The sequence below is a fragment of the Zootoca vivipara genome, chromosome 11, assembly GCF_965207765.1.
Source record: "Zootoca vivipara chromosome 11, rZooViv2.hap1.1, whole genome shotgun sequence".
Taxonomy (NCBI): Eukaryota; Metazoa; Chordata; class Lepidosauria; order Squamata; family Lacertidae; genus Zootoca; species Zootoca vivipara.
The window spans coordinates 37341606-37856125 of record NC_142594.1 but is presented as its reverse complement, the minus strand read 5'-3'; the positions used below and the strand labels follow the sequence as shown (position 1 = coordinate 37856125).

The window sequence follows — 514520 nt, the reverse complement described above, 5'->3', positions numbered from 1 at the left end:
TTATAGGAGTGGTAAACCTGTTGACGACTGTTAACGACTATTAACGACTGCAATTGGTCTTCCAGGAAAAAGCAAGGGTGAGATGACCTACGGTAAGAAAGCTTTATCATGTATAATGAGATAAGAATCCAATGTCCTTATTCAGACCAGGTCTCTCCATGGTTTTAAGCTTGGTAATGAGTTGCAATTCAGCAACTTCTTTTTCCAGTCTGTTTCTGAAATAAACCAAAGATAAAAGAGCACAGCCATTGTCAGGCTATGCCCTGTATCCCCACATCTGCAAGGCGGTGGTCCAGAAGATAATGATTGACCATGTCAAAGGCTGCTGACAGATATAAGAGAATCAGCGGTCCCGACCCGCCTCGGTCCAGTTGTCTACGGAGATAATCTGTTAGGGGCCACATTATCTTGCGGACAAACTTCTGGAGGGCCGGGCCAAAGGCAAAAGTGGCTATAGCTAGAGGCAAAAGTAGGCTGCCTTCCAGCCATGCCAAAGCCATGCACACATCTACCTGCACCATAGCTGCCAAGTTTTCCCTTTTCTTACGAGGAAGCCTATTCAACATAAGGGAATTTCCCTTAAAAAAAGGGATAACTTGGCAGCTATGACCTTCACCTTCCATCTGACGAGCAGGAGACGTTACTGCAGTTCAAGGACCACTATTGCATTTACAGCTGACCTATGCTGGGTCAGAACAGCAGCATCCTTATGTTGTTGTTGTTATTTTGAAGTGGGTCCCTAAGTGCTGCTCTTTCCGGTGGGGTTTATTCCCTTGTAAGCATGTTCAGAACTGCAGCCTTAAGCTGCTTTAAAGAATGCTGAGCACTATTAGGTGTCAATAATTCATCAGCGCTGCAAACATCTGAATGTGCCTTGTTTCAGCAGGCAGGGAGTTGTGCTGAAAACATTATATTAACTTGCCTTTTAGTTCACTGGTGTCACTTGAGAGGCCTAGTCATTGTGTGATTGCTGATTGCACTTCTGGTGCGCAGCTTGCGGCTTTTTAATTCAAAGCCTGTAGCATATTGACATAGAACTGGTGCAGAGTGGCAATTAATCATTAATATATTCCTTGTATGAATACCACACATTATGCCTGGTTCTTTAATCTGTGCCAGTTAAAAACACACATTTAATCTTTGTACATTGCAATCTGCATAGCCAAACAATGCTGGTGCAAGGATGGCGAGCCCAACATGAAGGCCCATTTCTGTTCATTAAATACACTAATCCACGCAGCTGGGCACTTTATTCTTCGACAGACAGATGAGTCACTCAGGCATGCTGAACAATGTATGCTGCTGCCTCACTCTCAACCTGCAAAATCTGCATCAGGGTGGGGAACCTCTCACCCTCTGGATGTGGTTGGGCTGTAACTTCCAGAGTCCAACAACTGGAAAACAGGTTCCCTATCTCTGTTCCCCATAAGTTGCACACATACCAAAGATTTAAAACCTGTGACTCCCTACCCTGCCCAAGAATAGTTTGTTAATAATAATAATAATAATAATAATTTATTATTTCTACCCTGCCCATCTCGCTGGGTTTCCCCAGCCACTCTGGGCGGCTTTCAACAGAACATTAAAAACAGAATAAAACTTCAAACATTAAGAACTTCCCTAAACAGGGCTGCCTTCAGGTGTCTTCTAAAAGTCGGATAGTTGTTTATTCTCTTGACATCTGATGGAAGGGCGTTCCACGGGGCGGGCGCCACTACCGAGAAGGCCCTCTGCCAGTTAAGGGTGCTGGAAATTGCAGCCCTGTGATGGGTAAACTACGATTCCCGGGATTCTTTGTGGGGGGAAACAAGTGTTTTAAATATATGGTGTGTATGACTCAACTTAGAAGTTGAGCAAAAACTTACAGAGTTAAGGACATTTCTGTTAACAGTGTAAACTTGATCAGGAGGTGAGAGCAGAAAGAACGGTCAGATTGGAGCCAGCAAGTTTACACCATCCTTTAAAAAAAAAAAATACATCATCAGTAGATGCTGCTGCAGTAACTTCTCCTACCTGCTCTTTCCACCTGTTGTAGCAAGCAGAACTGCAGGTTTTCCATGCACCAGGCAAAGGTTGCCCCTGCTGAATTTCTGTCTGTCACACAGCAGAACTTCTGCCACAGGAACTTGGGGAGAAACGTAAATTGGGCTTAATAGGTTGCTTATGCTGGAGACTTCCTACAAACTCGAAAGGGGCAATCAGTAGTCAGTGTAATTTGGTGTATGTTTTAATAGGCTCAGGATCCAGATGAAATCAAATCATAGCTGAAAGCTATAAATAAGCAGGATGCCAGAGGAAAGTGTTAGCAACAGGTTCATTTTCAATAGAATATACTGTATTTTCATCTTAATGTGATTTTTAGAAGGGACATTTTCTAAGGCTTTTTACCTGGCCACTCTGTTTGAAGTAGATATGGAGTGTGTGAAATTTGCTGTTAGTGACTAGCCCCTCCTACCTCTAGAGAGATTTGGCTCCTCAAAGCAGGCGTGATCAAATATAACATATATTAATGTCCCTACGAAAACTTCAGAATCAGAAACAGGGATGTTGACAAAGCACTACTTCTGTATGTGTGAATGTATGCATGTTGAGCCAAGGGTCCCTACAGACAAATACATATAATACAGGTTTTTTGCTTAACTCTAGCACTGGTCTTCAACTGGTGGATTGTGACCCACAAACCAGCCATACTCTACCCTTAGGTGAGTGCCATGGCTAAGTTGTTTGTTGTCGTTGTTTTTTAAGGGATTTTTTAAACAAGAAAAATGGAAATAATTATTGCCAGGGTTAGTGACAGGACCCAGGATTATTCAATTACATATGTACAAGCTCTGCTTTCCAAAGTATTTCCATAACTGGTTTCCTTTTGCATCAGTTCACCTTGGAAGAAGAAAGATGGAAAGTGGCAGGGCAAAATCAAGCGGGTTGACATCGCAAGTCTGAACTGAAATGGGCCCTAGCTTCAAAAAGACTATAGAGCTGTTTGGCAGGTGGTAGCATTTCTAAGAATGTCTCATGAGTCCAGAACACAAATATGAATGCTAGATGGCTGGAGAGGGTTGCTTTGCTTTGCTTCTGTTGTTGCCTTAATCAGAAGTGGTTTGCGGTATCCCGGGGGGGGGGGGCAGTTCTGGTGGCGAATCCCTGCAGCAAAATGTCGAGGAATTACCTGTTCCTGTTTGTCTGGTGCCTCTCCCAGATAATGCTGGACTGCAGTTCCCATCAGGTAGCATGACCTCTGGGTCAGGGTTGGAATCTGACAACACCTGGAGGGACATGGGTTAGCCATCTCTGGTCTAGAGGAATTGTGGGCTGCTTCTTTCTGGCAAAGATGCTGGGGAGGTAGAGCTGCAAAAGCTAGGCTTGTTTTCTGTTTGCAAGAAACCAAGGAACAGAGACCTCCAAGCCTCATTAAAGCTACATTGTGAGAGGGATATCAGATTTACCTGAAAATTGCAGTGCCTGAGGCGAGAAGGGAAAAATCTCTTGAGGAATGTGACACCTGCGTTCTTCCAATATACTTTTGAGGTGAATTGGCTGGGGCGTGTGTGAAAAAGTGGAGGTTTAATTTAATCCCTTCCTTTTGCCTGAGGATTTGGAAGTTCTTGGAGGATTCTGGATTGATAATTGGGCAACAGAGAGAAGGGAAAGACCTTTTGGGACTACAGACAGAGAATGTGTAGGCCTTATGTTGCTTTGTGTAGCCAAACTCTGACAGGATCAGGAATTCAAGGCCAGGGAGGAAGAGGTGAAGCTTAAATTTACTACTGTAGAAGAAGCATGTGATCCTGAGCACATTTACTAGGGGGATAAGTGCCCCGGGAACAGCTTTGACTAGATGGCTAAACCAGGCGAGGGTAGCTGATGGATCCGAAACCCTCTGAGTTAGAGACTTCCCTTGCATGCAAAGACAGGCTCCAGCAGAGTGAGTGAGCAAGACCCATAGTAGGTCCAAAAGCTAAGAAGGCAGTTTCTGCATGTGCTGTAGAGGAAAATGATGGGGTAAATGGGGCTCATCAACCTGGGAAGGTAGCTCTTCTAGGAGAAGGAAAACTGATCCTAAACCTCCGCTGCTTTGTGGGATATCTTCAGGAGAAGAAAAAGCTACACAAATCTGGAGCGGAATCCCTAAGATGGTTGGATGGCGCCTTGTAAGCCTCTTTCTGGCAACCCCTGTAGCTTAGCTGGTGCCAAACATATTGCCCCGTTTTCCTTTGGGACATATCAGCGAGGCTGAGGGGCAGGGGTCTTGACATCTTGGCAGCCCAGGACCTCCATACACACTGCCCGGGCTTGCTACCCAGAGAGGCACTTCAGTGCTGCTAAAACAGTGGTTTGACTTCACCTTCAGAAGTGTACTCCATTGTCTCTTGAGGCAGACAGATGCCAACAATTAATCTATTGCAGCAAAAAGGCATGCTAAATGTTGTATTGTGTTGCAAACTTTTGTGGGCTAGTCCATCATATGTATGAAGCGTTATCCTCTATGCATGAGCCTTGAACAAGGGTGGGGAATCTCTGGCCTGCCAGGCCAAGTATGGCCTGCCAGGCTGCTTTCCCCAAACCAGGCCCACATGCCCTCCACCAGACCTCACTTCCTTGGAAGGATATCAATATTCAAAGTAAATCATCCCTGCTCCCCCACCCCCACCCCAGGCTTGTCAGCAGGCAAGATAGTCTAACAATTCCATTGGAGGTGGAACATAAGCAAAATAAGCAGTGACCATTCATAATACAGTACCCGTAATTGGTGACCACAATATCTTATAATAGCTGAGTAAATGTAAACACTTGTAGTAGGACAGGAAACCATTGTCTGTACTCGGGCCCAAAATAATAGCCTATTTAGTTACTAGTTCCATTACAACTATTTCATGCTGGAATCTATTTTGAATTTCCTCTGAATAGCAATTTCCAGGTCAGCAGCAGAGTATGTAGACTGAAATGTTCCTCTACTGGTTTCTGGATGCTGACACCCTTTCTGATATCAGCTCCCTAACCTAACAGGTTTTTGTCCTTACATCTAACCTCGCCTTGTACAATTTATTTTCTTGTACACATGTGTGCGGAGGAGGAGGATAACACTCCATACATCTGATGAAGTGGACCACAAAAGCTTATGCCATCATTTCTTTTAAGGTGCTGAAAGGCTCCTTTTGCTGATCTCTGCAGTCCTTCTGCATCTGAAAAGGGGTTGGAAAGATTGTGGAAGTCCACACGTGTATCAACTATGCACAGCGGTGTGTGAAGTGTTCTGGCCTCCTGTGACACATATACCCACCCAACTTTCATCATATGAAATGGTGGAAGTCTTCCCTCTGGTCCACTTTACCCCATGACTTCCATAATTGAAATCGCATGGACTGGCCTTGAGACAGGGTGGCTACTTACACATTTCCCCCCCCCCTCCAAAGGGGGACATTGATTTTCATTTTATTTTAAAAATAATAATAATTTATTATTTATACCCCGCCCATCTGGCTGAGTTCCCCCAGCCACTCTGGGCAGCTCCCAATCGAGTGTTTAAAAACAACACAGCATGCAGACTTAGGTACACATGTATGTACTTATATATGCACATTTAGAAATGATTTTTTTCTAATTAAAATTAAAATAGAAATGCATTTCCCCATAGTAGGAGACCTGTGTGTGCCTGCTCAGGTTTGTTCCCAGGTGATGTTGGACTTGAAGGCCCCATCCTCTCTTTTCCTTCTTTAGGGATCTTTTTCTTTAAACCTGGTCTTCAAGCCAGACTTGGCCTGGGTGGGCAGCCCAAACAAAGGGCTGCCCTCTGTCAAATAAAGACACAAACCCTCTCCACCTTGAGAGCACTGTATATGAAAGCACCTCAGGAGCTTGTTTAAGTGAAGCTGGTGTGCACATACTCTGGAGTCATTAATCCAAAATAAAAACAAAAACCGCCTCTCTATACACTTGGCCTCGGGGGAATTGTGAAGATTTTCCGAGTGTCAAGACCCGACAAGGGTATGGCCTTATACAGCCTTTGGAGATATTTGTTTTTGTAGCCGGGAGTGAGGAGGGAACCTAGCGGCGAGGCCTGCTGTGCCAATAATGTCCTCTGCCAGCCGTTTGCCTGCGGGGACTTTGGGCGGCAACCGCGTCCCAGTGGACCATCCCTGCTGTTTTCCAAGCGCGGAGGCGCAGGAACTGCGTGCAGAGCAGCCAAGTGGAGAGAAGAGAGCAGGAACTTCGTTCTTCCTCCGCTGTGTGGTGGTGCCTAGCCAAGCTCGGGTTGGGAGGGGAGAGAGTCCTATTGGTTAGTTTAATTCCGGGGAGTTTGCACAAGCCGCGCCTGGGCTGTTTCGGCCTGGAAACAGATTGACTAGAGACCATGCGTGGTGCGCAGCAAACAATGGGAGGGTGTGTGCTTGCGGCTTTGCTTTATTACTACTACTATTATTATTTAATAAAACTTCCAGCACTCCCCCCTCCCGCTTCCCAGGAAGATCAGCGGCTTGGGAAACTCAGGCATTGTGCTGGCAGAAGGCAGCAAAACCGTCTTCTCTGCTCTCCCCCCCGCACCTAAAAGCAGCATCAAGGGAACACAGCGCCCAGCTGGCAGCCAGACATGGGTGCAGCTGGCACCACCGCGATTGCCTGAGGCGGCGGGACACTGTAATAGACTAGTCCTTTTAAAAAAAAAAGGGCATTGGAGCGAGGGGAGCGGGGTGTTCTTCATTTTTCCTCCCTGAAAATAGACACTGTAATGTAAACCAATTTGCTAGCGTAGTAGATGTCTCAGAACGGCCAGCGCCAGCTTTTCCAACGATTGTATAGTTGTGTGGACAACCTCCAGAAACGCGCGCTTTGCTTCCGTTTGAAAAAAAAGGGGGATAATACTAGGCGCTGCGATGCAGCCAGAGCTGGTTCTTCAGAGCGAGAGCTTATTCCAGGATACGATTTCCTAGGGAAGATGTCTGCATTCAAAATAAATGGTCCCTGTTTCGACCCTGCAACTCCAGGCGCGCCCTCCGCCGAAAAGTAGCCCCAAAAGGAACAGTTCTAGAAAGTAAAAGCACGCGCGGCATGTGTGAAGCAAGCCTGGGAAGGGAGAGAGCAGTTTGCACGGGAGGAAAGACAGGTTTTCTTCTTCGCACCTCGATTTGACCGGGAAAACCCAAATGCTTGGGCTCTTTTCCTCCTTGGCGCCTCAGGTTGCTGGCTGGGTTCGATCGACTCAAATGCCTGCAAATCGTTTGCACACAAAGCAGACTTCCGTGTCACATGCACCGTAGGATCGAGCAGAAAAAGTTTTGCAATTCCTGAGGCTTGTTTACAGTATAAGCGATCATCCGGTCCCCTTGACAGCATCCACTGGATCCTGTTTCCTCTTTCGGTGGCTGGAAGTAAAAACCGCCGCTGTAGGGACAGGGATCTTTCGCCCTCCCGCCCCGCTTCGTTTCCCCGGCCAACTTTCTCCCTCTCTTCACTTTTCCTGTGTGTGTGTGTCTATACGGAGGAGGCGGAGGCGGCCAGCGCTTCCCTTCCCCTCCGCCCTCTCCTCCCTTGTGTCTGGGGCTTTGGATAGGAGGAAGAGGAAGATGACGAGCCAGTGCAATTAGCCTAACAAGGGGCGGGTGGCGGCGGCGGCAGCAGGAGGCGCGGCGGTGGCGGCTTTTTCCCGGGCCACTGACACATCCTCCTCTTCTCCTCGCCGGGGCGATGAAGGGGGACTTTTCGGAGTTAAGCTGGAAAAGTCCGGCAGGATCTTCTCCCCCCGCCTCCCGCGCAGCTCCTTGAAAAGTGGGAGGAATCCCTTCCCCTCCCTCCCCAAAGACCCCACCGTGGAGACGGGGCTTGGCTGGGATCTGTGTACACATTCCTCTTTTTTTGTTGCCGTTCCCCCCACCAAGAGGCGGATATATCTATACTTCTATATGGTTGGTGGGGTGTGTTTTTTTTTGCTCGTCTTAAAAGGGAGAGGCTTTGCTGTCTTCGGTGCATGTGGAAACTGTTCCCCGCTCTTCTTTTCTCCGCGCTCCCCAGATATATATTTTTTAAATTTTATTTTGATGCGTCGTCCCCCCTCCAATGTGGACTCCGGCGGATCTGTGCTTCCTTTGTAATTGGGAAATGAAATAATGGCGACCCGTCGGGCAGCGGGGCCACCCGGGGGAGATGGAGACACCCAGCCGCCCGAAGTCGCCAGGAGCTGCAGCCAGGTAGGTAGGGGACGAAGAAGGAGAAGCCGGGGGGGGGAAGCAAGGGCGGGTCCCGAGTCCGGCCCGAGCGGCGTTGGCTGGGTCGGGGGGCGGCGGAGGGAGAGGCGAGAGGGGTCGGGCGAGCGAGCGAGCGCTGCTCCTGTGTTTATGAGCTGGAGTAGCCAGCCAGGGGCGGTAGCTGCCGCGCGCGGGGAATGCCTTGGGATTGGAGCGGCTTTAATGGCCGCCCCATCCCTGTTGCCTGCCTGCCTGCCTGCCTCTTCCCTTCCTGCCCGCCCGTCCCGGAGTTGCCGGAGTTGGGCGCTAGGAGTTGGCGGCCGCCCCCGACCCTCGAGCGAAGGAAGGGAGCGAAGGGAAGGGGGGGGGAGAGAGAGCAGGGGAGGGGGCGGGAAAAAGAGAAAGTTTGGATCTGCCGCCTTCTCCCCCCCCCCCAGTCCGCACAATGTTTAGGGTGGGATTTGTTCCCGCGTCTTCCATCGCCCCCAGCCTTACCGTGGTGTGAAGAGAAAGAAGCCCTCTTTTCTTCCTTTCTCTTCCTCTCCTCTCCCCCCCCCTCCGCCCAGCCCGTCCCCATTTAAGACTTTGGGGAGTCTCCCTCTCCGCACCTCCTCACTGAAAAGACTTGTTTTCCATAGAGAGCCAATTGCTCGAGATCTTTGATGTCTTTTGAAAAATCCCTTTGGAAACAACAGCCCTTAATCTTTCCCTACTTCTCCCCCCCCCTTCCCTTTGTCCCATTGATCTGGTGGGGTGGGGGGAGAGGGTGGCGCAGCCTTCGTGTGTATGCATATACTGTATGTATGTGTGTATTTTAAGACTCTGAATGACACTCTTCCATTTCCCCCTCCGCCTGGTGTATGTGTACATATTTTGCTTTTACAGGCCAGCTCCAGCAGATTCCAGTGTGTTTTAGACAGTGTTCCTCTTCTCTCTGCTCCCCTGTCCAGAGTTGTTGCTGGGATATTCCTATGTGCATCTTTAATATGGAAAGTTGTATATTTTTAATGCCTCAACGGTGGCACTGCACATTTGAGACTAATAGCTTGTCCTTAGAAAGGCCCCTGTTTCAACTCTTCATCCCAGGCTCCATATTAATAGTACTAATAGCATTAAATCTCCGCCAGCGCTGTGTGTTTGTTCTGCACTACACATCAAAGGTGACTCCTCTTATTCAAATTTTTATGAGGGTTTCCGATGGACTGAGGCATGCTGGAGTATCGTGCTGTGTCTGTGTTTATACGGAGCATATGGTATGTGAAAGTTTCATGCCCCTTGCGTGTAAGTCCTTGTGAGGTGGAAGTGTCCTCTGTGTCATTTTATTATGCTATATATACCCTTGCTTAATATATAAGTGAATTGTAGCTGCATTGCTGTCAATACCCTTTTTGAGAAATGGAATGTGACACTTTTTAAAAAATATTGTTTGTTTAAGAGGGGAGCCTTTAATCTACTGTTCTGTCCTTGGCTTACCCGAGTGCTTTGATATAACAGTGCCACGTGGTATTGTAAGATCAATCCTCTGTTAAGTGTGCCTTCTAATATTCCAGTGGGATAAGTTCTGAGTAGAAAAACGTGGTGGAGAACTGTAACAGGTTATTGTTTGTGGCTTAGCATTCAATGATCTTTGCAAATGATAGCAACAGATAGATTCTACCCCTCCCCTAATATTGTGTGTGTGTGTGTGTGTGTGTGTGTGTGTGTGTGAAACATTAAAGCAGAGCAGTGAATGAAGAAAAACAGCTACGATTGATAATTATTTCTCAGTAGTTTGTGCACTGTATAGAAGATGTGGGATCCTGGGCTCTCTGAGACCATTCCTATAATCTGCCTATCATTAGCATGGTAAACCATAATGAATCCCTTCGAGTTGAGGCATATAAAATAGGTAAGATGATACCTTTTCATTGAACCAGCTCCTGTTTATGAGTGCATACAAGCAGTACAGTTCATAGAGACACTTTAGGTTGTGGGGAGCAGTATGGCTGTCTTTCCACCCTGGCAGAGTTTTTATATCCTAAATAAAGATTGCATTTCATTAACAAAAACAGCATTTCCTGTTCTGTGTACCTCATTCTATGGCACCAATAGAGCAGTACATCTTTCTACCAAACTCCGTTAGAGCTGGACCCTCACAGTGGAGCCGGCTGTTTAGTTGGTTCTTCAAAACGAGCAATTCCAAGGTGGACTTACTGGACTTTTTAATTTTCATTTCGGGCGGAATATCAATTTTAATGCAGCTTTCTTTAGCAGTATCTCAGTTTAAAACTGGAATCGCTTACTGTAGGGTAGGTTTAACCAGAGAACACCGGGAATGGTGTATAATTGTCAACAGTTATGGAGACTTATTTCAGTGTTTTTATGGTCAAGTTTAACATGGTGTTTGAATTGATCTTTGAGGTTATATTTTATGGCATAAATGACAGCACAGGTTTTGGAACACAATTTGGATGAATGAACCTTAGCACCTTTGTACACGGAATAGTGGTGACATTTACAGAGTAGGCATGCAATATACTTCTATCGAATGGCAACTCTATTTGAATATTTTCTTATTTAAGTAAAATTTCATGATGCTTTCTGGTGGCCAGACATAGGCTTGTACACTCCTTCTTCCCTTCCCCCTTCTCTTTGGGGGTTTAATGCTAACTATGGTTAAGCATTGTGTCTGAACCTCCATAAACCTGGTTACTGTTAACCATAGTTTGAAACTAGCTTCTAATCCTTGTTTCAGTCTCTTAATTTAGAGGTCAACTGCTTTTGCTGGTTCTGTCATATAATAACTGAACCATTGGTAATACTAACCGAAATAGGAAGAGTGGAAAATTTCTGGGGAGAATGCCTGTGAGCCAAAGGGGTGTGTGTGCGCACGCGCTCTTGATTGCCACGCCATGGTTTGGTGATTAGGCATCATGATGTGTGAACTAGTCCAGTGCTGACAATAATACATTTTGGCAAATACTACAGTTTGCTGCTGTTGCATTTTAGAGTTTCTTGTTAAATATGAGAACAGAAGAATATTATGTACATCTGCTTTTCACTCTATGCCACTCTTGAGTTTATATGCACTTGTCCATATTCCTCTCTGTGCAGGGGAAGGGATCTCCTCTTCATCTTGTTTCATGCCACAGTGAGTGGGAGAAAGGAAAAGGGACCAAGTCTGAGGCCTTCTGAAATCTCTTCTAACATATTTCCCAGAAATAGTGAACTAGACCAGGGCTTGACAGACTTAAAAGTGGGAGTCTGAATACACTGTCCTGGTTTGCAGGGCATGCTAAGCCAAACCAATTTAAGCAAGACCATGCACATGCACAGACTCCTAGAGAGGAGCGTGCAGCCACTTTGACCATCCCCATTCTTTTTAGCTGTTGTGCTGTGCAAGCCACAATTTGCTTGAGTGTGTGTTGTCCAAACTGGGACACATGATTAAACTCACCCCTCACTAAGCATGAGCTGTAGTTAAGGACTTAGTTTTGCATGCACGGTGGCCACAAGGGCCAAGAAGGAGCAGAGTGGCTACAAGCTCCTCTGAGAGGGCCATGCACTGTGTGGTCTCACTAAGGCAAGGTTTGGTTTAGTGTGTAGTGCAAACCAGCTCACTCTCTCCTTATGGGTGCCTTTCACATGTTCCTCTTGAGCTACTTCACAGATAGGAACATGGCTTTGTCTGGTATGGTGTGGGTGCTTTTTCTGGAAAGCTGAGGAGAATTCTGGGATATCCTCACATTTTATCGTTGAATGTTACATTTGTATGTGTATGAATCAGATGTGAAAACAATCTAGAACAACTTCAGAACAATCCCACATACTGTGCAATGTTTTGGCGTTATATAATGCAATTCCATTCACAATGTGGTAATCTCTAACATACTATGGAGCAACAGATGGAGTTTCATTTATGAATATAATTAGCCATGCAGTCGAAAGTATATGGATAACTACTTTAATGTATGTGTTATACTTGTCTTTAAACTCAGTTTCATGGCTTTATTGCTGGTGTTGTGATGACATGAGATGTTAATAGTCTTTAAAAATGGATGCTGTGACTCATTCAAACTCAGGAGGTGTTTACATTAAATTCTTAATTACAGGAGGACTAATTAGTACTGAAACTATTCATGTACCAACTTCAGCACCATTTCATTTCTGTGCGGCTCACTATTCATGCAGACCTAATTGGTCTTGGTTTTCCATCCCCTCCCATCCCAAACACCACTGAGTGATGGAGAGTTAATCCATATCTCTTCCTCCACAATACAGTTGAGATAAAATTCTAGCCATATACCTGCACCTTGGCTGGTGGAATTGATTAGTTCTCTTACTGCTGGGCTTTTTGTGGGGGGGAGGGAGGACTCCCTTAGGAACTGCTGTTGGATAATGTAGAATGCTTTTTGCAAAGGTTGACTGATTCACATGGCTACTTTTGTGGTGGTGGCGTGGTGCTAACACGTCATGTGATAAAAATCACAAGTTGTCTGGACCTTAGGAATGCACGTTGTTGGTTTTTAAATGCACACCCTCGAAAACTAGGAGCTTGCAAATGCAAACTGACACTTTGCAGGTTTATTCAGAAACAAGTCCCATTGACTTCAGTGGGATGTATTCACAAATTAATGCATGTAGGACTGCAGACTTTCATACAGGGCTAGTGTTTTTGTTTGAATGCACCCTCTGTAACATTTTTCAGAAAAATAATGACAGGCAAGTCTTGTTTTCTGTTTAGCTGCCTGCATAAATGAAATAATGCATTGTATGAAGAATGGGATGAACACAGGTTGGAACTCAACAAGAGAAGTTTCCAGTCATTGTCTGAAACTTCCTGTAACATGTTGGTAATTAGTTGCTCCTGGGGGCGATCATCTATAATGGTAGATTGTGTGGCTGTGAGTTCAGTTGCATTTCAGACATTGTGGTCCAACTTGGACAATTGTGTTGGATCACTTGTGTGCTTCCTCCTCCCCATTCCTCTTCTCCTTTGGCTGCGAAGAGTAGATCAGAAGCACCCACTTCTAAACTAATCCGTTTCTCTGGGTTCATATGGAACAGGGTGCTCGTTCCACAGGGTGCTGTGATCTAAACCACAGAGCCATTTGGGCTTGCCGATCAGAAGGTCGGCAGTTTGAATCCGCACAACGGAGTGAGCTCTCGTTGCTCTGTTCCATCTCCTGCCCAACCTAGTAGTTTGAAAGCACGCCAGTGCAAGTTGATATATAGGTAAATGTGGCGGGAAGGTAAATGGCATTTCTGTGCACTCTGGTTTCTGTCACGGTGTTCCGTTGCACCAGAAGCAGTTAAGTCCTGCTGGCCACATGACCCGGAAAACACTTTGTGGACAAACGCTGGCTCCCTTGTCCTGAAAGCGAGATGAGTGCCGCAACCCCATATTCGCCTTTGCCCAGACTTAACCGTCCAGGGGTCCTTTACCTTTTTACCTTCTAGTTAGTTTAGAAGTGGAAGCAAAAGTTTTCAGACTCCTTGAGGCCACCACAGAGGAGGGAGAGGGAAAGGAGGTGGTAGGACCATGAAAGCTTGAGCCTTGGATATGCAATGCTAAATATTAGTTCAGTGTTAGATTCAAAAAGGCCTAGTGTTGTGATAAATGGCTCTTTCTTGGTTTCATTTTCCTAGTTGCAAAATTAGACTAACTGTGTACTTTGTACATATTCAGCAATATGCTATTACTGTAGGATCTTACATTAAAATATATAATACTAATACAATATCTAAAATTAGATACAAGTTTTTATGCATGCGAGCTGTTTATGTAGACAGGTGTGTCCAAGGACTGTCACAATGACTATCAGGAGAAAAGTAGCTTGGCGTGAAAGGGCTTCATAACACTTATGTGACACTGAAATAGCACCTTGCCAATGGGGGATGGACCACTGAGCTTTCTATGTGTTTACCTCTCGTCAATCTTCTTGTTGGCTCCCCTCAGACTCGACACTAATCTAGTAAATGGAATTGCTATGTCACTTCAGGTCAGCCTGCTGCATGGGGGGGGGGGGACCCTTAGTGTTCATTTTGGACACTGACAAGGATTTCCTTTGAGAATGGAAAATCTGTGTTGCCAGTTAAGTCTTCATTTGCATTTAAATACTGTACTGCTGTAATATTAGTGAGTTTCAGTGTGCATTTATTCGTATATTTCTGTATAGCAACTACGGTATGTGGAAATTAAATGGTGCTCTGGCAAAAGATGCCCGTTTTAAAAAACTGCTAGCATTACTTTCTCAAAAAAAAATGTGACAATTGCCATCTTTATCATTTTCTTTTTTAAAATAAATATCATTTTTTTACAAAGAATAATATAGAAAAATGCAAGGATAAATTGCCCCTTCCTATAAAAAAACCCAAGAGTAAACAAAATACTTAAGTAACTAAACCAGTGTTAAAACTTTGATTTTTTTTCATGTTTACTTTGTCCTTTCCTATATAAAATAAATAAATAATTGGAGGTTATCACTTGACTAGAATTCCCCTCCGGAATATGTTTGCATGCAGTTTGGATTATTCATAAACTTTGTGTGCCATACTTTTCTCATGCTCTTCTCCAAAGCTGACAATTTATTCTGTGTTTACCCTTTTAATACCGGTAGTGATATTTTGCACTTGGAAGAAGCTGTAGCAAATTATGTACACAAATGCAGCTACTCTAAAATAACAGTTTTAAATGTTTGTTGCTGCGAGAAGTTTGCTTACTTGGACATTTTCCTAAGTAGTTACTGAAAGTATAAGCTAGAAATAGGAGAGCATATGCATAACATTCCAAAGGATTTATGCTGTATATATCATGGGGACAGGGAACCTTTGGCCCTCGGATGTTATCACTCTCCAGCATGCATCAGCCTCAGCCCTTCAAGGTCCATGATTGAGGATAATGGGAAATGTAGTCCAGCAACATTTGTAGGACCACATCCTTGACTTAGAATGCTGTATACAAAATTGACTTCTTCTTTCCTAATGTCAGCAAAGGTCTTGAATTGCTAAGTACACTGAGCAAATACCTCTGGGACTTCATATCAAACCATTAATTTCAGATGGAATATTTTCTTTTGAGCTGATCCAATCCCAATGAAGGGCGCGGGTGGCGCTGTGGGTTAAACCACAAAGCCCAGGGCTTGCCGATCAGAAGGTCGGCGGTTTGAATCCCCGCGACGGGGTGAGCTCCTGTTGCTCGGCCCCAGCTCCTGCCCACCTAGCAGTTTGAAAGCACGTCAAAGTGCAAGTAGATAAATAGGTACCGCTATAGTGGGAAGGTAAACAGCGTTTCCATGTGCTGCTCTGGTTCACCAGAAGTGGCTTTGTGATGCTGGCCACATGACCTGGAAGTTGTACACCGGCTCCCTCGGCCAATAGAGCGAGATGAACACCGCAACCCCAGAGTCGGTCACAACTGGACCTAATGGTCAGGGGTCCCTTTACCTTTACCTTTAACCCCAACAAAGCCAGTAGAACTAAATAGGCTGAAATCCTAGCAGGATTTGAGGTAAAGCAGCAATGTTATCAGGACATTTTAGTGATATGAAATGGTTTAATACTGTATTCTCTTCCCCACCCCTTACGTTACTCTGTGCACTGTGTCTTGGTCACGCTGGGAAACACTTGATACTAAATAAAACTACAAGCCGTTTTAGACTCTGTGAAACAGTGCAACATAATTATTATTTTTTGTATTGACCAATGACCTTCATTTATCATGAAAATTGCAAGCAATTTTGTACATTCAACAAAAGCTTTGTATACTTCTGTTCTAAGCGCAATTACGTCTTGAGCACTTCAGGGATAGAACCATATCCCAACTCTTGCAGAAATGTTTCTCTGCTTAAAAACAATCTACAGTCTGCTAAGGAGATTCTCTTACATATTTCAATGGATGAATGGCTATTCTGAATCTAGCTATTGTTAGTGTTGGAACACCCGGAGGTTATCAGGGCCACACCCGTATCATATCAGGCTGTGAAGAGGCCCTTTCACCTTCAACATAAAGAGTAATGTGATGACTCAAATGTATTTGCACTAGAGTAGATAAAATATAGTACCCACGAGTCAGCAAGAGGCTTACTCAAGATGTGGACTTTGTCTAATAACTTCCCACCCAATGAATTATGTAGGGGCAATGCTGAACAATTTTGCAATTAAAAACCCCAATAAATATCCAGTACAGAATAGACTATCATCTTCTATCTAGAGGCCAGACGGTGTCAGAAGTATTGCACAGACTCATCTTGTTAAATGCCATGTCTTAAATTGCTGGTTTTTCACAAGTAGCCTGTGAATGAAATGGCAGAATTAGCTCCAGCAGCTATTGGATAGATACCGGTAGCAGATTTAAACTTTCCAGAGTGACTGTATCCCTTTTCCTTGACAATGTAGGCAGTCTTGCTCATACCTTTGACTTCAGTTGTGCGGAGGAATCATTCTGTTATTATATTCATTCTTTTCTCCCTGCTGGGGAACATTCAATTTGCAGTAGGTCCAAGAGGCAAATCCAGTACTGTGGTGAGTAAACCACTTTTGACAATAAGTCCTGCATAGTATCTGAATCTTGCTAGCTGTCCCAAGTTTACATCCTTTACTATACAGTGGTACCTCATGTTGCATATAGGATCCGTTCCGGAGCCCTGTGCCCAGCATGAGAAGTACTCAACATGAAATGCCGCGTCTGTGCATGTGCGCGGCGTGATTCGGCGCTTCTGTGCACGTGCGTGATGTCATTCGTCGCATCTACGCATGCGCGAACCGGGAAGTAACCCGTTCTGGTACTTCCGGGTTCGGCGCGTACGTATCCTGTGTCGTACGCAACCTGAAGCATACGTGACTAGAGGTATGACTGTAATAGTATTGCTTCTTATTTCTTTATTCTGTTTTCCCAGCCACTGTTGCTTGTGACAGTAAATGATACACCCGTTCTAACTGCAAGTACTCCAAATAATATTTTCTTTTGTAGTTAAAACATTACCTGTGTGATCTTACTGTTAGTTTGAAAGGGAAGAATTGTGTAATGACTTTAAATAGTTTCAGTAATAATGTCTTCCAAAAACCAAGTAAAAGTCTTGGCTCTATTTCTTAACTAGCATTGCATTGTACATTCCTTACTTGGATTTGCTGAAAGAGGGCTGTACCCCTGTGGTGCTGATTATATTTCTGGATTGCAAGTTTCAAGTAGATCTTGGCAGATCAAAGGTTGCAGCTGAAGTCTGCGCATGTTTACTCAGAAGTAAGTCCTACTGGGTTTAGTGGGACATACCGTATTCTCAAGGAAATGTACATAGGAGTGCATCCCTAGTGCACACTCATTTATTTAAGACCTTATGAAAGGTAGTTGATATGCAAGAGAATGGCAAAGGGTCTCCAATCAAATGGAGTCTTTGAGTGGTGCATTTACTCCTTGATAATTTTTGCATTGTTTTGGTCAAGGGGTTATACGGTACTATAAGTCTGTACACATTTTGATATTGAAGGACACTTCGCTAGCATAATTAGTTAAGTATTGCCTAATGTAAAATTGCCTAATGTATATATCAAGCTCTTCTGGAGCCTGATTTGTGGGATGTTGGCCTTCTGGTTGACGTAATATATCATCCTTCCTATGTTTTAAAGAGACGTAGTGATGCACCCACTGATAAAATCATCTTTAGACAGGGATGAGCTAGCCAGGTTTAGGGCTGCTTTTGAATCTTCCACTGTTGAAGTTGAACATATGGTGGCCGAGTAACTGCGGAGTAACTCCACTTCTGGATAACACTTTTCTAGAACCCGTTTCAGTCAGGCCCTGGTAGATCTGCATCTGGAAGCTGATGGAGAAAATTCTTCATCTTGATAATTTGGATTTTTTTATTATGCAAATTGATTCAACCCCCACCTTGAACATATAAGACAGGCATAGGCAAACTTGGCCCTCCAGATGTTTTGGGACTACAACGCCCATCATCCCTAGCTAACAGGCCCAGTGGTCAGGGATGATGGGCATTGTAGTCTCAAAACATCTGGAGGGCAAAGTTTGCCTATGCCTGATCTAAGAACCGATGGCCCTGCCTCTTGAGTAGTTCTGTTGGCATGTACTCCAGCGGACCTTCACTGACGGATAGTTTAGACTGTTGGGGATTGATTGTATTCCGCAGGGATATATATATATATATATATATATATATATATATATATATATATATATATAGCAGTGGTTAATTCTTAAAGGACACAACTGAAACAGCAGCGTTTTTACTTGTTTGCAGAAAGTAGAGATGAAACTGTTCAGATTTCCCTGGGGAGTCTTATTAATTTGGGGGCAGCTCCAAAAGAGGTCCTGTACCTGGTTGGGAGTTAATAGGTGAACTGTAGAAAGTCACATGGTGTACTGTAACCTGAATTTATGAGCAGAGACGTAAGAAAAATTGGTTGATAGAATTGGAAGCCAAGATTCTGCCAGCACACTTCTGTATGCAAAACAATTGACTCCCAATTCCACATTTGCATTAAAGGATTGCACTCCAAAGGACTGCCTGGGTTTTTTTTTGTAAGTCCTACAAAAGCAGGTGTGAGTAGGTGGTAGTGGGATGAAACATGTTTCAAGCAAGTAATTTCTGCCATCAGAATGTATGGTTAAAAATGAGCAGCAGATTCAGGAGAGGGCAGATGAGAGGAAGATCCCGTTGCTCCATAACATGTAGCCTGTTGTTTGCAGCCTAAGTTTTAAATAAATCCCAGCAAGCAAAAGTAGTGGTTTGGATCCAGCTTTACTTAGTTGCCCATTACTTTCCCATTGAAATGAATGTGAAAAGACAGTCATCGTTATGGGAAGTTCCACTGAGTTCAATGGAATTCAGCTTAATCTGGATCCAAACCAGTATTGTCAGGTAGTGGAGCAGCGCCGTCCTTGTCTGGAAACTTGTGTTTTTATGGTAGGGTTGGACTCAGGTTTTGCCGGCTGCAATTCTGAAGAAAACAAGTGCTAGCCACTATTATGTGGAAATTGTACCAGTATTGCTGTTTGGAATGTAAATATTTTGGAGTTCAGAACAGCTTGTTGAAGTGTGGACAGGCCTTGAAGCTGCATATTGGCAGAGTGATGACACTGTATAGATTTCCATTACTCTTTGCGGAAAGGTAATGTATGTACTGTACTTCTGTTTCTACTGTACTAGGTACCTTTGTGGCAGTTTGAGTGCAGCATCTCCTATAAAGAAACAACTAAGGAATTAGGAAAGCATATTGTGGCGGTAGAATATCCTGAATTCCAGCAAAAGTACATACAGACCCTATATTTTGTGTCCCTTTGGTGTAGTGGTTAGAGTCTTGGACTATAAGACCTGGGAGACCATGAAGATGAGTGGGTGACCTAAGACCAGTCACTGTCTCTCAGCTTAACCTTCCTCACAGGGTTGCTGTGAGGATAACATGGGGAGAAAGAGAACCATATATGTCACCTTGATCTCCTTGGAAAAAAGGTGGAAGATAAATGTAATAAATAGATAACTTTTACCCCATTAAAATGTGGTGTTTTCAAAGGCAGACATCATAAGCTCCTATGCAAGTAGAAAGGTGAGGAAAATATATTATCAAATGTTGTTTTTCTTCTGATCAAGGGCATGTTCCCAGTTCTAGTAAACTAGGGATGAGAAATCTCTGCTCAGTGGTGATGGGGATTAGAGTCCAACAGCTGGAGGGACACAGGTTCTTCACCCCTGTTTTAAATAATATATAATTCAGGAGAAGGGTATTGATTGCTGACCTCAATGTGTGGCCTGGCTGGTATGGAAGGCAGTGCTTCTTCAAATATTTGGGCTCCAAGCCATTTAGGGTTTTAAAGGCGAGCAGAAGCGCTTTGAATTGGGTCCAGAAGTGAAAAGAGACAGCTTGTGAATTTCTGGCGGGAAATGATTCCTAGGCACAGTGCCAGTCAAAACTCCAGATACTAGCATTCTGCACAGAAGTTTCTAAACCATTTTCAAAGGCAGATCTATGTACAATACATTGCAGTAATCCAAATGGGATGTAATCATTGCATGGGTAACCATGGCTAGGCTATCTCTGCCCAGGAGAGGTTGCATTTGGTATAAAGCTGATGAAAGGCACTCCTAACGTAAGTGATGCTGATCTGCATAATTAGCCTCTTACCCTTCTTTGTCCAAGACTTTAAGCAAATGCTGTGAAATACACGTGTTTTTAAGAAACCTACTAATCTTCATATATGTGTAACCTGTTTCTAATACTGGTGGCAAATTGCATAAATAAACTGTGGGGGAGTTTATTAGATTGTGTACACTCATTAATAGGAGTCTAAAACCCCACTGCTCAGGAAAGGTATACTGAAATGTTGCTACCTTGATGTTGCTTGCATTATTTGGTAAAAGGCAAAACAAAGGCGAACCATTAACTTTGGCATTCTTCATCTTTACCTAAAGAATAGAAAAATAATGAGTAAAAGGTCTACAAGTATTCAATAATAAAATCATAGAGTTGGAAGAGACACTGAGAGTCTCATGTTCTACCAACTGAGCTATATTGTATGGGATGCAGATGGCGCTGTGGTCTAAACCAGGCACCCCCAAACTGCAGCCCTCCAGATGTTTCGGCCTACAACTCCCATGATCCCTAGCTAACAGGACCAGTGGTCAGGGATGATGGGAATTGTAGTCCAAAACATCTGGAGGGCCGAAGTTTGGGGATGCCTGGTCTAAACCATTGAGCCTCTTGGGCTTGCCGATCAGAAGGTCGGTGGTTTGAATCCCTACGGCGGGGTGAGCTCCCGTTGCTTTATCCCAGCTCCTGCCAACCTAGCAGTTCAAAACCATGCCAGTGCAAGTAGATAAATACCGGTAGGTACCACTGCGACAGGAAGATAAACAGTGTTTCCGTGCACTCTGCTTTCCGTCATGGTGTTCCATTGCGCCAGAAGCAGTTTAGTCATGCTGGTCCAGAAAGCTGTCTGTGGACAAATGCCGGCTCAGCTCCTTCGCCTGAAAGCGAGATGAGCACCACAACCCCATAGTCGCCTTTGACTCGACTTAACCGTTGAGGGGTCCTTTACCCTTTTACCTTCAGCTATTGCATTACTTTGAAGATTCAACACTTGTTTGCATGCCAATTTGATAATGGATCTCTTCCTCTTATTTACCTCCCCACTTTGCAGGGTCTCATTGAAAAACTCCATTTGCTTTACAGAAGAAATGTTGAGGAAGGTCCCACAATTAGTGCAGTCACCTTCACTGGGATGACAGTGGCTACTTCCTTGGTTCTCAAATCTTCACTGGCATTTGTAAATAGGCTTCCTTAGTTGCTGTGGTAATAGCAACCCCTCCCCTTCTTTAATTTCAGGACCTCAAGTGGGTTTTTAGCAGCCTTCATAACCTAGGGTAGCAGGCAGCAGCAGGGGTTAATTATAGAAGGTACAAACTTCTGAGGAGAAATTAATCCCCATAGGTGAGAGGTTCTTCGTTAGATCAAGTTTTTTTTTTTTAATAGGAGGGTCTTTGGGGCTTACGGAAGACCAAATACAATTCCCATTATGCGTTCTTTCAAAACTAAAGCTGTTTCTCCTCCAAAATCTAAACAAAGAGCCTCTTTGGCGGAATGAAGCAAGATTCCTACGAAGTGTAAACAAGTCAGTAGAAAAAGATGCCAAGCAAGGACTAGGGTGAATAAATGCAGAGTTTTGGCTAGCATGTACCTTTGGGTTCAGTGAGGCTATGATGGAAATCAAGGTGGGCAGCTCTAGCTAAGCTTGCATAGCTAGGCCTGTCCCCAGATGCACTGCCTGAGGAATATGATTTTGATGTTTGCTGAAAGCTTCTACTCGCATTTAAAGAAGCAGCAATGCCAAATGGGAATACAGTGGTACCTCATGTTGCGAACGGGATCTGTTCTGGCAGCCCATTTGCAACGTGAAGCGCCGCATCTGTGCATGCGCGTGACACAATGTGGTGCTTCTGCGCAAAGCGTGATTTAGCATTTCTGCGCATGCACGCAGGTTACGGACGCACCAAACCCGGAAGTAACCCATCCGGGACTTCCAGGTTCGGCGCTTCCATAACCTGAAAAGACGCAACCCACAGCGGACGTATCATGAGGTATGACTGTATAAAAACAGGATCTAGAAAAGCACATTGCTCAGCTATAGCTGTTGCAGGTTATAAACTCCTCTGTAAGGAATAAAACCCCTAAGTTTTTTCTCCACTAGCAGAGAGAAACTTTCCCCACTTTCAGCTATTTGCATACTAAAATTTGCATGGCAGCAGCCATAATTTATACATAATTGGATGCAAATTTGGGGGCAGTTTTATGTTACAAGATTCCTAAAATGAAAGCCGTTGCCTTGAACTAAATAAAGCATACAACGTTTTACCCACCCCATCCTTGCAAATAAGCCCAGAAATGTTTCTAACCCATGAAATGTTTGTGAAATGTGAACAGCTGTAAAAAAAAAATCCTTTTCTAATTTCCACAAGTTGAGTTAACTAGAGCAGTATTTCTCAACCAGTGCGCCTCCAGATGTTTTGGGACTACAACTCCCATCATTCCTGACCACTGGTCTTGCTAGCTAGGGATGATGGGAGTTGTAGTCCCAAAACATCTGGAGGCACACTGGTTGAGAAACACTGAACTAGAGGTAGGGTTTTTTTTGTTTTTGTTTTGTTCTTTTACTTATTCCTGGTGACTAGCTGTGGCTGTTTACAGGCCTGGTATAGTTGACGGTTTCGTGGATCACATGCTAAGGCAAGCTATGGTTTAGTGTGAGCAGGTAAATCTACTATTCCAGGCATCCCCAAACTGCAGCCCTCCAGATGTTTTGGCCTACAACTCCCATGATCCCTAGCTAACAGGACCAGTGGTCAAGGATGATGGGAACTGTAGTCCAAAACATCTGGAGGGCCGAAGTTTGGGGATGCCTGTTGACTATTCACTTCCCCTAGTCCTGCTGCCACTGTGCTATCCAGGGCTAAGCCATGGTTTGGCTTTAGCATGTTAACCAAACCTGTGCTTGTGGTTTGTCTCCTGGAGGCAAACCTACAGGAGCTGCAAGCCAAGAATAAATCTTGCCTACAGCTTGTGGTTTGACTCTGCAGCAAGACATAGCATGAGCCAAGGTTTGGATAATACGAGAAAGCCAAACCATGGCTTAGCCCTGGATAGTACAGCAGGAGGATTGGGGGAGGCGTGGAGTGGCCCTGATCTCTCTAAGAACCTGCACACTCATGTGTTTGCACCAAGCCAAGGTTTGGCTTAGCACTATGTGCAAACTGAATGATATAATCATTGCAATTGAGAAAGCAGTGTTCTCCGTACATGCACTTGCTACATGTGAGCTATAGGGAGATGAGTCATGTAAAAAATTCATTAAGTTTCGGGCTCAGAGGGAAGAAATTTACCTGGTTCATGTCACTGAGTCTCAAACTTTCTACAGGTGCAGACTTCCAAGCACCTTTTAATCAGTGCCGTGGCTACGGGGGAGCTAGCCAGGTTTTTTGCCCCGGGCAAAGCCTCCAGAGGGGTGCCATTGAGGCTCCCAGCCTGTGTGTGTCTGTGTGTACACAAATGCACATGTAGGGTACCAAACTAGGTCTCTGACCTGGGTGAAAGAAAGCCTAGTTTTGCCCTTGCTTTAACAGAAATTAAGGGAAAGTATGTGTGTATTTTGTGTTTCTCCATAGGGGCCCAGGTGGCGCTGTGGTTAAACCACTGAGCCTAGGGCTTGCTGATCAGAAGGTCGGCGGTTCGAATCCCTGTGACGGGGTGAGCTCCCGTTGCTTGGTCCCAGCTCCTGCCAACCTAGCAGTTCGAAAGCATGTCAAAATGCAAGTAGATAAATAGGAACCGCTACAGCGGGAAGGTAAACGGCGTTTCCATGTGCTGCTCTGGTTTACCAGAAGCGGCTTTGTCATGCTGGCCACATGACCTGGAAGCTATACGCCGGCTCCCTCGGCCAATAATGCGAGATGAGCGCGCAACCCCAGAGTCGGTCACGACTGGACCTAATGGTCAGGGGTCCCTTTACCTTTACCTTTTATGTGTGTATTTTGTGTTTCTCCATAGTGCAGTGTGTGTGTGTGTGTGTGTGTGTGTGTGTGTGTGTGTGTGTGTATGTGAGTATACGGAGGGAGGGAAGCTTGGGTGTACAAAAAACAAGATATCCCCAAATGCCATGATTAGAGAAGTCTGAAGAACACATTTTTGATTCTATAAAACTTGGCTCTTGGGCACGGATCATGATGAGACATAATGCTGGATTGTGGGAATTTCCCCTACATACACTTTTAAACTGCTTCCTGTAGGGCAGGGGGATAAATTCCAATGACAGCCAAGGTCTTAAATTTGCTTTCAAAATGCAAGCTATATTTGCTACTCGTTGAACTGAAATGTTTGTCACAAAACACATATCTTAAATTACTCTAGCCGCATTTGAAGTCAAAAAACATTGGGCAGGTGATTAGAGGAGAAAGGGTTGTAAAGAGTTTCAAAAGTTCACTTCTGATATATGATTAGTGGTTTGAATTCCAGTGTGAACAGTAGAACATACACATACAAAGAATTTAAAAACTGGTTGTCTAAAAACTGTAGCAGACGTCACCTCTTTCCCTCAAGCTCTGGTTGCCTTGTCTGATAGGCATAGACTTGCAGCTTACTCGGTGGTAAGGCCCCTGGACTTCACTGGGGCTTACCTCCTAGTAAGCGTGTAGCCTTTATTCATGAAAAGGTCTTTGGAAAAAAGAGATTCCTAAACACTTTTGGGGTGTCAAGTCTAGACCCACCCACACTGTTAAGGTTTGTATAAAAGCAGAGTTTATCAAGGCATGGCTTCTCCAATCACTAGACCATTCATGTAAAACGTAACCCTAAACTAGAGCTCTGGTTTGTTTCCTTTTCGCTTGGGAAAGGGAGAAGCTGATCAGGCGTGATTTTAGCAGCAGAGACCAGCATGTTTGCTCATTCATGGTAAGCCATTGTTTGGCATACTGTGATGTGTGATCCAGGCAGGTAAGGATATTTGATGAGCACCAATCATGGGTGGCACTGTGGGTTAAACCACAGAGCCTAGGGCTTACCGATCAGAAGTTCGGTGGTTTGAATCCCTACAATGGGGTGAGCTCCCGTTGTTTGGCCCCAGCTCCTGCCAACCTAGCAGTTCAAAAGCACGTCAAAGTGCAAGTAGATAAATAGGTACCGCTACAGCGGGAAGGTAAACGTCTGATGTTTGGGTTCCAAAAGAATGTTTGCAAACTGAAACAATCAGTTCCAGGTTTACGGTGTTTGGGAGCTGAAAATGTCCGAGTTCCAGGGTGCTCGGGGTCCAAGGTACAACTGTACTCTTAAAAAAAACACAATTCTCAATACCAGAAATACACTCCTGAATGGAGTGTTTGCATTTGGAACCAGTTAAAGCCATATAGACCACAGTTCTAATTGTCAAGTAAAAAAAAATAAAGCAGCTGAGATTTACTTACCTTTGAATTCCAGGCTTTGTCAATGTTACCTATCCTCTTCGGGCTTCTCTAATGTTTTGTTCCTGTAGACTTCAGCTGATCCCTTACTGCTTCCAGCCTACTTCCTGCCGCAACCAGCTCTCTCTCTCTCTCCCCCCCCCCCGCAAGTGCCACAGCTGGGAATAGGTGAATCATTTCACATATGGAATGCACATAGTTTTTAAAGGTCTCTGAAACAAAGCTAGCCGGCTTTGATGTTGGGGCATTCTGAACATGGGAGGGCAGGGAGAAGAAGAGAGGAAAGGTTCCTGCTCAAACAGTGGCAAAGCAATTGGGTAAGTTAATTGACATGATTGCCATCAATTTGCGGACAAGTCAACCGATGTCTCTTTCAATAAAAGGCTCCTGCAGGCTCTCTTTAGATCTTTCTCTCTCATGCTTTGTAGATTATGTATCACAGTTTATTGTTTGGGTCCGTCTACCCCCCCCCCCACTCCGTGCTTATTATCTGCTGGATTTCTTGCCATGTTTTTGTAGATTGGACTGCAATGTTCGCATTCCCTAGGTAGCACATGCACACACACCAGGGAGCTTATGTTTGCTTCGGAGCTTAGTTGCTTAATTCCAAGCTTGCTAAGGACTGGAAACTGAACCAAAGATGTACTGGAAAAGTAGTTTTTATAATATTAGGAGAAGGAATCCAGTTCAGTCTTATCATTCTTTAACCTAGTAGTTTATGCGATGCTTTGCTTTAGACCTGTGTTCAAGATTTATTACGAGCTCCGGGATATTAAACACATTGACTTTTGAACGTTTTGTAGTATGCCATTAAGAAAGCATTTGTCCATTGCTTCCTTCCCTTCATTTGAGACTCTTCCTTAAAAACTCGTGTTTTCTACATGGCCTCTTGTTTATGCTATCTATCTCTCTATCTATCTCGATCTCTCTATCTTACAGGTTTTCTTTTACCTACCCTTCACCATAAATTCCCAGAGGGGGTTTGTTGTTGTTGTTGTTTAGTCATTTAGTAGTGTCTGACTCTTCGTGACCCCATGGACCAGAGCACGCCAGGCACTCCTGTCTTCCACTGCCTCCCGTAATTTGGTCAAACTCATGTTCGTAGCTTCGAGAACACTGTCCAAATATCTTGTCCTCTGTTGTCCCCTTCCTCCTAGTGCCCTCCATCTTTCCCAACATCAGGGTCTTTTCCAAGGAGTCTTCTCTTCTCATGAGGTGGCCAAAGTATTGGAGCCTCAGCTTCAGGATCTGTCCTTCCAGTGAGCACTCAGGGCTGATTTCCTTCAGAATGGATAGGTTTGATCTTCTTGCTCTCAAGAGTCTCCTTCAGCATTATAATTCAAATGCATCAATTCTTCTGCGATCAGCCTTCTTTATGGTCCAGCTCTCACTTCCATACATCACTACAGTACTGGGAAAACCATAGCTTTAACTATAGGGATTTTTGTTGGCAAGGTGATTTCTCTGCTTTTTAAGATGCTGTCTAGGTTTGTTATCACTTTTCTCCCAAGAAGCAGGCGTCTTTTAATTTCGTGACTGCTGTCACCATCTGCAGTGATCATGGAGCCCTAGAAGGTAAAATCTGTCACTGCCTCCATTTCTTCCCCTTCTGTTTGCCAGGAAGTGATGGGACCAGTGGCCATGATCTTGGTTTTTTTGATGTTGAGCTTCAGACCATATTTTGCGCTCTCCTCTTTCACCCTCATTAAAAGGTTCTTTAATTCCTCCTCACTTTCTGCCATCAAGGTTGTGTCATCTGCATATCTGAGGTTGTTGTTACTTCTTCCGGCAATCTTAATTCCGGTTTGGGATTCATCTAGTCCAGCCTTTCGCATGATGAATTCTGCATATAAGTTAAATAAGCAGGGAGACAATATACAACCTTGTCATACTCCTTTCCCAATTTTGAACCAATCTGTTGTTCCATATCCAGTTCTAACTGTAGCTTCTTGTCCCACATAAGAAATTTCTCAGGAGACAGATGAGGTGATCAGGCACTCCCATTTCTTTAAGAACTTGCCATAGTTTGCTCTGGTCAACACAGTCAAATGCTTTTGCATAGTCAATGAAGCAGAAGTAGATGTTTTTCTGTAACTCTCTAGCTTTAGAACAATATATAAAATATATATAAAAATATAAACCTTAAAATCAGTTGAACTGGGGATTGTGGTTTACACTAACTATGCTTAATTTAAGCCAGTCACCTTCATAAATAATGTTTTTATTTTGAAACTGACCAGAATTAGTAAAAAACAACAACAACCCATGGTCATTAATTTCAATGCAACAACAAACTGAGAATAAAGATTGCTACTTGTCTACCTAGCTGTGCATGAAGAGAGTTGTGGGAGGAGCACATGAACCTTAGGGTTTGTCAGGTGTGTTCAACTCATGCAAAATGTCCCAAACCTTAGACTACTGGGTCCAGGGACTAGTTAGTTATCTCAGGCACCAGAGTCTATGCTATTTGTTCTGTATATGGTCAGGATCATCAGTGGAGGTCTGTATGGGTAAAGTTGTATCTGAACATTATAACATGCTTAGTTCTTATATTATGATTTTTTGTGGCTGCTGACCAAACAACATGGATACCTACTTTCTATATGATTGAGATTTGTCCAGTGAATTCCAGCTCTTGTTTGTGGAAAGTTCTGGACACTTAAAGCCTGATCCTAGGTATCTTCACTTTAAGCCAGCAACTTAAGTGGGTGTTACGTTCTGGGGATCGTGTCTAAAGCCAAAACAGTGTATAGTCAAAACCTACGGGATTAAATGGTGGGTGGTATTTCCAAAGTCATTTCCCCCAGATCCCTACCCGCTTTCTGCTCCTTTAAAAATTTTTTGCCACATGTTTAAAGCTGAATGCACACAAATTAGATGCTCATAAGTTGTGGGCAAGCATAGGAATTTCAGCATCATTCAAGTAACTGATCATGTTAAATTAAGATTCTTGAATGTGTACATTACCAAAGAAATCTGTTTCTTGTCTCTAAACTGGATGTGACTGATGGATGTTATAGTTCAAACATGTGGAGGTCACGAGTTTGACGTAGGCTACTGTTAACAATCCTGGAAACCTAGCAGTTCGAAAGCACGTCAAAGTGCAAGTAGATAAATAGGTACCACTACAGCAGGAAGGTAAACGGCGTTTTCGTGTGCTGCTCTGGTTCGCCAGGAGCAGCTTTGTCATGCTGGCCACATGACCTGGAAGCTGTACGCCGGCTCCCTCGGCCAATAACGCGAGATGAGCGCCGCAATCCCAGAGTCGGTCACGACTGGACCTAATGGTCAGGGGTCCCTTTACCCTTTGATATACTTTAATTATTACTTTGAATAGGATTGTATTCAACTAAGTTCTATTTAGAAAAGACAAGTTGAAATTATAGACCTAACCTAGTCACATCTATTAATTTCCATGAGTTGACTAACATTGAATACAATGCCTGCATTTCAAAATGGGAAACTTCATTTTAAACTGATCCACTGTGACTCCTGTGAAGGATAATCCTAGTGCCACCATTTCTAGTGTCTGTGGCTTGTTGCTAAAGTTGGAAAAGACTTGAAAGTTTCCCCGTAGCAAATGTAATGTGTAATGAAATGCCAGTAATGTTCAAGCCCAGCTTCTCTTTGTTCAGAAGGTAAACACCAAAATCATGAAGTCCTTATCAGGCTCCAGTGCAGAACAATCCAAATAGAGAATATAAAACACAACCCCAGTGTTTTTTAACAAGGCAGTGCCTTTTTGATCTCTCCCTGGTGGTAGAATGGCTCGAGGAGGATGTGTCCCGCATTCCTGGGAGTCTTGTGTGCCTGTGAAATTCAATTAGTAGTGAGAGCTCAAATCTACTGCTTTTGAGAGCTGTGTGCATCAGTGGTATCTGGTATTTTCCTTTTACAGATTATGCATACTTTGAATTAATAGTTTGTAGCCACAGTTGCCACATCCACATTTTTGGTTTGATGGCAGTATCTGGCATTTTATACAATAAATGCAGGTCTCGCGTCTTTTTCAAGGATATCACTGGAAAAGGGTTGAATATATACTTTTTGGTTTTCAAGACCATTGAGAACTTCTTAATGCTCTCTCCTCATCGTTGTCCTTCTCAGAAAGGTATATTGTTCTTATGTGCTGTGAAAACAGAAGAACACAAGGAACAGAAGGACCCCTATGTAGGAACATAATGTGGCAAATGTTAAACCAGTATTCAAAATTAAGATGTCTCCCCCCCCCCAAATAAGGCACTCCAGTCACCTTCTGGTATCTATTCAAAAATATTTCTTGCATAATTCAGATGATTATTATAATAATTAATTTAATTCTAACTACTTTCTGTCCACCTGCCGCTGTGTAAACACATGCCCTTTGAATATGTATGCATTTATTTATTTTTTGCAAGTCTTTGCAAAACGAAATAGTTTCAAAAGCACCCCCTGGGGGATCGTCTAGGTTGGAACTGGCCCATGATGACAGCTTTAAGCAGAGAAAAGCAGTCTGTTGTGCGGACCCTTATCCCATAGTGTCCCTTGGTGCTGACAGTTGGGGCACTTGTGGGTGTCAAAGCCAACACTCTTGTGTGAAAGCTGCGCCAAATATGGTTTACTAATCTCAGCACAATTGCCAAGGCAAAAGAAGCACCGTTGCCAGCATCTGTCAATGAAACCTACACCATAAGGTGAATATTCAGATTGCCACACTTGTTCATTCATTTCTTACACATGTATTCTGCCTTTACTCCAAAATGGCTTAGGGTTCTAAGTGAGTTGGGAATGTGACAGACATGCCTCATTTCAGAACTCAATTTATTTGTTAACATAACCAAATATTCAATGTCCTGAGATTTTAAAAAAACAACACTGTTGTTCACTGGTCATTCACAAACACTTCTTTCTGTTTTTCCTTTTGGATGATATGGTTCATTTCTCCAGTTGCTTTGTGAGTTTCAGTTATTCAATGTGTTTTGTTTCTGGGTGGGTGAAGATAAGATGAAACCAGTACACTCTTCTAGCAATCCCTGACTTCATTACAGCATCCAGACGTCTTAAGTTTAAACGGAGTTGATCTGTTACACTGAGGATAGTGTTGCAGCCTGTGCTATAGATAACTGGTAGAGATACCGGTAGCTTGTGGTAACATTTGCATTTTGTTGGAGGCTGGCGTAGTTAGCACAGTAAACATTGCAAAAGTACTCAGCAGGAAGACATTTGCCAGAAGTGCAGAGGCGTAAATGTCTCAGTCAATGAGACAACAAGGCAGTTCTGATTTCCCACCAACTGTCTCTACAAAGTCCGCGTCCAAGATAATAGCATGACAAGCAACAATCAGACAATTCAGAAACAATCCTGGAAGTAGCGTACCCTTTACTTAGGAAGGTCTAAGCAGCTTGGCTTTCACTGGGTTTTTAAATTTTGGAACGCAGTCTCGTCATCATGTGAAAGTGTGACACGAAGACCACAAATAGTAGTTTTACACTGTCCAGTTTACCAAATTTGCTTTGCAAAGTGATTTTCAGTCTGCATCCTTTGAGCTCCAACTCATGTATGCCTATCTTAAAATTTTATACTACAGTACATGCCAATGTTGTTGTTATTTTACTTAAATATTGTGACGCAGTTGAAAACAATAAAAAAACCTTAACAAACAATAAGAGCAGCATAGCAGTAAAAATCACACCAGCCCAATAAAAAAGTCAACTCAACCATTCTAGAATGCCTGTAGTGCTGAAAAGACAAAAGACTTAGATACTGTACCAGGTGAACCTCATCAAAGAGAGCTTTCCAAAAGGAGGCCCTTGCTTAATCTGTCGCCTTCCTCACCTCAAGAGGGCAGGGGTACCTGAGGAATGACCTTAAATGCCTGGTCAGGCTTGCATGAGAGGAGGTAACGTGTGATTTAGTAATGTGTGAAGATCATTGGTACAGCGGTGCCAATAAGTGCAACAAAACAGCAAGATCTTACACTGCAGAGCTTTGGTGATAGCCTGGGGAGTGGGCTTCAATTTGCATCTTCAAAATGGTCCTCTTTGTTTCAGTGGAACCTTTATTGACAGTGCAAATTGTGGGGTTGGTGGCTCCCCTTGCAGTTTGGCCCTTAGTGCCAAGAATTCTCCAGAATCGTTATGATGGGGTGTGTTTGTGTGTGTCCAACTGCATATAGTACTCTTCTGAATATGGATCCAGCGGTGGTCTCTTCCCTAGCAGCTGGAGTCACACAGCGATCTAGCATGTGCCACATCCCTGGCAGACTCTGCAACTGGATTTTCACAATTAGCATGAGAGAGTGATGCATGTCTAAAAAGTATGTCACCAACATGAGCAGTTGGGAAAGCTCTGAGCTACTGTGTAAGTGGCCCATAATGGCACTTGTATCTGGTCACACAGATTGTTGCTTACGGTACTACGAAGTTCACAAGTGGTAGTGGCATTGGAAGACATTTGCCTGTTTCCCTCTCTATTCATTGGCAGGCAGTAATGTAAAAACTGTTTACTCTGCGTTTCTGTAGAAGAAAATTACCTAGAAAGAGTTTGGCAGGCATATAAGAGCATTTGCTCTCTTTTCCCCTCCCCTCTAGTTTCTGCAGTGTGACAGTGACCTTGGTATGAAATGACTGGTGTGCTGTTTCTGTGTGAGCATGGGTTTCTTGTTCCTAAAGGAAAAGGCAATTCTCTGTTCTTTGTGGTCAATAACAAATATGATTACAATGTTTGTAGGTAGGCCCACCCCACCCCAATTTGTCTGCCGGGAAATTGAGCTAAAGCCATTCCAAATTAATATTGGGTAGTATTTACCTGTAGTGTGCAGAAACCTTGGCTAGAGCTTGTTGCCCTCCACCAAGGCTGTGAGTCAGCAAAAAGGTGCTTTAAAAATATCTCTTAGGAGTTCTCTGTCCCCCTCCCCCCCCCCCGCAACGGCCAATAATTGTATACTGGCTTTAACAAAAGTGTCTATTATTTTAAAGGAATTAAACAGGACATATTCTCTTTTTAATTGGTTATTTTTTGTCGAATTGGATTTGTTCTGCGTACCATGTTAAAATTGTTTTTAAAACTTCATGGAAAGTGGAGGAGGAATTTCATTGTACATACGGCTGTCAGGTCCATATTGCTTCTATCCTAATTGTGGAAATGGTCCTTGGCACTAAGATAGGGTCCCCATTTGTGCTTTGGCATATTTCTTTCTGTGGCTTATGATGGTTTAACCATACACAGAACCAATACTATCGTTGCTGGAACTCATTATTGAGCCAAAATGCCATGAGTTGTATTTCCCAGGTCAGATGATCATATTTATTCCTAACTTTGTGGTCGTGAAGGGAAACCAGAATAGGCAGGCAACAAGTCCAGTGTTAGCTTTACGGTTCTCGGGCATTATTCATTACTAGATAACCAGAACTGTCTTTCCTATAAGATCCTTGAGGAAAATCACATGTTTTCAGTTTATGTAGTTTTGAAGGGGGGGGGGGAGGAATTGCACTGAAACACGATCCCAGTTGAACTACTCCCTTCCCTTTATTTAGTCTTTCTCTTGCCTCATTCACAATATCTTTCCCTTCTCACATTTTCTCTCTTGCAGTTTTCACTTTTATACTGTTGTTGACTGGGAAGAGTAACATTTTTTATTACCCTTCAAAAGGTTCATCTCTCCATCTGTACATGTCGTTTAACTGGAGGTTTTTGCATGGATATTTGCAGAACTACTGGGGATAATAATATTATTATTAATAATAATAATAATACTTAGCATTTACATAGTGCTTTCGACTGGAGTGTTTTGAGTCCTAATAGTTTGAGAATTCAGAATTTATGAAAGCAGTCTACAGTTGATTTAATTTAAAATATACATCATGATCTTAGGTGGTGTTTGTTTGAAATCGCCACACTTGAGTTGACTGGAATTTTATATCCAAGTTAAGTTTGCACGAAATTGCAGCTTTAACATTGCATTGAGTTCTCCTGTAATATCCTTAATTTGCAGCAAAGAACACAGGGAGTAGCAGGCTGCATAGAATACATGCTGTTGCAAATGATCCTAAAATATTCAGGGATTTCCCATTCTCCCTTTCCTACTTTGGCACCACCTACCTGCATTTTTAAGTGCACTCTGCAGTCAGCTGTCTTGCTGACTAGGCAGATGCGGGAGGGAGAGAAAGGTCCTCTTCCCTGAATCTCTTGACTGCATAGCTCACAGATCTAGTACTACACGGGCAAAAGCTGAGTCAGAGAAGAGATGCAGCCTATGCTATAGGCTTTCATGGCCCAGTTCAGGCTTTTAGACTGCATGATCAACCACAACTGGAGTTTGATATGTAACCTGTATTGCGCTTGGAGTGGTCAGGTTTGTCCATTATATTTAGTTGTTTATGAAGAGGGGGGAAATACTGTGCAATAGGCACAAACAAAACCCTTGTCCCTTGTTCCCCCTCCCCCCTCCCCCTTCCATCTCCTATGCTGTATAATATGCCATAATATTTAGTGAAGGACAATCAGCTGTGTCCTATGTAAAATGATTGCTTTACTGCTGTATTTAACTTTAGTTTAGCTACTGAATTGGTTACTGGGAACTGCTTTTTGCAAATGCTTGACAGGACAGATTGCAGTAAAGGATGCAGCAAAGTAAGAGGCAGTTCAGTTCAAGACAGGATTAGAGATGCTGAAGGAATAGACTGATTTAAAAGCAAGCATTTGCATTAGAACTATAGTTGTTACATAGGCGTCTTTCAGGGATATATATTAACATTATTCAGGGATATATATCAACATTATTATATACTGTATTCCTTTTTGTACAGGGAAAAGCTTTGATCATACAGATGTTTGGGTATAGGAGTTTGACATTGCTTAGAACGTAAATAACCTAAACATAAGCAAGGTAAACTTGTTTATGTGAGTTTCAGTTAGTAGCTGGAACTAGCACAATTTTGGTTTCAAGAAAACTGCAGTTTTCCCCCCTATTTTTAGGCTCTGAAATTCAGTATTGGGAAACTTGACTTTGCTTCTGCCTCAGAATAAAGGACAAATTACTGGAAGGAAGAACTCTGCATCATAAAGTGGGGAACAGGACCCTGAGAAAGGGCATGGAAGGGCTGAATGTCATGAAAGGAGGAGGGAGTGTTATGTGCTGGGGAATGGTGTGTGCGTGTGCGTGTGTGTGTGAGAGAGAGAGAGATGATGGGTGGGAACTGCAGTTATCTGTCCCATGTGAAGTAGTATGAGAGTAGGTGGAATCAGGTATTCCAGTGTGATCCTGGCAAGGTTGGCAGTGTGCCCTGAAGAGTGGCTTCCTTTATCCAAGCCAGGAACTGAATTATGTGCTTCTGGGGACTGGAGTACGGTATTACCAACTTTAGTGAAGATTTACTTCCTTATGCCAAAAGAAAAGTCCTTGAAGCATGTATTGTTTTCTGTTTGTTTCTTAAAAACTATCATCATCATCTGCCCCTCCCTCTCCAAACCCTTTCCAATTGTTCAGCAGTGGCGAGTAGGCAGGACTGATTCTTTAGCCGCCAACCCCATTTCCCCCTTGACTCAACTTCCAGGATAACCACTCTGCCCTTGGTTTTATACATCTTGGGTTAGCAATGTCGTACCCATGGGCACAGTGTCAGCCTTCAGGGCTTCCTGTGGTGTCCACAAAGCATCTGAGGTCCCCTCCCGACTACTCCTGCTATCATGAAGTAGAGAAGGTGGCTTTTCTTTTTCCTGCTCTTGAAAAATGGAAATGAAGTGGGAGGGGCTGCTCTCTCCCACTTCCTGTTTCAGTTTTTATGTGTTTTCAAGGCTCAGATTGGCATTTGAGCATCTGAACAGAACCTGGAGTGAGAGAGGGGGCAGAAGGGAAAGAAGGGGAAGGAAGGAGGGAAAACTGTGATAGAGGACAAAGTGGGGTGCAAGAGACAGGAGAGAGAAAGAGAATGGAGCCCAGGGAGAAGGTGTACAGGTTTGTGTACGCATGTGCATTAGTTGGATCCAGTAAAGCAGATCCTCCTGAAATGGCACAATCTTTTTACAGGATCCTTCCTATAGAACGCTTAAAAAACCTATAGAACAGGATCCTTCTACCCCATCTACCATCAGCTATTGGATCATATATCCATGTTGACTCCATTGATCTGGTTCAAGAACACGAATCTGAGACATGGATATTTATGGAGCCTCATAATTTTTAACAGGGATCCTTGCAAAAGGACCATCAAATCATAGGTCATCTCATGCAGAACTCGAATTTTGTGATTTGTAGCTGGCTTTGCTGGCACAAGGATCTGTATCATGGATCAATATTTCTTTGGCAATCATGGGATCTTCTTACTATGCAGTCTACCAATGTATACTTTAATATGACGGTGGGGCGGGGCTATGTAGAAGCATGCAAATTCGAAAGGATCAAATTTAGTTCAGCTGGATCTGACTTTTACACAGGACCTAAGTATGTGTGGGTGTACTTCCTTTCTGTCTGTGGGGTGGAAGGGGAGTGACCCTGGGGTGACTCTCAAAATTCCAGATGTACTTATGGGCTCAAAGAGGTTGGCAACCCCAGCTGCCGCTTTAGAAATAATGGAAAGGACTCTTCTTGCTCATGTTGATGGGGTGCTAAGCAAGCGGGCGTTCTTACTTCAGTGCGGCCACCACAACTTAAGCATCATTTTCATTGGCTGTGAGAGTCCCTTGAAGTTGGAGTGGGTGGGGGACAGAAGCTACTCAAGGCAGGCCCAACCAAGTCATCTCAGCCCCAGCTGCTTTGACAAGCTTCAGTGACAAGAGCTTCAGTAGCTTGACTTGTTTGTGCAAGGAACTATTCCTCTTTGCCCATGGCAAGTAATCAGAGTCATCAGAAGGACTTTAGAAGAGCTATGCTGAATCAGACCAAAAGTCTGCCTGGACCAGTACAGTGGTACCTCTACTTACGAATAAGTCTACTTACGAATGGAGCTCCGTCTGCCATCTTGGATGCTGTTCAGATAGGAGTTTTTTCTACTTACGAATTTTTAGATAGGGTTGCTTCGACTTACGAATTTTTTCTCCCAATGCATTCCTATGGGATTCGACTTACAATTTTTTTCGACTTACAAATGTGTGTTTGGAACAAATTAAATTCGTAAGTAGAGGTACCACTATATACTGTTTCCCACTGTGGCCAGCCAGAAGCTTCCAGGAAGCCTGAAGGAAACCATGAAGCCATGAAGGAAACAACTTTTCTCTGCTTGTTTTCTTTGCATCAAATGTTATGCAGAAGATACACTGCCTTTGAACACAGAGGTCCCATTTTAGCTTTCATGATGGCATCCAAGCACGAGCCGAGTGCTGCACTTCTCGTTTTTAAAACTAAGCATTTTTTTTGGGGGGGGGGTAACTAATATATTGGGACCCAGGTGGCGCTGTGGTTAAACCACTGAGCCTAGGGCTTGCTGATCAGAAGGTCGGCGGTTCGAATCCCTGTGACGGGGTGAGCTCCCGTTGCTTGGTCCCAGCTCCTGCCAACCTAGCAGTTCGAAAGCACGCCAAAATGCAAGTAGATAAATAGGAACCGCTACAGCGGGAAGGTAAACGGCGTTTCCATGTGCTGCTCTGGTTTGTCAGAAGCGGCTTTGTCATGCTGGCCCCATGACCTGGAAGCTATACGCCGGCTCCCTCGGCCAATAATGCGAGATGAGCACGCAACCCCAGAGTCGGTCACGACTGGACCTAATGGTCAGGGGTCCCCTTTACCTAACTAATATATTGGACTGGATCCAGACTTATGGTAGTTAGTTGAACTTGGTTTCCATTGAAATTAGGACTTGACATGTACCATTGATTCCACGGGTCCTAAGCTCAATTAACATAGAGGCTACAATTCTATATCAAGTCTACCCAGTGCTATTTTTCTAGAAATAGAGGTGCCGGAACTCACCATGAACACCTCCCTTGTTCTCTTATAATGGCAATGGCGCCCACTTGAGAGGTGTTGGAACTGAGTTCCAGGTGAAAAACAGCCTTGGGTATACAGTGGTACCTCGGGTTACGTACCTGATTCGTTCCGGGGTGTGGTTCATAACCCAAAAAGTACATAACCCGAACAACCGTGAAAGCGCACTTCTACACACGCGCGAACTGTGCAGAACGCTTCTGCGCATGCGCAGACCGCGCACACGGCAAAAAATACTTCCAGGTTTGCGTGGTACACAACCCGAAAATACGTAACCCAAAGCAAACGTAACCCGAGGTATGACTGTACCTACATTCCTGGGAATAACTTTCGGGTAGAGGATTTTACTGCCTGTCGGGATCCACAACATGTTTACTACGGTAGGCCATTACTAATGTTTTTCTAAGGTGGTATAAATTAGGTCACTTTGAGACTTGCAAATATTCACATCAAATAATTATCTGGCTGATAATGAAGTGTTGGTGGGGAGAGGTCCAATAGCTGAGTGTAAAAAAGGAAACTGCCTTTTAAAATTTAGAACAAAGCGCTGATTTTTCTTTCTTTCTGTGTTTTAAAGAGGACAGTTCAGCTAAGCTTTTAGACACTTGAGTTTTCTTAGACAACAGACTTCCTGTGATGAATGAAGGGGAACTTCATCTACAGTTCATGTCGTTGAGCCCGCCACAAAGTAGTGTATGTTCAAGCAGAAATGGAATGTGAGTGCTGAAAGGTCCAGTGCTGATCTTTGTATGTATGAAATGTTTAATCCTAGTTCAAATCAGCCATGGAAAATAGGGCCTCTAGGAATTTCAGGTGTGACAGTCTTCTGGGTCTCTCTGTTTACTTGAGTCTTCCTTCAATTCTCAGTCCTTTGGGTCACTTATGGAAAGCATTCACCTGCATAATAAATGCCCCACCAGGAGTGGGAGAGGCCAGCAATCCACACGCCCAAGAGGGAAGGGCGGAACTGGGTCATATGGGTGGATCTTGGCATGTATAAACTCTGGGGCTGTGGTTTATAATATGACTGGGCAAGTGACAGAGGTAAACACAAAAAAATCCAGTCATATAGGTGTGACTTCATAAAAGACTCAAATCGAGATTACCTTGCAGTCCAAGTCATCATACAGCATATTTTCTAAAGAGATTTCTGCACAATAATCTGGAGGTGATAAATCCTTCATGAAGTTAAAGAGCACTGTAATATAGGTGTTCCTGGTTTTTATTCCGTGTGTCTTTTGGGTTGCTGCTTCACTGTTTTTGTTCTATCCGTGGTTTTGTTCCTTACATTTTATATCCCGCGCCCTTCCTCTAAAGAAGTTCAGGATGGTGTAACTAGGGATTATTCCTGCAATTAACTTTGAAGAGGCCTAACTCAGAAGTAGGCTTAGAGATCATTAGTGGCCCAGAGTCACCTAGCGATCGTCAGTGGTGATAATGATTGATTTTAATTTAATATTAATTGAAAGTGAAGTTCACGGTTCTCTTTCCATCGTTTCACCTTCACTACAACCCTGCAAGGTTGGTAAGTGTGAGACGTACTAACGTAGTGTCCAATATCATCCATCGAGAGCTTCATGGCCTAGTGGGAAATTTGAATCTGGGCCCCCTCAGTCCCATTCTTACACTCTAGATAAAACACATTGCTGAACTCGGGTCTCTCTGTGGCCAGCTGAATTACGGCAGGAGAGCTTTCTCTTTTGACTTGGACCCAGTTCATACATTAACTGGGGCTGGCACCCTCCTTACCTGATGAAGTGAGCTAGCCCCTCCTCCCTTCCACCATTCAGATAACATCTTTTGTAAACCAGGTAATCCATTCAATCTAACTGCCCCTAATTTTGACAGAAAAGAATCACATGAACTGAATCCTATGACCAGCCTACTGGCGTTAGAAGTTGATAATAAATAAGTTGTGGAGTGAGGATGTTTTTAAACCTTCATGTAGAAATGGAAGGTCAAGGGCATATTTATGTTGAAGGCCATTGCTGTTCCTCCACCAAACTCCAGTTTTTATTGGAAGGAAATTTCAAAGTTGAAATACTATGATTTCTGTACTTTTTAACCCTCTGTTTCAGGGTGTGCCGTTTTGTATACATGGTTTACTCAGATTTTTAGTGCTGCATTTTAAATCACCAGTGTTTTATTTATAGTAATGAACATCTGGCTCATGGTCCCTGTATATTTTGTAGTAGTCATAGTGACAGAGGAACAGGACTTAGGACCTTGGAATGTGAAATACATCTGTGCTCCAATACCATCTTATTTCTTGGCCTTAGTAGGCACTTGTCTCAGACTTTGAAACTTTAGCAGCAGTAAGAGCTAGAAACCAGATCTTCAAAGAATCGTTGGGTTGTGTGTGTGTTTTGGGTGGTATCCTTCCACGATTCTACATGCATTCTGTAAGTCATTCATATTTGCTTGATGCTGGCTAAAGGTCTGGGGTAAGCGCTTGATTGCTGCTGAGGCCAACACACTGCTGCCTATCCTGCCTGGTTGCCTGCCACTTCTGCTTCCTGTAGCACTTCAGCTGCCAGGCAAACACCCACCCCCCAACACGGATGTCTGGTGGCACCAACACTGTTGGGATGGAAGCTGAGTGGTCCCAGGTGGCTCCACCTGATAGAATACCTGGTCCACTGTGGGCCAGCCTGTGTGTTAAGATCAGCCAGGGAGGCTGTCTTGGTGGTGGTGACTTTCACTGTGGTGGACTGGCAGCAAGGGCTTTCTTAGTGGTGGCACCCTAGCTTTGGAACTTCCTGCCCTCAGATACAATTGGTGCCAATGCTTATGAATTTCTAGCTCAAGTTAAACACCTTGAGCTTTTTTTAAGGGGGAATGTTTGCGCGGGGATAGTGGTGGCAGGGTGTTGGACCCACATGAGAAAAGAAGGTGAGCATGCAGGATCAGGCCAATGACCCACTTATTCCAGCATCCAGTTCTCACAGTGACCAGCCAGTTCCCCCTCAATTTTTTCCCTGGGCCTTCACATTTCTAATGAGCAAAAATACAACCAAAGTTAAGCACTTTAAAGTCCCGGTGATTGTGAAGCATTGTTAGTTTGCTTTGAACTGTCCTATGTCGTTACTTAGAAATAAGTGTGTTGGGCTTCTAGATCACCTAGTTCCCTAGAATTGCAGTAAACCGACATTGCTCAGTGTCTGTTTGTTTCTGTGTTTGTGTGAGCACACACACAAACATAATTTAAAAGGCTTTTAAGATACTAGATTTTACTTGTGGTATGTGGAGATGCGACAGTGTGGCCCCGTGGACAGTATTTGGACTTTTCTTCCAAAGCCTGATAATTTTCATGAAATCTCTGAATGACTTTTAGCAACTTCCATTCTCTGAGCCACATTTCCATATCTGTGTAAAAATAAATAAATCCATATTGTACTTTGCAAATGTGGGAATATGGAACATAAATTATGTGCAACATAATTCACGCACTGAAATTGTTCTTAAGTTTTATTGATTGTTTTATGTGTTACGAACAACTCAGTTACGATTTAAGAACAGCTCAGCTACAATATCACTGCAACATTGTTGTATATACAGTGGTACCTCGGGTTAAGAACTTAATTCGTTCTGGAGGTCCGTTCTTAACCCGAAACTGTTCTTAACCTGCATTACCACTTTAGCTAATGGGGCCTCCCACTGCAGCCGCGCCGCTACCGCACAATTTCTGTTCTTATCCTGAAGCAAAGTTCTTAACCCGAGGTACTATTTCTGGGTTAGTGGAGTCTGTAACCTGAAGCGTCTGTAACCTGTGCTGGTCCAAGGGTAATCCGAGAGGTGAGGTCCAGGGCCTGTCTGAAGTCTAAGGAATCAATAAGGGGTCAGTCCGATGAAGCCAAGGCAGGGTGCAGGGCAGGAAACTAGGCGAGGTCAGGAGCAGGAACACAGGTGGGATCTGGCAAGCAGCAATGTTACTCCCGCAACCTGGGGCAAGGTCTGACCGCCTTTTATCTCTGACAAGGTAATGGCCGGTCCCGATCCCCCAATGACTCACCTGAAGGTGAGCACTCCTCCTGCGAGTACTCAGGTCTCTCCTCCTCTCAGACCTGAGTCTCTGCAGCTTGGGAGATGCCGGAGGGTTACTGGACCCAGGAGCCTCCTCAGCCTCTCCTGAGCCAGCCGGTAGTGGGTCAGCTGTCAGCAATGAGGTATTCTCAGCACCTGGAGCCAGGACAGGCTCAGGCCCCTGATTCGGCCCAGCTGGTGCTTGTTGCAGGGAACCTTAGCAGACTGAGGCTCTTCAGGAACAGGCCCCAGACTAGGTTCAGCCGATGTCCCAGGCAGAGGATCCGGTACGGACTGAGCCTCCTCCAGTTCCGAGTCCGAGCCTGAATCCCAGGCCATCACATAACCCAAGGTACCACTGCACTGTCTTCAAAAATGTAAAATGTGCATGATAAATATTTCTTTTTTTATTATTTAGTGGGTTTTTTCTGAAACATTCTATCCATAGCTGCCAAGTTTTCCCTTTTCTCGCGAGGAAGCCTATTCAGCATAATGGAAAATCCCTTAAAATAAGGGATAACTTGGCAGCTATGATTCTATCATATCTACATATTTTCTGGTTCTGGTTGGCAATTCAGCAAGGCCTGCAGCCCAATTCACTGTTAGAGAATTAGGTGGGAGTCATCCTGTTAAGAGCAAGCACTATTGCTAGCTTAAGAAGCTGGTAGCTGATATTGTTTTTAAGGTTTTTTTTGGGGGGGGAAGACAATGCCACTTGCTTTATAATCTGTTTGTCTTACGCTGCTGACAAGCACAAACAGTAGGGTGGTTGGAATGTGGCCAAAAGTGCTCACATTCTAGAGTAAATTATTGATCTCATCCATCTGGCAAGTATTGTCATCTTCTTTTAACAATCAATATATTTATTAGGATTTCCATTAGACAGGTATTAAACTGACCCCTCTCCCCCTCTTTGTTTTTAAGGCTTCTTTCCACTAGTGGAGAGTCTTCAATATGCATAATTATGCAGATTAGCATATTCAAACGATATGCTGGAGGACATTGCAGCTGCCTTTAAAACCTGAAGATGCAAGTTTCATACCACCAGTATAGATCTTCTGTTGTCCTCTGTCACTTTTTCCTTCTGTACTTCTTTAGAAGTGCTTTTTCATTGTTGCTCCTCAGTTTGTAAACCTAGTTCACTTTTTTTTTTGCACTGTGCATGTGGTAACCATGAAAACAAACTAGCCTCCAGTCAAAAACGCTTCTTTGTCATTACTCTTAACACTCAACCTTATGTATTATTTTCCATCTTGGATGTCCAGATAGTTTTCATTCTGAAGTTTTTTCCAGGCCAGGTCTCCTCTGGCTGCTTATCCTTTCCATGGCCAAATCGACCACTTTCTAGATATTTCCATGACCCTTTTAATAAGCTGACTCAAGTTTTTAATGCCCAGCTTTACCACACCAGCGCAATAGTTTTACTTGTTTAAACAGCCATCACATCATGAACTCGATACCATGTATAGTCAGAGGTACCCCCCACCGAGCTATGTTTACAGTCGCTAAGCCTCCCAGTTTACCCATACAGTATTTCACCACTGCAAAATGGCTGCACCCCCTTTTTTGGACCCCAAAGCATTGGTACCAGAGCATTCCCTGCATAATAGTCGCAGGGGTAATTCTGAGGTGAGCTGGGGGTCGGCAGGGGGGGGGGGGGCTCCTGAGGCGGCAAGGGCCAGAGTCTGGCCCCTCGTTGGCTTAGTCCTGAGCCGAGGTAGCTGGCGAGGCAAGGTGAAACGAAGCCAGGCCCAGGCCATTGCTGCTATTGCTGCTGCCTTGGGTTGCACAGAGTCAAGAAACAAGGAAGCAGCTTGGCTGCGGCGCAGTTTGCCTTCGCCATGAGGCAAAACCAGACCCAGGTTGCTGCTGCTGCTGCTGCTGCTGCCACTCACCTGAGGCTCCCTGAGGAGCCTAGAAGGAGAATCGGTGGGCAAGCGACCACCCCGTCTGCAACCCTTTCCTCCACCTCTGTCCCGTAATTCACCGCGTAGTGGTCGCACCTCCCTTTTCGGAAAGGAAAAATCGGCATGAAAAATGCGACCATTGCGCAGTGAAATAAGGTAAGCGTGCATTACGCTGGATAAAGTAATTTTGTTGAGTAATTCTGAACTTGTATCTGTAATTTGAGTATTTCCTTTTCTAGTGTGTACATGTAGGTTAACATTATTTGGACAGACGGCCAAGTTTGGTGTCATGAAGGGCACCACTGTGTCTTAAAAGAAGTTTGTTTTTTTAAACAGCCACTCACAAGCCTCCACATGGAGGTGTTATTAGGTGTTGACATTCACCCAGGTCCATGCTCAGGACCTGAATGTAGGATTCTACACATAAGCCTGCTTTGGAACTATGTCAGTCTTCATATGATGCTTCCATGAGTTAGCACTGTCACTGTGTGATTTTACAAGTCTCTGTGTGAACACAGAACATTACTGTATGTCAGAAACAGGCCAGAGTCTGCCAATTTGGGACTGTACAAATTTGAAAGAAATTGTGAGTGGGCAAAAGTGGACTAAGTGAGATGTTGTTGTTGTTGTTGTTGTTGTTGTTGTTGTTGTTGTTGTTTGTTGTTGTCAGCAACAGACCTGCCACCTTTTTCATTTCAGGGTGGTTTATTATGGGGCTAGATAGGCAAAGAGAGTTTCATTTCCAGCTAACATTTTAGTGTTAGGCAAGGAGGCAGAGGCCCTGTGCCTCCTTTAGAGCTGTCACCTGCTATTAAATTGGGGTGGGGTGGGGATAAGTCCCTCTGGGGGGCAGCTCCTCACTTCGCTCCAATTGTCAAAGGTGGGAAGCACAGGCGTTTCCTGTTACAGAACTTGAGAGCTTCATAACTGTTTTGAGATGTCGGTGGCTCAACATCTGAGATGAAAGTAGCTCAACATTACATGCCAGATGTGTTAGGAGCCTTTGAATGTCCGGATTGTGGGTGACTTATGCCCTGATTCTGAGTGCTCGTCTCATTTAAAACAGATAACATTGAATGATTGCAGTGCAGTCTTACATGGGACTCCCCTTTGAAGTCACCAGTTCAGAAGCTTCTTCAATTGGTCCAGAATGTGACTGCCAGAATGCTTATTGGATCTGGTAGACATAGCTGCCAAGTTATCCCTTTTTTACAGGGATTTTCCCTTATGCTGAATAGGCTTCCTCGCGAGAAAAGCGAAAACTTGGCAGCTATGCTGGTAGAGCGCAGCACATAACTGATACTAAATCATCTGCATCGGTTCCCAGCTTGTGTTTGTACACGTATACCCTGCTCTGTATACAAAGAGCAGTATTGTGTCCATTGTTGTACTGTAAAGTATTTCATTTCTAGTAGCAGGGATTCTTTTACATACAGTATTTAAATTAGTCTTCCATTTCAGTTAGTTTTCACTCTGTATTTTTTGTTTTAACCTGCAAATATACACCTTGCACCTTATTAAAAGAAAAGATAAACTGAGAAAGGATAATTTTTTATAGTTGCCAATGCAGGAACTATTTAACTCTTTAATATTGCAATATAGCACATTGGAATTAGCTTTAATTGCATTTTATTGTCTCTGGCGAACAGGAGTCGTACTCCATTGCTTCAACCTAAAGGCCTTTATTTCACTTTCTAATAAGGATTTCTTAAGAGAGCTTTTCCTTTGAATGTGCTAGACTCCCCCCTCCAAGCTTTGACAGCATTAAAGGGTCTGCCAGCAGAGTGACAGATGCTCAGATCTAAAGGGTCTTCTACTGGACTTGGCACTTTTGAGGTTGCAATGAATGGCGGTCAGGAGGGCTTATGGCTGCTTGCTAAAGTGGCATGTAGCTGAACTGAATTGCCTGCAAAAAAAAAGTGGGCCTCCAGATATTAAAAAAAACCAAATACTATTTCCAGGAAGGTACCGTATTGGCCTGAATATAAGTCTCACTTTCCCCCCAAATTCCGACCATGAAATGTGCAGCTTATATTTGCGACCTTATGGTATGCAGCCAGGAGCATGGGGCAAACAGCACCAGGAGTGTGGCAAAGCGCCACCCGCCCCGTGCATAGTCCCTCGTCCTCTCCCCCAAGGCCAGGAAAGGAGAGAGCGAGGAAGGCTCCCCCCGCCCACTATGCAGCCAGGAGCAGCGAGGAATGGAGTGGCTTATATTTGGGTACATATTTTTCTTTTTTTATTCCCCCCCCCCATCCATTTTAAAGGTGTGGCTTCTATTCAGGTGCGGCTTATATTTGGGCCAATATGGTATTTAAGGGATAGCGGTGCCCTATAAAAATGATTGTTCTTTCTAGTGCAATGTATCTATGGTAATATCTTCAAGCAGAAACAACGGCAATTTCTGCTTTAAAACATTTTTTCCCTAGGATTTGGGGTCCATAACAATATTACAGATGCATAACTTCATGTTCCAAATAATGAGGATGTAAAACAAGCATCCCCAAACTGTGGCCATCCAGATGTTTTGGCCTACAACTCCCATTATCCCTAGCTAAGAGAACCAGTGGTCAGGAATGATGGGAATTGTAGTCCAAAACATCTGGAGGGGCCGAAGTTTGGGGGTGCCTGTCCTACATCCTGATGTAAAATAATAGAATAGATAGTTGAACTTATGGGGAAAAGGAGGGAATGAGGGGGGGGAAATGCTTCTATGAATATCACAAAGGGAGCAGGGACAAGATCAGGCATCCCCAAACTGTGGCCCTCCAGATGTTTTGGCCTACAACTCCCATGATCCCTAGCTAACAGGACCAGTGGTCGGGGAAGATGGGAACTGTAGTCCAAAACATCTGGAGGGCTGAAGTTTGGGGGTGCCTGGAGAAGATCAACACATTGCTGCTTCACGTTTTTCAGAATGAGGTCCCTGGAAAGGCGGGAAACTGTCATTTCCTTTGTTATAACGGGACATAACTTACAGTAGCAGAGCACTTCATGATGTAAGCCTCCATTCCATGTGTTAACCATGTGCAAGGGATAAGGTAACGGGCAGAATGACTGTGTCCCCCCCCCCTTTGTGCAGCTTTCCAATGCTGCCCCGACAGCTGTGCATTGTGGATGGTTGTCTAAAGCAATACAGTGGTACCTCTGTTTGTGGATGGGATGTGTTCCAGAGCTCCGGTCGGATCCCGAGGTTTCCGCAACGAGGGACTGCTTTTGCGCATGTGCACGCTGCGGAACAACGCTTCTGCGCATGCGCACGGGGGGGGGCACTTCCGGGTTTGCTGCTATTGCAACCCGAAGTTTACGTTACCCAAGAGTAATGTAAGCCGAGGTGCTACTGTACATGTGTGGACTTCCATGCAATCTGGAAGCCTGGTTGCATACGGTTCCAATATCCCTTAGAGTTCTACATGCGTAGATTTTCCTTCAGACTTGCACTCCCAAGCAAATGTTATGTGCTGGTAGAGCGCAGCACATAACTGATACTAAATCATCTGCATCGGTTCCCAGCTTGTGTTTGTACACGTATACCCTGCTCTGTATACAAAGAGCAGTATTGTGTCCATTGTTGTACTGTAAAGTATTTCATTTCTAGTAGCAGGGATTCTTTTACATACAGTATTTAAATTAGTCTTCCATTTCAGTTAGTTTTCACTCTGTATTTTTTGTTTTAACCTGCAAATATACACCTTGCACCTTATTAAAAGAAAAGATAAACTGAGAAAGGATAATTTTTTATAGTTGCCAATGCAGGAACTATTTAACTCTTTAATATTGCAATATAGCACATTGGAATTAGCTTTAATTGCATTTTATTGTCTCTGGCGAACAGGAGTCGTACTCCATTGCTTCAACCTAAAGGCCTTTATTTCACTTTCTAATAAGGATTTCTTAAGAGAGCTTTTCCTTTGAATGTGCTAGACTCCCCCCCTCCAAGCTTTGACAGCATTAAAGGGTCTGCCAGCAGAGTGACAGATGCTCAGATCTAAAGGGTCTTCTACTGGACTTGGCACTTTTGAGGTTGCAATGAATGGCGGTCAGGAGGGCTTATGGCTGCTTGCTAAAGTGGCATGTAGCTGAACTGAATTGCCTGCAAAAAAAAAGTGGGCCTCCAGATATTAAAAAAAACCAAATACTATTTCCAGGAAGGTACCGTATTGGCCTGAATATAAGTCTCACTTTCCCCCCAAATTCCGACCATGAAATGTGCAGCTTATATTTGCGACCTTATGGTATGCAGCCAGGAGCATGGGGCAAACAGCACCAGGAGTGTGGCAAAGCGCCACCCGCCCCGTGCATAGTCCCTCGTCCTCTCCCCCAAGGCCAGGAAAGGAGAGAGCGAGGAAGGCTCCCCCCGCCCACTATGCAGCCAGGAGCAGCGAGGAATGGAGTGGCTTATATTTGGGTACATATTTTTCTTTTTTTATTCCCCCCCCCATCCATTTTAAAGGTGTGGCTTCTATTCAGGTGCGGCTTATATTTGGGCCAATATGGTATTTAAGGGATAGCGGTGCCCTATAAAAATGATTGTTCTTTCTAGTGCAATGTATCTATGGTAATATCTTCAAGCAGAAACAACGGCAATTTCTGCTTTAAAACATTTTTTCCCTAGGATTTGGGGTCCATAACAATATTACAGATGCATAACTTCATGTTCCAAATAATGAGGATGTAAAACAAGCATCCCCAAACTGTGGCCATCCAGATGTTTTGGCCTACAACTCCCATTATCCCTAGCTAAGAGAACCAGTGGTCAGGAATGATGGGAATTGTAGTCCAAAACATCTGGAGGGCCGAAGTTTGGGGGTGCCTGTCCTACATCCTGATGTAAAATAATAGAATAGATAGTTGAACTTATGGGGAAAAGGAGGGAATGAGGGGGGGAAATGCTTCTATGAATATCACAAAGGGAGCAGGGACAAGATCAGGCATCCCCAAACTGTGGCCCTCCAGATGTTTTGGCCTACAACTCCCATGATCCCTAGCTAACAGGACCAGTGGTCGGGGAAGATGGGAACTGTAGTCCAAAACATCTGGAGGGCTGAAGTTTGGGGGTGCCTGGAGAAGATCAACACATTGCTGCTTCACGTTTTTCAGAATGAGGTCCCTGGAAAGGCGGGAAACTGTCATTTCCTTTGTTATAACAGGACATAACTTACAGTAGCAGAGCACTTCATGATGTAAGCCTCCATTCCATGTGTTAACCATGTGCAAGGGATAAGGTAACGGGCAGAATGACTGTGTCCCCCCCCCTTTGTGCAGCTTTCCAATGCTGCCCCGACAGCTGTGCATTGTGGATGGTTGTCTAAAGCAATACAGTGGTACCTCTGTTTGTGGATGGGATGTGTTCCAGAGCTCCGGTCGGATCCCGAGGTTTCCGCAACGAGGGACTGCTTTTGCGCATGTGCACGCTGCGGAACAACGCTTCTGCGCATGCGCACGGGGGGGGGGACACTTCCGGGTTTGCTGCTATTGCAACCCGAAGTTTACGTTACCCAAGAGTAATGTAAGCCGAGGTGCTACTGTACATGTGTGGACTTCCATGCAATCTGGAAGCCTGGTTGCATACGGTTCCAATATCCCTTAGAGTTCTACATGCGTAGATTTTCCTTCAGACTTGCACTCCCAAGCAAATGTTGAGGGTTGGGGCTAGTATCACAGACCACTTCTGGGGCTGTGGCACTAATGGATTGATGGACAGGTATGTGTGCATCACGTGAAAGGGGTTAATATTGCTAATATCACACCAAATCAGAATTATAAATTTAATTATTATTATTTTGCATTATTATGTACGTGCTCGGATGCAGTCAAATGTCTCTGGTGGTATCTGGCTCCGTGTACAGTATTTACCACGCGGAATATGTCAGGATTATTTTTAACAGTGCCTATCAGCTTATGTTTATGAATGTATTCAACAAAGCATGCCACAGTAATGCCATTCAGAGGTTGCATGCAGAGGTTGTGTTCAGAGGTTGCATGCATGTCAAGCAGAATTTATTTATAGTGGGAGTACCATGTGGTTGTAAATAACTCTTAAGATCTCAACAATTGTTATTGACAGTATATGTCTATAATGGTCACCACTGGAGTCTGTATACAACCCATTAACTCAGAGGTTTATTCACCTGTCAAGTAATATTCCAAAGCTACAAATGCATGTTTAAATATGTGTGCTCAATACTTTATTTATACTGTACACTGCTTGATTGTCAGAAACCTCAAAGTGGCTTACGAAGGATAAAACAGTAAAATCAAGAAAAGTTCACAACCATAGTTCTGAAACATTCAAAAATTAAAATACAAATCAGGTTAAAATTGCCTAAACTTTCCAAGCAACTGGGTGGGTTTGTCTAAACAAGAATGCTTTTAGCTAAGGCACATGCTTGATTTCAATAGGCAGGGAGTTCCAAAGTGCCACACTAAATGACTGAGTTCTTACAAATGTAGAACGGGTATGATGTGGCATGTACTACTTCTTAAAATCATGTTGGTTTGGCTTTTCGAAAGCATCCCTCATACTGTTGTGCAATATAAAAAAATTCCTTCAGTAGCACCTTAAAGACCAACTAAGTTTATATTTTGGTATGAGCTTTCGTGTGCATGCACACTTCTTCAGATACACAAGTGTGCATGCACACGAAAGCTCATACCAAAATATAAACTTAGTTGGTCTTTAAGGTGCTACTGAAGGAATTTTTTTATTTTGCTTCGACTCAGACCAACACGGCTACCTACCTGTTGTGCAATATGTTTGAATAGTTTTGCACATTTCTTGCAGGTGTTCTTTTTAAAACCATTGAGCAGCAGTAATGCCTGTTTGTTGACAGCCTCTATGGAGGTATTCTCATGCCCTTCAATTTTTGTAGGAGGTGGGAAGCATTCTTAATACAAAATCTTTGCCATTGAAAGTTTAATTGCCAGGACAGTGACCACTAGGGGTTACCTAGCCTTGTTAGGAAACATTTTGAGTCCCTGTGTCTTTAAATGGGAGGGAAAGATGTGAATAGCAGTTCTGTACACTTTGGCATATTTTCCATTGCAGTTCAAGGTGCATCCTGCCAAGTGCAAATACCTGAGAGGTTTGGAAACTTGCCATATTCCATTCTAATTTCTCTTCTACTTCCTCCTCCAGCCCTGTATGTTCCCAGCCAGACAGAAGCATCCAGACTGCATCTATGTCTGGGTAGATCCCCAGGTTTTGTTATCAAAATGCCAGGGCCTGTTTTTCACTCTGATTCTTAGCTTCAGCATGCAACCAAGTTGCCTTAGTTAGGTCACTCCGTGTTCCCAGGTTTCACAGCCAGCCTTGGACTACTTTATTAGAACTACTCTCTTCTCTCCCCCCCGCCCCCCTGAGCTGCAGATGGAGTTCCCATGAATTTCACTGCAGCCTTGATGGAGCCCTGCAGCTGTGTGGAACTATTTTTCACACGGAGTGCAGTGCATAGAGTAAATAGTTTCGCAGGCAACTGAGGAAGCCAGAGTGGTCAGCAAATTCTGGTGACTAAAGGAAACGGCAGGGAAATATAATGCATGCATCCTTTCCAGGGATTCTTGGACTCTTACCTTTGTACTCCAGATTGCATTCCAGGCACGTTAACAGTCAGAATTTCTGCAACACACTTTCCCCATATTTCCACCCAGGTATACAACAGGCATTATTTCAGTTCAATAATACATTCCAGGCAGGCGGAAGCACTAGAGGAGAGCATGGAGCAGGGCTGATGAGAGGCATGGCTTCTCAGTAAAGCTACATTACGTCTGTGGGCTTGAGCTCTCTGTTCCTGGCCTATATTGTTTGGAAGCTGGTGGAGTGAGCATCCAAAAGATATATTTCCTTATTAGACCTGGGTCTGGAGCTGATCACACCCTGGGTTGAGTCTAGGAGTAGCCAATGTTGTACCTTCCAGATAGGGATGCGGGTGGCACTGTGGTCTAAACCACTGACCTCTTGGGCTTGCTGATCGGAAGGTCGGTGGTTTGAATCCCCGCTATGGAGTGAGCTCCTGTTGCTCTGTCCCAGCTCCTGCCAACCTAGCAGTTCAAAAGCATGCCAGTGCAGGTAGATAAATAGGTACCGCTGTGGTGGGAAGGTAAATGGCATTTCCATGTGCTCTGGTTTCCATCACAGTGTTCTGTTGCGTCAGAAGCAGTTTAGTCATGCTGGCCATATGACCCAGAAAGCTGTTTGCGGACAAGCGCTGGCTCCCTCGGCCTGCAAGTGAGATGAGCGCTGTAACTACATAGTTGCGTTTGACTGGACTTAACCATCCAAGGATAATTTACCTTTACCTTTTTATTTACCTTCCAGATAATGATAATGATAATTTTTTATTTATACCCCACCCATCTGGCTGGGTTTCCCCAGCCACTCTGGGCGTCTTCCAACAGAATATTAAAATACAATAATCATATGCTGTCAGGTTACAAATCCCATCTGCTGTGGTCTTGCAGGCTGGGGTTGACGGGAGTTTTGTGGTCTGACAACATCTGGAGGGCACCATGTTGGTGTTCCCTGGCCTGGAAACACCGTCGACTTGGCTGGAAAAGGTAGCTACACAACTAGTAGTACTGCCACTTCTGACACCAAGAAAAGTGGCAGGTGTAATCTCTGTGGTTAACACTATGGCAGAAAATCATAACCACAATGTGTTCAAATGAAGCTGCTGGCCATCAACATATCTACCGTATATGTTAAGTGAATGAGTTGTGCAAACAAGTAATTTTTGTTTGTCCTACATCAGGCATCCCCAAACTGCGGCCCTCCAGATGTTTTGGCCTACAACTCCCATGATCCCTAGCTAACAGGACCAGTTGTCAGAGAAGATGGGAATTGTAGTCCAAAACATCTGGAGGGCCGAAGTTTGGGGATGCCAGTCCTACATCTAGTGACTATTACTTTGAGTGGGTGTCAATGTAAAAAAAAAAAAAAAGTATGTTCACAGCAATCAACTAGAATTTAACCCGAGTAAGTTTGCTTTGAGTGCCTGGCCAGCCAAATGCCAACTCTGCATGTTTAGAATATCATTTAACATTCTGAGCCAGAGAAGAAGAAAAACAACACTTAATTCAAAATACACCCAAGCAAATCCATTTCCTGAATCAGGTTATTGCAGATTGCAAAATAATTGCTTATGAGGGCATAAGTAGCAGAAGCATGAATTGCTTTCACTCCCCCCTTGCTTCTCTATAACACACATATTAGCTTTGACAGAGAATTCCTTTGGTTTTAAAATTAAATCAACGTGAGGCATGCTTTATAAAATAATTATTTTTTCCAGAGTTGTTTTATTGTGCAGCTGCATTGCTTGTCCCAGGAGTAAGGCAAATGAAGCTTCACTCTGATGGGAGAACACCTTTCTGAAATGACACATTGATTCATGAATAGCTTTGACATGGTTATCGTTCTTCTTCAGTTCACAAGCAAGAGCGTGCAGAAACTCTGTTCCCAGCAAGTCATTCTTGTCTGTACAAATCAGAGTCGTCTTGTGTGTACTCTCCCTCCCTCCCTCCCTCCTGCCCCTCCTCCCCCATTGCATTTTACAGCATTATGGTATGAACTGGGCTACTTTCCTTTTCCCCAAGAAGTTCTGGTGGAAGAGATCATGGAGCAGATAAACCGCTGTGAAAACAACTTTGCTGACCTGATGTTCTATAGCACCGGATCTTATTCTGATCACAGGACTGGGTGAAGATTCCTCTTTGGATGTTGTCCAGAGGATAAACTCCTTTTGGTTTGTTTTTGGTTCGGTGGTGGTTGTTGTTTTTTTGCAATGGCCATCCTGTTGTCCTTACGACTGGTCTGTTCCACACCACTGATGGCAGTTCAAGCTCAGACAGTGTGGGATGAATCCCAATGGGTATGGAGCAATTGTTTAACCATTATATGTTGTGTACTTGCGTAGGAGGCAGCATGATAAGCTTAAGTGTCAGTTTGACACTTACTGTGAGTAGCAGCAGCAGTTCACATAGAAATATAATACACTTGGTCTAAAGCTTTGCCAGTCAGTTAAATTACTGATTTGTAAAACCACAGTTTTCAGTTCTGTAAGGGAATGCATTGAAAGTAATGCATGTACATTTTTATATCAGATTTCAGCGTCAGGAGTTGAGCTTTTAATGATCAGAGGTACTGCATCCTATATCTTCTAGCTGATCGTCTTCAGTTTAAAAGAGGTGTAAATTAAATGGGTCGCTGCAAAGGTTTTTACAAACCTAAAAAGAAGTTGGTAAAATCAACCATGCGAGCCATGCAATTGTTTAGCTTTCAAAACTGGAATTTTACACTTCGATGTTGATTAACCCACAGGTTTTGATGAAAATAAAGGGCCAGTTCTCATTTTACTTCTTGTACTCAGGTTTCCATAACTGTGATTTTATCTAATGGGGAACCTTCTGGCTGAATGGTGTTATTACAAATGTAGAAAATAAAAATAAGTTAAAATTACTGAGAAGCCAAATTCCTATGACCTGTGTTTAAATGAGAAGTCTGCTTGTGTGTTTTTCTTTTCAGTGTCTATCCCTTTAAAATACACATAGGCAGTTGTCAATTGGAACCTACTTATGTGCATTTTAAAGGGGCATGTGTAAAATGTTTGTGTGTGTGTGTGTGTGTGTGTATACAAGAGCTTTGGTTGTGACTTACTAGCTGCAGTTTTGCACTGAGCCCAGTTTATATTTTTCATCTTGTTACATATGAAATAATAATAAACAATGAACAAGGTCATCTGTTGAAATACCTGCAAGAAATGTTCTTTTGCAACAAAACAAATTTGAAATGGTTGTCCCGATTTCTTTAAGAACATACTGTATCAGATTATAAATACACTTGGGTCCTGCTATCCACCCACACAATATTCACTTATATAAAAGTAAACAATTATGCCCACACATTGCTATACGCTCTGTAGATTCAGGTAGCCAGATATCTGGAGTTTGCGCACTTTCTTAATTCCTTGCTTGTTTGTGCTCTACTGGTTGGCAGCAGAAACTATGCATGGAGGTACATAGGGAACAAGATCGGAGAAAACAGTTTTTCTTTTGCTTCTCTTTTGCTGTTTGGCTGCACCAATTTCTGGAAGAAACCATTGAAAAAGTGGGGAGATAGATTGGGAAAATCCCAGATTAGAAATGTTCCCATAGGAATCAATGGAAATTGCAGACTCTTTGTGCAAACATTCATTGCATAATGAATGATTTGCAGGGAGCACTTGTTTGGTAAGCGGTACCTGTGTGTACAGTGTTGAACGAAACAATTTGAGAATTGTCTGGTACATTGGTTGAAATACCCTCTTCTCATGGCCAGGTGTAGGAAACCTATGTGCTTCTTCTGGTCCTTGGAGCTGTGAGTATAGCCAGTAATTGTACCCTGATAGAAGTAGTAGAACATTTTCAGAATAACTAGGGTTTAGAAATATGAGTGCTTGAGAACTTCAGTTTTACTGTATTTGCAGAGTGTTCAGGGTATTCAAGCCCTAATCTGCTATTTTAAAGGGAGTGCCCATTTGGACTTGGTAAAATTCCAGGTGATTTTAGTAGTTGTTGGATTGGGTCCACAGTCTGCAGAGTTTTTGCATTCAGCTGCTCAGCCTCAGGTTAATTGTAAAGTGAGTGTGATCATTCATGCCACTTGAGCAAAGTTGTCCATGTGGAAACCTTTATTCTAAGTGGGCGGTTTCCTTTTTGCTTGCTGATTTAAATAGTTTCTGAACTCTGGCTATATCGTGTATTGGGGGTTGACCCTGGATAATCCAAAACTAAATTTTATAGTGAGATTTTGCCATCTAAACTTCATCTAACTGCAGCTCTGTTTGTTACAGCATCTGAAGGATACTTCACATACAGCTCTTTTTTCCTATACAGTAATATTTCTGTAAGGAAAGGAGAAATGTTGCAGTATAATGTGTGAAGTATATGATGTTCAGGTGATGCACGCAGTGGCTTCTAATCAACTGTATCCATGGCAAAATAAATACTTGCTCCATATGGCACACACTGTATTCATTCATAGTATATTTTGAATCCCGCCTTCCTAGGTCAAGTGAACTTTTCAGAATTGTTAGCATGAAGGTTTCAGAAGCTGATGAAGGGTTTTGAGTAAGAGCTGATGGAATACACTCAGATTCTTGAGATAACCTGATCCTATTAGTGGGTTGGCTGCCTTAAAGGCTGATAGTGCACAGTACTTGCTCCTGAATTTGCATATCATAGGAGGTTTTTTAATGGGTGTATGTTCTTAGTATTGCTGTAAAAAAAGACATGACAGTGGTTTGGGAAATTGCTGGTTGATGTTCATTTTGTTAATGATTATGCTAAGTTTGTTACTGATTATGATGAAGATACAAAATCAAGGGGAAAGCACTGAGCAATAGCTGCCTTCTAAATTCTATATGCTAGGTTGGCAGCATTTTATAGAATGTGGATTAGGAAATAAAATTCTTCACACTAGCCACGCTTTGCTTCTTCACAAAGTGGCGCTTGGGTTTCCAAATGTTTTCGAAGTTGAACGGACTTCCGGAACGGATTCCATTTGACTTCCAAGGTATACTGGACTGCTGATGTCCATCAGTCGGAAGCAGGTGCAAAATAGTAGCTATGGAGGGGTAGGGGAAGGAATGTACTTTTAGAATTAATGAACAAAATGCCTCTGAACTCATGCTCAGTCCTCATATTTGTTTGCAGTACCAGAGCTGAGATCATGGTCCTGTTTTGCCCCCTTCCAAGATTTCTTCATCTTTAATCTAATTCAGAATTTAGGAGCCCTTTTGTGACTGTTATCAAATAGCTCCTTGCTTCAAATCACTATCAGTAATACTTAGATCTATTATCTGTTGCCTGTCCCTAGCATAACTAACTAAATGGACAAACAGGCCAAACCCTACGCCAAAGGATAAAAGGTAAAGGTAAAGGGACCCCTGACCATTAGGTCCAGTCGTGACCGACTCTGGGGTTGTGCGCTCATCTCGCATTATTGGCCGAGGGAGCCGGCGTATAGCTTCCAGGTCATGTGGCCAGCATGACAAAGCCGCTTCTGGCAAACCAGAGCAGCACACGGAAACGCCGTTTACCTTCCCGCTGTAGCGGTTCCTATTTATCTACTTGCATTTTGACGTGCTTTCGAACTGCTAGGTTGGCAGGAGCTGGGACCAAGCAACAGGAGCTCACCCCGTCACAGGGATTCGAACTGCCGACCTTCTGATCAGTGAGCCCTAGGCTCAGTGGTTTGACCACAGCGCCACCTGGGTCCCACGCCAAAGGATAAGTGGACTTTATAGAATGTCCTGGGAGATTGAAGTGTTCTCCTACTGGTTTCTCTGTCTTGTGATTCCTGTCAGATTTAAGTCCACACCAAAGGATAAGTGGACTTAAATCTGACAGGAATCACAAGACAGAGAAACCAGTAGGAGAACACTTCAATCTCCCAGGACATTCTATACAAGATCTCAAAGTAACTGTCTTATTACGAAATAATTTCAGAAATAGACTGGAAAGAGAAGTTGCTGAATTGCAACTTATTACCAAACTTAAAACCCCTGGAGAGTCCTGGTCTGAATAGAGACATTGGATTCTTATCTCATTATACATGGTAAAGCTATTTTTAGCCATCTCACCCCTTGCTTTTACCTGTAAGACCAATTGCAGTCATTAACAGTCGCCAACAGGTTTACCACACCTATCAGCCAATCACCCATTCCCACCACCCTTCAGAGCAGGCACCCCCAAACTGCGGCCCTCCAGATGTTTTGGCCTACAACTCCCATGATCCCTAGCTAACAGGACCAATGGTCGGGGACGATGGGAATTGTAGTCCAAAACATCTGGAGGGCCAAAGTTTGGGGATGCCTGCTTCAGAGTAATACCCCTCCCCACCCTCTCATTATATATAAGGGTCTGGTGACTTCTCTTTCAGTGTATTTGAAGAAGTGTACGTGTGCACGAAAGCTCATACCAATGGCAAACTTAGTTGGTCTCTAAGGTGCTACTGGAAGGAATTTTTTATTTTGTTTTAACTAAATGGTGCTGTAAGAGGTGGTGATATCACTCTGATAGTACTAAAAAAATGGATTAGGTAGCTTTGAAGAAGGCTGTGGCAGTTATTAGCCATGACTGCAAGGGAATGTTAATTCCCTCCCACCAGGTGTAATGACTACCATCAACTTGGGTGTCTTTAAAAGTTCAGACAGATGAATGCAACCAATCATACAGATGATAATGCAATCAATGGTTATTGGGCACAATGCCTATGTTCTCTGAATACTGTACTAGTAGCTGGGCATCTCATGTGAGGAGATCAGAGCACTGTTGTATTCAGGCTTTGCTGGTGGGCTTCTCATAGGCATCTGGTTGGCCACTGTGAGAGCAGGATGGAATTCCTATGTTGTTATGCCTCTGAATTCCATATGCCAGGGGTGGCCAACTCCCAAGAGACTGTGATCTACTCACAGAGTTAAAAACTGGCAGTGATCTACCCTTTTTTGGAGGAAGGCCCATTTTTGGGGGGGTTCGGGTCAAAGTTGTTGAGTTTTTTCAGGGAGGAGGTAAAATGTTGAGCTTTTTTAAAGGGGAGCCACAGTTATTCACCTTTGTGGGGAGCCAGTGATCCACCAGTGATCTACCGCAGACGTGTAGTGATCTACCGGTAGATCACGATCTACCTGTTGGACATGCCTGCCATATGCTACTGAAAAACAGTAGAGAAATGGCCTGTTTGTGCACTTCCTGAAGATACTGGATTAGCCACTGTTGGAAACAATAAGTTATCTTGAAACTGGCCCTGATCTTATAGGACTGCTCTTTGGCCTGTTCATATATTTTTTATGGAAGTACTGAAATGCATGATAAATTCTGACAAAAAGTTACATTGACGAGCCGAAATTTGAAGTGGGAAATTTCCCTAGGAATAAACTCAGTACAGAGACCAACCAGCTCAGTGTCATTTTCAATAAGTATCAAATGATTAATCTCACAAATCCAGATGAAATTACTTCCCCCACCACCTTAATTCTGTTTTGCTGCACACACACACACACACACACACACACACACACACACACACACACACACACATATATGTATTCTGATTTAGGGTTCTGCTTTCTATTTGTATTTTTTGTACCGTGTGTCGTTTCCAGTGACAGAATGTGTTGTTTGCGAATCACTTGGTGAATAGGCCTTTCATTGCATCTTTGCCAGATTCCTGAAGGGAAGGGAGTTGGCAGGAGAGGAAAAAGCAGAGAGGTTACAAGGTAAAAAGTAAAAATAAAAATCTGGTGGGGCAGCTGCCCCCCCCATGTCAGTTGCTTGCAGAGCAGAGCATATGAATCTTAAGTGTGGGGACAGAATGGTCTTCTGTGCAATATATAAATATACATTTGGTGATATGAATTCTTGTCAAGAAATTCCAAAAGTAGTGTAAAGAGCTTTCTCCCTGGAGGATGATGGTCTATCAGATGGGTTATACTGCCATCTAGCTTCTATGCCTCCAGGAAGCAAGGCAGAGCCTTGCTTGTGGCTTTTTTCTTTCCAAAAAGGTTTGTTCTTGACTTGCTGCTTGTAGTTTATTCGGAGGACATCTGCAGCAAGTCAAACTCTGGCTTGTTTCTGATGGTGGGGCAGCAGCAGGAGGACCCAAAGAGAGAACTCTTCAGTGGTGTGTCCCAGCACACAATGAGTGCACATTGAACCATACTTTCAAACAACAGCGACTGTGATTTTAACGTTTTGTGCAAACTGGGCCAGAGAGGTGAAAAGCAAGCTTCTTTTGCAGAAACCAGTCTTCGCGAATGAAATTACTTCCGATAACATGGAGAAAAAAGCATGTAACTTAAAGTCAGAGGTTGAACTTCCAATTCTTTTTTCATTATTATTAGGTGTCCAAAAATAAAGATGGAAAAGAACAAAGTGAAGCTGTATCCCTGTCAGAGGATGAAGAAACGTTTTCCTGGCCTGGTCCCAAAACGGTAGTTTTGCAAAGAACATCACAGGGTTTTGGCTTCACCTTAAGACATTTCATTGTTTACCCCCCAGAGTCTGCTGTTCAGTTTACGTTTAAGGTGAGTGAAATGAATATTGAACAAGTAACTCATTGGTTCTAGTGATACATGTGAACTGTAATGAAAAACATTTTCCCCTCGTACTACATAATAGTAGCCTTATAGATATCTAGCAATCTATTTCAGTTTAGCAGTGGATTCACACTAAATCTCCTTTTCTTTTTTCGCTTGTTGCAGCCTAATCTCTGTTTAATGTTGTGGGTCTTGGGTCTGAGTAAACATGCATAGGTTAGAGCAGTTGGGTTATTGTTTTGTGAAGAGTTGAATTCTCTTGCCAACTAGAGTTTTAAGTCCCCTTTCCATTGGACTAATTTGTGGTGCTGTTAGAAGGTTCTAGGGGTGGGTTATAGCAAAAATACAGCATTAAAACAAATTACAGTCATGATGGGTCCTAAAAATATTTATGTTAAGTAAGGCCAAGGTAAAAAGTGTGTCTTCAGCATATCACAAAAGCTGTACAATGAAGGTGCCTGGCACATCTCTGTGGAGAAGGAATTCCACAACATAGGGACTGCCACAGAGAATATATCTCCCCTCAAACCTCTTGATTCTTAATACCCAAGAGGGTCTGTGATCTTTTAGACATTTGGGACATAAACCCTTTAGGGCTTTAAGCACTAGCATGAGCACCTCAGATTAGGCTCAGAAGTGAACTGGCAACCAGGGGGTGTATAAGGTTTATTATGGGAACCTCAGCCAGTAATCTTGTAACTACATCTTCAAGGATAGCCCCACATCGAGCACATTGCAGTAATCCAAGATGGAAATTACCAGAGCATGGATTATAGAGGCCAGATCATCTCTGTCCAAAAGGGGCTGCAACTGGCGAACCAGTCAGAGCTGGGAAAAGACTCTCCTAGCTACTGAGGCAGCTTGAGCCTTCTATGAGTCGCTTTGGTAGTTTATGGTTTTCTGAATAGTAGTTCACATACTTTAAAATAGTATACCAAACCTCCCAAATGACAAGCAGATTCATGCAACTATTATGCAGAACATCATACAGTTAAGCACCCATTTGAAAGTACTAAGTAAACTGATAGCAATGGTAGAAAATGTGAATGGAGGAAAACCTGTTGTGGAGCGTAAACTTCACATGCCAAAGGTCACAGGTTTAATTTCTAGTATCTCAACATGAGGCTGGCAAGGTCTTTAGAACTAAATGGACCAAGGTTCTGACTAATGAGGTTCTGACTAATGACTGTAAAGCAGCTTCCTTTGCTCCTCCTTGCATTTCTACAAATAGTGAACTTCAGCATGAAGGACTGCAATAAAAAGCTATATTTAGAATAGCTTTCTCTTAACTTACAGTACTTTAATCTGCTAGTTGTCTCATTATTAAACATTAATTTGATGGCTACTCATTTGGAAGGCTTGTCTGATTTTTCAAAATTCGGCCAATTAGGTGCTCTCTTAGCAGCTGTAGAACAGTTCTGAAGCAAATAGTTTTGAGAAGTCTGGATGTGAATCTTTTGAAGAGCTACTTCTGCTTTAATAAAATAACTTTGAATTTTTTATGATTTCCTTTTGCAGGATGAAGAGAATGGAAATAAAACGGGTATGTTTTCTCTTTGATTATTGTATGTTGCAGTTTTTAAATAGTCTAAAATCCATAATTCCTGATGTAACCAATGAAACAAGTCTGTTCTTTTTTTATGAATCTTTTCACAAATGTGTCTTAAATATTGGGCATATTAATTTAGTGATGCTTTTTATATGAAATTTGTAGAAATTTTTCAATGCCAGTTACACAGGAAGGCAGAAGGATATGAATACGTAAACAAGTATATTGTAAAATATAACTACCGGTACATCTAATACTGAATTTAGTAGGTTTTTTTTACCTATCAGCAAAGTACAAAAATCGTAGCACAGACAAGGTATGGCTTTCTATCTACACCCTGGTATGTAATATACCCCAAACCCCTTAAACTTAAAAAATAAAATAAAGGGGGGGGGGCGCTCCATGAATGAACAAACTATTTCTCCTCAAAGGTCATATAATCTTGGGGAGAATTACGTTCCTGTTGAAAAAAGGTAAATGAGGTTGCTTTCAAATACCTTTCTGGATAATAACGATAATTTATTTATTTATATACCAACCATAAAATGGCGTGTGAAAGTAGGATTTGGCATAACTATTCTCCCAATAATGCCTGAGATTCCTACATGGATCTTCAGGGAAAATGTAATTGCCTAGGTTCCCTAGCACTATGGCAGCATTCCTTGGAGAGAGAGAGAAGAGTTCTTTGCATTGGTTTACAGTCAGAGCTGAGAGAAAAAAAACCATGTTGTCATACTGCTAGCCTCGGGCTGCTTGCAAGAATTATGAGTTGTGGAGATTTGTATTTAAAACCATAAAATAACAACCTTTAGAAACAGGCAGGATTGGATGGCCTGGGGTAAGAAAAATAGGAGGTGATGTGGGAGATAGAGAGTTGGGGGGGGGGACCTTTGTGAAATGCATACTGTGCTCTTGTTACCTGACGGAAATGCCATTGTCCTATAAAGACCCTGGATGTTAGGAGTTTGGAAAAAATAATAGCAACATTTTAGCTTTGTCCATACATTTGTAGGAGTTGGGAATATTTAACTTTCACATGCTGGTAATACCGTAGTAGTGGACTGTGAGGTGCATAAGAGCATGGAAATATTGGCAGGTGAATGTGAAGGAAGCCTGTGTACTCAGAGGATTAAGAACAATTCAGCCAGGCAAGAGTGGAGGAGATAAATGTTAGGGTGAGTCACATTTCAACTATTGGTGGAATTACCTTTAAAATAAGAAAGCAGAACAACGGAACTCGAGAATTAGAAGTATAAAGTGGAAATCCATGCCCAGCCACAAAGATGACATGAACTCTTATGGGAGTTAGGTGGATGAACATTGAATAGGCCAAAGAATCTTGTAGTTTGGGATGTGTAGACTTGGGGAATTAAGCGACGGTCAATAAAAGTAGTGTTTGTTTGATTACATTGGGTTGGATCCAGATTTAGTCACGCCTACAGTAGACCCATTGGAATAAAAGTTTGCCATGATTTTTATGGTCTAGTCCAGGCTTGTCCAACTCCCAAGAGACTGCAATCTACTCCCAGTATAAAAAAACACTGGCAGTGATCTACCCACTGTCATTGAGGATTGTTGAGCTTTTTGGGGGGAGAGGTGTTGAGCTTTAACATCAATAGCTCACATCAATCTCCGCAACTGACAAATGCACACAACGCTAAACCCATTCATCGTATTCCCCATCACAAATATAAACAGCAAAACTCCGCCCGCTAGACACAAGGGGAGGGACAGAGTGAGGAGGGCGTGGGGAGGAAACATTCATTGCAGAATTTTTTTAATCCCGCGATCGATAAGGATCCCACGATCGACAGGGATCAACAGGGGATCTACCTGTCGATAGTGGTCGACCGGTTGGACACCCCTGGTCTAGTCTAAGCATGACTAAGTCTCAATCCAATTATTATTATTATTTTTTAAAAAACAGCTTTTTCCAAAGAAGCAATATGAATTCCCAGGAGACAGCCGTATACTTTGATTAATATTTCTGTTGCAGCCATTTCCAGTGCCAAACAGTTTAAACCGGAGAGTAGCTTGTCTTTAGAGCAGCAGGAAATGCTGTGGGAGAAACAGGGGACAAATGCCCAGCCATATACAGTTTCCCCTGAATACATGGCAGTGATAACTTTTGGGGTCATGACTCATGTCCTACTTTTTGTGCTGTCTGGCCTTTACAGCTCTCTATTCTTTTTTTAAAAAAAAGTTTATTCATTTTTGAACGATGTTTTATGTTTTACCAGTGTTCACTGTCTTTAAAGTCTATGATACCACAGTATATAAATACTGTCATATAGAATACTTTATATCCCGTATATGTAGATCACCTATTTCTATATTAACACAATTTACAACTCTGAAACGAGGGATAGTATTTATTATTTCTATATTAACACAAAATAAATGCTATCCTTTGTTTCGGAGTTGTCAATTATAGAAGCATGGACATCTCAAGAAACCCTTTTAAGGTGGAAGAACAGATTGGCATAGTTCAAAAAGTAGAAAAGGCCTTTTCTTTGAGCACCATAAATAGCTATTTTGTGATGCGGAAGTAGCTAGCTGGGTGCTAACGATCAGTGTGTGTCATTCTTAAATACGTTAGCTAAGAGGGCAAGCAATTCAGTATCAAACTAATTTGCATATATTCCTGCAGTGGCTTTCATACATTATAGGTGTGGGATAGAGTTAGTGTGAATAATATATGAGCCATAGTGGATAGGATCCCAGAGCTTTCTTATCTGTGAAACTGCTGCTATGGTTCTGTTTAAATTACCGTATATTCCGGCGTACAAGACGACTGGGTGTATAAGACGACCCTCAACTTTTCCAGTTAAAATATAGAGTTTGGGATATACTCGCTGTATAAGAAATATGACCCAGTGTATAAGACGACCCCCGACTTTTGAGAAGATTTTCCTGGGTTAAAAAGTAGTCTTATACGCAGGAATATACAGTATATGCAAAGGAGCCATCTAGTGCCAACCTCTTTAATGCAGCTGAAATATTAAATTCTTTAATAAAAGTTGAGGCTGTACAGCACTTTTGACAATGACTGGAGCTATACTGGGTTGGATCCAGAGCAAGCTAGCTGCTTTTCGTTCCCATTGAACTCTGGGACTTCAGTTAAATGGGTTCCTTAAATCTGATCTCCCCCTCCCATGTGTAGGTCTTGACTTTCCTGGGAGTGGGGTGGGATATGAATATATTGTGAAAACGGTCTGAATACATACTCTTCAATGTAATGTTTCAATTGATGAAGCTGTTGACATAGAAAATTTAGCTTGTCTGGAGATGTACCAATTGGCTCCCAAGTATGTGTCCACCATCAGCCTTAACATGAGCATGACATGTGTCAGTCCAAGAGCCGTTCTAATCCAATGTTGTGTTTCTCGCAACGGCCTATGATAGACTAGGGAAAGTCCATAAGCGGGATACAAGCACAACAGCCCTTACCTGCTGTTGCTCCCCAGTGGCTGGTATTTTAGAGGCGTGCTGCTCATTGATTGTGGAAGTAGCATACAGCCACTGTGCCATGAGCCTCACAGCACTACAATGGAGCCTCGGTTTATGACTACCTCCGTTTACGAACGCTTCGGCAAGCGAATGCTGCGGACCCGGAAGTGTTTACATCTGGGTTCCGTGGCGTTGGATGCGCAGAAGCGATCGGTGCAGGTCGTGCATGCGCAGAAGCAATCTGCGCAGTGCGCGTGTGCACAGAAATGTGCCTTCGGCGAGTGAACTCCTCCGCAGAACGGATTGCGGTCACAAACCGAGGTACCACTGTATCAGGATCAGGCTTGGGTTGGCAGCTCCTGATCCAGGAGGAGGAAGCAGGTGGGCGCTGATTTGTGGGAACCAAAATTGGGTGAGGGGGGCTCTCCCCATTGTGTCTAGACTTCAGCTGCTTCTTAAGGTTGAACAGGAATCCTCTTCTGTTCACTGTTCTCCATGCATAATTTTTACAGGGGGGACTGCATCAGCCATTTTGCTGCCCATTCCCCCAATTTGGAGATACCCTTTCGAAACTCTTTGCAATCCTTTTCTTTACCATGTCCCAAATAATTGATGCCACCAGCAAACCAGGCCGCGTCATTCACGGACAAGTTATTTTTATTAGAATCGCAGAGTTGGAAGGGACCACGAAGAGCATCTAGTCCAACCCTCTGCAGTGCAGAAATATGCAGCTTTCCCATACAAGGATTGAACCTAGAACCCTGGCGTGATCATCAGCACCACGCTCTAACCAGCTGAGCTATCCAGGCTTAAAAGCACCGTTCCCAATACAGACTTATTTGTGTTGGGTTCCACTTTTTATTGGTCCTCATCCATTCAGTTATCGATTCTAGACATTCTCTCACCTTTCCTGAATCAGAGGTAAAAGAGATTATTAAGTTGACCTATGCTGCTCTGTGGCTGAAGGGCACAATGCTGAACAAAGAGATCCTTGGCTCTAGTGCTGCCATTTCAGGGCATTTTGTAAAACCGGCTTTGTCCACATAGCATTGCTTTCCTGTAATAATTTTAATCTTTACCTGCTTTCCTGTAATAATTTCACTGCTGTGTTGATCTGAAACCTCTTACAGTTAACGTCAGTCTGAAGATTTTATCTGATGGTCCTGATGTCACTGTCTTAGCAGTTGTTTTATTGAAAGAAATTTAATAATGTGGAATCGGTATTTTGAAGGCATTAGTTCTGATATTTAATTTCCTGTCTGTCTGCAAAGAAGCAGTCGCTGCTTAAGGCGGGTCAGTTTTTCTTTTCTTTTCTGAATTGTATGTATGTCAGAACAACTATAGTAACAATTTAATGTGACTGGTGGGAAAGCACACATGTGGTAAGGAAACACAGCTAGAGGCTTTGATGATCTATTTCATTTTAGTTGTTGCAGTAATGTACAAATGCAGCTCTCCTGAATTCAAGCTGTGCCTGGAATAACTGAGGGCTGCGCTTACCCTGAATGACATTTAAGTCAATGGGGAAGCAAATATTTATGTGTATATATATATTAAAAAAGAAAAATGACTGAATAAAACCTTCCTCAAAGATTTAACATATCACATAATTGTACAAGGTATATGATAATGGTTTCATTCAAATTATTACCCAACATTAATTTTTAGTACATTATTTAAAAATGCTTTTGTGGGATTGTTGAAAACTTTGTAGCTAGGTATTAAGCATCCTCTTTTATGACAGTAAGGAGTGAATCAATTGTGGGTTTTTTGTCTAAAATTTAAGAAGATCACACATTTTAATAATAATGAAGGCTAATAATAATGTGTTAAAATAAACTTCTGTTCAAATCCTCAGAGATGGATCCATCTCATATATTTATGCTGAACTGAGTTGTACTTTTGCTCTAGTCTTAACAGATAAATGGTTCGTGTACAAGTTACTGTGGCTCAATCATTTTGAGAACCTAAGAAATACATAGTTTTTCCACTTAAGTAGAAGAGATTCATCTTACCTAGTAGTGTGTTAACTGTAGATAATCCTCGCAAGATATTTTTGGCACTTATCGCTCAGTGTTCTGATACTCTTGTTCCTTCCAATTTGCCTTCTGATTTTTGTGTGGCGGTATCCATAGCAACTACCATCATTTCAATTTCCTCTTTTCCCCTCTATTGGTGAACGCTACTCATGCCATGTGAGCTGCTAAGTCTCATCTTTGCTGCTGCTCTAGTCAATCTGTGTTTTTTTTTACAGAATGCATTGGGGCTGCTCCATTTTCTTGAAGACCAAACCATTAAATTAACTGTCTAATTGCATCCCCCCCCCCCCCGCACAACGAAGCACCTGGGTATACAATATTGTAGATGCCCTAGAGTTTGTATGAAAGGCTTGTACATACTTTTTTTTTTAATTCTATCCAGACTAAGATTAAGTTTCTTTTATGTCCATTTACTAATCTTTAGATGGTGTAACAGTGTATATTTCCAGTAAATCCATAGGCTGAATGCCTATTTATTTCAGATATACCAGACGGGAGGAGCTTGGGCTAGTATCATGTCATATGAAAGGCAGAAGCTGCTCCCCTCTGACACATTCTGCTCCTTTTCTTCCTTTAGAATGCCCCCCTAAAGTCGTTGTTCCATAAATACTTGAAGGGGGGGGGGAGAGAGAAACATATCACTGATATGCATTACCATTTCAAAAATTAACACTATAAAACTACAATATAAACGTATTTAACAAAGGGGTGCTCCCGGCATCACATATGGGGCCTTCTCACCTGACAAATTTGGGGGTATCTGTGAAGATACCGCGGGACGCGGATGGCGCTGTGGGTTAAACCACTGAGCCTAGAGGTTGCTGATCAGAAGGTCGGTGGTTCGAATCCCTGCAACGGGGTGAGCTCCTGTTGCTCAGTCCCTGCTCCTGCCAACCTAGCAGTTCGAAAGCACGTCAAAGTGCAAGTAGATAAATAGGTACCGCTACAGCGGGAGGGTAAACAGCGTTTCTGTGTGCTGCTCTGGTTCACCAGAAGCGGCTTTGTCATGCTGGCCACATGACCTGGAAGCTGTACGCCAGCTCCCTCGGCCAATAACGCGAGATGAGCGTCGCAACCCCAGAGTCGGTCATGACTGGACCTAATGGTCAGGGGTCCCCTTTACCTTGACTATGAAGATACCACTGGGGAGGAGTCCCAATGTTAGGAATGGTTGAACACATTGGAAGGCACATACACCCAAGGGGCCCAGTGTGGATCTTCCATCAAGAGCAAAGTGAGAAGCCGCATCAGTTTCCACTTTTCTAGCCCTCTTGATGGTTCTGCATTTGCAACAAATTAGTGCATGGCACAATATGACCTAGCAGCTGTGGTAACTGCCCTCTAGGTAGCTATGTGGCTTTTTTCCAGAGAGGGGAAGACAAGCAAACAGGCAACAGTAACGTCAAGGAAGAGGTCCAACCGAAAACATGTTTTCCAGTGCCCCAAATCTGGAACTGACACAGGTTGCTATAGCTCTTAACTTGATGCATGTGAGGCTTTTTGACTTGTTTATACACCAGACCCTGCAAACGTTGGTTTATTTCTTTATGGAATGTCTAAACCACCCTGCATCAAAATAGATTCCAGGGTGGTGTGCAATTAGTTGAAAACAAATATAATGTGGAGTTTCAGAAATGTCATCACTCCCTCCCTTCCTTTGCAGTAAAAGTCTTTCATGTTGAGGTCTTTCTAAACAGCCTGGAATCATTTTCATTTTCTGCATGCTTTCCACTGTATTACTTCATAGCTATAATTACACACGCAAACACACAAACACACACAAACAAACACACAGAGGGAGGGAGGGAGATCTGTTGAATAAAGTGCCAAATCAGTGTCATTCAAGGACTGGGACCAGGGATGTGCTCCTGTTTTCTCTCCCTATTTCTTTTTTCATAAATAACAGTTAAGCTGTTAGATGTAAGCTTTGTGAAATGCTGGCTTTCTAGATTGAAGGATATCCAAGCATAAACAGTCAGTTGACCCAGTAGGGCAGATACTTCTTCATCAAACATTTGGCAGAAACGTTATTCTTGTTGACACTTCTCTCTTTCAGTGATGGTGACTAATCAGAGAGATTTCTGCTGTGTCAGTTGCATTAATGACTTCCTTTCAGTGCTGGCGCTACCTGTGCAGAGTGAAGCTTCTTGTCTCAGGCAGCAGACATGGGGGACAGTGGTGGCAGCTCCTCAGCTATTCCTCTGGAGCCCCCTGGCCATACCCTTCTGTTGCAAAGCTGCATGTGAAGGCGGTGAAGGTCCTGTGCGAGTGTCTGGAGGCAGTTGGAGGTTGGATGGCGGCTAACAGATTGAGGTTGAATCCTGACAAGACAGAAGTACTGTTTGTGGGAGACAGGAGGCGGGCAGGTGGGGACTCCCTGGTCCTGAATGGGGTAACTGTGCCCCTGAAGGACCGGTGCACAGCCTGGGAGTCATTCTGGACTCACAGCTGTCCAAGGAGGCGCAGGTCAATTCTGTGTTCAGGGCAGCTGTTTATCAGCTCCATCTGGTACGCAGGCTGAAACCCTACCTGCCCGCAGACTGTCTCGCCAGAGTGGTGCATGCTCTATTTATCTCTCGCTTGGACTACTGCAATGCGCTCTATGTGGGGCTACCTTTGAAGGTGACCCGGAAACTACAATTAATCCAGAATGCGGCAACTAGACTGGTGATTGGGAGCAGCCGCCGAGACCACATAACACTGGTCTTGAAAGACCTGCATTGGCTCCCAGTACGTTTCCGAGCACAATTCAAAGTGTTGCTGCTGACCTTTAAAGCCCTAAACTGCCTTGGTCCAGTATACCTGAAGGAGCGTCTCCACCTCCATCGCTCTGCCCGGACACTGAGGTCCAATGCCGAGGGCCTTCTGGCGGTTCCCTCACTGCGAGAAGCCAGTTTGCAGGGAACCAGGCAGAGGGCCTTCTCGGTAGTGGCACCCGCCCTGTGGAATGCCCTCCCACCAGATGTCAAAAAGAAAAACAACTACCAGACTTTTAGAGGACATCTGAAGGCAGCCCTGTTTAGGGAAGCTTTTAATCTTTAAGAAATTAGTCTTGGAAGCCGCACAGAGTGGCTGGGGAAACTCAGCCAGATGGGCGGGGTATAAATAAATTATTATTATTATTATTATTATTATTATTATTATTATTATTATTATTATTATTATTTGCCATGCTTGCTTGCTTGCTTGCCCTCTCCATAACCACCCTACTGTCCTCAAGTGTAGTGGATGACCCTACCCATTGCTTGAATTATGTGTTTGCTTTATAAATGAAAGTGGATCTTTTTTTCTTTTTCTTTAATGAAGTCCACTGAAAAAGGAAATTTTGAGAATCTTAAGCCAACACAGTCTTATTAACTGAGCGTTATTGTATGGCTCTTTAGGAAAAGAGGTCATGTTTCGAACCTTTGTAGATGCTACGTATCTTGCATAAGCTTGGTTATAAATAAACAAGTCTGAGTTGCCAATATTTAAACTTCTCCAGATCCTTCTCATGGGTTAATTCCTCTAGTTGCGTTGTTGTTCCTTGTTCTGCTCTTCATATCCTGTGCTCAAAAACAACATCCAGAAACGAAACACTGATGTTCAAAACAAAAAAAATCCCTTCTAACAAGCAGTTGTTAAACTCTTTTCTTTGCTTGTTGCGTACTTCACCACCTGAGATGATCTTCGTAGTTTCCCACTGGTACATCGCTACTTAGAAGAGGGTGTGGAGAAAGTGGATACAAATAAGTTTTATAACCCAGCTCGTAATTCTTCAACTTGGAGTCATCTTATGAAATTGATTGACGTAGTTAGAACTGGGAGGAGAAAATGCTTCATGCAAGACATAATTAAGTTATTTGATTGACTGCCCATGTTATGAAGGGTGTTGACTAGCTTAGGTGGCTTTTGAAGTGACTAGACAAATGCATGAGGATAGCTCAGTCACAATGATGATTAGCCATGATATCAGGCTCAGAGACCATTTGCCACTGAATGCCAGTTGCTGGTGAACAACCCTGGGAGGGGGTCTTCATCCTGCTTTTAAGCTTCCCAGAAGCAACTGGTGGACTATTGTAGAGAGCAGGATAGTCTGATCTACCTGTACTCTTACTTTCTTAAATCATATTCACTTGGGTCAGCTTCCCCAGACTGCATGGATACTGTAGCTTTTTATTTACTCGTATTTCTCCCATAGAACATCTCAAAAGATCTACCTTGCCATTCCGTTCTATTGTGCATTGTTCTTTCTTAGTGGTTTTGGTTGGTGTTTTTTTTTTTAAGTGCAAGGAAGATAAACAGTAGGATTTGATATAATTTTGGAATTTATCTTGCTGTTCAGCAGGTTCCATCAGAAAATGTTAACATTTTCATGGAAAATATGAATCAATAAACTCAGCCTGGTGTACTTCAGTAATATTAAATAATACTTACCATTTCTATAGCACTTCCATAGTGTTCAAAGCATTTATCATATGTCATGAAAATTTACAACAGCACTGAAAGATGAGGAGTTGTGCGGAAAGGCAGCATACTGAGTTTGAGACAGAGGACTCAGCTATACAGCTGCAAAGAAAATGTTTTAAATGTGTTGTAAAGTGCAATATACAAATGTGGCATTAGATGACGACAGTGAGCTATGCCAAATTCAAGGTATTTTTCAAAACTTTTTTTGGGTGGCCACTGTGGCAACAAGATGCTGGAACAGATGGACCTTTGGCCTGATCCAGCAGGCCTCTTCTTACGGTCTTATGGATACTTTTTCCACATTGGCCCTGTGGGCTTTAATGTACAAAGATTTTGAACCTCTTCAAATTAGTTTTGCCAAAAATATTACATATAAACACCATAATATAATTGGCTCTTGATTCCATTGCAGTTCCATTAAGAGTCTGCAGAGTTTTGGCAGTTTTCGGAATATTGGTATTATGTTTGTAATTATGATTTCACTATGTATAGTCACGAGATCCCATTAGAATAGATGAAATATGAATGGCGATGAAAGATAGTACATACAATACGGTTGTGAAAAATAAAGTTTCTTGTGCTACAGCTATACCTAGAGCTATTTTTCTAGAAAAAGAGGTGCCCAAACCCACCTCCCTCACTCTCTTATAATGGCAGTGGCATCCTCCTGAGTTCCTGCTGGAAAAAAAGCCCTAGCTCTATTAATGGTTTTTACAAAGATGGCTCAAATATTTTCCATGTATCTGTAAAACATGTCATGTTCTCTTGCTTTAAGCAGAGCAGATGCTAATTCTCTGATTGTCAGATGAATTAAAATTATTTGGATCCTATTATTTAATATAAAGAATGAGGTATAATTAATCTTTCCAATCTCTAGTAATGACTGTATTTGCAATTTTCTTTTAGGGAAGCCACGAAACAGATTGGAGCCAATGGATACCATATTTGTTAAGCAGGTTAAAGAAGGAGGGCCTGCTTTTGAAGCGGGATTATGCACAGGTAACCTTTACCTTACCTATACATATGTGATTGGCTGGGCTGGTGTGATGTCATGAGTGTTCCAACTTCCAAGGAAGTTGTCAGAGTGTGTGTTTATGTAAGGAAACAAAATTTTAAATTAGTTGGGAGTTTGAACCCACCCAGCACTTACTGAAAGGTTTGGGGTTCGGTTGTCATTATAGAAGGAAGATGTTATGTGCTGGATCCAGACCTGATTACCTGTGGGTGGGATTCTGCTGAAGGCAGTAGGATGATGTGATTTTTGCTGATCCTCTCTGCAGTCCCCTTTAAAAATGCTCCAGAGCACCAGGGACCAGTGTGAGAAGTGGCATTGTGGTCTGCAGGGGGAATAGGAAATCAGTAAGAATCACTCCTCCAGTGGGAACCTCTGCTGAATCTCAGTCCCTTCCAAAGATAAGTTTGGCTCCAACCTGTAGGGTTTAGAAAGTCTCAAATGGTTTACATATTATTAGAAAAAGATGGAAAGAATGTCATTTGTTTGTGCTTTCCCTGCTCCTCTTATAACATGTGAAGTAGGGCTTATGAATGCATGAAGTTCCTAATTAAACTTGTGGATTTCATTCTTGGGGATTATTTGTAAGTCACACTTCTGAAATATTTCTGCTTTGTTTTTCTTTGTAATACTTGAATGGGTTCTCAGCTTCTGTTAATGAAGAAAACAGTGGTCTGGCTATATCTCCTTTTTTCTGTGTATTTTTTTCTGCAGGTGACAGAATTATAAAAGTGAATGGGGAAAGTGTTATAGGGAAGACATATTCTCAAGTAATTGCTTTAATTCAAAACACGTAAGTATGGGTGTCTGTAATCTGCATAATTTTAAATTCCATGTAGTTTGTTTTGAGAAAGGTGATTGGTATGTGGTTTGTCTGTTTTTACCAAGATAATAAGAATCATAGAATGAGTAAAAGAAATCCAGTTCAACTCATTCCCCAGTGTAGGATTGGCCAGCCCTTGACAGATCCAGCAGGGCCTTCCATCAGCTGCACAAGGACTGAGGTGATCTCTGATGATTTTCCATCCCCTTGTAGCTCCTGCACCCCCAAAACTTAAGTGGCACAGTGTGGGAGGTGGCACAGAAGCTGCATGGAAGAGGGGGACTCTCAGAAGTTCACCACAATCCGTGTTCTACTGACCAAACCTTCCTGGGATCAAACACCTTCCATCAGCAGAGGGACACCAATTGGATACAACCCATTGAAAGTGTAGGGATGTGCTGTTCATTGTGAAGTTCTTTATTCTTTTGATACTAAGCCAATTTTGACTGAGCAGCAGATGTAAAAGTAAAAGCAAGTTATGTGTTTGATCAGTGCTCTACATAGCAATTAATTCATAGGACTACACCTCATATTATGTTCAATCTTTCATGTCCATTCTGTGGGTGACATTTCATACGACCATACTGCTAAGAAAATGTTAAGAAAATGGCTTATAAAATTTCCATAAAGGCTTGACATTTGTTGGTATCATTCCATGAGCAGTTTAGAATACTTAACAATTATTTAGGAAAAGTTATTTTATTAGCAGCTTTTTGGTGATGATGGGAAATTGAATCTAATACTGTGTTTGTTTCTGAGAATGTTTTGCTGATAAATACAGGTGAAACTCGGGAAATTAGAATATCGACAAAAAGTGCATTTCTTTCAGTAATGCAACTTAAAAGGTGAAACCAATATATGAGATCAATGCATGACATGCAAAGCAAGATGTGTCAAGCCTTTATTTGTTGTAATTGTAATTATTTGTCGTTAGGCAGGTCAATTATAAATGGAATGTAATTAATGAAATGTAATAGCAATGTTTATTTTTGTATTATTGTAACTATTTGTTTTATTACTGTGGAATTTCCAAAAGAAAGCATTTGTAAAAAGAAAAATAAAAATAAAAAATAATAAGTTGCATTACTGAAATAAATGCACTTTTCGACGATATTCTAATTTTCCGAGTTTCACCTGTATCTGTACCTGGCATACCCGGGGGCTGTGTCTGAACATCACACTAAGCCAGTGGGATGAGAACAAGCTGCAGCAAGCCCTTGGGCTTGTATGCTTCCCCACAACCACTGATGAAGAGCAGTTTGGAAGTTTTTGCTTCCATTTTCTGTTAACCACAGTTTATCATGATACAGTGGTACCTGGACATACGAATGCCTCGACTTCCGAAGGTTTTGACTTACGAAGTTGGCAAACCCGGAAGTCTTTTCGCCGTGTGTGTGTTCTGCGCCTGCACAGAAGCGCAAAATCGCGCTTCATGCATGCGCAAAACGGATGCTTCGACAACCAAAGGTTTTGACTTACGAAGTGCGCCGCGGAGCGAATCGCCTTCGTAAGTCGAGGTACCACTGTATCTGAATCTGGACAAACTATGGATTACAAAACATGCCAACGTCAAACCATGGATCGTGAAAATAGCTTGTTTAACTGGAACCTTAGTTGACATTAACCATATTTTGGATTCAAATGGCATACTAAACTGCGGTTAACCAAAATTGGAAGCAAAAGTTCCCAGTTTCCTCCTTGCAGCCATACCAGGAACATCTGAAGGACCAATGTTAGCTCCTTGCCCCATATTTAAAAAAATAATCTACATGGATAATCAATCTCCAGGTAGGATAAAAGTGTCCATATTGTTAAGGGTACAAGTGTATTTTCTCATAGTGAGTACATGGATAAGACAGGCTCTGTGCATATCTGTGTGCTTTGAATTCTTAAAACACTTGTACCGCACATTACAAGTGGCAACCAACGTATTTTTTTCTGCATAGAAAATTTTGATTTTCTTAAAGGGAAGCAGTCGCGAATTTGAGGCATGATTTGAAGGAGAATAACAATCCACGGGAGTAAAGAGGAAAACAAGCATTATATTCAGTGCTGGTTGTTGAGAAAGAGTGACTACTGAGATAATCAATGCAACTCTTTATATGTTAGCCAGCAATTAAATCCCCTATCAATTGGTTAGTGCAGTATTTTATTTTTTATTAATATACCGATATGTTTCCTCCTCTCTCACAGTGACAGCATGCTAGAACTTAGTGTGATGCCAAAAGATGAAGACATCCTTCAGCTGGTAAGTTATACTTCTGAAATAGAAACTAAAGTAAGATGGCCGTAAGCACCACAGAAAACTTTTGGCTCTTGAGTAAGCTGAATTGCTGAATAATGCTACTACTATAGTTGTAATGTCCATTTCTTCTTTTCTTAATTTGTTGTTTCATTAGTTCTAGAAACACACAGGGTAAAGAATAAGCATACAGTCGTACATAGGTTCTCGAACGGAATCTGTTTCGGAAGTCCGTTCAATATCCGAAAACGTTCGAAAACCAAGGCATGGCTTCCGATTGGCTGCAGGGAGCGGCTTCCGATTGACTCAATCGGAAGCCGCGAAAGCAGCGTCGGATGTTCAGGTTCCATAGAACATTAGCAAACCGGAACACTCACTATCAGGTTTCCGGCATTCGGGAGCCAAAATGTACAAGTATCAAGGCGTTCGACAACCAAGGTACAACTGTATATGAAATGAAAATGTGGGGATGGGGAACCTTCCTACCCTTTGAATGCTTAAAGGAACATATACCACAAACCACTGAAATGCAGTACAAACCACTGAAATGCAGTTTTTTTAAAAAAAAACCACACTATGGCTTATTTTCAGGGGATGTCTTATTTTTTCCCTCCTCCTCCTGCCGCGGCTGGCATTGCTGCTGCGCCTATCGCTATGTCTTATTTTCGGGGTATGGCTTATATTAGTTGAATGCTTAAAAATCCTGCTATGGCTTATTTTATGGCTACGTCTTATTTTCGGAGAAACAGGGTAAGACGAGCCCCAATTTTAAACCTATTTTTTAAAAAACCTAGCCTTATACACGGAAAAATATGGTGCTTTAAAATTAAAACAAAAGCAATACAACAACTAAGGAAAGAAAGCTTACCTCATAATGCAAGAGGACTCTTATCCAAATGTAGTATAGATGCTGGGATATTTTAAGTAGACTTTTTTCATAGGATAGCATTTCAAGCATGAAATCTTGTAGAAAGTCTATTTTAACAGAACACATGAAACATTTACAGTAAACCCAAATTCAGCACTTAAAAGGGAGGAGAGGGGCTAATAATGCTTCCCCTTAATTATCATACTGCAAGTAAATGGCCTGTATAGGGCCAAGCCATACAGTTATACAGCTGCCAGGAAAACCCACATTAGTTCTTTTCCTTGTTAAGGCATCCATTACTCAGAAGCAATCCCCCCTCTTTATTAAATGCTAGCGAAAATGGATGTTAATATGATTTAGTTGAGGCTCTTATTGTGTGTCTTGTGTACATTTGGTAACATGCATTTCCCTTTATACGCTTTAATAGCTCTACACTTAGGCTTGCTACCCGGTGTGAATCAATCCTCAAAGTGAATCTTTATTTTATCTGTAATAAAGGGGATGGTTTATGTATTTATAGAACTATTACATTTTGTTTAGTAACTTTGTTAGATGCCTCTTCTAAACGAGGGCTCAAGGTGTCCTACAGCCCACTGTAAAAAAATGTGAAGAACTCTGGGTATATTTTAAGACATGGTGGTGAGGGCGATTTGGCTGCGACATCAGTTACCCCATTGATTGCCAGGGTTGATTCGGCTGATCTGGCTGGCTAGGCAGGTGTCCCCTCCCTCCCTCACCACTCCATGTGCTTCCCTCCCGAAGCTGCGCGCTCGGTGGAAGAGGATGACCATCCCAGATAGAAGGAGTGTACCGTTCTTCAGTCAAGGTTATACAATAGCTGCGCTCACCTGCTAGAACCTCCAAACAGGCTCAAAAATATTTAATAGACAGGAAAGAAATTATACGTTTTAAACTGTTTTGAAAAGTTAAAAACCATTCAGGTTTGTTGAAGAACACTTGTTGCCTGCAAAACTGATAGATGCTTTCACATCACCTTGCTGAAAGTAATATTGTTTTGATTTAAGGTTTCATTTCTGCATATTAAAGGCACACCTTAGCATTTGAAAATGCTGAAAACATGACCCTAAGGGCCATTTCCAATATACAATGGCACCAGTCTGGCCTCTTTGAGTAACATAGGTACTCAATTTTTGTGGGGATTTTCAAAACCAATGGAAATTACTTTACTTTCTGCCCAGCTTTTATGTGTCTTACCAACACTAAAGTCATGATTCTGAAAACAGTAGGAAAACTGTGTATTATCTTTTGCCGAAATAAACTGCTGCAGCAAAATGAAGAAAGGGGAAACTGTTTGTTGAATGCATTCTTCTATGTCACTGCCGCCACTATTTTATTGACTTTAAAGAATATGAATTGGAAGGAAAGAATTTCCGCTTTGCTAGACCCACTATGGTTGTGCCCATTATTAAATGAAAGGATGCTCATTTCTCAATTAGGTTAGTTGGTTTTCCTAGATTGCAGAGGAACATCTATGCTACATTCCTATACCTTTAAAATATGTATTGCAGACTGTGCTGGAAGAGAATTGTACCTTTGGCAGATAATAGGCGTTCTGGGTTGAGAGTCCAATTCATATGTTAAAGGGGTGGCGTTTCTGCCAATTTGCTGATTGCTTTGAGGAGGAATACTCCATCATTCCATGAATTCATGCTGTATTCACATGTAATGCTAAATCATGGTTTAAATCAAAGAGAAGCTGCAGCAAATCTCAAGCTCATCTTCCAGACCCCACTTCCTCTTCTCTTGTGTGACCAAGAGACACCAAAAACTTCTATTTTTACTGAACCACAGTTCAGTGTTGTGTTTTAACTATAACCTGTGGTTAGTCTTAGCTTTTTTTACAGTTATAATTTGAAGTTGCCTTGTTTTAGTAAACTGTAGTTTGCACTAACCGAAGTTTGTCTGAGTTCAGACATTACAACAGGCAAGCTACAGTTATTTAGGGTTGCCATATCTTGAAGAACAAAAAAAGAAAGGACAGCCCAGGCCTCTTTCCTCACTCCCGAAAAACCTCAGATATTTCCTTTAAAATTTAAAAATCCCCCCAGATGGGCATGTTGCCCCCCCCCCCCGCCCAAAGAGGACATGTCTGGAATTTCCCGGATGTATGGCAACCCTATAGTTAGTCCAAAGCTCCACAGAGGGAGAGGGGAAAGCACATGAGCCAGAGACTTGTCATCTAAACACTCATGGTTTAATTAGTATTATGTGCAAACAAGACTGTAGTGAGAAATAATTCCCTAGAAGACGACCTCCCTAGCTCTTTTGCCCTTCCGAAGCGCTCTATGCAAGCTTTGGATCATTTAAAGTGGATGGCATGTGTTAATCAAGAGGGTTTCATTTATAAAGTCTTAGCACAGGATCACAGTACCTCAAGGACTGCCTCCAAAATGAGCCAAACCAGACCCTGCAATAATAACCTGTTGAATCTCTTCATCCAGATTAGGTGGTCTTCTCACCTCCATCTTGTCTGGATTTCATTTTAGTCTGTTCACCTTCATTTGTATACCGAACTGCCTCCAGACACTTGTGCAAGATTTCCACCGCTTCCTTGAAATAAGCAGATGGAAATGTCAGATAGAGTTGTGTGTCATCTGCCTGCAGATGTCAGTAACCCAAATCTCTGGATGATTCCTCATCCGCCAGCAGTTTCCTGTTGTTGTTGTTTTTCAAATGGGGGTAGAATAGAACCCTGGGGCAACTGTGAAACCAAAGCTCAAAAGCCAGGAAAAAACCCGAGTCTCTCCAGACCCAATCTAGCAAGACATCCCAGAAGAAAACCATGGTTGATGGTACTGTAAGCCACTGAGAGGTCCATGAGAATCAATAGGGTCTCACTCTCCTTATCCATTCCCCAGTGTAAATAATCCACCAGGGTGATCTTGTGTGGAGACAGAATACTTCTCGAGAAGAGATTCAGATTAACTGCCAGGCATCTTTTGAAGACCCTTTATACTAGCTGTCCTATTCAGTTTAAGTTTTCTGCGGATTAGGCAGTCATTTGAATGATTGTTTTGTATATTTTTCGTGGTACTTTTATGTTTTGTGTTTCATTTGTATACATTGTTGCATACCACCTTGGTATTTTACATGAGGTGGGGGTATATCTATGCTTTTATAAATAAATAAAAGCCAGATTGGAAACAGACCTAAATCATCTGTTTCCTCCGGCGCTCCTTAAGGCCATTTACTACTCTATCATCCTACTAAAATAAATAAATTAAATTAAAATGGTGCATTGGATACCACGTGATAACTATCAAGGACGGTTGGAAGTGCAAATTTGATTTCTTCAGTAAAGGCCTTAGAACTGCCTTTTTTCCGAGACAGTATGAACTTGCCCGTCCCATCGGTAAAGCATTCACTACTTATGAGGTTCAGGGTGGCAAGTCCATTACTGGCAATCAAGAAGGGCAAGGATCCTGAGAGCAAGCAGTAGGCCTCAGACCTGCAGATTGCACAAATGGAAAGGCCTACTAGGCGTATAACCCATGTACAGTATTTCTTTCCGTTAGCAGTGTTTTGAGGCTGGGTGCCTTGCAAGGGACACACCCTAGACGGGTTCCCCACACCATTTACTTCGGTTTTTATTTATTTATTCCCTAGTTACTTTGAGGCCTTTCCCCTCTGAGGGTGCGGCCTCCTCAGTTGTGTGTGTTTTAATTGGATCTTGGCTAGAAGCTTAATTTCCGCAGCTTGTTGCTATGGGGACATGCTACCACAGCTGCTCTTAGAAATCTCCAGGTTTTCTTCCATCAGGCATGCTCAGAATTTGCTAGCGTCCATTTCAATAAACCGAAGCAGTTGTGACAGTGAATGGCTGTGCGTCGGGCTTGTGGCCTTCGGTCTGTGAGGATACATTTGGTTTACAGTATTACGGGACCTTCTACGTTTTTTGTACTTTGAATCTTGAAGTCATACTGCATAACTTCAGTAGCGTATTAGTGTCTGCGGAAACCTCATGGCGTAGTGGGGCAGTGTGTCTGGCTGTTATCCAGAAGGTTGGTGGTTCGAGTCCACCCAGAGGTGGCTGTGGGCAGGATTCCTGCATTGCAGGGGGTTGGACTAGATGACCCCTGGGGTCTCTTCCAGCTCTACAATTCTACATATCATCTGGCAGGTCCAGAAGTTACGACGTAGCTGGTTGATTTAGAGGTGCATAAGGACCGTATCTTCTTATAGCCTCTGTGGCATGATGTGTTTCCTCTGTGCTCCGGATATGAAAATAAATAAATCACAGGTTAGCCCATAGGCACTAGTGACATTGGAGAGAGGCAGTACCAGTGGAATGGAGATGTGTAGAATAAGTAAAGGGACATATTTAATTCTCCCCTTCATTTGTTTTAAATTACCTTACACGTGTGGGAAGAAAGAAGGCAAGCCCACCTCCAGCCTGACCAGCATGAAGCCAGCAGGGTTTGGGAAGTGGTAGTCACTCGGCCACTTTGCTCCTCATCCGGGATTATGCCGTAAATTTGCATCAAAATCAATAAGACCAAAGTCATTATTAATTTGTCCAATTGATTTTAGTGGGACCCAAATTCAGCTGATTTTAATCTGGGTTTGCCTTTCTCGTTGGAAAGGCTTATGGGTGGCCCTACCATTGGACAAACTGAGCTAATTACTTCAGGGACTGGGGGCGGCAAATTGGTGCCTCCCACGCCCCTGCACACTTGCCTCAGATGCTGCCCCCTGTTTGGCTTTTTCTGGGGTCACTGGAGTGCCCACCCTCTTCATGCCTTGCTCTGATAAAGGGGGTTCCTTCCACAGTGATGTATTCTGAGTGAGCCTGCCCATGCTGCTGCCTCTCATTTTTTCATGTTGGCTAGAAATTCCTGTTTTAAAAAATAATTAGAAGCATCAGGAAAGCAGCGGCAGGGCAGGTCCTTTCCTGAGCCACCTCACTTAGAATGTCTCATTCTGAGGAGTGAATCCCTTCCACAGTGAGGAAGCCTAGGCATGCTGCCACATTAACAGCAAAACATACCAGAAGTGAGGGAGAGAGAGGAAGGCAGGAAGCGGCTTTCCCAGGAGGTACTATGCCTTGCACCAGCCTTCGGAAGACTTTATCCCGAGCACCACAGAGGTGGGAAACCTATGGCTCTCCATAAATTGCTGGACTACAGTCCATGCTGTCTGAGGCTGATGGGAATTGTAGTCCACAGGCTCCCCCCCCTGCTGTATATGGTATCCTTGCAGATTTATTTTATATTAAACAGTTTTGAACTTGAAGTTGTAAATTGAATATTTCTTTTTTAAAAAATGCTCTTCATTGACTTTAAAAATAATGAAAATATATACTAAAAGAATTATCTAGAAGAACTATGATATATTCTGATATACTTTTGAATTTGCTTTCCCTTCATTAATTACAAAACTGGTTCATTTCCTATAATTTCTAATTTTAGTCATTCCCAGATTCAGCCAGAGCTAATGTGGTGTATTTTTTGTGGTTTTTAAGTAGGGTATCTTGCAAACCTGCAGATTTGGGCTGAGTATATATGCCTAAATTGGACTAGGGAGGCAGTATTGGCATATTTTAGAGTGTGAGCGGATGTGTTGTTTCCTTAGACTGTACCACAGTTTGCTTTTTCATGCATCTATGTCTGCTTTCCTATTTCCCCCTCCTAATCTGAAAAGTACACGAATGCAGAGTCCTCATTTTCCGTCATGAGAGAGCATGCAAAAATCAGACAGCTGTATTAGCATGCACCTTGCAGTTGGAAGCACAGCCTGTCTCTGGTTTTTCATTGAAGAAACGCCAAAGATATACAAAATGAAAACGATCACATGGGGAGGCTGTTTTTCTCTGAGGATTATTCTGAAATCATCCTTCTAATGTCAGACGTAGAGTATGAAAGCAGCTGCAGTCAGCTGACAGCTTGTGGTTCTGTTCCGATGCATGTGGGGAAGGGGTGCATGGATTTTAAATGCATAATGAAACCCTTGTTTCGTCATCTGGAAGCAGGGATGGTAGCAGCTCAGGGGAGATGAAAGACCGTTATGTTGCTCTAGTAGAAGGGACGCCTTGTAGCACAACCAGAGGGCTCCGTTTGCAGCAGAAAAGATGCACTGAAGCAACACAGCACAACTGTATTTTCTTTTTCTGGAAGGCTAGGGAATAAATGCAAGAAGCAGGTAAAAGCCTGAGACAGACATGCTCACAAGGAGGCTGAAGTTATTGTTTATGCTTCACTGCCCTTTACCTCTCTTGGTATCTTCCAGAGAAATCGGTGTAGATGTATTTTTAGCTTGCTGTGTATCCCGCTTCAACATGACCACATAATTCTGTCTTTACACCCATAAGCAGCTTTTACTATGTTTTCCTGTTTTCTGCCAGCTGCAGTTTTCAAAGGATGTCACAGCACTGGTAAGAAATGTACTGTAGCCATTTCTCTGATTTTTGTAAGGCATGTGTTTCTTGGTAGATCTGCAAGATGCTGGTCTGTTAAAGCCTGCAAGTTGCTGAAAGCAAGCTAGATCTGCTGGTTAGCTGAATCTCAGTTGTAATATTGATTCTGTTACCTTTTAATGTGTGCCTGTGTTTTTGTTAGTTACTTGGTTTATTTCTTGCCAGTTTGCTTTTAATATTTTGTTTGCACTTAACTAATGCTGTCAGTGATATTTATTGCAGCCGTGTGTTTTAAGCACCTCGCCCTTCTCATCCTCAGCACTTTGCTCTTAGTCTAATGTTTATGGCTGCATTTGGGCTTTCACAACCTGTCTAATGCTAAGGCAGGGCATGTTGATTTGGCTGAATGGAGCATGTTATGATTTAAGCAGGAAACAGTGAAATATGATACCACACCTAAGCTGTGTTAAAAAAAAATGTCTGGGAAAGATTTGTGCATTGGCAAGCTGTGTGCTGTCAGCTCTTTTAATTTCATATTACCACTATAGGAAGTGATGGCAAAGTCTAAAATAATAGCATTTGTATGTTCCGGGCAGATCTTGCAAATGTGCTGTTAGTTGTACGATGGTTTCAGAAATGTCTTGATGCAAGGGAAACATGTAATATGTAAAGCAAATGTTTTCCTTAGGAGTCAGGTTCTTAAAATGCAAGGTAAGATGGAAATTGTGAAGCACCTAAAGAATATATGGCTTGTGATAGCCTGCATTCCACTCTAAGGAAGTGCTTATAAATAGCTGCCCGAGCATGTATGTTGGTGGTGTATTTGGGTTAAAAAATGGCACTGCTGTGAGTAGTATGGAATTCATGGAATAAGTAACATGTAAGATTATTTGGAAGGAGGGTGGGCGTTGGCTGCCAACAAAGACATTGCCACTGTCTACTTCCATTAGATATAGTAATTGTACCTTTTATAAAAGCAATCTGTATTGAATGCAATAGTATTTACATAGGCTACATGTTTTCTCTATGTGGCAAAGAGCTGTACATTTTCTGAGGCTAAAAGAATTCCTCAGTTAACCTGTCGATTGCTGCATAATTTTAGCTTCCAGCATAAAAAAAAGATGAAAAGGAGGAATTTGTGAAGCTGGGTTTGAGGATGTGTATGAACAGAAATACTTGGTTTGGGTTTATGCTTACAAATCTCTGTGTTCTCTTAATCAGCTGCCTTTAGTTGCTGGGATTTGCTGTTTGACTTACATAAAACATGCTTAATACTTTGTGGAGACTTTGTATATTTTCATACTCAGGGAGTAATAATGAAGGCATTTGACACTTCTTGTTCTTTGAACAGTTACCTCTAGCAAAGAGCTGTTTCATATGAGAAGCCCTTGTCCTTCAAGGGATTTAGCTGTCTACTGGATTCATCTCCCTGTAACATGGTGATGATTTCACATTCACATTTTTAGTAATTTCATTTCTTTTTGAATCCTCTTTGTATAGGCATATTCCCAAGATGCCTACCTGAAAGGCAATGAAGCTTACAGTGGTAATGCCCGCAACATACCTGAACCACCACCAATATGTTATCCTCGGTTAGCATCTCCACCTTCTGTCGAGGCACAAGATATTGAGAAAGCACCTCCTGACTCTTCACTTGGTAAGCAGCCAGCTAGTAGACCTGTACGGACATCAGCACAACCAGAAAAGGCCTACAGAATGGAAATACAAGTGCCTCCATCCCCAACAGATATTGCAAAATCTAACACAGCTGTCTGTGTTTGCAACAACGAGACTGTAAGAACTGTTGTTGTGCCTTCCGAGAAGGCTGTAGACTTGTCATCCTGTAGAATAAATCATACTGGTTCATCACATCGGATAGAGGAAGTAAGATATGGTCTTAAGGAACAAACCACTATAAAAACAAAAGCACGAACCACATCACCACCTTCTCCAATGCCCACTGCCATTGTACTTCCTCAGACGCCACTCACAAGGCCAATAGACCCCAATGGAATAGCTAGCAAGTCTGGAAGCTATGGAGGGCATCCAGAAGTGATCCCAAATACTAGATCTCCTACTCAAAGTGCAGGTTCTCCCTCTGTCACTACCAATCACTACACTTCTCCAAATGCCCACCAAACCATAGACTGGAAAAATTACAAAACCTACAAAGAGTACATTGATAACAGACGTTTGCACATGTATGGCTGCAGAACCATACAGGAAAGGTTAGATAGTTTAAGAGCAGCATCTCAGAACACAACAGATTATAATCAAGTGGTACCAAACCGCAGTGTTTCACAGGTACGACGCAGAAGCACTTCTCATGATAGGGTCCCACAGTCCTTTCAGATACGGCAAAGGAGTGTGTCCCAGGAAAGACTTGAAGATCCTATATTGTTGAAGGAGTGGCCAAGGAGTGCCTCTCAAGATGCTCTAACCTCACCATCTGTCAGCCCCCGGAATCACAGGACTCAGTCTTGGGACTATTTAGAAAAGCAGGGTGAAACATTAGAAAATTTTCACACTGAGAATCTTGTTGCAGATTCAAACAGAGATAGAAAAAAGACTAACAAGTGGACTGGCTTTACTGAGCAAGATGATCGGCGAGGTATTTATGAGAGACCCCGGCAGCATGCATTTCACTTGTCTCTTCGAGGTTCAAATTTTTCTGTGGCTCCGGGTGCTTATGGCTCAGATGGCAGACGAATAAACAGCAGAGCCTTAGGGTCAACCCCACAGCTCCAGAAGGCTCCACCTGATGTAAAATCACTGCAGCCTGCCAGAGATTTGCCAACCTCTGGTGGAACGTCAAAGCCTACAACCGTTTTTCAGGAAAGATCATCTCATTCAATAGCTAGAAGCACAAGAAGCAACTCATTGAAGACTTCTGTACCCTATGCAGCAAAACCGTCGCTTTCCCTTAATCAGAGCCTGGATAGTGTTACTACTGCAGACCAAAGAGAACTAAATCATGTGTACAACAGTGGTTTGTTGAATCAACAATCAAGGATACAAGCAAAAAGTGTGCCAGGCCACAAAACGGAAATAGACACAAGTACTCTATCCCCTACTACCTGTTTAGCTTCTGCCAAATTTGTCCCACAGATGAGTGAGCATTTAACTACCTCTGTTAACTTGGATGTCTCTATTAGACAGAAGGTTCAAGAGTTTGAAAAGGAAAATATAAAAGAATCCGAGAGCCAGCCAAGGGATGTTGTAGATGAGGATACAGAAGCAGTTGTCTTGCGAGAAAAGTCTCCTTCTGGCCATCAGACACCACAGCCTTTACGGCATCAGTCCTACATCTTAGCAGTAAATGATCAGGAGCCAGCCCCAGAGACTACTTGTTGGTTGCCCAACGATGCACGTCGAGAGGTCCATATAAAAATAATAGAGGAAAGGAAAGCTTCCAGCGCCAGCACACCTGGTGATTCCTTGGCATGCATTCCATTCATAGGTGAGTTAACCATTGGTTTTCATCTCTTGACTTCTAATACATGGCTTTGGATCTGCCACTTGGTTTTATCATTTTATATATTTAATTATTATGCATCATTCTGGTTGGTTTTTTTGAGTTTTATAATTTCTGTGGGTATAATCTCTAGAAAATACAATGTTCAGCTCCAGTATTTCTAGGCCCCTTTCACAGCTACATGTGTCGGAGCTGTTTTGCTGCAATGTTTTCCAGTGTGACTACAGTGTATGTGTGGTTATTGCAACTACTTGACTGGGGAAAGATTTTCTCCTGATTGGCATTGCCTCTCCTAGGGATGTGAGCAACCTGTGGCATTAGAACTTTCCTGGTTCCGATATCCACAGACACATCACAGTTGTGTGCAGAAATGCCATGGGGAAGTTGCTCCCATGCAACTTGGTGTAAGTGATGAGGCCTTAATCCCACTGATGTTAACAGAACATAAGCATGCTTAATTTTCTGTGTTGCATTTACAATAATATGTATTTACCTATAAAAGCAGTAGTAGGCATTTTTGTGACATGATAAATGCTTAAGAAGTTAATATTTAATTTTAAAAGTTTTGCTATACACCCTCACTGCTACAAGTGATTTTAAAGGTTTATTCTGCAATAATTTGAATGAACCTGTATTGCCATGTGTGGCTCTTGCTTATTTAGCTCAGTCATTGCTGTCAATCTTTTGCAGACAATTGAATTTGTATATATGCACATATCTTCAAAACCCTAGAGTAAATATATAAGGTAATTTGTAAGGCGAAAAAGCAGAAATGGGAAAACCAGACAGTATATTAAGAACATAGAGGTCAAGAAGATATTGAAGAATTGTGGTCTGGGAGTAGTGTGCTTGTCAGTTTGCAGCCTAGGAAGCAAGGAAAAGAAGATTGTGCTTGTTATGTAATAAAAGAGGCCCCCATGGAGGAACTGGCAAATGAAGGTCATAGCAATATGCTGAATAAATTTGAAAGTGGGATTGGTAGGGGTGGGGGTGAAGTACAAGTTGTTGTTGTTGTTAGTATTATTGTGCACCATTAACATTAATCAGGCTTTCAGATGCTTACATATGTGGTTTTTGAGGCTGTGGCAGTGACAGTTATACTTCAACTCAAGTTGTAAGTTGGTTTCCTAAGAATATCTCAATGCACAGGTGTGCTGCAGCATAGTTGCACAGAGAGCTGACAGTAGCTGCTGATACATGTGAAGGTCAGTTAAGTCATGACATTGCTGGAGAGATTAAGAAGAGTAAAGTAGATGGCAATAATTTATATTAGAACCGCAGTATTTAATCTATCAATTGGTTAACCTTTCAATTGTTTAAATAGCTGCCCTAATTAACATTCTTACTCTATTTAATGCAGGTGTTTGTAAAACAGCAGATGGTAATTAGTCTTAAGAGGCATCCCCCCCTTATTTCACATACATAGCAGGGAATGCCTCTTCTAAGATAATGTCTTATATGATATCCATGCATTGTCTAATAATGCAGTAAGTATACTTATGGCTTCAGAACTATTAGTTTTCCTCACATACGGTACATATTTATGAAGATTTTTGGGGGGTGATAACAGACTAAGACCTAAGTCAGTTGATCTCAGTAGGTCTGCCTATGATTTAACACTGGCTATCACCCATTTTATAAATTAATAGTAAAGTATTTTTAACTTTAATCACAGTGAAATACCAGGGCAAGATATAATAGTATAAATTAAAACCAGTCGTAAAGTGAAACAGGTAATAGGAGAAGATGGAACTACAGCAGAAGCAACCATAACAATAAAAACCAAAATTCAACCAACTACCCCACCCACAAAGGCCTGGTGAAAATTGATGGGTTTTCAATTTAATCAATTAATCAATGAATAAATTCACTTAAACTCACATTGCTAGTTGACTAACAGTTCTTTAATTGGTTGACAGACATAATACATATGCTGTTCTTCCACTGAAGTTCATGGGAGCAATTTTGTCTAAAATACTGTACTCAAGTTTCATTGTCAGGTTTTAGTCGTCGCACAGCACCCATGTCCAGCAAGCAGCAGTGAGGGAAATTGTGCAATTTCCCAAATAGACTTAGAAAGCCTATATAATGTTTTGGACCTACTTGTGGTATATGAATGGCACGAAAGAGGGAACAACCTATCAAAATGCTAAGAGCTTCCTTGCCTGCATTACATGGAGGTCATTCTTACTTGTGTTAGGTGAATAGGTAAGTGGACATTTTGAGATCAGATACAATTTATTTGTTTTTACTGGGAAGGCTTGCCCCATGAGCCTTCTAGATATTTTTGGACTCCAAATTGTATTGGCCCAACCAGCAAGGCCCAATGGTCAGGGACGATGGGAGTTGTGGTCCAGCAGTATATGAGGGTGACATGTTAGCCATCCTTGCTTAAGATTGTAGGAGAGTTTATACTGAAAACAGTAGATGGCTGGAACAGCAGAGTACAGGCATTCAGCTGCTAGATGGCCAATTCCACCCAGTACATGTTTTCCCCTCAGAGGCAGTAACCTCTTTCTAACCTCTATCCCCCCCCCCCAGGTGCATTTTATGTCAGCACTATTAACTTCTGCAAAGTCTTGGGTATGCGAAGAATTAAATATACAGTAAAGACACAACACAACATGTCACTGCTGACCTGATTTCTACTACCAACCCAAACCCCGTTGCTGTGATGTATTTTATTTCTAGGAGGCCTTAATGATTTAAAAAAAAGGAATTTTAATAGCTTTCTGTAAGTGCTAGTTTAACTTGTCCTATTTAGTTTGGTTTGGATCCAGGGAGCTACTTAGATGTGCTAAGCCCTTAGACATCCTCAATGGGATTTTTTTTAAAAAAGTTTTCCTTTGGAAAGTAGTTCCCATGCCATAAACTGTTTTTGATAAGTTCCCTGAGCTTTAGTAGTGATTTGTTTTGTGGCACTGGGGATAGAGGTGGGCAGGCATATAAATTTAAGAAAGAGAAGCCCAAAGACTCAGGAGTGCATAGAATAATGAATAAGGTTCATTGAATCACAGTATATAATTGAGACTATCACCTAATTAAATACACCATAGTTGTTTTAATTGATTATTATTTTTATGTTTATTAAATTTATATACCACCTTTAATCCGAATATGGCTAGGTAAGGTGATGAAAATGATTTAGAACTTGCTAACTATAAATGTGTTAAAGAACCACAGGGAGGGAAGCCCGAGGAAGTCCCATCATACCATGTGAGATGATATGAGAATTGTTACTGTATATATTTTCTTTTTTCTTTTTATTCTATGTGTCTTTTTTCTTTTTCTTTTTCTTATATATTCTTGTTACTTTTGAGAAAATACTAATAAAAATATTATATATATATATATATATATATATATATATATATATATATCCGAATATGACAGGGTTCTATACCCAAGAATACATAGCATAATAACAAACAAAACAATGATGCCCCATCTACATATTTATGTGCATGAGAAAAAGCAATAGTTCTAAAGAGAAAAAAAGTTTATTTTCTTTGTTGTCAGCTGATGCATGAATGGTCACTTCCCATTCTCTCAGATAGAGGAGAAAGTGTAGAAGATGGTGCTTGCCATCTGCAGTTTTCATAAGATAAGCACCATTAAAGAATCTCCTTTAAAACATCTGCTGACCCAAATATTTTAATTGATTCATTTGGCCAATGGATTGACTAAATGTTGCAGCCAAACTAATAAGAATATGAATAGCAGCTTTTGAGTGCACAAAACGATTTGTAAAAATGAACTCAGTAGTGTTTACATTGCAACAAACAAATTTTGATTGACTAAAAAGTTACAAAGGTAGTACTGATTAATTTCTCAGCACATTTAATTTAAAAAGGTAAAAAATTTCCAGTATTACAGATTCTGTGCTGAAGGTGAGAGAAGGTCTCTAAGCCTACCCCAAATTCATGGCAGATGTGATAATTTGATTCAGGCCCGTCTTAGAATATCTGGTGCCCTGGCGCCGTGGTGCGAACTATCCCTCCGGCGCCCCCCCTTCCGAGCGCGGCTGTCTGGCGGGCGCACTGCGGCGCCCCCCTGCCGCATTGCGCCATCCAGCCTTGCCTTAGAGCAGCCCTGATTTGATCCAGGCATTCTGTCATTGCATCTCAGCTCAGCCTCTTAGCCACTGTGCTGCTGTTAATGTGTGTGTGTGTGTGTGTGTGTGTGTGTGTGTGTGTCACTAGGGCTTTCTGAAAAGATGTCAACAACATATTTAAATGGCTAGTAAGCCAAAAAACAAACCATAGTTTTGCCACGAAGTTGTGGCCTCTAAGGGGGGAAATGCAATCCCTGTAGCTGAGAGGTAAAAAGAAATAAGGATTGAAAGATTTAATGTTCTCTTCAAGAGGACCAGTAGTATGCCCTTTGGAAAGGTGGCAGCAGCTTGGCATTGTGGTTTCATCGTACGAATGTGAATCTCTTTTACTTCCAATTAGTGATATCACTGCAGATCCAAATTGGGGAAACAACTTGACTCCTTTATGAGGCAAACCACAAACTTCATTTAGAGTTTGGGTTTGGCTTGTAATGGATTAAACAAATGTTAGAGAGTTCTGCTAGCAGCACCACTCCCCCCCCCCCAAAAAAATCTATTGGCTGGTTGTAGGCACTCCATCAGATCCTCACATCATCCTTGGTGAAAGGGTTCATGGGGAGAAGTAGTTCCCGTGGATTTTTAAAATATTCCAAGAATATAGTTCCCATGGATTTTTAAAATATTCCAAGAACAGCTGCAAGAAAAATTCCTGATATCAAATACCATCTTTGGGAAGCAAGGTTTTGAAATTTGGGTGGCTGAAGTTTTTAGCCCAGAAGAAACCCCAAAGTGGCTTTGGGGTGAGAGATCAGCAGAGGTTGCTCATCCCCCCCCCTTTAGCCTAAATCAAACTGGAGCTCTGGAGTGCCTTAGAACCAGGTGGTAAACACAGCATGCCATTGCCATCTACCTACTGTAGTCCAAGACATGTCTCCATGATGTCATCAGGGCTGAAGGGTCTGAAGATGCAAACTTGCCACGCACCCATTGCAAGTGAAGAAGTACTGAGGAGTATTGATGCCAGGTGCTAATAGACACAGTTTATAAAACAATACATTTCAATAAAACCATTCCAATAACCCATAAACAAACCCAGTAGAAAAGTAACAAAAGCTTCAGCCGCAAGAACATCCCATCCAATAGGCCATCAACCAGCTTGCCATAATCTGTCAAATGCCTGGAATGTTGATTTTTAATGGAATTGGCTGGTGCCCAAGATTCTTCTCTCCTCCTCCTCCTCCTTTTTAATATGATGAAAATAGTACTTGAATCAGTTTTAGTTGGCTACCATTTCTAGAGTTTTCAGCTGTTTATAACCCCTAAAAGTTCCTGCTAATTTTAAAGCAATTATTTATAATATCAATAACAACTTTTTGATACCGACTTTGCTTCTTGCATTTTCAGCAAGAATATTTTCAAATACAATATGATCCTGCTATATTAAAAAAGGGTTGTTCAATAATAATAAAACAAATGTTCGAAGTTTGAGTGTAAACTACCGTAATTCCCATGAATCATTCACATTTCTGTGATGTTTAATAATTAATATAAGGTTGCATTTCTGAACATACTTACTTTGGAGTAACTCCCGTTCAGTTCAGTTGAACTGACTTCCAAGTAAACAGGTAATGATTGGGCCTGCTGTTGTTATTGTTGGCTGTTAGCATCCATCTGTCTCGGGTGACAACGGAGTGTCCCTCTGGGGTGAGATAAAAAATATCTCCTATTGCTGAACCAGGTTTCATTCATTTATCTATATTAAATTCCTCCTGAATGAACTGTTAAGATGCCAATGGTATTATGAGACTTTGTGCTTGATTGTAACACTGAATCACAGTCGTCCATGTGTTGGTAACCTCAAGGTTGGATTAATGCAGGGGCTATCATTGAGGCTGCATCTAATACTGAATATGATGAACAGACTGCCTATGGTAGCAGACAGCCACCAGCATATAACACATGGTTTGCCGGCTTTGCGTTATCTGCCTGCCTGCTATTGGGAAGTTCAAGGTTTTGCTACTAACATAGAAGGCCCTATACAGCTTGAGACCAAGTTACTTGAGAGACTGCCATACCACTTACAGTAGGTTACTGTAGTCTGCAGCAGAATATCTCCTTGAAGTACCCAAAATACCAGAAATCCACTACACAGCAACTTGGAGCAGGACTTTCAGTGTGGCTGCCCCCGTTTTATGGAACACTTAATCCCTCTGATATACATCAGGCACCCATTATTTGTACTTTGCAGAAACAGTTGAAGGCATTTCTGTTTTGTTAAGTTTTTCCAGCATGTTTACTTGTGTTGTTTTTAAGCCTTTTTTTGCATGCATTTAAATTGTCTTGAGGCTCACATGAAAGGAGATACAACAATAATGATAACAGGAACAATCACCTTAAGGTAATTTCTTACATTACTTCTGACTGATACTTGCACCTTGGGGGGGTTTTAAGCAGAGGATGGTCATCTGTCAAGTATGATTTAGTTGAGATTCCTGCATTGCGGGGGGTTGGACTAGATGACCCTTGGGATCCCTTCAAACTCTACAATTCCATGATTCTGTATTCAAGAGTTGTAGCAATGCCTTCATGTTCAAAATTTTATAGTCTACGCTCATAGGGCTCAAAAATTCTGACACCCCCTCCCCTTCCAAATAGCAGCATTCTGTGCCATATTGCAAACTGCTTTGAAAACTCCTTAAAGTGTCATGAATGGTTTGTCAATACAGTATGAATGGCTGCTATTCATGAACCTGGAGATCAAAGGCCTTTGGATGTTCAGAACTAGTTGCACAGTTCTTTGGATCCTGGCCATAATGTTGAACTCTAAAACACATATCTGGCAGGAAGTTCACATTGGTGCTCTGCAGAGTTGAGGCTTAGCTATGAATGGGTGTTAAACTGAAGACAGTAGTATGAAAGATTATTACTCCACAATATATGAAAGTTTGTTTTTTATGTTTGTGTCTTTGCACTGTTGATATTGCTGCAGACAGTCTGAAATAGCTGTTTGCTGCTGTGTATTATGTAGCTTATTGGAATATTACTCAAGTACCAAAACAAAATTGATTCTGGCATCCTATTTTACTGCATTCAGATACATCAAGCAAAATTTAGTGTGAGTCAATTAGAAGGCTATGCCTAGGCAAATTTGTCATTTTTACTATTAGGAAGTTTTGAGGATTCCATTAAAATAACAGAAGCATACTTATCTTTCTAAACTGTACTGTATTCTAATTTCAATTCCTCTATTGTGACTTCACATCCTTCACACTACCTTACAGACTGGCCACAGTGAAGCCCTTTGCAGGAGTCGTGCTGTGATACACCCTGAACAAATGGGCAGTGTTTTCTGTCAAGATTGTGCATATCAGCTGACTGCACCATATATTGTCCTGCCTGACAGTGCAAATTCATGATTTTGTGAATCATGAATCTACACTGTGAATCTTTTCCTTCCTATTAAAAAGTAGAGGGGAGAGGTTGCATGTGTGTGATTTTACAGTTGTCTGACTAGTAACAGCATGTGAAAAAATGCATTGAAATTGTTTATAGGAAGTTGGCTCAGTGTAAAATGAATGCTTGATATTTTAATAGCATGACATTTATTCAAGCTTGACATAACCGCTCCAAATTCTTCAGGGATTCACAAGCTCTTTTTTGTAGGATAAATGTCATGTACTCTGGGAAATCATGTTGTTTCTTAGACACACATTACCTTAATTCTTGGGTACGAGAGGAAATGGTTTTTACTCTGGTTGGAGTCTGGGGCACCCAAACAGCTGCAAATACAGCTCTTCAAAAAGCTTTTTTTTAAAAGAGCAGCTAATGAGGAGAATGTGTTTACTTGGATAATAATAAAATTATTCTTATTATTATCAGATGTCAAGGAAATAAACAACTATTTGACATTTGAAGACATGTGAAGGCAACCTTATATAGGGAAATTTATATTTACTTGTGTTTTTAATACTTTGTTGGGAGCCACCCAGAGTAGCTGGGACAACGAGATAGGCAACATATTATTATTATTATTATTATTATTATTAGTAGTAGTAGTAGTAGTAGTAGTAGTATGGATGTATGCTACAATGCATCTTGTTTTCAAGACCTGCTTTTAATAATTATTCAGAAATAAAATCATTGTTAATAAGTGAGAGTTGTATGAATGCAAGCTAAGTATTCAGCTTCTTTTAAAGTGTCTAGTTTTCTAATCATTAGGAAGAATATTCATATTTAGTTGTGACATATTTAGTTGTGAAGTGTTTGTGTGTGTTTAGTCTGGATTGTCACGCCATGCTCCCATCTATAAGCTCTTGCCGCAATGGTCTCAGTGTTTTAAAGGGGGGTTGTCAGAGAATTAGTTAAGTCTTTCTATTCTTGAAAATGTTGTTACTATTATTTTGAATAAGTATGTGTGCTTGTATGTGCATGTACTACCAAACTTGGATGCTACAGGCACTGCCTCCTTACAGCAGAGCCATCAATTACGCTTTGAAAACACAATGCAGTACGTGCTGATGTGTTCATTCAAATAAAAGAATAAACCTCTGTTTGCGAAGGCTTGCCTATTTCAATGGGCCTTTCAGAAGCACAGCGTATTAAAATGCATAGCACCTAGAATCAATACATATTAATGATCAGAGTGCAACATGCTCATGCTCTGGATTGCTGTACAGTTTTGTCCTGTATATTGAAAGTTTAGGAAAACGGCTTATCCTTTTATTTCTAGAATTTCATAGATCAGGCTTAATATTATCTTCTAGAATACGTGCCTGGTCTGCATCTTTGCAAATCTGAGAATCTCAAGATCTTTAGGCTTTTTTGACTGCTGCAGGATGACTCTTGTGGCACTAGAAACTACAAGGTGCTGGATATGTACAGACTGTGATAACTTATATCAGCAATTACTGGAAGTGATAATTGGTATGTAGCAGTAGCAACTTTTGACATACTAGAATCTGAACTGATTATTTTAACAAAATCATTGGGTGTGCTTGTGTTAGCGCATATGTGCTAGTGGCATAGGCTTTCTGTGAAAATAACAAAATTTCCCTTCTTTGCCTGGAGATGAATTATAATGTGTGTTTTGATTATTTATGCGTAACTTTCAAGTAGTTTGTTTTGCTTATTTCCAGTTTATTTTAATTGAAGTCTCATTTAAATGACAGCAGTCAGACACTTGATAGATTTTTTAAAAAAGATTTGTTGTATTGACAAGCTTGTAGTTAGATTTATATACGGTCTTGTGAAAAATGTATTTCATGAAGAAACTAAATACTGCAATAGTACATTTTTTGTTCAGTTTAACATTTCTTTTTTCCAGCTGTGTTGTAAATGTAACAATCTTATATTTGCCTTTCATTCAGTTATCTCATTAATAATGTGAATTAGATTGTATGTATGGTGTGCTCTGGTCCATGGGGTTACGAAGAGTCGGACACGACTAAACGACTAAACAACAACAACAAATTCTTTAATTAATTTGTTTTTTCCCCACACGAATGTCCCCCCCCCTTCAAAAGTGCAGCAAACTATTTTTAATCATTTCTCTCCTGGAACGGCATTAGAATGTATGTGCCACAGAGGTGTCGTGCTGGTATCTCTGGTAAGGGCACAGGGGCACCATACCACACCTAATTATACCAAGTTGGGCCAATTAATTGACACTTTTTAAGGTTTAGTAATTTGTTGTGTATTGCCTTGTAGATGAGCCAGCTAGTCCCAGTACTGACCATGATATCGCCCACATTCCGGCTTCTGCTGTTATTTCAGCATCTGCCTCACGAGCTCCCACCATTGCTACAGTTCCTCCTAGCCCTACCTCTCTTGTCCCTTTTCGGCGCCAACTATCCCATGACCATGGTAAGTCACAGCTGTCAAGACTTCTTTAGCTAATCCATTGATGAAATGTGGTGGTGGTGTTTGTTTGCTTTTTAAATAAATTGAAATGCATTTGTTTTGACTACAGAATCTATCAGGACTAGTGTTCTGGATGGTCAGTTCCCTGCAAAAAGTGAAAGGTCCAAATCTTATGATGAAGGACTGGATGACTATCGAGAAGGAAAAATGTAAGTCCTGAATAAAAATACAGTGGTACCTCGAATGGCTTGACTTCCGAAGGTTTCGACTTCCGAAGTCGGCAAACCCAGAAGTCTTTTTGCTGCGCACACGTTCTGCGCCTGTGCAGAAGCAACGCGCGCGGCCGGCGCATGCGCAGAAGCGCAAAATCGTGCTTCACGCATGCGCAAAATGGGCGCTTTGACAACCGAAGACTTCGAATTACGAAGAGCGTCGCGGAACGGATCGCCTTAGTAAGTCGAGGTACCACTGTACTTAAGTGCGTCTGTGAATGCTATATCCAAGTGTGCATTCAGATATGTTGACACTAATATCTACTCTCCATCTACAGGTCCATAAAGCATGTATCTAGCTTAAAGGGAATTAAGGTCAGTAGCTCTTTATTCAAGAACATTGTTAGAAAATAAGAGTGCCCAGTGATGGTGGTGCATGTTTAAACATTATGGTGAACAAAAGTTTGTGATGATATAGGCTTTATTAAGGGAATTGCTTTACTACATTGAATTTTTGGATACTGATACCTTGCAGAGACCTTCTATTGGGGGCAGAGCCAATGCATTGCATGCATAAAGTATCCAGGTTTCATCACTGTTATTGCAAGTTATAAGGACCAGGTGGTAGTTGATGGAAAGCTCTTTTGTCTTCCTGTAACTCTGGAGTGCTGTAGACAAAACTGTACCAGATGAATAAATATTCTGACCTAAGTTTAAAGCAATTTCCTACGTTCCTATATATCTGGATGATATATGGTGCAATGACACAGTATCCAAATCATGTGTGCAGCCAGCTTAAGCACTGCAGCCACCTATATGTATGATACAAGTGAGCTAGGATTGGTCTAGGCTAGGGCATGGGTAGGCAAACTAAGGCCTGCGGGCCGGATCAGGCCCAATTGCCTTCTGGATCTGACCTGTGGATGGTCCGGGAATTGTCACCTGGATCTCCAGCGCACACGTTCTTTCCCTCTCCCTCACACAGCGGCGGCACCTCCTCCCTCCCTCCTCCTGGCTTCTCCCTGCTATGCCTAGAGGAGGAAGGGAGCTGGGCTTTGTTGGTGCCAGCAGCAGCAGCGCTTGAGCGGCCGCCATTTTAAGCAGCCCCTCTCTGGAGCCCTTTTGCGTGCTGCTCATCATCCCCCCGCCACCACCAGCCCCTGCCACTCGCAAGACACAGGTAAGCAGCCACTGGGGCTCGTAGTGCTCTTGCATCATTTTTTTTCTTCCTCCAGTAAATAGTCCGGCCCCCTACGAGGTCTGAGGGACAGTAGATTGGCCCCCTGCTGAAAAAGTTTGCTGATCCCGGTCTAGGGACACAGTGGGGCTTGCCAGTGATTGGTTATGCTTTGTCCCCATCTGTCCCTCTTGAAGATAGTAGGCAAAATGGGGGCATGCAGAGACTAGCAGCAACAAGCTGCTGAATAATTGTACTGTGCAGCTGATGTTAGCTGCCTGTCCCTGCTTTCTCCTTGCATCCACCTTCCTGCCCAAAAAAGAAAGAAGAGGTATTGCTCCAGTGAGTACAGAGGTGGTTGATCATACTATGTTTCTTTACAAAGTTGATGCAGTATGGTGTTTTCTTTAGGCCCCAGACAGCCAAACATCTTCAGAAAACTCAGGGTCCAGAAAAGCTTCTTCTTCAGAGGTCATCGGTGATGTCTCCAAGGAAGGATGCCTTCATTTTCGACAGCTAGGCACAGAGAAGGGAAAGGTACTGCTTCCCCCTAACATACAGCTAATAGTAAATACAAATTGTGTAGCTAATTATTTAGATGCCTTCTTGTCCGTATGTTGTTGAAACTACTCATGTGTTTGCAGGTTTTTCATTGCAAGCCGAGAAGGCTAGATACTTGTTTGCTTTTCTTTCAACAGCTCTTCAAACGTTCCCAGCAGCTATCAGGATGTATTTGAGACTGTATTTCCAAATATGATTGAAGCATGCAGACTTGATGATACACTTGCAGCAGTGTTCTGTTCCTCTGGCAATTAGAGTGAACCTAGGGCACATTAATGAAATTAGGGGAATCCTTTTGCATGTCAGGTTCTCTATGCTCCATAGTGAGAACACATTGCTGATTCTCCAGGCTGCCAGCAGTACTGAATTAGCCAGAGTTTTAAGTCCGGAAATAAAATGTCCAAAAGTGATGTCAGTAAAAGTAATGCTTGTATATTTTGCACTCCTTCATACATCTGCAAGGAAACGGTCATGTTGGCTAGGGAAGTATTTAAGCAGCAGCCTGTCAGTGAATCTGTCAGAAAATAGTGTGGTTGCATAAATGTCTACTTATTTATTTTTGCACATGTTACAGTATTCTGTACAACAGGGGTACCCAAATTCGGTCTGTGGACCACCAGTGGTCTGTGAGTTTCATTCAGGTGGCCCACCACATGTCAACATTAAATATTCATATTGATTTTTATTCACATTTTAATGGTTTTTAAATTCTTATAGTATATTTGATTGTATTACCATTAAAGTTCTATCACATATGAATTGTAATCCAATAAAATACAGTATGAGAAATAAAAGAACCATTAAAAATACGATTAAAATCATACAGCATCTAGCGCAGCACATTACAATTTCTAAAGGGGCAGAAAAATCATTAAGTGGTTCGCCAGGACCCTCAGCAGTTTTCAAGTGGTCAGGAGTAGGAAGTTTGAGAATCACTGCTGTATGATTCTGCTGTATGATTCTTTATGCTGTATGATTCTTCTGTATGAGTCATTTGTTTAGAATAGCTTTTCAAATGTTAATGCCTAAGAGGCTTGTGAGAGGTTGCTTCTTCCTCTCTTTTCTCTTCTGCTGTTGAATTTGGACTTAAGTTCTTTGTTTTCTGTAAAGCATCTTGCCTGTCCATTTTACTTTATTCAATAATACTGCTGGTTCATGTTTTCCAGAGAGTTAGTGGGAGCATCCGACCATGGAAGCAGATGCACGTGGCCCTGAAAGGTTGCTCTTTATACTTGTACAAGGATAAAAAAGATCAAACTCTGTCCTCTGAGGAGTTGCAGCCCATCAGCATCAATGCTTGTTTGATAGACATTTCGTACAGTGATACAAAAAGGAAGCATGTATTTCGGCTCACCACATCAGACTGCGAATACCTGTTTCAGGCTGAAGACAGAGATGACATGCTAGCATGGATTAAGGCTATACAAGAAAATGGCAACTTAAACGATGAGGTGGTGTGCTTGTTAAGTCTTTATTTCTCCCCTCTGTTGTCTGTTCTATACTTTGTCAAAGGACACACAACTAGTCCCAATGAATATGGTGACATTCTACTGAACTGAAAGAAGCTGGTGTTTACTGAATTATAATTAAAGTTTGACGGCATGCATAGGTTTTTTAATCTTAATGCTATGCACTTTCTCTTTCAATGATGGGCAGTAGCCCAACTGTTTTGCATGTAGCTGAATTGAATTTATTATTATTTATTACTTATTAGATTTGTATACCACCTTTCATCTGAAGATCCCAGGGTGGTTGACAATTACAACTGCATTATGAAAAGCAGCTTAACTAGTTTTATTAGTGGTTAGTAGGTAGACCATGGGTAGGCAAACTGAGGGCAGGATCCGGCCCAATCGCCGCCTAAATCTGGCCCGTGGATGGTCCAGGAATCAGCGTGTTTTTACATGAGTAGAGTGTGCCCTTTTATTTTATTTAATTTACTGTCTAGGGCTGATGGAATCCATCGACATACGGAGTGCCACATGTTCCTTGACCTTGACTTACAGATGAGTGCCAGGGTCAGAGTCTTAATTAGAATATTTTGAACTAGAAAGTAGAGAAAACAGTTGAACTTCCTTTTTTAACTACTAATGAAAATTTGCACATATTATTCAAGTAAGATAACTGTCTTAAGGAAGATGTTCTGTGCACATTTACCAGGAAGTAAACACACTGAGACTTACTTTTGAGTAAAATTGCATAGAGTTGTGCTGTGTGGTTCCTAAGTTCGGCTAAGAAGCTCTGGGTGACTTTGGGTCAATCAACACCTCTCAGCCTACCTTGCCTCACAAAGTTGTTGTGAGGATAACATGGATAGTGTATGATGTATTCCTCCACCTTGAAATCTTTTGAGGAGAGGTGGGATATAAATAAATAAGCTCTAGTAAACTGTTTTGTTTGACCTCTTTAACAACAACATCATTTGCCAAGGGAAGTGGTTTTAAGAAAATTGAAATTATTTAACTTCTTTAGACTGGTTAAAAAGTAGGCCCAGTTACTTTTACTGAAGCTTATCTAACTGTTAATTAAAACTGCTTTTTCGGTTGTACCTAAACTACATTTACAGTGCAAGTCTATGAATATCTACTCAGAAGTAAGTCCCACTGAATTAAGTGGGACTCCAAGATATGTATGTATAGATTGCAGGTTTTTTTTTAATGAATTTGTGCTAATTAGTGCTTTTCCTTCCTGTTCTTATAAATCATTTTTGGTGTATGTAACTTCTAATGGTGAATGATTAATCATAGACGGTATGAATTTCTATTTAATGATCTAATGTTCCATATGAAGTCCCCTGTTGCTATAAAACTTAAATTTAATTGGCTATCACCCATACCTTTTGCACATCTGAAAATGCCACCCAATACTGAGGTTTAAATATTTTAAAATTGTAACAGAAATCAGGGTGCAGAGTCCTAACATAACTCCTCTCAGACTAGCAATCTTAGTACATTTACCTGGAAGTAACTCCCATTAAACTTAAGCAGGCTTTACTTCTGAGTAGACATGCATAGGATTGCACTGTTGTGCATCCATTACTCATGGACATTGAGGCGACTTCTGACACTATCAGTTGTTAATAGCAGCCAGGAAGAGAGTCTGGTAAAAGTGGACTGCATTGAATGTGAATCTGCAGATAATGTGTTTTATGTGGAATAGATTTATAAGAATGGTGCGCTTAAACACACACACACACACACACACACACACACACACACACACACACACTGGTGGGCAGATGTGAATATGAATAGTTGGAGATCTTTTACACAGGTATTAGTCACAGTTTCAAGCTGTTCTGTTTCTTGGAATACTATGATTGTTCCCGGAGAGGATTTGTCATAAGAGCATGACGAGAAGGTGTTGCCGTTTTCCACAGCTGTTGCAATGCCTGTGTGGCTTAATGAACGAAACAAGCCAGAATTCAGAAGTAAGGTTTAAACCATGGTTATCTATCATAGTTTCTTGGGACGCCATTAGCTGTGGTTTCTGAGTTTGGATGTAGCAATGGTCAGCTAACGTTCCTGGTGTGTTTCCCTGCTTGCAGGAAGGGGATGTGTATGGGTACAAGAAGCTTGCACATCTCTGAGCTTATAGTTATCCTACTTTGTCTTTCTTATGGCTTACTGTCTCCTGAATGTGGCTAGATAAACTCAGTTATTTAAAGCAGGGTCTGAACAATATTTCTCAATTCATTTTACAGAATGCAGGGGTCACAAGCAGGGACCTAATTAGGGGGAGACTTAAAGAATACAACACAATGATGAGGTAAGCAGTCATGTTGCAGTCTAAGAGCTCATTTGATCTGAAACATTGGTCCTCTGCTTATGAATAATATAATTTATTTTTTCAGTGCTTCAAGCGGCAAAACTGAGCCATCTCCCAAAACACCTCGTCAGACCCTGAGTATAAGGCAGACACTTCTTGGTTCTAAAACTGAGCAAAGAACTCAGAGTCCTCATTCTCCCAAGGAAGAATCGGAAAGGAAATTCCTTGCTAAAGGTTAATGCATATCAATATCATTACTAGTTTCAGCTCTTCCAGATTTACACCAGAAGAAAGAGGATGGTAACACATAGGAAATGACTTTTAGTCATTGGGCGCTTGTAGGAGTTTCATGGACTCTTAAAACACGAGTGTCCAAGGCACTCCCTCCATATAGCCAATAATAAGGAAGCCCGTCCTGTGCTGCAAACTTTTCTTGCTCACCAGTAATAGGGAGACTTGAGACCTGAAGTGCTGCATCTTGGTTAGGTGCACAACTTGATGTGCTGGATAGCACAGTACAAAAACCAAAAACCATGCATGTTTAATTTCAGGAATCTTTAGTTCACAAACTGTTTAGAATTGTTGGTTTCAGTCTTCTTAAAAATATACTTTACTGTGTATCCCCTTCATCCTCAATAGCGTTGTTATATTTTATTTTTCTCAGTCACTTTCTTTGTTGGGGGATTTGGGTTTTGCTATAGAATAATGAAGAAGCTTAGCACTCTTGTTGTTGAAAAAAATAGTTTTGTTATTCATTGCAGTCAAGTATTGTTGCAGACCTTGTTAATAGAAGACTTTGCTGGCATTATGATTCTTAAAATTAATCACTCCCTTTCCTCATTTACATAAAATGTAATATGTCAGTGATCAAGTGCAGAGTATGTATGTGAGTTCAGGCAGTAAAAGTACTGAATTAATTTTACAATAATAAGATCAATTACCCTTAATTACTATCGAAGGTTTTCTGCTTTGCCTCAAATCAGCAGGTAAAGTTTTTAAAATTGATGAGCATATGTAACCCGCATGGATCAAAGCTGTTTTTCTATGTATGCATCATGCAACTTTAGATAGTAACCATTGAAATGTATTCAACAATACTAGACCAAAGTGTAGGTATGCTTTTACACAAAGACCATGACATCACAGAAGGTGGTCAGAAGTATTCATTTACTTTACTACAAGGTCATTTTTTCCCCTATGCAAATTCATTTGAGATCACAAAGATTTTCTCAAGTAATTGTATTTGATGGCATAATGTATTTAACTGGTTGGTGAAGTAATGGAAGCTGTTTCTTAACATTTTTTAGGCAGGGCTACTTCCAAATGAATTTCTTGCTGTGTTGGAATCTTGCTTCTTGTTATTAATTGGGAAATGTTAGGAGGTGGTTTGGAAGCCAGAAGTGGGTTGTCAGTACTGTAAGAAAATACAGAGCAGAAAGAAACTGGGAAAGAATTTAAGAAGGAGGGGGAAAAAAAGAATTGGAGGAGTATAAAATTAATCAAGAAGCCACATGGGATGCCCTGTCAATATTACAAATGCACAGTAAGGAAAAAACACTCAGATTCAGGGGCCTACCTGAGGAGGAGGGGGAAAATATCCAAAGAAAATTAATAGGAGAATTAGCGCTGTTGCTAGAGATACAAGAAGAAGAACTATTAAATCATATGGAAAGAATATTTAGAGTAAACTCCAGGAAAGCGAGAGAGAATGAATGGCTGGGGGATTGCCTAATCACATTCACATCAAATTGGATAAAAGATAAAATACTACAAACAAAGGGAAAGAAAAAGCTAGTAGTGAATCGGAAGGAGATCATAATTCTGAGAGAGATTCCATCTTCATTTGATAAGAAAAAGAGATAAATACCAGTTCCATACCAGTATGGAATGGGGAAAAACCTAGAATAAAATATTAATTACTTATTGATTGGAGAAAGAGAGGAGAATTTGACCTACCTGAGCTGGAATTATATCATGCTGCAGCAGGTCTGACCTGGTTAAGGGAGTGGATTAAGTTAAAGGATACTGATGTGTTACATCTGGAGGGAGTAGGCAATCGATTTGAATGGCATGCATACCTAATAGATGAAAAGTTGAGAGTCCAGAAGGGTTTTATGGACCATATTATAAGGAAATCACTGTATAAAATATGGATGAAATATAAAGGGATCCTAGAACCCAAAACACCTTGGTGTACCTCACCCTTAGAAATCATGACCGTAAAGAAAAAGAATATGAATAACAATTGGGCAACATATAAGGTATTAATGGAAGTGGAAAATAACAAACTTAAAATGAAAAAATATAAGGAAGTTAAAAAAATATTTGAACGATTGGCTGCAATATTTTCAAATTAATCAGAGATTGGCAAAAGATAAACAAAAAGGATTTGAGAAAGAAATTTCAAGACTAGATGAGTACTTAATCTAATCTAAAAGTAGACATATTTCCAAATTATACAATTTGCTCCTAGAATGGGAGGTAAAGGAGGAGCAAGTGAAGACAGTGATGGTAAAGTGGGCCCAGGGTTTAGGGGAAAATATTATGATGAGCCAAATGGGAACGGCTGTTGAAAATAGATATCAAATTTACGGCATGCTATAATTTAAGAGAAGGCAGAAGTGCCTGGCGTGCTATGGCCCATGGGGTCACGAAGAGTCGGACACAACTAAATGACTAAACATCAACAAATAATTTAAGAGAGAATGTAATGAAAATGCAATACAGGTGGTACCTGACCCGGGTCAGACTGGCAAAAATGTATAAAAACTGTAGTGATGTCTGTTGGAGATGCAACAATGGGGCAGGAACTTTTCTACACATGTGGGGGAGTTGAAAGAGATAGTGGGATTTGGGGAAAATATCTATAACGAATTGAAAAAGATGTTTAGATTTACATTTGAAAAAAACCCAGAATCCTTTCTCCTAGGTATCATGTCGAGGAAATAAAAAGAACGGTCAGACCAATATTTATGTATGCGACTATGGCGGCAAGGTTATTGATCACCAAAAACTAGAAAAGCAGCAGCATCCCAACTAATCTAAAATGTCTATCTAAAATGATGAAATACTTCCATATTGCCGAACTAACAGGGAGGATAAGAGGAGATATGGTACAAAAAGTGAATAAGGAGTGGGCTATCTTTAACAAATACATCAAAATTTATGTGGAAAAAGTAGAATTTCTGACAGATATTGAGTGAGTCCGTAAAATGATTAGAGTGAAAGGAGAGTAAAGTCAAGATAGAAGAAGAGGTTAAAGAAATAATGAAATGCATTTAAGCTAGTTGGAAAAATAAAGTAGCGTAACAAGAACGACTGGAAGTCAAGGCACTTGGTGGGTGTCTGTGTGGGGTGGGTGTGTAGGTATGTTGATATGTATAGTATAGGTAGGTATTATATAGAGTAATGTAGGTATGTTTTATGCTATGAATATAAGGTAGTGTGTTTTATATGTTAATAATAATAATAATAATAATAATGGAGAAAATACAGGTAACACAGAACGATAATGTTTGCGGTGGTTGCTGGATCTGTGTAGGTTTCCTGTGTATATGGTCTTACTGCTTATTCTGATAGTTCTACCAAGAAAGTTGTTACTATTTTTTAAGAACTTATTTGGAGTCATCCTCAATTAGATCATGGTACGTTCTTTTTTAAAAAAACTGTTTTCTGTGTTGCTTTTGTTCCATTACAAAAAAGGTGAGACGAGCCCACCAAAAGGTACATGGCGAAACATTCCCAGTATCATGAGAAAAACCTTTGAGAAGAAGCCATCTGCTGCTGGGACTTTTGGGGTCAGGCTAGATGACTGTCCCCCTGCTCAGAGCAACAAGGTCTGAGTTAAAGATCACACATTTACATTTTGCTTTGAAAATATGTCTTGTGTTCACAAAACATGGGGAAGAAGTAACTCTCTCTCTCTCTCTCTCTCTCTCTCTCTCTCTCTCTCTCTCTCTCTCTCTCTCTCTCTCTTTGATTTTTCAGTATATTCCACTAATAGTTGATATATGCTGCAAACTTGTTGAAGAGAGAGGCCTTGAGTATACCGGTATTTATAGGGTTCCTGGAAATAATGCGGCTATCTCAAGCATGCAAGAAGAGCTCAACAAAGGGATGACTGACATCGACGTTCAAGATGATGTGAGTGATGCCATGTGTATTTCTGCTTCTATAAAGTTTTCAGTTAACTATAGGCTAACGAGAATGCTCTTGTTTCTAAATTCTTAGAAATGGAGAGACTTGAATGTCATAAGTAGTTTACTGAAATCTTTCTTCAGAAAGCTTCCAGAACCTCTCTTCACTAATGGTGAGTTTTCTCTTCAAATCAAAATGGCCTTTTAAAAATAAAAGCCGTGTTGTAAATTCCTTATGGTAGATTAAACCAAAAAACTGTTGTGATAATTTACTCCCAGTTACTTCTGCCTGTTACACTACTGAATATATAGTCTAGTTCAGGCACGTCCAACAGGTAGGTTGTGATCTACCAGTAGATCACTGGATGTCTGTGGTAGATCACTGCTAGATCACTGGCACCCCTAAAAAAAGCTCACCCAAAATTTTCCTCCTCCCTAAAAAAAGCTGAACTATGACCTGAAGCCCTAAACAAAAATGGGCCTCCCTCCTAAAAGAAGCTCAACAAGTTTGACCTAACCCCCCCAAAACAGGGCTTCCCTTCCTTAAAAAAAACTCAACAGCTTTGACCTGAACCCCCCAAAAGGGGGTAGATCACTCCCAGTTCTAAACTCTGTGAGTAGATCAGAGTCTCTTGGGAGGTGGCCACCCCTGGTCTAGTTGCTTGATGAACTATTTTCTTCCTTCCTTTTCCACTTATCAAAAGGCATGAATTCAGTCGTTAAACATTGCTCTCATTCATTTCAGTGTTCCTTAACCCCAACCACCTTCTTTTACCAGTTTCTAAAAGGGATTTAAGACAGGGAATGGGACCAATAACTCAACTTTGGATACAGAAGGTCCCAGGGTCAATCCTGACACCTGCAGCAAAAAGGAGCAGGTAGAAGGCTATGGGAAAGTCTGACCTCTGCCTGAGAATCCTGAAGAGCTGCTGCCAGTCAGAGTAGACAGTGCTGAATTAGATAGAACTTTGGTATAACGTAGTTGTCTTTGGACTGGCTTGCACAAATTGTGGCCCAACTCCATCAGTCATGTTCTAGGGTGTCAGGTGTTAGGCTTTATAACACCTTGTTCTAGGGTGTCAGGTGTATAGGCTTTCGTGAGCCCCCGTGAGCTGCCATTCATGGTTGTTGAGTTGTATTTGGGTGGGCAGGTCACAAGTCATGCAGGCCTACTTGTAGGCAGGTCACTAGTTGTTGCTCACAAATAACGTGCTCAGAACTTGTTGCTGTTTCTGCAGTTGTTGCCTTTTAGAAGCCCTGCTCCTGTGTCTTTTGAGAGCAGCTTGAGACAGAAATTGAGCCAAGGCTTCACCACCTGCAGTTTATGTGTGCCAGGTTCCATGAAAAAGGTGGTTAAAGTAGCTGTTAAAGGTGGAGTTATATAGCTCTTGGAGGCTATGGTTTATATTAATATATAGTCTTTTGCAAAAAAAATATGTGCATGTCTGAGAAAAAACTAAATTTGAGTTGTTAGTCACTTAACCTTGGTCAATGAATCACTTAAGTAAAATCTATACTTTGATTTCTGTTTGGGAAACTCTTGTAATTTTTTCCAAAAAGAAAGATGGGAGATTGATATCAACAAATGCTGGAATAAGTTTGGACTTGGTTGTTTAAGAACAACACCCCTAGACAGATCTTTCCTTATTTGAAAGTGAATAGTTACAATACAATTAACCAGTAGTATCTAGACCAGGCATTCCCAAGCTGCGGCCCTCCAGATGTTTTGGCCTACAACTCCCATGATCCCTAGCTAAGAGGACCAGTGGTCAGGGATGATGGGAATTGTAGTCCAAAACATCTGGAGAGCCAAAGTTTAGGGATGCCTGATCTAGATGATCTGAAATTTATCCTAACATTGTCAGATGTAGGTAGTTTTATTCAGGCAAACTCTATACATCCATTATGGTTTTGTCCAAATGGGATAATAGTTTCAGATAAAGTACAAATGAATGGCAGGGTATAATTTTAAGCCTCATTTAATCACTGTTTGATAGAAATGAGGTGTGATTTTTTTTTTATAATTAAAATTCACACCATGTTATTAGAACCTCTTATGGATTTAATTTTTAGCCTATATAATATGTTTTTGTTGAATTTCTAGTAGACAGGATACAGGGACTCAGGCAGGCTGAATCATCTGCTTGCTTTTATGATGAATTTATAATGTGTATTCCACTCCTTTGCTTATGTCATACTGCATTTCTTTTCTTTTCCTACTAAAAAATATGTTAGATTGTATATGATGTTCTGCAATAAAATACAATTTTCTCTCTTCAGACAAATATGCAGATTTCATAGATGCCAATAGAAAAGTAGATCCTGTGGAACGACTAAAAACACTAAAAAGGCTGGTATGCTGATTTTATATACCCACTTAGGCAAATTATTTGTGGTTATGTATGATTCTTTTAAAGCTGTGTGATATAATCATGTGTTTCAGATCCGCGATTTACCTGACCACCATTATGAAACACTCAAATTTCTCTCGGCACATTTAAAAACGGTGGCAGAAAACTCGGAGAAGAACAAGGTAGCTGGATTATGTGTTCAGAGGGTTTATATTCAGGATTATTGGGGTTTATTTTTTGGTTTTATAGAGGATGTGAAAGTATGGAATTGCATTCCCTTCTGCAAACAAGTAAATCACATTTGTTTTCTTATTGTCAGATGGAACCAAGAAACCTGGCGATAGTATTTGGTCCAACTCTTGTGAGATCATCTGAAGACAACATGACACACATGGTTACCCATATGCCAGATCAATACAAAATTGTAGAAACACTTATCCAAAAAGTAAGTGAGTTTATTTCGCTGTCCCAGGAAAAATTATGCAGGCAGAGCTTCTCACTTTAGCTAGACTGGGTTTGATTCTGATTCTTCTTTTTTGATCTGTTCAATCCTCCTTTCCTTATATTTCGGCGTCGTCCACATTTTCATGATTTCACTTTTGTGGGATTTTTCACTTCTTTTATTTTAAATTGTAGCATGACTGGTTTTTCGCAGAAGATGATGCTGAAGAGCCCCTTGTAAGTACTGACCCTTAACTATTTGGATTCTGCCTCTCTTAATTTAGGCCTAACAGTAAAGTAAAGTATCTCTACAACGAGCACATATTCTCCATATGTGTGAAACTTGCTCACCACAAGCAACTTTCTACCCCTCTACTACTGTGCAGAAATGAAAATAGCAGATAATGTGCCACTTGCTGTTAAGTTGTCTCAAATAGAATAGTTCCCCCTCTCCATTCCCCTCTGTTTTGGGCGTGTGCCCCCCCCCCCAAAGTTTTACGGAAATGTATTGTTTTATTGAGGAATTGGTTCTTAGGTGAATTATTGCAGTTTACTAAACACTGTTGAATCGTGATGAAGCCTCTAACTCTGACACAATGATGAAGAGATCTTTGTTTATTAACTGTAGACAGCAGTTCAGGAGGAAAACACAGTAGAATCTCAGCCAGTGCCAAACATAGATCATTTACTCACCAACATTGGAAGGACGGGAGTATCTCCTGGAGACGTATCAGGTAACTCTTGCCTGGACAGTGTTAGTCTGTAGGCTAGAAAATTCTCTTCTAATGATTTGTAATAATCTCCTATTTCCTTTTATTTGCTAATAACTTGATTTTCCCCCAATCTAAATGATTGAAAGTGTTTTGTTTAAAGGAGAACAATGGTTAGGCATGTTGCATGCATGTTCTATGTTCGGGGTGCATTCTTGGACAACTGAATTGTAATTCTTAGACCATGAGAACTATGCATGCCACTATTGTGTCATTAACCATGGTTTTCATGTAATTCTTACCACGAGGTGAACAGGATTCCTGCTAGTGTGTAAGTGGTCAGTGGTATGGCAGAAAGCTTTAGCTTCCATGTTCTGTTCAAATTGCACTGATTTGCAAAGTCAGGAAGGCTTAAAGTTCACTTTGTTTGAAAACTAACCACGATTTTTCCCTAAGTATTTTGTAATAGGGTATGTTTCATATTTTGCTAAACAAGTTGCTTCTATTTAACGACTGCCACCTTATTATTCTGCTAAGTACTACTACTGTTGCAAAACTCTTACTCTCTTGGTGACGTTTTCCCACACTGCCACCATAACTGTTTCACTAACCAAGCATGTTGTTGATCACAAATGTTATCCCTTTGTTTCTAGTTTGTGTTTTAGTCCGTAGAAGACTTTTTTCCGCATTGTATTGAAACAGTCCCTCTATCCTGATGTTGAAACAGGAGAAGTGGGAGGAGTCTATCACACGGTGATGTCACTAGTGGACTCTGTGATGTCACTTATGGACAGCTGGAACTGTAGGAAGAAGGAGGACTGTTGCCCACATTGTAGCTGCCTTGTCTGCAGAAACCCCCGTTTCTTGTAAATGCACAAAGAATTAGTTGATCTGTACAGTATTTTTTTTTCTTTTAAAGAGTATTTGAACAGATCAGTGCTACTTTTTAAAAGTGTTTCTGCTGTTTCTTGTTATTTCTGAAGCAGACCCTGAGGAGAAATAGCATGGTATGGTCCACCAGTCTTTCTAGTCATTAGCCATGTGTCAGAAGGGGCATGGCATGGGGCTCAGCTCATTAATTCTGAGGTTGGGATGGGGACCCCCTGAGAGTTTGGAGAATGGCAAAGTCAAACGTTGTTTGGTCACTGTGCTAGCCCCTCCTTATCCCCTTTATAGCTGTTTAACCTCTGTCGTCGTTTTCTGCCAGACAGTAAAATTATGGTGTCCATTTTTCCATTTCATAATAGCGCTTCTTTTTTGATACGAGTACAAAACTGATAGCTGTGGAAATCTAGCTAGCAACAAATTGAAATTTCCTTAATGTGTAGCTCGGAGGAGCACCTGAAAATGAAACTGGGGCACCTTCACATGCGAACCCCAGGGCAAACAGTTTGGCAGCATACAAACATGACTTGCCAAAAAGAACATCTAAGAATTGTTTCAGAAGGTAGCCAAAGGCTCTTAAAAAAATAAAAAAAATAAAATTGTGCATGTTATTTACAGGAGCGTACAGAGTACAATCCTGAAAAGGTCTCTCAGCTGCGGTTTTGCAGGGCTGTGTATTAGGACATTGAATAAATATTAGTATTTCTGTTCTGCTTTATTTAGAAGAACTTGGCTCCTTTGCCATTTCTGTCATTTGAGCTGATTCTGCCTACAACTCACGGCATCCTTTCATGGCGGTGGCTTTCTGTGGTGCAGCTTGCATCTTTGTGAGCTCTTATTATCCACTTTGTTCTGATTATTTGATTTTTTTGTTACTTGTTTGCTCTCACATTTTGTTCTGTGCTTGTCTTCTTTCATACGTCCGGCATTGTCTATAGAGTGAGATCAAGCTCTGCAGTGATGACTAAAGTGCTCTATTTTGACTTTCTCTCAACAGATTCAGCTACTAGTGACTCTGCAAAATCTAAGGTAAATCATTGCACTTTTAAATTTTCTTCCAGCTAAATATTTATCGGCTGTGTTGCTTGCATACAGATGTGGGGGAAGTAGACAAATTCCACGCTCCTGGTATTTTAGTGCATTTCAGTGCAATCCTAATAGTGTCTATTCAGAGGGTCTTTCTCCCAGGTGAGTGGGGTTAAGATTTGCAGCTATAGTCTTCTAAAGGTCAAATCCACAAAAGGATTGAAAGTCTTTTATTGTAAATATAGATTATATTGCAAAAGGCACCGGCAGCACCACTGGTGCAAGAAGAATAGTATAATAAACAGAGCACTAGACTGTACTGTAATTAAAGGATGTTGAGTACATTCAGAAAACTATATATAATATAGTTAATGATAAGGTCTCTGCCATGGGTTTTCCATTTTCTGTTTTTATTTTTATTTTTATTTTTATTGTTATTATTATTATTACCACTACTACAATATTGTTGTTGTTTTGTTTTGTTTTTCACGTGTTTTTAGTATATTTTGTACATCACCCTGAGCTATATATGGAAGGATAATAATAACAGTAATAATAAAATATTAGGAAATTGCAGTCATGAATTAGCATTAGAAGATAGCATCACTGTTTGGATATTGCATACATAATATCTTGACTTTCAAAATACTTTTTAATGATCATCTTTATCTATTCTGACAACTTTTGGGGAGGGAAATATCTTCAACTAAGCAGATCCTAGTAGAACTTAGTAGGAAAGGGGTCTTTGGCCCACACTACCTTCCTTCTGATATTCTTATGTTCACTCTGGGTAGTTTATTCCTAAGACAAAGGGAGCCACTTCAACCAGGTGACTGTAGATCTGTGCTTATTAAGTAATTGGTGAATTTACTAAAGAAATCAACAGGCCCATTTCCGTTCAGTGACAATGGTAGAGCTTTCTCACCCTGCCCATTTAAAGTAATGCTTCTTTAGATGACACACATTTTAAATGTAAGCTTTTATTGTGTCAAAACAAAACATGGATTTTTGTTTTCTAACCTCTGAGGACAATTATGATGGTATTTCGTTTTGTTTACTTGTCCGTCCCATACAGGGTTCTTGGGGATCTGGAAAGGATCAGTATAGCAGAGAACTGCTTAAGTCCTCCATCTTTGCAGCAGCCAGTCGCAAGCGGAAAAAAACAAAAGAGAAACCACAGCCCAGCAGCTCCGAAGATGAGTTAGATAATGTGTTTTTCAAGAGGGAGCAAGGGGAGCACTTTTGCGGCAGTTCGGCAAAAGATAACCCACCTAAAGAAGAACCGGAGAAGGAAATGGCAGGGAGAAATGCGAGAACAGTAGCTCCAAAGGAAAAAGAGAACAGTGTTAAGAAGCCTTCTGTGGCAGCCATGGGGGAGGCTGTATTGCCAAGGAAAGAGTGCGGGCCCCCGGAAGACCCTTCAACACCTTACCACCAAAAATATATGAGATCGCCAAATCTCAGCTTCCGACTAAGTACCCAGAGAGATTGTGCAAGACCACCTGTTTTTCAAGCCTCTTCTCAACTGGAAGAAACAGTCTCTGACTCAGGCACAATGCTTAGCACTTCTTCACAGGCTTCTCTGCACAGATTCTCCTGTAAAAAGTTGGCCAACCCTGAGAGTAAATACAGTGAGTTTTTAGCAGCTGATGTCAGCTCCATCACTTCTGATTACTCCACAACTTCATCTACCACGTACCTAGCCGGATTAGATTCCACCATGCTAAGCCCTGAGGTGCAGTCAGTTGCAGAGAGTAAAGGAGAAGAGGCTGATGATGAGAGAAGTGAACTGATCAGTGAAGGTCGCCCTGTGGAATCAGACAGCGAGAGCGACTTCCCTGTTTTTTCCACGAGCTCTGCAGTGGAAAGGCTGTTCAGGGGGAAAGTGCAAGACGTGGCAAAGGGAAGCCGGAGGAACTCTGAAGAAAGCGAAGTAAGTTGCACAGAGGGAAGTTCAACGCCTAAGTTGGACAACCGCAGACTGTTTAGCTCACACAAACTTATTGAATGTGATACACTATCCCGGAAGAAATCAGCCCGGCACAAGACGGACAGTGAAGGCTCCGGAGATGCCAAGTGTGAGAAGGAGTTGCCAGCAGTGACCAAAATGTTTGACATCATGAAGAAAGGAAAGTCAACTAGCAGCTTAGCTGCATCGGCTAGAAGTGAGCCTGAAAAGCAGGAGCCCACATGGAGACTCAAGATTACAGACAGGTTAAAACTGCGGCTCAAGTCATCCGCAGATGATATGTTTGGAGTAGGCAGTCAGAAATCTAACTCTGCAGAGACCGCCAAGAGAAAGAACATCAGGCGAAGGCACACTTTGGGAGGCCAGAGAGATTTTGCTGAAATAAGTGTTCTAAATTCTTGGAAAGTCCAAGAGAAAAATCCCGATAGGGAGAAAGATGCTTCAGCTGTGAACCGGCTGAAGCCCAAATGCCCAGCACAGGACCTCTCCATTTCAGACTGGCTTGCACGAGAGCGTCTACGCACTAGCACAACCGACCTTAGCGTGGGGGAAAGTGGAGAGCCCAAGCAGGAGAACACTAGCAGAGTAGGAGATTCGTCAAAGACAGACCTCTCTTCGTCTGCAGAGATGTGGGCAGAGGAAGGTGGCTCTTCTTCTAGTAGTAGTTTGACTCTGGTTCCTCGAACACCAGTGTCGGGATCGCTACAGCCACTAGACCATGTTAATGGAGAAAGCTACCAGAATATGAACAAAAGCAACTTCAGCCCAGCAGTTGATGCCCATCCTCATAAATTATCTGGGACCCAGGTGGTTAGATCTCGATTCTACCAGTATCTTTGAAATGGAGAGAGAAATTCAGATGTCCACTACAGCAATTCAATTAGCAGCTTCTCTTTTAACACTTTCCCAGTTTTTCTGTATGTGTTTATTTCCCCCTGTATGATGTTACTTTGCAGCTATCAAAGGAGGTTTGTTTCATCTATATGCGCTGTGGGAAAATTCTTTATGGTGCATTAATACAGCCAGAATATTGGGTGGGAGGGTAGAGTCTAAAATATATATATATAAATAAATATATATAAATATATAAAAATAAATTTATTTTAAATAAAAGTATATTTGATTGCTGCATACACATGTGGAACAAAGCATCTAATGCAACATGTTATGTAATGTGTACATGTTTTTTTATGACTGACAACTGGCATTAGTATGCAGGAAAAAATGTTCTTTTGGCTTTAGTCACTAACAAGTGCCTCATAAAAAAAAAAAGTTCATTTGGTTTGTTAGGGTGCCATAATAATTGTTAAATTAGAGGATGTTAATATAAACAACAAATGAATACATTTTACCGGTAAGACGTTTCATGACATTTTACAAATTTTAACACAGGTGGGTACAGAGCTTCCATTCCTTAGGCATTCCAGTTGGATTTCTGAGTTTTATATTCCAGTTTTAATACAGTTTTTGAGTTTTATGTGACTTGAATTTTTAATCTTTCTGTAAAATAAATAACTTAAATGTATATACTACATGTGTATCTTTTCCTCAGATACCAGATTTGATATAAATGTTGTAACATAGGCGTGTAGATAGTGGATCCTGGATGGAACTGGTTTCTTTTATTGAGAATATAATTCTGCATGAAGACTTTAATGAATCCAAATCTGTATCATGCCTGTGTGCATACCCGCTTAAAACACTGGAAATAAAATTGTTTTGATGGTTCTTTGCATGGACTGACTTTCCTTTAAGGGGGAAGAATGAAAAATGTCAAGTTCATATCATCAAAGTTCACTGACTATACCCACCCAGTATGAGAAAAGGAAAAGTGGTTGCCCAAAAGGTCCATGATGTAGGAAATGGTTATTAAAATGACAGGTGAACGCTTTCAACAGGGCTTGTTTGTGAATTTTATTTAGGGATGGGGCTGATGGTTTAACATGGATTAATTGTTTTGCAGCCCACTCTTATTGTCATATTGTTCTTGCGAACAGAAGCCTCAGTACTGAGAATAGCTTTGGATATATCAAAGGCCTTGTGCAGGTTTAATGGGCATCTGTTTTGTTTTGTTTGGATTGTAAGGACTTCCCAGCTCTTTTGGGTGAGGTATGCCCTACTGTGAAGGTGGATGGTGTTTGGAGGAGATAATGTCAAAAGTGCCACACTGGGCAGGTGGAATCAGGGCAGATTCCCATGTTGAAATGATAAACATGTTTGCAAGATGGTGTTTCTTGCAGTCTTATGGTCTGGGGTCTTGAGTCTTAAAGGCCTTACAGTAGATTCTCTTGTAGCTCTGAGCCGAGGTATTATTCTCAAACTTTGAGGTATCTCAGACCCCCCTAAGTCACAAATTAGGAGTATGGCATGGTGGACATTCTGGATTAATTAACACAGCACAAAGGCTATAAGACGTGAAAGCAAACTCCTTGGTCACCTCACTGTTCAAACCTCCAGGGAAATTCCAGCTGCATTCATAGGAAGGAAGCCATTGCAAGGGCATTTTTCTTCCCTCCATCCCACCTCCTCTTCCCAGTTACTAGGGGTAGGACTTAGAGTAAGAAAATAAGGATTGGTTCAGGATTGGTTCACGTATGCATTCGGTTTTCACCATGAGGTTGCTGTGGTGTTAAAAAATGCCAACTTGCATGAGTAGCAACTTAACAAAAATACGTTGCCCCATGCCACTGCCTCTATAAGGCTGTATTTTCAAGCATCCATCACAAACACTGTGCTATTAGTTTTCAGGGACAGGATCCTGATTCATTCAAGAGCTGTGGAGTGGATGAGGTGGTTATTTATTTGTGTATGTAGAAATTTATACCTTCAGAGCAGCTGGTTGACAGAAGATGCAGACATACATGGACAAGTGCCACAAATGTTTTTGGTAGCTGCAGACCAACAACGTTTGAGGGAAGATGTGAAAATTGCATATTGGGGCAAATTCACACAATGGTAGCAGGGTGCTTTGTTTCTATGTAAGCTGATGGAACTTGTGGAAAAGAGCTAATAGAAGTAGTTTCAGTAGCCTGCAGTTCAACACATTTTAGAGCTGTTTGCAATGTACGCCCGTACAACTTTGATCTATTCTACGGGCTGCGTTCTTCTGACTGTACCATGACCTATTGAAATGTGCTAGGCCAGGGTTTAAAAGTGCGTTCATTCCCATTTTGTGGATTGAGTTCCCTATGGAGACCAGTCAGGTACTGATTATGAGGTGCTTTCATAGACAATTAAAAGACCTTTCTGCTTACCTTGGTGTTTCCTGACTGTATGCAGTTCCCTTTTGGTTCTTGAAGCTATAGTTGTTGGAATTATCTAGATATTTGAGATGCTGGTTTTAATGATTTTATGTATGTTGTGAGTTGCGTTGGGATTCATAAATTTATAAGTGAAAAGCAGTATATAAATAAGCTTCTTTGCACAAACTTGCTTGTATTCAGTCCAGATTGGAGTGAGGGTGAGATGTGGAGAGAAACGGTCTGTTGTACTCCTAAGAGGTTTGTTAATGAACCCTCATTTTAATTTAGTTATGAAGTGATATAGCTTCAGACTTTTATCTGTGATGCTTTATACACCATGTATGTTCGTAATTATTTATGATTCTATATATGCACACCCTCCTTGTTAGACTTTCTCTTTGGTGTTTTATAATCAGATGCCTTTCACTGTCACATCTGGGGCCAGCCCTAACGTTAGGCAGAAGATTTTGAGTGTCACAAGATTTCCAGTGTCATCTCAAACTCAATATATCAAAGTCCCACTTTATCATACTGTTGAGCAGATAGAAAGGCTTCTTTTTGTCTTTGATTCTTTTCTCCCTTTGTTCCCTGTGTTCCATCTTTTGTCAAGTCCTCTTGCTTCCACCATTTCAACATTGCAAAAATACAGCCTCTATTCTCTGCTCCTTTGGTGGAAACCCTGGTTTGAGTCTGTTGTCTCTTGCAACCTTTTCCACCTTGGATCGGCCCTTGTCTCTCTTATCCAAACCACTGCTTCCAAAACGAATTGCACCCCTTTTCCTTTGATCATATGATGCCCCTAATTAAATCCTTAGACTGGCTTGCTGTCTGCTCCTAGAGCCAATTCAAGCACTTAATCCTTCCATTTGATGTCTTCCATGGTCAGTTCCCTTCCCCTACCCCTTTCTCCATTTGCCATAAAGGACTATGGTCCACCATAGTCACAAGTACCCCTACCTGTAAAGCCTTCACTCTTACCACTCACCTCCCTCCACTATCTGAAAATATCTTGCTTCCTCTACCCTTTCGGCCTTTACTGCATGATGCTAGTTTTCTCCTGTGTTAGAGGCCTCACTGGTTTCTGGTAGATGGCAGGCATTTTGTGTCACTGGTCTCATGCTGCAGAACACACTCTTGAGGATTCGGCAGGCAGCATTACCTCCAGGCTTCTCTTGAAGAGCATTTTATGTCAATAGGCCTATGCAGTTGTCTAAGGTGGTCCTGATTGCTCAGCCATTTTAATGTCTTATGTTTTGCTGTGTACATGTTGTTCTGTGACACCCTGATATTTTATGATATGGCAGCATATATATTTTATTTCAAACCACTCCTCAACGTCTGCTGTCTCTGTGTAAGCCTTTGGAACACCCCCTGCCCCAGATCTCATGCCCTGCTGTAACTGAGATGTGACGGAAACACATTGTTTGCCTCTTTGTGCCTCTCATGTGCCTAATTTCAGATTATCAGGTCCTTAAGGGATGAGCCCTCTTAGATTGTAAAGTGTCACGCATCCTGATGGCAACTGTGTTAATAATATACCCTGAAACCTGAAAATTCAGGTGCTTATCAGAAGTTTGTCTTGATATTTGCCATGGCATTTGGATTTATGCCTGCTTTACCCAGACCCCAGCATTTCCGGGTTCAGCAAGATTGGTCAAAAGATGGACACCAGCAGTCAGTGAGGCACTGGCATTCTTAAAAATCAAGAGTTAACTTGAATGTCACCACCATTGCTTTTTTTGGGGGGGAGCTCTGCCCCTCTCTTAAATCAGAGTTCTCTGAGTTATCCCTGCTCTAGGCCTTCAGCAAATGTGTAAAATGTGCATGTTCAAGGAAGAATTTTGCCCAAGGGGCTGCTTGATTTGTGGGTTGATTGTGCTGGCTCTGCTGGCAGAAACATAATTTTGTTTTGTAGCTTTGTGTATGGACTTTTAAAATGATGTTGAGAACTGCCTCAAGCATTTGAAGAGGGTGGATATAAATAAAGTTAGTAACACTCTGGAGCAATGAAGGGTTGTAATACTGAATAATTGGTAATGGTGGAAGTTTCCTAAACTTCTTCCCCCAAATGGTATATGAACCGCCTACCACCCACCTTTCCACTTTTCTAGTAGCCTTTGTCTACAAGGAATAATATCAGCTAGTTGGAAATGGGGCTCTCGGAACCTTAAAAAAAATAAGGAACTTTCACATGCTGCATCAGCACCTAAGAATCCACCTTCCAAGTGAGCAGAAACTTTTCCTGTAAACTGAAGAAGTTTTTCAATCTTACTTTATTCCAATATAGATATATAGATATGGATATGAGTGTTTGTTTGTTTGTTTATGCAGAGGCAAATGTGGCCTATCCACTGGGTGGACTAATATGCAAGAACTTTATGTTTGTGACTTGCTCTTAGTGTTGTTTTACTTGCTTCCAAAGGTATGCAGTTGTTAGAGGTGTGTGCTAGACGTATCAACTATATAATTTGGAAAAGTTTGTTTTTTCACTATATATTTGGACACATCTTAAGATATTGTAACAAGATTTTGCGTGATGGTTCCTGAGATCAAGGAGCAGGTTGTCTTTTATGTCTCCCAAGTCAGCTGGCTGCCATTTTGGATTCAGATGGGAGACCGTCCCTTTGAAAACTGCACTAATTCTTAAAACTACTGGCTCCTTAAAATTCCTGAACAAGGTCACATATGAGGCTTCTGTTCACTTATATTTTTGCAGATTGCAGTATTGGGCCGGCACGATAAGCTGTCACGCATTATTATAAAACAAGCAAGACAAGCAGGATGTTGCCGTTAGTGGCAGCCACCAGTTGGGGATTCTAGGTTGTGGTCAAGCTGCACATGATGTAAAAAACTTAAGCTAATAAGGGAACATACTGTGGTGTGTGCGTAACACAAAAAATTTGAGACAGGAAGCTGCATTGGATCTCAGCTTCCCATCATGATTTCCTGCAGCAAAATGGCTACTTGTAGACAAGACAAGCCGCGCTGCTGGATCAGGCGATTGGCCCACCAGCATCCTATTCCACACAACCCACCATGACTTTAAAAGTGCCTATGCCCTTTTCCCCCAATAGGACAGATTGAAGAACATGCGTACTTATCCCACCGAAATCAATGGGACTAAAATGTGCAATGGCTCCACCCAAGTGCATTGGGGGGCTAGTATGAAAACTACGAAATAACTGATTAGTGACAAAATCATACCACAACATAAGCATGCAGCCCTTTATTTCTGCAAAGGTGTTTCTTTCCTTCTGTATTATACTATAGAGTTGTACAAATAAGATATTTACAAAAAGAACCACTCGCCTTGCCACACAGGTTGCTTTCTGAAACCCATCCCTGCCCACCCCCACTGACCTTTTCCCAAAGTGTACTTGAGAACCATGCATAAAATTGACCTTTGGTGTCGAAAACTACTCTTGTCTGTGCCCAGCCGCATACTGTACTTATATTTTATATTTATATATTTATATTTATATATTTATATTATAATATGTACAGAGGTTTTTCCATTATACAGAACAGTACAGAAGTATACACTTTTTAAAAAATAATCCACATGGTAGTACTACATGATTTACCCAGGTCTCAGTAAAATGGAAAAATGAAGGAAGCAAAAGGGAATCAGCAAATGCCTAAATGTTAAAAAAAAAAAAGTTTTTCCTTGGCATCGCAAATTATTATTAAATATAATCTGAATGGCAGTGCAATAGGTAAAGTTGCCTCCTACCACATCAGTCTCAGTCTTAATTCTTGTTGCTTGTGCAGAGGAAGGTGTTCGGCATAACTATCAAAATGTACGTTATAGTAGTATCAAATGTTTTGGCAAAAAAGATTTCTGAAAGTAACCATGAAGGGTTTTTTTGTTTTGTTTTTTGACAAAAATAGAAATCTGTAACAAATTTGGATAACACAAAAATAAAAGAAAAATATCTTAGTTTCAGTTCTATAATTTTGCATTATCACACGATGCTTAGTTCTCGTACTTAAAAATAGCTTTATACAAAATAACTCGCTTTAATACACTTTATTTTCATGCTTGAACCATTTCTGTGCACTCATACTTCTAGTTTCATTCATACTCCCATTGTACTTTTTGTAACAAGTTTCTGGCTGAACGGAGCCCCCACCCCCTGCCCTCCCCCTCCCCCTCGGCATTTTGACAGCAGCGAATGCCTACAAAACTACTTTTTGTCTCTCGCTTGTAATAACCCAGTATTTAGCACAAGTTTCACATTTCAGCCTGAAACTCCACAGCAAGTTTGGTACGCACTTCTCAGCTGCAATACCGACATCAGCAACAGAGAAGATTTTGTCCGCAACTTGTACTGGCCAGTATAGAGCTTTTAAGTTGATTCCTTGGTGACGGAGGAAGATTGGGCAGGTTTGCTGACACTTCCGTTCTGGGACTTGTAGCTGGTGAAGCTGGGTGTGTGGATCGAGCGGATGCTCTTCGAACCTTGACTCAGTGATGGGGGAGAGGAGGAGGAGGAGGAGGGAGAGGAGAAGGAGGATGAGGAAAAGGGAGCTGGAGGAAGAGGGGGTGGCCGGCCGTTTTGAGTCTGTATTGAGAATGAAAGAGGTTGGTGACCTTTACCTGTGTGAGCGGGATTCTGGAACTTCAAGGAGCCATTAGAGACAGAGGGGATTAGGGAAGCGGAATGAGGAGGGCGACCTGTTGGAGGACTGAGAGGGTTAGAAGAAGGGCCAGAGGCTTTAGTAGGGGGGCTCGGAAGGTTAGTGCTATCACCGCTAGAAACAGAGCTACTTTTCCCAGAGGTGGAAGAAAAGGCTGGGATTTTTGAAGCAGACAGGTTAGGGGAAGTGGCCTTACAGTCCCCACCAGCTCTCTTAGCACTTCCATTAGCCTGTAAATAAATAAAGATGGTGGGAGACAATTTAAGTCAACATACACAATAAACAAAAAATAAAAGGAGCTGTATGGAAAAATAGGCTTGCAGAAAGGAAGAATGGATATAGAGTCTCTGAAGCTGGCACTAAATCTTGCACCTATGGGCTGGACCTGGGAGGCCCTCCCTCCTTCCTTCCTGCCCGCCACCCCTCCCTCAGCTACAGGAGAGAAGGTGGACAGAGTGGGGGAGAAGTTGACAGGAGAGAGTGTGGGGAAAGGAGGGTGCCACAAAAACTGGGCTGTTCACTACATTGGCCATGCTTGTAGGGTTGTTAGGTGAGGGTGGAAACGTTTTGGTGGGTGGTTAATAGGCTTCTCACTGCGGTCTGTTAAACAGGGAGTTAGTATCGACAGTGTCATCTGAAATGCTTCAAACGGCATCTATTCCCATCGCTGGCATTTAGGAAACTGCAGCAGAGTACAGGAACAAAACTCAAAAAAGCAGGTGATGTTTTACTGCAGACATGCGCAAGTATGAGGGAGGGAGTGGGGGGGAGAGACAATGCTACCATTAAATATTTTCATGCCCCCCCCCAGTCCCTGGATTTCCAGTTCCAAATTCCAGCGGGAAAACAAAAGTCCATTATTTGGTATCATCCAAGTCGGTCACTTGACTTACACATTTACCAAACACACACAATCCGCTTTCAAGTCCATCCCAAGCTTTGGGTTTAAGGTAAAACTACCTGTCTGTACTGGCGTTGATCCTGTAGCTTATGCGGTTTGCTTGTTTTGTCTGCACTGCCTTGCTGTCTACTTTTTGCGGCTGCAGGGATTGGCATCCTGCTGGTCTGTGAAGTGCTGGTTGAACCCTGTGGGGAAGGTTGGGGTGCCAAGGGGAAGGGGGGAGAGATAAGGGAAATGTGGGGTAAGCATCAGTGCATGGGCAACGTGGAGGCTCGCACACCATGGCCAAAGCTGCTTTGAGTGAGAAGGCAAAGCCCCCAATACATGCATGGGAAGCACCAAAAGGATCCACACCACAAGGCACACCACTGGTGTTAATTCCAGGAATCAAAAATGGAGGTAAAAGGCTCAACTACAGATCAACCTACGTTTAACTGGCAGTCCCAGGTATTTTGATTCGCCCACAGCTGACCAAGCTTCCTTTGATTGCCCATCACCAATCAGCAGGAGAGATTTTATTTTATTTTTTAAAAAATAAAACCACACACAAATCTATTAGCTGTTAGACACCTAATGGATGCATCAAACAAGCCACCCGAAAGGAAGCAAACCAATCAGAAGACACCTCTTGCTTAATGGTGATTATTATGGCAGATTTTGTTTTAGAAAGCAGCTGGAGTTGTGATTTCTCATACTAAAGTACCTTACGTGAAGTTGACGGTATTGAGGAAGGGGGTTCAACATCAGCAATAGTCTCTTCCAGCGCTAGGGATTCTTTAGGTGAGAAAAAGCCCGGGACAGAAGTTCCCTCCGATCGGGCTGGAGCTTCAGAAACTGATTTTGGGCTCATCTCACTAATAGTGCTCTCCAGTTGCTTAATAGTCTGCTCCAGACTGTCCAGAGTCCTGTATGTATTTTTTCTAATTTCTTCAGTCCTAGAAGTCTGTACAGTTAGGTTTGGCTCCTCCTTCCCTGAAGCGTCATCAGGCCGACTGCTCGGGATTTCAAACCTTTTTGCCTCTTTGTGCTGTTTCACAGTGCCGTCTTCCTCCTCCTCTTCATACACAACCACCTGCAAAGTTTTCTTGCCGGTTTTAGTCCCCGTGCGGATTGCCTGTGTAAGAGCCACCAGCTGCTTTTTAGGGAATTTAAACTTGAATTTCTTCTTTGTATCAGGAGTGTCCAGCTTTGATTCTGGATGTGGCACATAAATGTAAGGAGATTTCCTGAGATCCATCTCGCCTGTTTCCTGCCCTTCAAGGAGTTTGACTTGTGTCGCTGAATTAGACAGATAGCGTTTTCTGAAGTCCTGCTCAAATCTACTGCTGCTTGTGTCATCAGCCCCATGACTCCTATTACTGTCTGCACTGGTAACTCCTATGTTACGGGCACCAGGTGTCTCAGGCTCTTGGTCTTCCTCCTCCTCCTCCTCTTCATCTATCTTCTCTTCTGTCATCATTTTTTCCAGCTCTTCATCACATTCCTCAAATATCGTTGAAAGTCTTTTATAAGCTGATCGGATGTCCATTGGCTCATCAAAAATAATGATTACCGGTTTTTTGTCCAAGCACATCACGGGCTCTTCACTTTCACGGTTCTCTAGCGTCCCTTGTTGGGATGTTGCTTCCCTTCTGGAATCAATGTTCACAGTCTGCACATCTTCTCCCTGCCTGTTGACTATATCGTGGACCTCTCCACTGGACAGAAATTGGACTGCTGTTTTGGTAATCATGAAAGCAATGTTCTCCGATGGTGGGCTTTCATCACTTGGAGAGCTAGTTGGCGACTCTACCTCATCCATACTATTTAAGGCAACATTTCTAGGTGCCTTATGCCTCAGCACAACTTGATTATAGGCCCCAGCAGACATTTCTTGTTCCTCTAGAGACTTAGGAGAAGCCTCCTGGGTGTATGAGTCTGTTTGACTGACAGGAGGTGCCCCTGCACCACTGAGAGGCTCATTCTGCTGCGAACTATGACCAGTCTCTCTAAGTGCAGCATTGGTTGACCTTTGTCTTCCAGTTTCAACTGCGGGACATTGTGCTTCTTCAGGCCCCGTCTTCCTTTCATTGTCTAACACAATGGAGCAGTTTGTTTTCAGCTTAAGAGAATTTGTTTGTGCATACTCCTTATTCTCCAAAAGCAAATCTTTGCTGAAGGTAGAGTTTTCAGCAATGCTGGGAGCATCCGAGACCATCTCTTCTGTCTGGTGCTTGGGATGGTCACTATCTTTTGTTGCCTCCCCATACACCTAGGGGGAAGAGTTGCATTACTTAGTTACTGAGGGATACAACTTATTTTTTTAAAAGGCTGGGACTATTTCCCCCCAATTATTTAGCACATCATCAGATAAAGTACAGATAATGTGAACGGGCCTCTTTCTGCATCAATGCAGAGCCATTTCCATGGTCTTCAGCGGATTTTTGCACCTCTTCCAGGGGTTTACTCCAAATCTGGTAGAACTTTGTATCACACACAAAACTATGCAGGCAGACAACACAGGTTCTAGAATGAGTCCTTTAAGCAACCCCTCCATAGACTTTACATCCTGTACAACATTTGTGCCATCTTCATAACATTCCTCCCTTTCAACGATTGATTTGTATGAAACAGAAACCTTTCATTTAGGCTGTTGGACTAAACTTTGTTAGGAAACAATGACCACACCATTTGGACTAGAATGCTGACTGCTAACATTTAAGCCAGTTCTCCAAGCTGGCTAGCTCAGAAAAGCCTCTTCCTCTGGTATAACCATTACATTTGATTAGCGGGTGAGGGTTTTGTTTTTCTCCAGATGGAGGGCTGCATTCTCCAGTGAGCAACCTTTCAGGGGTCACATCTAACTGGAAGGTGGGGCAACGGAAATGACTTTTATCTTGGTACAGTAGGTTATGGTCCAGCCACACAAAAGCCAGAGGTTTTTATGTGTAAACTCATCCATCCCGGCAAGCAAGGGGCATGGTTAGAGTTCAAGGACACATATCAGGCCAGGCAGAAAAACTGGAGGAGGCTGTGGAGCAGGGGCAAAGAGGGGCGTGGCCTAGGGAGAGTCCCAAGGGCAAGGCAGAGGGGCCCAGCAAGGCATCCCTTGGCACTTGATGGTGCTACCCAAATAGTACAGGAATGCCTACGGTAAATAGCTTCCAGAGCTTGTTTATTTAGAAGAGCTACATTTTTCTTTTTAAACCAAGAGGCTCTCAAGAGTGGCTTGCAAAGAAGTCTGGTATTAGATTAGATGGTGGCAAGAATATTGCTGGTGGCGTTTCCTACCCCTCGTCCTCAGTCTCTCCTGATGTTGACCTTAGTATTGAATGTCACAACTGATAAAAAAAGTGGATGTTTACGCGCACAGTCAATACCTTATTTTATAGGAAGGAGAAAAGCAAGAGGTCAAAATGCTGGGTGTGGTTGAAGAGGCAGCACCCTGGGGAAAGAAGCAGCACCTCCCACTGCGAGGTACAACGGTGTCTGTTTCTGCCGAAAATGGATTAAGTAGGTCTGCTGGCACAGCCTACCCATTTTGGCAGCAGGAGCTGCTGCAAGAGCCCTTTTCCCCTGCACATACCCACACCCTGGCTAGTGCATTTATGACTCCTGATTTGCAAAAACAGCTCCAAAAGTGACTGGCTGCAGGGGAGAACAGGACATTTGCCTTTGCATTTCAAATGCATTCTTGCTAGTTCAGTAAAAAGGTGCTCCCAACTTGTTACTGTGACCAGAAAGGATGTGCAACGATGAGATACAGATTCAAAAGAGTAAGCCTAGAAACAGCTGCTTCCATTGGTAGACTACAGTTTTAGTCTGTTTGTAACAGAAACAACTTGAAGCAAAATTGTTGCTGGACCACAACAAAAAAGGTATACAGTAGTCACATAATTTGAGAATATAGGATTGTCCATCCACATTAGATAACAAACATAGTCTGTTGGCAGGATCTGCTGCAGGTTTTTGAGTGCTCTTGGGCAAGGCAGCCTCCAGGTTCTGTCCCCCAATAAGTAAGTGTACCAGATCCATGAGGCTCTCTTCAGGAGGCCCCCAGCAAATGCCCAACCTTGCTGAGCCTCCATGTCCCAGCCCTGTCCATTGATACACCAACTGCATCAATCTCCAGAATCAGAATTACTATCCTGTCACACTAAAGCCATCACAAGTGCAAGTTAACTACTTGTTTTTCAACACAGGTGTCTTGATTTTAAAAAACATAGCACAGTACAAGAGTCTGGAAGACAACTATCATTGTACAAGAGGCAACTTAAAACTTGCTCAGACCCCATGCATATGTAGTTTGTTAGCATGTCAAGGAAACCATAACCCCTCCTAAGGATCCAGGAGAAAAGGTGAAAAAGGTTTCATGCAAACCAAGCAGAAGTCAAAAAGAGCCAAAGATGTAGGTGGCATTACATGGACAATTGGCACGGAGTGTTTCATGTGTTGTCGGAAATATTCTGGTTTCTAGGGTCAAAAGGCTATTCAGTATTATTATTTAAAGTTAGCAAAGTGCTACATGCTGTTCAGGGCACATGAGAGAGAGGGCTCACTGCGTGTTTCATCTCACCAGTTGCAGGAAATTGGGAAGCCAACATCGAATGCTGCCTTGAGTATGCCACGTTAGAGGTGTTGAATATACATATACAAAGCTGCCTTCCAGCATAAGCTCAGTCAGTAGAGCACGAGACTCTTAATCTCAGGGTTGCAGGTTCAAACTACACTATGGGCAAAATATTCCTGCTATTGCAGGGGCTTGACCCTCTTCGTCCTTCCCAGCTCCACAAGTCTATGTTTGTATGAGTACCTCTTTATCTATAGTCTGGTCTATAGTGTAGTCATACTATTATGGTGTTTTCCCCCCAGTTCGGCACCTCCTCCCTGCCTGAGGAATTCTATGGTCTGGATTGTGTTTATCTTTGCTAGGGAAGGAGAAGATGGCCTTGTTCCCTGGAACAGGGAGTTGAACAGATGGAGTTACATATTTCTTCAGGTGCAGCATCATAATTCCACCTGATTCTACTTCAGTTATAGTCCATCTCAGAATTCCTAAGCATGTATTAATAGCACCCCAAAAGTCCCCTAACCATGAATGCAAAAATTAGAAAGGAATCTGCTGTGTGTAACAGTTCGCCTGGAGCTTTAGAGCTATTGCGTTGAAAGCAATATTGAAACTTGCAATTGCTTTCCCCAGCTGGTGTTATCATATGCATTCTAGCTATTGCTCCTCTTATTATAAAGCAAACTTTCAAAACAATCCTGTGTTTACTCAGGAGCTGTCCCACTGTGGTCAATGCAGCTTATTCTCCAGTAAGTGTACGTAAACGTAAAGGGGCCCCTGACCATCAGGTCCAGTCGTGTCTGACTCTGGGGTTGCGGCACTCATCTCGCTCTATAGGCCGAGGGAGCCGGCGTTTGTCCGCAGACAGCTTACGGGTCATGTGGCCAGCATGACTAAACTTCTGGCGAACCAGAGCAGCGCACGGAAACGCCGTTTTACCTTCCTGCCGGAGCGGTCGCTGTTTTATCTACTTGCACTTTGATGTGCTTTCGAACTGCTAGGTGGGCAGGAGCTGGAACCGAGCAATGGGAGCTCACCCCGTTGCAGGGATTCGAACTGCCGACCTTCTGATCAGCAAGCCCTAGACTCTGTGGTTTAACCCACAGCACCACCTGGGTCGTAGGATTGCAGTTTTCCACTGGTCTGTAGCAAAATGCACGCTTTTTTTCTTTCAATTTTCTTTGCTTAGTATTCTCAGAGCCAAATTCAAACACTGCCTCTTACAGACACTCATATCACTACAGTGGAATTTTGAGTTGCGGACGTAATCCATCCCGGAGGCATGTCCACAACTCGAAGCATTCGCATCCAGAAGCGCCGTGTCTGCACACACGTGGCACGATTTAGCGCTTCTGCGCATGCACGAGCAGGGAAACCCAGAAGTAACCATTCCGGTACTTCCAGTTTGCCACGGGATGCAACTTGAAAAGACGTAACCTGAAGCAAACACAACATGAGGTATGACTGTATGTTTAAACACTGTATCCTTTCTTTGGTCTCAAGAAGAGAACTTAGGTGGTGTCTGTGTTGGAATTGTTAAAATTTATTTCAGATTTACATTAGAATTTTGATGGCACATTTGGTTGGTCTTGGGGATTGATATCTGTTTTCTATTCTGCTACAGATTTGTTAGCCACCTTGAGTTTCCATGGAAGATTAGGTGTGATAGAAAATTTAAAAATAAAAATGCCTACGCTTCAGATCTTAAGAGCATTTGAACCCCACTAACAGAGGTAATCCTAAGATTTGTGTTGAGTTGCTTAAACATTTCGTCATTCACCACATATTAATTCTGTTTTCCTAAAGGCTAGTAGCATCTTGAGAACTTTGGTGCTAAGACGGGTCACAAATCTAGATACATGAAAACACAGCCAACACAGCACAAAGAGAGAGAGAAAGAGTAAGATTAAACAATGCACAAGGCACAGGGTTAGTTTGGAAGCAAGGGAAGAAGGTGAGGCCAAGAGGATGTGGCAGAACTCAAATGCCACTGTTACCTTCTTCTCCTTGGGGTGTATTAAGGCCACAGGCCTTGCATCTTTTGTGTGAGTGTCATTTCTGGACTGTTCAACATGGCTGTTTGAGTTTACATCCATGTAAGAGCACTTCTGGAAAGCCTAGAGAGTTAAAATATGGCATGTTATGTTATCGGAAGACCTTTTCCAAGCAAGAGCCAAGCCACTTCCTTGAGCCATTCCAGCCAAGAGTTTGCTTGCTTACTTTTTCCCTTTGGGCTTCTTCAGGACCAACTCTGATCAAACAAGGCTGTATCAACAACAGGGGCCCAGAAATTATGTCTAGGCTGAAAAGCTAAGGGTTAGTTCCTACTGGCCAGCTGTGAAGCCCTGCCTCAAAATGTATAGCACAGCAATACTACGTATATGAATTGGCTGCTGAAACTACATGCCTCATGTCATGCGGGTTTATTTAAAACAAACCTTTAACCTGACAATCATGCCACAGCTATTGTTACCCGGAGAACTTTATGGGGCATACAAAGTTATAAATGCAATAATGGTTTCTCTCTCTTCCAGTTCACGCTAATTGTTTGAAATGTTACAGGCTGCAAAAAAGTGACTGAAAGAGAATCAAGCTCCACCCTTCACTCACCCGGCCTTGTTTTAGAGATGGAATCTATAGCTGCTAGTTCTTTATAACAAGAATTCTACACCTTTTGAATAAGAGCGAGTTGTTAAAAACATTAAAAATAAAAGCCTCCCAGAACATCATTACCTCATTAGTTTGCCACAGCAAAGAGCAAGGTGGGCCTGCCATCATAGTTAGCCCCAGGAGAAGATTTGCTGAAGCTTGATAACCATCTATGTGTTTACCTCCTTATTAGAATCACTGGCAGATGTGCGAGCCAGTGGAGATATTATTTTAATGTAAGGAATAGTTTTGTCTTCCACAGATTCTGGCACAAAGAGTGCCCCCAAAGTGCACGACAGATATGCAGGAAATACTGTACCAATTGCATAGTAAGCAACACAATCTAGCCCAAGTCAGTCGCAGCTCTCAAGAGCAACAGAACAGGACTTGATTGTGACTGACTGTTGTTAGATTGCGCCCCTAGACTTCAGCAATGTCACAGAAAAACCATTCCTATGTTACAATGAACAAGCAAGCTAGATAATCCTTAGGCAAGTTCCGAATACTTTCTTGCTGAAAACAGGATCCAGAGTTCAAGCCACTGGAATCGAACTCTGATCTTTGGCCTGTTTATGGCCACGGATATTCAAATCCTCCTTCAGATCCAGTTTTTCCTGACCTGAACCAAGTTGTACCTGTATATGAAATGGATGTGTGCACCAGAAAGGCATAGAAATAAACTTCCCCCCTCTTTTCCCATTTACTTACACCTGAGACCATATCTTGATATAGGCTGCAACAATGAGCATCAATGTGCATTTTCTGAAGGAGCTCACTTGCACTCTATAACACTCCCCATTCACTTAAGTGGGACTTAATTCCCTTGGAATTGTGCTCTGGGTCCACAGACCAGGAGTGAATGCTATCCAAGGTACATATCTCTGCAGGTCCAGCCTCATCATACCTGTAATTCTGCCATTATTCTGTCTCCCTCCTCCTCCTCCTTTGCAGGTGGAATTGTGCCCAGGGGTTGAGGAGAGGCGTGGTCTTCCTTGGGGATTTTTGGCTGTGCTCCTTGAGCAGCATCTTCACTGCTTTCCTAAGTAGTATAACAAACAATTTTTAAAAACCTAATATTTAAGCAATTCGACTATTAGCGTGACACCAACAAATGAAATGCTCCCTTCTATTGCATTTTCTTTAGTTTTCTGAAGGGAAAGCACCATCCCATCCCATCCTCCGGAAGAAATTCAACGCCAATTATCACACTTAGATTTGGCAGCCTAAGACCATGCCACGCTATGTGACGGAAATATTTTAATGTATCTCCTTGGGCGGCTGGGGGAGATAAGGAAACAGACAGATGGAGAAAGCAAGCAGAGAAGAGCTCACTAGAAAGGTTTCTATGGAACTGTTCTCATCGATTTTTGTCAATCTGTGTTAAATATTTGGCTTCTTGAAGATTATTTTCAAATTTCAAATACATGCGTAGAATGAATGCAGCTTCTAATCTGCCTCACGTTATTATAAATAAGAATACAGGGAGGATAATTCCCATGAAGGCAGGGATGGGCAGAGCCTACTGTATGAAATGCATTTCCTGACAGACTTCCTTAGATACCCGTTTGGGTCACAAACCTCCACACCAACCCATCCCCGTTGGCAACTTAAGTAAGAAAGACATTGTCTTGCCCAGAAGCGCCTCCTATTCTGGGTATCTAATTTTGCTTCAATTGTTTCAATCACCAAACCTTGACCAAAGTGCTGTCTTTCCTGGCCACGTAACTGACTTCTCCCAGTCTTGTGCTTAGTCCAGATCCTATCAGATAACTGCGACGTGGAGGCGGAGGAGGTGGAGACTTCACTGGCTTTTCGGTCTCCTGCTCTGGGTTAGGAGCCTCTTCTGAAAATTCAAGATGCGACAATGTGGTAGATGCAGTGGTTTTAAAAACATGGCCTACCACCCTAAAGTTAACCAACATGGTATTCCACTTATGTTTGATGGGAGAGATTTAACATGCTGCTCAAATTTCCAATTAAGCATGTGTTTGATGCTCAGTGTAGAAACCCTGTTGAACAGAACATGGATCAATGGGGCCTGAAAGTGCCAGATCCTTGGTTGCACTGTGGCCAAAATTGCTTCGTAAGGTATTGCTTTATAGGGGAAAGGGAAAGGGACCCCTGACCATTAGGTCCAGTCACGGACGACTCTGGGGTTGCGGCGCTCATCTCGCTTTATTGGCCGAGGGAGCCGGCGTACAGCTACCGGGTCATGTGGCCAGCATGACTAAGCCACTTCTGGCGAACCAGAGCAGTGCACGGAAACGCTGCTTACCTTCCCACCGGTACCTATTTATCTACTTGCACTTTGATGTGCTTTTGAACTGCTAGGTTAGCAGGAGCTGGGACTGAGCAACGGGAGCTCACCCCGTCACGGGGCTTCGAACCACCAACCTTATGATTGGCAAGCCCTAGGCTCTGCGGTTTAACCCACAGCACCACCCGCATTGTAGGGTAGAGGCTGTTTATAGGGACACAGGAAGGAATGAGTTGGACCATTGGTCCATCTAGCTCCTTATCAGCTACACTGGCTGGCAAAGACACTCCAGAGTTCCATGCAGATCATCTTTCCCAGCCCTACCTGAAGATGCCAGGAGCTTTTCTGCATGCAGGTGCCTTAACCACTGAGTTATACACCTCCCACCTATCAGCAAGTAGGGCTTACATTCCCACCAATATGTTTTCTCTAAGACTTGGAGCTTGGAAGTCAATGGTTATCATTTTCTTTCACGTTTAAAAGAGAGTCCAACATCAAAGCTCCATCTATCTATCTTATTGTAACGCACTAATCCTTACCAGAGACTTCTATTTTTTCTGCTGCGTCAGCTTTTGGCGAGCCTGTGGCTTGTGGAGGCATCTCAAGGTTTGGGATTGATTTCATGATATTGGCTTGTGCTTCTTCGAGGAGTTTTTCAAATTCTTTTCCGTTGTAGTGATCGAGGTTCTGCCTTTTCTCTTCCCATTTCTTCTCTGCTTTCTAAGAAGAAACACACACACAGAGAGAGGGGAATGTTTTCAAATCAGTTCGGGCTTCACACTGTATTTAAAACTTTTATTTATAAACTTTTAGACGAATCAAATACGCAGAGGTGCTCCGAGTTCTGCCAGCCATCTTTGCAAAATGACATTGATTAATGTCATGCCAAGTCTGGCACTCGAGAAAGAGGACTCCTATAGCATCCAACAAGACAGCCCAGAGATCTCCTGCCTCGTTCTCAGATGGCCAACAGCACCCGAAGCCCTCCCTGCCATAACATGCACCATGTGTACCTCAATTGACAGAGCTCTGTTCCTGGTACTGACGCTGTGAAGTTCCTCGATAAAAAGGCTTTGCATGGTGGAGCCATTAACCTGGGGCGACTGAGGTGCCTGCGTTTGCTGGGTGGTCGCTGTCACTGCGGCTGCTGCTGCTGCAGCAGACTCTGGCATGGCAGGCACCAGGTGGCATGATGCAGATGAACCTGCCGAGGGGCTCTTTGCCACGGGAGAATTTGGGGCATTGCTGACCAGTGTTGTTGAATGCTGAGACTGATGCATGACCACCGGGGAGCTTTGTGCATGGTGGACGGTCATGCTCGAGACAGGGATCACCTCTGACCTGACAGACAGTTCCGCTGAGGGTTCGCCAACCTTTTGCTTTGGGGAAGCAGGGCTCTTGGCAGCCTCGTCCTGTTTTTTCAGAACTTCTGCCGCCGTCGCTTTCTCCATGGCATTGTACTGGGCGGCCTGTGAGGGATCCACACCTTTCAGCAGACCATCGGTAACATGCCTACAAGAGGAAGACAGTCACACTGTCAAGTATATATATATAGCTAGCACGTTCTTGTTTCTCTAGTAAAGGGCTCCCTCTAGTGATTTTCTGTATGGAAGTGATACTGCTTGTATAATAGGGGTGGAGAATCTCATGCTTCTGTCTGGCCTTCAGAACTCTTCCCCAGTCCACACCCCTCACTAGTCCAGCCTTGCACACATTTTTGCCTGCCTGAGAAGTGGCCTTGAACTCTGATGATGTCTCGCTTTTCTGCCTAGAGAGCGGCATGTTAAGTGTGTGCAGAATCACACCTACTGTACAAAGGTAAAATTCACATTTGGCGCCATGCTCGTTTATGTCTCCAGCACTGCTCAGCACTGGCAAGAAGCCCTCAGAAGTTGTCCAGTAAACAATGCAGCCACCGGACTGAAAAGGGTTTCTCATTGTTGTGTTGACGGGGCATTATAGCTAAGCATAATATATCCCGTCTCACACATGGGATCCAGCTGTGTGAAAACCAGCAGGGCCACTTGAGCTGTGGTGCAGGCAGATAACTTTTAGACCCTGGACTTAACTGTCTTACAGGGGTAATTCTTCAAATGTGACAATGCAACACTGCTATATTTGTTGGGCCCCGGGAGTGAGGCCCTAGACTTCTGCTACAAAGTCCAGTCCTGGCATCTCCACCACTGAGCACTCTTATCGGTCCACAGACACCTGTTGTGTAGGTTGGTGCCAAACCATGACATCAGGCCCATCTCACACACCTACAGTGCAAGAAGCCTAACCATATCTACTCAGAAGTGAGTCCTATTGAATTCGAATGGGAACTACTCCTAGGGTAAAGAGGACTGGGAGGCTTAGAATCCTCCAAGAATATTCATCTGAACTCTTTGGGCTGTAGAACAAAAGGAAGGAGGAGGATAAGAGAAAACCACACCCTCTTTCTGATTCACTCACTCACTCACACCATTCCATTCTATTCATGAATCACTTCCTGTGAAACATGAAAAACATCAACAATAGAAACATATATAAAACATTTATCTAATTTGTAATGGCACCAGGCCAATGATGTGTCCGGAATAATGTAAAAAAAAAAAAAAGAAAGAAACAGAAGGAAAAAATGTATCACCTCCGGAGGGTGGTGAGGATATCGGTCATGCTGCGAACTCTCTTCAGTAGGATGTCGAGTTTATGAGGTTCCTCCTTTAAAAATCTCACAGCTTCCACCTCGATGCGGAGAATGGCCCGCATTTTATTCTGCAGTGTTGGAAATTCACCTGCAAAAACAAGAGTCATAAAGCATTTTTAAGACAGAGAGGAAGACCAACATGGGCCTAATTAACACCCCCCCACACACTCCCCAAAATAAAAATTGGGGGAGGCGGAGGTGGAGGTGGAGAAAATCTCCAAATGGACTATATGAGCGGCTCTGAGATCTACGGATGAAGGGTGGTTTTACAAATTTAAGAAATAAAAGAATAAAGCAAGGAAGTCACCTTTGAGGGTGGCGACAGCCTCTCCAACCTGCCGTAGAAGAAAAGCCCCATCTTCAACGTCTTTCAGTGTAACAATCCTATTGGCTGTAAGAGATTCCTTCTTCAGATCTTCAACAAAACTTTCCAGCTCACTGAAAAAGCGAGAACAAGAGTTGAACCCTGGCTTTGTTTGTGGCAACACTAGGGACAAAATCCATTCTCAGCACTTGGGATACTGTCATAATTTTTGTATACCGTATTGGCCTGAATATAAGCCACACCTGCAAATAAACAGCACCTTTAAAAAAAAATTGCGGGGGAGACAATACCCAAATATAAGCCGCCCCCTTAAAATTGGGTTACAGGCTGAAAATTGCTATGGTTGGTAGAATTGTAACTCCGAGCCAATTTAAGCCTTTGATCTTGCAAGCCCACAAAAGTTACCGTACAATCACTAAAATCGCAAATCGTTATTCAGTTGCTACAATTCCGCAGGCACTCACACCCATAAATGGCAAATGAACCATCTGAAGCTTGCAAATCGGCAAGAAAACATTTTTTTGTGTGTGTTTTACCGTATGTCTGTTTTAGCCGCGATATCCTAAAAGCCAACTTTTGTAAGGTCGTGAATTTAAGCCGCACTTTAACTTTTCACGGTCGGAATATGGGGGGAAAGTGTGGCTTATATTCAGGCCAATACGGTATGTGGCAGCTGTGAAGCTCTTTACATTAATAATGATGGAACTCATAGGGCTGATGTGAATATACAATTGCAAATCTCTGCTAAAGTACATTTTCTAAAAATAATAAATCACATTTCTTTTATTAACATATGTGAAACATACCAAATGAGACAGCCCAAAGCCCCCAAAATATATATGGGCTATTCTTCCTGCTTTGTGCTATTTTTTGCTTTGTGTTCTGATTAAGCCTTTGACAGAATAAACAAATCCGATAATGAATATATCCAGTGCAGTCGTAAACATACATATTTGCTCAGAACTAAGCCACACTATGCTCAATGGGATTGACTCCAAGGCAGGATTGCAGCCTAAGATTATTTTCCTCAAAATTCTTCAGCTGTGTGTGATTTGTTGCCTTTTTCTCAGTTGAAATGAAGAGGGGTGTGTGTGTGTGTGTATTCCAACATCCACAGGAACCTAGCAGCCGATCTGCCTGGTCACTAGAATGCGGGTAAGAAAAACACAACCAACCACGAAAAGGAAACGAGGATCTTTAAAATGTCTCAAAAACAGTCACTAGGGGTCAGCAAGTGAGCAGTACTTGCCAATGTCGCAGGGAAAGAAACTCAGTGCAATGTATACACTTCCTTTGCAGGGCAGAACTACACATTACAGTGGTGCCTCGCTAGACGAATTTAATTCGTTCCGCGAGTCGCTTCGTATAGCGAAAAATTCATTTTGCGAAGCGGCTCCCATAGGAACGCATTGAAGTGCGGTTTCCCATAGGGTGCCTCGCAAGACGGGGAGAAAAAATTCGTCTTGCGAGGCACCCTATGGGACGAAAAAAATCGTCTTGCAAAGCGCACCATAGGAAACTTCATCTTGCGAGTCTCCACTGAAATCTCAAAACGCTTTCGTTTTGCGAGTTTTTCGTCTTGTGAGGCATTCGTCTAGCGAGGTACCACCGTACACACGTCAGCTCAATTAAAGCCCAACAGCTGTTTATCTGAGAGAAAAGCAGATTTGGGAAAGGAATTTGGAGCAGAGAAGCGGCAGCGCCAGTCTTTCTCCTGCTTCAGCTTCTCTCCACTGCATTTTCCTTCAAAGGGTTGCATATGATCTGAAGGTACCCAAAGCCACCACCTTCCTGAAGACAAAGCAGGTCTGAGGCTTGCCAGTGCCTGGATGGGAATCACTGGTATCTCACCTTAGGTGTTTTTGGTGTGTGTGTGTGTGTGTGTGTGTGTGTGTGTGTGAGAGAGAGAGAGAGAGAGAGAGAGAGAGAGAGAGAGAGAGAGAGAGAGAGAGAGAAGAAATACATCTTTCCAACTCTGTACAAATCTATCTGTCTATGTTGCAACTGTAAGTTGATCAAGCTGCAAAACTACTTTGGGGTGGGACTGGGAGAGAAGGCGAGGTTATGCCATCCCATCTACCAGCTCATGAGCACCCTGCACAGCCAGCTGTTGTGGCAAATTCACAGGACTTTGAGGACTCTCTGAGAGGAATAGGCATGTTGGCCAAGAAAATGATGAGTGATGCTTTGCCACTCAAATAATGTGTGCTTGTGTTGCAGCCTAAGCTGATTTAATCCTATCAGAAGTCAAAGGAGCATAATCAGCTTAAATACAAGCATTTCGGTTTAATTTCGGTGATTCATTTGAGATACGCACAAATACAATTGCTGCAAGCAAGCCTTTGGTCCACAAGGGGGGGGGGGTGTCCTCCAAAACAAATTAAAAATGCTTTATATTATTTTAAAGAAAAGATCTGCAAGAATTTTACACGCTGCGGCAGTAAAATACTGTAAAACTAGAACATCCAAGAGCTGACAACTATAGAAAATGTTTTAACACAGGCACACACAGCACAGATGACAGATCCTATGAACACCTCTCGGAGCAAAAATATATGGAGGCAGAGGGGTATGTGATAGTTGGAGTAGCCAGTCAAATACAAAAAGCAAGGATGCAGTCACTTAACACTTTTCCATTTGCACTGTTCCTGCCCAACTACTATGTTGTCTCACTGTGGTAATTGCCAGCTATATTACTATTGCTTAACATATATTTAGTGCCCATGGCATATTAGGGTCTCTATAGAACACAGATACAGATGTTCTTGCACAAAAAAGAAGGGTGAGGTCAGAGTTGAGAGTGGGAGAAAGAGAAAAGATGTGTAGAGGAAGGTTAAGGCTCAGAAGAGGTGAAACTAAGGCAGCGCAAGAATACTTCACCTTTTAATCAATAAGGTGATGATTCTTTTGTGTGGGGTAGTTGTAGCTCAGGGTTCCCAGATGTTGACAGACTACAACTTCCATCATCCACAGTCAGCTTAGCCACTGGTCAAGGATGATGGGGGTTGTAGTCCATCAACATCTGGGGACCCAAGGTTGAAGAACACTGTATAGCTTAGCAAGGTTTTAAAAATCATTCGAAATAGCTTGGACTGTCATTAACTGATTCAGATAATGGCAAGACTCCAGAATCACAAGCCTTCAAAGAAGGGGGTTAGGATCCTGTGCTATCCCTGGAAATGGCAAAAAATGACACAATTTCTAAAGCACTAGGATTGAAAATGTCACATAGAAGCTGATAATAAAATCACCCTTGAAAATAGAGAAGCCATTCTGCAGATGCAGCATTCTGTAAATTGTGAGGAGTAATAAAACAATTAATTTGCTAATGAGTAACTTAACAAAATGTACACTGAAGAATTATTTGGACAGGGGATTGATTTTGCTGCAGTTTAATCAGCAAAGGTATCCGTCACCTTCACAGAAAGGTAGTTTAAGCTGATGGTCAAGTCAATAGCAAGAAATCAATTAAAATATATCAAGAAATGTCTTGTTGTAAACTCTTGGGCTGCTGTCGAAAGCTCACTTAATCAGGAAGTTAGTCCCATTGAAAACAAAACCTGTTTAGTTTTGTTGAGATTTTGTTTTGTTTTTATTTTATAAACACACACACACAAACAAATACAGAATCAATTTGGGTTTTTTTGTTATGTTGCTTAGGTTTGAAGGATGATGGCTCTCAATTTGGATGGCTCCAAAAGAGGATTAGACAAATTTGTGGAGGAGAGGGATTTCAATAGCTACTAGGCCTTGATGAATAAGCTCTACCTCCACAAGCTGGAGGCAGCAATGGTTCTCAATACCAGTGGCTGGACAACTGCAGGATGGAAGAGGGCTGAGGGTTTCCCACCAGCATCAGGCTGATGGCTGTGAGAACAGAACGCAGGACAAAGATGGGCACTGGCCTCACCCAACAAGCTCTTCTTATGTTTTCTTCCTTCCTTCTTTTAAAAGTGCTATCGCAATTGTGCTTCATGTTCACTGGACTTCAGAGATGAGAATGTATCTTTGCATTGGGTTTCCCCCACATCCGAACCTGTGCTCTAGCCACTACACATCTCACCCTCCACCCCCGATCCATCATCTCCTATTAAAAGGCTGCAAATCATGCAGCCTCATGTTCTGCGTGCATCCACGTGTCTAAATCAGTCAAGCCAAACTCAACTGGGAAATCGCTTGAGAGCTATACATGTTGTGCAAGAGCCCACGCATGTGAAAATATTTTTTTCCCCACTTGGGCATTAAATATAAACCCTGATCCTGCGCTTGGGAAATCAGTATGGATGTAGCCTATGGTAATGTGTGGTATTCAATCCCAAGGAACTGAGAAGAAGAAGAAGAAGAAGAAGAAGAAGAAGAAGAAGAAGAAGAAGAAGAAGAAGAAGAAGAAGAAGAAGAAGAAGAAGAGGAGTTTGGATTTGATATCCCGCTTTATCACTACCCTAAGGAGTCTGGTCCCATCACCTCCTGGCAAATAGAAGGGGAAGAAATGGAGGCAGTGAGAGATTTTACTTTCTTGGGCTCTTTGATCACTGCAGATGGTGACAGCAGTCACGAAAATAAAAGACGCCTGCTTCTTGGGAGAAAAGCAATGACAAACCTAGACAGCATCTTAAAGAGCAGAGACATCACCTTGCCAATAAAGGTCCATATAGTTAAAGCAATGGTTTTCCCAGTAGTGATGTATGGAAGTGAGAGCTGGACCATAAAGAAGGCTGATCGCCGAAGAATTGATGCTTTTGAATTATGGTGCTGGAGGAGACTCTTGAGAGTCCCATGGACTGCAAGAAGATCAAACCTATCCATTCTTAAGGAAATCAGCCCTGAGTGCTCACTGGAAGGACAGATCGTGAAGCTGAGGCTCCAATACTTTGGCCACCTCATGAGAAGAGAAGAATCCTTGGAAAAGACCCTGATGTTGGGAAAGATGGAGGGCACAAGGAGAAGGGGACGACAGAGGACAAGATGGTTGGACAGTGTTCTTGAAGCTACAAACATGAGTTTGACCAAACTGCGGGAGGCAGTGGAAGACAGGAGTGTCTGGCGTGCTCTGATCCATGGGGTCACAAAGAGTCGGACACGACTAAACGACTAAACAACAACCACAAGGAGTCTCAAAGTGGCTAACATTCTCCTTTCCCTTCCTCCCCCACAACAGACACCCTGTCAGGTGAGTGGGGCTGAGAGACTTCAAAGAAGCGTGACTAGGCCAAGGTCACCCAGCAGCTGCATGTGGAGGAGTGGAGACACAAACCCGGTTCACCAGATTTCGAGTCTACCGCTCTTAACCGCTACACCACACTGGCTCCTGTGGGTAAGACTCCAGCCTGAAAGAGTTAAAAATACATGTTTGATTCTTATCTATGTCTTTTGTGTACCTAGAATAACTCCATGCATCTCTCTGTCCAATACATTTTGTTTAGGAAGGCTTTCCTCAAGCCATTTATCAAATGTTAATTGCACATGTATAAGAATGGGTTTTATTAGGCTTTTTTTTTTAAAGTATTTATTTATTTATTTATTTTGTATTTTACCTTATTTTTATATTGTTCTTATACGGAGGCAGAAAATAGCTATTGGAATTAGTAACCACTGATCGTCTTCTCCTCCATGAATTTGTCCAATCTCTTTTTAAAGACATCTAAGTTGGTGGCCATCATTAACAAGGTGCTGCATCTCTTTTATATGTCATGTATCCTTCCAACATCCTACTTCACTGGATGTCCAAGAATTCATGGGCTGCGAGGGAGAAAAACTTTCCTCCATCCACTTCCTCAGTGCTGTGCATAGGCTTATAAAATTCAATCGTCTCACCCCCTACTCGGCTTTTCTCTAAACTAAAAAGTCCCAAGTGCTGCAACCTTTCCTCATAAGGGGGTAGCTCTTATGCATTCATCTTCTCTGAACAACCCCACTTCAAAAGACAAGGGACAAGTCCCTTTCACCTACCACAAGCTCTTCACAATTTTCTCCTCTTCGTGTAGGTATTTCTGCCTTTCTTGCTCCACCAGGTGGCGCTGTCGCTGCACAGGATCTTCCAGCCTCTTCGCTCTTTCCATCACCTTGCCGTTGATTTCCAGCTCCGCTTTCTTCACCATGGCCCGTAGCGCCTCCTGGTTGTGCAGCTGTTACACAAAAGAAATCAACTTCAATTTTCCCTGCCTGACTAACGTCCCTAGGATCTGAATGCATCATATTGCTCAGAAGTTGGGTTCGGATAAACAATCCTGCAGCTGAATGCACTTTCCCCCCTCCGTTTTTAAAAAGAAAACAATAAAATCTTCTCTCTCCAATTTCACACACAAATAAATGTTATTTCAAGGAGAAGGTAGAAGCTGAAGGGGTGGGGGAAAGTTGGCTTATGCACCATGCACCTGACTTCGAGTGTGTTCAGTTCCATCAGAACTTCAGCACGATTTCACATGGGCCTGGAGCCTTTAATGTGGGCTCTCTAATGTGGCATTGTCTGGCACAACTGCAAACCACCAGCAATGATTCCACTGCCTTTTGCAATCCAGCAACACTGAGCAGCTGCTCTTCCAGAAGACGGCATAAACAGATCGTTCTGTTCTAGTGACTCCTCTTCTCAAATGGTTTCATCACAACACGGAAAAGTGCATGACAAAATCTGGCTGTTGCCTTTCAATTCAAAACACCCTAGACAGGGAGAAAGGTTGGAGGTCGGGGCAGGTTGGGAAGAAAACACAGAGAAGCTAGCAGGAGCAATGTCATCTCTGCGCACCGCTGCAGCAGCATCAAGCCAGGTTGCTGGAAGACCCACCTAGTCCAGCAAATGGTGCTGGAATTTAGGGGTAGGAATTTAGGACTGATTTCTAAGGCCCTCTCAGCAGAATGTGGAGGGGGAGGTCCGAACACAACAGCACTGGTTTAACCCATGGTAAAGTAAGCAGTAAAGGCTGGGCCCAAAGTTCCCCACTCCTGGCCTAAAACAACCCAACCACACCACTGTGTCCAGTTATCCTGATTCCCACAAGGCCTAAACCACACTCCTCCAGGAAGTCCAGGAGCACAAGACTGCCCACACTGCTGTTCCCTAGAAAATGGTGCATCCGAACATGGGGTTCCATCTAGCCACCCAAACTTGCTTGCTACCCTTTGATAGATTGGCCTTCCATTAATTTGCCTCATTTCCTAAAAAAAAAAAAATCACGTCCCATTAATAACAAAAAAGAAAAAACATCATAACCAAATTTTACTCATTTACATCCAATAAAGAAAAAAATGAAAAGAAAAAAGAAAAACATACACAAATAGAAAAATCTCTTAATTCTAACCATTATCATAGAAATTTGGACTTCCCCAATTCCCCCCCCCGGGTTCCCTAATTATTATCCTTAAAGCAATTTTCACATTATTTTCATACATCATGCACCCATTTAAATTTACTACCTTACACATATAATTATATATTTATTTATTCAATTTCTACTCTTCCAAATCCCCACCTTAATTCAATTCTAACTTATGATTCTTATATCTAATATTTCTTCTCTTAACTTATTATTTTTTTACCAGGAATGCAATATATTTTGAATCTTAAATGATCTATCCTCCTTCTTTTTAATTATTTTATTTAAACTCATCCCCCCTACTTCTGAAGCCGAATCCCCAGGACAATTCACTGAATTCCATTTATCGTACCCAATTCAAACCATACATATCCGTCCATTAAAAATAATCTTTACATAATCATCCCATTCCCACCCTTTCCCACATCCACCTCCAATATTCTTTCCACAGCTTCTGCCATCCCTTTCTTGCTGCACCTATTACCCAATCCCTCCCCTCTTCTTTTGCACTCTCTTTTTGCTCTACATCACGAAACCATTTCTTTTTTTCCATTTCCCAGTGTTCCCCCTGGACCCCCCCCCTCTCACTGGGAGTTCAGCAGAAACCACTGTCTCTTTTTTGAGGGCTCCTTGAAATATAATTTGCCTCATTTCCTTTCAAGGCTCTCTAAACTAGTGGCCCTCTCTGTATCCTGTTGCAGCAAGCTCCATAGCCAATTAAGCAACAAGATTTGTTCACAAAGGGACGTATAATTTACAGATGGAAACCCAAACAGAGGTGCAAGGGGGTCTATGAAGGCCTTCACAGCACACTCTTTCTGGTCTCTAGAAGTTGATGTGATAGAGCCACAGATAAGACTCAAGGGCTGGCTGATAGTAAAGATGTCAACCCACAGAAAGGAGCCCTTTTGCTGATCTGCAGAAAATTTCAATTAGCCTTTGTGTGCGAAGAAACACTTCCTTTAAAGCCCTAAACGGCCTCGGTCCGGTATACCTGAAGGAGCGTCTCCACCCCCATCGTTCTGCCCGGACACTGAGGTCCAGCTCCGAGGGCCTTCTGGCGGTTCCCTCATTACGAGAAGCCAAGTTACAGGGAACCAGGCAGAGGGCCTTCTCGGTAGTGGCACCCACCCTGTGGAATGCCCTCCCACTAGAGGTCAAAGAGAACAATTACCAGACCTTCAGAAGGCATCTCAAGGCAGCCCTGTTTAGGGAAGCTTTTAATGTTTGATGGATTTCTGTATTTTAGAATTTCTGTTTTTTTTTGGAAGCCGCCCAGAGTGGCTGGGGGAACCCGGCCAGATGGGCGGGGTATAAATAATAAATTATTATTATTATTATTATTATTCCTTTCGCCTGTCCTGAATCTACTGCCAATCAATTGCACAGGGTGACCTTGAGGTCTAGCATTACAAGAGGGAGGGGGCGGGGGAAAGCACCTTCTACCTGCTTTCAGCAAAGTGTTCAGAGGGTGGCTACATGCAGGCACCCTGCAGCCTCATCGACACTGCTTAAGTGAAGTTGGGCACTGGGACTGAGCTAAAAAACCTGGTGCCTTTGTGTGCATGTGGGTGGGTGGCCCAGCTGAAGCTGGCACACTACATGCTAAATGACACAGGTGCCGCTGCTTTTTATCCAAAACATTCTAGCAAGCAGGGCATACTTCTGGATTGTACACACAGACATGATGACAACTGGCCCAGTGGCCAAATTAAAGGGGGCAGGCTATCACTGTGGTTTTCCTCGTTGGTTAAATAAGTCAAGCCTAGGCCAGACACATGGGACTTGGGGACTCTTTCCAGCCAAAGGGCAATCTGTCGGGGGCAGCAATATGCCCATGATGAGTGGAGCCAAAGGCAAATGTCTATGAGGCAACGGATGTACAAAAGCAAGAGTCACAACAGGACATATTCTAGCCACGTGGAAAATATGGGGTTTCTAGACACACAAACACACTCCTCCACATCCAGGCAAACACAGGTGTCCCCACAATGATGCAGGGGTTAGATTCTGGACCCCTGCATGCATAAGTGGGGAGCACCCTCTAAAAACAATCTAAATGTCTATTTCCCCCTGCTCTCCAGCTCTATCTCCCACCCTCTCTCCCCATACAACTCTCTTTTCAACTAGAGTTGAAGCTCTGGGGCCGGCTGGAGGATGCTGGAAAACTGGCTGCTGCGCTACTCCGTGTGTCAGCTGTTAGGCAGGGAGACTGAGCAGCCTAAACAAAGCCCCCCTGCGCTTCAGGTCTCTTGGGGGCTTCCTCTGCCCTCACTGACACCCTCTTCAGGCCTCTCCCCGTGAACCACAAGGACTCTCCAGCTCTTTCCCACCATTTCCTGGTATGATTCTATTTATTTCCCGCCATGTGTGTGAATAGAACACGCATATGGGGATGTCTGTATTACAGTTAAAGGGCAAACCAGCTATCTAGCACTCTTGCTTGAAAAGCACTGTAGAGCCTTCACGCCGGTGCACTTAAAAGCTCTCCCTTCAGCAGTCCTGGAGGAAAGAGGCATAAACGCCCCCCTACCAGGAGCGCAAGTGCTCCTGCGACTCTGGAGAGGCCAAGTTGCTGACCCATGACCTCCGACGTTGCTCCTTTTATCCTGACTTGCATAAAACATTTGCTGAACCCTTCTTATCAAATCTGCCAGGACAATGAGGTAGAGCTTCTGCAAAACCCATTATCAGTAAGGCCAGTGTTACTACGCAAGCGTACGGCCTGACCAAAAAACTGGTAAGAACCAGTTTAGGAGGTGCCGAAAGGAGCCTTCAAAAAAACCCCTTCTTCTGAGTGTTAACAGAAACAGGCCATTTGCCAGAGGACTCCAGTCTGCATATCAGAAAGTTCGACCTGCAGGTAGCAGGTCAGAGAGTGTGGCTGAAGTATTGCTACTAGAGGGTTTCAGTCAGTCTGAATTTTAAAGTCAACTGCACTGATTCACATTTTCTGGACTACCACGTGAATTGGAATGCAGTTCCCATTTGGTTTTTTGCACTTTTCCATCATTTGCAATACGTTCCTTAGCTCAAAGAAGTGTACCAAAATACAACGCACATTTTACAGGAGAAATGCACACCCGGCCTGCGTTGCATCACAGCTGCTGCTAGAATGTTGCTGCCATTCTAAATGAGCTCTGAAAGAGCTTTAAGATCAAGAGTGCAAGCCTGACTTGCATGAGATTCCACATGCCTGAATGACTTGCTTTCATTTTTCATTACAACCCACGTAAAGTGCTTATTGCTTTTTGGGGTGGGGTGGGGGAGGTCTCACTGGAAATCAAGTGTGGTTTTTATTTTACTTTTCGGTTTACAGAACTTAAGATGTGACTTGCAAGGACGATCACAGCTTAGTGCCAAACGAATGAGCTCTGTATGCTACAGGTCTTGCGTTCCACCTCTGGCAACTCTAGCCAAGGAGCATATCCAGTCCAACTCAGGATAAGGGAGCTTTGGATGTTATAAATCTGAAAACTAAGCTGGCAAAGTGAGCACCTTCAGTGGTGGTAAGGCACCCACCCACTCTTTAAAGGTAAAGGGACCCCTGACCATTAGGTCCAGTCGTGACCGACTCTGGGGTTGTGGTGCTCATCTCGCTTTATTGGCTGAGGGAACCGGCGTACAGCTTCCTGGTCATGTGGCCAGGATGACTAAGCCACTTCTGGGGAACCAGAGTAGTGCATGGAAACGCCATTCACCTTCCCGCCAGAGCAGTACCTATTTATCTACTTGCACTTTGACGTGCTTTCGAACTGCTAGGTTGGCAGGAGCTGGGACTGAGCTCACCCCGTCACGGGGATTCGAACCTCCAACCTTCTGATCGGCAAGCCCTAGGCTCTGTGGTTTAGACCACAGCGCCACCCACTCTTTAGCACCAATTTAAAAACAAAGAGCAGGTTTTTAAATCTGTATGAAATTTCGGCTGCACACCTATCCACATCTCTTACGCTCACACAAAATGATTCAGTTTTTTATTTATTTTAGGATTACTAGAGGCTGGATTTATCTGGATGCTCCTATTTCTCTTCTGCACACAGTCAAAGGCATGGCCACATTGCTGAACATCAGTTTATAAATTAAAAGTGATTTCCCAAATAGGATTTGCTGTCCTAAGCCTTGAATTTTTCATATGATTGAATTATCTAATTACTCTGCTTTCGTGGCCAGGCGCATGATTTCATGCTCCCTTTTTTTGCCTTTTATATAACAATCCAAAGTGAGTGCATTGCTAATCCAGTTCATAATACTTCTTGGGGGAATTGCATATACCACTGATCAGTCAATAACAAATTGGTTGGGGAAAGGCAGTGATTCTGTTCCTGCACCTTCATATTGTCATGGGTTTATAGGGGGCAAGGATCCCGTAAAATGCCTGGGCGCCTGCTTCTCCCCATAGTTTCTGAAATTAGTAAATGTGGGGGATTTGAAGCCAAGTGTGACTTGCTGGACATACACCTGCCATTTCAGAGGGGAAAATTATAGCCACTAGAGTAGAGGGATCCAGTATTGCTATCTAAAGCTTCTTCCTACAGAATTCCCCATCAGATGCATGGGCTGGAAACCCAAAGTTCTATTCTTGGCCCTGCAGGGTCCAAATGATGCCATTCTGATAACAAAACAATTAGAGACACAGCTCCAGATTATCTCAGCAGCTATCTAGGCTCAACAGTATACAGACACACTTCTTTGAAAATAGCTAGAAAACAATGAACAGGATCCAACTGATGGCTCATCTGCATGCATGATGTGGCAGCACCCTGGCAACCATTAGGCAATAAATAGTTTCCTCATGAGCAGATGGCAGAGAGGCAGAATTAAGCTGGGTCATCCTTCCAAGCTTAATCCTTCCATCTCCACACAAAGGTCCTGTATGGAGAAAAGTAACCGCACATGTATGGAGCGCCCCAATTCCTCATGCCTCAGATGAGTAAAATGTATAGTGGCAGTGGGGTTAAGAAAAGCCCCTACCTCTGCAGAGCACTATGACAACTGGATGGTGGGGGGATGGAGGGAAGAGAGAAAAGGGACGGTTGACTGATATAGGCAGAAGTACCCTTCCATAAGGGAGGCGGGTGGCGCTGTGGGTTAAACCACAGAGCCTAGGGCTTGCCGATCAGAAGGACGGCGGTTCGAATCCCTGCGATGGGGTGAGCTCCCGTTGCTCGGTCCCAGCTCCTGCCAACCTAGCAGTTTGAAAGCACGTCAAAGTGCAAGTCGATAAATACAGCAGGAAGGTAAACACCGTTTCCGTGTGCTGCTCTGGTTCGCCAGAAGCGGCTTTGTCATGCTGGCCACATGACCTGGAAGCTGTACGCCAGCTCCCTCGGCCAATAATGCAAGATGAGCGCCACAACCCCAGAGTCAGTCACGACTGGACCTAATGGTCAGGGGTCCCTTTACCTTTACCTACAGGTACCCTTCCATATGTCCAACACCGTGCCGAATCAAAGCTTAAACAAAAGATACACATGGGGAAATATATTTTCCTTCATTTGATTAACAGGTTTTGTTCTAAAGAGGATTAATCCAGGAAGGAATGATAAATCAACTATAATCCATAATAGCTAAATGCAGCTTCCATGTATAACAGATGACTCTCCTCCATCCAAATATTTATGCCCTACTTTTGAGCATCCTAGGACCCCTGTCTGAATGTTGTTTGAAAAAGAGAGTAACTTTTTATTAACCCTCTATACTTATTAAAACCTTCCAAATACCAACATCTGCCACTTGGTTTGGTGCCTAGAGTGGCTGGGGAAACCCAGCCAGATGGGAGGGATATAAATTATTATAAATTTATTATTATTATTATTATTATTATTATTTGGGGGATGGGTGGGGGTAGGTTTTAAATCAACCTACCTATCAGATACATATCCATATCAGTGTTGGGTGACCTTTGGCCCTCCAGTTGTTGCTAGACTTTGCTTCCCATCAGCCCCAGCCAGCAAGAGTCAAAGGTCAGGGTCATGGGAGTCAGGGTCCAACAACATCTGGAGGGGCACATGTTTCATACATTTAATATATCAACAAAACATTTCAGACAAACTGGACAAAAAGCTGATTTGGCACATAAACACTCAATTCCATGGCCTTTGTTATTCTGCTACTTCCTTTCCTATGGAACCAAAGTCTCTAAGTTGACACATACTGTGTAGAAGATATTAACGAGTGCACAATCTTATCAGGAAACCAGCTTCCAGGGGGCATCCAGGTTAGTGCGTTGCGGCAAAAAAAACTACATCAGGTCTTGCAGCACCTTGGAAACTAGCAAATTTATTGTACCACCATAAATTTCATAGAGACTAATGCCACAATAAATCTGATAGTCCTTAAAGTGTCACAAGAAGACACTCTGTTGCTATAAAAGGGGCAAAGTGTCCATCGCAGGAACCTCTCCTCTTCCAAGCAAAAAAGGCTCAGTAATACCTGTAGTTGCCGCATCTGGTGCAGCTGGAGACGGAGATCTGACACGTTGCGTTTCATGTCAAAGAGGCTGACTTGCATGGCTGTGGAGCCGACTGGCATGACGCTGGCAGGGGCAGCTTCGATAGCTAGTAACGAGTTCTTCCCACTGGAGACATGAGCAGATCCTGAACATAATAAACAGCAGCAAATTGTTTAATTAAGAGTGAAGCTTCAGTCACCTTTTCTCTCCTCTTCCTATCATAAAATGTTAAGGCTCCTATGGATCACTTAGTTCACTTGACAATGCAAATTCAAGATCACAGATTGTTCCTATCATGTCCTAGGCTGCATCCCCTTTGACTCAATAGTCGACTGATAGGATAGTAAAGCATAGGTAGTGTTAATAACTAAAGAAATAAGAGGAATCATCAAGTGATAACTGCTGTTTACTGTGTTCAAAACGAGTTGCTAAACAAGACACGTGTTTTCCCTTATCCTCATATATCTGACCGAATCTATCCACAGCGCTCAAACTCACCCATGTATCCATATAATTTTGTTCGGAATTTCCACAAGCGGGTAGACAGACCTTGGTTACAGCTAGAAAGAGTTACACCACGGGCCCAGGTTCAGATGACAGGCTAAGCCAAATCACAGCTTAGCTTAATGTAGAGCAGCAGCAAAACAACCAGTGATATCCTTTTTGGGAGCCCACATAATTGCTCATTTATGCCACAGCATCATGGTTTGGCTTAGTGTTATGTGCAAACCTGGCCTCTTCCTCCAACATAAACCATGGTTTTATTGTTAAGGCAAGGAATATGGAGTATTGTTAAGGCAAGGAATATGGAGTTGAGCCTGCAAACATCTTCACACTTCCCAAATACATGAATTCAATGCAAGCAAGGAGGGAAAAGAAGAAACAGGGCTAATATTAAATCTGCTGAACTGAAAAGTGACACAAGTAGTATCAACAGCTCCTCATCTTCAAAGTCCCATTTCCTCCCGTTCTTCCCCCATCATCAGATATGATCTAGAATTGCCTGCTGCATGTGGGCAGCTACAATGGGATAACCTTTAACTTGGTTGCAACAGATTCCCCTTTTGACTGGTTAAGTCATGCCTCCATTTTGCAATCCAGGCGTGAGGCATAGCTATGCCCTTCAATAATAATAATAAAAACCCTAAACATAGCATGGAATGGTGATAAACAGATTTATTTTTTACTGCCTCATGCTGCAGTTGCCTTGAAATTTTAACATCAATGAGATCACATATGGGCTTGATACCAATGCACAAAAATCCTCGTGTTGCCTGCCTGTCGCTCAGCTGATGAGCTTCTGGAGGAGTTTCCCGTTCAGAAAGGGGAAAGGAGGGCAGGGAAAGACATCCTCGCCTGTGGCTAGTCACATGTTGCCAGCTGGCATTTGATCTAGACTGTGTTTTTTTCCAAGGGTATAAAAAGAATTAGCATCATCTTCCCAGGAGAGAAATAAAAATGGCAGATGCACATTCCTTCACTGCCTACCACACCCATCTACCCATCTGTGCCTTCCTCCAAAAACATTTCAGCCCAGGCAGCACTGAATTTGGAGAAGGGGGGGAAAGTACTGCATGAGCACAGGGCTGAATACATATCAACCACAGCAGCAAAGTGTAGAACATGCACTGTAGAACACGACACTTTCACATAACCCCCAAAGTTAAGCCCATTCTTCTTGTGCTCAAGGCAGTAGCTGGGGGCGATTGGGGGTGGATTTCTCCAGGAAACACAATCCAATTCCAAGTCTACAACTACTGAGCTCATGTCTCTTCTTTGCACATTTAAACTTCTGCAACTGCCTTTCTGGAGAGGGCCTCACCTCAGGACAAAGAACAGGACACCACAAAAAAAAAGGAGCAACACGTTTTCGGAAGTACTCCAAGGAATTCCGGCCTTCTGCAGAGTTCTGGAAAAGCAGTCCCCTGAACCATAACAAAACAATGAAACAGGAGTCCTGGAAGGCTGCGGGCTTCCTGTTTATTGTTAGACAGGTTCATACACCCTTTCCCCTACAAGGGTATGACTGCACCAACTGGTTTTCTACAAGATCCGTCCTGGAAACAGCACAGAGAAGAGCTGGCGTGGTGGTTTTGCACCTCATCCCAAGCTCTATCATCGACTACTGTGAACAAAATCAGGAAAAGGGGAGCACTAAACGGATGAGGTTAGCACCTCACTTTTTTTAAAAAAAGGTACAGATCTTCCCATGATTCATATGGACAAATGTTGTGTGGTGTTGATGTCCTTCTTCCAGGCCACAGTTCTTGAGCCTTTGTTAATGGAAATTGCATATATATATTTTTGTTTGATCAAGGGACCCAGGTGGCGCTGTGGTTAAACCACTGAGCCTAGGGCTTGCTGATCAGAAGGTCGGCAGTTCGAATCCCTGTGACGGGGTGAGCTCCCGTTGCTTGGTCCCAGCTCCTGCCAACCTAGCAGTTCGAAAGCACATCAAAATGCAAGTAGATAAATAGGAACCGCTACAGCGGGAAGGTAAACGGCGTTTCCATGTGCTGCTCTGGTTTGCCAGAAGCGGCTTTGTCATGCTGGCCACATGACCTGGAAGCTGTACGCCGGCTCCCTTGGCCAATCATGCGAGATGAGCGCGCAACCCCAGAGTCGGTCACGACTGGACCTAATGGTCAGGGGTCCCTTTACCTTTATTTTTGTTTGAAGCTGAAGGCTCAATTTGCACAAGTATTGTACACCCTTTCATCCATCCTCCACAGACACTGCTAATTTTTCATGTGGAGCTTTGAAAGTGCTGCTGATCTGCAGTCTGGAGTCACTGCCCATCAGCTGGCAGGTGGTGGCTTCCTGTAGGGATTGGCTGCTGTGATGGAGCTCCCATGGGAAACTCAGTTGTGCGGCCAATGGAGCTGCATTTCTACCTCCCTAGTACCGGATCTCATATACAACAGGTGGGTGTGGTTGGGGGGGGGAATGGCCTCACAGGCTAAACTGAGAACTGTGTGGAGACCACATAACACTGCCGAGACCACATCTACATTGGCTCCCAGTACATTTCCGAGCACAGTTCAAAGTGTTGGTGCTGACCTTTAAAGCCCTAAATGGCCTCGGTCCAGTATACCTGAAGGAGAGTCTCCACCCCCATCGTTCTGCCCGGACACTGAGGTCCAGTACCGAGGGCCTTCTGGCGGTTCCCTCGTTGCGAGAAGCCAAGCTGCAGGGAACCAGGCAGAGGGCCTTCTTGGTGGTGGCGCCTGCCCTGTGGAATGCCCTCCCATCAGATGTCAAAGAGAAAAACAGCTACCAGATTTTTAGAAGACATCTGAAGGCAGCCCTGTTTAGGGAGGCTTTTAATGTTTAATAGATTATTTTATTTCATTTTTCTGTTGGAAGCCGCCCAGAGTGGCTGGGGAGGCCCAGCCAGATGGGCGGGGTATAAATAATAAATTATTGTAATATATTATTATTATTATTAACCTCACCAGTTCTGCATCCTGATTCAGAAACATACAAGCAGGGTCTATTGGAAGCAAGCAGACTCCTTAAAAACAGCCAACAGGATGGCAAATCATGCTTCAAATTCTGAAGAGCTCTGGCAAAAAATAATAATTCCCTTCTCTCTCCAAATCCAAACTGCAAAAACACTTTCCAGCATAGAACTCCAGACTGAATACAGCCTTCAATTCACCATCCTTGTTAGCAAAAGTGCATTCTATGGTAGCTGCCCCTCTGGTCCCTTTGCTTTGACTCGCATGGATACTGCATCTTAAAGACTGGAGCAAAGAAGTAACATTCAAGCCCTTTTGTTAATTGCCAGCTCTCCCTTCAAGCAAAATGCACTTTCATAACACAAAGTGTCTTACCTGGCTTCTCAGCACTGCTTTTACTAGTCACAGTTTTCAGCATCTTCTCACTAAATGAAACAAAAAATGGGGAAAGAATTACGCAAGCTCGGTTATTGACAGCAAACCAACTATCAATAAAACAAACTAGCAAGAATTTTGATTCTAATGACAACCTGAATTTTCTGGAATACAGAATGGACTTTTATTGTTAAAAAACTGGTAGGGTCTAGGACTGCTCATTTAATATACAGCTTTAAACACCCAGAGGAGCACTGTGAGTTGTCCCCCAAGCCTCCAAATACTAATTTGGGCACTTAGTGACACCAATCCCAAGCATGGAACCCCTGACCTCTGCCACAGAGATTCTGCAGGCATCCTCACTGTTAACCATCAGATGTGTCTTGAAGACTTTTAAGCTGACAGACCTACTCAGTTTTTCACTTTTTACTTTTTTATATGAGCCATTTTTTACAATTTTGTGTTGTTCCGTGGTATTTTACATCACACACCACCTTGATATTTTATGCGAGTAGGCGGTTTATAAATACTTCGATCAATGATTGAAAACAAAACAGGGATAGATCTCCAAAACAACAGAAATACATTTATTCACTTGACTGATTATAATGCCAAGAAGAAGAATGTCTCTAAATATGTTGTGCATTTTATTCTCCTTGCTTAAACTCAACTTTTAAGCCATTTTTATTTTAAAAAATTAATGCTGAAAAATAAAAATAACTGAGCAAAAATTCTGACCCAAAAGATGTCAATGGAAGCATTTCCCACGGCATCCTCCATGGGGTGCAAGATTCTCCCCTAAGAGTGCCTGGGTTTTTTGCCCCCTGTGTGATCAATGAAATAATTACAGGGAAACAGATTTAATGAATTCTTTTGTTTTACCTAGAAGCCTCTTTGCTATTACTTGTATTTGGCCCTTTTAAAAGCGCAGACTGAACAAGACCAGTTAAACTGGCAATCTGTTTCTCCATTGCTTGCATCCTCTCTCTGTAAGACAAGAGAATCGTTTGTTAAAGCCAAATGTAGTATTTAACTTTCAAGACTTGATTTCTTTTCTAGCTGAACAAGGACCACAAGATTAGAAAGGAATTTTGCTCAGTGCCTCCTGGGCATTAATTTTCATGTACCTTGTGAGAGGAAGACCAAACCACCACATCCTTTTTCAAAGTGCTTGTATGGACTAAAACCAACATTCATTACAACAGTCACAGCTGCCCCTTATGTTCTCTCTCCCTGCCTTTTATGATCTGAGCTAACTTCTCAGTTCCCCCACTACATTCTGATCATCCTTTCTCCAGGCTACTGTAGCCTTTTTCTTAACAGGTCTTTTCTCCCTCCTGCAGAGTCTCTCTGCCTCCTCTCTCTGGAAGAATCGGAATCTTCTTCCTTGGCTGTTCTTTGCAAGCGTCTGTACTGCCTGCCTGAGTTTCTCCACCACCAACTGCAAACTTCGGCTCTTTTAGAAAGTTCCTCGTCTTTGGATGAAAAATTGATGTTTGTTTAATTTTTGAAAATGGGTAATTCTAAGGAGCTAGTCGAAGCATCAGGGAAAACTAGAACCGGGGGGGGGGGGTGGATTTAGAAGTAAAAGAGGAAAATATAAGGAGATTTGATAATTTTGTGAATCATTTTTGAGGGAAAATTAGAGGCCAATGGGGAATTATAATAGATAAATGAGATTAAGATGTTTTGATTAGGGGGGGAAATGGAATTGTTTTAGATTGGAAAATGAATGTAAAAAGTTGTATTTTCAAAATGAATTGGAAGTTGCATATTTTGGGGATAAAAAGGGGCTCATAAAAGAGGGGTCAGGGAAGTCGGAATTGATTATAATCATGGATTATAAACTAGAATGTTTATTCTTTTCTTTTTCCTTTTATCTTTTTTTTTCTTGAAGTGTTTTTTTTCTCTGTGGTTTTCCTGTTGTTGTTTTTTTATTTTTATTGGCTATGTAAAATTGTTTTTTTCCCTATTTTGTATTTAAAAAAACCTTTCAATAAATATATATATTTTAAAAAAAGTTCCTCGTCTTTTTACTTGTGGGCTGTACTTCTTCTCTCAAACTCCTGTAACTCTCAACCTCCACTCCATAAGTAAACTCCTCTGGTTTGGGCTTCCTCATTCCCTTTGTGCTACTCCTATCCTTTCAACATGCAATGGCACCCTCTATCCTTGGCACTGTGTCAGGATTGTCCTTCAGCAGGATTCAGTCCTTCAGCATGCTTGAGGGGCCAGCCCTGCTTCATGGACCAAGGGATCTCCACCCGTGCACTAAGCAAACCAACCAAATCAACTTAACACCAAAGATCCATAGCAGATCAGGCCATTTCCTAACCCCTATAATGACATCTGGGTCAGCTCTGTTTGCCGGTCCAAATTAGAAGCATCCCACGCCCCCACCTCTAAACCGCCTTAGTATTGCCTGACTTTCTTTTCAACTTAATAGCAGCCAATTCTTGTTCCTTCTGGAGGTTTCCCATGAAAACCACTTACTGAATGACCCAGGCCTCCTCTTGTCTTCACCTCATTTGCCACCTGACTATTTCTTATGGCACATTTGCTATCAGTCTCTGAACTCTCCCCTCTTTGGTCATTATTCTTTTAGTTCCATTTAAAGTCGAAGACATTATCTGCTCCGTCACCAAATGGATCAAGGTTTGTTTTTAACATTAATCCCCTTTGACAGCTGCTTTTGAACAAATCCTACGAGGAAAAGTGATCCTTCCAAGTAGATGGGCAACTTATACAATTGTGGATCTATTTATAGCATGTGCTTATTCTATGGCTTCAAGTACAAGGGTTTACTGTGCAGCAGAATTGGTTGTTTCAAAACCAAGCATCATATTAGGCATTTTATGTAGGCAGGCTCCCCCCCCCCCAGGTGGGCAAGGGCCATAGCTCAGTGGCAGAGCATCTGTTTTGCATGCAGAAGATCCCAGGTTCAATACCCATCATCTTCAGGTAGAGCTGGAGGAGACACCTGCCTGAAAAACCTGGAGAGCTGTTGCTAGCCCATATGGACCACACTGAGCTGCATGGACCACTGGCCTGACTCAGGATAAGGCAGCTTTCTATCCAACCCTTTTGTTTTTATCTCTTGCACTTGTCTGTTTTATTAGATTGTTTTTTAATTTTTAAATTGTATTTTATTTTTGGTTTCTAATTGTTTTCAGCTGCCTTGGGTGGTGTGTAGTCATCTCAAGGGCTGGGCATGTGTTTTAAAAACATACATAAATACATAAACTTGGTCGAACCAAACATTGAAATTATGCTGCTTTTGAAAATAGGAATGAAAGCAGGAAGGAACGGTTGAAGCAGAAGCTACAGTGGGCACTTAATATACAAAGTGAACAGGACTCATTTATTTGCTTCTGGGAGAGCACGGAAATAACCTAATCACAGACTTAAATGTGGATTAGAAAACAGTTAACCTTTGGATTGCACACTTCCCTGAATTTTGTGGCTCAAAACTGCAAAATAAAATGTGTCTGTTTACATCTGAAATGTGTACAAAATGCATATTATAGGAGAAAGAATACAATTAAAAAAGCCCCACTGAGCCTGGGGCTTGCTGATGGGAAGGTCAGCGGTTTGAATACCTGCAACAGGGTGAGCTCCCGTTGCTCGGCCCCAGCTCCTGCCAACCTAGCAGTTTGAAAGCACGTCAAGTGCAAGTAGATAAATAGGTACCGCTGCGGCGGGAAGGAAGCATTTCCATGCGCTGCTCTGGTTTCGCCAGAAGTGGCTTAGTCATGCTGGCCACATGACCCAGAAAAACTGTCTGCGGACAAATGTCGGCTCCCTCGGTCAGTAAAGGAAGATGAGCACTGCAACCCCAGAGTCGTTCGTGACTGGCCTTAACTGTCAGGGGTCCTTTACCTTTACCTATGAGCCAAGTCAATCTAATGGTCATGACCTACAAGACCCACCTTAGCTGGGGTTCCCTTTGAAGGCGCCTTTCAGGTCAGCATGCAAGATCTATCTAGCTGAGAAGTGAGGTTTTCTGAGGGCTAGGAGCAGAGTCTTCTCTGGAATGCCTTTGCAAAACAGGACCACCTTAATCCACATTTTCAGGAAAGGGGTGTGAATCTTACTGCCTTGCTTCTGCTCAGGCCAAATCAGCAGGAATCATTTTAAAGAACAGTGCAAAGTCACACCTTTAGCATGACTGCCTTGCAAGGAAGCCTGTGGTTGGCAAGGGTAGTACAGAACAGCCAAAATAGCAAGTCTGCCCCCTTCCCCAAGGAGGTTTCTTCTCCCAGCTGTGAATTTCACACACTCATCAAGCTGCACAGTGACCTAGCAAAGCAGAAGGAGTCTCGCACACTTTCCAGATTTTCTGGGCAGAGTTGTTAATCTGTTCCAAGACTATCTTCCTTCTCTGACTGTCCAAAATAAAGTCTAAAAGAAGCACAATGGATACAAGCCTGTGTCCCTCTGGAGTCCAATAACAGAGTTCTGTGATACTTCCTTTTGTACAGGCAGATCTCTCTTCTTATTATTCAATTGAAGCTCTGTGTGAAACAAGCCTTGTCCTGTCTTACAACTAGCCTGAGGTCATTCAGAACAGGGCATTAGTACACGTTGCTAAATTGATCTCTACCTCTCACTCTGAAATTATCTGAGCACTACTTACACGTTTTTTCCCTCTCCCAGAGGCACCTTTTTTACTTTCACATTGAAGAGGTGACACATCATCATGCCTGGTGCAGGCATAAACCAGAATGCCAGTCATAAAAAACTTTCATTCAAGTTCATCTGCTTCATTAGTCTACATGTGCATTAAATATAGACAGATGATGTATCTTAGGGTGAGCAACTTGGAAGAGTAGCACTCTCTCACATATATTATTAAGGAAGAGTTCCAATTATTTTATACTATAATGAAAAACTAAATTGAAGCTCTCTCAGAGAAAGAGAGAGAAAGAGAGAACAGACACATAGCTCAGGGGTAGGGGACCATGTTTTGCAAATTGAAGATCATGCTAAAGATGGAGCAGAATTTTGGAACTGGGGAGGGCAGTCCTAAATGAATTCCTCCAGTTCAGAAAAGCTGAAGCTATTACAAGCAGAGCCAAACTCTCCGCTGAACCTCAGTTCAATTTGTAATTAAATCTTTGGGTTCACATCTTCTCCATTTCCCTACTCCTTCACACTTGGGAAAGGGTCAAATAAATAGCTCCCACCTTCTCTCTTTAGAACCACAGTTCCCCATGACATCCAAACTCAGGGAGCTGTGGTTTGTTCTAACTATAGCTAGTTAACTAACCCCAGCCCTGAGTACAGACCTCCTCTTAGCTTCACTTGAAATAACTATTGTCTTCTAGAACTGGGTAAAGACCACCACCAAGGGATACATCATGCAAGGAAGGCATCTGCCTGCCGGATTGAACAACTAGCCTGGAAAGGACTGGCAATCTGTGGCTAAGTCAGAATTGGCTCACTATTTGGGACCGCTTTGCATTTGCTATTTTAAACTGCTACAAACCAAATTGCTTTTACGGTTTTAAAGTTAAGACTTCAGAGGCATTGTAAGCATTTCCGAGGTTAGACAACAGACTAATCTGTGGAAATGGTTTTTCGCTTTCTGAAGAAGCTTCTTAAATGGCCTCATAGCCACAGAAAGTTCTTTTTCTAAAAAGAAAAAGAAAGCAGGAAGGTGGCTGCATAATTTTACTAATGCACTCAATATTGCACCTGAACCACAGGTTACACACACACACACACACACACACACACACACACACACACGTATATATATTCAGAAGCACCATTATGAAAATGGTCTATTTATCATTGTCAATTTCACAAGAATAAGCCACTCTTGGCCCTAAAGGGAGCATTTAGGAGGCTCTGCAGCAGCTTACAAAGTAATAGCATATTCGACTTCTGGGACCTGTGGGGGGGGGGGGAGGAATCTGTGGTTAGGAATGAGGTACGGCTGGACAAGTGACTGGTGCTGGAGACACAAGCTGTTATGATGGCTGTTTCTAGATTAAATGCATGATGTGTTTACAGCTCAAAAGCAATTATCGCTACCTCATATAATCATTACCGACACAATAAATTCTAATTCATGATGTAAGAAATCTGGAATTAGCTACTAGGCAAGGAAAGTGGCAGTCACCCTGATGGTCAAACTGGGAGCAATGCAGATCCCTGCTGCCTGCCACCAGGGCTACTGGTCAGAGGGCAGGACCTACTGGTTTTATCGTTTTCACCCTATTAGCATAACTCACTTGATTCATGAGAATCGAGTGAGAAACACCATGGATCATACATTAAGATAAAATAAATTTCTATAAGTACAGCTTGTTCTCTCTCTCTCTCTGCTTCCTTTTATTTATTTGCTTTTAGTGCATATTATTTACTCAACAAGATAATAGGATGGATCCAGACTTAGTCATACTTAGCTCACATCTTTAGGGAATTTTATTCTGTTTAATATTTTGTTGGGAGCCGCCCAAAGTGGCTGGGGAAGCCCAGCCAGATGGGCAGGCTATAAATAAATAAATAAATAAATATTATTATTATTATTATTATTATTATTATTATTAATCTCATCAAAATCTATGGGACTTAAGTTAATCATCAATAACTTCAGTCCCACTAACTTTAGTGGGTCAATTCTAAGTCAGAATCCAATCCGGCAAACAGGGTTACAAGAGTATCTCCTCTATATCACATAGCCATATGTAAGCATGTCAAGAACAAAGAACACATAAAGTTGAAAAACTGCCAAGGGTCCTCTACAAAGCCTAGAAGTGGACAAGATGCATCAATAGAATGTACCCCTATAGCTTGTCAATAGGCAGGATGAGCCACAGGGGAAGGGCTCCCGTTTCTCATTTGGGTCTTTTGAGGCTGCCACACAAGACTAAGAGGCCACAGTGACGAAGGACACAGGAGACTCAAATCTTACCTGTCCTTCAGCTGTCACATGACACACACTCATCCAGACAAAAGCCATATCATCTTGCTCTGCCTTACCTGGTCTCATTCTCTTTGGGTATCACTGCTGATCCATAGCCAAAAGCTTTCTTGTCAGGTACCGACGGGACTACCTCAGCCATGCCAGGTAAGCCCATGACATTTCGTGGTTTTGCTTCTACGAACACAGGCGTCCCTGGGTCTTTCTTAAGGGACTGGCGACCTGGAGACGACCTCTCAAGGTGAATGGTGTGAGGAGACACCTGGGAGTTGTGATGGGCGTGAAAGTCTACCATCCGAACATCAGCTACTCTGTGAGGGGAGGCAGGAGGAGTTTTGGAGCCCAGGGTCGGCAAGTGGCTGTCGGGGTATTTCCTTGATTTTTGCCGGTACAGCGACTGCTCCATGATCTCAGGCTGCATAGGAGGGTTGCAGTAAGTGCTTGAAGACCTCATGGTGCTACGATGGTAAGCAATGATGTGGTCGGGAACGTCAAGAGGGTGCCCCGCATGTGAACCCGCGATGCTCATCCTGCCCTCGTGGTACAAGTAAGGGTCGGCGTACAGCCCCTCGTTCCGAAAAAGAGTAAGAGTTTTGCTACCCATGTCCTCATCGGGCTTCACATCCCTTCTTTCCAAAATGGCACTGGGGCTCGGCGAGATGGATCTGGAGGCTGGCATGTTTGAGAGCCTGTCCCTGGGAATGGTGGCATTGCCGGGGCCGCCAACTGGCCTGGCAGTGCCATAGGGGATCCTGGATGGGGAAGGAGGCATGGAGTGGGGCACTGGCGTAGCCGGTGGAGAGATTGGCAGTGCATGGGGGGGATGTGCAGTGGATCCTGGCCGAGAAGAATTCGGGAAGATTTCTCTCTGCATCTGTAACACAAAGAAATCCACTTAAGAGGCACGCTTCTGGGTTATCTTAGGCAAGGATGCAGTGACACAAAATTAAAAATCAAATTTTGAAAGTGAAAATTATTGCTCCTATACTTTATCTAATTCTAGAGGTATAGTTTGAATAATATACAATATTCAAAACAAAAATCCTTCCAGTAGCACAGTAGCACCTTAGAGACCTACTAAGTTTGTCATTGGTATGAGCTTTTGTGTGAAAAAAGTGTGCATGCACACGAAAGCTCATACCAATGACAAACTCTAAGGTCTCTAAGGTGCTACTGGAAGGAATTTTTTTTATTTTGTTTCGACTGCAGCAGACCAACACGGCTACCTACCTGTAAATACAATATTCAACAATACTAAAGAGCCTTCCCCAGATGAGAGATCATTATTTGTATATACACATACTAATTCATAATTATTTTCAGTGCCTTTTTTCAGCCAGAGCATGGTTCTCAGTTGGGTACCATTGCGGGCCAGCGACTTACTGTAACAACTTCATGGTGAGTTCCAGAACTTATTATTATTGGGGGGGAAAGCACTGATTATATCAACATTATTCTGATTTCAGAAAACCATTTTGCTGCGTTCTACCTAAGCCAGGCATGGCCAAACTCGGCCCTCCAGCTGTTTTGGGACTACAATTCCCATCATCCCTGACCACTGGTCCTGTTAGCTAGGGATGATGGGAGTTGTAGTCCCAAAACAGCTGGAGGGCCAAGTTTGGCCATGACTGACCTAAGCAAAATGCACACACGGAGCAACTTTTGGCACAATCTGTTACAGTTTTAAGAGACAAGACGAATGAACAAGTGGGGGTAGAAGGAGGGGGAGGAATTTGTGCTCCTCCTTTGCAATGCAGAAAAATGAAGCAAATGGTGAACCTAAAGATGAATCCCAAATATGACATCATAAAATGATCCGCGTATGGAACAAGGCTTTGTATGAAAAGGCCAATTAAGTTAGGGGTGACCTGCATCTAGACATGTGTTCAAAATCTTTGCCCATTGAACCTTCCCAGCCAGATACAGCCCATGTGGTTACGTTGAAAGTTATATGGGTAGAATGGGACTTCTTTATGGGGTGTAAAAATGGACACTGACTGCCCTACAGCTGTTCTTCTGGTGCAACAGCCACCACCAAAACAAGATGTTTAGTGTGTGCACGTGCATCTTGCACATACTGCAAACATGGTGCTCCACTGAATATATCCACTATGAGCTTCAAAGCATCTGCACAATTACATTGAGCTCAAATGACTCTGACAGCCATGGAACTTAGGAGGTGCCACATGTTGGATGGTGACCTTAACTAGGAAAAACCATCTTTCCACAATTTAGGCACAGGCAGAGGATGTTACCCATGGAGTAGCTGTCACAAGGTGCTCTGCATTGCTACCAAAACAAAGGGCTCAGTTCTCTCCCTTCCCCACCTACCTGCTTATTTTTCATTGTTTTGTCAATTCCCAAGCCAGAATATAAATAACATCGGCTCCTATTACACCCATCTCCACAGCTGGGAGTTTGCAGAGGCCTCTTTTTTCTGGCCAGAGGTCAAAGAGAGGGTTTGTATCCTTAGGCACCAGAAGAAGGGGAAGGCAAGTAGCCAAGCAACTTCAAAAAGTAAATAGGAAAATAAGGCGTGGCAGGAGGTGCAGGAGATAAAAAAAGAAATGTAGAAAAACAAAACAAATCAGTCTACCAAGTCTATAACTTAGGGCAGGCATCCCCAAACTCGGCCCTCCAGCTGTTTTGGGACTACAATTCCCATCATCCCTGACCACTGGTCCTGTTAGCTAGGGATCATGGGAGTTGTAGGCCAAAACATCTGGAGGGCCGCAGTTTGGGGATGCCTGACTTAGGGTCTTTTCACACATTATGTAACGTAAGCCTTTGGTTTCCCACTGAAAGTACAAATTGCCTTATGTGCTTTCCCCTCCCCAGCTCTCTTCTCGCCCAACCATAAGGAGAACAGAAGCTTTCATTTCTATTTTCAATTAACCACAGTTTAGAGCAGGGATCAGCAACATTTTTTGGTTCACTCCCCGGCAGACCTCTCGGTGGGTGGGAGCGAGCGCGCCCATGCGTGCGCTCAAGCCATTTCCGGTGCTCTTCCAGGTGGGAAGAGCGCTGGAAATTTAGTATGTACATATGCATATGGGCACTCCTCCAGGTGCACACGCTATTTCTGGCGCACTTCCGGGACGGAGGAGCACCCATGCGCATGTGCGCACACCATTTCCAGCACTCTTCTGACCTGGAAGTCAGTCCCGCAGCAAGAAAAAAAAAATTGGTGCCGTGGGAGGAAAAGCATGGAATCCCCATGCCAATCTACGGAATGGCCATGTGCTGGTTCCAGGAAGCTCATGGGCTGGAACCAGCCCATGGGCATTAGGTTGCCGACCTCTGGTTTAGTGTTAATGTTAATGTTAAGCATAGTTTAAACAACCTAACTTAATAGCACAATGGTTTGAAGTTGCATTGCTTCAAACAAACCGTAGTTAAGAGTTTGTCATGTACAGATGACAATCAGCTGCAGCTTATTTATTCCTTCTAAACTAGAAGGAAAGGCTTTTGCTGAACTCCTCCTCACTGCCATGCCACAGGAAGAAGGGGCATGGCTCACTGGCTCATTTTTGCCATGATAAACTATGGTTTAGAGTGAGGTCTGAACCTGGCCACTCTATGTGCTGTTTCATGAGTGCATGGGGTAGTGTATCGGGTATTAGAGGAGGAGGAGGAGTACCTCTGGTGGGGTACACACCATGCTCCTTGGGGGTAGTTTATCCACCTTTGGTTCCCACTCTGCATTCAGTTCTCACCGGCATCTTATAGAAGCTGTCAGCATGCAACAGCGGCCAGCCACATCCTGGGAAATGCTTCAACTGGCTGGCTAAACCAGGTGAGGCTAACATATCGGTCTCAAACCCTTGGTGAGTTGGGAACTTCCCCTGCATGCGAAGGCAGGCTCTAGTGGTTTGACTGGATGATACCAATAGATGCTCTACCACTGAGCTACAACAGAACACGGATGCTCTCCTGATTCACCCAAGACAACATGGGTGAAGGGACATATGGGAAGACACCAGCAAGCAGTGCACCTGCTATGAAGTTATGGCTGATCCTGGCTTCCCAGTCTAAGAAACAAGCAGAGGAGTATGTAGGTGTTTCCGACGGCTTCCCATGAAGAAGTGTTTCTCTCCTAAGAAATTCATCTTGTGTGAAATGGCGCTAGCCGGATGACCAGCAAATCTGCAGCCCAATCACATTCAGAGAGTGCTTCCTTTTATGCACTTCTAACTGCATATGTCACGTAGCTCTTCCTGTTGAACCTCTTTGAGCATTTAGTACAAGTGGCCTCCCTATTTATATTCTATATGATACCTCTACACACACACACACACACACACACACACACAATAATGGCATTTAGTTTACAGAGGTTTACATTTTAATTTTATTATTATTCCATTGCTTTTTAAAAAACCAGTGTATGCCTGCACCCCTAACAAACTCTTACATCTGCATATTTGGGTCAGGTGCTGCTCTTACATACATTCCTTAACACAAATAAATTGAGTGCCCCACCAGGAAAGCAAATCACCTCTATTTATCATCATATTAAAACAACTTCATTTCATACCAAAATTCAAGTAATCTGTAAATTGCAAGCCACAGAAGAGCACCCCACCTCTCTATTGCCTTAAAAAGGCAGCAGCACATTATTTTTTATTATCTCCCAAGTCCACAAAAGGAACTCTCGCCTCCAAATATTCCCCTCAGACACAAATTTTTAAACCATGCTTAGTTATTATCTCACAAATACTTCATTAGATGCTGATAAACCAATATTAAAAGAAAAAAGCATGCAGGCAACATTTCAAGCCAAATATTGATGCTTGACACTCCAAAGTTTCTTCCTTTCCAAATAATAAAAGCCACTTACATTAATTTAATTAGCTCTACTGGTAGAGCAATGAGATGGTTAGTCTGCATTCCACATGCTACCGCTCTTTTTTTGCTTTCCAAATTTTAAAGATTCAGTCTAGAATGAGATTTTAAAAATATGTATATAATATATCCTTCTTGGAAAAGGTTCTTGTGTGTTAAGAAAGCTCTTCAGTCTCACAGCTCACATACAGCGTGGGCCGTTCTTGCTCTACTTGATTCTCTAAACAACATTGCTTCAATAGGCTAAAGTACTTTTCCACATGACAAACCTTCAGTTTCTCCTCCCTCTAGAAATTAGTCACTAAGTACCCCTCCCTTGTCATGTCATCCAGTCACAAACTGTGCAACATACCAGATTGCGCATGAGCCAGTGAATTAAGCACACGTATTAAAATGCACAGATGATACCAACTTGGAAGAGTCTATTCTTTCCAAGGAGAGGAAGCAGGGAACAACCACAAGACTTTGTTTTGGAAAGAAAAGAGAAGAAAGTGAGCGGTGGGTGGAGAGAAAAACCAATGGGAAATATCCCTACAATTGACTGCAGAAGGAGGACAAGATCTTAAACTGCTTATGATTTAACAAGGACAAGATGCTGGAAGCGTGAACCAAAAGCCCACAGCCTGTTTATCAGAGCAACTTAAAAACCACACACATTATGCAGAGCCTGGTTCACTGGCAACCATTAAATGGATGAAATGGGAGGCTGTCTTTAGCTGCACCTGGGCAACCCAGGAGCATGTCTACTGATTAACTAGTTACCTTTGCTACTTTGCCAAGTTGGACTTTGGGCAGCCGTCATAAATCAATTCCGTTGCTATCTGCAGAACATTACACATGCAATTAAGTTGGGCTGGAGGGGAAGTAAAATAAAAATGCAGGCGTAAAGCATTTGTTTAGAACAAAAGCTGGGTTAGCTGCTTCTTACAGGTGAAAGTGCTTGCACTAGGTATACACACACAGAGAAACAATCATAACCCACCTGCAGAACTTATCGCCGCGAGAACTGCACAGTTAGTGTAAATGCACTGAATGTTAGATGATGAGGTGGATTTGCCACTCCTGAACAGAGAGCAGCACTAGGGTAGATGGACTTATTTCTGGTAAATAGTCACTGAGAGACAAAAAGCAAAACCTCTGTTTTCAAGGACCCCATATGCAGATTGCCAGATGTTGGGAATTAGCAACAGGAGGGCTATCACAACTGTGCCCTGCTTCTGAACCTCCCAGAGGCAGCTGGCCGGTCAGTGTTAAGAGCCAAAATGCTGACTTCAATGAACTGGTGGTTCATTGTAATTATTACATCTTCATTGGCTCGTTGAAGCATTATTGGCAATTTCATTAGAGGCAGCAAGTTTGCAGTGATAACATATTACACCAGTTTGATTCTCCATGTGTTGTTCATTAAAAATGTTCCTGCCTGCTATTTTAGAATGGGATGTTATTCTCCTATTTCCATCATGGAGCTGGTTTATCAATCATTCCTTTTCCCAATGGATTCTGGGAATTATAGCTCTGTGAGGAGAATAGGGGTGTCTCCTAACAACTCTCAGCACCTTTTAGAAACTATAGTTCCCAGGTTCCTTTGGGGGAAACAATGACTGTTTAAAGTGGGTACTATAAGCATTCCTCTCCATCTCTTGAGCTACATTATCCTTCTGGCTAGGTTTCTAACAATTCACCACTCAACGATTTCCACCTGCTTGACTCGTGCATGCTCCCTTTCTGCCACTTCAGTTCCAGTCTGAGGTCCCTGGGCCCACAGGAGCCAAATAGCAGCGATCCCAGCAAAGCTGAAACCCAAACCAAGTTGGAAAACACTGGCCCTGTCTGTTTTATAACCTTGTTACCAATAACACATGCAGCTTAAATTTGCACACACAGAGCTGTTTACGCAAACACACACACGAGGCTATGTCACAACAACGGACCCGTTTCTTCATTGCTTTTCACCAGGATGATCCTGAATAACATATCTGAAGATGAGCCAAGCTTCACTGCAGGAGAGAAGCCGCTGTTCGAATTTTACAGCTGCATGAGCACTGTATGGGAGTGAGAGTTAAGTGGCTCAGCCAAGGTGAATAACCATAATGCCCTGCAGCTTATTAGGGACCAGTATTTGTGCTAAGTTAGATGCACACTGGTGAAGTGGTGGAGGTGGGCAGCATGCCACGGCCAATAGATGGGGTGGGGTGGGCTGCTCAGCCAAGCCGCTTCTTTTCCATGGGTGTAAATTGAGTCTGGTCTGATTTAGAATGAAACAATCCCACTTCTTTTCCTCCTTCACACACTGAGCATCACGACCACTCCGGGTCTACGAGCTTATGACCTGCAGGAACTGTAGAGAAGACAGCCTGTGTACCGTCACACAGCTCTTGATGAAGCAAGAAGACCAGGGAGACCTATAAGACCAGCAAGCAAGCCCTTGTACACCAACAGATCAGATGGAACTCTCAGAGCCTGACCCATAACAGGCCATTGCTTGCTCATTGGCTTGAGCAATGAGATGATTTTCTCAGACCCCTTTGGCGCTGGGCATAGGCAGTCTTCACCGTCAGACCTTTCCAAAATTGGGAAAGGAGTACGACAAGGTTGTATATTGTCTCCCTGCTTATTTAACTTATATGCAGAATTCATCATGCGAAAGGCTGGACTAGATGAATCCCAAGCCGGAATTAAGATTGCCGGAAGAAATATCAACAACCTCAGATATGCAGATGACACAACCTTGATGGCAGAAAGCGAGGAGGAATTAAAGAACCTTTTAATGAGGGTGAAAGAGGAGAGCGCAAAATATGGTCTGAAGCTCAACATCAAAAAAACCAAGATCATGGCCACTGGTCCCATCACCTCCTGGCAAATAGAAGGGGAAGAAATGGAGGCAGTGAGAGATTTTACTTTCTTGGGCTCCTTGATCACTGCAGATGGTGACAGCAGTCACGAAATTAAAAGACGCCTGCTTCTTGGGAGAAAAGCAATGACAAACCTAGACAGCATCTTAAAAAGCAGAGACATCACTTTGCCGACAAAGGTCCGTATAGTTAAAGCTATGGTTTTCCCAGTAGTGATGTATGGAAGTGAGAGCTGGACCATAAAGAAGGCTGATCGTCGAAGAATTGATGCTTTTGAATTATGGTGCTGGAGGAGACTCTTGAGAGTCCCATGGACTGCTAGAAGATCAAACCTATCCATTCTTAAGGAAATCAGCCCTGAGTGCTCCCTGGAAGGACAGATCGTGAAGCTGAGGCTCCAATACTTTGGCCACCTCATGAGAAGAGAAGAATCCTTGGAAAAGACCCTGATGTTGGGAAAGATGGAGGGCACTAGGAGAAGGGGACGACAGAGGACGAGATGGTTGGACAGTGTTCTCGAAGCTACGAACATGAGTTTGACCAAACTGCGGGAGGCAGTGCAAGACAGGAGTGCCTGGCGTGCTATGGTCCATGGGGTCACGAAGAGTCGGACACGACTAAACGACTAAACAACAACAACAACCGTCAGACCTGCAGCTGATGAGTCTGTGGTAAAGCACCTGCTTTGCATGCAAGAGGTCTCAGTTTCAACCTCTGGCACCTCCAGGTAGGGCTGAGAATGTCTCCTGACTAATCCTGCAAAGCTGCAGTGCTGAGAAAGATGAACCAATGGTTTGGTTCAAGGCAGCTTCCAGTGCTGCTCCTAAGCTTCTGAATAGTATTGTTATGAGTTCGTGGGTGCAAGACACCCCTAATTCCTGGATATAAGTAAGTGTTAGAATTCAACCAGTGCTTGGAGTATTAATATGGGCTGCTAGATGCTGGACTTTGCATGTGAAAATACAGGTCAAACCAGCTTCCCATGTCTAGTAATCACCTGGGGAGATGGATCATTAAAAGAGGACAAAGGAAGCAAAGCAGAGAGCAAAGACTCTGTGCCAGCCAGCAAATTGGGGTGGGGGGAGAGAGCACCCCTCCCCAAGCTCTGAGATCACTAGTCAGAAAACAATGCCAGAGTTTTTGTTAGGAGGAAGTTTTAGGATTATCAGTTAGTGATGTGACTGAGGGAAAAAGGACTCCGTCTGTTAAGTAGCAGCAAGTTGAGAAGTGGGTGATCAGGGTACAATGTAGGCAGACAGTTTGAATCCAAGGCTGCAGGAATGAGAGAAACAGAACCCTCCTGGAGTGTAATGTTTTGAACCCCTCCATGGTAGGCTCAGGTTGTTGTTGTTTAGTCGTCTTAGTCGTGTTTGGCTCTCCGTGACCCCATGAACCAGAGCATGCCTTGGAAACTCTCACTTCCTTCTCAAAGCTTCTCCTTTTTTTATGTCCATGGAGTTTTCATGGCAAAATACTGGAGTGGGTTGCCAGTTCCTTCTCCAAGGCTCAGGTTGTACATGTGTGTAAATAAGCCGTACATCATAAAGACACCACAGTCTCCGCTGTGGCTCATTTGCAAAGGAAACGCAGACCCTGGGTAAGCGATTGGAACTCCCTGGCACCTTGCCCTGCTGTGGAGATTGAGGGGTGGCATGTTATCTGTATTCTGCACTGAATAAGCCTTGGTCATTGTTTAAGCAGCAGAGACACATGTGTTGCTTCCCTCCCTCCCCTCCCCTCCCCTATGCCCAAATGCACAATTGGTGTACACTCAAACACACACAGTCTGCAAGTATTCTGAGGAGTAACCTCATGTTCCAGGAGGAGAATGGCTGAAGGGTCAAGAGCCCAGTCCCAAAATATCAGCATGTGTGGTGCTGTCTCCATGGAAACTGGACTGTGGATGTCACTAGCTTCCTTCACTGTGCTTTTGGCCTAGCATAACAGAGAGGCCAGGCCAGGCCAGATCAGATTCTTTGTGCAAACATATGCAGGTCAAGCTTTAGAGCACCAGTACACAGATTTTAACATGAAAAACGAGAAGGGAAAGCAAGAATCCTGATGCTAAATCATGTACGTTGTATATGCAATAGGGTGAAAGAGTAGGCCTCAGGGATGAATGCAAATACTCCAATTGCATGCATGGAGCCTTAAATACGAACCAGGGCTACATGTACAGATTAAGCAAGCTAACCATGACTCACCTTGTAATTGTTTGCATTGTTCCAAGCTTGTACAGAGAACTCTTGGCAAAGTTAGGGGACTTTCCAGAATAAAAAGCTCAGAAAGGGTGCCAAGACCAGAAAAAAATCCTGCTGGTCTCCATCCTTCTCAAAACTTATCATTGTTAGTAGGAGACAAGATACAAAGACAATGGCAGTACAATTTGGAGCATAATTTGCTCCAAATACTCCTCTTCTTTTTTGTGTGTGGGGTGGCCACCATTTCCACACTGGCCATCATGCCCCGGAATGGCACCCACTTTGTCTGTAGAGGTTGCAAAATGGTGACCAGATTGCCAACACAAGGGGGGGGGGAGGATTTTTAAAAAATGTGGGCAGTGGGGAACATGGGAGAAGGAAGCTGAACTATTGCCACTGCTAACGGTGAGCCACATCCCTGCGAATCTGTTGGAATACTTTTTCTGCCACCCCTAGAGAAATTCAGTGGAATCCTCCCTCTTCCCCACTATTTATTCACCTATAAATGGGTAGGGAATTTGACTGGATGTTTGCACGCAGCCTGTACAAGGCAGGCTAGCTCCCAATGCATTGAGGCCAAGAGAGAGAGAGAGAGAGAGAGCTAGCTTCAAGGCCGGCACCCAAAAATGTTTCGTATCATTTATAGAATTAAACTTGCTTTATTGTTTTTCTTCTTTTTTAATTTTTTCTAAAAATATTTTGATACAGCAGTATAAATAATGCATGAGCTGATGACTGGCTGTAATTCAATCTCACGGTTCTGATAATACACACAAACCACTCAAGCGTCACCCACCATTTTAATTACTTTATCAGGAGCCCTCAAGCTCTGTCTATCTTGCCCTGCAATATCCTGAATTTAATTAATTCCTATTAACTAGCTTTGAATGCTCTAATACTGAAACGGGGTCTTCTCCCTCTTTGCCTTCCGGCTTGACACACATAGTCCAAAGTGGGAGGACGGGGCACCATTCTGGATGGCTGTCAAGGCCTCAGGGCCTGTGAGGAATAGGCCAGCCGGGGAATAACATTAAGTCCGCAGAAATGAGATTCAACCCTGAGCGCTTCATATTTGCTGGCCTGTTCTAATTCTCCCTTCTCTGCAAGTATCTCCATTAATTTCCTGGATGCACCGCAGACTTCAAACTCACTTGTTTCCGCTTCCACTAGCCTGTGAAGAGGGGGAGGGAGAAGGGTTTGAAGCACAAGGGAAGTAATGGATGGTTGTGGAGGAAGGAGAAATGACAGAGGTGGAGGCTTTAATCTTCTGCTTCTTGGTCACATGAAGAGGCTGATAAACTGTTCATGGTCTCAACAACTTTGGCCAACCATGCCCTGTCGCAGAGCTTGGATATTTTAAAGTGTTAAAAGCCCCAAGGACTGTGTGTCAGGGGGAAAAACCAAACAGAAATATGTCATGGGCAACTGGCACCATGGTTATGGCATCGGCTACTTTTAGAGCCACCCGCGTCCCAGGGTGGCGCTGTGGGTTAAACCACTGAGCCTAGGGCTTGCCTATCAGAAGGTTGTCGGTTCGAATCCCCGCAACGGGGTGAGCTCCCGTTGCTTGGTCCCTGCTCCTGCCAACCTAGCAGTTCGAAAGCACATCAAAGTGCAAGTAGATAAATAGGTATCGCTCCAGTGGGAAGGTAAACGGCGTTTCCGTGTGCTGCTCTGGTTCACCAGAAGCAGCTTAGTCATGCTGGCCACATGATCCGGAAGCTGTACACCAGCTCCCTTGGCCAATAAAGCGAGATGAGTGCCGCAACCCCAGAGTCGTCCGCAACAGGACCTAACGGTCAGGGGTCCCTTTACCTTTTCACATATGTGTGTGTGTGTGATTTCTTAGTTTCCAAAAATACATGCATTGTCTCTTTTTCAAGTCTCTGTTTTCTACAGATCAGTTTCATTTGTTGTGAGACATTAGTGTTACATACAGTGTTAGGTTAGGAAGAAAAGAGGGGGAGGGGTGGTGAGTGGGGTGGGGTGGGGTGGTTATGCCTCTAACTAAGCAAGCATTAGAAGTCACCCCAGGCCTGGCCCTACCAAACACCTTCCAAGATAATAATGCCCACTCACATCATAAAGAGCTCATAGCCCACCTACTCTCAGCAGCAAGAAGCATCATAACCAGACACTGGAGAGACCTGTCAGGAGTAAGCATGGACAATGGTACCGAACAGTATGGAAAACAGCCTTATTAGCCCTTGCTTTCCCCCCGCAGGACCAATTGCAGTCGTCAGCAGTTGTTAACAGCCATCTACAGGTTTACCACTCCCATCAGTCCATCACCCATTCCAACCCCCCCACCCCACCCTCTGTATATACATAAGGGTCTGACTTCTGTTTCAAGTGTATCTGAAGAAGTGTGCATGCACACGAAAGCTCATACCAAAATAAAAACTTAGTTGGTCTTTAAGGTGCTACTGAAGGTTTTTTTTTTATTTTGCTTCGACTCAGACCAACCTACCTACCTGTAACTAACCAACAAACTGAAACTGACACAGGGACAAACAGAAGAGGACGCCTTCACCCCATTATGGTTCCCCTTTACACAGCCCAACAAGACAGCAACAATAATCTGCCGACAGCATACGAATCAATCTGGCTAACCTGATCAAAAAATACCCCCCCACTCAAACACAAAAAACCTAATCTCACTACAGCCAACCAAAGACAACCAGCCACCCCCAACTCAAGAGAACCCATACAAGTAACGCTGACACAAAACCCCACACATACACTAAGCAGAAGAATAGAAGCATATGCACACAACATATTAGATCAGCTTGCGGGAGGGCCTCTAACTTTGGTTGGAGCTGCAGTGCTAGGGAAGCCCTTAACATTTCCCCTCTGGACATCTTCCTGGCCTAACCCTGCTCCAAAAGCTGCCATTAGCCTCAAAGTGGGAAGGACATGCAGAGACGTTGCCAGTGTTAAATAGTGGGTAGACGACACAGCGATTCTTCGAGAAGCTACTTATTCGGAAGCCAGAACAGAACTGAAGTGAAGTGCTGAGCCAGCCTGCTTTTATAGAGGCTGGCTCAAACAATGTAACAAAACATCATTCAAAATTCCCTCCTAAAGTTCCCTCCTAAAACAACTGCCTCGGACCTGAGGGGAAACTATATACAGTGACTTCAATACATAACAGACGTGTATTTCTCTGTATCTTCCTTTCTGCTACAGGACTATCAACAACTCAGGTGGATGGAAACGTAGATATTTTAGATAGTGTGGCTATGCCGACCAAGATCAGTGCCTTCATCCAATCATGTGTGTCATTCACTAGATTTTATTTGGTCCAAAGATACTAAAAACAAAGAACCACCAGGAGGGGGGGAACAATTCTGCAAGTACAGGGGTGCCAGACAATCCAGAACTTTTTTTTTTTTACTTTTAATGAGCCAGGTAAATAAATTATCAGCAAATATAATACCAAATTCAAACACTTTTTTTAAAAAAGAAAAGAAAACTATGGCATTGTTTTAGCTAAGCAACTTGTGTCATAGTGTCCAAGTGTTCTGTCACTATGACAAACTTATCCAGAACAAAGAACATGGCAAATATGCTGAGACACAAAATTTATGTGCCTAATTGTGGAGAGAGAGAAAACATTTGAAGGCCCAACCAGTCACGATCAGGGATTGTGTGGTCTTTGGGAGTACAGAGGGTGCATTAGCTTGTTTACATGAGAACATTTTGAGATAATAGATCCTAAACTCACTTCATTCTCAGCTTTGTTTACATGACCCAGAGGCCAACATGACTGAGTTGAAAGCCAGGAGATGAATTCTGAGTCACCTTGTTATTCATCTCCAGACAAGGGAGTCTGCTTACAGCAGCAAGTATGTTATTCCTTGAGGTGGAACCCCCATTTCCATAGAAAAAAAACGCAGGGCAGAGCAACATATTACACATTATCCCTGCTGGCAGAGCCTGGTGGAAAGCAACAAGAGAGAGCATTTAAAAGGGGCAGGCACAGGCAGGGTTGGATCGGCTCAGAATCCACTGGATCCCAGGCTGCTCTCACAGCCAGCACCAACCCGCATTGAGCCTGATCTTCCCACCTTTCACTGCTTCCTTTGTCTGTGGCTGGGCTATGCTGTATGGCAGCAGCAAGGGAACGAGATTGCTTTCTAAAACTGTTTATACAAGCATGCAATTTTTGCTAAATGGTTTGAAAAACGCAAAAACAAACCTGGTATTAGTGAGAGAACATTTTGCATTGGGTTGGTTTTTTTTTAAAAAAGAGAGATAAGAAAGAACAGTTGCACTTGCAACCACCTGGGGTGCTAATTGGCACCTGAACTCCGCTTCTTGAGGAACAACCGAAACTGGGAGTATAAATGTTTAAATTTACCAATGGCTTGAATAATCATACATAACAAAACTTGACAATTCCTACTGGGAGTGCCTGTGGGGAGATGAAGGGATGTTGTTGTGGAGATGTTTGTGCTCCTGTAAGGAAGCCTTTAAGACAGAACAATGGTTTTCTTAAACGTTGACTCTCAGCACAGCGGGAGGAGAAGCCCACCTGGTCAGCACATGTGTGTGCAACAGGAACCTCTCCCGACTGGAAATGTAGAAACAGATGTTCTACATGCACTTGTGGCTAAGTAAATGTGCAACTGCTAATCCAGCTCTGATTATTGACTGGAAAAACTCGGCAGTTCTAAAGTACTTAGATTCAGCCTCTCTGATGTTCATCTGCCTGTGTGCATCGAGGCACAGAGGGAACAATAAGCTCCTACTGTTTGCTCATCTTTTTATGTCTTAGGAGCAATCCGGATGCTTCTACAGCACCATAGGACCTGCTTCCCTAGTGCTTCTCATCATGCAATTTGAAGGGAACTGAACCACATGTGTGACGGGTGGGGGGGGGGGATGTCGCTCCTTATCAAGATAAGGGATAGAGAAATCAGTGTATTTTACAGTCTATGCCACCTCCACACGTGCTCACTCGAACATCTCTTACGACCCATTTCCACATCAATTTGTGGTGGCTTTAAAACTGCACAAGAAGTTGCATTTAAATATAAATGCATTTTATTTTTTTATACCTGGAGTCAATAATTCTGGTGGAACCTTCTAAAAAGTGTGAACACCACTGGATAACCCAACACAGCACAAATCGTAACCACGTCTACTCAGAAGTCAGTCCTAGGGCACTGCTTTCGGGTTATAAACGAGGCGCTGGTGCTCATTATCTTGAAAAAAGTGAAATGGATGCCAGCACAAAATGGCCAGTGAAAAAAAGAAGAGGCGACAGCACTTAGTACTGCCACAAAGAGAAAGCACCCTGCTAGGTAAGTGGGGTTAGGACTGCAGCCTAAATTCTACCCCTTGCTTTGTATAGGAAGATCAAATCAGGCCAGTTCACACTTGAATTCTTGAAAATTGAGTTCCTCAGATGTTGCTTCCCACCTATGTACTTCCGTCCTCTGTGCATTGCAGGATGGGAAGTATGAATCAAAGCTGAAGCAGATCTCAGCCTGCAGTAGGAATTAATACACTGGCCTTTATAGCCCAATATTCTGCATGTTTGCTCAGAGGCAAGTCTCACCATGTTCAGTGGGGTTTCCTCTCTAGTAAGCATATATAAGATTACACTCTTAACTAGGGTTGCCAGGTCAGGAGCATCTCTCAGACCCTGAGATTTCAGGGTCCAAACCTGAGACTTAAGGGTGGCCACTGGTGGTGTCATGGGGGTAGGCGCTGGAGATGGTTCGGGAGAAGGGAGTAGAGGAAGGCAGAGCCGCCACCACTCTGGCCAACCAAATGTCTATGCTATCATTTGCAGCCAGATCCTCCTGGGCTGAAGCTTGCAAGCTTCATGCACAGCATTCTTCATAATATTAACAAAAATTAAAGGCACTCTCATCCACCTAGTGATTCAAGCCTTCCACTTGCTGCTCGGAAGGGGCCAGGCAAACCTGGAGACCTGGAGGTCTGACAATTCTAATTCTTACTGTGGACCACTCCAGCACTCAATTTCTACTAACCTCAACTATGTTTATTTGTTGTTTAGTCGTTTAGTCGTGTCTGACTCTTCGTGACCCCATGGACCACAGCACGCCAGGCACGCCTGTCTTCCACTGCCTCCCGCAGTTTGGTCAAACTCATGTTCGTAGCTTCGAGAACACTGTCCAACCATCTTGTCCTCTGTCGTCCCCTTCTCCTAGTGCCCTCCATCTTTCCCAACATCAGGGTCTTTTCCAGGGAGTCTTCTCTTCTCATGAGGTGGCCAAAGTATTGGAGCCTCAGCTTCACGATCTGTCCTTCCAGGGAGCACTTGGGGCTGATTTCCTTAAGAATGGATAGGTTTGATCTTCTTGCAGTCCATGAGACTCTCAAGAGTCTCCTCCAGCACCATAATTCAAAAGCATCAATTCTTTGGCGATCAGCCTTCTTTATGGTCCAGCTCTCACTTCCATACATCACGACTGGGAAAACCATAGCTTTAACTATACGGACCTTTGTCGGCAAGGTGATGTCTCTGCTTTTTAAGATGCTGTCTAGGTTTGTCATTGCTTTTCTCCCTAGAAGCAGGCGTCTTTTAATTTCGTTTATTAGAAATGTTTATTAGAAATACTTATAAACTCATCTTTCTACTGATTAAGCCAACAAAATTATTAAAGCAATTAAAACCATGCACTAACTAAAAATCCTATTAAATCCCCCCCCCCCATTTAAACAAAAAGATGGATGGAACATGTCATTTATTTCATACTCCAGAGAACATTCATGTCCTTAAACCACTGGCGTTTATGTCCTTAAACCAAGCCTACCTTTCTATTTGGGAACAGTATGTTCAAGGTAGAGCTTCCAAGAGATATTTCAGAATGAGACAGAGAAAGGGCATCTGAAGCCTTTGCAATTGTTGATAAGCACATAATTTGTAAATGGATGTGAACTTTTATAGCCCACTGATTCTGCAGCTCGGCTACAGCTGAAACAGTCCACTGGCATGGCTGAAGCGGCATCTTACGCAAGACAAATCCATCTGGCTCAGCTGCCTGCCAGCTGCAATCCCATAATGACTACTTACCCCAAACACCAGGAATGTAAGCCTGAGCCAAAGTAGATGGCCTTGTGGTGGCCAAAAGGACGGTAGGCAAACGTGTCATCCTGCAGCCATGATGCCAGCCCTCCCAAGCTTCTCCCAGCCCCCAAATTTCTGTGCAGCACATGGGTTTCATTGAGCAACACAGCAGCACAGCCAGTGAAAGGTTTCAAGGGCTTGAATCATGTAGGCCTGGACTACATTCAAAAATAGCTATACCCAGACAATGCCCAGGTAGGGTTGCCAGACTCAATAAAGGACAGGACTTCTGTGCCTTTGACTGCCCTGCTCTCTTTTGAGTCTGGAAACCTTAAAGAGAAACCAGCAGACCCTTTGCTTGGAAATTAAACAAAGGGTCTGCTGGTTTCTCTTTAAGCTTTCCAGACTCAAAAGAGAGCAGGGCAATTAAAGGCACAGAAGTCCTGCCCTCTATTGAGTCTGGCAAACCCTATGCCCAGAGTGATTGAGATTCAGCGTGGTGCAGTAGTTAAGAGTGCTAGACTGGGACCATGAGAGACCAAGGTTCAAATCCCCACTTGGCCATGAATCTTGCCAGGTAACCTTGGGCCACTGTCTCTCAGGGTTGCTTGTGAGAATAAAATGGAGAATAAAACATTGAGGAAAAGTGGGATATAAATGCAATAATATATAAATAGTCTACCACGATGCTGCCAGCATGTGTTGTTGGTGTATGGCTTACTATCCACCATGAGCCCAAGCCTCTCAGATTCAGTGTCTTAACTGCAAAACCCCACCTTGTCCAGTTCCAGGCCCCCTGTTTAAAGGTGGACATTACCAAACTGGAAGAGATTGCAAGATGGCTGAGCGGTCTGGAAGTCCTAAGAGCAAGGACCTTAAAGAGCTGGATATGTTTAGTCTGGTTCAGAGAAGATGAGACATGATAACCACCTGCAAATATCTGTAGGGTTGTCACTCAGAAAACAAGGGAGACTTGCAAATGATAAGAAGTGCTCTGTGTTGGAAGAGGCTGCCTCAGGAGTTGAAGGTCTGTAAGTGGGATGCTGTAGATGAGACTTTGCCAAGTCAGGGCCTTCCAGATGTTGCTGGTCTCCAACTTCCACCAGTCCTAGCCAGCATGGCCACTAGTCAAGGATCATGGGAGCTGGAATCCAAAGCATCTGGGGGACACCAGGTTGGGGGTGGGGGAGGCAGCTGTAGAGGCAACCTGCATTGAGCAGGGAGATATCCAAGGTGCCTTTCAACTCCACAGCTCTATGATGCAGGAATGCAAAAGCAGCTCACTTCACTCCTAGAGGCTGCTGCTGTGATTCATCCTCCTCAATTGGCGTTTATGTTCAGAAGCACACTCTGCCCGGAGCATGACCCCTTCAGAGATGAAACCACACCATCCTAAGCCCTTTCAACTCACAGAGGAGGTACCTCCCTATGCCATCTACTTCTGAGACACAGTCAACCACTTCTAAAACTCCTCTATTACATCCATGCTGAATCAATCAGTGCACAACGATCATTGGTTCAGGATGATGCGACTGTAAACAAGGCTCTCCCGTCCCCTTCCGCATGTACAGCTGTTAAGTAACCAGATTGATATTCCTTTGGGCAAAAGCTGTACTTAAATTTGTGCCTCAGTTATTGAAAGTTTGGAGCTTCTTTCTACACCACAAGAGCTGAATGTTTTGCCACTCTCTCTGGTCAAAACAAATCACCCCAAGCTAAAAGATTCCCTGCTTCATATATCTGGGATTATGATTCACAGCTTTATGAGTTACAGTTAACTCATTTCTTGCCCCAATGAATAGGATTTGTGTTGTCTTTGCGCCTTATACTTTGCCTCAAAAGCTGTCCTTCTAATTAACCATTCCAACTTCCATTTTAGCCCATAATCACCACCACCAGTATTATTTTAACAATGCATATGTCGCTTAATCACAATTGTCTCTAAGTGAAGTACAAGAAACTCAATACAAAACCATTCTTTAACAAATATTTCTTCTCCTAAACAAATCTGTTTCATTGGTCTTTCATAGCATCATTTACCATATATCACACATTTCCCCAAAGAGTTCAAGGCAGCGTTTTACCCCCATTTCATTCTCACAACAACCCTGTGAGATAGATTAGCCTTACAGAGCCCTAGCTGAGTGGGGAACTGAAACCCAGGACTCACCCATCCTAGCGCAAGACTATCTGTCTCCAGGTCTGAGGGGCCAAAACGAACCCCCATCGGCCCTCTTCAAGATCAGGGCACTGCAGTGGCAGCATCCTAACCACTACCAGTGTCTAGCTCCCCTCCAGCCAAGGATTTCACTCAGTGCCCCAGAACTATACTAGGTCAGGGGCATCATGGGAAATTTAAATGAAGGAGGTTTAAATGGGTGCTGCTCTGAATGGTGGACCAGTAAATGGGATAAATTTGGTTCGGTTTGCATTTTATTGTGAGGTTTCTTCATCTGTACACTTCATGAAACCATACGTCAGCCGAAGCATAGCCATCATTCAAAATTCTCACTTTCGGGCTTCCGGTTGACCACGCCATCTTGCTCAGACGGGGGTCCGCACAGCGGAGCGGACCTCGGCGCTTCAGAGGTGGAGGGAATCGTTCCAGCGAAACGAAACCTCCTTAAAAGCCCCAAATCGTGCTTTTTGGGGACAGATTTTGCCTGGCGGCGCCAAAAGCGGGCTCTCTCCTCCCCGGATCGGCTTTGTTTAAGCCCCCGAGAGCGAGGAGGTGAACCGCGGCGGACAGGCTGACATTGCTGCTCTGAGAGTGCGAAGCTGCGAGTCTGGGAAGTGGAGGTGGCCAATTCTTCAAAGAACATTCAGCAAATGAATAGACTGTGAGTAATTTGGATTCTTTGGAATGTAAATTAAGGCAACAATTTGGACCTGGGAGAGAGGGGAAAAGAGGAAGCCACCCCCCCCCCACGGTAACATAAGAGACAGTAAACAGAAACCCGAAGCCGTAAACAGAAGATTTTAACTTAAAAGGATTCCTCAAAGGCATCAAAGAGAATCTCCCCTAAATGCAGGGTAAAAGGGGAGAGAGACTGTTGTGATTGCCCTGCAGAATGAAGTTAAGACTAAGAAAGACCTTTCTTTTTCTCGGGAGCCGGCAGCCCAGAAAACCCAGTGAGCTGACCAGGATTTATAGTTAAATTTTATTTCTATCTTTATCTCTGGACTTTTTGGGAATTTTTTTTTGGTTTATATGCTTTTGAAATGTGAGTTCGAACTTTATTTTTAAGAATGCAGCCAGCTTGTTAAAATGGAGTCGAGAAAATAGACTGCGATCATATTCCACCCCATGTGACAAGTTTTGACCTTGACAGGACTGAACTATGTCAACAAAAAGGTACCCGCCTGAGTTTCAGCGGACTGTTTTGACCTTAATGTGGGAAACAAGAATAGAACTATGTCAAGAGGAGACACAACGGCTAGTGTTACAGCAACAATTCCAGATTGTGATGACAGAATATGATTTCCTAGAAGATGAAGCTTTTGAAACTGAAGAAGATGAATGTGAGAATGACAATGATGACGACTGTGATGATTTAACACAAAATGAAGCCCATCACGAAAAAAATGATGATTTTACTCTACAAAAAGTTGGATGGAGTGCCTCCCCTTTGAGGGGGGCACGACTGGATTTACTGGAACTCCAGAATGACCACAGGGAAGAAGGAAAAATTAAGCAGAGAAGAGAAGAAGCTCAGGGGTCTGATATGGAGGCCTGGATGGCAAAAGACTGCAAACAGGGGGTGGGGTGAAGGGAAAGTGAAGTGGTGATTGTAAGGATGGGTTAATAGGACTATAACTGGACTGCTGACTATGGAACTTGCTGGATTGGAGGGGTGGAGCAGGTACTCGGGGGGAGTAAGGTTAGTTTGGGAATAGTTATAGGTTTAAAAAGTGAATTGATTCTGGAAAAAGGTGAAAATATGGAGGCCTATAGAGGGGTAAAAATTAGGCACGGGAAGAAAAAATGGGAGTTTGATTTCTCAGTGATTGGACAATAGGCGAAAATGATAATAGTTTAAAAGTGGTATAAGATATAAAGGTGTATGTTATAAAATATGAACTATGAAACTGTTGAAGATGATAAATAAGGGAGGAAAACCGGGGAAGGGTGGGAGGGTGGGGAAGCCCACAAAATATGGTTTAACAATTATGAATTTAACAATTATGATGAATTTTTTTTTTGTCTTTTTTCCTTTTTGTCTTTTTTTTTCCTCTTCTCTTTTTTCTCTTTTTCTCTTTTTGTATTTTCTTTTTTTTTTGGTATGACAATAGATGGTTGGATGGATGAACTCCTGCGTACTGCCCTGGTTCACTGGAGCTCCCTGGTGGCAGGGGGGGGCTTGGGGGGCAGGGGAGGGGGAGGAGGACAGAAACCCAATCATAAAATGGACCACTTCTGACTGATCACCTGCGTGGGATACTTCTGTGGCAGGGGAGGACCCATGGAGGGGGGTGGGAAGAAGGTGGAAAAGGTGTTTATGTATGTACCATCTTTTGTAATTTGTAAAAACCAATAAAAATTATGTTAAAAAAAAAACAAAATTCTCACTTTCTCTCAGTTTTGTGACGCAGTTCTCCAAACCAAATAATTTGCATAAAAATGTGTGCATTGCGGGGAAGCATGGATAAAACTGCATATATTAGTTTGTGAAAATTACACACAATATCGCATTATATGAGGGATATATGCTTGCAAGTATGGGCACATCTCGAGAAATTCACACTATCATTGCAAACTGATGCGGAATGGTGGCAAACTGAACCCGGGACTGGAAGGACAGAGACCAAAACGGGCAGACTTGCCCAGCCCTAGTCCTAGGGCAACTGATAGAAATGGGCCACGGCAGGGGTCTGGGGGTGCCAGATGATGACTCCAGCCCTGACCCCAACCCCTGCACAACACTTGACTCCCTTGTATTTAATTTTATTGCATTGCACAAAGACTCCAAGCACCAGCTAAGGCGGCAGAAGGGATGCTCCTCTGAGCACCTGGCCCTTGAGTTGGGACACAGTGCCATAAACTGCAGTGCTGAACCATCACAGGTCTTTCTGCTCCTTTCTCTCATTTCCAGGCACAATGAATCAGAACATAAATATACCATGTTTTGCCCCCATCTGATTCTCATAATTTGTTTTTGTTACATTTATATAGCCAACCCATAAAACTCCCCCCCCCAACAAAAAAGCCCTGCCTGTATTATGAATTTGAGGAGTGTTTAAAAGTTTGCATTTTTTTCCGTCGCTGCTCATCCCCACCCACATCCCGTCCCTTCCTTTATTTTTCCATTCTTTCACTATCACTTGCTGAAGATTTGCTTTCAGTGAAAACAGATTCTTTGGCATGCTAAAGGGAGCCTCTGTTTGTGGTGCAAGAAACCTCAGCTGCCTTCAGTTTCAGCTATACCAAAAGCAAAAAGAACACTGTTTTGGGGTTGTTGTTTTTAAACATGACCCATGAATGAGATACAGGGCATTTTGCATTTTTTTAAAAAGCCACACACACCATGGTAATTATCCATAGATGAGAGCAATTGACATAAGAGAGTATGTAACTGTTGTTGTTCCTTCTTGTCAAATTTAATACAAGCTTGCAAGCTATCTCACTGGTGCCAGCCTGCATAATTCCACCCCTCGCTGGCCAAGCAAGCATTAGGGTTGGGCCACCCGTACACACATTCGTTTTGCATCGATTATTATTTTCATGGAGTGCTTTTAGTCCCTCCGCTAGCATAATGTGAAGGGACAAGACAGGGAGAAGGTTAAAAACAACACTCCTCCATCTATGCTTGCACAACATAAACATAAGAAAGTTAATTAAACTTTCCTTTAAGTTTCCCAAAATAGTTCAGAAAGCAGTGGAGGAGTAACGAAACAGCTGCTTGCTCAACCACAGTGAATCAGAGCATTGGTGTGAATGTCTATTGCACACACACATAAGGTCACCTCCCGACTGTCAGTATTTTGTGGGAAGGATTAAAGCACATGCCAGAAACTTAGATTTGCATAATTTAAGTGGAACAAAGCATTTTGCCACCCTAGCACAACAAACCCACTTCAGCAACACACAGAATTTTAGGATAGTGACCGGTAAACATACTGAATAGTGTGGGATGAGCAGATTATTATTGACAGGAAGTTGTATAAACGCCACACAACCAAATCAGGACGAATGCTCATTGTTGCACAAACACAGACACAGTTTAACCTCCAGAGGAGTTTTGTGCAAGCAAATCAGGATGAACGCCCAACCAACAGGCCATTAAGCGGAATCCACAGATACATACACGCACTGAGGAAAATAGTGCGTCTCAATTTTCTTCTTAAACCCCCCCCCCACAGTTGTGTAATTACATTTCTGGATTGCCAATATCCACGTTCATCTCATCTGCATAATGTAAGCCCATTCTGCCTACAAGCCATTAGTCACTTTGGAATAAGCATTTCAAAGCTGTTACTTGGTTTTTTAATGCCTGAAAGGTGGAGACCCCTTGGAGAGAGCTAACAATTACCGCTGCACTCAGGCACCCATTTATTTATTTGTTTGCCTTGCGCAGCTGCTTTTAGTCACAGGACAAAAACAGATGGCCACTTTCCATGTGTGGCTGCTGCATGGAAGTCTCCCTGTTGGAGACACCTCTATGTGGGGAGCTGGTTGCCTGTTGGTGGCTGTGGCAGCAGAGTAAGCCTTGTCTCGTAACATTGCTGAAGCCTACAGAGAACCAACTCGCTACGTTGCTACAGCTGCATTCTACAATACTCTTCAATTGTGACCATGTTGTTGTTGTTGTTTAGTCGTTTATTCGTGTCCGACTCTTCGTGACCCCATGGAACCATAGCACGCCAGGCACTCCTGTCTTCCACTGCCTCCCGCAGTTTGGTCAAACTCATGTTCGTAGCTTTGAGAACACTGTCCAACCATCTCGTCCTCTGTCGTCCCCTTCTCCTAGTGCCCTCAATCTTTCCCAACATCAGGGTCTTTTCCAAGGATTCTTCTCTTCTCATGAGGTGGCCAAAGTATAGTGACCATGTAGGATTTAACATTTAATCTGAAACATGCATGGACAACTCTGACCATAAGCAGCTCAGGGCAGCACATTTAACCTTCTGGCAACCCCGTGAGGTTGGTTAGGCTAGCACAATGCCTGAACCCCACATCTCATTTGTTTTCTATGATCCTCATTCCATTTGCTTTGTCCCTCCTTGGTGCATTTATTCCTCTGTCACTACCACCAATCCAAACAGCAACAGCCAGCATCAGTATGAGAACATCCTTGGTGGGTAACCACTACCCTCTTGAGCAGGGCCAATAAGTGATGCTCCTAAACAATAAAAAATACTGAATAAGCACAATATTTGGATGGTCAGTGTATGACCCCATAGTCTCAAGTATGCCCTGGTGCTCTCAGGTCCTGCTTGCGGGTTTCTTATAGGCATCTGGTCGGCCACAGTGAGAACAGGATGCTTGCCTAGATGGGTCATCCAGCAGGCTCTTTCTTACATCCTTGCAGTATGCACAATTTATGTAAATTTGTACCATGGGGTGGTACTCCAAGTTCTTTGGTGTCTGGCAACACCCTTGCTTTCTTCCCCTATGTATTTTGTCTCCTCTCTTCAGATTGTTAAAATTATTATTATTATTATTATTATTATTATTATTATTATTATTATTATTATGACAAAATAAAAAAAATCCTTCCAGTAGCACCTTAGTGACCAACTAAGTTTGTTATTAGTATGAGCTTTCATGTGCATGTCAGGTATCTGAAGAAGTGTGCATGCACATGAAAGCTCATACCAATAACAAACTTAGTTGGTCTCTAAGGTGCTACTGGAAAGAATTTTTTTATTTTGTCTTGACTACAGCAGACCAACACGGCTACCTACCTGTAACTACTACTACTACTACTACTACTACTACTACTACTACTACTATTTACTGCCTAGACATTTTTGATCCTTTAATACCACTTTCTTAATTGTGCCATGGTGTAATATAAACCACTGAGCCTCTTGGGATTGCTGATCAGAAGGTCAGCAGTTTGAATCCCTGCAATGGAGTGAGCTCCCGTTGCTCTGTCCCAGCTCCTGCCAACTTAGCAGTTCGAAAGCCTGCCAGTGCAGGTAGATAAATAGGTACCGCTGTGGCAGGAAGGTAAGCAGCGTTTCCACTCTGGTTTCCGTCATGCTGTTCCGTTGCGCCAGAAGCAGTTAAGTCACATGACCCAGAAAGCTGCCTGAAAGTGAGATGAGCACCACAACCCCATTGTCATCTTTGACTGGACTTAACCATCCAGGGGTCCTCTACCTTTACTTTTTTACCTATAAAAGTATGCATGGAACAGCCAGATTCCTTTCTTAATAGGTTTATACATTATCATTGCCCTCAGCAGTAAACTTTATTATTATTATGCCAGATAAAGCCCTTGATAAAAACTTTTGATATACTTTGTTTTATATCTCATAATATTAATGGAATGGCCTGGAATAATAATAAAAAGTCTAGTCATCTAGGTAATACATTTATTTTAATGGTGGCAATATGCAAGATTTAGCTTCTTCCCATGACTTAAAGTCCTCACTGCACAAAACACTGGCAAATAATTCAGCTGCAGTTTTTTCACATACCAGAGGTCTTTGAAGGGGTATTAAATGGCATGATACCTTAAAAGTTCTTGTTTAAACTATGGTCATTATATATACACATAATTCCAGTCATGTACAAATGTATATATTATCTCTATTTGGGGCCCAATGCAACAGTTTTACAATGATCCCACAAATGGTATTGACAAAAGGTTTAACAGAAATAGGAAATGAAAGTGGAGAGATGGCAAGCCTGCTTTGTCCTCTTTGCCAAAACAAATTTATCTTACGGTCCAGCAACATTAACTACCATGGCTTCTTCAAGATATGAACAACTCAGATTCAGGGAAGGACCACAGCTTGGTGAAAGAGCAAGCACAAGGCTCACAGGTCCAATCCCTGGTCTCTCCAGGTAGGGCTTCCCTGCCTTAAATCCTGGAGAGCTGCTTGCCAATCAGTGCAGACAACACTGAACCAGATGGACTAGATGTTTTGCCAGTCTTAAAACAACTGCACTGGCTTCTGGTCTTCAGACGAGCACAATTCAGGCTTTTACCCTTACAGCCCTTTGCAGAGGACCATAGGAAGGAATACAGGAATCTGCCTTATATACAGAGTCATACCAGTGGTCTGTCTAGCTCAGCTTTATCTACACCGAAGGGCCACGACTCTATTGCAGCCCTACCTGGAGGAGACTGAACCTGGGGCCTTTTGCACACTAATCATGTTCTCTACCACTGAGCTATGCCCCTTTCGTGAACGTATCTCAAGCATTGTTTGTTCCCACATGAAGATCTTCCTTGGAGGTATTTCTTTAAAAATCCTCTGTTAGTGGTGCAAAAGGAAATGGAGACTTTTCAGTGGTGACACCCTGTTTTTGAAGTGCTCTACCAAAGTAGCTTTGCATGCTACTGAATTTGTTAACTGTTTGCCCACCAGGTACCTACTTATATGCCCAGGCTTTTTACAGCTGCTTGGTTCTTGCATTTATTTATTTTATAATTATTTATGGTATTGCTAGTTTTGTTGCACTTTAAAAAAAAAATAATTTCCCCCAGATTTGTTCTGGGAACCCTTTAGGCTTGAAAAAAGAAGAAGAAACTCTTCAGGGTTGAAAAGTGGAATTCCATCCCAAGAGGCTTTACAGCTGCCCTCATCAGCTCCGGTTTCCAAAAGGACCTTTGAAGAACCATTTGTTTCAAGTGGCTTTCAGCAGAGGTGCTTTCATTTGTTCTGAGGCCTTGCCTTTGCTTACTGGATAGCTACAGTTATTTTTCTGCTGGATTTTAAATTGTGTTCTTAATGCTTTAATTAATTTTAAGGATTGCTTGGCTGGGCCTTTTTTATGAGATTTCGTTAACTACTGTTTTCATCTATGGCCTTTATTCAAAATTATGTTTTATAGTTTTATGTAAGGTGCCTAGGGAGGGCCCTAGAAGGCAGCCTACAAATACTGACAGAAATAAAAAGTATTATTTATTGCCTGCCCCTCACCCTAAGGTCCCAGGGCGAGTTAGAACATTAAAACACAGTACAGTGGTACCTGAGGACTGCCAGGTAGGCCCTCTCTGCTGATCTCTGCACTTGAGGGGGTTTGTAGAGAAGGAGGAAGGTTGTTTCAGATATTCAGGGCCTAAGTCATTCAGGGCTTCAAACACCAACATGAGCTCCTTGAATTCGGCCTAGAAACAACCAGTCAGCACCGTATTTTTCGCTCCATTAGACACACTTTTTCCCTCCTAAAAAGTAAGGGAAATGTCTGTGCATCTTATGAAGCGAATGCGTCTTATGGAGCGAATTTTTTTCATTTTTCTGTTGCGTGAGATTTTTCAACTGTTCTTATATGTTCTTTCAATGCTGATTTCATATCTGAAGTCCTTTTTGTTCTGTAATCTCTAGTTTTTTGTTTTGTTTTTGCAAGTCATGTTTTTCACTTTTCACCATAATCTTCGTTTTTCGCAATGCAAGAATTCAATATTTTATTAAACACATAGCCAAAGTAGTACAATATGATTATAAATTTAAGTGACTTATATAGCATTGAACAGGACATGTATAGCATTGAAAATGACATGTATATCTATGCACTGTTGAAGGTATGCAAAAAAAATGTATTCCCTTGGGATACAATTATTCAAGTAAGAATTTGCGCTTGTATTTGAGGAGGGTGTGATTCAGAATTTTTTCTTCTTCTTGTTTTCCTGCTCTAAAAACTAGGTGCGTCTCATAGTCAGGTGCGTCTTATGGAGCAAAATATGGTAATCTGGCCTCTGCATTTCGGACAAACTGAGATTTGGAAGTCATATTCAAGGGCAGCACTACACAGAGTGCATTGCAATAATCCAGTATAAAAGTTATGAGAGTATAGTGGCCAACTCAGCTCTGTCCAGAAAAGGTCACAGCTGGTAAAGTAGCTGAAAAAGGGTACTCCTTACCACTGCTTCCCATGACAGTGTCAAATCCAGGAGAACCCCTAAACAGTGAACCTGCTCCTTTCAGGGGATCACAACCACCTGTCCAAGGCAGGCCACCTCCCCACTTCCAGGACATGAGAACCCAAGACACATAACACCCCTGTCTCTTCAGGATTTGGTTTTTTGGCCCTATTCCAACCCATCACTGCCTCCAAGCACTGTTCTTAACACCTCAACTGCCTCTCCTGATTCAGATGGAACAGAGAGACAGAGCTGAATATGGAAGACAGCTTACTCCTAATCTCCCGATGGCAGCTCCCAGAGGCTTCATACAGATGGCAAATAGCAAGGGGGACAGGATGGAACCCTGTGGGACACCACAGAACAGTAGCCTCCCATGAGTGCTTTCTGGAAATGGCCCTGGAGGTAGGTGCAAAACCACTGAAGTACAGTCCTCCTCAAACCCACCCTGAGATGTCTCTGAAGGATGCCATGGTCAACAGTATCGAGAGCTGCTGGGAGATCAAGGAGAGAAATCAGGGTTGCATTACCCCCCCTCCTTCTCCTGATAAATGTCATCAGCAAAGGCGACCAAAGGCAGTTTCAGCTCCATGACCATGGGCGTACCCAGGATCAAAACTGGGGGGGGGCATGCCAGCCATGCCCCCACCCCCCCATTGGCTGGCAATGACGTGGCCAAGTACACAATTATGTGGTGTATTACTGAACTGTGCAGTTTTAAGTTATCAGTGTCGGTCGGCTCGCGGGCCCCTGTCCCGTAACGAGCTGCGCGTTCCTTCTTTCAGGTGTCAGTTTTTAAAAAAAGGCGTTGCGGGGGTGGAATGAGGCGCCAAAAATAATAATAAATCTGCTCCGCGCCAGTCAGCAGCTGGGTGGGGGAGTGCAGCGTCGCCCTCCAAGCAATGCCGCTGCCGCTCGTCCTCTCTGCCCCCAGCCCAGCGCGCACTGGGGAGAGCGAGGCGCGGACTTGGGACGGGAGTTTTGAGCTGCTTCTCTTCCCTTCTCCAGCGCACCTTAACCATTTAATTTTTTGCTTCTGGGGGGGCAGCTGCCCCCTTCTGCCCCCCTGGCTACGCCTATGTCCATGACCATGTCTGAAGCCAATCTGGAACAATTAAAAAACTTACCATAAAAACAGAAATTCATAAATAACAGGGGTCTTATGGGCCAGGAAAAGCCTGGCCTAAAAATGTGCATATTCACATGTTGGAATTTGTTGGTTTTATTCTGTAATTATTATTGGTTTTTGAACATTTTACTGCTTTTGAGCTGCCTCCACTGTTTGTGAACATAATATTGACATGTTGTACAAACAAGGTTAAGGATGTTGGAAAATATTTCTTACCTTTTCTAACTTTGAGTTTGAGGGAAAATAACCTTGCTATCTTTCTATGAATCCAGATGTTTCCATCCTTAAGGGTTTGATTAAAGACAGCAGGAAGAGGTGTTATAAAACATTCAGAGATGAATTTTAAGACTTTGCAGGGAAGCCAACTCTGCAAAGTGTTTTACAGCTCTTCAGACCTTCAAGAGCGAGTTCAAGCTCATTAGCCTTCAGCATTTCTCTATCTTCATAAAAGATTCTAGAGAAATGTATCTGTATTCAATAATTTCCATATGTCATTGTAACGAGTTTTGGGCTCTATGATTTTATGAAATGCTACCACTACCCCCAAATCTCATAGGAAGAGTTTCCAAAATATGTAGTTATGTACAAGATCAACAATTTTTCTTCAGCACAATAGAGGCTGCAATATCCATTTTCCAATTTATTTTTCTTTCTTTCTTTTTTTTTAGAAAGAAGAACGAAAGTAAATGCATTAGTAACTGATCTTGCAAATCAAAACAAATTCAGGCCTGTCTGGCTCTCCTATATACTAATTCAGCATCTTTGGAGTTTGTTGTGCTTCCATATTTGCAATTCTTTGTCCTCTGCCAAAGCCAAATAAAACTATAAAACAGCTTCAGATTAAAACAAGAACAACGAGAAACATAACCTTTTCAGTATCAAATGGCATTGTCAAGCAACCTGATTTTAAAAAATATGTTTTCTATTATAAGACTATGGAACAGGTTAGCATAAAACTAATACAAAAGCAAAGCAAAAGAATGCACAAATCATCCTTTGCCATTTGTACAAGATTACACCTGTAAGCAGATGTTGTATTAATAATAAGAACACTGGATTTCAGGGGGAATACATATATTGCATACCCATTTCCCCCCATTGCTTGCTCTCCAGCTCACTAAAGGAAAATAAACATATTGTGGTTTATCTCCTTTCCCCACCCTGACTCGATCCACATATAGCAAGATACAAATATATTTGCAAATCTTATGACATTGGGTTCTTAAGCACTGACAAATATTCATACACTGCAGAATTGCTAGGCTGCTACAGGCTCTGGTATTCCTACCTAGGCTGGAAAAAGCTGTTATATTTTATCTAGTTCCTTTGATTAGTGGCATACTATAAGTTGGGACCATGCTTGCATACACACCATACTTTTAGAGCACTTGACTTTTCCCAAAGAATCCTGGGAACTGCAGTTTAACCCCACAGTACGGCAATGCACGGCACTCTTAAGCTATAGTGCCCATAATTCTTTGGGGGCAAAGTCATGTGCTTTAAATGTGGTTTAAATGGTGTGTACACACCCAGCTGAGGGACAACGCATATCACTGTATGACAAAATTTCCATGTTCAATCTCTAGGGTTTTTGTTTTTAAAAAAGATGCATACTGAGTGACAGGACACCTCTGCCTGAGGCAGGAGAGCCATTGCCAGTCCAAATACACAGTAAAGGGTTACTCTGACAGGATATAGGGCAGCTTGCAGTTTACCCCCACAGTACAGCAATGCACGGCACTCTTAAGCTATAGTGCCCATAATTCTTTGGGGGTAAAATCATGTGCTTTAAATGTGGTTTAAATGGTGTGTACACACCCAGCTGAGGGACAACGCATATCACTGTATGACAAAATTTCCATGTTCAATCTCTAGGGTTTTTGTTTTTAAAAAAGATGCATACTGAGTGACAGGACACCTCTGCCTGAGGCAGGAGAGCCATTGCCAGTCCAAATACACAGTAAAAGGTTACTCTGACAGGATATAGGGCAGCTTCCTACTTCTACAGTAATATAGGCTACTAGGTAAAGGGACCCCTGACCTTAGGTCCAGTCGTGACCGACTCTGGGGTTGCGCGCTCATCTCACATTATTGGCCGAGGGAGCTGGCGTATAGCTTCCAGGTCATGTGGCCAGCATGACAAAGCCGCTTCTGGCAAACCAGAGCAGCACATGGAAACACAGTTTACCTTCCCGCTATAGCAGTTCCTATTTATCTACTTGCATTTTGATGTGCTTTCAAACTGCTAGGTTGGCAGGAGCTGGGACCGAGCAACGGGAGCTCACCCCGTCACAGGGATTCGAACCGCCAACCTTCTGATCAGCAAGCCCTAGGCTCAGTAGTTCAGCCCACAGCACCACCTGGGTCCCCAATATAGGCTACTAGCATGTGACAATTTTAAAGCTAGGGTGGTAAATACGCATAGGCCAAGTCATGGTTGGACTGAGTCTCGTAACTTGACCAGATAGCTTCCCTGGAGAGGGGAAAAACAAGGCTGAGGAACGCAAACTGTGAGGTGTCTGCCTTGGACCCTTTCATAGCCTTAACACCCAACTGCAGTTTCCCTCAAACTTTCCCACAGAGTGCAGAGATGCAGGATAGCTCCTCTTCACCAGGGCCTGAAACATCTTCCCCAGTCTATTGTGCTGTGACACACTGCTTCAAGTCTGGCTGTGCAGCAGAGTGTGCTGCAGCGTCAAACCCTTCAGTGCAGCATGGCATGTGTTAAAACATGAATCTGAGCAGTATTGTGCTACCAAACAAAAGGTGACAGTTCTAGGAAACCCAGGGCTGACCCAGGGCTGGCCCTACCACCACAAGGCAGCATGAGGTGGCTGCTTCAGGCGGCAGATGTTGGGGTGTGGGGCAGGCTGTGGCGGTGAGGTGTTGAAGAGAGGATTGTGTGCCACACAGCCTGCCCCATACCCCCCAAGCCAGCACGCTGTCCTCGGGTGCAATGAAGAATGCTGTCCTGTCCAGTCAGCTTCACTATGCATGGAGTGGGAGAGGATGCCATCTTGGCCTTCGTGTCAGACAGCAAAATGCCTTGACAGGAATAATGAGCGCAGAGTTATCCGATAGCAGGTTACCGAGCGCTACAGAAAAGGTCTGAATAAAGACATGAGTTTTGAGAAAGGAAATGCTGGTGGTCAAAGAGGAGGAGTAAGTAGCAACTGCCAAGGCCACAGAGGCCTGAACAACAAACAGGTCGTTGGAGTGGTTGCCTTGCCTGTAAGCAATATGAAATATAGAGCCAAGGGGGAAACCATTCTGGGAAGGGTATGAATCCAACTTTTTTTTTCTTGAACCAAGAACAGTATTGTCCCTTTAATTAGAAGTTTGAGAACCGCTGTTTTTTTTTACTTTCTGGGACATGGTGAAATGCTGCCTTAGGCTTCATTATGCCAAAATGTAATGAAATACACAGAACGTTCTATAGCAGCAACCACAATGGCAACGTTAGCCTACAAACCTGAGGAAAATATGTCTAAATTGGGGCCTTTTTACAGTGTGTGTGGGAAGGGGGAAGCGCCCCAAATCACTCTCTGAAAGAAAGGGGGAATGAAGCCCAATTCTAGAGAGCCCAATTGAGAAGAGGAGTGGAGTCTGTGTGCAACAAACAATCTATGCCTATAGCTCTAATTGCCAAGGTGAGTTGCTGCAGGGGTCACCCGTGGGTCACCCTTGAGAAGCACATAGAGCTGATGAAAGAAGTCTTTCCCACATCCTCTCTCAGTTCCAGGTGCTTTTCAAGGTTCTGATTAATTCATCGGAACCCAACTTTTAACCCAGATCAATTGGGAAAGTGAAGTGTGTGCCTGCACACTTTTTCTTTTGCCATATCTGTGTTGGTGGGCAGGGGGAGCTGATCTGAGGCAGGGGTGGAGGGAGAAAGATAAGTCACCAGAGGATGGCACTCATGACACTTGCTCAAAACTCCAAAAAGTTGGCTGACTTCTGGCTTATTTACTGCACATGGGGGACATATCTTCCACATTGCTACAAGAACTGGCATGGATATTCTACAGTGAAAGGACCCCACATGCTATGTCCTTCCAGCTACTTCAGCCATGGTCGTACAGCACGCACAATTTGGAGGAGCTGTTTGCAGTTTACACCTCATCAATGGTGTAGTGCCAGACGTTGAACTGGAGGTGTTCATGATAGCAGGCCCCACAGCCACGCACCAAGGAGCGTCCAAAAATGCAGTTGGTTGTGTTGACCCATTATTACATATGCACAGATACAAACACCCTCCAAAGAGCAGAAGTACATAATACCACCCAGTTTGTGAGCATCAAGCTGAGTGTAACCCTCTGCATAGATTCATGAGTGTAAGCTTTGCTGCTCTCAGTGGTGCTTACTTCTGACTGCATGCTCTCAGCTTCAGCTTGGAAGGCACATTGGTCTTTCACAAAAAAGGCTTTTCAGCCGGCTGGAAAGCAGCCGTCAGCTTTTAATTAGAAACACCAAGTATTGAAAAGAAGGTTTCCATTTAAACCATTAAAACATGAAGTAGGAACCCCATCGAAGAAGGAAGGAAGGAAGGAAGGAAGGAAGGAAGGAAGGAAGGAAGGAAGGAAGGAAGGAAATGTCCAGCTTATGCTACCCCCTTTCCCCAGTGCTAACCTGTCACAAACAAAACTGAAAACCTCATTCTCATTCACTTGGACTGAAGATGGTCCAAGAGTTACGAGGTGCTCTTGTAGATGATGCTGTTACTCCTGCTTCAAAAAAGTCCTGGAACTGAACACCCCAACCCAACACTAGACCACTGGATCCTGAGGTAGAAAGGGGGACATGCAGAATGGCTTTCCACTTTTTAGGTAGCATTTGCACTTCGCATTCCTCCCCGCCCCCAGGCATGTCTCAGCTACCACCACCACATACATTTCACTGTCTTTCACATTTTAGAAACGATTTCATCTGGGATGTAGCAACTTCAGTGAGGCTTCCTTTTGACTGGAGAGCTAGCAGCAAATTAACAGCTCCTTTGTTACTTATTAGCCCACTCTCCTCGCAGAATCAGACCCAATACATCAGAGACAACATTTAAAAGCTCAAGGAGGCACCTGGGTCTGAACAAATTCAGAGCACAGTGGAAACAGAGTAATATATTTTGGAACTTGACAAAAGCCAAGCGAGCATATTTCATTCCTCCCGTTATGCGTCACACAAAATTATAGTTTTGCTTTCTCAAGATTATGCCAGCCTATAACCTCCTTTTTTAAAAAAACAACAACTATAAATCATTTAGCCCCACACAAATTTTGCATCTCTCCACAGCCGTGGCTTACCTTACATCAGGGGTCCCCAAACTAAGGCCCGGGGGCCAGATGCGGCCCAATTGCCTTCTCAATCCGGCCCCCGGTCGGTCTAGGAATCAGCATGTTTTTACATGAGTAGAATGTGTCCTTTTATTTATAATGCATCTCTGGGTTATTTGTGGGGCCTGACTGGTGTTTTTACATGAGTAGAATGTGTCCTTTTATTTAAAATGCATCTCTGGGTTATTTGTGGGGCATAGGAATTCGTTCATTTCCCCCCCAAAAAATATAGTCCGGCCCCCCACAAGGTCTGAGGGACAGTGGACCGGCCCCCTGCTGAAAAAGTTTGCTGACCCCTGCCTTACATGGTCCAGCAAAGCTCACTTTTCTAGCAGGAGTCTTTGAGGTAGTGCAACACAAAGCACTTGTGTCTAACGCTGCCCTTCAGGTCTCCCAAAAAAACTGAACTGACATGCTCCCGTTTACTGAGAGAAGTTTCAGCGGAAAAAAATGAGGAGGTCTGAAGGAGGAGCTGCCTCCTCATTCAAACGATTTCACGGCCATTTGGAGGCTTTTGCTTTCACTGCACAAAAGTTAAATCTGAGCATAGACTGGCGTTTTCCTGCCCTGTTCCGGAAATCAGGATAACCAAAACCAATGCTGAGCTAACGAGAAATGCTTCTTCCATGTGTTCTGCTTGGCAGACACCACGAGCCATGGCAAGGAAACACGTGATGTTTATAAATACAATATGGCTTGTGTTGTCATAACCTCTCAATGACAAAGCACTAGAAAGAAGCAGACAGCAATGCTGCGGGAAGGATGAGGTTTGGTATCCTGCGGACAGTCGATACTGAGCCGATGTGCAGTCGCATCTCTCCCCTAAAGTAAACAGAGTCCCACGCCAAGTAGCAGGAGCAGAGAAGCACCAGATGGGACCTTTTAAACGAATTCCAAGGAGCCTCAGCCATACCAGACTTTAAAAAATACTAATTGCTTAAATATCTGCTTTCTGCGCCAGATAATGGGTCCAGTGTTGCAACTCTAAAACAAACAACTAGTTTTGAGGGATTGCCGGCTGTTCTGCAATCTTAATCCAGGACATTTGCCTGACTTCTTCTCTTTTCTCCATCAAAGGAAAAGGAAAGGGAGGTGGGGTGGGTGAGAAGGAAGCACTTTTTCATCTTGCTTTTCTGTCTTGATTTATTGAATATAAGAACATATGAACCCTGCTGGATGTGGCCAAAGGTCCATCTACCCCAGTATCCTGTTCTCACATTGGCCAACCGGATGCCTGTAGGAAGGACACCCTCTGCCCCTTCTGCAGTTTCCAGCAAGTGGAATTCAGAAGCACTGATGCGCCCAGCAGTGGAGGGGGAACACAGCCAATGTGGCTAGCCGCCACTGACAGCCTTATCCTCCACAAATTTGTTTAAGCCTCTTTAAAGCCATTCAAGAGGGTGGCCACCCCTCTATCTTAGGGGAGCGGATTCCACAGGTTAACTATCCTTGTGTGAAGTTCTCTCTTTTGTGCGTCCCGAGACCTCCATTACTCTGCTTTATTGGGTGTCTCAGAGTTCTAGCATTATGAGAGTAGGAGGAAACTCATTCCCTTCTATCATATCCTCAGCTGCTGGCCTCCCCCCAACCCCCCCCAAGCCTCCAAATATTACAGCTGTTCTATATAGATGAGATGCTGACTGAAATGAGCATGAGAAACAGGGCAGCCCTGCTTACGTACTGCAAAAAAGAGCCCTTGGAGCACATCCTCTGAGCCCAATTCTCCCTTGATCCTTTGAGCCCCAGGCTGAAGAGATGAAAGAAGTAAGACAGCCACTACCCTGGCCTGGCCTGGCCATTGGTGTGTGTGTGTGTCTGTGTGTGTGTGTGTAGAATTGACACACTGCCCCATTTTCTCAGGGATGCACTCCAGTGCCAAGGCTACAGAAACACCAGCAGCTTAAAGCACAGTGCAGACATCCACCCCCCCCCCCAATTCTGCATTTCAAGTCACATTTGCCCATTGTTGTACACACCTGAAAGGGGGTGGGGATGTCTTCACCCAACACACATTATATGTTTGGTTTCCTCATGTCTACAACTGTTCCCCCTCCCAGCCCCCCTCCTATTCAACGAACTGCTTTCTGAGCATGTGCAATGGCTAACGTGAATGTACACACCTCAGCTTAACTGAGAAGTGAATGTGTGCCTTGCATCTTCAGATCTGATGGAAGCTAGTTGGAATGGAAAGGCATCTCACAAGAAACAACAAGATAGTTATGGATTGTAGCTAACAGCAGCATATTTGCACCCCACCATTTTGGGGGCCAGAGGGATTTGTTTCTGAATGTTCGACCGTCTTTTGCCATTAACAGAAATTTTTGTCATTTACCATTAGCAGAAACTTAAGTCATTATTCTGTTTGGGCCCTAAGAGTGTCCAAACGCAGGCATTCCACTTTGCAAATGCAGGAAACATACCCAACTGCTTCAAATAGGCTGTTAATATATTCTTACTAGCCATGAAGCTTCATGGTGGGCAGGCACAAAACTAGACAAGAAGAAAAATGGACAGGGCAATATATACCGTAATTTTGCTTATCAGTGATATAATATAAACCCTACCAAAAAAACAGCAGCCATGCAGAACAAATATACTCATAAAGTTTCAAGCAATAAATGACATCTGCACAATCTCTGGTTTTGACCTAATTTTAATTCTCCCTGTCTCTCAATTCAGTGGAGCTGGTCTCATGCTCTCATTTCATTGAGTCCTACAACTGTCATCAGAAACATGGAGGGGAAGGATCTGCAGCATTCCGGGAGCTTCTTGAAAGTCTTTATTTAGTTATGACTTTCTCACATTTAATAAAAGTTAAATTAAAATACGTGCTTAATAAAGTTCTGGTCACGACATGCACTGGCTACAATAAGCTCCAGAAAAATTAAAAGGGGCAGGAGGGGCGCAGTTTATGCTCTTGAATGTCTTTGGCGGTCCTGTGGATTCTGCACATCTAGTTTAAATTTTATACAATCATACAACACAGTTTCATGGCTCATCAAATTTGCAGCTCAGTTCGCCGATGCTCCAGAGCCACTCACGCCACCGTTTCTCCCCAATTTATCATTTCTACAGCATACTCACTTTAAAGTGTAACATGCCTTTGCATCTATCCTCAAAACAACCCAGTGAGATAGGCCACTATTATTCCTGTTCATAGATGGCTACCAGAACTGAGAGTTGCCCAAGGCCACAGAAACAGTCACTGGCAGAGGTGGGACCCATAGACTTGAACAATCCTCCTACAAACAGTGATTCATCAGGAATGTAACCCAGATTATTCAGGGGAAAGTATGTAACGGCTATTAGATGAAATTACGGATTGCATAAAATTGGGTCTGAGGAGAACATTATTTATTGGAAAGACGGCTTTCTAAAATGTGAAAATTGCTTAAAATAAATAAATATACTGTATTCCCCCCCCCCTCTTTTTTGGCGAAATATTGGAAATTCTGGCCACTAGGGGGCCACCTTCACCAGAAAGTTTAACCATTGGTGGGGGGGGAGTAATATGTAAAAGTTACCAAGTGGTGGGTTTTACCTGCACAGTGGTACCTCGGGTTACAAACACTTCGAGTTACAGACTACGCTAACCCAGAAATAGTACCTCGGGTTAAGAACTTTACCTCAGGATGAGAACAGAAATTGCACGGCAGCAGTGAGAGGCCCCATTAGCTAAAGTGGTACCTCAGGTTAAGAACGGTTTCAGGTTAAGAATGGACCTCCGGAACGAATTAAGTTCGTAACCAGAGGTACCACTGTAAACAACTGCATGAGCAATTCTTACAATTCTGGTGATGGAACTGGAACTTTACCTAATCCTAGAAGCAGTGCTGGTGCCAGGTTCATAGCTGTCAAGTCTTCCCTTTTCTCGCAAGGAAGCCTATTCAGCATAAGGAAATTTCCCTTTAAAAAAAAGGGAGAACTTGACAGCTATGACCAGGTTATTTTGTGCTGTAGGCAAGGCTAACTACTTGCAACACGAATACAGATAAGTGTGTGTGTGTGTGTGTGTGTAAGATATGACAAAAAACCTAATCTGAATAGAACTGTCTCTCTTTTGAGGTCTGTGCCCTAGACAGCTACCTAAGTTGGCCTAATAACAGCAGCCGCCTTGGCTAGGAATCATTGTTTTTGCAAATATATGAGTGACTAGAGAATTTAAGCTGCGCAAAACTGGGAGGTAAGGCATCAATGTAATACGTGTGGCAGGTAACAGTTTTTCATCAGCAAATAGATACAATCCCATTTCCAATGAAAGAAAGGGTTCAGTGTAGCTCTTTAACAGTCTGCACCTGAACTTTAGACACAGTGGCACTTTTAATTACTTTATTCTTCCTGAAAGAAGCTGTGTATGCAGCGAGGAAGTGGAATGAATTAATAGCTTGACTATCCCTGCCCCCGCCCCCCAACAGCAAGAGTAATAACATTTCCCAGCAGGAAAAGAAATGTTTCCTTAGATTTAAGCCAGGGATATGTATGTCTGAGGAATAGAAGCCATATAAGAGATAACCCTTAAATCTAGCTGCCCCTTCTGAAAAAGAGTAAATTGGAAAATGGGAAGATGAAAAGGAGAAGGTGGACAAGGACGGACCTCCATAGAAAGGCTTCGATCGTGTGTTTGGCATTTCTTGCCTCTGAAGTAGTTTTACCCTCTACGATCAATACCCGACGCCTGGAAGGGATGGGCGATCCTCCCGGATACAAGTTTTGCTTGGGTTAAAAAGTAATTAAAGCAGCTGCCCTCCAAGGCAGCAAACATTCTTTCCTGGCAATCTGTTCTGCTGGAGCAGTTCTAAACCAACAGCACCCTGGGCTGGTCTGCCATTTGAAGGGAAAAGGAAGCTGAACTTGATGGTGGAGAGCAAATCATCCACGCCCAACGGCCACCCCTAACAATGCACTCAACTTTATTCAACAGCATATTATCAATGGCATAAAAATGCAGCCGGTCCTTCTGCCACACTGGGTCAAGCTAACTATATATATACATGAATGAGAAATCTTATTACAACTGGAGAATCATTAAGAGTTCCAGCTTCTGAGGACTGAAGGACAGTCTCACCTGTTAATAGATGTTGGACCTACAAAGAAGTCTTTGCTTTGTGCACGTAAAACGCCCGCTTGTTCCATTACAAGTACAGTCAAAGGAAGGGGAGCCAGGGAATGATGCCTCACCCAGCTTGCCTTTCACTAGCCTGCTAATGCTTTCTCCATGCTGCTTCACCCGTGCCTCTCCTCCTCCTCCTCCTCCTCCCTCCCCATTTTTTTATGAGCTAAAATGCAACAAAAGCAGGTAACTGGGCACTTCTTCCGTGAGGTCTCTGTCCCATCCTGCTAGGTTTTTAGAGGCACTTACCTGAAAGAACCGTTCCTTGAATGTGAACGCCATTCTGTCCATCTCCCCAATGGCTGCCCAAGTTCTGACTCTGCTTAGCTCGTGAAAGCTAATAACATCACAGCTCCAAGAGAGCTGGCTGCAGATCAGGAAATGAATTTTCTTGGCAGAGGTGCACATTTTAACATGCCACCTGCCGTGTGACATACCTCCACAGAGTCACTGGAGAGCCGGGCAGAAGCAGAGAGAGAAACCGTTTCACAGAAAGCAACACCTCGCTGCCCAGCGTATATATTTAGAAATTACCAGCCCCTGCTACGTTAATAACTCCAGCAAGGCTTTAATGCACTCAGACTCCAAATGCAAAGCACTGAAGTGGGCGTGCAAGAAAACTCTGAAACAGATGCATGGTTATAAAGGCCGTATTTTTACAGGTGGTTTTCACAACGTTTGACATCCGCTTCAAAGTCCTCTATGACTTACTAAAAAACCAAGCGGCCCACTTGGTAATAACACATTCCTTGGCTCGATACACTTAATGCATTTTATCCAGAGGAACATACATCCAAGAATATTTTCCTTAAGGAAAGATTTCACCTGAACAACAACAACAAAAGACACCTAATAGGGTTTCTCACGGGCAGCAAAAGCTTGCTGCCATTTTAAAACGGCTATTTTGTACCAGCGGCCAATTATTACTTCTTTTGGAATGTAATAGCTATGAAGGTGTGGCCTTAAATAGATCCCAAACAAAAACAAACTAGTTGCAACTGAATCCTTTCCCACGTGCTGAAGAGATCTGAAATGGTTTCAGGGGCAAATCAATCCTCTTCAGCACAGGGATGGGGAAGCTTTTCCAGGCTGTGGCCTGCATTCACTCACAGGAGACCTCCTTGGGACTCCATGCCATCGGTGCAAAGGACCAAAGGTAAACACTGGCGTAGCCAGAGGAAAATATAGGCAAAGCCACAGATGTGACTCTTATCTTTGCACAGTAGGCCACATTCTACGAATCCAGAACCCAGGAGTTTATAAACACACAGAGGGAAAGCGGTCTATATCCAGGAAGACAAGAGGCATTACCACAGTCCAAGGTCTCATTCCAACCTGGCAAAACCACTCGAGGTGAAGGAACAAGGAGGATCATGGCCTAGGGAGAGGGGTTGTAGCCTGGGCAAAACTCAAGGGCTAACCAAGAATTTGGCCCCGGATCCTGAAGTTCAACACCTCTGCTTTAATATTTTACAGCTGGCGAGGGAGAGCTGCCGTTAGCTATGTCAATTTAAATTACACAAAGCACCAATGCAAGCTGAAGAGTTAGACCTATAATGAAAACCTCACTGAGCTCAACAGGGCTTGCTCCTGAAGCGACTACATAAGACTGTGAGGTTTTCATTTTGGTATAAGTTGCACATGTCCCTAACTCTCCCAACTTAAACCAATGTGAGAGCAAGGATGTAAGGATTTTGGGACACCCATCAGAAGAGAACACAGCCGGAGGGTACAATCCAAAGCATATCTATGCAGAAGTAAGTCCCACTGAATTCTATAAAGCTTATTACTTGTTCGATAAGGCTTGTTTCTGAGTTAGGAGTGTAGATGTAGTCAGCAACACTTTGCCTCCTAGGAGACAGTATGAAAGTATCTTAAGATTCAAATAAACTCTCTTGGTTTGGTTAAGCAGCTGAAGGCAGGTCCCTTTCAAAGTATGATTTCTCCCAACCAGGGCAAAACAGTTATCTCCTGGAGTAGACACTGGGGGAACCCTCATTAACAGTTCACAGAGATTTCTCCTAACCTCTGTTGTGTTAGATTGTATTATGAGATCCTGAATTAAGCAAGAACCTTAGTGAGCACCAATAGCAGTTACTACTGAGGGAGAGGGTTGAGGACTCCCCATCATTTACTAACCAGTAAGCAAACAACAGAATTGATATCTGCACTAGGAATATCGATCAGCCTTTGAAAGGAGCCATTGTGGCAGATTTTCAAGCATTATTTAACAGTAGGAGGCACCCTCCCATCTTGTTGCCAATCTCCATTCTTGGTAACATGGTTGTATTGATAGAGTCCTTTAAGTTCTTAGGCTGTATGATCTCTCAAAAATTGAATTGGTCAGATAACATCAATATTATTATTTAAAAGGTACACCAGAGATTGTATTTCTTGCGACAACTAAGGAAATTTAATCTGCCCCAACAATCGCTGGTCCAATTTTATAGAGGTACTATTGAAACTGTTCTCTGTAATTCCATTACTGTCTGGTATGGTACAGCCTCTAAGCTGGATAAGAAGAGGCTCCAACGAGCAATAAGAACTGCAGAGAGGGTAATTGGTGTTAGTTTGCCTCCAATAGAGACACTTTATGCTGCTCGAGTCAGGAAGAGAGCAGAGAGAATTGCTGTAGATTGTAGACCCTTCGCATCCTGGTCACCTGTTTGATTTACTCCCATCCGAATGTTGGTACAGGACTCTATATACAAAAACGTCTAGGCACAGGAATATCATTTTTCCTTGTACCATCAAATTGTTGAATCTGTAGTTGTGGGCAAAAGGGAGGTCAGTTGGTGGTATGTGGTTTTTTTCCCCTGTGATGTTGTATTGTGAGAGGAATAGTGTTTGTATGAGGTACGTTTTTATTTTCTTTCATTGCAATGTAGTCGAAGCAAAATTCCAAGTATGGTTGATACTTGGCCAATAAATTATTCTATTCTATTCTAGACATTGGGGGGGGGGTGGAATTAAGAGATAAGTGCAGGCATGTGTGCCACCCCATGCAGGTTTTTATCATACATCAAGAGACAATTGGAGAACAACAAGGAAAAAACCATGACTTACCCTTACATCTCCATTTACAGCTCTGGGCATGTGACTGAAAGCATGTACAGGATCTTTGTTGTAAACTTTAAGGAAAGATCTGTCTTGAATGTTTCTAGAATTGAGAACAAAACAAAGTAACTAAGAATCAGCAATGATGAGTTGAAATAACATTACGGTAGTTTACCCAGTTTGTTGTTCCTAGCCCCAACAATTCAGATATCACCATGGTAGGAACCAACCAATGAAAAACTCTCTACGACAGACAGACATCTCAGCTCTTATTTATCCCTTGGGAGGCATACTGTAATTCTTTCAGAAGAAATACACACCCAATCAAATTAAGATATTTTTCAGTTTAATTAAAGCTCCTGGGCGCAGGGGCTTATGAAAGCAAAGCCCATTTTACATTTCAATTAAGTTCAGTTGTTCTTCACCAACAATGAACTCAGATTTCCCCTCCTTTTTGTAATAAACATAAACCAAAATAAAACATTTTTTAAAAAAAAAAAGAAAGCAGAAGAATACTTGCACATATTCAATCCCCCATGACCCAAATCCTATCCTTGATAACGTAAGTCCTATGAATTCAGGAGGGCTTACTTCTGAGTATACATATCTGGAATCCAGCTGCAAATCATTTCTAAACATATTAACCAATATCAGCTCTGTCAATTTTGACCCAAAATGGGGAAAAGGCAATAGGGAGGAAAGAGCTTCCATTTCAAAATTAGTTTAAAGAAGTTTAAAGATAGGTTTACAGTTAACAAAGCTGTAACATTGATGCAACAATTTAAAAAGCCAGTTGTATTCCAGTCGGCTTCAAAACCTACCGTATGAACAGTTTATGGATTAAAGACCTGAAACAATCCCTGCCTTTTTCTCCTTCAGGAATAATCGGCCACAAAGACTGCAATCTAAACACACTTATGCCCTCTTAAAACGAAGCTGCCTTTCATTAAACACCCGTGATCTCAGGAGAATTTGCACATAAGACTGAATTCCTTTGCTCCAGGTGCAGCTACAAGTTTAGTGGGCTGATCTTAATCACTGGGATTATCAGGGGGGTGGGGAGAACACATGGTGAAGGATTTTTGGACAGGTCTCGTTTCTTTTAAAGTCACACTGCAGTTGGTAATTGCCTTGAATCTGTAACTAGTCAGAACTTGCAGCATTGCTGCTGTTGACATCAAGCAGCCTGTCAGGAAAAGCAGAGAGCTGAAGAGACAGGTCTGCCCCAGCAGTTAAGAAGCATAGGGTTAATTAGACATTAAGCACAATTGAGAGTTAGCGCTGAAGGGTAACCACAGCAAAAATCCCACAGACATCCCTCAACGTGCTGTAGCTCAGGCTGCACACACACCATCCCCCTTAAAGCACATTCAAAACACTTCCTTTCCCTCAAAGAATTCTGGGCACTGTAGTTCTGGTTACAGGTAGGTAGCCGTGTTGGTCTGGGTCGAAGTAAAATAAAAAAATTCCTTCAGTAGCACCTTAAAGACCAACTAAGTTTTTATTTTGGTATGAGCTTTCGTGTGCATGCACACTTCTTCAGATAGTTCACTGTAGTTCACCCCTCACAGAGTTACAATTCCCAGCAATGCTAGCAAACTACAGTGCCCAGAATTCTTTGAAGGGGGAAAATGTGCTTTGAATGTGCTTCAAAGGTGTCGTTTGTACAACAGCCTCGGGCACAAAGGATAGTCCACACATTCACAACACTATTAGCCATTTTGCACTTTGGATCTACACTTGGAGCTTCTTAAGACAAAATACTGATTCAGACACAACAGGAAAAGCGAGCCACTCATTTACATATTCCTCTTCCTATAATTTAAAACAGAGACAAGGAACCTGTGGCATTCTGACTGCTTTTAGACTACACTCCAGCCATTTCATGTCAGCATGGCCACTGATATAGAAAGCTAAAGCTGTTTTCTACCTTGGGGTTTTTCCCATTCCTCTTGCGGGAAAGATGTGAAAAGTTGTGCTTGGATAACAGGAGGATTTAGCGAGACAAAAAAAAAAAAGTGAAGTCCTCCTTTCTTATCTGTATCACTTTTACACTGTACCACGTCTTAACAACCCAACCTAACCAAAGCAACATTATTATTCTTGTTATTATTTACTTACCTTACATCACTTAATTCATAATAGATATTCCTGCTCTCATCCTTGATGTATATTGCCACACTGGGGGACTCCAGCATTTTCATTGTCAGCTGCTGGGGGAAGGCACTTACAAAAAGGGCACGGATTGTGTCTGTGCTCGTGATCTCATTGGGCATCCTTAGCTGTTTAGTTTCATCTCCGTATTGAAGGTACAAAACACCTATGAGGACAAAAAACAACAACAAGAACATCTTGGTTGACATGAATGAAGTAGGAATATCAAGCTTCATGCTGGATACGAGTTAAAGAGGTCTGTTTGCACAAAGGGCTCATGATACATATATCAACTCTCTGATTCAGTATTGGAAAAGGAGTATAATTCTCTGCGGCTATTGATTATATGCTCTCAAGACGTACAGAAGCTGTAAGGAAGGTTTTTTTTATTATTATTATTACTATTATTATTATTTTGTTCTTCAGCCAGGGCCATTTCAGTCTTGCAACTGAAAGGATATTTTTTCCAGTGGCTCAATATCTGCTGCAAACCTTGAGGTCTGGCAAAGAGAGTTAGAAACCTGCAGAATGTTTCACCTCGCTGGTTCAACATAAATATCTTAGTTTTGTCATTCTGTCCCTCTCATGCTGTGTGACTAGCATGATGCCTGGGTTCTTCGGTGATGCTTGTTTGCATATGCCTTGGGCAACTCAGTAGATACATATTCTATATGTGCTTTTAAATAGTAATCCGGGGGAAGGCTCTGCTGGAAACTAGGGTGGGCTCCGGTGGAAAGTGTCCCTCTCCTCACTTAAAAAACAACAACCAGGGTATTTGCATCAGCAACAGAAATGGGAAAATGATTTTTGAGCTTTCCAGATTGCTTTTAAAACGTTCTCATCATTTTGCAAGGCCACAAAGGTTCCGGTTGGCCAAGCCTTATTCTCCCAACTGAGTGTCTTTAATTTATTAAAGTCTTCCTACTTTGATCTCAGGATAGGATACATATTTCAACATTTCAGTCGCATATGTAACTTGATAAAGCAATAGATGAACTTGCTTGCCTTGATGAACAATAGATTGTGTTTGAACAATATACTGTGTTTGTGTGTGTTTGTGTAGAAACTAGCCTACTATACTTAGCTATAAAATGTACATTTGCTGCTTCTCCTAATTTTGCATCTGGCCTCACCCACTACTGGCTTGTGGCCCTCAGAAGGTTTACAGAAGGGAATGCAGAAAAAGGTTCCTATTCCTGTAATATAGGAAGCTGCCTTAGATTGAGTCAGAACATTGGTCAATGGAGGTTACCTCTGTCTACTCTGATTGGCAGACATTTGCCACAGTCTCAGGCAGAGATCTTACCCATGATGGAATCTGGGACCTTCTGCATTCAAATCATGCATTCCACCACTAAAGTTATTATCTAATGATGGGATCTGCATCAATCCACATATCCCTCTCCACATTTCCCCAATGACTTGTAACTGATTGTGTGTGTGTGTGTGTGTGTGTGTGTGTGTGTGTGTGTGTGTGTAACTTGACAATATTGCACCTGAATCCCCTCTCACCCCCTACAAGCCAATGAACATGGGATTAGGATGGTGAAGCACTAACCATCACACCACATTCTTTTCAATCATACATTATCCAAGAGGTTCTTTCCACAAGTCCCATCAAAGACAGAGCAAGACACCACCCCTGCTGCAGACAAATATTAGTATCAAACAAGGAACTCTTTCTGGCGCCTGCTTAAAACAATTTTGTTTAGGCACACCTATCCAGACAGGTTTAAATCCTTTTTACCGTTGGTTTCTTTCTTTTTTAAAAAAATATTTCATTAAATGTTTTAAGTATTTTCAACTGATTTTATTGATAATTTTAATTTTCTTATAAACCACTTAGAGGCTTTTCTACAATCTGCAATGAAGCAGCAAATAAATTTTGTATATCTGGATAGACAAAGATAACACAGCACCCTTTATCCAGGAATGAATTCTTCAGAGACAAGCAGAGACTTTCGATAACAATTAACACTTCTTGTAATGTGAGATAAGTTCCTTGGCATACCGTCACGGTTATTATTGCTATCCTCAGCACTAGCTTTTCCAGCTTTTCAAGACATCCTTTCAGAGCTTGTCTTAAGGTCACCTTCATGATCTTTGTGGTATTTCTAGCCTGAGGCCTTAAGCATTATTTTCCATTAGTTATTCTCACCTAGTTATACATACACTTCACACTTTTTAAAATAAAGAGGGCTGCAATATTTCTGCCTGCACATAATCTTTCAGCGAGATCTGCTGCATAAAAAAACAGACAATAGCTAACACAAAGTTTCTGGTATACCTTTCCTTTTTCCTTTTTTTTTTTTGCTTCCGAATAAAAAAAAAGTGTACAGTATGGTTTTGCTCACCTGGATGATGAAATTAAGTGCCAGGCTTAAAGCCAAGTAATCAGCCTATAAAGGTGACTAGGACTTAGACTGGGAAAGCAAACAAGGAGAAGAGTGAAACAACTAAATCCTATGCATAATTACTCAAAAGCAAGCTCCACTGTGTGCAATGAATAAGCAATGGAGCTTATTCTTCAGAATAGGTGCAAAGACTGCAATGCAAACTTTTTGGCATGACTCTTGGGCTCTTGGTATTCAGTGCTGAGTACGGTACTTATGGCAAGGAGACCTGGGATGTTTTGTTTCCAGGGCACCTGGTATCTACAGTATAGACTTAGTTATCCAAGAGAACTACATTACCCAGGCTCCATGGAGCACAAGACACAATGTGGCAGCACTCTAGCTGCCAGTAAAAGAAATAAGCAGCTGGAGCAGAGCTCAGTGCAGCTGAGCAGTGGCACAAAACCAACCCAATAGGGATTATGATGATTCAGCATCTAGTCAATGCTTTTCCCAATCTTACAAGCCAGCAGCCAGGGTCACAACTGGTCTGGAGAATGCTAAGAGACTCATGAAGCTGGTCTACATGGGAAATTGCACCAAATGGGATCAAATAGGATCTCGTGACTACTTGATCTATGAGCAGCACGAAAACTTAAAAAAATTCCTTCCAGTAGCACCTTAGAGACCAACTAAGTTTGTCATTGGTATGAGCTTTCATGTGCATGCACACTTCTTCAGATACACACGAAAGCTCATACCAATAACAAACTTAGTTGGTTTCTAAGGTGCTGCTGGAAGGAATTTTTTTATTTTGTTTCGACTACGGCAGATCAACACGGCTACCTACCTGTAACCAGCAAAAAAAATATGTTAGCACATTTGCAAAGCAGGGTTCGATATGGTTTCAAATTGGATGGGGGGCTGTGTGTTGAGTGAGAGTCCTGCATTGTTGGACTACATAACCCTCCAAGTCCCTTCCAAGTCTACAATTCTATGATTATAGGATGAGTTTGGAGATACCTGCTGGGGCTTCCTCAATCTCTTTGGGGACTGACTGAGGGTGGAGGACCTCTGATTACCTGCGGAAGGGCTGTAACTCAGTGGCAGAGCACATGCTCTGCATGCAAAAGGCCCCAGGTTCAATCCTTCACATCTAAAGATAAAGTTTGGAAGGACCTTTGCCAGAAAAAACCTGGAGAGCTGCTGCCGGTCAGTGTTGACCATACTGAGCTAGATGGTCCAAGGATCTCACTCAGTATAAGGCAGCTTCCTATTTGGAGGAAAGCTAATGGATAACCCAGAACGCATTTCCCTTCTTTTTTCTCTTCCCCTCTGCCCATTCTTTTTCACTCCACTCCTTTCACCTATTTAGTTCACTGTGCCAGGTGAAGTCGTTTCATCCTAAAGTTGCACCTGTGGGAAAGCAGAGACACACCACAGTTTTACAGGAAAGGGTTGGATGGGCTGGATAAAGAAAAGGCTGAAGTTATTATGGGCCAGATATTTTGGAATTCAAGCTCTTTTCCCCACACTGCTATATTTCAATTTTGTAGAAAACAGCGAATTCCCTCCCAAAAAGAGACATAACATGAGTACCTGCTGCAAATGACAGATGAAAGAGTTGCATGAATTTACATTACTTTTTTTTTATACTGGCCTCTAAAATATAAGAAGCCAGTGAGGCTATTGAATAATGTCTTTGGAGATTAGCATGGCTTGTGTGGTGTATGTTTGCTGAGGTAGCCATGCTAAACAGCATTTTGGCTCCCTCTGTTGCCTTCTTTCAGGTGTATTCTCAAGATATCTGCTTACACACAAAGGAAGAGCAGATTAAAGGAAGGGACAAATGTGATTACACAGCTTTATTTGGGACGGTGTGTGTTTCAGCTTCCCCTGGTTACACATTCCAGAAAAAAGACACAAGCACAATCAATGAAGCATAAACCTTAAAAAGAAAAAAAAAGAGGGGAAAAAACCCCAGCAGGCAGAAACATACTTGCTGATTAAGTTCGAAGAGGGAGTATTCTTGTCTTGCTAAATGTTTATGCAAAGATAATGAATACTCCTTTTAAAATCCTATTCAGCAGCACAAGGAGGAAAACAAGGGAAATGTGGCCACCTTTGGGCTATTTAGTTTCCTGGGAGCCTTTTGTTTCAAATCTGGAACTGAAGTGAGTTGTTTGGGGCTGTTTTATTTTCTTTCTTGAAGTTTTGCCAGTCAGGTTTTAATGTATAGTATTTAACCAGAACAGCAAATATTTGCACTCATTTTCTACATGCATCAAGAAATCAAGGGAAAGCACAAGGACAAAACAGAGGTATGGGCATGGCAAGCTTCATGAAGACTTGTTCTATCTGCAGGAAATTACTGGTACACCTGACAACGGTCCAAGTGAATGGGAGCTGTGTAAGAGCATGGATGGTCTCAGGAGGATTTCAAGGTCAAAAGTGACGCAGGCTGGGAAGCGATTGGGAAACCTAACGTTGATTGGAGTCTACTACAGACCACCAAATCAACGAGGGGATGCACTAAAGTAGCTTGCTGATGTACTCTAAGTCAGAACCTCTGTCTATCTTCTTCGAGGAATCCTGGGTAATGGGCACGGTGCTGGAAAGCCATATTTCAAGAGTGTGCATTGACTGTTCCTCATCAAACTTGAAGGAAGTTTCAAGTCAGGTGCCACAGGGCCCTATCCTGACCCTGGCAAGCTACCGTAACATTTTTATCAGTGACTTGGGTTAGCAAGTTTGCATATGATTTCTCATAAGACAGGGGGGAAATGGAATGTAAAACTAGGCTGGGAAGAATGAAATGAAGCCAGCAGAGACAAATGTTCTTCATTTGGGGAGCGGGGTCCCCAACTAACTTGCAACCACCAAAAAGGCTTTGGGCGGTATCCAACATGCTTGTTCTGTTACTGTAAAGATTTATGCTTATGTGATGGAACACCCTCTCACACACACCCCACCAACTCCCTCCCCAAATCTGCTCTGGAGAATTGGAGAAATCCCTAGAATCCTTGCACTAACAGAACAAGTTGCTTCGTACAGTCATACCTTGGAAGTTGAATGGAATCTGTTCTGGAAGTCCGTTCGACTTCCAAAATGTTCGGAGACCCAAACACAGCTTCTGATCAGCTGCAGGAAGTTCCTGCAGCCAATCAGAAGCCATTGGACGTTCGGGTTCCAAAGAATGTTCACAAACCAGAACACTCACTTCCGGGTTTGTGGTGTTTGGGAGCCAAAACATCCGAGTACCAAGGTGTTCGTGATCCAAGGTACGACTGTACTACATTGGATGCAAGCGCTTATTACCATTCACTAGCCTCTGAAGAAAGAAGTACCTGGAGCAGGGCATCCAATACAGATTCTATACAATACGTAGATTCGTACCTAAGCTGGTGAGCCTTTGGCTATCCAGGATTCCAAGTTTTACAGTCAAAAGGAAAGGCCTTAGTTGTATACAGAAAAAACATCAACCAACGGGTGTTTTCCAGACAGGAAGTACCAGTCAATCATTAATGGGGCTGCCATATTCTGAACTTTAAAAATTATTTGTTCTAAAGTTGATTTTGACACACAGTATTGCAGCTCGATGAAAAGGTGGAAATGCTGCAGAAAAGCATCACTCAAGAAGCATTAATGTTTAACGAGGCAATTTAATAGTATGATGGCATGTTGTTTGTGGCTGTGAAATGGTGTGAAACCTACAGTCTTTGAACCCGCATGCAGCTAATAAATCACTGTCTGTTATTTAAACACCCCTTAATTACAACTTCTGACTCCATATCACCTGGAAGAAGTGGGGCCACCGATCAAATGTATACTATACACTGTGTAGCTACACTGGTGCTTTATCAAATGCTACACGAAGGAACTCTTTATCTCCAAATTATCAACTGGTTGTTTACACAATATAGAGAATGCCATTCAGAGTGAGGAATCCCTCTCGACTAATCAAATATACTTACGGTATCTCCTTAAACTTGGCACAAAGAATTTTATTCTAATATGCTAAGAGCCACAGAATAGAGATACGAAATTTCAGAAATCTTCCAACAGAAGGCATGTCTCACTAGTCGCTTTTGAGTGCAAACCTGTTTGCATACAATCAATGGGAGTTAAGTCATACCCTCCCAAAGAGAAGTGGATGACACCCTTTAACAGCTACTGTGAGACAGTGATTAGACTGGAACAAGTTGGGGGCCTATGGGGAATGGCAGGGAGGGAGAGGGAAACACTATGGCTAGATTAGTAGCTTCTGACTTACTTAACCCTGAACTTCAGTTGCCCAACACTATAGTGCAAATGTCCTATAAACCTTTGAGGTTTGGTGAATGGTCATATAACCCTGAACACAAACTGCACATTTATATACTTGGATCTCACTCTCTGGGGGATATCTGCTTCTCTTTCCTACAGTAGATGGACCCTCCTGCAGCTTGGGAAGGAAATTTGACTGATCCTAACGTGCATTACAAAATAATTATGATGGAATGAAGAAATGAAACAGCGGGGAAGTAAGATCAGAGCTATCTCAGGGGTGGGGAACTTGTGGCCCTCAATATGTTGCTGGGCTCCAGCTCCCATCAGCTCAGCCACTATAGCCGATACGAGTGCAGCACAGTAACACCTGGAGGATGGCAGACTCCCCATGGATTGCCATTATCCTGTTTCTGTTAGCGGCCAATCAGATACCTGAGAGAAGCCACAAGCAGGACATGAGCACAATAGCTCTCTTCTGCTGTTCCCCGGTGATTGATAGTAAGGGCACATTCATTCTGATCCTGGAGACAGGATAGAGCCATCCTTAGCCATTGGCAATATTATCTTCCATGAATTTGTCACAATCACATTTTGTCTTAGCTGATAGCAGAGTTTAACTATGTGCAAGAAGCAGGTTCCTGGGCCTGTCCTTCACCTTCTCCTACTCAGAATCATCGTTGGATGAGCCAGGTTCTAGAATTACGTAGAGAGAGAAAAGCTTGTCTCTTTGCCTTTCACAAGCTGCTGCAAATGAAATGTGGGCTTCTACATCCTATGTGCTGACAAACATTCCACAAAAGTGAGCACACGTGCATTTACTCCTTCAGAAAAGCACCTCTTCTGCCCTCCATGAAACCTAAAAAATCAGGTATAAATGATAAAAACTTTTCCGACGAACAAAAAGAACTTTTGATTTCACTTGGTCATGAATAAGTGCTTTGGTGGAGCCTGAATAATATAGAGTTGCCTGTCAGTTGTGCCCCACTGAAAAGCCACTCCTGGAAATGGGTGGGGGATTAATGAGATAGGGAATAAACACAAAGTAGGTAGATGTTCAGACAACTTCCCTTGCCCCACACTGTCCAAGATACCTCTCCAACCTTCTGGAGTAGCTTTTTTGGGGGGGGGAGTTGAGGGAGAACAAATGACGACAGGCAATGCTGGGAGAAATAAAGAATCAAGTCAAGGAAACTTCCCTCACATGAACTTAATCATAACTAACTTATCTTAAGGTCCAAGCCAAAGTAGTCGTAACTCCCCCCCCCCCCAACTACACATACCAGGCTTTCCATCCTTGCCTCTGTCCAAGTTCTGCAAGGGCAGTGAGGCATTTTCTTTAAGGTATGAGTCTCCTGCTGTTGTCTTCGGTGGGAGAGAGAGACATGCACATGGCAATTCTCTTCTCCGCCAAGATTTATGAGTGAAGTCGATTAAAAACATGCAGAATGGAAAAGGAGGGAAGCAGATGTTGGTGGGATTTGTGAATTCCTTAGGGATCCCACATATCACATACGATATGACAAACAACAATAACCCCGACAGAATATCATAATGTAGGCCTTTACATCATAGCATTTGAGCTCACAGAGAGTGGTTTGTCTGGGGGTTCCCCCCCCCTACTTAGGGATGAAATATATCCTAAATGAGGACTCAGAAGAGAGGGAATATTGGTACGGGCACCAGAATATAAACAGGAAGTGCCACCTACAGCAACTTCCATTCCTATCCCTAGTCGTCACGGTCATATTGGCATGTTCTACATCAGGCATCCCTAAATTCAGCCCTCCAGCTGTTTTGGGACTACAATTCCCATCATCCCTGACCACTGGACCTGTTAGCTAGGGATGATGGGAGTTGTAGTCCCAAAACAGCTGGAGGGGCCAAGTTTGGGGGTGCCTGTTCTACATTTTTCATTGCAAAAATAGAATAAAGTTGGTTCTCTCATTACAGATTTTTGAGGTACCCTTCTATGTGGAGAATTTCCAAAAAGTACCGGCTGCATTAACTAAGGCAGGCTACAGTTCTTGCAGATTAACACAATCAGCTCCCACCTCCCATAATATATATGGCAAGACCACCTTTTAATCATTCTGAGTCTCTGTTGGTGTAGAGAAACCAGTTAAAACCGCCTTTCGTTTATACTTCTTTGTACTTTTTTTTTTAGCTGATTATGTATCAGATATCAAAGCACTCTTGATAAAAACGGCCTGGGATTGTTAACAGAATAAATAAACCACTACGTTCAGTTTATGAACAGCCCCCATGATTTATGACCCCACTGCCTTTCTGCTTTCTGCTGCTCTGCAGTCTGGGAGATGGGATCCTGCAGAAGAGAAGCTGCTTTATGGCAATAACCCTTTGCCTTCCTCGACCATCTGCATTCATTGCCTTATATAGCAACAGATTGAAAAAGCCTGAAAAAGATTGCCTTCCACTTGTGTAGCTAGGGGTGGGGGAGAAATGTTGGTTTGGTTCACATTTAAAGGCAAATCTATCTAATCTACACTTTCCGGGGTGGTGGAATACACCAACTGAAACACAGCCATCCTTCCTCTCTGAATTTTGCGATGCAACTTTCCAGCCAAGTAATGTGTGCAAAAATGTATATACTAGGGCAAAGTGTGCCTAAAAGTGCATGTGTTAGTAAAAAAAAACATACAACCCAGCATTGGGAAATTACTTTGCAGAAATGCACATATTAGGCAAAATTGCACACCAAAGTGTGTTGGGATAAATTTGCACTAAAATGCTGATGATTTTTATTTTTATTTTTAATGCCTAGCTGATGTAGAAATGTGTAGATCTGGACTTAAGTTCAGCAAAATGATAAACCAAAACTGAGAGATTTACCTATTCCTATGTGCAGCTAATCGGTAACAGAAATTTACTAATCCGCTCCAGGCCCATTCAACGTGTGGCAAGAACGGCTACTGTGAGAAGCAGTGTGTGTGGAAATATTAGCGGGTAGCAGTCAAGTATCCCTCCAAGTGAGATCTGGTCCCCAATGAGGAACTGGGGCTAGGAAGAACTCTACAGTCACACAGGCTTGAACAGGTAGAAATATACAAATACACTTTTGGTCTATAAGCCAATGGTGGAGATATGCTTTGTATGCAGATGATCCCCAGTTTAATTCCTCAGATCTCAAGTTGCATAGCTGGGTAAGGTTGAGTGTGTTGCCTCAGGACCTGACCAGTCAAAGCAGACAATACTGGGGTAGGTGGACCAGTTATGGATTGACCCCAATAAAAAGCAGTGTGGTATAAAGGAATGCAAGGCATAGACAACAGAGGACTGGTAACAAGCCCAAAGAGGACACCTGGCATTTTGCCCCCACCTGTGCAGCTCCACACTGCCACCATGTGGCGACTCATCCGCATGTCAGTTCCAGGAGAAGAAAGATAGAGCAGCCTTTCTAGGGGAGAAGCCTTGATAACAGAATTGTAAGTTGGAAGGGACCCAAAGGATTGCCTGGTCCAACCCCCTGCAATGCACGAATCCTGCCCGCAGCTCTACCCTGGGTGGGCTCGAACCACTAACCTTCTGGTTAACAGTCACACACACACTGACCCATTGTGCCACCTGGGCTGGATACAGCCTGGGAGAGTTATTTGTGACCCACAATGGCTTTGCAACCTTTACTTATTCATCTGTGAGGCTGACCATAATAATTCCCATCCAAGGCTGAGAAACAAACACTGGATCGAGATCACTCAGTAAAACCAAATTCAGCCAATCATCTAAATGAGTAGTAGTAGAGGTTATGTCATCCAGATGCTGCTGTACGACAAATTTCATCATTCCTGACCATTGACCATGCTGACGGCAGCTGATATGAAGTGGAGCCCAACAACATCTGGAGTGTACTAGATTAAGAAGGCTGTCTTAGATTGTTTCACGGGAGCCTGTACAAATCTTGAGATTGCATACTCTCCCTTTCCTTCATTTGTTCACTTTACAACACAGCCCGGTTCCCAGTCATTTACAAACTCAAGGAACTGTAGCTTATTCAAATCAGAGTAAGATAACAAATATATCAAAGTGCAGTTTGATCCAGGTTTGCTATGACTACTTGGAGTTACAACAAGCCACAGTTCTCTGGGCTCATATTACACAATGGGGGGCCATGGTCTCAGCCCGCTAAGTAAAAGTGAAGTTTTTCCTCTCCTCTCATTTGTGCTTTTCACCATGTTTTTTCCCACTCTGAAAGACATTTGGGGAGTGAAATAAACAGGGAGAACATACAGCATTAGATGCATAACAAAACCTGGCATTAGCTCAGCAGTAGAATGTGGGCAACGCCTTACCCAGTGATCTTTCCTTTGTCTGGTTTGTTGACCTCACCACTGGAAGACTTGCTCGTGTGCGACTTCCTCTTGAGAAAGGAGAAAGAGATTCTCCTTCAGACATGATTTCCAGGGAGTCAGCAGATGCCTCTGATAATTCAGCCTGATCTCCCAAATTGGGCTGTGGGCTTTGAGATAGCTTTGGGCTCCTTGTCTGTGAAATAAAATAAACAAATAAATCATTAAGAGAAAGCAAAGACTTTTCTTATAACTTCAAGATCCCTGCGTAAAGGAGAGCAGAGATTTCTCCCCACCCCAACCTCTTACAAGAAGATAAAATATCACTTGAGCTGCTGAATGCAGAATGATACAAGGCCTTGTTTGCTCAAGGTGACTTCCATGTATGTTATTTACAAAAGATTGTCCCAGGGTATTCCATTAAGATTTTTACTGCGGTACATCCAACTGCACAAAATTCATATCTAACAAGTACCCGAGGCTAAGACAGTATGGGTTAGATGGATGGCAATTTCATTCCCTGCTGTTCTGACAATTGCTAGCATTATCTGTAACAGTAACAGCATGTAAGCATGCAGATATACACACAACAATGCACAGGCAATGAATGAAAGGCTTTATGCCACCAAGCTTCCTTAAGTCTCTTTCAGTATTGCTGTGCTAGTTGTGTGAAGAGGCATTACTCAGCTAAGAGGACTGGGGACAAATTTATACTCTCTCTACCTTGACCTTTCACTCCTAAGTCTTCTGTATTACGACGTTTTTTTTAAAAAAAAACCTGCCCTTCACTCAAAGAGTTCATGCTAATGACAGAAGTCGTATTTCTTTCAACCATTTGGCCTCTGCTGAGGATAGAAAGCAGACGGGCTGTTCATTACATCTCCAATTGGTGGCACCTTTTTCTTCTTCCTCCTTTTCCTCTTCCTCTTTTTCTTTTTTGATGTGTTAAGCGAAAGAAACACCCCTTGCAAAAATATTTGGTCACTTGATATGATAGTGCTATGCCTCCCACCCACCTACATTTTCCCATGTGAAAGTACACAAAGGTTCCACCACTTCAAACCATGAATACACATACAGAAAGGCTGGCACAGAGAAGCTTTGGTCCAGCACCGCTTATTCCCTCAAAATAAGAAAAATGTTCAGATTAAAATCTGATCCAGAAAAGAATTCCCAGGTTCTCTACCCACTCTCTTAAACCCCCCACATTCTCTTCCTCTCAATGGTTTATCTTAGCAGTCATAAGAGAAAGACAAAGCTCTGTCTTTTTCCCCATTTACCCAGCATGCTGTATTATCATCACATCAGGTTGAAGGGAATCAGTGCATGTTGTTGCTACCACCCTTCCACTTGCTTTAAGGCAGGTGTAGAAAATTTGTAGCTCTCCAGATGTTGTTGGACTCTGACTCAAATCATCCCCAACCATTGGCCATGTGGCTGGAGATGATGGAACAACATCTGGATGAGCACAGCTTAGCCATTCCTGTTTGGGTGTTACAGTCAAACCCAGCCCAGAGAGCAGAGGTTGGGAACCAGTGGCTACAACTCCCATCATCCCTCACCACTGTCTATTCTGGCTGAGACTGATGGGAGATGGAGTTAATGTTCCACAGGTTCTACCTGGAGAAGATACTTTAGGAATCAGAGAAGACCAGTCAGGAGGAGGAGTCTGTTTTCCTAGTTCAGATTAGCTAGGGGGATGATGATGATTTCCATGCATTACTAAATTAATCCAAGGTTGATTGGGGAAAGTTTACCCATCTCTAATCTCCTATCAGTCTTTAGAAGAATTTTCTTTGTAGGCCTGGGGAAAGCATATTGTGTGCTGGGCCGGGGCATGTTGAGAGCTGGCAGAAGGGGCTTTGGCAATGTGGAGAGCTGTCAGGAACTCCGCAGCCGTGCAAGAATTTTAGGGCTGGGCAAAAGGCTTCAGTGGAGGTTCACAGCAAGATTCAAAGGCCTGTTCTTGGCTATAGTCATAGCTAAATTCCAACCATGCAGCGTTTAAGAGGATTTGTTGCCCTTAATGTTTTCCTACCTCAGAATAACTACAGATCTAGAAGTTCCTGAGAAATAACTGCTCGCGAGTTGAAATATAAAAGGGGGTGGGCTTCCCTATGTGGCACTCTTAGAAATCTGTTGTGAAAGGAGGAAAGGAGGCGCTGTAGTGTAAGAGCTTTTAGAGCTGCAAACAACTGCAGAATTATGGGCTGAAAGCCTGAACAACATGCCCAAAGCTGCATCTGTGTTGGCTATTTGTACTGAGCCCATCCAGGCTACCCTGCATCACTTATGAGCCTCTGCCGTTCTTCCAACCATTTGTCTTGCAGATGGGCCAGAAACCCCCAAGTTTTGACGGCCCAGGGAGCACAGTAGGAACTCTAAGGAACTGTTGTGGGCACCGCACAATGCCCAACTCACAGAAGAAACACTGGTGATTCTGAGACACCACCACCATCACAACAACAACAACAAGCAAAACATCTACAGCTTCCTCCCAAAACAAAGACAAATACAGACAAAAAAAGGCAGGAGACACCCCCCAACCAGGCAACCCCTTCCCAACCAACTCCCCCAAAACACCTTGCTCAATTTGAAATAAAACCTAGAAATGCAGTGTCTTAAGTTACTATGTTGCCTACAGCTGTCACATTAGGAACTCAAGCACTGAGAAAACGTAAGCAGCACAGTCCAAGCCACTTCAGACACCGAGAACCTTGTGTCTTGTGGTTCTTACTTTTTCTTGGGGGCTTCGCCCCATTTCTAGTTTAGTATTGAGCTGCCCATTGACAGTTCTTATACTGACATGCCCTTGTTCTTGGTTCCTGATTCCCATATTCTCGTGCACACTGCCCAAAACACTGGATTCAATCCCAGTTCTTATTTTAATTGAAAACCCCGACAATGGCGATATTCTATATTTAGAAGGTTGGAAAATGCTGTTCAGATCAAGGCTGGATTCGAAAACAAAGAACCATATTGCTGACATCTGGCCTTTTTTTTTGGTGGATATTTATTTTTTGAGTAGGGAGAGGTGAGCTTGATGCAGAAATGACACAGATCACGGTATACTCCCTTGGCGACCTTGGCTAAAGGAGCAACTGTAGCTTCTTCTCTTTTTTTATTAGGTTTTCAATAGGTTGCTGCGGAACTTCAACCTCTCTCCACTCCCTCCGTTTCAAACTTGTCCAGTCACACACAAAATATAATAACTCTGAAATACCTAACAAGAAATCCAAAGCCTCGGGAGCTTTGTGCTTACAAAAGGTTTGCATTAATATATTAGGGTATTACCCAGCGTCCTGTAGTGACATGATTATGAAGCAGTATTCCCCACCACCACCACCCTTCTCTCTCTCTCTCTCTCTCTCTCTCTCTCTCTCTCTCTCTCTCTCTCTCTCTCTCGGAATTACAGCTAACATTTTTCATCTTAAGAGAATGGAGGCATGCTTTGAAGTGCCTCCGTGACGTCTTTCGCATCTAAGCTACAAGGTTGTAAACACCCCATGTGGGCACATGAACGTTAATACCCAAGAACTGACAAGTGAGGGAGCTAAAAAAAACAAAGAAGGATTTAAGAAGGTAATAATTCTTTCATTCAGTCACCTGAAATGTGGCTGGTGGTTGTAGGCCATGACTGAAACAGCAGGTTAAAAAAAAAAAGGTAAAGGACCCCTGGCCTGGACAGTTAAGTCCAGTCAAAGGCAACTATAGGGTGCGGCGTTCATCTTGCTTCAGGCCAAGGGAGCCAGCATTTGTCCACAGAGTTTTCCGGGTCATGTGGCCGGCAGGACTAAACTGCTACTGGTGCAACGGAACACTGTGACGGGTGGAAGAAGAAGAAGAAGAAGAAGAAGAAGAAGAAGAAGAAGAAGAAGAAGAAGAAGAAGAAGAAGAAGAAGAAGAAGAAGAAGAGTTTGGATTTGATATCCCGCTTTATCACTACCCGAAGGAGTCTCAAAGCGGCTAACAATCTCCTTTCCCCTCCTCCCCCACAACAGACACCCTGTGAGGTGGGTGGGGCTGTGAGACTTCAAAGAAGTGTGACTAGCCCAAGGTCACCCAGCAGCCGCATGTGGAGGAGCGGAGACACGAACCCGGTTCCCCAGATTAGGAGTCTACCGCTCTTAACCACTACACCACACTGAACGCACAAAAACACTGCTTTATCTTCCCGCCGCAGTGATACCTATTTATCTACTTGCACTGGCGTGCTTTCGAACTAGATGTAGGTGGTGCTGTGGTCTAAACCCCTGAGCCTCTAGAGCAGGCACCCCCAAACTTTGGCCCTCCAGATGTTTTGGACTACAATTCCCATCACCCCTGACCACTGGTCCTGTTAGCTAGGGATCATGGGAGTTGTAGGCCAAAACATCTGGAGGGCCGCAGTTTGGGGATGCCTGTTCTAGAGCTTGTCGACCAGAAGGTCGGCGGTTCAAAACTGTGTGACGGTGGTGAGCTCCCACTGCTCTGTCCCAGCTTCTACCGACTGCAACAGCACCCAGGACTGGTGTATCATATTATTTTTAAAGTCAGTCGTCAGATGTGGGAGACCTCTGATCTGATATCCAGCTCCCCGCCCCCCATTCCCCACTTTTGAAGCAGTTCTGGTGTTGAATGAATAATGTTGTGATCAGGGAACAAGAAAAGGGCTAACCCCACCCCCTGCACCATTTTCCAATCTAAGTCTCTCCTTAACTTTCAGTGAGCTCATTAGTGAAGCTATGATTAGCCCTGGGTTGGGAAATATATCTTTGCATGCAATGCCAGCTCACTTAGCCATGGAATTCAATAGTAGTATTCTGCGTAGACATAGAATAGCCCAGTAAAATCTATCTATAAGCATGATATGGATACCTGTGTTTTTTTTCTGCTGCAGGGCTGAATGAATACCAGCATGAGAGCAAGCAATTTAGATAAGGAAGATAGCTCGGGGGGAGGGGGGGAGACGTAAAATAAAAATCATATTCCTTAGTGCATCTACTCCTGTCTGAATTATATTCCTCACATGGTTGTTTTTAAAACTACAACTAAAAATAAGAGACTAGATAATGAATCCCCTGGAATGTTAGACACTTGGAAATGCCTAAGAACAAAACTAGTGTGAGGATCTCTATAGTCAGTCTTACCTACATTGGCTCCCAGTACGTTTCTGAGCAGAATTCAAAGTGTTGGTGTTGACCTTTAAAGCCCTAAACGGCCTCGGTCCAGTATACCTGAAGGAGCATCTCCACCCCCATCGTTCTGCCCGGACACTGAGATCCAGCGCTGAGGGTCTTCTGGCGGTTCCCTCACTGCGAGAAGCCAAGTTACAAGGAACCAGGCAGAGGGACTTCTCGGTAGTGGCACCCACCCTGTGGAACGCCCTCCCACCAGAGGTCAAAGAGAACAACAATTACCAAACCTTAGAAGGCATCTCAAGGCAGCCCTGTTTAGGGAAGCTTTTAATGTTTGATTTCTGTATTTTAATGTTTTGTTGGAAGCCGCCCCGAGTGGCTGGGGGAACCCGGCCAGATGGGCGGAGTATAAATAAATTATTATTATTATTATTATTATTATTATTATTATTATTATTATTCTGCCAAATTTCATAATTGTCTCTCAGTCAGTTGAAATTCATTAGGTGAAATAGAATTCCTCCAGAATTTTCAGGCAAACACATCTGTAAGTATTTGATGTTTTAGAATTAATTATTTGGCAATGTATTCCCCCCCTCACGGTTTAGCTGCTCTTACAACAAGCTGGGCGTTAGGTAGTATTTGGCCATTTTGCTAGCATCCATTGGGTACAATTAGATTCTACCTTTTGAGCAAAATTGTATCAGATTCCCTTCTGGATTCCTGTCAGCTTCATAACGGCTAACAAACCACACTGGGTAGCATTGTTCATTCAACTGCTAAGCAGCTTACCCTGCATTAATTGAGAAAGACGCCACTCATGAATTTATATCTGCTTTGCAGACATGGAACCTTAGGCCAAATTACATGTTACATTCTGGCTTAGAAAGCGCTTTATATCATCCAATATAAAGCGGATTGTGGTAGGGCTGTGAGGAAATTTACTTTAGGGTTTGGGTTATGGCCTAGGCCACAGGTCATGCTGAGTAATGGGGGCGTGGCTATGTAAATCCCTGTGTTATGATTGGCAGAAGGGCCCCCTTTTAAGGTCTAGCCCTCCATTTTCTAGGCACATTAAATTATTTGCCAAAAACCAAACCATAATTATGTTGTCAGTTGTGAGTTATTTTAAGGTAATTTCTGGTAAGCCTCGACACACAACTGGCTGTATGTTGTTCCTGTGTGCCTTCTCCAGAGTGACCATAGGAGCCAAACCTCAGTGCCCAGCTCTCCTCCTTTCACTCTGATTGGCTCCAAGAAGCACAAAGGATGGGAAGGCTTATCAGTGACTAAAAAGCTCCTCTTTCATATTGACAAGGCAGCTCTAGGACACTAGAGACGGGGACTGTGATGGCCCGCCACAACCCTAGACTATTATACCTCTGGTCGTGGGACCTTCTCCTTGGCAGGAAGAATATGTGCACCATACTTTTCCCGTCAAGGATGCTGGTCTGCAGTGGTGAAAAACACTTTTCTAGGAGTTGTAAGCACCCACAGCCACCCCTCTAGTGTCATCATTTGCTACCCCAAAGGCAAGTTTCTACACCTTATGGCAAGGATGAGGTGGAGAGGCAGAGAAGGCTGCCATGAAGTGATGCTTCTTGAGTGCCATCACTTCAAACAGGCTTTCCCAAACTTGGGTCTCCAGCTGTTGTTGGACCACAACTCCCATCATCCATAACTAGCAGGACCAGTGGTCAGGGGAACACTGACCTAGAATGTGTCTTTACACAAGCAAAATCTCAGTTCTGTAAGGGTGAGCATGAGGGCATTCATGCCTCCTTAATACAAGTGTTGTATAAAATACTATATCAATACATACAGACACACCCATGGGCGGAACCTGTTTCCTGATACTGAGTAATACATTGATTTATTTTGCAAATTTTGCAAGAGGGGGGTGGAAAGAGAGGATAAGCAACTCAAGGGTTACTTATAATATACGGTATAATGAGATATTTAAGACGAAGTCTCTAGGACGTTGACTAAATTATGGTATGATTTTTAATAATGTCGGCCATTCATCTTCTTTCATTCCCTTCCTTCCATTTTGTCACTCTCATAACTTCTGTCTGATGTATTGCTCATTTATATTATATTATATATTACGCTATTCCTGGTGGCACAGACTGCATTTTGGAAAGTGTAAATACAGTTCTATGCCAGTGGAAATATACTTTTTTATTGCCAATATGTATATCATCCAGATCACAAGAAGTAACGGAACTGCTCCATTCTACTTTGGCCAGATCTCACTGAGAGTATGAAGTCTGCTTTGGGCACCGCAATTTCAGAAGAACGGGCAAACTGGGAACATCTGTTCTTCTTCTTCATTGTTGTTAATGTTAGTTGCTTTGGGTCACTTTGTGAGAAAAGTGACTAACAAATATAATAATTATTATAACAATAAACAACATGCATAGAGGGACACACTGAAACCCACAGGGGTCTTTGTAATGTAGAACTCCTTCTTCCACATTCCACTATCTATAATAGTTTAAATGTTTTCCTTAGTTTCAGAAAGAAAGTCAATACCACATGCATATGAGACTAACTTCTTTCTGTGAAAAAAAAATTCTCTCTCTATACATACACATACACTCACTACCCTCACAACAATCTTGAGCATTTTCACCTGTGAAAACAGAAATGGATTCAAGGCTGCAGGAAGAAAATCCAAACACTCAACAGCTGGGTGTATTATAACTCATTTTTCTTGTGTATTATTATTTCATTATTGAGAGATTTTTTGGGGAGGGAGAAGCCAATATTGTGCAGTATTCAATGGACATTGGTTTTAGAGGGCGTGTGGGGTGAGGAGAGATCATTCCACAGAAAATATTTAGTCGATTGTGCTAATGAAGGCTGAAGAAAGGCACAGAGGGGAGAGGGGATTGTGCAATGGAACGCGAAACACCGCAGGAATCGTTCTGCTGTTACATTGCAAGCTGCTGACTTAGACCACAGGCATACCGTATCTAGCTCAGTATCATCCACACTAGACAGGCAGTGGCTCTCCAGAGTTGGTAAGGACTACCTCAAGATGCCAGAGACTGAGCCTGGGACCTTTCTTTCTTTTTCTTTTTTTTGTATGCAAAAAAGCAAAAAATGAATTTAAAAAATTGCTGCAGCCCTTTCCATAGATCAGTAAAGTTTGCTACCTCCAGTTTCCTCATTTGGCTGATGTAGAAGCAATCCCTATCATCATAGTGATTTAAATGTATGGTGTGTGAATGTAGCCAGAAAGAGAGAGGGAGAAATCTGCTTCTTTTGGAAACAGGACCAAGGCTGCAATCCTTACTCCAAGACAGCATACTTTCCTTAAAGAAAGCCCCACTGTATGCAACAGGACTTTGCTTGCTTCTGAGTGTTCCAAGGTATCCAGATATCTTTTACAGAATGGTTAATAAGTACTGGTTTGCTTTCATATTCTTTAAATTTTTAAACAATAAAAAAGTATTGATAAAGGGCATGTCTGCATTTTTGTGTTCCTCTCCTATCTACCTCTTTGCCTGAAATCAAATATTTGCTTTTTCAGGAATTTGAAGGTTTGTGGACTATTAATAAACTTTAACTGAACTGTATCCCTCCAAGTTTTTTTTGCCAGCGGTACCTGGAGATGCTGGCGATTGAACTTGGAACCTTCTGCATGCAGATCACATTCTCTGCCATCGAGCTATGGCCCTTCAGAGTGAAAATAAATTCAAATTAATTTGGTTTTGTTATGTTAAGTTGATTTTGTTATGTGCTCCACTTTGAGGAGACGTTGTTTTTTTTTTTAAATGTAGCAGTATTGAAATTTATGTGTAAAGCAAAGATAAAACTACATGGATTCTGACAGTGAAGCCAGTGCATGGGGAGGTGAGGTTTTTTATCTGTTTGCCTCTATCCACAGATTGAATGAAAATATTCCCCATGCAAGGAGGGTCCCTAAATCAAAACACACAAAGCAGTGCAAGCTGTGGAGGAGATCCCAACTCAGAACACACAAAACAGATGGATGTTTCTACCCAAGCCCTACCTACATTACAATTGCAGGATGTCTTATCCCCGGTTAGTTACCATGGCTTCCTCAACTGTTATCACAAGCCTCTAGTCCTCACACAGGAGCTACATTTCATGGCAAGTCTGAAAACGCTCCACTATGAACATGCCCAGGCGTATTTAGGTCTGGCAATGCAAAGCACCCCAACTGTTTTTTCCAGTTAACATAGTGTTGAGAGTTGAGACCCTCCTAATTCCTGGATCCAGCATGGATTCAGTTGCTGGAATACCCAGGCGACCCTAGTAATGCCCTCTAAGCATGGTTTGTCAAGAGAATAAAGGGAGTGTCTCTGCGCCAGAGGGCAAGAGGATGGGCCTCCCTCCTACAACTGTCTGTTAGAAAGACAAAAGGGAGAGTTGAGTGATGTGAGCTAGAATCTGGATGTAGCAGAGGCAGGATAGAAAGGCAGAGAGGGTGCCAGGCCTGATTTCTGCTAGAATCCAAGGCTGTGTCTATGGGAGAAGCTTGTTAGAATATCGGGGTGTAAAGCCCTATATTCTTTCTCTTGCCACTGGCTTCGGTAAAGAAGACAGCAAACAATCGTAGCTTTTAACTACGTTTATTAGAGAACGATGGTTAAGTGTATACGCCATCACTCTCATTCAGTCAGAAGTGAAAGTAGAAAAAAGAACAAAGAACATCACATGACAGGAGTCAGGTTACAGCCGGGCTTCTGTGTGGGAAAGTACAGCAGTCTTATAAAGTAAACAATTCAGTCACATGTAGCTTATGCTGCGAGCCCCTCCATCGAAGGCTCAGGTTGCATATATGTGTAAATAAACCTTATATCATAAAGAGACCACAGTCTCTGCTGTGCCTCATTCCCAAAAGGAAACGTGAGCCCTGGGTAAGCACCTCGAACCCCCAGAATCTTGCGCTGCTCAAAGATAGAGGCAGTGTGCAACAATATGCTTCATAATCTGCTCTGCATGCAGAAAATATAATTAGGCTGCAAACAGTTCCCACAATTCTTCTATTGTAGCTTTTATTGTGGACATAGAAGCAATCAGCTACAGCATGGGAGCTTTGAGGTTACAGTGGAGGAGTCTCCATCTTTTTGGATTTTCAAGAGTTGGTGAGTTTCTCCAACTGATATTCCAACAGAATTTCTCCCTAAATAGAATTGCAGCCAAAATCCCATTAAAATCCATGGGGCTTAAATTAGTACGGTAATAACATAACTTGCCCTGCTGGTTTTAATGGGCCATGCAGTGTGATCCTATGAATGTATATTCAGGGGGAAGCCCCATCCTTATTTTTTGGGGTTCACTCTCAAGTTAGTATTCAGCAGATTGCAGCCTGAGTGATTTTAGCTGGATCAGTGACTATGTGGTATGCATTCTTAGGAGAGGTGTATATATATATATATATATATATATATATATATATATATATATATATATATATATATATAAAGAAATCTGCAGAATTTCCAAGCAACCTTGACTACTTCCCTCCAATGTTGATCAGCCGCATTGCTTCCTGCTGATATGATCAGCCAAAAATATGCTCTCTTCCAAGGACTGTAAAGAAATTAACATGAAATATGTAGGCCAGTTGATCCTGCTCCCATTTTTAATTGTGTAGAAGCTTCCTAAAATGGTTCACATTTTCAGCTGCTAGTAAAAATTAACTCCATTCTTTTGCAGAGACTAAAAGGAAAAGGATGTTTGTACCAATCTGATAGATCTAGTTTGGGTTAATTTTTTGCCCCCAACCAAATGCACTGACTTGTTGAGATGTCACAATCAGGTCATGAGTTGGGCTGCAAGGTGCCTGCTATAAGATTGTGTGCATCACCACACCCTAATTCCTCCCCTTTTCAAGGTTACTGTGGGGTCTTAATTAGGCAAATGTTGGTTATTGGTAACTATTCTTGGTGACCATAATTTGCCTCAACGTCCACACTGGGCATACTGTTGTTATTGCAAACTATAGTTTACCCCCCACAATCGGAATAAGAGACTATGGTTGGAAGTGGGCTTCTGATTCCAAGGCAGACTGCAGTTGGCGATCAGCACACATTGCCTGATTCAGAAGTCGCTTCAAATTATGGTTTCTGAGAACAAGGCAGTGGAGGAGATAACTGAAATGTGTGAGGGAAGTAGAAAGGGGGAGGCATATAAGCCTGCAGTATGTCCCCTAAGCCCATTTTATGATCTGGCCATGACATGGAAACTGGGCCTTTAAAAAGATGAGGGGGTCCCAGATGCAGCAGCCTTTCCCGAAGCACAATATGAGGAGGAATAGCTCAATAACTGAAGAAGTGGAACCTCAAATGTTTCACTACAGACTGAACTACTGAGAGACAAAACAGTTTTGGTGGGCAAGTGCCTGTCAGTTCCAGAAAGGTACATAAACATGAGCTTTATCTTCCAGAGGATAGCTCTTAACAAAACAATTTCACTGTAAGGCATCCCAGGGCCCTCACATTCTTGTACCTGACAGAAGCCTTTTTAGTTTTTCAAAGCTTGTCAGGTCCATCAGGAATACTGTGTGTTCCCCACTCTCCAAACTATTGTTGCATCTTGCAACAGCTTTAAGGTGGAAGTCATGTCGCCTATTATCATTGGCACAGTCCTTATTATTAGAGCTGTCTGCATTTCATCTAGGGGCAGGAGGATTCTGCCAGCCACAGGCATTTTGTAATGCTGAAATGAAAATAAAATAAAACTTAATATACTGGTTCAAGCCCAAAATATCGCCAATAACTTCCTGAAGTCACAGCAACAAGAAAAACAGAATATATAAATAAATGCTAAAAGACATTATTAAGTGAGCCTTGAGACAATTTGTTCTGATCCGAGGAGCAAATTACATTCCCATTGTCTCTTGAACACAAATATCCAATGGGCATCTGAAATGAATGCAACGGGAAAGAAGAATGTGTTTGTGACATTTCTTTACAAAAGCTAATGGGTGTAGTAGAGCTACTCAAGTACAGACCTTTCCTTGAAAAATTATAATTGCTTACTGTGACATATAAGATTTTTCTAATTGAAGTGCTGTTATAGAATTTGAAAAACACAGGGAGACGAAAATGCCTTTTAGGCACAGAGGAAACTTATGTTTGAAAAAAGCTGTAAAGACCTTACTATATAAATGCAACTGCTTTAGGCAACTTTCCTGCATAGCAACAAACAAGCGCAGGCCGATACACATGACACAAGAGAGTATATGAGATTGCTACATTTGAAACAGGAAATACAATAAAAATATAGTCCCAGTGCAATATGATCATGTTACTAGAAATTATGTGGTTCTCAAAAGGCTGCAGAAGCTGATCTGTCTTCTCTATGCCTCTTCCGATATGCTTTTGATAGCTGTCAAGTTTTCCCTTTTCTCACGAGGAAGCCTATTCAGCATAAGGGAATTTCCCTTTAAAAAGGGGGAGAACTTGACAGCTATGATATGCGGAGACTTTGTCATACAGAAATTCATCACTTCAGAAGTAATGTTAGAAATGGGCGTCCATGCATTTTGCTACCCAGTCCACACCTGGGCAGGAAAACAAGACATGCAGGTCCAGATTTAACCAGGGACAATTTCACTCTTTGGGATGGCAAGCTTCACGCAGCGAGTGGAAGACAAAACAAAGAACAGCAAGTTCAATCCAAGGCAGAATGCAGAAAAAAGAAAAGTGCAGTACTAACTCTCTGAGAGGATTCAATTTTCATCAAGTACCTTTGAATGTCAAGTTCTGAATGGAGGGAGACCAACATGCACTGCAAAGCCTGTGAATCAGAAAAGAGAGAGAGAGGAAAAAGAAGGGGGAGGGAGAAGAGAGAGAAAATTAAAATAAACAAAACAAAAAGATGGAGTACAAACATAAAATGGAAATGTACAGCAATAAAACACCAGCGGACTGGAAAAGAATAGGACTGGAACAAAGCATAAAGAGTATGAAGAAAAGAATTAAATAGCAGGCAGTACTGGAAGGTTTCAAGTTTGGAATTGTAGCCGCTTGCACACTTATCCTTATTATTATCATTATTATTACAACAATTTTTTAATCCACTGTCTCAAGACGATTTATGTGTAGGATAATCAAAACACAATTTAAAAACACAAATGCAACAAATACGTTGAAAACAAGACTAAAATCCTAACAAGAGGACACTCATGGTAAAGACCCATTTATCAATCTGGGAAAGCCTGTCAGGAAATAGAAAAGAAAAGACTTCTTCAGTTGTTTCCAGAAAGTGCAGGCCATGGGCACTTGAGGCATCTCAACAGCAATGCTATTCCACAGAATAGGGGCAGCACACTGAAAGCCCTGCTTCACGTAGAGTTGGCTTTTGAGATCTTAGGGACTTGCAGGAGAAAGTCCCCTACATTATACATCTACGTGATATATAATAAGATATCTTCCAGAACATACATCTGAATATCCTTCACCTTTTCTCTCCAGCATTCCTGCCAGGCTTCGTACCAAAACTTCTCAACATTTTATCCCCTATCATCCAGCTTCCTTTTCCCCTACCTCCCCAATTAGATCATTACATTTGGCGAGGGGGATTCAGTAAGGAGTTAATAATAGCAGGAACTGGACCCATTAAGGGGGGGGGGGAAGCACAACAAAGGCTTGTTGCTTAATAAGCAGTAATCCAGCTTCTGTTGATACAGAAACAGTTCAGCATTATATGCCTATTCTATCAGCTTTGGATAGTCACAATGTGTAAACACACACAGGAAGCAAAAGTGAGGCATTTCAAAAGAGCAGCTCCCTGGTCTCACCCCTCCAAAACAGCTTCACTGAAGTGCCTCGACCCACTACAGTAACATGTGCCCCACATCACATTCCAGGTACGGAAGCTGAGTGGGTCAGAGATCAATTCAGTCCTGGCAATGGGCCTGTGCAGGGGGAGCGGGCAGGCTCACATAGGGCATGCAAGGCAGGTTGCATGGGACACAGAGCTCAGTGCAATGCCTTGCAGCTGATCTCTGCCCTTCAGTATGTGCTGCCTGAGGTGGTCACTCCACTCCACCAAATGGTAGGGAAAGGACTATTGCACAGGCAACTGACTGGCCACCTTGTGAACAGGATGCTGGACTCAGCTGGACCTTTGCTCTGATCCAACCATTAGCAGGGGTCTTTTTAGAGACGGTTTATTGCATAGTATTAAGAGTCTAGCACTCAACATCATAGAGTAATCCCATGCATACGTACTCAGAAGTAAAATTCCATTCTGTTCAATGGAACTTAATTCCTGGCAAGTGTGTTTAGGAATGCAGCCTAAGGCTATTAACCAGTTTTTACTTGGTTAGGCAAATTGATTTCCCCAAATTTACCAGCAAACCAATAAATTATATTTAAATAAATCTGCATATTACCTAAAACTCAAAATAGGTGCATTTCTGAAGTGTAAGATACTACTGTATTCGATTTTATACTAATAAGTTCAGTAACCCAACAGAATCAAAACAGCCCCTCTAGTATAACTCTGACCCACAGAATAAAGCTTTCATTGACTAATCCAGTTATTAAACCAGTTCAAGCTTGCAGTCCTAATAATAACAATATTAAGCACCTAATTCCCAGATGCATTACAGAGAAAATCACAATGTTTATTGCCATCCAAGAATTAAGAGATTGAAGTGAGACCTAATGAAAACAATGGCTGGATCTAAATATGCAGATACCGGTATTTAACTAGGAAGGACGTGGACTCTGAAAGGGCTTAGGAAGGAAATTGGATCAAATGCATATTTCCTGCAGATGATGATTTTATTGGGCTATGTTACCGGGGGGGGGGGGCAGGGAAGAGAGATTTCCTGATAGAGCTTGCTTTGGGTGTGGAAACTTTGAGGAATGGCAATTCTGCTGAAACATGGAGGTCAGAGCTAAATTCAGCAGCTGCATATTAAAAGCCACACAACCATTTCAACCATCACATCACATTGAGGCTGGAAGCCTAGATGAAGAGCAGGCATCGAATGAGACAAGCATTTGGCAGTTGCAATCCACTGGAAAGAAGCAAAGAAGAATATTTGCAAATAAGCACAGAGGTAGCAGCCAAGTCTCATAGGCCTGGCATGCCAATAGTAAGAACAAAGCGGAAGGAAATTTGGGGAAACATTTAAATTCACACTCCTAAGGCTACATACTTCCAAAAAGCTATTCATGACCTGGCTTCTGCATCTCTTAAAGTACACACATGCTTGAGTTCCAGCTTGCTAATATAAAATGTTGGTAAGCAACAGCAATGCTGGGGGGCAGGGAGGCCCCTTTTTACCACCTACATATGGGTTTTTTTGGATCTTGCATCAAACTGTTTGAAGGACATGTTTGGAAAATTACTCTTGCAGCTCCAAAGATTTGCCCATCATTTTCTGTCCCCACCCCTTCATTATTCAGAAGACAGTCATGCAAAAACAATGGCTTCTTGCTTTTTCCCACCCACCATCGGTACTTTTTGTTGATTCTCTCCCCAAAATCATTGTCCTTCTCCTTCCTGATATTGCTGGGGGAATTATTCCATTGCTCATAAGCCGATTATGACTTACTGGAAATAAGAAACACACAGAGATAAGCTGTAAAGAAATGAAGATCACTATTTAATAGGGATAATATTTTGAAAATGAGCTTTGGGGTGGGAAAGAATGAAAGTTGTTTTCAAAATTCAGCATTGTCCCTTGTATTTGGATCTGTTATTTTCCTCCTAGCTCTACTTTCTTAAACTGACCTGGTTAATCAAAAGATACACCAGTTTTGTAAGTAGCACTCTAAAGTAAAGGTAAAGGTAAAGGGACCCCTGACCATTAGGTCCAGTCATGACCGACTCTGGGGTTGCAGCGCTCATCTCGCGTTATTAGCCGAGGGAGCCGGCGTAAAGCTTCCAGGTCATGTGGCCAGCATGACAAAGCCACTTCTGGCAAACCAGAAACGCTGTTTACCTTCCCGCTGTAGTGGTACTTATTTATCTACTTGCACTTTGACATGCTTTTGAACTGCTAGATTGGGAGGAGCTGGGACCGAGCAACGGGAGCTCACCCCATCGCGGGGATTCAAACCACTGACCTTCTGATCGGCAAGCCCTAGGCTCTGTGGTTTAACCCACAGCGCACTGCAATTTTGAGTGTTAGCTGAAATTTGGGGGGGGGGGGAGAGACACTACTATCTCATCTAAGTTCTTCCGAAAAATGTTGCTCTGCTGTTAGACTTCACTGCAACCTTCCCATGTGTCAGCTAAATGAAAATGAAAGGTTTTTTCACCCAAGTTCAAAATCAGAACATCCAATTAAACCCAAGGAAAATGCTTCAGATAGTAACTCAAATGACTTACAAATCAAGATGTATTATTCCTGAGTTGATTTAAAAAAAATAATTGTTAAATTTAAATAAATAAAGTTTAAAAACAATGATAAGCTCAGTCAACCTTCTTCTAGAATACACTTGTAAAAAAAAACCCCAGTAACATAGAAAATTATCAGATAGTTTCAGTCTAGCCCCTGCTTCCAGTTTTGAAATCATGGAGCCTGCTGAGTGATAGTTATTTACCAATTTGACCTAGACAGGGAAGAAAGATTTGATCTTATATAATCACAGAGTTGGAAGGGACTCTGAGGATCATCTAGTCCAACCAGAGGTGGAGCAAGCTGCTCCGGCACCCGGAGTGGCACACATGTCATGCACCCAGGGGCGGGGGTCATGGGGGCGGGGTAAGCATCCCAAGGGGTGAGCTGCCCATGGGCACAGAGTGAGCTGCCCATGGGGGTGGTGATGGAGCGAGCTGCCAACGGCGGGCTGCTTCCTGGGCAGGGGAGGAGGCAGGGAGCTGCACCACTTTGCCAGTAGCCTTCCTCCCTTCCCTCTTCCTTTTGACAGCTCAGGGGAGGCTCCCCCCCCCCAGAAGCAGCCTGGGAGCTGGGGGCAATGGCGCACTGCCCGTCCATGACTCCCAAGCCTCCCCCGAGCTGTCAAAACAAAGGGGGAAGGCTGCCAACAAGGCAGCACAGCTCCGCCCCTTCCCCCAATGGCCTGGGGTAGGCTTGGGAGTCGCAGGCGGGCGGCATGCCGAATGTCACCCCCCTCAGTGATGACACCTGTGGCGGACTGCCCCCACCACCCCCTTCCTCCGCTCCTGAGTCTGATAACTTCATTTTATATCTAGCATTGTGGTGAGCAACATGCACTTAGATTCCACAATTCCCCAGAATACACAAAGATCAAGGGGAGCATTAAGGGGCAAATACATGGTGTCATCATCATCATCATTTTTATTATTTACTATTTTATTTTATTATTTATTATTATTTATTATTTAGTGTATTGGAAACCTTGGCCAGATAAGGAATTGAAGTTTAGACTGCATAGGTGTAATGCTTCAGATGCACGCAATTATACCAACTTGCACAAATCCGGCTACTTCTTCCTATGTGCATATGCTGGATTTGTGCAAGTTTGTATAATTGTGTACGTTAATGTTCAGCTGCTTGGTGCTGTTTCCCTTAGGGCAGTTACACAATGTAAAGATATACATCTGACTATTGCAGAGCTCCACCTGGAAACTCTGGTGGTTGAAAAAAAATCCATTCATTATTCTAGCCCCCTAACAGATTTCCAAAGGGAGTATAAATGGGTGTGGAAGCGCCATGGGAATAGACTTATCAGGCTGGGGGCTAGTGAACGATGGAGTGTGCAATAAACACTGCTTCCTCGTGAGATGCTAAAAGTGTCTTCAATGCCACTTATCCCACATGTGAAAGTTGTTACTGCAGGATTGCACATGGAAGAGCAATCAAGCACACATTCTTGCCAATCTAAAAGTTACACACCAAATTGAGGAAAAGACAATTTAAGCCTCATCTATTAACATGCTCTTATGACGGCATGCCAGTTCCTTCCAACCCATTTTTCCTAGGGAAATAATGACCTCTGTGTCTGATTCTCAGTTTGTAAAATGGAGTTGAAGATGCTAACTTAACACAAGGCACACAAAAAGACTTTGCAAGGGAGAGGGAAAGGACATGCTAAATACACACAGTGAGAGAGATACATTCTTAAGCCAGCCTGAGCTTTCTCTGGCACTATTTAAGAATCAAAGTTGACAGCACATTGCAAGCTTGATAGCATAGCAAAACCTCTCCTGTAGCCCGTAGGGGTGGGGGAGCCCAGCTATTCGGTACCAAATCATCCAAATGACAAGGTTTATATATCTACCTTATTATTAAAAAGGCTTTCATGGCATTCCTCTCTTCTTCCAATAAGTACCTGTCATCCGCTCATCAGTTCCAACAGTGACACACGAGTTAACAAATGGCTTCGTTCAGCACGCACCAGTATATACTTGCCTAGACTATATAAGAGTCAGACAGGAATTTGCTCATACACCCTGGCTAGCTATCTCTGAGAAATTAGTCAATCTTTTTAGCTGCAGAAAATGCTTCATCACACAAGATCCTGATTAGTCAAGGAGGCTACATGGTATACTGGAAATGAACCCAGATCTCCTTGGTCCAAGTCCAGTTTGCCACACTGGTTCAGCAATTGCCACTGGCTTCTGATAGAGAAGAGACAAAGGCCAAGTCTGAAGGCTGTCCTATCTTGCCATCCACAAATACTGTATATTCCTGCGTATCTTCTCCAAAGTCAGGGGTCGTCTTATACGCCGGGTCGTATTTCTTAGACGGCGAGTATATCCCAAACTCTGTATTTTAACTGGAAAAGTTGGGGGTCGTCTTATACGCCCAGTCGTCTTATACGCCGGAATATGGTATATTCAATTTTACATCAATTTGCCAAGGCTGGGCTGCTGGCAGCAGTCTGTGCTGCAGTTGGAATCAGGAGCTGTCGACAAAGCCTAAGGGTCAGAAGGACCAAAGGACAACCAAAGGAAACAGGACCACAGGGTAAGGCCTTTGTTGCTCAAGCAAGGCTTAACTTGGAGAGGAAACTACTGAGTAAACATGCACATTCTGGATCCAACCCACTGAAATGTATTTGGGGCAGATACGTTAGGGGCACAGATTAGGAAAGTTCTGAACAGCAAACAAAATGCTAATTGAATCAAGCCCCAGTTAGTTTACAAGAAATATCTGTTCACGTGCATCTCATTTAGCCGAAATACTTGCTTGCTTCTGGCTCTACTGGGCTTAGAAAACCGAGATCTAGGAGTAGACTTGGATTCGAGGAGCTGATGACATAATTCTTCAGCAGCCAAGTCTGCGTTTTAAAACCTAAAAGAATCTGCAGCATATGAAATCATTTTCAACTTACAAAGCTTCCAAGTCCTGTGCCAGTTGATAATAATTTGCTTTGTTTTAAATATGGGGTACCAAAGAATGCACAAGTTCTTACACTTGAAAATATTACTTCTAAGGATACCCAATTTTTCCACTTCTTTGTTGTCTCTTATTTTATCTCCCTTTCACCTTCAGAATGGAAATAAGCCTGAATCCAAGTGTTTGTTAGCATAAGAGACCACATTTCTGAAATCACCTATTCCTGGTTACTGCCATATACACTCATGGCATCATTCTAGAACAGAGGTGGGACACCTGCAGCTCTCTAGGTATTGCTGGACTACAAACCCCATAGTCTCCAACTGCCTGGGGCTGACAGGAGTCCAGCACCAGGTTCCTCATTCCTGATCTGGAATAAATAGTTTTCAGTAGTGTTTACTGCCAGGTAAGACTCTAGAACTGCACCCCCAGCGTCAAACCAGATGATGTGTCCACACTCTGTATCTGTACCATTAAGTGCAGGCTTTATAAAAAAACACAATCTGCCAAAAGGAAGAGGGCAGCCAGGATGTGTGTGTGTGTGTGTGTGTGTGTGTGTGTGTGTGTAAGGGAGGGAGGGGGTAGTCTTAACCCTTTGCTCTCATTATGGTACCGATTTAGGGCTCGTCCACACTTCTGCTTGGCCCATGCCTAGAAAGCATGGGTCTGAGTGATTTTCTGCTTACCTCCCAGCTTCTAGGCAAGCATCATTGGGGAGAGATTGTTCCAAAACTGGGGCACCACCACCAAAAAGGCCCTCTCCCAAGTTGTTATTGGCCATTCTCTTATGGCAGAGGTGCCCCGGGAAGGGTCTCTGGTGATGAATACAATTGCTGGGCAGGCTCCCATGGCAGCAGGCATTCCTTCAGCTACCCGAGTCCAAAGTCACACAGATTACAATAGCTACTTTGCAAAAGGCACCACATTCCTCCTGCAAGTACCAAATAGTGTGCCAAGATTTGTGACATCTGAGCAACAAGAGGATTGCTTCGGGGAAGATGTGCAGACTACAGGGGCAACAGTGGGAAACAAACACACATTTATTGTGCAAAGTGCTGACTAGGCAGCAAAACTATTGAATCCATGAGAAAACAGTGGGGCAAGAACGGAAGCAATTGTCCCTTTGGTTCATAATGCAGAACGGCTAGCATTCCTGCAGTCCTGCTTCCCTGACCCAAATTTCTGAGGAACTTTTGTTGCATAACAGCGCAAATGCATTATAGCCATTCCTTCATGTTTCACAACAACTGCTTAGCTTTTGTCTCGGTCTGTTCCACTTGCCTCGGGTGGAAATTCTATACCTTAAGAGAAGCTGCTACAAAATGTATAAATATGAAGCTTCCCTCTCCGCACCCTTGTGTCCTGGAATGCATGTCTCTTGTTACTTAAGCAAAAGGAAAGAAACTGATGTTGTCAGCTCTCATCAAGACAGATGGTTTCCCCAGGATATCCGGGCTGAGCATTCCTACGCTAGTTATGCCTAGAGTAGAGAGATATGTGGAGAACTTAAGAAGAGCCTGCTGGATCAGGCCAATGGTCCATTGAGTCCAGTATCCTGTTTTGGCAATCTACAAGCAGGACCCGAGCACAAGAGCCCTCTCCCACCCTGTTACTCAACTGGTACTCAGAGGCATTGCTGCCAACAACTGTGGTACTACTGCTAGGCCAGTACAGCAGTCACCATATCACACACATCTTCAGTCATGGAGGGAGCCAATGAATTCATGACAATGGGTATATGTCCTAATACCCTCACCACACCGTGGGCAACGAGGGTGGGAAGACTACATAGCACTTGGTGCAGGTTCTTCCTCCAGACATCCAACTGGAGCAATGCTCAGGAAGGGATACACAGAACCATACTGGAGCAAAATGTATTTTCTTGGCTCAGCCACTGGAAAAAAATTATGTGCACTTTTAAGATACATTTATTTATTCTTTAGAGGAAACTGGGTTGTTGTTTTTTCCCTCTCTCCAAGCAGTAGTAATATATATTTTATTTAGAAATAGGAGCTCGAGAGACAGAAAGAGAGAGAAAGAAAGAAATTCCAAGAGCACACCAGGTTTAGCCTCCAGGGAAATTCTTTCACAGTAGTCTTAGGCAATAAATAATCTCTCTTTGTGTTAAAACAACACTCACTGAAGTTCAGAACTGGAGCATCTGCACTCTGGAATGCTCCCCAGGGTCCCTCGTAGAGAGCAAAATGCTGAGGTTTGCTAGGATTATTACAGGGGAGTTTCCCATTTATAATAAGTTGCTGCAGCTTAGGAATCTTCTACCTGGGAGCAATCATTATGAGAGGTTAAAGCATCGAAAACCCCGTGGTGTTTGTAAAGCAGAGGCCTAATGATCCAAGCCTTGTATGATGTTTGTATAGGGACTTGGGATTCCCACTGGATGTCTGACACTATATAAATATAAAGTGATTATCACTATGTCTATAGCCATGAATCCTTCTTGGCAGTCATAAAAAGTGAATAATACCTTCCCACTCACTCTCCATCAAGGCATCACAAGACTGGGCAATTGAAACAGGCCCTGGGACAGTCTAAATATGCCGTTCCAACACAACCTTTCTGCATTTTGATCTCCCTGGGAAGTGGTGTCCTGAGCAGAGTGGGAACGATGATTGATTGCATTTTAAAGTCAAGTTAATGGAGGGCAGGGCTATCAATGACTATCATTAGCCACTAAACAGCACAAAGTGACTGAATATAAGATACTAGGACTGAAGATGACGGTATGGTCACCTCTGCTGGTGTTAACTGAGAATACCCTTCATTTGTCTGATGAACGAGGCTCAAGACGAGGGATGGGGCCTTCTCCAACTGATGCTGGACTCCAGTTCCCATCACCGCTGACCATTGCCCATGCTAGCTGAGTCGAATGGGAACTGGAGTACAACATCCAGATAACCCCAGGTTAGCCATCCCCGCGCTAAACCATGGTTTAGTGCTATGTTAAAACAAGTCCACAGAGTAGGGATGAGAAACAAGTGGCCTCTCAAAATGTTGCTGGATTACAACTCCCATAAGCACTAACCACTGGGCATGCTGGCCAGGAACAATGGGAGTTGGAGTCCAACAACATCTGGAGAGCACCAGGCCCACAAAAGCAACAATAAATATGTTACGGTAGACTTTAGGGTGCTGCTAGACCTTCCTGTTTTTAATTCACTTGAGTTCCTCATCACGTGGTTGCACAGACCTTTCCCACAACCATATCCACCAGATTTCATAAAGCAGTTTTCATGCCAAAGGAGGGGGGCTCCCACTGCCTTTGTTGTTTCCCCAGGGAGCCGGGGCCGTGATCCTGTTTGTCTTTGCCAGCAATCCAACACAGCAACTGTTTTATTTTGGCGTAAAAAACAAAACACTGTGCGGACAGGCATATTACACTTAAAATTCACTTTTTAAGGCTAGAACTAAAGCAGGATTCCCCAAAGACCAAGAAACAGAATTTGAACTCAAATTCAATCCACAACCCAAATCCCACACGCTCCTGTGTGGGCACGTACACCCATCACACACAGCTTTGGCTCCTAATCTTTGTTTTCATTCTCTCTTGCAGACAAACTGGAATTTGTTCTGCAAGTATACACACTGCAAGTGCTCACTTTATAAAAAGAAAACCCAGAACACAGACCCCAGACATCCTGTAACTCTGGCTGGTTTGGGTGCTGTCAGAGAAGCAGCAAAAACAAAAAAGGGGTATGTGGGAGGCACTCAATATAAGATTTAGAAAAACAAACAGCTAACAAGGAAGGCCTTTAATTGTTTGAGCAATTGAAGGACTGTGTTTTGTTTATCAACAATGAAAGGCACAGATCCAGTTATACCAGTTTCCTTGGTTCAAGGGCAGGGAAATTTTGACCTATAGGCTGGTTCTACCAAGGATCAGAGCCTGGATCAGAGCAGAGGCAGTTTACCCTTCTCTCCATTAGAAATTGGGCAGATGGCATGGAACCCAACCAACTGTGGCTGGAGAAAGCTCTGAAAGGCCACATTCCCACGATACATTTTAAGCACTAGGCTACCACTTTAAGAAGGCATAGCTTCAGCCAAAGAACTCTGGGCACTGTTGTCTGTTAAGGGTGCAGAGAGTTGTTAGGAGGCTCCTGTTATCACAGAGCTGCCAATACTCAGGGTGCTTCACAATCAATGCCTGGAGAATAAGGGTATCCTTAACAACTCTTGGCACCCTTCACAAACTACAGCTCCCAGAATTCTTTGGGGGAAGGCATGGCTGTTTAAAGTGATAGCTGTTATAATGCTTTAATGGTATGATGGGACTGTGGCCAAACTCAGAAGAAGCAGAGAACAGCATTTGCCACTAGCAGAGACCATTCACATGCTTGTCACTTCTTCTCCCTTCTAAGACACCAAGGAAGGAAAGATGAAGACAGAGGTGATCCTTGGAAGGTTTCCAAACAGGGAATGTGATCGTTGGGCTGGAAGGGGCTCTCTATCAATAGGTTAAAAGGATGAATTTTATTTAAAAGACTATGAGCAGGTGGGGTAAATCCTAGCTATTTTTTCCAGAATAAATAAGTTAAATCTCATTTTCTGAAGCACAAGCTGAGTGCACATTTTTTTAATGCTACTACTGGGTGGTTCAAGGGACGCGGGTGGCACTGTGGGTTAAACCACAGAGCTTAGGGCTTGCTGATCAGAAGGCTGGCGGTTCGAATCCCCGTGACAGGGTGAGCGCCCGTTGCTCAGTCCCCGCTCCTGCCAACCTAGCAGTTTGAAAGCACGTTAAAGTGCAAGTAGATAAATAGGTACTGCTACAGTGGGAAGGTAAACGGCATTTCCGTGTGCTGCTCTGGTTCGCCAGAAGCGGCTTTGTCATGCTGGCCACATGACCTTTATTTTATATTTATATTTTATACTCTGCCCATCTTACTGAGTTGTCCTAGCCACTCTGGGCAGCTTCCAACATATATAAAGGCAAACATTAAACATTTAAAAAATACCTTCCCTGTACTGGGCTGCCTTCACATGTCTTCTAAAGGTTGTATAGTTACTTATCCCCTTGGCTTGAGGGATGCATAACTTCATACCCTCTGTACGTCGGCTCCCTTGGCCAATAATGCGAGATGAGCGCCGCAACCCCAGAGTCGGTCACAACTGGACCTAATGGTCAGGGGTCCCTTTACCTTTTTACTGGGTGGTTTTACTGTTTTGTGATTCCCATTGTGAATTATATTGTCAGTGTAATATTCTTCCCAGTGTATTATTTTGTTTTAAAACATATGTATTCTCTGCTCTGGGACGTTTGGGTATGATGTGAGTGGAGTGGGAAGTACAAGAGCTACAAAGAAATAAATCTGGCATGAACGTGTTCATCTGCAGACTTGAGTATTTTGAAAGCCCAGCAGTCTGGAACCAAGAAATCTCAAGGAACACTCTTCCCTTCTAAGCCCACCCACCCCACAAAGTAAGGCCTGCCATAGAAACCCTTAAAGTTCTATCTCACATAGAGCCCAGATAGGTCTCCATGGAAACAAGGTTGTGTGTTTCGTTTTCTGGTTAGCACCTAGGAGCTTTGCAACTCCCTTGCAGTACTGCAGACATTCCTTCGGCTTCCCCCTTTCGTGGCATTCTGAAAAGCAGGAAATCTAGAGATATAAGAGACCTTGCCAGTTTGCTCTGAAATTTAATTGGGTTTTTCAAGTGTTCTGGTTAGGAATGCCTCAAGGGTTTTCAAGGCACTTAAATATAGGAACATATTGGGGAGGAACATATTGGGGAAATAAAGTTTTTCAATCAATCAGTCAATCATTTTATTTTATTTTATTTATATGTTGCCTTTCCAGACCCTCCAAGTGTCCCTATTTTCCATAGTCAGGCCTGGATTTACAGAAGCCATTTCGGTTTCTGATTTGAGCCTGGAATGTCCAGTTTTTCCTTAGGATGTCCCTATTTTCATCAGAGAGACGTTGGAGGGTATGAAGTTATGCATCCCCCAAGCCAAGGGGATAAGTAACCATACAACCTTTAGAAGACATGTGAAGGCAGCCCAGTACAGGGAAGGTATTTTTAAAATGTTTAATGTTTGCCTTTATATATGTTGGAAGCCGCCCAGAGTGGCTAGGACAACTCAGTAAGATGGGCAAAGTATAAACATAAATATAAATATAAATATAAAATAAAGGTAAAGGGACCCCTGATCATTAGGTCCAGTCATGACCGACTCTGGGGTTGTGGCGCTAATCTCGCGTTATTGGCCGAGGGAGCCGGCGTACAGCTTCCAGGTCATGTGGCCAGCATCACAAAGCTGCTTCTAGCGAACCAGAGCAGCCCACGGAAACGCCATTTACCTTCCCGCTGTAGCAGTACCTATTTATCTACTTGCACTTTGACGTGCTTTCGAACTGCTAGGTTGGCAGGAGCTGGGACCGAGCAACAGGAGCTCACCCCGTCGCGGGGATTCAAACCGCCGACCTTCTAATCGGCAAGCCCTAGGCTCTGTGGTTTAACCCACATAGGACATCCCTATTGCCGTTGTAAAAATGTTGGAAAGTATGCCTTTCCAAAGTTAAAACCATGCTCACATGGCTTACAACATATTTTTAAGAATACTTAACTACAAAGAAAAGTAGTCACAGACAATAAAGAAAACATCAAAAAGTACACAACCAAATAGAACAATTTCCACATAAACTGTAAGATCCAAAATAAAGATACAAAAAATTAACATCAACACCCCCCCCCTCAACAAAAGCTCCATCCGAAGATTATATATAATTATACTGGGTTTTAGACAAGAGTAGTTTCTTTTTTTTCTGGGGGGACGCAGGGGTACACATACCCCTAACCATTTTGTGAATTAAGTTTTGCCTCATTGAGGAGCAGTATTTCAATATGAGTAGGAAAAATGAGAGTACCCCTAAACATTTTTTTTTAGAAAAAAGCAGTGCCTGGGCCTATTTTAAGATGCCGAGGATCTTGAATGAAAAGTGTGCACTCTATGAGTCTGCTGCAGCCATGCATTTATTAATTTCCTTATTTCTTTGATAAAATTGATCCCTCTCTTTCCCTGCTTGTTGCTTCCACACCCCAGCTTGCCCCCCCCCCAAGGGCCTTACACTGAGGAAAAAGAAAGGATTTTCTTCTAGACAGGGGAAGCCTTCCGAGGCCTCTCTTGAGATGTAAATATAAATAATGCACAGAGTTGCCTGGTTCACATGTCACAATAAACCACGGTATAGCTTACTATGGCTAAGTGACCCTGCTGGGTGCTGCAGAGAAGCTCACATTTGCTTTCCCCCTCCCTGAGTATTTAAAAGTCAGTGCAGGGCAGCAGATAAGCCAAGGTTTGTGTTAGGGTGTCGTCCGAACCAAAAATCGTGAACGCCTCTCCTTAATTTCAATCTGTAGCTGTGGCTTGTCCTGCTGTTACAGATTCTGGTGGTGAACCAGAAAGACCTCAGCCACAATCCTGAGTTTGGATGGCATGCTAAGTGAAGCTTTGGCATAGCTGCCACACTATGCTCACCTAAATAGTCTGGAGAGGAGCAAAAAGGCTGTGATCTCCTCCTTGGGAGCCCAATGTTTTCACATTAAACCATGGCTTGGGTCCCTGTGATGTGTGAATGCATCCCATATAAATTCCTGACTGGGATCTTAGGGTTTTTTAGGTGTGGTGTGGTGGGGGCTGGCTTGGTATGGATCCCATTTGGAGACCGCTGCTGCCTGCTGCTACAACAACAACAAAACAACAAAACAACAACAACAACAACAACGTGTATTTATTACTTTTAAAGTGCATTACATTTCTTGTGATCCAGGATTACCGTATTCAGCTGAACTTGGATGGGCTAAAGTGGTTTCTGAATCACAACCTCAGCCATGAATAACACTAAAAATTTCGCTTCTGAGGAACACACTCTTAATTTAATTTGTATTAGTTCCAGCACTGGGCACAATGACACGATTTCAGATGGATCTCTCTCTCTCTCACACTCACTCACTCTCCCCAAACACATTGCTGAAGATGAGTCTGAAGTTATTTTTAGTTTGCTTTTCTAATCACTGAGGAATTCTGCCTTCAGGTAAGCAAGGCTCAAAGCACATTTTGCTTTCAAGTGGGCCAGAAGACATCTTTGTGCTACCAGAACATGGCTTGTCACAGATTGTTGAAAGGGTATTTCACATGGGCTGCTAATTTGAAAGGAGGCTTGCTAACATTACGAAGTCATTCCATCTAGTTAATCAAGCCTGTTTTTGTGTTTGTGTGTGTGTGTGTTTGCACAGAGCAGTTAAGGGTTCAGCGGAACAAAAGCAGTGCAGAAAACTGACATCTCTCTTTGTGCCTTTTGAGATACCTGATAAATAAATAAAGTGAAGTTTAAAACGGATGGATCATATTTGCCTACAAATTAGAGGCTGCATTGAATTTCTGAAAGCTTTTACCTAAATTATACCCATTCAGGATGGCTAGGTTTTGTGCTGTGAAACACTAACTATACGTAATTGCATGGTGGCAGTTCTGCTATAGGGCATGCTGGGAGTCATATGTGTGTACAATTAATCTCCTTTTCAGCTGGGATTTTTTTACAAAGACAAAGCTGCAGATACTCTCCATTTTAAACCACAGCCTTTGGTGTCGCTCACGTAAAGTAATGCCTACTAAATGGTAGCAATGTCAGGGTCTAACAGGCGCTAGGGTCAAGAGTGAGTTGGATAGATAGGCTAAGATGTGCAAGGTGCGAAGTTCCATAAGCAGCCACCAACGATCAGGGAGCGAGAGGTAAATATAGAGTTACTCAAGACTGGCAAAATGTCAAGTCCCATCAACAGCAGTTTGGGCAAAGTATCTGAAACACAGCCCAGCAGGATACCCTAACAAGATAAGTTACTCAGGCTGAGGAAAGCCCACAGCTCAGAGCCTGTCATTACAGTAGGGGTGGAGAAGCTTTTATTCAGCCTGAGGGCCAAATTCTGTTCTGTCCAAAAGTCACAAGCCAGACACTGTTGGATTGCAGTTCCTGCCACCTACTACTACCACTGGCCATGCTGGTTGGGGATGATGGCAGCTGGAGCCCAACGAAAGTTGGGAGGGTCAAAGGTCCCCCAATCCTGCTGCGAGATTTTGCACACAAAATCACAAAGAATTATGCCTATGCTGTGTGTGTTTGTGTGTATGAAGCCTCGCCCCGTTATATTTGTGGTCTCTTTTGCAGCAAGTAGGAGCTGAGAGTGTTTGGGAAGTCACCAGGGGGACAGGCACGGTCTATGGATGGAATGATTTCACCGTCTCCTCTGGAATAATAGGCAATGCAAATATGTAAGTGTATGCAACTCACCCATAAAGCCAGATAACTCAAAGCAGCTATTTCTTTTGCACAAGGGGGGGGGGGAAGTCATCCTATATTTGGCTGGTGAAACTGACAACGGGAAGAGCAATAAGAAGAAAATGATGAAGAATGGCATGCTGCAAAAATGCAAGCAGAGTTTGTCTTCTCCCCGTGTCAAAATGAGAATGTTTACAAGCTCCTTAGCATTCTTAAGTGGTACTGCTCCCACATTATCAATGCAGCACCCATGTAGCCCACATCTGCCTATTTTTACATGCAGCATTTAGGACCACATTTATTGCAGGAAAACAGTGGACCTACTTCATTCTTGGGTGAGGAAGCCTAGAAGATCCACTGGAAATGCTCAAAACAGGATAAGGCCATTTCTGTCACCTCTCCAGGTCCAAATTGGCCATTATACAAGCATCAAAACCAGAATAGAATAGAATAGAATAGAATAATTTATTGGCCAAGTATCAACCATACTTGGAATTTTGCTTCGACTACATTTCAATGTAAGAAAAACGTACCTCATACAAACACTATTCCCCTCACAATACAACAGCATGTAACATTATGCAACATGGTGCATCTGATATCATTTCAACATGCCATTTTCTGGTTACTAAAAAAGGCACACAAGACTCTTTATGGTATTCATAGCAAGCATTAAAGAGGCAACACTGTTCCAAGTGGCTTTGGAACAAAAGCAAAGGCCTTTCCATTTGCAAGTGCTGGAAAAGCCTACTGCCAGAACAAAAGCTTTTGAAACCTGAACAGTTTCTTCTTTGCTTTGCTTGTATTCATTTATTGCATTATTAAAAATAAAGCCATAGGAATGCACTCTACAAAGTAAGCATTTTCTTTAAAGGGGAAAAGGGGGGGAAGCAAGTACAGATTAATTCTCTGCTGTTATTCTGATATAACACTCAAGCTGCAATTTCATACTTTGAAACAGTGCAAGCAAACAAACAAACAAACAAACTCCAAAACATCCCTGTTGAGTAGGATTTGAACTTAGAAAGTGTGGCTTCAAAGTCCAAAAAAGCCCCTAGATGAAGTTATTCAATATTTGTAAAACGGGAATAATATTGGGTTGGATCAGCAATCCTGTAGACTCTTAACCTAGGAGAAAGTCCCACTGAACTGAGTACCATATAGGATTGGGTTGTAAACCAGTTGTAAGCCAGTTGCAATAAGTTCCCACTGAAAATGTTTGGACTTCAGAATTTATGAATGACTTGTCACACTGATTTCAGTGGGAACACTGGCAGATATAGTAGCCTGGATACAACCTGATCTTGTATTCTGATTATAGTAAATGAGATGAGAGCATTAGCTCTGGATAAGAAAATTCTTTTTCATGTTAAAAAAGAAGACTCAGGAGAAGGCATTACAGGATTGGTACGGGGGTAGAGAGCCCATTGAGATAGAACTCCTTAAAAAAGGAAAAAAGGGAAGCAGTATGGAAGTATGAGATTTTTTTAGCCCAGGATGATGACAAGTGGAAGTCTGTTTATAGGAGAGTATATATGAATTGCTTTATTTGATAGTAAGTAAGTAAAACTTTATTTATTTGCGTGGCCTACAGGCCATTGCAACAAAGGATTCATATTACATAACCTGATAAAAAGGAAAGAAAAAAGAAAAATGCTATATATAACAATAAAATGTGCTGTCTCGGGATTCAGCATAACACAATTAAAATGAAACAGATGAGATCTTAATTATATGTTCACACAGGAGGCGCTATTGTCCTTCAGCTGGCGGCCCTCAGTCTCATGGCCCTCTCAATAAATCTGGCTACCTTCTCTGTTGTCTGGGCAGTCTGGTCTGCCAGGAGGAAAAACAGTATATCCTCGGATGGGCGGCCCAAAATGGCGGATATCAGAGGTGTGATGATCTCATCCCTGAGGTCTTTATATAGGGGACAGGACAGGAGTACATGTGATACAGTCTCCACGCTGCCAACTCCGCAGGGACATAGTCGATTCTGGTATGGTGTTTTTGGTGTTTTTGAGAATCGACCTTCAAGGACGGCGGAGGGTAGCATGTCCAGTCTGGCCAGTGTGAGGCTCGTCTGTACTTTGGGATGGTTAGGTTGGACAGGTATGGTGACCGGAAGTCCATGTGGGAAGGTGGAAGACGGATATACCATGCGCTAAATTTCTTAATAATGGCCATATTGTTTTATTTGATTTCTTTTACTTTTTTAGGTTATGATTTATGTATTTATTAGTATGTTTTTGATTTGTATATTTTGTATATCGTGTTTGTTTTGTTTTTATTACTTGTATCTATTTTATTTGTTTTTTTTTTATTTGAATTTCAATAAAGTTTTGTGTTTTTTTTAAAAAAGAGAGAGATAGAACTCCTTGCCTCCTAAGGAGGAAAGATATTTTCAAACACGTCCCACTTGGAGTTGGAAGGTCACAGCCTTCAGGTGTTACACTACACCTGTTCACACCTGCTTGTCTTGGTCCTCTATCAAAGATCATGATAATTCTTCATCAGCAAATAAACTGTCCCTAAAGGTACATCAAATGACCATGGATCAGCAATCACTTAAAAGCTTACTAAAAAGAATTATCATTGAAACAGTCAGCTCGTTACCCTGGAAGAACTGTTTTGTCTGCTGCCTGTCTGCTGCTGTGCTCGGAGTACCCCTTTGCTACGTTCGGAGCACCTATCATCGCATTTGTAGGATATTGACTGTGGAAAGGCATTTTACCTCCATCTCAGTGATCTTTGATAGTGACTCACTACCCCTACATTCCTGTTCTTGGAACATTTATTTAATTCCTATTATTTGTGACTCCATGATTATATGTCTTCAGTTTATGAATTTTGAAACAATATAATGTTATAAGTATTTTGTCAGTATATTATTAGCCGACGTGTTGCTTGTTGCTGTTCAGAGCTTTCTATTTTGCAACACAGGGGATTTTCTTTGTTGTATATCTTGGTCCTCTGACAGGACTTCTGTTTGAACATACACACATACTGTATGCATGCTTTCCTCCCCATAACAAGGGAATGCCCCTCTGTCACAGTTCTGTTCCAGACTGTTCTGGTCGACACTTGAAACTCTCCCCCAGCCACAACCTTCACTGGACCTGATTCAGTGTATACGGCCTCGGTCCAGTATACCTGAAGGAGTGTCTCCACCCCCATCATTCTGCCCGGACACTGAGGGCCAGTGCTGAGGGCCTTCTGGCAGTTCCCTCACTGCGAGAAGCCAAGTTACAGGGAACCAGGCAGAGTGGCACCTGCCCTGTGGAATACTCTCTCACCGGATGTCAAAGAGAAAAACAACTACCAGACTTTTAGAGGACATCTGAAGGCAGCCCTGTTTAGGGAAGCTTTTAATGTTTAATAGATTATTGTATTTTAATACTTCTGTTGGAAGCTGCCCAGAGTGGCTGGGGAAACCCAGCCAGATGGGCGGGGTATAAATAATAAATTATTATTATTATTATTATTATTATTATTATTATTATTATTATTATTATTCACACCCCAAGTAGTTCTGACTGCAGTGTCACTCTGATAATGCCTCTTGGCAGCCTGGATAAAAGAGAAAGAGAAGTGCGTAGAATATACCCAGCTGTACAATGGGGGTGGGATACATTAATTGCTCAGCTCACTTTTGCCTCTGGCCCACCCACTGCTAGCATGTGGCTTCAAAAGGTTGTCCAGAAGGAAAGTTGGCCCTCTGGCAGAGAAAGGTTTCCCACTCCTGCTCCAGTCCTTAGTCAAACTAAGCTAAAATATGTGCAATGCAGGTAATCACACGTCTTCCTTCTGCCTCCATTCCCCCCACCACTATATACATAAGAACATAAAGGCCGAAACCCAGAGATACCTGCATGGATTTGCAAAGGAGTGGCCAAACTTTCCCTTCTTATGATCCTTGGGAGAGCACTCCAGAGAGCACCTGACCTGTTGCTGGAAGGGTCTGTAGGCAAAGTATACCACACGCAGCCCTTGGGAGCCAGGCCACAGACCTATGGCAAGCAATGTTCTCATGTTTTGTTTTTGTCACCAGTTTCCATCCCTAATGCCGCCTTAGAACTGCTCTTTGGAGATTTGTGAAAGCAAGTCCCGATTTCAGCAGATCTGCACTACTGTGTTTTTTTAAAGGCAGATTGTTGTCTGTTAACAAGAAACCAATTTCATGCTTCCCAGGTTTATTGACTATTGCAGTACCCCGGATGACCGCAGGCAAAGACTCTCCCTGTTGAAGAACTAGCAAACTATTCCACCTGGTCTGCGTAGCCAGCAGCACAATTTGTATAAAAAAAAAAAGATTAAAAAGGAAGAACAAAACAACAATATTGACAAAAACTCTGGAAACTTTTGATGCAATCGTATCCTGATATGGTTTTATCTATGTTTAACTGGAGAAGTAAAACTAAGTTCAAATTGTAACTCAAGACCCTGTCTTGTTTTTCTAAACCACCCTCCTGTACCACCCTCCTGTACCCTCCAGATGTTTTGGACTACAACTCTAATCAGCCTGATCAGCTGTACTCCAAAATGTATGTAGGGCACCAGGTTGGGGAAAGCTGCTTTAGGAATTGTGAATGAATAAGATAGCCAGTGGCACTTTCCACCTCTGATCGATGCGATTAAAATCAATTCCAGCTGTTAGATTTCAATCCTTAATTATAGCAATCAGCAGTTGCAGCTACACTGTAACATCTATGATTATATATTCTGCACATGATTTATGGTTTTCAGCCAACTTTTTTCCTTTTGAAAACTGTAGAGCAAATTTATTCTTCCTGTACTGTTGTCTATGCGAAACACTGGTTCCATCACACTTTGATACTGCAAAAGGAATTCTTTGTCTGTTGGATTTATATGCTTCAGGTGAGTCATTTTTCCTCTTTGAAAATGGAGAGGAACCAGAGAAGTGTGGTGGCAATTTAAAAGAGTTTGCAAGCCAAGAACACATTATTGGTCCCATACATTTGGAAGTTCAACCCATGTTAGCAGTAATACAGGTCAACAGAGAGTTTCAGAAGTAGGAAGGGTGGGGAAATTAAGGGTACATCCTGTGGCTCCTCTCCTCTCCCTTGTCATTTCATTGTGCATCATGTTCTTGTGCAGTTTGGGGTGTAAATATAGACATTAAGAGGAAGCGGGAAGTACCAAAGTGCAGACAGAACTGAACTGCTTAAAAATGCAAGTCTTTTTTTATTTCTGTATTAGAACAGTGGAAATTCTGTGACAAATCTGTGAAAGCTCATTTGCACCTGAAAGTTGCAACTTGATGCTCCGATAGGGATATTAGAGGAGCTTTATTTCTGTAAATTCTTATGTCAACAGACCCGAGGCACACCTCCCGGACAAATGTGTGGATCAGAATGCCATTATCTTTTGCATTTCACACGTTTGCGAATTCTGTGTTTAAAATGTGTATTTCGGTATAAACCACACTTAGAAGTGCATATACGGATATGTAAACATGCACTGTGATTAAATGCTTATTTAAATTTGAAATCTCATCCAGCTTTATTTTATTTATTTATATATATATATCACAGTACACACACACACACATGAGAAATTGACATGGAGCAAAAACAGACTGATTCACTCCTCTGCTGCAGTCAATGAGTAATGGACATTTGTTTGTGAATGAGCTATTGCAGATTTAGCACAGGCAAACTCTGTTCTGTTTTAAAAGACTGATATCCTGCCTTTTGATTGAATGATCCTCAAGGCAGTTTAAAATAGATTGCAGTAAAAAAAAAAACCCAGCAAAGAAACAAAACAAAAAACCAACTCCAAGGTTTTTATTGTCAGGGTTCAGCTTTATGAAGAACAGGTAAGAGCCTATTCTGATATATGTGTTCACCTGCAGACATCACAACTGAAGAATTATACTGACAAGGATGTCACTCCCAGGTGGACCTGCCTGGTTGTTGTCTACTGAGGTCCTTCAGAAGCAAGGTAGGTGCCAAGCAGCCAGGCCTTGACCATGGTGCCATGTTTCTAGAGCAGTATTTCTCAACCTTTTTTGGGCCACGGCACACTTGTTCCGTGAAAAAAATCACGAGGCACACCACCATTAAAAAAGTTTAAAAAATTAACTCTGTGCCGCCCTATATTATAATTATGACTGTAAGAAACACTTGCCAAATATTGCTCTCCGGCGGGCCAGTGTTGTGTATTGGCGGCCGCCAGGCTCGTTTGCACTGAGCTTTGGGAAAGAGGAGGAGAAATATTGCTTTCCGGTGGGTCAGGCACGTGACAATGCAAATCGCCCTTCTCGTCGCCGCACATCGCGGCACACCAGCCAGCGTCTCGCGGCACACTAGTGTGCCGCGGAACAGCGGTTGAGAAACGCTGTTCTAGAGCACCTTTCCAAAGCATTTGCTCCTTCTCCATTAACTTTTGTTTGTTTACTGGTAAATACACCCTGCCCATCAGCAGAGTTACCAGTAAGCCAACAAAACAGAGTAAGCACGTTTATAATTTTTTTTAAAAAAAGGTGTGACGTGCACAGTGTTTTGCAAACCCAAGAACTTAGCAGTATCCGATGGCCTTCATATTTTATTACAATTGCTGTTGTTTTAAAATGTTTTATTTTATTTGTTTTAAGTACAGTGGTACCTTGGGTTACAGACACTTCAGGTTACAGATGCTTCAGGTTACAGACTCCACTAACCCAGAAATAGTACCTTGGGTTAAGAACTTTGCTTCAGGATGAGAACAGAAATCGCGTGGCAGTGGGAGGCCCCATTAGCTAAAGTGGTACCTCAGGTTAAGAACAGTTTCAGGTTAAGAACGGACCTCTGGAACGAATTAAGTTCTTAACCCAAGGGACCACTGTATCTGCTTGGACTCTTGGGAAACAACTTTTAAATCAAAATGAATAAAATAAGCATTTCAACAAACCCATATACGAGAATGACAAACAGAACTATGCCAGAGATTGGGGACTGGTCACTAGGAGGCATATAAGCCATTCAGCTAAGGGTCTAAGCAGGACAAAACTTCAGATGGGGTTCAGTTCAGCAAAACTTCCTAAGAACATAAGAAATAACCCATCCAGTCCAGAATCCTGTTCTCACAGTGGGCAACGGGATCCCACAAGCAGGATCCGGGCGCAAAAGGATTCTCTCCACTTGCGATTCCTAGTACTGTAGTAGTAATATTTACACCCATTAGTTGTTGTTTTAACAAAAGGTGACTCTAAGTAAGTTACAAAATAGTACAAAGGTTAAAATCAATATGAAACCAAAGCAGAAAGAAAACCTAAGAACATATAAAAGGAAGTTCTAACACATCTCACCCACTGAAAGAGGCCACAAATATCTCAACTCCTCCAAATTAAGGGTCAAAAGCCTGGGTCAAAGTAAATATTTTTGTCAGGCAACTAAAAGCTGATAGTGATGGTGCCTGGTGTTTCTGGGGAGAGCATTCTATGAGCAAGGAGCCACCACTAAAAAGGCCCGTTATTTTATCAGCACCCTCTGCACTTCCTTAAGAGGGGACACAAGAAAAAGAGCTTCAGTTGCCAAACGCAGAGCCTGGGTTGGTTTATAATAACAATAGTCCACCAGACATCTATTGGAGATGTTTTATATACAAGATATATATCAGAACTTAGGAGTAGAGGTTAAATATGATCAGCCATTATTGGGCCCTTTGCCCATGGTCCTTTGTATCTGGGTATGTTTGATGTATTTGTGTTGTCGTGCACTTGCCACATTAAAGGAAACCACTTCATAGCCTCAGAAAGTATATAAGTACATCAACAGTGCAAAGCAAAGCTCTATCTCAAATCCACGTCAAGCAGTTGCTTAACACACTACACTCTGCCCTTTTGCAATGCAGAAGAAATTACAATATGGGCAGGACCTGGAATCTGCTAAAAGAGAAAATGTAAAGTAAGTGAAAACACATATATAACTCACCCATTTGGAATTCTGGTTTTTAAAATGTTGAATGGCATCAGACGCAACCAAGCCAAACTGCCTGTAAAATGTATAAATGAGGCACTCTTCTCTACCAGAGCTCACAAAGAAGCCTTAAAACCTCAACAAAGAAAAACCATTCTTGCTTCTGGTCTTGGAATTTCAGACACAAGATTTTAACCCATCTTATTCCTCGCGATTGTGGTTGGAAAATACTGCACTTCACCCTCTCGATTTTACTTTATATTTCTTGGCAAAAAAATTTTTAGCCAGCACTGAAGATGCCCTTATATGAGGAGATGCTGTGCTACTGTATATTTTAGAGCAGAGGAAGGTATTAGTTTGATGTCAAAACATGGCCAAATCATAGTTTAGTGCAATGAGACTAAGCCACATAAAGAGCCTCAGGCTCTTGTGCTGTCCTTTGGCATGGCTGTGGAGCAGAGACTAGCTGTCTTTGTTTCTGATTTCAGTTGATCGCTTCCAAGCCTAAATTGTGGTTAATCTTAACTACAGTTTTTTGAAACGAGCTATCTCCATAACTGATGGTGAGAAGCTGGCTTGTTTCGGTGCTTGAAGAATTAGATTCCTATGAATTCCAGCGTAACCTGCCCAGGTCCTCACTGCCCAGGCTAATGTATAGATTAGAATGTACTTATCCTTTATCATTACAAAACATTCATTTTCTAATTTCCCACCTCCCTCAGCTGCCATTTCTGGTTTATTACATCAAATGATACATTCTGCTGTTTGTATATAATACTATGTTATCATATTGTTACGAGAAAAGAAAATCAATAAAAATTATTTGGGAAAAAAGAATGTACTTATCCTTTAGATTTCACATCCCCCCCCCTCCTTTTGCAATATACGTAACTCTCAGCTAAAAAAAAACCCCACCCAAATCAAATGCATACAATCACTATCTCTGAATGTGGAGGTTCCACTTAACCATCAGTGCTACCAGCTATCAATAAGATCTCTCCTCATTGAAGAGGGGAGACTTTGCGATCGGGAGCCGCTTCCCACAGCTAAGCAGGGGGGGGCGTGCTTTCGGCCCCCTGCTCCAACCCATCCCTGCTGCCGCGCCGAGCCTCTCAGCTGGCCAATAGGGCCGGCTGAGGGGCGGGGCTTGTCTGCATTTAAACAAGCACGGCAGCGTTCAAATCCTCTTTCTGCTGCTGCACCTCATCGGATCTCCCACCAACCCTCCCTTTAGGTCTACCCTTTATGTTGCTTGCTATTGGATCTTGCTATGGACTTCGGTTGGTTGCCTTGGTTGCCCAAGGGGCCTGGTAGGAGTTTTTTTATCCATTTGGCTAATTGGCACCGGCCTCTTGTTTTTTTCACCTACCTCCTAGCAATTCGTCACAGCTTTTTGGTATTGGCGGTTAGGCATTGGAATATGCGTGTTTGAGGACTGGTTGTGGCCATCATCCAACCCTCCTCTTTTAGGGGTATCCTGTTAAAGGGATCCGGCGGTCGTGGATCCCGTCCGATGCCCTGCGGGTGGCTAGGGCCATGGCACGACCCCCGGTGACATCAGGGGAAGCTTCCAGTTGTATTTGCATCAACAGGCTCCTCCCACTGGCTGTTAACCTTATATGACTCCCTGCTGAGCGGGGTGGAGTCATGCTTGCTCGTGTGTCCAGCGCCTAAGCCAATACCTCTCACTTGCTCTAACCAATAAAGTTGTGGCCTTATTTTGTCCATTAACCTTAATTCATGTGTCACTGTGTCTTTTATTCCTCGCGGGGGGGGGGGTCCTCAAACCGCAAGGCTGTTCTCCATGAATTTGCCTTATTCCCTTGTTACAGCCATCCTGTTGCATCCAAGATGCTGCACGCTCACTTTCTGACATGAGCATATGCAGCAAAAGAGAATTCTCAGTTTATACCTCCAGGTTAAGAGAAGAAGGATCCACTGAGAGTGCCTTGGTCAAGGGCCCCGAAAATCCGAAAGTAAGCACTGCTTCATACTGACAATCAAAGTACAGGACGTCTTTCTCCCGCCCTTCAAACTTATTTCATTGATTTTTCACAAAACATAAAAATCAAATTGTATGGGATATGTCTTCAAGTGCCTTCGGTTCAGACCCATAGATGTACATGCAGAAGGTCCTAGATTCATCCCCTAGAAGTTGCGGGTAGGGACAGGTAAAACTCTTGTCTGAAGGCCTGCAGAGCTGCTGATAGCTGGGGATGGGGAACTTGTGGCTTTCCAGGGGAATCTGTGACCCTTCCAGCCAACATGGCCAATGGGCAAGGATGATGTGATTAGGTATCCAAGAAGATCTGGGGAGCTACTATTTGCCCATCCCTTGATTAGCATTGCTAAGCTACATAGGACAATAGTTGGCGTGTGCCTGCAACCTGAGACTTTTCCTGCACGGAAGTCACCACTGCTGCTCTTCCCATTTCAAGCCCCTCCTAGTTCTAGGAGTCAACAGGGCACAGGAAGGTCTACTAACCTGTCAGTCACCAGGATAGCCTCTTTTCTTCCACCTCATCCTGCACACCTTCCTCCTTATGGGACTGCCTTGGCTCTTCCTCCTCCTCCTGCCCTTGGTCTTGCCTTGTGGGCGGCGCCAAACCCCATACATCACTGGTCCCCTCTCCTGAGTCATTCCCCCTACTCCCCTGCCTCTGCCCCACACTCTTCAAAGCCCTGTCTGTCCTTGACAATAAGGCAGCTTCCTACGCTCAAGGTCTTAAGGAGGTACAAGCACTGAATGAAGGCACACGCACACCTGATCACAACTCACAATCGGACACGAACACAACCAAGTTACCTGGCAACTACAAAATGCCAGGTCCTCATGAAAAATTAATGCCCATATATTACATTTTGCATTATAGAGAAACAGTGTTTCCAGGAGACGCTTAAAATATTTCCCTCATTAAATTATTGTAATAGTTCCTAATAAATCTGTTCAAAGTCATTAGGATACAAAACTGCACAGATCCATGCATTATGTATTTATTCTATGGCACTGATTCAATTAAACCTCAATGTGTTCTTAGCTGAAAGGGCTACATATGGAGAGCAGATTAAGCGAGGTGGAATTATTTGGATAAGCTGAAGTTCTAATTAACAAACATACATTCAGTGGGAAAGACTGAATATATATTTTGTCTTTCAGTGAATCCACAGGCATGTTTAGCTTTTTTTAAAGAAATAAAATAACCACATATACATTACTGGGCACTGAACCAAATTTGCAATGGGTAAATCTCCATAAATAGCTATATTATAGGAATGCCTTCCAAGGCACTCTGTTTATAATAACTTATAGTTCTAGCCATTTCTAGACTACACAGTGCTTGTGGACTAACATACTTGGCAAATTCTGGCTTCAGACATGTAAAGTAAACACATTCAGAGGATACTTTACTATGATAGTTACTAAAAATAAAAAAGGCCACACAGTAAGTGGTTCTACTCTGTAAGACCAAGCACAGAAGGTGCCATAATAGCTACTCTATTAATAAGCAGTCGAAATGCAAAGTGAGCCTAGGAGAGGTAAATATGAGAGGGGGAACCAGAATGCCAGAACTGCAGAGTTTGCACAACACCTATTCTTCCATGCACTATCTTGATTGCCTTGTGTTCCACACAAAAATAACTCTTTTTTGTGGGGTGGGGTGTTGAGGGCTTCTTCCACATGCCCCCTGTGGGCCTCACGTAACCCACACCTTAAGTCAGTGTTTCTCAAACTCAGGTGTCCTGCTGTTGTCGGACTACAACTCCCATCATCCCTGACCACTGGTCCTAAGCTAAGGATGACAGGAGTTGTAGTGCAACAACAGCTGGAGACGAATTGGCTTACAGGGCGTACCGTATTTATCACTCCGTAAGACACACTTTTTTCTTCCTAAAAAGTAAGGGGAGATGTCTGTGCGTCTTATGGAGCGAATGTGTGGTCCCTGGAGCCAAATTGCCCAGGGGCAAAAAGCATATCATGCTCTCTTTTTTTGAAAGAGCTAAAGCCTAACAAGAGGGGAAGGGGTTTGTTTAAAAGAAGCTGCTCAGCAGCTGATTGCAAGAGATCGGGGAGGGAGATAAGGGAAGTTAGCTCCCTTCCTGGCCCACCCCCTTGCCCAGGTCTCCATTATTGAATGTTCTGCAGAGGGAGGCTGTTTGTTTCCCCAGCAACATGTGACTGGCTGATTGGATTATCTGGATGATTAGATTATCAGAAGCTGCAGAACTGTGAGTTGAACAGGATTTTTTCCCTTTGCAAAGTAAACTCAACAACTTTGAGCTGATCATTAAAAAAAATGGGGCTTTTTCTCTTTGCAAAAGAAGCTGCACAACTGTGAGCTGATCCCCCCCCAAAACCCAGGGCTTTCCCACTTTCCTCCTCTGAAAACTAAGTACGTCTTATGGTCAGGTGCGTCTTATGGGGCGAAAAATAAGGCAGATCTATATGCAATCCCATTAGCAGGAGGAATCTAGGAAGCTGCCTTATACTAGGTCAACCTATCTGTCCACCATCTAGTTCCATGATATTGTTTTTTTCTAACTCTCCATGGTCCTCCAGGTTATCTGTCAGGTTTCCCTCCCCTGCATCCCCTCTTCCTTGATCCTTTTAATTGGTAATGCCAAAGATTAAACCTGGGGCCTTCTCCTTACAAGGCATATCTTTGAGTCACCCATTCCCAAGCCACAAACACCCACATGAACCATGAATCATGTTGCATTAAGTTACTGCAGTGAGGAAATGTGAGCCAAAACGAGAGAACACATTCCTTCGACAAGAAACCAAATTATAACAAATGTGCAAATCAGAGGGGAGGCGGGTTCTAAGAAGGGGCAAAAGTGAAAAGCATGAATGGATTTGGAAACATGTGTATATGTCTCTGTGTTTTCCCCATTAGATGACATTGGTAATTTACTGAGCAATCATTTGGATTTGCTTGCGGGGATTTGTTAGATTATCCTACACCAGGCATCCCCAAACTGCGGCCCTCCAGATGTTTTGGCCTACAACTCCCATGATCCCTAGCTAAGAGGACCAGTGGTCAGGGATGATGGGAATTGTAGTCCAAAACATCTGGAGGGCCGAAGTTTGGGGATGCCTGTCCTACACTTTCCAAGGCAATTCCCGGTCACTTCCTTTATCACACGAAGCCAGATCTTTTGGGGGAAGAGCATTTGTCGCGCAAGAGCGCCAAATCAACTTTGATTGCACAACCCGAATGTGCAGGTATGTGACAGAATCCCTCACCCCAAAGAGAGACAGTTTGGAAGCACCCTGAGCTTATTACTGCCTCCAGTGACATATCTGAAGATATATTTAGATCTACTAGTCATAGGACTGCTGCAGAATATCTCTATCTTAAAACTAATAAACTTTGGCTGCTCAGGTTACAAGTGAAGGGCCCATCCTGGCAGCAGCTCAACATTCAGTTTAAAGAGCTTAGTGTACCCATACATACCCTGTTTAATTGGCCAGTTGGTGTCCTTTGTTTTCAGTTTAATGAGTCCTTCTGAGCACAGTTTACCCTGCGACTGCCATAATGAGAGCATTCAGTCTCAAAGCCTCCCACACTTTATTACGCTGCCAAGCACAGAATTGTTTTAAGCCAAATGCATCAACATTTATAAAGAAACACAAATATTGTATTCATTTTTTATCGTCCCCGGCAGCCAAGGGTGCTGTCACCATCTACATAACAGACAGCCAATAATCCAGCCGCACGAGACACCCTGAAGTTAATTTGTCTGTTCTGCGAAGCAAAATCTGCAAAATCCCAGTGTTAATAGCCTGCCTGCTTGAAATCCCGAGTGAAGCAATAGAGGATAATAACGTAGCAAACCTTAAACAGCACTTTTAATGCCATTCTGTTCAGGGTAAACGCTGTGTCACACTCCAGATTTTCTCTGGGAATGGCAGTGGCCCACTGAAACGGCCATCGGTTTTTCCTAGAGGTTAGGTTTAGCGGCTTGTGAGCAGGAACCTGTCACAATGAATGTTTCCCCCGGAAGTGTAATTACAAAAGGGATGCCTTTGAGTAGGTGGGAATCCCTCCTGAGCTAGCTTCCTTTCAGAACCTGCATCCAGGTTTTTGTTTTTGTTTTTAAGGGGAAAGGGGAAAGGGGAGGGGACCACTCCTGGGAATTCAGTTCAGAAAATTCAAGTGACTGGCAAAGTGTTCAGACACAATCTGAAAGCCATGTCTTTGGGAGATAGCAGGGGAGTGTATGTCTACAGCAGTCACATGGGTGATCCTGGCCAATCAGGTATTGCATAGTGAGTGGATGATCCTTGCCAACACTCTAAAAACCAATCAGAGGAGGCTATATGCTGGTGCAGAAATGAGCAAGCCAAGTCCATTCAGAGTAAGGTCAGCGGGTGGAATTCACATAACCAGCCCCATCAGTGGAAGCCTTGTGGAAGGACTTCTGATTGTGCAACAAGGCTTCCCCACCCCCCTTTCCTTCCCCTGCACTTCTCCTGTCCCCCTGAAATTGGCTTGGGAGGGTCAGGAGAACCCCCAAAATGGCACAGGAGGTGAGGGGAGAAAGTATCATTGCATCTGGCAAGCTGGAATGCTTGCACAGATAGAGCAATTGGAAGAGTGTGATGCTGAATTCCACATAATACTTCCTTAATAGGCCACCTCTTTTTCCTTTGGTCTTTTATCTATATTTTAGATTAGATTAGTTTGCTTTTTATTAGATTGCATGTTGGAAATTTTCAGTGAGTTCTTCCTGGGCTCTGGTGTGCTCCTAATATGCTTCTCTTTCTTTCTAACTCCTGGCTTGCTCCTTGCTCCTGCCTCTAGTGTTGTCTGTCATTTCGTTCCGACTTACCCTCCAATCCTCCTGACTACTTTGTGCAAAGCCTCTGGTGCCCAGCCTTGGCAGCTGGCCAGCATTACTCTGCATGATTGATCTCCTGATATCAGGTATTGTATGTTGATCTGGCAGGGCAGTATTTTAATATATACAGTCTTCGAATGCGGCCAACATACCGGTAGGTTGAAGTTCTTAATTAGCAATCATAATATCACAGAATAGAATGGCGTTATTGCGGGTGTTGTTAATTTTAGTCCCATTCTTTTGCTAAGAGTCCATAATAAAGCATCACACATGTCTTCCTGAATCGTCTTGCGAAACACCAAAGGGATTTGCCTGGCACATTCACTACAAAGTAGCAACGCCACTGAATATATGAAGTCAAAAGCCAGCTTTGCTGTCAGATACATTAAGAAAGCTGCAAAGAAAATCTGCCTTGATGCCTGCCAGATAATCTTGCTTATATGAAATGCTTTGAATGAGAGGGCCAACAGCAACATTTACATGACAGAGCTTTTCTTAAGATTTCCAAATATACGTCTGCAACGACAAAACGGATCCCAAAGGGAACAAATTTCAGAAGAAAAACTGTTTACATCTAAACTTTCCTCCCAACTATTAATAGTACAAGACATCCCATTGGATTGCTTTAAATGAAAGCAGTTATTTGAAATACATACACGCACTCATCACAACCCTTCCTGCTGTATTTGAGCATGGAAAATGAAGCAACTAGTTTATGGAGACACTGCAGTGGACCCATTGGAAAAACCCATATCATGGGGATGGGGAACAAGAGCCCCCCCCCCAAATGTTGTTGAGACTCCCATTAGCCTCAATTAATATAGCCAATGGCTGGGAATGTTAGGAATTGTAGTCCAACACCGGAGGACCACGGGTTTCCCATCCTTGCCTTAGCAACGAAAACAATGGAATACAGTGGTATCTCGGAAGTCAAACGGTATCTGTTCCGGAAGTCCATTCAACTTCCAAAACATTCGGAAACCAAGGCACGGCTTCCGATTGGCTGCAGGAAGCTCCTGCAGCCAATTGGAAGCCATGTCGGACGTTTGGGTTCCAAAGAACGCCCGCAAACCGGAACACTTACTTCTGGGTTTGCGGCATTTGGGAGCCAAAACATTTGACTTGCAAGGCGTTCATGAACCAAGGTACGACTGTACTGAATTGAAACAGCAGCAGACAATCTGCACCAATTCTTTGCTGGGATACAGATGTGTACACCCAGTTCCCACAAGGTGCATTACCCCCTGGAATTCTATACAGAAGGCCAGAGAACCTATCATATAAAAAACAGGCAGCTTGTTCCATTCAGAAAGGATGGACTATGCAATGCAAAGTTCTCTACCTCCCTTTCGAGGAAGCATTTCCTGTACTTCCAGTTTTGTGTGAAAGCAGCCTACTTGACACAATAGCTGTTCTCATGCAGCCTTTGCTCTTGTATCCTGCCAATGGAAGCGCAGGGTGGCTCACATTAAAAAGGATCAGTTCAAATGTCAATAAACCCTCAACCATCATCTCCAAATATAAGACAAACCAGAAACAAGGGGGAGTCAGCAGAATTTTCAATTCCATGATGTAAAGGAATCTTGGTGGATCTCTGAAAATTTCCAAGGAAGCATTTAGAAAGCAACAGCGAGAGAATGCTGGAGAAAACTGGCTTGATCAGGTCTGGCTTCATGGCATCTTTCCATTTATTATTTGCCTTTCACCCTTAGGGGGTTAAATCAGACAAGAGCAAACTTGAAAGGTTCTTCTCCCAAGAGAAAAAAATCACCCAACTTTCCTCTTCCAACATGTGCATGCCAAACCCATTATTAAAAACCCCATTGATCCCTGCCATGTGGCAGTGACTCACTTCCATTAGAGACATGTGCTATGTCAGTTCAAGACTTCTTGACTGTTTTTATTACACAAAGCACTAAAATTCTACAGCTATAACAGTTTCAGTTTGTGCCAACCTGTTGCAACTACACAGCATTTGCTACTTAAGAACACCAAAAGCTGCACAAATAGATCCTCATTTGCCCTGCTCTGGAATAACTAAAAAGTCAATTGCTGCTGCTACTGAAAAGAAGCAGTTGTAATAACATCTGCAACAAACAAACAAACAAACACTCAGAAGTGCTGCCCTATAAGCCACTGCCTCTTGTCTCCACTTTTTACTGCAAGAATCACTTAAGTTCATGGGATTACACCTAAGATGTTTAAAGAACTCAGTTGTACTGTCTTGTCATTGCAATCCTCTTCTGTGATTGTAAGTAGGGATGAGCTATTGCTCTCCGGTTTGTACCCAAGAAGAGCCTTCAAGTGTTCCAACTAAGCATGTGAAAAGGCTTGAAAATGTATCTTGGGGCAGGGAGAGGTGGCAGAGGTAGTAGCAGGCGCTCTTAGTAGATCCCAGGCACATATTATTTTGGGAATGGAACTACAGATCCCAAAATCCCTGGGGGGTGGGGGAAGATTCTCCTTCTCTGTTGACTTTGCCAACCCCTACTCAAGAGAATCAGAGTAGGAATAGCTGGATTTGTACTAATATTAACCAACACTTTGGGTCCTAGTCAAGCAAAAACTGTTGTATATACTGGTTACGGTTGGGGTCAGGAAACATTTGGGGCCGGATAATTTCTTTCACCCAATAAAGTCATTGGTTGGTTGGCATCCATCTGTCATAGAATCATAGAATCATAGAATCATAGAGTTGGAAGAGACCACAAGGGCCACCCAGTCCAACCCCCTGCCAAGCAGGAAACACCATCAAAGCATTCCTGACAGATGGCTGTCAAGCCTCTGCTTAAAGACCTCCAAAGAAGGAGACTCCACCACACTCCTTGGCAGCAAATTCCACTGCCAAACAGCTCTTACTGTCAGGAAGTTCTTCCTAATGTTTAGGTGGAATCTTCTTTCTTGTAGTTTGAATCCATTGCTCCGTGTCCGCTTCTCTGGAGCAGCAGAAAACAACCTTTCTCCCTCCTTTATATGACATCCTTTTATATATTTGAACATGGTTATCATATCACCCCTTAACCTTCTCTTCTCCATTAACTTGGGAGTTAATGGAAGAGTGTGCCTTAGGGGTTAAGGATCAGTGGTTTAAATGGCATAAAGAAAGTGCCCTTTTGAATAGCATTTGGGGAGGGGGTATCACAGTGAGATAGATGAAATATACAGCCAGCTGAATTCCAAATTACTGGGCATACTTCACCCTACAGCAGGATTTTGGCTGACTTTTAAAAAAATGTTTTCAATGTTTTAATTAATGTTTGGTGTTTTAACATTTTAACTATATGTCATTTGAATTTTGTGCTGAACTGCCCAAGAGACTTTGTTGATTGGCTGATCAACAAATGTTCTAAGCAGACAAACAAAAATAAATACAGAAGCTTCGTATTCAGGTATATTGCTTAGGCCATTAGCTCCTATTTTAAAACCCACATGCTTCCATGAAATAATTAGCAGCTGTTTGTTATTTCAAGTCCCAAACATTAAGGTGTCTATTTTTGGATTCTGAAAATAGCTCCTCTTTTGGCTGTCATTAACAGAAATGGATCCATGGAGTAAACTATGACCTCAATGCATATTAAGTGCAGAAGATCAATTATTCTCATCACCATCAATCTTTTTAAGGGAAAATTCTACATAAAAACCCTAGTAAATATTATTTTTACAAGACAGTTTTGCATGGAAGTGTGGTATTTTACGACTGCACGTAAGCAGAGATTGACACAGAAGCCGAGTAACATGCCACCACTGATCATTTATAAAATGCTTTTAATTTGCAAAGTGTCTTAATCTCTTTAATGCACTTAGATAGGAAATTGAGAAGCAGGACTGCTTCACCAGTCAGCATTATGGACCCATCATTAAGATGGTTTGCTGAAGGTCTGTGTGTAAACAGGCAAAGAGAAAATACTAGATGCATTAAAAGGCATGGAAACAAGGGGGGGGGGACTATTAATTCAGGGCTTGCACCAGATTTTCCAGGGCCCTTGGTGAGTCCCACAGGTGGGTCATGCTGCCCTGGTTATCTTCATTGCATCTGAGGTATGTAACACCCTGTGTGTTTTCTGTTGATGGCAATTTGCAGGCACAGCAGTAGCAAAAATAACAGTCTGGCTAGAAAGCACTGCTGTTTGCACCTGCCATTTTAATTTACCCACAATGCCCCTGGGCATAGCATCACTGCAGACCAATTTCCCAGGAGTGTGAGAATTAAAATAGTGGGTGGCAGCCACTGCAAGCCATAGCTGCCAAGTCTCCCATTTTTCGTGGGAAACCCCCGGATTTTAATCCGTTTCCCGCTGGTCTCCTGAATTGAAAAAAATCCCGGAAATCCCATGGATTTTCTACCTGCCAGGGAGGCTCCATTTTGGGTGCTGACGCCGCCTGATTTCCAGTGCCCAGACATGGGTAGCGCAGCACCGGAAGTCGCTTCTACGCATGACCGGAAATGCGTAGAAGCGACTTCCGGTGCCGCTCCGCCCATGCCTGGGCACCGGAAATCGGGTAGAGCGGCACCGGAAGTTGCTTCTATGCAACTCCCAGACATGCGTTGAAGCGACTTCCGGTGCCGCTCTGCCCGATTTTCGGTGCCCAGCCATGGGCTGAGCGGCACCAGAAGCCGCTTCTATGCATGTCCGGAAGTTGCGTAGAAGTGACTTCCGGTGCCGCACCGCTGCTGATCCCGCATTTTTCAGCGGGAGACTTGGCAGGTATGCTACAAGCTGGTGAATAGAAAGCCAGTTGGATCCGAGAGGAATGCTGGCCCTGGATGGCTTTAACTGGCACTTCTGATGCACATGCCTAAATTCCAGTTCATATTAAAGATTCCGTACACTGTGGAATGAGAGCACATCAACTCAGGGCTTTGCTCCCATGGCCCACATTGTGCGTGTTTAGGGTTTATATGCAAGCCAGCACAGGCAGTTTCACAACCCCCAAAACTCTCCAGAACAAACAGGCAATGATCCCACAGTTTTACAAATGATCTATATTGTACATTTTAAACAAATAACACTCCTGCAAGTAGCTCAGTTGGCACCTGTGGCTTTCAAAGACTATTTGATTGCACGGGAAGCCTGAATTTATTAGCAAGTAATTTTTATTGACTTGCAGGCATCTGTTTTCAGTGACTCAATACAGTCATGCTAATAAGACCATCATAAACATACACAGGTTCAGAATTGGACACTGATTCATTCCAAGGCTTGAGACCGAAGCAGACATAAGGTTCGTTATGTGAATGCAGGTATCATACAATTAACATTAAGTTACATGAATGCAATTAGCAGCTTTGGGGAAGCCTGGGCAGCCCTGGGACCCTCCAGTTTAACTCTCTCTCTCTCTCTTCTCCACCATAGTTCCAACAAAAATAAGACCCTTGGAATCCACTTTTTGCATGTCAAGGGAAGTCTCAATTAGGGATGAGCCAGAGTGGCCAGGAAATAAAGGCAGGGTGAGCCAGGGGAGATATCAGCAATGGGCCCTTCCCTCGTCCTGCCTCTAGTGACACTAATGGCAGCATCCCTTGAACAGCAAACCAGAACTACTGGAAGAGATAATGAGAGAGCCTGCCCAAGCTTCAGCTAGCTATTTACAGAACACAAAACATGCACATTAAATTGCATTCGTGCAATTAACGCCTGCATTAATGAAAAGGGAGACTGGGGATAGTCAAATGAGGGTTCCCCCCCCCCAAGGCATCAAAGGTTGTGCAACAGGAAGTTCTGCAACATAAAGTGTTTCTCTCCACTTTATACATATGCACGCGCAAAGGAAAGTGGGTAATAGCCAGGCTGCCATTCAAGAACATACACATGCGCACACATGTTTGATTCTTATTATGTTGGATGTTTTCAGCTGCCATTATCTGTGACTCAAGTGCTACGAGAGAAAGAAAGACTAACCATACAATCCTAGGTCTGCTCAGAAGTAGGCCTAACTCAAGTTCAATGGAACATTCATAAATGGGCATAGGATTGCAGCCTAGATATAACTTCTGGGTCTATAAGGAGACAGAGATAAAGGAAACATGTTGTAGAACTGGAGACTTTTCAGTTTTCTTATATATATAAAAAAGCAAAGCATAAGGAACACACTTTTAAAAAGTTCTGCCTTGGTCAGCATTTAAATGGATTTTCAAATCTAATTGTCAAACATGAATAATGGCTAAAGAGAAGAACGACTGTCATATCTGCCGTAAATCATGATACGTGTGTGAAGTGACAAGATGTGAGCCCCCCTACCAAGTACACAGGTGCACTTGCTCTACAGCAGGCACCCCCAAACTGTAGCCCTCCAGATGTTTTGGCCTACAACTCCCATGATCCCTAGCTAACAGGACCAGTGGTCAGGGATGATGGGAATTGTAGTCCAAAACATCTGGAGGGCCAACATTTGGGGGTGCCTGCTCTACAGCATTCTGGCCAATATGCACAGCCTATCCAGACTTCTGCCCTTCTTCCCCTGTGTTCCATTGATAGAGACAGCAGGACTTAAATACCAAGGTTTAAGATACCAGTTTGATTTTCCATTTGTAAAGAAATGTAGACCGTGGGATGCTGAAAATGTACACAATCATTAGCACTAAACAAACGTACAGAAGTGACCTATTAATCAATTACCTAGATAATGGCAAAAGTAGCCTCATGAGCCTCATTAGACACAGCCAAAAAAGGTTAGCAAGTCGCTTTTAAATTAATTTAAATGCAAGCCTCAGTCACAGTGGATACATGGGGGAACATACCGGTAATATTCTTATTGTTAGCATCAGAAAGCGAAACAAATGAACAAATGAAAATGTTTCAAAATGTGTGCACTGTAAGTTTGTAATTTGAGCCACAATGGCGGGGCGTAAACCTTGGTCAAGGGGCAGACTGCATTAACCGAGGTCAACTCCCAACTCAGAATCCTGGGCAAGTCAGTAAAACTGAATATTTCATACATTAAAATGTTCAACCATACATTTTTTAGCTGGAACTCACCGGAACTCAGTTCGGGCACCTCTCAGATAAGCGCCATTGCCATTGTAAGAGAACAGGAGAGGCATTCATGGTGAGTTCTGGCACCTCTTTTTCTAGAAAAATAGCACTGCAGCTATGAACATACTTTTCAAATTACAGGTAGGTAGCCGTGTTGGTCTGGATCGAAGTAAAATAAAAAAAATTCCTTCAGTAGCACCTTAAAGACCAACTAAGTTTTTATTTTGGTATGAGCTTTCGTGTGCATGCAATATCTGAAGAAGTGTGCATGCACACGAAAGCTCATACCAAAATAAAAATTTAGTTGGTCTTTAAGGTGCTACTGAAGGAATTTTTTTTTATTATACTTTTCAAATTTAGACAATGCTTAGGTGTGTCCTAGAAAAACCAAGACATCCCAATTTTTCCTTTGAGAGCACAATGGTCGTTTTGGGCACTGTGATCTCACATGATTGTTCACCATGATATTGCACTGAAAATAGTGTGGCACCCAGAAACATACATTTTTGGGTGCTGTGAGAGTACAGCCCCCTTTCCAAAAAAAACCCCAACCATGTCTTTTGGACTCTGTGATCTTGTGAAAGCATGGCCGGGAAGATTTGCATACCAGTTTTGAGACTCAACACATTGGAAGGTATGAGAGGGCCACCATCTGTCCTTTTTTTGCAGTCCTCTGTTTGAAAGCCTGTTACAGGACAGTCCTGTTTGAAGGCATATTCAATTTGAAAGGCTGTCTGAGTCCAGTTTAAACGTTAAAGAACTTAGTGCCCAGACAGGCGATGGAGCGAGGACAAGTCACATTAACTTTTCGACTATGAGGATATGCATTTGTTTAAATTATAGCAATTATCTCTAAAGTTGCATCCATGCATATAAATCAGTGCATGTAAATTTTATGCAAATTTGTGTCCCCTTCTGGAATAATGGAAAAAAATCACACCCAATGTAAATTACCTTCTGGGCCTGCCAGAAGCTTGTTAAACACCCAGAGGCCAGTTGTGAAAGGCAAGGGGGAAGCATACTCACTAGGGATGGACAGATGAATATATTTCCAGCACATTTGAATTTCACATGTGATTTATTCATTAGTTAGCTCAATCTCATTTCCGCATTGCTCTGCAATTACGTACTTACATTGGCACTTAGGGCCCTCCTCTCTGTCAGTCACCTGAGATCACCCAACACCAGGGGCATCATATCATGCCTGGTGCTTCCCAAGCAAAAGCTGCAAAGAAGAACCAGAAGCACACTTAGACCATACATGGCATAATGCCACTTTAGACAGTCATGGCTTCCCCCAAAGAATCTCAGGAGCAGTAGTTTGTTAAGGGCACTGAGAGCTGGAAAGGTCCCTAAGAACCATCTAGTCCAACCCCTTGCAATGCAGGAATATGCAACCGTCCCATATGGGGATCAAACCTGCAATTGTTATATCAACATCACACTCTAACCAACTGAGCTGTCCTGTTGTTGTTGTTTAGTCGTTTAGTCGTGTCCGACTCTTCGTGACCCCATGGACCATAGCACGCCAGGCACTCCTGTCTTCCACTGCCTCCCGCAGTTTGGTCAAACTCATGTTCGTAGCTTCGAGAACACTGTCCAACCATCTCGTCCTCTGTCGTCCCCTTCTCCTTGTGCCCTCCATCTTTCCCAACATTAGGGTCTTTTCCAGGGAGTCTTCTCTTCTCATGAGGTGGCCAAAGTATTGGAGCCTCAGCTTCACGATCTGTCCTTCCAGTGAGCACTCGGGGCTGATTTCCTTCAGAATGGAAAGTGGCTGACCCTTATTCCCACCCACAGGGTGGCTTTGCAATCAATCCCTCTTCACAGTCTGGGAATCATAGCTCTGTGTGGGGAAATAGGGAGCTTCCTAACAGTTCTCGCCACTACAGCTCGCAGAATTCTTTGGGGGAAGCCATGACTGTTTAAAAGGGCCATTATAAAATGTATAGTGTGAATGCCTGAGGGCATGCCTGATTATTCATTTGCAACCGCAGCTCTAACTTTCCTGCAGCTGCTAGCATATATTGCCAGATATAGGAAAGGTGGGAATATAATTTGCTTTAAATGGCCTCATGGGTAAAATCCACTGGCACAATGGTGGCCTTCCCCAGACTGTCCACAGCAGAATAAAACTGGTATAGCATACAGCAGGCAGGAGGCTGTACACAGTGAGTCTCAGTATAAGAAAATGAACGTTAGAAATGCACCTCTCTTTACAGTGAATATGCATTCATATACATTCATATGAATCTGGGGTTGTATCTAGCATTATATGCATGCACCCACAAAACCTGCTCCTGAGATTTGGAAGACACTTCAGAGAAGGTTTCTGGACGATGCAGGGGGCTGTAAGGGGTGAGGAGAGGAAGGTGAAATGCTGGTACTGTATCTGTTTGCACAATCTTTGATTCCATGCCCGTCTTCCATGGACCATCTCAGCCCAGAGAGGATCAACAAAGCTCTTTGTCCATGGAATCCTTCAGTGCCTGGGGTAGGCAGAAGTAAGTCGCAATGAATTTGTGATGTGCATATCACCAGAGGCTTCAAGTTCGCTACAGAGGGAACTTGTCTTATAGCATACTTCTGGGCAGATGCCAAGATCTCTACCGTGGGAACTCACAAACAGAATATAATCCTGTAGAGAGCATTACATATTTTGTAAAGTCAAACCATAAACGTTTTTTTCTTGGCCCTGCGGTATGAAACGCAAGGGGGTGGGCTGCTCTGCCAGGCTTGCAGCCATCCCACAAGCATTCTGATACCAAGGATAAGAGTAACACAAATGCCTAGGCATGAATGCACGCAGTATTTCAAAACAACACCCACATGGGAGTTTTTCACAGCAGGCATTCAGTGTCGTGAGACCAAGGACACCCAGGAGCACTATTCCAGCTCCAACACACTGCTTTCCCACCCACCTACCTTTCTGTCTTCATCAGATAATTCCTATTTGCAACATGCAGTCTTAACTCTCAAGGGTATGAGGCTATTCTGGGAATGGAGCATTCCGGGATGGTCCCACGATTCTGGCAGCTACTTCAGAGGAGGAAGAATAGGCGCGATCTCGCACAGGGCATGGGGGAGACGTCTGCCACCAGGCCAAAAAGCCTTTCTTTCAGAAGTGAAGGTTTTAGCACTGGGCAAGTTTTAACAATGCTCTTCTTCAATCGTGTGTGAGCTTTGGGAGGATGAAGAATGCAAGATAAACTAGATCAGCATATCCAGCCCATTGACATGCAATGGCTGAATCATTGTTGCTTCTTCAGGAGGAACCCTGAACAGCCCCCAAATAGTGTGCTCCTTTCCTTGACTTGCACTCTCACCCACCAGAACCGTAAGGCATATATGATGACATAGTTAGCATTATCTAGGAGCTGTTACTGTTCTTACCCATCTGGCTCCTGAAGACATTTGCTTCCAAGGGCTAGAGCTATTGCCAAACCAAATCTGATTATATGTTATTATTAATTAAATTTGTTAGCCACCATATGCCTACACATCTGAGCAATGTACAATAAGTAGTGAAAAACATCAGATACAGCCAAGCACTACTGCTAAATCAAAACCAAGCTGCAACAAACCAGTTAATCTTGGCGAAATGCATGAGCTTTGGTTGATTAGATCAATTCACGAATCCCAATTTGTATAAATCTTAATAGACATGATTCTGAACAAATGAATAAAAAGGGGGGAAATGATTTATGTATCAGGTTGCCTGGAAGGCCCTAATTATTTTTTGAAGGGCGCACACCCAAAGAAATCTGTAGACTCGCAAGCCTAATGTGTACCTTCTGACACAATACGGAGAACTGAACCAGGGTTGTCTCAACCCAACTTGAGCAACACCCAGATCCCCCCAACCTGGCTCACTTTGCTCCAGGAGTCAGCTGAGTTCAGTTTGATTAAATCAATGAAACACTCCAGCCCTACCAATGGCACATCAGACATTAAACTGGCATTTATTGCATTTATTGGTTTTGCCGCATGCTGCTTCGAGGTCCTCTGCAGGCCCTTAAAAAAGCCTACAAACATTAAAGGTAAAGGTAAAGGGACCCCTGACCATTAGGTCCAGTCGTGACCGACTCTGGGGTTGCACGCTCATCTCGCATTATAGGCCGAGGGAGCCGGCATATAGCTTCCAGGTCATGTGGCCAGCATGACAAAGCCGCTTCTGGCAAACCAGAGCAGCACATGGAAACGCCGTTTACCTTCCCGCTGTAGCGGTTCCTATTTATCTACTTGCATTTTGATGTGCTTTCGAACTGCTAGGTTGGCAGGAGCTGGGACCAAGCAACGGGAGCTCACCCCATCACAGGGATTCGAACCGCCGACCTTCTGATCAGCAAGCCCTAGGCTCAGTGGTTTAACCCACAGCGCCACCTGTGTCTATATTAACTATTAATATATAGTTAAACAAACAAACAAACAAACACATTAGTAATTTGCTGATGGAGGACATCCTTGAGCTTGGCTTTTGACCAAGGGGAATGCGCAGCCTCCAATATTTTTTGAAAGCAGTTTGGAGGTAGGGAAGATGAATTCTGGGCTTGAACAAGATTCCAGGCTACTACATATACCCCCTGATCTGCCAAAAGGAACATGCTGCATGTAGCTTCCCCAGAACAGCAAGCATATAGATAGAGTGATTATTTTGAATACATTGCTGCACTAGAGGACTGAGCCAGTGCAAATTGGGGCCACTAAAGGAAGGAATACCTTCTTTACTGAGGTTGATCTGCATTTTATGGCCACCATAAGGAAGCTGCTTTAAAATGAATCATATGGCATTAGCTGCCATTTGGTAGGCTGACTAGATCTTTCCCCACACTGGGTCCTGGGAATAGCCCTTATCTGACTCTAAAGGGCTCCTGACTACAGCTCCCAAGAAGAATAGCCTTTCCTATAGCAGCCAACACAGGACAGCTGGAATAAGGGCTGGGCAGGAGAATGGAGACAAGGCCATGGCTTCCTATACAAGCAACCCCCCCCCCTCATTTATGTGTTGAGACATTCACCGAAACTGGGAAGCCAACAGCCCCCTTCTTCTCTCCCTCCAGGAGCTGGTGTCTCAAACGGAACACGACCCAGGGACCGCAGTAGCCTGGGCACGCAATTAGCAGAGCTTATCCACGCAGGATCAGCAGTGTTAGCAGAGAGGACAAGGCAGATGAGAGGCATCTTGTATTTTCATAAGCAGTTTATTTACAGCATCTTAGAACTCTTAGAAGAGAGAGTGAGCAGTGCTCCTCTCCTATACTCCTACAGCAACAGCAACAGACTGAGTACAGCAACCATTACACAGCACAGCGATAGATACAGATCAGATAACAACTAACTCATACAGCAAACTCAGCATATATTGGAAAAGCCTAGACATGTGACACACTATCTCAGCAACATGTCTAACCCTTAAGGTATAATGCTTAAGGTGGAACTGAATATGCACACAACCATGCACATGTGCATTGTGCCAAACCCTGAACTGACCCAGAAACATCACAAAAGGGGTGGAATGGGGTGTTTGCAGGATTTTTCAATGGTGTTTCAAATCTATGCGAGTTCACTGAGAACATAACCCCCCTGCAAATGGGGTGTGTGTGTGTTTGCCTGTACAAAAAAAAACCTTTCCCTTTGTAACGTGGTGGTGGTGGGAATCTAGAGAGTCCAGAAGACTAGCTAGGTGCTTGTGGTTTTCAACAATCAAATTGCAGGACTCAGCTATAAATAAAATGTTTCAAGTGTGTTTTAAGTGCAATATACAATGTGACACTAGATGGTGATGGTGAGCCTTATGGAAAATTCAATGCATTTCAAAAAAACAAAAGCATTTTCAGAACGGTTTTTATATGTGTGTAGATTCCACCACAGGATCAATTCTCCACTGTGGTGCTGCACGTAAATCATCCCAAGTCTTTGGTACAGAACCAGGTAATGCATCTTGGTGCTTATGGTTTACAAAGTGCAGGCCATCAAGATGAAGTGGCCATAAAGGGATCATGTTAGTTTGCAAGTGCTGCCATAAGTCTCAAGGGGCTTCCGTTTGAAAGCTTGTTATTTATGTCATGTTAGAAACAAGCCGGTGATGTACAGGATTAGTGATGAGTATAGCCCTTACTCTGCTGTTTGACGTGATTTTTTTAAATGACTACATAAATGGCTTTTCCTGCTTTAATAAATCTTTACCAAAAAAAACCTACGCGCAACAAAGGTTGTTGCATTTGTGACAACACCTATTTTCAACCCCGAGAAGGCAGATCCAGGAAGACTTTCATAGACTCCAGTAACGGAGATCTTGGAAAAAAACAAGCACAGAATGAAAAGATAAATGAGTAGGCTATGGATCTTTCTTCTCCCATACCTAAGATTGAAGGAGCATATCCTGGGATAGTGGTTAGACAAAGCATCTGCCTAGGACCAAGGAGATCAGTGTATAAATCCCTACTCAGCCAAGGAGTTCACTGGCTCCTCTTGGAGTAATTGTTACCACTGCTTTTCACATGTCTAAACCTGCTTTATAGCAGGGAGGAAAAACAATGATCCTCCACATGTTGTTTCTAGAAATGGTCAGGGCTGATGGGAACCATAGTCCATCAACATCTGGAGGGCTACAAGCTCCCCATCCCTCCTTTATGTGGAGGTTCTATGCTTGGAAAGGGTTCCATACTGCATTGAGAAATGTAGCATCAATAGATGTGCCATGGTCAGATCACTTTCTGGTGCAACTAGACTTCTCTGCAACCCTGCCCCTCCACAAGGAGGTGAGACGGATTCGGGTGGTCCCTACCTGCCTGCAGACTGCCTCGCCAGAGTGCCATGTGCTCTGGTTATCTCCCACTTGAATTACTTGAATTACATGGGGCTACCTTTGAAGGCGACTAGGAAACTACAACTAATCCAAAATGCAGCAGCTAGACTGGTGACTGGGAGTTGTCGCCGAGACCACATAACACCAGTCCTAAAGGATCTTCACTGGCTCCCAGCATTTTTCCGAGCACAATTCAAAGTGTTGGTTCTGACCTTTAAAGCCCTAAACAACCTTGGCCCAGTATACATGAAGGAGTGTCTCCACCTCCATCATTCAGCCCGGACACTAAGGTCCACTTCCGAGGGTCTGCTGGCGGTTCCTTCACTGCGAGAAGTAAAGTTACAGGGAACCAGGCAGAGGGCCTTCTTGGCAGTGGCACCCTCCCTGTGGAACGCCCTCCCAGCAGATGTCAGGGAGATAAAGAATTGCACAACTTTTAGAAAACATCTGAAGGCAGCCCTGTTCAGGGAAGTTTTTCCATGTCTGACATTTTATTATTATTCTTCTATTTTTCAGGAAGCTGCCCAGAGTGGCTGGGGAAACCCAGCCAGATGAGTGAGGGTATAAACAATAAAATTGTTATTCTTAGGCATGTCTGTGCTTGTCTCTCCCTAGTTCTGCACATATGAGGAAGGCTAGCCCAGCTTAATCTTCCCTCCACCTCACCCTATGCTTGTCCATCAGGAATAGTGGCTGATGGTGAAGGCTGGCCTCCCTCCCTAGCTGCTGTCACTGAATGGCAAGTGAAAGGTGGTAGGGAAGAAAGTAAGGCAGCCTCCCTCCACATGCCATTCTGCTTCCTATTTTTTAAGAATCTGTAAGCTTGGCACATCCTCAAGCAGAAATCAAAGCCTTCACAGTCATTCATAGAGGCACGCAGGCTGCCCCACTACCTCCCATCAAAGATTAAGAGATATACTCTACTTATTAGCTGGAACAGACCTGACCTCTGCTCTGATAAATCTGTCTGATTATGTGTGATACCTGCACTCGTCATCCCTCTTGGGCAGAGCCCTGACTTGCCTCTGTGTTGTGCTTTGCATCGTTTTTTATTCCAATTCTGTAATATGTATTTTAGAGCCCGGTTGCAGGAAATGCAATAAAACACTGGCATCAGCGTAACCACAGAAATGTGTGCATCACCCTTTAGAAATGTTTGCTCATCTCATCTACATCTCTTTAACTTTCCTTTTTACATCCATGCATTCTACACGTACAAATTCATCCTCTGCAGTCACACAAGGACTCACAAATATAATTTGTGCACAGATTCATTAGTTCTACTCATAAACAACTGTTGTTTTATTATTATTATTATAACTTGCTGGTTTAGCACTCCATTAATTTGATTTGCTACTATTCACATTGATTTGATTTGCAACTCATATACACATTTCATCTCATCTGCCCTTATCTTGCAAGATGTATCCTCTCAATACCCATTTTACAGATTGGTAACTTACAGATCAAGCCTATGCATCTGTACTCAGAAGTAAGTACCACTGAGGGCAACAAACTGAGACTTGAGCCAAGGAGTGATTGGATCATATGTGCTTGCCCTTTGGGGGTGTTAGGGACCTAATTGCCTGTAGTACTCAGGCATGGATTTACAGTAAGTTATTTATTTATTTATTTATTGAATGAATGAATGAATGAAAAACGTTCTTTATTGAAATTCATTAATACCATTACAGATTTCACTTCACACATACACATACAATATATATATATATATGTGTGTGTATATATATATGTGTGTGTGTGTGTGTGTGTGTGTGTGTGTGTGTGTATATATATATATATATATATATATATATTCTTAAATTACCATGTTTCTCATATTATAAGACACCGTCTTATATTTATTTTTCCTCAAAAAAACACCCACTATGGCTTATTTTCAGGGGATGTCTTATATTCCTTGAATGCTTAAAAATCCTGCTATGGCTTATTTTATGGCTACCTCTTAAAATAGGAGAAACAGGGTAGTTTAACTTAGAATGTTACACCATCAAAGAAAATATGATGTAACATGCAGTAAAGTTCATGTTAATTTTCCAGAGTTATTCCCATTCTCTCATCATAATGGGACGTCCGATATCCTGCGCCCATCTAATCAAGACCATCTTCACCTCCTCCTCCTTGACTTCCCTGTCAAGGAGGAGTCGGTACATCCTTGTGATAATATTGGTGTCATTATTTAACAGCACTATTTCAAATTTAGATTTAAGTTACTTATTCAAACACTCCATAGGATCTATCCTATGTCTATAGTCTATATTCTATGTCTATATTCATTCAGTGCAGTCATAACCTTCAACTGCCGGATTTTATTTAACAATGGCAAATTCCTTCTTTTGAGCAACAGACAGAGATTTAGGCCTAGCTCTCATTGAGACAGTAAACCTGTTTAATGTCCATTCATTACTTTATAATGCGGTGGCAGCTCTCAGGTCTGAATGCTTCTCCAGAAAAAAATTAATAGAACCCCCACATGCAGAACAGTAGCATGTCAAGGGAGAAAGCTAGGTGAGGAATTTTTTACTAGTTATTCAGGGTTTTCTATGTACAGGGTGTTGTTGTTGTTGTCTGGGGAAAATTTCAATCATACAAATTCCCAGCTACAATCTAGAGTGGGACACCCTGTATAAAGATACGATCTCAGTGAGAACAAGACTTTGGTTGCTTAGGAAGCGCAGTTGTATAGTGGACTGTATTGCCCCGGGATGCATGTTGAGGACTGTATGTGTAAATAAGATTCTGCATTAAATTCTACTTTCAAATGCATCACAGGCAGAAGAGTAAGCTTCTCCCTGGCATGCCACCTTTGCGATAGGAGTTTTTCATATGGGAACGTATTCATTAGAACATAAATGTAAGGTCCAACAAATTCCTCAATTGCCTCGCTGGCAATTTCATTTCCCACAAGATGGAAGAAGCAACAAGGGCATCATCTATCTTGGACATGGTTCTCAACTACAGAAAGCAGTTTATGTGCAAAGAAACTCCATGGGGTTGCATTCATTAAAGGCCTATCGTTCCAGAACTGATCCTGTGTTCCCCCCTCTCTCTCTTTCTGAGGTAATTCCTGCAGTGTTAAATGAGACTGTTCCTAATTAAGGACACTTAGGATCGCAGCTGCAATATGTGTGTGTGGTGTGTGTGTGTGTGTGAATATTGTTGTGTTCAGTATTTTTTATAAAAGTAATTATTCACAGTTTTCATAAAGCAGGTTCACAAGCCTCTCTCTGGGCCCTGTTAAAATACAGAAGCATGGTTAGACTCCCATCAACACCAATCAAGGCAAACGGAAACCACTCTTAACTATAAAGAGCTTGCCTTCTGATTGCAAACAGCTGTTTACTAATAAACAGCCACATAAGCAGTCCCTGAAGAGAAGGCTGCAAGGGAGAAATGACATTTAACCACCAGGAGGAAAGAAAAGGGTAACTAAAGGCTTTGTGGAACTGAAACCTGAGGTTTTCCTGGCACCGTTCCCAGCTCCTATTTAATTTTATGTCCTGTGTCAAGTTTTATGTACCCTCCTGTTTGAGTTACCCAAACCATATTTTGTTTCCTTGTTCAACTTGTTTTCAAACTACTGTCGCAGCCCTCTCGCAATATAAAAACAGACAAGTCATGACACAGTGTTTTATCACTTCTGCTTACAATCAGATTTGTGAAGGCTCTCCATTTGTTTGTTAGTTTACCTGTTCGTAAGTATGATAATTTATCCAACAGGTCATCAGAAACAGCATGGCTTAGGAATGCACCAGCCACTCGCTGCAGTCCTGGCATGACCTTGAATCATATTACCGTTTGACAGACAAGGGTGACGAGTGCTATCGCTTTACTTGCCTTCCTTGCACAATAAAAACTGTGACATGCTAACAAATGAAATATAATGAAAATCAGTATGCATTCGAATAATGTTATAGAATTTTCTTTTTAATGTTAGAATAGCCACCTTTAGGCATAATACTTACACATAAAGGAAACATGTGGAGGTGCATTATTCTCCACCCCACAATGCCGCTCCCATGGGCCTCCAATGTGGAGGGCAAGCTCTGGAGGTGGGGAGCCTCATGAACTTGCAGAGCCTCCTCAGGCATTTTAGAACCCTGCTTTTCCAAGCACTCCAAAACAGAGACTCCACGTGTACACAAGGCTCCCTACTTCAGTGGTTCGCGCTCCGATGTGGGGAGAGCAAAGGGAACAATGATGGAAGGTGCACAGCTATCATGATTGTCCCTGCTGCCTTTACTCCACCAAGAATAGCACCTGAAAGGGAGCAATGTCTTCATTATTTTAAAATCTCACACACCCATGGTGTGGATGTATCACGTTTTATTAACTGTGCATTGTACTCTATGATAAATTATTGTTCCGCAGTGCAGAGTTTTGTGCCAAGGGAAGGGGAGGTAGTACATGCACAGCTAGAGGCCTCTGCTTTCCCAAATGTCACCAATTCTCAGCTCTATTAGTGGGTAAAAATTTAACCGGAGGAGGAGAAAGAAGTATGGTCCCGCCAAAGGAAGAATGATCACACCTAGGTGGCAGAGCACATGCCTAGCATACTAGAAAGCTTCAGGCTTGGACAAATAACATGAGCTGGTTCAAGGCAGCTCTCTGTGTACCTCCTGCATCCCATGGGGATGTCACAATTTTGAGATGCTGTCCTGCTCACAATGCTGCGTTCATGGACCACATTGGCTTCAATAGTAGCTCTATACCTGTGACCTCTCAAAGGTTAGCAACTCAGCATACTAGCCCTAAACGTAACAGTTAGCAACTCATTGAATGGCTACAGCTTGCGGAGCATTTGTGAAACAGTTTTGTGAAGGAAGGAAGATCTCTCCCTTCAATGACTGGCAGCAATGCTTGGCTCTGCTCTCGTCAGAACAGTGCAATTCTCCGATATAGTAGGGTGCTCTATTCCGAAATTAATGGGCGGTACTCAACTACGTTTCAATCAGAGCAGGCCTCCTTTAATGGTCATGTTCATTCATTTCAAAGAGTCTACTTTTGGTTTATTGCCACTCATGGTACCCCATCCCCTGGATCTTAAAGTACAGCCATGCAATTATTTTTAAACACCCTTGTTTGCAAAGTGAGGTGCCCCTCAGTGAGATCGCCTCCTCATTTACAAGATAGACAGACCTTTCAGGTTACTCACTACTTTTTCAGTGCTACATGCTAAGTCACTTCTCCTCAGACCGTATGAGTAGAGTCCCTCTGCTATTTCCCACCCCTTTCCTCTAGCCCAGCCTTTTTCAACCTTGGGCCCCTAGATGATGTGGCACTACAACCCCCACCATTCCTAGCAAGCATGGCCAGTGAGCTGCTATAGCCATTCTCATCCCAGAATGCCTAATCAGCAGACCATCGATCTAAAACGTATTCGGTCTTCAAGCATTCCCTCCATGAAATGCCTTGATTGCTAATATAAACTTTCCTTGCAAATTTAGATTCCTCCATACAGGGTTCTTCTGACATTAGAAGCAAAAAAAGAAGAGACTTGTCTCTTGTTGACTGTAACAGTAGCATTAATTCTGTGGTTGCTGCGTTACAGTTATCGTAATTTTTCAGTGAATTAAGCAACCCTTGGGTATGATTCAATTGTTACAGAAAGAATCAGCTACTGATTAATGGTTCTGAATGAAGGCACTTCCTAGGGAACCTTAATCATCCCAGGCTCAGGGCAGGATGGCACAGAACTGCAGAGAGGCAAATGGACCAGGCAATTAGCCCTGTTTGACTAGGACAATCAAGCCAGGTATAACAGCTTACCTGTAACCAGGAGCTGCTAGACAAGGCTTTGAACTATGGGTGCCATTATGAGCACAAAGTAATTGAAAAGTCACTGAAATGAAGCTTAAGACTGTGGGTGGACTCATATGGGGCCCATGTACTGTCAAACCATCCTTGCAGGGAACCGAACCTGTAATTTCAAGCTATTTTCGGATAAAATAATAAATAATGCATTAAGGGCAGAGATGATGAAAAAATGATGGGTAGTTTCAAAAGGAGAAACCTATAATTTTGAACAGTGAAATGATTTTTGGCATGCTCCTGGTTATCCACTTTATATGGGTTCGTTTGTTTTATTTTGTTTTTCAAAACTGGTTGTGCTAGTTTCGCTGCTTGCCTTACCTTTTGAAATCTACTTCAGTTGTGTATTTGTCTATCCTTAAAAAAAAAGAAAGAAAAAGTATTCCTGTACAGTATATAAAAATGTAACACCGACACTCGCATCTCTGCTTGGGATTCAGGGTCCAGAAGTTATCATATGGAACATTGAACATGAGCATCACTCAGGGAAGCAGAAAATAGATGTTGCCGAAGAAAGAACTATATTGGTGTTTAGGGTTGCCAGACTCAATAGAGGACAGGACTTCTGTGCCTTTAATTGCCCTGCTCTCTTTTGAGTCTGGAAACCTTAAAGAGAAACCAGCAGACCCTTTGTTTAATTTCCAAGCAAAGGGTCTGCTGGTTTCTCTTTAAGGTTTCCCGACTCAAAAGAGAGCAGGGCAATTAAAGGCACAGAAGTCCTGTCCTCTATTGAGTCTGGCAACCCTATTGGTGTTTCTGACATTTTACACAAACTTTGCTGCAGTTAAAGAAAGGATTTGTCATTATCTTCTACCAGTTAGATCAGTGGTGACCAAACTTGGCCCTCCAACTGTTTTGGGACTACAATTCCCATCATCCCTGGCCCACTGGTCCTGTTAGCTAGGGATGATGAGAGTTGTAGTCCAAAACATCAGGAGGGCCGAAGTTTGGGGATGCCTGTATTAGAGGAATGTGCCAGTATTAGAAGTAGAATGCCTCTGAATACCAGCTACAGGTGAACATGGGCTCCTGAGCCCCACTAGGGTGCCGCAGAAAGAATCTAGTTGGTCAAGGGAACTGTGGATTCAAAAAGGTTGAAAACCTCTGGCCTAGGGGGTTTCCCTTCTAGGTTAATCAGATCGAGAAAGCAAATAGTCATCACTTAAGAAGAGTGTTTATAGTTACAACTGTGGTGTTTTCTTTTTAAAGTATTCCTTCACCCTGGGAAAAAATTACAAACTCCAACTACAAACTGAAAACAAAGGAATGAGGGTCGAAAGCCATAATAATTTGTCAGATGAAGGGCTCATTCAGACTTCCTTTTGGGCTGCATTTATAGGCACAGGTCCGGGCTGTAAAGCTCTGCGCTTGAGTAGGGGTTTTTTTGGTGTGTGTGTGTGTGTGTGTGTCCTGGCACTTTTCCCAGGAAACCTGCATTTCACTGTGGAACTGGAGCAAACTGCAACCAGGTTTTCCATTGGTTGCAATTTGCTCTGATTCAGTGGTAAAACACATGTTCTGACATGGAGCTTTAGAGCACAGACCTGTACCTGGAAAGTGCAGTATAAAAGGAAGTTTGGATGAAGGAAGCCAAGCATGTTAGTCCCTTTCCAATCAATGAATGCAGACATGTGTTCGTTTAATGTCAGGCGAACAGACTGTCATGCAGCTTCCTTTCTAAGAACCTCATATAGTAGTGGAAACAAACATATCTAGATGCAGATAGTATGCAGGTTGACCACTCTTAAAAACACAGAGAGACACAAAGACACGTAAGGACTTCTTAGGTTGGAGAAAGGGAACCTTTTGATCCAGCCCCCTATGTCCATACATCTCACAAACCTCCCAACATGCCACCAAACTAATCATGGCATATTCCAGGTCCAGAAATTGCTCCAGGTGACTCAGTGTGACTGTCACACTTAAAATTACTTCAGAGTGGTGTGACTTCTTCTAATCACCAGTATGAGAAGCAGAGTTCACGTCAGGAGCAAGTTAACAGGGGATCTTCTTTGAACTATTTCTTCCATTCTCAAAATCCAAGGTGCGATCAGTTGATGTTATTCCTTGCCTGCTTCCTATTTGTAAATATGCCTTGACTGAACCAGGAAATTGTGAACCCCACAATACCCTATTGCCACACATTAAAGTTGCATCTATTCAATATACACACACCTCTGTTTAAAAGAAAATTAGGTCACAATATTAAATGAGGATTCAAACTTGTCACATGCACATATATTACACATCTAATTTGCACAGGCACCCATTAGTATTTAGAAAAGGTGAATCTGAATAATATTGTTCCTCTTGCTGCTTATTGTTCCTAATTGATGAGTTAGTACACAAGGACAGCCCATCCCAGCAGAAGCTCACTTCTCAATTCCTAGACTGAACTAGAATGTTTCCCTTTTCTCTTGCCATCTTCTTCCCAAACATTCCTGTGTGTGTAGGGGGGGGGGAGGGGGGAGCCTCAATAATTCACATTGTTTATCACCTCTCAAATTAAGATTTATCATGAAACTGTTGAAATTTGAAATTCCTCTCCTCTCTCCACTAACCTAGGATAAAATGCTGCAGATCTGATACATATTTGTAGGACAGGTTGTAAGGCAAGAAAAGAATAAATTGTCACATGCTATCAGATTGTTATTATTTTTAAAAATGAAGTTGTTATGGAAATCCTAGTCTGGACTGTGGCTTGGATACTAAGATACAATTTGAATTCCCATGTTGCAATGAGTTTTAAAGAAGCAGTGGTTGTTGCCTTAAACAGAACTCATTGAACTTCTCTTGCCTGAGTCTGACACCAAAATGCAAACTTTTTTTGGGGGGGGGACCCTTTATTATTCATAAGAAAACCTGGCAGGTCATACCTGGAAGCAAAGGAAGAAAAGGGTGTGTGCATTTACTCACTCTATTATGTGGACAGAGTGTGAAGCTTTCTGCGAAAAGAGAAAGATAATCTATAATGCAGGTGAGGGGTTTGCATTTCCTAAAAGTAGCATCACCTCTGACAGACCTGAAAGCAAAGCCTAAACTTCCATCTTCTGATAAAAACACTAAAAAGTAATGACATGTTGCTTAGCACTCAAACACCTCCCATGTTTCTTTAATCCTCAGTAACTCATTGAAGTATAAAGTTAATATAACTACAGTATCAACAGAGAACTAGGGAAAGTAACTTGTCCACAGCCACCTAATGAATCTGATATCCAGTGTCTTCAACACATTTTCCTTTTACATGAATCACAGCAGACATCCCTCTTTCCTTTCAAAAGACCATTCCTCATTACGCCAATTAAAAAGGGATTTCAAAAGACGCACTGTCCCCTGCAATATTTCATCATTACAATAAATTATATAAGGAATTCAACATTTGTTTCCTTCATTAGTAGTTGTTCTTCAGCATAGCTGAAGACTTTTCATCTTAATTGGTTAGCTACGAGGCTTTTCCTGAATTTTATTCTGGGTGCTAAAAGCACTGCAATCACATTTCCAGTAAAGCCTATCTACTGGGCTGGATTAATCTAAAAGCCACAGTGGGGTAATTACTGGTCCACCTTTATTAGGGATAACAAAGAGGCCACAAGGTCATGAGCAAGTTCTTTTTTTTTTTTTAGCTCTGCACAATTCTACTTCAGGCTGGAAATTAAAACAAAAGAAAGTGGTGGGTAGAAAAAGGCAGATATGGTCTAAAAGCCCCCAAATACGTACCAGTCTTAAGATGGAATAAAGGAGGACTTGTGCAGAAATAATTAGATTAGCCCCCACTAGGTGCTATGTAGATTTCGAACTGAGCCAAGAGCTACAGTGAAAAAGAAGAAATACCCTTTTATGAAGATTAGATGGGCTATCCAGCAATTGAATAAATGGTAGGCCTATCGGCAACTACTATTACAATAGCAGCTACGAATGCAACCTCTGTGTTCAGATGCAGCAGTATTCAGAAACCATTATCACAGGTGTCCATACCACCATTGGTTCATCTGGCTTAGTACTGGCAACAGCTCTCAGACAGGCAGGGGCCCTGTCCCAGCTCTACCAAGAAATGGCAGGGATTGAACCCAGAACCCTTTGCAATGTCAAGGCTGTCCTCTATGTCTGAGCTGCAGCATCTCCCCGCTGCTTTGCATGCTAATGACAATTTCTGACAACTCCATGCAGAGCTGCAAAATAACTCCAGTCTAAAACCTTAGGCAGCCACTGGCAGTCAGCGTCAACAATAATAGGTGGACCAGTGTTCGGAATCAGTATTCTTTTGTTTCTGTGCTGACAAAGGGCAGAGGGTGGCTACTGCTGTCTGACCCAGCTTATGAGCTGCTACTGAGGACAGAATGATTGAGACGGATGTTGTTAGGTGCCAACCAGGCAATTCTTTTATGCTCACATACAATATGTACCAATGGCCAGAACACAGTTTGGGGGCTTGAAAGACGTGTCCTGGGTAACTCATACAAACTCTGCTTCAGACCCATCTATACAGTAGGCATAATAATAATAATACACCCTGATGAATGGCTGGCTGGATGAACAGAATCTTGTAAAGCATTGTGCCCCAGTAAACAAACTATATATATTATTCACTATTGTTTATGGGAACCCTATCCACTCCATTGTAGCAGGCTTATGTAGAATCAAGACTGAACACGCTGAATTTTAAAATGAAAGCACTTCCATCTGATCTGAACCGCTGCTTCTCTAACCTATTTGTGGACCCTACAGCAATAAGGGAGGGAGGACTCCAGCAATGCTCAAACTCTCTTCTTTCTTGTTATTTTATATACTTAAGACCTGGGACTTGTTACTGAAAACCAGCTGTAAGGCTAAGCTTGCATTCATACCAAATCCTACCATCACACTCCACCTGCTTTTGGGGGGGGGGGGGAAAGGGGGAAAGAGAATGCAAAACATGCTTGCAGAACAACAGACGACTGTTAGAATCAACACAACAGAAGCAACAAACGGGAAACATCTCAGTAATCTCCATAACTTAAAAGTACATGCTCTATACTATACGGTCGATTCCACGATGGACCACGTTCAAAAGAAGCCTACAGTCTACTAGTTACATTACAGCTCATTAAAAATATACAGTAACTTAATTACACTTTTAATGAGGGCATTTAATATAACTTTTTAAGAAATGCATTTGGTTTTGGAACACAAAGCGATTTGATGTTCAGTGTTGAGAGAGTATATTAAATCAGAACTCTCACACGCCTTACGTAAAAGCTAGGTAGTATTTCGATGCTTAATCTTTGAAAGAAGATTTGATAAAACATCCACAGATCTCAAGCGCGATCTCAAACATTAGTAAGAACATTCCCCTTTCCAGTCACATATGTTTGAAGAATTTAACTTTTCCTGCATAATCAGTGTACAACACCTGGAACCTACAAAACAAAGCCACAGTTTTAACTTCTCTTGTACCTGGTTAATTTTGTACACACCACAGGAACAGCAGAGAGATGAGAAGCTCCTTTTTCTTTGTGGACCTTTTGGCAGAGAACTAGAGGAGTGACCAACATCTGATTCCATATTCTTGGTGTCGGCAATTTCTCAAACCTTTGAGGAAACCACCTCAGCGCGGCATCCTAGATCTCCAAAGATATCCCTTGCACCAGGTACATAGGGAATGCGCATTGAGACGGAGCTGTGAGCAAACGTTCTTGCACATTGGGGTGTAGATATGATTCACAAATAGAAAATACCGGTTTTTCATGGCTTGGCTTGCATAGCAGTCTTTGGGTGTGGCTGAAGTGAAATGAACGCAGGTGTACGCATTGAACTCTGTGAAAGACAAGCTGCCTCTAATCACAAGGAGGACTCCTTCCTCACCTCGGTCAAGAAACAAATAAAAAATCCTCCAAAACAAGCAAACCCTTCTTGTGTGGTTGGGCACCTCTGAAAAATGGGAAGTTAATAAGAAAGGCTTTTGTGCTGGCCGATAGGGACAAAAAGAGATGCATCTCACAAGGAAGATATGTCCATTTCTACCCGCTTCTCTTTTTTGATAGGACATGGCCCAGACACAGATTATGAAAGATTGAATTGGAATAACTGTTAAAGTTGGCACACAGGGTGGGAAGGAGAGCACTACTCAGGGGCATTCCCAATGAACTGAACACTTATCACATAGAAGGTGTGATGATGTCCTGGCTTCCTTTGGATGAGAAAAGGACCATGCAGGAGGTACTATATTCAACCCCCAACATCTCCAGGTTTGGGCTGGGAAAGACTCCCTTTTCTGAAACCATGAAGTGTTGCTGCCAGACCGTGGAGAAAAAACTGAGCTAGCTGCACTGCTGTCCTATCTGACTCAGGATAAGGTCGCTTCCTATGTTCCTATAGAGAAACAAGAGACTTCTGGGGTTGTATCTAGTAACTGCCCTTCCACACTCACAAGGGCTTTTCATCTAGAGAAAGGCTAGCAGAAGAGGAGGAGATTTTCAATGCTCATGAAGAATAATTTTTCAGGGGCTGCTGGAGTCTGCGGGGGGAGGAGGGAGGGGGAAATCAGCAAAGATTGTCTCCCCTCCTCTTCCATTAGTGGACGCCACTGTCAGAGCAAGAGCACCAATTGGATTCCAGCATAGCTGCCAAGTTTTCCCTTTTCTCGTGAGGAAGCCTGTTCAGCATAAGGGAAAATCCCTTAAAAAAAGGGATAACTTGGCAGCTATGATTCCAGCCATTAATGCTTTGGGTTGTATCCGATGCTAGTCCTACTTAGAGTAAATGAGTGTGATCAGATCCATGCACACAAATTTCTTATATGACAGAGATGAACCATGCAAGCAATTTGTGCACCATTCAGTTGTGAAATGGGCAACAGCCATCTGTTGCCTTGTTCTGGATTCCTCGCATCAAGCCTGAAATTGGACTAGATTGTTTTCAAGGCCGCTTTCAACTCTGATTTGGAAGATACTCCAAAGATCATCTACTCTATCAAAGCACAGCAAGAGCCCTGCTGGATCTGGCCAATGGCTCATCTCACAATGGATGACTAGATGGGCACAGAAGACATGAAAGCAGGATCTGAGCACAACAGTATTCTCCCAACTTGTGATTCCCAGCAGCTGAGCTTCAGGGGCATCATGCCTCCCTACCAGCCATTGTGGCCAGTACCATGTTTCTGCCCCATAGTAGTGCCAATTAACCTTCAGTTTCCCACAGATCTAGTCATGCAATTAACATCACAAAATGTCTGAAGCAGGGATCAGGTGCAGTGTCTCTAAGAGGTGCCAACAGAGCAATAGCTGATAATGTAAGGAGCTGATAACTGCTCTTCAGCCTCTAATTGACTTCAGCGGGACTATATCAGTGTCAACAGTTTGTGAAATTGTCCCTTAGGGGCAAAACAATGATTTTTATATCCATTAAAACGCTTTCATCTCAGTCAAATGCACTAGCTTCTTTAAAATCCTCACTGAAAGGAAAGCCTATGAAGAAGAATATAGGGTTAGTGTAAGATTAACTAGGTTGCTGTCCAGTCCTTTGCTGGGGAGAGGAAGCCATTTATTATTTCTATCTCAGTCTTCTGCAGACAAAGTCAGAAATTTACAACAAAATAAAAAAAGCTGCATTCCTAGAATATAATAGAAAACAACAAATCACATTAAAGCGACCAATTCAAATATAATATATAAAGGCAGCTTTAAAAAGAGGCTGAGGCAGTACCGTGGACGGTCCAGAAATCGCCGCATGGATCCAATTGTTCAGGCTGCGCCATTCCCCCTCCCCCACACGCACCACGGCAACACCTCCTCCCTCCCTCCTCCTGGCTTCTCCCCGCCCTGCCTAGAGGAGGAAGTGTTCTGGGCTTTATTGAGCTGCGGTTGGCTGAGTGCCATTTTAAGCAGCCCCTCTCCAAAGCCAGACCTTTTGCGCCACTCATCGTTCCTCCACTGCCACTGCCAGCCACTGCAAGGCACAGGTAAGCAGCCACTGGGGCTCATCCGGTGCTGTGGAGAAGGAAGGGGAGAGTCGGTTGGAGGTGGGGTCTGCCCCCCCCAAAAAAAGGTCTGAGGGAAAGTGGATCGGCTCCCTGAGGAAAAAGTTTGCTGACCCTTGTTTTAGACCACAACTCTCATCAGCCAGTCAACCTGTGCTGGGGTATTCCCCCTTCCCTTACCAGGAGGAGGGTCTGCCAAACCGTTCTTTGCTCTAACACAGGGGTCAGCAACCTAAGGCCCATGGGCCGGAAGTGGCCCATGGAGGTCATTTGACTGGCCCACGAGCCACCCACAAACCAAGTTGACTGCTTGTGCACAGTGCTAAACTGGTGCAACGTGGTGTGGGGACTTGCTTCTGCGGCACCAAAAATCATGTCTGTGCATGCGCAGATGCAGAAAATCACAGGCACGTGTGCAATCCGGCTCACGGAGGGATCTCTGCAGGACCGATCTGGGCCAGGCAAGATAAACCTTGCTGACCCCTGCTCTAACATATCAGGAATGCAGAAGAAGCTGTAAAGCACCCAACAATGGTGGTGGAAGAAGAGAGATGTGAAGTAATGAAATGGTGTTCTAGCACGCCCCCAACCATATGACAATTAAGTCCAGGTTCTAAAAATACCTAGTTGCAAGCACTTGTGCTATCACACTGCAGTAAAGCATATTGGTTTGTTCACTACACATGCCCTGTTTTTCAATTTTACCAAAGGGGCTTTAACCATTGGACCCATATTATCAAACTGTGCTCAGTGAGTTTTTTCCTCTTACGCTCTGCTGCAGAAGCAGGCAATTTGTACAGCATGATACAAACATAATAGGAGTCAAAGATTGGCAGCTGATTTGCATATTCTGTTTGCAGATCATTAACATAATTTACATGAACAAGTTGGCCTTGAAGTCCCATCTCAACAGCTGCAAAAAATGAAGAACCAGTCCCATGATATCAATTTGCTTTCTGGTAGCTGAACCTTTCAAAAGCCTCCCAGAGGGATAGGTTAGTCTGTGGCAGCACGAATAACAAAGCATCTTGTGGCACTGCAAAACACTAAGAGATTTATTGTGACATCCCCTGCAGTGAGCTATAGTTCACTTTGTCAGGTGTATGCATTCTGGTGGTGCTGTCAGTCTTCTCATCAGAATCCTGAGGGCTAGAAACTCACTTTCAAAGAAGTGAAAGCTGTGCTTTTTCCTGGAACCCAACAGACTGCTAAAAGGCAACCCTGGGCTTATATTCCCCTGCAAGGCTAAAGAAATCAACAGTGTCATATTGAAGCGGCCTCAAAATCCTTTAATTCTGATTTGTCTACTAGTTATGATTAAAGATCCAAACATTGGGGAGCCTGGCAATTCAACTCAGGACCATAGCACTGGCACAACAACCTCCCCCTGGCTCTGCAAGTGTGGACAAATAGACAGGTAAATTAGAGACACACCTGCTAGCATACAGCATATTGTAAGGGAGTTGCAACAGCTCTCAACTTGAGGACAAGGAACTGCAGGCTCATTGCTGCTCAACAAAAGCTTCTGGGAATCCTCTCCCCACCATACATAGAGAAGTCACTGATCGATGCATGATTGTTTAGACAAACAGTCACTTAACTGGAGGTATGGCACAGGGTTTGCTAGGGGCACTAGTGCAGCACCCCACAGTGCTACACAACTCAGAAGGGTTGTGAATAGGTCCCTTTGCAAATACACCAGATCCCTAAGGCAAAATAATGTGATGAAATGAATCAGCAGGTGGCAGGTGATGCAAGGATCAAACAGGAGCCTTGCAAGTTGGACAAAGATTTCCTACTGCAGGAATGGCTAGCCTGCAGCATGTGGGTCCTACACAGTTTTTGTTTTTTTTAAGTTAGAAATTGGATCAGCAGTGCTAGAACTATTGCAATAAACTCCATATCTGAGTGCAGCTTAAATCTCTCCAATGCTCAGAGCTGGGATTCCAGATAGCAGGAGATGTATCTTTGTAAGGGCCACATAATTTTAATTCCACATTTGCAAGGAACTGAACCTACTCTCTGGAACTCCCGGCCCATTAATATTATACAGGAACCTTCTGTGGTCTAAACCACTGAGCCTAGGGTTTGCCGATTGGGAAGTCGGCCGTTCAAATCCCTGCGATGGGGTGAGCTCCCGTTGCTTGGTCCCTGCTCCTGCCAACCTAGCAGTTCGAAAGCACGTCAAAGTGCAAGTAGATAAATAGGTACCACTCCGGCGGGAAGGTAAATGGCATTTCCGTGCACTGTTCTGGTTTCGCCAGAAGCAGCTTAGTCATGCTGGCCACATGATCCGGGAAAATGGCCTGCAGAGAAACGTCAGCTCCCTCGGCCAGTAAAGCGAGATGAGCGCCGCAACCCGAGAGACATTCGTGACTGGACTTAACTGTCAGGGGTCCTTTACCTTTTTTACCCAGACGTGTCACGTTAATATGTGTATATTTGTGTATTGTGCATTGTGCACAATGTGTGCATTGTGTATATTTGCTTTAAAGCTGCTGGCTTTATTTCTATTTTGATCAATTTTATGTCAACTTCTTTTTAACATTTGTTTTTAATGGGCTTTTGTTGTTGATTATTATGCACTATATAAATCTTGTTAAATATTCATATAACCCACCAGGATGGTTGCAATAATGTCATTTGCTTCATCTGAAAAGTTCCCCACACCCCATGATGTATTAAACAATGTTGAATTGCAGGCACAACTTGAAGTCCAATAAAACAACCACAGTCACACCACTAAATGCAGTTTTGTTGACAGCCGTTTCTATATTAGAGGGCAGATGCGGATGCTTCCTGGCCCTAGCAGACAGGCATCTCAACCCCAATCAACAGCTGTTAACACATGTTGCCTTTTTATTTGTTTCTTTTGAAAAAAAGACCATGGCAAGCAACACTGAGATAGGGTTGCAACAACTAGGGAAGCTCTTTAAAAATTATTTAGTGTGACAGAAACCCCCTGTCAGAAAAGAATGCACAGCAAAAGCATAAAGGACAGACTCACATCAAGCAGCTGTGTGTTATTTAAAGATTCTTTCAAAAGAGCAGTAATGGGGGTATTTGCTCAAATATGCAGAGATGTTTCTAACATGTATTTTAAAGCTGTACAGTGAGCTGCAATTGTCAAATAACTGCATTTATACCCCACTATATCACAATCAGATGTTTAAGGGTTTTTTTTATGTTAAAAATACAGCTTTTATCGACGCAGAAGCTAAGGCACATCTTTCCTTTTCTTATTGCATTACCAGCTCAGCGCTGCTGAAATAAGTCAGTTAATGACATTAACATAGCTATTTATGTAACCCCTTTTTAAAAAAGCAATGCTTATTCTAACTCATTGTAATCAGAGTCAAATATTTGTTCCTTCTGTGAGTAATTTATTACTAATTACAACAGATGGGTAGATGACATTAGCAGGCGATAAAAATAGCACTGCTCTAAAATAAATAAAGTTGAAGGATAATGTTTGCAAACCTCTGTGAGAATTTAACGTGAGCTTACAAGTTGCTAGATCCAGCATATAGCCCTGAGGTGGAATCTGGCTGCTGACCTGACAGCCTCCCCACATCTAGTAGTTCACTGTGAGGGCCGGTCCAAGACCTTCTGCCACCTGAGGCAAAATATGAAAGGGTGACTTCCATGCACAGAATCGTGTTTATGGAAGACAATCTTACTCGGCTAAGAGTGATCACCTAAGAAGAAGAACAGTTGAATCTTGCCCACAGTGAGGTGCTGCCACTACATCCGAGCTGTCAACTCACTTTGCCTAATAATAGGACCGGCCCTGCTCATTGCAGGGTTTTTAAAACCCTGAACTCACCATGTAGCAGCTTCCATTTCCCTTCCAATGGAAAAGAAAGCAAATCCCAAGGGGTGGTCTGGAGGGCAAGAGTGGGCCCACAGTGTCCGGAGGGCCACAGAACATAAGGGTGGAGGCCCACAGGTTGCCCACCTCTGGTATGAAGGTCAGAGTGTTGGACTGGGACCAAAGTTCAAATCCCCTCTCGACCACAAAGTTCAATGGGTGACATAGCTGCCAAGTTTTCCCTTTTCTCACGAGGAAGCCTATTCAGCATAAGGGAAAATCCCTTTAAAAAGGGGATAACTTGGCAGCTATGATGGGTGATCTTGACCCAGTCATTATTATCTCCCTGCCTGACCTACCTCCCAGGGCTGTTGAAAAGGGGAGCCTTGCATGCCATCCTGCGCTTCTTAGAGAATGGGTGGGATAAAAAAAAAAACCTGTTTAGCTTACTAGTACAGCTGTCTTTTAAAATAGTAAAGGTAAAGGGATCCCTGACCATTAGGTCCAGTCGTGACCGACTCTGGGGTTGCGCACTCATCTCGTGTTATTGGCCGAGGGAGCCGGCGTACAGCTTCCAGGTCATGTGGCCAGCATGACAAAGCCGCTTCTGGTGAACCAGAGCAGTGCACGGAAAAGCTGTTTACCTTCCCGCTGTAGCTACTTGCGTTTTTACGTGCTTTCAAACTGCTAGGTTGGCAGGAGCTGGGCCTGAGCAATGGGAGCGCACCCCATCGCAGGGATTCGAACCGCCGACCTTCTGATCAGCAATTCCTAGGCTCTGTGGTTTGACCCACAGCGCCACCCGCGTCCCATATTTTAAAATAGTATCCGTATAATAAGATAAGCCAAAGTATGTTCAAACCTCATTCTGCCACACAGAGCCACTTTCTTCTCCCCTTTGCACACTTTCTTCTCCCCTTTGAGCAAGCAAACCAGGAATTCTTCTGTTAACTACGGTCTCCCATTTTGTCCACACTGGGAAGCTATGGTGAATGACTTCAAATCAAGGCAGGATATGAAGCCAATTTTAAAGCAGGGCTTGTTCTGAAGCCATTCGTCGCAGTTTCCAGTTCAGTTGTAATGGGACACGAAGTTAACTGAGGACTTCCGGGTTCATTTGCCAGCTTACACAATGAGGTTGCATTCAGGGGGGTGAAGCGCAATCACATAAAGCCAAGATATGATATTCAGAACACACCCAATCAACAGCTAGAGTTACAAAGAATTAAATGGGCCTGCTTGTGTATTAGCTATGCATGGTGACAAAAGCACACATCCCCTTTGTAGGCAAAATGGTTTGCTCAAAAGCTGACGTATGCCTTGCTTTGATAACACAGCGGTAGCTACTAAAACCCAATGTGACAGTAGGTTTCTAGGTAGGAGGAAGCAGGGCTAAAGTGGGGTGGTTTTGGGGTTGTTGTTTTTTACAAATTACTGGTGAGTTGGATTGCCAATGAAGAGGAATGAACCAAAGAAAGACCACACACAAATTGTAAACAGCACCTCTCTCCCAGATGCAAATAAATGGAGTCACATCAAAGAAAACAGCCCCTTGTTGTTTGATGCACCGAGACGCAAAATGCCCTAGTCATCATGGATTTTGCTAAATTGGTGCAATTTCACGAGGAAGTGTAGGCTGAGGATATAGGAGCCAAGAGGATCTACACTACAAAACAGTGCTGCGCTCACAGGCAATGACGGCAGGGTCTTCTTCCCTAATCTGTTGTGCTGTTTCAGCAAATGCATTCACCAAAGACAAAAGAAACAGAAAACGCTTTCAGCTAGAGATTTGCCTGTGTTATTTACTTTTGATCCCCTAAACAGATCTCTGCAAAGGAGGTTTAAACCTCAAGGATTAAAATTAGATGGAACTAACTGACCAGGTGTGTCCGGCTCAGCCAGCTTTTGTTCAGAAAGGCACATGCATTAAAAATGCCCCAATACACTCACTGGTCAGAGAATTACACACAACTCTGTTTGCATTGGGCATTATCAATGTAAAGACATCATCCATTACTGAAATTCCCCATTCTAAGCCCAGGGGAAGTCCTGCCTGCACCAACTCTTAAACAAACATGCTGCGTGTGAGGTTCAGGGAGGGCAAATGATTTTCTGCCGCCACAGTATCTTTGCAGGTGCAGAAGCGATCACTTAGGAGGGGCAGCCTGCTTCAAGGAACAAAATCTTATTTATGGGCTTCTCTCCTTTTAAAGGTTCCTATTAACAAAGATTACAGGCCTGCCCACCCTGTATTTGAGATCAAAGCTTGCTTCAATATCTGTTTTTCAGATGGGCATGTTCCGAGGTCACTTTCTGTTGTCCTTGCCAGGTACTCTTAGAAGTCAGTGTTTAACCCGCCCTGCCCCAAGGAACCTTGTCCATGTACCTCACAGGGATTTCTGTGGCTCATTCTACCATCAGTTCACAAACAATACCAATGATGCCTAGAACATGCTCCTGTGATGCCTACACACTGTAGGGGGAGACTAATAATAGTGGGCAAGCTTACCTTCTGAAAAGCTCATTTCCAAATGTCTTCTTGTAAAACAAACAAACCTTGATAAGCTTCTGAGGAAACTACTGAATGTTCTGAAAACACAGGAAGTTGCTCTACACCAGTTCAGACTATTACTCCATCTAGTCCTGCACTACCAGTGGCTCTACATCAGGCATCCCCAAACTTCGGCCCTCCAGATGTTTTGGCCTACAACTCCCATGATCCCTAGCTAACAGGACCAGTGGTCAGGGATGATGGGGATTGTAGTCCAAAACATCTGGAGGGCCGAAGTTTGGGGGTGCCTGCTCTACATAGTCTCTGGAAGAGGTCTTTTAACCTGAGAGATACCAGGCCTTGAACGTTCTGTATGAAAAGCATGTGCTCAACCCAGGGTACCTCCTCCAAACCAATGAACCTGGGACCTTCTACATTTGAAGCATGTGTTCTACCACAGTGTTTCTCAACCTTTTTTGGGCCACGACACACTTGTTCTGTGAAAAAAATCACGAGGCACACCACCATTAAAAAAGTTAAAAAATTTAACTCTGTGCCGCCCTATATTATAATTATGACTGTAAGAAACACTTGCCAAATATTGCTTTCCGGTGGGTTAGCGCTGTGTATTGGCGGCCACCAGGCTCGTTTGCACTGAGCTTTGGGAAAGAGGAGGAGAAATATTGCTTTCCGGGTGGGTCAGTCTTGGTTATTGGCGGCCGCCAGGCACGTGACAATGCAAATCGCCCTTCCCGTCACTGCATGTCGCGGCACACCAGCCAGCGTCTCACGGCACACTAGTGTGCCGCGGAACAGTGGTTGAGAAACGCTGTTCTACCACACAGATATGGCACCCTCCCCCCCCCGAAGGAAAACCACCGTAGCATGAAGGCAGGGTTAAAGGAATCTGTGGTCCTCCAGATGCCGTTGGACTACAATTCCCATCAACCTCAGCCAGTGTGGCTCACGATCAGGAATGATGGGGATTGTAGCCCAACAACATCTAAAGCAGCCTTTCCCAATCTTGGATGCCAATTCCCATCTCCCCCAGACAGCATGGCCAACGGTCAAGGATAGTGGAAGCTGTAGTCCAGCAACATCTGGAGACCCAAAGCTGGTAAAGCCTGATATGGAGAGCCACAGGTTCCCCACCTATGTTTTCGGCGTAAAAAACGAATGAGGCTTATAGTGACCATCACATCAGTATGGCTCTCTGAAAACACTCCACAGCAAGTGTCAGCTTTGTTTTGGCAGTAGTCCCCCCCCCCCAACTGAACACCAAGAATCATAAAAAAGGAGACTTGCATCTCTGATCAGGCAGAAGAGGACAAAACACAGATTGAGAACAAATTCAGTACTGGGTTTGGTGAGACCAAGAAGCAGACTAGAATGTGGTGGACAATGTCCCATGACAACTGCAGTGTTTTTGAAGCATCGTGACCCCAATGAAAACACACCCAACCTGCTGGTGCAAAAGCAGAACAAATGAGCCACATCCATTTTCCTTTGCACTTTTCTTGCACCTTTCTCCTTGATATTAAAACATGCTTAGATAAGCTCTTGGCAGTGACTCCATGGTTTCTCAGTCCAGGACTTGTAGATGACTTGCCTCAGACAATGCTGCAAGAAAACAAATACAGAGGAGTAGCTGCTGCTGCTATCAGAGGCAACTGAACAAAGCCCAGTCAAGGATTGCAACATGGCCAGGTAAAGTCTTACACACAGATATGAGTGAATGCCAAGAGGCTGCTCTGAAACAGCTCATTTCGGATGCCTCCCCTTCAGAAAGGAGAACTTTGGAAACAGACTCTGGGGCAGGGCAAGGGTCTGTGATCAGGAACAGTTCAAGCAAGAGGCCATGCCTGGCATGCAGAAGTGACTGTGTATGTCTAAAGAGGCTCTTTGGCCTGATTGCTCATGGTTCTAAAATTGCAAAGCAACCATTCAGAGAGAAAGAACAGACAGCACTAAAAAATCAAAGCAGTGAACTGCCTTCACCTTGATAAGGACCTGAGCTTGGCAAACTGAACCAATCCTTTACTGTATATCCCTGCCTGATCACTGATGCCTTGGGGGGAGTGACTGTTAGTGGTCCTCCATGGCTCAGATGCATGGCTCTCCTATCCACCAGGAACTGTTTAGTAATGTGTTTTATGGAACTCCTTTCCAGCTGAGGCCAGATAGGTCACTTCCCTACTGAACTTCCAGCACCTACTGAAGACATTTTTATTATTATTCCAGCAGGCATTTCAGCTGAAGTCTGATTTTATCATTTAAAATAAATAAATAAATTCCTTCCAGTAGCACCTTACGGGACCAAATAAGTTTGTCATTGGTATGAGTCTGCATGCACACGAAAGCTCATACCAATGACAAACTTAGTTGGTCTCTAAGGTGCTACTGGAAGGAATTTTTATTTTTATTTTTTGTTTCGACTACGTCAGACCAACACGGCTACCTACCTTTATCATTTTAATTTATTGTTGTTCTTTGCATTGTATTTTTGTAAACAGCTTAGAGACTATTATAGATAAGGGGTATATAAATTGTTTAAATATACTTTAAAAAATAGGAAACCGTTAACAACCGCAAACCTAATTCTAGTTCCGTTTCATCTCTTTAGGGCAGTCCAGCAAGAAAACAGCATGAAAACTAGAGTAGGACTAGGAAGATAGGAGGAGGCCCGGTTCTTAGTGGTCCCACCCCCTTGATTTTGATGGTGCTGAACAAATAGGCCCTGACCTGCAGGTTGCTTAGGGAGCCGGCCCTTGCATTAGGCAAAGTGAGGCAACTGACTCAGCTAGAAGGTGCACTTGGGAAGTGCTTCGTCTGGGGACAAATATACCACTGCAAGACCTGAACTGCACTTCCAGCCATTCCAGTGGAACATGAAATGCATTTTTCTGTGCATAGAAATGTGCTCCATCCCTAGAGGTTCCCTACAATGCCACTATCCACAATCATAATGATAGGTACTCACTAGTTAAATATGTATCAATTCAGAACACATAAGATATTCTTGCTGCAATCAAATGCCATTTTCCTACATATGGTTACCAGCCACAAATTTATTCACATAATATTAACATTGACTCGTTTTTCTTCATATCCCCCCTTCTAGTCTTCCACTTCATCAACCACAATCAGCATAATTAATGCAAATATGCTGGTTTATTTGACACATTGTTCAATATGACATATTTCAATATTAAACATATAACGATTCAGATCCTTTCCCAACACACATCACACACACACACACACACAAAGCAGGCTTGGAATTAAGTCTATAAATTCCCATTAATAACTAATAGTGGCAATTTATCCATGACTGTCAAGTCAAATAGATCTGCAATGCACTAGACAAAAACAAATGGGGTTTAAAAAGAGCTTAAAATGAATTTTCATTTGTTTTCAATTATTTTGTTAGTGTTTTCAACTGCTAAATTTACTTCTGTATATGAACAGCAAATGATGAGAGCTCTTTATACAACTCAGGATTTTATATGGTTTGGGCTAGAAGCATAGAAACTTGTTTTGAACCTTCCCCAGGTATTCTGCTATGCCTCTATCCTTCATTTACATTTCACAGGTGTCTTTAAATTGAATCTGTGGCCTTTCATGTTACAAACAACTATTTGCCAGGACACCAGTTACTCATACTTTAACCCTGGCTACCCAAACCAGTCCCTTTGACTGTCAAACTGTAAGAAGCCGCTCATTTTATTGCAGCAACAAAAAAGAAAAAAAGAAATCTACTTCTATCCATGTAGCTTTTTGGTCGATGGGAAAGAATTGATTGTGCTCTTCCCCTCCAAACATTTTCAATCATATAATGTAACTTGTTATAAGAATGTAGCACCCATTCCAAAGTTGCCCTTCCACAAATAATGTTATAATAATAAATAATAAGGACCTCTGCAGTTTGCATTTTGAAAAGGCTGTTTTATCCACACACAAAAACCAACAACTTGTGACATTACATTTGATTCTTAACAGTGAAAGCAGAAACTGTTAGTAAGAAAGGTTCTACCAATAGAATAAATCCATTTTCATTTTCTGGTTTCTCGTCTCTAATACCACACTCGTATTAAGCATGAGTCACCTAACTTCCTCCTTATTTCACAGCATTCAAAAATCTGCTGATCATTCAAATCAAGAGCTGGGGTGGGGAGGGAGAGGGGGAGGGAGAGGGAGAGAGAGAGAGAGTACATCATACCAGAAAACTCCGTTTATTGATTCAGTTCTACTCTCAAGAAAATAACACAGCCAAGTAGATTTCAAACAACCCTATTATAGTCGTCGCAAAGCGAAGGAGGACATTTTTGTTTACCTAATTGCAGGATTCTGGAGGCAAGCCAGGAAATACACTCGAGAACAGTTCCCAAGATTTGAGTAGTCACCCAAATCTTTAGTTCCGAACAAACTCTCTTACAATCCCAGGCAGGTAAAACGCCTCCCACGTGTCTCCACTGCAATTTATTTAGCCCCCTTTCACACACACCCTCCAAGTGAAACTTTCTCATTTGCATAAAAGCAACTTCCAGCCTATGGGACTTTGAACGGCTACATGTACCCTTAGCTGCCTTAACATGCTTTTCCAAGCATGACATCACAGATCTCCATGGTTACTTAAACCCCACCTGCCTACACAGTAGAGTTAACCTGTCAGATTGAGGCCGCACAATGCAACTGAACTGTTTCCTTCCGAGTAAATGTTTAACAGTCTACTCCTTGGCATGGTGCTGATCTACTACAAAGCAGGTTTATAAAAATATAGAACACATGTTTATTTGGCTTTTGGAGGCGAACAAACTGTGGGAGTATATGACAGGTCTTTTCTAATAACTGTGGAGCGAAAAATGTGACCTGCCCAACAGTGCAAAACAACAACAACAACAACAACAACAACAACAACAACAACAACAACAACCTGCAAGGGTGCACACACCCGAAAAACTGTTGTGCTGAAGACCCAGGCCTCCTAAGGTTTTGCTAAAACAGCTTCTGCAGGTTCATTGTTTCCCTTTGCAACAATTCTCTTTTCTTTTTTAAAAGAACCCATAATGCCCTTTGGGCAGCACAACCTGTAAAACTGGTTTCTCCTGGAGACTTTCTCTCTCTCTCCCCACCCCCCATTTTATTTGGCAGGAATTCAGCTATTTTTTAACAGCCTTCCACCGCTGCTGCGTGCATTATTTGAATCTCACAGCAGAACCTCCTCCTCCGCCTCGGCTGCTTTTCCTCCTGCACTGCCCCCTTGCTAACCGCCATGGCTCTCGAAGGACAGAGAACAAGGAGAAAGAGCGGTGCAGTTCTGTGGACCTACCTGCAATGCAGGGAACTTGGCACACCACGTTCAGAAGCTGCCCCTCCAGAACTTCCGAGACCTTCAGGAATTACACACACACACACCACCTTTTCTTTATCTCTCTCTTCCTTCTTTTCAGTAAACTCCGGGCTTCCCTGATCAAAGCATGCTGAAAGTTTCATTTTCCATCTCACCAGCGGCGCGGGGGTGGGGGGTGGAGTGGAGAGACACACAACACCTTCCTCCAATCCAGTCCGGCACCAGCTTCTGGATTTGTGACAACCTTCCTACTATTCCTTTCAGAAAGAACTTCTGAGAAGTTCTGCCTTAGTTTCCGGGGGAATTGTTTTGCAATAAGAGCCACACCTGTCAGAGTGCATTGTCTGTATCATAACAGTGCCTGGGGGTTGATGTTTAGATAAAGTTTCTTCCACTGGGTGCCGACATGCCTATTAGAAGCACTTTTCTTCTTCATGCTAGGTTGATATCTAGATGGAGCTTCCCTGGACGCAGCAAGGTTTACGGGGATCCCTCCACCTGACTACTCACAAAAACGTAGAGGATCTCTGGGAACAGCCTCTGATGCAAACTGATGACCTGACAGTGGAGGAAGTCCCAGTGACCACAGAGAAGGTCATTTGTGTGCTTATGGGTTCTTTGGATGCTGTCCAAAACCCATTAGGCAGCAAAGGGTTCATAAGGTGGAAGAGAAGTTGAAACACATCAACAGATCATTTCTGTCATTCTACCTGGCTGCTTCCCAGCAGTAAAACAATAGATGTGATTGTGTCCCAATAGAAGGAAAAAGGGGTGGCTTCCCGAATGCTGAGCTCCTTGGGGGGGGGCACCCACACAAAGACAGCAAAGTACACAGATGGCATGGATAAAGCACCCAACTGAGTCATTGGGAACAATGGTAAAGCTGATGTTTGGCTGTGGCTGTCTGCAAACTCAGATTCTCCTCATTTTCATTATTTGGCAATAATTTTACTTTTATTTCTTTAATTAATTCCCACATTGCCACAATGTAGACATTTCTGTACACTTCATCTGGTTGGGCACCTTTGGAAAAAGAGAGTATTTTGAAGGGTAGCTGCATTTCAATTTGATTTCAGGACATAGGAATTGGGGCATTTCACATTAAAATGCGAACTGAACTAACTCACTACTCTGGGGCACTGTGGGAAATTAAAATGGCAGCCCTCAACGACCTGGCAATTTTCGGAGTGCTGTTACCTGTTACTAGCTATCACCACTACCATGTAAACCACCCAAGGGCCTACCAATAGGCAATAGAGAGGAGGAGAAGTCTCAGACGGGCCTTCACAGACTTGGAGCCAATTTTCTTATTAGGTCCTCTTTGTTTTTTAGCCTCCACCCATGCAGAAGCTTATGGGGCAGCCAGCCTTTCCTGCAATCCTGTGGCACTTTAACCTTTGAAGAAGGGCAGACCACACATACACACATTACCAATTAGCCAGGGATTGTCTGTCACAGGTCTTTACGGCCGATGAAGAAGCAGGCTTCGCTAATTGTATGACAGGTTTCCATGAAATAGTTTTAAGATGAACAGCTTGTTGTGTATGCTATCTTTAAACGCATCTCTACTTTGATCATGAACCTGGCGAGGGAATGATTCTAGACAAAGGCAACATGTTCTCACCCTCTGAGGAATGATGTTGCTTTAAAGGTTATGCACTTATTATCATACCTGATACATTTATAAAATGTATAAACAGGAGATATTCCTTTGACGCATGCATGTTTTACTCAGAAGTAAGTCCCACTGAATTCAACAGAGCAGCACAATCTTAACCATAGCTACTCAGAAGTAGGTCCTACTGAATTCAACCTTGCTTACTCCTGAGAAAACGTCACTCCCTTAGGATTGCAGTCTTAATATAAATTAGCAAGTATGGCACATTTTAAACAAGCAGCAAATGCAGTTACTGCATTATTCGTTCTGTAATTTATTGGCTTCGGAGGGAGATCAAGTTGCAAAATGCGTAGGGTTGTCTCTGCAATAGTCTGTTCAAACTTGGCTTGCAAGTATCTTCGCCAGTGGAACAAAATATTTACATGACTCAGGAAAGATCTAATCTCACATCTCTTTTTTAAAAAGAAAAAAGAAAAAGAAAAAAAGCCAATTTGTGCATTATCTTTAACTACCACAGTGCATTCTCCACACAGATACTATAGTTCATTACAAAGATAACAAGCACAATCAATGAATCAGTCAGGGAAGAGCTTCAAGATTTCAAAGTCAGAGGGGGAAAGAGGGGAGGCACAAGCAGTACTCAGAGATTTATAGCACTTGGCAGGAAATCAGAGCTCTGAGAGAAGCTCCAACATCTTATGAGCTGCTGCAGGAAACACCAGTGTTGTACCAGAGTTCCCTGCAAGCACAACACGTACATGCGTACATCACACTAGAGAATAGAGATAACTTTAAAGCACCAAGGTATGTGTCTCTGGGGAATGCAGAACAAGAAAGCGCTACATGAGAACATGCGAGCGTACAAAGTGTGCTATTATGAAGTTGATGGTGATTAAAATTTATTAGTCGCTTCTTTTGCAAAAGTAAATCACATTAAAACCACCATAAAAACAAGGCAGAGAAAAATCTAAAACCCAATTCATATTTTTGTAAAGGCAGGACTAAAACTTCCCACCCACTGAAGGAGGCCACAGATAAAAGCCAAAAGCCTGGCGGAAAAGAAATGTTTTTGGCTGGTGCAAAAGAAACACAGACAGAAACTGGCATATTAACCCCTCCCAAGCTGGCTTAAATGCAAATAGCTTTTGCTATGACCCCAACACCTCTTCTCACCCACCCTTTATTAAGTTGCTCCTGTTCTGCCCATTTGTGTTATAGCTTTGTGTTATAACACCGGTCTTGAAAGCCTGCATTGGCTCCCAGTACGTTTCCGAGCACAATTCAAAGTGTTGGTGCTGACCTTTAAAGCCCTAAACGGCCTCGGTCCAGTATATCTGAAGGAGCGTCTCCACCTCCATCGCTCTGCCCGGACACTGAGGTCCAGTGCCGAGGGCCTTCTGGCGGTTCCCTCGCTGCGAGAAGCCAAGTTACAGGGAACCAGGCAGAGGGCCTTCTCGGTAGTGGCACCCACCCTGTGGAACGCCCTCCCATCAGATGTCAAAAAGAAACTACCAGACTTTTAGAGGACATCTGAAGGCAGCCCTGTTTAGGGAAGCTTTAAATCTTTAAGAAATTAGTGTATTTTAATATTTCTGTTGGAAGCTGCCCAGAGTGGCTGGGGAAACCCAGCCAGATGGGCGGGGTATAAATAATAAATTATTATTATTATTATAGCTTTGCTTTAAATGTTGATTGTAATGTCTCTTTGTATAAACTATATTAGGTGCATTTAGTTGTGAATGTGAACAGAAACAGCTTCTTTATGACCATTTTCACCAGAAACAGAGCATCTGGGTTTTGCATTTTCTCAGTCTATAATTTAAGTTGTGTCATTCAGAAAATGGCTCTTTGATTAGATAGTAGCTATTTTCACAATCTGTCTTCCGCTTCCTCTCCCTCAGTAACGTCACTAACAAGTGACACATTCCAGACACAGAGGAATTGTCAGAGTCAGCTGTGGATGTTTTATTTGACTTTGCATGCTTTTGAAAAGGTGGGGTAGGAAAATGGAATCCGCCCTCAATCTTAAAATCATTTTGAAGACTTTGTAATGACATAATGCGGGCTGACCAAGGATCTCAGTACTAAATTTAATTTCCACATTCCGGTCACCACCTCAGGCTGCTTAGCCACAGCCAGTAAAAGCCCGCCCAAATTGATAGTAGGGCTGCTAGTTTTAATTATCACACCAGTCATCTTAAGCTTTCATTGATCAATTTCTGGGGGCCAATCTAACAGAACAATCAAAACTATAGGAAGCCAAGTATAATTTATACTGGTGTAACTTTCCCATATTCTAAACTCCTTTCAGCTAAGCTAACCAAAGCCTGGCAGAGAGAAACCAAGCTTTTAAAACATAATTTGACTTGGACCACCCTTTTTGCCAGTGTAACTTTTGCTAGGTAATATGATCAAGAAGAAAGGAATTTGGAACAGGGGTCTGCCCTGTCCCACCTCTGGCATGCCTCATTAAGGTGGCACCCCTGAAAAAGTTCTGAGAATTTTGCCCTTTCTTAAAAGTCACTGAATATTCCCCATATGCCCATTTCAGCAAGGTACAAATTTGTCTTGAAAACCCAGAGTCGAATAATAATCCCAACTTTGGTTCCAGCCCTTGGGCTCCAGCTCCCAGCTTGTCCCCGGCTCCTGCATCCCTCTCAACAGCCGCCTATGGCTTAGCTCTGACAAAGAAGCAGGTTGTGCTTTCATGCCCATGTCCTATAACTGTGTTTAGTCGAGCAAAACTGGTGCCTCAGAGCCTGTTAAAATACTTCTGTCACAGCAGGTTGATAAAGGCTCAGATTCAAAGCTCACAACCAACTCATGGATTGCATCCAACTGGTTTTACTCAGAGCAGACCCACTGAAATGAATGAACCAATGGGTTGACTCTATGCAAACGTTACGAATATGACCCTATGATTTGGAACCCAAACCCTGTGCTGAGCTTACAAATATGATGACCTTTGGATGTTATGGGCTGCAACTGCAGTCATTCCAGCATAGCAAATGGCATGGGGTGATGGGAGTTGTAGTTTATTATCTGGGGGACACCATGTTAGCTACCCATGGCTTAGAAATACCTTTCTGTTCATCACTCCTTCCTTGAGAAGCAGAGGTGGATCAACAGCCTTATAACAATGATATGTCAGTTCAAGTATCACACACACCTTCATGGTTTGTAAGCTTTCTTTCAACGACATCCAGAGAGCACCACACTGGCTACCCCTGACTCAAGAGAGTCAGGTGGTCTGTAATTTTGTCCTAAAGAATTTCAGCCAATAGAAAACACACAATCAGGTGGGTCATGTGGTGGCAGTGGAGCAACTCTTGCTAGACTATACCATTTCAGACCGCAGAAGCGGCAGGACTGAATATTTGGGTGCTTAGTATTTATAAACCCTAAAATTACCAAAACAAAACAAAACAAAGAAACAAACCATTTAAACATGCTAGATTAGAATACTTTTCCCAGACAGGTTAGTTTTCTACGTGCATGCTCCCTCATACAAAAAAACTTCCTGCAGACAAACTCTCTCCTGCTTGCACTCTGAAATGTAGCTGCACTGTATGATTCTCTAAGACCGAGCAATTCCTGTATTTTATCAGTCTGATATGGCAGCTTCTTACATGTACGTAAGCTCCATATTGATTCCTTGCAAGCGTAAGGGCTCCCCGACTGGCTTCAGTATCAGCACGAGCTCCATGAATTCGTTCCCATTCAGCAGCAAAGCCCACTTGCATGAGAATTCCATGTGTGAATAAATATGCACAAGGGTTTTAGCATCAGAACCAAATCCACATTTGTAAACATTTGCTTTGTCTCCCCTACCTGATCTCTCAGTCTTTCTTGGTGCCCCATGATTGCAGTGGCATGGTGGGGATATTTCTGCTTCAGATGCTCTAGGAAAGCTTCTCTCTTCTTGTCCATATCTGATGCCTGCATTCCCAGAATTTCTCTGGAACTTCGAGGGCCACCTACGGTGTGTCTCCGAGGAATGTTGCGGCCTGCCTTTGCAGAAGCCTGGCTGTTTCCAGAAGCACCAAGTTCCTTAGGCCACAGGTATTCTGCATCGTCTAACGAGGTTGCATGCAAATTGCTTTTCTGGTCTGCAAATCAAAAAGGTGAGATATGATCAAAACAGAATCTCAGCAGTCAAGCCAGAAGAAGAAGAAAGTTTATTTTTCAGTGTGAATGTACATGGCTTTTTAAAAATAGCATAGAAGGATATGGTTCTGCACCGTTTAATGAGGAGTGATGTGATTGGGCTTAACTAAGACGACCACTAAAATAGTAAAATAAAAAAATTCCTTCAGTAGCACCTTAAAGACCAACTAAGTTTTTATTTTGGTATGAGCTTTCGTGTGCATGCACACTTCTTCAGATACACAGTATCTGAAGAAGTATCTGAAGAAGTGTGCATGCACACGAAAGCTCATACCAAAATAAAAACTTAGTTGGTCTTTAAGGTGCTACTGAAGGAATTTTTTTATTTTGCTTCGACTCAGACCAACACGGCTACCTACCTGTAACTAGAACTAAAATAGTAGTTTGCATAAGCTATATAAAACAATGTGAAATGCTGGATGGAAAACGGATCAATAAGCAAACCATGTCCTTGCTATGAAGTTCTCTGTACTGAAATAGGGAGGGGGAATTAGTGGTAGATCCCTTTCTTCCTTAAACTTTAAAATCTTTAAGACTTTTTTTATTTAAAAAAAATCATAACACTCCAGTACTTTTTAATGGGATTGCAATGAGCCTTCCTTTGGTGATTGCAAATGATAAAATTATTTTCATACAGTAGAGTTTGAATACTTAATCTTTTTTCAGTGTGTTTTCAAAATGTTCCGAAACGTCTGTGAAATAATAAGAAAAAAGCACTTCTCTTTTCTTTGCTCCCTGTCCCCCCACCCCACCCCCGTTTTCAGACCATAGCCATGGTTTTAAATTTCATGGATCTCACTTGGATTTTATGCCTCTCTGAGACAGCAGACTGGAAAATATAGTGTCACTTTTTCAATAAACCATTCTTTTGAGAAATGAAATAAAAGCAAGTCTATGCAATGGGGAGGGGGAGAGAAAGAATAACTGGATGCCGTGGGGGGGGGGAGTCAGATAACTCTTACAACTTTAAAATCTACTTTGAGGTCTGCCTATTACTGGTAGCTTTGTGGAATGAACACAGGCATAGCATGGATCTTACAGCTAACTTATCTGCAGGTAACAGAAGAATACAAACCCCCCTCAGGGCCCTAAAGAAAAATGCAGGTTGAAGGTATGTTATCTAATACCTAATAGGAGAGGGGGAGGGAAATAGGCTCGTGGAGAGCAAAATGAGAAACATAACCACTTAAGATGCTTTCCAAGTCTATCTGTAACCTTACCTGCTATTAACAGACAGTCATGGCTCTCCCCAAAATTAACAATTATTTTTTGCACTCTGATCTTGTGCAAGCTGACTCAAGACTTCGATGGGGAATAAATGTGCATAGGACTGCAGGCATTGGTGTTAAAATGCAAATCCAAATGAGCTCAATTAGATTTAAGCAAACTAAGGAAGGAGCGTCTCCACCTCCATCGTTCTGCCCGGACACTGAGGTCCAGTGCTGAGGGCCTTCTGGCAGTTCCCTCTCTTCGAGAAGCCAAGTTACAGGGAACCAGGCAGAGGGCCTTCTCAGTAGTGGCACCCGCCCTGTGGAACACCCTCCCACCTGATGTCAAAGAGAAAAACAACTACCAGACTTTTAGAGGACATCTGAAGGCAGCCCTGTTTAGGGAAGCTTTTAATGTTTAATAAATTATTGTATTTTAATACTTCTGTTGGAAGCTGCCCAGAGTGGCTAGGGAAACCCAGCCAGATGGGTGGGATATAAATTTATTAATAATAATAATAATAATAATAATAATAACAATAATTGAGCATCCAACTGTTGTTTTGCTACACTATCCTACCCAGGGATTCCCCAACCCCAGAATTAAGTACCATTGGCTTCAATGGTATATTCTTTCACACAAGTCCTGTTCATGGGCTTCTCTTCGGCATTTATTCATTTAAACTTATATCCCACCTTTCCTCCGGAGCTCAAGGTGGTGTACATGGTTCTCCCAACCCCCCATGTCATCTTCACAACAAGCCTGCAAGGGAAGTTAGGCTGAGAGACAGCGACAGGTTCAAGGTAACCCAGCGAGCTTCATGGCTGAGTTGCAGAGTTGGACACTGCTGGTTGGCTAATGCGAGAGCAGGATGCTGGGCCAGTTGAGCCTTTGGTCTGATCCAGAAGGGCTCTTCTTATGTTCTTATAAGTATGCTTAGGATGGGAATCATGCAGCCTGACTCTCCGCATATTTGGAAGCAAGTCTCACTCCCATCTGAATGCACATCAAATAGAAGAAGAAGAGGAAGAGTTTGGGTTCGATATCCCGCTTTATCACTACCCGAAGGAGTCTCAAAGCGGCTAACAATCTCCTTTCCCCTCCTCCCCCACAACAGACACCCTGTGAGGTGGGTGGGGCTGTGAGACTTCAAAGAAGTGTGACTAGCCCAAGGTCACCCAGCAGCTGCATGTGGAGGAGCAGAGACGCGAACCCGGTTCCCCAGATTACGAGTCTGCCGCTCTTAACCACTACACCACACTGGCTACACCACACTACCTTAAAAGCTACATCCACCACCACCACCATTCTTAACATTTGCATAGTACTTTCAATATGCCATGCAATCTTTACGACAACCCATTAAGATAAGTTGGCACTACCGTATCATCCCCTATATTGTAGGTGCTGGGGCTGAAGCTGAGAGAGTGTCTTGCCTAAAGGCTACCTAATGAGTTCAAGGCAGAGGAGAGATTAGCAGCAGAGACTTTCTGATTTATCTCCCAGGCTCTTACCGGTGACACCAGCACTTCTTTCAAATGATTCACCTGCACATCCTACTATTATAGAAACTGTTTTCTCTTAATTAACACCACTTCCATAATGTCCCCCTACGAAATATTTTCCTTTGCTTTTGCCATATTTGGCAGTTTTAGCACACTCCTTGACTTCTCCAGCCAATATTTACATCAATCGACAAATCTACAGGGCAGCTTCCTGCACTAACGGCAGAGAACTTGTAGAGTTCAACCGTGTCAGTTATTCCTTCACATCCCATAACGCTCCTGCTTTTGACCTCAAAGCACATTATTTCACTGAGGGCACCTCCCTCCCCTCCCCCCACGCCAATATCAACCATCTTGGGCTCCACACTCAGCAAGGGAGTCCTTAGTAGTAGAAGAGCCCCTGCTGGAGGCTGCCTGGTAGATGCTGACCTATGGCATGGTCTTCTTGGTGGCAGATCCCAGGTCTGCAGAATGCCCACCACAGTGAAATGTGCCTGTCTCCTTCATTAACACTCAAGAAAAAATTAAAAGCATTCCTGTTCAATCAAAGACTTAGTGGCTGGAAGATACTGGTCCTGCCAACCAGGAAATCATTAGCTATGAGGACATGTGCCTTTTAAATATTTTCATGCATTCCTGTTTGTTTGTTTGTTTGTTTGCTTGCTTGTTTGTTTAAATAAATTGCATTGTTTTGCTGCTTTGTTGTTTGCTACCTGGGGCTCCTTTGGGAGGAAGGACTCAACAGAAATATAATAAAGAAATAGACCCATGAAAATAACTAAGATGCCAGCTCCCCCTTTGTCCTGCAGGCCTCCATCAACCTTCCACACTGCTCTGGAGAATCCACCAACCCACTGGGGCAGAGTTTTAGGAGCCTCAGAGGGCTATGGAGGGCTCCCCTCCTTTTCTGCTAGCAAAGGAGTCCACTGGCTCAAAAGTGTTTCTGGGAATAGAGGGGTACCAATGAATTCAACCCTAGGTGTTTTATTTCTCAATAGGCTCAAAGACGAGATTCAAGGGCAGAGAGATTTGGATCTGCTAAACACTTTAAAAGCCAGTCAGCATTCCTGAGCACTTTATATTAAATTGTTATATAGTTAGGGGGGTTTAGAGTACAGCCGCTGCCACACATGCTGAGGGGCTGTTGGAGGATGAAATATTTTCCATGTGTAGCATAATTACAAAAACATCCAATCTCAATAATTTGAGGACAATCCTGCCTGAAAAGTCAAGGGAGGGAGAGAATTCTACCATAGCATGCTGCTAAGATAAGAGTCCCAGGCTGCAGTGCTCCTGGAGACTGCCAAGCTCCATGGTAGATCACCAAAGAAAAAAAAAGCTTAGAGTTAATGCTTTAATGTGGTACACTTTAAATGTGGGAATGTTTTTCTTCTTTGTCAGCTGAGCTTATGGTGTCAAATCAAAAGGCTTGTTGGCTTGCTGGCACTGCAGTCATTCAAATATCTAGTTCACCTTTCCTTGTTTTAAAGATCACAAAGCCAATGGCATGTTATGCCAACAAGTTCATTATGGACACTTCCTGGGGCTCCCAGGTAACTACAGCAGGGGTTGGGAACCTCCAGATTGTGGGCCTAATTATGCAGCACCCTCTAATTTTGCCCTTGAAGTCATTTCCTCCAAACCACTTGCCCCATCCCTGACGTCAGGTAAGAACATGGTTGTGACCGCTCTGAAGTCCGTTTGCAAGCGGTTTGTGATGAAAGTGTCTAAAATGGACTTCAAAAGTGAGCCCCTTTTAAGCTGCCGCCTGATGTCACAATGGTGTGTGCCCCTCAATGTTGGCCCACGCAAGATGGGGAAATGAAGGATCCAGCTGACGAGCTGTATCCAGTTCTCCACTCCTGATCTAAAGCTCACATTGAAGGCTCACATTGACAGCTAATTCTGTGGCTTTTGTCTGCACAGCAACTCAGAAACACCTAATCAAAATCTACAAAGGCTGCTTCAGACTTGACCTTTTCTCTGCACAGTTAATGTTTCTATACAGGGGAGAAATCCCTTTGGATTTTCCTTCCCTTGGCCTGGTTAGGCATCTCCTTAATCATCTGACTCAGATGAAGCTGTGTTGGATCAATGCCTGGTGATATTAATGCACTGGTGGGCCCCTGGGCCTAATGACTGCTGACATAGGTCCCAGTGTGGCCTGTTCCCACAAACCATGTCCACCAGCCCCACACCCGATATCATACACATGAAGTGCTCTTTTTCTAGAAAAAGAGGTGCCGGAACTCACCATGAACACCTCCCTTGTTCTCTTAGAATAGCAACGGCACCCACCTGAGAGGTGCTGGAACTGAGTATCCCGCTGTAAAAAAAAAAAGCCCTGAATGCATGACAGATGGCCATCCAACCTCTGCTTAAAAACCTCCTAGGAAAGAGAGCCCACCACCTCTTGTGGGAGTCAGAACATTATTCCTGATGTTTAGTCGGGCCAGGATCAGCGTTATATGCTCAAACCATCTTGCCCTGGTGAGCACCCTTGCCACCAAATTCTGCACCAGCTGAAAGGTTTCTGAACCATCTTCAGAAGCAGCTCCACATATAATACATTGCAGCTATCTAATCTAGAGGTTATCAGAGCATAGGCGGCAGAAGTTAGGCTATCCCTTTCCAGACGGGGCGCAGCTGGACCACCACCTGAAGTTGATGGAAGGCACTCGGCGCCATCAAGTAAGAATTTCATATACAGTATAGCTTCCAAGACCAGAGATGCTCCCTGTTATTACACTGCAGCCTCTTTGACATTCCACTGCACCAAGTTTAGTTCGTTCCCAGGCTCAGGAATGTTTAGATTTATGCATATGTTTGTTTACTACACATCCATGAAACGAGTAGAAGTTGTGAAACTGCCTTTACGAAGCTTACAATGTGATCTCTTTATTTTGCTTTAAGCAGTTGGAAACTCTTTCCATCCCACACATAAAAATAACAGTTGTTCTCTCAGAAAATGTAAAAACAACAGTAAGCAATCAATCAAGCTGAATCTACTTGGCTAAGAATGGCAGTGAGAATGTGAGGACTTCCCACATTATGTGTCCAAATATTCCACTATTTGAGCTCTGGAAAGTGTTGCATTAATATACACGAAACTCCTTGCTTTGTTACTGAAGATATTCAGTGAAGAGTCAGCTATAGATACTGTAAATAAGTCTGCATAGAGCAGAAAGAGAGAACTAGATCTGGCCCCGTGGGATTCCCCTGCCATAATACTTTTATTTAAACAATTTATTTACCGCTTTACAATAGTCTCTAAGCAGTTTACAATTCAAAAAGGAAAAGAACTTCTATTAAAATGCCTGCTGGGGCAACAAAATATTCAGTAGGCACAGGAAATTCAGTAGGGAGGGGACCTGTCTGGGCTCAGCAGGAAAGGAGTTCCATAAAATTGGGTTTTACTGGGTAACCCAGCATTGAGCATTTGGATGAAATAGCAAAGCACTGTGGCAAAAGGAACCAAGCTTTGCGGGCAACGATCACCAGCAGCACTTCCAAAGCACTCTGCCTTTTTGCAAGTGCCGGCAACCTGCAAGAGCCACACTTTCACCTGCCCCATGCTTGATGTCACGTATGATGCAAAGGTGTGGGGCAGTTGGGTGTTGCTTGTTCAAAACAACCTCCCGGGCCAAATGGCACCCAATGAGGCCCACAGGCCAGAGGTTCCCAATTGCTGACATATAGTTCAAATCAAATATGCTAGGCTGACTTGAGGCATTATAAATGATCTGACTTGCTATCTCTACTGGAAACGCGAGGGAGAAGAGCCAGGTATATAAGGGGCATATTTCGCGCTCGTAGTGGGTCTGCAGAATTGGCAATCACCAGTGTGTGTCACTGTCACCCAGCTTTGCCCAAAGCAGGAAAATGCAAGGAGGCCAGCCACAACAAGGAAAGCTCTTAACACCAATAGGCCAGAGAAAGTTAATTTATTATATTTATATATCACATCACACAGCCAGAGCATAGTCCAATGTCACCCATTGTAAAGGCACCACGGTTAGTCTTGACCACAGCTCTGGTCAACTATTAGAGCAGCCTCCACCCCCACCCCCTTTAACCCAAACATGAATTGGGGGGACCATTTCTTATTTGTTTTAGCCATATATTTCCATGCTGGCAGAGTAGCTGTTGCAACCCACCACAGATTTGCCTGTGACCTGGGAGTTAGTCCCCTGACCCACCACAGCAGAAGACCAATGCACCAGAGTTTGCTCAGTTTTGCTACTTCATCAGGACCCAAGCCCAAATTTGCCTTACTAATTGCATTTTATGATTTGTATTGATGCTCCATCACTTTTAGGCTACCAGTGACAGAAAGTGGTACACAAAAGCTGTAAAATAAATGAATGAATGAATAAACCGTTTCTGGTCTGTCTTCCCTGCCAAGTCATCAGGGATTAGCTCTGACAATAACAAGACTCTCTCTCTCTCTCTCTCTCTCTCTCTCTCTCACACACACACACACACACACACACACACACACACACAAAATTTCTACTTCAGATTCAAATTAGGAATATCTTGCTGCCCAATCCAAAATGTTTGTTCTTATAAAGAATGTAGTTTGCACCATATCCAAGACAAAACAGAGTGAAACTGGTATGCAGGACACCAAATATGCCCTGACATGAATTATGTGTCCATAATTTCTGGATGCACTCCAAGACACACTCATATTTTTTTCCCGTGGAATAGCACTAAACTCCGAGCGGTTTGCTGAGTTTTAAAACTTGAGCTCAAAAATGAAACCCTCACTTGAACTAAACGAGGAGGAAGCTTACTTTTATTGCATTTTTGGAAAACATAATATTAGAAGGATGGCCTCCCTTCACTGTGGGGGATAACACCCTCCCTTTTCATAGATTGCTTTGTGTTTCGTAAAATGTTTGCATCAAAACAAAAAACAAAAAACAAAACCTCTTGAACCCTTCACTTCCTTTCTGCAAGAAAAGTATTTCCCAAGAGAAAGTCAGATGTAAGAAACAGAGAAAAAACAGTCAGCCGCAGCATAATATATAAAGTATCTGCTCCATATAATCTGTCATGGAGATATAAAAAGCAGCAATGAGGGACAGGCTGAATGCAACTCCATCTACGCATGATTCTGTTACTCACCCTTCATCTGTCTGCTGTCTCTCGGACAAGCCAGGAGCGGCTCAGGTTTCTGGCTCTCAGCTTCCTCCATTGTCCCTCCCTACTTTCAAAACTGCACAAACTTTTGATTCAAAAGCCAAAAAACATGCAGCTTAGAAAACTACCAGGGGAAAAAAAAAAACAGCAGCCTCCCCGCCACCCCACCCCACCCCACCCCCCGTAAAGGAAAATCTATCCTCCTCCTTGACACTACAAAGTTCCTTTCAAAAGCGAACTACATTCCAGGAGGGCAGGGAGAGTCTGCATGAAACAGACAGAAAGTTTTCAGCAGACTAGTGGGCAGTATTTTCAAAAGCGGCTGTCGGCTTCAGCGGCTGTTGCTGAAATAGCCCCCTAAGCTTCTCTCTCTCTCTCTCTCTCTCTCTCTCTCTCTCTCTCTCTCTCTCTCTCTCTCTCTCTCTCTCTCTCTCTCTCCCTCTGAGGCCCCCAACAGGTGATGGGTTTGCCTGGGGATGAGAGTCAAACCTAGTTCTTTTCCATCCAATGCCATGAAGCTGCTCTTCCACCAGGCAGCATTACTGATAGTGATTACAAGTCCTGGGAGGACAGTAATTCTAGCCTACAGAAATCCTGAGTTCTGAGTCAAAGCTCTTTCCGGACAATATCTGTATGCAAATAAGTAGCTCAGGTTTCTCAGCCACGTTTATTTAATTATTTGATTAAAAGGCTTTTGGACCTTTTTTAAAAAAAGAAAAAAGGCAAAATCACCTCTCAAAGCTGTTTGCAACCATGCACGAATACAAGCCTTTAAAATCCAACAGTAAAACCAGTAAAATACTACTACTACTACTACTACTACTACTACTAATAATAATAATAATAATAATAATAATAATAATAAAGCTAAGCACTTCCCAGGAACATACAAGATAGCATGCCAGCAAAACAACCCATCTATCTGATAACCTGGATTAGCCCCACAACGGTCACAACGAAAAGATGGGTCTTTAAGGGCTCATTTAAAGCTGGCAAAGGAAAAAAGCTCACCTGACTTTACTTGGAAATGGATTGCATAATTGTGGGGCCACCACTGAAAAGGCTCACTGATCTAATGGCTTTTAAAGGTAGACATTTTAACAGGGTCTCTGAAATGGGTGCAGACAGTTCTTAAGGCTAGACTACAGCTCCCATAATCCCTACCCACTGGCTGTGCTAGCTGAGGCTAATGGGAATTGGAGTCCAACAACACCTGGAGCCCCATATCACTGGTGGCTTTGAGTCATAAAAAGCATTCTGAATTGATCCCACTTTGCTCCTCTCTGGCAGAAAAAGCCAGACAAACTAGGAAGGGAATAAATTAGCATTACAACTGAACTCAGGATCATTGCTTGTTTCACCCTAACAAACCATGTTCAGCAAGCCAACAGCAAAACACGGTTTAAGGCTAGCTAGCAATTGTGGTTTGCTAGGTAAAATACAGCATGAGCCATTGTTTAGATCAGGGGTGGCCAACTCCCAAGAGACTGCGATCTACTCACAGAATAAAAAAACCAGCAGTGATCTTTTTTTTAGGAAGGAGGCAGGCCTGTTTTTGGGGGGTTCGGGTCAAAGTTGTTGAGTTTTTTTTCAGGGAGAAGGTAAAATGTTGAGCTTTTTTTAGGGGAGCCACAGTTGTTCAGCTTCTTTGGGGGGAGCCAATGATTTACCAGTGATCTACTGCAGATGTCCAGTGATCTACCAGTAGATCACGATCTACCTGTTTGACATGCCTGGTTTAGATATACCAGTAATGAAAACCTATCCCTTTCCTGGTTTATTTACAGTATCTGTTCTTGCCAGAGGAAGCACAAGCCATGGCTTACTGGGTCCTCACAAACGGGTTGATGCCCAGAGATAAGCTCACACTTGCTTTGCTCTTTCCTGGCCTTTTAGCACAGTGCAGCAGAGCAGCTAAATTTAGCATGCTGTCAGAAACCAGGATTGTGGTTGAGATCGCTTCTTCTTTCACACCGTGATCTGCCTTATGGTTTGTCTTATGGTTACAGGTCATGGTTAAGGAGGACTGACCTTAACTGCAGTTCCCAGCTGGAATGGCACACTAACCTAAATCTTGGCTTTGCTGCTGTGCTGTGCACTCCCAGTAATCCATAGTATGGTTTACTGTGACATGAAAATGAGGCTAATATGGCTTATTAAGTCAAGAACTTTGGCTTATTGTTTTGTGCAAATGCCACCTGACTTTTAGGGTTGCTTGCCACGTGACCAGTTAAGAAACGCTCTGTCCTTCCCCTATGCATAGCAGCTTGCTATACAGAAAATCTACTGGTGAAAATGCCCATTGCATGATGACAACTAATAAGCATTACTGTCCACTAATCAGATCACACTGCAGTAAGAGAGAGACACAGAAACAGGTGCCGATAAAAATGTTGGCAACTCTACTACAGTTGAGTAAGTCAAACTTGCAGGATAAAATGTGTAGATTTGCTGGGAAATGAGCAAGGATGAGCTCAATGAGTTTATTCACACTTGCTTTGATATATGCTAATTGGCTTGCTTTAATGTTGTACTTATCTGTGGGCTTGGGAAACTTGGTTCATGGCCTAGGCAGGGGAGTTAGCCATGAGACTTGGATGCCTGCCCCCTGTGCCCTCATCGGCAGGTGGACTGACAGGAGGTTTTTGCCAAACTCACATATGCTGTCTTTTGTATGAATGAATGAATGTTTTCCTGGTTAAGACAACCTCTCACTGCTGCAGTGTCTGACCTGCGTCTGTAACAGCAGTGGGGTTTTACAGGTTGTGTTGTACGTTTGCCCCTTTCTTTAGCAAAGGAACTGGCCATTCTGGCATTTTAGACATCCTTCTTCGGTATCCCTGCATCAAACCGCACAGGCCCACCATTCACTAATCTACTCAAAGGTACATTGGCACCTGTTGAGCAGAAAGTATTGCAAAGCTGCTCAGGAGACAGAGGCGGAGGAAAGGGGGTGTCACCACTGAGGGGGGTGACAAAATGCCAGGAGGCACTCACCACGGGGCCTGCAGGGCACCCGAGCCACGTGTCTCTCCTGGGAGAGACGCGGTGGCTTGAGTGTGCGCAGGCTCTGCGCTGCCCAAACAGTTCACCTGCTGCCTCCCCCCCCCCCAGCTGTAGGGCAGCTGAGTGGGAGGAAGCAGGCAGACTCTGGAGGCCCCGCAGTGCACCCTGCTCCTATAGGCGGCTCACCCCGCCCCACCCCTGGGCGCGCCACCCCAGGCGCCCAAGCAGCTTTCTCCACCACTATCAGGAGAGAGTTCTTGGTTTTTGTATTGTTGTTGTTTAGTCGTTTAGTCGTGTCCGACTCTTCGTGACCCCATGGACCAGAGCACGCCAGGCACTCCTGCAGTTTGGTCAGACTCAAGTTGGTAGCTTCGAGAACACTGTCCAACCATCTCATCCTCTGTCGTCCCCTTCTCTTAGTGCCCTCAATCTTTCCCAACATCAGGGTCTTTTCCAGGGAGTCTTCTCTTCTCATGAGGTGGCCAAAGTATTGGAGCCTCTTCTTCAGGATCTGTCCTTCCAGTGAGCACTCGGGGCTGATTTCCTTCAGAATGGATAGGTTTGATCTTCTTGCAGTCCATGGGACTCTCAAGAGTCTCCTCCAGCACCTCTATAAATTTTGTATAGCACCTTTATAAACACTAACATCCCCCAGAATCATGTTCCATTATATTTTAAGAAAGCCTTACCCAATAAATGACTCGGTGATGGGAGCTGGAGTCCAAAAACATCTGGAGGGGCATGGGTTGGAGAAGGCTAGACACTTTCAAAGTCAAACGTATTATGTAACTCTTCCAAGAGCCCATTTGTCTGTGGAATGTTATCACCTGTTCAAACAGTTAAGCAGTAGAAAACACGGGATGCCCATTTCTAAGTTACGCAGGTACATTTTGCAGCTGTGCCCCACAAAGACCTTTTACAGGTGCTTCCACCCACCACTTCGAAACCAAGGAAGGCTATCTCTTGGAAACTCTCCTTGTTTGTGCATTCTTAAGGAAAGGGAGCCTTGTGCAGGAAAAGCATCTGGCAAATCCCAAGCAGAATTAAATTAAGGTTCATAATTGCAGCCTTTGTGAAATCTATAAAAGAAGACACTAAAAAGCATGCCAAGCAATAAGCTTGGAGAAAATTAGCTAGGCTGAGATACGAATTGGAAACTAAAATAGACAAAAATAGATAAATGAGTGCACTACTGCTACAATCTTGGCAGGCTTGCCGGATCATAAACCGGAGAAAGGAAGAGTTTTGGCAACAGAGCAATTCACTGAGGAGCTAAGTCACTTGTCCAGTGGAGCTGATTCCCAGGTAAATGTACATGGAACTGCAATGCAGGGAGGGAGAGTCCGGGGCAATCCAGAATTGCAGCGAAAAAAAAATGTTAACTGAATAATATCTGAGCAACTTGGCACAGTAGTACTGCTGCCCTCCTCTACTTTTCAAGTTTGAAAGGGGTCTTTGACTTCCACCTGTTCTGAAGTGACAGTGATGGGAAAGTTCTCAGCTCAGCTCAGAAGCGGCTCAACAATGATAAGTACCATCAAAGAAATGTCCATTCAAAAGACTGGGTTTTTCAAAAAAATTATTTTATTTGCTTGTACATTTTAGCACATGCACACTTCCTTTCTGGGATGCAAAACACTTTCTCACGTTGCTGCTTGAGAACTGTGGAGTGTGGATGTGGGGGGGGGCACACACACCATCAAATGCTCCCTATTCTTCCTGGTATGTTGTGTGTGGTGATGCCCCACCCCATGATCGGCTGTTGCTCCATATTTACTATGGGGGGGGGAGTATTTCATCAATCGACCCCAGTTTCATCAGGAGTTAAGAGGTTAAAGTAATCAACTTCTGAACACCCACCAACAGTAACTGCAGGCTCTGAGCACCTAGGCTGATTAATTCAGACCACACAGGCACAATATTGGCACATAAACTTGTAATAATCTCAATTTTCATTCCAAACAATAGGAAGAATTTCAGGGTCAGGGAGCTCTGCTGAGAATACTCCTGGGCATGATGGGCTGGTAAACTCTTATTCAAAGCTAGTGGGGATGTTTGGGGGGGGGGGCAAAATGCTATAGTTCTACGAAAGCAGAGAAGCAGAAAGCACCTGGCAGGAGTCCAAATTGAACATTGGTGAAGCTGGAAAAGGATGAGCTAAAGCAGCAACAACAAAAAGTGTTGCAATTGTAGGTAGTTGACTTGAGTTGCCAAAAAGCAAAGCTTTGGAATCATCCTTTCCTGCTGAAGGAAGAAGAATTATGGAGGGTCACCACACACATTACATAGCAACAAACCATTTTTTTGTTCTTTGCTACTAAGTGTACGCTCAAGCAGAGTGCTTTAACCAATCCTGAGACAAATTATGCCCATATGGAAGACACTCCATGTTTTTGGCCACATTCACACGTAGCACTACTCCAAATTGTGGCATAGCATGAATGTGCGAACCTACTGGCTCCTGGGGAGAACGCAGGGAGGTTTGTTCTTGGGTACAGATTATGGCTAAGGAGGAGAGAGCTCAAATATTAAGCCCAAATTGGGACGACATGCTAAGCCAAACCTTGGCTTTGCTGTCGTGCCATAATGAGCTAAAAAGACCAAGGAGGAGCAAAGCAAGTGTGAGCTGCTATCAGGGAGCCAGAATGTTTGCGTGGTCCTAGTAAGTCATACTTTGGCTTACCAGTATATGCGAACCATGCCTATGTTACATTCACATCGCACATTTTAGGTATTCACTTAATGCAGCTAAAATACCTAATATATGAAGAGAAGCCCCATGATATCAAAGACAAGGTGCAGGAACAAGATAAGTTTCACTGCATAACACTTTAATTTCCAGAGAAGCAGCTAGGCTAGTCTGTTGCAGCAAAACAAAGGCACCTTTTGTGGCACCTTAAAAAACCAGCAAATTTATTATGGTATAAGTCAGTGTTGGTAAAAATGCTGTTGGACTACAACTCCCATAATCCCTGATCATTGGCCATGCTTGCTAGGGTGGACTAGGGTTGAGTCCAACAGCATCTGGAGGGCCACAGGTTCCCTACCCTTGGTATATGTTTTCAGAGTCTACTTTACCAGATGCATGAAACGTTATTCATGACAGCTTGCCTTATGCCATAATAAATGTTGTTAGCTTTTAAGGTGCCACAAAACACTCCTGATTCTTTTTAACCTTCACTTAAAGAATCCTGAAGAATAAGTAAAAGATTTGGCCTCTTTTCCTTTTTTGGCATAGCACACATTCTGAAATCAAAGGTAAATGGAACAAGTCGGCAAGAAGAGCAAGAAAGAAATACCGGCCCTACCATTAGGCAGGGTGAAGCAGCCATCTTAGGTGGCAGCTGCTAGGATGATGGGGAGAGCAGTGCCCTATGGGGTGCCCTGAGCCACCTGAGCCAGCCTGCTTTCTCCCGCAGGTGTGGTGGGAGGGCATTATCCTGTTTGCCAGTGTTGAAGCAATATTCAACTACCAGTCGAATCAGCCTAAAGGGGCATGTGTGTGTGTGTGTGTCATCTTGTCCTTTGCCTCATGCATGTCTTGGGTTGGCCCTGGCAGCAATGAGAAAAATCTGCCCCTTCCCCAGATTTGGTAAAGCACCCTGAAGTCTAGTCCGCAGGGCTCCTCTGTGGTGACGGTACACTGAAAAGTGCTTTTCATGCTCTTCTGATTTTCTGTGTAAGTGCCAAACTGAGAGAGAGGAGACCTGGCATCTCAACAGGCAGGCCCTGTAGTACCATTGTGCCTGTAGCACTGGCAATTTTTCACTTTGAGTTCTACTCCCATTGTCTGAATCCTGTGGTCTTGGAAGGACAAAATAATTTGCTCTCTTTCATTGAGCCGGCTTCTCTTGTTCTCCTTGATGCCAGCAAGAGTCATCTGACTGAGTCATAAGAGATGTAAAATAATCCTGTTCTCATCTCTCCCTTCCACCCCCTCCATCTTTGGCTTCTCTTCAGCTTTCCAGAGGTTGTCTCACAAGAAACACCTTCTTCCTTTGTTGCATGATGAGAGGCAGAGAGCACAATTTTATTGTTTAAAAAAAACACCCCAGAATTTGAGATATAATAGTTAGTAGCACTTATTTCCTATATTTAAAAAATAATGTCCTGTGGCTTTTTTCCAGGGGTGGAGCAAAGAGATGCGCTTCCAGTGCTCCCATATTTCTCCCATGCATTTTCTCCCCTTCCAAAAGGTGTGTTGTGGTCATGTACCTGTTTTCTTCTAATGAACCCTTGATGCAAATACCTATTATTTCCCATTCTTCATCCTTTTTTTGTACGTGGCAAGTCCGGAATCCTTATCATGCAAATGTGTAATAATGACTCATCACATCACCAGTCAGCCCACTGCTGGGCATCATGGCAACTGAGAACCCAGACAAGGGACCTTGCTACACATCCGGGCCTTGCTATCAGCATTGGGTGAGGTGACACAGATGACCAGGCTACTCCTGGCTACTTTGGTTTATTTGGGTGCACCATCTGTGTGTGCAAATAAGCACTTTGAGTAGCTGGAACCAGCGGTGGGCAAGATGCTCCAGCAAAACCGAGATATTTAGGAGGAGGAATTTGCACCAGCTCCAATTTGCATGAATATAATCACCTGAGGGTCCTTCCATGTTTTACAGATTTGCGCTAATTCAAAATAACATTTTAACACCAGAAGGAAGGTAGCAGCCATCTTCTAAACAATAATCAGCCAAAGCTCAAAAGGTGCCAGAGATTTAGCTGACTCGGAGCATCTGCTTGTGTTTTCCTCTTTCTTTAACAGCTTCCAGTGTTCCTGTTTTGAAACCAGTCTTTCTCCAGTTGTGTAGGGCAAATGGGACAGTCTAAGCATAGGATGTGCATATATCAAGTGCATTTTAGATATCATAAAAATCAGCTCCTCGTTTATAGCAACGGCCTGAAAGCATTTTCACAGCGTAGCATCTGAAACTGGGAACAGCTGCATTTCCACTGGCAGAATGCTACCCGCAGAGCTTTGGTGAAACAAAACAATTCCTAGGCATCACAGGCAAGTCTGCTGATGGGTTGGTTTTCATTTCTAACTCACTGCTAACACTTATGAACTCATGACAGCCCCGAGCCAGCAAAGCAATGGATTCCATCGTTATGTCTGATTGCTTAATTTAACCACTTACTTACTTACTCACTCAGTCAGTCAGTCTCAAGATCTCATATATACAACCTGTTATTCGTACACATATTATAGGTGACAAAATTACTGCAAGCAGTGACAACTGGACCTTTTTAGTTTCTTTTTTTAAAATAGGCTAATAAGAGAGGGGGTGCTAGAGGTTTATAAAGTAAATAGAGAGAAGCTTCTCTCCTTCCCTCATAACCTGGGGTTATCCAATGAAGTTGAAAGCTGGGAAAGGCAACACCAATGAAATGAAGTACTGTACAGTCGTACCTTGGTTCTCGCATTTAATCCATTCCAGGAGTCCGTTCGATTCTCGAAACGGTTCAAAAACCAAGGCGCGGCTTCCAGTTGGCTGCAGGAGCTTCCTGCAGCCAATCGGAAGCCGCAGAAGCCACATCAGACATTCGGCTTCAAAAAAAGGTTCGCAAACCGGAACACTCACTTCTGGGTTTGCGATGTCTGGGGGCCGATTTATTTGACAACTAAGACATTCAACTACCAAGGTACAACTGTATTTCTTCACACACAGTGCATAGTGAACTATGGAATCAGCTTTCACAAGGTGTGGTGAAGGCCAAGACCATGTGCATATCTTTAAAGGGGAAATTAGACAAATTAATTATTATTTTAATTTATTACATTTTATATGCTGCCTTTCCTCAAGGTGATATACACAGTTTTCCATTCCCCTGTGAAGTACAGTAAGTCATTGGCCCAAGGTAAGCCAGTGAACTTTGTGGCCGAATGGTCATTCAAACCCTAGAGTCCAACATTCTATACTTTACAATACAATGGATGGCGATGAGTACAGTCATACCTCGGTTTAAGTACGCTTCGGTTTGAGTACTTTCAGTTTAAGTACTCCGCGTACCCGTCTGGAACGGATTAATCCACTTTCCATTACTTTCAACGGGAAAGTTCGCTTCAGGTTAAGTATGGACTTCCAGAACCAATTACACTCATACTTCGGGTTAAGTACACTTCAGGTTGAGTACTCCGCAGACCCGTCTGGAACGGATGAAGCCACTTTCCATTACTTTCAATGGGAAAGTTCGCTTCAGGTTAAGTACGCTTCAGGTTAAGTACTCCGTGGACCGTCTGGAACAGATTAACCCACTTTCCATTACTTCCAATGGGAAAGTTTGCTTCAGGTTAAGTACGCTTCAGTTTAAGTACTCCGTGGACCATCTGGAACGGATTAATCCACTTTCCATTACTTTCAATGGGAAAGTTCGCTTCAGTTTAAGTACGCTTCAGGTTAAGTACAGACTTCCGGAACCAATTGTGTACTTAAACTGAGGTACCACTGTAATGCCATAAAGAAGGCTGATCGCTGAAGAATTGATGCTTTTGAATTGTGGTGCTGGAGGAGACTCTTGAGAGTCCCATGGACTGCAAGAAGATCAAACCTATCCATTCTTAAGGAAATCAGCCCTGAGTGCTCCCTGGAAGGACAGATCGTGAAGCTGAGGCTCCAATACTTTGGCCACCTCATGAGAAGAGAAGAATCCTTGGAAAAGACCCTGATGTTGGGAAAGATTGAGGGCACTAGGAGAAGGGGACGTCAGAGGACAAGATGGTTGGACAGTGTTCTCGAAGCTACGAACATGAGTTTGACCAAACTGCGGGAGGCAGTGCAAGACAGGAGTGCCTGGCGTGCTATGGTCCATGGGGTCACGAAGAGTCGGACACGACTAAACGACTAAACAACAACAACAACCACTGTAATGCTATTGATGATGAATAGCCATGATGGCGACATACGAAGTCCAGTACAGTGGAACCTCGGTTTATGAATTTTCGGTTTATGAACACAATGGACCCATCTGGAACGGATTAATTCATTTTCCATTACTTTCAATGGGAAAGTTCGCTTCAGTTTATGAACGCTTCAGTTTATGAACAGACTTCCGGAACCAATTACACCCATGCTTCAGTTTATGAACGCTTCAGTTTAAGTACTCCGCGGACCCGTCTGGAACGGATTAATCCACTTTCCATTACTTTCAATGGGAAAGTTCGCTTCAGTTTATGAACGCTTCAGTTTATGAACAGACTTCCGGAACCAATTGTGTTCATAAACCGAGGTACCACTGTATTGGAGACAGCAGGTCTCTACATACAAGTTGCTGGAGAGAAAACACTGTGGAGGGCTGCTGCCTGCCTGTCCTGTTTGAGGACTTCCCATAGGCATTTCGTTGGCCATTATGGAAAACAGGACGTTGGACTAGATAGGCATTTGATATTCTCCAATGGGGCTCCATCTTACATTAGCTGCTTCATTAGATGCTAATTCCAACGGTCAAAGTGCTCACATGGCATTAGTGTGGCACAGCATTTGCTTTATTGCTATTTTCAACAGGAAGTTTTGCTACCACCTGTTTATAAGGAAGGATGGGTGGATAAAATATTAAACTTTCTGGACTCCCATCAACCTCAGTCAGCATGGCCACTCATCAGGGATGATGGAAGTTGTAGTCCAGCAACATCTGGAGGAGCAGGTTCCCCATCCCAGATTTGAAGGATTGCTTACTTTGGTGTGAGCATGCCCAGTAATTTAGATCTTCTTTTGACTCAACTCATGGGGTGATGATCTTAACAGGCATCATTGCTTCTCAAATGGAAATAACAGCTCAATTTAGACATCTGGATGGTGCACTATTTGAACGGAGAACTCTTTGATGGTGACCAGTTGCCAAACCGGAATCGGAAACCATCGTTTGGTTTGCAAGCTATGGTTCATGCTAACAATGGTTAGGAATGATGCCTCCACTGAGAAATCATAATTAGGGTTAATGTTTTCATCCCTGGGTGCTGCTGCACCACAGAAAAATGTAGAACAAGCAGTTGTCTGCATAATAGCTAAGGTTCAAAATGATGGTATGTGCAAATCATGGTTTGGTGTGATATCTGAATTGAAACAGCAAGCAGAAAACACATTTCAGTTTGTGTTTTTTCTGTTGAAAATCATAAACCTCCTAATTTATGTTTGAAATTTGGCACAAGCTTTCCAAAAGGTTAGAGTGAGAGGTGAATGTGAACTTTCTGCCCTCTCTGCCATCAAAGCAGAAAAATGTCACCAGTGATATAAATTCTGGACTTTTGACTAATCAATTTTCAACACACATCATATAGCATTACTTCGTTTCTTCGGTTCCACTCAAAAGCACTGCGTGCAGAATTCCTTGAGAAAATGAAAGCAGAAAATACGCAGGCACTTTGTCAGAAACAGCAGCTGATAAAAACAATGCGACAGCAACTGTGATCTTGCAGCCAAGACTTGGCCTGTTTTGACATATCTTGGTATTCCTTTGTCTGATAGCTTAAAATAAATGGACAAGCACTGTGGTTGATCATCAGTCAAGAAGTGAAATAAGCCTGGAATCCCAGAGCAGAACACTTCATTTCTGGGACCAAAAGAAAAAAAAAAGCAATTCCTTGGGTCATTGTAATTAAATCTGTTATTATCAACATTAAAACCAAATGGGCTGTTCTAATTAGGTCATTTGCTAGTTTTGTTGTTTTTAAATCACCTTTAATGGTATCTACAATTAATGATCAAGTAGGGCAAGCATTTTGATAGGAACTATAAAGGTGGCAATTAATTAATGCAATTTTATGATCAATGGTGGTCGATACTTGATATAAATGAAGACAAATAAAACAAGGCATCTTGGTATTACCACCCATGTTAAAACAGCTACCACAGTTAACACTAGAATACGGTAATACCTTTATTAGCACCAAGTAAAATGTTAAAAGCAGCGATGTTTTAGTTGGTCTAATACTTCTTCATTTTCCCCCTAACACATCAGCATAGCTACCTGCAACTTACGTGCATTTTGGAGACTACTGCTAAATTGTCTCAGTGTTGTTAACATTGCTGATAAATGTGCCATGATCAGGCCATCCATATTAAGACAATAACATAGTTTACACTGTAGTTTTCTGGACAACCGAGTCATGGAATTATAAGAGCTAGGCTGTGTGTACACGGCTGTACATTGAAAGCACACTTAAAAGCACATTTCACCCTCAAAAGAATCCTGGGAACTGTAATTCACCCCTCGCAGAGCTACAATTCCAAGCTCCCTTAGCAAACTCCAGTTCCCAGGATTCTTTTGGGGGGGGTGCTTTAAATGTGTGGTGTATACACAGTCGTACTCTCATTAATTAAGCCCTTTTCACATTGCAGTTGCCACATTTGGAATTAAATGCTCTTTAAATTGTACCAGGTTAATTTGATTGCCCAGCAGCCTTAATATATGCCAGAATATCTGAACTAACAAGACATGTTTACGTCAAACAGAAGGATAGTTTCTGTGACCGTGGAACTCCCCATCATAGGATGTGACAGTGGCCTGGCCTACACAGGCAGCTGCAGAATGAGATGCCAGACTCCTGAGATGTTAGACCGGAATGTCCCAATTCAGACTGCAGGTGGGGTGTGCACACTATTTTTGAACGCCCCTCATTTCCCCCCCCCTTCAAACTCCCAGCATTTAACAAAGCAGCACATTATTCTGTTCCATTCACCTGTTTGGTGTGCTACATTTCTGCTTGCATTTAGCGCCGATCATGGGCCAGCAGATGGCTGAGAATGTTTTACAATTACACGGGCCAAAGCTATGCTAAGTTCTGCTTTTGCCAGACATGAACTTAATCATTGCACACCGTAGGGATTTGGTGGGGCCGGGGAGTGACCTTTTGCTGCATAGCACATCCTTTTACTCTTGGCAACTAAAGAAAGCAGAAAGCTGAAGCCAATGAAAAAAAGCTCTTCCCAGGTGGAAAACAAGTATGGAGGAGGATGCTCAGGCTAGGACCGCCAGCATTTTCCCATTGCTTCAACTATCGGCTAAGAAATCTCACATGCAGGAATGGAAATTCATTTTAAAATCCAACCAGTGGTGCAATTCTTTCCTACGGTATTCACATTTTGAAGCACTGGGCTGTCAATCTTTCTTCAGAGGCCCATGGGCAGATCTGCAAACTAGAGAGAAACTGTTGTAGGCAGACAGGGGATTCTGGAAGGAAGCCCACAAGTCTGCATGTAGGGAACAGCCAAATAAACCTTGTTATCTACTAAGCATCGCCTGAGTCCCAGTTCTTCTTTCTAAGAGTTCCAGACCTCTGAGTACATCAATCACTTGGGTGAAGCAATCCAAAGGACACCGTAGTGGAAATAAGTAACAACTATGAATTTTTAAGAGGAAAACAGTTTCAGACTACATCCTTCTAGTTAGCGAAGCAGTCAAATTCCTGACTGGAAAGTCAAACTGGCTTCTGTTTGGGAAGCATTGTTTCTCATTCCTCAGCCTGCATGAACTCCACCTACTCAAAGACTACGGCATTGTTGACCTTCCACCCACTTGTAAACACACAAACTTCATGATTTCTCCCACACTCCATACCTTTTGGTAAACTTCCAAAAGAAAAAGGAAAAAGAATGACTCTTTGATCCTCCCCACACTGTACTGATGCCATAATTAAACTGTCTGATTAGGGAGAAAGCAACCACAGATTACAATGAATGTACTCATATCCTGTTCAAATTTACATCGCCTCTTGCTTTTCAATCACGAACTTGTACCTGTTGTAACCAAACAGTCTTGGCTTTTAGGACAATGCTAGTCCTTGGAATTCATTCTGTTCTGCTCCTATCCAGTATTAACACGCAGACTCTGTCATCTCTACAGGGCTTTTATTGTTCAGGTTGTGTCACAATCCTTCAGCTCCATCTGGTACGCAGGCTGAGTCCCTACCTGCCCACGGACTGTCTCGCCAGAGTGGTGCATGCTCTAGTTATCTCTCGCTTGGACTACTGCAATGCGCTCTACGTGGGGCAGAAGGTGACCCGGAAACTACAACTAACCCAGAATGCGGCAGCTAGACTGGTGATGGGAGCGGCCGCCGAGACCACATAACACCGGTCCTGAAAGACCTACATTGGCTCCCAGTACGTTTCTTAGCACAATTCAAAGTGTTGGTGCTGACCTTTAAAGCCCTAAACGGCCTCGGTCCAGTATACCTGAAGGAGCGTCTCCACCCCCATCGTTCTGCCCGGACACTGAGGTCCAGCGCCGAGGGTCTTCTGGCAGTTCCCTCGCTACGAGAAGCCAAGTTACAGGGAACCAGGCAGAGGGCCTTCTCGGTAGTGGCACCCACCCTGTGGAATGCCCTCCCACCAGAGGTCAAAGAGAACAACAATTACCAGACCTTTAGAAGGCATCTCAATGCAGCCCTGTTTAGGGAAGCTTTTAATGTTTGATTTCTGTATTTTAATGTTTTGTTGGAAGCCGCCCAGAGTGGCTGGGGGAACCCGGCCAGATGGGCGGGGTATAAATAATAAATTATTATTATTATTATTATTATTATTATTATTATTATTATTATTATTCTATACCCTTCACAGGAACACTGACAGCTAACATGATGAGAAGCACGTTGTGGTGGTTAGTGTTAAGGCGATATATCATCAGCTAAACATCACAATATACTGATATATCACAAAGTGTTAAATAAGGGTGGCGCTATGTAGAGGCACTGGCTGGCTTCGCGGTTTTCTTCACATTGTGATTTTTGCATAACACACTCTCACACACATCATGATTCACAATATATTGCCAGGTCAAAAACGATGCAACTGATATACAGTAGACTTCAAACCGGTTTTGGACGATATATCGATATATTGCCCAGCCCTAGTTAGTGTGTCAAGCTAGGACTGGGGAGACACAGCTTCAAATCCCAATTCTGCCAGGAAACCAAATGGGTCAGTCTTGGGTCAGTCGCTATATCTCAACCTAACCTCCTTCATAGGACTGTTGAGTGGAATAAAATGGGGCAGGGAGTCTTAAGCTTCTTGGAAGGAAGGTGGGATACAAATAAAACAAAGAATAGTATTTGTGCTTTGCAGAGCTGCAGGTTCCCTCACATAAAAAAATATTTAAGGGCTGAAAGAAAGCCTCCTGGCTGTGTTCCATGTTACAAAGAAACAGGAATATGTCACTTGTTGTTTTGTAGTCTGTCTTTCTGCGTAATACCCAAATCATCTATATGGGTTGCCATTGAGCTCCTATGCATGGCCTTTGGAAGGAGTTACAATGCACATCTGTTTCCATTGGATGTAAAGTGCGTATTCCATTAAAAAGCAAGTGGAAAAGATATATTGAACCCCCAGGCATTACTGTAGGGCACAGAGGTTTAAATGGAAGTAGAAATGAAATAGACAAGAACTTTGAAAAATCAGACTTTGAAATCATTCCCAATCCTGCTATGGTTTAAATGCATTCAGAAGTGTTCATCTATTATACATGGTATTCTCCCTTTCACCCCATGTGTAACACAGAGAAGTGCCATAAAACTATTTAAATCCCATCATTCTATAGCACCTGAAGCAGAACATCCCACTGAGCAGGGGAAATGAAAGTATTTTTAGACTCCTCTCTATAAACAGTGAGGATATCCTGAATATAGATGTATCTATTTAACAGCACCTATTCCGCAAGTGCATGACACTACAGTAGGCGCAAGCAATAAAACAGATACACCAATTTGTCTAGAGAAGATGCCCATTTCCCAGTGAAAAATTATATTATAGCTAAACCAAGATACAGAATGGTATGTCTTGTTCCTTGATGAATTGTAGTTCATAAATTCAATCCTGAATAAATCCCATTCTGTAATGCTAGCAGGAGGCAGCATCAGAAGACCCAAGGAGCTATAAAGTTACCAAACCCTGACCATTACATACTAATTATCTTAGAGGATGCTTTTCAGACACTTCCCGTTCAAAACCCACAAAGTCAGAAGGACAATACAGTCCAGCTTTTTGTGGCCTACTTGCAGGTGTTTGATGAGTGCTGCACAACTACGGAAATGGAGGCATGATGTGACTCATCAATAGCACTTCTTAATCGTTGCATCGAGGGGAAACCCAGGCGCAATACAACTAGAGAGTTGCAAAATTGTTTAGTAAATTAATGCAGCTAATTGCTGGCTTCTCTGTAGAAAGTCTCTGTGGATTGCTCAGAGCCTACCGTATTGGCCCGAATATAAGCCGTACTTTTCACTCCAAATTCTGACACCGAACAGTTAAAGTGCGGCTCATATACATGACCTTCCCTTTCCCCCAACGTGGGGGGAAACAGTGTGCAGCCTGCTTGCCACTCCCAAGCCTCCCCGGAGCCTTCATGGGAAATGGAAGGCCACCAGTAAAGCAGCATGGCTCCCCCCCAACAGCTCAGAAGGGCGGGGCAACGGCACACAGCTCGCTCCCAAGCCTCCCCCGAGCCACTGGAAAGAAGGGGGAAGAGGGGAAGGCCGCCAGCAAAGCAGTGCAGCTCCCCCCCCCCCAGGAAGCAGCCTGGGTATTGCCTTTTTTTCTTTTCCCTCCTTCAATTTTAAAGGTGCGGCTTGATAAAGGTGTGAGTCTTATATTCGAGCCAATACGGTATTTTGCACCTGAGTTTAAGGGCTCATTCTGATACATGGTGGTCATATGAAGTGATTGATCCTACTAGCACATTACAAGGAAATGTTAAAAGGGCAGACTAGACAATTTACTGGGGTAATAAGGTGTGCAGCATCCACTTGAGATCCAGCTCATGGCAATACGACCGGAAACGTTATTTGCCACTACTACTTTTTAGAATAGCTTTTCCACAGTTATGTGTGAGTGGAATATCTATGACGAGCCAAAGATTCATTGGAATGGAGTCAAATATTCCATTGTTGCAAATGAGTGTATTTTTAGTCCCTTTGTAGGCCTCGGCAGTGCAAACTTCCCATAGATTTTTACTTAGGTTCAGACCAATTTCCACTTAATCTCAGAGGTGTTGTCAGGAGCGATAAAAATCAGGCTGCTTTGCACATGATGTGATGAGAAAATATGAATTAATTTAGGGGGAGGTGGCAGCTCAATAAACCAGAGTCATAAATGCAAGTTCCTTTATGCAGTTTAAGAATTCTTTGCTCCTAATCTATTCTCTTTAAAGTATGCAGTATATGGGGATTGAAATTCAAGGTTTAGAGAGCTTGACATTCATTTTCTTATCTTCTCTCCTGACTCCTTCGCCTGCTAAGCATTATGCTGCTGCTTCAACTTAGGATCCAAATTTAAGTATATTTACTCAGAAGAAAGTTCTACTTATTTCAGTGGGAGTTACTTCCTAGTAAGCATTCCCTGCCTTGCAGCTTCTGCTCAGCTAGTGGCACTTTTAAGGTTTTATTTATGTATCACTGTATTTAAAACAAACGTAACCTCTTCAATTAATTGTTTCAAATTATCATCATGATCATTTTTATTTGATTTCCTGGAGGCCTTCTAGCAACTATCTCAAGGCAACATGCAATATTAAGGCAAACAGTATTGAACACATAGAGCAATATTAAGAACTGAAACACAGCCATGTTTAATGAAAATGGAGTAACGAAATGAAATGCTTTAGAAAATTGCAGCTAGCGCTTACAATAAATTTCTGGTAAAAAGTCACGGCTTTCAGAAAGTCACAAATTTCCCTGCAAAAGCCCTGTGAGCCACAGCTCCTCCCCCGCCACTTCCAAAGGAGCTAAAAGTGACATTTAAATACTGGCTACTGGCGCTGTAGTCTAAACCACAGAGCCTAGGGCTTGCCAATCAGAAGGTTGGCGGTTCAAATCCCCACGACGTCTCAGGCACCATATTTATTTAGATCTTGGTGAGTTGGATGTTGTTTAGATGTGGGTGGCACTGTGGTCTAAACCACTGAGCCTCTTGGGCTTGCCAACCAGAAGGTCGGCGGTTCGAATCCCTGCGACAGGGTGAGCTCCCGTTGCTCGGTCCCAGCTCCTGCCAACCTAGCAGTTCAAAAGCACGTCAAAGTGCAAGTAGATAAATAGATACCACTCCGGCGGGAAGGTAAACGGCGTTTCTGTGCACTAATCTGGTTTCGTCAGAAGCGGCTTAGTCATGCTGGCCACATGACCCAGAAGCTGTCTGGACAAATGCCAGCTCCCTCGGCCAGTAAAGCGAGATGAGCGCCACTACCCCAGAGTCGTCCGCAACTGGACTTAATGGTCAATGATCCTTTTACCTTTAGTGAACCCAGAAAGCAGAATCTCTCGGTTCTCAAAGGGCCATTTGTACACTGCAGGTGAACAGATGCATGTTAGGCCAAAATGTCATTGTCAGCAAAGGCTAAATAATACAGAAGGAGAGCCACAGTGTGAAACAGGCCATCAAGCTTGCAAGCAGCAAAACCCTTAATGCTGTTTTGCCTCTCTTTGGAACAAGCTGCTCAATGGGGGAAACCAAAGGAAAAATAGAAGACACACACTTCTCTCCTTATTTTGTGTACCAAACTTAAATATCCCATTTTCATTATATGGGAAGATAGGAGACCTGAGGCAATCCCAATTGAGAAATCCACATTGGGAGGGAGGGAGGGAGAGAGGGAGGGACCCCAACAGCTCTGTGCTCAGTACAGTACAGTGGTACCTTGCGTGTAGAACTTGATCATTCAACTCCCAGAACTGTTCGAAAACCAAGGTGTGACTTCTGATTGGCTGCAGGAGCTTCCTGCAGTCAAGCAGAAGCCGCATCAGAAGTTCAGCTTCCAAAAAATGTTCGTAAACCAAAACACTCACTTTTGGGTTTGCAGCATTCAGGAGCCGATTTGTTCAGGAGCCAAGCCCTTTGAGAACTAAGGTACCACTGTACCTGTTCCACATGCATGCACGCACGCATGCAGGTTTGTTTGTTTGTTTGTTTGTTTAATTAACAGAGTAACCAAATTTATAGACCACCTTGTCCTTTGTTACAAGGTCCCAAGGTCGCTTACAACATGCTATCCAAAATCACAGTACAAAGGAAACAAACCCTTGCCAATAAGATAAAATCCAGTGTGAAAGTATTGAAACAGAAATGTCAGCAAGTCAGACAGACTGGCATAAGGTCTCAGTTTGAAATACTGCAACTAAATTTCTCCAAGTGCCAGAGATAACAAGTGTGTTTTAATAAGGCATCAGAAGCTTAATAATGGTGTAGCCGTTCGCATCCCCAGGGGGATTGAATTCCATAGGCAGGGTGCTACTACATAGAAGTCCATGTCTTGCGTCACTGCACAGCGAACCATGCTCACCAATGGGTCAGCACCCCCACCGATCTCAGAGCCCAGACTGATCTAAATAGGAAAAGGTGCCCAAACTGATACCTGGGTAGCAAAAACCTATCAAATATTTGCAGTGGGTCTCTAGTCTTTGCAAAGCTATAGACAAAGCCAAGTAACTAAGTGAAAGGATGCTCTGGAAAAGTGTTACATTGCATGACGGCTTACACTTTCTCTTTGAACCCCCCACCCACCCATACACACCAAAGGTATTGTACATGTATCATTTTCAGCATGAACACTTTAAAAAAGGGGAGGGTAAATCTCTCCCAAATTTAATGCTACACATAAGAGTTCCTCCACGCCCAGTATTAATAACCCGCTCCTGGCCTTCTTTCCCAAATAATCCGGAAAGCTGTTTGTGTACATCTGGAGAGTTTTCAAGGTAACAGAACGAGCCCGTCATCTGACACCCACACAAAGTAAACAGGTTTCGCCACCCCCTCTTATTGGAAGAATATTTTGATTGGCTTGATCAGAACAGGCTTACTCAAAATCTTCTTGCCTTTTCAAAGGATCAGAGACACCGGTTGCCATGTTACTGGGTTTTTAATAAGGCAGCAGGTGGGAAAGAATGCACATAAAACAATGTGTGTTGCTTGCCTTGACAAAACCTTTGTCTTAGTACAATGGAAGATTTAAAAGAAATAAAAGTTTAAAACTTTTCCGCAAAGAAGTGTTACAGGATATGTGAACGTCAGAATCTTGTCTTCTAGACAAGAACCCACAGAAATAGGGAAAACACTTTATGTAATCAGGCATCCCTAAAATATACATTTGGGGTTTTTTTAATGAAATAAACTTAAGCTAGAGACCCAAGTGTCTTACGAAATATGGGCTCACCAACCATTATAGATGGTATTCTACTATAGAAAAGTTCCTTCATTAATTCATCCCACAGGTCTTGTTTATAAAGCCAGTTATCTCGAGATAACAGCTTAACTTTGTTCAGGCTTTGATTTGTTTTCACACTCAGTGGGTCATTTGAAGGTTGAAGTGAGATGAAAGCCAGGAAAAGTAACTGCAGATAGGTATATATTGTATCAGGATGATACTCCACTGGAAACACAGGACACAATCCCAGCAAAGTTCAGCACTTTAAGTCTCACTGATTTAAGCAAGAGGAAGATAAGCACATGATCTCCCATTTAATATCAATGCATACACTTAAAGTCTCTCCCACTGAAATCAAAAGAGCTCGAATGGACTGCACTTTGTGTGAGTCATGTCCACAGAAAAATCACAAAGAAAGAGGTGCCCTGTGTAGAGAACTGAACTGGAAATAACTGATGCATAGAAGGTAGGATAGGATAATGACCCCTGGCCCTATCCCTAACTACCATGTGTTCATCAAAGAGTTACAAGCTTGGTGGATCAGGGGAATGCTGTGGATGTAGCATAATGTATCTTGATTTCAGTGAGGCTTTCCACAAAGTTCCCCATGATATCCTTGTGGAGAAACTGGTAAAATGTAGGTTAGACTATGTTACTGCTAGATGGATTCGTAACTGGTTCACTGACCAAGCTCAGTGTGCTCACTGTTCCTTTTCATCCTGGAGAAAAGTGACAAGTGGGGTGCCACTGGGTTCTGTCCTGGTTCAACATTGTATATGTTCAATATGTAACTTGGATGAAGGACTAGAAGGGATGCTTATCAAACCTGCAGATGACATTAAACTAGGAGGGGTAGCTAGTAATACAGGCATACAGTACCTTGCTTTATTTCACTCTACATATATTGCTCTTTACGAGGAAGCAGCTGCAGGATACTTTAATGCACTTCTTTTACAAAAGAGACCAACCCGCCCCAAGCCTGCATAATCACAACTTTAAAAACTATTAGTCAACTGCTATCTGCATTGAAACATCCTCCAGTGTTTCTAATAACTTGCTAATGAAAGTAGGGGAAAATCAGCTGAACAAAGACACTTCTCTTTTAGCCCATGTAATAACAAACAAACGCAACCCACATTTGTTTCAACAGGAAGGCTTTTTTGTTTTGTTTTGTTTTTTTGTTTTGGGGAATACTTTCCCAGAATTCAAAGACGCCAACAGACATTCCAGCTGCAAAGGTAGAGCTTTGCACAACTTAATTACCCTCCATTTTCCTTGCAGGCTACAGAGAAAAATGTGCTCAGAAGTGCATCAACCTGCAATACCACAGTAATTCAGTGTTATGTTTAATGAAATGATTTATGAACCTGTCTGCTACTGCCCTCTATTGGACTGATGCCTGTTCTCCTTCAATGTCTGATAGGGACTGGGAGCAGATCCCAACTTCCCAACTTTCAGAATACATAAGAAATTCCCTTTACCCTCTCTGTTAACCAAGACGCCACCAAGCTGTCTCATAGCATTTTATAAAAGTTAAGTCCCCGCTCGTTCCAATCTGTTGTTTCCCCTGACTGGGTTACTTAGTGTAATGACCCACTCCCAGAATTTCGGTCACATAAGGCTAGGTACTCTATCAAAAGCGGCGAGGAAGAGGGACCACTCCAGCTTTAAAGTAGGGAAGTTCAGGGACACAGCAAGCAGTGACAGGCAGTGTCCCGTGGGCACAACAGTGTCTATCCTTGTAAAAAGGACTCTGCTAGCTTGCCTCAGTGAGTTGACATTTTATATTGAACATGCAGTCCAAAAAACCCCCCAAGGGTGTGGGGGTAGAAGTAATATAACTGCAAAAGTAATAAAAACCAAAAAGGTAGCAAACTGCATCTTCTTCATTTGACTTTATTTTTTAATAAATAAGACCTTTCCCCGCTTGTATATTCAAAAAGTCTCCATGAACTTCCCTCTAAAGGTCAGCAAGCTCTAGTTTCGTTTCAACAGTAAGGACTCACATATTGCCTGATATCCAGCTCAGCTGCTGCTATGGAGAACTGGGCGAGAGGAGGGAGACAATCCCCTCAGGGATTAAGGCTTGACCTAATGCAGGTCTTTCAAAAAAGCTAGCCGCCATCAAGAGAATCCCAGAGTATGGTCCCTTAAACCTCAGGCAGAGCCTATACTGGTTATCATTTCATGGTAGCCATCAAGCTCAGCTACAGGCACAGTTCCAAACTCAAACCTAACTAAGCCCAAACCACTGAGACATGAGAACAACAGCATAAAGTATGCAAACTGCTGGCTCTTTCATTGACACGTGAGGAAAGGGTGGAAAGAGGCGAAGAAAAAGCAGGAAGAAATGGGGGCATCAGGACATGGGTGGCAAGAGGTTTTCAATCATAAGACCCAAAAACACAATGGGATTGAAAAGCTATTTGTACATACGTAGATGTAATAAAAAGTTCCAATAACTGGCAAGTACAGGGTTCAAATGTGAACAATTGTTCATATTTGTCATAACAGTCCACCCAACAGCTGCAAAATCCTCAGATTCTAAGTTTCCACTTAATATTTTCAAGTGGTGGGTGAGCTTTTCCAGAATAACAATTTGTAATATTTTCTTAAGCTAACTGTCCACTGTGACATTCAATACATTGTTCCAATTCTTAGAAGTTTCAAGTTAGGCAGTCACCCACGAGTAAATAGCCAGAGGTTTCAACACAAAGGGTTGGCCCCTTTAAAAATAGACAACAAAGACAAGGCAAGGTCCACATGTGCAATCTTACAAAAAAAATAACGTTAATTTCAGAAACTACTACAGACCACAAGGGATGAGCTACTGGGAAGGACCACCAAAGATACTCATCTGTCCCAATGGGGCCACAATTCTGCAAGCTAAGCCTATCGCCCATTTCCTGAATGTGTGCCATTTTGACTGGGCTTTAAAACCACCTGTGGATGAATTTGATAGAATTCTCCCTGATATTAGCTGATGAAGAGGGGGAAGTGTTTGTAGCCCAGATCCTGTTTGTTCTCACAGTGTCCAACCAGATGCCTATGGGACATCTGAAAGAAAGACCTGAGTATAACAACATTCATCCTACTTGGGATTCCCAGCAACTAGAATTCAGAGGCCTCTGATAGTGGAAGTGGAACATGACTATTATGGGCAGAAGCCAGTCCTCTGATCCATATTTGGACCCTGCCAAATCATAGGGGACATGGCCATAAATGGTTAGGCAGGTGTCTACACCAAACTGAGTCACCTTCTCACTACTCAGGCTACAAGCCTTAGAAACTTTAAGGGAAAGGGAAGCATTGTCACATATCCTTTTTATGTGTTTTTGCCCTTTAATTGATATTGCACACATATCATTCATTTTAAAGTCTGGTTGGTCTATTCTGTTGTCTAAGCCAAGGAGCTAACATAAGTGCTTGCATTCAGTGTCTTCCTTTGCTAGTTACTGTGGTTCTGTGCTGGCTGACATTGAAAACATACAACATAAGAGCTGATATGACATTATGCAAGAGCAATTTTGATTGGCAATGAGTTTGTCCTCATTGCTCCATGCTCCTTTCCAATCTTTCTTCATTTGCTTCTGAGATATGTGGCTACATATCCATCCTAGTGACACACAACAGGAGCTGCCTACGGAATGACAAAAAAGATCCATGGAATGTATGGCTGATATGCAGGAAAGCCTTCAATCTGGCAAAGTCTTCATACAAATTAGGGTAAAAGAATGTAGAAAACAGATGCTTCTCCACAGAAGCAGCCAAGAACTTCTAATATCCTGACAACTTGTTAATCAACAAACATATGGTACCACTTTAGCAAAACAAACCATCCGGACCACTCTGTTTACGCGGTTTTCCCCCATAAGAGTATTTTCCAGACTTAGCCATAGACGGGGAATAAAATTACAGTTATTTTTCATCCGCATATTAACATAAACTACTCATTAACTACAAATCAAATAGAGCCTAGTAGATCAGCAGTTCAGAATTTTAGGCAGTAACAAGGAGCAAAGGAGAGAGACAGACAAATTTAGCAAAATCACTCCATAATAAATGGTTCATGACGGCGGTCATCTTTTATAAATCCTCTCTTTAATTGGGATTTCTACAAGGCATAAATGGAACTGACAAAAATAGAATTCTTTCCATCTGGGAAAATCCTATGAATCTTTTAAAAACACAAAATAGTTGTGGCACCTGAAGGCAGAAAGGGGAGCTGGTTGTGTCGTACCAATCAAAGCACTAAGAGCACTAAGTGGCAGGAATCTATTCTTATATAGTTGAAAAATCAGTGAAAACAAATAACAAAGAGGCTTGTTATATATCTCCAGTGCTATCATCTATTTTCTCCAGCTAAGTTCTACCACATTATAGCCAACAAAGGTAGATCTAGCTGGACAAAATATCTGACATAAGGTACAGTGGTACCTCTACTTACGAATAACTCTACTTACGAATGTTTCTACATACGAATGGAGCTCCGCCCACCATCTTGGATGCGGTTTAGATAGGATTTTTTTCTACTTACGAATTTTTAGATAGGGTTGCTTCGACTTACGAATTTTTTCTCCCAATGCATTCCTATGGGATTCGACTTACAATTTTTTTTTATACTTACGAATGTGCATTCAGAATGCATTAAATTCGTAAGTAGAGATACCACTGTACATGAAAAATGATTGATTTGTTAATTTCAAATAGCAATTCCTAAATACCAGTGTCGGTACTAAGGTGTTAGTGATCTCCGGAAGACCCCAGAAACAGCATCTGGAATGACCAAGAACAGCAGCAAATATGTGATTGCAGGGACCAGTCTTCCTCTTTAACTTTTAAACATTTAGCTTAGGCTGGAAGGGAAGAAAAGTGAAAGTAGTTAAACTAAGAGACATAAGAGCAGCACCAGACCGCAAAATAGGGTGAGTGTCCAAAGATGAACCAGGAAGCAAAAGTCACAATCATGAAGCTGAAGGTACAGGAGAATTATGACGCTGTCCAAGTTAATAGGGGAAGGAAATAATGATGAGAACAAACTCACACTGTGGTTTCAGATCCTAGTTTGATGCCCCCAAGTAAACTATTGTTGGCTGCCCAAATTGGGTTTGCATGTACAAACCAACTACAGTGGTACCTCGGGTTACAAATGCTTCGGGTTACAAACACTTCAGGTTAGACTGCAGTAACCTGGAAGTAGTACCTCGGGTTAAGAACTTTACCTCAGGATGAGAACAGAAATCATGCAGCGGCAGCACAGCAACAGCAGGAGGCCCCATTAGCTAAAGTGGTCCCTCAGGTTAATAACAGTTTCAGGTTAAGAACGGACCTCCAGAACGAATTAAGTTATTAACCAAGAGGTACCACTGTATAGTTAAGCAAAACAAGCCATGTGTTTGTGTTCCTTCTGAACCAATCCAATGCGTTAGATGCAACCAATTATGCCAAGGGCTAAATACTAGGCCAATGACAAGCTCCTAGAATTGGCCACTGGGAAGGATCTCCAGGCTTACTCATGCGGCAGCTCATCTGAAAGGACAGAGCCTCTTATAGGGTAGAGTTTGAAGCTGACTGTCCTGATACATGGTACATGATAGTATTGGCTAGGGCCACATTTGCATTTTTACGAGCTATGTGGACAAGCCTGAATTGAGCTCAGGTAAAGTATTTGGATAGCATGTTCTCCCACTCCAATCTCCTTGCACTGCACAGCTAGGAGGAACGGTTTGGATTGGAACAGTTTAGTTCTCCTTTTACCGAACTGCAATTTAGTATTACATTCAAACCAAGAATTCTGGTTAACAACAAACTCTGGTTACTTTACAAACTAATTTCGTAATTTAAGAGGCTTGCTATGAACAGAAATGAAATGATCAGTCTATTTCAAGTCCATGTCAGTTTTCACATGGTTTCTTCATAAGTCCATTCAGCCTCATTTCTACATCAATATGAAATGCTAAAATGTTATGTTTGCATTATTTCTGAATGTTTGTTCCCCAAATACATAATATCTGTACACATTTCCAGGCGCAAGATAATCTCAAACAAAGCAAAGAGCTCTTGTTGGACAAGGTTATTTATTAAAACAAGGACATAAAAGTCTATTGATGCAGCTTCTAAACACGTACCAGGGATTATTCTGCATCCATCCCAGCTTCTTATCATTTTGCCTCCCAAAAACATCTCCCCAGAATGCAAAAGGCTCTTTTGAACAGCCTCCAGTGCATTCTTAATTAAAAGTGTTCTGTCCTTTCCTGCTTAGAACTCTTAAGGCAGCTCACAACATGTTTAGAGCACACAATGTAATCTTAAACAAACAAACAAACAAACAAACAAACAGAAAACCCTCGAGACCCGAATGTCTGGGCAGCCAAATTTATATCCAGATGGTAGGCAATGCTACCTCCTTAAATTTCAGATTAAAGATCATTCTTGTAAAATTCAGTCAGTGGAAAAAAATAATATATTGATTTCTTTGGATAAAAATATATATTTAGGTCCTAAAACAGCACATATTATGCTCTCAAATGCCCTTGCATTGCTGTCATCTATGTCCGCTATCCATCTGTTAGGATTTGCATGGCTTTGAAAGGTAGCGCCCAGCTTCAGTCCAACTCTGTGGGAGACAGAAAGTAGTTTCTGAGAGAGTTGAAGGAAGTACAGTGGATGCTCGGGTTGCACGTTCACAACCCACAGCGTTTGCAATCCACGCCTGCACATCTGCGCACACGCGGGTTCTGATTCGATGCTTCTGCGCATGCGTAAAGCGTGATTTAGTGCTTCTGCGCATGCGCGTGCACCGAACACAAAAGTAACCCGTTCCGGTACTTCCGGGTTCGGCACGGAGCGCAACCCGAAAGGACATAACCCACAGCAGACGTAACATGAGGTATGACTGTATGGTAGTGTTGTGCACAGTGTAAGCCAAACTTTTTTCTCTGGGCCATGCTTTTATAATAAAAATTTGCTCATGCCACACTGAATTTTTTACTGATAAGAAATAGGTTGGAAAACAAAAAGAGAAAACTCCTAGCAGAGCTTGATTTATAACATAGAACACAGCTACTCTATCATATGATCATGGAACACCCAGAAAATATAAATCACTGCAGCTACATAGGAACATGAATCATTCCCAAAATATAATTATAAACGAGACTTCTCCTGCACTCTGTTTGATTGGCGATTCTGGATGACAACTAGGATTGTCTTCTGCTTTTGGTCTCATTTTGAAAAGTATCTATTCACATTCCACAAATAAAAAACAGTATTTTGATACTACACTACACTGAAATGTTTAAGTGTTTGCCTTTAAACCTTGTTGTAAAGATCATTGACATTATGTCTCTGAATCACTTAGTTTAATTATGATCTGCTAAGATAAACAAAACCTATGCTTCACAAGGCCTTTATCTGGGTTACCACAACCTTGAGAGTGTGTGCCATTCATGCTACAGTAACAGACCTATGAACAGAACCATTTGACTTGCCAAAGCACCCAAAAAGAATTCAAAAAATTTGAGACAGTGGTGGCTATCACAATGTTCAGACTAGCAAAATTGCCAGTTGCCTTTCATCCTGGTTTCTAGATAATGAAACACATTCCAATTGTCTGAGGCAGTTGCTTAGTGAGCCTGGTGTGATATCTGATGTTCAGTGCTAGGGTTAACACACAATAATCTCTTACTGGCAGATCACTGAATGCTGTATTTGCCATTTCCTTTCCTCCAGAAATAAATAAATAAATATATATATAGAGAGAGAGAGAGAGAGAGAGAGAATATAGCCTAAAGCTACATACTAAAACCTCATTTTTATTTAAAAGTATGTTGATACTTTTCAATATACAAAGTTTTAGACTATGTCCTATCCCATCCCTGATCTACAATCATTTACTAGAGATTATGTCTGCAAACACTTTACAAGGGAATAGACGACATTAGACACAGGGGGCTTACTTCTGCATAAACAGACTTAGGATGCTGTAAGCCTGACAATCAAAATACGCTGGCAAATCTGGAACATAAAATATACACACAAAGTTGAGGTATAACTGGCCCAAAAAGAAAAAGAAGGAAGAAGAAAATGGAATAGCAGGAAAGTAGATGTAGAGGCAGGGACAGTAATTTATGCCAGACTTCTGAGAATAGCACAAAGATGCAGGAAGGCCACTGGAATTGCTCACCTGTGTAAGACAGTTCTAAAGGTAAAGGTAAAGGACCCCCGGATGGTCACGTCCAGCCAAAGGCAACTATGAGGTTGCAGCACTCATCTCGCTTTCAAGCCGAGGGAGCCGGCGTTTGTCCACAGACAGCTTTCCGGGCCAAGTGGCTGGCATGACTAAACCGTTTCTGGCGCAACAGAACACCGTGACAGAAACCAGAAGACATGGAAACGCCATTTACCTTCCTGCCACAGCAGTACCTATTTTTCTACTTGCACTGGTGTGCTTTCGAACTGCTAGGTTGGTAGGAGCTGGGACAGAGCAACAGGAGCTCACCCTGTCGCAGGGATTCGAACCGCCGATCTTCTGGTTGGCAAGCCCAAGAGGCTCAGTGGTTTAGACCACAGTGCCACCCACATCTAAACAACATCCAACTCACCAATATCTAAATAAATATGGTGCCTGAGGCAGAACATCCAAACGGTGTCCCCCATGTGACAAAACACAATAAGGCAGAAGACTTTCCAGGCTTATGTCTGAACATTCAAGAAAAGGACAGTCATAATTGGCTGGTTTGTGTATGCTACATGCTCCTGACTAGAGAAGGTATGTTACTCCTTATACTCCTTTATACTTTACAGATGATTCTAAAATTCTCCCCTCACCTGAATTCCTCAGCAGGTGTTGAGAGTCCTGAATTACTTGGTCTTCTTTCCAAAGTAAAAACTAATGTATTAGAAATTTTCCATTGTCCTTCTGCTTTAATTCCAAAGTTTTCTACAGGAGCACCATGCCCGTATCATTTGTCAATACCTTAGCTTAGGGAATTAGATGTGGACCCTGGAATGGGTACAACCATTTTCCATGCAGCTGTTTCTTGAAACCAGGATTTGCGATGACAGCAGTGCGGGAATGGATCAGTAACTTTTAATTCTAGTTTCGATTTTATGGCTGGTACATCTGAAAAATCAAGTAGAACTTTCTGTGCATGGAAACCACTGTCTCGGCTGTGCAATAAAGGGCCAAGCACCCATCAATCAGTAATCAATCCAAATGCCTTGCCCTGCAGCTTAAGACTGATCTATTCCAATAAGTAAGCATAGGGTGGTGACCCTGAAGTACAACTGCAAAGAAACTCTTTTGCATTGTAAGCCATTAGTGTGTAAATGCTCATCACACAAATCCCCCTAATTTCACTACACTGCATTTTCATTCCTCAATGCAACATCTGAGGTCTTTCTCTGTATGTCCAAGGGACATTTGGAAGGTGGCAATGAGAGAACAGGAATTTTCTGTGGTGGCCACACAATTTCAGAATGCCCTTCCCTGGGAAAGTTCACCTGGTACAAACTTTGTAATGCTTCCAGCATCAAACAATTTTATTTTATTTTTTAATTCTCCTAGACATTTGGACATTGCTAATGATCAGGGGTTTGCTCATTTATTTTTGGTGTTTATCCTTACATTGCTGGGATGGTTATTTTTATGCCCCTGGGTGAATTTTGTGGATGAATGCTTTTAGGGTAGTTGTTTTGTTTTAATGGATTTTGTTGTAAATTTTATGCAGTCCCTGTAAATTGCTTCAGAACTCCCTTTTGAGAGAAGCAATGCATAAATAGAATAAATCTAATCTAATCTATTGAATCACCAATGCAAACAGCTCTCCCTATGAATTTTGCAGTGGCAGCAAAAAAAACAAAAAACCACTCGGAGCCTAGTTAGCATCTCCATAATTGGGCAGGGTGGAGAAAGGATGGACAGGAGGCTTGAGAAGGACACTCAACCATAGTTTAGTATTACTTCTCAAAGAGGCCTCACGGAAGGTGGAAAGGGGATTTAGTTTAGACACGAGAGAGAACAGAACAAGGGAATATAAGGTCCATGGATCACAGCTCTTCTTGGGGTCCCTAGAAACTTGAGAAGCAAAGGCAGGGAATAGCTAAGTGCAAACCACATGAAGAAATAGAGAGTTGTAAAGAAGAAGAAACTTGGAAGCAAATGAAGTACAGGAAACCCCAGAAAGCACAGCTCTGTAATCAGCATGACATTAGAGATATTTTCCACTCCACTGGGAAGGGCAGGAAGGAATATTGAAAAGACCCCCCCCCCACCAAATATTTGGCAAAGTAAAATAAGAAAGTCATTAAAAAGGATATAAAACTGATCTGCCTTTGGGGAGAAATGAAAGAAAGAGCAGCAACCACCAGGATAAAAGGTGGCAACCTGCCACATAATTAATAATAAATACTACCACCAAATGCATGCAATACATAAACATTTATTAACGTATTGAGGTCTTGAGTTCTGATAAGCATGACCGGGTTTTACTATAACCGGGTTTTACTTAAAACAACTCACAAAGGCTCCCTTTATTGATGATTATGATTATGTCACACACAAAAGCAACTCCTCAAGTTTATTTCTATACTGGGAAGCTGATGTTCCCTTTAACACTATTTAAATGTTGTTGCTTTTTTATTAAAAAAACCATTTGGCCTGATATTACACTTGAATGTAACATAAAGAAAAGCACAAACATTGTAACTCAGCTGGACAGTTTTATTTCAAACAGAGCTCTTTATCCAATATCTAGACACAATAAAAATTCCCCTCACCCACCCAATGCTTCAACCCAACTTTTCCCTCTCCAATGTTCCTCCTGAAATGGGCTTCCAAGCCTATTTCACAGGGTGAAGAGGACTGCACTAAATGATTGACACAAGCAAAGCCAGTCAACAAACAATTCAAGGGCTGCCACATAGAAAAGAGCAAAGACTTGTTCTCTTATGCCTCAGGGGTAGGGATGAGTGAATATGTCCATTTTGGTTTTTCATTTTTCCAATCTTGACTTTGGTTTGCCACATCAGTTTTCTTTTTCCTTTTTAGGGGTCCCCATAAAATTCACCAGCGTTTTAGTGCGAATTTCATGCATTTTATTGCATTTTCGCATTCGACTGAACTCAGTAGAACTTGATTCGGAGTTACGTATGCACTGTTTGTCCAAGCTAACTGGAAAGTTGTTTCTATCAAAACGAGATGCCTACTCACAATATCAAAACCATGGCATTCTGAAATGATTCTGAAATACTATGTAGCATGACAGCCTGTGTTATGTTCAGAAATGAACAATCTATTCCTAATCTCTTTCTAGTGGTATCCCCACTAGATAGTTTCAAATGATGGTTCCATCACTAAGAATATAGAAAGTGTAGACTACTTCCAACAGGGTAATGGTACATCTAATAACGTAATTATTAATAATTAAGTGTAGCCAATGTAGCACTTTAAAGATACATCCTGATAGATTGTGGATTTATCTTTTTTCCCTTGTGAAAATGTGCACCTAATTGGTGATGTAAGTAATTTATCCTGGATATAAATGCATGGGCGATATCTTAAAAGGGCAACCAGAATACAGAAAGCAGGTTGGGGGGGGCAGGAAGCAGAGAAGAAAAACAGTTAGCACAGAAGGGACAGTGCCATTAAGTATCTAAAAATAGAGGGAGCTATAGGAAGTTCCTTGGGGGGGGGATGGATCTCCCATTGTCCTAAGATCCTGGTGTAGCCAGTTAAGAAGCATAAGGAGTTACAATCTTTAACACACCATTTCCTTCCTACTGTTCCTTAAAGCAAAGAAACTGATTAAACATCCTGCCACACACTACAAGCCCTTCCATAGCATTTGTTCCTTTTAAAACTGAGCAAGGTCATTCGCATGTTGAATTGCCGCTCTCTGCATGAATATGCCAAGATTGCAGCCCTGAATCAATAGCATTGCACGTGGGAATGTTGAAGCCAGCTGTGAAATCATTTTTTAAAAACAGCATACGTCAGCTACACATTTATATTACAAATATTTGCACCTACTTAAAAATGTTTTTATTTCTAATTTTAGGTCATTGCATCTCCATTAGATTAGCTGCGTGCTCATTTAAGACCTATGGTAATCATGTTCTTTTCTGCTTTACAATGAAGTGTGTTGGTTGGATTTTCATCACACACTGAATAGCAGTGATTTACACCAGGGCCTGCTGTTTCTACTCTCAGCCCCTCCTTTCCCATGTGGTAATTGCCACCACCATCTCCTTAGCAATAATGGGGTTTGGAAGTTCCTGCCCCACTTCACCATGGGACAGTGCAGTGAGGAGGAAATATTTCATTTTCAATTGACCATAGTTTGTTGTTATGTGATGGACCTGGAACTGTGGTTGATCTTAACCAGGGGTAGGCAACCAAGGCCTGTGGTCCGGATACAGCCCAATTGCCTTCTCAATCCAGCCCGCGGGCGATCCGGGAAGCAGTGTGTTTTTACATGAGGAGAATGTGTCCTTTTATTTAAAATGCATCTCTGGGTTATTTGTGGGGCATAGGAATTGTAGGGCCTGCCTAGTGTTTTTACTTGAGTAGAATGTGTGCTTTTACCTCTACTTACGAATTAATGCGTTCCGAACACACATTTGTAAGTCGAATCCCATAGGAATGCATTGGGAGAAAAAATTCGTAAGTCGAAGCAACCCTATCTAAACCGCATCCAAGATGGCGGACGGAGCTCCATTTGTAAGTAGAAAAATTCGTAAGTAGAGTTATTTGTAAGTAGAGGTACCACTGTATTTAAAATGCATCTCTGGGTTATTTGTGGGGCATAGGAATTTGTTCACACACACCCCCAAAAAAATAGTCCGGCCCACCACATGGTCTGAAGGACAGTGGACCGGCCCATGGCTGAAAAAGGTTGCTGACCCCTAATCGTAACAATGGCTTAGGGAAACAGGCCAACACCAAAACTCAAAATCTGAAGTTTGTCCTGGTTTGAACATACAGTAATGACAAAAAGCAGCTACTTGGAAATGGAAACCAAAATTTTTGCCCTTCTCCTCACAGCTATACTGGAATTGTAGGGGGGGGGAACAGTTGTGGGCCCAAGGCTTGTTCATGAAATGTTAAACCCCAGTTTAGTGTTACATCTGAACACAGACAACATCAACATGGGGAGGGACAGAAGAAACTGCCTTATGTGGAAGAAGAGGAGGAGGAAGAGTTTGGATTTGATATCCCGCTTTATCACTACCCAAAGAGTCTCAAAACAGCTAACAATCTCCTTTCCCTTCCTCCCCCACAACAGACACCCTCTGAGGTGAGTGGGGCTGAGAGACTTCAGAGAAGTGTGACTAGCCCAAGGTGACCCAGCAGCTGCATGTGGAGAAGCAGAGATGCGAACCCGGTTCACCAGATTACGAGTCTACTGCTCTCCAGCAGACAGTTCATTGGTCCCTGACTGGCACAGGCTCTCCAGGATTTCCGACAGACCTCTTCCCAGTCATACCAGGAGATGCCGAGGTTTTAACCTGGACTTGCAAAGTATGTACTGAAGTACTGAGCTGCAGCCCTTCCCCACAGCCTTGGTTATGAGTTACAGCTGTACTTATTGTAACCATAATGCATGCTAACTATGAACCAGGTTTTGCAAACCCTGGTCACGATGAGACCTCTGGTGAGCATTAATGTCTCAAACTGGACCAAGGAGTGCAATAACCTGTGCCAGAGAACATCAGTCACACTAAATAGAGGCACCAATGCCACGAGACCGCCACTAGCTTTCTTTTGCCTTCTCATCATAATTTAGATCACGAGTCCCGACCTTCAACACTTTATAAAAAACAAAACAAATGGACCTTGATCATTTAGGGACCTCTGAACTTTAGGTCCACTCATGACCGACACTGGGGTTGTGGCGCTCATCTCACGTTATTGGCCGAGGGAGCCGACGTACAGCTTCCAGGTCATGTGGCCAGCGTGACAAAGCCGCTTCTGGCGAACCAGAGCAGCACACGGAAACACCGTTTACCTTCCCGCTGGAGCGGTACCTATTTATCTACTTGCACTTTGACGTGCTTTCGAACTGCTAGGTTGGCAGGAGCAGGGACCGAGCAACGGGAGCTCACCCCGTCACAGGGACTCGAACCGCCAACCTTCTGATTGGCAAGCCCTAGGCTCAGTATTTTAGACCACAACGCCACCCGTGTCCCTGGATCATTTAGGTACTTGCCCCTATTAACATGCAAGAATTTTCCCCCAGCACTTTGAATCCAGTTAAAAAATTGCATTTATTTACTCTCTTTTTTAAACAAAATCTACGTCAAGGATTTTAACTGAAAAGCTTAAAAATACACTGCAAGATCCAAAGCACTGAAAACGCAACTTCCTGTGAGCACCCACTTTACTTTCTGAACTGACACTCCTCTAGTCACACCTATTTATGACCAGTTAGGTAACTCACTGGAAGAATGCCATTCATAAGAGTTTGCCAAGGAAAACGGGCAAAAATGGTTTTGAAGCTGGGAATCTTCCAACAGCCACAAGCTATCAGATCAATCGACTTCAGTTTACAAGGTGCTAATGGAGATACATTACTGGACACTATTGAATTAATAATTAGGATAAATAAATAACTCAAGAGTTAGCATAATTTATGGGGCTGACTGGTTTGTGCTGGTAGCGTGAATGTCTGTTGTAAACAAACTGAAGGCACAAATTGAGGTTTCAGGAGCGCAGTCACATGAACCTCCGCAAGGATTCTCAAATCTCTTTTGAGTTTTTAATACTGTACAAAATGAAGTTACACACCTTCTGGGCTCCACAAATATTCAATTCATAGCTTTATTTGCTCTGGTGTTTGCCTCCTGTCTACCCCATATACCAAACAACAATATATCCATCTGAATTTCCGGAGGGATGTTGTAAGACTAAGAGTCTATATTGGAAAAGGAGTGGGAAATGTGCAAGAACTGTGCTGAGAACTGTACCACTAACACCAAAAGCTGGATAAACACAGTACACCCCAATTTTTGTCTCATCAAATCACATAAGCATGGTGTGCAGCACCTATACTAATGTATAGTGTATATACACTTACTAAACATAATTATGCTTATAATTGTATAACACAGTATTTAAGTTGATTCGCTCATTAAGTGCAAATATGCCCATTTCATCATGTGACATTACTTGGAGTAGAGACTCAAGTTTGGGAAACTCTGGACTAGAAGAAAAGTAGACTTTGGTCATAATCCAGAAAGGCAGCAATGAACAGTGCACCCTGTGGTGAAAGGCTGTCATTAGTGACACAAGTTCACCTGAGGGTTTTCCCTGGATTCTGTGATTTGCAGCTTTACTTCCCATCAAACTCCAAGTGGTTAAAGCCTGCAACCCTTTTTCTCTGAAAAGGATAATCAATTCTGCTTTGGTAATATTGAGGAGTGACTTCAGTGGGCAGGCAAGAAATGGGAAGGAGGAGGAGGAGAAGGAGGAGGAGGAGGAGGAGGAGGAGGAGGAGGAGGAGGAGGAGGAGGAGGAGGAGGAGGAGGAGGAGAAGGAGGAGGAGGAGAAGAAGAAGAAGAAGAAGAAGAAGAAGAAGAAGAAGAAGAAGAAGAAGAAGAAGAAGAAGAAGAAGAAGAAGAAGACAATATTTTCAGCACAAAGTCACTGCTATTAACTATAGTAAAACATTTCTTTCTTGCTGAAAAGGTCACCACACGACGCTGCTCAGGGTAGTCCATGCATGACACAGTTCAGCTAAAATTGATTAGTGTAATTTTATGAAAGAAACCTTCAATTATTATTGCACTGTATTTGGAGACTTTGACCCTGATATATCCCAGAGTTGAAGCCCTGATAATCTATGTGCTAAGTTCATCCTGGTGGATAATAGAAAATTCTGCTCCATTTCCTCTGGGACTTCATGCTCATTAGTCACAGCATACCAATTAAAAGCTTTGTTAGAAAACCAGAGGAATGCGACACAGCACATGTACGGACCAGGAAGCTGCTTTCACGTCCAGCACGGATGAGTGACTTTGTATGGGACGCCAAGAATCACATTAGGAGGTCGTGTGCATCAGTGTGCAAGATCAACAAAAGAAGTGAATGATTTTTTTTCAGTCAGCACAACTCTTTTAAATTCTGACCGCTATCAATTAAAAGATCTTGCATTTCTCTCCAACAGTAATCTTAAAGTGAAAAAGAGATAGGGATAATATATACGGTACATTCACACATGCAAACAAACTGCAACTTTAAAATGACCTCCCAAGAAACAAACATTTCTGATTGTCCAACAACTACCCCAGCTGACAAAGGTGAAGTTGGGGTTAATGCCACAACAGACTGCTTTTGAGCTAAAACAACAACTATTTTGCATTGGATTATTGGCATTATAAGCCACTGTCAAGTGTTCCTAACAGTAATTCTTAATTAAGAAAATAATAGGATTCCGCGTCTGTGCTCTGATCGTGAAGCCAACTGACTCCATCTCAATCCAAAAACACCCAGTGCAATCCAAAAACACCCAGACATGCAATTTCTTTAATGCAATGGGTTCTTATTAGAGATAAAATGCCCAGACACTATAGTAGCATGAATATTCATATACGTATACATATACTGTAGATACATGTTTATGTCCAAGGACCCTCTTAGCATTCTTTCAGCATTTCTCAACTGTTAACCTGTTGCTTCCAAAAAGATTTCATTACTGCTTCCAATTCCCAGATTGAGCTAGTGCCGCCACAAAACTTAACCGCAAGCAATAATGCCCACCTTTCAACTTAAATATTCATTTCTGCAAATCAAGTGCAGTATAATGGCAATGCTTTGGCACATATTCTGCATTACTGAAATATTATTCTCTAACATATTCCACTTGTGACACATATAATAACAAATCATGAAAATTGCCTTGTGGTGAATGCATGGAGAAATTGCGCACAAGAGGGTAAACTGTTGCTGCAGGGCTTAAACAGAAGGGAAAGCAGACGTTTAATGGGCTAGAGATCAGAAATGTGGATGGAAAAATTTTCCAGGGCTTTGTTTTTCTGTGGAAAATTTTCTGTTTCATGAGTTCAACTGGTAACAATGAATGGATGCCAATTGCAAATTAGTATTAGGCAAGGTTGGCAGTTTAGAAGTTTTTAGCTTTGGTGAAAATAAGCATGCTAAATTACTCACTCCAATTTTAACAATACAAACTGAAACTTTTCCAATTCAATTTAAAAACAACAACAACAGCCCACATCACTCTTAAAGATGCTGGTCAAGTTCTCTTAACTCAGGTTTGGAAGAAAACTTTAGGGCAAGTGTGGGGAACCTTTGACCCTTCAGATTTTGCTGAACCAGATTTTGATCATCCCTAGCCATTGGCCTTGCTTGCTAGGGCTGATGGCAGCTGTAATTGAGCAACATCTGTTTCAGCATCCTTCTCCCCTCAGCCTTCCTCCCACCCCTGCAAGCCATTCTACCAAACCTCCTATCCATTGCCTATTGTGCTAGTCAACAAACAGCATGCCAAGTCATCAGGGAAAATGGGAGAGGCTCTTCTTTCTCTCCCTCACACACATACCTTCAAGGTAAGGAAAGAAAGTATTCTTGATGGGCTGATGTTCCCAAATACACAGATTGACTTGGGAATTTCTTCTGGGGGTTTTCTTCTTCTGGGAGCTGCAGGAAATTAACAAGCCAATCCAAAGAGAACTTGCACATCTCTAATATGGATACATTAAGCTGAGTCGTAATATTTCATTGTTGGTGGTTAAGCTGCCTGTAGGGTCGGCCATCGCTGTGGGCAGTTGTACCCAAATCTAGACCTGGAAAATGTGTTCATTGAGAGCCAGAGTGGTGTAGTGATTAGTGTCAGACTAGTAGCTGGGAAGCTCCCTGGCTGAGCCAGTCACTGCCTCTCAGCCCAACCTGCCTCACAGAGTTGTTGTGGGGATAATGAGTAGGAGGAGAACTATGTATGCCATCTGAAGCTTGCTGGAGAAAAAGATGGGACATAATGCAATAAATAAAATAAATAGCAGCAATACATGGATGACAACTGCAATTAAATATTAGAGAAGATTGGCAGCTTCTAAGCTTTTAGCTATGTTTACTGTCCACAAGTACAATAAATATCCTAACTTATATCTCTTTCTGTGGCTTTAGAAAATGTTCCAACTGAAAATTTGGGCTGGAAGAGTTGGACAATGGAGCCTCAAAAGCAGGAAGTGGACAATGGAGCCTCAAAAGCAGGGAGTGGAAAATGTTGCTCTGCTGACCAGGCAAGGCCTCCTTTGCATCCAACCTGGCCACAGTTCAGAAACATCACAGTGCCTGCACACTTCATTCCTGCCTGCACCCAGAGAGGACTCTGAGACTTCACCGCACAGCCCCAGCTAGCACACTTGCCCAGGAGTAGCTGAAAGTTGTGGCGCCTTCCAGTTGCTGAGAACTACTACTATAATTACCCTTGACCACTCACTGGCACACTGACTGGGAACAGGGCTTTGTTTCATCCGTTACGTGGCGGTATGCTCTACTGCCACCTCTTTTTCCTCCCTACGTTGAAGAATCTGCCCTGCATATGCTTTCCTACGCAGCAAACAAAGCCTGTGTGCTGAGCTTACTGCCTGGGAAATAGATCCTGCCCGCTTGCTGAATTAGCGAATCACGCGTGAGCAAAGGGGCAGGCCTCCAGGGGGCACACAATCCATGGCTTGCTCTGCAGCCACTTTCCATTTGAACCGCTGGGTCGTTTCCCCCCCCCCTCATGGTGTATTGCTTCTGGTTTTACAGGGGCAGCAAGGCGCGTGGCTCCCAGCGCTGTTTCCCTTGCCCCATCCCTCCTGAATCCTGCCTAACTTTTGCTGGCTGTTCTGAATTCCAGCTTCAATCAGTGGGCATGCGGGCTGGGGATGGTGTGCATTGCAGTCCAAAACAACTGGAGAACACCAGGGTGGGGAAAGCTGTTCTAGCAAGAATGCATAAAATAAAAATAGCAGCCAAAGAACAGAAACTTACGTGCACCTCCTGCATGTGGATGCTACCCAGTTCACTTCAATACAGTACTGGGATGTCTCCACCTATGCAAGTTAATGTAAATGGCGTTCCATGCAGAAGTATGGATTACACATCTTTTAGCTTCAGCAGGGCACAATTGGCGAGAAATTCCTCATTAATATCTCTCAATCCTCCAGTTTATCCTGCGAGTTCAAGCAAGCACTGAATAGAGCTTTCCAAAGTTACGTTATTCACCCTTGGGAAAGGGCCATAAGACCCAAAACGCATCAGATATTTTATAGAAGCAGGAAGAATATCTTCGAGCTTGACTGAACAGTGTGGATTAGTAATAAAGGCTACATCTCCTCATATTTGTGTACCACAGCTGTTTTATACAGACAGGGCTTATGTGCCTTGGCTCAGCTAAACCTTATCATGGGAGCTATAGCTTCTGCCTGCAAACCAGTGCCCCCACCAGAATAGAAGGCTGTCTGGCCCAATGTACATCCTTATAATGTGCCGTTTCACCTTTCCAATTTTTCACTTTTTTCAAAGCTTTCTTACTCGAAGACTCCTTCTATTCGGTAAGCACAAAGGGCTCAAATCAGTTTTTTCTTTTACTGGTCTTCAATGCATATGTAAAGCCGACATTGGTATGGCTGTGTGTTTCATCTCAGTTCCCTTTGACATTCTGTCCTTTGTTAACAACAGTCACAGGTTGCAGAAACCACATGAGAAAGAAGCTAAAGGGCCTTTTGATTATTTTGGCTATTTTGCTCGGAAAAGGCTTAAGCCAGGCATCCCCAAACTGCGGCCCTCCAGATGTTTTGGCCTACAACTCCCATGATCCCTAGCTAACAGGACCAGTGGTCGGGGAAGATAGGAATTGTAGTCCAAAGCATCTGGAGGGCCACAGTTTGGGGATGCCTGGCTTAAACCAAGGGAACACCACCACCCAAGAAGTTGCTGGACAAAAGATTCCTGCCAGCCCCAGGCAGAATGTGAAAGGGACAGGGATTATGGGAGTTTATGAGTCCAGCAACATCTGGAAAATACCATGTTGTCTACCACTAGCCTAAACATGCCATACACTCAGCCAATTACATGCTAAGGTGTTAAGGAATTTTCCCTGTACTGCAAAGCAAATTCTGGCTCCTATCAGTACAGTCTTTGGTTAGTGACATCGGCTGGGACCAATGAAACCTTCCCCTTCCAACACAAAGGGCACTTTCGGGGTGGGGTGTCCAATGTCTGACAGTATAGGGCAGGCACCCCCAAACTTCATCCCTCCAGATGTTTTGGACTACAATTCCCATCTTCCCCGACCACTGGTCCTGTTAGCTAGGGATCATGGGAGTTGTAGGCCAAAACATCTGGAGGGCCGCAGTTTGGGGGTGCCTAGTTTAGGGAGTAATGGGATAAACTCCACGTATTCCATGGTTTCAGTCCAGCTGCCCACCTCCAGTTGCTATTGTTAAAGAGGAAACAGATACTTTCCATGCATGACTGAACCCTGACAGAAGGGACAACTGCCCTAGAAATACGGAGGGAGGGATTGTTTCATTGCTTTGGGGGTAGGCTGCCTTCTTTAATATTAGAGAAGTAGGAAGTGCTCTGCTTGGGGTTAGGGGGCAAGGATTTACTACGGTACCAGCTTAGTGTCCTTTTCAGGTCTATGCCCTGGCTTTGGCAGGAATCTATTCCTGAAGGCATTCATATGAAATCATACTCGGCAACTTCCTTTCACTGCCAAGTCATTAAAAAAAATTAATAAATTTAAGGTGGCCATTATTATAAGCTCTAAAAACCATGTGCTTTATGTAAGAGTGCATATTTTCTTAATTTTCAGTTGTCATCCGCCCAGCTGCCCACTCCCACCCAAATCACACCTACCTTTCTTGGATACCCTTTTAAATAGCTAGTCTTATTGACACTGCCTTTCATTATTTTAGTGGCACACCAAGTGCTGAAATGAATACTTTATTAGATTAAAACAATCAATGTATGATTTATTTTAGTGTGTTTCATCAGAGGCAGTAACTTTTCAGTTACTTTTCACAATTTTACCCACTTTACCCATCATCACTTTTGGGAGACTTTACTGTCTCAAAAATACAGGCATGAATCAACTGGTTCCATAGCCCATTTCAGCCAGAACTTTAAAATCATCAATGCTGGAGCTGGGGTGTGTATGCAACAAATACTGTTTCAAAACCTCATTTTTGTGAGCCCCTTCTTTGAAACTGTATATAAAAATATGAAAATGGTTTTCTTGCATCCTCTGTTTTCTTTTTCTTTACCCTTTCCAGTTCTGAGAAAGAAACTACAGGCAAACAAAACAAAACGTGGTAACACAAGTACCATGTTCAATGCATTACGTTCAAAGGCTGTGTTTTCTAATGTTTTAAACCATTTGTAGGATAATTGTTTTGACTTATTTCATACATTAAGCAAAACACCGCAAACTGGTTTTTCATTTTTTCATGACATTTGAACCAGTAGTCTTTAGAATCTCAAAGCAATAAGCAACCATCTTAATTATTAAAACGTGACTGTTTGTATACATATTTGTAAGCAGGAAATGGTAATTTGGAATTCAAATATAGTTACGGGTAACAAACCAAAACTTTAATTAAGGTCAGAAATGGCACAAAACGTTCAGAGTGCAAAAAACACTTTTTCTGCATGCAAAAATCCTAGCCACATAATTTTGTGCCAAAGTAAAAACTGTATATTTTTAAAACTTACTTACAATTTTGTTGTTGAAGTAAGCCAGATTTTTTTTGTGTTCCCGTTAAAATAAGCCAGAATTAGCAGAGCAATGTAAAGCATCCAGTAACTGCCTTGCTCTGCTCCTTGGGGATGTAGAGGAATCGTTTCCTTTTTCAACATACCAAAAATGTAGCCACACTTACTCTTTTTAAAGGGCCCTTGAGTGTTGATTGTTAAGATTTCTTCTTTTCAGTATTATATGGCTGAATATTCACTCCAGTCGAATCACCGTGCTCCTTTTATCGGCAGTGACATTTATCATCACCCTGCTTAGGTTATGTTACTGCTACATGCAGATATTTGAATCAAAATGAGACAGTTCTCTTAAGTTGTTGTGCGTTAAAGGAAAACATGTGGAGGATTTCCTGCTGAGAGTTCCCAGCAGAGGCACAAATTCAAGGGTGTGTGGAAACTACTTGTCAAAGCTTTCTCTTCATTTGCATCAACAGTATGCATCTGAGCAATGAACGGATGAATTCGTTGCTGCTGCTCTTCAAGATAGCCCTCTAATACATCTCCCATTCCCCTAAATAATCCTCAGCTCATAGGAGCAACTCAACAACCCAGCGGAGCAGGCAGGGCTCCTTTGCCTTCTGTTACCAAGTAGTGGAATGCTGTTTTTGGAATACCACTGCAGACCAAGAGAAACTAATACATAGGTGAAGATACAAATGCCAAAACAACTACTGTCTCAGCTGACCTAGCCTCTTCTCTCTTAATCCACTTCAGGTCAGTCACACGCATGAAACCAGCACCTGGAAAATTATTTATTGAAATAAGTGTATTATGGGTAAGTGTCACAATACATTTCTGCTTCATGGCTCTACATTTTTATTATTTGGTAAACTAATGATACCAGTTGCTTTGGCACCAAGGAACATTTTAGAGAATGAAAGTAACTTTCAGCCACCTGGACTAGTTTTGCAGATGAAATAATAGCGGGATTTTAGTATAAATCACATTCTGTGATTTACTTTTTGTAATGTGCATATTCTGCCTCTGCTAGATGCTCAAGGCACTTCAGAATAAAGCTATCATTATAAACACTGCAAACGGCACAACACAGGCCTAATATTAAAATGCACAACAGATACATCCACTCTACCACTGTCCTTCACAAATTTATTCACAAGGTCTGAACATTCGGTTGAATATTCTTAGAAACTTTGCATGTTCAGCTATACACACGTAGAAGCCCCTTCAGATCTTCCTGCTCAACACAGGAAGGCTGGGGATGGAATGGGCATACCTCTTTTTCATCCACATTATTTCTGAATGCCTGAAGAGGACTAGAATGCTCTCCCCTGGCCCCCGCCATGTATCACTTGGTCTGGATCAAGCTTGACTATAAAGTTTCAAGTTTCAAGAGTGAAGGTCTACTCTGTGAGAAGGTAAAGATATTCCAGGTTCCTGCTGTTGAAATGGAATCACATCTCGAAAGAGGAATATGCTACTTTAGATCGTGAATGTAACGAACCTTCCATCAAGGACTTCCCCCTATCTACAGTGTTTTAATCATCTCTTCATTTAATGTCTTGTAACAACCTAATGTTTTTCACAGGAGTCCTGAAGCCAAATAATTATGGGGGAACTGGGTGCACTCAGGGGTGCCAACTTGAATAAAGTATTGGGGGGGGGTAAGCCCTGTGCCGTACAATCAATCACATGACACAGTGCACACACACACCATTTGAATGGCAATGCATTTTAACTTGGGGGGGACAGCCCCCTCAAATATTTCATTGGGGAAGGCAAAGGGACCTTGGCCCCTAGGAGTTGGCCCCTAGGAGTGCACTGGAGCACAATGCTGGTGAAATCCCAGCCAACAATCACCTTAATTTCTTAATTTCTCAGGGGCACGCACACACATGCACACAAGGAAATTTTATGCAACTTTTTTGTCATAGCCCTGCATTCTGAGCCCTTTAATGACCCAGCAATGTCCCTGATTTAAGCCATTTTATTTAGTGATTTATTTAAAATCTTAGTAGGATTTTAAAAATAGTTCACAGAAACAAACACCCACGCACTCTCGCAGAACCAAAGCGAGAATGCAAAATAGGGTGCAAGCTAGACTGAAAAGTCACTTCTAACAGACCCCTTTCATTCTCATTTCAGCTATGCATTGCTGCCATCAAAGTGGGGGTTTGGGGGTTTGCATTATGTAGGATAGCTCTAAATCTAGATGTTGTTTTTCAAACCATGCCATAAAAATAATCAGCCCAGCTACTCATAAGAATCATTAAAAAAGAAATAAATACAGAAAGCTATTCTCGTGCTTTACATTTCTGTTCACTATACTAATAGGACAGCAGTAAAGTTTATGTGGCCCATAAGTTGCTAGAAAATACATTTTGCTCCAGATAGCTACCATAAAAGTAATTACTGTTATAAACATACAGTACAGTAGAGTCGCATTTGGCAAGCATCCGGATTTTATGTGAAAATTATCAGAATGCCAGATGCAGGTTGGTAGTGAGGGGGAAGGCTTCCAACTGGAAGAGAGGGGGGGGAAATCAAAATCTTCATCTGAAGACTTTTGGTAATTATTCCTCCCATAATATTGCTTGCTTTTCCAAGTGGCTTTACAAACCATTATCCATTTCAAATTATCTTCACCAACAGATAGGGATTGGTGAATCTGCCATTTTTGGTTTCTCTTATTTTCTATCTTAAGTTCCTTTGTTCGCATTTCAACATTAGTTTGCACTTTTTATATTAAAAGAAAAGTTCCTAACAGACACGTTTTTCTATGCAATTTTGCCTAATTACACTTTTTGTTTTCAAAACCACAATCCCTAAAATAATGCATTTTTGTATATATTTTTGGCCAATATTTGCATTTTATGTACATTTTATCCTAACGTGCATTTTTGTATACGCTACTTGGGCGGGAAACTGCATTGCAAAATTCAGGGAAACGCAAATTTCATAGAGGCCTGTGCTTCAGTGTTCACATGTTTCAGAAAGTGCAAGTTAGGTAGATTTGCCTTTAAATGGGAATTGAATCATATTTCTACCTCATCCCTACCAGCTGGGATAGATAGGAAGGAGAGAAGAAAGGATTGGTTTTTTGGGGTGGGGTGAGGGGTAATTGTAGCATTTATCTTTATCTTAGCAATGCTCAGAATACACAACGTTTTGCAGGTGTGGTTCTGAAAGGTAATAAGTCATTCTCGACTAGACTTCCAAAAATGTCATTCTTGACTAGACTTCCAAAAATGTGAGGTGAAAGTCTGCTTGGTTGATCTTGCAAGAATGAAGCAAGTTTACAAGCATACAAAAGGGGAAATAAAAACTTCTCCAGTGCTCTGACTGAATGAGAAATCTGGGGAGAATAACAATGATAGATTTTGGAATGTCAAGTAGAGCACAGGGACACTTTAACCAAGAGTTTATGTATAATCTAAAACAGGCATCCCCAAACTTCGGCCCTCCAGATGTTTTGGACTACAATTCCCATCTTCCCCAACCACTGTTCCTGTTAGCTAGGGATCATGGGAGTTGTAGGCCAAAACATCTGGAGGGCCGCAGTTTGGGGATGCCTGATCTAAAACATTCTGCTTTAGTAGCCAAATGCACACTAGCATGAACAAATTCAAGTTTATTCTTGCAAAAAGAAGAGGAGGAGGAGGAGGAGGAGGAGGAGAAAAGAGAATAGTCTACAGAGAAACTTGACAGGTTTCAGTCATTGAATGTTTGCCCGGTTTTCACTCTTGGAACCCATCAGAGCACTCAAGACAGCTGTTAGGAAATGGGACATATTATTCTAAAATGCTTGATTTGGAGCTGCCCTTGAAGGCAGTCCAGAAATGGCTGCTAGTGCAGAATGCTGAAGCTCAGCTGTTAACAGATACAAATTGAAATATTCACATTCTACCTACTGCTTGCAACACTTGCTGCTACCAGTCTGCTCCCGAGCTTAACCCAATGTACTGGTTTTGATCTCACACAGTGCAATTCTGTATGTAGCTACTTATAAGCAAGTCCTGAAAGGTTCAATGGGGCCTACTCCCAGGTAAGTGGGTATAGGATTGCATCATGAAGTAGTGGTGCATATCCTGATTAAGACTAGGTCCAACCATCCCTGAACAGTGGCCATTCTGGCTGGAAATTAGGGGAATTGCAGTCCAACAACAACTGGGGAACTTAGGTTGGGGAAGGTTAATGCCTCCTCCCATGTGACCTCCACATTTCTGAGACCCTACAACAGATGAGCTAAAAACACCTCTTTATGTGGGGGCTAATTTATGTGGGCCATTCCTGTTGTAGCCCCTGAACTTTGGAATGCCCTCCTGTAGGATTCCTCTCTGAGGGGGTTCCTCTCTGTCATCCTTTCAGAAGTGGGTTATAATCCATACTTCCTGTTGCGCTCTCTCTCTCTCTCTCTCTCTCTTTTGCACACTGAGTCTGCTAACATGCCTTTCCTACTTTGATGGGGAACCGGGTTCGTGTCTCCGCTCCTCCACATGCAGCTGCTGGGTGACCTTGGGCTAGTCACACTTCTCTGAAGTCTCTCAGCCCCACCCACCTCACAGGGTGTCTGTTGTGGGGGAGGAGGGGAAAGGAGATTGTTAGCCGCTTTGAGACTCCTTCAGGGAAGTGATAAAGCAGGATATCAAATCCAAACTCTTCTTCTTCTTCTTCATAAAGGTAAAGGTAAAGGGACCCCTGACCATTAGGTCCAGTCGTGACCGACTCTGGGGTTGTGCGCTCATCTTGCATTATTGGCTGAGGGAGCCGGCGTATAGCTTCCAGGTCATGTGGCCAGCATGACAAAGCAGCTTACCTTCCCGCTGTAAACGCCGTTTACCTTCCCGCTGTAGCGGTTCCTATTTATCTACTTGCATTTTTGACATGCTTTCGAATACAAAAGATAAAACAAGCACTCAGGGTTGTTTGGCTGCAGCTCAGCCATACATTATTTGCAGAAACTTTTTATATACCAAAGTGAGGGTTCCAGAAGGGGCCCGTAGGGTTTCATGTATTTTATTCCAGCTTCCTGTGTTTCATCATTGGGGTGACAGTCATCAAACTCCCATGAGTCGTGGCTTCTGATGGATGCCGTTTGTTTATTTATTTATTTATTACCCACAAGACTCATTGTCATCAAGAGTAATTTAAACTATTACAACCAATACATCCTGCTTGGCTTAGAGTTGCCCCTGAAGACAGTCCAGAAATATTATACTACTGCGGGTTCTGGAGCTGTGTAAGTAAAAAATCAATGGCACCTACCAACAAATAGGAATGTGGTTGCAGTTTCTGGTCAGTGCATCACACAATCCAGCCTTGTTCATGCCCCACCTCCAGGATACCTCCTAATTTTGTATACTGTGAACAGGGTAGCAAGGGTGAGGGAGCATTCCGGTTCTGCATTACACACTGCAGACGGGCTGGTTTCATAAGGTGCTTTTGATACAACATATTTTTGGGTTGTAGCATTTTTTCTCCCTCACTAGGACATATGGGTACACAGGAACCTGACAATTCCCAGAGGACAGTCTCCTTTAGACTGTGCCATATGCTGAGCTGAGGCAGCAAGGTGGACTTAACTAAAATGCAGGGATCAGCAAAGTATATACGCAACAGGACCACTTTTTTACCTAGCACACCAGTTAAAATGAATTGCCCACATTGTTAATATCAAGGCTGCTTGGTTTCTCTTTGTGCATACTGTACTTTCATTTTTTACAAATTATTTTTTACTGAATTTTTTGTGATGGGAAACAAAATAAACCATAGGACACAAACCAGTATTACAAAACAATGGTACAGGAATGATATGGGATAGACAGTAAAACACAGAGGTGAATAATAGGCAAATGAGATAAGGGAATCCAGTGCTAGTTTTCTAGAAAAAGAGGTGCCAGAACTGGCAAATGAAAGCCTCCCTCTTCCTCATATAATGGCAATGGCATCCACCTGAGAGGTGCCAGAACTGAGTTCTGTGACTTGCCCCTTAAAAAAAGGCCAGAGGAAATCCACAGGAGTATCAAGCAAAAGGCCAAAAATGCTTTGGAATTATGTCAGAGCACGGCGGTCACTGAGACTCTCAAAGAAGAACCCCATCCTGCTGTCAAGTTGCATATACAACAAAAGGGTATCAGGTAACTGGAAAAATATATATATTTAACTCCTCTTGTTGTTGTTGTTTAGTCATTTAGTCATGTCCGACTCTTCGTGACCCCATGGACCAGAGCACGCCAGGCACTCCTGTCTTCCACCGCCTCCCGCAGTTTGGTCAGACTCATGTTGGTGGCTTCAAGAACACTGTCCAACCATCTCATCCTCTGTCGTCCCCTTCTCCTTGTGCCATCCATCTTTCCCAACATCAGGGTCTTTTCCAGGGAGTCTTCTCTTCTCATGAGGTGGCCAAAGTATTTGAGCCTCAGCTTCAGGATCTGTCCTTCCAGTGAGCACTCAGGGCTGATTTCCTTCAGAATGGATACGTTTGATCTTCTTGCAGTCCATGGGACTCTCAAGAGTCTCCTCCAGCACCAAAAATCAAAAGCATCAATTTTTCGGCAATCAGCCTTCTTGATGGTCCAGCTCTCACTTCCATATATCACTACTGGGGGAAACCATAGCTTTAACTATACGGACCTTTGTCGGTGAGATGATGTCTCTGCTTTAACTCCTCTAGCCAGTCTAATAGGCTCAATCACTTTCCCCAGCATAACCAAAGTTCAAACTCTATTCCATCAGGCCTGGAACGTAAAGTGTATGTGAAGTCTCCCATGTTCCGCAATCTCTATATGAGCAGCCATAAGCAAAAAGGGTGGGGGGACACAATACTTTGGACTGTATTAGGAAACATTGACAATAAAGCTAAATTAGGGGCTTTTGGAATACTTCGTTGCACAATGGCAGAGATTTCCTGCAACACTCTCATCCAGAACTCTTGTACAACTGGACACTCCCACCACATGTGGAAGGATCCCCCATTCCCCACTGCTTCTTCAGCAGACACAGACATGGAGCTAAGTATTTTATACAATATGGAAACCACCCCATTCAGATTACCAGAAGACTTCACACACAATTGATAAAAAAAGGTAAGAGATCTCAATTCCCTCACCCTTCAAAGGTAAGCTTTACAGAATGAATGGATTTCATAATTGAAACCAAGTGGTTCAAACATAACTCGATTTTTGCCTGGGTACGTCCAGTTCCTGTGCTCAGCCCTTGTTAAACAGAGCCCAGACATGATAAACACTCTTAGCAGCCAAATGAGCATTTGACTGAACATTGAATTCTTCATAAAAGAGAGGTTGGCATAGGAAAGCTGTTAGTGGGGATTCAGATAGAGCTAAGAAATGCGGCCATGTTTTCCACACATTCATCATGGTCAACAACAAAGAATTAGTAATATGACCCAATTGTTTTCATTTTTCAACTTCAAAAAAGGAAGCGCTCTGTTATACTGGGGATTGTCAACTTCATTGTCATTATGCACTACAGGAATTAATCGCTTGATTTGAAAGGACGCATAATAGCATGGTAAATTTGGGACCCAGCAGGTTACCCGGATCTGCAGCTTAATCTGATATATATTATTGATATTCTTAAGATTTAAGGGGAGAGAGAGAGCACCTTTAACATTTAAAAAGATTTGTTGATAATTATTTTAACTGTCTGACTGCAGCCATCCAACAAAATTTTACTAAAACCCTTCTCTGGTCAGCTAGCTACAAAATATTTTAAACTGCCTATGTTTTAAGTCATAAAATATCAAAGCATGTCCCTCGTGTCCATTTTTATGACATAAACCATAAGCATAACTCTGCAAATGTGTCCCAAGAGTAAAATATCTCATGTTTAAAGCAGAAATCATGTTTACTTCTAGAATATACAAGCTTTAACCTGTCCATGGCTTTATAAAATAAATAAACTACAACATCCTGTATCATAAAGTTTCAGTAACAAAATTTAGGACAAGAATATATTAATAAAATTGAACATATGTAGTAACAATAAAAGTGGATTAGGTTTGAATTCTGTTGCATGATGGTTTTGCTCATTATAGGATTATCTTTACATAGTGCCCTAGAGGCAAAAGTACCACTGGGTAAACCAAAATATTCTGTCCCTTATTCTTTTATACAAACATTGGAGCATGATCCAGAATTCCAGCCAAACTTATAGCACTATCCCGTGTGTGTCTCAAATCCTATCTCAAGCCCCAGTCACAATGGAGTGTAACAACTATTTCCTGGTCACAAATCCTTTCTGGGGAAGGAAATTGAGAGAACATAAGAATAGACCGCTGGATCAGGCCAATGGCCTATCTAGTCCAGCATCCTGTTCTCACAGTGGCCAACCAGCTGCCCGTGAGAAACTTACAAGCAGGGCCTCAGCACAAGAGCACTCTCCCCTTTTACAGATTCCACCAACTATTAGACTGGCTAGTGGAGTTAAAGCAGAGACATCATCTTGCCGACAAAGGTCCGTATAGTTAAAGCTATGGTTTTCCCCAGTAGTGTACGCAGAGGCAGGGCCAGCTCTAGGTAGACTCCCGGTGGTGCGGTGTGCCAGGGCGTCGGGCCGGTAGGCTGGGCACTGTGTGGCAAAGCCGCGCGGAAACCATGCTGCACCCTGCGGGGGCGGCAGAGCGATCTCCACCCCTCAGCGCCAGGGTGCCCAACCTGCTCGAGACTGCCCTGCGCAGAGGTAGGATCAGAAATTCTGTGCTCTAGCCAGGGTTGCCTAGAAACAAACAAACACCATGCCAGTTTTACTACTCTTAAGCTTTTAAGAGTTTTCTCCATATTGAAGCCTCCAGCCCAACAAGAAACATCTGTCTATGTGCTTCTAGTGAATGTGGGACTCTTAATGGCAACAGGTTCAGCAGGAAAGCATTGGGTGGGTAGAAGGCAATTGTTTCAGGTCAGCATTAAATCTAAGATCTGAGGCCATTTTACATTTAGCTCCATGATACTGTCACTTAGATCCAGGTGAGACCAACATCTCAAGCCATTTTGCATGCAAACCACCATCTTTGAAACTCCAGCACAGCCACTGATCACTTATCCTTCCAGGAAGGACACTCTGACATCCCTATCAGAGATTGGGGACTCAGCTATGCAGGCATTTTCACAGTTTTTTTTAAATATGTGTGTAGATTTCACCTGAATGTCCGCTGATAACTATGGACATGCAAAACCTGCTACAGTCACATGAGACCTTGGTGCTCAGTGCATAGTGGTATGTCACCAACCTCATCAACATGTCTCTCCAACTCCCAGGTCACTGTAACCAAGAACCATATCACAATCCTGTGCATGTTTATTTAGAAATACCCCCCCCCGGGCCTATATTTCATATAAGGCTCCTGACACTAAGCACAACAGGCATTTTCTAACTAACTTTCTTCCCCAAAGTAATTTTCTTAAATGCTTTGCCTTATGTGTACATACATGTGATTGAAATTCATAAATGCAATGCAAAACAGGAATCAATTCATGCTCTAAAAAACAAACACAGTACTCTGAATGCCAAAAGCACACGCGTACACACACACACACACACGCGTACACACACACACACTGTTTGACTTTTAGCCACTGTGTGTGTGTGTGTGTGTGTGTGTGTTGTTGTTGTTGTTGTTGTTGTTGTTGTTGTTGTTGTTTTTTCTTTCTGCAGGAGCTTTAAGAGCAAATTTAAAACACCAGTCTGTACTAGCCATTGCTGTTCATCATATAATATTATGTAGCACTAAAAACACTTGAGCTGCAACAGGTAGAAGCACGCCTCAGGAGCTTCATAAAAGTCATGTTCCCTAAAAGCATCACTTAATATTCTGTAAAATTCAGCATTGGGGAAAGGCCTGCAACTTTCTGATCATAAGGCAACATTCAAGGAGCTGCAAGAGGAGGCAATTTTTTAAGGCATTATCTGTGTAGCTTAAGAAAAATGGTAGAAAACACAACACAGATAAGGAAGGGGGGGGATCCCTCCACGTTTTAAACCTCAGTAAATTTCAACATTACCTTCTATCCCACAGTCAAATTACAAGTCCGCCTGGTGGGCAGATGGAGAGATGGACGGGTACTGCTACTAATGAGAATTTATTTTTACCTTGCTATTTCTCAAAACAAAGATTTTTAGCCTCTTTCTCATCTTCAAAGGGAAGTGTCCATGTCAGCTGCCAAATATGCACATTTCGCTACAAGCAAGATCAGACATTTTAAGTTCCCCGCAAAAAGCAGTGTTTTGCCATTTGCCTCTCTGTCTGTCTTTTATGTGTCCCAGAGCGCCTTTGGTACAAATACACTGTCCATCTCACTAGGTAATATAAAGTGTCATCACCTCCCTTCTTCTTACTAACACAAATCACACAACAGGCAAGTGGGGGGGGAGGGCGGGGAACCACCATTGAAAAACATCCCACTTTGATGTTCCATGTGTGTGTGTGTGTTGGTGCATAAAGTGAACATCTACAGTTTCAAGTTACAAAGTCTGTGATTTAACTACAAAGTCTGTGATATAACTGCTTGTAATGGAAAGCGCAGTTGGCTGCCATTTATGAAAGGAAAGGGTTCCTTTCCACCCCCATCCCCAGGTCACTAAAAGATGAGGGGGAAATCATTTAGGAGACTGATGCTCTTATTTCATAATGCCCTGCAAATCCAGCCTTAGGATTCATAATACAACTGAAGTCTCCACTTCCCACTGGTTATAAATTGCAGGGGGGAAACGCTGCCTATCACACTACAGTTTCTCAAGTATCTCGTTCAGGAGATGTGTAAGAGTAGTCATTATTCCACTACTTCTCCTCCACTTCGCCAAGCATCTTTGCTCATTCTCTGCAGGTCTGCACCTTTCAAAATGCTCCTGCCTGTGGTATTTCTTTTCAGAGCTGCTTTGCTGGATTCGGGAGCTACAGTTTTTGCTCCACTGTGCAGAATGAGACAGTCCAGTAGAGAACGCCATGTACTTATTACCTTCCATCCTTTCCACATTATTTCACAATTTCACATCCCATTTTCAGCATCCATTTATTCATAACCCTTGAAGTTGTACAATGTGTAAGTAAAGAGTTCATTAAAAAATAAATAAAGCTGTGAAGAAGGATACATGCATTACTAACCCTTGTGGATCATTAACTTTTTCAGCCTGCAAGTCTTGGTTTAAACCACAGAAAAAATACCTTTGCTATTACAAGATCTTATTAAGCACAGTTAGTGCACTGCCAACACAACATCAATCTTTTACCGCCCCGGTTTTCTTTACACTGTAATTGTGGCTGCACTATTAAAGGTGCATTCCCAAAAAAACTCTAATCTGCCGGGCTCTTCATTTAAGAGAGAAAAACAGAGCTTTACCTTTCAGAATTGGAGCCCTCCGCAAAAGAAGTCTTTCTGTGGTTTGCACCTGCTGCTGCTGTTGCTTAATCAGGTTCCCTTCACTGCCAGCTCTCAAAATCTTTTCACCTAAACTAATTTTCCTCATTTTGCCACTAAAGTCTTCTTTCCTAGACAAAGGCAGTCTAGATGCTGCGTTAGTAGACAGCGGTCTGGCTAAGCGAGAAGGTTTGGACATCGTGAATATGCAGGGATGCTACCTGACGATGCACAGGGCAAATATGCTGTTTTCCTTTAATAACAGCAAAACAAAAAACCAATCCAAAATCTTTCTTCCTTTTCCAGCAGACTTCACCACCGTGAAGAAACTGTGCCGTGCAGCTGCATTTAAACTGCAGTGCTGTTGATGGAATATGCTCTAAATAAAAGTCACTGGGTGGCAGAGAGTAAGATTTACCAGACCTGTAGAATGTAAATGGATGTTACGATACAAAAACAGACAACTGTTCTTCACTGGTGGAATTTCAAACCAATAGCGAGAAACAGATGCTCTATCAGCAACAGTTAAGTGGGGGGGAGCATCTTCTGGCATGTAAAGACTTGCCGCTGGGCATACAGTGCAATAAGCCTGCCTCACCTAGCAAGGTAAAATAGTGGAAATCACAATCCAGGTGTGCAGTTTACATCTGAGCAAAGGGATCATTGTTGCTACATTGAATTTCCAGGTGTCCATTTCAAACAAATGCATACTTACTTTAGCGTATTTCCTTATCATGCCCCTAAAGTTGGTTGCCCTGTTCCCTGGCATTTTCCTGGAGCCTGTAACATTTGCTCGAGCCTACAGCTAAGCACATTATTTGCTCTAAATGAATGAAGCCATGAGGTCATTAAAAAAAACCCACCAGGCACTGGAATTGATAATAGATTTCATCCCGGCCCACAGCCCCACCTTTATAACTTGATCTTGTTTCCTATATTTTAAGGATAAAAAGAGCTAACCTTGGCATATGCAGGAGACAAGCAATCCATTTAGCTCAGTATCTTGAGTGACAATAGCTTGCTGGGTTTCATGCAATGAGATCTCTCAGCCTTGTTACCTGAGATCCTTTTATATGGAGATTCAAAATATTGTTTGATGTTGTAGCTAACTTGTTAATGGAAGAATTGCCATACTATATCAAAGGAAGGCCAAGGTAGTCTAAGAGCCAGCTTTCAACAATCAGGGCCGGCTCTACGTAGACCCCCGGTGGCGCAGGGCACCATGGCGCCGGCCTGCCAGGAGGGCGCCGTGAGCTGCGCCCGCCCGCTGGCCAGCCGGTCCGCCGCGCAGCTGCGCGCGGCGCCCACCTGCCCACCGCGCTGGGAAACGGGGCAGGAGGGCGCCGGAGAGATCGCGCTGTGCCTGCCTGCCCGCCCGCCGCGCCCACCCGCCCACCGTACTGGGAAACGGGGCGGAAGGGCGCCGGAGAGATCCGGCGCACCATGGCGCCAGGGGTGCTTAAGACGGCCCTGTCAACAATAGCTAGTCAGATGTCTCTGCAAACTCCAAAATGAGCATTCCCTTTTTGTCATCCTCAGGACCTGCTGTTCAGAGGTATACTACAAACACTGTGGTTCATGGGCGCTGCTGGGGGGCAGCTGCCCCCCTAAATCAATAAAGATACATAGCTAGCTGAGGTTCTGCTCCGCCTAACAAGAATCCTGGCTGCACCCATGCTGGGGTTCCATTCAGTTGTGATGTCTACTGAGAGACGGATGAGAAAATCCTCTGTTCATCAGCATGGCAAAGGTGATGGAACAGAAGAATGGCAACTCTGGAAAAGCCATAAGAGGAGATTCTGCAGTGGCAGTAGTTTTGATCCACATGCTAGGACAACCAGAGGCAGCCCGTCCCGTTCCTCCCATCTCTCAGAAGAGAATCTCCAAACCCCTGTGGTTCACAAATGGCAACCACAGTTACCACAAATAAGGTTCCTGCTTAAATGTAAGAGGAAACCCTGGTTAAGGCTGGCAGGGGAAACGAAAGCCAAGGGAGGGGAATAGGGGTGCAATCCCATGGCTTCAATTATTCTATTGCTTAAAATTGCTGCTTCTTTTTGCTTTTAACTGCTTCTGCTTTCATAGAATCATAGAGTTGGAAGAGACCACAAGGGCCATCCAGTCCAACCCCCTGCCAAGCAGGAAACACCACCAAAGCATTCTTGACATATGCCTGTCAAGCCTCTGCTTAAAGACCTCCAAAGAAGGAGACTCCACCACACTCCTTGGTAGCAAATTCCACTGCCGAACAGCTCTTACTGTCGGGAAGTTCTTCCTTTGATGCTGATCCGCCACTACGGGTCACAGGTTCGGATAAATGTTTTAGGCTAGGGCTTCCCAAACAGTTGTCTGGGAGTTTCATTTGGGTGGTCCTCAATTGGTTTGTGAAGAACAGTAGGGACAACAAAATTCAAATTGCAATGCAATAAAATGCAATTAGAAACCTTACAGCATCTAGCACAGCACATTGCAAGTATGTCAACAAGCAAGAGAACCCATTAACTGGTCTGCTAAGACCCTCCAAATTTTCAAGTGGTACATGCAGGAAAAAATCTGGGAATCACTGGTTTAGCCTATTGTAAACTCCACCACTGACATCAATATGAAAGCAGTGGAATTATTCAGACTCATTGACAGTGGCACAGTATTAGTCACAGAATCATAGAACTGTAGTTCTATGGGACACCAAAGGCCATCTAGTCCAATCCACTACAATGCAGTCACTCTTGCTGAAGCTAAGCAAGTATGGGTCTCACCTAGGAGCCATATATCCACACGTTTGATTTCCGTGACAGAAGAAAGGCATGTAGGAAAATTAAATTAAAAAATCAATTATCCATAGGCCGTTCAGTCCCATTGATTGCAGGATTCAGGTTTGGAAACACACCCCCCCCCCCACACACACACACTGAAACAGGTGCTATGATCCTAGGTGGCTTTTGGAAAGCCTCCAGCTTTCAGCACAACCTACATCACAGGGTTGTTGTAAGAGTAAAATGCTACTATGCACTCCTTCAAAAAGGGAAGATACAAGGCATAAGAACTAAAAGGATAAAGTCTTCTTTTGTCACAAGTGCCGAATGTGGAAAAACAGAATTAAACAGAATACTTTTATTAGTTCCAGCTGTTTACTTTCCAATAATGTTTATTAAATACTCCTGATGTGTTTTCACAGGCTTCTTTTCTGTTGTTCCCCTCAAATAAAGGGTATATTATGTCGGGTGCTCAGTTCTGACTGACAGCATAAATGGCAGTGTTTTGACTGGGGAAAAAATATTTAAGTCAGCCAGGTGCAGAACTCTATTGAGATTAATATTAGTTATTGCATACTTTCTGAAAATTCATGAGTCAATAAACCTGTTCTTCCAATCTGAGAAAGCGGCTCTCGCTGTTGCCACCACAAACATTTGCAGAACTGAGATCTGAAGCATTAGGCTGAAGACTGACCTAATAATTTAAAAGGGAGTTCAAATTACTGTGAATTTGCTATGAGCTCTCATTTTGTACTAATGCCTGTCTTGAGCAAGCCAGCAAATGGAATGCTGCTATGTCAGTCCTCTGCCCCATTTTGCTTGGCTGCTCCTAAGAGACAAACAGATGGGGCAGGAGGCAGATGCGAGTATCATAGAATCACAGAGTTGGAAGATGCCCTGAGGATCATCTAGTCCAGCCCCCTGCAAGGCAGGGATATACAGGGATCGAACCAGCAGCCTTGGTGTTATGAGAAGCAAAGCATCCTACAACCAGGAGCCCAGGTCAGCGAAATGTTCAGGCACCCAGCACCCAGCTATAGGGCACTTTGTTTCCTAACCAGAAGAGGAAGCTGCAGAAGTAGCAGCAACCAAGCAGGCAAGTATTGAACCACAACTCCTACAACAACTCCTGATCACTGGGCATGCTGGCTATGGGGTCAAGGGAGTTGTGGTCTCAAACATCTGAAGAGCACCAGGAACTGGTCTAGACACAAGATGCTGTGATCATCACTAGCGCAGATGGCTTTCAAAAGAATTAAGATACCTTCACGACGGAGAGCAAACACTAGCCATAATAGCTAAATGGAGTACCCATCGTTAGCAGATGTTGTGGTTAGAGGACTGCCTTCATCAGCTTGTTTGTGAGATTCTTTGGCCATCTAGTTGTAAGAATCCAAGTGATAGACTAGACGGGCGTTTGGTCTGACCGAGCAACACAATTCTTATTCTCTTCTTGATTTGCTGTGTTCTCTCTCACTCGCAGTTTACTGCATAGTCATAATGCCAAGTTGTCCTCTAAGGTTAGATGTGATTTCACTGCAGTGCTAAACCAGAAGGCCCAATATGACCATGTTCCAAACTATTAGTTTAATTGCCGTTCCACCAGAAACAAGAAGCCTCTGATGGGCTGAGTAGTACATATTTCTAAACCATGCAACAGCCAGGCCTTTTGTGAATCTTAAAAATATATTTGCCTTCTTTTCACCCACTAGGAGAGGTGCCGACTACCCCTGTGCTGCCTGGGGCTAATAAACAAATTGGCCATGCAGGCTGATGCCAAGGGATGTTGCAGCCCAAGACATCGAGATGGCACCAGACTGGCAAAGACGGCTGTGGAAGGAGGTCATTTCATAAACGCAACCTCCAGCTTCCTTCTTTCTGAAATATGAACCTAGTATACTCTCTCTCTCTCACTCTCTCTCACACACACACTTTGTAACTTAAAATAGTTAAAGCTCTATTTCAAGCTGTCTAACTTGGCAAAATCTGCTGTATGGCTCCATCCTCTCATTAATGGGTCAAAAAGGCCAAGGGCAGCTGACAAGTCAGTTTCTGGACCCTGTAGTTGCTGGGGTTTGTGTTGTTTTGTTTTTCATTCACTGCTTCTGAAGCCTTGTCTCATTTTGTGATTAATTTCCCTTAGGAGATTAATGTTCCTCCCTGACCCTGCCATACACATTCTGCTCCTGACTTCTTTGCCACTACAGGTCTCTCCCCGCCACCCCCTGAGCATCCGCCCCCCTTTCATCCGCTTTTGAGATTTCTAAAGCCATGATGTGTGTGTGTGTGTGTGTGTGTGTGTGTATGTCTCCCCAGACTCCACTAAACCTCCAAGTTCTAACCGTGCTTGATATGAAGTAAACATCATATTGATGTAGCATCCCATGAAGCAGCAAAATACTTCAGTTTGTCAGAAGTATTATGGGAAGCCTCAGCTGCTTTAGGTCAGTGAACAAGTTCTGGCAGCGCTTTATTCTGAAGAACAAAATTGGAATTGTGGGTGACGGCAGGGGAACCTCAGCAATGCAACCATTTCTATCCAGTAACCAAATGCATGAAAACAAGCAATATTTTTTTTTTAAAAAAAATACATTATACCTTTTCATAAACCGCAACCTTTTCCTTCCAGAGTTCTTTTTCTAGGAAAGGGAATAAGGGAATAGGCTACTCACGAAACATGACAATATGGATGTTGTACAAATAGGGTAATGGAGGTCTTTGGATAATTTTATTTCTTTATTGCATTTTATCACAGTTTAGGATGGTATGAATGTTATTTCTTTCCACCCATTCCAACCTCACAAGATTTGAGGAACAGCCATGGCTCACTGGTAAAGAGTCCTATGTGAACTTTGTCATGTTGTGCCTGACAACACCCAACCTTGGTTGTTGGACTTAATCCATTCTGCGAGTCCGTTGGACTCCCGGAACCATTCAAAAACTAAGGCGCGGCTTCTTCTGATCAGCTGCAGAAGCTTCCTACACTCAACCAGAAGCTGCGGAAGCCACGTTGGACATTCAGCTTCCAAAAAACGTTTGCAAACCGGAACACTTACTTCTGGGTTTGCGGCATCTGGGAGCCAATTTGTTCGGCAACTAAGCTATTTGGGAAACAAGGTACCACTGTACTAGGCTTCAAAGTCTTCCAAGCCATGTCAAAAGTAAGCATTAAGAAATCACAAATGAAGAAGCATTGTTCCTGCTGAAAATCAGTGCATGCTGCAAAGGCTTATCATCTCTCATGATCCCAACCCCCCTGGAAAAAGGATGCCATCTTTTCACAGAACTGAATAGTCAACCAGATGGCATATTATTTTACTATACATATATTCAGAAGAGAAGAAGAAATGAATTTCAGATGCAAATCACAAGTGAGTGAGTGAGTGTGTGTGTGTGTGTGTGTGTGTGTGTGTGTGTGTAATGCAGGGGGCGGGGGTAATTCTTCCAGGAAGGTACATTTTCTGCCAGCTGAAGCATGTAAAACTATGGACAAACTAATTTTGCAGCTGTTGAAGCTTTCGTTTGACTACACGTATGGTGTTGAATGGGCTGCCTATTATACATAATAATATACAAGATATTATCATACTCCCACGCATTACAGCCTGGAGGGAAAATAAACTTCCCAACCACAAGACACCCTACAGTACAGTCATTATACCATCTTGCCACAATGATGACATTCCTATTTTTAGCAGACGAACTCTTGAAATGAATACAAAAAAATTATTTTTTTATTTCACAATATTTATTGTTAGGAAACCTCAGAGCTGTTTTTGCAGCCCGATTCTAATCAAGTTTACTCCCTTTCAGTTCAATAAGGCTTATTCCATGTAACCCAGCACAGGTTTACAGCTATAAGCCAATATCCAAACAGCAGGATCCAAGTGGGCTTTAGGTCAGTTTTCTACAAACAGCACAACCGCCATGCTCCCTATCAAACTACTTCCGAAACTGGTTCTAGCTTTTCAAAGTGGTGGGGAGCCAATTCCCACTGGGCTACTTGGCCTTTGCCAGAGTAGCTCATTGCAACTAGGTCCTGTTAAACCTATCATGCTTTGGAAATATAATTAAGCCAGCTAAATCACTTACTTTAAAAAATATGTTTATTTAATCAGGAGCATATAAATCAGTAATGCAAAGAAAAAAACAATATCATTGGATGAAGAAAGAAAAAATCAAGAAAAATATTATACAAATTTGGGTGATTTCATTCAAAATCACTGGGGGGGGGCAAATAAATACTATTACTGATGCTGGAGATGGGGGGGGGGTTTACACGAGTGGTGTATGTTTACACATGTGTGTATGTTTTTTTTCTTCCTTCCCCATTCTGCATTCTTGCGATCAATGTAGGACCAGAATTTGTACATTCCTTTCTGCAGCCCAGGATTTATTTTGGCAAAGTTAATTTAAGAACTCATGGTTGTTCTACATTTTGTATGCAGTTCACTCCCTGCCTAGTCTGCCACTAGGTGTCAGCGTACTTTGAATTGAAGGGTTGGAAAGAGGGAAGGAGGATGTGAAAAACTCCCAGTTAAACCTAACAGACAAAGATATATAAACTATTTTTTTTCTGAAGTCTACCTCAGGTCCCATGGGGGGTGGGGAGTTGTTAAGAGCTCTCTGCTTGCCCCCCAATTAGGAAAATGAGTAGAGTTCCCATTTGTGCCATTCCCATTGCTTCAGCTGTGCGGTTTACATAGTGTAAAACTTCCTGGGTTAAGCCATGGTAGGGCTTTTCTTCCTTTCCCCCCAGGTAAATGGATTATATGGCATGCTTTACAGCCAGATGCTTTTGTAGCCTTCCAGGTGCCTCCATTTCTAGAAAGTGAGGCTATTCTAGTGAACCAAACTTGACTGGGAATAGAAAGCAGAAGGCAATCCCAGTTGAAATTAATGGCAACCTGTGCTTAACATAACAGACGTGGAGGGGTTGTGAGTATACTATACTGTGAGTGTAGTCCCCTTGGGGGTTGTAATATCTCTCCTCACCCCAGCCCCCAGGTACGAGCACGTAGAGGCTTTTCACTGCTGCAGCTACATGCCCAGATTCCTTGCAGTCTGCTTGGGCAGTAAGACTTCTTGGGTTCAGCCATGATAGGGATTTTCTTCCTTCCTTTACTCCCAGGTCAAAATTTCTGCATAGGAGTTGTACTGCTACCACTTTCGGTCAATTGTCTGAGCAGACCCACCAATATTCAGTTATGGAACTTTACACCCAGGTAGATGTGCCCTGGTAGGAGTGTGGCAACTTTATAGCCCAATCGTCCCTAGGTTCATGGATAGGACTTTATTTGTAGATATATGTGTGTATAGGAATGCCATGAGTTTTGCTTTAGAGTGAATACTATAGGATTGTTACAGCTTCTTCAGCCAAATCTCTAGGAACACATTTAAAACAAAAACAAAAATCAGTAATCCCTGCAAGTAATCTCCCAGTCATGACTTGCTGAGAAATCCTACATAATTCTGCTCATGTATATTTAGAAGCAAAGCCCACTATGTCCAACAGGATTGCTAGGTAACATTCCAAACCGATACACACTTACACACAGAAGTATCTCCCTCCCATTGTACTCCATGGGATTAACACATGAGTAAACCTATTTTGAAACTGTATCAAAAGATTGTAAAGGAAATGAGGACACATGGGGGAAAGGAAGAAGAGGCTTAAAGGGTCTTCTCTACAATGTTAGAGAGACTTCTCTATGATCTTGGTCTATGACATCAACAATGAGAAACATATGCACCACCTAGTGGCCAAATTGAGAAACACTGCAGAAAATTTTGCAGTCGGTATGTGCTTATTAAAGAAAGTTACGTAGGTATACATAGTGGACCGAAAAGGGGGTGGGTGGGCTGAGTGCAGCATCCCATAGAGCAGTGGTCCTCAACCTTGGGCCTCCAGATGTTTTGAGACTACAGTTCCCATCATCCCTGACCACTGGTCCTGCTAGCTAGGGATCATGGGAGTTGTAGGCCAAAAACATCTGGAGGCCCAAGGTTGAGGACCACTGCCATAGAGGACTAAATAAACCCACCTGCTGCTGTAATTAAGATGGGATGGGGAAAGACGCCACCTTACATCCCTAACAGGAGCAGAGTCATTAAAAAAAGATTTGCTTTATTTATCACTCATTTAATGAATAAAAAAAATTCTGTCTTCAAAGGTTCTGTCCTCAAAATAAACTAAGCCCTCAGAAACCATGCAAATGTGCTTATGTTTAATAAACTAATTTATTTTTGCACACTTCATCCTGAACCCAGCATTTGTGCTGTTGCATTTAAAAAATAAAATAACATACCATATGTAGCAGTGGCCAGAAGTGTAAAATTCTATCTCAAATGCTATACAATGGGTGGCATGATGTAACCTAAGTCCAGTTACCATGAAGTCTTGGGAGGAAAAACGTGGTGGTAGCAGCACAGACATTAAAGAACTAGCAGGCCCCCCAAACACTGCCATCTAGTGTTAGAGAAAGTAACATTTACAACAACCTCCTTCTCAATTTGGACCTGCTATGGGAAAGAGAGCAATGGGATATTTCTTGATAGCTGCACCCACAAGAACTATGAGCATAGCTGCCAAGTTTTCCCTTTTCTCGCGAGGAAGCCTATTCAGCATAAGGGAAAATCCCTTTAAAAAAGGGATAACTTGGCAGCTATGACTATGAGTAGGGAGCAGAAGCCATGGGCACGACTCCTTCATGTACCAAAAATTGTATGATGGCCCAAGAGACCTGGAAAGTTTGCATGAAAATAATGTAAAAACACTAACTGCAGTAGAAGTTTGCAAGTCAAAGCAAGCCATAGTATGGTTTACCAGGAATGTGCAGTGTACTGATGCAAGCTACTCAATTATGTCTCCTTTGTTTGGAAGGACTGCCTTTACATTGTATACAAACCGACACTCATGGTTTATTTCTTTCCAAACAAACCATGAAGTTTGTTCTTGGCTTACCCAAGGTTTATTCTTGACTCACCCATGGTTTGTTTGGGAGAAACAAACTATGGACATTGGTTTGCACTTAACACTAAGCCAGCCACTCTGTGATTTATTCCCTGGCCCAGCGAAGGAGGAGCGCACTGCTTGTTCACATAGTTTAATTCACGCTATGGCTTACTGTGGTGTGAAAACAAGGCCCTAGTGCCAACTGGATGCATGTATCACAGAAAACCAGGAATGGATCACTGACCCACTTCATTCTTAAAGTGTGGTTTGAAGAGTGAACTATGAAGTCCCTTGTGTAGATGTACTCCAGCTACAAACTCAGTAGGAAGTAGAAAGCAAGCCCCCATTCCAATATAAGGGTAATACTGACCCTTATGTTCAGACGATCATATGCTGGCAAGACATAAACAAGTCTTTTGCCAGTGCGAGCAGCTGCTTTGCTCCTCTCCTTGCAGCGTGAGCAAGCAAGATACTACCCCTGGGATTAAAGGCAGCATGCCTCTGCATTCCAGTTGCAGTGGATCATGAGCAGAAGATTTGCCCATGTCCTGCTTGTTCATTTCCTAGAGGCACCAGATGGGTCACTGTGAGAGAGAGGATACAGTTTAAGAACAGCCCTGTTTATGAACTCTTCGGTTTACGAACTCTGCAAAACTAGAAGTAGTGTCCCGGTTTGCGAACTTTACCTCAATCTAAGAATGGAAGCCAAATAGTGGAAGGGCACCGGCGGCGGGAGGCCTCATTAGGAAAAGTGTGCCTCAGTTTAAGAACGGTTTCGGTTTAAGAACGGACTTCTGGAACGGATTACGTTCATAAACCGAGATTAAGTTCGTAAACCGAGGTACCACTGTATTAGACTAGATAGGCCTTTGGCCTGATCCAGCGGGGCTCTTCTTACTTTCTTAAGACTGCTGCTGTAGCTGATGGAGAGAAAGATTCCCCGAGATACAATCAGCAGGAAGGTTTCCCTTTCCTCTAATAACCGGGATTAAGTGAATTTGCCTGGTAAGCAGCCTGTCTAAAAAGTTAATGGTCTGCCAAAATCTTATTAATCAAATGTAGCAGTGCCTGAACAGTTAGGGCTGCTCCAGTTAATGGGATGTAAAACTCTTTCTTTCTTTCTTTCTTTTAAAAAAATTAAATTAAATGCATTATCTTTGCAAGGCTCGGTTACTTTGCAGAATCTTGATTTCAAATACAGCAGGCAGAATGATGACGTCAAGGGAAATGTGCTTAAATTTATATGCTTACTTTTTCTTCCAAGAATCTCCCAACTGCTATAATCTATGATTTAGAACAATCTTGTGAGGTACGCAAGTGTGAGAGCTTAGTAAGCATTCGAACCCAAGTCGCCCCACTCTCAGTCCAACTACCCTAGTCACTACAGTACATGGATCCTCCAGATTTGCCACATGAATATTAAAAGATAACATTTTAAGAAGGGAGAGAGTACAGATTTGTCAAAGCATGGTTAATACTACAGTTTTAGAAGGTTCAAAGTGTCCGGGGGGGGGGGGATCAGTTCAGTTCGCATTCAAAAGGCAGACTTTCCAAATTCACACTTTTAGAAACAATACACAAAATTAAACATAGCCATTGCAAAATTCAGAGCACTACAAATTTCAGTCAATAATTATGTACAAAAACGCCCATACTTGAATAAAGTGTGCATATGAAATTGTGCATATGTTGTTAGTGAAAACAACATACAAAAACATTATATTAGGAAAAATTCCATACAAAAATGTGTATCGGAAGAGAAATTTGTACTGAAATGTCGAGGAATTTCCATGATGACTAGTTTAGCTTTACTTCAGTTGCAAATGTATGTGAAAATGTGTAGAACCCAATTTAATGAGAAAATTTGTCTATCCCTGGTCCCAGCTCCAATTAGAGTCATTTATGTAACCAATTGCATAGTCTCAATCACTGATAACCTCATCACCTAACACTTTTGTACTCTGGTCAGATGAATGAAAAGAGAATACTCAGGTATAATAGCTGTGAAAGGCTCACATTTGTTTTATTTCCTATCCGCTCCTTCAAGCAAGAACTGGATCATTTCCTACACTCACAGACTTGTTGTATTCTAAAGCAAGGTAAGTTAGACTTGTGGTATCTTCCTTCTTCTTTTACTAGCACTCCAAGGTCCACCAACTGGATCAAGGCATAAACACTGAATTGAAAGGAAGTTCTGAGTTCAGGAACTTGTTTTGCGTGTCAGAACTGAACTGAGCACACACAAAACCCACTCCTTGCTATTTCCTCTGCACTCCTTGACCCACCCCACCAGCTTTCCTCATTTCCAGGAGAGTCATATTGTTACTGCCATTATGAAACAATTGGGAGTCAGGGATCCAAGCTGATCACTCAGAGATCTACAAGCACATCCCAACTCACCTTCTTCTCAACCCCATTTCAAAAGGATAGATCAGCTAAGACACAAACACGCCCTTCTTTATAACTACGTAACACAGCACACAAGTGAACTGGGCTCTTTGTCGTCTGTTCAGAACCAAAGAAGGCTAGGGAAAGGAAGTATCTAAAAATAGATGCACAGACGTGATGTAAGAAAAAAGAAATGTTAAGCTTCCCAAGATGGACTTTTAGTGTGGTTGAAGCTTCCCATAGTTCTTTCCCCATCTTATTGTTAATGACAGTTCCTTAATTTAACCCAAAATATTTGGCAAGAGTTCTAACATGGAACCACTGAGACAGGCAGTCATGTGAACTAAGAGGCAGTTTCATACAAAAATAATGTGACTTGGCAAAACTTTGCAGCAACTAGCAAAGGTTTTGTTTTGTTTTTTAACAAAAGGAGAGTGCAAAGGTGCTTTCATGATTCACAAGCACTGAAAAGAAACTCAGCCTTACATGGAGGCTCCCAAGGCAGAATGGTGTAAAAAGGCAATTAATATATGAGTGATAAGCAGATGCTTACCATCATGATGCAAGGCAGTCGCCGCTACAATAGCTTAAAGGAAAATTTGCATGTTTAGAGTGTGAGCATGCCTTGGAAAGAAACAAAGAAAAAAGTAAAGAAGCAGAGTGTCCAGTAAGCGTGCAAGTTAGAGAGCAATATCACATAGGGACGGGCTTCTATTATTGTTACTATTATTATTACATTTTTAATTTATTTTAATTTCATAAAACTTATACACCGCTTGATTGTAAAAAAGCAAAACAAAGCCCTCAAAACGGTTCACCTCTCTTTCAAGGATCTCAATGCAGCATTCCAACACCATTTTGCCATCACAACAACCCTCTGAGATAGGTTAATTTAAAAGGTATAGAATGGGTGTTTTATGGCTAAACGAGGATTTGAACTGGGATATCCACATTTCAATAAATCAGCACTAGAGCATGTTTTGTATTGCTCCCCACAGCACCAGAGCATGTTTCCATTCTGCATGCACAGTCATGTATTTCTAGCACCAAGTGGAGAGACATGGCTGCTCAAACCCAGACCTGCCCGGAGGCAACGGAGCTCCCACTCACTGCTCAGCATTCCAACCCATGCCCTTTGCTTTGCTCTCAGCTGGAGGGATGGTCTCCATTATGAGATAAACCTGCTTCTGCAGAGAAAGTAAGAAATTGCCCGTTCCAACTGTTTGCAGCACACGGCCACACATTCAACTCCAACACAGCACTCCCATTGAAAGGACTGGCCAGAGATCCCAAACCTCATTCTCTTCAGCAGCCTGACCAGGTTCCCCAAGAACATTCTCAATTCACCCCAACAATTTGACATGGGCTCGCTGTGGTCAATCAAAGGCTCCTACAGTTTTCTGATATTTCTTCACAGCTCCAGACTGGATGCATCTCTCTTGCCTACTCAATTTGACTGTCTACATTTATTATCACATTTGTGCTGCTTCAGCAATTTTATTACACATCACTTTTTACTGTCTTCAGCAAACTGAAAACCCACATTAAAATACAAAAGAAGAAGAAGTGCTCTGTTTTCCATCGGTGGATCTGAAGGCTATGCAGCTAAGAAATAGTGTGTGGTTTGGAATCAGAACACTGTAGGGTCAGAAGGAGACCAAGTGTCTACCGCTGTAGTAGAACACAATAATGATCAAAAGGACACCCAGCTAAGCAAAATGGACACAGGGGCCAGCATGGAGCACATGCTAGAGATATATCTGTGATCTATGGAACTCACTCCCACAGGAGGCAGTGATGGACACCAATTTGGATAGCTTTACAAAAGAAGCCTGGAGAAATTCATGGAGGGTAAATCTATAAGTGGCTACTAGCCAAGATGGCTATGCTCTGCATCCACAATCAGAGGCTTCTGAATAACAGTTGCTGAAAACCACAGGAGGAGAAAGTGCTCTTATGCTCAGGTCTTGCTTGAACGTTTTCCACAAGCATCTGGATGGTTACTGTGAGAACAGAATGCTGGACAAGAGTCATTGGCCTGATCTAGCAGGCTCTTTTTATGTTCTTATAGCCTCATGATTACAGTTGTGGTATCTCAACTGGTCTTCCAGTTGGAGGCATGGAGGCATGGAGGCAGTGAGAGATTTTACTTTCTTGGGTTCCTTGATCACTGCAGATGGTGACAGCAGTCACGAAATTAAAAGACGCCTGCTTCTTGGGAGAAAAGCAATGACAAACCTAGACAGCATCTTAAAAAGCAGAGACATCACCTTGCTGACAAAGGTCCGTATAGTTAAAGCTATGGTTTTCCCAGTAGTGATGTATGGAAGTGAGAGCTGGACCATAAAGAAGGCTGATCGCCGAAGAATTGATGCTTTTGAATTATGGTGCTGGAGGAGACTCTTGAGAGTCCCATGGACTGCAAGAAGATCAAACCTATCCATTCTGAAGGAAATCAGCCCTGAGTGCTCACTGGAAGGACAGATCCTGAAGCTGAGGCGCCAATACTTTGGCCACCTCATGAGAAGAGAAGACTCCCTGGAAAAGACCCTGGTGTTGGGAAAGATTGAGGGCACTAGGAGAAGGGGATGACAGAGGACGAGATGGTTGGACAGTGTTCTTGAAGGTACCAACATGAGTCTGACCAAACTGCGGGAGGCAGTGGAAGACAGGAGTGCCTGGCGTGCTATGGTCCATGGGGTCACGAAGAGTCGGACACAACTAAACGACTAAACAACAACAACAACTGGTCTTCCATAATATTGGTATGTCAACTCTATTTACTGCCCACATTCTATGTTGCCTATAAAGGTTAACCAGCAGCAGCAGCCTATCCAGGACATGATGTGTTGGATCAGTCACCAATCGTTATCGACATGGACAAGGAAACATTCAGGTACTCTTTGCTTCAAGCAAATGAGCTCTTGGAGGATAATGCTTTATCGATTATTAATTGACCAGGGAGAGCCCTTCACTTTTATGCAACTTTCCAACCAGCACCAAAGCACACCCATCCTAAGTCAAGTACGTGACTATTCAGAAAAGCGCATGCAGTATTATGGTCTTCCCATTTGTTCACTTGGGAATCCTCCCTTCAGCTGTTACCCTGGGTTTTGTTTTCCAATACTATAACTGGTCTTGGACTCCTGAACTCGGTGTTCCTCATGGCTTGAACTGGATTTTTAATCTATTTTTTGCAGAACTGTTGTGCTTTGATTTGCACTTAACTTGCATTGCATGAAGATGACTAAGCGTTCTCAGACTTTTAATAAAAAGTCTGACAGTGGCACTGATGGCATTTGAATCACTCAGCAAATGTGTCTTCTTACTAATTATAATGGTTGTTTGAATGTGCTAGTTAAACTAATTTGTGTCGCTTAAACTGCATCTTCAGAACTTAAAAGGAGCTTCCACTATGAGAGCATTGCCACTTACGGTTGATTAAAGGCATGTACAAGAGTCATTTATTAATTGGCAGGAAAACCAATTTCGACTATTTTTGCTCCATCACCCTTAGGATTAAGATAGCAGATCAATATATTTTGATTTGCCCATTCCTATTTACAATTCAGCATTTTGGCAACACAGAAAGTTTTTCAGCTGCTTAATTACAACTGGCTCACTTAAGAGAAAGTTAATTTAAAAAGAGATGTTTTATTATTATATATTTATTTATACCCCCACCTTCCTCTCTGACAGGGACTCACGGTGACTTACAGATGAAATAAAAACAGCTAAAAACATGGGGATGGGGAGAATCATTAAAAAAAATCAATTAAACATTAATAGAAATACATATAGACAGATAGATAATCTATTAAAAACATACAGAGAATCACAACAAAAACAGCACGGCACCAGTATCCTCATTAAAAGCAGTAAGTTCCCAAAAGCCTGTTGAAACAAGGTCTTCCCCTGTTGGTGGAAAGACAACAAGGAAGGAACCAGTCCAACTTCTCTAGGGAGGGAGTTCCAAAGTCTGGGAGCATTGGTGAATCTTTGCTAAGTGCTTTGTCTGTCTGTGCCATAGCTCTTAAGCTATTATGGTGCAGCTTCTGCTATTGTGTTATGGGTTAACAGAAGAAATTATTTGAGACATTCCAGTTCTAAACTAGGTCCTACCTATTTGTTACCAGAACAAACAAACACAAACAAACAAACAAACTGTATGGAAGATCTAGAGCAGGAGTCGTTAACTTTTGGCCCTCCGGATGTTGTTGAACTCTAAGTCCCATCAGCCCCAACCAGAATAGCTGATGGTTATGGATAATGGCAGCTGTAGTCCAACAAGTACTGGAGGGCTACCTCTGCTATACACAATTTACAGGGAAGTTGGTGACCTAAAAAAGAATCATTGGCCATGAAATCCTTGAGGGTTCCTGAAAGGGTTGAAAATATTGTCAACACACTCAGCAAGAAATGTCTGGCATCTCTGGCCCCCATGAGCAGTTCACACAACCAGAGAAATGGCTGGTGAGTGTATCCATGATCCATACATGATTGCATAGCCCTACCATTAGGCAGAGTGAGGCAGCTGCCTCAAGTGGAAGATTCTTTGGGGTAGGCCAACAACATCCTCCATTCCCTCTGAGAGCTCTAAGCTAGTTTGATGCTCCCAGATGTGATGTAGATGCTTCCCTGTCTCCAGAACTGAAGTAAGATTCTTATCCATGTAGAGCAAAGCAAATGGCAGGAATTGTGTGTGAAATAAATTGGATCTTCGGAGCAGGTCGCTCCCCTTCTAGCACAAAAATCCAAATCCAACAGCCAATTGCTAAAATGAATGCATGGTTGTTTTCATTTTAATATGTGGAATGTTAGCTTTACCCCCAGCTATTGATATGAAACCAATAAAGAATTTTGGCCAGTTGTGTTTTTTGTTTTTAGAGAGGAGAATCTTTCAACAAATATATTGCCTGCCTTAGGCATCAAAAGTTTAAAATTTAAAGGGAAACTACTACTTCAGACCCTAGTGTTTCACTTTATCAGATCTGTCTCTGATAAAATCATTTTGGCCTATTAGATGATTTTATTGTTCAATGAAAAATAGCATTGTGTTGTTGTTTTTCTACTAGCCAGCTTCTGGGTGAGAACTCATGTATTCTATAATTACAGCTTGTGGCAATCCTTACTGGGGAATGACTCCTGCTGATTTCAACAGGGTCTGCTCACGAACCAGCAAGCAAATAATTACAGTCTAGTACAGAGTTGCACTTTCCCCCTGTGGGGATGTACATTAATAGATGGGGAAGGGTGGGAACTAAAAACAGATGGAAACAGAAACCATAACCTGAATTTGGATCCTGATATTAGGAAGGAGTCTCTCAATTCAAGGGTTCCTCATTTAGGGAGTCATGTCTATAATACAGGCAACCCCCAATTTGCACAGGGGATCTATTCCGGGTCATCGCCCCCTTTTCCTGCCACTTCTGGATTCTTTGAACATTCACAAAACAGGGGTTCCCTGTACATACTTCATCTGGTGCACTGGCGGAGGAAGAGGAGTGCGGGGGGAGCGCACCGCCCCCGGCAGCGCGATCCCGGTGGGGTACCATCGTGGCTGTTCCCCCGCGATGCCCCCACAAGCAGCATGCCACACCCCCAGGATGCGAGCCACACCCCTACGGGCAGTGCGCCACGCCCCCGGGACGAGAGCCAGCCACGCCCACGCCTGCTCTCCGCCCCCGAGTGCCAAAGCATGAAGCTCTGCCACTGATCTGGTGTGACTGTCAATCCCTCCCTGCTGCTCCAGAGTGTTCTAAAATAAAAGGCCTGCTCAGGGGAATTCCCAGTATGTTTCTGAGCACAATTCAAAGTGTTGGTGCTGACCTTTAAAGCCCTAAATGGCCTTGGCCCAGTATACCTGAAGGAGCATCTCCATCCCCATCACTAAGGTCCAGCTCCAAGGGCCTTCTGGTGGTTCCCTCATTGCGAGAAGTGAGGTTGCAGGGAAACAGGCAGAGGGCCTCTCGGTAGTGGTGCCCACCCTGTGGAACACCCTCCCATCAGATGTCAAGGAAATAAACAACTATCCAACTTTTAGAAGACATCTGAAGGCAGCCCTGTTTAGGGAAGCTTGTAATGTTTGAAGTTTTATTCTGTTTTTAGTGTTCTGTTGGGAGCTGCCCAGAGTGGCTGGGGAAACCCAGCCAGATGGGCGGGGTATAAATAATAAAAGTATTATTATTATCATTATTATTATTATTCAGCAGAGAATTGCTAACAAAGGTTCTTGGTGTCACTTCAAAAATACAATTCTCAGGTTACAATATAGCCTGTCTGACCTGCAGGGTCTCTCCAGCATTTCAGACAGGGAGAGGGCATTCTCAGCCATACCTGGAAATGCTGGGGATTGAAACAGAGAACTCTGGCATGCGAAGCAGATGCTCTACCGCTAAGCAACCTAAGAAATAAACAGGAACTTAATAGTGCCTTCAGACCTATATTGTCTCAAGTATGTCCAAGGTTGGACTGAGCACTAGGAATCTGTTGCAGTGATTACTTCTTGTTGTTAACATCTGACTTCAATCACACTGAAAACTGAAAGTGCAGACAGTATCATCAATCTTATGAACCACCATTTCCTTAGACTTAAAAATAAAGATACATACCTGAGCTGACCGCCAATTAATTGGTTCATGACATTACACAATGAACAGGGAGTAGTTAAATAAATAGGTAATGCACAGTTTGAGCAAAGCTACCAAGCAGAACACTGAGTTCATTCATACATCTAGGTAAGGTGGGGTGGGATCAGTTCAAAGGAATTTGATCCCTCCTCCCTTTTCTTCCAACTGCACAATAGACCACAGCTTTCAATCCTAGAAAAACCTTTGGGAAATATGTACCTTGCATTCAGTGCAAGTTAAAAAGTTAATTAATTCTTTTATGGTGCTTTTAAAGCAGAAGGCACCAAACTTGATTTCACAATGCACCGAGCATTTCTGGAGATCAACAAGCACTCAACAGAATCAAGCTCCTAAGCAGCATTTTGAAGTATCGCATTTACCCCGTAGCAAAAAAAATGCATACAACCTGCAATTCTTGTGGTATTGTACATTTATACGTTGATACTGTTAAAATATCTTTTAGGGGCAGATTCCCCCCCCTTTCTTTTTCTTAAAAGCATCCTGGAGCGAACACAAACTGATGCGAGTTTTTCAGTGCTATATGGAACTGCTGTGGTAAATGGTCTGACACATGTCCAGATCTCTGTTTGTTACATTCCAAGGCAAAAACTTCTAAACATATGTCAGATGGCAGACACAAGTGGTATGGACATCAGTGTTACCAGGTGTTTTTTTTTTATAAAACGCAGACACACAGAGAGAGCAAATTACAAGAGCAAATTACAAGATGGCACCCCACCATTCTGTGTGCAAGACTAGTGCATTAGCACTGGCAATGGGGTAGGATTGCCCCTCAGGGGGCAAAGGGCAGGCTGCATGATTTACCCAGCTCTGTTTGCCACCACTTCCTGCAAACTTCAAAGGCTGCCTCACTGTGCCTGCAAGTCCAATTCAGGGAGCCGGAAGAGTATACAGTGGTACCTCTACTTACGAATAACTCTACTTACGAATGTTTCTACTTACGAATGGAGCTCCGTCCACCATCTTGGATGCGGTTTAGATAGGATTTTTTCTACTTACGAATTTTTAGATAGGGTTGCTTCTACTTACGAATTTTTTCTCCCAATGCATTCCTATGGGATTCGACTTACAAAAATTTTCGACAAAAAAATTCGACTTACAAATGTGCGTTCAGAACGCATTAAATTCGTAAGTAGAGGTACCACTGTACAGAGATCCAAGCAGCAAGAACAGTGAGAATGATATGAACACACCCTAGAATCCGAACACTGATCTGGCCTTCACATTAAACAGTTTCTGACGTTATACAGGGTTACTCTGAAGCAGCAGGTACTGCCCCTGACCCAGATGAATCCAGTTGGCTGTATTCAAGACTGTGTTATACACAAAGATTCACCTAACAAACCCCACCAATGCAAAGATTTCTGCTAGCACCATGGAGGTTTCCCTCCCTTGTTCTCCCCACACACACCCTGAAATTGGCTCATTACAGGGACAGCCCCCCCCCCCCGAAGTGAGCTAGGACAGTTCTGTCTGGCAAGCCAATACACATGTGAGACGGAAGATTCGCACAACCTTTTATGTGTAGGTAAGGTCCCTTGAGCAAAGTGAAACTTATTCCCAGGTAAATGCCTATAGGACCACAGCCTTAAGACATACCAAATGTTTGTTTTCCCTCAGACACCTTAACAATTCCTTTTAAAGAGTTTCAGCTACTGCAAGTGTGGTGAGGAACATAAAATCTTCAAACTGCTTTTGAAGACACCTAGTGTGGGAATCAGAGACATTTGCTTATTTGCAATTCAAGTTCTTCTTTAAGACTCCTGGGGCAAAGACATTCATCATGTTTCTTGAGCACATCTGTTTCTTGCTAATACGAATATTCAATGTATCTCCGAGCAGACCCACTGAAACCAGCAGACTTAAGCCCATTGATTTTGGCTGTTCTACTCTGAGTGTGATACAGTGGGACATTACCGAGAGAAAGGTGCATGTTGACTTTCATAAATGGAAACCAGTACAGCTGCTGCCTGCAGTGCAAATGTGATTGTTCCCCCTTGAACAAGACAGTAACTTTTTTCCTCCCAAAGATGCAGTGTTGCCATTTTCCATTACATGAAACAATGGCCTCTTGCAAAATAAATAAATAAATAAAATTGCACCAGCATGCATGCTTAAGGGCTTGTTCATTTCTTGCGACAGTCTTGGCTTGTGGACATGGTCATCGCGTTTTGTGATGTTTTTGGTGACTCGCAAGACGAAGTTTTCTATGGCCACGTGTAAGAGAGAGGGCTTGCAGAGAGCAGCCCACTCTGCTTACTTCCATCAGATGGGAGAGCAGCAGCAAGTCTGGGAGTTTAAATCAGGAACAGGAAGGGTTAAGACGGGTCCAGGGCTCTGCAGAGTCCTGGTGGCTCAGCTCCAGGTTGGTAGCAGGGAAGCAGGGGAGGAGCTAGCTTCAGCAGGGGCTGGAAAGGAGGGAGTAAGTAGAAGGGCACCTCAGGAGCCTGTTTTGGGACCACGGAGGACCCATAGAGCAAGGAGGAGGGGCGTGTGGATGCCCAGTCTTAAAAGGGGGGTCAGAGCCCACGAGACGCCATTGTGGGCTTCTGCCCCATGCAGAGCAGACATGATTTGAGACATCTCACCACTGTATATAGCATGCACAATAAAACTATGAAAATCCAGAGGATGTGTGGAGTGCTTACTCGGGAGTAGCCAACACCCCATCTGTGACACCACGCTTCGCAGGACGAAGTTTTTCGGCGGTTTTTTGTTTTGTTTTGTCTTGTTTTGGGTTTTTTTTTTGCTGCGGCGGATCGTGCTTCGCAAGACGAAATTATCGCAAGACGAAGCGACTTGCGGAACGAATTACTTTCGTCTTGTGAGGCACCACTGTAGATAGATAGATCTAGATGATAGATAGATGATAGATAGATAGATAGATAGATAGATAGATAGATAGATAGATATAGATAGATAGGACCTGCCTTATTTTTGTGATTGTCAATTGTTTTAAGCTTTTTTTTCAACAACACCTTAGGGCAGGCATGGTTGAACTTGGCCCTCCAGCTGTTTTGGGACTACAATGCCCATCGTCCCTGACCACTGATCACAGCTGCGATCTATCAACAACACACATTGCATTTTCCCACCTGGGCACATTGTTGGGGGAGGTCAGGATTCCTCCTTGGACATCCAAGAAATACACTGTGCAAAGCAGCTCTGAAAGCCAAGCTACAGTGTAAAGTAAAACAACCTTTAAAAACAAAGTACTGTATGCTTAAACTGGCCACTTTTATTTTGAAGGAAAAACTGGGGGTGGGGAGACACCCAGCTTCAGGGCTGCAATCCAGAATGTGATTACAATCCAGACTGGGGCACCACACCACATTCCTAGTGGCTATTTGGCCTTCAGGTTGCTTCAGTTTTTCATAACATGTAGTTTGGCCCTACAAGCCACAGCCAGCCCTACTGTTAGGCAGAGTGAGGCAGCACAGACCGGGGGGAAGCCACAACTCTGTAGGCTGTGTGGCCTAACCCTCCTACCCTCAGGAGGACACTGCCTTGTCCCCCTTGTCACTAGTGTTGAAATAAGTTTAAAAGTGCCATAATGATCAGTTTATACATGTGGGATGCGGGAACATCTTTTTATATTTATGTTTCAGGCAGCAAAATGTTTTGGGCTGGCCTTGCCTAAAGTTGCAATCCAATGTTCAGTTTTAGCACCCCGAGACTGACATTCATCAGCCCCCTCTCTACAGAAGAACTTAAATTGGTATTTTCTGGAAGACAATTCTTCTCTAGGAGTCATTCTACTTTCTTTCTTTTTTATTACTGTTGTTCCTGCTATTTATAGACTGCTCATAAAACACATGCTACCTTCCCAAAGAAAAAAAAATATGGACTGCACTGGGATTAAAAGGGAAAAAAACCACTTCTCCCTCTTTTCATAAAGAAAGGATTTAAGGGCCATTGTGCCACACTTTCTCAACTGGAGGATATATTGGTTTGGATCCATGAGAAGCAGAGAAAGGAAAAGGGTGCTGGGGGGCAGCGTCTACAAATAATAAACCCAAGTATGTTGGAATGTTCCTAGAACAGGGATCGCGCTTCTTCATTGCCCTTTTCATGAATATGAAATTACCCTTTTCTTCTGAGCCTCTTACAGGAGCTGCTGTTTGTGGGGGCTGAAAAAGCAATTCCATCACCCTATTTTCCAGCTTGGCTTGGTAGGAAGACCTGTGGTTCTCCAAATGTTGTCAGACTCCAGTCAACCACAGCCAGTACATTCAAGGGTGATGGAAGTTGTAGTCTTAGCATAAAAGAAATTATAGGATACCAAGTTCCTCACACCTGCTCTAAGATACGGTATGAGATGCTGTCATATAGTGAGTCCCACCACAGGCAGTATAGAATCATAAGGGTTGGAAGGGACTCCAGGGGTAATCTTGTCCAACCCGCTGCAATGCACAGCTAAAGCATCCATGACAGATGGCCATCCAACCTCTGCTTAGAAACCTCCAAGTAAGGAGAGTCCACAACCTCCCTAGGGAGACTGTTTCACTGTCGAGCAGCTCTTGCTGTCAGAAAGTTTAGTTGGAATCTACTTTCTTGTAATTTGAAGCCACTGGTTTGAGTCCTACCCTCTAGAGCACAAGAAAACAAGCTTGTTCCCTCCTCCACGTGACAGCCCTTAAAATATTTGAAGACGGCTATCAAATCTCCTCTCAGTCTCCTCTTTTCCAGGCTAAGCATACCCAGCTCTCCTTCAAACGCTCCTCGTAAGGCTTGGTTTCCAGGCCCTTGATAATATTGGTTGCCTGCCTCTGCACACTGAAAAGGACCGTGATGTCGTCATCCCCCAGCTACCCATGGCTCACTCTGGGACAATCTGCTAAGGCAGAGAGTAGAAGACACCTAATTCAAGCCACCCACTCTAAACTATTCATAATGTTTGACAATATTATTATATTTATAGTATATTCTATACTATTGTAATGATTGTTGAACGTTACATTATTTGATTGCTTATTTTAAAGCTATGTTTTATTATCATATTTTTGTATTGCATTAGATTGTTATAAGGTTGTTTTGTATTTCGTTAGATTCTGTTTCTTCAGCTTGTAAACCGCTTTGAGTATTGTATGATAGAAAGGCGGTATACAAATTAAAAGTGATGATGATGAATATTATTTACACTGTATGTGCATGGAATGTTTCTGGGGGGGGGGGTGTATGTGGGGATTGCTTGTTATATAATGAAGTTAAGAAAGAGGTTTAAAACTTTTTTAAAAATCAAAAAAAAAATGAACAGGGGTCTCCAAATCATTGCCATTGTGAGAAGAAGAGGGCAGGCAAGTATCTTAGCCCACTTCTCAATTGCTGGACACCTGTGGTGATCTGAGAGAAAACATTTCACCCACACCCCATGCTTTTCTTTTTCAAAACAATCAGTACCTATAAAGAGCAGTTCCACATGGAATTTTCCTTCCATCTACTAGCAACATACCTAGGGTGTGATCTGATAGATACAAGCTATCCCAGAATAATGAATGTAACGCCAAGGCAGATTTATCCAACCTAGTTGGAGAATGGGAGTTGTAATCCAAAACATCTGGATGGCAGCAGGTTCCCAAGGGCTGTCCTAGGCTCCATTATGAAAACCTGCATTTAGACATACAGTAGTTTTCTTGAGGGACTGGTAGTCTTGGTTAGTTCTGAATAATTTCTTTATGTCCATCAGAATCTTAATGGGGTATGAACTATACAAGATGAGCACAATAAGTAATACAGGCTTCCTATTTTTGACTCAAGAAGTTTGAACCATGAGACATATTATCAGAAAATAATTTTTAAAATCACAGTACGGTAAAGTACACATTTTATACATATACTTCAACACCCTATTGCTGAAGTGGTTTTAAACCCTTCTCTCCCTTGAAAAGACAAGACACTATTTGCCTTTGTTGACCACAAAGTTTCCTTTCCAACACCAATTCAAACAGATGCCTGGGTGAGTCACAAAATTCAATGCAAATCCCAGGAGGAGAAAACAACCTGTACGGGAAACACACAAAGATTAGTGCCAGGCAGTGAGAGACAAAACATGTAATGAAGTCAAAAGCAATCAAGGGTGCAAGTCTAGACACATGACAATATGAGCTTCCGAGAAAACATGGCAGAGCTAGTTGACTCGACTCCCATTTCCCAGACAAAGGACTGCCTCACACATTAAGAATGTAAGAAGAGCCTGCAGGATTAAGCCACTTAGTCCAGTATCCTGTTCTCACAGTGACCAACCAGCATTCTCCCCTCCTACGGCTTCCAGCAACTGATATTCAGAAGCATTACTCCATCCAAGGAAGCAAAACATATTCATTTTGCCTCACAGTCTTTGCTAGCCTTAACCTCCTTGAATTTGTCCAATCCTGACTATTATTATTTTTAAAATGTTATATAAAATTCTGCAAAATGGAGTGTTGAAAAACTAATAAACTGAGAGTCCTTAGGGACCAAAGAAAAAGGGACACTTTCATACCTGTTTGGTCTGATTTTATTTCATTTGTAAGCAAGGAAGAACCCCTTTTGGCCTAGGAATGAATAAGGCTGATGCAATGACAGGACATTGGAATACTTCAATTACTTTCCCTTAGTGCAATAGGGTCCATGTTTTGTAAGCCTGAATTTATGCAAGCCATTCCCTCTAACCCTTAGCACTTTCTGGAGGAAGCCTCTATCAATGCAGGTCTCAGCACCTGGCTTGCAGCGAGGGATGAGTATGAACCAGGACCCAACAGAAGCCTGAAGAAGCCTGGGAGAAGTTAAATAATCTGCAATGTGACCACAGTACCAGAGATACAGTCATACCTCATGTTGCGTCCGCTTCATGTTGCGTCCTTTCACATTACATCCCGCAGCAACCCAGAAGTACCGGAATGGGTTACTTCTGGGTTTCGCCAGTCACACATGCACAGAAGCGCCAAATCGCGTCATACGCCTGATCAGATGCAGCTCTTCAAGCTGCGGGCATTTCATGTTATGGGCGGGCCTCTGGAACGGATCCCGTCTGTAAAACGAGGTACCACTGTAAAGCGAGCTAGGGTGTTGTTTTTTTAAAAAGTCATGACCTAAGATGTGAAGTTTAGCAATATAAATATACAGTGGTACCTCGGGTTATGAACTTAATTCGTTCTGGAGGTCCATTCTTAACCTGAAACGGTTCTTAACCTGAGGCGTGCTTTCGCTAATGTGGCCTCCTGCTGCCGCTGCGCTGCTGGCATGCCATTTCCGTTCTTATCCTGGGGCAAAGTTCTTAACCTGGAGCAACCTCTTCCTGGTTAGCAGAGGTTGTAACCCGAAGCATCTGTAACCCAAGGTACCACTGTACATTTTAAAACTTGCTGCTAGCAAAATATGGAGCTGCCCGGCACATTCAAATACATTTTTAATGGGGCAAATTTAATATTTACATTTTAATTTCTTTCTATTTACTATTTAGTTTTTATTGGGGGGGTTGTTTATTTAACCAGTAGCAGCCTGAAGAACAAGGAGCAATTGGAAACATCTGTGGTTATTCAAAGCACAGGTAAATTGAGCAGAGACAAGGGGGATCAGCAAATCATTTCTAAAATGAAATCTCAAAAAGCATTTATGTATGAAATTTAAATCCTGCGATTCGTTGTAAACAACATCAGCATGGGCTACAATAAACATACGTAGTTCAAATAAATACAAGATTAAGTAAAATACACAATTGGGTTTCTTTTTATAAAATAAAAAAGCTGTCTCCATATGACTATAATTCAATGCAAGCTAATTCCCCTAACACAGAGGTTTTCAATCTTTTTGAGCCCATGGCTCCCTTGACCAACTACAATCTTTCTGCGGCACCCCTGCCGGGCACAGGAGCCCAGTTTTGTCATCTCTTGCCTGCAGAGCTGGCAGCAACTCACCCCTTTGCAAACACCCTCCCTTGTGGAGTGTTCCCTCAGCCTCCTCTCTGCTCCACTCTCCTTGCCGCCCCTGGTTTCTAAGCTGCCCCCCCCCCCAAAGAGAGGTGCTGCCTCAAACTGCCCCACAGGGCACTGGGAAGCACCCATTGGCCAACTCCAGAGGCACCATTCGCCTGGGGAGCTTCTATCTAGACCTGCTGTCACAAACAGCTGTGCACACCTTATGGAGGCACAGGCGCAAGAGGGCATCAGAGTGTTTAGGGAGGCTTTTAATGTTTAATAGATTATTTTATTTCATTTTTCTGTTGGAAGCCGCCCAGAGTGGCTGGGGAAACCCAGCCAGATGGGCGGGATATAAATAAATATATTATTATTATTATTATTATTATTATTATTATTATTATTATTATTGCCCGCGGCACCCTGACCATCATTCAAGGCACCCCAAGGGTGCCATGGCAAACTGGTTGAAAACAGTGCCCTAACAAATTGCAAGAACTTTCTAATCTGTCTTCCATCAGGTAGAAACCTCAAGAAGATATCATACCTGTCAGAGAGCATCAAATTTCCTGTCAGAGAGCATCAAACATCAGTTGCACTACTTGTCCCTCTGTTCGCTCAAAAAAAGCACACAATTTTAGAAGAGTAAGTGGCAAGACTCCCTGCCCAAGTGCTACTTCTTAGGCTGCATAGGAACACATTAAATTGAAACTGGAAGAGGCAGTTTTGTTGCTCTTTTAAAACATGTAGTTTTCCCACTATGATGCAAGTTCTTTTGGTGTGTTTTTTTGACTGGTTCTACAGGCTTGAGTTGGACTGGATGGTGCCTATTAGCTAACGTGTGTGTTTACAAACCTACCTTCCCCAGTTCCTAGAACAGATTTGCAACACTCAAAAATATTTGCAGCAGTGTGTGTGTGTGTGTTTGTTTTAAACAGGATTAGGACAAACAAATAAATGCATAAACTACAGGTAGTAGTTTGAAATTTATATTTTTCAAAAACCACAGGCAAGCCTGACTGAAGCATGGAAAGAGCGAAAAGACTAGCAGATCAATCATATCTGATACACTGGTATATGCACCTATGATGCAAATTGTGAGAGCATGCAGAGGTCAGGCACAAAATGTGCAAAGAAAGCCTGCTGTGATGCACCCTTTTACATTACATCTGTCATCACCCACAGTTTCCACCATATTCCGATATGCAATAATGTTCAGGTTCATTGTTCAAACGGGCAGGATGAAGCTCTTCTCTTCCCTTAAGAAGCAGAGGGATCAAATAACTGTCGCATTCACTAGTCAGGGACAGCCTGATTTATAGCAGAGAGAATTACAGTGGTACCTCGGGTTAAGAACTTAATTCGTTCTGGAGGTCCGTTCTTAACCTGAAACTGTTCTTAACGTGAGGTACCACTTTAGCTAATGGGGCGTCCCGCTGCCGCGTGGTTTCTGTTCTCATCCTGAAGCAAAGTTCTTAACCTGAGGTACTATTTCTGGGTTAGCGGAGTCTGTAACCTGAAGCATCTGTAACCCGAGGTACAACTGTAGTGAAAAGAGGTTATGAACAACACTAATGTAAAGTCACACAGCTGAGTCCAGTAGTAATTCCAGGTAATCTTAGTGTCATGAATGACACATCCACTGGTTTACAGCCTCTATAATAAGGATTTAAGAAACTTTTGTTTTCTGTATGCTTCTCTAAAGCTAAAAATACACCATGCATGCGCACACTATATAGTTATAAAACTATCAAACTATATTCATGCAGTATCATTCTTCTATATTGTTCTTGGCACTTTCCTCCCTTCTTAATGAAAGCCAGCTAGCAAAATAAGGGCAATTCTCTCTTGAGATTTCCCAGTATGGGGGGGGGGGACAAACCAGAGACTATTGCATTTAAATGAAAACTACCAATTTCAAATGTGGCAGACAACAAACAATCTTCTCCTTTTGATCACAGGAAGCTGCCTTTCAGGCCATTGGTCCATCTACTCCAATACTGTCTATTGCATCCTACAGTGACAATCCAAGTTATTGGATAAGGAACCTTCCTAGGCTTACCTAGGAAATACCAGGAGTTGAACCTAGAACCTTTTGCATGGAAAACATGTGCTCAGCAGTTCAATCATCTTCTGGAGATGTCGCAAGATCTTTATTGTTATTAGTATTTGGGTGGCAATTTAATATCCAGGGATAAGTAAAGGTCATATTAACAGTGCCATTAAATATTTGAGGCTCGTGTCATTCCACTCCCCCCCCCCCCCGAACATCCTGCCACTACTCACTTTTGCCTATCGGAGTTCCAGAACCATGGCTACATCAAAAACATGGGGCTGTAAAATGTCACTAGAAAAAGTTGGAAGGGTAAAATTCTGGGGGAACTGGCAGGACGACAACTTCCTCAAAGGATTAAACATTTCATCTCTGCTACAAATCACCTCCTTCCAAGGAAGCTTTGGAGTTTAGAGTTAACATTCTGCATAGCTAAGAGCATATAATGTGATGCTGGAAAAGCTTTGGCCCTCCAGATGTTGCTGGACTACAACTTCTATCATCCCTAGCTTTTGGCTGCATTGACTGGGGCTGATGGGAATTGGAGTCCAACACATCTCAGGGCTGAAGATTCCCCAGCCCTGTATAATGCATCCTTTGGCCTTATGAATAGGCAAAGGTACAGATCTAAAAGAATCTCTAGATATAGTGAAGAATATGCAGTCACATACAAATGACTACATATGTTTTAGGGCTTAGCAAATAAAAGGAGAGGGGATGAACGCCACCCACGATTTCATCAATGACTGGGGACAAGGACTTCTTTGAAAGAGCACAAAAGTGTTCTTCTACCGGGGAAGCATTTCCCTAAATGGCTTTCATTAGCCCACAGTGGCTCCATCACATTCACTATGCGATCACTGATCAGCTAGGATCAACTGAAAACACTGCTTTCATGTTAAACTAGCTTGGCTTGCTCTTAGTTTCAGCAGCACACAGCCAAATCCAATTGTCCACTCTGTGTCCTGATATCATCATGTACATTACAGGGTCCTGATTGGCTAGAATCGTTATAGTAAGGAGAAAGTAGCCCTAAAGAGAAGGGAAAGCAACACCTAGAGAGGATACATGGCAGCAAAGAGAATGGAAAGTGAACACTCCAGATATTTAAATGATCTTTGGAGAAGGTAGGCTTCGCACCACCTAAATACTGAAATTGATGAGCATTCAGCAAAGTCATATTATACTTTAATATTGCAAATCCACATACTTTAGAAGCATTTGGGACTGCATTAAACAGATTATGGAATTGTGTGTACAATGCGGATCTAAAAAACAACTTGCTAATACGATGCAATACTATTATTTAGAACTTTCGTTTCCCTTTCTTAAATCCACCCTACGGTACCTATTCCAATCCAAAATAGCCTTTTAATGTAAAGTATTTTTCTTCCTAATTTTGGCTGAAAACATAATGAAAATGGCCATAACACACATAAAGGGTTGAAATTTACATCTGGCTACCACTATAAATGCTCTGATATCATAATTATTAGGTTAGGGCTGCCAAAAGCCTCAAAGATATACAGCTTTAAACACACATACACACACCCTAGTACGGTATAAAAATTACAGTTTTATGAGTTTCTGCTGAGGTCTGTAGTGACCCATAAAAATCCCTCCCTTCAACATATTTGAAGGCATTTCAAAGATTGGCCTCTTATGAAAATTCCTTATTCTCCAATGGACCACTTAGGTCCTGTACATTCTAACAGTCTGCAGTTTTACTACAGGACTATTAAATATGTATTACTTAAAGTATTTTAGCTACTTAAATGTAGATTCAAAAGTCAGCTTTTACTTCCCCCATACCCAGATGACCTTTGCCATCTTTCTTCTAACTTTGAGTAATTTTAATCCTTATGTAGACGTGTTCACAGTTTACTATCCATTATATCAGTAAGGCCATTGCTCTGGGTAGTGGCAGCCTATTCCAGAAATAAAAAACAGAAGCAGAAACTTGCACTGTTCTCTCTTTACAAAGCAGTCTCAGCCACAATATGGCTCTAGTGGCTGCTCCCAGACTTTGTGTGCAAATGATCATTTCCAGCATTCCACACAACCACTGAGCTTCACAAACATTAATTTGAGGGCGGGGAAAAGTTTGGGGAATAGATTGATATTTTTTTTAATTACTATATTTACTTACCTCCATTCATCAAAGAAGATCAGGTCTCCTCCTCTCCTACATTTAATCAGAAATGCCAAAGACTGAACTTGGCACTTCCTACATGCAAATAAATAATGTATTCTTCCTCTGAGCTATGTTGAAAGGTATTTTAATTCTGTATTAAACACCTTTTTCTCTAGGAATTACACACCCTTAGGCACAGGGTTGTGAATAATTCAAAATTATTCTATTGTGGCAAAATGATTCTGCATGGAATTTGTCTCCTTCATACCTTGTTTTTCTTCAGACTTTTGTAATAAAATTTCCATAGGAGCAAAGATTCTTCTTTGCTGGTCATAATGATGCATCACCTTTTGAATTAGCAGATGTTTCCCTCCTTTATCATTTTCTCTTCAGTTCATTATTTATTCCATTTTAATCTGTGCTGTTCTGCATTTGCCATCTGTTACAGACCAGGCCCTTAAGACATCTACATTGTCTTGAATCTTTCATTCTCCTATAGTTCACTTTCTTAAAATGGATTGTTCCAAGGGAAACTATTCTGAAACAGTCAACCAAAAAGACTAGTTACAGAAACTGAGAGCCAATGGGATCCCTGGAGACTATTTTTGAAAATACGTTAATCATGCCCATTAATTCCAATGGGTCTACCCTGAGTAGAACTAGCATTGTCTTCTATAGGTTGTATCCCAAATTGGGTTAGGTGGAGATACATCTTGACTTCATATAACGCAGCTTCGGATGTTACAAGTCCTGTCAAAATCAGTGGGAGTTATCCCCTTGAAATTTCAGAGACTGAAACCCTGCTCCTCAATAAAATCCCCAAGCTTGCTACCACTTTCATGTGATATAGAAAATCACTAGACAGATCATGCCACAGCTTTATTACCTGGCAAATGAGGCACAAAAATGCATCACCTCCCACCTAACACAGGCGTTGAGGAACTTTTTCTGCCTGTGGAGCCCATTCTCACATGGGCAGCCTTCCAGGAGCCAACGATGGGTTGGATGTGAAGCCAACGGGAGCAGAGCAATGGGTAAGACTCTTATCTAAGAGGAGTAGGCTACACTCCAGCCCTGCAAATGCCAAAGACTTCTACACATACACCCACTCCATTTTCTATCCAGGCAAGCAAAAGTTCAAGGATAAATTCCAGCAAAGCAACAGGTTGTGGAGAGGGGCCAGTGAGGGCTTTGAACTAGAGCAGGGGTTCCCAACAAAATTTTCTAGAGGACCCCTCATCAAGCCACTATTGTGACAAGGACCCCCATTAATTCCTAATCCTAAAATTAAAAAGTGAGAGCCAAATTAAGAGTCTTTTTATATTTTATATTTATACGTTTTTTACAGTTACAACAGAGTACTCCATCAGTATACAGTTAGTTTTAATTTTCAGTTCTTAATGAGATGAACCACTTTTTAACCAACGGTCCATTTTTAACTACGTGAACTGTAGCTTCCGCAAAAAACAACGCTTTGTTTACAAACACTACTGTTATGCAAAGAGGCAGCACGCGCCAGGGAGGAGGGAGGGGAATGGAGAAGACAGGGTACCTGCGCAGTAGCGCACAAATAAAGCCGGCGTGCGCAAAGCATCTTGGGGAGGTGAGCGTTTAGAATGCGTGCACTGCCTCTTTGCAAAACAGTAGTGTTTGTAAAGCGCCACCTAATGGCATACAGCAGAACTACTGCCTCTATCTAATTCTAGTTTTGCGCTAGACTCTGCTCATGCAGGAAGCGGCCAAAACAAAAAATCTGTTATCATACGAAATATATTTAATATATATTTTAGCATCTTGCGGACCCCTCTGGCATAGCTCGCGGACCCCTGGGGGTCCGCGGACCACCTGTTGGGAACCACTGAACTAGAGAATGTCCCAAGGGCCAGATAGGTATTTGGCTAATTAGCCTATCTATGACCTTTTAAACGGGGCATTGTTTTGGTTTGTTATTATGATGTGCATTTCTGTGTTTTTATATTGTAAACAGCCCTGTGATCTTTGGGTGAAGAGAGGTATAGAAATTTAATAAATAATGATTATAACAATGATGATAATAATAATAATAATAATAACAAGGTCTGGAGGACCACATTCAGCCTGTGGGCTGGAGGTCCATTCCCCAAACCTAATAAGCTGAGCATATAGATTGCACGTATGAATAAAAAGAAATACAGTGGTACCTCAGGTTGCAGGCACTTCAGGTTACAGACTCCGCTAACCCAGAAATAATACCTCGGGTTAAGAACTTTACTTCAGGATGAGAACAGAAATCACATGGTAGCAGGAGGCCCCAATATGCTAAAGTGGTACCTCAGGTTAAGAACTGTTTTAGGTTCCGGAACTAATTAAGTTCTTAACCAGAGGTACCACTGTATAACTGCAATTCGGAGCAGTATCATATCTGTGCAGCCAAATGACATATTTCCCTTCCAACACATCAAAAGAAATGGGTTTTTTGTGTGTCTAATCACAGCAAACCAAGAATTTTATCTCCTTATCTCTAGACTTAACTTCTCAATTTCTCGAGAAGATGTGGTTTAAAATCAAAGTATATTTTCATGCTGCAGAACCTTAATTGAAAACACCTCAATAAACAAAAAGGAAAGTATGATTTAAATAAACTATAAACCACCCACTTTCTGCAATACATTATGAGAGGTGAACTATATCATTGCAGATGATGTACATTCAAAAATTCATATTATCTAAAAATTAACATACTTTAAATTAGGCTTTATGGCAGAGGTCTTATCCACACAGTGTCTTCCAGCTCCCATATGCCCTAGCTAGCGTGGCCAATAATAAGAGTTGTGTTCCACACTGGGTAGCCACACTTGGAACATTCAAAAGGGACAACAAAAATAAAAGTTTTTCAACAATCAAAAATAGGCTTGCTAAGCAAAATGCATTAATCCTTTTATTTAGCTTTATTAAGACGTATGACTCTGATTCTGCAGATTGCCAGAATCTTCACAGAGCTTTAAAAGCATATATATAATCTAAATGGAAACATAAGCAAGTTGCAATCAGATTCATTAAATCTGATTGCAACTTGCTTATGTTTCCATTTACATTACAGTGGCACCTCATGTTACGAACAGGATCTGTTCCAGCGGCCCGTTCGCAACATGAAAGGGCCGCAACATGAAGTGCCGCATCTGCGCACGCACATGATGCAATGTGGTGCTTCTGCACATGTGCACAGGTCACGGACACACCAAACCTGCAAGTAACCCGTTCCGGGACTTCCGGGTTCAGCGTGTCCGTAACCTGAAAAGACGCAACATGAAGCGGATTTATCCTGAGGTATGACTGTACAGTCAAACCTCGGTTTGCGACCGCCTCGGGGAGCGACCGCTTCAGTTTCTGACCACCACGGACCCAGGAGTGCTTACATCCAGGTTCTGCAGCACTTGGATGCGCAGAAGCAATCTGTGCAGCGCGTGCATGCGCAGAAGCGCTCTATCGGCGCTTCGCACACACGCGCAGAAGCATGCCTTCGGCAAGCGACCGCCTCCACGGAATGGATTGCGGTCGCAAACCGAGGTACCAATGTATACGCAAGATCCTACTCTGCACTGTTTGTGAGAACACTCTGGGTTACATGAAGCATGCAATTAACAGCAGCAATCAAAAGCCAGGGGTAGCCAATGTTGCACACTTCAGATGTATGCTACAACTAATCATTGGCCATACTGATTGGGGCTGGTGGGAGTCAAACTCCAAAACATCTTGGGGGACACAAAGATAGCTACACCTGATTTAAAAATCTCATTTTGGCTAATCCAAAGAATTAGACCTGCCAGTGGGAATATTTACTCCTGCCCTTTGATTAGCAGGTTCCTGTGTCACCTTGCAATGGACTTTTGAGAGTTCCCATTACATACACTCACAAGGCAATCCGATACATGGCAGACGTATAGGTCCCACTGAGATCAATGGGGTTTACTCACAGATGAGGGGATATAAGTCCCATTGCCATGAGTGTAGCAAGAAAGCACTGTGTCCATACCAGTATTCTCCTACGGTATGCAGTTCAATAGCATAAGAATTACTGCAAGTATGGATCTGCTTTCCTACCGCAATAGGTAGGCAATTATTACATACTGTATACATTTCTATAGACACAAGAGAATTAAAAAAAATGTACTTATTTTTCCCTATACTGTATTTAATTGACCAGATTTAGCTACCTTCATGCAAATACCTACTCTAATTCTTTTTAAAAAAAATTGCATGCAGACATCATTTTTCTTATTTACCTAAAGGCATACTGAGTGTTTAGCTCTAAAGGAGAATATTGTGCCCTTGCAAGTTGCTTTGACTCTTGAAATTTGTCATTTCTGTGACATAATCCATGTTAGCCCCTCAGCCACTTGTCAACATGCCTATCATTTAATAAAACCTGTAAAAAAGAAACACAACACCACACACACACCTTAGAATAGAACAGCCTGCTCCAAGTGCATAATGTTGCTGTTGCTATTCATTTGCTTTGGTGGTTTTCCTTCATTCATTCTTATTAGCACCATGCTTAATCTTAAAGAAATAATCATTGTAATGTCAAAGACAATCTGGACCTACATTACTGGCATTTTAAAAATCAAATATTCCATTCAAAGAGAAAGGGGAGGTAATATAAACAAGAAACATTCCAATTGTAAAGAGGGAGTGAAATGGGCAAAAACATAAAGCAAAATGGCATTATCGGAAAGGTTAACTTATATGCCCGAGCTTTAGGGGTGAAGATAAATGCTGTGTACACACCATACATTTAAAGCACATTGCTTCCTCCAAAGAATCATGGGAATTGTAGTTTGTTGAGGGTGCTGGAAACTGTAGCTCTGTGGGGGTTAAAGTATAGTCCCCGGGATTATTTAGGAAAAGCAATGTGCTTTAAATGTATGGTTGTGTAAGCAGCCAAGGTCTCTGGGCACAGTGTCTGCTGTAACGTTGGGCCTTGCCAAAATGTGCTTGATCTAGGTCTAGTGTGTGCCAGCATGTCATTTGATTGAGAAAATGTAGCACACACTCATTTTCACTCTCTCTGCCCACCATGAGATGATTGTGTGCCAAAGCCGCTCATAATATGCAAGTTTCAGTTCAACTAAGGCTTTCAATATCATGTTCCCAACCCACAATTTTGCTTATTTGCTCATTTAGCTGTATTTGTATGCTGCCCTTCTTCAAATGAGCTTGCGGTAGTATATCCAGTCTCCCTGAACCCAATTTTATCCTGTGAGGTAGGGTTAATAAAAAATCAGATATTATTTACATGTCTGAAAGTAGCGAGAGAGAAAGAGAGAGAGATCATTTCCTGGGGTGACATACACAACCAGTTTTATGAGAAGATTAACAGTGGTCTTCAGATCTGTGGGATTAGAAGTTACCTTCTTCCTTCTGTGTCCTCATCCACCATCTCCCAGAAAAACCTTCCTGTCTAACCAGGCAGCTCTCCTAGAGCAATACCCCCCATCGAAACTAAATAATTTTTATGACATGCAAAGCACAAAGCATATGGTATACATTATATTAACACTAGTCCTTGTCTAGCTAGGCTAGGTCCAGATGTTAATCTGGAGTTGACCTCAAGTTGACATGCAGACTTTACAGTAATAGATTTGATCCAGCTGTTTGGTTTACAGGCTTTTCTCCTCTTGCGCTGTGCTGTAGACAACACAGTGGCACCAACCAGCCTATTTACTGCACACCCTACCAAGTCAGATTACAGTTATTAGTCATGGCTGGATAAAATATCACTTTCAAATAAAAACAATAACAGCAAAGGAAGGCAATATTGACTTCTGGAAGTTTAATACCCAGAAGTCAGGCAGCCAAACCTACGTGTCGGAAATGAAATAAGACACATATGGAAGTGCCTTCAGCAAAAGTAACTCATGTGCATGTGTGCAAATATTAAGAACCATGTCTTAGGAAGTGTACATTTAAAAAATGAAATTCTAAATGGTCCTAACTTGAAGAAGGCAAAAGAGAAAGTACAAAAAGAAAAAAGAAAGGGCAGGAGCTTTGCTCTGAGAGCATGATTGCCTCTAGTTATGGTTAAATTATTTTAAAAAATATTAATAAGTGGGGGGAACCACAGTAAATCTTCTCAACTCTTACTTTGGAATAGGCATGCACAGATTCAGGCACACAGATTCAAGTCCCACAATAAAGTTCAAAGTAAGCTCACAGATCCTATTCCTTTCCCAATGGAGAAGATGAAGGATGGTGTTTTCAGTATGCTGATGCTACCCAGCTCTGTTACATCCAAAACAAGTAGGACCTGGACAGATGCCTGGATGCAACTGTGGGCTGGATGAGGGACAATAAGCTGAATCCTAAGAAGATGAAGGTACTGTGAGTGGGTGGTTCTTGGGTCCAAGACTTGGGTTTATCTCTTCTGTGGCGCAATGGGTCGGTGCATCTGTCTGTTAACCAGAAGGCTGGTGTTTTGAGCCTACCCAAAGATGGATGTAGGCAGAATTCCTGCATTGCAGGTGGCTGGACTTGGATGACCCTCAAGATCCCTTCCAACTCTAGAATTCTATGATTCTACCTGCTCTGGGTGGGGTTGCACTTCCTCTTAAGGAAAAGGTAACACAGTTTGGGGAGTGCTCCTTAATCCACCATTGTCACCGGAGGAGCAGAGGAGTGGACATTTTCGCTTAGCCACAACCACCATGTATTGGTAACCTTAGAAATTTGGATTACTGCAGCACCCCTTCCCCCTATGTGGGGCTGCTCTTTGGGGTGGTTCAGAAGTTGTAGCTGGTGCAAAACACAACAGCTAGATTGCCAAGTAGGGCACCTCATTGCACACCTAACCTCTGTGATGAAGGAACTGCCTGGGCTGCCAATTTGCTCTCAAGCCAAGTTCACAGCTGGGGAGGCATCGTCTTCTCTTTAGAGCTCACAATTGTGGGTGTGCCTCAACAGTGGTTTGACCATGTTTATTACCGGGGTGTGTGTGTGTGTGTTACAGCCCACTCTTCATCAGTACTTATAATGGGGGCATCATAAACTGGTGCATAAACCGGAATTCATCCAGCACAAAGGCTGCATTCCCCTGTAGGGAACATGCCCGGGGCTGCATGCCAGTGCTGGGAAGGGTCAGTGACACAGGCAAGTGAAGCAACAAATATGGCTCTTAGCATTGTAGTATGGGCTCCATTCCAGCTGTGCAAAAGCCAGAGGTTTCTATGCTCCCTTCCCATCTTGCAGTCCACTTGAGCAAGAAGCATCATAGTTCAAGGAAGCTTTCCAACCAGGCAAAAGCAATTGAGACTACAGAGCTAGGCTGACGAGGGGCGTGGCACTAGGAGCATCCTGAGGAATAGACAGAGTGACCGGGTGTGTGTGTGTGTGTGTGTGTGCATTTGGCACACAGGGTAGAGGTTCCCTACCCCTGTTCCTCATAGGAAGTGTGCTTGGCTAGGAGTGTCACAGATGGAGCCTCTTGTATTTCTATGATTCCAGCTGGGAGGGCATTCCATAACACTGGTGCCACTGGTGAAAAGGCCCACCTTTGTACTACTATAAGCTGATTATCATCAGGCCATAACAAGGGAATCAGGGCACTGCATATATTTTAATAATAAAACTTTCATTTCAAATAATGTATTATAAGCATGAAAAGTGTTTTTTAAAGAAATAAAAAAAAATCCTAACCACAATTTAAGTAATTTTGAAATTTTCATACTAAATCTAGCACTGCCTCTTGGACAAAACAGGGAGGTAGATATATTCCATTCTTTTTCTCTTTGATGTTGAGTTTGGTGTCTGCAGGCAGGAAGCAGTACATGAAAAACCTTCATGAGCTCCCTTCCTTTGTGCTGGAGGGCAGAGAGGGTTTGTTAATTTGTTCGTTTTCTCTCTGTGTGGGTGTTTTAGCAGGAAGGCAAATTACATTCCCACCAACAATTTAATTTGCTTTCTATAGCTCACCCACCCACCCCCCAAACAGCAAAGCATAATGAGGGAAGACTCATACCAAATAAAGGTTTATGAAGTTTAAGACACTCAGTGTGTGTGTGTGTGTGTGTGTGTGTGTGTGTGTGTGTGTGTGTCGTTTTCCCCATACAAGAATTTATTGAGTTCATTACCCTCTGCTTGTCCAAATGTCCAAACCAGGAAACTCCATAGTACAAACCAGTATTACAAACCATAATTGTTTGTTGGATTTGAACCAACCCATTGGGCAACTCTCGGCTTCAACACTCCTGCAAAATGGGGATAATTCTACTACGTCAATTTTACAGGTTTGTCATTTTGATTACTGAACGTTCAAAATGTGCTGCAGTTACCAGAGAGACAGACAGACAGAGAGAAAGAAATAGCTTTCTTTCTTTTTTCACGAAATGCACCCAGGTTTTACTGCGTCTCCCTTTGGAACATCAGCCAGTTAAGAATGCCCCATTACCATTACAGTATTCACGTAAAATCTTGTATAGTCCAGATTGTGGCCAGCTGGTTTTGCACCTGGTTTTACCACCTGCCATATAAGGAATTGCAGCTTTTCAGTGCAATTTCAAAGGTGGCTTTTCTAATCTAAAAGAGGTGTGCAGGAACTCCCACTATGTATCCCATGGGTCTTCAGACTCCAGGGATTCTCTTTCCTTCAGAAACCGCCTGGGTGAGCGCTTTACTCAACCAAGTTCTTGTCCTCAGAGCCCTTCAGAGACTTGTGCTTTTGTCTTGATTCCCCATTAATTGCTCTTTCATCAGGTCTGCAAGTTAACCCTTTCTCTCCTTGACTCAGAAACTCTGCCTTTTTGTCCTCCCCCCCACACTGTATCCCAAGTCATTGTGGCAAGGCTTGCCCACAGCCCAACTCTTTACTCTTTTCGGTTTCTGCTACTCCTTCCCTGTCCTTATTCCCTCCTTGTTTGGAACCCCTTCTAAAGTTGATGCCTCCCCTGCCATTCTCCTCTGTCTGGTCGAGCTTCTCCTCCAGCAGTGCCACCCTGCCAGTTTATTCCAGCCTGTGGGGTTTATCTCTGCAGCTGGCACACACTATGAATGAGAAGCTGATGCACCAGCTGGCCCTGCCTTATATGATATGCCTTCTTGTGGCCAGTGAACTGCCATACACAAGACTTGGCACCAATTTCATGGGAATCAGTACTCCATTTGCAACTGAGCCAAGAGCAGGCACCCCCAAACTTCGGCCCTCCAGATGTTTTGGACTACAATTCCCATCATCCCTGACCACTGGTCCTGTTAGCTAGGGATCATGGGAGTTGTAGGCCAAAACATCTAGAGGGCCACAGTTTGGGGGTGCCTGGCCAAGAGGGAGGAGAGCAGAATAGTTTGGAAACAGGATGTTCAAAAGATCAACTTTTCATGCCTTAGCTTGCCTGAATTCCTCATCAGAAGCCGCACCATGCATCCTGGAGGTACAGACGGAAAGAGTGCAATACAGGGCCTAACTCTGTAGAGAGGCTTCCCCCTCTTATGGCCATTAGATTAGCAGCAAAAACGTTTTCATTCTGCCAGACATTGAAATATGAGTTCTCTCCTGTTTGATAATGCTCTTATGGTTCTGTTTCAAGGTTCTCTCCTTTATGCTTGTTCTGTTTATATACATTTTTGTTAAAGGACCGAAAGGTGAGGTACACATCATTTCGTAAATAAATAAGTAAGACTGCATGGCATGGAGTAATTTCTTAAGTAAAACACTTAAATATCTGCAGCAGGGATGAGGAACCTGTAGCTTTTGTCAGACTCCAACTCCCATCAGCCCCAGCCAGTATGGCCTTGGGTCAGTCATGATGAGCATTGTAATCCAACATATGGAGAGCCACAGGTTCCTCATCCCCGACCTACAAGGTCTTTTATAGATTGCCAACAGCTCAGTAGTGAGCTCCAATTTCTCATCAGATTGGGAACATCTCCAATTCTGTAAGCATCTTGGCTAACACACTCCCCCACCCACTCATACGATGCATCCAAACACAATGAAACAATCCAAAAAAATTTGAAGAGAAGACCTAAGGTTACAATAAAGCCTTCTGTGTTTCCATCTACTCATTAAAGTAAGTCGGTAGGAATTCAAAACGCAATGTATACTCAAAAGACCTGTTGGGAAAACCAAGAACATCCACTTGCATTTTTATTAAGTGTCTAAAATGCTCTAAGTTACTGTAGGTATCCGACGGATGTATTACCATAAATAAGATTCATTGCTCAAATTCTTTAAGGTAGTCATTCATTTGCGATGACTTCACAAAACATGGCATGGACACCTTCACTACCATTTTGGAATAATAATAATAATAATAATTTATTATTTATACCCCGCCCATCTGGCCGGGTTCCCCCAGCCACTCTGAGCCACTCTGGGTTCCCCCAGCCACTCTGGGCGGAATGAGTGTTCTTTGAACGTACAAGCCTTAGAAGCGTGCGACACTCAGTGTTCGAAACTCCCATTGATCGAGGTGCATTTTGCAACAGGGAATTTCATTAACGTAAGCAGTTTCTGAGCTCTGCACCTAAGATTTCCAATTAAAACTGCAGAGTGGGAGGAAAGGGGGACCTTTTTCTGCCTCCCCACTTCCAGCTACTCTCTGAAGACTGGAGAAGAGACCCTCTTAGGAACACTAGGTGGGTGGGCAGGGGAAGGACTAGACCATGTGAAAAATGAATATAATATTTTAGCTGCTGCAGTTCATTCATTTTCAGCTTTGTATTCTTGTTATAAGAAAGTGTGCCTAGACATTCTGTTGTTGCGCCCATAACCTATGGTAGGTTTAAGGTGCCATTTGGCTCCTAGCTTTCATATCTCAGTTTATAACACTGGTGACACTACCATAACACTCCCTTGTGAATTAGACACCAACGTTTGCAAGACAAAGTTGGGAAGTTGAAGGAAACACCACAGCTTTTATTGCAACTTTACATTAAACCGAAAAGTTACCAGCTACTAATTTTCACTCTGAGTAATCACTTGCATGGGTTCTTAAGCAACAGAGGTTACATTTTATTCACACTCTAAATGTTGAGATAGTACGTGCTGTTTAGATGTCTCCTTTGTTTAACTATCACAAAATAACCTTCTAGCACCAACAATGTTTTTTTGCCATAATAGCCCTTCTCTGCTTTGACCTCTTATCACAGGCTATAAACAATGTTGCTTCCACAAACTGGTTTTCCTCATAATAAGCTAACTTTTCCACCGTGTAAAACTCAGAAAAATAACCACTTCAGAATGTCAGCCAACAAACTTTTCATCATGTGTAACTCATGCCCCAAACAATACAGTCTTTCAACAGAAGAGACCCACATTAAAAGAATGGCGCATCAAAGGATTTGGTCAGTGTGCTTCTTCTTTGTTAAAGAAAGTGAACTTATATTAAGGAAAACAGATTCTCGGTTAAAACAAATGTACCTTTAAAAAAACTTTAAAAATCGAAGTTGAGCAACATTTCTATACTTCTGTGCAGGTATGATACAAGCTTTCTATTAGAAAATATAGAATTATAGACTTTAAGAACTGATGCCTGGGGTTGTTCATTTTCCTCTCCCCCCCCCTTCCTTCTTACCTTTTGTGCCATGGCTTTTAGACTGCGAAACTTGCAACAGGATAAAACTGCTTTAAATGAAACAAATTGAAATCCAAAGCTCCAAGCAGGCCACACAGTCATAGCTTAACAATGAGGGACTCCTGACAGCTTCATGGCTGGTGATCCCTGAACTAGTCCATGATTAAGATAAATAAGAAAAAGGATAGCAAAATAACTCTGGAGAGGGGGAAAGGACTTAATGTGTGCTCCTGAGGTTAGCTCTCAATTTGCAAATTGTGTTTTTGCAAGGAACCAGCGTTATATCTTTACTGGATCAACTATGGCAACACCCCAAGTGAGTGAAAGGATATCTGGTTTGGATGTAAAACTAAGCCAAACTACAGCTTAGTGCAAATGCACAGGCTCCCCAGAATATCATGGCTGCTTTGATTATCCTTTGTCCCTGCTGCTGCAAGCCAATGCATGGCTTGGTTGTGTGGTGTGAACCTGGGCTTGTCTCACTACAGACAGACTATGAGCTGTAGCCAAAGTCTGATGACTTACCGTACTGCACATAGTCTGTCTGGAGGAGACAAACCACAAGCGAGGGTTTAGACTAAGTCAAACCATAGCTTGACTCACAGAAAGATTATAACTGAAGGACTTAGGAAGGAAGGAAGCGAGATCTCTTCACACCAAGCCATGGTTTGGCAGTGTTATGTGTGAACTGAGCAACTGAAAGATTGATTTTTAATCTTTTTTTAAAGGATTCAATTACATTAACAAAGCTACACACTGTGGGGAGAAAACATACTTTTAATGCTCCGTACTCTGAAGCTGCCAGCATTTGGCAATCAAAATGTTACTCTCAGCCCCTCTCAATCCTACAAATTGCTGAGGGAAGAAACTGGCTCTGATCCTGGAAAGTGATTTTGCCTTTGCTTGGGTAAGCACCTCAAGCTGAAGCCCAAATTTATATTCATAGAACAACTGTCCTTTGAAATTAAACTATTTGCTGACACCTCCTGCAAAGAAAGGGCCAGAGTCACAGCAGTTAGTGCAAAACAGAATAACTGATGACCACAGGAAAGTTGCAAGGCGGGGAGGGGGGGGGATGCTAAAGACAACTCATTTTCATTCAGAGCCTCTTTTGAAAGTGCATCACATTTGACAGAAGACACAGACCAAAGAGCAAGCAAATAGTGAATAGTAGCTTTTAGTCCAAAACACAGCATTTCTGGTTCATGCTTACCCAAATAAATGGAAGCAATATTATTATAGATACAGATTTACTGCAAGTTTCTGCAGCAACAGGTCATCACAACAAGGTCTTTTGCCTATTTTGGCTTGGCTACACAAAATTCAGATAAAACAGTATTCCATCTGCCTATGATAAAGAACTATTGACCTATTAGTATTTTTCCAAGTAGAAATTTAGTAATTTATAAGCAAACACAGGGCTGGGTGCTCTTTAAAATATGTATCTGGGGCTGTGTGTGCACCACTGTCTGCTAAGCGAATTCCCTTATGCGGCTGCTGTGCATATACCCAAGTTATGCGATCAGGAAGGAGAGAAGGTGAGATTCTAGGCCATTACTCCTGCTCCCTTCATCAAATACACGGCCATTGGTGGTTTGGGCAGAGGCAAGGAGGAAGAGGCTCAATTTGCTTTCATCTTGGGGTGAAGTGGATGCTGGACTGAAACTCCATCAGAAATACGAAGTCAAATAACCTGACATATTGCGCTTTTCAGTTTTAAAAAGAAAATCCAGACACATTGCGTGGTAGCCAACATTTAGATAAATTAAAACTATTGGGACATGACCAACTAATTTCAGTGGATCTGCTCTGAGTATAACTGAGTTGAATACTATATGCATAGCTACAAAACTGATAGAAGCAAACCAGAGGAGGAATACCCTTTTCGTTGCTAGCTTGATAACACCTGCTTGCTGTTGTTCTTTCCCCTCTTTGCCTGCTCCTAAAAAGCCTAAGACTTTTAAAGGATTGGGCTCCTTGGGGTCCTCCACTGCCGTTTCCAGAATTCAGCGGCTTTTGAAACACCCACTTCTCCTATCACATAAAGCTGCACAAAACACAGTGCTAATTTGAGCCTCTTTTTAGATATCCTTTTAGGTAGCTCTGCCACCCTAAGAAGTGTCAAGGGCACTTCCCAGCCAAAGGGATGCACACACTCTTTATTGTCAAAGATAACACAGTTGCTTTTACAGCTCTGGTTAGCTACACACACCAAATCTAGCATCTAAGAAACTATTCCCAGGTCTGCGTTTTATTGAGCAGTTGCAGCAACAAGGGACCACTCTTCTTCCACCAGATCGGGTACTGTAAGGGGGACTCCCTAAGGGAGCCAGCCCCCATCACCCTAACATCCACCTCATCAAGTACAGAGAGCACCGGTGGTTCTGAAGCAGCCAGAGGGGGAGGAAGAGACTCCAAGGGGGGAGAGAAATCAGAGTGAGGAACAATGGGAAAGCTCGGAGGGATGCAGGTAGACGCTTGGGGATACTGCAGAGCCAGGGAACCGACTGCTGAGGAAGGAAACTGAAAGGGCATCGCTCCTTCTGGCACCAGAAATGAGGAGAGCACCGCAACGCAGGTCAAGGGAGCAGCGTTTTGGGGTGCCCAGACTACTTTGCTGGCGTAGGAACAGACGTACGCCAGTGCCGGATTCTGATTTGGGATGAGAGGTCATGTTTTAAGCTTTCTCTACACTGTAAATAGATAGCACAATAAACTTCTTTGAAGACAAACTGTACTCAGGTGGAGTTACTCTAGAGTAGCCACGACGACCCTTGGACAGGTACCTTCCTCCAATGAGCTGCACGCACACAGCTGGAAGCTATGCCTACATGGAAGCTTCCTCTGCTCATCCCTCTTCAATCCCCTCCTAGTTCTGGGAGACAGTGGTACAGGAGAGGGTGGGGAAGCACCTGGCCCTTCACTTGCCTGATCTACCTCTTCCTCTTCTTCCAACCCATCCTGTGCTCCACCTTCCAGCACTGAAGCTTACTGGTACAGTTTCCCACAAATCAATGGCCCCATCTCCCAAGTCAGACTCCATCACCCCTTCCTCGGGTGCACACATGTCAGGATCCTGCCAGTCCCTGACAAGAAGTGAAGGTAATGGCACCCCAGGAGAGGACGTCCTCTGTGGAAGCCCCTAGATCAGGCATCCCCAAACTTCGGCCTGCCAGATGTTTGGGACTACAATTCCCATCTTCCCCGACCACTGGTCCTGTTAGCTAGGGATCATGGGAGTTGTAGGCCAAAACATCTGGAGGGCTGCAGTTTGGGGATGCCTGCCCTAGATCATGGAGCTCCCTCTCTACAGAGGAGCATCTAGCACCTTTTTTGCATAGCTATCACTGAATGCTGAAGATGAAATTTTGTTTTGTAGGACCCACCTCCTTTGCTGAATTTACACTCTTCTGTTATGGCTAGAACTACATTATCTGTTTTGATAATCGTACCTTATATTATTATAACTCTCCCTGAGACCTTATGGCAAAGGGCAGGTAAGAAATATTATAAATGAAATTTGAGGGCTTTTCACAATCAAGCAGTGTATAAATTTTATAAAATAAATAAATACATATGAATAAGCATATGCAACATTTATGTAGATCAATATCCTCTTGTCTTCTTTTCTCTCTGATGTCTGATGCTCCCTGTTATGCAATTTGTAGAGCACTGTGGTCTTCTGGATATTTTTAGAATTTTAAAACATATTTTACGCTATCCCTTCACTCAGCCTCAGTTTACACACAAACCCTTCTTCTGCAGTCTGGAGATAAAAAAATACTGGCTTGCCTAACCAGGCTGTTGTGAGCAATGCAACAAGACAAATATGTGCAAATAGCTCTGTGCACTCTAAGCACAATATAAATGCTAATTATTATTATTAGATCACCCTGGGCTTCAAAAGCATTCAGCTGCTTTGAAAATCGAAACCACAGGTAATCCATTTACTCAAAGCCACTAGATGTTAGATGCAGCAATGACTGTGATAAATGAGTCATCACCTGTCTTATACACAGTAGAGCAAAATACACCTGCTTATTCCTTTTGGAATAAAGAATATTAAAAGAGGTGCCAAGCACAAAGCTGGACACACTGCAGGCACAGGTTAATACTCAAGGACTTGGGAAGATGTTAGACATAAAAGTCTTAGCATTTTCACTATGTATTGATTGAAAAAAGCAAAGATACTTAAGAGGTCAGCCACAGCTGGCTTACGTTAGAGTTGAAGCATGGAGTATATTCTTCTCTGCTCCTGTTTATTATTATTAAGATTTCTAACCATCTTATCTCCAGCCAGAGTAGATTACAGCAGTAGTGCAAGAGGAAGCATACAGTATATGAAACAAGTATCAACTGGGTTTGCCTTTCTTCATAATTTCCACCCCCTTCTGCCACTTGCATATAGGATGGGGAATTTCAGGAAGCCATTTTTACTGAACCTGAAATTTAGTACATTCGAGTTTTCCTACAGAAAGTAATTATTATTTTATAACTCCAGACTCCTACATTTCTTCTGCTATTCAATAAAATAATTTGCCCCTGCAAGTAACCCTTTGTCTTAGGTAGCTTTCATCTATATCAGACTCCTATGCATGTTTATTTTAAACTTATGTAAATCCCATGATACTCAATAGGCCTACTCTCAGGTAAGTGCGCACAGGAATGCAGGTTTATTTCATGTTTTTCAGATATTTCCCCACTGTATTGGCTCTCATGGCAGCTCACAATAATAGATGTTTTTTAAAAAAATAAAATAAAAAATAAAGCAAATTAGGGAACACATGAACAGTGAAGTCCCCAATGAGCAGCACAAATATAAATAGAAAGAAAGCAGGCGATAAAACAAGCAGATCAGCCCATTGCAGCTTACAGTGAAGCAGGAAAATCAATACAAATGAATGAAACCAAGTAAAAACATCACCTGCAGAAGAACAAGCGAAATCAGAAATCTTACAGCTCCAACAGCAACTTGAAAAGAAAAGCCTTCAGGGGCTGCCAAAAACTTGACATGAGTGAATGGGAGAAACACAACAGAAAACTCACAGCCCTACCAATGTAATCACACGAAAAACGTGGGATGCAGTGCAACATCCACTGGAGAACTCAGCAAGCATGGGCTTAGGCACTTCTGAAAATTTATTGGACCCAAGTCATTCAAGGCTGAGTGTGACGTAACAACAGATTGCATCCAAAGTTAGTCATATCCAGAGTATGCACATTCATGATAATGTACAGTATTACTATTACTATTATTAGTAAGTAAGTAAATTTTTTATCAAATATCAAATACATTAAAACACAATCAAACAATTGATTAAAACACAGCTTAAAAATTAGGATAAAATCAGGATAAAATTAAATGACTGCCCATGAATTACAACCATAGGGGTCGGGAACCTCATGTACTCATCAGGGCCAGCCAAAAAGGCCCTGGCTCTGGTTGAGGCTAGTTTAACCTCCTTGAGGCCCGGAACCTCCAAGATATTATTTGTGGACCGTAAGGTCCTCTGCGGAGCATACCAGGAGAGGCGGTCCCATAAGTACGAGGGTCCTAGGCTGTATATTACTATTCCTATTATTACATTCCACCTTTTTTCTTGACAGGGACTCAAGAAAATAATCTAGAAAATTAATACAAGGAAAGATTGCCATTTCCAAAACGTTCTGTTCTGTTGAGCACTTAAGTTGTAAGACTTTTCTTGACATAGACAGAAGCTGAACTCAAGAAATGCTGAACATTACTCTATAAGAAACCATCTGTCTGATATAAAGTCTGCCAGAAATGCCAGAACTGCGCTAGCAACATAGCTGGGAGCATAAATACCATTTTACCAAGTAAGAGTTTTCCCCACAAAATATTGATTTGGGGCTTCTGCCTTCACTACTTTTAAGCATGGATTGACAATCCACATGTGCAATGGCATTCCCAGCTAGCTCTATCCCCATGTCTATTCGGGTAACAAGAATACAAGATCCAATAACATCACTTCAACGTTAGGTTCACATCTTCTAAGAATATGCATGCTACCATCTGCCAACTTCTGCTTTCTATACAGTGGTACCTCGAGTTACAAATGTCTCAGGTTACAAACGCTTCAGGTTACAAACTCCGCTAACCTGGAAGAGTTACCTCGAGTTGAGAACTTTGCCCCAGGATGAGAACGGAAATCATGTGCAGGCGGCGCAGCAGCAGCAAGAGGCCCCATTAGCGAAAGCACGCCTCTAGTTAAAAACAGTTTCAGGTTAAGAACAGACCTCTGAGACGAATTAACTAGAGGTACCACTGTATATGATAAAGAGGTCAGTCTCTCCACTGAGGATAAAACTCTTAGCTCTAGTTTAGGCATTAGCTGGAGTGGCATAGTTCAGGTACCAGCCTGCTAGTCTCAAAGTCCAAGTGTCAGCACTTTGCCTTGCAGCAATAGCAAGATTTTTTCCCCATCTCTTTTATTTAGAATAATTCTATACCACTTTTCAACCACCAAGTTGGCAAAGAGCTTTACATAGCAATATAGAATCAAAACATTTCTAGCACATCTTAATTCTATAATATCCCCTCTAAAGTTCCATGTTTACTTTTCCTTGGGTCTGGAAGGCTTCACTGTGCAGACAGCATGAGCAGCTCCTGAATTTCAGACCTCCCAATCGAGCCTGGTGGTGGAAACACTGGGTGAAGAGTGATGTTAAAAGCCCTTTCCCCCAGTCCTCTTGCAGGTATTGTTGCCCTAATGGGTCCCCACAGCAACCAAGAAGAAATGGCTCATCTCCCCCACACCTTAGAAGTGTGCTGCTAAGCACAAGCCCTTGGGAAACACACTTCCAAAGAGGACCAGGGTTTCTCACCTGAGCAAATGGTATCAACAGTTCCTGGTTCTCAGATCTCTCAGTAGAGGAAGCCTTTGAAAGCATGGGGGAAACAAACAGTGATATAAAAAGATAACGGCATGCATGTTGGCACATGGGGCAAGGCACTGCTAGTATGACATATAATTACGTGATCTATCCTAATCACGCGGTTAAAATATTTTCATTGCTAAAATGGCACAATCAGAGAGGCAACATAGAAACTGGATCTGAGTGTTAATAAAACCTGCCCTTGGCATGATGGAATGTGGAACTGGGATTAGCAAGTAGTGATGACAGCTATAAAATCACATCAGGATTATGCAGGTTGCTGAATATAATATGGTCTTACTTTACCTAGAAGTGAAACAGTTTGCCTGCGGAACAAATTGTTTTCTGTGGGTGTCAGTCCCTTACATCTCAAACACCATCCCAAAGATTTATACCACATGAATAGAAGTGTGCTCTTCAGAAGAGTTAGGCAAGCATGCTGTTTGTTGGTCCTGAAATCCCAATTACAAGCAAAGGGATTCAAAGCTACAATAAAACAACTGATCCTATGCTTAGAAATGGAATTGATGAGCATCTCATGCCATAAAATATAAGCAACCATTTCTTGCTTGCCCTGAGGAATGTACAGAAGGCTGGCACTGGCAGGCTGTGCATTAATTTATCATTATACAAATGCCAGTAAAACACCACAATACTCAGGAGTTCAGGACCCGTTTATTTAAAAAATACTCCCTCCTGCCACAGGCTAACCCACTCATTATGCTCTCCATCTTAAAAAAACAACCCACCCTGCAGTAAATCAAACAAAGCAATACATTAAAAACAATGGAAGCATAAATATAAATTTGAAAAGCAGTGCAGTATATCTGGGAGACACTTAATATCAGGTAAGAAGAGTACTTAAGACTATTAAGAAAGCCAAAGTTAACATACTGCTGAGAGGGGGTCCTGTGTGTCTGTATTTGTTGTCTGTAAGGTAAAATAATAATAATTTATTATTTATACCCCGCCCATCTGGCCGGGTTCCCCCAGCCACTCTGGGCGGCTTCCAACAGAATATTAAAATACAGAAATCCATCAAACATTAAAAGCTTCCCTAAACAGGGCTGCCTTGAGATGCTTTCTAAAGGTCTGGTAATTGTTATTCTCTTTGACCTCTGGTGGGAGGGCATTCCACAGGGCGGGTGCCACTACCGAGAAGGCCCTCTGCCTGGTTCCCTATAATTTGGCTTCTCGTAGCGAGGGAACCGCCAGAAGGCCCTCGGCGCTGGACCTCAGTGTCCGGGCAGAACGATGGGGGTGGAGACGCTCCTTCAGGTATACTGGACCGAGGCCAAAACAGCATAGAATGTTTCAGTGTCCTCAAAGCCTTTGACAACATGTAATTTATGATGGGGGGCATTCAGCTAATGCCAAGCTCCACATATTTTTTACCAAAGATAATTTCACAAGTCCTGTAAGGTTTTTTTTTTCCATTTGGGGGCAACTGAGGTTCTGGCAGCCACCAGCATCCATGTTACATCCTGTTTACAACTTCCTCCTCCTCCTCTCTCAGACCTCAAGATGAGAGGTCATCTTAAATGACCTTAGGAGCAAGTATGGCTGCCTTGTTCTTCTCTAAATGAATTAGACTAGAACTAGAGTTTGTTTGTGTGTGTGTGTGTGTGTGTGTGTGTGTGTGTGTGTGTGTGTTCGCAACAAGCAAAGTCTGCTCTGTAAACAAGATTCACTAAATGTTGTTCATTCTGCATACTGAAAGGTTTCAACAGGTGGTTGACCCGGTTATTCCAATAATTCTTTTGATTTGCCAAGTGTTTGAATTTTTGCTCCACTTCTGCTGTTGAGTATTTACTAGCAAGCACTCATTTTTTAGCTGTTTTTATTATTGCCTTGCTATACTGTTGCTGTTTTAGAAGATTGTACACTGTCATGGAAACACACAAAGGCCAAAAGGTGGTGGGAACGTATCTTAACAAATAAATAAACCTCTTACTGTGTGTTCATCCATAAAGCCACTGAAGATTTGCTACATTATGTCAAATAATGCATACATTTTCCAAATGCAGGTAATTCCTTGTGTTCATTTTGCGAAGTGCAAGAAGTACCATGAAGGGAAAAAAATGTGGTAAGAATCTCAACAAGAATGCATTCTTACATTCCAGTATTTTAGAACAAACCTTGTCTAGCATTATCCAACTAGTTTTCTATAACCTCAGATGAGTTTTGACAGCCACCAGTTTGTCTGTCTGTCTGATTGTTTTTTGCTTTAAAAAAAACCACACTACAGTATTTGGTTTTGAAATAGGAATATTGTGTTACGCCCAGTCTTACAATGGATTGATGCCAGTAAGTAAACACACACATTTAAAATTCACACCCACCCTGTCTGCCAATATTTACTGGGAATAACTCAGCATGAGTATTTATACCAGTGGAACATATTTATTTCACACACACACAAAAAAGTTCCCCCATATGCTCTACCAGATCCATGAAAAGTTATTTCCAGGAGACAGGACAGGGAACATACAAGTTAAAAACAACATTACTTTGCATAGCCCATCTGGAATGCCATTGCATTCCTTGACATATTTCCAGATGGGCTGGCAGCAAGCAACAGTATAAGACAAGTACTGGTATATATAATCTTAAAGACAAAGAGGGAGGGAAATAATACCAAGCAATATGCTCAATAAACAGACACCCATAAATTAAGCAGTAAGAGTTCCCAACCCTCTGGTGAGCAAGGCACCCAGAATCATACCGATTCCTACCTCAGAGGTCTCATCCAAGGATTATTTTCTGAGCAGTGGAAAGGCATTCCTTCTGCTTCTTGCTGCCTCCACATGTTGCAGAAGCGAGAGAAGACCCTGCTCGTTTCCCACAAGCCCTCTGACCATGCTACAGGTTGCCAGGGGGTAGGGAGAGGCTGGTGGCAGCCATCAATTAATCTGCCTAGTAAACCAAGACAACATTCGTGGGGCCCTATCTGTGATGTTTTTAAAAAAATCTATGTCGTAAGGCAGGCACAAGAAATGTAAGTGAAATGTTTGGGCAGAACTACATATGTACATGTGCAATGCTGTTGCCTTTGCTACAGGGGCTGTGTTCAGATGTTACTCCGAACAATTGAGACTGAGCCTTGATGTGCTTCTTCTTCTTCTTCCGATCCCTGCTCTTCTTAGGATGAGCAACTGATTTGCTTGAAAAGGGTCTCCAGCTCAATCTCAGGTGTTTCCGGGCAGGGCTGGGAAAGTGTCCTGCCTGCAAGACACTGAAGAGCCACTGCCAGAGATGAACCAATGGTATAAGGCACCTTCCTTTATTCTTATTATTACAGTTTGTTAGCCTAAGGTGAGTAACAACCATTAAAGCACAACATAAGCACAGCATTACACAATACGAAAATTACAAAAATAAGGTGGGTCCTAAAAATATACCTCTCAGGAGTCAAAAACCAGGGTGAACAGGTGCTTCTTCAGCACTCTCTAAAAAGCTGTATAATGAAGATGCCTCTGCAGGGAGGGAGTTCCACCACTTCTGAACTTCTGAGGGTGGTGGAACAAACAAGAGGGGACCCTCTGCCAATCTTATCACCCAAGAGGGTCTGTCTCATCACCCTTTGTATTAATAGTTAGTTTAGAACTGCATTACATTGTAATACCTTTAATAAACTTCAGCACGCACACATGCACACACAAATTTGTAGTGGCTTGGCAAGCAACACGGTGGTATTGCCTTGAAGCCTTGTCAATAATGAAGCCATTTTGAAATTCCGCCCAACCATCTAAGAATCATAGCAGGGCCTCCAGCTATTTGGAGATGCTGGCAGAAACAGCTCCATCGTGCCCTGCGTTAGTTGGATTTGGAAGGAGGGCTGGGCAGCTGTGGCTTTGAAATTAGAAACTCAAACCACACTTGGCCCTGCACACTTGTATGTTCCCCATCACAACCTGTAAGTGTGCAAGTAAAACAGGTCATAGTAAAAGGTTCTCATACTCTCCCTTTCCAAAGAATACGATCCTCCAAAGGCTACATTGAACTTTCCAAAGCACATAGGTGGACAATAAACCCACAGCTTTTTTTCTATCATGAACAGCTCACTATTAAACTGTACCAGAATATGTGTTACTTTTTCTTTTGCTACAGAGTCCTTGAGGAATGCCTATTACGAACGAGTTTCATTTTCATATTTTAAAATTGCTTTCTATATATCTATTTTATTTGAGAGAAGAGCTATAAACTATCTGTTGCATGTTACGCTCCATCACCCTGAATAATGTTCTCCCTCCAGAATACAAGAAGACAACCAATAACTCTTTATTTCAGAAATCTAAAGTCAGAGACTGGACTAGTACTTTCGTGCTTGTTACATGAGACACTACGTGAGACTTCTGAAGTGTACTCTTGTGGTCCCAGAAAGAGCATCTGTTTCACATACAACTATTCCAAGGTTCAATTCATGGCTCTGGGAAGAAGTGATAGGGGAAAATCTCTGCCTGAGACCCTAGAGTAAAGGTAAAGGTAAAGGGACCCCTGACCATTAGGTCCAGTCGTGACCGACTCTGGGGTTGCGCGCTCATCTCGCATTATTGGCCGAGGGAGCCGGCGTATAGCTTCCAGGTCATGTGGCCAGCATGACAAAGCCGCTTCTGGCAAACCAGAGCAGCACATGGAAACGCCGTTTACCTTCCCGCTGTAGCGGTACCTATTTATCTACTTGCATTTTGACGTGCTTTCGAACTGCTAGGTTGGCAGGAGCTGGGACCAAGCAACGGGAGCTCACCCTGTCACAGGGATTCGAACCGCTGACCTTCTGATCAGCAAGCCCTAGGCTCAGTGGTTTAACCACAGAGTAGGCATCCCCAAACTGCGGTCCTCCAGATGTTTTGGCCTACAACTCCCATGATCCCTAGCTAACAGGACCAGTGGTCAGGGAAGATGGGAATTGTAGTCCAAAACATCTGGAGGGCTGAAGTTTGGGGATGCCTGCCCTAGAGAGGCTAGTCACAGCAGGCTGGATCAGTGGTGGGCAGAAGGAAGATGGAGCTACACTGGTAGGCCTCTAGGTGATATGCAGCAGATCACCATGGATGTTTGACTTCTCCCCCCAAAAATGGCTCACAAAATGATGAAAGCTTTGGAGGAATACAGGAGTAGATACAAGCTCAGTTCCGGTACTAAATACAATACAAGCTCAGTTCCGGTACTAAAAACAAAGTCCTGAGCTAAGTCCTGTCTCTTCAGTTCTAAGTGTATGTCAGCCCCTGTTTCTAAGCCATTGTTGTGCACTTAGCTTTAGCTTCATGGTTCTAGGGCAAAACCAAAGGCAGCTTCTTAGGTCAATAATACTGCAGTTAAGCATTTTGGTTTCATAGAGAGCTTGATCCTAAGGGTATATATGCCTCTGATCCCAAATAAGGATGAAGCACAGTAACTACCATGCCAGCGCAATGCCATCTTCTCCTACCTGGGCAGTTATCTTTCCACAAGGGCCGACATTGATGCCGAAATCCAGCATTGCCTGAGCTCTGCTTTCTCCCGAATGAAGTGCAGAGTGTTTGAGGACTGGGACATTCATAGGGAAACAAAAATGCTTGTTTACAAAGCTGCTGTACTACCATCTTTACTGTACGCTTGTGAAACATGGACCACTTATAAACGCCATCTGCAGCTCCTCGAAAGATTCCATCAACCGTGTCTCCGACAGGCAAACTAATACCAGTGTACTGGAAGAAGCAAGGATCACCAGAGTTGAAGCAATGATTCTTCAACTTCAACTTTGTTGAGTGGTCATGTTGTGCGGATGCCTGATTATCGTCTTCCAAAGCAACTACTCTATTCCGAACTTTAAAATGGAAAGTGTAATGCTGGTGGTCAACAAAAGAGGTTTAAAGATTGTCTCAAAGCAAATTTTTTAAAATGTAGTATAAACACCAACAATTGGGAAACACTTGCCTGTGAGCGCTCCAATTGGAGAACAGCCTTTACCAAAGGTGTCATGGGCTTTGAAGACACTCAAACTCAGGATGCAAGGGAGAAACGTGCTAAGAGGAAGGCACGCTTGGCAAATCCACACTGTGATCAACTCCCACCCGGAAACCAATGTCCCCACTGTGGAAGGCTGTGTGGATCCAGAACTGGCCTCCACAGTCACTTACAGGCTCATTGTTAAAACCGGGTTTATGGAAGACAATCTTACTTGTCTACGAGTGATCACCAAAGAAAGAAGAATGAACTGAGTTGGCAATCAGGAAATGTGGAGTTCTGACTAAGAAACTAACAACTTGTATGTAGCCTGGCACTTCCATCCCATGATCACTCCTACAAGTGAGGAAAAGCAAATGGAGTTGCTCTTCTCACATCTCCTACTAGCCATAAAAGCAGGAGGACATAAGAGCAGTGCTGCTGGATAGATCAAAACTCTCTGCGTTCTATTCCTACAAAAGCCAACTAGGTGGCTATGGGAAACCCAACACAGGGCATGAGCACAGGAGCCTTCTCCTGCTGCCGTCACTCAGTGGCACACTAACTGTTACCCCAAAGACAAACTCACACAGTCCAGCAGGTAGGTCCTAATGAGATAAATGGGAAGTCAACTGTCTTCCTAGAGAATCTTGACCGCACAAGCTACACAGATCCTCATCAGCAATGAAGGCCACAGAATCCTTTCTTAAAGGTAAAGGGTAAAGGGACCCCTGACCATTAGGTCCAGTCGTGACCGACTCTGGGGTTGCGTGCTCATCTCGCATTATTGGCCGAGGGAGCCGGCGTATAGCTTCCAGGTCATGTGGCCAGCATGACAAAGCCGCTTCTGGCAAACCAGAGCAGCACATGGAAACGCCGTTTACCTTCCCGCTGTAGCGGTTCCTATTTATCTACTTGCATTTTGACGTGCTTTCGAACTGCTAGGTTGGCAGGAGCTGGGACCAGCAACGGGAGCTCACCCCGTCACAGGGATTCGAACCGCCGACCTTCTGATCAGCAAGCCCTAGGCTCAGTGGTTTAACCACAGCGCCACCTGGGTCCCTGACGCAACTTCCGGTGTCAAATGGCTGCCGGTCCCGGATTTTGCAGTCCGGAACTTGGAAGGTAAGGTTCTTATCACAATCAGCCTTGCAAGCCAAATTTGACAAGTGAACAGGTTGCTCACCTCTCAGTCACATGACATGATTGTGACATTACACAATTGGCAGGTGAATGGCACATAATTAACCTCACCAACCTGTCAAAATCCATTGTGTGGGGGTTTCCAAACGCTGGACAGCCATTTGGCTGCCGGGTGCTTGGGAACCAACAATGGCTTCAAAGCCCCTTTACTGCTTGCAAAAGGCTTTCAGATAGCCCCTATCTGAGCCTCCAGAGCTTCAAATGGAAGGAGCGGGTTCTCTGAAAGCCCTTTGCAAAAGCACTATTGAAGCCGCACCTCTCTCCTTTTAACATCTCTTGAGCAACGTTTAAAGGATGTAGGAGGCTGATTCAAAGAGCCCTTTTGCCAAGCGCTTTAAGATGCTTCATGCACTTCTGTCTGAGGAAACTGGCCAAACTGGACTATCTAGTGGGCCAAGATTAGTTTGCAGACTGGAGGTTCCCAACCCCTGCTTCATAAGTTTAAACCAGCAATTTGAATTGAGCTCAGAAATAAATAGGCAACCTGTGCAGCTGGCGAAGAATTCGTGCCATACGCTTGGACCTCCAGGTCTGTCAATAATCTGGGCACTCAATGCTGCACTACCTCATGTCTGAATCATCTCCAAAGGCAGCCAAACATACAATGCATTGCAGTAGTCCAATGTATAGTGGTAACTGGAGCATAGATCACTGAAGCCCAGTTATCTCCATCCAAAGAGGGTCAGAGCCATGCCAACAGCTGGAGCTAGTAGAAAGCACTCAGCACTACAGAGGCTCCTTGTGTCTCCATGGACAGGAATGGATCCAACAGCACCCAAAACTGCACACTTGATCAAAAGAAGTGAAATGCCAAATTGAACTAATTATTGTGCTACTGTCACCTCGATTCCAGCTTGTTGCAGTGGAAATCATGCTTAATATCTACTGGCATAAAAATAACTGCAGGGATATATTTGTTGCTATGATTCTGCCCTCAAGCTTGCTCAAAGTGTCTGCAAATGCACTTGGTTGATTCATAATCTAGTTGGTCATTATTACTAAAAGCACACCTAACCCTGATTTGTGCTTTCTCTGCTGCACTCTAGTGAGCAAACTAAACGCTTAAAAAATTAGGCTTTTATACTTTTTTTTAAACTTCAGCTAGAGGCTTATACATCCTTTTTTAAAAAACAGCAACAACCAACCTTTAAATCCACAGTACACTTTAAAAACCTTCTTAGCACTATAACCATGCTGCTAGATCTAAATAGCTAGTAGTTAAATCTCTTTCAATAATAGAAGAATTTGAAGCGCAACAATATAATCAAAATGGATTAAAGGCACAGCAGTATTAGTGTGAGCACTGAAGCAGGGGAAGGAGAAGCCTGAATGGCTTAACCTTCTTCCCTGCCTTTGCTATAATGTGTGCAGAAGGACTTTCTTGTCCACCATGAGTCCCACATTCCATATCGCAGGAGATTCAGGTTGGGAGGGCAGTGGAGGTGGGGCAGAAGGTGCCATTTTTAAGGTACAGGTAAAATCTAATGTGAGCAGCTTGGATTGGGCCCAGAAAAGAACCGGCAACCAGTGCAGCTGTTCTGAAATAGAGGTTATATGAAATCTAAACAGAAACCCAGCAAGTAACCTGGCCACTACATTTTGGACCAATTAAAGTTTCCCATTCATCTACGCAGGGCAGCCCTACCTTCATAGAGTGCATTGCAATAATCCAATCTGGAAGTTACGAGAGCATGGAGTACAGCAGCAAGGTCATACTTGTTCAAAATGGGCCATGGCTGGTGAACTTGCCAGAGTGTATTTTCTCTCCAAATATGCCTTTTAAAGTGCATCAAATTTATGAAGCTCTGATTTCGCATGTATTTCTAATTCTAGCGCAGTCGTGGGGAATCTTTGGCCCTCTAGATGGTGCAAAGCGCTACCAGCACCGTCAAGGGGATCTTGCCATTTTCTTTACTTCTTCTTATATATATATATAATATTTGCTCCTCACACTTCAGCCAAAATGGCTCTCGGAGTGGTTTTCATCCAATCAATTGAAACAGGAATGTCACTGTCTGCACAGCCTACCATCAAAAGACATGGCACAAAAGGTGGGGGGGAGAACATGGAAAGAAGAGGGGGGCAGGGAAACCAGGATCTGGTTCTTTAATATTTTTTATACCGGTAAATGACCAGCTGGAATGGAAGCAGTTCAGAGGCAGGAGGAGGTGGCAGATGGAGATGGACGTTCAGCAGAGCTGATGGAATGAGCCCTGGTTCCCTTCTTTTCCTCCAACACAGCCTGCTGGAATAGCTTGGCTACCCCCAGGTGCTCCCTAAAACTATCTTCTGCCTCCAACATTAACAAATACATGTATCTTAGGTACTCAATAAAGCCATCTAAGAGCAGCAGTATGCTCCTGAGAGGGGTCATCTGGGGACAAACAGGAAGGGTTCTCACTATTTGTTTCAATGGGGAGGAAAGCTCTGCTGGTAGTGGACGTCCTAGCTCAGAAATGAAGGTGGGGTGGCTCACGCAGAGCTACAAATGAGCACTGGAGGCTTGCAGAGCTTTGCATCTCATCTCAACGCTTTGATTTCTAAAGCAAAATTAAAATTCACCCTGTTTGTGATATATATATATATATATATATATATATATATATATATATATATATATTCAGGACACATTCTGATATGCAGTGCTAGTGCACTCTGGAGAGCTGCCCATGGTTGCATTTTTGCTGCAAAGATTAGACAGATGGTTAAAATGCAGCTAATGCCTGCCAGATTCCCTCATCTGGATAATATCCTCACCAGCTCATCAGAATCCTTGTTCTGTCTCAGATCTCCCATAACTCATTTTCATCTCCATACACATCTCCCTAATATAGTTAATAATGCAAAATATAAACACAACATCAGGGTTCATGTGGAACATAATCATGACTTCTAACTAAACATACCATTAGAAAAATGGATGAGACCATGCTAATGATGGCGAAAAAATCCATTAGATATGTACTCAGCATCTGTCAAATAGATGTTTGCTTTGTGCAGGAATCGGCTACAGGGGCGTTAGCTTTCTCACTTTTTTATATTAAGGATTAATTTTTTTAAAAAAGCAAACAATAAAAGAGAAGCTTTGTGATGGGTTATCCTCACATAGCAAGTAACCTTATGCACATACAACAGGTGCAGAGTGAGGCCAAACAGCCATAAAATTCAAGGTATACAAGCCCTAACTCAGGCAGGATGGCTTTAAAAGAAGATTAGACAAATTCATGGACAGGGCTATCAATGGCTATAAGCCACAGTGGCTTTGTTCCTACCTCTACTGCAGTGCTGTACAGCAGCTATATGAAAGAAATAACTTCTACCTGCAGGGCTACAATCCATAGTACGCTTAGGAAATAGCTTTAGGGACTCTTCCTGCCACCTAGTATCTCAGTGACGGACTGAAGAACATGCACAGGAAAAACGGACAAGTGACTAATCAAGGCAGAATGGCAGTTCTCGGACTTTCTCGTTGCAAACCACTTGAACATTGCTGTAGGTCTCAGCAGACCACTTAATACATTTGATTGTCTTTGAAACCAATGCTTTTCATCTTATGAAAGTTCACGTGCCCTAGGCGCAGCCTACTGAGAAGGGCCCCTTTAATTGGGAGATGGTGGGGGGGGGCAATTAGTAGACTACACCAGCACTGTATTGTGAAAATCACAGGCTCCCAAGACATAACCTTTTTAACCTGTTTGATCATCTGGCCCCGGTCAAAATAGGTTCAATCTCCACTATCGGGGGAAATAAATCAAATTCAAGGTTGACGGTGATATGCCCAACTATTTCCACAAGTTTCTGTAGACCCTTTGAATGAAGCTAATAAACCCCAAGTGGCTTGAGTAGGAAAGGTAATTTGAGGAGTTTTGCTTATTGCATCGCAATAAAACCATTCATGCTCACATGCACACACTCAGAGAAAACAGACCACACCTATAATGCTGACACATTTGGCATTTGATCAGTCTACCCATGTAAAGCTTTATAAGGCAATTACAAACTCCAGGGGCAGTCAGGGCTCCCTAGTTATAGGAAAAAGCCATATGCACACAAATATCATTTACACAGCAGTACTGTGTTTAAATATTTTTAATTTATTTTATTTTTAAAATTATGTCAGGGGCTGAGGCCAGCACCCATGGTCCTGCTCCTCTTACACATATGCCAGGACTAAATGACGACCCAAGTCAAACAAGAAAATTCTGAACAAAACACTTAATTCCACTGCTGAGGAAAGGGTTCAGAAGTTACAAGTTCACTAGCCCTAGTACGAACAGGATAGACGCAACACAAACACTCTATTCCTATATGCACAATGTATAGGATCTGGCACATATCATCAACACAATGCCCACAGATGCTGCTGTGCTCAGTAGCTGTTGGCATCCGTCTGTCTTGAGAAGCAATGGAGTGCGCCTCCAGGGGTGAAGTAAGACTGTTGAGTTAGCAGCACTGAATTGACCTCCCCATGTGCAAAAGGTTTCAGTAAATATCCAGTCAAAAAAACCACACTGCATAAGAGAATGTTCTTCCTGCTCAGTTCCTTTCTGCGTTGTCTCAGTCTTGCCTCCGTGCCCCCAAAGCAGCCATTTTGCATAATGCCACACCACCACAGCAGCCATTTTGTGACTGACACCCACAACACTTTCTCTCACAATTCTGAATTGACCCAAAAGTTTGTGATCCCTGGTCCAGTGCATAGAGAAGTCATAGTCTAGTCACTTCAACTTGTTCCCTGTTGCATAGGGTAGGCCACAAAATGTTCTGTGGCTCATCTCACAGTTTGGGAAAGTTCTTTACCACTCCTTTGCAAAGCTTTGATTTCTGTCACCAGGTTTGTGTAGCAAGCAACAGTTCAGAAATGCTTTGCTGCATGAAACACTTTAAAGCAACCTGCCTTGTGGTGACTCACAACTACTAGCCCCTGTTATTGTGTAATGAGTTTGTGGTACTTCAGGATATGCTGCAAAACAGATAAAATCTGCTGCCTGGCATTTAAAAGGAAACCACCATCTAATTTTCTCCGACCAGCATTGTGACATTTCAAAAGACAGAGACACCTCTGCACATTATGAAAAGGAGCTGTAACATAATGGGAAATGCACTTAGGATTAATACTTCAAATGTCACACGCCGATTGCTGGCACTGCAGTCCTGGATGGCTGTTTTCATCATGCCATTTCAGGGATCTCATTTTGGTACAAACAAGTGAGGAATCAAATGTTTCCACAGTTCTGCAAAGTTAAATGTACACTTCTACATTGTGGGGAGACCTTGTAGGCAAAGTGCTGGGCAAGATTGATCTTTCCCATTCATTTTTAACGGCCCCCTTGTGACATTCATTATCATTTATCTCGAGAGCAAAAAAAAAAAAATCAGTAAAGTTTTTAAAAAAGATAGAAAGAAATGCACAAGCAAGAAATGGCATAAATGGCAGAGGAGGAGGAGGAGGAGCAGCAGCAGCAGCAGCAGCAGCAGCAGTAATATAACCAAACATGTGGAGTCAAAGTGCAATTTGAACCCAAATGTGTCAGTACAAATGTGACTACCAACAGGCATGGCAGCTTCGCTCTAGCTCTGGGTGGACGGGTTCACCCAGCTACATCAGGGTTTCCCAACATTGGGTCTCCAGAAGTTGTTGCACTTCAGCTCCCATCAGCCTTAGCCAACTTACCTTGAAGAACACTGTGTGAACCACCCTGGGATCTTCGGATGAAGGGTGGTACAGTGGTACCTCTGGTTATGAACACTTCTGGTTACGCACGCTTTGGGTTACGAGCTCCGCTAACCCGGAAGTAGCTGCTCCTGGTTGCGAACTTTGCCCAGGGATGCAAACGGAAATTGCGCGTGGTGGGAGGCGCCATTAGCGAAAGCGCACCCCAGGATAAGAACCGTTTCCAGTTACGAACGGACCTCTGGAACGGATTCAGTTCGTAACTAGAGGTACCACTGTATATAAATTTACCAGGAAACTACCAGGAAAAAACCCAACTGAGTACAAATTAGAATCAAGAATGTAACAATTTAATGAAGATCACTCATCTATAGAGTATAGAGAAAGAGCTGGTTACACACAAATAGAATTTAGAAACCTGCTGTTATCTTTCTACAGGCAGCTTACTCCTAGCCAATTTCCTTCCTAATCTGAAGTTAATTAGTCAGCACCACCAAGTTATTAAAAAAAAACATTTCTCTAGGAAATAATCGTTTCATATGCATGACACATCCGTTTTTATTACAGTGTCTTTAAAATTTAGACTATTAAGAAATAGACAAGTTTATTTACTTTTTCAAAATAATGAAATTGCATGGTTTTAGGGACATTTTCATTAGAGTTAAAAAATATTTTAAAAAATATCCCGCTGTAATGACAATATTGCCTACAGCAATGCTTAATCTTCATTCGGTTTTTGTTCAAGCGGAAAATTGACATCTGAATGGTCTGTTTTTTAAAAGCAATGTATACTTGCTAGGAATTGGGGGGGGGGGTGTTGGGGGGGAAAACACTTCTTCAGTTCCTTAACAAGTACCTTCAGAAACTGTTTAGAAATCTGTTTAAAGTGATTAACTTTATGTGTAAGTTAAATATTTGCACAGCAATTCCATGCTAGTCAAAAAGAAGGCCAAGAAGTGCAGCTTTGCAAGCACCCACTTTGTTGACCCACGTTATTTCTTACTATAAAGTTAAAATAAGATTGTGGAGGAAGAGATGAGAGATCACTTATGGTCAAAGAGCAGAAACGAAAAGAGTGAATCCAACTAGAAATAGGAACTTGCTCACTTCCATAGTCTATCCAAGAGAAGCCAAAGCGCTGCCCTCCATATGTTGTTGGATTACAACTTCCATCAGACGCAGCTAGCATGGCCAACAGTCAGGAATGATAGCAGTTGTAGTCCTGTATAACCACAGGCTGTCCATCCCTATGGCAGATTCTAGCATAGACTTCTGAGAAGCATAGACAGAACAAAGAAGACTGTCAGAACAAAGTACAGAATCAGTGTACAGCACCTTTAAAACAGGTTCCCCATGGAATTCTGCAAGAGAGCAAATTCACACATCCTTTGCGAACTGCTATCTTTCCTGCCCTTTGCCTTTTCCACATATATCTTGGTGAGAAGGGAGAACATCACAAGTAGTCAAAATGTTTCTAACCTTTATGAAAGGGTATGCGACAGGCAAACAGATTCGGAGGTGAGTATTCACAGGCAAAGCTGCAACAGCAGGAAGATTTAGCACACTAGTATTTCACTTAAGTAAATTACTTTTTACACTTTGATGAATTACAGCAAGTTCTAAATGAACTGCAACATCAAAGTTCATTATATTCTCTGTACGCCTTTGTTTTCTGAGAATCGGTGAGTGTGGATCATTTTAGTCTGTTAAATTTTATACAGCAGAAACAAAAAAACTTATTAAGAATGTTCTTGTACATAAACAAGTACTTTGTGTATCAGAACATTTCACGCAGAGAATGCAATGCTGATATCCTGACCAGAGATAAGATCCATCACTACATTTAGAAGCAATCCTACCTGTACACACTTACCTGCTCACAAGCCCCATGTAAATCCAGCAGCACTTAATGCTGCGTAAAGACCACACTGAAGTGAGCTGTGAAACTACAAAGCTATGCAGAGATTAACAGAGCACAATAACTTATTTCCAGCTTTTCACTCACTAAATTTATTATCTTGAGTATAAATTCAAATGCAGGGATTAATTTCCTTTGAATAAATACCTTAATTTAGTTAATGCACTGGAAACGTATTAACATGTTTGCACTCTGCCCGCTACTAATAATCCCATAACTTCTGCTTATAAAATACATTCCTAACTTCCGCTATAAATCAATATACACCATAACTCTTCTGTTATCCTAGGTAATTCATTCCATATGCTAAGCTACCATACAAAAATGTTTCTTCCCCCGAAGGTAATCATATACTGCTTGCCTTCCTTAAAGCTATTAAGCATCTATGTTTGAGATTTTTGTTACGTTGAATTTTTTGTTAAGTTGTGTTGATTATGTTCATGTCTTTTCTTTTTTGTGTATGTTTTTTAAAGAAAAATAAATAAAGTTCTGAAAAGATGACAAAAAAGCATCCATGTTTTACACACAAATACACACACAGAGAGAAAGTCCATTATCTTCATATTTTATTTATCTCTCGGTTTAGTCCAGAACGTTTTCTGGAAGACACATAAACAGAACTGCTCTACAAAATACAAAAGTGGATTCCAGGAAATCTCTTAGTACTGACTTTAGATATTTGTATGCCACTTCAACCTCTCAGGCAAACCTCACAAAGCAGTTTACATTAAAAAAAAAAATTAGAACATTCTTCCCTAACTGGGCACCGAACTCCAAATTCCATCAGCCCCCTTCAGCGAGATGAATGCTCAGGGGTGTTGGGAATTTTGGTACAAAACATTTGGATGGCATGAGGCTGAAGAAGAATATATTAAAACAATAAGCAGCAATTTAAAACTATATACAGTAATAAGACTGGCCACCAGGGGAAAAGCTTTTTGAAACCTAGAACCCACCTACCCTCAGGGCAAGATGGTTCCTGAATACAAACCAAACTTCATGCCCCCAAATACTGTTTTTCTAAGGAGTCTGTAATAAAACCCTCTTTCTTAAAAAGAAAAAGAAAAAGGGGAAAAGAAATTATGCACAAGGATGGCTTAGTTGTATTTTTAAAAGCCATGTAACCTTCATAATCATGCAGTGAAATTCCTTGCAACTGAAGAAATAATAGCCACAAGAGCCTGTGGTTTATTTTATAGCAAACCAATGGCAGGAAAACCAGAATAAAATATAAATGTTGATTTTCCTCTGGTTTCCAAATGTTCCATTTTAAACATGCTTCAGAGACATTCATGGATGAAGTAACTTTTTTTATATAAAAAAAAACTTGCCTAAAACCATCTGCCTAGTTAAAATTTCCAAATAATTGTCTCAAGAATAAATAGATGTGCAGCAGTGAAGAGGAAACGTTATGTTACTGTGTTGCAGGCTCGTCAATAGCCACTTGGTGGGACTCCACATACACAGCAAAAGGAGTTGGCAGCATGGAGTATATGCTGTTTTCAGACTAGGGATCCTACCATGAATGCTCCTTCACATAAGCAACTTACTGCAAGAAGAACACTAGCATGTTAGAAGCTCTCTATCCCAGCTTTCTCTTTGCAGGGAGCTTTGTTACATAGGGGAAAGTTTAAAAAAAATAAACAAGTGAATATATTTATATGCTCCCTCCTTGGTTCTGTTATGATTCCAAGGTGGTATACAACTATTTCTGCATCAATACAAATAACAGAACCACCAATAAAACACCTGAAATCTACAAGGTAAAATACCTGTGTAAATGAAATTACTTCTGCTTGGCACCAAAGAGATTACAGTGTATTTAGTATTATGTGCTGCTGAAGCGAGCATGAGATTACTGTACATTGTAGGCACCTGCCAAACATCTTTTAGGAAGGCATTTGATAACTACAGTTCCCAGCAATGGTTCCCAGGTTTCTTTGTGGGGCAAGGTGTGCTTTAAATGTACAGTGATTACACAGCCTTAATTTAATAGGATTTACTCCCAAGTAAGCAGGGTTAGGGCTGCAGCATACTCCCAAGTATCAGAGGTGGTATTTACTCTGAAAGACAAAACTCATCAAAATATGGCAAGAGGGAGCATTTGCACCTACCTGTACAGTTAGCCTAAATACTGTTTACTGAAGTCATACTAATTTCAAAACAGACGTACTTCTGCTTCAGAATGCGGCATTAGGCAAGGAACCAGACACTGGTATGTAATATTTTTGCTGTCAGCCACAGTAAATGAAACAGTAATTTAATCCAACTTTATCAAAGAGTAACAGACTCGAATAAGTTTTTTAAAAGCCCAACTCTGCTAGAATTATGCTTGGTTTAAGCACGCTTTGCCAAGATTTCTGTTTTGAGACAAATTAAAGTAAATTCTTCTGCTGTGCCCATGTTTGGTCAAGTATAACTGTCTCAGGACTTTCACTTTAATGCATTTTCCTAGGAAAATTCACAGCAAATTAAAAGGAATCACAAGAACATGAAGTACACATTGGCTATAAATATAGCTCTGTGCCATTTTGTGCTGCAGTTTAATTAGTATTGTTTTTAAAATCTTCTCTTGCCCATAAATGCCCCCCCCCTAAACTAACACTTTTTAAAAAAGCAGAGAGAGAGATGTTCTTAATTATTTGGTTTCCTAAATATTCTCCAGCATGGCCTATTAAAAATAATTTGAATGATGCAACAGTCATATGCACACGAAATAAACTGCTGCAGGTACATTAGCCTTGCATTTAATCACCTGCCTCGTCATCAATTGGCTGGGACACACTTTGGGGTCTCAGCCTGATCCAATATGGGTTGCAACAGCAGCACGACCACCATGCAAATAAAAGAGAAAAAGAAATGGGTCCCCAAACGTATGTTTGCATTAAAGGCGGGTCTGATAAAGTTGAAAACTAGTTTCATAGGTGACATAGAATTATATGAAAAATGAATAGGCCACCAGCTACCATAGAGCACTCGGGGATGGAGTGCTGCCTCCCTCCGTCCCTCCCTCCAGGAGATCCCCTGGGTCTTCCTGCAGCACACGGAGGAGGAAACTTTGCTTCCTCGACACCCAGCATTGAAATCAAGAAGGAGGGATGTGGCACTCTGACCCCTCCCCTGCGGAAGCCCCCTGCATTGCTATGCTAGGCATGGAGAAGAGGAAGATACATCCTCTGGGCTCAGCATAGAGGTCACATTCACAGAATGCATTTAAAGCACTGTGGTACCACTTTAAACAGTAATGGCTCCCCCCCCAAGGAATCATGGGAGCTGTAGTTTTGCTAAAGGTGCTGAGAGTTGGGAGGTCCCTATGCCCCCCTCAGAGAGCTACAGTTCCAAGAGTGGTTTGACAAGTCAATCCCTCATCACAGAGAACTCTGGGATATGTAATTCTGTGAGGGGGGAAAGGGGTCTATCACAGTGAATCAGCCCCTTAACAAACTACAGCTCCTAGGACTCTTTGCGGGAAGCCATGACTGGGGGAAGTATCATAGTGCTTTAAGTGTATGGTGCGAATGTGCCTGACTTTGCTAGCCTGCTTTTTCCTCACTAGAAGAGCTGGTAGATGAGGGACTGAATGCTTTGTCTGCAACACTCTCGTGAGTAAAAAGCAGAGTAATAATAATAATAATAATAATAATAATAATAATAGGCAGGTTTAGTAACTTTTGAGGGCTTATTTATAAGGTCGGCATACACACATTTACTTATTTAAATGTTCAGAGTTCTGCATCTGGTCTCTCTACACGTGGTCTCTAAGGCAACTCCAGGGCATAAACAACTCAAGGAGCCACCTGCCACCCTGTCAGAAATGCCCAGTGAGGCTGGCTCTATTCCCTTGACACAATTCAGCTCAGACCTGGAGTTGCACCTGACGGGTTAACAAATATTTGACCTAGCCAGAATAGTAGCCGCCAGCACTGTCATCACAGCAATTCTCATTTGAACCCCCACCCAACTTCAAGCAGTGGTAGAAACTCTAGAGCAATTATATGAAAGGGAAGGAAACCTTCCAGCAAGGTTACCATGTAAAAGGCAAAACACCATAAGGACAGGTAGAAGGGGAAGAAGCAGAGGTTAAATGGAACTTGAAAACCTATCAAGCAACTACAAGAGAGAGGTTATGGAGGTCTGGAGGGAGACCCTTTTTTTCAAAAAAAAAGGGGGGGGATGACAAAGGAAAAAGAAAGCTGTAGCAGAGCTGAAGTCGAAGAGAAGAGGGAGCCAAAGAGTAAGGAAATCTAAAGTTGTCTTCATCTGGGGACTTCATATTGCAAACAGATTTTTAAAAAAACTGTTTAGACGAGTAAGAAATACAGACTGGAATTTTGATGCCGACGATGTCACGTGGACACTGCAAAAAAAAATTACACGCATACAGAGCACATCTCCTACAAATAAATGGATTTGATAACAAAAACAGAAGCTAGTGAAGGAAGGGAAAACATGGAAAAACTGAATGAGCAACAGTTAAGAATGAAGTGAACCAGGGAAGTGTTGGTGGGGGGGAAGCTTATACTTTCTCAACTTGATTAGTACGGTACTAACAGAATAAATACTAGACAATAAATCATGTGACCAGGCGCGTAGCAAGGGAGGGGCATAGGGGGCGGGCCGCCCCATGCTCCACTCTGGCAGGGGCAGCGCCCCTGGCCCGCCCCTCGTCTCCTCCACCCGAGCAGGAAGAAGCAGAGCGTGTAAGCAGCTGCCGCTTTCTTTCCATGCAGGGAGAAGGGAGCCCCAAAAGCTGCCACTTTATTTCCATGCAGGGAGAAGGGAGCCCCAAAAGCTGCCGCTTTCTTTCCATGCAGGGAGAAGGGACGCATGGGGCTGCTGTGCCTCCCTCCTCCCTGCACGGAAAGTTTTGTTGGGGGGGTGTCCGTAGTGTGCATGCGTCATGACATCGTGTGTCACGGCGCATGCGCGCTGCGGACAAACCCGCCCCTGGGGGTGCCTTCGGGTTTGCCGCCCTGGGTGGCCAAGCGGATCCGTTCGCCACTGCATGTGACATCCACACCATACAGTATGTTTAAAGCCCCCAAAGAATACTGAGAACCATTGTTTGTTAAAGATTTTGGGAACTGTAGCTCTGTGAGGGATAAACTACAGCTCCCAGGATTCTTTGGGGGAAAGTGATGTGTTTTAAATGTACTTCAGATGTATGGTGTGGGTGTGACCTATCTGTTAAAAAAATGCAACAAAGACAGTCAAGAGAAAGCATGATAAAAAGTCTTATTGGGAGGGTCCCCCATGTTTGTGAGTTGGTGGAGAGAAAATTTTCAATAAAATATTATATGGGCACCTACCACAGCAACCAGGTGGCGCTGTGGGTTAAACCACAGAGCCTAGGGCTTGCCAATCAGAAGGTCGGCGGTTCGAATCCTCGCAATGGGGTGAGTTCCCGTTGTTTGGTCCCTACTCCTGCCAACCTAGCAGTTCAAAAGCACGACAAAGTGCAAGTAGAAAAATACTGTATATTCCTGCGTATAAAACTACATTTTAACCCAGGAAAATCTTCTTAAAAGTCAGGGGTCGTCTTATACGCCGGGTCGTATTTCTTTTATGGCGAGTATATCCCAAACTCTATATTTTAACTGGAAAAGTTGGGGGTCGTCTTATACGCCCAGTTGTCTTATACGCCCAGTCGTCTTATACGCCGGAATATACGGTAGGTATATTCCAGCGGGAAGGTAAATGGCATTGCTCTGGTTTGCCAGAAGCGGCTTAGTCATGCTGGCCACATGACCCGGAAGCTGTACACCGGCTAACAAAACTGCTGGCGCTCTCTCATAACCTAATTATCAACTTGGAAAACAAATGAATAAAGGAGAGTGCAATCTCCTTTAATGAGAGCACATACTGAGGGGGCACTGTTGTGCACAGCTGAACAGTTGAATAATCGACCATTTTTGTAACCCCAAAAATTTAGCAGCAAGAAGAATTTCAGATTGAAGCTTTCCAGCACAGCATTTTACGAACATTAATAGCTGCTCTAATGGATGGGCCAAAGGCTCATCCTGTCCTCGCAGTAGCCAACCAGTTGCTTATGAAATATCCACAAGCAGGACACTAATATAAGTGTCATCTTATCAAAAGTCATTTTTTAAAAATGAAATTGGCATTAGTAAGTCTGCCCAAGACCCTGATGGAACACTATAGGAAACCTGCATAACTTGGTGTTCTGCAGTGTTGTACTTATTGACAAGCCCTCATCCTAAACACATGCATGCTGGTACAACAGGACAATTCATACATGCATTTCCATTACTTAAAGCAGGGGTCCCCAAACTAAGGCCCGGGGGCCGGATGCGCCCCAATTGCCTTCTAAATCCAGCCCCCGGACAGTCCAGGAATCAGCATGTTTTTACATGAGTAGAATGTGTCCTTTTATTTAAAATGCATCTCTGGGTTATTTGTGGGGCATCGGAATTTGTTCATATTTTTTTTCAAAATATAGTCCGGCCCCCCACAAGGTCTGAGGGACAGTGGACCGGAACCCTGCTGAAAAAGTTTGCTGACCCCTGACTTAAAGACTTGCCAAGATTTAGTAGCTTGAAAGGAGGGGCACCATCTCCAGCTGCGTTCACATGCTAAAGCTTCAATGGCTGCTCTGACTCTTTTAAACAGTCCCCATCAGCCAACAGAACTTCCTTCTTAACTGGCAGGTGTCCTGTGTGTGTTTTCCAGCAGAAGGTTTTACTGAAAATTATCACAGAAGGAAGATGCACACAAAAATATAGGCTGAGAATCTGCAGAAGCACACACCTACAGCAAGAATGTTATTGTGGTGCAAGCAAGACACACTGGCCATGTCACATGCAACGCTAGTCTATAAAACGAAGTTTCTTTTTTTAAAAAATTATTTATTATTATTATTATTATTATTATTTATATAACAGAGAATAACAGAAAATAGTCAAAAAAATAATAATACACTTACATTCCTGCACATCCATCATTTACATAATGCAAACAAATCTATATCTTTATTTTTCCTATTAACCTTTTCCTAAAGTTAAAATCCCAAAAGAGCTAGTACTTGGCAGTTGCGTCAAAAAGGAGAGAAGCCATGGAGAAAGGAAAAAGGAAAAAAGAAGGAATAATAATAATAATAATAATAATAGTAATTATATTAATACTAATGTTGGTAATTGTCATAGACATAAATAAAGTCAGCAAATAAAAAAGGAAAAGGAAGAAAAAAAGAAAGAAGAAAAAAAGAGAGGAGACAAACAAAGAGAAGAGGGAAATACGAAGTTTCATAAGCTGCACTATGCAAGAGCTGTCTGCTCCCACTTTGCTCCTCCATTCATGTGAGTAGGTGCAGAACCACAAAGGATTTAGTTTACTGTGACATCTGAACCCTAAACCGTGACTTCTTGTTGGTCCAGCAGTCATAGAGTTGCTAGGACAAAACAAACCACAATCACAGGTTCAGACACCATGGTACAATAAAAATTTGTAAACTAGTATACTGTGCATTCCATTCACAATCTTGCTTACGAAATCATAATTGATAGCTTAATGCTACACATTCATCCCATCTGATTCTGCAGTACAGAACATACCAGGGCTGTCAATTATTCACACTTACGTTCCATGAGGCTGATTGGGGTAACTATAGAATCAGGGCTGCTTGTTTCACCGGGTTGATATTGACTTTTCCCCATAGATGCTCTTTGCACCTGCAGACATGCTGGGGTTTCACTAAGTTACACTTGCTGAAGAGAGAGAGAGGGCAAGTGAAAGCACTCTCTTCCGATGACTTAAGAAAGCCTTTGCTCAGAAAGGTTCTTCTAATGAAGGAGCTCTAAACTCTTCGGATATTAATTATTTATACACAACTTTTTCAAACTAATTTTCAAAAGCTGCTTATGTTAAGAGAGAGAGAGAGAGAGAGATTATAGCAATAAAACGATACTGTTGTTCTTCATAAACTAATTGCACGCCATTTCCTGTGATCAGGGACTGTGCATCAAGCAGAGCTTTTAGACTCCTCCATGATCTTCCCACTCCTTAAACCAATTATCTTTGATATCTGCATTAGCAATTAAAGCAGAAGAAAGGACTTCACACATCTCTGAAGGTGGTTGGGGGTGCCTATGGGTCTGAGGGTCATCTGCATAGCAACCCTATCTGGGACCAAGGCTGCCTTAGGAACCGTCTTATTGCTGAAACGGCTGCCCGTATGAGATAGCCTGCAAATTCAGATAGGATGATTTTTTAAAAAATCCCAATAATCCAGTTCCTTATCCTGTTGCAGCTGCAACGACTCTTTATACAGGAAAATCGAGTTTACTGACAATACCAATAATATGACAATTAGAAATAGGTAAGAAAGGTGTCTTCTCTGTCTAAATTAATACACTATGTAAGATTTAAGGCAATGATGGGGAAACTGAGGCCCTCCAGATGTTACTGGCCTAAGACTTTCAATCATCCCTGACTATTGCACATGCAAAGTTGAGGCTGATGGGAGTTGCAGCCTCATAACATCTGGAAGCCACAGGTCCTTCACCCCCAATTTAAAGTGAGGGTCAGCAAGGCAAATTCCTAATCAGCTTGATTTCTTTTATGGAGTATAACAAGGAACACAGGTTGCTGCCCAAATTAAATTATGATTTTAGAACATTCTGAAATATTCAACTGAAGATGCCTGTCAATGAATGCAGAATCCTGTTGGATGATTTCTCATCTGATTACAGATATTTAAAAATTATATGAGAAATAAAAGCAGTAATGAAAACGCAATTCAAAAACCATACAGCATCTAGCACAGTGCATTGCAATTGCTGCAATAGATAGAAAAATCATTAAGTGATCCAGCAAGACCCTCAGTTTGGGAAGCACTGTTCCAGCCTACAAAACTTATAAATATCTACACTGTAACGGGGAAGAGCTGACCTCGGTGTGTCAATACCACAGTCCTCCTTTAGATGTCAGTGCGCAACAACAGGATATAGAAGCAAACTATGCATTACTTGAAAAGCCTCAGAACATTTCAATTTGCTTAAATTAGGTTTAGACTGTGTTATCACCACAATACATCTTAAGTCAAACATTATCCAGCTTCTTTCAATTTAAGAAGAACGTAAGCCTTGACTGCACACCAGTGAACTTTGCTTCTTACGAAAAGGACATAAAATATGATTCAGGAGGCAAATGGAATCCTGTATCATGCCCTACCCAGAGTAGACCCACTGAAATGAATGGACTGAAGTTAGTTGTGTCCATTAATTTCATTGTGCCTACAAACCGAGTCAGATACTTCAAAGAGTATCATCCCATATATGATTCTTTAAGGTGCTGCAGAAGTACTCTTGGGGGACGGGGGTGGGGACCAATGGCAATGGAGCAATGCCATCACTCACATAGTTATGGAACTTACCGTACCACCAGCCCATCTTATTTATAACCGTGGTAGCACAAATGTTAACCATAATTAATACCAAGTCATGCTGACTCCAGGATTCTTAGCTAGTTAAAAATCCTGGCTAGGAGCAAACTGGGATTGGCATTGGACATGGTTCATTTATATGCAGACATGGTTAACCCTGGTTGAGGTCATTGGCAGCAAGCAGGGGAAATTTACCGTATTTTTCCATGTATAAGACTAGGTTTTTAAACAAAAAGAAGGTTTAAAATTTGGGCTCATCTTATACACGGGTAGTGCTGAGGGGTGTTTCCTTAATTTGGAGTCCCCAAAAATAGGGGGCGTCTTATACATGGGAGCGTCTTATACACGGAAAAATAGGTATGTGCAAACAGATAAACAACCCTTCAGCCCTCTTCTGCAAGAGGCAGTCAGTATTACGACTGCAGTGGTCGTTGACACAGTCATGAAAACAAGCACACACTGAACTATGTTGAGGCTCAGTTTCAGAATTCCCATGCCAATATTTGTTCCAAATATTTTAGCTATTATGTCACACTCACTTAAGCAGTGCTTTTTTCTCGGGGGGACGCAGGGGTATGCATACCCCTAAACATTTTATGAATCTAAGTTTGGCCTTATTTAGGAGCAGTATTTTAATATGAGTGGGAAAATGAGTGTACCCCTAAATATTTTGTTTTAGAAAAAAAGCACTGCACTTAAGTATAGGTGAAACACTGTAATGGGCAAAGCAAGTCCATTAAGTAACTGGCTGTAGTTAAGCAAGTCTGACGTTCAAGAAGAAACAGATTCCTAACTGGAAATAGGAAATATCATATAATATATGCACACAACTGTGTTTTCCCTTATGCCAACCGGTGTTCCGTACAAGATATTCATTAAAACGCAGATTCTTCCATATAGCTAGAAACCGACTTCTGTTTTTAGGCCTCATGAAGAGTGTACATGTATATTTCAGGAGCAGCTGGGGGAAAAATAAGCTTTAATTGTCTTGAAAACACCATCCAAAACTGGTTTTATAGCTCAGTCCCACCAGAACATTGCAGGCAACAAGGCATAGTCCTATTTTTGGCCAAATTTAGGATGCTACATTTCTTTCTTGATCTATAAAAACACAAATGAAAACAAAAGGAAAAATAAATTTGTTCTGTTTTTTAAAAAAAGGGGGGGGGAATAATAATAACGTATCAGTTTTCATGAACACATCACTAAACGTTATGCTACAGCAAACAGCCAGTCCATGGTAGATAATGAAAAAGCCATAGTCAGGAAAATTTAGTGTTCAATTTATCATCTTGTCAAGCAATTATGGATTTAACATTCATTTCACCAAAATGTGTTTTCTACATTCGCAGACATTGTAGAACTCGGCTTGCAGTCAGGAGAAGGAAAGTGTGATAAGCTATTGCCAAAGAAAGAGCGACTAACTAGGGAGAAGGACTGTGTCATATTGTTGAATACCAGTGTTGAAGTAACATCAGGAGAAGTGCTTCAACAAGGCAATATAAAGGTAACGGCAAAGGGACCCCTGACCATTAGGTCCAGTCGTGGACGACTCTGGGTTTGTGGCGCTCATCTCGCTTTACTGGCCGAGGGAGCTGGCGAACCAGAGCAGCGCATGGAAATGCCGTTTACCATCCCGCCAGAGCAGTACCTATTTATCTACTTGCACCTTTTGGGCGTGCTTTTGAATTGCTAGGTTGGCAGGAGCAGGAACCGAGCAACGGGACCTCACCCCGTCACTGGGATTCGAACCACCGACCTACTGATTGGCAAGCCCTAGACTCTGCAGTTTAGACCACAGCACCACCCATGTGTGGAGTGCTCCTATTCAGGGTTTCAGCCAGGCAGTCAGGCCCTCTTCCAGGACATGCCATTCCAAATCCCCTCCTCTTGTTTTCCACTTTCTGCCCAAGCCATGATGTTGTTTGGGGTTTTCCTTCTCCCACCGATAACTTTTCCTTAACTTTCTTTTTATCTGTCTAATCTATGGGGTACCCATAAGGCTACCAATACATCCTTCTTATGTGCAGACAGTGCTGTCACTTGTAGATTGCATATACACACAGTTCCCGCTTATGGAAATAGTTCATTAGGCAAGTGTTCACACAACGATTCCACAATTTCCATTATTTCCTATGGAAATATTTCTAATTTGGGATTTGTTCAATCTCTTCCCCCACCCCAAGAAAACTAACTAATCACAAAACATCTGACCTGGGGCTTATACACAGTGTTAGATCAGAGCCAGGAGTTAGGGATGACAAACAGAAAAATATTCTCCCTTAGACACAACTGCTATGACTTTATAATCTGTCAATGAGACCTATTTCTTTAAGACAAGACATTCTTTTTTTAAAAAAAACCCAACAACCTATAAAACTGAAGCAAGCAATCTGCCCATCCTCAGACATTGCAAGAGATTTAATTACTATGCACACAAGCAAGTGTATGAACAAATTACTGAAAAATTATAAAGCCAACCAAATCTAGAGGTGTATATCTAGATTTATCTACTTACTGGAGTGCATAGAAAGTGTACCTGACAATTGAAAGCAATATTAACCACCACTATGAGTTTGAATATTTAGTCCCAGATGAACATTGTGGATTATATGTTAATTCCATCATCTTAAATAATTTTAAATAATCCTGGACAACATCTCTTCAAAAACCCAGTTTAGTTACAGAAGAATTCTATTTCAAGGCAGAGAAGATTCTTAGAAGTAGCTGTCATTATGCCTCAATCCTGACTTGGATAGACTAGCCTCTTAGAGACCAGTTTCCCTGAACTCATTCCATCCCTGGCTTGGCTGCCAAGACAACTGACAAGGATCCTAATTATTTCCAATTGCATTAAGTCTTAGTCACGCAACCGTTCACTACTAGTATCATGAGCCAAAGCCCACATCTCATTCTAAATAGCCTGCTGAACTGGATGATGGCTTTCATCCACGGTCAGTCTTGTACAAGAAACTAAAGAGCTTTCCATTCCATTATCAGCATCCAGAGTATCTACCTCTTCCCATCTCCACCAACCCTTACATTCATGTCAAGTGAGCAGAATCTGGTAAACTTCAAAAAAAATTATTATTGGCTTAAAAACCTGAAGCCACTATTCAGCCATCAGGAAAAGCACAAGTCAACAAGCCAACTCTACTGAATTCTATAAGACCTTCAGTTGACTGTATGCTATCTTCTTCTTTGGCAACCACTCGTACCCGAGTGAGATTGTCTTTCATGAACACAATCTTAACAATGAGTCTGTAAGTGACAGAGGAGGCCAATTCTGGATCCACATGTCCTTCCACAGTGGGGACACAGGTTTCTGGGTGGGAGTTGATATCCTTCACTTGATAAGACAGGGTAACGAGTAAACTCAATCTAGCAAAAGAAACTTTCTGCAACACTGTCGTACAACCAACTATCTATGTGCGCCCATGTAGTGAGAAGTCAGCACATGGTTAAACTATGGAACTTGTTCCCACAGAAGGCGGTGATGGCCAGCAAATTGGATGGCTTTAAAATAAGATTAGACAAATTCATCGAGGACAAGGCTCGATGCCTCTGAATACCAGCTGCTGGGAATCGAAAGCGGGTAGAGTGCTGCAGTGCTTGTGTCCTGCTTGTAGGCATCCCACAGGCATCTGATTGGCCGCTGTGAGGACAGGATGCTGAATCAGACATGCCTTTGACCTGGGTTCAGCAGGGCTCTTCTTACTTTTTCAAGTCCCTCAGACTAACCAAGTTGTATGATTTGCTAGCAACTTATAATAAGACACTGTTGTTTAGTCGTGTCCGACTCTTCGTGACCCCATGGACCAGAGCACGCCAGGCACTCCTGTCTTCCACTGCCTCCCGCAGTTTGGTCAGACTCATGTTGGTACCTTCAAGAACACTGTCCAACCATCTTGTCCTCTGTCGTCCCCTTCTCCTAGTGCCCTCCATCTTTCCCAACATCAGGGTCTTTTCCAAGGATTCTTCTCTTCTCATGAGGTGGCCAAAGTATTGGAGCCTCAGCTTCACGATCTGTCCTTCCAGGGAGCACTCAGGGCTGATTTCCTTAAGAATGGATAGGTTTGATCTTCTAGCAGTCCATGGGACTCTCCAGAGTCTCCTCCGGCACCATAATTCAAAAGCATCAATTCTTCGGCGATCAGCTTTCTTTATGGTCCAGCTCTCACTTCCATACATCACTACTGGGGAAACCATAGCTTTACTTAAATGGACCTTTGTTGGCAAGGTGATGTCTCTGCTTTTTAAGATGCTGTCTAGGTTTGTCACTGCTTTTCTCCCAAGAAGCAGGCCTCTTTTAATTTCGTGACTGCTGTCACCATCTGCAGTGATCATGGAACCCAAGAAAGTAAAATCTCTCACTGCCTCCATTTCTTCCCCCTCTATTTGCCAGGAGATGATGGGACCAGTGGCCATGATCTTGGTTTTTTTGATGTTGAGCTTCAGACCATATTTTGCGCTCTCCTCTTTTAAATAAGCAGGGAGACAATATACAGCCTTGTCGTACTCCTTTCCCAATTTTGTACCAGTCAGTTGTTCCATATCCAGTTCAAACTGTAGCTTCTTGTCCCACATAGAGATTTCTCAGGAGACAGATGAGGTGATCAGGCACTCCCATTTCTTTAAGAGCTTGCCATAGTTTGCTGTGGTTGACACAGTCAAATGCTTTTGCATAGTCAATGAAGCAGAAGTAGATGTTTTTCTGGAACTCTCTAGCTTTCTCCATAATCCAGCGCATGTTTGCAATTTGGTCTCTAGTTCCTCTGCCCCTTTGAAATCCAGCTTGTACTTCTGGGAGTTCTCGGTCCACATACTGCTTAAGCCTGCCTTGTAGAATTTTAAGCATAACCTTGCTAGCGTATGAAATGAGCGCCATGGACTCCATGGACAAAGACAAAACTCCATGGACAAAGACAATAAGACACTAGGTTATTATTTTAAGTGACATTGGAACTGAGGAAATAAGAATGGTTGTCCTTTTTTACATTTTTTGTCTACCATTTTTTTTTAAGAATAAAATAAACGAGCATTTATTTGAAACCAAATCCCAGATTCAAATCCAAACTGCCATAGCCTACACCACCGCTGATTTCTGGATGCAGGTTTTTTTTCTGACCAAGTGCCCTAAAAATCACACACATTGAGGATGAAGGGCATTTCCTTCTATTGATGCCAAAACTCAGTCTAAGTTAGCGTGATGTGCAAATGTTGGGTCTATCCTTTAGGAAGAGGGAATGTTGCGACACATATGAGCTGTCCACATTTCTCAAAGAGTAGAATATGAATGCAGGTGTTCAATTGAATCCATAATATTTCTATCCAGTATTGGTTTTGTTCTTGTGCCCCTAGGCCTACTGTGTGGCCCATACTTCACACTAGGCCTAGGCATAAACTAGGCTTAAAATCGTGTCCTCCCTCAAAGAGGGCAACGTGTTGCAGTGCGACCTGGCAACCGAACCCTGTGTTTTGGGTGGGTACGACTGGATAGCCACAACACCCTATTGGAAGGTCCCTTGATGCTGGGTTGAATCAGGCCAATGGGACGCTAGCCAAACAGATCAAGGGACCCATATATGCACGTGACTCAGAGCTTCCTCTTTTGGTCAGTGAATCGGAACACCCGCCCACCTCTCCCTATTTTTAGGGCATGCACGCTTGACCTTGCTATGCCATCATATGTAATCTGTCGTTGGGACAGGGGCACGGCAGGAATTTCCCCCACTTGGCTGATTGGCTGGTGCCACTTGGGTTTTGCCTGCCGCGTAGCAAATCATCACAACTTGTAAGGTTGTGGATAGTCTCTGGTTCAGGTGATAGGGATGGGGGAACGCTCTCGCCATCCCTATGTGAAGGGTATTCCGTTAAAGGAATCCAGGGACTCAATGGTTTGGTCAACCCTGAGAGGGGTTGTGCCCGTGCCTGAGTCCAGGGGACATCTGGGTGGTGGACATAGCATGCCCCCAGCTTTCTGCCATTCCAGGTGTTCACCCTAGGCTGACCTATGCTGGTGCCCTGGGTCAGCGCTACCAGCAAGGGTGCAGGGAGCTAGTCAAACCAGAGCCTATGCAACAACTCACCTGATGTAATCAATAAAGTTGTGGCCTAAATTCTGCCAAAAACCAAACCAAAATTTGAGTCTTGTTTGAATTTATTTAAGGGGGGAGGTTTAAAGGTCTAAACATGCAACTAGGCCTCGCTTCTACATTGTAAGACCATACCAAATATTAAAATTGCCCTTACTTGAAATAAGGAATGTACAAGTCATCCACAATGCTGAAAAGAGCAAGTTGCATGCAGAGGGCCTCCACTAACCTTAAAAGAGCCTAAAAGACAAGACAGATGGGATACCTTAATTCCCTAACATTTGTTAAAGTCACAGAATGGTGGTGCTGACCTCCAAAGCCCTAAACAGCCCCAGCCCAGTATACCTGAAGGAGCGTCTCCACCCTCGTTGTTCAGCCTGGACACTGATATCCAGTGCTGAGGGCCTTCTGGCGGTTCCCTCACTGCGAGAAGTGAAGTCACAGGGAACCAGACAGAAGATCTTCTCAGTAGTGGCGCCCACCCTGTGGAAGGCCCTCCCATCAGATGTCAAGGAAATAAACAACTATCGGACTTTTAGAAGACATCTGAAGGCAGCCCTGTTTAGGGAAGCTTTTAATATTTGATGAATTATTGTATTTTAATATTTTGCTGTAAGCCACCCAGAGTGGCAGGGGAAACCCAGCCAGATGGGTGGGGTATAAATAAATTATTATTATTATTATTATTATTATTATTATTATTATTATTATTATTGCCACTATTACTATTCTATAGAATAATAGAATTGTAAAATTGGAAGGGATTCTGAGAGTCATATAGTCCAATCCCCTGCAATGCAGGAATCTCAACCAAAGCGCTTACGCGCTCACCACTATGTGTGTGACTGTAGCCAGTCTTTGTTTTATGTATGGGAGTGAAATACATGTTATGCTCTCTATAAGCATCTCCAATATAAAATATTATCCATTACTCATGAAACTCAGGAACATCTAGATGACAGCTCTGAAGGTTTGCAAGACTAATGAATGGTCATTCTTCCCTTCCCAACCTAGTTTAGTGGCAACAGACTCATTCAATACAGCGATGGCAGAATGGCTTCTCCCGCAGCCCACTGTAGTCACTGAAGTCTCCTAATTTACATCTATGAAAAGCATGGAGAGTGTCCCCAAAAAGGGTCAGTCTTTATTGGGAAAGTAAAGTAACATGGGCACCTAACCAGCAGAAACTGGAAAGAGACCAATGATTCATTTTGTGACTCTGAACAAGTTGAACAGACGCCCTTCACTTACTATCATTGTGGACTGAATAGAAAACAGCAAAATGCGTGCAAAGGGGCATCATTTTCCCTTGTACCAGTCCCATCAGCAGCCTAATTCTTCCCAAAGCAGGGAATATTGTTAAGTGCAAATAGTGCCATACATTAACCTGTTGCTACGCAACACCAGGGCTTGTATATTTCTTATGGGGAGCTGGAGAAAATCGGACTCTTGATCCTGAGTGACTACTATTACTCCTTTATATCTCCACTGTATGATTTGAATTAAAACTTGCTGAAGAGAAGGAGAGGTTATAGGCTTATTGGCAGCCTGGTTTTAGAATCTGGGCACTGCTCCAATGTAATTCCTCCGTTTAATATTTAATTTGTTTCTGAGCATGACCTGTCCTTTAATTTGAAGAGAAACCATCCAAATCTTTCACCGGCCTAAATAAGAATCATTTCACTCCAGAATTGCTCTCACAATATTAGCCATATCTTGCAGATAAATTACATTTTATGGTTATAGATGTTAGCATACACAACAGAGACGTGACAGAGGGAATTAGAATTAAGTGTGGAAGATGCGACGTCCAGAATAGGATAGAACATAACATCTCATTATAATGAAGAAAAATGTTCTTATTCTGCAAGGACAAGCAACAGCTTTTATAGTTGGAATTAGGAGATAAAGGCAAGGCAATAATCTCAACAAACATCTGTACTTAGCGTGTGGGGAAACCTTCCTCACCACTTTGCAGGATAATAAAATTGTCAGGCTTTAAAGCAAGGGAAAGGGACATTTTTAAGGCCAGGGGCCACATTCCCATCTGGACAACCTTCTGAGGGCCACATGCCAATCAGAGGCAAAAACCAGGCAAACACACTCAAAGACGGTATGAGTGTGGGCACTGGTGGTGGGTGTGAATGGGACGGAACCCCAAGGGCTACATGGGGCATGGAGGTCCACATTTGGCCTCTGTGACTGAGGTTCCCCCACCCTTGCCTTAAATATGTGATGGGGAGTTCATCCTGGTGTTTAGTTGGAATCTCCTTTCTTGTAACTTAAATCCATTGGTTTGGGTCTTACCCACTGGAAAAGAAGAAAACAAGCTTGCTCCATTTTCCACGTGACAGCCCTTTAGATATTTGAAGAAGACTATCATATATCTTCCCAGACTCCTCTTTTCCAGGCTAAACATACCCACGCCCCTCAACCATTCCTCATAAGGCTTGGTTTCCATACCCCTGATCATCTTGGTCACCCTTTTCTGCACATGTTCCAGCTTGTCAATATCCCTTTTAAATTGTGGTGCCCAGAACTGGGCACAGGTGTGGTCCGACCAAGGCAGAATAGAGCAGTACTATTGCTTCTCTCAATATTTTCCACCTTCTTCTCTGTGGAGCTGAAGGTAATGTACATGGTTCTCTCCCTCATTTAATCCCGACAACAACCTTGTGAGGTAGGTTAGGCTTAGAGCCAGTGACTGGCCCCAGGTCAACCAGTGAGCTTCATGCAAGTGGTGATTTGAGCTCTCCTCCAAGGTCCTAGTCCATTACTTTAACCAGTACACCACACTAGCTGCAAGAAAAGTAAGGCAGACCACTCCCAGCAAGCAAGCAAGCACACAAGCTTCAGATTTGCATAGCTAATCAACTTCAGCTTCCACTTTGCACCAATTTTGGTCATTCCATTTGCAAAGGACAACTCCATGGGCTAGCCTAGTATTGAGCCCAACTAAACTGGGATTGTTCTGGGCAACAGCAAGATAACACATTCTACAAATGCATCTAGCAACTAGAAATCATGCCCAATGGTTCTGAAGTCAGACAAACATTCTCAAGTACTTCCTGGAGTCAGATTTTTGAACCAAACAGTTCAGGGAGAGAGTTCACTGAAGAAATAAAGGTGATTTATTACCTTGATTCAATGTCCTTTTAAAATATTAACCTATGCATTTATTTTTAATGTAACAATAACAGAATGCTGAAAAGGAAAAAAAAACTTGATTTTGGCGCTGCTTTCATTACCTTGCAATAAACACAGACCTCCCAAATAGGACATAGTCCAGCAAGCACTTCATAAAAAGGTGATGTACATTTCTGATATTGTTTAGACTAATTGCACTGAATCTGGAATCTTTCAAGGGCAGCAATAAATATCCTTCTGTATCCTTTTAAAAGACATTTCTACTCACTGGCAGTCTATAAACTGAGGGATCTTGATAGATCAGCAGCTCCTGACGTAGCTGTAATTTCAGCTGTAGTTTACTCCCATGCCTTATTTATATAGCTTGCTTTATAATCTATAGCTTGCTTTGTTTATATGCCTCACACTAGTTTTATTTTCTGCGCTGTAGATTTTGTTGTCTGCTTATATATTAATTTTTGTTACCATCCACTTTTATACTGTGCTATATAGGCACAGGGCGTAAAAAAAAGTTTACAAATAATAAAGTTTTTTTAAAATGAAAGAGGAGTCCAGTGTCTTTTCATATTGAAACAAGAGCATAGGAATGGACTACCTTTCCAAATGGTTTTCTGTATCAGCCCCTAAACAGTCATTTCCTTCAACAATGAACTTTGATATCAAGACCCTATTAATATAGAAGCAAAGAAGGATCATCCAAATTATTTCTACATTCTTGTGGGACTCCCTGATTATATGGGTGTGCAAAATAAAATATGCAACCACCAAAACAACCTTGCAAAGATGTGCCGTATGTACAGAAGGGGGTGGTAACAGACTGACTTGCTGAAACCCTGAAGAGCTTACAGTAATTGTTCTGGAAAATTGTGAGAAAATTGTAAAACTGCTTCAAGAAGAAGAAAAATGTTTTCCTTCTGCACTCTACAAAACTGAACCACCACCCAGCTACCGTATATAGCAATAAAAGTATTCCAAACCTGAACCTTCTAGCAGAGCTAGGAATCCAGATGTTGGACCTCCAGATGTTGCTGGTCTACAACACCCACATCCTTGATGCTGGACGATTGGTATCTGAGTCCAAGAACATCTGGAGGGCCAGTGATTCCCCACCCTGCTGTAGTGCTATATACCGTAACACAGCACAGGCATGTCTCAAAAGGGGGGGTGAGAAAAGGGGGTCCTTCCCCAATACTAAACCATCTTTCCCCAAAAGGCTTGAACATGGCTCTGGTTAAGATTCCTCCTTTTAATTGCAGCATAAGCTTTGAAGGAACCAAAGGTCACTAAAGCAGTTTCATTGGACTACTTAGGCTTGTTACCCTGAACCCATGTACAAACTGTCTCTACCCATGTGCATATGTCTGTGTGAAAGACTGTACAGTACACTGGTTTTGAACAACTACTGGGTACCCAAATTGGTTGCTCACTGAGTGTTACATGTGAATAACTGTGCAAGTTTACAGCTTAGCTATTTGTGTACACAGGTTGCACACTCATTGAATGTCATGTGTGAACACCTCTTTTGTTGATTCCATACTAAGAAGGAGTTGGGGTTTTGTTTGCATGTACCAAAAGGGTGGTATTAAATATTCTAAGAGCTTCCGAATCAATGAAATTTTATTTCAAAGGCATATCAAGCAACCGCTTCCATGAAATTTAATACGCCAGCACCGTATGCTACTATTTCAGAGGCCCACAACAGACTTCCTACTTTTTATGTATTTATTTTGTTTCCATCCAGCATCTCTCTCCAAAACTGTTTGTTTGTTTTTTATTTGGCAATCCTTTCATCATGGCACCAGGGAAGGCAAAATCCTGAGCAATACAAGAGATTGTCACTATAACTGTTAGGGATTAGGAAAATTAAATCTGACAGTCTCAAAACAGTTTTCTTTGTTTAATATCTTAGAACTTTGCTCCTATGTCCAGGATGACAACTTGAGTTAGCACAGATGAAGGAAGAGGTCTCCTTCCCCCATCCCAAAATAGATTTATTTAAACTTCTTTAAACTGCCAGAGGCTGCGAAGAGGAGGATGGAAAGCAATAAAGCAATCATTGACTGTCTCAAAGTGTCTAGAAGTTTGTTAGCTGATGGAGGACTGTTTGCCAGAGTGACGGCTGCTAACTGATTGATGGGGAACCACAGGGGGAAATGGGCACCACCCAGGTATAAAAGCAGATTTTTTTTCTCCTAAGAACAACAAGAAGGGAAGGGGTGGAATTAACCTTTCCATTTGGGATGAAAGATGGCTTCTCAAATAACATATATCTCAATTTAGTACCTTTTTTTATTCATAGATATAATTTTTAACCTGCCTTTCATCAAGGAAATCCCAAGGCAATCTACATATCTATACAATTAAAAGAAACAAACAAATACAGTGGTACCTTCATTCCCGAACGGCTTGGCTCCCAAACAAATCGGCTCCCGAACACCGCAAACCCAGAAGTAAGTGTTCTGGTTTCCAAATGTTTTTGGGAAGCTGAACATCTGTTTTGGCTATCGGCATCGTTTCCGGAACCAATCAGACAATCAGAAGTTGCGCCTTGGTTTGCGAACGTTTTGGAAGTTGAATGGACTTCCAGAATGGATTGAGTTTGGGAACCAAGGTACCACTGTAAAAACATTAGTACAGTGGTACCTCGGGTTAAGAACTTAATTCGTTCTGGAGGTCCATTCTTAACCTGAAGCTGTTCTTAACCTGAGGTACCACTTTAGCTAATGGTGTCTCCCACTGCCGCTGCCACCGCCGCACAATTTCTCTTCTCATCCTGAAGCAAAGTTCTTAACCTGAGGTATTATTTCTGGGTTAGCAGAGTCTGTAACCTGAAGCGTCTGTAACCCGAGGTACCACTGTACTGTATATCAAGTGAAAAGGCAGAGCCTGGGTGCCAATAGGACAGCAACACAGAATCCAGGAAACTGCTCCCAAAGCCTCCACAGCAGATGAACTGGGACTGCCACAAATAATCCCCCAGAATATGATACTTGGAACAAACAGGCTGAACTAAAAAAAACCTGAACACCTCTCACAAGGTGAGAGGGATTGTGGTATTCAACGTGGAGGGACCTTATATGTGTAACATCCTTAGGACTAACACAGGAACACCACAAGGATGTGTGCTCTTTATACGTATGATTGTGTCGCTGCCCACCCTAGAAATAGGGTTGTCAAATTTGCAGATGACACAACCGTGATCGGGCTCATCTCTGATAAGGAGGGTGAAACGGACTATAGAGATGAGGTGGAGCGGCTGACAGTGGTGCAGAGTTAATAACTTGCTCATAAATACAAAGAAAACAAAGGAGCTTGTGGTGGACTTTAGGAGACAGAAGAACGAGGTCCAGCCACTTTTGATTGACGGAATTTGTGTGGAGAGGGTAACAATGTTTAGATTTCTAGTCATTGAGTTACAGGAGGATCTGTCCTGGAGTGTTAATACAAGGGGGCTTGTGAAGAAGGCACAGCAGAGACTGTATTTTTTGAGAATTTTAAGGAAAAACCATCTTCCACAAAAGCTGCTGCTTGCCTTCTATCACTGTGCCATACAGAGAGCATGCTCACATATGGTTTATGTGTGTGGTACGGAAACTGTACTTCTCAGGACAGAGCAGGACTGTGTAGAATTATTAAAACAGCAGAGAGCATTATTGGCTGCTCACTCTCCACCTTAGAACAAATCTATACCACCAGGTGCCATAGAAAAGCACTAGACATATCAAGAGATCCAACGCACCCTGGTCACCATTTCTTTCAGCTCCTGCCATCGGGACGGAGATATAGAACTATGCAGGCAAGAACGAGCCGTCTCAGGAACAGTTTCTTCTCTAGAGCAATTTTGGCCTTAAATGGAAAGCCTGGACTTTGAAGTCATCTTATTTTACTTGTTATTTGTATTATATTTACTGTTTTTAATTAGGTTTTGTAATTTTGGATTATGTGGAATGCTTTATCTGAGTGGATGTAGCAACCAAGTAATTTTGTTGTTCTCGCAAAGGGACAATGACAATAAAGATATCTTATCTTACAAGCTGTGGGGGAAGGAAGTGATCCTATGACTCAAGCATAACGGGGGGGGGGGGAGAGAATGGTACCAGACAGTGGAGCACAACAATGGAGCACAGATGGAAGACTTGATCAAGGCAACTGTAGCGACTAGTACTTACATAAGAAATGAGATAAAAGAGGAAACCTAGAAAGGAAGCAAACGATGCCAAGAATTTCCCCGTTGATACCCATATAGGGCTACCCGGAATTTCACTCAAAAGATAGACAAATAAACGAAACATCATTTCTCCGGAATGTATATAGGCTCAGAGATTATTATAAACACATCCAATCCATTCCAAGAGGGATGTGGAGAAACCAATTCCAAATTATTGGACTCACCAGTTGGCTTATGAGGTACCAGGTTGATACGTTTATCAGACAACACTGCATCAAAGATCAAGGAACCAGAGATTTAACCTTCACTTTGAAAGATTACTGATGAAAACAATGTGGTGTTCTCCAGATGTTTTGGACTACGACTTTTGTCAGCCCTAGCCACCATGGCCAGTATCTCACCCAACATCCATCAGCAATAGAATTTTTCTGGAATGTTCTATATGACTTGTTTGCGCACTCAGCCAGCATTGCCTGGGCAAGTTTGTGATCAAAGAAGAAGCAAGATGGACTACAGCAAGAATTTCACCCCTGTGTACTGGAGCCTATTTAAGGAACATTTAGCCGCTGTTCTTCATTCACTATGAATTCTTTGTATACCCAAGTGTCAATTTCAATGAAGTTACTGTTTCAATGAAATGGGGAGGTAGAGGGCAATGAGGAGGAAACCCAAATAGCATAGTGTTCACATTGTTTTGATGGACTAGCTGTTTTCGTTTCTCATTTTCCGAGGAAAACTGCACACAGATGCACTCACTATTCAGCATTTTTGTTAGATTTCCTCTTGTCACTGATTCTGTCTATAATGCTAAAACAGAATTAAGGGTTTATGTTTAGTATATGGGCCCATACACTCCCCTCTCTCCTTCCAGCCTGGCAGCCAAGATGACTGGAATTGGCTACTTCCATTCTCAGCTATGTTTGAATTAAGAAGTAAGGCTGGTGTTAACCATAGTTTATTTTAACAAGTCAAGTTTCTGGACTACGATTTGAAGTCAGCCTGTTTCAATAAACCACACTTTGTCAAGGTTCAGTAATATCAAGAAACCATGAATAGTGGGGGGGAGGGACACCAAATGCTTTCAATCTTCTCCATGTGGCTGAGCCAGAGAAGGAGAAGCTTGATCTTTGCAGATGTAAAACCAAACTATGGTTTACCATTATATGGTCATTGCTGTCTGACTAAAGTAGCCTAAGTAACAGTTCTTTTAATCTTGTAGAAAGATGCTTCAACTATCATTCAGCAACCTGAATGAGTTGGTCAGTACAGATATGCATGACGGCATGGCTCCGAGAGCAAACTTAAGCACAAATGTCAAGAACACAGAATTGCTGAGACAAAAAAGCAAAATACGTAGTATGATGCAAAACAAGAGGTCCTGAAATTCCTTGAAAGTTACAAGAGCACAGTGGTGGTATATCACCAGCACTTTCTTGTCTCTTGGAAGCAGTTAAAGAATAGAGGACAACACTTTTCCTCCTCGTTTGTCCATTATTCTAAGGCCCATAATTATTTAGGCACAAGATACTGGATCCATTTATCTGGGCATGTAGTTGCATGATGAAAATTGCAGATGGCTAGAGGAGGGGGCTAAGTATGTGCACCCCACACACAGCACCATTCAGCCTAACCTGCAATCTTAAGATGTCAAAATGCAGCTCAGTATATGTCATGGCAAGCTTAACTCTCTTCCTCGCTTTCCTTCAGATAAAGGACATGCACGAATACAGAATATTTCATGCTACAGCAATCACGACAACTGGCTACTAGTTAGGAGCCAGTTCTAATTTGAATCTGTTTACTAACCAAATATCTAAAAATTGCTCACTTCTTTGTTATAGAAACTGTCCACCTACGCCTACATTTCATTTTCTGTTCTTTAGTAAATTACCAGCTGATCCCAGAACAGCTAAAACACTCAGATTCCAGTTACAGGTAGGTAGCCGTGTTGGTCTGGATCGAAGTAAAATAAAAAAATTCCTTCAGTAGCACCTTAAAGACCAACTAAGTTTTTATTTTGGTATGAGCTTTCGTGTGCATGCACACTTCTTCAGATACCAGATTCCAGATCATGTGAAACCTACGGGCTTAAGCTTTCTTTTCATTGCATCTTAGGGAAGCTACCTTTTACAAAGTCAGACCACTGGTCCATGTAGCTCAGAAATAACTGGCAGTGGCCCTCTTGGGTTTCAAAAAGGAGGTGTTTTTTTTTCAGCCTTACCTGGAGATGCCAGGGATTGAATTTAGGACCATCTGGATGCAAAGCGTAAGTTCTACCACTGAGCTATGGCACAACACACAGAGGCTGAGGGGCAGAAAGCTATGCAATAGCAGGGGCTGAGGGGCAGAAGCATGTCCCTGCCAGCTCTCCAATGCATGAAGCCCATTCACACGGACAACACATGAAGGATTATTATTATTATTACATGTATTTATATGTTGCCTTTTCCCCTAACAGGGACTCAAGGCACCTTACAGATAAAAGAACAGTCAAAAACAAAGGGGTGGAAAGAAAGAATTAAAAACAACATTAATATGGAAGGCACTTTAAATATATATAAAGATTTGTTTAAAACATACAGATGTTTAGAATAAAAATAGCACGGCACCAGCTTTTTGTCAAAAGCTTTTGAGTCCCAAGTATATAACCAACATACATGTTTACTGGCAGGCTCAAGAAATTCTGAAAATATTATTATAAAGGACTTCCTCTTTGCAGAGTAATGTCAATTCGTTCTCAAAAAGGCTTGCTCTTCTCATGTTTAACAATTCTAAAATTGAGGCAATACTTTCTACCAATTTACCAAAGACTGTTCAGGCCAAAAGGCTGTAATTTCCTGCATTGTTCAACATTTTTTTAAGTTGGCATTACAGTGGTTACCTTCCAATTCTCTGGTATGGAGGGTTATTTTAGTCAGAAGCTTTAAGGAAGAAAATGTTAAACTATGATAAAAGTGTGCATTGGCAATGAGTAGTATGAAATTGAAATAAGGAATAGACAGGAGGTCAGGTCTATAGTGTTAAGACCTATTTATGTTTTGTTGTCTTATTGTTTGGTAAGAAAATTTTGTATTTATTGTTATCCTTGTGTGTAAATTTGTATCTATGGTTTTTTTGTTGTTGCCGTTGCACCAAATTATTTATTTTAAAAAAAGTAAAATTACTTATTTCTTCTTAGTTTCTCAAAAGACTCAGTTTGAGACTCACACTGACAGTGAAGAAAACATGTCACCGTTTCTTTGGCCTGCACTGATCTTAAGCCAGGGAAGGCCTAGCTGCTCACAAACAATCTAAGACATCAGTTTTGCATTGTCACAATACCAGTCTGCACCTTTTTGAAGCTCAGTCTTTTCAGTACACATCTTGCACTTCTGATTTAGCACTACATCACCAAACAGGAAGTACAAAAGCTGCAACACGACATCAGCAGAAACCTTATAGTCCTGTCAAGACTCCGACAAAATGATACCAATCCAACTCTAACTCCTACCTGCCTAAAGAGGTAAAAAGTAAAGGTAAAGGACCCCGACAGTTAAGTCCAGTCGCAGACGACTCTGGGGTTGCGGCGCGCATCTCGCTTTACTAGCCAAGGGAGCCGGCGTTTGTCCTCAGACAGTTTTTCCAGGTCATGTGGCCAGCATGACTAAGCCGCTTCTGGCGCAATGAACACCAAAACCAGAGAAGCACACGGAAACACCATTTGCCTTCCCGCCGGAGCGGTACCTATTTATCTACTTGCACTTTTTTGGCATGCTTTCAAACTGCTAGGTTAGCAGGAGCAGGGACCGAGCAATGGGAGCTCACCCTGTCGTGGGGATTCGAACCGCCAACCTTCTGATCGGCAAGTCCAAGAGGCTCAGTGGTTTAGACCACAGCGCCACCAGCGTCCCGCCTAAAGAGGTAGAAAGCCCGAAACACTTTGTATTCATTGTGTCTATTCCAGCCAAGATCCACTTTTCCGTAGCAGCCCAAATGAAGATCACTAGCCTTCAAAAAGATTTGGTTAATTATATTTTTCATACACATGGCACATGTTTACACTTACCTAACTTCCCATAAGGGAACTCTGCACTCCACCCAGGTTGCCTGGTAACTCTGACATCAAGGCATGATGCATGATGGGGCATCGCAACAGAGTAGCATCGTGCTAGCTGTGATTTTGGGAGACCTAAAACGGGGGGAAGTGAGATTGCAGTCAATGTGTATAATGGTTCTTTTGTAATAGGTCATTCCAATTACAGTTGTAAGATTGTTCCATTTCAAAAATTATGCAACTGACCTATAAGAAAGCCAAGTTCTCGCATTACATACAAAACAAGGGGCACATGTATTCTCACTTGCATGAGGGGGGCTGTAAAATCAAAATACCACTCAATTTAAACCACCAGAATCACCTTGAAATTAAAAAGTAGACATAAAACAAATAAAATAAATAATAAATCACTTGAAACTGTAGTTAGAAACTATTTGGGTTTCTTGCCAAAGCATCAATTAAAATCACAGTATTCCACCACTTAGGAAACTGTAGGAGAAAAATATGGTGTGATTACTGAGAGCATCAGCAGAATTAGGATATTATTTCCCATCCAAATTTCCAGATCCTATTCTGTTTAATGCACTTCTTAGCTAGTTTAGTTTTCAATTCAACAACAGGAAATAGGTGCTGCAAACACATGGAGGTGATAATCGGATATTCTATTTCAGCGAGCTTTCTTGTTATAGCATTGGATTACATGGAAAAACCTGTCTCATTAAACTGTCAAGATGTAGTTACTGACTAGAGCTAGAAACTGAAAGAATACTCCTTCTATAGAGACACGAATGAATAAAGCATAGTTTGTAAGGATCATCAACAAGCTTCAAAGTAAATGTGATGGTTATATATTCACATTTAAAATAATATATATGGAAGTATTACCCTCAGGAACAGAACAAACCAAGATAGTAAAATTCAACAACATCTCTCTATACAACAAACAATAAATTTTGAACACAGACAATAAGCATTCTGTGAATATGCCTACTGACAAAGCTGAATGATCAAGCTGGTCTCCTGGTCATTCACAACTTCACTCAAGAGAAAAAATGAAAGTATGAAGTCAACATTTTAGAGATTGTTTACAGCAGAAATGGGAAATCTGAGGCCCTCTAGATGAAGTTGGACTCCAGGTCCCACCAGCACTGGTCAGGGATGATGGGAACTGTTGTCTAACAACATCTGGAGATCAATAGGTTCCTCATCTCTTGCCTAAACTGTACTTCTCCACTTGAAAAATTATAGGTTATAATTATAGAGCACCTTACACTAAAAGTATTTTGAGGCAGATGCCCATCAATATTAGAGGGCATCTCTTAATATACTGACTTTCGGTGTTTTTACCACTGTGCCCTGTCCATATCATGGAGCCATTAAAGTTAGTTAATCACAGACCATTTTCTTTAACAAAACAAAACAGAAAACAAGACCAATACAGATCACATATAAATATATCGCATATACAAAAATATCTAAACTAGATGGTAACACCTGGATATGTTTGTTTAAAGAATAAAAGCACTAGCGCTTTTTAAACAACATTGTTTATGATTTTAAAACATGGAAGAAACGTCATTGTGGCAGAATCATCATATCCTTTTAGAGCTCATTTTGATTCAGTGAAGCCACTGATGATAAGAAAAATAAGAAGGCTGCGTTTGGACATAAGAAGGTAAGCCAAGAACCTTGGCTTAATAAACCATACCAAATGCTAACTGCTTATGCTTCATCCCACCACATTTGCACAAGCAGGTAAACCACACAGGAAGGGGACAACTTATTGCTATGTCTGAACCTGGGCTCATGGCATTTAACAAGCCAATATTCATATGCCAACAATAAACCTTGGTTCACAGCTGCTTGTGATCCTGGCTTGTTAGGAACAAACAAACAGACAAACAAACAATAACCTCTGGTCCAGATGCATCACTAAGCTATTGGCTGCCTGGGTTTGTTTATTCACTCACATAAAGGAGAAAGCAGGTCAGGCTATGTGAATGGTGTGCTATATGAACCAAGGGTGCTTGGCTTATCATTATCTGCTAATGCAACCATAAAGTGATATTAACCAAATGTGATTTTAGAAACTTACAGATGCTTGCAGGAAGTAGAAAGGAATGGAGAGAAAAGTACCCGAGTCAAAGGGGAACTGAAGATTAAAAGATAAATTGATCTTAGGCTCTATAAGCAGCATTACATGATGGATAATGGGCAAAGGGCCATGTTTAAAAGTGCTTGACATAAAGTTAACATAAAAAGGAAGTCGTACTACATTCCCCATGTCAGCAGCATTCCTTTCCAGTAGTTAGCACATTAAAACTGGAAAAGATTATCCGTAGTCCTTGTGAAATGCACATTCCTTACAGGTGGGCATTTATATCAGTTTCCTCCCCAAGGTGAAAGGTTATCTGTGGTCAGATTAGCAAACAGCTGCTTATGATTTGAGTTGCATACTACTCTTGGAAAGGCAAAAATCTCCTAATGCTAAATGTAACCATGTGCCCTTGATGTTCTGCTTCCAGTACGTCAAAAGTTCAAAGAATGAATATACTTAGTTTTCACACACACACACACACACACACACACACATACAAAGGCAACTAGTGCAGCCCACCGATATCACTGATTAATATGACAAAGTGAAAACACAACATTTGGCATTCTGCTAGAACACTAGCCCGACACATTTCTATTCCTAATGCTCCTCATTTTAGATACAAGGTTTGTGCAAGAACAATGAACTTGGTTTGAACTTTAAAGCAGGATATTATGCATTTAATTAAGTGTATCCAACTTTTAAGATGGATACACTGGGATTTATGAAGACCTTTAATCTCAAAATGCAGAAGATGAGAAATGGCAAAGGAATATTTTGCAGCCTCCAAGGAATTCTCAGTTACCAAGACATATACAACGCAGAGGAAATTCTCTGAATCTCAGAGTCTCTTCAGATTTTCTTAGCCATTGAAGCCTCCTCTCTTGCTGCTCCTTTGCAATGTCTAAAACAGTTCTCAGAATTTTGCATGTCTCTTTGAGATAAGAGCTCCAAGCCACACCACTGGTCTACCTATTGGGAGCAGTGTCTACAATGACTGTATTCACTTTAATAACTTATCAGCCCCACTTCTCTCCGCCCATCGCAGGAGCAGCTAAATGGACTCATAGCTGCCAAGTTATCCCTTTTTTAAGGGATTTTCCCGCATGCTGAATAGGCTTCCTCGCGAGAAAAGGGAAAACTTGGCAGCTATGAATGGACTAGGAAGGAACTAGATCAGGATTATGTTATGTCTGCATTCAGTCATGTTTAAGAGATCAGGAGCAAGACTGCAGGATTGCACCTGGTTAAGGTCACATCTACACAACACATTTAGGGCACTCTTCAACAGTCATGACTCTACCCCGCACGCGTGCTACAGTTCCCACGAGTGTTTGCCTTGACAGTCAAAATGGTATAAGAGTACCTTAAATCTATGGTGCAGGTGTAGCTAAAGAGATGCCCTTCCATTGAATATTGGTTCTGTAACAGACATTCCCTTTCATTATTTTAAAATGTTACCTCCCTTGCATTCCTCAGAGCATCCCTTCAATAATCATCATAGTCAAGGGGAGGAGGGTTTTAAAAGCCACAACTCATCATCAAGTAATTAATATTTTATCTTCCCTGCTTGTTTATAGAAATTAAGTTGCTGCAAAAGTTTTAAAACAACCTTATGATCTACTTTTCCATTCTGATGAGATATGCATCAAATATTTCATTCAGGATTATTCCTACTTAATATAGAAGTTATCAAAACCAATGAGGGAGAAAAAGATAAAATGCAGCTCTGCTTTAATATTTTACAGCATCACACTTGTACATCTGATATACACTCAATCAAGCTTAACCTTATTTAATGCCCTTGACAAATATCCCCTCAGAATTATTAAGTACATCAGGCAAACACATAAAATATTGACGCAAAACCTTCCCATCACCAACCCAAAGGGGGTGGGGAGAGATTGATTGATTGATTGATTGAGATTTGGTCCAAAAATGTTGCCAGCAATGTTTTTATAGGCTTTATTTGTGCTCGTAGACAGTGGCAGAACTCACCCCAGTAACCTTTAAAATTGCTTTGCATATGGAAAACAACACTGATTCTACAGCATTGGGCAATATAAACACAAGCAGGAAGGCTACATGTTTACGGACTAAAAGCCAAACTTTGCATCTTGAGTAGAATGTCATGATACACACACACACAAAGGAGTGTTTGTATCATGGGTTAGGAGTTGGGCTAGGAGTGGGTTGGGCTGGGTTAGGAGTTACACCCAGCTATCATCATTAACCACATTTATATCCAACACTTCCCTCTGTACAGGGCCCCCGGTGGCATTCAAGGTTCTGCTTTGTAGATGGAGTGATAGAGACTAGCCAAGGTCAACCAGAGTAATTAATGCTGCAGATTTTAGTCTGGGCCCCACTGGCTGTAATCTAACACTCTTAACAACTACAGTACTCTGATTCTCCTCTGCCTGAGCGCTAGGAAAAGGGAACAGTTTGTTGGTTTGTTGGACATCTTCCACACACATATCCAAAGGTGATGTACAAATTGCTATTTAGAAAGCAGCTAAGACAACATAGTGCTGACACTAGTGTCTTGGGGGTGTAATAGAAGGAGGATTTGGGACAATGCAATAAAAGTCATTGGGAATTCCTTAATCAACTCCATTGGATGCAGGGGTGGGGAACTTGTGGCCCTTCAGAGGTTGCTGGACCAGAACTTCCTTCATCCCTGGCCATTGGGGATGTTGGCAGGTGATGATGGGAGTTGTAGTTCAGCAACATCTGGAGGGCCACATATCCCTCCCCCACAGTAGACCCAACCTTATTGTCAAGGCTTCAGTCCCATCCATAGTTACCTGGGAGTAAGTCTAATTTGAACTCCCTGGGTCTTGCAATAGACATGTGCTCCAAGTAACTTCTAGGTGACCACTGAAACCAACACATACAAGAGCAAGAACTATGAAGTAGCAGCAATATCCCGAATGCTACCTTTAGGGTGCATTTCTACATCTCCGACTAAATATCGGGAAGAACCTTCTGGCAGAAAGAGCTTTTTGACAGTGGAACAGAGGTGGTGGGCTCTCCTTCCTTGGAGGTTTTTAAGCAGAGGTTGGATGGTCATCTGCCATGTATGATCTAGTTTGGATTCCTGCATTGCAGGGGGTTGGACTAGATGACAGTTTGTGTCCCTTACAATTCTATGATTCTATTATTCCATCTCAGGAAGAACAAGTGTTTTTTTGTAATAATAATACTATTAATAAAACTAAAAGTGACAGAATGCTTGATGTTACAAGGCAGCAACAACAGACAAAGCAACTGGAAAAGGCAAAGAGATAACCATGAGGCTGATTTGCCCCAAACCCATTGTTAAGATGTATACTAGCATCAATATGTATGGGGGTTTGTATTTTGCAGCAAAAAGTGACATTTCAGAAAGCATTCCGTAAAATGTTATCTAAAAAACAGTGCTCAGATCAGTTTTTGCCAAAGAATCACGTTGCCATCCCTGCTTTTGGCAAAGCATTTGCCAAGGGACCCATTTTCTGGGTTCCTCATGTTGCTGCAGATTGCAGCAGCTACTTAAAAGAGGCAACCAGAAGGAACTTTCTTGTAATATGTCAAGTGCAATCCCCACCCACATCTCCTGGCAAGGGCTTTGCCAAAAAGCAAAATTCTCAATATTGCAGCAAAAGGTGCAAAATTGCTCAGCAGTTTCCCTTCACCACTCACAGTGCAATCCTAACAATGTCTACTCAGAAGTCAGTCCTACTGTATTCAAATGGGGGCTTACTCCCAGGTAACTGAGGTTAGGATTGCAACCTTAGCCCATTTCTCTTGCTGCAAAAGCCCAATTAAGATATATAATCTGTTCTCCTAAGAACTGAAGGATATCACAGAGCCACTTTTAAGCATTACTATAAATAAAGCTTAGCTGAATCATGTGAAAAATAAATAAATCTATGTTTGCTCTTTCTGTAAGCCACCCTAGGAATTCTGAATTGAAGGGCGATATAAAAACTTTATAAAAGTTCAACTGAGACCTATCTTCATATTCCTTCCCTTTCATACTCAACCTAGCCCTCTTGCCAAACACTCCCAGAAGACAGGGGGGGAAATAGGATTGGCATGCAACTGACCACCTATTATTAGATGAATTATTGTCAGATATGTCATGCTGCTCAGGGAAGATTTAGCACAATTGCCTTTAAAAACCATATACTTTTCATTTGCTATTAAGTTTTATTTATTTTCAGTTTAAACAGAAACAAAGCAAATTGCAACTGACCCTGGTGGTCGAGGGTAAAAACCCAGCAGAAGAACTGTGAGTAACTCACTGAATACTTATAGAAACTTTGCCTAATAGCAAGATTGGGGACAGGACTTCTCCACCTCACTCCTAGGCTTAGTTATTAGTCTCAAGAGGTCTGTAGCATCTTGTAGCGTGAAGTAATACTACCGGTATGTGAAGTAATACCAAGCACATTGTAAACTCCAAACACACAGCTCTAATATAGAGATTCCCCTGCTTAAGCACCACAGAGTTTTTAAAATGACTCAAACAACTCTTACCTCCTCTCACAGCAGCCTCACACTCTTTACCTTGGCAGCTCACACTGTGCTGTGACCCTCAACACACACTTCTGGGGGGGGAATCTCTCTGCTTTCTGCATCTCCAAAGAAATCTGCCAGACTCCAACCATGGAAGAGGATGCCAAGAGGACGTTAAGAAACAAGCATGCATTTGCAAAATTAAGCCTCTGTAGAAAAAACAAACAAACACAGAACTATATACATAGATTGCCATATGGATGTGACCTTTGCTCAGTGAAAAATACCACAACTGAGTACGGAGTATTTGAAACAGTGCTATTTGTCAATGTCCCTTACATAGGGTGACAGTGACAACATTCAGAAGCCATGCTAAACCTTGGGCTTGCACGACCCCTCTCCTTCTCCAGTGTGATCCTAAGTGGAAGGTTCCACTTTCAACTGACCACAGTTTAGCATGACATCCTAGACCAAACACTTGGTTAATGTTAACTACGATTTGTTTAAACAAGACAGATTTATAACCAATGGTATGAAGTTGACTTGATTAAAACCAGGCATCCCCAAACTGCGGCCCTCCAGATGTTTTGGCCTACAACTCCCATGATCCCTAGCTAATAGGACCAGTGGTCAGGGGTGATGGGAATTGTAGTCCAAAACATCTGGAGGGCTGAAGTTTGGGGATGCCTGATTAAAACCAACCATAGTTCACATTAACAACAGTTTGTCGGATTCAGATGATACAAGTTTAGTTCTGTCCAAAGACACCACAAGCTGTAACCCAAGGGTGGTTCTTGGCTTATCAAAATAGCTTCTTAGGGAAAACAAAGCACAAGCCAGGATTCAGACACAACACTAAGCAAAACCCATGCCTTAGCTCACAGCAACGCAGTAGCATGAGAAGCAGGGTAGCAGCAAGGCACCTGAAAATTTAGCCCTGTTCAGTGTGTTGTTAAACTCAATTGCGCTTTACAGTGACTTGTGAACTAGTCCAGTGTCATTAAGCACAGGGTTATCGATGGCGACTAGCCATGACAGCTATGTCCTTCTGCCACTGCTGGAAGCCATATGCCTCTGTGTACCAATTGTTGGGAATCAAGTGGAGAGTGTGCTGCTGCATTTAGGCCCAGCTTGCAGTGTTCCCATAAGCATCTGGTTGGTCACTGTGAGAAGAGGATGGTGTACTAGATTAAACCCTGGTCCAATCCAGTAGGGCTCTTCTTATGTTCTTATCTACAAATCCCATCACCCCTGGATCGTAGTCCAATAATGCTCGGAACCCAAGGTCAGGGGAGAGTGGTTTTTAGCATGATACGTGAAGCAGGCCAGTGAAAACATTGCAGGCCCTTCACCATACCCATGTCTTCCCTAATTTTATCACCCTGACTTTTAAGTGTCACCAGAAATCCCCAGGTAATTGGCAAATGTGAGACTTACAATGCAACGCAGCTCCTTTTCGACCTTTCCCATTCAGAATAAGCCTACTAAATTTTGTCTGCTTAAGGACATTACTCATCTCAACTTCTTTTATAAACCTAAAAGTGATGCAAATGAATGTTTTTCCGTGACACACAAATGTCTATATTTTACTCCATTTTGATCAATCATCCCAGCTGGGAACTATGCAGTAAGGTTGATTGCAGTTTTAAACATGTAGGGTTATAGAATAATAGATCTGCAGAATTGCAAGGAATCTACTCCAACACCCTGCAATGCAGGAATCACAGCTAATGGTTGGTTGGGTGCCAAGAGGCACTAGTGGAAGAAGTTCTGGCAGTAAACTGCAGCACAAGAGCAAGAAGAAACTTCTATGTGACATTGTGCAAGAAAGTGGGTTGTATCCAACTAAGTTCTAGTCAAAGTAGACACATTAAAATGAATGGATCTAAGTTAACCAAATGAAGTAGGTTAGGCTGAGAGGCAGTGATTGGCCCAAGATCACCCGGTGAGCTTCATGGCTAAGTGAGGATTTGAACCCTGGTTTCCCAGGTCCTATTCTGACATTCTAACCACTATACCAAACTGACTCATGTGTAAGAACTAGGCACACTTTCATCTCAGTTCTGTGTTAATAAATATTGTGTGCCAATAAGGAAGAAAATGAAAGTTTAGGTGTTAGAATTTATGTGCAGCAAGCTATTACATAAAGTACAAGGGCAGTCTAATTGCCTTCACTGAGATTAGCTACTGCTGTACTATGCAATAGCTATTTCTCAAAAGGTAATCATACAACAATGGGACGCAGGTGGCACTGTGGGTTAAACCACAGAGCCTAGGACTTGCCGATCAGAAGGTTGGTGGTTTGAATCCCCGCAACAGGGTGAGCTCCCGTTGCTCGGTCCCTGCTCCTGCCAACCTAGCAGTTCGAAAGCACGAAGTGCAAGTAGATAAATAGGTACCGCTCCAGCGGGGAGGTAAACAGCATTTCCATGCACTGCTCTGGTTCACCAGAAGCAGCTTAGTCATACTGGCCACATGACCTGGAAGCTGTATGCCAGCCCCCTTGGCCAGTAAAGTGACCCCACAGTCATCCGCAACTGGACCTAACGGTCAGGGGTCCCTTTACCTTTACCTTTAATCATACAACCAAGTTGAACAGCATTTTTCTCTCCTAAGTATTTGCCAAGTAAAAAGCAGTTTGTCTGGAAAGATCAAACACATTCTGCACATTGAAAGCACAACCTTCCAGACATCTAGATCACAACTTCTGGTAGTTGGGCCTCCTAAATAGTTTTTCTCTAATTGGCAAGTGAAGTGAAGCAAACCAAGGGAAAAGTCAGAGTGATTGCATCACAACAGCATAACAGCATAAACTACTTTGCAGTCCTTGCATTTATAAATGCAAGAACTGCAAAGTAGTTTATGCTGTTGTATCCATGAGCCTTTGAAAAGTAAGGTTGATGGCTTTTTGTACCTTCTATTTCAGTCCAATAACTCAAGTGTTTCTTCAGGCAAGTGTTCTACTTTGTGCAGGATGCTGTCAAAAGCTTTTACGCCATTCAAGTAGCTACTGAATTCACTCTCTGATACATCTTACAATGCACGTAGAAGTTTCTTACATCTAGATGCTCTGTACCATACAGTATTTCCTAAAGCAATTAATAAATGCCCTGGTATTAATAAAGACCCATTCTTACCATCCTTCACATTAGTCCTCAATTATGCAACAGTACAACTCCAAAGAATTTTATTTGTAGTCACTCAACTTGCTTCAATACAGAGTTTCTACTATTTCCAGAACTAGCTATTAACTAAAGATACCCAAGGTGGGTTATTTGCTCTAAACAAGAAACATGCTGCTTCTTCCCACGGAGCCCCAAGGTTTATGAGAACTACTTGAGCATGTCAAGGGAGGATAAAAGTGACACATGTTTCAGCTTTGTCAGAATGAGAGAGGGGAGTTATTTAGGTACAAGGAGAAGAGGCTTATTAGCTGGGGTTGTCAACACAGTATTAGCTGGGGTTGTCAACACAGTGTCCTCCAGATGTTATTGGACTTATTAGTCACAACCAGTATGGCCAATGATCAGGGATGATGGGCACTGTAGTTCAACAAACATCTGGATTAGACTATTACCCAAGGCTTTTGATACATTTCAGGCTCTAAACCCCCATCCATTAGATGGAGGTAAATTACTCTGCTACCTAGAGATCTAGTGTCAATAAGACAGATGAGAGAAGAGGCAAGTTACGTCACATTGGGATGTTGAAGACACAGCACCACTCTCCTTTTAACTGTGGTAAAAGAATCCAGGGATGGCTTGCCACTGTTTTCCCCCTACTTGCAAAACTGTTCCCCTCTCAGGGGGAAAGTCCACCTATTTGCCACCCTCTCTCGAATGGCATTAATGAAAACATTGAAACTAAATGTTAATCCAAGTCTGCCATTTTAAACAGGTTCAGAAACCCATTTTTATCCCCAGTTCAGTTACTGGTTATAGCCGCCCCCGCCCCGCCCCACACACTAACACATTCAGTTGATAAGACGCCCCCAAATAAATCATTATGCGGAAGCAGGACTTCATCTGTCCTGCAACTACCAGAAACCATTTTCATTGAATGCCTCTTTACTTCTTCTACGTACACAGAGAGAAACCATTTTTCTCTCATCCCAATCTGTTGAATCCTTTAATAGTTTTATAATGGTGATTTATAATTATAAATCTCTTGTGCCCTGTTCTTAATAGTATTTTGGATGATTAAATGAGCATGCCTCAGTTGCTTTATGGTTACAGCCAGATGTTTTGGACTATGATTCCCTTCAGCACCAACAAGCAGAGGCATGCTGGCTGGGGCTCATAGGAGTTGTGGTCCAAAACTTCTGGGAGGCACCAGGTTGGAGAAGGTTTAGTCATCAATGGGATGATGCTCCAGTTCCTTGATATTTCAGCTGTCCTTTTCTATTACTTATCCACAGATCCACAGCCTCATTTAAGAGACGGGCACAACAGATACAGAGTGGTATTAAAACTGCCTGCTGTTTCCACCCTCTTCAATATAATTCCCAACACCATTTTGTCTCTCCCCACCCACCCCGCAACTCGATTGCAACATGTTTTCCCCAAATTTCTCTCTATATCCCATGGTAAAGGTAAAAGTAAAGGACCTCTGGACAGTTAAGTCCAGTTAAAGTTGACAATGGGGTTATGGCATTCATCTCGCTTCCAGGCCGACGGAGCCTGTGTTTGTCTTTCCGGGTCATGTGGTCAGCATGACTAAACCGCTTCTGGAACAATGGAACACCGTGATGGAAACCAGAGCACGCGGAAACGCCATTTACCTTCCCGCCGCAGCAGTACCTATTTATCTACTTGCACTGGCGTGATTTCGAACTGCTAGGTTGGCAGGAACTGGGACAGAGCAACGGGAGCTCACTCCGCTGCAGGGATTCGAACCGCCAACCTTCCGATCGGCAAGCCCAAGAGGCTCAGTGGTTTAGACCCATAGTCGTTCTGGGTCATCATCACAGTCAATTTAAAGTGTGCATGCATCCATGAAAGTTAATAATTTTTGTATCAATGTGTTATCAGAACAACGTAAAGGAACAAGCAGTTTTCTAATGCTGCCTGCATCTCTTTGAAATGGTTCCGTTTAAGAAGGCGTGCATCCTAGTCTCAGTTCCCTGAGCCAGAGAGTATTTCATGTCAATAGACCAAAAAACAACAACATTCTTTCTCTCCATTCTATAGCCATTTGGCAGCAAACAGTGGAGCAAATAAAGCACCTCTATTGCAGATTCTCTATTGCAGAACCTACAATATAAAACACTCCCCTTTAACTAGCACACTTTGCAACATGTGCCAAAACCTTCATAGTATTGTATAAAACAGAATACTTGGAGAAAATCATTGTTTCATGGCACTGGATCAGACTTCTTCAGATTTCCACAGCATCCTTATAAACTAACTCTTCAGCAGGGAGAACACTGTAAAAATTATCTTGCAAGTCTACAAAACAATTAAATCCACTTTTCTCATTTAACAGTACATAACTTCTTCCTTCGATTTATCAATCTACTTCTCTCTCTCTCTCTCTCTCTCTCTCAGATCCTCTATTGTTACATCCTGATTAATGCCATTTCTTGTTATGTTCATCTTCTGAGCCACTTAATCCTTAGGGACCATGCTGTGAAGAGACAAAAGCCCCACGGGAGCCCCTCCTGGGCAAAGGCTACAGCCGGAAGGAGAGGCAGGGAAGCTCCAAAGAAAGGCCCTGAGCAAGAGACAAAAACTGGAAGGGCCAGAGGGCTGCTTGTTGGAAATATAGCTTCCAGAAGAAAGTTAATGGAGCAGGGGTGGGGAATATTCCAGCCCGAGGGGCCACATTCTTTACTGAGCAACCTTTCAGGGGCCACAAAGCCAACAGTGGGCAGAGCCAAGGATGTGATTCTTTGTAGACTACATTGGCAACCATGCGAAAGCCATGAGATTCCTACAAATACACACCTCAAGCCTACCACAGTTCAAGAGCACATTTCATAAAATAAAAGCATGCGAAGAGGGCATAAAACAAGGAAACTAATGGGTGTTCCCTGGGGGAAACATGGCATGATAACCTTCCCAAGGGCCAGATAGAAAGGTGTAGAGGGCCACATTGAGCCTAGACCTGAGGTTCCTCACTCATGTAGGCAGGCATGGAGAGTCTGAAATGAGGAGATAGCGTGATTGACCAGAGGTCAAGAGCAGAATCAGAAAACGAAAGTACAACTAAAGAATTATTGGTTCTGAATTCCACTGTCAGCTCCAATGTGGCTCAGAGAGTCTGCCGACTTGCTGATGGTGAATACGGTTTTACTTGAGTGGACATATTTTGCATGCTGGGGTCCCAAGCCTACTATTACTACACCTCCTACTTCATGCAATCTTGTGTGATATTGAACTATCCCTTCTCGCATCTAGAGGTGACCTTAGCAACTCGGCAGATGACAAGCATGCTACTTGACAGTCAAGAGGGAGTTCACAAAATCCCGACATCATCACAAACAGCCTTGGCAGTTTCTCCTAACACCTCACAATGCCACATTTGACGCAGACATCTTTTCCTGCCGCTTTGTCCTGAAGTTACAGCCACGATCCTAACAGGACGAATATTTCAATTAAATGCCATCAACAATAGCAAAAATACGTATGGGATTTTCAGCCAAGTAACATACAGCAATGGCATATGTACTCTTTAGTCACAAATACTTCCTACCGGAGAGAAAATGTCAATTTAACACTCTGTATGTGTGTGTGTGTGTGGCAGGTCTCCTAAAACACAGCAGCCAAGTGCAATTTTTTTCATCTTCAAATGACTGCATCTCATTTCAAAAGCAGTCTGTAGAAAAGGCAGTCAATTAGAAGTAAAGCAAATTAGAAGAACAATTTAGTACACACATCTGCAAAGATAAAAGGAGACTATTTTCTTTTGTAGGCACTGCAATGTTAAGACATACCACAGTAGGCTGGTTCTGAAATATGACAGCTAATTTCTTCTAAATAGTCGGTTGAAAATTAGATAATTTTAAAAATACAGCTACTTCAGTGGTTCTTAAAGGGTGTAGCACGCCATACTGGTGCGGAAGGAGAGGATGGCAAGCGTGACAGAAATATTCAAGGCCAATCAAAGAAACATTTAAACAATTCAGTGTAGTATAGTACAGTATCAAAAAAAATTATTTGCAGAATATAGATATTCAAAACGAGAGCAAGAGCATCAAGTTATACTGAGAACAATCCTAGATGAGATCCAGAATTGTTGACTGAAAAAAGGTGCTGGAGAATAGCATTGGCTATTCTCCCACAGTTTTCCATAACATACTTGTGAACAGCAATTATCAACTCTGACAAATATGAAAGATCAAAAAAGAGAAAGGCTTCTTTGTGTTGATGAGAAGATGAGAGTTTGTCGGTCACAAACTAGAACTGATATAAATGAGATTGCCCAGCAAAAGGAAACTCACACACCTCAATGAGTTTATATACATACTTAAGGTACATATGTAAGAGCCTCATTTATAATTATATTTGGGGAATGATTCATGTTCCTATGTAGCTGCATTGTTTTATCCTTTCTGGATGTTCCAGGATCATATTATAAAGCAGTTGTGTTCTATGTTATAAATCGAGCACTGCTAGGAGTTGTTTCCTTCTGCCAATGTATTTCTTATCAATAAAAAATTCAGTGTGGCATGAGCAATTTTTTATTCTGAAAGTGTGGCCCAGGAAAAAATGTTTGAGAACCACTGAGCTACCCTAATGCCTCATTTTTGTTGTAGCAGAAGTTTTAGGAGTTAGGAGAATGCCTTGATCTCCGTTTTACACTAAGAATTGAAATATACTCATATTGAGCGTATAATTATATAACTGTTCCAAGGACTACGAGTGATGAACTGTCAAGAGGTGACCTTGGAGCAGGATTAAGTGTTTCACTTCATGTTTGCTTTACCAAATATGGTTTGGGGGTGGGGGGAGGCGGTGTTTTGAGACCAAATGCACCAAACCACAGAATTGCATATTCGACATTCTATGGTAAAATGGAAACTAAAGAAAGAAAATATATTAATATGTTGCCACAAAGAATTAGGAAGTTGGGCATGAATCAGTCACAGGAAATGCATATAAATTTTATCTTTGTTTAAACACAGACCCCGAAGTTGCTTGCTGAAAAGGCAGTGATACAAATTGACCTCTGTTTCACCTGCCTAGCAGCCTGCAGTGAGTCTTGCCACTGTGTCCATTTCACAGTGAAGTTCCTATGAAGAGCCTGGCAGAGGAATGTATCAGATGCCCATGAATTCTGAGACAAAGTAGTACCGTAGTAGTAGTAGTAGTAGTAGTAGTAATAATAATAATAATAATAATAATATATTATTTATATCCCGCCCATCTGGCTGGGTTTCCCCAGCCACTCTGGGCGGCTTCCAACAGAAAAATGAAATAAAATAATCTATTAAACATTAAAAGCCTCTCTAAACAGGGCTGCCTTCAGATGTCCTCTAAAAGTCTGGTAGCTGTTTTTCTCTTTGACATCTGATGGGAGGGCATTCCACAGGGTGCGCGCCACTACCAAGAAGGCCCTCTGCCTGGTTCCCTGCAACTTGGCTTCTCGCAACAAGGGAACCACCAAAAGGCCCTCGGTACTGGACCTCAGTGTCCGGGCAGAATGATGGGGGTGGAGACGCTTCTTCAGGTATACTGGACCGAGGCCATTTAGGGCTTTAAAGGTCAGCACCAACACTTTGAATTGTGCTTGGAAACGTACTGGGAGCCAATGTAGATCTTTCAAGACTGGTGTTATGTGGTCTCGGCGACCGCTCCCAGTCACCAGTCTAGCTGCCGCATTCTGGATTAGTTGTAGTTTCCGGGTCACCTTCAAAGGTAGCCCCACATAGAGCGCATTGCAGTAGTCCAAGCAGGAGATAACTAGAGCATGCACCACTCTGGCGAGACAGTCCGCGGGCAGGTAGGGTCTCAGCCTGCATACCAGATGGAGCTGATAGACAGCTGCCCTGGACACAGAATTAACCTGCGCCTCCATGGACAGCTGTGATTCCAAAATGACTCCCAGGCTGCGCACCTGGTCCTTCAGGGGCACAGTTACCCCATTCAGGACCAGGGAGTCCCCCACACCTGCCCGCCTCCTGTCCCCCACAAACAGTACTTCTGCCTTGTCAGGATTCAACCTCAATCTGTTACCCGCCACAGTAGGGTGTCTTGGATCTTCTGAAGTGCTTTGTGATGCTTTAGCAATCCTAACATTTTTTTGGGGGGGGGGGAATCTGCTGACAAGTATCTACTGAAATAAAAAGAAACCTAACAATGCCAAGGGGAGATGATAGGTGAAATGAGAGCAAGCCCCATAGTGGGGAGAGGGCAAAGGGAAAAGCTTTTCAGGCCAACTGGCCAAGCTTGTAATCAAAGGGAATGGTTTTGCCTGGAAAACAATCCCTTTTTATTTCTTCCCACCTACAAATCAACTTTTACAAAGTTCCTAGCACAAATGCCCCTGGACCTAGTTGCCTGTAATTCGGCAGGTTTCTCGCCAGGGCACCCCTTTCATGCTTGCAATTTGCAGAACAATTGTCCACAAAACACGAGGAACAGGTTAGTTTATTCCACACACACACACACATATCCTCAGACTGCAATTGCTGCCTTTGCAGGAAAAATGCTGTAGTCATCCTTCTGAAACTTGGCAGGGTTCATTCCCTTAGGGTGGGCGACAATGGTTGTGATTTTCATCCAATTCTGACCAAAATTAAAAAGCTATATTTTTTTAAAAGAAAAAGAAAAGAATTTTTTAAGGGTGCTCAGCACAAAAGCACCTGGACATATTTGCATTTAGTTTGGCAGGCTTTATACATTTTGGAAGAGTTAGTATATCTGCACATTTCACCTTCTTCTGTTAAAAGGAAATGAAGTTATAGCCATTCTTTTACTTCCTGGTAGTCAATGGGGGAAGAAATGGAGAAGACTTGAACTAATTTCACAGCCCATATGATACTCAACAAGGGGGGGAGCCTTTACAAAGGTACCAAATTGGGGAACAAATCAGGTCTGTGGCCATTGCATGCCTCTAGATAACGTCATCTGTTTGTTACAATTTACAGTATACAACCTCCAATTTGCATTAAACTGACCACTATGTTCATTGGCCTGCATGGTGATGATGGTTGCTATCAAAAAAAAAAAAGTGATCCACTACAGCACATGATCTACATGCTCATGCTAGTAGCTTGTACAAGTTTATAAACAGCCTCGACCCAGTATACCTGAAGGAGCATCTCCACCCCCATCGTTCTGCCCGGACACTGAGGTCCAGCGCCGAGGGCCTTCTGGAAGTTCCCTCACTGCGAGAAGCAAAGCTACAGGGAACCAGGCAGCAGGCCTTCTCGGTAGTGGCACCCACCCTGTGGAACGCCCTCCCATCCGATGTCAGAGATAAATAACCTGACATTTAGAAGACATCTGAAGGCAGCCCTGTTCAGGGGAGTTTTTAATGTGTGACATTTTAATGTATTTTAAATTTCTGTTGGAAGCCGCCCAGAGTGGCTGGGGAAACCCAGCCAGATGGGCGGGGTACAAATAATAATTTATTATTATTATTATTAGTCAAATTGTACAAATTGTTTAAGTGATTGAAATTCATTTTTTTTAAAAAAAATCAATCCCACACTTCTCATCACCGTCAGTCCCAAGATGGCTTGCAGCGTTGCATCCTTCATGTTCTTAATAAGTCTACTTCTTTAATTAAACATAGACAGTCATATTCCAATCTTACTTCCTCTTACCTCCTGCCTTGGGCTTCTCCCTTGAGGGAGTTAGGTGGGTATAGACATTGAGCTGCCAGATTGGTGACTCAGCACACTTGTCAACTCTTTCCCCACCAGGTTCTCCAAAGAGTCCTGTCAATTCAGTAATTCAATCTTTTGGAAATACTTTTAAGGCAGTGGCTATGTTGGGGCAACTAAAAACCAATTCACTTTGTTTTAGGTCACGTTTTGGTAACCTTTGGCCCCTCCAGAGGTTGCTGGACTACAATTCCCATCAGTCCAAGCTTGCATGGCCAGTGGCCAGGGATGATGGGAGTTGTAGTTCAACAACATCAGCAGAACCAAGGGCTCCCCATACTTGCCTTTGTAGGTGGAAGTTCCATTTTTAGCTATTCTGGACCATAGCAGTGGATATGTACTCTTTCATTCAGGGCTGGTGCCAGGCTAAAGGAGGCACAGGCAAAATCCAACTTGGTAGGATTTCCAGTGGCAATATTAGGCAGCAACTGTACAGTCTGTAGCAGGTGGCTGCAAGCCGCCTACCATTTAAACTGTCAAAAAGCAGTCTGGGAAAGACAAACAGGCTAAGCATGGCAACTCAGAGCAGGGGTTAAGCACCTGTGGGGCCTTCAGCAGCTGCCAAAGGATGTAAGGTTTTGACAGTAGGCCTGCCTTCATGGTTTTCTCCCCCAACCCATTCAAAAGCTGTCTAACACAGCAGCCATCACCACATTATTAGTTTGTCCATTCTTACTTCTATAAACATCCACTGTGTTTACCCTTTTAGCAAAACCTTTGGGCTACATGCGATGAGATTACTTCCTTTATAAAAACGAGAAAGAGAGAGAGAGACTTGTTTAGAAAGACATGAGTGAGGGAAGCTTTGGATTGTTCAGAAATGCAGCCTTTGGGACAGAGAAGTACTTTCAATTAGGAAAAGTGAACACGCACTGAAGCGAAGACCTCAAACACTTGATCAGAGAGGGCTGTCAGGTCTCCCCCTTCCTACACCCGAAAAGATCCACTCCAGGGTTGAGATTATCGGAAGCAGCACCCAATGAACTGCAAGGAGCTGTGATTACAAAGTTGTGGAAGACCCGGCGTATTTGTATACATGAACATTTGGATGTATCTACAAGATCCTGACCTAAGAACACCACCTCTCTGCACCAACATTTTAAAAAAACCGAATTACTCATTATTATTATTTTTAAATCAAATGTCCCTGCCATTTGAAATGTGGCATGTATCTGCAGAAGGAAAGACCTGCTCAGTGGTGGCACCCTGATTGAAGAATGTCCTCCTTGGGGAGATTTGCCTAGTGCCTACCTAGATACTGTTTCAAAGCCAAACAAAGGCTTTTATTATCTTAGGTTTCTTAAATCTCTTTACATTGCTTTTATGCCACTTTGCATTGGATTTTTCGTTTTAGTTCCACCGACTCCTTTCCTTACATTGCCCTTTAATGGTGGTGTTTTAATGTTCTAGCTTTTAATGTGGTTTAATGTTCTAGCTTTTAATGTGCCCTTTAATGGTGGTGTTTAAATGTTCTAGCTTTTAATGTGGCCTAGGGCTTGCCGATCAGAAGGTCGGCGGTTTGAATCCCCGAGACGGGGTGAGCTCCCTTTGTTCAGTCCCAGCTCCTGCCCACCTAGCAGTTCGAAAGCCCATCAAAGTGCAAGTAGATAAATAGGTACCACCCCGGTGGGAAGGTAAACTGCGTTTCCATGCACTGCTCTGGTTCACCAGAAGCGGCTTACCGGTAGCCATGCTGGCCATATGACCCGGAAGCTGTCTGTGGACAGCGCCGCAACCCCAGAGTCGTCCACAACTGGACCTAATGGTCAGGGGTACCTTTTCCTTTACCTATTGTCATTTTGACTTTTTGTAAGTCGCCCAGAGACCAAGTAGAAGCAGTGGGATGTATAAAACAAAGACAGAGCAACTCCCTGTTTGTGCAGGGGTTGCGTTTTTGGGTCATGGTGTGTGTCAGTGGTCACATGCAAGCCTGTTCCACCCCCGCCCTGCCCTGTTCCACCCCCTTCCAGGTCTGAAAACAATGTACATGTCAGTGGTCGCACATCAACTGGGCACTTGCAAAATGGTTGCTGTCTGTGAATAGAATGCATCACAAGTGAGGTTCAAAGCCCAACAGACCTGAAACTAAGTGGATATTTAAAGAATAAAAAGTTCTGCTGATAGAAAAATCTATTGTCACAGCTGCTGGGTGGCTATCCTATGTTAAACCGATTTCCTGCTAACCCTCCAGGATGGTTGGCTTATATTCCTGCCATTCAGGGTAAGGTAGCTCGGGGCACAGTCATTCAGGGGAGTGTTCTGCTAAGTAGTGCTGAATTTAGCAACAGAGAGAAATAGAGCACTGAGTTCAGCTGAAGATGGCTGAAATGGGGGAACAAGAAGTAAGGGTAGCCATTCTAGCCCATTAAAAAGAAGAAAAATCCATTTTAGAGCAATATCTTTACTAGGCCAATAAAAATATGACAAAAGTTCCTACGGCTTCACCATCAGTCAACTTATTCCCTCTCTCCGCTCCATGAATTAATATGCCATATAGCCTAATAAAGCATTCTGGAGAACTTGAAAGCTTGCACACTGTTTGGTGACATTTGGTAGGCCTATGAAAAGCAGAGGAGTAACAGTTGTGCTGCCTTACTTCACACAGCTGTTGTATATTGACAAACAATCAGATTTCTGACAGGAAGTCCTTCCCAGCCCTGCCTAGAAATGCCAGGAATTGAACCTGGGAACCTGCTCTACCACTGAGCTACAGCCCTTCGTTGTTATACAGCTGGTGATAAATAAATGAAGTAGGTGAGCCAACATGAGCATAACAATCCCTCTGCCCACACTCCACACAGTCTGAATCCCACCCACTTTCCTGTTTGGTCTACCACCCGCCTCTTGGCAGAAATGCTCCTTCATTCTGCAGTTTATCAAGCATGGGGCAGCCTTTGAACAGAAATAGTTCAAAATACAACATACGCATTACTGACTAGGAGCAGGAAAAATAGAAGGCATCAAGCCAGTTTTTTAGAACAGACCTTGGTTCATTTCTGGGTACAATCTGAAAGGGTGGTAACAGGGCCTTTTTGTTCGTGGCCTCACAGCTATGGGATGCAACAGTTTACTTGAGGTTTGTATATAGGTTTAAATATCCAATTTTTTACTATGGCTTTTATCAATTGTGTTAGATCATTCTGACTTTAGTATGATTATGTTAACCTGGGTATTATCTAGCCACTGGTACAGGTACGCTTTTGTGTTACTTTATTATAAAGTTTTATTGCATTTTGAAAATAGTATTGTAAACCGCTTATGTGACAGAAAGCAGTTCAGTTTTTTTTATTTCAGTTCACACATACATTAAAGCTCTATACCAGGCATCCCCAAACTGCGGCCCTCCAGATGTTTTGGCCTACGACTCCCATGATCCCTAGCTAATAGGACCAGTGGTCGGGGAAGATGGGAATTGTAGTCCAAAACATCTGGAGGGCCAAAGTTTGAGGATGCCTGCTCTATACAATCTATAAATACCTTCTTACACATAAGCAAGCCCAAGCCCTTGTTTAAAGGGCAGCCATACACAAAATGAGCAGTTGAATAAGAACATTTGAATAAGAATACAGTCATACCACAGGCTAAGTACACTGTGGGTTGCGTACTTTCAAGCTGCGTACTCGACGGACCTGAAAGTGTTTACTTCCGGGTTCCGCAGCACGCACATGCGCAGAAGTGTTCTGCGTGCTTCGCGCATGCGCAGAAGCGCTCTAACGGTGCTTCGTGCACGTGTGCTATTGCCGCTCAGGTTGAGTACTTTTCAGGGTGCGAACGGCACCCCAGAACGGATCGAGTACTCAACCCGAGATAGCACTGTATTTTAAAATGCAAGCTGTGTTATGTTAGTTAGACAATGTAAAAGGTGTATGAGATCAATTTGAAAAGTAAATTAAGAAGCCCAAGCTCCCTTAGACTTCCAGCCCCTGATCAAGCATGCCCATTTCACCTCCCCCTGCCAAAAACACTCCTGACAGACTCCATTGCTACCCTCTACAGCAGCCTTTCTCAAGCTTGGGTCCCCCATATGTTCTTGAACTACAACTCCCACCATCCCTGACCACTGACCATACTAGCTAGGAATCATAGGAGTTGTGGTCCAACAACATCTAGGGACCCAAGGCTGAGAAAGGCTGCTTGACAGAATATTCACCAATATTTCTTATCTCAAGGAAATAATTCTAGAACACAGAGACCACCTTTCCTGATAAGCCATGCGAAATCGTCAATGTTATTATTATAAGAGCAATGATTCCAATAATATCCAATACGACATTCCTAAGAAAGACCTTTTGGGGTTAAAGCAGGCATCCCCAAACTGCAGCCCTCCAGATGTTTTGGCCTACAACTCCCATGATCCCTAGCTAACAGGACCAGTGGTCGGGGAAGATGGGAATTGTAGTCCAAAACATCTGGAGGGCCGAAGTTTGGGGATGCCTGGGTTAAAGCTACATGAAACATTTGTGTCTAGGTATCCCTCGGCCAGTAAAGCGAGAGGAGCACCATAACCCCAGAGTCGTTCGCGACTGGACTTAACTGTCAGGGGTGCTTTACCTTTACCTTTTTTAATACACTCTTCTGTATTAGTGTTGTCAAATTCCAGGTCCAAGGATTTTATCCTACTCTATGTAGGTTTCTAAATGTGGTGGCAAGAATCCACGTACGCACAGACTAGGAAAACACACAGGTGTGTCATAGCAGTGTGTGTTTTGCATGCAAATTGTAACCACATACCACTGGGCAGTTCTACATTTTCCCTTTTTTTTAAGCCCTGCTTTGCAATCTGCCTCAGAGGCTCTTTTCTGTGTTCCCCAGACATTAGCATAGCTGCCAAGTTTTCCCTTTTCTCATGAGGAAGCCTATTCAGCATAAGGGAAAATCCCTTTAAAAAAGGGATAACTTGGCAGCTATGGACATTAGGTAGGTGGTAGCCAGAAATAGGGTCTGCATTATGGCTTTGTAACTCTCTCCTTGGGGAAGTTTGCCTGACCCTGCATTTGTTATCTTTTTAGCACCTGATGACGCCTTGAAAAAATAAAGAAAGGCTCATCACCCCTGTGATTTAATCTCGGCTTCTATGGCTGCGTTCTGCACATGTTATCATTTTTTTGTATTGCAGTGAGGAGGAGAAACTTTCCTTTTGAGTTTATTTTTATGTTACCTTCCCCTAGGATGCAAGTCAATGATTGCAAAATACCTGGTATGCTAGAAAGTACTGCATGTAAAGGGTATATATAGCCATGTAGACATGGCTCTCCTCCCAAATTTACCTAAGGAAACACTGGTCTCTATTCTGCTGGTACCTTTGACACTGAAGGCGAGGTGGCAGCAGCAGCAACTCCTCATGCATCTTATAATAAGAAGGGTAATTTTGCACAATAAAGTATTTATGATTACAGAGCCTTCCAACCGTGGTGTATAGATGCAAACAATCTCTCAAGGTAGCTACTATTTATTAGAGGCTAAAAAGGGGTCTCAAATTATAGGCAGGAAGACAATGGAGTATAAAAAGGAACCCAATTAAAAGGACACAGTATTATTTCACTATTCTTAGCATCCCTTTTTCTCATTTTCAGGTAACAGCCTGAACCAATCCTGTGCCCAGAGATTAGCCTGCTGGAGTTAATTAAAACAGTGTTAATCTCAAAAGGTACCTAAATTACCTCTCCTTCCCAAAAGGCTGCCTAGAACCAAAGGTTATAATTCCCATCATTCAGGCAACTGCTCCCCTGCATCAGACAAGGAACAAGTCCAGAAGATTATCTGCCAATGCAAACTGCTGCTGTAGCAGCTCCTTCTGCAGAGCTCAGCATATATCCACGGGGTAAGAAGCAGCAGCATTTAACTCGCTGCAGTCGGAGCCAGCCACCAACTACAGAGCACAAGCGGTGAAGTTTGCCCAGGTCCCAGGAGAAAGAAGTTTGGGCAACTTAATCCAAATCCCTTGCTCAAGGGCAACGCGAGCCAAGCGCACAGCGGAATAAGCACTGAAGCGAAGAACTTGGTCCCAGGGAAAGATTATATATACATACACATACAAATAATCCATATAGAATCCAGAGTCCAAGGTTGCCAGAACCCTGCCCAAAGCCGAAGACTGCATCGCAGAAAGAAGGTGCATGTTCTATGGGTCTACTGGCTAGGAAGAATGCTCCAAGGTCACCACTGGCTCCCAAATTAGCCTCCTTGCAGATGATGGATGGGTGCAGAGGTGAAGAGGGAAGATAGGGAGAAAAAAAGAAACGGTGAATGATCCCAAGATAAGGTCAGCAAAATCAGCATCACGCTGGATGGCCATGACCATATCATGGATGGACAGGGATGAGCAATGGAAATGCAGGGGTGCAAAACCCAAATCTGAAACCTGGTTGATTCCTGGGTGGCAGGACCCACACATACGGCATTCTCCAACCCTTAGAATTCTGCCCTTCCAAAGTGCTAGTAAAGTTTGCCATGCAAAAAAAAGTGTCTTTGAACAGAACAGAAACAGTCCTCACCACACATGCCCCACACAGTTAATACTGTATGTCAAAGTCTCTTGTTATCCCACAACCAAGAATGCTCTCGCTAGGGGATGGCTGGTTTGGGGAGAGCAAGGGAAGTGGCACAAAAGAGTGACCAGTCCCCTTAACCCCACCCCCCACCCCCATTTGTGTGGGTATCACCCACTGAACCACACACACCTCAATCCTACATCACGTTTAAATGGAAGCAAATCCCAGTGTGTCCCATGGGATGTACTCCCACTTTTAAGTGCACAAAAGACTACAGCCTCAAAGTCTCCTTAACCGGATTTGGAAGAGTCTCCCTCCTGCTCCGAGAAATCCCCTTCCACACACCCACGGGTGACATGTTCCCCACACCCACTCTAGCCAGTCTTCCCCAAAGCTTAGGGGACATGAAAACATGAGACGGCTTCTCATTCTCCATAGGTGCAAGCGAAGTCCTTCGAAACGAAAGACAAGAGAGCCTCGAGCCATTCTTAGCCCCGCAGGAAGGTTGCGAGACGCGGGCTCACGCCGAATGCCCGGTTCCTCCGCAGCTGGTACTAACCGGGGCACCATTTATAGTGTATTGGAAAGGGATCTATTTCTAATGCGCGGGAAAGGTGAAGCAATAAAGAGAAGCGCGCCTCTGAACATGTGAAGACTGCCGCCGAGTCATCGTAACCCAGAAACTATGAGGTGAGCAGATTATCTCATAGCAAATCATACGGCCACCCCCACCCCACCCCCGGCTACGAAGGCTAAACTTTCGGGGACACTTACTTGCGCGCTTGAGGCTGCCTGTCCTTCCCGCTCCGTCGAGGTCTCTGGCGAGCGGGGAGCCCCTCGGCGCAGACATGCCTGGCCGGCCGGTGCCTCCCCTGAGGCGGGCACCGGCACAGCGCAGCAGCTGCCCTGCAGCGGCAGGAGGAGAAACGCCGCCGGGCTCGGCTGGGGTTGCGGGTTTCACGCGCTTCAGCTGCCCCACCAGGACCGCAACAGCAGAGGCAAGAGGAAGCAGAGGTGGAGGAGGCGGCGGCGGCTGTGTCCTTCCCTCCCCGCCAACGACTTTCAATTCACCTGCAAGCAGCCGCGCGGGCTGGAGCAGCGGCGCAGAGCTCTGCTGATAGGAGGCGCCTCAGCCCCCTCGCCTCAGCTCGGCCGGCCGGCAGGGGCGGAGCCGCACGCGCGCCACAAGCCCCAGCGGCGCCTCCCTTTCGCCTTCGGAGCGCGCCCTCTGCTCAGGCCGCCGCTGCGCAGCTCTCCGCGGGATTGCAGGCATTGCGTCACCTCCATCCCCGCGCCAACCCCCCACCCCTTTCCGAGGGCGAGAGAGCGGCCCCGGGGGAAGGCGGGCGGCGCCCAATCCCGACGCCTGGTGGCCCGGGAGCCGGCCTCTCTGGGAGGAAGGGGGTCTTCTGGCTTCAAGTTCAGAAGAAGGGAGCTTAGCCGGCTGGTAATGGTGGAGGACATTCGTAGCGCGAGGGAGTGGCCCGCGGGATGGAGCCTTCACCTCCTGACCTCCTTGCTGGACTTACAACACCCATCAGCCCCTGGTTATGCTGGCAGGGGGCTGTCGGGAGTTGTAGTCCAATAAGGGCTGCTGGAAGGCACCATGTTGGGGAAGCGATCCACCTAGTCCACTGTCCTTATTCCTAGAGATGCTTCAGGACCATCACGCAATGGAAGAGCATCTGCTTTGCAAGAAGAAGGTTGCGCGTTCTAAGGTTGGGAGAGACCTAAGAACCTAAGAAGAGGCTCCTTGGATTAGGCAAATTGGCCCATGTAGGCCTGTTTTCACAGTGGCCAGACAGTGGGAAACTTGCAGGCAGGATTCGAGCACAAGAGTGGTCCTGTGGTTTCCAGCAACTGCACTGCTGCCCTCCAACTGTAGAAGCAAAGCAGAGCCTTCAAGTAGTAGTAACCCATCTCCTCCATGAATTTGTCTCATCCTCTTTTAATGCCATCTAAGTTGGTTGCCATAAGGGACACGGGTGGCGCTGTGGTCTAAACCACAGAGCCTAGGGCTTGCTGATCAGAAGGTTGGCAGTTCAAATCCCCATGACGGGGTGAGCTCCCGTTGTTCGGTCCCTGCTCCTGCCCACCTAGCAGTTCGAAAGCACATCAAAGTGCAAGCAGATAAATAGGTACCGCTCCAGCGGGAACGTGGGAAGGTAAACGGCATTTCTGTGTGCTGCTCTGGTTCGCCAGAAGCGGCTTAGTCATGCTTGCCACATGACCCAGAAGCTGTCTGTGGACAAACACCGGCTCCCTTGGCCCATAGAGCAAGATGAGCGCCGCAACCCCAGAGTCATCCACAACTGGACTTAATGGTCAGGGATACCTTTACCTTTAGGTTGGTTGCCATTGCTTCCTCCTGAGTTTATGCACTGCCTGAAGGACTGCCTTTTATCAGTCTTGAATCTCCCAACATCCCACATTGTTGGATGTCCACAATCCTTCTTGGAATCCCTGAAGAGCAGCTGCCAGTTAGTGTGGGCAATACTGAGCTGGCTGTACCAATTACTTGACTCAGTATAAGGCAGTTTCCTATGTTCCACTGACCAGACTTTCTGCTGGTGATCAACATGAAAAGGTCTCCTGGTTGTTGAGCCCAGTAAACAAATATAATTTAGAATATTTTACAAGAGGCAGAAACTTTTTGGACATAGCAGGGATCTGTTTCCCAGGTTGAATCATAGCCAGACATCCTTCAATCACTAGTCCACCAAATCCAGCTGCTTTCATTGGCCACTCAGGGCTTATTCGCTCTTTCCCTTGTCCCTCTGCTTCCCGTGGGGAAAACTCTGTTTTCTCCAGATTGAAGTTTGATTTAGGCCCAGATCCAGTGGCCATCAAATGCACTCCTTCAGAGCATGTCATAAAACTGGGGTGTGGCAAAGGTGGCTAGGGCAAGGGAACCCACATTTGGGGGGGGGAATTGGTATTGCTGACTGCATAGTACGTTTTCATGTTGTGAACTGATTTGAGTTTTACTTGAAGAAAAGTTCATCTAAATCTGGTGGGTGGGAATAACACTGGTTACAAGACTTGTACAGCCATGTGTTCAGCTGCAAATAAGCTGCAGGAATAAACTGTTGCAGAAACTGAAGAGGGTCTTTGCATCTGACTGCACTGTGCTCCCACACTTCAGTTCCCAAGTTTGGAACTCCAGCACATTTAATTCTAAGAGGATTTATAAACTTGGGGAATCTCATGTCACAGAGAGCTGCTTTATCTCAGGTCAGACTGCCCACCTAGCCCAGTGTTGTCTACCCCAAGGGCCACATTCCCACATGGGGCAGCTTTCCAGAGGCCCCATACCAAGGAGCAGGCAGGGCCAGATGCAAAAGCGAGCAGAACAGTGTGTGGGACTCTTCAGTTTTGTGCAGGAGGAGCTCACACCCAGCATGCAAAAACCAAAAGTGGCCATTCCACATGCAAGAAGAAGAAGAGGAGGAGGAGGAGGAGTTTGGATTTGATATCCCCCTTTATCACTACCCAAAGGAATCTCAAAGCGGCTAACATTCTCCTTTCCCTTCCTCCCCCACAACAAACAATCTGTGAGGTGAGTGGGGCTGACAAACAAACACACCAGATCCTCCTTCCAGGCAAGCAAGAGGCATTCTCACAGTTCAAGGACACGTTCCAGCTGGGAGAAAACACTCAAGGAAGGTATCGTCTGGGGAGAGTCCTGAGGGCTAAGCAGACAGACCAGGGAGAGTCATATTTGGCCCCAGCGGCTGAACTTTGCCATCCCTGGTCTACCCCAAAAGGCATTTGCTTTGCTGCACTGGTCTCCCTCATCACCTGCCACCTGGTCTTTTTAACTGGAGATGTCAGGAATTGGGCATGGGACCTTGTGTATGCCAAGCACCTGCCCTCCGACAAAGTTAGGGTCCGTCCTCTAAAGTCTGTTTCCATTTGTTCCACTGCTGCCTTTTTTATGTGCTGGAAGCCATTCTGCTCTCCACTTGGGGTAGATGCTGAGGCTGCCCTTCCTTCAATCAGGGGGAAAGAGAAGCTGTCAGTTACATCTGTCAGTTACAAGTAGGGGAGTTGTTTTCTGCAATCACATACAAAGGCTTCTTGGTCTTTCTCTTCTTCAAGCAAGACTCTGGCTGGCGTTAGTGGCAGCTGCTTCTTAGGTATAAATGGTCGAAAATACCCTGTCTCGCTCGTCACTCAGACATTGCCGACATGTAGAAATTAGTGCCTTATATGCTGCTTGAGGAAAATTAAACCGATAATGAGCAACTGTCTGCAGTCATTTCTGCTGCGGTGCTTCAAACAGTGTGTGCAAGGAAGAGCTATGTGGGCAGTCACAGAGGCCTTTGTTCCACACGCTACATCTAAAAGTGGAAGGAAGCAGATGTCAAACAGTAAAACGTTATCACAGAGTTCTATAATGATGATGGCGATGTTGAAAAAAGGCACTACAGTTAGCAGGCACCAGGCTCGCTCTCTCTCCAAAGGTTTTCACATTCTCAGGTGAGTCACCACCACAGGGGGGCAGCACAAGGCAACGCAGGCTGAGTAACAGAAGACCAGACTGCCCACGAACCTTTCGCTGTCTTTGCCTAATTTAGCCCGCTGTTTAAGGGAAGATCCTTCGTGCCCAACACTTCACTTTGCATCTTTCAAGGGGGCTTTCCAATATTATAACTTGAGGAAATATATGGCATGAAACGGCACGTTTGCAAACACACGTTATCATATACGCAGGGCCTGCGTCAGCATTGTTGGACACTAGCCGCAGCCCTGCACTGTCAACCCCCAGAGTCTCCAGGCTCTGCTCCTCCTCCTCCTCCTTGCTGTGCTGTCACTGCCTGTTCAACTGTCTCCCTCTGAGCATGGAAGCAGGAATGAGAGAGAGAGAGAAGCACCTTTCACCTGCCTTGCCTTCTTCCTCCAAGCACAGAGGGAGGGGCAAGGGAAGGGACAATAGAGATATAACTGAGAAAGAGGTGGGTTCACTCAGTTTAGGGGCACACTCAAGGAATCTTGCCTGTCCCCCCTTAAAAAAAACCACCCTGGAACCGGCTCTACATCAGGGAATTGTGAATGGCTGCGGCCCCCTGGAGATTGTGTGCCCAGTGGCAAATCTTTATTTGATTCTGCATAGTATGAAAGGGCATCCACACAAATGAAATATGTAGGCTTCCAAGGTAATGGGCTTATACTAGCTCAGTACTTTCTGCACTGACTGGCAGCAGCCCCCCAGGATTTCAGACAGCAGTCTCTCCCAGTCACTCCTGGAGATGGAACCATAACCGTCTGCATGCAAAGCATGTGTTCTACCCACTAAGGTGCAGGCTTCCGCATCTCTCTTCATCCTTTTCCAAAGGGGTTCCTTCTTTTTAGAACAACTAAACTTTATTTATTAAATTTATATACCACTTGTCATGGACTGGTTGGACGCAGAGGAGTGGTGGGAGGCACCAGCTGAGGAACCCCCAAGGGTAGAAGGCTCAGAGCCAGGGGATTGGTGGTGGGACAACGATGCATGGTCAGAGGGAGAAGAGGGAGCAGACTGGGAGGAGAAGGTGTCCAGACTCCTAATGCAAGCCAGCTGTGAATTCTCCCCTTTCCTGTCCTGCCTCCCAATATTTCCTGTTGGGATTGGACCAGAAGACACTTCCCTGTTGCCATGACAATGTGGTCACATTGCTCCCTCCCACCAGCTACACTGATTTCATTCACTGATTGTTGCCCTGGTGAAAGGAGCTGCCACAGTTCACACACCAGGCATTCCAAGTGAACAGCCACTAGGCCACATGTTGGGGGCTGGACCTCCAGGCCCCAGATCAGGCCTGGGCAAGGACTAATCTGCTGATTACGGTTAAGCATATATATTACTTCCAGAAGTGTCATCACGGTCAACAATGGCACTGATTGAGAATTTAATTGCAGTACAACAATCAGCTCTTATTTATGCTGCATACTCCACTGAAAATTGAGGCAATGAATTTTCCTTAAAGCACAAACTTGATCTACTTGCTAAGCAGGTGAAATGCCCTTAGAGCAGCCACAAATAATGAGTGTTGTTGATTGTTCCATCCCACCCTCCAACAAACTGCTTGGATTTTTGGTTTCCATCAAAAAGGAGAGATGGGAAGGAAGGCTCTGCTGAGAAACTAGCTCCATTGGGTCCCCCAACTCAACTCCATCAGGCTGCAACAGAGGGAGACATGGGAGGTGAGGCCACTCTGACAGCTCTACTGGGAGAACAACTCATTTTAGCTCCACTTCTCTCTGAACTCTCAGCTGATGAGAAAAATTTCAGCTTTAAGAACTGGTTCTTATGTTTGCCTTTTCCTCCCTCCTCCTTCCTCATCCTATTTTCCTTTTGTGGCATTGTCTTTAAAATGCTAAATCTGAGGACAAGGGCTTTATTGTTCTTGGTGGTGGTACTAAAGCAGGGGTAGGCAACCTCAGGCTCGTGGGCTGGATGCGGCCCAATCACCTTCTCAATCCGGCCCATGGATGGTCCGGGATTCAGCGGTTTTTACATGAGTAGAATGTGTCCTTTTATTTTAAAAGCATCTCTGGGTTATTTGTGGGGCCTGCCTGGTGTTTTTACATGAGTAGAATGTGTGCTTTTATTTAAAATTCATCTCTGGGTTATTTGTGGGGCATAGGAATTCGTTCATTTCCCCCCAAAAAATATAGTCCGGCCCACCACATGGTCTGAGGGACAGTGGACTGGCCCACGGCTGAAAAAGGTTGCTGACCCCTGTACTAAAGTATAAGCTGCTCAGGGAGATTTTTTGCTGAAAGACAAGGTAAAAATTCTTTTAAAATAAATACATAAATGTGGAGCAGGTGTACACTGCTGAATTTTTTTAAAAAAAATGTTAGGTTGTATGTAAATCCTTTTTGAATTAATTAAATATTGATGTACTTAAATTATCAATATCACCATCTTTATTTGAATTTGATGACCCAAAGAAAGCCAGGAAATGATCTCTGAGGTATTTAAAATGGTCTTTTGTTGGGTCTTTAAGTTGCATTTCACAATCTAAAATTACTGGATAACACTAAATAGCAGTGCTGTGCTAACCTTACGTGGTGATATGGGTGTCCTCTATCAAATTCTGAGCATGATCCAGCCAAAGTTATGCACATCTAACAGCCATTCCTAAAGAGATTTACTTGGAAGTAAGTGAAGGGGAACAAAACACCAAGAAGAAAGAGGCTGCAGGTGCTGAATAATATTTATTCCGAGAATCCAGTGCTTTTTCCATTTGGAGCTGCTGCTCTTCCTTAGGGGCAATTTCTACATAATCCAGCTGAAAGATGCATCTGTTTGCAAAGATTAAAACAAAGTAAGGCAATTAAAGCTATCCCTTGGCTGGATGGCCCTGGATCACAGAGAAGCAGCCCCAGAGAAGAGGGATAGCTCAAAACACATGCCGTACTCAATTACCATAATAAATATTTTACATTTTACTTCTCACCCACCCCTTTATTTTTAACTTGTAAGTAAATCTCATAGGAGTCAGCATGTCTTCCATCTATGCTTTAGGATTCCCTGTCCCGGCCCCATTCATTTCAATGGGAGAAAGTTAAGCAGGTGCTCCATTGCAAGGATGGAGCAACCTGGTGCTGTCTAGATGTTGTTTGGGTCCAGTTTCCATCAATCCCAGCCAGCATGGCCAACAGTCAAGAACAGGGGTCAGCAAACTTTTTCAGCAGGGGGCCAGTCTACTGTCCCTCAGACCTTGTGGGGGGCCGGACTATATTTTGAAAAAAAATATGAATGGATTCCTATGCCCCACAAATAAGCCAGAGATGAATTTTAAATAAAAGGACACATTCTACTCATGTAAAAACATGCTCATTCCTGGACCATCCGCGGGCTGGATTTAGAAGGTGATTGGGCCACATCTGGCCCCCGGGCCTTAGTTTGAGGACCCCTGGTCAAGAATGATGGGTGTCATGGGCCAACAAGGTATGGAGGGCTACAAGTCCAACACGCCTGCTTCACTCAGGCCTGGGCTTAAGCCTTGCATGGACTCATCTTACATTCCTTCCCTGTCTGAGTGTATGAGTGATCTAGTGCCTCAGATGGTTGTAAGGGCATGCATAACCATATAGCTAATAAAAAGTGCAATATAAATAATGCATAATAATGGAGTGCCTGTATTTTATAGACAAGAAGATGCTGCTACCCAAGAAAAGGAAGCCAGGTGTTACGGAGGGTGGGGGAGCTGTGGCCCTCCAGACAGTGCTGGACTACAACTCCCATCATCCCTGACCATTGACCAAGCTAGGGTCAATGAAGGTCCTGGGGCTAGGCTACGTCTGCTTTAACTAGGAGCAACTTTGGAGGTTGTCATTGTTGCAAAGCAGTTCTTGATTGAGCATACATGACAAGCTTGCTTTGTCTTTTTAAATTATTTTTAAATCGAACCTATTTTCACCAGTTACAGGTAGGTAGCCGTGTTGGCCTGAGTCGAAGCAAAATAAAAAAATTCCTTCAGTAGCACCTTAAAGACCAACTAAGTTTATATTTTGGTATGAGCTTTCGTGTGCATGCACACTTCTTCAGATACACTAGAAAACCAGAAAACCTAGTGTATCTGAAGAAGTGTGCATGCACACGAAAGCTCATACCAAAATATAAACTTAGTTGGTCTTTAAGGTGCTACTGAAGGAATTTTTCTATTTTCACCAGTCTGTGTCAACATAAACTCTTTGGTGCTTGCAGGACATTCCTAGGAGAACCACTTTTCAAAAGCATAGTCCTAGCTAAATAACGGATTCTACACTAAAATATGCAAAACCCAACCTTAGAAAATGCAGCAAAGGTACACAATGACTTTGGGAGGCTGCAGTCTTGTTCTGATTTTCACCCTTCCTTCAGAAACAAGCGTGTGTTGCAGCCATGCCATGTTCTTTAGAAATGGCAGTCAGAAACAATAGTGATTTCTTCTGCAGTCAAGAAATGATTCTGCGCAATGATTTATTCTCGGCCAACTGAATTGATTAAAATATAGCATTGCACTGCTGCAGAATTGCTTAGCAAAGGCACCATTCCCAGAAACCACCATGACAATTGCAGCAATGCAGAGCCACTGCAACACAGTAAAAAAATCCTAGATGGGGGGGGGGAGCAGGGAGGAGGACTCCAGCTGCAAGCAAGGATTTTCTAGGATAATGCAGTTAGGGTTCAGGGTCGGAAGACACACACACACATATGGAGTAATATCTGGGTTTCTTCCCCCCTCCTGCACTAAAATTCCATTTCCTTCACACAATGCCTATAGCAAAAATCAAAAGCCCTATATTTTGATAGAACATGCAGGGAAAATTGATGGTAAGTTTCCCTCCTTTTAAATAAAATCCTTTCATTATAGATACTGCCAGCCAAGAGCAGATATAAGGCATGGGAAACCCAATACTATCGCCCAGTTAAGATGGACACCACCACCACACTGAAATGTTTTTTCAGAGGAACTAGTTGGAATTTTATGTTCCCCCAGCAGCAATGTATACAAACACAGTCATATCCGGTATGGGGCGCTGATGGGAAAAGTTTGCATAAGAATAACAACAGTGAATCCCACAGAGTCCCTGGCAGGTTTGTGGCAGCCTGCCAACCTTGTTACTTATTTGCCTACAAGGTGTTGCAGTGTGGAGTACTTCTATTCACAGCTCCAGCCATTCCAGCCCATCCTCATCCCCAGTTTTCACCTCCCTCCTCCAACAGTGTCCTCATTAGGCTGTTTGGGGGCGGGGGGGGGGCAAGGACACACTTGTGCTCAATCCCAGCAACATTAAAATATTGGATTTCTCCATTGAGTTATGCGCATTTCTGCATTGATTTATAACATCTGCCACGCAGGGCATTCAAAAACAGCTTCTCAGTGTGAACCAGAAAACAACCCATCCAGACTATTACAGTGGAACCTCGGTTTATGAACACCTCGGTTTACGAATTTTCGGTTTACGAACGCCGCAGACCCATCTGGAACGGATTAATTCACTTTCCATTACTTTTAATGGGAAAGTTCGCTTCAGTTCATGAACGCTTCAGTTTAAGTACTCCGCAGACCGTCTGGAACAGATCAATCCACTTTCCATTACTTTCAATGGGAAAGTTCGCTTCAGCTTATGAACGCTTCAGTTTATGAACGGACTTCCGGAACCAATTGTGTTCATAAACCGAGGTACCACTGTACATAGTTCTCTCTATCTCATTCTCCCTTTCACCTGATGGTCACTTCCCCTCTTCTCACTCAGTCAGAATTTTATGACATTTGGGTCCCGATTGTGGTGTGGTTTTTTGGGGGGGGGGACTATTGACTCCTAGGGTCATTCTGAAGAAGGTACATAAGAAGAGGAGTTGTTGTGTACGCTCCAAAGATAAGCATTTGGGAACAGTGAAAACGCAAGGTGCGTCCGTTCCAAGAGAACACTGTGCAAGTTCTGTTATGTACAAGGGAACTTCAAGGAAAGAGAACCTAAGTCACTCTGAACGAAGATATTGGAGACCTCCAAATAATTTGCCCTGGTACGTGCACAGAAAATAGTAGATCTTGCTGAAAAGCTAGAGAGATCGTTGCAATGCATCCCTAATTATTATTATTACTGTATAATTATAAGATTATTTTATAATCTTGGAAGGGGTGTGTGGCTGTGAAGCAACCCTGTGCTTCTGAATTTGCCACTGCCTTGCTTCCAAGACACCTGCTGGTGGTATCAATCCACTTCTCTAGCCTCCCATTTACTGCAGTAACAATGCAGGAATATCACACCATCAGTAATCATGGGGGTCGCAACAGGAAGACGACTGGAATTACCTGTAGGCGTTCTGAGTAACCAATTGTGATTTATCTGCTAGGCAGATTCTGTCCTTCCCACTTTGTTATCAGCCTTGGTTGTACATTGTTTGTGCAAAGTGTCCCCTTTGCTATGCCTCTGATAAATTTGCATGAGGACTTTAAAAAAAAATACAATAAAAATCTATGAGGAGAAGTGAACTTGAGACTGGGGGAAAATGATAAGCTGAGAGAGACTGAATTTGACAGACTCCCCCATACCTATCTCCAGGGGGATTTTAGAGACCACCCTCTAAAGCAGGCTTCTTCAAACTCTGCCCTCCAGATGTTTTTTGGCCTACAACTCCCATGATCCCTAGCTAGCAGGGCCTATGGTCAGGGATGGTGGGAATTGTAGTCTCAAAACATATGGAGGGCGGAGTTTGAGGAAGCCTGCTCCAAAGCTATGGCTGGTTTTATATAGGCACTTCTGCATAGGTAATCTATATGGTGCTGCCACTGCAAAAGTATGGGATACCTCTGTTGCTTTGTCATATTGCTGCTGACATTCCCATTCTCCTAAAGCTGGCATTCTCATTTTATATAGTTGTGAAGAGAAAACAAGAAAGTATCAAGAAAAACAAGTGGAAGCAGCTCAGTGCGGGAAACACCGTTTTCACCTTTAAGGAAACCAATCCCATGACACAAAGTGCCAAGTCAGCAGATCTCAAAATGGAAATGCGTTCTCCACAAAAATGGAACCAGCATCGTTCCAATAGCAAATGCTTCTTATTTCTTGCTTTGCCAGAATCTGGAGGCTGCCTTGTATGCATAAATACTAATGGATAAATGCATAAATACTGATGGATATGATCATATTTTTCGTGATAGCCAGATAAATCTTTTTATGGCAGTACAGTATTTCTAACAGATCCATACAAAATATCTATAGCTGGAGACAATGTAATGGTATATTTGTATTTTGTGTTACCATCAAGATATTCAAATGTATATTTATCAGCTTAGGCTGGTACAATTACTGAAACACACCAGAAGTTTGAAAAATGTATGATTTATCAATATTGATTGCATCTTTGTCCTACTGTTAGGTTAGGAGGTTCTGGGATCTGTGGAAAGCTGCCCCCATGTGGTAAGCCACTGAACTGCGGCTGGCAGCTTCTTAGTGCCTTCAGGTCCTGACAAAGCACCCACAGGCTGGCCATTGGATCATCATGTACAGGATGAGGTATAAGTGGGAATCCTCATGCAGCTGAGAAACAAGATCCTCCAGAACTCTACTCTGTCCCTCTATTGGTGGGTGTCACTTTCTTCATACAATTACATGGAAAAGAATGACTGGGGGATGCTTCTAGCACAGGCAACCTTGGCTCTCCAGATGTTTTGGAACTACAACTCCCATGGTCCCTGACCACTGGCCCTGTTAGCTAGGGATCATGGGAGTTGTAGTTCCAAAACATCTGGAGAGCCAAGGTTGCCTATGCCTGTTATAACACCTGTAATGTTCTATGGACTTTTCTGCACTCAGGGAAGATTAGAGTCCTTAACAGTGTATTGGTTATTACTTGCCAGAGGTCATCTTGAGAGCTCAGTTGAATTTTTCCATACAGTAAATAGGCAAGAGAAGAAGAAAGCCTGTTATTATTATTTTCTGATTCACCTTTAATATTTTTAGTTCAGAAAACTTTCCACCAATACAAAATTGGCTCTGAACAAGGCACACTTACTTACTGCAAGCATTTTAATCCTAGCAAAGCCCTTTATTTTAAAACACCGCGATGGAAGAAGCCATAGTTGCAGGACTTATTTCTGCTTCAGGTCTCTTGAAGAAATGAGATACTCTGTCCAGGGTGGACTTGGGCAGCCCCAAAGGTTGCTTGTCTTTAGTGATAAGCAATAAACAGCACAGCACAGCCTTGTGACAACTCCATCTTCTAAGCTGTATATTCACAGCACACAGAAGTTATTAACTCAAGCTGCCAAGGTTCACTGCTTTCCACTTCAGGAGCAGACACTGCTTTGCCCCCAACCCACCCTGCTCGCCTCTCTTCTGGCAAGTCAACGGAAAGAAATGGTGAGTGCATGTTTGAAGGTTTTAACAAAAGCCATTTAAATCACTGCTTGCATTTCCCTTATCTGAAAAAATGAATTGGGGTTGGGGTTGGGAATCTACATTGACTGATGGAGCTGTTCTGTCCTTGAGTTGCACCTACTGGATAGGATCATAGCTAATAATATAACACAATCCTATTCATGTGTACAGAGTCCCATTGAGTTCAAGGAGGTTTACTCCCAGGTAGGGATGGAAGAATCTGTTAATTATGGTTCTGTCTGTTTCTCATTTTTCCAATCTTAAGTTCAGTTCTCCACATTTCTGTGTCAGTGTGTGTGTGCGCGCGTGCGTGCGTGCATAGGCATTTTTGTACACATAACTGCAAAATTCACAGATGTGTGAATCTTAAAGGATGGCTGTGTTTCGGTTAACATATTTCGGGAAGTGTGAATTTCATAGATTCACCTTTAAATGGGAACTAACAAATTTCTCTCTAAGCCCTGCTTCCAAGCATGTGGATATAGGCTTGCCACCCTTATCCTCTTGTGCTGGTGGAATATGGTACAGAAATAGAATATAAAACTTAATGCACATGTTTTTTAAAAGTATTAAGGCATAAAAGCCAACAACTATTAAAAACTGTAGGATTATTTATTTAACTGAAAAATCAATCATGTGCTTCAATCTCTTCATTTCAAATCAATCTGACTTAACAACAACAACAACAATAATAATAATAAATTTTTATTTATAACCCCCCCCCCAGTCAAAACTGGGCTCAGGGCGGCTCACACCAATAAAATTACAATAAAACATAAAAAGCAATTAATTAAAATACAGACCAAAATACAGTATTAAAATTTAAAATGCAGCCTCATTTCAAATAGTCCACAAATTCAAGCCATGAGGGAGGAAAAACACAGGGGTCAGACTAAGTCCAACCCAAAGGCCAGGCGGAACAGCTCTGTCTTGCAGGCCCTACGGAAAGATGACAAATCCCGCAGGGCCCTGGTCTCCTGGGAAAGAGCGTTCCACCAAGTTGGGGCCAACACTGAGAAAGCCCTGGCCCTAGTAGAGGCCAATCTAGCCACCCCATGGCTCGGGATCTCCAGAATATTGTTGTTTGTGGACCTTAAGGTCCTCCGCGGGGCATACCAGGAGAGGCAGTCCCGTAGATACGAGGGTCCCAAGCCACATAGGGCTTTAAAGGTCAAAACCAGCACCTTAAACCTGATCCTGTACTCCACCGGGAGCCAGTGCAGCTGGTAAAGCACTGGATGAATGTGATACTATTGATAAAATAGTAACTGAAATCTATCTTGCAACCCAGCCCTCACTATGTTTACTTGGTTATTTCAGTGGGAGGTTCTCCCTAGTAGGCATGCTACGGTTGCAGCTAAAGGGGCTCATGTATTAGAGCTCTATAAGCAGGATATCTCGGTGACTCTCCTAAACATTCACCATCTCCCTTTGCCATGAGTATTGCAAGATTAAGTTATGTTCCTGTCTTACTAACAGAAGATGTGAAGCACAAAAAGTTATAGCGTGGTAGGTCAGAGTACAGAGAAGCTGCAGTTGCTCTATAATTAACATTTCAAGAAGATGCATGTTCAGTACAAGCCTGATTTTGTTCTTCGTAAAATTGGCCTGACAAGGACACATCAGCTGCAGAACTTATAGCTGGATCTGATGGAGTCAGAGCAAACTTTTGTACAAATTTGATGCAGATCAAGGTTGCAAAGACTGAAGGACGTATCGCAGGATTCATGAAAGGAAAAGATGCATCTCTAGAGTCCCCCAGAGTGGAGCTGAAACAAATTTGCTCCCACAAATCCTGCTCAATATTCTCTTGTCCAAATTTACATCACCACAACAGAGCATTCAGTAGTGAACATGGTCTGTGTAACAGCTTTGACATGTGCAAAACATTTGTGTTAGTTGGACCAGATGTGAAGCAGTGTTAAGGGTGCGAATCCTGAAATGTGCAGTGTTTGATCATATAACTAGATGTGACATCTTGAAAATGAAATTTGTGTAGTTGCTGTCCCCCAGGGGGGATTATAATCCAGAGAGTACCAATTGACTAGGCACACACTATACTCAGCCTTGTCTGATGTCTGCATTTGGTTGATCACTGCAGCCGAATATAGATTGAAGAACTGATGACAGAATAGCATGACTTTATACATTACAAGTAAGGGGTGAAGTTTTGCAACCACTGAGCATAAGAATAGTCATCTCAACACAGGTTAGAACAGGCATCCCCAAACTTCGGCCCTCCAGATGTTTTGGACTACAATTCCCATCTTCCCCGACCACTGGTCCTGTTAGCTAGGAATCATGGGAGTTGTAGGCCAAAACATCTGGAGGGCCACAGTTTGGGGGTGCCTGGGTTAGAAGCAGAACACAAAAGGAGGACATATGCTAGCATATCTTTGCATTTTCTCCTTAATCTTTTCCATATATACTCTTTTAAAAAAACAACCACCCACCCTCTAAATATTTGATGTCTCTGTTAGATACCCAGTGACATTAATATTTGGTCTCCAATACTTGATAAATTACAATATTTAATTTTCGAATATTACTTTCTACCTTCAGAGTATCACAGTAGGTACAAATGTCCTCTAATTGTACATACAATCCAGCTTCTTCATCTTCCAATCAAGCTGTCTCTCTTTTCATATCTATGTCACACTTTCAACAACAATGCCTGCTATTAAGTCTGCATGTGGCACAGGATTTTGTGCAGCGCCGTCTTAAGTGCCCCTGGAGCCGTGGTGCGCCGGATCACTCCGGCGCCCTCCCACCCCGTTTCCCAGCGCGGTGGGCGGGTGGGCGCCGCACGCAGCGCGGGTGCAACAGGCACTGCTGCGCAGCAGGCGGGCGGGCAGGCGCGGCTGCGCGGCAGACCGGTCAGCCAGCGGGTGGGCGCAGCTCGCAGCGCCCTCCTGGCGGGCCGGCGCCATGGTGCCCTGCGCCACCGGGGGTCTACGATGAGCCGGCCCTGATTTTGTGGCATGTTTCACAGGGTACACCCAGGTCACAGGGGACCATGTTGGCCAATGTAGTTGCACATTGTGGACTAAGTGCCATTATGGGCTAGAAAAACCCAACATTGCCCTAAGAGTATGCATTGCAGAGGAAAATCAGCAGATGGCAGGAATTCCTAATAGCCTTCCACAGAATATTGTTATTTCTGCTTGTGTATCATATTTTGCAGGATCTGGTGGTTGACATGTAACATGATAGTTAACATGATAGTTAATCACTTGAAAGTTAACATGAAATGGTATTTAGTATCTGACAGCATTTGATTGATACCATATAGTTGTCATATAGTTGTCTTTGAAGTCTACCAAGATCAATAGGATCAATGAGTACTAGCAACTTGCATGTTAAGGCACAAAAATTCACAGTCAGAATGTGAATTTGAAGTTTGTTTAGAAAAGTTTCATTTGAAATACCGTATAGACAGGCATATGAATATTTGAGAATGTCTCAAATGCTTGATTAGTTTTAGTTGAGCTGCTTTTCTTTTTGGTATGGATTGTTTTGATTTGCATTTTTAATTATTGTAAACCACCTTATAAACAAATTTCAGCCAATATACATTTTATAAATATTGCAAAAACAAAATTCATGCATTATAGCAAAGGAAAAACAAATACTTCTTTTTTTGGGGGGGGGGGTGATTGGCACATTCAGAGAGTGGTTGGTTTATTCCATCTGGGAAAGAGATGAGAGAACCTTAAGAGTTCATGGTACAGGGTGCCTTCATGAGAGACTTAAACAACTCAGGAGCCTGACAAACTACTTGAAGCATAAGAAGCACAGTGAAAGCTATTAATCCTGACACTACTACAGGACAACAATGATTGAGGCAAATTCCTTTGTCTAGTCCAATAAGAAGAAATGTGTAGAACAAACTGTCCTCTTTATTTCAGAGGGAGGAGATCTATTTGTGGCTGCTGAGATGTAGGATGGATTCTGCTTTTGTGTTTTGCAGATGTTGTTAAGCAAGCAGCAGGTATTGGACACCAGTTTGTTATGAAATAGAGGAATGTACTGCAGGGTATCAATGTTCTCAGGACTTGGGGAAAGAGTAAATCTCAGACTAAACCTAAGATTCACAAAACTCCATGATGGACACAGCAAGGGCCAAGCCATTATATGGGATGTGGAAGATCTTTTAAAGACTGCCAATAATGTAGGATGATGGGGACCAATGCTACAATTTTAAGATCAACTATGCAGATTCATAGGGACACGGTTGGCACTGTGGTCTAAACCACTGAGCCTTGGACTTGCCGATCGGAAGGTCGGCAGTTCGAATCCACATGACGGAATGAGCTCCCATTGCTTGGTCCCTGCTCCTGCCAAGCTAGCAGTTCAAAAGCACGTCAAAGTGCAAGTAGATAAATAGGTACCGCTCCGGTGGGAAGGTAAACAGTGTTTCCGTGTGCTGCTCTGGTTTCGCCAGAGGGAGCTTAGTCATGCTGGCCACATGACCCGGAAAAACTGTCTGCGGACAAATGCCGGCTCCCTTGGCCAGTAAAGTGAGATGAGCCCCACAATCCCAAAGTCGTTTGCGACTGGACTTAACTGTCAGGGGTCCTTTACCTTTACCTTTTTATGCAGTTTTATAGTGTCATCGCTGTTGCTGTCAAATGTATGAACATTGTTTCTAGGGCCAACCTTGCAAATGATTATGCTGTGGTTTTTTGAAGCATGGGATGATCACAAATGTTGACCTAGACAACACACAGAGCTAATTGTAGCATCACAGATGGGCAGATTAGATCAGAGAAACAAACATGAGCTGGCAGACAAATTCATGCAGAATAAGGATATCATTGGCTGTTCATTATAGATCTTATAGACTAAGATCAGATCTCCAACAGTTTGACTTTACATACACTCCCTTCCATTGTCTCTCAAGACAGACGGATGCCAACACACATATAGGTGAATCAAGTTGCTTTGGTCTGACCCCGCAGAGCGGGGTAACAGATTGAATACCCCTTTCCTCACTGCTGCCGCTCTGATAAAATTCAGAAATCCATGACTCAATTTCAAAGTTGTTTAAACGACAACAACACCAGGAGATCGAGTTAAAAAGTCTCACATTTTGTATGAATCGGCCCTTCATTTCAAGCAAGCAGAACAAGCCATATTCTGAAGTGCCTTATAGAAAGTTATCCATGGATGAAAACAAACAGTAATCCCCATTTTCCAGATGGCTCAATTTGATTTCGTCTGACTCAGAATCTAACCATCAGTCCCTTTGAAGTAACTGATTTAAAACTAATAGAAAGTAAATGGTAGAGCTGCGTCTCCATGAACCAAAACAGGCAAATAAAGTTGACAATTTGCCATGCTTTGCTTATATATTATTTATATTTTCACTTGTTAAGATACGGCGGCAAGTTAGTTGTTTGCTGTTTTCCATAAATCTAATTAGGTTTTGACAGATTCATCCATTTCCACTGGAATTCTTTCCGCTGAATTGAAATTGGTTCCTGCTGGGGTTTGGCGTCATCCTAACTGATCATATGCCTGTTTAATCCACTCATGGAATATTTAACAAATTGTTCACTATTTCAATGTGCAGTGAAGTGTAGCTGCAACTACCGTATTATTTCTCTCCATCATGCCAACGCAACAGCTTCCCTTGTGATTTATTTTGTGGAATAAATCTGAGTTTTCAAAAACAACCCTACATCATCCTCTCCACCCAATATGTAATAAGGTCAAAGACATTTTCAGGTTTGTAGGACAAGAAAATCAGAGGCTATGCTTTTGATTTATGGACAATGCTGTGTGTGTTACTTACTGGAGACAATGAGCTGCTGCAGAGACAGGCATATGTCATGAGATAATTGTGTGATAATTCATTCTTGTTGTCCAAACTGAGCACCGAATTGGCTCGGGGGTGGGGGGCAGCAACCGACACGTTTACCCAAAGTTTGATGAATGAAGATCAATTCACAGGTCATGCCGTAAAACCTGATGTTTCATTAAGATTTTGTGGTTTGGGCTAATAATACCTAAACTGTACAATTATAGCTTATACCGGTAGATGACTGTAATGGAATTGGGGTGTGTGGACAGATGCCGATTTCATGAAGACATCTCCATAAGTTCAGAACTGGTATCTCTAGGAGGCCATCGCTGGATGCATCATTTCACAACTGATGATCTGTTGCTTCAAACCAAGGCTGGCAGCTTGAGCAACGGCTACTTCATGACAAGCTCTGCTCTCTCTGTCTCTTTCAGTAGCAGATGGAGAACCATATAAAGTAGTCCTGCATTTGCCATACATCTAGCAGCCCACTAAGCCCACCATGTGAGACCTGCTTCCAATTAATTTTATAGCCATGCACTTGAGTGAGTCACGCACTGCATGCACTGTCCATTGTGGTTTTGATTGTTTGTCACCAAAACATGTTCAGTCTTCATTGGGCTGTTAGCTTGTTTTGTTGGGGGAAGTTACCCACTTACTTGCCCCCCTCATTTTCCTTTGTACTTCTGCATACCTTGAGTTTCCTCTGAGACTGCTGATAGTATCTTCTTTTATGTACAGTACCGGTATGTGGCACCATTTTATTTACAGAGGCATTAGCACTCACCCCATGAAGTTGGGAAATAGAGGGAGGTATCTATATGGGAGAGATTTTACTTTCTTGGGTTCCATGATCGCTGCAGATGGTGACAGCAGACATGAAATTAAAAGACGTCTGCTTCTTGCTGCTTTGAAGTCATCTTATTTTACTTGTTATTTGTATTATATTTACTGTTTTTAATTAGGTTTTGTAATTTTGGATTATGCGGAGTAACTTCGTTGTTCCCGCAAGGGGACAATGACAATAAAGATATCTTATCTTACCTTATCTTCTTGGGAGAAAAGCAATGACGAACCTAGACAGCATCTTAAAAAGCAGAGACATCACCTTGCCAACAAAGGTCCATATAGGTAAAGCTATGATTTTCCCAGTAGTGATGTATGGAAGTGAGAGCTGGACCATCATTTCGGCTGATTGCCAAAGAACTGATGCTTTTGAATTATGGTGCTGGAGGAGACTCTTGAGAGTCCCATGGACTGCAAGAATATCAAACCTATCCATTCTGAAGGAAATCAGCCCTGAGTGCTCACTGGATCCTGAAGCTGAGGCTCCAATACTTTGGCTACCTCATGAGAAGAGAAGACTCCCTGGAAAAGACCCTGATGTTGGGAAAGATTGAGGGCACAAGGAGAAGGGGACAACAGAGGACAAGATGGTGGGACAGTGTTCTCAAAGCCACCAACATGAGTCTGACCAAACTGCGGAAGGCAGTGGAAGACAGGAATGCCTGACGTGCTCTGGTCCATGGTGGTCACGAAGAGTCGGACACGACTAAACGACTAAACAACAACAAAAATCTATATGGGGTGTCCAGCACTTGTGAATTCTGCTAGAGCCAAACAGAAGCAATGCAAGAAGAGAGCAAGCAATATTCTGAACTAGTGCAAGCTCAGGACCTCTGGAGGGGGGTGGAGAGAGAGAGAGAGAGAGAGAGAGAGAGAGAGAGAGAGAGAGAGAGAGAGAGAGAGAGATGGATTGTAGGAAAATCTAGGGCTTGTAGCTTAGAAAAAGGGGATGCGGGTGGCGCTGTGGGTTAAACCACAGAGTCTAGGGCTTGCCGGTCAGAAGGTCAGCGGTTCGAATCCCCGCAACGGGTTGAGCTCCCGTTGCTCGGTCCCAGCTCCTGCCAACCTAGCAGTTCGTAAGCACATCAAAGTGCAAGTATATAAATAGGTACCGCTACAGCGGGAAGGTAAACGGTGTTTCCGTGTGCTGCTCTGGTTCTCCAGAAGCGGCTTTGTCATGCTGGCCACATGACCTGGAAGCTGTACATCAGCTCCCCCAGCCAATAACACGAGATGAGCGCCGCAAGCCCAGAGTCGGTGACAACTGGACCTAATGGTCAGGGGTCCCTTGACCTTTTTACCTTTAGCTTAGAAAAGTATTTATGCCAGCCTTCTTGAGACATGTCTTCTTGGGAACTAAAATCCCCATAGTCTCTTGGTTCCTGGGGATATTGCCTTTGCATGTCCTGTAGCTTATTGCTGATGTTCTGCAGCTTTTTATACCACAAAAACTTTGGGGTTCATTTGTTTGTCCTGCTTTCAGTGTGTTATAGTGCAAGATTTCCCCCTCCTGCTGGCAATAATGCTTTAACATTGGGGAAGAGCTGCAGAACAACTGATAGAGCAGAATGATGTGTGGACAATCCAGTATAAATCCACCACTAATGCACATCAGTGACACACCTGTAAACACTACACCAGTCTGGAGAAGACCCAATTCACTTTCGTAATCTGAGGGAGTCTAACAGATAATTGATGCAGAAGTAGAAAAATGATGCCAAGGGTTTGGAAGCCACCTGCAACTTGGTGCTGTGTCCTGCAGTGGGCCACTCATTTGCTGGCAGAAGAATTGGCACATGATGTTTTTATATAAGGTCACATTTCTTTTCTGATTTCGGCGTGCATCCCTCCTCTTGAGGCAGCCCAGACAGGGGCTTTGTTTAATTAAAGGAAGCATTTGACATGCTAATGAACATTTGATTGAGCCCAAGACATTTTTACAATTCTGACATTTCTGTTTCACCAGCAGAGAGTCAATCAGGGAGCTGACCTCTTCCAATGCCCTACCATTTGAAAGAAGCAAACACGGAGAGAGCAGTATTAATGTGCTTAGAAATGGCAACGGTAATTGTTTCGGGTGGTAGAAGGACGAAGAGGAGCCAAGGGATGAGAAAACATCCACAGGGAGTGTAATGTCCCTGACAATGTTTTAAGGAGAGTTGACTTTGTGGCATAAATGACAAAATGCTGCTTTATTAATTAATATGGTAGCACAGCGAAGGGCATTAGTTGATACAGGAGCATAAAGAACTAGAGAAATAATGCAAGGATTCTTCTTCTCCTTGACATATAACCTTTTTATTAAAAAAAAGAAAATCTGCTTCAATTTTCAGAAGCGCTTTGCACATCAATCCTGGATGTCGTTTAAAACTATCATAGTCTTACCCTCCTTGAATTTGCCTAATCTCCTATTAAAACCATCTAAATTGGTGGCCATCACTATGTTTTGTGATACTAAACTCTATAGCTTAACTATGCGCTCCATGAATAAGTACTTCCTCTTGATTGTTCTGAATCTGTACACAGGCAACTTCATGCAAGAGAAGGAAGAGGGACCCCAAACAGCCTAACGTGGACTGAGCATGCTCAGTGGGCATGGATGTTAAGGAATGCAGTTAGCAGGTTTAATTCTCCATGAGCCAGCAGAGATGACTGATTCCCCACAATGCACCTGCAGATATCTCGTGACTCTCTTGTCTGTGTTACTGGGCAGATCTGGCAAGTAACTTTGTGGCTACAACATATAGTGGTACCTCGGGTTACAGATGCTTCAGGTTACAGACACTTCAGGTTACAGACTCCGCTAACCCATAAATAGTACCTCAGGTTAAGAACTTTGCTTCAGGATGAGAACAGAAATCGCATGGCGGCAGCAGGAGGCCCCATTAGCTAAAGTGGTACCTCGGGTTAAGAACAGTTTCAGGTTAAGAACGGACCTCCAGAACTAATTAAGTTCTCAACCCAAGGTACCACTGTACTGTGTGGGTCATGGTAGGAGATTACAGGAATTGTTTAAAGCTATCTGTTGGAACTGTGGATTTGAGAGAAGACTTTTTTGAAGAGCTCGCCTGAGGAATAAATTGGAAAATTGCTAGATTTCAGAACTCAGAGAGCTCTATCAGTTGCAGGACTTTGAAGCAACTGAACTTAGGACTTGGCTACGAACTTTAACACAGCAAGGACTTTGAAGCAAAGAACCCTCTCTGGGCTCAGAGAGAGAAGACTACTTGTAACATAAATAGTGTGTACAGTATATGTATAATGGTGTATGTTGGTGTTGGCCTAGTAAAGACAACTCTGCTAAATGGCTGAGTTTAATCACTTGAATGAGCTTCCAAGGAACATACACCAACGTCCCAACACGGAATATCAACTGATTGTAGTATGGGAGGGATAGTAAACCTGAGGGAGTGAAATGGACTAACCTCACAAAGGATATGGCTGGCTGAAACCTTGAAGAGGAGCACTTCACATTACAACATTTTGTTGCATGCCCTACCGTACTTGTCCTCTGCAAACACACAGGGTTTCCTCAGCAGGGGAACTGGTGTTCCTAAGGTGCCTTGAAGACACAAAGTTTGCAAATCACCTAATTGGAAGATGGATGGAGATTTAAACATAAATAAAATGAAAGCCTGATGTTTAGTTAACAGATACATTAACAGGAAAAGGGATTCCAACTGGAGTGAGCCATCAGCCATTAGTTGCCTAAAGTACTTATTAAAACAAACACTGGCAATAGGTTATGGCTAATTAAGCATCAAGGACCACATTCAGCATTAATGAGCCTTTCAACTGTATCTGTGCCTTTTATATAAGGCTTCTACTTGCATAATATTGACAATGCTATTTCAGTTCTAGCTTTCCATTGCTGTGTAGTATACATAAAATTTCAATTCCTTTACATGTAAATTGCCCCTCTTTCCTGTGAAAACTTGTACTGGGGCTTGTGCTGTATTGTGTTTAGGATTGTAGCCTATGAGGTTTAGTTCTCATTTTACAATTTCGGTATCATATCTAAATTGTTAGGGAAAGGCTTTAAAAATACACTTTATCACAGATCAAATATTTATTATAACCGATAATGCAAATGCACCTTGAGGTTCAACACAATACCTGAACAACCCTATGCATGTCTACTTAGAAGTAAGTCACATAAGTGTATATCAGATTGCGGGGGAGGGGGGAGAGTGCTCAGGAGCACTAGTAATAATCTCTTTAAAAAATTATACTGTAGCTGATGATCAAGGGGATGCAAGGACTCCCCTGTGAAAACAAGTTAAAACATTTGTGACTTTTTAGTTTAGAGCAGGCATAAGCAAACTCGGCCCTCCAGATGTTTTGGGACTACGACTCCCATGATCCCTAGCTAACAGAGCCAGTGGTCAGGGATGATGGGAATTGTAGTCCCAAAACACCTGGAGGGCCGAGTTTGCCTATGCCTGGTTTAGAGAAAAAGCAAGTAAGAGTGACATGATATAAATTTATAGAATTATGCTTGGCATGGAGGAAGTGGATAGAGAAAAGTCTGTCCCTCCCATAACAAGTTGAACGTTGAGAGATTTGCGATAGATAAAAGGACTTCCTCACACACCACATAGCTGAACTATGGAACTCACTCCCACAGGAAGCAGTGATGGCTAGATGGCTTTAAAAGAGGATTAGACAAATTCATGAAGGAAAGGGCTCTTGATGACTACTAACGATGTTGACTATGCTCTGCCTCCGCAGTTGGAGGCAATAATGCTTCTGAATCCTAGATGCTGGAAACCACAGGAAGGGAGAGTGCTCTTGAGTTCGAATCCTGCTTGCGGGTGTTCCACAGGGATCTGATTCGGCACTGTGAGAGCAGGTTGTTGGAATGGACTATTTGCCTGATCTAGCAAGCTCATCTTATGGTATTAAGAGTAACAATGCTACCTTTGACTAGATGCCTCACTTGCATATAATATATTTTGTAAGTTATGTATTTTATAAACACACAGCAGGTGGGCGATAGAAGTACTGTAGTGATGGGACTTTTAAACTGTTTATCTATTATTTGTAGAATGTACATTTTGTCTTTCATCACTGTGCATAGAATTGTATTTAAACCCTGGGTCTGATTGTCTTGTTCACTGAGATTATGCTAATCAGAGAGCTATAGCAAATTCGGCCAATACAAATACGTGAACATTAAAATATGCAGCACTGTTCAAAACAAATATTTCACTATCAAATGTATTATTATTCTCTTTAAAATATATGTACTGTTTCCAAGGGTGAATTAGGTAAATTTGACCAAATAAGGCTCACAGGGGTCATAATTAAATTCAATAGAAATTAATACTCCTGAGCAAAATCCATTTGCTTGAAATGCAAATCTGTTTCCTACAATTCCTACCCAGTCTGGCCTTTCTGTTTTTTTAGCCTGAATCCATCGGAACTCCGTTCCAGCACCTCTTGGGTGGGCGTCACTGCCTTTATAAGAGAACCTCTTTTTGTAATAAATGCAAACCTTTCTTTTTAGCCCTTAACTGTAATTTGTGTTCAGCCCTGTTATTCGTGAAAAGGGCAACATTCCTATGCTATAGCACTGTGCCTGTAGGCCAAAGATTTTCAAAACCCTGCTTCAGTCCGTTTTATATGCATGTGCACTTGTGTGTGCATGTGCGCACAAGTGTGACTGACCAAGGTCCTGCGTAAACGGGCCGGCACCAGCAGCCAGCCAGACTGAGCACCTTCTTCGTCCTAGTTCTCAGTTTATGGAATGTCCTCCTTATGAGGTGCATCAGTCTCCTTCGTTACTAACTTTTAGGAGGAATTTAAAAACATTCTCGTTTACGCTGTCATTTGATAGCTGAAAAACCTGCCCCTGAGCAACCCTGAGATTATTAGTTTTGAGAGCAGATTATTGCTTTCAGAGGTTTCTAAACAGTTTTTAATTGCTTTTAGCATTTTGCTTTTAAATATTTTTAGCAATTTTAATTGCATTGTTTTGGTGTTGACACGGTTGCTGCCCTGGGCTCCTTTGGAGGAAGAGCAGGATATAAATGTAATAATAAATGATTGATGAAGCTAAAGTAAGAATAAATGAAAGATGGAGACTGAAGTGTACTACTGAGGAAAGGGGTCCCCCCCCCCCCGCCGGAGGGGCGGGTTCCACTCCCTTTCTTCAGATCCAAGCAATGCTTAATTGGGAGGTGCTAAGTGCCTGAACCCCTTCATGGATCACTGCCTTGTCATGGTGAAGGAGCTTGAATAACTCCAAAATGCCGTGCAGGGCCACCCAAGACGGACAGGTCATAGCCGAGAGTTTAGACTAAATGTGATCCACCTGGAGAAGGAACTGGCAACCCACTCCAGTATTTTTGCCATGGAAACTCCATGGACATTAAAAAGGAGAAGCTTTGAGAAGAAATTTCCAAGGCATGCTCTGGTTCATGGGGTCACGGAGAGTCGGACATGACTAAGACGACTAAACAACAACAACAAAGTACCTGAAACCACAGCCTCTGAGGTCCACAAGGTTAAATGCACAAAAGAGCCATGAAAGCAGCAGAACACAAAGCAAAGGTAGCTTCACTCTCTATTTTACTAGTTTATTGATGCCTTCAAGCGATTTCTAACTAAACCAAGAGCTCCAAATTCTTCATGTACTGTACATCTTGGTATCACAAACAATTACCAAGTGTATTGCTCTGAGCAAAGCATATCTCCATTTTAAATATAACATTTAAAATTAAAGTGTCTTCAGTAGCAGTCACTTTTCTTCCTGTATGCCACATCTCAAGAAGATGTATCTTTTAATAAGTCTTTCAGTTTCACATAATATTTCCTGGCTTTTAGCAACAAAAATCTTCAGTTTACTCACTCTCTTTCTTTCTTTCTTTTTTCTGTAGTAGCTAAAGCAATTTCTGCACCGCCTCCACTAATTACTGCCAAGGAGATTAGCTGCATTAGTTTTGCATGTAATTTTTTGCTAATCAAAATTATTAGCGCATTTTGCTAATCAATCACTCGAACCGCACTACAGCTTAACAGAATGGAAGGGAGGGAGATCAAGAACATCCCCAGAATTCCTGGAGTCCACAGTGGAAGCAAGATTCATATAAAGTAGTTCAACTGGAGATGCTCTTTGGCCAGCAGTGAATAGCGACAGCAATACCATTGCGTTAGTTAATGGGTTCCAATTCCATTTTCGATTAGTGGGTGTATCTACGATCAGTAGAAGTATCTGGTTGGTTGTAAAGGGGAAAGCTGGAATGCCACATTTATTTTTGTATTGGAAGACTGAGGAATACGGGTAAAGCAGTGGTTCTTAACCTTTTCGTGGTCACAGACCCTATTGAGAATCTAATGTAAGCTATGGACCCCCTCCCTAGAAAAAAAGCATATGAACACATATGCACACATTGCTCTCTGACATTGATCTCCCTCCTTCTCTCCAACTTGCTGCTTTCCTTCTAGGTCACATGTGGGGAGGCGAATGGGGAGGTAAAGTTCTTTTATGCACCTGCAAACTTCACAATTGTCCCAAGTCTGATGATGTCTCACTCTGGTGCCTGAGTGGTGCCTTTTTGGCTACTCCAGCACACAGTGAACTGAGATTGCTATTAGTACCATATTTCATATTCTATGCATTTTTTAAGAGGCATGAGAAAGGTATGGGAAAGCAAAAAGGAGAACATATTGTTTCCAAAGCAAAATCATGTTAGCCAAAAACTGAGTATATATGTCTTGTTGTTTTAAGTTTATATAAAATTATATGCATTGGCATTCATATGTATATATTTATATGGGTTAAAACTAAATTATTCCAGAAAATGCATTCACTGACACTTTAAGTCAATTAAAGGGGTGATTCTTAGCTATTTCCCTTTTACATAGCATAAGAAATGCGAATGGAGTATTTCAAATACAATAAAGTGCTAGTTATGTGAGGTAATTGTAAAGATTACAGGTGGCCACTTTACATACATACAATTAACATTTACTTCAAAGGAAATCCCAGCACTTTTATCTCCCAGCAAATTGGCAGTGAGTAGATAAGAAGGAGACTCCTGTGCTATTATCAAATTAATAAGCATTGCAAACTAGGCATATCAAGAAATGGCATATTTTGCTAAATGCATACATTAACTTTTGCTGGTGACCTGCATGTTTAATAACTCAATTGTGAATAATTATTAGCTGCACTAGATGCTTGACTGTATCATAGTATTAGCAGTTTAGAATTTACAACCAGCAACTGGCAAACATTTTTGGCAAGGCCCTCAACAAGATTAAGATATGCACTCCCCTCTCCCTAATGTTTTGTTATGGTTAGTGACCACGCAGAGAAATTAGAATCATAGAGTCATAGAATCATAGAGTTGGAAGAGACCACAAGGGCTGTCCATAAGCTTTAATTAGCTTGTGTTTAAGTAAACAAAGTTACCGGTCCAGTCACGCTTCCAGACGTAAATCTTCCCTTTCAGCAGAGCTTTTTTAGCACAACGGCAAAGAGTAAGGTGAGTCAGCAAGAGTTGTAAATGCAGGAACTCTGGAGCAGGTTGCAAACTCAAAGGCTTTATTTACAAAACGTAGCCAGGAGATAAGGCAGACATTCTTCATCTCTGGCCAAGTAAAAACTTAAACAAAACTGTGCCTCAGTGCACAAACTTCAGGCATCACTCCTACACACAGCAACCAAAACTAAGAGATAACACTACTGAGAGGAAAAACGCTCCTAAGAGAAAAAACACATCAAGGAACTGACTATTTATACAGGCTGTCTTACATTCCCGGATGCTTAATTAGGTTCAGCTGCTCAGTGTTTAGAGCGACTAGTGTAACTTAACCCTTTAATACCAACAAGGGCCATCCAGTCCAACCCCCTGCCAAGCAGGAAACACCATCAAAGCATTCCTGACAGATGGCTGTCAAGCCTCTGCTTAAAGACCTCCAAAGAAGGAGACTCCACCACACTCCTTGGCAGCAAATTCCACTGCCGAACAGCTCTTACTGTCAGGAAGTTCTTCCTAATGTTTAGGTGGAATTTTCTTTCTTGTAGTTTGAATCCGTTGCTCCGTGTCCGCTTCTCTGAAGCAGCAGAAAACAACCTTTCTCCCTCCTCTATATGACATCCTTTTATATATTTGAACAGGGTTATCATATCACCCCTTAACCTTCTCTTCTCCAGGCTAAACATACCCAGCTCCCTAAGCCGTTCCTCATAAGGCATCGTTTCCAGGCCTTTGACCATTTTGGTTGCCCTCTTCTGGACACGTTCCAGCTTATCAGTATCCTTCTTGAACTGTGGTGCCCAGAACTGGACACAGTACTCCAGGTGAGGTCTGACCAGAGCAGAATACAGTGGTACTATTACTTCCCTAGATCTAGATGCTATACTCCTATTGATGCAGCCCAGAATTGCATTGGCTTTTTTAGCTGCTGCATCACACTGCTGACTCATGTCAAGTTTGTGGTCTACCAAGACTCCTAGATCCTTTTCACATGTACTGCTCTCAAGCCAGGTGTCTCCCATCCTGTATTTGTGCCTTTCATTTTTTTTGCCCAAGTGTAGTACTTTATATTTCTCCTTGTTAAAATTCATCTTGTTTGCTTTGGCCCAGTTGTCTAATCTGTTAAGGTCATTCTGAAGTGTGATCCTGTCCTCTGGGGTGTTAGCCACCCCTCCCAATTTGGTGTCATCTGCAAACTTGCTCAGGATGCCCTCAAGTCCATCATCCAAGTCATTGATAAAGATGTTGTTGTGTTTTTTTTAAAATATATTTTATTAATTTTCCAATTAAAACCAATTATATCACATTCATTATTTCAAATTATACACATATATATATCAATCAAACCGAATGTTATGCCAAATCGTCTAAAGAATTTTTTATTTGGGTTCCCATGCTTCAAGAAATTGGGGATTCCTCGCTACCGTCCACTGCCGTCTTTTTTCTAAAGTTCAAATCGTCCTCCAAGTTCATAATAATCCAGATCTTCCCCTTACAGTCACATAGATGTTTTCCACTTTCAACCGATTGTTTCCCAGCTGCTGAGATAAATATCAGACAAGGTTTCACAAATGTTCTTTCTCCTGTGTGGGTTAATCAGTCCAGCCTCCCCATAAATCTTCTTAGTCTGGAGCTCCCTGTTGCGTCGAAGCAGCGCCATCTTAAAAAGCTCAAATCACTTTCGTTTTCTCTCATAGCCATGAAGATTAACGATCTTTATAAAATTTACAGCTTTTCCAGGCAGAAGACCCAAACATCAAACCATAAACTCTTGGTAAATTAATGGATCTCCTTGCCCTATAGCTGAACTTAGCTTCAGGTCGCTGCTCCAATTCAAAGTGCGTCACAGCTCATAAATCCTCCGAACGCGTCCAGGACTCCTTCCGTCCGACTAGGGGGGGGGGGCTTTTCTCATCGGCAACTCCACATCTTTAAAAAATATGCTCAGTAACAACAGTTTATAAAGTTCAACTCACACAGTCTTTTGCTTCTCTTTCTCTCCAAACAAGCCAGGACATCGCGTCTGGGAAGGTACGAAGTAACTCATATGAAGGAAAATAAAAAAAAACTCCATTCCCTTATCGCTCCGTCCCCATCAATCCTTCTTCCAGATGATATACAGCCTTTAACTCCTCTCCCTCAGCAGCATAGATTTCTCAGCAGTAAACAGCGCTTCTTCCCCTCCTTCTGAAGTATGTCCATAGATTTAAGCCTAATTATCTTCTTTAACCATGGAAATCCCCGCCATACAGATTAGCGTCCGGGAGTCCTGGCCCTCGTAAGTGCTTTTCAGCCCAAGCTCCCCCCACTCCATAAACAGTCGGAGTGGGTCTGGGGGCATCGCGGGCCAGCGGCCCCTCTCCGTAACCCCCGGAGAGGGTAGGGGGTTGCCATTTACTCCCCTAGCAACCGCCAAATTCCTTACGAAGGTCAGAGGGATGGAAAACAGGTCCGCCATTCCTGCCGGCGGAAACCGGAACCCGTCATTGATAAAGATGTTGAATAAGACTGGGCCCAAGACAGAACCCTGTGGCACCCCACTAGTCACTACTCTCCAGGATGTGGAGGAGCCATTGATGAGCACCCTTTGGGTTCGGTCAGGAAGCCAATTACAAATCCACTGAATGGTAGCATTGTCTAGCCCACATTTTACCAGCTTCTTTACAAGAATATCTTGTAAAGATATTTAGAAGCAGTTCCTTCTAAGTAGCTCAGACTAAGAAACCAGGCATGAATCAACAGCTTGATATTACCAGGTAAAACCCTCTTGGACAATTGTTCTATAAGTTCCTTGCTGAGTGTGTAGCTATAATACCTGCTCCAACCACCAGGAGTGGTAGTGCTATTGTGCTGCTAAAACAAACCAAAGGCTCGTTTCTCTAGTAAGGTGGCACAGAGTATAAGGCAGTGTCATGGGCTGGCTGGCTGCAGAGGAGTGGTGGGAGACAGCACCTGGAGAACCCCCAAGGGAAAAAGACTCAGATCCAGGGGATTGGTGGTGAGACGACGACGAGGGGTCGGAAGCTGAAGAGGCAATAGGGTTTAGTGAGCAGTAAGGGGCTGGGGCAGAGAGCAGTCCAGAATCAGAGGCAGAAGAAAAGAGGGGTCAAGAGGCAGAGTTGAGTCAGGCTGCTGAAGAATCCAGGGAGTCTTCCCCTCCTGCTGCAACCAGCTCCCCTTCCCCTGGTCTCCCAGAACATGCAGAGAAGGGAAGAGGGCGAAACAACAAGAGACAAGATGACAGAGCCTTAGGCTGCTGGCAAAGCAACCAAGGGAGGAGCCCTAGAGTGCGGTGGGAAGGCAGGGACCTTCAGTCCTTGCAACTTCCTCATTGGGGCAAGACCTACTCAAAAGAGTTGCTGGGATCACTAGACCTGCACTGTTTTGGTTTCCTTGATTAAAGAGTTAACTTCACTAACACCACTGGGGTTTTTTTTGTTGCTGACCTTCTCCTGACTCTGGTTCCTGACAGGCAGCTGGGTCCCCTTTCTTTTATCTCCACTGTTGAGACCTCTGTTGCATTCCACCTTTTCTGTTCTCTCAACTTTATCATGGACTCATATAAAATTTGGATGGAACCTCAAAGGTATTTTACTCCATGCCCCTGCTGATGTAGAAAACAAAGTAGAACTCCCATCACATCGTGCTGTGATTCCTGAATCCCGGTCACCCAGTTAGGACATGTTTGAATCCCTTGCCTTCTCTTACAATACCGTTTCTGCCTGTTGGGTCCATATACATTTGTATAAATGAGGGTCAAATTGCTACAAATTCCTGCCACTTGCCTTTTCCACACCTCCCATTCCATAAAGATGCACATGTCATATAATATGTTATAAAAATAGCTACAGTCTCAACACCCCAGTCTTTCTGTATCTCCATCACTGCCCACATCAGCTTGAACATCCCACTTTGTACTAAAGCAAGCACTAAAAATTAGATTTGTGCTGGTTTAGAGGTAAAACAGCTTCAGCCGCCATTGCAAGCCGTTCAGTTTTTGTTTTGCAAAGCACAGTAGGCTTCTATTGATGCAGGTTTTATGTTCATTTAATGAACACCATATGCCAAAAAACCTCAGATTGAAATTGAAGAGGATATTTATGCTAAGGGCTTGCAAACTTTTTATATTTATGAACCTCTATAAAAAAACACAAGAAGTTCAGACTCACATTCCATGTTTGCAGAAAACTTCTGCTCATTTAAGGTTATCATAGAGAGTTATCACTGCAGGTTTTAAGTTACTGTCATTTATCCTCTATAAAGCAATGTTGATTGGTAAGGGCTTTACGCACACATAAAACACCCTCTGGGCTAAGTCAACACTCCCATTTTACAGACAAAGGCAAGAGGGAATGACTTTGTCAAGGGTCCCAGTGCAGCCATGATAGAGAAAAGACTGGAACCCATGTGGCAAGGCATGTGAATCTGGTGGGCTACTGAATCAACCTCCTCAATAGAATCAGGTGGCCTCAGACCTCATCATCAAAAGCCAGCTGTAAACAACATCCTGGCTCTGGGATTGTAGCACTGGAGAACCTACATATGCGCCCCCCCCCGAAAAGAGACAAACAAAGATAAATGATTGCTGGCTAATTTGTCTTATGGATACTACGTACTGGTCTGATCCAGACTTTGTCATACAAAAAGTTCATCCACACTGTTGTTTAATGTGGATAGTAAGTTCCCTGTACCTCCATTAATTCTGCAATGTCCATATGACATTCTCCTCCAAATCACTACCTTCCCACCCTTTCCCCCCTTCACATTCTGGATTATTTCATATCAGAGATACTCCCAAAAAGAGGAGAGTATGAGAAAATCCAGACCAAGGGAGGGGAAAGGCAGTGACTTGGAGGAGAACACCGTGTGGACAATGGAGAATTAATGGAGATACAGGAAGCTTATCACCCACGTTAAAAAAAAATATAGCTGAGCCCTTGGAGTACACCCAATGACTGTCTTGGTTGCAATGGATCTACTCCAAGTATGACTAAGTCTGGATCCAATGCTGTATTTAACAGTACTGGGCAATGTATTGATGTGTACCGGCAAATTAAATCTCAGAAAATATTCCAAATATACAGGGCAGGTGCTACTCTATGATCAAGAGCAATAATAATGGGTCACCATTAATAGCATTAGATGAAGTCATCTTGAGGTTAATTGGATATGTTATTTTCATATACAGTAGATGAAACAGCTCAGGACCGTAGGTGGTTCTGCAAAACAGAAAGAGGAAGTTCTTTTTTAAAAAAAATATTATATTGAGTTTTCAGTTTTTTACATTTCAAAATAAACATTTTACAAATTTTAAAATATCCAATGACTTCCCTTTTTCTCCTTCCATGTTTCATATTACATATAATACATTCCTGCAAATTTTACTCTAACCATTCAAATCAATTTTCCACTTTTACATCAATCAAATATTGTTTACTCTGTTGAGTTCCATATACAGTATTCAATAAATATTTTCCACTCTTCTTTAAATATACTTTCTTATTGCTTTCTTATTCTGTGTTTTAAGCCTGCAAGTGCTGCATATTCTAACATCTTAAGTTGCCAATCCTCTACATGGAACCCGGCTCACTTTCCATTTTTGGGCTAGCAGAACACAGGCCGCTGTTGTTGTGCATACATAAATAAACTGTTCTGGCACCTGGGGATTTCTGTCTGCGTTAGTCCCAACAAAAAGGACTCTGGGGTTTTTTTGGGAAGGTAAATTTAAACATTTTTTTCCAACTCATTATAAATCATTTCCCAATATTCTTTTACCTTTCTACATGTCCACCACATATGAAAGACGTTCCTCCCATTTCTTTACATTTCCAAGATGTATCTGATTCTCCTTTATACATCTTAACTAAACTGCTCAGAGTTAAATGCCACCTATGAATCGTTTTCAAATAGTTTTCTTTCAGAGAATAACACATAGTAAATTTCAAGTCACTTTTCCAGAGTTTCTTCCAGAGGTTTCGGTCTATATTGTGTCCTATATCTATTGCCCAGTGTGTCATTGATGCTTTCAATGTTATTTTGTAACAAGTTATTTTTCAAATTGTGAGCTTTGGTCCAAAAGCCCATTTTTATTTCATTTTTGTCTACCTTAAGCATATCACATATCTGGTAGTATTGTAACCAGTCCATAACTTGGCTCCTTAAGTTCTTCATAGGTTTCAGTCCAGGTTCGCACCCTGCAAAGTCCAGCAATTCCCTGTAAGTCACCCATTGTCAGCTCATAGTAACTCTCTTAATTGTAAGCATAAATGTGTTTTTCTTTCTAGCAGATTTTTTATATTTCTTCCAAACTCTATACAAATTCTTCCTGAGAATGTGGTTCATAAAATTTTTGCTTTCCCATACCAAAGACATGCATGCCAGCCGAATTTTAAGTCATGGCCTTCCAAATGACATGAACGTGTCCAGAGGAGGGCAACCAAAATGGTCAAAGGCCTGGAAACAATGCCTTATGAGGAACAGCTTAGGGAGCTGGGTATGTTTAGCCTGGAGAAGAGAAGGTTAAGGGGTGATATGATAGCCATGTTCAAATATATGAAAGGATGTCACATGGAGGAGGGAGAAAGATTGTTTTCTGCTGCTCCAGAGAAGCGGACACGGAGCAATGGATTCAAACTACAAGAAAGAAGATTCCACCTAAACGTTAGGAAGAACTTCCTGACAGTGAGAGCTGTTCGGCAGTGGAATTTGCTACCAAGGAGTGTGGTGGAGTCTCCTTCTTTGGAGGTCTTTAAGCAGAGGCTTGACAGGCATATGTCAAGAATGCTTTGATGGTGTTTCCTGCTTGGCAGGGGGTTGGACTGGATGACCCTTGTGGTCTCTTCCAACTATGATTCTATGATTCTATGAAATCTAAAATGTCTGCATTGTCCAATACAATCCATTCCTTTAACCAACACAAACAAGCTGCCTGCAACTGCAGGTCTGGCAGGGCAAAGTCTCTTCCTTTTGTATCTATCAACATTTTATATTTAATTATTGGCTTTTTACCTGCCAGATAAATTTAGAAATATATTCTTTCCATTCTTTGAAGTAGTTTGCATTATTTACAATCGGAACAGAAACAGGAAGTTCTTAAAATTGGATCTTGTTGTGCATCTCAAGCTACAGACCTTCTTGGAGGTGATACAGAGTAGCCGCCACCGAATGATTAGACAGTGAAGGTTAAAAAGGACTATAAAAGATAATTGCTGAAGCCCAGTCAAGCAGTGATTAAGACAAAGGTATGGAGTTCAGCCAAGCTAGAGAGCAGATAAGGGTGACTCCTGGTCAGGATTTTGCCATTGTTGTGGTACAGAGATAATGGAGTCAGAGGGCCCAGAACTGCCACTTTAAGAGTTAAGTATAAACTGAGAGATTCTGCTTAGAGGGAAGTAGATACCCTTGAGAGGTATTGCAAAAGACAACTTCAGCACAGGCCTAGTCACCCAGCAAGCAAAATGCAGCCCACCAACTCAGTGTATGTCTATACTAAATCTGTTTTGAAATCTTCCTAGAATAGCAAAAAGACATCAGCTCTCATGTACTTGCAGGCTGCAATTAATAGCTGATGGACTCTGTTTGGCTTGGTAGGTCTTGAGTTGTGAAACCCTCACAGGGAGGCAGTAGCTCAGGGCTGATTAATGTCACTGTTTTTCTTTCCACTGAGAGCTTTATAATGTAATTCAACATTATGAGTGGCTCAGAGTGTCATCTGAACATAGAATAACCTACAACGACCCACCTTGCTTTTTGAAATGCCCAGCTCATGCTGCCCTGTGACTCAACTATGCATTTATCCATGGACAAGACTCTATTTGCATCCC

The 514520-nt window shown here is 42.8% G+C and overlaps 2 protein-coding genes across 34 annotated transcripts; one reads left to right on the top strand and one right to left on the bottom strand.

Moving 5' to 3' along the window:
- The first annotated feature begins 7535 nt into the window (after window positions 1-7535).
- Window positions 7536-114674, top strand: ARHGAP21 (Rho GTPase activating protein 21). Of its 5 annotated transcripts, XM_035129876.3 has the most exons (26): window positions 7536-8183; window positions 59323-59505; window positions 61036-61060; window positions 71911-72003; window positions 72731-72809; window positions 75033-75087; window positions 82311-82340; window positions 83823-83979; window positions 84868-85782; window positions 95558-95713; window positions 95820-95919; window positions 96261-96297; window positions 97511-97636; window positions 98827-99111; window positions 101364-101428; window positions 101514-101662; window positions 105131-105264; window positions 105416-105571; window positions 105659-105737; window positions 107845-107918; window positions 108008-108097; window positions 108235-108360; window positions 108552-108593; window positions 108985-109090; window positions 110949-110980; window positions 112053-114674. In XM_035129876.3, exons 1-26 carry the CDS (start codon window positions 8103-8105, stop codon window positions 113784-113786), a joined length of 5109 nt encoding a protein of 1702 aa, XP_034985767.1. In that variant the 5' UTR covers window positions 7536-8102; the 3' UTR covers window positions 113787-114674. The 5 variants fall into 5 exon arrangements, with proteins under 5 accessions (XP_034985767.1, XP_088510135.1, XP_034985764.1 ...); XM_088654009.1 differs by lacking the exon at window positions 82311-82340; XM_035129873.3 differs by having other exon boundaries at window positions 83823-85782.
- Window positions 114675-119389: 4715 nt separating this feature from the next.
- On the bottom strand, window positions 119390-479838 carry KIAA1217 (KIAA1217 ortholog). 29 transcript variants are annotated; one of them, XM_035129887.3, is made up of 22 exons: window positions 479467-479557; window positions 454782-454904; window positions 302506-302783; window positions 227205-227285; window positions 214393-214585; window positions 203451-203649; window positions 201339-201432; window positions 158784-159598; window positions 152676-152780; window positions 151794-151843; window positions 147939-148102; window positions 140146-140321; window positions 134179-134309; window positions 133812-133959; window positions 132196-132694; window positions 131722-131902; window positions 130617-130768; window positions 129830-129964; window positions 128274-128393; window positions 122434-123981; window positions 121790-121915; window positions 119390-121059 (listed from the first exon to the last, which is right to left on the bottom strand). In XM_035129887.3, the coding sequence occupies exons 1-22, from the start codon at window positions 479540-479542 to the stop codon at window positions 120538-120540; spliced, it is 5916 nt and encodes a 1971-aa protein (XP_034985778.3). In that variant the 5' UTR covers window positions 479543-479557; the 3' UTR covers window positions 119390-120537. The 29 variants fall into 29 exon arrangements, 27 of the variants coding, with proteins under 27 accessions (XP_034985778.3, XP_060136816.2, XP_060136808.2 ...); XM_060280833.2 differs by having other exon boundaries at window positions 132556-132694; XM_060280831.2 differs by having other exon boundaries at window positions 120069-120753.
- Window positions 479839-514520: the final 34682 nt, after the last annotated feature.

What these genes read in the sequence shown, in the direction of transcription:
- ARHGAP21 (XM_088654010.1), top strand. Translation starts at nt 33,867, where the DNA reads ATGGCCCAGTTCAGGCTTTTAGACTGCATGATCAACCACAACTGGAGT. An exon ending in CTGTTCAGTTTACGTTTAAG is followed by an intron (nt 59,506 to 61,035) that starts GTGAGTGAAATG and finishes TTCCTTTTGCAG; the next exon opens with GATGAAGAGAATGGAAATAA. An exon ending in ATGATGCTGAAGAGCCCCTT is followed by an intron (nt 108,594 to 108,984) that starts GTAAGTACTGAC and finishes TATTAACTGTAG; the next exon opens with ACAGCAGTTCAGGAGGAAAA.
- KIAA1217 (XM_035129887.3), bottom strand. Translation starts at nt 479,542, where the DNA reads ATGTCTGCGCCGAGGGGCTCCCCGCTCGCCAGAGACCTCGACGGAGCG. An exon ending in GACAAAGGAAAGATCACTGG is followed by an intron (nt 203,650 to 214,392) that starts GTAAGGCGTTGC and finishes TTGTCCTCATAG; the next exon opens with GTGTTTTGTACCTTCAATAC. An exon ending in CTGTAAATGGAGATGTAAGG is followed by an intron (nt 159,599 to 201,338) that starts GTAAGTCATGGT and finishes TTTGTGTTACAG; the next exon opens with ATGCAGAGAGAAATCTTCCC.